The 576716-nt window shown below is 42.3% G+C and overlaps 3 protein-coding genes and 2 long non-coding RNA genes across 13 annotated transcripts; 1 reads left to right on the forward strand and 4 right to left on the reverse strand.

Moving 5' to 3' along the window:
* Positions 1 to 66007: 66007 nt before the first annotated feature.
* Positions 66008 to 82189, reverse strand: LOC127580513 (uncharacterized). Its single transcript, XR_007957829.1, has 3 exons — positions 81868 to 82189; positions 69719 to 69915; positions 66008 to 67411 (listed from the first exon to the last, which is right to left on the reverse strand). It is a non-coding gene; the product is annotated as an uncharacterized LOC127580513 (long non-coding RNA).
* Positions 74826 to 81849, reverse strand: LOC127580515 (uncharacterized). The gene is made up of 3 exons (XR_007957834.1): positions 80665 to 81849; positions 77343 to 77483; positions 74826 to 75257 (listed from the first exon to the last, which is right to left on the reverse strand). It is a non-coding gene; the product is annotated as an uncharacterized LOC127580515 (long non-coding RNA).
* Positions 82190 to 193435: 111246 nt separating the features above from the next.
* On the forward strand, positions 193436 to 326652 carry mkln1 (muskelin 1, intracellular mediator containing kelch motifs). Of its 3 annotated transcripts, none has more exons than XM_052034089.1 (18): positions 193436 to 193574; positions 222455 to 222524; positions 225538 to 225680; positions 229531 to 229619; positions 232597 to 232706; positions 240972 to 241164; positions 244351 to 244428; positions 251860 to 251925; positions 265289 to 265401; positions 283999 to 284211; positions 284569 to 284790; positions 290083 to 290212; positions 301501 to 301648; positions 302739 to 302853; positions 310971 to 311110; positions 312123 to 312225; positions 315851 to 315905; positions 317564 to 326652. In XM_052034089.1, the coding sequence occupies exons 1-18, from the start codon at positions 193492 to 193494 to the stop codon at positions 317683 to 317685; spliced, it is 2193 nt and encodes a 730-aa protein (XP_051890049.1). In that variant the 5' UTR covers positions 193436 to 193491; the 3' UTR covers positions 317686 to 326652. The 3 variants fall into 3 exon arrangements, with proteins under 3 accessions (XP_051890049.1, XP_051890051.1, XP_051890050.1); XM_052034091.1 differs by having other exon boundaries at positions 315857 to 315905; XM_052034090.1 differs by having other exon boundaries at positions 290083 to 290206.
* A 6286-nt stretch (positions 326653 to 332938) lies between these two features.
* Positions 332939 to 442964, reverse strand: podxl (podocalyxin-like). Of its 7 annotated transcripts, none has more exons than XM_052034096.1 (9): positions 442677 to 442939; positions 413395 to 413586; positions 375269 to 375616; positions 372549 to 373024; positions 368785 to 368850; positions 342254 to 342410; positions 340384 to 340442; positions 337440 to 337676; positions 332939 to 336564 (listed from the first exon to the last, which is right to left on the reverse strand). In XM_052034096.1, the coding sequence occupies exons 3-9, from the start codon at positions 375471 to 375473 to the stop codon at positions 336370 to 336372; spliced, it is 1395 nt and encodes a 464-aa protein (XP_051890056.1). In that variant the 5' UTR covers positions 375474 to 375616; positions 413395 to 413586; positions 442677 to 442939; the 3' UTR covers positions 332939 to 336369. The 7 variants fall into 7 exon arrangements, with proteins under 7 accessions (XP_051890056.1, XP_051890057.1, XP_051890058.1 ...); XM_052034097.1 differs by lacking the exon at positions 413395 to 413586 and adding an exon at positions 438397 to 438464; XM_052034098.1 differs by lacking the exon at positions 442677 to 442939 and adding an exon at positions 414654 to 414784 and having other exon boundaries at positions 375269 to 375613.
* A 117697-nt stretch (positions 442965 to 560661) lies between these two features.
* On the reverse strand, positions 560662 to 561203 carry LOC127580277 (ferritin heavy chain-like). The gene is given in 2 exon segments (XM_052033479.1): positions 560662 to 560714; positions 560717 to 561203. Coding segments are annotated over 2 exon segments (528 nt in total). The 5' UTR covers positions 561192 to 561203.
* Between the last annotated feature and the right edge of the window lie 15513 nt (positions 561204 to 576716).

The following is a 576716-nucleotide window of genomic DNA, read 5'->3' on the forward strand; positions in this document are numbered from 1 at the left end:
TTCCAGTTAACCCCTTCCCTTCTTGTCTCTACCCCACCCCACCTTTTTTTGCCCCTTATTCCTGGTGGCCCCCACCCCATGACTTGCCCATCTATTCCCCAGCTCCTTCCCCCCCCCCGCCCCCCATAGTCTACTGCTCTCTCCTACCACATTCCTCCAGCTCTCTGCCTCTTCTACCCATCGCCTCTCAGCTTGACATCACTCCCTTCCATCCCCCCCCCCCCCTTACCTAGACTATCACTTGCCACCCTGTGCCCCTCCCCCTACCTTCTTATTCTGGCTTCTACCCTCTTCCTTTCCAGTCCTGATGAAGGGTCTTCAACAGAAAAATCAACTGCTTATTTCCCTCCACAGATGCTGCCTGACCTGCTGAGCTCCTCCAGCATTTTGTGTGTTGCTCCAGATTTCCAGCATCTGCAGAACTTCCTGCGTTGCAGTGTACATTCTTCCTCTGACTACGTGGGCTTCCTCTGGGTGCTCCGGTTTCCTTCCACATTCCAAAGGCATGCAGGTTGGTAGGTTAACTGGCCACTTTAAATGGCCTCTGGTACGTAGGGGAGTGGCAGAATCTGGAGGAAGTTGATGGGAATGTGGGGAGAATAGGATAGCTCTGAGCCAGCACAGGCTCGATGGGTCAAAGTGACGTCTATGTTGTGAGAAAATATTAAAATACAAGTTGTCAATGAAGACATGCAGATTGCAATTTGCCCTCAATTACTCACACCAAAAGGTGACACTGGTCCAAAATCCAGTTCCTTTGGTCTGGAGATGTAGAGAGTGATCCTGAGGCTTCAGAGTTAACCCAATTGACACAGAGCCATTCTCCTTGGGAGACTGAGGGGAGTTTTGGTTTAGTCGTGAAGGGCATTGTGAGAATAAATGGGAGACACTGCTCCAATGGAAGAATTGTCACTGGGTGGAGTGCATTCATTTAAAAAAAAGTCTTGATGCAGGGATTCAACCTGAAACATCAACAATTCCTCCCCCCATCCATCAGGTGCTGCTCAACCTGCCGAGTTCATCCAGCAGATAGTTTCTCCAGATTCCACAATCTGCAGTCTGCCTTGTCTGCATTTAAAGGACATGCACCATTAAACACGACAAAACATCACAAAATTCTTACGTTGACTGTGGAGGATAGGCATGCAGTTCATTTAAAACAGGACCACGGTCATTCCTGCTATCTCAACTTCTCCAGAGGAAACAAGCACTAGAAACATGGAGGGACTCATTGCAATTGTCTGAAACCTGTATTAATGCTGGGTGCTATACAAAACCATGGGAAAGCACAGCAAGAAAATTATCTTGAACAAAAAAGGAACTCACCTGGGGGATACTAAAAATAAAGAGATCAGTTTTGATGCAAACTACTCTCTTACTATAAATTCAGTCCTTGCAAGGACAGCAACCATCTCTATTTATGTGGTACCCTCAACATGACAAATATCCCTGGGAAATTTGCATGGCTCCAGCAAATAGATTTCCTCATTTCTTTTCTGAAATCAACCGCCAGCAGTTTAAACAAACTCCTTCCAACTTCTCTGATCTGAGGACCACCACTTCATCCAACTTCAGTAAATCTGACAATCCAGCTATTTGGAAATCCCATCGTTTCAGTGTCTGGCTCCCTGCACGTTAGCCGTGTTCCCTTCCCACTCATTGGGTCGCTGCACTGCCTTACAACATGCTGAGTTCACTCAAACATAACATTCCACCGTGTAAAATACTAAAGTAAATTAGAAACGTTGAAGTATTAAAATGAAACACATCCAATTGTCCGAAAAATCTGCCACTCTGGCAAAGTCTCAAACATGCAGTATTAATAGTTTTACTATAATTTCAGTCTGGCTACTCAGAGGAGGAAAGGGATAAGGGCATTTAGAGGAAATTCTGCAACCTACAGTCTTGGCAGCTGAACAGGCAATGATCAAGTCCTGATGAATGCCATTTACTTAAATGTTGCTCAGGGAAATTAACATACTTGAAAATTAACACGATAGGTGTTGCTAAGAACGAGCAACAGTCACTCTAGCATTCTTAAGCATTCCCTCAGGATGACTTGCTTCTATTCAAGTCCTGTTGGATCTCAGGTAGCTGAGGAGTGCTTGGTGGGATCAACAGACCGTCACAGATGGGCCAGTTGGTGCTTGATAGGGGAAGGGGTAGTTTGAGAGCTGGCACAGTCCTCCCACCATTTACACTTGGCTCCTGCATGCTCCGACAGCTACTGGTCTCAGAGCCACCCTGAATGGCACTTCTCCATGTCGAGTAGACACAGATCAGGGAAGCCACGTGAAGAAGATGAAAACATCTTTGAAAACATAGCTGGATAATGTCCTCTTTCCACCTCGTAATCTTGTGCTATTAAAAGGACTTGAACCACACAGACATCAGGGATAATTACATCAGGGATAATTACATCATGAGCTACATGCAAATGTAGCCAAGCCACTACAGCTTGGAGTGTACTTAGGGCCTCAATGCTGGGGACATGACCTGGGAAAGGATGCTGAAGTGCTGACAACATCCACGACAAAGTACATTGCGTGACAGGCACCTTCCCCCGCCCACCAACATCCAAGACATCTACTGCTTCCGAAGTGCCACGACCCCAGACTGCTCCAACAGGAGCACAAAGCCATGACACTACCAAGCAACACATCAGCCCGATTTATGTACCAGTCACAGGATGCCAACCCTGCCGCTACCCAGGCACACTGTGGGAGGACCTCCGCCAAGAGAGTCATTACTCACCAACATTTCCTTCTGAGAGCAATTAAAAGGCAGCCAATAATTGGCCTTGTCAGCAATGCTGAGCTCTCCAAAATTTAAATGATAGACACTTAAGGAACTGTGCCCCAAGTCACTGTTAATGCAATGGAATGTCATTAAAACAATGAAGTATTATAATAAGATTAGAAAGCTCTTAATGTTTATGGTACCATCTTTCAGATCATCACTTGGCTCACTATCCCCAGTAACCTTCATTTCATACACTACACGTCACTTGTCATCAACTTCCCCATAGCTTTTAAACAACTTCCTCTGTAATTTTCATTGGTATTAACTTTCTCTCCAATTTATCAAGCTCCTAGATATTTGGCTGATGCAAGGGGAATTCAAAATATTCAAGATGTTACTCTAATGTTCAGTTTTAGAAAATGGACCCATTGTCCAGAGGTGGTAGAGGCCCAGGTCCAGCACCACAGTATAATAACAGTGGATTGAAGCAGACTTTGTCAAAGACCACATCATAAACTATCCCAAAAATACTTAAACCATCTCTGAGCAAAACACTGGAATTTGAAGTTTAAAAAAATTAGTTGTTGCTCGACCTCAAAAAGAAGTCAAGTAACCAAAGCAATATTTGTACTCCTGAAATCTGTTATGCAGATTCAGACTGCCCACTGAACAGGACTGAGAATGATTGATTCTCAAGTGTTAACACAAATCCATTTTGATAAAAACCATTCGTGACATTTCACTATCCAGCAATTTTTGGAAAATGTACACTTCCCAACTGCTTCACTTTAGTGAATTTCAAATGATCAGAGAGTCAAGAATTAACAGTTTTGATTAAAGATGAGGAAATTTAGTTGTTTAGGGCAACCGCAACACAAAATATTAATCCTTATGCTACCACACCAGCAAAATCTCTGCATACCTTAGTAGAAAGGATGAAAGGAGTTGTGCAAAGATTTAAATACTTCACTGTTTCTTGAAGTGGTTTGGAAGTAAGATCTGCCATCAAGCTCAGAGGGCCCAGACAACAGCTGCAGTACCATCCAGTTACCAGCACCCCCTACTTGCCATTCTCCAGGTATCAAAAAAACATCTGACGAGTCCAACCATCAAACACTTAGACTGAACAGGTTTGTTGCAGAACGAATGTAGTCAGAGTGAATACAGTGTATTTAAAACAACATGCTAATATCTTGGGACCGGTGCCTTTAATACGACTACCACATAGGTAGCAGCTGTGCCAGTTTCACAGTTCAGTTAGTCGTATCTGAGAAACCAGCACTGACAGATGGACACACACACACTTTGCAAGTAATGCTGCATTTAAATGATAGCTATTTTTTCAGTCAGGTAATTCTACACAAAGCAAAAAAAAATAATTGCCGATACTGGAAGTGTGAAGTGAAATCACTGAATGCCAAAGACACCAAGCAGGGCGGGCAGTGCCCAAGGTTCACGTTTCAGGTCAATGGCCCTTCATCCTGACTGGATAAGATGAGTAAGTTTTAAGTTGCAGAGAAGGGGGTAGGGAGAACAAAGAGCATTCTGTGATACGATGAGGACCGAGATTCATTTTTCTGCCTCAACCAGCTACGGCTCTTCTCACATTGCATTCCTCAGGACAACCTTGGATAATTTTGGAGTCAGAACCAGCAAGACTGTCCACCTCTAACATTAATGCAGTTTTTCCCTCTTTTCCTAGACGCTACCCAATCTGATGGGCATTTCTAGCTTTGTATCTCTCACTGGATTCCTAGCAGTTGCTGTGTTCTGCACCTCACATATCCTCCCCACTAACCTCCATGTCTCTTAAGTGATCTTCCTCTTTACACCTTCTACAGACAGGTTAACTGGACTTAACAAGCATTCAACACCCTCTCCTACATAGGACCAACAGCATGCCTATCACCCAGACAACCTTTGCCTTCATGCCGCAAGCATACCCTTCACCCCTCCCCCTCTTCTCATTAAAGATGCTGTTTGCCATCTTTTCCAGTTCAGATCAAAGCCCATCGACCTGAAACTTGGGCACTCTCCACATTTGTTGCCTGACCCGCCGAGGTAATTGTACAACAGACTAACACGGCATTCTAAATAAACAAGGTGGTGGCATGTATAGTTCAAAATGATGTAAACAGCAGCATTTGATTGTGAAGTTAAACGAATGGAAGTCATGAAAAGGCAACAAATTTGAGGGAAATGTAAAAAGGGTGACAGTGCTTGAAATGGACGAATAATGTCATAGGTAGGCCACATCTTACAAGGCTTATCCAGCATCATGACTTTTGGAAATCAAGACAGCATGTAAACAGAGCCACCACATCTGCGCCAACCATTAAGCACTCATCGAGTACGACTTTTTCTTCCCCTCTACCCTCCCCAACACTTGCTTCTCCTGCCACCCAAACCAAGGGTAATTTACAGTGGCCAATTAATCCATCAACAACACGACTTTGGGATAGGGGAGAAAACCCAAGCAGTTACAGGGTGAATGCACAAATGCCAGAGAGTGGCCAACGTCAGGATCAACAATGGCTCACTGGAGCTGCAGGGCCACAGCACTCACCATTACGTCACTGCATCAGTCATCGACAAGTTTATAAAAGATCAGAAAACTGTTAATGCTACAAATTAGAACTCTTTCCTTGTTCACAGATGCTGTCTAACCTGATGAATGTTTCCAGCATTTGTTGTTCCTAACATCATGCACACATTTAGGAAGGGACGATTTTTGGGTTGATGGTGGGGGGGGGGGGGGGGGGGGGGGGGGGGGGGGGGGGGGGGGGGGGGTGGTGAGGAAGTCATTTCCCAATATTCTGGGGAACTTCATTGACATTAAGGATGTCCCAGAGAGCTGGTGAAAGACACGAGGAATGGAATCCTCCACAGTGGAGCTGCTGAGATCCCTCACATAGCAGGATTACATCTCTCCTCAAATCTCAGAATTACAAGAGGTATTTCTTTTGCATTTATGGTACGATGGAACTATGGACCTGCATCTCAGGAGTGTGTGGATGCTGAGGCAGTTGTTTTTTGTTGGCCCTCAAGGAGGTGTGCAACAAAGCAAAATAAGACCAGGTTAAAAAGGTTAATCATGATTTAATGGGACTCACTCTAGGGTTGGATGGCTCCAAGAACACAAAACAAGGGGGAAAAGAAGTGATCTGCTCTCTCAAGCCCACCCTGACATTTATTAAGAACATGGCTAATCTGCCCCAGGCCTCAACTCCTTTTCTGCAGTAATTCCCTATTGCGTTCAGTTCCCCAGTCTTTCACACTTTTTTTTTAAAAACTCAAGTGCCTTCAGTGATCCAGCATCACAACACTCCAGGGCAGAATTCCACACAATCACCAACTCTGCAGGGGAAAAAAAAATTCTACACACCCATCCCCATGCTATTCCTATTGTGTATTCCTTTCATTGTGCTGCCTATTTGTCTTACTATTAACTTCCTGATCTTGGCCTGAAATTAACTGGTCCAGCAGCTTCAGTACCTGGCCTGATTTCACCAAATGCACAGGGATTTTGATATTTGCAGAAACAGCACTTTATAACATCAACAGACCTTAAATTCTGCACAATTGGTTTGGGGATTGCTGATGTGCAAAATAACAAATCTGTTATTTTTAGCCAAAGGATGAAAGAAAAACAGGAGTAACCAATTCACTCCTCACACCTGCTCTGCCATTCAGAGGGATGGCTGATTTGTCCTCTCAGAACCACTCCCCTGCAAACACCCCTATAATGGCTAAATTCCATTAATATCCAAGAATGTGCTGATTGTGGTCTTGAATACACTCAGTGACAGCCTCCATTGCCCTCTTGGGTAGAGGACTCCAACGATTTACCAGATTCATCTTCACGCTGAGCTACTTACCCCCTAATTCTGTGACTGTGAATCTGGTTCCAGATAGAGCCAGGGGAAACATCAACTTTGTATCTACCCTGTCAACTGCATTAGAACTTAACATGTTACAATAAATCACCTCTCATTGTTCTAAACTTGATACAGCAAATTGGTTTTCTTGCAGATAGATTAAGTGTTCATTCCTTCAAGCATCGGAAGGAGTGCAATGATGTTCCAGCCTCATTAGCTAAAATTCCAAGTAATTAAGCATGTATTTATATGTGACTTGTGTCACTATTTTATAGCAGTACAATTTTACCAGTACAAGTGGGCAAGGTTCCAAATTGAGGTCAACAAAATGTTTGGCAAATGACTCCTGCATATTTCAATGCACCTATTTTTATGTTTTCAGTAAATGCTTTAATGACTGCAGTGATTAATCCTTCCCCTCCACTGACCAGGTTCAGTGAATTTCCAGGGTTAACCCAAGCTTCTTGCTTCTGAGTCAAACAGGAAACTTGTTGCACTACCACTCTGCAGTTATGAATATACGGGTCAGCACGCAACCCCGAGCGAATCTACACATCTGCACTGTTTCTCCTCCAGAAAGCTGTGAATGCCTAGTCATTGATTATATTCACCAATGTGATTGGTGAGCAATGAGGGGGACAAGCTTCCATGCGGACTTGAATAAAAGTTTAATTTGACTAGGGAAGCAGGGTTGAAATGGATATTGTTGATGCTACATGCTTTAGTGTGCTGGAAGTCCAAACCAATAATTCCAAAAGCTTCCATTTCCAATGAACATGATTAGCAAGTTTTTCCCCAGAGAAACAACCCAAGGTCATCTAGAATCCTTGACTCACTTAAGAGGTAGAGGCCATTTCACCCATCATGCTTGTTCCAGCTTTTGGAGCAATCCAATTAGGCCCATACCCAACCATATTGTACGGTTTTCATTTGCAAGGACTTGATTCCTATTTGATGATTAGGACAGGATCAGCTTTCATCACCTTTTTCAGATGCCACATTATAGATCATAACATTTATTGTGTAAAAATTCTCTCCATCTCTCTCCTGCCAATTAGCTCAATCCTTTTTCTGCTTGCCAGAATCAACACTGGATTTTCCATCTTTTCCCTCTGTCAATTCTTCAGGCACTTGGTTAGGATTTGGGGGATTTTAATCTTTGCCTGCAATCTAGCAGCTCCAGTTGTCTGGTAACTAGGCAGATTGGCTCGATTCCAATTGTGACAAATAACCTAAATGTTAACACAAAAAAAACTGTGTGGTCCTAACTAGAATAAATCCCCCTCATTGCTGATGCTGCTTAACATTTTGATCATCTGAAAGGGCTTAGCATTACAATACGGTTGTTCTTTTGAAGGTTGATAGGGGACTGAAATAGGTTTGCACAAGAGTATTTTGTCGGGAACTTATTATAGTTGCTGACACTGGCAATGCAATACCAGGACTACTCACTGCACAGAACATTTCCCACTTTAGCTACTACTTCCTGAATGCGAAATTTCTCAACACCTGTGACAGAAGGAAAAAGGTCAGATAGAGGCAGGAAAGAGTTGTCAAGGAGCCAAAAGCGCCTTGCTTTGAAACTCCAGTGAGTGGTGTCTTCCTTTGTAAAGCAGAGAAAGAGGAAATGGTACTTGGCTCACTCATTCCAATGCAGACGTACTTTCCCTAACAGGTCTCTGGGGGAAGGTGAATAACCCAATCTATAACTTCCATGAAACAAACTTAAATTTAGCTCATTGACTCCTGGAAATGCACATTTTCTCTATGTAAGGAAACTTTAAAAACAGGGCTGAGAAAGGTCAATGTGGGACTAACTGCATAAGCTCTTGCTGTGGGTGACGTGGTTTTGTGAGCTGGTGGAAGGGCACATTCAGGCAGGGAACCCCAGAACAATCCATACACAGGTAGATCTCAGAGTCAATTAGACCAAGTCTGACAGCACTCCATCACCATTTTCAGTGCCCCTCTAAGTGTGATTTTACCCCAATCTACTGCTCTCAAAGCTGCAACACTGCTCCTGCTCAAGGTGGCCACTCACAGCGGCTCATGAAAGTTCCGCCCAAGCTGACTGCCTGCCCCTTTTCCTAAGGGAAGTCCATTCTCTGATCTCCCTGGAGATGGAGTAGTGTCTGCTAGCTCTCCGGAGGCTTTCCAGGAATGGTGGGCACTTCAGGGGTAGGAGTGCATCCTGGATAAGGATGGCAATTTTAATTAGATACGTATTTACAAAGTTGTAAGTTTTGTCAATATTGTCAATACATTCATTAGACCTTTTTGGGAAGGCCAGGTTGATTTACACACTTGGCAAATGACAGCTTTTCATGAACCTTCCCAGATGTGCCTTTTCCCCCAATGACACAGCTGCTGCCTCAGCTCCAGTGACATGGGTTCAATCCTGACCTTGGATGCTGTTTATGTGGAGTTTGTACATTTTCACTGTCACACGGCCTTTCCCTCAGGTGTTTCCTCTCACATCCCAAAGACATACTGGTTGGTAGGCCAACTAGTAGTGTAGGCTAGGGGTAGAATCTGGGAGAGCGAGAGAATGTGGGGAAAATAAAGTGGGTTAGTTTAGGATTGGAGTAATGGGTGCTTGATGGCTGGTATGGACCCAGGAAGCTAAAGGGCCTGTTTCAGTGCTCTACGGTGATGAGTAAGACGCACCATTGAAGTCCTGGAGCACGAACTGAACCTGAGCAAATAATCTGCCCCAACGACTCCATCCACTCCCACTGCCGTAACACTTCACCTTCATGCTTCGGACTGCACGCATCAAGTCTCGCAAAAACAATAGGAAAAGATGAAACACTCAAAGTCACCAAGCAACATGAAGCTGCCATCTGCAACGTGCCCTTTCAAGGGATTGCACTGCATGTCACAACCGGTCATTATAAGTGCCTATAAATTGCCAGTGAAGCCATTAATTTGGAATACTGCTGTGAAATTTGTATTCATCCAGATAAGGACAGCAAGACACGAGCAGGGTTCAAGAAATAATTCCTGCACCCCATTTCTGTCATTTTGGAACATACAAAACGTGAAGCCGAAGTATCTATTTTCCACTTCAACTTTCAGATTCAGCCCTACCTCTGGGACTGTAAATTGGACCAGTTCACTTTGCAGCATACTAAAATTATTCACATGATCTCTCTCGACCCCCCCCCCAACAAAACGAACATGAAATTTTTGGTGACACAAAAATTCCTCCAAATTAAAGCAGATACCAAAACAAATTTCAAACGTGATGCAATTCCCATTAGCAGTTTACAAGCCAGTGTTCAATAAATAGAAAAATTAGCATGTTAACAACCACTTTGTACTACAGGATTAACTGAACTCAACCAGTGAAGTAACCTTGCATCATTTTGAAATGGATCTGAAGACCAGAACTAAAGGCACAAGCAACTTAACAAATTAGGACTTTATAGGACCAAAACCAATGGGTATAATGTTTTTGCTGAACTGCTCTCCAGGACAATACTTTCTTTCAAAGTAAAATCAAAGAACAAGACTACAACCAAATGCCAGGCGAGGACTTGCAAATTTCAAAAAATTGTCCAATTAATAGCATCAATGCCCCACCATGAACAGTCAGGGAGTTGCCATTGACCAGACACACATCAGGATCAGCCTCAAAAACAGCTATGAAACAGCGATGTATCCTATGCCAATGTGGTTTCCCCCCACCAACCAAGAATCTTGCCTCCATCTTCAAGGCCCTGGTTACAAGTACAATGGAATAGTCTCCACTTGCCCTCAACGCAGTGGCAATAAACTCAGAAGTATCTCAATATCATCTAGAACAATGCAACCACTTGGTTAACACTGAACTCAACACCCAAAACATTTGTTTGCACCAAAGCATTGTGGCTGCAAGGCTTAACAGTAAATTGTACTACAGCAACTTGCCCTTGGGTTCTTCAAAAAGGCATCTACAGCACACCCTCCCATCAGGTAGAAGATGCGTACATCAACAGCTGCAAGTCATAACAAGCTAGCTTGTATAAATGTTATAAATTATGTTGGCAATGCTTGATTGACATCATGTCCAGATCTTGTAACTTGCTATCCAAGAAACCAAGCAATAAAAACCAGAATAGGCCATTCAGCTTCACATCTGACAAACCTTTGAGTGAGACCATACCTCATCTCTTACCTGTGGGCCACATTTCCACAATAGCCTATACCCAATTCTTGAATACATTCAGTGACTGAGCCCTAACAGTCCTTTGGTATTAAACTCCAAAGACTCACTATGCTCTGATTCAGTAACATCTGAGTCCTGGTTGCCTGACCATTCTAAAATAGTGACCCCTGGTTCCAGGCACCCAGTCAAAGGAATAACAAGTAGTTAACCTCAAAAAAAAAAGTCCAATGTAGCAGCACTGTAGAAGGGTCTTTACCATAAAGATGGAACAGCAAGTTAACTCACCACCACATTCACGGGCAATTGAAGATGGGTCCAGCCACTGACACCATATCCCACGAGTGTAGAAATAATACTAAAGCAGAGGGTAACTAATCACCAGTTACAAGATGTAGCTCCAGAATTGCAAAGCGATTGATAATTGTTGTCAACCTCAAAGAAAACTCACTGATTCACAACTTCAGGAAAAATGTTGGAAATCTAAACTTCGAGTCCATGCTCAAATCACAGGTCCAGATAAGGCAAATTCCAAGATCAACTGTAGGTGGTGGTGGTGTCAGCAGGAAACCTCACATCTCATTCAACTGAGCTGTACTTAATGTAGCACACACAGAGAATCCAGATTCTGCCTCAGTGGCATCAATCCTGAACCCTCCACCCTAACCAAGACCCACTTTCCCCAGATAATAAATTTAAGGGTCATCTGATGCACACCGACTCTCATAACTGCAAATGCTGATAGCCTAGTATTAAAGATAACAAGTGTGGACAATCATAGGCAGCATCTATGGAGAAAAACATTCAAGCAGCTATCACATATTTGTTACATGTACATCAAAACAGTGAAATGTGTCTTTTTGCATTATTTCGGTGGTGCTGGGACAGCCAAGTGTCGCCACTCTCTGGCACCAACATAGCATGCCCACGGCTCCTAACCCGTACGTCTTTGGAATGTGGGAGGAAACTCATGCAGACACATGGGGAACATACAAACTCCCTACAGCTTGACAGCCGTGGAATTGAACCCAGGTTGCTGACGCTGTAATAGCATCACACTAACCACTACACTACCGTGCTGCCCTACCATTTCAAATACACCAATTGACCTCCATTTTCATCAGTGTGATACGTGAACTCTGCTTCTCTCAGCTGACTGACCCACTGAGCATCTCCCACATAACCAGTCTCTACACGAACTCTGGAGCTCTTTAATGAGGGGCCTTGCCATACTTGAACAGATGGTCTGGTTTAAGACAAGTTGAGACTTCTGATGGGTAACATCTTTCAGAGAATGAGCTGGATTAAACTTCATTCACTTAGTTTTTTGATTTAGCTCTCGTACAATCTCTCCTGTTTATGACGTGAACCAGAAGCTGTTAAGTAATGGTGAATGAAACATTCTCATCGATGTTACCACTGAGCACTTGATGCAAAATTAAATGCATTTTCCCTTCATTATCTGTTTGCAGCTTTTATCTATATTTCAGATTTTCAGCAGCTGTACCATTTTGCTTTTTGCTGCTGCTTCTCTTCTGAGAATGCCCACCTTAAAGCACTGCTCCTTTGACGGGATTGCAATTCTTCTACCACCTTGTTCCTGCCATTGGCTTTTGTTTCCCTTTGTTTTTGATGACGTGCTATCTTTGGTTTGCACAGCCTTGTATTGTTTACAGAACTGGAATAAAAAGTCATTGATGCAACATCTTAACTGCATTCTTCTCTCCACAAGTGCTGCCTGACCTGCTGAGAATTGCAAAGGTATTCCATGTTTTAAATTTTATATACAACTTGGTTTTATGTCAAAGAAACTTCAAAACTATTCTGACCCAACTTCAAGCTAAAACACAAGTTTTTATAAATGTTTTATTTTACAAGAATTATGATTTGAAGTTATCCAATTATCTTATGTACTAGTTAGGTGGGTGAGATTTCCATTCATTGGACAGACGGGGTACATCCTAAATGATGGCTTGTCTCAATTCCTTTGCAGCAACGTTACAATTAGCCGCAAACAAACAACGTCCATTGTGAACCGTCAGTAGAAAATTGTAGCAGCAGCAGCATGATTATGAATTATTCAGAACAGCTGAATTTCTGATCACAATACAAACAAATCAAGCCCCAATTAAAAACAAAATGAGCTGTTCGAAAACAAGGCAAAGAGCCAGTTTAATTCATTCACTGGCTTTAATGTTCATGCCCCTCATACAGTAGAGAATTCACGTCAAAGCTTTATGCTTTTCAAACCTTCAGACAAATTGTCTTTTTATACCTACATACTTTGCTGACTCATGGGAACTGATTAACATGCACCAATGCTCAATTCAACAGCCATCATGCACACTGACAGTATTAAACACTAATTAAAAAGTACCATGCTCAAGGCTAATTCATTGGAAAACTGAAAGAATTCAAAGTAGCAATGCTCCATATTAATGCAACAGTCTACCCCTACCCATTCACAGATGGGGTGAAGGGTGTGGGAATGGGGTGCAACAAACTGCTGCCCCAAAGCCATTATTTGAGGCCAATGGGTCACTGAGTCTTAATTAAACCATTCTTACATGGCTGTGCTGCACTCTGTGATACACATGCCTGGAAACCATTTGAGTTACACAGCAACTTCCAGCACATCCTTCAGTGGTATACTGCCAAGCAGGTACTTGTGCAGTAACATAGACAAACACACTAGCACTGAAACTGGAAAACTGTCAGACACGCAATTTGAATCCATTTGCCTTTGTCATTTGGTTTGAGACACCAAAGAGCCAAGACCACACTCTGGGAAGAAAGGTGTCGAATTAAACATGTTCCATTGTCCTGCACACGTGAATGCTGGGAAGATGAGATTCAACTTCTGAACATCACAGCTCAGGGTGACCAAGTCATATGTCATTTTAACAACCCCCCCCCCCCCCCCCCCCCCCAGCCCCCAGCACTTGTTTGCTAACATACAAAATCATACAGCCCAAAAAGTTTTGGCCAACTTTCAAAGCAATCCCATTCCCCTACATCTCCATATAACCCATCCTCTTATCAACCCCACCCCAATTCTCTTCCCACCTACCTACACTGGAGACAATTCACAGCAACCAATTAAGCCACCAACTAAATGTAGAAAGAACCCAGAGGTACCAACAGTCACAAGGAAAACCTGCAAATACCAGATCAGCTTCCAACCTGGATCACTGCTGCTGTTGGTCACAGAGTTGGAGTAATATAGCAAGGAAATAGGCCCTTCAGCCCAACATTCATGACAACCAAGAAGCCCATCTAAGCTTGTCCCATTTACCTGTTTGGTGCATATCCCTCTGAACTTTTCCTATCCATGTACCTGTCCCAGTTTTTTTTTACATTTTACTTGTTTTTGTACCTGCCTCAATGACTTCCTCTGGCAGCTCTTTCCATATACTGACCACTCTGGATGAAAGCGTTGCACCTCAGGTTCCCCTCCGATCTCTCCCCCTCACCGTAAGTCTATACGCTTGTCCTTTATTCTCCTTCCCTGAGAGAACGACTGCATTCATCCCATGTTCATGATTTTATACACCTCTATAATATGTATTATGAACATGGGATGATAATACATATTATCATGTATGTATTATCTCTATAATACATATACATCTCTATAATATGTATAAAATCAAGTGGGCATAGCTGGGGTGATTGCACCTGTCTCCTGCATTCTACACAATCAAGCCCTAGCCCGTCCACCCTCTCCCTGGAACTCAGGCCCAAGTCCTGGCAACATTCTCAAAAATCTTCCTTGCATTCTTTCTAGCTTAATGACTTCTTTCCTGTAAGGAGGTCAGCTGCCTTAGCTGCAGCACTATTGTGCTGCACATATTCCAGAGGGAGAAAGAAAAAAAAAGCAAAAATAAGCCAGGTCCTCCATGTTCCAACCTTCTCTGGACAGGCAATTCCACTTTGCCCTCATCCTCTGCAGAGAGAAATGGCTTCCCCGAGCTTTCTTATGACAAACTTCCAATTGTTAATGGATCTATTTTTGTTTCAGCAGCACGTTGAGGGACATATTTCATGTGGAGCAAGAAGTTTATTTAAATGAGAAAGTGACCCTTAATTGAACCGAGATTGAATGAACTGATCGGTTGGAATGGGTTGTTGCTCCCATATACCAGTGTTTTGCTGCAATGGATCCAAAAGTCTGACCACAGCAAAGGAATTATTTTTTCATTATTTCACCCTCATTGCTTTAATGTTCATCCAAGTTTTTAAAAAAAAACATACCCCTTGTACTAATCACTTTGCACAGGTGTGCTGGCTCGAGTCACCCTACAAGACTGAAAGGCCTCCTGGGGAAATATAATTAGGCTCATTAAGGAAAAGAACAGAAGACCTTTATTTAAAATAAAACAAGGATGAGTCAATGCACATTCATAAAGAGCCATTGTCCAAAGGAACGCAGTCTCCACCTTTACTTACTGATAACAAAGAATTGCTCGGTCATAGTTGGCGAGTTATTTGGGAAGAGAATTGGAGGGGAAATAAGAGGGCTTCTGAAGCACAAGATGCTACCATTATTACACTAGCCCAAATATAGCCCTACAAAGAACACTTTTCCCATGGTTTGTGATTTGAAGCAAACTGTCGGGTTCGTAATGACAATAGGTGGTTTCCCATGAGGGTGGAAAAACTCAAAAAAGGTAAAAACAATTTTTTTTTAAAACAAAAACTAATGTCTGTTTCATTATTTGGAGTTATCCATTGTCAGAGGACACAGAACCGTAGAATTATTTGAGTTCTCAATTTGTCCCTAGCACCGCTGTTGGAACCTAGCCAATTCTTTCATGTGGGCAAATAAAACAGGAAGAGGGGTAAAAATCAACATGAATTCAAACGTTCTAGCCAGAACATTACATCATTGCAGTACAGTTCAGTGGAAGATGGGGGCTCCACAGCAGAGGTCGCACACCAAGATAGTTTAATTAGCATTGTTCCCCATTTTTGCTTAGGAATGGGGTCAACAATCAAACAATGACAGGGTAGCGTCCTTTCCCCCAGCAGAGAACGATTCAAATTGACTTAATGGAAGTCTTCAAAATTGTAGAAGGCATTTGGAAGGCTAGAATGTTTCTACATGTAAGAGAGGTCACAGTTATAATTAATGAATCCTGCAATGTCAGCAATTCTGAAAAAAAAGACTAGTTACCCAGTGTGGTAAGAATGTAGAACTTGATAGCTCATAGCCTAATAAAGGTGAAGTAATCCATGCAATCCAAGGGCAAGCCAGACAAGTATGTGATGAAGAAACAAGATTGTTTTAATTGAGTTACGTCAAGGTGAGGAGGGGAGCAAGTCGATTGTGAAACAGATAGCAGGAATCACCAAATGGTTTGAATAACCTGCCCAGATGCTCTAAATTTCACCAAATGAAATTAACACATCAGCAATAAAGCCTTTTCCACCATGTGCAGAGTTAGTGACCAGCTTCCAGATCTGGCCCAATGTCTTAAGGGTTCTCAACTGTGTACATATCAAGAGGATGTTGCTTCTTGCAGGAGAATCCAGAACCAAGGGATTGTTTTTAAAACAATATATACACAATTCCCTTGGGAGCTGCACACAAAAGGTTGTGCCTCTCTGGTTCCCAATGTAAAGGTATTGAATTTGAAAAGAATTTAGTTCCTGGCATCAACATTTCAGGATCTATCTTGGACCCAACATATTTATGCAATCACTAAGAATGCACACCAGCAGCTTTACTTCATTAGGAGTTTGGAGATTTGGTGTGTCACCAAAGACTCTTGCAAATTTCTACAGATGTAGAGTGAAGAGCATTCTGACTGGTTGCATCACCTTCTGGTATGCAGGCTCCAATGTGCAGGGTTGAAAGAGGCTGCCAGGGGGTTGTGGAGTCAGCCAGCTCCATCACGGACACAGCCCTCACCATCTAGGACATCAAGAGGCGGTGCTTCAAGGTAGCACCCATCATTAAGGACCCTCACCACCCAGGACCTCCCCAGTGGTAGTTACAAGAAGAGGATGAGATGGTACAGGAACCCAAGGACCCACAATCAACACTTCAGGAACAGCTTTTTCCCCCTCCACCACCAAATTTCTGAACAGTCCATGAACACTACCTCATTATTACTCTTTTGCACTACTCATTTTGTTGACATAGTGATTTTTCACGTCTATGTCTTGCACTGTACTGCTGCCACAAAACAACAAATTTCACGACATGTCAGTGGTAATAAACCAAATTCTAAGGGTTAAGGCTTGAAGTATTTGCTCATTTAAAATGGGGATCAGGCGAAAATCTTTCCCGAGAGTTGCAAGTCTTTGAACGACTCTTCCACAAAGTGGTGGAATAGAGTCAATATGTTTAAGGTGGAAGTTGATGGGATTTTCTACAAGGGATGGACAGTAACCAAAAAGGCAAGAAGAGCTCTGTTTACAAATCAGCCATCACCTTATTGAATAGAGGAGCAAGTGATGAGGCAGGTGGCCTGCTTATTGGTTTGTATATATGAATGTCTGAATGGTGTAGGACCTCAGGAGGACAAAGGACAAAAGAAAAAGCCAATGGAAAATTGTGTTTCATTGCCAGAAGTGCAAGATGCAGAAGCCACAATGCAGTGGTGGATCACTGTGAAAGGCCAGAGTCAGGAGCAGAACTGGAGATGATTTCCCCCAGTAAGAGTTGGAGAAGTTGCAGTTCAGCACAGTAGCATAGCTGGTAGAGCTGCTACTTCTCAGCTCCAGTGACCTGGGATCAATCTACTTCATCCTATTCCCCCATTCTTCCTCTGCAGCCTGCATGTTATTTCACTCTCGTGCCAAACCATTCAAACCATTTGTCGACAACATTATAACCATCATCCACCTAAATAACCGATTCCTCACATCCCCTCTGCATCTTTTGCTCATCACTTTAAATCTGTTATCTAGCTCTTTGACCATCTGCTTATGGAAACAGCTTCTCACTGTCCTGATCTTACCTACCTTGACCAAACCTTCTCTCAACCATTTTTGCTCCAGGGAGAGAACAATCCCAGCTTCCCTGGTATAGAGCTTGCAATCAGGAGGTGGGGGGGAGATTGCTCCTCCAAAAACCAACCCAATGAATCTTTTCTGCACTAACTCTAGGACCAGACACCCTTCCTGGATGTGACCATAAATACAGACACTGCACACATCAGTGGCACAGCTGTCTCACAGCTCGTCGCAGGTTCCGTCCTGACCTCCAGTGACGTCCACGTAGAGTTTACATATTCTCCCTGTGACTGCATGGATTTGCAACAAATACCTCCGGCATCCCAGAAGATATGCAGGATGGTAGGTTAATTGGCAACTATAAATTGTTAGTTTAGATGGGACTGTGTAGAGAATAGATTACGAGCAGAGTTCAAAACATCTAACTTATGGACACCTGCAGATACGAACAAGCTCCCACAAATTTAGAAATCCAACAGATGTGCATAAATTCATTCCCACTAGCAGTAGAATGAGTTTCCTTGCTTCTTCCACTTTTAGCAACTATTTTAGTCGAGCTTTTGATACCATTTATTATAATACTTGAGGTACTTTGACAAAACTGACATGAACTTCTGTAAGAGGAAAATTCATGGGAGAACAGGACTGCTGAGTGAGCAAGCGAAGATTGAATGAGTCAAATAGTGTCGTATCATAAGAAAATATACCTTGCTTGTAGTCCATTTATTTGGCACATGTTCACATCAGATCTATCAGTGGTCAACTGTGAAGAGTGCTGTTGAAGATGTGCATAAATGATTAAAATTTAATAAAATGGAATGTCAGGGAAGAAGCGCTGCATTCTCCTGCCTTCATACAATGAGGGGAAAAGTAAATGAGTAGTTTAGGCTTGGTTTCAGCAAAACCACAGCTGCCGTTTCCAAAGAACACATCAGTTGGCCATTCTGGTGACAGGCTCACCAATTCCAAGCAACTATCATGATCTAGATAGCTCTGAAGGCAGTAGAACACAGCAAACATAATGGGCCACTAGATTCCTCTTAACACCACCCTTGGATGCCAGCTGCAACAACTTGTACAATTTTCACTGGGTACGGTTTTAACAGAAAAAAAATTAGGTGAACCCATTCGGTCTGTAGTTTTGAGGGGACATCAAAACAAACGAGCCACTGCACTGGGAAGTTACCCACCAGTAGCAGTTGGGTGAGGGGCAGGAGTGGGAGAAACATTTCTTATGTTCTATGTTGGAATGCAAAGTCGACAGCCATTGCCATCACTTCCAGCCCCTTACAGCTTTACTGCAGTCGTAATGCAGAGAACAGATGGCAAAGACAGATGCAGCTCAGTGCTGCTCTGACACTGAAGTGGGAGGGGGAAGATCAAGCAGCTTAACAGTGGCAGGAACTCGAGGTAAATTGCTGCCATTAGCAGACACTGCCATCTGGCTGCTCTGTTGCTGCCAGTCTCCTCGATCACATTAATGAACAAGGAAGCGATGCAGAAAAGATGACCCCAGAACTCATTTCATAGAGAACAGAGAAGGATTGAAGCTTCTACACAACGTTGTCATATTCAGATACCCTGCCTGAGGAGATTTAAAAGTTGTTTCTTCAGTTGCTTTTTAAAATTGGAACAAATAGTAAATGATAGCCAATATTCCTGTAAATCTGCTCCTGTCTTGCTGGGTTTGTACTGCACTCCTGGCAAAGTGGGAACACATCTGCGGAACACCACATTCACCATCTACTTTTAGCTCATGACCTCGGTGTTGTGGAAGTCAAAAAATTAGAACCAGGGGTTTCTGAGTTAAGTTCTGCAACATGAGACAAAAAAGGTAGTAGAAATCAAGAACACTTTTCCCACAGACACCCAAAACCAAATCAATTGTTAAACAGATTGACCCAATAAGCCAAGATAGAAGATAAAAAAGAAACTACAGGTGAGAGAAATGGATGCACAAGAGACTTCAGATCCTCTAATTTAAAAAAAACAAACCAAATTGGAGGAAGGACTCAGCAGGTCAGGCAGCATCTGTAGAAGCAAAGGCAACCGATGTTGTTTTGGGTCGAGACTGCATCCGGTCTCTGCTTAAAAGTACACACATCAGCCACATTCTGATTGCCAAACAGGGCCAGGAGCCCCGGTCTGGGGGAATGGATGCACCGCCTAGTTTGAGGATTGGTGTTGTACTCTTGAATTTGGCATTTGGCCATTTTTAATGAAAACATCTCCAGAGGGAGTATTGGTGAAGTTGTTTAGAGCCATCTAGCGGTAAGTAAAGGACTGATACATCAACATGCATCCTCAAATTCCACCTAAGCACAGATCTGATATCATGCTCGTTGCAGCCAAGATCACTTCCAGAGCAAGTGGAAAACTTCAATCTGCAGTGAATCAGCATGATCTGCAAGGTTAACTCAAGACATCTCCCCCTTAAATGGGAAACAAATGTACAAATACTATTACCATCTCAAAAATAAGCTTTCCTTTTTAAATGTGTCCAGGCCTGTAGACCAAATCAACAAAATTGCAAGATTATCCTCATCATTTACTGGATTCGTGCATGCATTAATCAGTTCCATTAAATCTTTTGATATGAAAATGAATAAATGCAGAGGAAGTACAATTTGAAGAGCTCCTCCCCATAGATGAATTCTTGTAATTTTGGTGGGGGCAGTGCTGTGGGCAGGTCCTGAACAAAGTAAACAACCATAAAACCAGTCTGGAGGCAGATAACACAAAATGGCTGTGGGCTTGAGTTTCAAATTCCCTTGGGTCTGGTTTGGGAAATTGTGCCTCCATGCTGCTGTGTCAACAAATCGATAAATTGAGCTGTAAGTGGTCAGAGAAAAGAGTTTAAGCACATTTTGAAGTAGTGTGTTAAGGCTACAAACTTGCACTGATCTCATGACACAATTTGTTATAGAAAATTGAAATGATGACAGTAAACAGAAAAGCACAGCAGTCACTGGGGCCAAGCTAAATTTCCTGTGAAGTGTCAGTTCTCCTGCATGCAGGAAGAGCAAAGATTCAGTCTGCACAAAGTTGGTAAGATTTGCATGCCTGCAATGAACGAGGGCTGCATGACACAGTCACTGAACTGCTGTGCACACCAATACCAGACAACATGTTGATCATGAAAAAAATTTAAAGATTCCACCCACAAAATAGACTTCATTCTGTCAGACACCAGCTGTACTCAGTGCACATGCAGCATCTGTTGCCTTAAACGTCTTTTTTTTTAAATTCACTGAGAGATTTGCTGTGTGTCATTAGAATGGTGTACCTTATCACAGCATATTCAAGATATAGAAGCTAACACTCCTGTGCAAGCACTGTCCTGCTGGATTCTAACAATGCCTAACTAGTTAGCAGAGGCCTTAGCAATTTTCCAAATGAGTTGCACTGCTTTCAATCCACTTGAGACTGTTCCAAATCTAAACAACCAGATTCTGGGTGGGCCACCAGAACCACGCTGAGCTGCGATTGCAAGAGCGTGATTCACTTTGAATTCTTTCCCAAATAACATCTGACACCCGCTCCTCTGGTTACTAAGTTCCTGGTTCTTGGCTGCCTCACTAGATGCAACTACAGAAGGGCCCATGTATGATGGACAGCCAGAGATAATCATAACAGACAAGCAGTCCATGCCAACCCGCATAAATGTGCCACCAGCTAGCTCACAACAATAATGAAAGCATTCCTGCAGTTCAACACACAAACCACCCTGCACCTTAGCAACCATGTGCAAAAAGCAAGAGGTTCATCCCACTTCATTCCATCTTGAGAATCACCTTGATTGGCACTGCCTCGTAATTAATTTTTGGTTGCGACTGTGATTCCTATGGGTGAGCCGCTGACAAGCATGTATTGTTGAGGAAGCAAAACGTACAGCCTATCTCAGCGCCACAAGCTGCCACGTGACACGCAGATCAAACCAGATGCTCAAAGACAGCTACTCAAAAACTGTTCAGGCCAGCGGTGACCGTGGACAACAGCTCTAAACAGGATTTACCAGTAATCAAGCGCCTTGGTAGACGCCAACTCTTAACAGTGGAAAGTATTCAAATGGGGAATGAAACTTATTTGCACATACTTTGTTCTGACTGCCACATCAGTTCCAAACTTAAATGCCACAGAGGAAACAGAAAAAAAAATCCAAGAGTCACGTTGGTAATATTTCCCGATTGGAAACTTTAAAGAAATAGGGTAATGACCGGAGCCAAATACTAGGAGAACAGACAGAATTAAAATTCATAGCTGCACCAAAATCCAGAAACAAAGCAGAAAACTGAAGCAATATTCATTTCCATTGACACTACCCCAAAAGCCCCCTACCATCTCTAGAGATCTACTTTACTGTGCAAACACCTCCAGCCACTGTGGTTTACACAAAGGCAGCACAAAGAACAGCTGTCTGGTTTGAGGTTAGAGTGGAGTTGCAGGCCTGAACTTCCTGCTTTACACTGCTCGATCTCAAAATGGTCAATTCTAATCCAGCGCAGGTACCTCAGAAGCCAGCTCATCCTCACTGGCTGTATACTTGCTGGGATTTTGATACCTTGCAACCCACTGGGAAAGTGAGCTCCATGTCTATGAACACAGACATCCAATGCAGGAATAAACCCAAATGGAATATGATGCCATCTGCTGGTGATTCAACAACACCTCAAACCTTTGTTTCCATGCTGAACTCACCACCCACTGGTTTCCAAGTGCTCAAGTGGATGTGGGACTACAACTAAAATCAGGAGCAACATAGTCAGGAAGAGAGTCAAAAAGAACAAAGAATGCACTTTCTGACATGACAAAAATTACAGGACTGTTTCTCTCCCCGATTCCACTCCTTGATGCACCCAGCACTTTAGACTTACAATCATGCAAGTTTACTCTGACCATTGAACCCTAAACCCCTTGCAAGGTTTCTAATAAACAACATTGTTACCTCCCCAAGTTCTGATGTGCCAGGTTCCACACTTTACTGCAAACCACTAACATAAAGGTATTTACCACCAAACTGTCCCTTCATTTGCCAAACAAGCTCCAACAACTAGGATCCGTGGACAAGCATCTTCCGACACTGCCATCCCATGCTGCACAGCATGTGGTTGTCCACCCAACCAAAATCTAAATCCACTTGGAAAGGTGGCAACAAACAAGTCCTAAGCAGGTCCCTGGTGATTCTCAATGTTTGAAGATGTCAAAGACACATGCACATTCATCCACAGCAGGAAAAAACCAGGAAAGTGGCCCAAAGAGATCCTGTGTGTATCTGGCCACACTGCCTGGGAGCAAACCCAAGCTGCCTTCAGCTGCTCTGAAATCTTAAAATATCACCAAGTAATCATGACAACTAGAGAATGCCAACAGGCTACATTTTGAAGCTTCCTCCTTGGGTCCCACCACCTGAACTCAATCACATCAATAATCTCTCCTTTCCAAGTCAGAGAGAGTGTGGAACAAAGATTTACGAGGGCCCGTTTGCTAAACAAGGAGAGTAGACCAGGCCTCTGTTCTCCAGACTTGAGGCACATGGCATTTTCTTATTGGAGGAAACAGGCTGGATGCAAGGAGATCCCCTATGGTTGAGAAGTATTGAACCAGGGATCACAGTCAGAATAAGGAGTAGGCCATTTAGGACTGGGGTACTGAGGAATTCTTTCGTGCAGTGGTTGGTGCATCTTTGGAATTCTTTACCCAGAGGGCTGTAGAGGCTCAGTTTTGAATGAATTTGACTGATCAATGATTTTCTTACATGGAGAAATTTGAAATACTAATGATACAGGAGGAAAATGATGGACATAGAAGATTGGACACAATCCCAACAAATAGCAGAGCTGGCTTTTGGGGTTCGGCTGGTCTGCTCCCAGTTCTTCAGCCAGTTTCCTTTCAGTTCAGCAGTGAACCACCTCAATAGCTGTTTCATATTAAAAGGCACAATACAAGTTCAGGTAACCTATCAAACTATGCATGGAACAACATTTGATTAAAGGACATGGAAGAATTCACTTAGTTGCAAATTAAAAATTGATTAAACAACAAGCATTCCAAATTCAAAGGCTCATTTATGGACTTCAACAAAGCTACAAACTGATCATGCAAACAAGTTCATTGTCACAATTCAAAGGCAAACTTCAGTGACAATTTGTACTATAGTTCAACACGGACAATGCTGGAGTTAATTAATCTGATGCAAGATTTATCACTTGCAAAACCATGTAATTAGATTTAGAAAAATCCTGATCACCTTGATATTCTGAAGCTAGTACAAGATAGCAATGTTCTAAAGATAAAGATGTAAAAATAGCAAACTAGTTGACATAATAGTAAACTTAACTGTAACACATCATGCATCCACAAGTAATGGTTCTTAAACAATATTCTATAGAGCAGAGACTAGACACATCTCAGGTATAGTCCATTCCAGTACCATCTCCTCCAATCACCTTAAGCTGTACTTCAGCAACCATCATTTACCAGATCCAAGTTGGTTAAGGTTTGAAATACCTGCATCAAATAGTCTATTTCTCTGTAGCAGTCTTCATGGCTCCAGAAAAATCATGGTAAATTAACTTTAGCAATACAAAAGTTAAAAAAAAAAGCAGCACTCCTGATGTTAGAAATCTAAAGTAAAAACATGCATCATCTGTGGAGAGGGAAGCAGCAAAGTTAGAGTTTCAGGTTAATGACTTTTCAGTAATGGGCTGGTGAAGTTATTGCCACCAAATGACAAAATGAAAATCGGCAACCAGAACATTGCTGAATAATTTGTCTCTAAGAGTTACCAAGTCCATCCCTGTAACATCAGGTTTTTTTTTTGTTAATCTTGCTATCTAACCACAGTTTGCACGATTCATGTCTCCACTATTTTATCTGGAAAACAATTCCAGGCACTGATCATGACCAAGACACCATAGTAGCACTCTCAATATCTACATTAAGTGATTAAGCTTCAGGATCCAGTACAATATTAGGGATTTGAAAACATGACGACCCATCCTGGAGGGAATGCTATCCCAGTTCTAATTTATCACCAGGTGGGGTTGATGCAACGATTTGTAGCACCACGAGACCTTCTACCTATCTGACGAGGCAGATCGAGTCATTTTAAATTCTAATAAATTCCGGCCTCTGCTTTTATTCTGCCCCAGAGAAAAAAAGCTGGCAATAGTCAGCAAGTCAAGCAGCATCTTTGGAGAAAGGAGAACAGGAGTTCACTGGTACTGAAAACATGGCCGATTTCTGGCTTTTAGTTCTGAACATAATCAAACATTAAATTGGCTTCTCCCTCCATAAATGCTGTGTGACCTATTAAGTATTTGCTAAATGTTGTTAGATTTGCAACACCAGCATCTTTTACATTAAGGTTATCACCCTCGTGTTGCCATCTGAACTCAAATAGCTGTCAATCGCGACCAAACTTGAAGAGCAGAGTTGGCTTTAAGGCACGTTGAAGCAAAAACCATGTCCTGGAAATACAAGCATGGGTCTATCAGACTGAGCTTGTGTTTTAGTTAATAGTACCATGTTCCTTCTTCCTTGGAGTGATATTCCAATAGATTTTGCAGTTCCTGTTCCTCTGCAAAGATCAACTCTATTTCCAAGAGAATTGAAAGTTCATAGAACTTACTAACAACTATTCTTTCGTAGTAGATAATTAAAGTCTTCCTTCAGTTCCAAGGTTTAGACAATTCCGAGAGACAGCAAATTGAGATAGAACCCATGGAGAACCTCAGCTTTAGACACAGTTCAGGCCAGCAATTAGACGTGATTAACTTCAAGCCTGCTGCTTTGCACATCTTTCAGCTTCTCATCCAACTACCTGATACTCTTCGCAAGGTGTGCGACACCCGATTTCAAATCAATGTCATTAAACTTCGACAATTCAGTCACCGGGAGTAGTGAAAAATCAATAGAATGGAATTGGGATACTTTCCTCCTTCAAAGGATTGAAGCATGCAACCAGAAACATACCTAATAGTTCAAGATGCATTTTACTCACTAATTCATGCCCCCCCTCAGGCAAAGCACACAAATCTTAAAAATTTTAAGTCAATCCACTTGCTTCAGCATGCTGCCAGACAACCTGAAAGAATCCTTTTGCTCCCAGAAGTTAGATACTAGCCACCTAAGATCAAGGATTGGAAGTGGATAATGGAGACGTGTCAAGATCCATGATAAAGATCACCTTTGATCTGAGAAATTACTAACGATAACCCAGAATCAGTTTTGCTACCCTTGCTTGTGTCCTTACCTCAAAGTGACCAAATCACGCACAGCACTTGAAATGCGACGACGCCAAGTCGTACAGCCACACTTCAGCCAAAAACACATCCCCATGCCACTGTACAGTCTTTGCAACAATATGCACACCACATGTCTGCATCGCATCATTTGATCACCCATTTGTGCCATTTCAAATGGTACTTTATTTTCCATCCTCCCCGACGCACAACTATTGTAACGTACCTGGCACCTTAAAATACCCAAGATCCTTCCGAAACAAAAAGTTTGGTCATGTAGTAATGGCCTAAAGCAGTGCGACAAGCTTCTGTGCTCCGTACTGTGCAGTCGCTCAAAAATAAAAGGAACCAATCTTTTAAGAGGCAAAGCAGGAAAGAGCAAAGACGCATTTGTGCGAGCAGAAACGTTACAATAAACTGGTAGATAAATTAAACATGGGTAGGATGATACATCAAGGCCTCCAGTAGAGGAAGGGATTTAAACCAAGGGAGAGGAGTGTTGGGATGGGAAAGAGCAAGATCTTAGGATATTAAATTCAGACAAAACAAAAATTCTTTATAGATAGCAGATTAAAAATTAACACCTCAGTCGAGCCATTTTGTCCATATAGGGCAAACAACCTTTCCAACCACATAATGACAGAACTACACAAAGCCAGTTTTCCAACCAATATCACACCTGAACGCCACTGTTCTCGGCTGATGTGGATGAGCTCAGTAAATCGTAGATAAATATCAGTCAAAATGAACTCAATGTTCTGGTAATCCTAGAGTCAGTAACTCAGCCTCATTTGGAGATTGTGGCCAAAAAGAAACAGCTCGGGTGGGAATGAGCACTCACACACACATAAATACTGAAGGAATCTGAAATCGAAACAAAGCTGAAAGTTATCAGCAGGACAGGCAGCATCCGTAGTGAAAGAAAGTTTATGGTTCAGATCAATGCAGCTATCATTGTGGATTAACGTTTGATAAAGAGGTTACACTCAAACAATGAGTGGGGGTTTTACTTGCCTTGGGAGCAAGAAAGTTGCACTCGGTTGCTTTGTTGTATTCCATTACAAAGAGGATGACCAAACAACCTGGACATGCAGCTGAGTTCCCCTCTTCCCAAAAAATAAAAGGCACAAGTAGCAGCCTGTTTATACAGAAGTCCCAAAGGATTTATTGATAGCCATCAAGAATCTGGCCTGGAAGCAATTCCCCTCCATGCTACTGACATTTGCTTGGTGTCATTTGGACAGCTAGCAAGATCATTACCAGGTGTTGGAACAACTTGGGCAATTAACAAACCAACTGACTGCATTAGGTGCAACCCATGACCATTCTTTATTAAGCACAAGGAAAACATGGAACAAACCCAGTAGTAGATAATTAGAGTCCCTGGGGCGATTTGCATGTTATTGCTCAGAATTAACACAGAAGCACTGTTCCCTTGATAATGTGCTCCCATGCTACACACCTCAATGCAAGGTGCCACAACACTGGGCGATCAGCCTGCACATCAGTGGCACGGTCCCAATCACCAATTAGTGCACAGAATGCCACGGTGCTGCTTTTAACGTATTATCGCTCAAACCTCAGGAGATTGAAGTCGACTATACCCAACTATTCCGGTGCACCAGAAGGATCAACTCAAGTTTCTAGGTAACTGTCACCAGTTCACCATACCTACCAATCATCTTGCATCAGATCCTGCACATTCCACACTCAGACACGAAGGTCAGATTTTAAATACAGTCTGATGGTATAATGTTTCCAGAATCCGTTAGGGTATCCAAGGATTAAAAAGGTACACCCATAAGCAAATCTCAACACCCCCTCAGAAATGTTGTTTACTCTACAGAACTGCAACGGAAGACTGATCGTGCTGTTTGGATACGACAGCATCACATAACAGCTGCACAAAGAGCAACTGGAGGAAGGGAAGAAGTTAAGCTTTCAAGGAACAAGGTTACCAAGTCACACTTGGTTCAAATTTTGTACAGGTCTGCATTTCTTTCATTTCTGGTACCCATCCAATATATGGAACATAACTGGTATTCAGTGTTTTATTTAGTAGCCCTGCCCTCAAAAGACAGGACATACATTACTCATTTCAATCCCCTTTCATTCCTAGGTTCTGCATGCTAATAGACTTGGCTGGAGGTTTCCACATCCAACAACCTCACAGTGAAGATTATTAAAGCATCACACGGTGATCAAACAGTTCCTCTGCAGATCAGATTGGCACGAAGCAGCATTTAACAAGAGACTAAGTCACGCAAGGCTGATAGAAGTCAAAAACAAGGCAGAAAACTTGCAGCTCACACCTCCAGTCAATATGCCTGCTTCGGAGACTGTGGCACACTTGAGATTCCTGTGCTTGAAACAGCACAGAGGTTCCAGGAATCTGGCAGAATTCTCCCAAAAGGTTAGTCAAGCCCCATACTACAGTGGTGACAGAACTAACACATTAAGTGCAGGCTACATCGCCCTGAGATTTAACCTTGTTAAAGTTAAAAGTTAAATGGGCTGATTTGATGTAGCTTTAAGATTTAAATTAACTATTTATATAGTTGAGTGAAAGGAAGCAGCATGGCAGACAGAATGGAGGCAGTTTTGTTTCAAAAACAGCTGCAGTGATCAGATAGTTCAGGTTCACAGAGACCAGAACAACTCATTGGGCATCTGACAATCCAATGGACACTGCTTGGGCATCACATTTGGTGTAAAGTCTCTGGGGTAAAGGGAGGCAAAAAAACAGACAGCAGTTTTATACCAAGGCTTACTTACACAGGGATCTTTTCATGTCCCATAGTACTTTATTATTGCTAGATTTCTTATGAAGGGTGGCAGCCAATTTGTGCACAGCAAGCTCCTACTCTGCTAACTACCAGGCAATCTTAGGTTACGCCAATTAGAGAAATCATGCTAATAGCAACTCCACTGCTCTACTTTTGCTCCATGCATAGATTACCAATGCAGTGAGCAATAACTCATTTGCTATAAATCAGTCGCAAAGAAGGGACAAACCAGTCAAGTGAATTCCTGCATTAAGAACCATTAACTGGAAGGTGTCATTTATAGAGCCATTTACACCCATTGCTGATGGAAATTGTGTACAAAACAGAATAAAGCTGCCTTATTTTACCTGAATGTTTATGCCCTGTACCCCGGTGTGGACTGGGAGTAACAAACGTCAAGTGTCAAAGAGATCTTCAATCTAACAGGATGCAGAGCACAATAATGCATCAACTGGTGCCAAAGGTGGTCTGGTATTCACTGCCCAAGCCACAGAATGAGCTTTTTTCCTCTCCACCTCCTTCCAACTTAAAGCTGGTTTCATTGCACACAAAAGGGGCATCAACCCAAAACTCTTCCCCTCCCCCCCAGATGCTGACCAACTTTCTGACCATTTCCAGTGGCCTCAGTTGTTACCAGAAACCGACGGTGCCTACAAGAGTGAAGTTAAAGGTCTGGCAGTCTTTAGATATTTCAACACAGCAGTTATTTCCTTTGACACTGGATCTCCCTCGGCCTTGCATCGTTTGCCAGCATTAGCTGCAAGAATGGTGCAATCAACTCAACCTTTGTACGGTGGGCACTTCCCCATCTTGCAGGTTGAATTTCTTTGCCCCATGTTCTCAAAATTAAAATACAGGAGGGAGGAACTACATCTTAACCAGAGTTTTACTGATCCTTTCCATTTCTCAATGGAGATCAATGCAAGTTCTCAGGCCTTGGTTTGGGGGGGGGGGGGGGGGGGGGGGGGTGGTAAGGAAAGTAAGGGGCATCATTAGGTTTTCCTCCAGCACGTTAGGCTAGGAGCTCCCATGCTGGCTGATCTGAAGCAGCTCTAATGGCCAAAATACCATTAAAACCCGCATTTCACCTCCAGTGGAACTCTGCACTAGATACTCACTGGGACAAGTCAACATAGTGCATCCTGCAGAACACAAAACCACATCCAGAACATCCCTGTCACTACATTGCCACACCTGGTACCAGGGAAATAATGAGACCAACCACGTACCCTTCTCATTCGGTGGCATTAACATCACCAAGTCTCCCACCATCAATATCCTTAGAGTCAGTGACCACAAATGCAGCTGCACCAACTACAAAAACAGCTGTGGCTACTAGATTTGGTCAGTCTGGGTACCCTCCCATTTCTGCATCATGCAGTTGGCCATTCAGCCCAAGTATCCACATAGGCTTTGAGTATTCCATTGATCTCATTCTCCCACTTAATTCCCCTATGATCTGTTCTCTCATGCATGCCATCAACTCCAGTTTTCCTGTGACCCACCTACACTATGGGCATTTACAGTGGCCAATTAACCCAACTAGCACTTTTAAAGGGTAACCCATGCAGTTGCAGAGACATGCAAATTCCATCAAAAACAAAGTTGGGATTGAACCCTGAAGCTTTGTGGTAATAGCACTACCTCATGCCACAATGACACCCTGGAATAAATCTCCTCTTGATACTGAAGCCTTACCACCATCTGTCCAATGCAAACAAGGAATCTCCTCCACTTGCTGGGATGTGTGCAGCTCAACACTCCCCCAAACAGTCTGCTTGGCACCCCATTAACTACCCAGAACATCCACTCCCTCCACCACCAGTGCACAGATTACTCTGACAGTACCTCCCAAACTTGTGATCTCTTACCAAAGAGAGACAGTGGACAGCAGACACATGGGAACACCAATATCTGCATGTTCCCTTTCAAGCTGTGTACTCATCTGCAAATATAAATCACTGGTCCTAATCCCTGGAACACCTGCCAATAGCACTGCGGGAGGATCTTTACCAGGAGGACTGCAGCAGTTTAACACATTAACTCACCACCACCTCTCGAGGGCAATGCTCATCTTCCCAGGGACACCTAGATCCCGGAGGAAGATTGAATAGGCCAACTGCTAATTCCATCAGCGTTCATCAACCAATCCCGTTGTTAGCTAATAAAAGGATCCATGATATTGTGGGTGGATGCAAGATCGAGGGAGATTACTCACTCGTGGGAAATACCAACTTGAATCACACCAAAGACATCTTCAAGCAGCAACGTTTCTCCTCTCTTCTTTCCCTCCCCCCCCCCCCCCCCCCAACACCTGTGGAGCTGAAGAGTTTTTATATGGACACAAAGAGGACTTCCAGAATGCCAATAAAGATCAGAACTTGAAATGCACAGGTCGTTCAATACCAATGCAAAGGAAAGTCAGATCATGGCTCTGATACTTAAGTCCTGTGGATAAACCCACTGTATTTAGAGCAAGCACATAGGGTTTATTTTCTTGTATCTCAAAATGCTACAAAAACAGATTGTTCATCTCGTGCTCAAGTTACAGATGCAATGTCAAATCAGTGCAGTGTTATCTTTGGCTTTGACCCAACTCAGTCAGTACAAGGACAAAAATAAACCACTTCTATCACTTGTTACGGTAAAGGACCTCAGTGATCGCAAATTAGTCTTGTGCTGTCACCAGTGAAACAAATGAAATATAAATGGTGAGAAATGCAAGTGTTACATTGTGGCAAGAACAAACTCTCTCACTCAACAAGCAATGTTTGGAATAATCTTCCAGGGCACTGGAAAATAAATTTCTCACGTGCAAGTGAACATAATCATGGAAAGTTAGAGCTTCAATGTTTCTGACCTATGGTCAAGTTCAAAAAGGAGCAAAATTATGGACAAATCCATGTACAAAGTGACCATGTTCAGCTGCTGCCTCAACAAACTGCAAGCTTCTGACTGCAAATCTCCATTTGGGTTATTGAAGTGCAGTATTTGGTTTAATGGCAACTTGCATTATTATTCTGTGCTGATCCATCTTCCCAGCAAAGTAGCCTCCGTGGCAGCTGCCAGCACAGAAACCCGGAGAATTATTAACTGCAAACACTCACCAGATCAGGCAGCATCTGTGGAAAGCAGCACCATTCATGTCAAATGTTAGTTCAGTTTCCCTTTCCACAGCTGCTACATGACCTGCTGAGACTACAGAATCGATGCAGTCGCTCAAAGTGCCAACTAAGTGTGTGCAGAAAGTTCTTGAAGGGAAGAGTACAGTAGAAGTTGTGGCCCGTCTTGGTACCAGTGACATGAGTGGAAAATGGACGTGGTGGTACTGCAGGCAGATTTCAAAGTAGGAGGCAGGAGATTAAGCAGGACTTCAAATGGCTGTGATCTCCAAATTACTCAAGTCACTGTTTCTCTTTATATGAGAAGTGATTTGGACTTGGGCACATTTTTGAGGGGTAGTAAACAGGATAGTAGTAGACTTGGAGACAAGCATGCTGAAGACAGACAGATAGGTGGCAGATGAAATTTAAAATTGTGAGAAATGCAAATGTTACATTGTCATAAGAGGAATGAGTGCAAGCAATGCAAACAAGACAATTCTACAAAGGGAAATAACAGGTCTCACGATACGTGCGCACTTAGTTCATTGAAAATAGCAGGGTAGACAGGAAGTCATCAAGAACTTGTATTTAATTACACAAGACCCTAATGCAAGCAAATGGGATTTGTGTCGAAGGGCAAAAAGATTGGTATGCGTCTGGTGGGCATACTCAAACAATGAATTGGCCAGAAATGGAATATTGTGTCATGAACATTTCTGGGTACTACATAACCAAAAAGATTTCTAAAAAACCCAAAAAAAATGAAGGTGCTACACAAGAGATTTGTCACGATTCCAGGGATGAGTGATATCAGTCATACCACTAGACTGAAGCCAAGGTCGAGTTCCCCATGCAAGGAGATGAGATAATTGAAGTATTTAAAACTAGTTTAAAAAAAAGGTATGACGACTAGACCGTGCCCATTGGCAGTTGAATCAAAAACTGGGGCGATACAGATGGAAGGTGATTGACCACAGAAAGCAAACTGACACAAGACAGTTTTCTTTTAAGCAGAAGAGTGGTCTGTATCTGGAAGCACCATCAGGGACAATAGTGGAGACAGATTCTAATGTTTTGTTCACAAGGGGCCTGGACAGAACTTGAAAGGAAATCATTTGCATGATTATGGGGCAAATTGGGACTAGCAGGATTCCTATTACACGGAGGACTCCTTGAATGCAGTAACCGTTCTGTAATCCTGTGAAATGAGCTCAAGTGCTATTGCAGGAGCAAGTAAAACAAAATCAGGAGCAAGAGTGGAGAGCTTGCAGAGTTTGGCAGAGAGATCAATAGTCGACGAGGAAAGAGCTCCAGTAGAACGTTTGGAAAAACCATGAGCGTGTCAAAGCCTTTCATTACTCCATATGTAAAAATTATTTACATTAAACTACAGCAAAATATTGTCTTCAAGTCACTATTTAATATGGCCATCTGGAGTCAAAGTGTACGAAGAGCAAAATATAATAAAGATCTTGTTCAGTCTCCAGCTTTAATTAGAGCTCCCCAAGTACATCGCGACACCATACACAAACCAAAGCACTAATTACATGTGTCCATAGCAACCCACAGAAACAAACATGGAAAACCTCACATAAAATGGTCATTAAAATGTTGGCTCTGAGCACTGTACATGGTGTGCTAGATTAGAAGAGGCTGTAAGTTTAAGGAGGAAATTCACCAAACAAGCAGAGTTGACATTTACCATCCTTCCACAATGTTTAGGTGGTTTTCCACAACTTTCTGTAAACCTCGTTTGCTCAAAACTGGTGAGGCAGGTCTTTGCTGTTTACACCCCTTTGCACACAGGTAGGCCAGAGAAGCTGAGGGCATCCTCCCTCAGCAGTGTTTGTGGAGATGGGACTACAGAGTGCTATTTAAAATCGAGGATATAGGAAGAGTAGGTAATATGTCGTAGATTTGGCAAAACTGCTCACGGTGCCTCTTGCAATTTCAGGCCAACATTCCTCTCGCCTTTTTAATTACTGCCCCCACTGCTCTAATCTGGTGTCAGCACAAATGGACAAACTGTCACCTCCCACAGCGTAATTCTCCTCCCTTCTCTGCTTATGCAAGAGGATTTTTCTCCAAGAATAAATTTCATGGGCCACAACAGCAATAGTTTCTTCTTCCCCCCCCCCCCCCTTGTTACATACTGTTACAAGTTGCCACCGGTTTAATTCCAGTTTAAATTCAGTTCAGTGATGGCACGTGACTCAGATTTGGATTAAAAGATATCTCTGGAAGATGGCCAACTTTAAACTGAAAGGGCTACATTTCAGGTAGACCGTTAACCGCAAAAGGTTAACGACCCAAAAGATTAACTCTGTTACTCTCTCCACAGGTACTGCCTGACCTGCTTATTTCTAGCACTTTGTTTTGTGCAAGAACATCATTGCTCAGGGCTGCTCAACTCCCTTCTGCAGTCACAGTACAACAGAGAAGCTTGGCTGTAGACCAGCAGGCACTCACCTACCACAGTGGACCAGAGTCCTCAACTGTACAACAGCAATTTAGAGCAGCGCAGACACACACAACTCTAAACAATACTCCTGTATTTGAGTCCATTGAGTTTTAATTAATTTAAAGTTACTGATCTCTACTCTTAAGAACTTTGACTAGTTAAGATAGAAGACTAATCCTGGAAAAGGATTTACCAACTGGAATTAAGGTCATTCCATCCTCTAATAATGAGGATTTCTTTTTTAAAAAAAAGTACAACCGCAATCCTGAAGCTGCAATGACTAAGTCCGGCAGTTTTGTCTTCCAGGGCTGTTGGTTCTCCATGCTGAACTGAGGCAGAAGTGTAGGCTGCTTGAAATCCATGTTTCATGTAAAGCAAACATGCAGCCATGAACCATGTCAGGAGGTAACAAACAACCTTGTTTTCTTATTGTCACGCTAATCCCAATTCCCCAATATGGACAAGATTGCTATGCAACCTTAGTTCAATTCTAACTATATCATTAATGTTTACACTGCTATGTGAATTGGTGCTGCAAAAGAAAGTGCTCCAATTTAATATAAAAGTGGGAAAACAATACAGATGTAAATTGGAATAAAAATTCTCCAACTTGCATAACTAACTAGTATTGCTAAATAGATTTGAGATTTTATCCCAAAAATAAATTTACCCTCTCTCATTAATGCCCAATAATTAAAAATTCATCTTTAGATGAGTGGTCTTCCTTGTAATTTGTTCAAGGTGGGAACTGAATTGGCAGTGCAGGACAAGTTGCTGCTTCTATGGAAGCAATTCACTTCCACCCATTGAGGGGTCTCAAGCTCCAAGCCATCAGCTAAGTGATGGCTCATTGCCAGAGGGGCTTTAACCCCTCCTGAAACATCTCATCTGTCCTCACAACGGCAAGCCACGAGAGTAAAAGGATGCGAGACCTCTGCAGTTAATACACCTGCTTCCCACCTCTGAACTTCGTATGCCTTCATTAAGTTTCCTCTTGGCCATCTTTGCACCTGGTGCTAGACGGAAGGCTGACACGCTTGAATTGCCCAAGAATCTTCCATTAAGTTTTAGCACCATACTTCAGTCCGTCTGTGACTGGCCAACTAATGGGTTGCTTTATATATTCGAGGAGGGCTGTTGTACACGAATCTCGTCTGAAACTAAAGCAAGCATTTTTGCTTCTTGAATAATGCATGTGAACTCACTTTAGTACAAATCCACATGTTTAACACAGAGGCAATCTGATAATATACAATATATAGAGAAGTAGTGAAAAGATAAGGAACAGTTAGTGCAAAGACTGCAGGTCAATAACCAAAAAAGGTCAGCCAACCAATTAGTTTAGACTACCAGTTCATAAATCAAGATTCTCTCCAGGGTACAAAAAATAAACAGTTTCTGCAACTATACACTAGAACCGATGCCAATTAGTACAGATTACTGGAAATGGAGCAATCAGGAAACAGCTGAAACAGAAAGGAAATACTAATGCTTCACTTAAGGTCTTCAGGATGTTGATACGAAGGCCAGACATGTATTTTTAAACATTTGTTTTTATTTCAGATTTCCAACACTCCCTGTGCCCCTGCTGCCATCTTGGATGTCAGTTTAATAGAGCAGGTGTAAATATAATGACATCACCCAGTTTAAAAAAATCCAGCGTCAAAATACTTCCCCCAAAAAATTGGCTCCATTTTCTTAAGCTCAAGCCTAGCAACTCAATGTAGAAATAAATCATCTGCTCCACATCTGACTTAGGGCTGCAAACTTAAGTTTAAAGAATGCCCAATTTATTTCAAAACATTGGCAACTCAGACTTTATGGGCTAAAATTAGAAAATATATTTTTTAAAAAAACTTAGGTCGATTGATTTGTGAAAGTTGCAACAGATCTGAAGTATTTGTTAATAGCTCCAGAAGCTGTTGCAAGAAACAGAGCCCACTGTGCACAGTAATTTATGGGACGTTTGATAAAAGTGTAGGGCAGAAGGTTTGTTGATCAAATTAACTGTTCGTGGAATGCAGCCATATAAATGAGTGGAAGAGAGATTTTTGACTAGAGACACAATAAGCTACATCTTCAAGGTCAACAATTCAATCTAGTATTCAACCTGTAAACTTGTGTTACGAGTGAAACAGCAACCTTTTTAACATGACAAACAGCATGGTTACTGCAAAAAGTAGGCAACTCGAGGGAAAGAAAACTCGGACAAATTGCACAGACCCTTTGAAAGGTCAACTAGAATTCTTCCTCCCAAATAGAGCGCTACAGCACAGAAACAGGCCCTTCAGCCCATCTGGTCCATGCCGACCCGATCTTCTGCCTAGTCTCATCTACCTGCACCTTGACCATAGCCCTCCATACCCTTCTCATTCATTTACCTACCCAAACTCCTTAAATGTTACAATTGAACCCACATCCACCACTTCCACTGGCAGCTCGTTCCACACTCGCACCACCATCTGAGTGAAGTTCCCCCTCAGATTCCCCTTAAATATTTCACCTTACACCCTAAACCTACGACCTCTAGTTCTAGTCGCACCCAACCTGACGGGAAGAAGCCTGCATGCATTCACCCACCTTGTCTATATCCCTCATAATCTTGTATACTTCCACAAGATCTCCCCTCATTCTCCTGCGCTCCAGGGAATAATGTCCGAACCTATTCAACCTTTCCCTGTAACTCAGGTCCTCAAGTCCCGGCAACATCTGTGTAAATTTTCTCTGCATTCTTTCAAGCTTATCGATATCTTTCCTAGCTAGGTAGAACTGCACGTAATACTCTAAATTTGGTCTCACCGATGTCTTATACAACTTCAACATAACATCCCAACACCTGTACTCAATGCCCTGATTTATGAAGGCCAATGTGCCAAAAGCTCTCTTTATGACCCCATCTACCTGCAATGTCACTTTCAAGGAACTATGGATCTGTATTCCCAGGTCCCTTTGTTCTACCGCACACCTCGGAGCCCTACCGTTCACCGTGCAAGCCGTACCCTGGTTTGTCCTCCCAAAGTGCATCACCTCACACTTGTCTGCATTAAATTCCATCTGCCATTTTTCAGCCCATTTTCTCAGCTGGTCAAGATCACCCTTCAAGTTTTGATAGCTTTCCTCGCCGTCCGCTACACCCCCAGTCTTGGTGTCATCCGCAAATTTGCCGATCCAGTTCACCACATCATCATCTAAATCATTAATATAGATGATAACAATGGACCCAGCACTGATCTCTGCTGCACACCACTGGTCACAGGCCTCCAGTCAGAGAGACAACCATCTACTACAACTCTCTGGCTTCTCCCACTAAGTCAACGTTGGGATTCTCTTTCAGCTTGTCTGCCAGAGCAACCTCATGTCCTCTTTCAGCCCTCCTGATTTCTCTCTCAAGTGTTCTCCTGCGTTTCTTATACTCCTCAAGTGCCTCATTTGATCCTAACTGCCGATACAGGATATGCACCTCCTTTTTCTTTACCAGGGCCTCAATATCCCTCCATAACCAAGGTTCCCTAAACCTGTTAGCCTTGCCTTTTATTCTAACAGGAACATACACATTCTGTACTTTCAATATTTCACTTTTGAAGGCCTCCTATTTACCAAGTATCTCTCTGCTGGAAAACAACCAGCCCAGTGCGCACCTGCCAGATCCCTTCTGATGCCCTCAAAATTGGCCTTACTCCAGTTTAGAATCTTAACCCTAGGACCAGTCCTATCTTTTTCCATAATTATCTTGAAACTAATGGAATTATGATCACTAGATCCAAAGTGTTCCCCTACACTCACTTCTGTCACTTGCCCCGTCTCATTCCTCAAAAGGAGATCCAGTATTGCGCTCTCTCTAGTTGGGATCTCTACATATTGATGAGGAAACTTTCCTGAACACATTTGACAAACTCTATCCTATCCAATCCTTTTACAGTATGGGAGTCCCAGTCAGTATGTGGAAAGTTAAAATCACCTACTATCACAACTTCATATTTCCTACAACTGTCTGCTATCTGTCTACAAATTTGCTCCTCTACATCCCGCTGACTATTGGGAGGTCTATAATATAGTCCCATTAATGTGATCATCCCTTTTTTTAATTCCTCAGTTCCACCCAAATTGCCTCGGTAGTTGAGCCCTCCGGTATGTCCTCCCTGAGCACTGCCGTGACATTTTCCCTGATGAGTAATACCAACCCCCACCCATCATGCCTAAAACATCGGAACCCCGGAACATTGAGCTGCCAGTCCTGCCCCTCCTCAACCAAGTCTCACTAATGGCTACAACATCAGAATTCCACGTACAGATCCATGATCTAAGTCCATCTGCCTTACCTACAATACTCCTTGCATTGAAATAAATGCAAAGTGAGAAATATTTATAGAATAGACCCAAGCTATGGAGAACAGAAATTAAGTTTCACAAATGTCAGTAAAACATTTTTAGAAACACAGCACTCGATTTTTAAACACAGGGCCACAATGCAAAAGCAAATTGCAAACTCTGAAACACTAATCATGTGACCGGCAGGTCAAAACCAAAAGAAAATGCATCTGCTGAAAAACCAAAATAAAACATGCCGCAAATCCTTGACAGGTCAGGCATCATCTGTGGATGACAGATTATCAAGCTCAAACATTAACCTTCATTTCTCCCCCTCAGCTGCTGCCATGCCTGCTAACCAATCCCAGCTTCAGCTGTTCTGAAGGAGCACTATTTGCTGCATCCAGTTCTGGGCACAAAGGATTGCAAGGTCATGGCTGATACATAGGTGTTTGCCAAGGAAGAGGAGAACCTGAAGCTTTTCCTGATCTAATGGTGAACTTTAAGGCTTGCAAAATGTACATTTCGTTCAAGGTTCTGAAGGACAGAGCATTTCCCATGGCTGGAGAATCAGTCTTCCAGGAGTTTCAGGGACTTAATCCTGCTTCTTTTTTAAAAAAAAAGTGGACTTGCCAACCAGAGGGGAAAAAAAAATTTCAACAATTGCTTTTCAAAAATCAGCTGTTACTCAAGGTTGGTGTTGCTGGTTGGGAAAATTAGCTTTCAGGAAGCTGCTGCAGATAAGTCAGTCTGGGTTGAAAGCACCTTCCTTTCTCTGAGCAGTAACCAAATTACACCCCGTCAACCTCCTTTCACAAGGTTCCTTCAACCTTCGTCAGACATGACTATCGACCTGCCAAACTCAAAACTGAATCATTGAAAGGAGCTTCAAAACCAAGCATGGAATTGAACAGCAATGTTAATTAGTTCTCACACCAGATCATATTTTAAAGACAAAGCAAATAGATCTCAGCCCAAAATGGAAACAAACCCAGTTTTCATTTCCACACCATTCTGGTAAATACAAATCTGCCTTTGTTTCCTACCATCCCTCCTACCTTTTTTTAAAAAAAATATAAATACCGTTTTCCATCTCCTTTACTCTATATCCTGCAGCCTCTCTAAAAGCAGCATTGGGTACATTATCCAAGGTAGTAGCAGACAACATTCACCATTACCCAACATGGCCATGTTTCTCAAAGAAATTACACCTTGGATATTTACTTATTTCTGACTATCCTGTGCCTTTTGGGTAACCATTACACACCCATCAAATCAGTCATGCTCACTCTGGCTTTTAATTTCAAAAATGTCTCACTAAGTAGACCCTTCTCCAGACCCCTGCACATAAACACTTACATGAAAGACTCAAAGTTAAATTTCAATGCCAGGACAATTTCTCACTCAGTTTTCATGTTGTATTTGTACAATATCCTGTTATTTCATATGTTAAATCTTTTACTTTTAATTACTCTTTTAACATGGTTTCAGTCAACTCTGCCTCAAACTTCAGGATTCAACTCTTATTCAGTAACACACCTTCACTTAAACTTCATGCTGTGAAGAATCCATGATCTCCCTATTTTATTGATCACTGATCAAGATCAAACATTCCTCAACCTTCTAAAATAATCTCAGTTAACCAAACAGCAATTATGCAGAGATTCAACCTCATACATTTTAGCGCAAATTGAAACATTTGACGCATGGAAATAAACAATCCCAAACACATTCTAAATTCAATTAAAAACTATACTTTTCACCCATTAATAAAGAACTACACCCACCTCAATGCTTCAGGGTATTCTTTCCTCCACATCTGTCCAGAGCCACATTTGGAGCTACAAGAAAGAAAAACACATTTCACTAAAAGCAAAAAAGCTGTGCGTTTCTGGAGAATGCAACTGCACTTGTAGCAAGTTCCCCAAGATGGACTGGACTACATCCTGGAAGTAGTCTCAAGGACGCCCAAAGAATTTGGTTTCAAATACCAATGCTTAACAATTGAGTAAAGGAAACAGCAGAACTAACTATCTTTTCTAGTTTAGACCCATAACCTTTTGGATTTTGGCGTGGACCTGGGATTATCGCATTTTGACGATTCAGCGGAACTCCCCTCCATTTCCCCAGTAAAGGTACTCTGCGATGAAGGATGCTACATTTTGTCAGATCGATGGAACACTAGAATTTTTGTCGTCTTAATTCCTGCAAAGTGTCATCATCTCTCAATGGTAAACTCTCATCACTTGTAAATCAGTAGAGCTCATGAATACAATGTCAACCTGAAACAGAGGGTGAATATACTCCTATAGTGTCTAAAAAACTTATATTCACGCACAAGAAAGCAACCAGTCAACCTCAAAATATGCAACTGACTAAAGGGCAAAATAGGTTTGTCAGAGAAAGTCATTCACAAATCAAGTGATAATTCGCTCATTTAAAAAAGGTATTAAAATGGAAGCACTAGACCTGCTACTACTCACTTTTAACTAATACCAGAGTACCAGTATGCAAGATAATTCCTTTAAGGTTAACAGCCTTTATGACAACAAACCAAGTTTTGCCATGTTTAAAGAGGTGTCTGCAATTGTAGCAAAACGAGTCCATTCCTCCTATTAAGTCCATGCCCTGGACAGTCTCTGCAGGACTGGTATATGGTAAATTCAACAATTTCTCTATGTACTTATGTTTTAAAATGGTCTGTATGGAAGGCATGCAAAACAAAGTTCTCCCCCACTGTATCTCAGTGTACCCGACAGTAACAAGCCAAGTACAGTTCGCATGCATCAGCAAGCGTCAATAGTAAAGCAGACAAAAAAGTTAGATCAAGGGTCAAGAGTGCAAATGGAATTGAAGCCAACAAATCAGATTAGTCACAAACCTTATAAGATGTTGAGACAGGCTTGAAAGACTTGTTGGCCTACTTCTCCGCCTAGTTCTTGGGTCAAAAAGGGCAAAATCATTTACAAGTCAAAAGGCTGTTCTGAAGTTATGATGAAAGAGGCACCTAGTGATAACACTAGTTTAATTGAACGATCAGTTTGACTAATAGTGTACTTAGACCATCATGGAAAACCTGTAGCCAAAAGATTGAGTATACTTCTGAACAATTGGCATTCATACACAGAGGATGGCATCTCAATTATACCTCATCCAATTCTGTTAGAGAAAAGTCTAACTGATCATTTGAAGTACAAACACATGGGCAGCACAGCTGGAAGAGTTGCTTCCTCCCAGCTCTCAAGACCGGGTTCAATCCTTGACCTCAGGTGCTGACTGTGTGGAGTTTGCATGTTCTCCCCGTGAGCAAGTGGGTTTCCTTGAGCTACTCTTTCCTCCCACATCTCAAAGATGTACAGGTTGGTAGGTTAATCAGCCACTGTAAATTATCCCTGGTGTGTAGGCAAGTGGTAGAGTCTGGGAATTGGAGAGAAAATGGGATTAATTTAGGATTTGCGTAGATGGTTGATGTAAACTGGGCTAAAGAGCCTGTTTCCTTGCTGCATCCATGATTTGGGAGAGCACAAAACAAAAGACATTTACTCAAACCAATCACAATTAGGATCTGGTGTCTGTCAAATACAACATCGATGCCACTGAGACCAAATTTTTATATTATGCATTCTGAACAAGTGCTCAATCCCTGGGAAACACCAACAACAAACCAGGCTGCTATAAACACAGTTATCCTGTTTTGTACTGCTTGACACAAGGGCATACCAGGCTCTCCACTTCCTTCGCTCAGAGGCAGAATTCTCTGTATACTTCGATTTGGCCAAGACAGATAGAAATTACACTACAATTTATTTGACGTTTTCCATTTCACGACAAGAGCAAGAATTATTGACGATCCACGATTGCCGTCCAGGTGGATAGGATGGCAAGATTAGCTTTCTGAACTATAGCAGTCCTCACATTACAACTTCTCCCATGGTGCTGCTACCTGGGCCACAGTCACTGTAGCCAGAACTTGCCATTCAGTAAGATCATGGCTGGCTTATGTCAACATCTCCCAAACAGCAAATTATCTTTGGATATGCTTGATGAATATCTTGGAATATACAACTTCACAGGGTAGGAAGCACCAAAGGTTCACAATTTAATCTCAAGATTTTAAACCTAAATAGTTGACACCTTTTCCTGAGACAGTGGCACAGTTGTCAGTATCTCCCAGGAAGTTTTCATGCCTCAAGAGGATGACAAAAGTTTCCTTAGTGATTGATGGGCTACATGTGGGGAAAAAAAGGAAAGGTAAAAACGAGATCGTTCACAAGGCAAACTAAGTGGGACTAAATGCTGGCCTATAACATAAAATTGAGATTGGCGCAGAGGTAGTGAACACATTAGTTGTTAAGCCCCAAAACTCCCTGGATTCTGAAGAGGTCCCACAGGATTGTGCATTTACCTAGCTGTAGCCCAATAGGCCAGTTAACAAATCAGTCAGAAGAAAAGAATCTTTTTTTTTTAAACAAAGCAATAGCAAGATAGTGACTTATTTTCTCAATATTGTTTCATGGGAGGTAAATCACATTTGACATATTTTCTGTAACTGAGGAAGTAACAGATAGGGTAGCTAAATGGGGAAAACAGTGGAGTAATATATTTGCATTTTCCAGAGGGAATTTAAATGAAATGCAACACAAGGTTGTTGCACAGGGTTGCAAGTAATTTATTGGTAATGAAAGGGGAGTGGCTGAGGGTTGGCACAAGTGGGTCATTTTGGCGGGGAGGCACACAGATCAGCGCAGGGGCCTAAATCATTTATAATCTATACCCATGACTTCCAGGGGATAGAGAATACAGTTGTCAACTTTGCTGTTGATACAAAAGATACAAGTTAGGAAGTCGTGAGGACACCAAAGACTACAAAAGGAATACCGATAGGTTATTGAACAAAGACAGCAGCAGATCCTAAATTAGGAGGGAACAAATGTTAAAAAAAATGAAGACTACAAAATGCTTTTGCATAGAAAGGATCCGGAGTCCAAGTGCAAAGTAAAAATATTAGCATGGAGATTGAAGTAATTAGGACTGATGTAATATTGACCTTTATTACAAGGGGTCAAGGATGTAAAGAATTTGAGCTCATCCAGTTAAGTTTCTGGTCTATCACGCTAAGATAGAAGGGACTCAATGTAGACAGTGCCTCCGAGGAGGAAGAGATGCACAATTCTCTTTTGAAGGCAGTCACTGCCTGCCAATTTTGTGCCTCAAAATGTTTCTGGTCACTTATCAGCTCATGCACTGCATCACCCGGGACCTCTGCATGAAAGCACAGACTACTTCAATATTAGAGCAGTGGAAAATGGAACTCAACTCTCTGCAGTCAGAAACAAACCGACGATTTTCTCATTTTGAGGTAGTCATTCAACGAAATGGTTGGGTCCAAGACACTGCCATGAAGGCGGTGTATCGCACAAGATTGGGGAAACAGAAAAGAGGGAAATTATGTAAATTTCAACCTTTTTTGACAACTTCAAAATAGGCTGAAGTCAAAAACATTACATTTTCCTGCCAAGTATTTCTAAAAAATGCAAATATTTCCTTTCAGAACACACAATCCCAAAGCAATGAGATGCAAATAATCTTTACTTTTCTGGGGTATTTTAGCAACTGATACAAGAGCGACTTCTATTCCTTCCTGGTGGACAACCTCTAGTGCTCCACCTTCTGTGTATCTCCAGAATAACTTTGCACCAAATATCAGCAAGATGACCATGCCATGTGTAGGTAGGTACAAGCATAAGAATCAGAGCCACTGCACTGATTTCTAAACAGCCCAAATTTGTGATACAAGACACTGGTATCCAAATAAAATGACATTGTTGGCAAAATCCAAAAGATAAATGCATGAAATTAGCAATAAGTTACAGGTTACAAAGCATGTCCTTACTTCAATTAAAATACAAAGTAGTAATAGCAGTACAACTGAAAATCTTCAAATACCAAAACTCAAACTCCAATTGTCAAACACCGTAAGTTCAGCAAGGTTCTGGGTTGAAAATCTGATTTAGAGGCTTGCGCACAAACATCTGGGTTTATACCAAGGGAGTGCTACACTGTGTTTAACATGGAAAACAGAGCCCTTGTCTACCATCTCAGGTAGACAAGATCCTACGGTACAAATGTGAAGCTGGGAAGGAGAACTATTCCACGATCTGAGTTGTCCCTCCACCAGCAGCACTCAAACATGTCATCAGGTGATCACATTGCTGTGTGCAAAATGGATGCCTGGTTTCCTGCATTACAACAGGGACGACAATTCAAATAATCTGGTCACAAAGTGCTTTTAAATCTTTTTAAAGGGGCGTGAGAAGATGCCACAAGTGCAGATGGATCTTTTCAGTAAGACACTGTAGATGCTGGAAAACCAAAAATATTAAATGGAAATACTCAGAAGGTTGGGCAGCATCTGTGGAAAGAGTTAATGTTTCAGTGAAAGCTGGCTGACCTGTAACTGGGAAAAACAGAATTCAGTATGCCGACTCTAAATGAAGTACATCCCTTGTACTGCAGTGCTGGATAATGAATTAGCAAACAGGAGACTACATAATAAGATTCATAAAATGAATTCGTGTACCCTACTGAAGGTTGCAGTCTCCTGGTGGGGGACAAGGCCAAAACTAATTTGAAATAAAAGCCAGCCAGTCTTCCGAAGAAATAATTTCACTGGGACTGACGAGAAGATGCATCTCATCACCGCTGACGTGAACAGCCAGGATGGGAAGCTACACTTGCAGAGTTAGAAAAGCCCACTAACCTGCTTCTGCACCGTTTTACTTTTGCAACTCAAGTCTGTTATTTAGTGATGAACGCTCCAGCGTGCACAACAAAGCCACCAGTCCGCAAATGAGGAGCCGCATTTAACTGAGTGGCTAACTATTCACAAGGACCCCTGCAAATTCATCCTTGAACAGTTCACACAAACCAAATCACAAATTCATAGGCAGGACCATGAACTAAACATGGAGACAGGATTGGAATATTACCGAATATGAGCACATGCTACTCTCAGACATCATAGTCCCCACCGAGGTTGGAAAGAAATACTACCATCATGAAGTTCAACTAACATCAGGGGAGAAAATCCAGATTCAAAAGGCTAAACCGAAGTCCATCTTTAGTACATTAGGGAGCACTGCAAGCAGTGCTGAAGCCCCCATGATTGTACAGAGTGGGCTGATCAAATGTGAACCCACTTACCACCAAGATCAAGTCAACAAGTGGGTCAACCCCACTGAACTCTGGGTAGTACAACTTCATGATAAATAAGCCTTTAAAACTGAAATTGAAGCATCGAAAGATCTAAACCAGAGATTCAGTGTTGACTTCAACTAATCCTCGAGATCAAATGGGAAGATAGCGAGCAAAGCTGCTGCCTCACAGCTCCAGTGATCTGGGTTCAGTCCTGACCTCCAGCCCCAAGTGTGGACTTTGCGCATTCTCATGACCACATGGGATTCCTTCTGGGTGCTCGTTTCCTCCCACATCCTAAAGATGTGCAGGTTGGTAGATCAACTGGTCAATGTAGATTGCCCATAGAGTGTTAAGAGTAGTGGTATCTGGGGGTGGAGGTGCGATTTGATGGGAATGTTGGGCGATAAAGTGGGATTAGAAGAAATGTATGCTTGGCTGAAAGGGCAGTTTCCATGCTGTTGGACTATACCACTAATACCATTGCACAAAGTGCCAGTGTCCTGCCCAAAGACAACTCCAAAGGTATTGCTTATTAAACACCAGTGCGGTTGGGTGGTAACTGCACACGTCAGTCAAGTGCCTTCCATCAAGTCCATCAGTCCCAGCTCAGTCAAGAGTTGAAGATAATGTTACAGTTTCGCCGTCATAGCATCCTTGGATAAACTTGGACTGACACAAGGAGAAAAGTTTAACCAAGGAAGAAGCCACTCTTGCAACAACGTCCAAGGGATTTTCCCGACTTCCAAGAGCAGTGCTTTTTCCTGCTGAGAGGCAAAAGGGAAACTGGATGACAAACAGGGACAAGCTTCTCCGGACCGATGTGTGCTACATCCGTGTACGAGTTTGTCCCTTAAATATTGGGCTCATCATCCACCATGTGGTCCACAACTCTTGGAGTAATGATGACTTATTATTATGTATGGGGCATGATTAAGTAGTGGGTAAAAACAAGAACTGGTTATGTGGTTGACAAAGTAAATCTCCAGACTTCAGGAGGATACAGTTGACTCAATGATTGGACAGAAGCGGTAAATTGAATTTAATCCAGCCATGTGTGAGCTGATCTATTCAGAAGAGGCAGAAGAAAGCAACACACTAGAGATGATGGACAAATGTGGGGGAACAAGACCTCTCAAATAGATGCTCAAGTGCTGCAGAATAGGTACAGAACGCAAGAGCATATGGGATGCTTTCATCTATTAGCTATACGAGTGTTACAAGAGCAGGGAGGTTATGTTACAGCTGTGTACAATGCTCGTTGGACGTCAGAGTTCTGGTCACATTACAGAAACAGTATGGAAGGATTAGAGGTCTGGGGAATTTGGAGCTACGAGGAGAAATTGGATAAGCTGGGGTTGGTTCTCTTTGGAATAGGCATCGAGGGAAGCTTTGACAGCTGTGGAATAGGAGTCCCCAGATGGAGTGAACAAGAATGAGCAATTTCTCTTAGAGGGGTCAAAAAGTAGAGGGCTTAGACAAAAACAAATGGTAGAAAGATTACAAAGGAGCCAAGGAAAAGTCAACTCCCACAGAGGGAGGTAGGTGTCTCAAACTCACTGCCTGCAAAAGGATAGAAGAGGCAGAAACCCTCATCACCTTTTAAACAGTCCTGGGATGTGCATTTAAAGAGCTGTGATCAGCAGGGCTACAGACATACTGTTGCAAGGTGGGATTAGACTGGGCAGCTCTTTTACTCCCCCACCCCTCCCATCAGCATAGACATGGGTTGAATATCCTCCATTACAATTGCTCACTTAGGTTCTTCCCTTAACCCCCCCACCACGACCCCCCCCCCCCCCCCAAAAGGCTGCTATGAGTGATCAGTGCCATCCCTAAAGTGGTTAGTGCTCATTTTAGTAAGCTGCTGGGAGCTTACTGCTACAACCAGCTCCAAGCTGTGCTACCCATAGCAAACTCCCAGCCATCACCTTGATCCTGCTGATACCTCTTTAAAGCCGAGGCATCACACAAATGGAGGGATGCAGGCTGAAAGGGTACATGAAATTCAAAGGCAAATCAGGTTTCTAACTAAGCAGTCTGCACTCACCCTATCCTTTTGTTTACATATAACTAAATGATGCAGGAGACAATTCATGACCCTACTAACTCTTCTCCAATGCCAATCATCTTGATCCGAGGTGACCAATAATTCTGGAAGAGCACAGGAGGAAAAAAGGTTAAGGGTTTGACCATCATCTTGGTACTTATGGAGAGCCACTCCGAACCTGTAGTCATTTTACCTTCCTACACTACATGTAGGAGGTTATTAGAAAATCATTTCTCCCATGCAACTTTACGATTCCTTCACTCAACCACAATCATACAAGAATATTAATGATTGAATGGAAGCCTGCCACAAATCAATTTATTGTTGAGTTTATGATGCACTATTTTCAACCCCTCCCCCAAAAAGAAAATGGGGGAAAAAAAACACTAACTGGCTCAGGTTAACAGTTTGGCAATAAATTATTCGTTTTTCAAAGGACTTAATTTTTCACTTTGACATGCAAATGCCCTTCCACTGACGCTGGTAAAGTTTTTGTGAAGCACTTAAATTTGATGCTTGCCTTGTTCTTCACATTTATTATTCTGCATCAGGAATCTTTTTCACTACTGCTTTTCTTCCCCCTCCCCAAAGCGCAAGCCATTTATCTTCCTTATTTCAACACATTCCCACCTTATCCTTCAGGTTATGTTAATGAAAGCCTGCGAGCAGCTGCTGGGTTACCCTATTCCACTTTTGGGAGTCTTTCAGCAAAAGTCCCAAGTGCAAGATTAAACAGCTCTATATATTTAAGCTTGCCGATAAATGTAGCCGGTGACTTACTCTCAGCAGATCGCACTCAGTGTAGAGGCAACAGGAAAGGATGCGTGTTATCTTGGCTAGAAAAATTAATTCTGGCTCGATGTCAACTGCTTATATGCTGGGCCTTCGCACACCCCCTCAAAGCAAACAGACTAACCGTTTCTGGAATCACTGGAGTTAAAATACTTCACAGTTAAACAAACAAAAATAAAACTAACTCTTTCATGGGTTTCACTTGCAGACGGTCACACCAAGAACTTAGAGGCTCACTTCGAGTATTGATATATTCCCACACATCCCAAACCGAGAGACCTCATCAATTGGAAGCTATTAACATTTGCCCAAAACACAGTCTTCTCTTCTGACATGCATGGTTTGTACTTCACCACTTAGCTTTCCTATCACATTTATAACCTTTCCCCATCATTTTACATTGCAACAAAACATTCACCAACAGTTGAATTCCCACAATCAGCAGTTCGTTACCACTTCTCTGCAGGCATCCAAATTAGTGGTATCTGTTGGATATTAGTTTAAGGAATATCAAAGGATGGCAATATTTTAATCTGGAAAAACTAAATTCCAAATCAACAAAAACTTCAAAACAAAAAGCCTGCTCTCAAATCTTATTAACATAGAAACTCAAGATTTAATAGCTGATATTTTGACAACAGGTATCTGACTCATCAGAATCAAATTTATCACCACTGACTTGTTTTGCATGAAATTTGTTTTGTGGCAGCAATACAGTGCAAAGACAAAAATTACTACAAATTACAAAGATATAATGCAGAAATAACGAGGTAGTGTTCATAGACTGTCCAGTAATCTGATGGTGGAGGGGCTAAAGCCATTCCGAATCGTTGAGTGCATCTTCAGGCTCCTATACCTCCTCTCTGATGATACCAATGAGAAGAGGGCATGTAACAGATAGCAAAGGTCCTTCGTGATGGATGCCACCTTCTCGAGGCACTGCCTCTTGAAAATGTCCTCGATGGTGGGGAGGGTTGTGTCCACGGAATCAGCCGAGTCTATAACCCCATGCAGCCTCGTGATCTTGTGCACTGGAGCCTCCATGCCAGGCTTTGCGACCAGTCAGAAAGCTCTCCACTGTACATCTGTAGAAATTTGCAAGAGTCTTCGGTGACACACCAAATCTCGTCAAACTTTTAATGAAGTAGAGCTGCTGACATGCCTTTGATTGCATCAATGTGTTGGGACAGGATAGTTCCTCCCAGACATTGCTCAGGAACCTGAAGCTGCTCACCCTTTCCACCATTGATTCCTCAATGAGGACTGGTGTGTGTTCTCCCAAATTCCCTTTCCTGAAGTTCACAATCAATTCCTTGGTCTTGGTGTCGAGTGCAAGGTTGTTGTTGTGACACCACTCAACCAGCTGATCTCATTCCTGTACACCTCCTTGTTGCCATCTGAGATTCTGCCAACAGTTGTTTTGGTCTATGGAACCAACTGAACTGTGCTGTCTTGGACATTCAGATACGTAAAGTATAAGCAATGTACTGCTGAAAGAGGTAATCTAATGGAAAGTCACTTACCATTTAAACACATGCAGACTTGGTCATCAGTTGAGGACCAAGTGCAGATCAAAGTATCAAGGAGAACCTCTTGATACATTTTGTCATGAGGGTTGTTATTGTTTTTATTATCATGATGCAAAGTGACCAGGCAGGAAGATATGGGAAACTGTATTTAAGCACCTTTCACTCAAAAAGTCAGGAGCCAAGGGCTCTGAGAATTTCCACATTAACCACTGAAGGGGATGCTCTTAAATCTTAGAGAGTCTACTCTTCGTTCCAATGTTAATACTGGAGTATCAGTCATCAGCCTGAAGTTGCACATTTAAGTGGGAGGAAACTTTGTTCAGTACCAGAAATACAAGAGTTTCATTTCTGCAATGATTTCCCAAATGCTCACTCTGGTAAACAAGGCAGAGGGTCTCTGCATATTAAGGACCTCAGAATTAGATATTATTAACTGCATGAAAACCTTTGACCTCAGTGACACTAATATGGCTTCTTCCATTTGGCTGATAAAGCATCAACTTAACAGAAAGATAATGCCTTGCTTTGCACTGCGGCATTAATGCTCTGAGGCCAAATGGGATGGTGGGCAAGTTGTTCAAAGACCATGGCTTTTGTCTACACAAACTCTTCCCAGGATTTCTGTAACACTTTCACCAGCCCGAAGTGCTTTCTGCACTCAAGACACCTACACTGACCCTCTATGCTTTTGCAATCCTTGTCCACATTCTGACACAACTTCATCTTACGTCCATTCTGAGAAATCTCACGTTCTCTCTGGTCATCCAGCGCACCTCCTGCGTGCCTACTGCCGCCCTCACTCCAGCATGCGACACCATCACAGCAGCTCCCCAATTCCAAGAATCATCCACCTGCAAATGCAGCCAACTTGATCTCGCTCCACCTTCCGATCCTCGCGCTAGATCCTTCTGTAACACCGTCCCATTGCCTTCAATCGTTCTTCAGAACACTCAGTACATTCAGTCTGAACTGGAACACACTTCAACAATTTCAACATCTTTTGCTTTGTACATGAATGAGAAAAGCCACTGGGTTGTGTCAAGCCATTAAATCCATGTTATTTTCTGAGTAAACATTCTACACCTACTTGATTTATTTCCATGTGACAGGGCTATATACAGTGTGGCAAGATGTTGGCAATAATTTATAGACAAGGACTGTACTAAAGTGAATTAGGAATCAAAGCATTTACTTCAATGTTCCTTGATTTCCAGCCCTTTCTTTTGGCTTCACGTTCCATCTCTCAATGAAGACTCTATTTTAATCTAGTTCTACAAGAAAGAAGGAAAACCTTGTTACTGCCATCCACCTTCACAACATAAAAATAAAATCAACTACAATTGGAATTTAATCCTGGTTTGATCAGGGTGAACCTGTACCATATCTTCTCCAAGATAACCCCTTAAATCTACCACAAGTCACAGTGACCAGGGAGTTTAAGTGGTAGTCTGGCCAAGGAGTGATTTAAAATTGTCATCCTATGTTTAAATGGGGAGGCAGTGGAGTGCAAATTATGTGGAAAACCTGAAACTACATGTCACTGTTTAGAAGTGAGGTGGTTCTATTGAAGATAGAGATATTTTTCTCCAGTGATGGAGTCTTTGGAATTCTTCCTCAAATCAGATATTGATATATTTTAAACAAACTTAGGAATGAAAGGTTAAGGAATGGGTAGGAAAGAGGACCTGAATTTACAAACAGATCAGTTGTGAAGTTATTAAATGGTCAAGCATGCTGAAGGGAATAAATGGCATATTAATTTGTATTACAGGTGTAATGGTCAAGCATGGTTTGACCTTGGACAGTCATGTCAGATTTGGCAGCAAGGAACAAACAACAATGCCAAGGCAACTGGCCTTCAAAAGCAATGGGGTTGGCAGCTCAACACAAAGTCACAGAGCAATTCAGAATGTTACTTGGCCTTCATGGGATGTGGCCATCACTGGAGAGACTTACTACCCATCCCAGTTCAGGTCTGTGAGAAAACAAATTTCATGATATCAGTGATAATAAACTGATTCTGAAACCTAGCTCTCATATTTGCTGTTGGGTTGTGTCTGGAGCAGGGTAATGGAATATGAAAGAACTTGAGCTCAACAAAATCATTGTTCTAAAGGCTTGCTGGTAGACAACGGTCAGGGAGCACCATGGGAGAGCAAAGCCTTGAAAAAGCAATGAGCAAAATGCCCCATGACCAGGATCTATAACAAAAAGTTAACCACAAGACAAAGAATACTGTAGAGGCCAACTCAGCTGTCACTATTACCCACACATTAACTCTACATTCGGGAAAAGCTTAGCATAAAGAATAAACATTAGAAGTGCTAAGCACCATTGCCAAGTTCGGTGCAGATTCCATTGAAGGATTTCTGTCAATACAGGTGAAATACTTAAATCCGAGAGGGTTAGCAGCAAGTTGAGTGTTTAAGACGAGCTTATTTTCTCCTCTTCCTCACCAACCATCGCACCCCCAGCTCCACATTTAACCACTTGCCCGTCACTCTAGCGTCACATCCTACTGGGATACAGTGCATTGACATCAGCCGTCTTTGGTACTTAAATTCCAGCTTCACACAGTCCTAAATATTGACAAGTTCTTCTATCATAGCAGCCATTAACATTAATCCAATTGTCTACGTTGATATCTGGGATTTACGGCAAGATTACAAGGGGTTAATATTCAGTTGAACCAGCTGATCTCAGAATTTGTAGTTAAGACTGGCCATTTCATTTGGCACACATCTGTCCTATGCACACACTTAACTACCATTGTATTCCAATACCTTAGAAGGCAAAATACAAGGCTAGCCTCAGAGAAAATCAACTGGAACTTCCAGCAGAATGCAACTCTAACTCTGGTCAACAAATATCAGGCATTGGACAAGATGGCTCCAGCACTACCTTTGGTCTAGAAATATTGATTACTTTTTAAACCTAAGTCAATAACCCATACATTCTGCCCCTCCACCACCCCAATATCTTATTTCACAACATTGAGAGCCATCCTTGGTAAATACCAGAGTCAAGTTGGTCTTAAGTTTACAAAAGCAGAAATTGACAGTCAACAAGATACTCTGCCCTGCAAAACGTCTTTATCATACTTGCCAAGTTCTCCGCAGTCAAACACAAGGATTTCCAATTGGACCCTGGTCTTATAGCAGTGCCACAGCACATCTGACATGTTCACAGTTGTCCATTTGGAAAGGCAGCACTGCCCTGCACCTCCAAGTGGGCACCCTTGGATCAGTTAACTGTGTTTTGCTTCAACACTGGGCAAAAACATCACATCAGATTGGAATCACTCATGTCTGCAGATAGTGTTTCTAACAATCTTGCTCCAATAAACGGTCATAGATAAGATTCACATGTATACATCCTGCTGACCAGGGTCACCATTAAGCTGGTCTTTGTTAGAGAAAAAAATGAACCAGGGACTTGCACAAAAGGAACAGGGGAAAAGGATCAACAGAAAACAGGGTGGAACCTGAACACTGAAACAGGCAAGGAATATGGACAAGTCAACAGACAAATGAGAAACAGAATGGGTCGCAAACCAGGCCAGGGTATTAGATGGCAGGACCCTATCCAAGTTAGGAAAAAGTGACAACCTGCCAGAGGGCCAAAATTGCACATTAAAAGATAACAGCTGAGTTGTATTTTAAAAAAAAAAATCACACCAAAAGTCAGCATTAAACTCAAGATCTTGGATCTGACATGCAGCATCTGTGAGGAGAGTGTACCTGATCTCTGGAGTATTCCCAGCATTTTTAAATATCAAAACTTTGCAGTCTTTCTTGCCGAATGCATGTTCCGGTAACATCAAGTGACCCAAAAAGAACACTTAGGTGTAAGAACTGAATGGAATTTTTTTTTTTTGTTTAGTGACTCTTGACCAGTCCTGACCTGCTCTCCATCCCGATCCTCAGCAGATGGATGTCCAAGTCAGGGCAGGTGTTTCTGGAGCTGTTCATTGATGACTAGGTTTGCTTTCTTCAACTGCTCAGGTTAATGACAATACAACTCCTACCAATTCCCTCATGAGACATCAATATTTTTTTTAAACACTTCAGTAAGACAGTCAAAAAATCTTAAGGGTAAAACATTATAAAAGTTATTCCCCTGCTCCTAATGTAATTGGTTGCACAAGGTGAGTGGGGGTTGAGTTGAAGGATATTCCCATCTTAGCACAGGTTGATCCCTGGGATAAGGCAGCTGCCTTAGAATGAAATTAAGAGCCAATGCTTTGTGGAGTTTAGGAGAGATTCTCATACAAGAGGTTGTGATTTACAGGGCAGAGAACAAGAAGCTACCTCCAAAGGCTAGGGGGTCAAAAAAAAAAGGAGACAACGTCTCAGGATAAAAGAGCCATTTAGGACCAGAGTGAAGGCAAACAGTCTCTACTCAAAGCTATAGATCTCTCAAGTTGAATACCACAGTGAGCCATGTAATCTGTTAGTTGCATTAATGTTTTACTGTTATATTAAAGATTAGTGATCTGACAGCAGAATGACCTTGATTGAGGAAAGGTCATTATCTACTGGATGGCAAAACCAACTTCAGGGTTCACAGGGACTGTTTAGTTTTAATGCCTAACACTCCCAACTAGCCAAATGTCACCAGAGAGTATCAACAGCAATTGCTCATTCTTCCCACACCTACACTGAGACCACAATTTTTTCATTCAGTTCTGATGTGAAACTCAAGCATGTCCATTCTGTGGCATAACAGAGGGGGTGGTTCCACCAATAATAAATTCAATCTCTGCTCCAATTCAATGTTGACAGAATCCATCAGTGGCAACCAAGATGGCATCCATTTGAACATGAACAAAATATGCTTTGATCCTTGTGACACACCTTTACAGCAACAGTAAATGCAGACAGGGCAAACATGAACAAATGCAGATCAATAGAATTAAATTATGCTGAAGCAAATTCTACTTAGACAACAAAGGAAAGAAAACTGTGAACTTCCAGTATTCCATATGTCTGCAAACCATTCAGTTGGGGTTATTTTGCAAGAGGCAAAAATCATCATCAGGTAGAGACCTGGGCAGAAACATTTTATCACTAGCCTGTTCCACATGCAGCTGAGAAACTCTGCAAATGATCCTAGCCGGCTTTTACCTTTCTTGAATTGCTAGACTTCACTGTGCATTGTTCAAAGTATTATTCCAACTCTCTATTTGGCCCTGCTTATTCCAAGGCAAGTCCAACAATGCTACTGGGAAGGACTCTCTTCAGATACAATACCCATGTTGCATTTATCACAATCAGCACAAAGCAGCTTTCTAGTGAACGCAACATTGTGGTTAAGTTTAGCCCTGGTTGGAGATACAAATCATTGCGATACCAGATGATATTTAACCCTTTGCTTATGCTACCCTATTCAACATCATAGCTCATTCCTGCACTAACCTTGCTTCCTTCAATTCACTTAATATCCAAAACCTTTGATCTGTTGGCATTCAAGCTTCTACCGTTCAAGTAGATCCAAAGATTCACCACTTGCTTGGTAAACAAACTGCTTCTTACCTCTATTCTTGAATGACTGACTGCTTATTGACACTGTGACCCCTGGTTTGACACACCCAGGTCAGAGCCAAAATAATCACTGCATATATCCAGTAACAATGTTTCACCTCATCCTTTTCAACTCAATGCCCAATTTACTTCATCTTTCCTGAAAATGCAACAACCCTTTGTAACCATAAGTTGTCTAAGCGCCCTCCTCCAACACCAGAAAATACAAGGACCAAGGCGATTGCAGTAAGACGCAAGGTCAGGTTTAAAAAAAAGTTTTTTTTTAAAAAAACAAGCAGTGATTGGGCAACAACAAACTCTAGAGAGGTTTCTGTTATTGGAAAGACAAATTAAGTTCTAGTCTTGAGTAGAAATTAGAATGGAACAAGAGGAAAACAATCGTGAAGGATAATGGAAGATGCAGTGGATAAAGCACGAATTAAAGAACAATGCAAAAACTCAGGTCAGGTGGCATCTGCACAGAGAGAAACAACTTTTGGTTCAGTTGATGCTTTTTCCAGAATTAAAAGTTGATCGTTTCTCTCTACAGAAATTGCATGACCCAAGCACCCCAATTTTCTTGCTTTACTCATATCTAGCATCTGCAGGTTTTGCTTTTCAAATGGAAAAGTTTAGTTGCTTTGCCCTACCTCCAAGACTTCACACTCTTGTCCTGTTGTAGCCAACACAGGAAACAGAAAGGACCCAGTTTCATAAGGGGGAAGTACGTTTTACCAAAAAAGGCACAAAACAATCACCAAAATATGTAGATTTCCTTGAAGTGCAGAGCTATTTAAAGCTTGTATTTTGGAACAATGCCTTGGTCTTGAACGCCTCTGAAGGAAAACCTGGGATAGAGGTTAATTGTTTTTGAGTGTGGTGTCTACAAGTGCTTCATGTCTGGCACAGAGCAAACTAGTTTAATACGACTGTCAAAAATAGCCTGACAAAAACAAAGTGGCCTGCCCATTTCCCACAATTGAAAAGGGAAAGTAGTTCAAAAGTTAAAAATAACCTTGTAATATTACAGCAGTAACCCAAAGGAAGAAATCACGGTAACCTGCTTGGTACAAACTGGGATACAGCTGTTAAATACACAGTAAAGCATGATAACAATGGTTATGTTTCTAAACTATGGACAAGCAAAAAGGGGAGGGGGTAAAAAATAAAGAGAGAACACCCAGACCACACAATACTCCCAGCCAGTATCCCACCATAGAACAATTACCAAGCATTACAGAGAGACAGAAAAGGATGGGAATTTTGCCTGATTTGGTTGACAGGCATTTACAAATGTCTTAGTGGAGACAGTCAGAAACTAATGTCATGGTTACTTTAGAGTTTGGCTAAACAAGATTTAAAATATGCAAAACACATCATTTTAAATTGCTATTTTGATTTCAAAGAAGAAGCCATTCAAAAAGTTCCATTACAAAACCTGACGAGTATTAGTTCAATTTGTTACCCCCCTTTCAACATCAGGACAAACTAACCTTAAGGGCCAAACAGGTTCATTAACACGTGCAATTTGGGATATCCAGAAGTTGCTGGATTTTTCTCCAGTTACCATCTCCCCAGAAACTCATTTCCATATTATATTACAGAAATACAACACCTTACCTATGCCAGTGGCCACTGGATTTTTACAGATTTATTGGAAGTACCTGTAGGAAGCAGGGTCAAGTCAGACAGCCTTGCCACAATCAAAGGGTAGGAACAAAGACAGTGGGTTATTGGGGCAGCAAAGTGGTGCATTAAGGAGAGCTGGACCAGAGTTCAACCTTGAACCCGATGTGGAGTTGGCATGTCCTGTGGCAGCAAGCTCTGATTTTCTCCCACACCCCGAAGACACACATTGGTTGGTTGATTGGCCTCTACATTGCCCCTAGTGCGTAGAGGAGTGGCAGCAGTTGGAGGGAGATGGGAATGCAGAGTCGAATAAAATGCAATGAGTGCATTGATGCTCGAGAATTAACATGGATGGATATGGGTGGGGAAAAACAGCCTGTCCCCATGCTGCATGAATATTTCATCATAAGCAAAATCCTAAGTAGGCCAAGTATACTTTAATGATTTCTTGCAATTGCTCAGAACTGAAGTGACAAAGTAGCAAGGAAAGGACCTGTCTCCCTTCAAGCAAGCAAATAACAAAAAAAGGCACAGGCTTCAGGTAATGGATGAAGCTGAAGGGGAGCCTTACACCCCCCCCCCCCCCCCACACCAAAAAGAGTGCTGGCCCAAACTTGTTGCCTGAAGAGAATGGTCTCTGAAACCCTCACCACATTCGAGTGTCTGGATGAGAAGCTGATGGCTGGAACTTTAGAGCTGCAAGGAGGTGGAAAGTAGGACAAATCTGGGCAGGTTTTCCTCCTAGGCATGGGCTGAATGAGTGCACGTTTATAGAAGCAGCCATTCTATGATCATAAAAGTAACACCATTCCAAGATACAGCTGTGTTTCCACCTGTGTCACATCTCACTGTGTCCTGGAGATTAAACACCCTTGTGGCAAGGATTGGCACTTAACACAAGCTAGGCTGCATGGCAAGAATCTCGGCTCTGCACACTCTTTGCTCCAAGTTTTCCTGTCCCCCCCACCCAAGGACTTTGCAAGTTAAAAAACCAATGAAGCACAAGTATTAAACAAGTACAAGCTGGTGGTCCTGTTAACAAACTTAGAAACTAAAGGAGCCTGCTTCACTGGCAAACAGCATGAACAATTCTTCACAACGTGGATGTGTAGAAACTGCCAGTTCAGCAAAACCACAATAAAAGCTTCATTGAGGTTTAGAAAAAGAGCAGTAACAATGGTTACCATGAAAAATGGTTTGCTTGAATTTTTACTCCTTAAATTCTTCTTTAGTTCCAATGGTTATCTTTGGTTTTCAAATGGAAAACAATCAATAGTCACATGGTTTCACAATACACCCAGCAAAAACCAACCTACAGCACTTCTTGTTCCTCCAGAAGACCGAGATCCAATCTGTGCACAACCATCAAATACTTCAAACTCAGGAAACCAGCAATCTTTGATCATGCAGATCTGGCTACAGAGCATGAATGGCATTTCACGCAAGGGACATAGACAAAGTTGGCAAGGCCACACATGTTTCTCTCCTCCACTGTGCCATAAACAGAGAGGCTTGACAAACCATTCAGCTAAATGTCAACTACACATTGGTGAGAATGAAGTCTTGCATTCGGAGGTCATGCAAGGAAGGCAGGTTCCCTTTCCTGAGATAGGGCATGAGACAACCCTGCAGTTTCAATTTTATATTTAATACACATTACAGTAGTACAGGCCCTTCAGCCCACAATGTTGCGCCAACATTTTATCCTGCTTTAAGATATATCTAACCCTTCCCTCCCACATAGCCCCCTATTTCTCTATCATTCATGTGTCTATCTAAGAGTCTCTTCAATGTCCCTAATGTATCTGCCTCCACAACCTCTGCCAGCAGTGCGTTCCACGTACCCACCACTCTAAAAAAAAACGTACCCGACATCCCCCTTACACCTTCCTCCAATCACCTTAAAATTATGTCCCCTCATGTTAGCCATTGTTGCCCTGGGGAAAAAAATCTCTGACTGTCCACTTGATCTATGGCTCTTATCATCTTGTACACCTCTATCAAGTCACCTCTCATCCTCCTCCTCTCCAAAGAGAAAAGCCCTAGCTTGCTCAACCTATCCTCATAAGACATGCTCTCCAATCCAGGCAACATCCCGGTAAGTCTCCTCTGCACCCTCTCTGAAGCTTCCACATCCTTCCTATAATGAGGCGACCAAAACTGAACACAATATTCCAAGTGTGGTCTAACCAGAGTTCTATAGACCTGTAACATTACCTCACAGCTTGAACTCAATACCCCAATTAATGAAGGCCAACACACCATACACCTTAACAACCCTGTTAAAGTTAACCTGCACAGCAACATTGAGGGATCTATGGACGTGGACCCCAAGATCCCCCTGTTCCTCCACAGTGCTAGAAGTCCTGCCATTAACCTTGTATTCTGCCTTCAAATTCGATCTTCCAAAGTATGTCACTTCACTTTTCTAGGTTGAACTCCATCTGCCACTTCTCAGCCCAGCACCGTATCCCATCAATGTCCTGTTGTGACCTTCAACACATCCACGACACCAACCTTCATGTCATCTGCAAACTTACTAACTCACCCTTCTACATCCTCATCCAAGTTACTTATAAAAATCAGAGCAAGCATCCCAGAACAGATCCCTGTGGAACACCACTGGTCACTGATCTCCAGGCAGAATACACTCCATCTACAACCACCCTCTGCCTTCTACGGGCAAGCCAATTCTGAATCCACACAGCCAAGTTTCTGGATCCCATGCCACCTGACTTTCTGAATGAGCCATCAGGAGCCTTATCAAGCACCTTACTAAAATCCATGTTCACCACATCCACTGCTCTGCCTTCAATGTGCTTTGTCACATGCTCAAAGAATTCAATCAGGCTCGTGAGGCACGACCTGCCCCTCACAACGCCATGCTGGTTGTCCCTAAATCAGCCTATGCTTCTCCAAGTGACCATAAATCCTGTCTCTAAGAATCTTCTCCAGTAATTTGCCCACCACTAAAGCAAGACTCACTGGTCTTTAATTCCCAGGGTTATCCCTACTCCCTTTCTTGAAAGAAGGAACAACATTTGCCACCCTCCAATCACCTGGCACTACTCCTGTGGCCAGTAAGGATGCAAAGATCATCGTCAAAGGCGCAGCGATCCCTTCCCTCGCTTCCCGTAATAATCTTGGATATATCCTGTCCAGCCCCAGTGACTTATCTTAATGGTTTTCTAAAGTTGCAGCGCATCCTCTCCCCACATTGACATGCCCTAGTGTATCAGCCTGTCATATGCCACCCTCAAATGTCAAGGTCTCTCTCACTGGCGAATATTCATTAAGGACCTCCCCTACCTCTTCCAACTCCAGGCACATTTCCTTTTATCCCTGATCGGTCCTACCCTCACTCAAGTCATCCTCCTATTCTTCATGTGTTGAACACTTTGGGACTTTCCTTACTCCTACTCACCAAGGCCTTTTCATGCCACCTTCTAGCTCTCCCAAGTCTATTCTTAAGCTCCCTGCTTGCTACTTTACAACTCCAGAGTCCTGTCTGCTACTTGCCTCAAACCTTAGGTAAGCTTCTTTCTTCCTCTTGACAAGATATTCTACAGTTCCTTCACTCTACCATCCTTACCCTGCCTCAATGGGACAAACCCATCTAGAACCCATGCAAGTATTCCTTAAACAACCTCCACATTTCCACTGTGCACTTCCAAGAACATCTGTTCCCAATTTATGTTCCCAAGTTTCAGCCTAATAGCATCATTTCCCCTCTCCCAATTAAACACTTCCCCATATTATCTGCTCCTCTCCCTCTCCAAGGCAACAGTAAAGGAGGAGGAGTTATGGTCACTATCTCCAAAATGCACTCCACCAAAAGATCTGAAACCTGATCAGGCTCATTGCCTAGTACCACGTCCAGTAGGACCTCTCCTCCAGTCGGCCTGTCCACGTACCATGTCAGGAATCCTTCCCGGACACACCTAACAAACTTTGCACCATCTATCCCCTTTACACAAAGGGAGTGTAAATCAATATTAGGGAAGTTGAAGTCACCCATGACAACAACCCTTTTACCTCTCTAAAATTTGCTCCTCAGTGTCTCTACTGTTAATGGGGGGGGGGGGGGGGGGGGGGGGGCAGCATCCTGTAGAATATCCCCAGAGTGATTGCTCCCTTCCCATTTTTGACTTCCACCCACACTGACTCTGTAGATGATCTCGCCAGGACATCCTCCCTTTCTACAACTGTGACACTGTCCCTGATCAGCAAAGCCACTCCCCCCTTACCTCCACCCGTCCCTTCTGAAACAGCTGAACCCCAGAATATCCAACAGCCATTCGTGCCCTTGTGACAGCCACGTCGCTGTAATGGCCACAACGTCGTAGTTGCACGTACTTACCCATGCTCCATGTTTATCACCCTTGCTCCTGATACTTCTCATATTAAAGTAGACACACTTCAGCCCATCCGACTGACTGCAACTTTGCCCTTTCAAATGCTTATCCTTCCTCAGTCTTTCTATACTCTGCATTTACTTGTACACTGAATGCACCAACCTCTGACCTATCACTCTGGTTGGGAGTAATTTATCTAATTAAAGGCCACCTCCGCCTCTTCTTCCACCAACAGACATCCGCAAGTGATCACTGTACCTCCACTATTCTAGTGATGGACATGAAAAGCACTCAATACTGACGGGAACAATGATCAAAATTAGAGAGGAAACCATTTCAGCCATTTGTAGGAATGAATGCACGTCTGTACATCAGACTAGTGAATTTATATTATGGATGTTCATATCCCTGGGAGTCCTTCAGTCACGTATCCATTACCTGAGGACAGCCTGTACTCCAAAGATGCTGAGGGATGATTTGAACCCACATCTCCAGCAACAGTATGCTCCAGTGTGTTGCTCCAGATTTCCAGCATCTGCAGTCTCATGCAACTCCCAAATTCTTGCCAGGGTTTATAGCTACCAGCTGAGAAGCTTGTCCAGGAGGATATAGTATGATGGATATTCAGCAGCAAACTCCTGAGGTGACTTCAGAAAACAAAGCTGAAGGGAGCTCAACCCAACGGCAGAGTTCCAGAGACAGCTCCAGGGTTTGAGTGAACACATGACTATCATCAATACCAGCAAAAGTAGTTTAACAACAAGTCAGATATTTAATTCTCTGATTCCGAACAGTGCAGCATGTGTTCAAACAGCAAGGGTTCCTGCTGGTTTTTGAGAATTTGTTTTGCAATGCACAACAGTCCACATAATTGTTATTCTGTGCTGAAACATGGGAGTTATCAAGTAGCAGAACACAAATGCAAGTGTTTTATGTGGTACAAATCAACAGATGAAGAATCTAGTCAACCTTGGCAGATTTAGTGGGTATGTTCCTGCAGCTTTTCTCCCCCTCCAATGAAAGGGGTTAAGTCAACAAAATGGAACTCTTAACAAATACAATACATCTGTAATGGAGAACTTTTAAGCATAACTGCTTCCTTGTCACACAGCACATTTTTAACTAACCTTGCCTGATGTTACAAATGCTTGGTTTTTTTCCCCCTCCCACAGGAATGTGTGTTCATGATTTCTTTGGCACAACACTGAAGGCTTCCTTCCCTTTCCGAATGTGGCAACACTGGATATACGAAACATTCAAACATCAAAGCCTGGAGAAACCCTGTGCCTAAGTGGTCAATTCCAAGACCCCTGCATAGTTGGGCAAGGGATGCATTTCTGTGAAGTCAGCATTGCTCCCACAAGAACTGATCCTCACTGAAGGGGCTCCAGTTTCCTGGCCATCTGGTCATCAGTGCAACACGAAAATGGTCGGGGCAGTCAGAAAGTACAACTTTGCTACTGGATCTCCATTTGAATTCCTTTTCAAGAGCAGGTCATGCTGCAACCACTACAAAATCATTGCTTCAATACATTTTGCTCAAGTTCCCTTCCCAAATATACAATACACTTCCGTTGAAGAGCCAAGCTACGACAGACCAAATGGTAGATACCATTCACGAAGAAACAAACATAAATGCTGTTAGAATCAGAGTCATACAGCACAGAAACAGACCCTTCAGCCCACCATGTCAATACTGACCAAGAATCCATCTGTACTAATCCCATTTTCAAGCACTTGGTGCATGGCCTACAAAGCCTTGGCAATAGTCAAGGATCTTTGTTCATTTCGTAGTTATTGCAGACAAGGTTGGCCAACCCAGCAGGAAAAAAGTCAGGATCCCAAGTTTTGGAGTGCTCATTCCATTAAGGGCTTGCTGTACCCAATATTAAAGCTTAGGGACTTAAACTAGTTGAATGTTACAAAGATGACAACCTTCAAACAGTTCATCAACACTGGTCATTTTGATTGCTTTTGCCATAGCTTGAGGACTAATGTTCAGGAAATGCAAAGGTCAGAAAGAAAAAAAAGAGTACGATGAAAACCAATCCTTGAAATCTACCCCAATTAAGATTTCATGAGATAAGGAATTAAAAATATCACAAATGGAGAGGTGAGCACATTCAACTTACTCCTGGTGTTTCAGCACATCCCCAAGTAAAATGGGAATCCCTGAACATAATCATGGAAATTTACAGGATGAAAAGCAAGTGATTGGACCAATTGAGTCCAAGTCACTGAAAACAGGCTTCATGATGATCCCATTTCCCAGCTCCAGTGCCAATAGTATCACTTTCAATAATGCAGGGAAGGTGACCAAATCAGTGGAGGAACTCGCCAGCTGAGGCAGTGTCTGTGGAGGCAGAGGATTAGTCAATGTTTCAGGTCAAGGCCCTGCATCAGGACTGAATGTGTGGAGGAGAGATGGGCAGTATAGCCAGGAGAGAGGGAGGGGCTAGGTAAGGAATGAAATGGGTAGACGGAGCCAGGTGAGGGAGGGGTGGAATCAGGAGATAAGAGGCTGGTGGGTGAAAGGTGGAGACAAGGAAATGGAGCCAGATTTAGGAGTGGAGGAGGGGCAGGTAAAGACAGAGGCTGGATGGTGATCAGTGGAAACAAGAGGCTCAAGATACTGGAATCTGATAAGGGAGGAATGATTAGCAGATGGAACAAGGTGGGGAGGGTGAATGTGGGAACCAAGAGTAAAGGCAGTACAGGTTAAAGTAGGAAAATTCAACATTCATACCATCGAGCTGTAGAGTACTCAGGTAGGATACAAGCAACAGCACCCTACCTCTCTTGTGGCCATCTCCCCTCTACATTCTCATCCAGATCTAGAGTCTCAACCCAAAACGTCAACTATCCCTTGGCCTCTACAGCAGGTCAAGCAGCATTGGAGTTCTGCCAGGAGTTTGTTGCTCCAGATTCCAGCATCTGCAGTCTCGTCTCCAATGTAATGGGGAGTTCTGCCTCAACCACCTTGGGGGTTCTGAAACCCCACCACTTGACAAAGTTATTTCTCAAGTCATCCCAAATCATCCTACTAATTAACAAATCCATTTCCCCAGCTATTGACCTGTCTACTATGAGAAAATTCCTCACAAGCTCATATAATCTAATACACCTCAATTATATTTTCCCCTTACTTTCACTTGTTCCAAGCAAAACAATCCCAGCTGAACAGTCTCCCCTTGTAACTGCCCAGCCCTAGCAGCATCCACATCAAGCTGAGAGTATCACTCCACCGAAGCAAAATGACTCAGTTCAAAATGAATCCCTGCTCAGTTTTCAGGCTGCAGCTCAAAGTGCAAAGGGAATTCTCGACTGCAGAAGAAACTGAAGTCAAGTCATCAAATATTGGAGATGGCAAGTGCAATTCCTGATGCTAAGAGATTAAGGAGTATGGGGAGAAGGCATGTGGGGGGAGGGATACAGTGGATGAGACGCCAACATACTTAGTGGTGGCACAAATCTGTAGGGCTGAATGGCCTGGCCTACTACTAATATTCAATGTTTCTCTCCCCTACAACCCCCCCCCCCCCCCATCTCATGCAGGGATCTAACAAGTCAGAGATTGGATGCAGTTGCCATTCATGCCTCAACATACAACCCACTCCAGGCATGCTCTCCTTCCTACAGGCCCTTGTGACAAGAGACTGCAGATGCAGTCAAGGAACAAAAACTGGAAGAACTCAGCAGGTCAGGCAGCATCAGTGGAGGGAAATGGACTGATATCGTTTTGGATCCAGACCATTCTCCTGGGCATAATATGCCAGAACTTGGGCAGCTGCACTAATGACAAACAGAGCAGGAATGGATTTCTACACTGGGTTGGTCTGTTAATTGGCCACAGTTGCTGCTTTGTCCGAATGATAGAATCTGCTGAGGGTGGGGAGAAGTGTTGGAGAATAAAAACGGGATTAATGTGGGGTAGGTTTAAATGGTCACATGGAGGTCAGTGTGGAGGTGAAGGGTTTGTTTCTGTGCTCCACGACTACAAAACAGCTTTACCTTGAAGGGCCTGCCATTTCCATTCAACTATCACCACCCAGAAGGTGGTGCAAATTAACACTCCCATGTCAAGGTGCAGCCAAACATTTGCCAGTTGAGTTTCAAGGCCATTAGAAAATGGCCATGTTTATGTACAAGAGACTCAGGTCCCAAATTGAGTAGCTCTCTTTAAGCAGTTTAGCTCCAGCAGAAGGTATTAGGAGAGTAATTCTGGGTGATGTTTAATCAAGCTCTCAACCATATTTATGCCTGCTTCTGGACAAACAAGCATCTGAAGAACTTGTTCTTCATTTACTTTATGGCACACAAGGGGTCAATGCTACCACTTTTAATTTGTTACACTTCCAAACAAAATCTTAAGATACAGTTTGAAGATTTAAAATTCTTGTTTGGATCTAACAATATGCCAGTGAATGTCTATTTGCATATACCTACTGCCAACATGAGCAGAAAGTTGCCCAACACACACGACCCCCACGTCAGTGCCATTTGGGTCATGTAAAGTTGCCCTTACAGAATTTGCAAATCACTACCCAAGAGCAAATAAAATCCAAATCTTACAGGTTTTGGTGAAAAAGAAGCAATTTTCAGCTTGTATTTCTTGGCACATGTGCAGATTACATAGCTTTGTGTTATGGGGGGGTGAGGAATAAAAATGGTACAGCCAGTTTCCTAGGAACACAACCCCCTGTAATAGAGCAGTTGCCCGTACCTTTTTCAAAGCACACAGACACCCACACAAATTCTCACAATAATCAGTGCACTTTATGATTACATTTCTATTGCAGTAAGAGCCTCCAGAAAGGGCCAAAGTACACATCATAGATAACCATTAATCCATTTTTAATTCTGTTAGAAATCAAACACACTCACTATAGAATCGTAAATCCATCTGGATCTCTTTCATGGCCCAACCCATACTCCAAAGGCTGATGGAGCCAAAAATCTCAGCTCATTTTGAGTGCGAGAACTGGAACTGAAGTGTAAAGATCTCCTTAGTCCATATTGAGCTAAGGGTTTTTTGTTTCTGCTTCATTAAGTAGAAAAACATAACCTCAACACATCTTGACAACTGGGTCAATCTGGTTGTGTACCATACAAGAAATCACCAACAGAAAATTCTCAGGTGCTCAGTGACTTGAAACAGTCATGAGAAGATAGCAACCAAAACCAGACTTTGCCACTCAAGGCCCCATTTATTAATTTAGCCACAACTGGCTCAGATTCCCATTAACACAAAACAAAGCTCTGCAATTTACATGCATCAAAAGGGAAGAAGATGGAACATGAAAAAAAATTAAAACAAGGATGACTTGGCCTTGTATAGCTTTATTCTCATTCCTTTATTCACTGAATAATTGTGTCCTATTGGAATTCAAGACATTTCTTACAGGAAACTGTCCTTTAATTCTTTGAAATCCCATGCTCAAGAAAGCTGCTAATTATTTCACAAGGTTAAGCCCAGTTTCTCTTCTGCCCACAGCCTTCAGCTTGAGACCTTTCTTGCTGTTTTTATATTAGAAACAACTTTTGGGAATTGCTGGAATACAAGTCTTCATATGTCAATGCAAACTGTAGCATCATCAAGACCAGACAGCATCAAAACAGCTCCATGATCACAGGAGCTAACCGGCCAGTGGTTGCTACCTAAACCACTCCAGTTCGTGGTTCGTGCTTTGAGTGTCAAAGGAAATAGTCTGCATTGGAAAAATCAACACATTAAAATCATTTTGTGCAGAAAACAATAAGATGTAATATTTTAAACATTTGGCAATTAACCTTGTCGTCAATGGGTTCAAGAATCATTTGTGCGCATTAATCCATACACGTGACACTTCTGACGAGTGAAGGTTTAAGATGGCTGTTGCAGGAGAAGCCAATGACAGAACAAAACTCAGTGATTTTATTATACAACTTAAATTTACTGCTCAAAACTCCAAGTAGCTCCCTTTCCAAATCTAGGCTCCAGCTGCTGCCTGTCTGGGCCAGATTTACAAGGCAAGCAAGTCCAGAAAATAATACCCTGCTCTTAATTTGCCCCAGCCCCCATTCTCCCACTGCCCCCCTCCCCCCATGGTGCTTCATTCCCCACATGAAGCAGAGAAACAGATTCAATCCCACCAGTTCCATCCCAACCCTGGCATTTAGTAATCCGGCCCATTCTCCATACCGTGGGCAGCAGAAATTAAGACCTCAATGCAAAGTTCAATGTACAACTCTGCATCAACCTCTTCGAGAAGTGCAGGACATTTTCAGGGGTTTGGTAGCCAACAATTTGCTCCTGCAACATGACCAAAACAATGGAGCCTAGATCCATGTCCAATTTGCAAGCAACCTCCCAAATCTTTAGTAGCCGCCACAAGCTGGTTCTCCTCGCTTCTTGGTGTGGCTTCCAACTACCCAACCAAGATCTAAGCTTGTGAAACTGTCTCAAAAATTATGCCACAAAATGACCAGCTACTTGTATTCCATCGCCGGGGGGAGCAGATTTTAATCCAATAAATAATGGCAATGTCTTTCTAGACCATACTTTAATAAGACAATTCCAATAAAATAAAGTTATTAAAAACATCAATCCTGGCTCATTGTGGATGTGGAATGGCCACTAGAAGACAAAGCAATTTTGTGGATTTCCAAACTTAATGCTGCATTACGCAAGAGCAGTCTGTCCGACAGACGTGACTTTGCCTGTCCAAACTGCAGCAGCAGTATTGTACCACTGGAGGTCGTCAGTGAGCCAGCCTACAAGGACACCCTCTCGCGACAAGAAATAAATATTGCAGCATCTCACTTTTCTCAAGTTCAATACTGAAAGCAACTCCAATGAGTTTTCTCAACCACTTGAAGCCAGCAGTCACCGATGAGCAGAGGAAGACTTCCAACATACTTACCCAAAGCACTGACACCAAGCATCAGCATCGTTTCTCTACCCAAGACATGAAGCAGCTCAAATTCACCCCAAAGTGTATCTCAATTCCAAGCTGCTCCACCATGGCATCCAAAGTAAAATGTCCCATCCACAAAAACCCTAAAGCAACTCAGCCAATTACAAATCAGACGTGACCATAAGATAAAGCAGCAGCATTAGATTACTGAGCCCATCAAGTCTGTTCTGTCATTCAATTATGGTAGATATTTTATTCCTTTCAACCCCATTCTCCCACTTTCTCTCCTTAACCCATCAATCTGCTTTAAATACACCAACTAACTTGGCCTCCACAACCTTCAGTGGTGACAAGATAAAAGGCAGAAGGTACGTAAACTGACAATTTAAATGAAGCTTCCCACTGTCTCGTCCTGGGGCAGAGATCGATCACCAACCAACTTCCTTCATTCTGCATCCCTGGAGAGATTCCTCCTGATGCAGTGTACCTCGTTCACAATGGTAGTCTAACGGCCAGGCCAATCACTTGCTCTGGCAGAAGATCAGCTATTCTCAAAGCTCGAGAAGAAATTGTCAACGATACTTTCAAGTGACACCAATCACCAGCAAGCTGTTAGCCAATGCTTCAGTGGTACCTTCACCTTCTCATCCAGACCGCCACGCAACTTTTGCCCACCTCAGTGGTGTAAGTGCTTCAGTATGCGAGGATCCTACAGGGCCACAGGCTATGTTGAAGGGTGGGATTAGGCTAGGTAGCCGTTGACTGACTAAACAGCTGCCTCCTACATCAAAAAAATTCTGTCATTACTAGGCCCAGGCAAAAAGCCAGATTCTGCTGATGAAGACCAAGTGATTGGCTTAGCTGTTAGACCACCACTGTGAAAGTATACTGCATCGGGAGGAAACTCTCCAGGGATGCAGAATGAAAAGGTGATTGGTGATCGATCTCTGCCCCAGGACACCACAGTGGGCAGTTTCATTTAACTAGTCAGTTAAATATGTACCTTCTGCAGTTTCTTTTACTCTTATTTTCCCACCACCAATATGCCCAGTTAACTTCCACCAAATCTTTTCATTGCACTGAATATAGCCTTTGTCTTAATTCAAGCAGCCCACTTACCTTAAACTAATTTATACTTTCACTTGAAACCAGCTTAGGTTCTACTTATTTCCTCATTTTTTTTTCTTCAAGTCACCTCCTGCGACTGAGAAACTTCAAATTCCTTCCTTGTGTTAAGTAGCAATTCAAATATTTCTAAGGCGATTCCTCAGTTAGACTAAAGAAATCAAGGAAAGACTCAGCAGATCGGGCAGCATCTGTGAAGACAGAAACAGTTAAAATGTTTCAAATGATCAGCATTTCATCAGAATCCCTTACCTCACCTCTCATTTTGGATTTCTGAGGTCTACTGTATTTTGCTCCTGGAATGCATCAACCCACAATTTCAATCCGGGATTAGTAAAAAGCCTCCCAACATCACAGATCCAATATCTCTGAACTCCTTGTACATTTACACCAGACAGATGATTTTTGCTGAATAATGTCTGTTTTGCTATTTAACACCCATGCAAATATTTCTACCTGGACAGCTGCCTCTGGGTTATCTCCACGCTGTGAAATAGATCATCCTTCACGATTCTATCCCTACCACCTGCATAGTCCACACCCCTCTGCTTTCAGCATCTCTTCCCCACTTCTGGCAAGTGGGTGTGTAGAATAAGCAGTGCACTATTCCTAGCCCTGAAAACCATCACTAATTGTTCCATCACAACCCCACTGGGAATTCTTGGTTAATAGTGATTAATGGAATCCTCCAAGCACACTGAACCCATATTTACCCTGATAAAGTTGTAATCAGGAGCATTAAGTATCCCACCCTATGTTAAAAGTCAGTTGGCTATGGCAACTGCTATGTTATCACTTCACAGCACATATTTATAATATTCCAGTAATTCTCTTGAACAATCACACATATACTCCCATGTTGTAATGAGTCTTCAGAACCGAGAGTTATCTTTACAACCCTTCCCAATGTTTTGAACCTTCCTTTCCTGTAATTCTTCTCCATTCATTTCAACCAAGTTTCTCATGTTGAATGGAACGGTGCTCATAGAAACCAAGGCAGCTGAAGATCTTGCCAGAAGTGGGGAAGAGATTTCCATTTTGAGTTGCAGGAGTTGGGGGGGGGGGGGGGGGGGGGAGAGAAGAAGGAAGGTGGGGAGGAGGATACACACTCTCTCTAAGGGGAAAAACTGTTGATGAGGACAAGTTGCACAGATCATCAAGTCAATGGGGACAGTTAAAACGAGAACATTACAGCACAGTACCGGCCCTTCAGCCCACAATGTTGTGCTGACATTTTATTCTTCTGAGATTTATCTAACCCTCCCCTCCCACATACCCCTCCATTTTTCTATCATTCACGTGGCTAAGTCTCTTAAATGTCCCTCATATCTGCCTCCACAACCTCAGCCGGCAGTGCGTTCCAGACACCCACCACTCTGTGGTAAGAAAAAACTTGCCCCTTACATCCCCCCTTTACCTTCTTCCAATCACCTTAAAATTATGCCCCCAGGTGAGCCATTTTCACCCTGGGAAAAAGTCTCTGTCTACTCGATCTATGCCTCTTATCATCTTGTACACCTCTACCAAGTCACCTCTCATCCTCCTCCTCTCCAAAGAGAAAAGCCCTAACTCACTCAACCTATCCTCACGAGACATGCTCTCCAATCCAGACAGCATCCTGGTAAATCCCCTCTGCACCCTCTCTAAAGCTTCCACATCCTTTCTATAATGAGGTGACCAGAACTGAACACAATACTCCAAGTGTGGTCTAACCAGAGTTTTATAAAGCTGCAACATCACCTGGCAGCTCTTGAACTCAATACCCCAACTAATGAAGGCCAACACACCACATGCCTTCTTAACAACCATATCAACCTGCAGGGCAACCTTGAGGGATCTATGGACATGGACCCTAAGATCCCTCTGTTCCTCCACACAGATCCCTGTGGAACACCACTGATCAACGACATCCAGTCAACAAAATGCTCCGTCTTCAGCCACCCTGTCTTCTATGGGTGAGCAGATTCTGAATCCACTCAGCCAGGTTTCCCTAGATCCCATGCCTCCTGACTTTCTGAATGAGCCTTCCATGAGGAACCTTATCACATGCCTTATTGAAATCCATGTACACCACATCCACTGCTCAACCTTCAATGTGCTTTGTCACATCCTCAAAGAATTCTATCAGGCTTGTGAGGCACAACCTGCCCCTCACAAAGCCATGCTGACTGTCCCTAATCAGCCTATGCTTCTCCAAATGCCCATAAATCCTGTCTCTAAGAATCTTCTCCAGTAATTTGAAGATTCTTCAAATTAACAGAGAAGACTCACTGGGCTGTAGGAATAAAGAACAAACAAAACTATGAATTGAGGCCAGTTGGAGAGTGAGAATACAAGGAATATTAAGTTGTTAAAAAAAAAATGCAGGGCTGTCAGACACCTTCCACGGAGGTGCTACTGATGTGTCTTCTTCCCAAACCAGCTTTCCCTCTACTCGAGCACAGAGAATGTGGCTGCATTTCCCCACACTTCTCTTATCCCTTGTCCTCTTGTACAAACCAAGGATAGAGTTGCCAAAGTCCCAACCTTTCACTGCACCAGCCTCTGCATTCAATGGATCATCCTTCCCCATTCAACCAGCACCTGCATAGTCCACCATCTTCTGCTTCCAGCATTCTCTTCCCCAATTCTTGGGGGGGGGGGGGGGGGGGGGAGAAAAGAGAGAGAGAGAAAAAGAACTTCATCTCTCTGGGTTTCTTTTGCAACTCCCTTGGTTTGCTCTTATGTCCATACCAATAACCACCCTTCCAACAATGTAGGGGAGGTGTAATACCCATTTTTCCACCTCTTCCCTCCTCACCATCCAGAGATGGAGTCTTTCCAAGTGAAGCAGCAATTCACTTTACTTCTTCCAATCTAATGTACTGCATTCAGTGTTCACAATGAAGTCTCCCTTACACTGGAGAAACTAAGACACTGACTGGGCAATTGCTTCAAGGAGCACCAGTGTTCATTCTGCAGGGGCCACTTGGAGCCCCTCAATACTGATCGCAAAGTCTCCAGCCCACTGCAACTTTGTGATGGAGAGCCAACACAAGTTTGAGGTCCAGCACCTCATCTTGTACCTGGTTATGTTGGACCTTCCAGCTTAGTATGGAATTCCACCATTTCCAGTAACTCCATTCCTCCTGCAACTTTGACAGTGTTTCTATTGGCACCTAATGTTTCTGGAAATTCTGGGGTTCAAATGGCAGACATCCCATGCACATGACAAGGCTTTCCAGCATCTCCACTCCTTTCTGACTGCAGAAAATGGGGGCCCTGAACTCCTTGCAATATTCCAAGTCCACACTCACATCAATTTGAAGGTAGAATGATGTTCTCCTCCAACTCTGCTTCAAGGCTAAAACCCCTACACTTCTCAGGAGAAGCACAAACACCCCTCTGTCATTAGGCTGAATCTCAGTCTCTTCCATTCCACAGGCTCCTTCAGCAACTGACATAGGAAGACAAATTGTTCATTATGCAATTAAATTTTACTTTATTACAATAGGTATGGCATGAAACTTTAAGCAGTTTAATATTATGCAAATGAACAATCTAGCTGTGAATTTGAGACAAAGGGACACGTATACAGGGGGGAGAAATAATAATCAGAACCACCAGCCTGAGTATCTGGTCCATGACTATAGTCAAATGTGTACTATTTATAAAGTGAAGGATGAGTAAAGGCATTTCTTCTCCCCCCCCCCCCCCCCAATGTCTGCAGTTGCTGAACAGCCAAGACCATACCAAAAAAAAGTGCATGTGGCAACATAAGCAGCTGTTATCTTAATCTCAGGATTAAGTGTCTGCTTTCAGTCAAAATAAAGATTTTTTTTTGAAGGAAATACACATAATGTCCTTGAGTTTTTCTAGGAAAACCTGGCAGCTCCAGAGGTCATTTTTAGAATCCAAAAATTACAATGTCAGAGCCTTTATCGCGGCAGCAGCTAAATTCAACTCGTGTGCATCTCTCTATGAAGCAGCTGCAGATGTTGCTTCCAAACCCAAGGAAAGCTTGCTTCTAGTTTCTCATTCATCATGGGCTGTTTACCAGAACACTTCTATAACAGTCAGGATTGCTGTGAAGTACACCAACTCTGAGGGTCAACATGTGACTACAGCTTGACTACACTAAAACTGCCCGTCAAAGATTCGACACCATGCACCTTAAGTCCATGTCAAGATAATTTCCAACACAAGTACCATTTAGGATCCCCAGTCTGTGCAGCACAAACTCAAGGCAACGCTAGACCAAAATTGAATGTTTCTCATCCGGCACGATTCAGAAACCCTATTTAATATTCAGAAGTCACAGTAGAAAATATTCAAGTGGATACACATACAGAAAATGATCAGTGGGTAAGGCAGTATCTATGAAGAGAGAAATAGTTGATGCTTCAGGTCAAACTCTCATTGGATGTGGGAGAAGTTTAAAGAAAAACAAGAGCTTTTACATTGCAGAGTTGAAGAGAAAAAGGGAATCCGTGGTAGGGTGCAGTAAATACAAGGAACTGAAATGGTACAGATGGGTGCTGCTGGCTGAGAGGGGGCAAAGGCTCACTGATCGCAACTGCTCCTTCTTGAGGAAGTGCAAAAGGAGGAGGACACTTGCTGGACTTGTAGGGCACAACAATGGAAATCTGAAATTAATAACACTACAGTCTGTGCAAGAGACACAGAGAACTGCGATGGCCCATTGTTGCAGAAAGATTGCCCATTCTCTATCCCAGAGAACTGTTGATGTGCACTCAATACCAAATGGAGGTCAATAGACTTATGTACATTAAGAAAATGAAAAGATATGGTGACAAGGCAGGAATATGGACAAGGTGCAAGACTATCTACCATCCTGAATGGGAAAGCACATACAAGGGACTGTCAGATCTATTCTGCTTCCAGTTCCTAAGTTTGAAGCCGACACAATCTGATGTCTTAAAACATGCACTATAATATTTTCATTTGGAATTCACTTCTTTCCTATCCCAATCTCATTTAGGAAAGGGTTAAGAGTCAAGTCAAAGCAAGCCAAGTACAAATTTGACAGGTTCTTCCGCAAATGAAGGTCAACTGCTGAACTATGATTATAAATACATCAGTGCAGAGAGGAAACCCTTTCGCTTTACACTGAAGAATGCAAATTGAGCCAATACATGCGCCACATTGTAGAGCATTATATGGAGGAAGCAGATAAAGCGATAGCAGACCTGCTTCTAAGAATGTGTCCGAGTAAAGCAAACAGAAGCAAGGGTTGTGATGTGAAAGTAACCAACTAGTCCAGCCTCTTCTTCCCACTCCCCCTTAACATCAAGGACTAGGATGTCAAAGCGAAGGACGTCATGCTTGCAAAAGAAAATTAACCCTTGCAGTTCTGGACAAGTATCAATAATACAAGAACACGAGGGGAGATCGGTCTGGTTCCACATGAACCGATGACAGGGAAACACGACTGGTAGCTTCCAGGATCAGTAAGGCACACAAGCTGGAGATGAACCGCGACGAGTATGTGTGCAGTAATGCAAGCTCCTCCGGACCTGGAGTTGAGGAGAACCTAAATAACAAAGCACAAAAAGTAAAGATGGTTTCTGCCGCAGCAATAATGTACTTAATTTCAATTAAAGGAAAATATTAAAGATGGGAAGTTTAAGCCCAATATCAAATAGAAAGAATAAAAATATGATGAAAGGTGATTGAAGAGTGTCAGTGTGGCCCTCTTACGAACAGCTCAACAAAAACAACTTTTGCATGAACATTTATCTCATTTCTCCATTGGATTTAATCCCCAAGCTCGTGCTTTGATCAGCAAGGATTGACTAGATTTCAGAAGCCAAGCTGGAAACAGACATCGGAAACATTCAGTTCCAGAGGGCTGATTTAGGCACAGTGTGCCAGAGAGGTTCACCATACACTTCAAAATATAAACACCAGCTGCTACAGATGTGGTTCCTTGCATTTTGCTCATGAAGTATATTCATGATAGTACAAAGACATTAATTGCTCTCGTTCTCAGAAGTTCCATTGGTTCTATCCACAATGGGACACAGACAATGCCACAGCAGGTAGTCTTGCTGCCTCAGTCCAGTGAACTGGGGTGAGTACCAACCTCTGGTGCTGTCTGTGCAGAGTTCACATGTTCTAGCTGTATCTGCGTGGGTTTCCTTCTGGTGCACCAGTTGCCTCCCATGCCGTAAGGGGGGAGGGGGATACACCCCTCCCATGCCATAAAAACATGCTGAATTATTACTCTTCACATTGTTTCCTACCAGTCCACCCTCATCAATTCCAGCTCTTACATGCTGAATCAACAGGCATGTGTGGGATACTCACAAAGCCAAGCCATCAAGGTCATCGATCTGCCTTCAGGACAGAACAAAATTAACAGGCCTAGCTTGTGGGGCATCAAAAAAAAATCAAACACACACTTTGACAGGAGTCAGCAAGTTTCAATCTGGAGCAAGAGCTGCTAATGACATAACAGCTCCCTCCAATCATACCCAGCACCTTGGCTGTGGTCAATTCATTTCACAGTTCCCAACTTGCTTCATTCAGTGTCCATACTCCCACAGGTCCCTTTGCTCTCTCTCCACCCCACTGCCTTCTCTGCTCTATCATCGAGGGTAAAAAGAGAGAGGAAGGATATTTTTGAAGTCGCATCGACCCAACACGTTAACCATTCTCCTCCCCGGTGACATGATCCAACCTGCTGAGCATTCCCAGCATTTCCTGTTTTTATTTTGTTCAGGGTGAAACAGGGATCCAATCTGGTACATAATTGGATTCAGAAGTGTTTATGGAGCAGAACATTTACCAGCTAAGTCACCAACCAAGGCACACTGCCAGCATTGAAAATGATTAAGTAATTCAAGTCTAGCCTGTGGAATAATCCAATGATTCTTCCAATTTCTCTAGAATTATCCACTGAAAGAAGCAGGAACTAAGTGTTAATAGGTACACCGATTAGGGAGATTTGGGGAATGGATATTCAAGGAAGTGCACAAGTTTCCCCACCCACCTTCCCTGCAAAACATGATGCATGGACTGAATAGCAGATCAGCTAGGTCACTGCTTCCCCAACTGATGATACCTGCTGACTTCATTTACTACACTAGAAAGCAAGCATTACTCACCACTGCTCATTAACTCAACACTAAAAATGAACGCTGCTCACGTCATCCCCTTCCTCCTTCAGCAGGGCCAAGCTCCAAAGTAGATTCAGCCAATCTAATGTCGTCAACATCAGACACCACAGGAACAGGCACTTCAGAGTCTATGCTGACCACCAAACATTTATTTACATCATTTTATTCTCCCCCATCCCATCAACTCCACCCCCCAGTTTCTTCCCCTTATCTACAAAACCAGGGACAATTTGCAGTTGGTAACCTACCAACTTGTCTTTCTGAAGCTGGACACAAAATGCAGAGTCACAGAGAGAACATGCAAACCCCACACAAACAGTACCGGAGGTCAGGATTGAACCTGGGTCACAAGAGCTGAGGCAGCAGCTCTCTGAGCTGCGTCACTGCCGCGTTCAGTACAGGTCTCGCAGTTCAGGAAGGGGAGGAGAGGGCAGGCAGCAGCTTGATTCAAAAAAGGAAGGAAGCATTCAAGAACTGAGAAAACATTGTCAACTAACCTCAGTGTACTGGTTTGCGCAGGGTCAAGTAATGAAAGACAACCAGACAGAACTCATGACTTCGGAAAAGCAATCTTAGAATGTTGGCTGTTTCTTAACAACCCACTGAACCTTCAGAGGTGTTTTTTTTGAAGTCATCCCCTGATGGGCAGATAATGACAAGGTTAGTAATGGTAATCTTGGTCATTTTTGGTGCCTGCCAACACCATTAAGAAACTGACGAGTGCAGAATAAACCTCCCCCAGCCCTGAACAAACAGCTTAACTGCATTTCCTGCACTGTCATCTCTTTTTGTACCTTGGCAGAGTGTGGGCATTTCTTCAACATGAGCATGCAAAACAGGTCTACTTGCAACAGGGATAAACCTCTCAGCTCATCCATACCATGAAATAAGAAGTTTTCCACCCATCAATCTGATCTGCAATTAACTCCGATGCCAAATATGGACCAGTACGCCTCTCAATCCAATGCACCTTCTGGTCGAGGTTACTCCAATATCAAGTGATGCAAAACCATCCCACCAGCACATCCATAGAAACAAAATGTAGGATTACCGTAACCCTTCTGCTTCAAGATACGCAATCCTCAACATTCTGTTAAACTGAAGTAGGCATTATAAAAGAACAGAACTCACCAACCAGCTAGACCGAATCAAAAGAGACATACGCCTTCAGTATGTACTCGGCAGTGCCGAATGCTTCACAATACAATTTAAGACCCTCACTTCTTGGCTCCTTTCCCTCCTCTAAACACACCCCTCCGATCATCTGCCCCTCAAAAGGAAAAGCTTCCTCAGTGACCTCACCAAACGCCTTGATAGTTGAAGTCCCTCTCTCATCTCCACCTTTCTCTCCCACTCACCTCAAGACCACCCAAGCCAAAGTCAGCAATCGTCTGTTCACCGGAATTACATCACTTTCCTTCCACTTGCATTCAGCCTCTCCCTCGCATGTACCACCACCATCCTCAGCTCCACTCACTTCCACTGGATGACACACCTCATCCCCATCTCATATGGTCCAATGGGTCAGATCAATACAACTGCTTTAGAACTCAAGAGGAATTTCAGTGTTTTGCCCTGCTCACTTGGAGATCCCACCCACCATTCACATACTCCAGCACCATCAGCCCTATCCTCATTCAACATCTCCCGCACAAAACATGGAGATAGTCACACCCCCACCTCTGTAACCACCTTCTATATGTTCCAGCACAGGATCCTCTTGCAACCCACCCCCATGTCACCATCCCCAGCTCCTTTGCCACCTCACTTCACCATCTTCCGTGGAAATCCATATGCCCTTCTGCTTGTGGTACATCTCGACTCCCAGGTCATCAACCACTCACCCCACCCACTTAATCTTTGAAGTGCGATAGAGCGCACATCTACCAGATGACAACGTCTTGAGGTTCTAACCCCTACAAGTCATACATAGCAACAAAAGCCTGGGTCGGAAACATCCAGGAACTCAAATCAGCATTGGAAGCACGGGGCAATACCAGGGCTGTGTCCTTTAATTACAATGAAGTTTGATGCAGTCTGCTGGCTGACTCCTCTCTGCCTGTCTGCTCAAGCTCGGCAGATGACACCCAATATTTCCTGTTCGATTTCAGACTCCCAGGCGCAGAAGAAAATCAGCCCATTTCTGCATGAGATTATACAAACAAAAATGGTCGGTGGATGATGTGACGCAGCACAAGGCTGAACTGAGCATCACCAAGTCAGCTCTGGGGGGGGGGGGGGGGGGGAAAGCAGAGGCCAAAATGAAGGAATGGTCCCTGTTCTCTTCCAGAGAAGATACTTTACAAAGTAAAATTGATCCACTGCTTCTCCACATTATACAGGGAGAAAATTCATCTTGTTTGCATTTTTAATCTGCAAGTAGAAATACAGTTACTGTTTTTGGAGAAGGATTTAGAGGCATTCTAACCATTCTGGGATTCAGGTTGTATGCAAGGATCCACAGAACCTCGGGTGGTCAAAGGAGCCACCAATTTTGAAAAGGGACAAGAGAATATTTTGACTGTCGTTTTAGATGCACACCCATTTGCATCACAACATGCCGCCACTCACACCGTCTCCAAACACCTAGCTACGCAGTTGAGAATTGGGATGTTATCTGCATAACACGCAGATCCCGGCACAACGCAGCTGAATGCCTCTGGTCTCGCCTGCTGCGCACCCGGCTCTAAAGTGTTGCGATAACATAAATCAGATCACTCAAAGTACTTGGAATAAAAGCGCACATCAAGTAAAATATACATGGTCGTACACATTCAAAAATGCCTCCATCACACACTTTTACAAATAAAGCTCTTGTGCACGTAGGTGCATTTTAAAAAAATCAAGTAGCCAACATTAAATCTCAGACCCAATTTCAAGCCGCACCTCAACGTGAATAAACCCAAATCTACATCTAAAAGGGAATCAGATTAAAACCAGACTACAAGGTCCAGTTGACATCAACAACTAATCCCCGAAACTGAACTCATCTTCGCCCCGAATATAATTTCCCCGCCTCCCTTCAAACAGTTTACTGGTTTGAAGAGCTAAAAGGTTGGGGAGAGAAGTCCGGGAGTTGAATGCCAGGCTGTCAGCAGGGTAGTCACTCGGCAACCACCGTTTTTGTTTGATTTTGCAAACCGGGAGAAGTTGGGTGACTTCACTGGAAATTCCAGTTACTGGTATCACTTCCCCGAGTCCTGATACAGTCGGAGGCACTGACGCGAAATGCATCAGGATCGTGACGGGAAATAAACCGGGATGAGTCAAACAGTTTTAATCCCCGTGCCTCTACCACCCTCTCAGATCCCCACAGAGGGCAAATATCTAGAAGGCGCTTCCCAAGGGCAAAGGGGCTTCCGAATGGCAAACTTTATCACCAGCTGATAACAGCTAGCGCACCGCCCCAGGACATTTATTACGCACACAACGGGCCTCCATTCTGCTCCCTAAGTTCCTCTGTTTCCAATGTAAATAGTTGCGTGCACGCGCGCAGCCCGGCGCGCACCCGTCTCCCTTTTCCTCGGGAACGGGTCTGGATGTAAACAAACCTCATTTACCACCCCCCCCCAATCAAGAGAATTATTATTCACCTGCAAAAGACATAAACAACCCTCCTTTAAAAAATCATTGCTTTTATACCATTAAGTCACAACGACTCTCAAAACTCCAACACCTACAAGTAAAAATAGAATGATTCAGCAGCTAACAAATTAAGTTACAAAGCAAGCTTTAACGCAACTCTAAATAATATCCAAATAATTTTGCAACTTTAAGATTGCTATTTTAATATCACTGCCGTGGTGCATTTCTATTTACCTGCGTGCTCTGGGGGTTGTCTGTCAGAGAATTTTCAGGATGGAGGGAAAGAAGCAGTGATGTTATCAGAAAAGTTAAAAGGTTGCTGCGTCACAGAGACATGGAAACAAGTCACATCCGTCAGAGGGTTGAGACAGCTCTGGAAGTACTTGGTTACTTTGCAGAAGACATTGTAGCCAATGCAATGTAACCCAGAAACTAACAAATTGTAACACTGACGATTTTTAAAAGGTCTTCTTTCCGCTCCTTCGCACGCAAAGAAATCTTCTTCAAACCTCACGCGAACGCAGCATCCTCTTCCCCAGCCGTGCGCGTTCACGGGGGCGAGCACGGGTCGCGCAGCTGCAGTTGCGCATCATCCGCAAGCGCGCCCCCGCGACTGTTTATTTCCCTCTTCCCAGTCTTAAGACTTGGATATAATGTTGCATTAAAACCCCCAAGGCGAGAGGTGGCAATGCTCTTTGCAAAAGGGGCAAGAAAATCAAACTTTGCAAGAGGCTTGGGCTGCAAAACTAAACATCGTCATGGGCGCGCTCCCCGCCCCGCGCGTTCACGCTGGCCTCCAACGCGCGTCAGGTGCTGCTCACTGTACCTAGCCGGACCATGGTGACGTCTTTATTATTTCTGTTTACATCGTGTTCTTTGGGGAGGGAGAGGAATATCGGCACATCTAAAGCCAGTAAGTTAATACAAACACAGGTTACCAGACTAGTGAACAGATTTTAACAACAAAAAGCACGCACAACTGGAAGGGGAAGGGGCGGGCACTGTGGTGCTGCTTGTGTTTTGGATTTGGACCATGTCAACAGAGCGTCAGCACCCATGTTTACCTCCAGTCTGAATTTTATCTGCGCAACATTAGCTGGAATGCGGACATGAAGTGAAACACTCTGTAACATCAGCCATGTGGCAATCAACCACGGTCGGCAGCTAAAACATGACGCAATGTGCAGCTAATAAACACTTTCCCCATGAATAATAACCCTAGTCGCTTGCAGGGAGGTATCGAAAGAAAGTTGCCATAGATTAACACCACTTTGTCCTTGATTTGCTATCTGCGTCAGGAGGCACCGAGCCGGCTTAGCAAAAATTGCAACATTCCCTCATCTCAGACCCCACAAGGTTACATATTATTATAAATGTTGGGTTCACAGGGTAGATTTAAACCGGTTGTTGCATTTCTGTTTAAAAGCGGTTACTTACGTTTCCGAGCCGTCTAGTTCTGCGACTTTTCGCAACAAGATGCGGATTTAAATTTATTGAAGAGACTCTTCGACAGCTCACACGAGGTGGAAATTGATATTGACAGCAGGTGAAGCAACGCTAAATCGGACCGCGGTGAACATCCATCCCATACACAGTGTCTGTAGAGGAATATAACCGGCAGAGAAGGGGTAAAGGACTGGTTGGAGGCACGAACGGAGAGTCACTCTGCAAGTGACGAGACTTCAAGCGCTTGATCTGGCCAGATGGAGCGAATTGCACCGCTTCAACGTGTTTCTGCCCCACGAGTATGTGTTTTGCGTTGTTTCGTAACTTGATTATATCATGTCCATTATCATGTGACATTGAGTCCTCGATGGAAACTTGTCGGGAGGGAGGGGGGGTTGATTGGTGGAAAGGGTAGAACCACGTGATAAAGCTTGCAATTCTCTCATATTAACACCGCAAGGTTAGAAAAGCAAAATTCAGCCTGCGGTACACTAAGATCGCCTTTTTGATTTTGTTCCAGGTTTATTTTTTGCTATCTCCACGATGCAACGAGATGCAGGCCTGACACACTTCATTCTAATCCAACACCCGACTTGCACTTACAGCATGTCACCGCGGAGGAAGTTTATGCATTTTTTTTAAGAGAGCGTTATTTTTAAGTGTTGCAGTTTAAAGTGAGCGGCATTCAGCTTAAAGGGAGACGAGCTTGCACTGAATGATACACAAGTGTATATAATTATGCTTGCAGCGGCTGGACGATGTCGTGTTATTTGCATTGCTTGCTGTGCCTCGTACTTCGCTGGTTATCGCTGCTAACTTACTCCTCTGCCGAGGCATGTCAAACAAAACTCGTTCGGACCTCGCTACAACCAGGAGAAAAAAATAATTACCCAACGCAACAGCATCGACGACCAGGTCTGTTTGCTGCCAGTTATATATAACATTGAAAATAATTTAATTTTCTGAGAAGTCTTCCCCGGGGATGCAAAAAAACCGGATGTTATTTAAATGCCACATGGTATCAGATGTAACAATAATAAACAACAGCCATTAAATACCAATGAGTCATAAAAGAAAAATACGCCAATGATACGTCAACCAACTTGCTGTCCAGGGGAGACTTGCACATGTGATTCAATGTGCCTTTCTGGTAAGAGCTGGAACAACAAAATACATCATCACTTTCCAGTAATTTCCGAGACGTGTTCTAGAACGCTTTAAGTGAAAGAGAAATCTTAACGCGGGGCAGGGAGATGTATATGCGTGGGAGTGTTGCAATGGATAAGTAGCAAATTGAAAGTCTGTATCCACCTACGATATTGGCTAAGTTGGCGTGTTGCTATATGCAGGGTGTGAGCTCACAGTCGTTCTATGCTCGGTTTTATGTAACACTTCGATTTTGGATTCTCATTATTTATGGTTAAATAACACATCTTAGCAGTAGTTTGGCAAGCAGGACTGTGGATTTGGTTTGTGTGGAGGTCACCTGCAGTGCATGCTGAGGGACTGGGGGCTGTCAAATTGACGCGCAACAGGGCCGCCATTGGCAGGAGGGTGTAATTGCAGCGTAACAGGTTGCAATAGGCAACTCCCGTCAGAAATACGGACACTGGAATGCAAAGCGGAAAAGTTAATTGTATGACAAAAGAATGTCAATGGGAAGCAAGGTTTTGTGATAGGAAGTATATCTGTAGGTAAGAGCTTTTATCCTTGTTAACTCTTTTATTCTAAATGTAGAGAGGGTCGAGAGCTTCAAGTTTCTGGGAGTGAACATCACCAACAGCCTCTTCTAGTCCAACCGCACATAATTCATGGCCCAGCACCTCTGTTTCCTCAGGAGGCTAAAGAAATTAGGCATGTTCCCATTGACCCTCACCAATTTTTTTAAAGATGCACCATAGAAAACATCCTATCCAGATGTATCATGGCTTGGTACGGCGACTGCTCTGCCTGAGACGGCAAGAAACTGCAGTGAGCTGTGGACACAGCTCAGCGCATCATGGAAACTAGCCTCCCCTCTGTGGACTCTGTCCACACTTCTCACTGTCTCAGTAAAGCAGCCAGCATAATCAAAGACCTCCCCCCCCCCCCCCCGAACATTCTCCCCTCTCCCATCGGGCAGAAGATACAAAAGCCTGAAAGCACGTACCACCAGGCTCAAGGACAGCTTCTATCCTATTGTCATAAGACGATTAAACGGTCTGCTTGTAGGAATAAAATTGACCCTTGACCTCACAATCTACCTTGCACCTCACTGTCTACCTGCACTGTACTCTCTAACTGTAACAGTTTATTCTGCATCCTGTTATTCAGTTTCCCTTGCACTACCTCAATGCACTGATGTGATGAAATGATTTGTATGGATGGCATGCAAAACAAAGTTTTCCACTGTACTGTGTTACATGTGACAATAATAAACCAATTTACTAATTTACCTATAACAATGCAGGAGGCTCTTCGGCCCATTGGATCCACGCCAGCTCCCCAGGGAACAACCCTATTAATCTCATCCACCCTTTCCTTATTTCCCTACAACTCTGCAAGTTTTTCTCTCGCAAATGCCCGTCAACTCCGCTTTGAGACTTTTTGCCATTAACCTACACAAAGAAGTAATTTACAGTAGCACGACATTGCACTGTGGGAGGAAAGAGCACCCCCCAGAGGAAACCCACACAGTCAGGGAGAGAACTCGCAAACTCTGCACAGACAGGACCCACGATCAGCATCAGCACTGAACTCGGGTTGCTGGAGCTTTGGACTAGCCGTACTATCTGCCGCATACAGTGTTTCAGTTATTTGGTTTGGAACTTTTTTCCCTGTTAGACCTTCTGCTATCACACTTCGAGCCATAGAGTCTTACAGCATGGAAACGGGTCCTTTGGCTCAACTGGTCCACGTTGACCAAGATTCCCATCTGAGCTCATCTCATTTGCCCACAATTGGCCCATCTCTCTCTAAACCTCTCCTATACATGTACCTGTCCAAGTGCCTTTTCAATGTTATTAGTAAAACTTCAGAGCAAAGGAAGTAGGATCATGAGTAGGCTATCTGGCCACTTGTATCTGGCTTGCCATCCTAATTCCCAATCAGTTCTTCATAACTTATGACTTCCTTTTAGATAAAAAAACCTGCAGTGTTTCTATCTCAGCCTTAAATATATCCACTGATTCAACCGACACATTTCTCTGGGGTAGAACATTCCTAAGGTAAACATCCTTCAGAGAGAATAAATTCCTTCTCGTCTCTGTCCTAAGTAAGTGACCCCTTATTCTGAAACTATGCTGCTGAGTTTGAGACTTGCACACAAGGGAAATTATCCTCTTAACATAATCCTGCCCAGCCTTCTCTGAGTCTTATGTTGCAGTCAATTCACTGCTCAGTCTTCTGAACTCCAATGAGTATGGGCCTAAACTGCTCAATCTTTCCTTATCATGCAATCCCCTTATTCCATGAATCAAACTAGAGAACCTTCTCCGAACTGCCTCTAACGCAAGTATGCCCCTATTGCGTGAAAAGGTTCTTACGGTCTTAACGATGGAGGACTCTGGACACAATCTTTGGATCTTAAAAATAGTTTAATCACAAAGGCAAACGCAGGGACAAAATGAATGGGAACGAATGCACACTCGCACACACACAGAGGAGACCGCGAACGTGAGGGGGAAATCACGAGGATGCACGGACACACACACTAACACGCAATAAACCAGGTACAGCTTATCAAGGGATAAACACTTCAATGCCTGAACACCTTGACCCAAACAAGCATTGGCCCTAACACTCCCTGGAGTCTGACTGAGACACTCCCAAACCACATGGTGGTGCACACTCCTACCAGTGGTCTCTACAGCGTTGTCTCACTATTCCTGGGGCAGTCAAAAGAGAAAGAACCAGGCCCGTGCATCATTCTTTATAGTGCTGGGTGCAGCCCGGCCAGGTAATTTAGACAGGCCAATAGATTGGAGATCAAGGACAAAGCTGTTTACTGAGGCCAATGATCAGGCAGGTTCAGGAACAAAGGTGCTCTCCAAGGCCAATCCCGATGCCCACACCTGATGGGTGGGGTGGAGCCAAACCTTGATTGACAGTGGTGTCACTTCCGATACGATAAGCAATGCTGTCCTCCGACCAGAGGGGTCAGTGTTGTTACTGTCATGTGACAGCCATGTGGTCTCATACTACAGCCCCTCCTTCCATCGGGAGACTAAACTCTTGTGCAGTAATCCAGGCCATCTCACAAAGACCCTTTATAGTTGTAACAAGCCTTCTCTACTTTTATATACCATTTCTTTTGCAATAACTTCTAACATTTCATTTGTCTTTCTAATTACTCATTGCACCTGCCTGAGAATGTACATGGTGCTATATAAATGTAAGCTTTTGTTTTGTTCTTTGAAAAAGGAGAACTTTTATGCCATCGATATTATGATTAAATAAAAAAACATACCATTTCATTTCCTAAATTAATGAATGCATCCATGCATTAATTGCCAGAAGAAACTCATAATAAAAAGACAAATTACTTGAAAAGAGAGGTGATAATTACTTATGGTTGAGGATTTAAAAAAAAGACAAATATAGACGAATCAAAAGTATTCAGTACTTCATTCCGATGGAAACATCATCAGGTTGAATATGGTGCAACGTAGAAGTTTCGGAGAATACCAAGGCACCAGTGAGATATCTTCCATCTCCCGATCAAGACACTGCATGGCCAATTGAATAAAATTAAAGTTTGGTGCTTTGGACCCAGCCAATAAGAATTGAGCTAAGACTGCTCAGCTTCATTTAATATGTGGATGCTGGACAAAGAGGATTTTTATTCTATTGGAGATGTAAAAACTGCTCCAACTCTAAAATAAAACAGTGAATACTGATAATGCAAAGCATGCCTGCAGTACCTGAAAAGGAATAGGTTTTCTGTTTTCTTCTCACCCACTTCTAAAACAGTAAATTCTTTTTGTGTTAACGGACCTGTTGAACTTAAGCTGCAATCCGATTCCTAGCTAAATAATAGCCTGAAATACTGGGGGAGTATCCGTATACCCAGGGTTATTTCAGTCCTTCAGATGAGACAGCTCCTGACTCTGAAGTTTTTGCTTATCAGTGTTGTTTCACTCAGTGTGAACTTTTCCCCAATGGCCACTATACTGCTGCTTCAAAGATTATCGACACTTCATTAAAATTTCAGAAACTTCCTACTAAACCAGAAAAGAGCTTTTAATACTTGCTCTTTACCAATCATCCTTGTTTACCTCCAACATATTCCTTTTCACACCCACCTGCACTCCCCCCTCCTCTTCCACCAGCAGCACACTTTCTGAAATTCCAGACCTTAATTTCAAACTTGATTAATCATCTACGTGCTGTCTGTCAAAAAATAGGCCATGATTCTTTCAGCTCTTATAAATTGCCCTGAGACCCATTTGGTGCCGTTGAAGGGATGATAAAAGCAGCTGGAGGTCAGGCGCTACTGCTTACATCTTACACAGAATGTGCAAGACTGGTTTGCAAAATCTCACTCATTCAAGGGTATCAATGAGCCACTCGTAAAGCATTGCTCAGCCAATGAAGCATCGCCCCTTAAAAGATGTAGGGCAGGTTTCATCTTTTACAAACGTACCTCACAGACACATTAAGTGGCAGAAACCAACACAAGATTTGTTTCTTGGAGGTTATTTAGGACAGTTGGTTTTGCCACTGGCAACCCATTTTAGATTTAGCACAAACTGACAGGATTAACACCATTCCCTGTTGGATTTACTGGACGGGCAATGTAAATGTTGAAGCGTTCAATCAATTCAGAGTCAATATAATAGACTTTCTATTTGACAGTGGGGAATACTTCTCTGTAAATGATAAATGCAAAAAACACTGGGGATTTATTGCCTCATTTTATGGACGACTGAAGTTGCAGATACTCACGGCATAACTAACCTGGAGTCAAGAGTTGGCAAAGGAAATTGTTTGACACTGGGTAGCCAGATTTCTGTGTGTGGATCAAAAGTTTGATAATACAAGTTGACTTGGGTCAAACCAGGGTCGTGGTAGGTATTTCAAATTCCCCTGATTGATTACAGTTGCAACGTGAAAGAAAACGGGTTAGGCCGCATTTAGGCGTGCAATTCTGGTCACCTCACTATAAGAAGGATGTCGAGGCTTTAGAAAGTGTGCAGAGGAGGTTTACTAGGATACTGCCTGGATTAGAGGGCATATGCTATCAGAAGAGGCTGGACAAACTTGGGCTCTTTTCTCTGGAGCAGCGTAGGCTGAGGGGTGATCTATTGGAGGGGCATATGTTTATGACATTATGAGGGGCATAGATAGGGTGGACAGCCAATATCTTTTTCCCTTTATTGAGCGATCCAATACCAGAGGGCATGCATTTAAGTTGAGAGGGGGTAGGTTCAGAACAAACGTGAGGGATACATTTTTTACTGAGAGTGGTGGATGCCTGGAATGCATTGCCTGATAGGGTGGTGGAGGCAGACTCATTGGGGGCTTTCAAGAAGGGCTTGGAAGGGCACATGAAATGAGAGGAAAATAGAGGGATATGGGCATTCTATAGGCAGGAGGGAATAGCTATGTCGGCACAACGTTGTGGGCCGAAGGGCCTGTTCTGTGCTGTACTGTTCTATGTTCTATGAAAGGTTCAAGACAGTTCAGAACAAAGGTTCAGAACAAAATTAAATTATTTGTAACATGGACAGAATATATCCACTTAGCTTTGGCATTAATTACGGTACAAAAACTCGAATAATTGTTGGGAGTAGGGGAGAAAGTTGACTAAGTCCCTGGTAGAATGTTTTCTACTAGTTTACTCACCCGTGCACATTTGGTTTAGTAGACTTCAATGGAACCGTATATGTGGGAGCGAGGTACAATAGGTAACTTGCATTCTTGCCTGCTTTTGGTGCCAGTGGACCAAGGCTGTCCCAGGAAGTGAAGCAACAACTGACTGGATTAACCAGAGAAGAAATCATTCAGAGTGGAGAGTGACTCAAAGTACAGAGAATGGGAAACAACAGATAAAGATAATTTGTGCCAGTGGGGGAGAGCAAAAGACATGGATAGGTCACATGAATGTGTAGTTAGGTTCCATTGGTTAGCTCTTAGTGATACAATCCCCAAAATGCTAGATGTTACACTAGAAGGGATCTGAATCTGAAGAGTGTATCACAAGTAGATTTTGTGCTGCTTGTGTATTTGTTTTCATGCTGAGATAAATAGGAGTGAAACAAGAAATCATTGGTGTGTAAGACTGCACTTAATTCAGCTTTGTAATGAATGAAATACTTCAAACTCTGCACTGGCATTGTTAGAATCCTGACATCCACAATTTTAATCTGCTTTCTTCAGTAAGAGGCAGGAACATCAGTCCAAAGGGGCCAGAGTTCATCTTTACACATGCACGTCAGTTCTCGGTCATGCCCACTGCAATTTTAAGTGGTGATGCCTTTGCAGTGTTCCCTCCTGCCAGGGCGAAGGAGGGACATCCCCAGAAAGGCTGCAGAGGCTGTTAATTTATCATCATTGTGTCTCACTCCTAGAATTCATGACTCAACAACACTCGTCTTGTCCAGTGGCATAAAAAGGCCAAATGCGTGTTGTACACCACCCAGAACAATTGCAATTCCTTTTCTCAGTTTTTGCTTTATGTGCGCAATTGCCTTTGTTTATTTTGTTTCAGGAGAGGTGTTTCACTCCTCTGAGGGAACACCTCTCCGCTCTAGGGATCTGCGAGAGGGAGAGGAACGGTTTTGTAAACTTCACCTGAAGTGCAGCAGGGGGAAGCTGGTAATTCCCAACAGGCATAGAATCCACAAGGAACAATGAAGATAATAAGAAAAAAGCAGATACTGTAACTCTAAATAAGAACAGATAATATTGAAAATCCTCAGCAGGTCGGGCGGCATCTGTGGGAGAGAGAAAAGGGGACTTAATGTAACGGGTTGATGACTTTTTATCAGAACTGGACAGTCTAATGCAAACTCGTAAAGTTGTTTGTTTAAACTTGTTGAATTAAATGTTTTGGGGAAAATAATAAATCAGGTATTGTGAACAGTGTGTGGGAAAGCGATGAATCCCACACACTTCATTCAGGCATTCACACACCCTCTATGTATGTGTCACATTCCCTTCCGTAGATCAGAGGAATGCTGACTGTTGATTGACCAGCTGCTGGCTTAATTTTGTAGATTGACTGCTCACTCGTAATATCGCATATCAAAGCAGGCAGAGCACGTGGTATTTCACTCACCATGATATTGACTGAACTACAAGATATCCTGATGAAAATCACTGGGTGTACCCCTATATGGAATCACACAGCACAGAAAGAGGCTTGGTCAGCATACGGCAGCTCTGTAAGAATTATATTCACTTCCTTGTTCCTTCCCAGTGTGTTCAAAACATGATTATGCTGGTAGGGATTAAGCTGCTACTAAATTTCTAAGAATTATCTGCTGCAAATGTCTGCTAAGAGCTATTAATAAAATTCAAACACTATCCTTGCCTCAGTAACGTATTCACCAACTGGTTTAAAAGTACTCTGTTAATCAGGCTTAATTTGACAACTGACTCTATCTTCTCCAAATTAAGCAATATAGTATTGACTCTGGTACAAAGGGTGTCCAGTCTAATTGATATTAATAGCCCTTTGAGATGGTGTGATAATGCAAATCTATTTTTAAATCAAGAGAGAATAGACAGACTAATTGTTCACCCAGGACATGCCAGGAAGCAGTATGACTGGCAAGGCATGAGATTACTAGCCCATGCCATCTGCTTTAGCATCGGGTACCATCAGTGCATCTGGCAAGAACTCAAAGTATTGCAGTCCAATCTTGAGAAAATTGTCTTGTCTGGAACTGGGAATAAACACAACTTTAAGTTCTGAAACCACATTTCAGACAAAGGGTTCTTAATGTAAAGATAAGCTCAATATAATTTTAAAAACTTTGAAATGAAATCCAATTAGAGTTCTTCTGTAAGCACATAATTTTTTTGGTCTCATTCTGTATAGCTTTGGACCATACCTCTGAGGAAGGACATATTGGTCTTGGTTGAAGTGCACAGTAGATCTACAGGACTGATATCTGGAGATGTAGTCACAAGAGAGGTTATAAGATAAGATATCTTTATTAGTCACATGTACATTGAAACACACAGTGAAATGCATCTTTTGCGTAGTGTTCTGGAGGCAGCCCGCGAGTGTCGCCACACTTCTGGCGCCAACATAGCATGCCCGCGACTTCCTAACCTGTACCTCTTTGGAATGTGGGAGGAAACCGGAGCACCCGGAGGAAACGCACGCAGACACGGGGAGAACGTACAAATTCCTTACAGACAGCGGCCAGAATTGAACCACCGCTACACTACCGTACCTGCTAGGATTGTTTTTCCTGCAATTTATAAAGTTACGGAGCGTGGGTTATGATTGCAATATACAATTGGAGTTATTTCTGCTGGAGCAGATATTGAGACGGGTGGAGTGGGGAGGTCTTAGCCTAGACTGGCATGGTTTAAAAATTAGAGTCAAGTGTCAAGTTAGGAAAGAGCTCTGCATTCTGACAGCGGCCAAAATTTGGAACTCTCCTACAAGCAGCAATTGATTCTGGATCAATAGTTAATTTTAAAGTCAAGATTGACAAGTTTCTGTTTGGCAAACATTTTCAGGGATACTGGGAAAAGCCCGTGATGTGGAATTAGGTTCCAGATTTGCCATAATCTTGTTGAATGGCAGAAGAGGGGAAAAAGACAGAAAAGCTAATTCGTGTTCCCATCTTTTCCTTTTCCTCATTGTAATTCTGCAAGTTCAAGCCGAGGTTATTGTCATGTGCACAAGTACGGTGAGGTACAGGTACAATGTAAAACTTGCTCGCAGTGGCATCACAGGCACGTAGATTCACACAACACACAGAACATGAATTGTACAAAAATTATGCAAGACAGTGCAGAAAAACTGTGCAAAACAAGACCTTAGTGCAAAAACACAATTAGAGACAAGAGTACAAGAGGTGGTCCGTAGTGTTCCATTGCTGAGGTAGGGTTAGGGTTGTGCAGGTAGGTTCAAGAACCTGATGGTTGAAGGAACATAGCTATTCCTGAACCTGGTGGTGTGGGACTTCAGGCTTCTATACCTCCTGCCTGATGGCAGCAGCGAGATTTGGTTCTATAATTGTGACTGCCTATGTTGTGATATAATGTCTACAGCACAGGAGGATATAATTTCAATAGACATGGTTTCACCTTTGCCAAACGATGAAGAAACATCCAGCTGAACTGTGCATTAGTGTTAAGCAGTGATAGCGAGTCAACTGCCTGTTTTGCATCTCTGCTGATTTTTATTTCCATTGATTTCAATTGCAACTGAGACTTGAAATGCATAAATGTGGTGAAAATCTCTCCAGATCGTTCTGGGAAATAAACATACAGTCCAAGTGCAGGCACTTCAAGCAACCTTAGGCCTTTGAAGTAATACAAAAACTTAAAGGAAGGAGTTAACAAACAGATGAGACAGCAAGAAATATAAAAAGATTGTCATGCTTTTATGACTATGTAGAATGTAAGAAAAATAAATGTAAACCCTGCAGACAAAATGATAGGAGAAATTATTATGGAGAATAAAGAAATTGCTGAGATGTATATAAAAGAAAGTATATCTGTCTTCACTGCATAGGAGCAGAAGATAAAGAAATAGGAGCAGGAGAAGGCCATCTGTTCCTTGGAGCCTGTTCTGCCATTCATCAAGATCATGACTGATCGACTTTACCACTATCTTCATGCATTATCCTTTTCTACCCTGATTCCCTTCATATCTAGAAATCTCTATCTTGTATAAACTCAATGATTGGGCAGTTTTATAGGGTAGACAATTCCAAAGTTTCACCTCCATCCGAATGAAGAAACTTCTCACCATCGTCCTGAAGGCCTCCCTCATATTCTGAGTCTGTGGCACCTTGTTCCAAAATGTTTGGGCAGGAAAGGCATGATAAATGAAAAAGAATTGGAGGGGAAGTCAAGGCCTAATAGCAGTTAATAATATCACTGAAGAAGAAACACTGGAAAAACTGGAAGGACTAGAAGCAGACACATCCATTGAAAATGATGGCCTGTATCCAAGAATTCGAAGAGGTAGCTGCAGAGATAAAAGATGCGTTAGTGATGATCTTCCAAAATTCCTGAAATTCTGGAATAGTCCCAACAAACTGGAAGGAAGGTAGGATATGTAACATTACTGTTTAAGAGAGAAAAAAAACCAAGAGTTATAGACCTAGCCCGACATCTGTTATTGAAAAAAAAATTGCTGGAATTTATCATTAAAATATGGCATTGGCACAGAAAGGTAGAATATGATTTCTCGGTCAATGTGATTTTTATCAGTGAAAATTATGCTTAACAAATTAATAGGGTTTTTTGAGGATGTAGTAGGATGGATAAGGGAGGAGTAGTGGATGTGGTATATCTGGATTTCATTTGATATGATGTCAAATAATAGATTGCAACATAATATAATGCCTTGTGGAGTTTGTCTTAACGTTAGCACAGAGATTGATTCAAGGAGAGGAAACCGAGAAGGAATGGTTAATTTTCAAATTGGCAAAATGACACTAATGAGGTGCAAGGGGATCATGACATTGGCAGAGATGAAAAGATGGAATGCAATGTATCTCGGCTTGGTGAGAAAGTGATTCAGAGAATGCAAGGAATCTTCAAACGATATGAACAGCTGAAGTTAGGGAGCAACAACGTGATACGTGAAGCATAATATGGAAAAACACAAGGTTACGTGCACCAGTCAGAAAAGTAGAATATTTTTCAAATGGTGAAGATGTTGTATTTTTGATGTGCAGAGAGATTTTAATGGAGAGACAAGAGTCTGTAGATACTGGAATCTGGAGCAACAAACAATCTGCTGAAGGAACTCAGCGGGTCGAGCAGCATCTGTGGGTAGAAAGCAGTTGTTGACGTTTCAGGTCGAAACCCTGCATCAGGACAGGATTTTAGTGTGCTGATTCCTGAGGCACAAAATACAGGTGCAGCAAATAAGGCAGTGAAATGGTATGTTAATCATTATTCTCATGAGGAAGGGCTAGTGGAGTACAAAAGTACGAAAGCTTTGCTGAGATTGAACGGGCCTTTGCGGAGACCTCATTCGGACCACTATGTACAATTTTGGTCTCCATATCTCGAATGTAGATTCATCGGATTGATTCCCAGAATAAGGAGATATTCCTTTGAGGGGGAGACTGAGCACATTTAGCCTTTACTTAATGAGAGTTTAGAAGACTGACGTCATTGAGACGTACCAGATTCTAATAGGGTTTGATAAAGTAGATCCAGTGAGACCGTTGCCTGTCGCTGGAGAGTTTAGAACCACGATTTGATTTATTTATTTTTCGGGACGTGGTCGCTACTGACGAGACCAGCAATTATTGCCCATCTCTTCTTGTCCTTCAGATGGTCAAGGTGAGCCACCATTTTGAACTCTGCAGTCCTTCTGGTAAAGCATTTCCACAATGCCGTTAGATCAGGCTGCTGGATTTTGACCCAGTGATAATGAAGGAATGGCAATATAATTCCAACTCCGGATGGTGTGTGACATGGAGGGGAATCTGCAGTGGTGAAATCCCCATGAGGCTGCTCCCCTTCTCCCTTTTTGTCGTGGGTTTGGGAGGTGCTGTCAGAGTAGCCTAAGCAAGTAACCGCAGTGTATTTTGTAGATAGCACTCACTGCAGCCGATCTATGTCAATGGTGGGGAGAATGCCCCCCCAGAATGACAATTATTGAAGAATTGTTGCACTAATGGTATTGCCATTTATTATCAAGGGTAGGTAGTTAGACTATATTTTGACGGAGCCAGTCATTGCCTGGTATTTTTATATTATAAATGTTATTTGCTGCACAACAGTCTATGCCTAAATATTATCTAGTTCTGGTTGTAAATGCAATTGAACATTGTTGAATCGTCAAGCAAACATCCCCATTTCTGACTTATGATGGAAGAAAGTTCATTACTGAAGCAGCTGAATATGGTTGGGCCCAAGACACTGAGGAATTCTAAGGGTGATGTTCTGGGGCTGGGATGATTGACGTTCGAGAGCCACTACCATCTTTCCAGTCAATGGAGTATTTTACATTTGATGCACATTGACTTCAATTTTACGAGGGAACACTTGGTCAAATGCTACTTTAATGTCAAGGGCAGTCTCTCTCACCTCATCTCTGGAATTTAGCTCTTTGGTCCATGTTTGAATTAAAGCTCTGATGAGGTTTGAAAACGAGTGGGCCTGGCGAAACTTAAAATGGGCATCAATGAGCAGGTTACTGGTGAGTGTGACTTGGTAGCACCGCTGATGCCATCATATTGCTGCTGTTTGACTCACTGAGACTCACTGGGGGTGACTTTGTGGGATTGGATTGGTCCTGCCTGTGAACAAGACTCACCCGGGCAATTTTCCACTTTGCCACCTACATGCTAGTGTTGCAACTGTATTGGAGCAGCTTGGTTAGAAGCATGTCTAATCCTGGAGCACAGGTCTACAGTACTACAGCCGGGATGTTGTCTGATCCCATAAGCTTTGCTGTATCCAATGCAGTAATATCTTTATGGGCTGCGTCACATTGGCTGGCTGCTGCCTTCTGTGACGCTGGGAAGCTCAGGAGGAAGCCAAGATGGATCTTCTATACCGCACCTCTGGCTGAACATGGTTGTGAATGATTCAACCTTGTCCTTAGCATTTACATGCTATTATTGAGAATGGGGATATTCTTGGAGCCTCCACCTCCCTTTAATTGTTTAATTGTCCGCCATCATTCACGGCAAGGTGTGAAAAGACTGCAGAGCTTTGGTCGTGGAATTGCTTAGTTCCGTCTGTTAAAAGCTGGCTTTGTTTAGTACTCAGTTACTCCTGTGTTGCAACTTCACCCGACTTCATTTTTAGGTTAGTGCTGCTCGTGGCATGCCCTTCTGCCCACCTCATTAAAATAGGGTTGTTCCCCTGACTTGGTACTGATGGTAGAATGAGGTACAAACTGGGCCAAGAGTTTACAGACTGTAATGATGTATATTTTCTGCTGCTGCTTATGGTCCACAGTGCCCCATGAATGCCCGATTGCCAGTTCTATTCTCAGTCTGTACTGTTTGCATATTGTAGTGCCATGCTGCGATGCATGGCATCCTCAATGTGAAGACAGGTCTTTGACTTGACCTGAGCGGTCACTTCAACCAGTGCTATCATGGACAGACGTCTCTGCCTCAGGTGGATTAGTGAGGAAGAGATCAAGTGGGGTTATCTTTCGTATTGGTTCACTCATTGCCTGCCACAGGCCAGTCTTGCAACTCTGTCCTTCAGGATACGGCCAATAGTGTCGCCAACAAACCGCATCGAGTGAGCCCTGATGTGGTGTGGTGAACATTGTGTTGCTTCAGTGCAGTGAATTCCTTTGATATCTCTAAAAAGAAAGATAAAGTGTTAATCTACCACATCAATTCAGTGAAACTTTTAGTAGTTACTCAGTAATGAATAAACTATTTGGACCACAGGCAGAGACGATTTAATGAACATCTGCTGCCTGGTATATTCATTACTAGCTAGCTTCACTGTTCCTTCAAAGTTCAAGTAAGAGCTTCAAAGCATAATGCAGAGATTTTGTTTTTGCCATTTTGGTTCCCAGTTATCTCATCTTCTGCCTGTACGCACTTGACCTTCTTTGGTTCTGACAGAGATACTGTTGTACAAGCTGGCACAGTGGTACAGTGAGTAGCGCTGTTGCCTCACAGTGCCAAAGACCCGGGTCCAATCCTGATCTTTGTGGAGTGGTGTCAAAAAGTACTCGCCTCTGCTGTCTCTGTGATATTTGCATGTTCTCCCTGTGACTGTTTGGGTTTTCGGCAGGTGCTTCGGTTTCCTCCCACGTCCCAAAGGCATGCAAATCGGTTGGTTAAATGGTCATTGTAAATTGCTTTTAATGTGTAGGCGGGGAGCAGAATCTGGGGGGAAATATAACAAGCATGGGATAATGTAGTATTAGTGCACATAGGTGTAATGGTCATCACAGACTCAGTGGCCTGAAGGGTCTGTTCCTGTGCTGTATCTCTAAGTTTTTCACAGTATCTCGGTACATGTGACAATAATAAACCAATTACCAATTCTATTTTCTGAAGGTGAAGGAAAAGCTCTGGTGAAGGATCATTGCCCTGAAACATTAGTTCCGTTTGTTGCACCATTGATGCTCAATATTTCCAGATTTGGTATTGATATTGGTTTATTATTGTCACTTGTACCGAGGTACAGTGAAAAACTTGTCTTGCATACCGATCGTACAGGTCAATTCATTACGCAGTGCAGTTACATTGGGTTAGTACAGAGTGCATTGAGGTAGTACAGGTAAAAACAATAACAGTACAAAGTGTCACAGCTACAGAGAAAGTGCAGTGCAATAAGGTGCTGTTTCTCATTCAGAATTCTGGCATTGCCTTATTTTGCTTTTGTGTGCATCATGGATAACTGGTCACTGAGCAGCACTGAAGAAGTACAAGTGATGGTGGCTGCAGGCAGGGTCACATGATGATTTCTGAAGCAGGACAGAGAGATAAAATGCAAGGAATTTGCAGAGTTATTTGGTGGGATGCTGTGTTGTTGAAGCTGAAAGAGGGGGGTGAGGGTAAAGTAGCCACGATCGGCAATGTATTAGAGCCAAGTAGTCAAAGGTGGAGATGGCTGAGATCGTGAAGAGAGCACAAGAGATTCTGCAGATGCTGGAATCTGGAGCAATACACACAAAATGCTGGAGGATCTCAGCAGGTCAGGCAGCATCTGTGGAGGGAAATAAACGTCGACTGTTTATTTCCCTCCTTAGATGCTGCCTGACCTGCTGAGTTCCTCCAGCATTTTGTGTGTGTTGCTCATGAAGAGAGCAGATGTGGAAAAGAACAAGGATTCTGAATTTAATGCGTAGAACAAAATTAATATTCATGAGGAAAGCGCTGATAACCATTTGGATGTTACATCAGGCCACCTGTGGCAGGGTTAGGTGGTGTTAATTACCTTATATAAAAAGAAAAACTTGGATTTATGTGGCACATATACATCCCATTTTGAAAATACCCAAGTGCTTTATAGTCCATGAAATGCTTTAGAGATATTGTAACATGGGAAACACAGCAGTCAGTTCGAGCACAGCAACAATGTGATAATGACCAGTTATCTCTGTTAGAAATGTTTGTGAACTTAGTTACAAATAAGAGGCATAGTGTAGGATTTCAAATGATCTGCAGTCCACCACGAAAACCAGCCTCCCCTCCACTGACTCTGTCTGCACTTCCCGCTGCCTCGGGAAAGCAGCCAACATAATCAAGGCCCCCTCCCACCCTGGACATTCCCTCTTTTCCCTCCTTCCATCGGGCAGAAGATACAGAAGCTTGAAAACATGCACCGCCAGGCTCAAGGACAGCTTCTATCCTGCTGTTAAGAGACTCTTGAACAGACTTATTGTATGATGAAGATAAACTCTTGACCTCTTAATCTACCTCGTCATGGCCCTTGTCTATCTGCACTGCACTTTCTCTGTAACTATAAAACTTTATTCTGCATTCTGTTATTGCTTTTCCCTTTGAACTACCTCAATGTACTTATATTTTGAAATGATCTGTACGGACGGCATGTAAAGCAAAGTTTTTCACTGTATCTCAGTACATGTGACAACAATAAACTAATTACCGTCTAGGAAAGTGCTCAGGAACTTAACACCAACTTCCACACATTTAACATAGGCATTTCATGCAAAGGCATTTCACAGAGATATTATTAAAAATATTAAAAATAGTTAAATAAATATTGAGACACTTGAGCAATAGTTTGTTTTAAGAGATATGTTTACAGCAGGGCCTGGAAGGAGAGACAAGAGGTGGAGAGGTTTTGGGGAAGGTTGTAACAAAGGAGGGCCCAGCCACTAATGATTACACTTGTGAGCAAGGTCAGCTGGTAGAACATTGAAGACGGTAAATCTGCAGGTAAGAACAGGGGCAGAAGGGATACTGAGATGAGACTGAAGTGGAAATAGGTGGTCTTGGCAGTACCTTGAAGGTAGGTGGGGTTATACACTCCCCAGCTCAGGCCCAGGAGTTGTCATCCAGGGTTAATGACCAGCATCCACCTTCCTGAACTTGCCAATAGGAATTACAAGGTACCACCCAGGAGATGGGACTCATCTTAAGATAACACCATAAGATACAAGAGCAAAATTTGGCCATTAGACCCATTGAGTCTGCTCTGCCATTTAGTCATGACTGATTTTTTTTTCTCAACCCATTCTCCCCATAACCCTTAACCCTCTTACCAATCAAGAACATATCAGTCTCTGCCTTAAATGCACACAATGACTTGGCCTCCACAGCCCTCTGTGGCAACAAATTCCACAGATTCACCACCCTCTGGCTGAAGAAATGCCTCCTCATCTCAGTTCTAAAGGGACGTCCCTTCATTCTGAGGCTGTGCCCTCGGATCCTAGAGTCTCCTACTAATGGAAACATCCTCTCCACGTCCACTCTATCAAAGCCTTTCAGTATTCGATAGGTTTCAATGAGATCATTGTGAACTTCTGAGCTCCATCAAGTGCAGGCCCAGAGCAATCAAATACATTAAGCCTTTCATTCACAGGATCATTTCTATGAACCTCCTCTGGACCCTCTCCAAGGCCAGCACATCTTTCCTTCGATACAGGGCCCAAAATTGCTCACAGTATTCCAAACGCTGTCTGACCAACATCTTATAAAACCTCAGCAGTACATCCTTGCTTTTATATTCTAGTCCTCTCAAAATGAATGCTGACATTGCATTTGTCTCCCTTACTACCAACTCAACCTCAAGGGAATCCTGAACTGAGACTCCCACCTCCAATTTCTGAATTCTCTCCCCATTTAGAAAATAGTCGACACCTTTACTCTTCCTACCAAAGTGCATGACTGTACACTTCCCTATGCTGTATTCTATCTGCCACTTCTTCGCCTGCTCTCCCAACCTGTCCAAGTCCTTCTGTAGACTCGCTGCTTCTGTGACACTACTGGTCCCTCCACCAATCTTTGAACAATATTTTGTCAAGATTCCCTATCCCAGGAACATACGGGTTAAATGTAACTGTTCTTTTGTTATCCCAGCTTTGATTAAAGTTACAGCCATCTGGTTCATATGGTTTAATATTGCAACAGAGCAAAGAAGCTGGGTTAGGTACAAAGCATTTGTGGCTTTTATTAATGATTTTGGACAAGTTTTGAAGTATTTATGCCCATTTCCCATTGAAGTCCTGCCCACTGGGCACTAAAATGTCATGATTCAATCTAATGCCCATGTAAGTTTGCAGTCATATTGGAGATGAAGTCACCATTGTGCACTAAACCTGTAAATTACTTCCCGGCAGAAACTGGATCATAAGGTCACAACTTACAACTGTTGCAATCAACTCACAGTTCAAAATGGAGTACATCACACTAACAGCAGTTGATTATGTGTCACTTAAAGTGTCCCTCTGGGATATCCCTTCCATGTTAAAAACCATCCCATAATGTGGCTACTATGAACTGATTACCGCAGCTCACCTCTCCTTCCTCCTGTTACCCCAGTGCTTCCTCTTGATTGCGGGGGCTCAAGTTTCCCTTGCAATCATTGTCACCTTGCTCCATTTTTGGGGAAGGTCTGCCCTGGGAGACCCAGTGCCATTACCCCACTCTCTCTATTCACCCTCCTCCCACCCAAACTCCCATGGGTACCACAGAGATATTGCTTTAAAAAAAGCAGAATCACAGCAACGCCACCAAAAGCCAGATTCTGCTCTTACTCCATCTGCAAGTTTGCAGATGATACCACCGCTGTAGGCAGTATCTCAAATAACAATGAGTTGGAGTACAGGAAGTCGATAGAGAGCTGAGTGACTTGGTGTCATGACAACAACCTTTCCCTCAATGTCAGAAAAATAAAAGAACTGGTCATTGATTTCAGGAAGGGTGGTGCACATGCTCCTGTCTACACCAACTGTGCTGAGGTCGAGAGGGTTGAGGGTTTCAAGTTCTGAAGAGAGAACATCACCAGTGGCCTGACCTGATCCAACCACGTAGACGCCACAGCCAATAAAGCTCACCAGCGCCTCTACTTCCTCAGGAGGCTAAAGAAATTTCGCATGTCCCCTTTAACCCTCACCAGTTTTTATCGATGCACCATAGAAAGCATCCTATCTGGATACGTCACGGCTTGGTACGGCAAGTGCTCTGCCCAGGACTGCAAGAAACTGCAGAGAGTTGTGGACACAGCCCAGCACGTCACGGAAACCCCAGCCTCCCCTCCATGGACTCTGTCCATACTTCTCGCTGCATCGGTAAAGCAGCCAGCATAATCACAGACCGCACCCACCCCGGACATTCTCTCTTCTCCCCTCTCCCATCGGGTAGAAGATACAAAAGCCTGAAAGCACGTACCACCAGGCACAAGGGCAGCTTCTATCCCGCTGCAATAAGACTACTGAATGGTTCCGTAGTACTTAAAGATGGACTCTTAACCTCACAATCTACCTCCTTATGATCTTGCACCTTATTGTCTACCTGCACTTTCTCTGTAACTGTAGCACTTCATTCTGCACTCTGATATTTTTTTTACCCTGTACTACCTCAATGCACTGTTGTAATGAATTGATCTGTATGGATGGTGTGCAAGACACGTTTTCCACTTTTTTCACCAAGTTTTGTGGAAATTTTCACAATTTTTTCACAATAATAAACCAACTTACCACTCTCCATGGGTCAGAATGCAAATGTCATTGCCTGTTATCTGCCTAGCCAATGCAGTGTGTGTGATATGCATAGACTGGGATTTAATACTTCTTTATGGGACTAAACCATAATGATGACTTCTTAAAGTAAGGATGTCCCATTTTAAGATCTTTTGAGGACTTCTAATTGGGCATCAGGAAGAGCAGCAGAGATGTGTAGTGTTGCCACACAGTTCCAGTGACCTAGATTTGATCCTGACCCCTGGTCCTGCCCGTGTGGAGTATGCATGTTCACTCTGTGGCTGCGTGGGTTGGCCCCCCCCCCCCAAGTGCTCCCGTTTCCTCCCACATCCTAAAGATGTGATGGTTGGTTAATGGATGACTGGAGGTCTTCCCTAGTGTAGGTGAGTGGCAGGAGAATTGGGAGGAGTTAACGGGCATGTCAATGAGAATAGGTGATAAGAATATAAGGACAATAGAAAAGTGGGGGGGGGGTAGGAGTAGGCCACTCGGCCCCTCAAGCCTGATCATTCAATATGATCATGGCTGATATCCCCCAGGCTTTATCTCCTCTCCGTGCCACTTCCCTATTGCCTTCAATTTCCTGATCTTCAACAAGTTATTTACTTCTTTAAATACCATGATCTTCCAGCCTCTACAACCCTCCAGAGCAGAGAATTCCAGAGATTCACCACTCTCTCTCTGTGAGAAAAGGTTCCTTATCACCTCAGTTTTAAATGACCGTTCCCTAATCTTATAACTATGTGTCTTGTTTGAGACTCTCCCACTCGTGGAAACACCTTAACATCTACCCTGACATACGCCTCAGGATCTTAAATAATTCAATACGATCATCCCTCATTTTCTAAACTGCAAAGAACATAGATCTAATTTATTTGGCTGCTTGTGACAGGACAATCCTCTCTTCCCGGGAATTAACCTCATGAAAGTGTTTTGGACTGCCTCCAATGCTATCTTATCAATGTTATAAGGGGTCCAAAACTGTGCAGGTGTAGGGAAATCAGTGAGGGAATGGGAAAATGGGAATGCTCTGAGAGCCAGCATAGACTAGATGGGATGAATGGCCTCCTTGTATGTCATTAAAAAATAGAGTCATGTTGTATTCTGTCAGGTACTGGAGGGCATACATTTAAGGTGCGGGGGGAAGTTTAAGAGAGATGTGTGGGACAAGTATTTTTACACAGAGAGCGGTAGGTGCCTGGAACGGGCTGCCAGAGGTAGTGGTAGAACCAGATACAATAGTGGCATTTAAGAGGCTATTAGATAGACAAATGAATATGCAGGGAATGGAGGGATACGGATCATGTGCAGGCAGATGCGATTTAGTTTAATTTGGCATTGTGTTCGGCACAGACATTGTGGGCCAAAGGGCCTGTTCCTTTGCTGTACTGTTCCACGTTCACTTAGTTAGCAGACCAAATATAGGGAAAATCCAATTTCTAGCCACTATTCCACACTATCCTTGATGTAACAACTTTTCGTGCGATCAGTGTGAGATATTATCTCTCTTAAAGTGCATACATTTCACTTGAGAAAACTGGAACTCATTTCATCTCTCAGGGCTTGATCATCAAAAGACAGTCAGGAAGATGTGTGCAGGAAGCATTGACGTAATCCTTATATCAACATGGTTCTTTAGTTGTAGTAAACACATCAGAGAAATCCATTTACGCAACCCCAGAAGATCACGATGCCAAACATTCACAGCAACATCTGTACCAACCATGTAACCACATTGCAGATGTTCCTTGTCTACATGTGGGCCAATCAGCACAGAATGCCTGTTATTGTTAGCTGATTAAATCTTGCCATCAAATGGCCTATTGTAAATAGTTTTTTTTTGTGCAGCTAGCCATTTTCAGTTTCAAAAGTTCATCTTCAATGCTGATAAAATCTTTTTGATTTTTGTCATTGTGGTTGAAATATAGCAAGCAGAAATACGGTGATATAGTTACTTAGCATTTATTCTCTGAGAAGAGATTTAGCAGTGCAAATCCAGCAACACTCCTGGTTTAACACGTAATCACACAAGCTGTTGTGATCCTTGGCTGTAGAGAGAAGGAAGATCCTCGTTGTTTGCTCTGCATTGGCCAACTTGAACAAACTCGGTGTGGAATTGGCCTCTATGCTAAGAAAGGTGAAGAACAAGAGCGGTGTCTGAACCCCGTGAGCAGTGTGTGAAGCTGTTCTGCCTTTCAGTAAAATCTATTATTTCAATCCCACTTTGCTGCCCTGTCAAGAACAGCATCTATCCCTCTTGTTAGCAGACTCTCGAACTGACCTCTTATACAATAAAGATGAACTCTTGATTTCTCAGTCTACTCATCATGGCCCGTCCACCTTATTTATCTACCTGTACTGCAGTTTCTCTGTAACTGTAACACTATAATCTGCATTCTGTTTATTTTCCTTTTTGACCACCTCAGTGTCCTCACGTTTGGAATGATCTGCCTGAATGCCATGTAAACAAAAGCTTTTCACTGTATTCCAATTTTTTTTTTACAATTTTACAATCCTTTTGTCCTCTTAGAGACCAGAAACCTAATCCTCTCTTTCTTAGTTATAGTGACTGGGCAGCAACAGCATGCAGAGATCACGCATTCCTTGGATACGGAACTCGCAGATGGAAAGGAAACCACGAAAGGAAATCTTGCATCTTTTTAGAACTTTCCCATCTTCAGATTGTCTCATAATCCCTCATAGCTGATGAAACAGTTATGAACCGTAGTCACAATTGTAATACAGGGAACGATGATGGATTTCCACTACATTTCAGCCTGAAATGGTTGATTCTTGACTGGAAGGTAGAAAATAGGAGCAAGAGAAGCCTTTAGACTTGCTGATCACCAACTTCAGAATCTTAGGAGCCGAGAGGTAATGTTGCAGCTATGTAGGACCCTGGTCAGACCCCACTTGGAGTACTGTGCTCAGTTCTGGTCACCTCACTACAGGAAGGATGTGGAAGCCATAGAAAGGGTGCAGGGGAGATTTACAAGGATGCTGCCTGGATTGCGGAGCATGCCTTACGAAAGCAGGTTGAGGGAACTCGGCCTTTTCTCTTTGGAGCGACGGAGGATGAAGGGGGACCTGATCGAGGTATATAAGATGATGAGAGGCATTGATTGGGTAGATAGTCAGAGGCTTTTTCCCAGAGCTGAAATGGTTGCCACAAGTGAACATAGGTTTAAGCTGCTGGGGAGTAGATATAGAAGAGATGTCAGGGGTAAGTTTTTTACTCAGAGAGTGGTGAGTGCGTGGAATGGGCTACCGGCAATGGTGGTGGAGGCGGATACGATAGGGTCTTTTAAGAGACTTTTGGATAGGTACATGGAGCTGAGAAAAATAGAGGGCTATGGGTAAACCTAGTAATTTCTAAGGTAGGGGCAGCTTTGTGGGCCGAAGGGCCCGAATTGTTCTATGTTCTCTGTTCTCTGTCTGCCCCTTGATTCCCTCAGTATTAAGAAATATATCCAGCCCTCCTTGAATATATTTAATGATTTGGCCACACAGACATCTGTGGCAGATTGAAGAAATTTCTCCTGCTCTCAGTTCTAAATGACATATTCCTGTATCCTGAATCCTGACCCCATGATCCCTGGTTCTGGGTTCTCCAGCCATCAGATACATCCTATCTCATCTGTCCAGTCCTGTTAGAATTTGAGAGGTTTCTAATAGATCACTTTTCATTCCAATGAATATGGGTATAAACAACCCTATCTATCCTCAGACATGCTGTCGTAGGAATCAATCTCGTAAGCCTCCATTACAAAGCAAGAACATCCTTCCTCAGATAGAGAGACCAAAACTCAAAGTGGAGTCTCAGCAAAGCTCTGCAGGACTGCAGCAAGAAATCCTTGCTCCTGCATTCACACTGTAATTATGACCACCCCCCCCCACCCCAGTTTTATAGTCCCCAGCCAAGGGAAAAATAGTTCTTAACGTCTACCTTGTTAGTCTCCGTCAGAATTTAGATGTTTCAATGAAAATACTTCTCATTTTCCTGCGTTCTAGAGACCTTAGGCCAACTGTACTCAATCTCTTCAAACTGTCCAAATTGTCTTTCCATTTTGGAATCAATCAGGTAAATTTTCATTGCACCCTCTCCTAGTGTGGTCATGCACAGTACTTCATATGTGATTTCATCAATGCCCTGTTTAGTTGCAGAACATGATTTTTATTCTGACACTCCAGCCCTTGAAGGCCAACTTACCAGTTAAGGTCCCATTATGGAGAAGGTAACAGTCATAACCCAGGATTACCACTGCTGATGCTGTTCAATCTTTGGAGGAACTCGCAGGTGTGGGGTGGTGGTCAGCAGTGGTCTGATCCATCCACTTGCTTCTTTGAATTGGGCAAGTGTGAGAGTCAAGTCAAACTCCAATGAATTGAAACCTAAATCTTGGCTGCTCAGGGAGTGTCCAATTGGAGTTACAGTTTTTCAGATGAGATGTTAAGCCAATGCCCTATCCATCAGCATAGATGGATACATGAGATCCCATTCACCTCCTATAGGTTTATTGCAAGATGGAATATATCACTCACAATTGATGTGTAGAATTGGAGCACCTCATTTTTATTTGTATGCTCTAACCTCCTCCCAAGAAGGTTAACATTCTAGCTAAAGCACCGTTATGGAGAGGGCAAAACATAATAGTGAGCATACATGGGCAGACATGGGGTTGCAGTCAGCCACAAATGCGCAGGACTTTGCTGAGGTCATACATAGGTGGGCTGCACAGTTTAGTCTTGTTATTTAAAGAAAGACATCCTTGCCTTGGTGGCAGTGCAGGAAATGTTCACTGCATTGACTCCTGGAATAAGGGTTTGTCTTGAAAAGAATAATAGTCGTTTGTTCCAATACACTCCGGTATTGAGAAGAATGAAAGGAGACCCAAAATATTAGATTCTTGACAGAGTAGATTCTATGAAGTAGTTTCCTCTGTTGGAGGAATCTGGAGCCAGGATACATGAGTAAAACATTGCTGATGTAAGACTAAAATGAAGAGAAATTTCTTCTTGCAATGGGTTGTGAACCATTACAGTCCTGTACATCAGAGAAGGCCGAGATGGAGGTAAGGTGAATAGGATTGTGCTGAGCAGGCAGGAAACTGGAGGTGGGGCCAAAGGTCAGATCGGTCATGATCTTATTCAAACCTCAGCAGGGTGAATGGCCTACTCCTGCTCGTATATTTTATGTTTTTATGTTTATAGCAGTGGCTACACTTCAGGTATGCTGGTTGGGTCATAAAGTGTTTTGGGACATCCGGAGGTCATTAGAAGTGCAAAAGGAACTCAAGTCTTTTTACACCCACGGTCTCACAGTCTCCTGGCATTTATTGTCAATGCAAATCGATGCATACACATGAGTCAGCACCTTCAAAAGCATAGGAATGAAGGTCAGCAGAAAATTAAAATAGTTTTGTTTTTAGAAACGCAGCAGTTATTAATTCAGTTGCCAGAAAGGAATGGAGAAGGTATGTCGAGTGGGTCAGGAGTGTCGACACAGTAGAGCCACTGTCTCAGTGCCAGAGACCCAGGTTCAAATATGACCTCAGGTGCTGTCCGAGTGGAGTTTGCACGTTCTCCCCGTGACTGTGTGGGTTTCCTCCAGGTGCTCTGGTTTCCTCCCACATTCCAAAGACATGCAAGACGGTGAGTTAATTAGGCACTGTTAATTGCCCCGAGTATGCAGGTGAGTGGTAGATTCTGGGGGGAGTTGATGAGAATGTGAAAAGAACGAGATTAGTGTAAATGGGTGGTTGATGGTCAGTGTGGACTCAGTGGGTCAAAGGGCCTGTTCTGTGCTGTATCCCTCTGCAACTCTACAACTGAGGAGTCAATCAGCCACTTCTCAAAGAGTACATCAAACATACATATCATAGACATACATGCAGGTCCTTAATGTGCTTAATGGGGGCGGGTGCTTGCCCCTGCTGGTGTCCCCCTCTGTTCATTCTTTGAGTGAGGTAGAAATTCATCTGTTTGCTAAATCAGTGCTCGAGTTTAGAAACTGTGTTCTCCTCCCACTGAGCTCAATCAACCCAAATATTGGGAGGAAAGTACAAAGGGTAACCAATCCCCAACTTCTTTAGGCACATTGGTGTTTTTTTTTTGTGTGAAGCGATTGGAATTTAGGAAGAGGTTGATGGTGAGGCCACACCTGGAACACTGGGGTTGTGGTCCCCTTACCTGAAAGAGGAAATAGTAGCATTGGAGGCAGTCCAAAGGAGATTCACCAGGCTAATTCCTGGGATGAGAGGGTTGTCCTGTCAACAGTTTAGGCCTGTGTTTCTTGGAGTTTAGAAGAATGAGGGGTCATCATATTCAAACATATAACAGGGCTTGACAGAGTGGACGTTGAGATGTTTTCACCAGTGGCAGAGTCTCAAACAGGGGATAGAGCCACAAAATAAGAGAACAGTCATTGAAAAGTGAGGGGCATAGAAATTTCTTCTCTCAATTCTCTGCCTCCAAGGATGATTGAGGCTAGGTCATTTGATATATTGTCGAGCAGAAATGGGGCATGCTAATTTGCTGGGACATCTTGAGATTAAGGAGGATGTAGTGCTGGGTCTTCTGCAAAGCATTAAGGGGGATAAGTCCCCAGAGCCGAGTGGCATTTATCCCAGAATATTGAAAGAAGCAAGTGAGGAGACTGCTGGGGCTTTGGCAAGGATCTTTGTGTCCTCACTAGCAACCGGCAAGGCCCCAGAGGACTAGAGAGTAGCGAATCTTGTTCCTTTGTTCAAGAAGGGAAATAGGGATAATTCAGCTAATTATAGGCCAGTGAGCCTATAGTAGGGAACTTACTGGAGAGAATACCGAGGGATAGGATTTATGCACATTTGGAAAGGCATGGCCAGATTAGGGACAATTACCAGGGCTTTGTGCGGGGCAGGTCATGTCTTACAAACTTGAGTTTTTTGCGGAGGTGACAATGGTGCTTGATGAGGGTAAGGCAGTGGACGTTATCTACATGGACTTTAGTAAGGCATTTGATAAGGTCCTTCATGGTAGGTTGATTCAGAAGATAAAAATGCATGGGATCCAGGGTGAATTGCAAGTTTGGATTCGAAACTGGCTTGCCAACACAAGACAGAGAGTAGGGTGGAAGGCTGTTATTCTGGCTGGAGGTCTGCAACCAGTGGTGTTCCGCAAGGATCAGTGCTGGGACCTCTGTTGTTTGTGATATATGTCAATGATTTGGATCAAAATGTAAATGGGTGGATAAGCAAGTTTGCAGATGACACCAAGATTGGTGAGCTGTGGACAGTGTAAAGGGCATGAAAGAATACAGCAGGATATAGATCAGTTACAGATATGGGCAGAGAAGTAGCAGATGGAGATTAATCTGGGGAAGTGTGAGGTGTTGCACTTTGGGAGGTCAAATAAAAGGAGAAAATATAGTTAATGATAGGCCGCTTAACAGCACTGAAGTAAAGAGGGATCTTGGTGTCCAGGTCATATTTCACTGAAAGTGACTACGCAAGTTGCTAAGGTGGTAAAGAAGGTGTATGGAATGCTTGCCTTCATTGGTAGGGATGTTGAGTATAAGAGTAAGAAAGTCATGCTGCAGCTGTATAAAACTTTAGTTAGACCGCACTTGGAGTATTGTGTGTAGTTCTGGTTGCCCCATTATAGGAAGGATGTGGAGACTGTGGAGAGGGTGCAGAAGAGGTTTACCAGGATGCTGCCTGGATTAGAGGGTATGAGCTATAAGGAGAGGTTGGACAAACTTGTATTGTTCTCCCTAGAGTATCGGAGGCTGAGGGGAGACCTGAAAGAGATTTTTTAAATTATGAGAGGCATAGATAGAGTAGACAGTCAGAAGCTTTTCCCCAGGGTAGAAATGTAAAACACCAGAGAACATGTTTCTAAGGTTAGAGGTGATGTGAGAGGCGAGTTTTTTTTTTACGCAGAGTGGTAGGTGCCTGGAATGGGTTACCAGGGGTAGTAGTGGAAGCAGGCAGTTTGGTGGAGTTCATAAGTCTTTGAGACAGACACATGAATATGAAGAGAATGGAGGGATATGGATGATACACAGGAGAAAATTTAGTATAAATTGGCATCAAGCTTGGCACTACATCACGGGCCAAATGGCCTTTCCAGTACTGTTCTGTTCTATGTTCTATATTTAAGATGGAGACAGATAAATATTTGAACGATCAAGGAATTGAGGGATACAGCGAACTGACACAGAGGAAGAGTTGAGGCCTGCATTGATCATCCATGAACATATTCAATAGTGCAGTACACTTGAGAGACCTGGTGGCCTACTCCTGCTCCTAACTTCTTGTGTTCTTGTGAACAATGAGCGACTTCTATCCCAATAGAAATCCGTGGCCTGAGAGGGTTGTTCTGTCAGAGGATGCTACGTATTTTGGGTCTGTATTCTTTGGAGTTTAGAAGAATTTAGAAGACTTTATTGAGACGTACTAGATCCTGAAGAGACACGACAGGCTGGATCTTGAGACGCCTTCATTAGTGGGAGAATCTTAAATAAGGGTATATAGTTACATGATAAGGGGCTGATCATTGAAAATGAAGGTGCACAGAAATTTCTTTTTGCAGATGGTGGTGAATCTCTGGAATTGTCTACCCCAGAGGGTTGAGGATCATTGGAATTAGTTAAGGTTGAGGTACAGGATTTTTTGAAAGATTGAAGGCATGGGGAACTGGTAGTGACAGGAGATGAGGCCAGTGTAGATCAGCCATGATCATAATGAATGGCAGCACGGGCTTGATGGACTGAGTGGCCGACTCCTGCCCCTATTTTCTTGTGTTCAGTTCATTCATGTTAGACTAATGCTTCTTCAACTGAAAGTCACTTTGTTGCACTGCTTTACCAGCTGGGATTTACTGTTGTCACAGCAGGCAGGCTTCACTGGTTTCCCAGTATCTGATGAGAGCATTTCATGCTGGTCCGTAATGAGCAGGCAGGACAGGATCAGCCCATGCACAGAGGCCAATGACTGAACAAGATGCAAGGGCTGTGAGTCAGAGGAAAGCTAACGCAACGGGTGACACAACAGCCAAAGCCAAAAACTGTAGGAGCTGGAAATCTTAGATGAAATCAGAAAATGCTGGGAAGCGCTCAGCAGCTAGGGCGTTTGTGGAGACTCCACCTCTGCCTCAGCTCATCTGCCATGGCTCATCATCTCCATTTTCCCCAATGTCTCCTGATTCCATTAAATTCTTAAATGCTGCACTACTTTTCACAAGGATCATTCCCTTAATCTATCAACGCCAATAATTGTTTAGAAATGAGATCCCATAAATGCTGTTTATTTCAATATTACACAACGGAAAATATCCTCTTAGGGTGAAACAAGACAACAACCATGTTGTGCTCTCTCCCAGGACAACAGCAACAAACAATCGGAGGAACTCAGCAGGTCGAGCAGCATCTGTGGTAGGAAAGGAATTGACGACAATTTATTTCTTCCTACAGATGCTGCTCGACCTGTTGAGTTACTCCAACAGATTGTTTGTTGCTCTAGATTTCAGCATCTGCTGTCTCGTCTCCCAGCTCAACTAGTTATGCAGTGCTGGATATGGATCCTTCTGAAATATGTCCCTGTTGTCCTGAGGTACCTCAGTGATCTTCACCCAAATCCATGATTGGCTCAGCCACTGACATCCTGCATTGTCCAATCTCCTCCTGATCTTTGGTTCCTCCTGGTGTTATGAAGTGGCCCTAATCTCCTTTCCTACCCCCTTACCTTTACTCTGAACTTGGTACCATCCAGTTCAAAGCAACCCACTGGATTATTACCCCATCAACTATCCATTCCTTCCACCACCAGTGCAAAGTGACTATTGTATGTACCATTCACAAAATGCAGTATAGTAACCTGCTGAGACTACTTCAACAATACCTCCCAAACCCTGGACCAAACCCAACCCAAGAGCTCTGTGGGAGTACCTTCACCAGGAGGACTGCAGTGTTTCTGGAAGGCAGCTCACCAGCCACTTCTCAAGACCAATTAGGGATAGGAAATAAATGCTGGCCTAGTTCACCAAGTTCATATGCTTCACCTTATTTGCAGTATTCAAGTCTACAGCTGACCAAGGTAGCTCAGCCCATTTGTTTGCTCACAGTCTAGTGGCTACACAATACAGTTGCTCAACAGCATTCAGAGCCATTTTAATGAGTAGAGCAAGGAGGAAATGAGAGCTGAATTCGCCAGTGTGTTAAGGACATTGGGTGGTAAGAGAAACGAGAAGGCCGTTAAGCACTTGGTCTTTAATTTTCTCCTGAATGCCTAATTCTGCATTGCGTGTGTGTGTGAATGGATGTGTGTAATAGAATGCAGGAATTGAATGAATGCAAAAGTGTGCATCTGAGATTGAAAGACTGTGTGTGGGTGAGTTACAGTGAGTATGAGTTGTGTAGGTGTGTGTGGGTGAGTTACAGTGAGTATGAGTTGTGTAGGTGTGTGTGGGTGAGTTACAGTGAGTATGAGTTGTGTAGGTGTGTTTGGGTGAGTTACAGTGAGTATGAGTTGTGTAGGTGTGTGTGAATGTGTGTAAAAATGAGCTTCAGATGCTTTGAATGTTCATGAGATAATGGACACAAATGGGAAGAGAGGAGGTCCGTGTGAGGGACGCAGAAAAGCAACAAGCAAGCAGTACCAGGCATACATCAAAATGATGAGATACCAGACAAAAGGAGCTGTATTTGAAACAGCAAAAACAATTGCTGTTTCAAATCAAAGCTCTGTGGAGCTTTCAGATCAAAGCAGATCGAAGCTCTGTGGTCCTACCATGTCGAGCTGTGAATGGGATCTGGAATTAATGCTGGCAAGTGTGTTTAGTACAGATCGGCATGATGGTTGGCATGCATGTGGTGGGCTGAAGGACTGTTTCTCTACTGTACAACTCGATGACGGCACCACTGAAACCTGCACCAATCAGGACAAAGAAACTGGCACAGAGGAACACCATTGCCTGCAGGTTCCCCTCCAAGTTGCACACTATCCTGGCTTGGAAATGAATTGCCAGTCCTTCATTGTTGTGTGTAATTGCTGGAACTTCCCACCTAACAGTCCTGTAGGGTTACTTTCACCAGATGGACTGCAGTTCAAGGTGTAGCTCACCATCACCTTGGCAAAGTAAAGCAGGGATGGGCAATGAATGCAAAGCCTTGCCGGTGATGTCCAGATCCCAAAAATGAATAATTAAAAAAACTTTTTGATTTGTTACACAGGCTCCCGGAATTTGAATATTTTCCCACTTTGAACTGTATGGTTGGATTAAGATAAACAACCTCATGACAAGTTGGCAGTTGTTGTTTGCTATTACTGGGCAGTCTGAAGCAACAGGCTTGACTCAGTAACAGCTTTGGGATGAAGTTGGTTGTTTTGGAGAAAGCTCATCCAATGGACACCAATATGATGGAACCTGATTGTTAACATGGTGTTTTTCGGAGCTATTATCACCTCAAATGAGGCAACACAGAAAAGTCAGTGCATTCATTACAGGAAATGTTGGATGCATCTTGGGGAGTAATGTAATCTCTTGACAACCAGACATAAACAAAAAAAATTTGTTGTGTTGATGGTATATATGGTCACTGGAGATTGAACCTGTCACGTAAAACTTCTGCATTTAAACGATATGAGGAGTGGGTTATGGGTTGTTGCTGTTGAATCTAACTGTGGATGTGGAGGATGTGGTATTGTGTGTTTGTGCATGTTCTAGATGTTCTTGTGTGGGGGCAGGATTGTATGATGTTTTGTGATTCATTGGCCAACAGCAGTGCATTTCCTGAAGAGAAAACAGATAGCAGAGGTTAACCTGCATCGCAGTTGTAACTTGAGGCAAAAAAATTGGGTTTCTCCAGATACCAGATCAAATACTGCAGCAAAGGCAAAACCTCTACTGGTTCCAGAAACAAACATTAAAAGGTAATAAGTTGGCATTGCATGAGCAGCATATTCAACAGTTACCCGCCAGCTCAGCTTTCACATCTCCACAAGTTACCAAGGCTTGATGCAGTATAAGATTACCTGAAGCACGCCCCAATAATATAACCAGACCAAATCTCAGGAGAATGCCATTGAATGTATTGGCTCAGTCTAAGAATTTTTTTATCAACCCTCCTGCGAAATATGCTGTGATACTTTATTAGGCAATATATTGATCAACAAATAGATTAAAAGAAAAGACTACAGGTTAGCAGTGATAAATGTTTGAGCAGCTATTTCATAAACCTCAGCAAAGCATGTAAAAAAGGCTTTTCGAGAAGGGTACACCGTCCACGGTTAACTAAGGATGGCAGCAAATTGAAAGAAAAAAACTTACAATTTTGCAAAGATTAATGGAAGGCCAGAGGATTGGGACATTGTTAGAAACCAGAAAGGGATGACTAAGAAAATTATAAAGAGTAATTGCTAGTGCTTGAGGGTAAGCTAGCAAATAATCTAAAAATGACAGGAAAGAATTTCTCCAGGTCCAGTATACAAAATGGAAGAAAACACCTTTAGTAGATGAGCTGGGGAATTAATAATGGGAAATTGAGTGAAGGCAGAGTTTCTAAATAATTATTTTGCATTGATTGTCATGTTACAAGACACAAACATCCCAATAACAATAGAAAGTCAAGGGGCTATAGGGAGGAGGAACATAAATCAATCTCTAACACTTTGGTGTAAAGCAACAAGGCAGATTTATGGAGCAAATCGTCAGTCCCCTGGACCTGGTGATCTGCATCCTCGGGTCTTGAAGTGACTGCAGAAATAGTGATATTTTGTTGTAATCCACCACAATTCCCGAGATTCTGGAGAATCCACAGGTATAAAGGAGAGAAACAGAAGTCAGGGAGCTAAAGACAAGTTAGTCTAACATCTGTCATTGGGAAAATGCTGGAATCCATTGTTAAGGAAGTAATAGCAGTACTTTTCGAAAGTTACAAGACAATTCGGCAGAGTCAACATAGTTTTGTGAAAGGAAAATCATGAATGACAAATTTGAAGGAGTTCTTTGAGGATGTAGCAAACTGGGTGGATCAAGGGGAACCAGTGGATGTAATGTATTTGGAATGAAATCAATAAATTTGCTGAAGATACAAAGATGGGTCAGCAAGCTACAAGGAGAATACAAGAAGCCTGCAGAAGGATATTGATAGATTAAGTGAGTGGGCAAGAAACTGGCAGATCGAGCATAATGTGAGGTGATCCAATTTGGAAGGAAGAATGGTAAAGCAAATAATTATTTAAACAAAATGAAACAATACAAAGGAACCTGGGGCTCCTCATGCATGAAACACAAAGTTGTCATGCAGGTACAGAAATGACCAAGGAAAACTAATGGAATGTTGGCCTTTATTCCAATTTAAGGAAGAATATACTTACATTTGAGATGGTGCAGAGATATTTCACTCATTTGATTCATGGGATGAAGGGATAGACTTTTGAACAAAGGTTGAGGCTATACTCATTGGACTAAAGAAGAATGAAATCAGACCTTATTGATACACATAAGATTCTGCTGGCATGACGGGGTGGATGCTGAGATAATGTTTCTCCTACTGGAGGAATCTAAAACTCAAGGGCATAGTTTTAGAATTAGGGCTTGCCGATTTACATGAAGATAAGGAGGAATTTCTGTGGAGATTGACAGACATTGGAACTGCAAGGGAGTAAAGGAGTACGTGAAGAGAGCAGGAAAGTGGTGTTGGGGCCAAGATTGAATCAGCCATGATTGTACTGAATGGGAAGCAGGCTTGAGAGGCTGACTGGCCCACTCCTGCTCCTGGTTATTGTGTTCTTCACTAGATTAGTGAAGCTATCTAAATTCAGGGTGTTGGAGTGCATTTTCACCAATTGTTTCCTGGCCGATTGGAATGAACTTCCAATCTCATACCTGTCCGTGTTAAGAAGTTGTTTTAAGTCCACAGGTGATCATGTCCTATCGGTGTCCCTTTCACAGGTGATATTTAAATTTGTCATCCTTGTGCTGAAATCCCTCGCTGTGATTCTAACCATGATTCTAAACACTCTCAAACATTCTGTTCCTCCGAACTTCCCCTTTTATTCACTCAGTTCCTCTCCCCTTAACACTGGTGGCCATGGGTTTGGCCGGCTGGGCCCTCAGCTTCTGAACGTTTTTACCATAATTTCTGCACTTTCGCCTTGCTGTACCCCTTTAAAATTTTCCCTGAAACCTAACTCTTTGACCAAGCTTTGCATCATCCTTTTCAATAATTCTGTCATAATTATGGGAACCTATTTCAGTCCAATTGTGCCTCTGTGAAACACCCTGGGGTGATTTTCTCCATTAAAGGTGCTATGTAAATGCAAATTATTGTTATTGATGTAATGGGATGAAAGACAGGAGAAACAAAGGACTGCAGATGCTGGAATCTGGATGAAAAACACGATGATGCTGGAGGAACTCAGCAGGCCAGGCAGCATCCGTGGAGAAAAGCAGGCGGTCAACGTTTTGGATCGGGACCATTCTTCAGGACCGTTCCATCTTGATTTCCTGATAAAAGTGTACATTGACCAGGAAAATGGGATTTGGGAAAATTTAGATTAATTTGATGATATAATGTTGTTAAATGATACACAGTTTTCAGGGGGTCATGGAGTCAGAGCCTCAGCCATTTAGGATTGATAGGAGGAGAAATTTCTTTACAAAGAGGGAATCCAATCCTCCAACCCTGGGGCTGTGGATGCTCAGCCATTGCTTATATTTCTTTGGACAGTGAGAGAATAAAGGATATAGAGACAGGGAAGACGAGAGGTAGAGAATCAACCATGATGTTACTGGTCGAGAATTTCTTGGGTACGCTGAACTACTTGCACACATTGTACCACTGCCCATTAGGTCCAAACTTATCTGCAGCTTTTTTTCCATTCAAAACTTGACCCCAAAGCTGCCCCCTGTCCCGTGATCCTCAGTCTCACAGAAGAAGTGCTTTGCCAGTCTGTTATGACATTGACAACCTAAAACCATTATAGGTAACTATACTGTTGAAAAAATAAATACATTGAAATATTTAGGAGCCCCATGGAAAACTTAAAAAAACAAATAATATATAGTAAATAAATTCATACAAAAATAATGAACTTTACTGAAGTACACCTTTCTCCCTTGCAGCTATTCCTCTCCATCAAAATGAATGGAGTCCTTGAACTTGGTGTGTGTTCAGTGGGCAGATGTCTCAGGATAACTTCCAAGCATATACAGGATGTTAGCACTATACTGCCAACATCAGAGTCCAGTGAAGTGACACAGCATTGTGGTGCAGTTAATAAAGCTGCTGCCTCACAGTTCCAGCATCCTGGGTTCAATCCTGACCTCTAGTGCTGTCTGTGTGGAGTTTGTACATTCTACTTGTGGCTGGATGGGCTTCCTCTGGATGCTCCAGTTTCCTTCCTCATCCCAAAGGCTTGCAGGATAGTTGATTAATTACCACCTTAAATTCCCCTGGTGTGTAGGTGAATCTTGGGGAAGTGATGGGAATGTAGGCAGAATAAAATAAAGGAATAAATGTGGGATCAATGTGGTTGGTGCTGGATGTTTGGTGCAGGCTCACTGGGTGAAGGTTCTGTTTTTTATGCTCAATGACTTCATGGCTTATGAGAAACCTTGGGACTTAAATGCTCATGCAGGAGTCCTGAACTTCATGACAGTTACACATGGATTTCCTGGAATTCCTTAGGACAATCTGGGCTTGAATGGCCCAGCGAGAGTAAGTGATCTCAGGAGAACAAGGAAAAATCTGCACATGCAAAACAAATTAGTGGTCTAATTAATAACTGGGAGTTAAAGATCTAAACAAAATGTACTGCTTATAACAGTGATGGTTTCAAATGGAATGCAGTTCAATGCAGCAGCCCACATGCTTAATTAATCTATAATGAAATACAATTAAGAACGAATGAATAATTCCTTTATAATGTACAAAACAGGCGATGATTTCAATGGTGTTGCTAAAGCCTACACTGATTCTAATTAACATTAATTACAGACCTGTTTGGAGTAGTTTATACCTATTCAGTTTTTTGACACCACTTTATGTTTTAAAGCAATTACTAAATAACAATTGGAGTAACTTTTCTTGTTCTGCTCATCAAAAATCTTAATCATGTTAGTCAACCATGATTTGCCCTTAACAAGTTTGTTCTGGCTCTACTTTATTTGATGACATTTGTCCAAGTGGCTGTTAATTTCTTCGCTAATTCATGTTTCTGAAAGATCACCGCTGTTCATCTGCCTGGTTTGCTTGCGACTGTCAATTTTATCCTTCTCCCTCTTCTCCCCTTGTTCAAATATTTGCAGTCCTCCAGTAAGCTGACATCACCCAAAGTCCAAGAAGGGATGGAAGTTTATGACCAACAGGTAGGTCAATTTGCTCTTTTGAATTCCAACTTGCATAGGAGGATGGTAAGAGATTGGAAGGGGAGTTAAGGAGCATCTGAGAGTGAATAGATTACAGGGAAATAGGTTGGAATTGTTGGGATTGTTCTGAGAGCTATTGTAGACTCGATGGGCTGAATGGTCTCCTATATCATTAAGGAAAATAAAACTCTGCCACTAAGGTGCATCCCATCTGCACTGAGTATCTTACCAGTCTTTGTATTTGAGTGAATGTTGCTACATAGTAAAAAATCAGCAGCCATATACAGAGAGAAAAATGTCACAACGTGTTCTGAAGAATGATGATCTGAGGGGGACTGACAGGTTAGCTGCAGAGAGGACACTTCCCTTGCTATTAGCATTTAGAGCTCCATAGTCTCAGGATAAGGGATTGTTCTCTCCTGTGTGCTTATCCCCACTATTCACCTCAACCACTGCCTGTAGTCGTAAGTTGCACATTCTCACCAATCTATAGTTCTTCATTGTTTGCAGCAAGCAACAATTTGTGGCCTGCGGTTCAGGACTCATTGAAAAGAAAAGCAAATTCTCTACATCTGTCCTCCAAAATCCATTGATAAGCTTAAAGACCTTAACCAGTGACGATCTATATTCCACTAGCCTGCTGTTGGCGAGCTCAAATCTGGTAAGCGGTGCAAGACACTGAGGTATATGATTAACCAGTGATCAGAGGAGGCAACCCTGCCTCAGACAAGTGATACCCTTATATTAATTTATATCATGGATTACAGAACTTTATGGCACAGAGGAAGGCCATTCAAGTCATTTCCCTCCAAACTGGCCAATTTACAATACTTCCACTTTCCAACTCTTGGATCATTGCCCTATAGGTTATGGAACATCAGAAGCTCATTTAAGTACCTTCTTAATGAGTTGAGGGATTCTGCTTCCACCACACTGTCGGCAAGTGAATTCCAGACCCCCACCGTTGGTCGGTCAAGTGAATGCACTTTCCTCGATGCCAATGTAGTCCTTCTTCCAATTAAGTTAAGTGAATGGAGGAGGGAGGATAAGTAAGTTTGCAGATGATACAAAAGTTAGTGGTGTTGTGGATAGTGAGGAAGGTTATCTAAAGCTACACAACACAACATAGATCAGATGGAAAGTTGGGTGGATGGTTGGCAAATGGAAGTTGATCCTGATAAGTGTGAGGTGATATATTTTGGGAAGTCAAATAGGGGTTGGACATATGCAGTAAATGGTAGGATGCCTGGACGTGCTGTTGTACGGAGGGACCTTGGGATTCAAATCCATAGTCCCCTGGAAGTGGCAACACAGGTAGATAGGGTGGTGAAGAAGGCATACGGCATGATTGCCTTCATAGGTCAGGGCACATAATATAAAAGTTGGGACATTATGTAGCAACTTTACAAAACGTTGGTTAGACCAGACTCGGAGTATTACGTGTAGTTCTGGTCACTTGGAAGGATGTGATTGTGCTATGCAGAGTACAGAGGAGATTTACCAGGACATTCCCTGGATTGGAAGACCTTAGTTATGGGGAGACAATGAACAGGCTGAGTTTGTTTTCCTTGGAGCTCAGGAGACTGAGGGGTGACCTGAACGATGAATACATGATTAAAAGAGGAATAGATGGGTTAGATTGTCAGAATCTTTTTGCTATGTTATGAGTGTCAAAAACAAGACAGCATAGGTATAAGGTAAGAGGATGGAGTTTAAAGGTGATTTGAGGAGAAAGTTATTTTACACAGAGTGGTTCATATCTGGAACTTGCTGCCAGTGGAAGTAGTGGATACAATCGCTAAGTTTAAGAGAAGTTTCAACAGGCACTGAAACAATCAGGGCACAGAAAGTTATGAACCTAGTGCAGGAAAATGGGATTAGTGTAGATGGGCAAAAAGGTCCGTGTAGACATTTTGGGCCGAAGGGCCTGTTTCTGTGCTGTACAACTCTATGACTCTATGAAATCTGAGCCCCCTAGTTGTTGCCTTATTCTGTTTCAGGACATTCATCCTTCCATTTCACCATGTCAAGCCTTCCCATGATTTTTCTATACACTTCAATTAACTCTCTCCTTTGTTCCATGTGCACCAATCTGATAATTAAACTACACAATTCTTAAATCTCCTCTGCTCCCTCTTTTGTCCTATCATGCTTCACAAACAATTCTGAAATACTTGTGTGGACGATGTTTTTCCATTTTTGTCCAGTAATTTCTCTCCTCTGATATGTTTTAAACTAATCGTGTGCAGCCCTGAACCCCATACCAATTATTTAATCTCATAATTAGTGATGCAGGAAATGTACGCATTCAAGAATAATTCATTCACATTTCTCACGCAGCAATAACTGTGTGCCAGCGAGGGGACGCACAGTGGTTCAATTCTGACTTCCGGTCCTGTCTGTGTGGAGCTTAAATGTTCAAATTGCGACCATATCAGTTTCCCTGGGTGCTCCAGTTTCCTCCCACATCCCCAAGGTATGTGGATTGTCAGAGACCAAGGGTCTCTGAAGTGAACTGTTGCTATTCCCACAGCTACAGCCTGACCTGCTGAGTATTTCCAGCATTTTCTGTTTTTGTTGTAGATTATCAACATCTGCAGTTTTTTTGATTTTCATGACAAAATACTTTATTCTGTACAAAGTGTTTTCTGGCCTGCAGAGGTCATGAAAGATGCCATTTGAAGGCAAGTCTTTATTTTTCCAGTGACAATGGGTTATTTGATCTGTTTCAGAAATGACGTGATTTTGCACTGCACAAACTGCTTGTGTAAAGTGACCACGGAAGCAAAGCAGAACTTGTATTTTTATTCACAAGTTCATCAGTGTTTTACAACCAATGATGTAGTTGTTGAAAAGGGTTTAGCTTTCATTACTCTTCCTCCCCACTGCCTATTAAAATGCTATTTATAAGTGAGTCTCTCTCTGTAACTTTTCTTTTTCAAAAAGGCATTTCGATATTTTAGCTTACTGGCTCTCCTCCAGTATCTAAGAGAGCGATACTGTTTACACTGTTTGCAGACATCGTTGTTGCCTTACTTTCACCATATCCATGTCCAAGTCTTTACAGTGAATGCCAGTGAATGAATGCTAAGCTTGGTCCTCTAACCAGTGCCTTCACCTACCACCAAAGGCTAATGCATCAGGATTGAGACTTTACCCTTATGCTAGTCTCCATACATTCCACTATCACCTCCCATCTCACCTTTAGGCTTCCTACGTTGAGCATTATTCAAAACAAAGAAGAAAGGCAAACACCTTTCAAAAAACCAAAGGGAGAAATTAGATGCAATCCAGAGCAGAGAGGAAAGTTAAGCACTCAGCATTATCATAGGAACGGTAGCCACTAACCAAGGACAACTACCAGCTACAAGTTTGCAGATGATACCACCGAAGTAGGCCGTATCTCAAATAACGATGAGTCGGAGTACAGGAAGAAGATGGAGAGCTTAGTGACATGGTGTGATGACAACAACCTTTCCCTCAGCAAAACAAAAGGGGGGCTGTGCACATGCACCTGTCTACATCGACAGTGCCGGGATTGAGAGCTTGGAGTTCCCAGGAGTGAACATTACCAATAGCCTGTCCTGGTCCAACCACGTAGACGCCACGGCCAGGAAAGCTCACCAGCACCTCTATTTCCTCAGGAGGCTAAAGAAATTTGGCATGTCCCCTTTGACACTCACCGGCTTTTATAGATGCATAGAAAGCATCATGGCTTGGTATGGCAATTGCTCTGCTCGAGACCGCAAGAAGTTGCAAAGGGCTGTGGACACAGCACATCTCAGAAACCAGCCTCCCCTCCATGGAATGTCTATGCTTCTCACTGCCTCGGTAAAGCAGCCAGCGTAATCAAAGACCCCACCCACCCGGGTCATTCTCTCTTCTCCCATCGGGCAGAAGATACAAAAGCCTGAAAGCACGTACCACCAGGCTCAAGGACAGCTTTTATCCCACTGTTATAAGACTATTGAACTGTTCCCGATAAGATGGACTCTTGACCTCACAATCTATCTTGTTATGACTTGTACCTTATTGTCTGCCCGCACTGCACTTTCTCTGTAGCTGTTACATTTCACTCTGCATTCTGTATTGTTTTACCTTGTACTACCTCGATGCACTGTGTAATGAATTGATCTGTATGAATGGTATGCAAGACAAGTTTTTCACTGTACCTCAGTAGATGTGAAAATAATAAACAGATTCACGGGAATATATGAATGTTAGTGGGAGTATATGGAAGAGATGGGAGTACGTGGACATTGGGAGGATTTTGTGCCATTTTTTTGTGCCAAGAGGAACAGGGCTATTGCTGCAATTGCAAACTAACGAAGATGCCCTCTTCTCATTATTACCATTGGGGAGGAGGTACAGGAGCCTGAAGACCCACACTCAACATCTTAGGAACAGCTTCTTCCCTTCCACCATCAGATTTCTGAACGGTCCATGAACCCATGAACACTACCTCGTTATTCCTCTTTTGCACTATTTATTTATTTTTGTAACTTATAGTAATTTTCATGTCTTGCACTGTACTGCTGCCGCAAAACAACAAATTTCACGACATATGTCAGTGATAATAAACCAGATTCTGATGTCGACTGCAAGAAAAAGAAATTAGGTTTTCCAGCCAATTGGCACTCTCCCCTTCTATTTCAGTGCTACATCTGCTCATTTCTCATCCCTTGAGCAACTGGAGAGGCTTGCAGCAGGAGGTTTGAAACATGACAATTGCATATAGCAACCAGTATCCTGACGGCTTCTGTGTGAAATGCTGATATACTAAACACAATTGCTTTACCTTCTTCGAACACGTGCCCTTATTTAGAGGGCTTTTAGTTTTAGAACATGGCTGCTTCTTGGAATTCTGTGGCCTTTTGGACTGCTGTTACCTGGCATTGGTTGCATTGTCAATTTACAATCAGTTTTTATTCCTTCTCAGCTCGAGGGTCATTCATCAAATTAACACCAGTATTTTATTTCGGGGGGGGGGGGGGTCAGAATTTGCAAGTAAATTCATAATACTTCTACTTTTTCCAATGACAATTCCTCTGTCAACCAACTGAAGTTTTAAAGATATTAAGGGGAAGGTGGAGAGAACTTTCTAAACAGGGCAATCTCAAGATTCATTTTCTGAATTGCCAAAGATGCATGCACGGAAATGTTTATCTGATTACTTTTAAACACAGTGCAGATGCAGAATATTTCATGCTTAAAGTACATCCTGAATTGTGATTTGATAGAAGTTGCAGATACCGCAACATTTGGCCAAGTTTTGACCCGGGCACCAGTGCTTTCCGCCCTCTCCCTCACACACTGACTCCCTCACACACGGACTCCCTCACACGTCCTCTGCTCAATCCGGGAAGAAGGGAGGGAGGTGGTGAACACACAAGTGACTGCCTGCAGAGGTTGTGGGGTATCAGACTGCCCCGCCTGGACTTGTTCCCCGGACCGGGTCAGGTCGTGTGCTGGGGATGCGTTCCCCCCGAGGTTCGCAGCCAACTCCAGCCCACCAGTGAGGTGTCGCTGACGCGTGAAGGACAGGAGTGGCGAGTCTCCAGTGAACCCACGCTCAAACAAGGTATAACGTGTGGTTAAATGTATAATAACTGATTTAAACTGCGTTTCTCCACTTGAAATGAGTCCCCGCTGACTTGCAAATTACTATGATTAACAGAAATCAATATTATTTTCCCACAATTTTGTCTATAAATGAGCTGCAGGTGGTTGAAGTGATTTTGTGGTTTTATTTGTCTGGTGTATGTAGTATTGGTTGCTTTAAGACTGTGACCACTTTAAGTACTGCATGGAGCTGAAGGTAGGCTGGTACCAGTAAGAGAATGGCTGACACAGTCAGGTCCCATGGGTAATGTCAGCAGTACCACAGTACTACTGAGAACCTTGATACTGTGTCAAGGTACCCCTTTGTCAGTACCCCTGATACTGTGTCAAAAGATACTGTTCTCTCGGTTGAAATATTGTCTGTAGTCAGTCTAAAGTTGATACTGGAATAAATAGAAATCTTTAGAGAAGCTCCTGACTCTCAGTCAGTTTGTTCAACACTTCACACTTTTGTCAGACGGAGAATTCAAGTGTCAGCTTTTACAACATACAGTTTCTTGTTGTGTGGTCACAGGAGACAGAAACACAACTTCCAAAAAGGAAGGTGGATGAGTCCTTGGAAGGCTTGCTCTGCAAGGTTGGGATAGGGATGTGGACCAAAGTGGATAGCTCTTGCATAGAGATAGACTCTGTCTGCGCTGCAAGATTCTCTGGGGAAGATATGTCTTGTGTTTGATTCCTGGTGTGCAATCTGGATTACAGATCATGATCTCAACATCATAAGATCCCTGTCTTTTTTGTTGAACCGAATCATGCAGATATTTCTATGTAATGCATGCACACTGAAAGTGTGCTGAGTATGCAATTGCACCGTCAAACCTTGTGCAATGCTAATATGACCCCTATCTGGCCAAGTTGGATCACCTACTTCTACACCAAGCAGACATCCAGATCCTTGCAGAGGAAACAAACTTTTAACATCAGAAAGAGCACTGTCCCAGTTCCCAAACCTGACACCAGCCTCTAACCTGTGCCATTTAAAGAGATCCCTAATTGCATGCAAGTTTAATACAAAAATTAAAAATGCTGGTAATACTTAGCAGATCAGGCAGTACATGTGGAGCCAGGAAGAAGTAATGTTTCAGGTTGATGATCTTCAGAACTGGGAACCTACCTGTATTATCTACCTGCAATGCACTTCCCTGTAGCTGTGACACTTTACTCTGTATTCTGTTATTGTTTTTACCCTGCACTACCTCAGTGCTTTCTGTACTACCTCAATACACTGTGTAATGAATTGATATGTACGAATGCTATGCAAGACAAGTTTTTCACTGTACCTCGGTACAAGTGACAATAATAAACCAATACCAATTGCAAGGGGTGTAAGAGGTTTTAATATACAAAGGAAGTCAGGAAAAGAGAGGAGAAAGGGGAAGAAATGTGGTTGGGTAGAAGGCAGGAGAGAGAAAATGCTATGAGACTTTAAATGAACTAAGATGAAACAAGAGAGTAATGAAAACCAAAAGGTTGTATTGGAGGTTTACGCAGTGGAAGCAGAATAATTTGTTTGAAATTATTGGAGATAACAAACTGACTTCTGGAAATGTGAACTGCAAATACTGGATTAATTGTTTATTGAAATTGCTGAAATCAATGTTAAGCAAAAACCTGTCAGGTACTAAGTCGGAAGATGCGTCCTTTCCTGGAGCTGGTCTAGAGCTTCGTTTGAACAGGTTAGCCAGCTGAGAACACAGAGGCTGGAGTACGAATTGGATGGGAAGAAATGTGACGTGACTAGAAGCTCAAATTCACCTTCACAGACTGAACAGCAGTCCTCAAAGTGGTTATTGTTCTCAATAAAAACAGAAAATGCTGGAAGTATTCAGCAGATCATGCTGCATCTTTGGAAGGAGCAGTTAATGTTTCAGGTCAAAGACCTTTCCTCAGAACCGGGAAAGAGAGGAAACAAGTTAGTTTTATGTTGCAGAGAGAATGGGGGGAATGAATGGATCGGACAAAGGAAATATTTCTGATAGATTGGGCCATGGTGATAAGATGGTCGTTAAGACATCTGGTTGATAGACTAACGAGGGAAGTTAGAGAGAAAAAGAAAGCAAACAAAGCAACTCGTAAGAGCTTTCGGAAATGCCCAGCAGATCAGTCTGTGTCAGTGGAGAGAGAAAAACTGGGTAACTAATACAACAAAATAGGCTCGTTCTGATACAAAAAAAAGAGTAATCTGAAACTGTAGAATTCTAGATAGAGTTCCAAAATGTTTTCCCAGTGTAGAGAAGATCACATCATCATCACCAAATTCACCATACTAAATAGGACAAATACAAACAAATGGCTGCTTTGTCTGGAAAGTTGCCAGGGGTCTGGATGGTGAGAAGGATGGAGGTTAAATAGGAGGTGTTGCAACCTCTGGCTGCATAGCAAGGTGTATGAGAAGGAGCTTGGACAGGGGTGGAGAAGGAAGAGGAAGGCAGGAGTCAGAGGGAATGCTGAAGGGGTGGTCAGGAGAAGATGTGTATTGATGTGGAATCGTGTTGGACGTGTCAGAAATTAGAGAATTAGAGAAAATTAGAGAATGAAATGGACCATTTATGGATGAGGACCTGTCAGCTACCATGGAGAGGAAAGCATAGTTGAAGGAAATGGGAGACATATCACAAGCATGGGTGCAGAAGGTATTGCAAATATTGTGGGATCTGTAATTAACTTGACCACGTATAATTACCTTGACCACATGTGTCAGATCATGAGACCTTTCCCAGCACTGTACTCAGGTCTGTGGGGCTTTGCTTATGCCATTGAACTCTCGCGCTAACATTTCACACTGCTTTTTTAAGGGCGCCTGGGCCCAATGTGTGGGTGACCTCTGCAAGGTTTGGCACTGTGTTGGGGATCAGGGTGCCCATTGTGATGATATTGAGAGTACCGTCCGAGAGCTCTCAACTTAAGTCAAGACTTTAAATTCTATAGAGCATAAGTATCTACGAGTGCCCTCACTATAGGGAGATTATACTGTATCAACCTACACTTCAAGGACTAGTTTACTTCACTGCTTTAGTCTCTACAGAAAGGTCTAGCTGTCTATTTCAAGTGGAGGGTCCCTCCTCCTAACCAAGGAGAAGGTACTTCCAGCTAATGAAGCAGTTTAAACACAGTTTAAGTGAAACACGTTTAATTCTAATAAGTAATTCTTAGTGACGACTTGTAACTTACAAAAGATTTACAAACACAAGTACAATTCTTACAAGCTAAAAAGTCATACCAACAAGTTGCAGACGAACAAGTCATCCATCACAAAAATGAAAGGCTGAGGAATGAATTCTAGGTAACCCCTTCTCTCTGTCATTCTGCTGCGCACCCCCCCCCCCCCCCCCCCCCCACTTTCTAACATTTATACTGTTTTTTCACTGAGTTGACATCATTGACATGTGATGTTTTTTCAACCACATTTTCAGGCCAGGTGACTGGAGTGTTTAATTAAGTAAACATGGATCCCATTGTTCTCTTGTTTACGTTAAGAGACTGAGCAGGGAATATTGGTTAGAAGGTTAATTTAGCAACAACAAACATCTTGAGCCTTGGACAATTTCTGCTGTTTTTGCAGAAGGGATTTTAGCTTAATGAGCAACCACTTCTTGACCTTTGGACAGGTCATGCTGCTCTGCTAAAAAACTGAGATTAGCAGTAAGCCTTTTTGTGGCCTGGAAAGTGAATACCCATCACACCATTCCCTTTCCCAGTATACATTGTATTGTTAAATTGTCCAGAACCTTTGCAATGACCTCCAGCTGTGGTTGTTGGCAGTGAGCACCTCCCCTTTAAGAGAAGCAAGCATGACTTCAGTCAGGGCCAGTTGGATTCAGCAAATGCGAGGAACTCTTGAAATTATTCCTTGTTATTTTGTGCCGACAAAACAGCATAATCAGCACTGTTTAGATGAAGGAGGCATTTCATGATGTTCGTGCAGAAATTTCAGGTGGGAGGAAACCCAGGTCAAACTGGCTTGGGTCGCTTGTGTTTTCGAGCATGTCAAATCAAGTCGTTGAGTTCATTGTCATATCTACAAGTACGGTGAGGTACAGGTACAATGGAAAGCTCGCTTGGAGCATCGTCACCGGCAAATGCAGTTCTGTTGTGATTCCAGAATGTTCCCGAAAGGCAATCTCCAATGCCATTGTTGTGAGAAAGGTTCTTTTGGTATCTTAAAGATAAAGGTCTGGACACACAGTCTTTGTAATTTAAAAATGGTTTATTAACAAAGACAAACGTGGGACAGAATGAGTGGGAACAGATGCACACTCACACACTCTCAAGCAGGAGCATGAATGTGGAGGGAAATCATGACAGAGGGTGAGGTTCACACACACACACACACACACACACACACACACACACACACACACACACACACACACACACACACACACACACACACACACACACAGACGATCAAGGAATAAACTATACAATGTTTGGACACCCTGATTCTGGACAAACATTGGCTCTTTGGTCTCGGGAGTCCTTAACTAACCGCCCTGAAGTACTGCACAGCTTACCTCAACATCCTTGGACACAGAAAAAGAGGAAGAAAAACCAAACATGCAGCACTTTTATGCTGCTGGGGGTGCTGGGTGGCCCAGCAAGGACAAAGGTGTTTTAAACGGGCCAATAGTAGATGTGCCCAGGAACAAAGGTACTCGCACAGACCAGTCCGAGTGGTCCAGCAAGACAAAGGTGTTTACCTAATGGGGCGGAGCCGGACCCCTGATTAACAGTGGTATAGCTTCCGACCTGATAGGCAATGCTATCATCCGACCATGGGGGTCAGTAGTGTTGTCACTGTCATCTGACCCCTGGCCTTTCATACTACAGCCATCAATTATTTTCCCACTTGTTTCCAGGTTATGGATCCAGACTGCATCCTGAAGGATGAGTTCAAATTGTTTTAATTAATCTGTTGTCTGAGCAAACCACAGATCAGTGGCCATAGACTGATTGAGAGCAATGTATGCATTACTTCCTTTTTACACGGGAGGAAAATAGTTCCAGATATTGTCAAACAGTGGTTAAACTGCTTACATTTCCCACAAATATCCTCTCATCTGAACAAATCTGTCTTCCTGTCTGTCCAATATAATTGGTGCAGCATGAACTATTCCCATTGGTTGCTGGCATTTGCTTAAAGGTAAAAGTTCCTGTACTTCATGACATCTGAAAGCAGATAAAAGTACCTTTAGAGTTACTAAGATGCTGTACAAGTTCACGAGGACACAAGAGACTGCAGATGCTGGAATCTGGAGCAACACACAAAAAACTGGAGGAACTCAGCAGATCAGGCAGCATTTGTGGAGGGAAATGGGCAGTCGAAACAATTGATGTTTCGACTGTCTATTTCCCTCCACAAATGCTGCCTGACCCGTTGAGTTCCTCCAGTTTTTTGTGTGTTGCACTATATAAATTCACATTTGATTTCTTTTATCCTTCATCTATTTGGTTTGAGGAAATTATTTTTTATATATCTGGAGCCAAGTTAAATTGAAAAGGAAGATTTGGATTTGCACAGTATTTTAGCAACGTTTTCAATAAACATGAAGTCAATTATTTTAAATTGCAGCACATTGTGATACGGACAAATATAAATGCATAAGATAAAAGATCAGCCAAGAATAAAAAGCACAAAAAAAACTATTGAATGGAAGGTAAAATATCCAACAAGATTGATAGGAAATGTAAACATTGGTTATCCACGGCACAGGACCAGCTGATGAAGTCTAGCTTTATTATTTCAAGGACTTCTGTAAGGCTAGGCAAAAACAAAGTCTTCATTGTTTCTTCACTGCAATAAATCCTTGGAGATAAGTTCTCATACTCCCTTACTGGAAGGGTTTGTTCAATGTCGAAGGCACAGACATTGGAAAACAGGAAGATATTTGGTGCCTGCTCACTTGGGAGGGGTGTTCCCTGACCTCATGTTCAAATGAACAGCTTATAACATTCTGTTACGTGATGTCAAGTGGATCTAAATTAGTTCTCTTCTTAATGTTGAAGGGAGGAAAGTCAGTACAAATGATATGTATTGTAGATTCTTCACTTGATATCGATCCAGCAAAATCCTATATCTCTCAACAGACATGCTGAATGCAAAGCTCATGGGTTGACCTCAGAAAGATCCTGAACCATGCATTTGCCATCCTTAAGCAGTCGACAGACCAATAGGTTTGCATGGCCTACCTCTTGCTGCAGTCTCGCGTATTGTAGCGTAGTCTCACTCTGCAACATTGGCTCTTGACCAGCTGACTGGGGTAAGGATTCAGCTAAGGGTCATTCTGGTATCTATTTTTACTCTGCCCCTTTGGGAAGCTTGCCCACATGCCCACGCTGACCCCTGTACTATAAATAAAATGTGCAGGTGGTATCTGGAATTGGATAGTACTTCCGGGTGGACGGATGCTGAGCCAACACAATGCACTGGTCTGGATGGAGCTCAGCTTCTTGGATTTCCCTGCACTGGCCCTCATCCATACATATCTGGGTATTTTATGCTCGCTACGGTCTGAGACTTGACAATGGTGAGGGACTTTGAGGGTAAGGTAGTGAGCCATTCAGATGGTTCAGTGTATGTCCTGCTCCTGGAGACCTCTCAGTGGCTTGCTAGAGTGAATGCTGCTTGGATTTAGAGACGTTGCTTAATCGTGCAATTATGCTCCAATGTTCTGGAGTGCTTGCCAAACCATTTCATTTTACTCAATTCATTCCTGGTTTCTATCCCGCTATGTCATGCTTAACTCATTGCCTTCTTCAGGCAATCCACCACTGTTTAAGAATCAGTGTTAACCCATCCATTTTCTCCCCTTTCTATCTCATCTTCTATATTGTTGCATCAGCCCTGTTAAGCCCTCTCAAAAGCTTTTATCTTTCATTCAGATTAACTTTCATTCTTCTAACTTCAAACGGCATCACAAGTAGACAGGGAGGCGAAGAAGGTGGTTGGCACGCTGGCCTTCATCAGTCAGGGCACTGAGTATAGGAGTTGGCACATTATGTTGCAGTTATACAAGATGTTGGTGAGGCTGCACTTGGTGTATTGTGTACAGTGTTGGTTACCCTGTTAGACGAAAGGTGTCATTAAGTTGGAAAAAGTGCAGAGAAGATTTCTGAGAATGTTGCCAGGATTCGAGGACCTGAGTTGTAGGGAGAGGTTGGGCAGGCTAGGACTTTATTCTTTGGAGCATCGGAGACTGTGGGGTGATCTTATAGAGGTATACAAAATCATGAGGGGCATAGATAGGGTGATTGCATAGTCTTTTTCCCAGGGAAAGGGAATCAAAAACTAACGGGCATAGGTTTAAGGTGAAAAAGGAAAGATTTCAAAGGGACCTGAGGGGCAACTCATTCACGCAGAGAGTGGTGGGTATATGGAACGAGCTGCCAGATGAAGTGGTGGAGGCAGGTACAATGACGACAATTAAAAGACATTTGGACAGATACATGAATAGGAAAAACTTAGAGGGATATGGGTAAATGGGACTAGCTGAGGTGGGCATCTAGGTCAGTATGGACAAGTTGGGCCAAAGGACCTATTTCTATGCTGTATTAGTCTATGACTCCATGAGTGTGGGCTGAACATTTCCTCATGAGATAACCCCTTCATCCAGGAATGAATATAAAGAATCCCGAGTACTTTTCATACAAGTGTTTCTGTCCTTAAATAAGGAGACCAAATTGTATTCAGTACTCCTGGCGTGATGTCATCAACACCCTGTATGCTTGTAGCAAGACTTCCTTACTTTTAGAACCAAATTACTTCCGTACCTGCTTTCTAACTTTCCATGTTTCACATACAAGGACCCCCAGGTCTTGCTGAGCACCAGTATTAATTAGTTTTGCATCATTTAAATAATATTTTGCTTTTCTGTTCATTGTATTCATTCTGTTCATTGTTCAAAGTGGATTAACTTCACATTATTCATCTGACGAACTTTAGCCCACTCACCTAACCTATCTATCTACAGCCCCATGCAGATTCTGCATCCTCCTCACAACTTGGTTCAGCACCTACACTGAGTTCCTTCAGCTGTCATTAATATAAATAGTAAATAGTTGAGATGTTAGCAATTTAACTCATTGGCACTCCACTAGTTGCAACTAGCCAACCTGAAATAGTCCTATTTATTACAATAGCTTACTGTTAGTTAACCACTCTTCTACGCATGGTAATATACTACTCTCAACACCATGAACTCTCTTTTATCATTTATTCATTTTTGGTATCTGAGTTTTGCTCCCAAGGTCAGCATTTATTGCCCATCCCAAACAGCGCTCGAGAAGCTGATGGTGAACCAACCTGTTGAGCAGCTGTAGCCCTTCTGGTGAAAGTACTCCCACAGTGCTGTTGGGTGGGGAGTTTGAGGATTTAGATCAATAAAGTAACAGGAGTATTTTCCAAGGCAGGATAGTATTCCCTTGCACCTTCTGCCTTTTCCTTCTTGGTGGTAGAGACCCTGGGTTGCTGAGGTGTTGTTCAGTGTATTTTGTGGTTGTACGCACGGCAGCATCTGTGCGCCGATGGTGGAGGAAATGAATGATGGGTGAGGTGCCACTGAAGCAGGCTGCTTTGTTCTGGTGTCTTAGCTTGTGTAACAGCTGTTCATGTGGTACCTGACTGAAGATCTTTTGGAAATCCAAATATACTACATCTTCAGGTCTCCTTTATCTACACTGCATGTGACATCAAAGAGCTCTAATAATTTTTCTTCAGACACTGACGAACTTCCATTTGACTCTGTTGTTTCTGCTTGATTGTGTTATAATGTTCCATTTCCTTAATAATGGATTGCAGCTGAAGAAATGCTGAAGTCATTGGACAGAGGTCAGACCATGCAGCCTATAGTTTAGACCAACCCTGCTTTCAGACTCCCGTCTTTTATGAATCCATTGGGATGTTGCCAGAATCAAGGGAATTTAAGAATACCAGCAATGCATCCACTTCCTTTAAGATCCTTGGGTGCAGGCCACAGGCTGGGGACTTATCCTCCTTTGGTTGCAATAGTTTGCCTGGTACATTTTCTCTCGTGATATTGATTAAGCTCCTCCCTCCCCTGCAGTGTGTCTACTTTGTTCTGTCAGAAACACAACTCAAATTCAAAGGCAGTTACTGCCTCCTATTCCCTAATGTGCTGAGCTGTCACAAGTTCTTTCTGACAGCACCATTAAAAAGGTTCTTGGCTCAAGAAATGGCTAACCTGTCAAACAGCTTCTCAAATGGCTCAGTGAAGCACTCTTGTCTCTGTGTCAGAGGTCACGAAGTAAAACCCCATTCCTTGAGGTGATAACCCAGGCAGACATTTCAGTGCTGTGCTGGGAGAGTGCTGAACCATTACTAAATTAAGACCCAGTCTACCTGTTTGAAATCTTTGTCTGGCAAAGAGTATTCAACCGAAGATGTTAACTCTGTTTCCCTCTTCACAGATGCTTCCCGAGTTGCTGAGTTTTTCTGCAGTTTCTGCTTTTACTTTGGATTTCTAGCATCTGCATTTTTTTTTATTTTCAGTAGAGTTATGCACATGATCCAAATGCATCTTTCATTCTGTTAAAACAGAATATCTGGTCATCCACTTCATTGGTGTTACTGGGAATTTGCTGTATGTATTTTGATTAAACATCAATAATAAGGTTGGAAAATCCTAAGGAGCTGAATGGCTCCATGGAAGCTTTTTCCCATTGAGACTCTTCAATATTTACCTCTGATCAAGTCAAATATGAACAGATGCTTCTAATTTCAGCAGCTGTTACATTTTCTTTCTTTCAGAATTTGCAAGTATTTCATGACTCATGAAGGGAAACTCCATGGAATATCTACCACTGCTTTGAGTTAATCAATTAATTGTTGGTGTTTATGTATATGTTAGCCATATTCATCACATTGAATGATAGGAAGATGTCAAATTACTTTACAGAGCAAAAGAAACAAACAACTTGCATTCAAATAGCATGTTTTGCAACCAGTCGGGTTATCCCAGAGGTCTATAGCCAATGACTCAAAGTCAAAAGTCCAGTTTATTGTCAATGCACAAGTACATGTATGCACAGGTGCAGTGGAAAACAACTTCTTATACATGTCATACAGACTGAGAACCTGAAACAACTTTTAGAAGCTGAACCATCCAATCACAGAGGGCCTTTGGTAATAGGATTTTAAATTAAATTCACTTGTGTATGTGCACAATAGCATTGAAGCATGCAAAAGAATTTCTGGCCTCTGCAGGAATATATGACTCAAGTGCTTTCCTTTTACTGGAATCTGATAGCTAGCAAGAACCTGTATCACAGGTGTTAATAGTTGCTGTGATCTTCCCGGCCACTGGTAACACTAATTACAGACTATATTGAAACTCATTGTGAAGTTCCTTAGAGAGCCTCATCAGAAATCTTTGCTGAAGTAGATCTCCTCTGGTTTTACATTTCATAACAAGTCAGTCACCTGTAAGCTCCATTGTGTGAACAATGTCTTCTCGTTCTTTTGTGTTCTGGTTCACATGCATCTCCTGAACTCTTTTCTGCAAATAAATTAATTTGCTCCTTGTGGGAAAGGAAATTTATAGCCCTTTGCTACTACTGGGGATAATTTCAAGTTTCTTACTCGGTCCTCAATAAATACCTGTTAGTAGCCTGCGTGATGGACCTCTGGAGTGATTTATCCAGGAGTCTAAAGCAGGATGGTTTCTGTATTATTGAAGTTGCTTTGCGTGAATTAGTACCGTAATAAATTTGACTTTGACTTAAATGTTGGCATTGTTTTGAAGAATTGTCTTAGAAAATTACAACTGCGTTCTTCCCATTCTTCAATATATTAATGATTGAGTTCATTAGTTCTTTGTGCTATTATGGTGTCAGCATTTATTAATGTTATCTAATATTTGTGATCAAGGATCAATTTAATCAATTAAATCAAGGCCCGTTAGGTATGGACAATAAACGCTGGCCCCGTCGGTGATGCCCAGATCTGGAAAAAAGATAAGAAACTAGTATAGTCACAGCATGGGAAGGTATTTTATTGTTGCTTTTGGTTACTGCTTGAAATATTAAAGTACTGGTACCTTGTTCATTTTCCCAAGATACTGTATTAATCCTTCGAGTGAGATGAATCATTCCCATATACAGATCTATATGATCAATGCTGATGAAAGTAATTAAATTCTCTGAAATATGCATTACTACATTTGTGACATCTGTTTTTTTTTCTATTTCTGAATACTTTTGCACATGTCTCAAATCCTCTACACCAAGATAAGTGTTGCTTTTGACACCTGCACACTAAAAGCAGGAATTGAAATGGATTACCAATTCTTCTGAAATTAATTGATCAAATTAAAAGCCCCATTTTTGTTGAAGGAGCCTCCAGAATAAGTCCCACTGAAGAAAGTGAAAGGCTGAAATGTATTCAATACATTGGCACATCCCTCAGATACATCCAAAAGTACATCTCATGGATATATAGTTCATGGTTTAGAAGAGGGTACATTTGGCTCATTGTATCTCCAATGCTTTTCCAGAGTGGACTGAAGATTATGTATTCCCTCCTCATAGCTCTGTGTTTACCATTGCTTCGAATATTTATCATTTTATAAGCCCTTAAACAGCACAGTTGTTTCTGATATAACTATTCCTGGTGGCAAAACATTCCAGCTCTGCCTGAGAAAGAATTGCTTAACATTTGTCTGAGTGTCCCCTTGCTCTGATCTAACTTCTGCCAATATGCAAGCCGTGCGACATAGACTCATGCAAGTAATTATTGAGAACTGAGTGGGCTGCAAAAATACATGACCCATACAAGCCTTTATCAATGGGGAAATCCAATAGAGAAGTTACAGGCATTTTCATGCAGTACCTATCACAGCTATAGGTGGCAGTACAACAGACTCTGTCTGCTCTCAGTTTCTTTTTGAACTTGAAATACTTGACAGACTGCCTCTGCTATTTAATTATACGTAACCCTTTTACAGCTGGAGCTTTAGGCCACTAGTTATCTTTGTGACATGAGTGTTGTTGACATTTTATTTTGCTGCTACAAGAGTAAAAGACAGAAGGAACATGAAAACCAGCTTTTCAGCCACTGAATCTATGCCAACGATCAACTACACTTGTCCTATTTCCTGCTGTAATCCCATTTTTTTATTCTTCCCCCTTTCTTGTCATTTCCCAGATTTTACTGCTCACCTACACACTAGCAGCAATTTACAGTGGCCAATTAACCTACCAATCCGCATGTCTTTTGGATGTGGGAGGAAACCGGAGCACCTGGAGGAAATACATGTGGTCACAGGGAGAACAGATAAACTCCACACAGACAATGCCCAAGGTCAGGATTGAACCCAGTTCTCCAGTGCTGTGTGGCAGTGACTGTACTAGCTGTGTCACTGCACTGCCCCATCTCTTGGTGGGGATGACCTGCAAGGTAATTTCAAAGAACAGATAAGAGTTGACAATATTGGTAGGTCTGGAATCATATTTAAGTCAAACCAGGTAAAGGCAGGAGACATCCTGCTCTGAAGATTAGCAGTGGAACAGATGGGTTTTCACAACATTCAGGCATTGTTGACACCAGCTTTTTATTTCCAGAATCACTGAATTTTGTGAGTTAATTAACTGAATTCAACTGCCATTGAGGAGAGGAGATGGGGGATTGGAGTCTCTCGATCAACACTTCAGGCTTCTGGACATTAGTCCAGTAACTTAACCACTTAACCAACCTTGTGATATAGGATCAAGAGTCATAGAGTCACATAGCATGGATGCAGGCCCTCTAGTCCTCCATGTCTATGCTGACCACCAGGTATCTATCTATTCTAATCCCATATCACAGCACTTGGACTGAAGCCATCTATGCCAAGGCCTATCATTTGCCTGGGAATGCCTTGACATTGACGTCAGGCCGTTTAACATACATTATCCCCAGAGTTGGTAATAACATGAAACTAATAGTAGCAGAATAATACCCGCATGTACTCCAGAGGTTACTGACAGCAATTGTTTGCATTCCTACGTATTATCCTGACTTGGCTCGTCCTTCAGCACTGGATCTAGATCCTGGAACTCCCTCCCCAACAGCACTGTGGCAGTACCAGAAGGACTGCAGCTGTTCAAGAAGGTGTCCCACCAGCAACTTCTCAAGGGCAAATGGAGGTGGGTGATCAATGCTGGCCTTACCAGTGATACCCACATCCCCAAAATAAATAAGTACAAGTTTATTTTAGGTTAAGGCAGTGGAATGAAAATAGAACTTCTTGGTGGTGAGTGGATACAGATGAAATAATGTGGGGCAGATTGAGTTCACTGAATGTCTAAACGAAACGTTACCATTCCAAAAACATCTCTGCTGATAAAACCTAGTTGTATAAATGATGATATTAAACTGAAACTTAAAAGAATAATACAGGATGTTTGTATAACTTTTTTTAAGAATGACTGGTATGTAATTAAATTAAATCAATATTTTTTCTTCAAAGTACTTTTTCCACATTTGACATTTTCAATATAATTTTTGGAGAGCTTTTTGCTGAATGTGTTTAAGTGCTTGGCTTAGAGTGCAGAAGCATAGAGATGCATTGTATTACCTCCAAAGCCTTCTTGAACCCATGAGCAGTCACAAGGGAGGACAGAGGGGGGTGAAAAATAGAGAATGTTGGAAATACTCAGCAAGTCAGGCCACACCTGTGGGAAGACAAACAGCGCGGAGTGTTTTTATTTCAGATTTCCAGCATCTGCGGTTTTCTTTTATTTTCACTGATGGGTGGGAATGGTGGATAAGTTGATGGGTTATTCCAATCCATCTGGGCAATTCATCTCCCAGCTGAATCATTCATTCAGCTAAATTAAAGCTGCAGGAATTAAATATTAACATAAAACGTTCACAAGCAATCTTGTTTGGCTGTTTTTAAAATTGTAAAATTGTAAAACTTAAGGAAAGGAAAAGTGAAAGAGAGCAAAGATTTTGTGTAGAGTGTGCTTGTGCTCAGTGGGTGCCAGTGAATTTAAATAAAAGTAGAAAGATAATTTAAACTTTGTGCTCAATATTTACTGCTCGTTTCATCATTGGCAGTGGGCTTCAGTGGCAAGGCTGACTCAATGCCCATCTCATCTTGCTCTTGAAGGACTGGTGGTGAACTGCCTTCTTTAACCACTCCATATGGTACACAAATGATGCAATTTGGTGCAACTGAGTAACTAATTCAGCTATTGACCTGACAGCGGTCCTGGAACCACATACATTGCTGGAGAGCAGACTGCCTCAACTGAGGGATCATTAGTGAGCTAGATAGCTTTTTAACATCAATCTGGTATTTTTGTGGTTTCAAATTTCATGTTTATTTAATCAACAGAATTTTAATTCCCCAGCTTCTGTGGGGGGATTTAGCCACAGGGGTACAAGTCCAATAACACCACTATGCTATCATATACTCAAACGAGAAATGTCATAAATATCCCCTTAGTTAATAAACATCAATCTGCAGCAAATTTACAGTGGATTCAGGCAATGCATACTCAGTAGAGTTCTACAGAAAATTGCAGAGATTTCAAATTTATAATGAGCAAAGCATTTCAGACTTATAATGTACATTGCAAAATGATCAGTTCAGATCGGGGTAATTTATGCAAAATTAGTATTTTTATATGAAAAGAAAGGAATCTGCATGTATATAATTGCTTCTATATTTCTTTCTCTTTTTATATGATGACTGCAGATGCTTGAATCTGGTGCAAGAAGCAAACTGTTGGAGGAACTCAGTGGGTCAAGCAGCATCTGTGGAGGGGAATTGACAGTCGACTCTTCATCTGGACTGGTGGACCCTTCATCTGGTTTTCATATGGTCCTTTGCTGTGAGTAAAGACTTGCTGACTCCAAACTTTGCATTTTTATAGTCGGTCTCACAACCTCAAGATAGTCCGCAGTATGCAGCAACAAATAATCTGCTGGAGGAACTCAGAGGGTTGAGCAGCATCATGGGGGGGAAGGAGCTGTCATCATTTTGGGTCAAAACCCTGCATCAGGTGCCATGGCCATGTGTCTCCATGGTGCATAATATGTTACAGCCTCTGAGCTAACTCTGCTGTGCAGTGCCTGTTATGTGGAAAATGTGTTGCACAAAACAACCTCCCACTGAAATCCTGATGAGATTAAAAATAGAAAATTCCAGTTCTGCCGAAGGGCCTTTGACCTGAGAAGTTAAGTTTGTTTCTCTCTTCACAGATCAAAGTCAAGTTTATTGCTGTCATATGCGCAAGTACGTGTATGCACAGGTATCAAGAAAAACTTACTTGATGCTTACTTACTATGATGAAAACTTACTTACTATGTGCTTGCATCACAAGCACATAGTGTCAGATACACAAGAGAAAGCATAAATTAACAACATAAATTATACAAAATTATATGAGAAAGAACACAATTAGAACAAAAAAAAAGTCCATAGCAGTACAACGTGGCCAAAATGACCATCATGTTGCTATAATGAGGTAGTGATTTGGGTTGTGGAGTTTGGTTCAATGCAGGTTGTTGATATTGCCTGACCTAATGTGTGTTTCCAGCATTTTCTGTTTTAATTTCAGATTTCCAGAATCTGCAGGTTTTTTTTGATTTTCATTGAGAAAATGCTTGAAATGTTTAACAAGTCAGGCAGCATCAGTGAGGAGAAAGGCAGCATCAATATTGCTGGTTGACCTGGAAAAATCAGGTAGATCTTCAGCCAGTGCTTCTGTTAGACTTCAGAGAACCTCTGAAGACCAGAACTGGAGCAGTCTTAAGCTGCCAGCGGCATCTTCTGCCCTGTAGTCACAGCCACCCTACAATGTCAGTGGACGTCCCATGACTTCCAATGTGGCAGCACAAAGTTCTGCAGAATTCCGAGCTCCCATGCTGGGTGATCTGCCCTATGAGCTTGTGCCAAGATGAAGCTTGACAGAATGTAGAAATCCTGTGGCAGAAATTGGTCTCCACCTTACAGTTGCTTCATGATGATCTGAACCAACTAATCCCCACAGACCCAATCTCAGTGCAGACTGGTGTCAAGCAAGGCCGAGTCATTGCCCCAAGACTTATCTCGAGCTTCCTTGCTGCATTTCTGGACCTCACCTCCAACAAGCTTCCTGCTTGAGTGGAGCTAATCTACGGACAAATGGGAAACTGTTCAACCTAAGTATAGATGGTACTTGATGTTCAGCATGGACCTGGTGGGATGAAAGTCCTGTTTCCATGCTGTATGACTCTATGACCTCTACTCCAGAACCAAGATCACTCCGGCTCTGGTTGTTCTGCAGCAGTACGCAAGTGGCATTTGCAAATGTGCACATTTGACGGCTGGGTTTCAAGTGATTCCCTGACCAAATCATATGAAGTGAAGGGCATTACACTAAACATCCACAAAACAAGGTCCTCTAATAACGTGCCCCTACCGTCCAACAATGCCCTCTGAAAATAAAGGAGCCAGCAAGATGTGGACTGCTTCCCATATCTGGGGAATTACCCCTCAATGAAGGCAGAGCTTTGATGTAATCCACCACAGCTTTCCATGCATCAGCACAACCCTTGACCGTTTCAGGAGAAGAACCCTTGATGATCAACTCCTCAAACCTGGTGCAACGCTCGTGGTCTACCAGTGGCAGTGATCCTTGCCCTCCAATACACTTCTGAAACATGGACTACCGACAGCAGAGACATCAAAGCACTGAAGTGGTACTATCAATGCTGTCTTTACAAGATCCTCCATTTCCTTAGGCAGGATAAGCAAGCCGATGTCAGGAACCTCTCCCATGCTATCTCTGGCATTGAGGTCCTAATTAAAATTGGTTGGCTCCAATCGGTAGGCCATATTATTTAGAAACTCGACAGCAGCCTCCAGAACCAAATACTCGATTTTGAGCTCTGTCGCAGTAAGAATCATCAGGAAAAAAATTCAAGGATGTTCTCAAGTCATCTTTGGAAAAAGTACAATATCCTCACTGCCATGTGGGAATATGTTTCCCATGATGACTTAAAGTGAAGAAGGAGCATTTGGGATGCCACTGGGAACCTTGTCCATTCATTAGGAGCCCACAGAAGCTGAGTGGGAATAGCAGAAGGAGACCCCACCTCCCACACTACTTGGCTGTCTGTTCCGTCAAGCCTCTTCTGGCCACGGCTGTGGAAGACTCCATGGTTCCTGCATTGTCCTCATCAACCATGTCAGAACCCGCAGAACTGGAGTGCAAGAAAGTCATCCTTGATCCCAAGGGAGTGGCTCTGAGGGAGAAGAAACATGGCAATCACAGCAGCCACAATGGAATGAATCTGAAATGATTGTTGGGAGAACGGTGAGTAGATTTTTAAAATTGATTTCATTCAATTGGTTTAAATATATTTAACAGTTATCAAGTTAGTGAAAGTAATCTTTAGTTTTATTTTGTCTATCATAAAAATCAATATTTTAACAGTCATGGAGTCATAGAGCAATACAGCACGGATACAGGCCCTTTGGCCCAACCAGTCCAGCTAGTCCCAATTTCCTGCATTCGGCCCATGTCCCTCCAAGCCCCGCCCCTCCATGTAACTATCCAAGTGCTTCTTAAATGATACTATTGTACCTGCCTCACCCACTTCCTCTGGTAGCTCATTCCATATACTCACCACACTCTGTATGAAAAAGTTGCCCCTCAGGCCCCTTTTAAATCTTTCCCCTCTCACCCTAAACCTATGCCCCCTTGTTTTGGACTCCCCTGCCCTGGGGGAAAGACAGTTACTGTCCACCTTATCTACGCCTCTCATAATTTAAAACACTTCTATAAGGTCGCCTCTCATTCTCCTACATTCCAAGGTAAAAGACCTAGCCTGGCCAACCTCTCTTATTGTACCTTATACAAAGTAAATTCAGCACCAATAACAAACTTGCTACTCGACCTCACTATCACTGTAGCAAGCTGCCTACACTTTTTATCCTCAACCTAATTACCCGTCCCTGAACATTTCTCACAGTATTTCTGTGAAGATCAAACATTTTTAGACACATCCACAAATGTTCAGTTTCAGTGACAGCTTTGACTGTGAGTGAACTCAGGAGGTAGGACTTCACCAGTTGTCAACGCCCTGCTGTGAATGAAGCTGAAGACTGCATCAGGGACCAGAGAGGAAGGAACAGCACGGTCACATTGCAGACAGCTGGTGAGCTGAGGGTCAGCAGAATATCTGCCCTATTATCTCCACAGCTACTGTCTGTTCTGCTAAGTTTTCCCAGCAATATTATTTTGGATATCCAACTTCCAGAGTTCTTGCTTTTGTATTAATGACCAGGGAATTTACATTCATTTGAGGAATTAATCTTGTCCAGGAAACTGGGAATAAATCCCCCGCTGTTCTTCAGTATAATCAAAAGACCCCATATTCGTCATCATAATCAGAATCATAATCAGAGACCCCACCCACCCAGGTCATTCTCTCTTCTCTCCTCTTCCATCATGTAGAAGATACAGGAGCCTGAGGGCATGTACCACCAGACTTAAGGACAGCTTCTACCCCACTGTGATAAGACTATTGAACGATTCCCTTATGCGATGAGATGGACTATGACCTCACGATCTACCTTGTTGTGACCTTGCACTTTATTGCACAGCACTTTCTCTGCAGCTGTGACACTTTACTCTGTACTGTTGTTGTTCTTACCTGTACTACATCAATGCACTCTGTACTAACTCAATGTAACTGCATCGTGTAATGAATTGACTTGTACAATCAGTATGCAAGACAATTTTTTCACTGTACCTCGGTACGTGACAATAATAAACCAATACCAATATAGTGCCATGGGGTTATTTATGTCTACCTGAGAAGGCAGAAGGGGCTTTAGTTAATGCCCTATCAGATGGGTTCTGTTTGGGTTGAAGCAGTTGATTCTGAATGCCCAAATTTATCTGGTCCATATATTAAGGGCCTATCTCTCTGGGCCAAAGCATCAGGCAGTGTGGTCTGACCAGCAGCAGACCCTCCAGGAGCATGCTGATATCATCGTGTACCCCAAGCTCCCTGAAAGCTTCAATAAAAACTGAAAGTGGTAGAAATATTCAACATCTGTACAGAGAGAAGAACAGAGGTTAATACTCTGGGTCAATGACGTCTTCAGAACTGGAAGAGTGAGAGAACAAACGTTTTAAGCTGCAGAGGAGGAGGGGAGGGTGGAGGGAAAGGCAAGGGCGAAGAATTGGCTCAACAGGCTGGCGTATTAGCCTCTGTCATGTGACAGCATTAGTAACAAGTGCCATGACAGACTAATGATTTGATTTGACTTTAAGCTGAACTTCATTTGCTATTTGTGGCAAACTAGTGAACATGTATTAATGAATGTGCTTTAGATGTTGCTGTGAACAAGGTAGAGACCAATTCCCCCCTCCCTTGTGTTACTCCCATTACACTATTATCAATGTAGCTAGTTGGCATCTTTTAAAGATCTGATTCTTCAGCCGCCTAACCTACGGTTGCAGCCTGCTTTATTCAGTTGCCTTCAGTCAGTTTGGAACATTCCGCCATCTGGACAAGACCCAGCCTGGAATAACAACCAGAACTCCTTGCACATTAAGCTGGAGAAATTCCCAGTTTCTTGCAGTTTGAGGAAGCTGCTGCAATGCCTGACCACAAATGCTGAAAGGGCCTATCCTCTGTTCAAAGCCATTTCATGGTGTGGTATTTTGTGTTGTGTATTGGCTTCTCCATGTAAGGGCTAATTCCTCCCCATGGTCACCACAAATAGGTCTTCGTGTGGAAGTGACGGCCGATACCTTGTGCAAGCCTACAATGGCGGTTTATTTGATGACTTCCACATTTCCGGTATTAGGTAACTCCAGGCTGCCCGGTTACAGATCGGAATGGTTGGACACTTGTCAATCACAGTGACCTTTGGGGATGACTGCTACACTTTGGACTTTAATTATTGGCACCTCCATCAAGAAAGAGCAATGAATATGTATACACAATTAGTTGTACACAATAATATTTTGATTAAAGGCTCACAACAATTTATTCAATTGCAATTTTTACTTTACTCCGTGTTTGATTTCCACTTCAAATGCCCTCGGCTTTGCACTCTAACCAGTCCATACCCCTAAGTTTGTTTTCATTCATTCTCAGGATTTGGTCACTGCTGGCAAAGTCGCCATTGAATATTCATCCTTTGTTGTTATTGAGAAAGCGGTGAAAGGTGTTCGTTATTGCAGTCCATGCCGAGGTCCAGATTCCTACCCAGTAACAGGATGAAACACTGATGTGTCCATAGCCGGGTGACCTGGTGTGGAACTTTGGAAGTGATGCACCTCCTGCTTTTTTCCTTGAAGGTGAAAGTCATGAGATTGGGATGGACACCAGCCATCTGAGCTTCGTCTCATTGTCTCCTCAACTGGAGCCATGGATTGTGGCACATGGACTCCAGTCCATGTTGAGGGATTGCCCAATGAAAGTCAATTCATTATACAACCACTCAGCTGCATTCTGCTGCATCCCCTCATATCCCCTGCACATCATTTTGTTTTGGTAATTTTTTACAAAGCTTGTATTAACATATCACTTTTCACTTTATTCCAAACACTTTGGTGTCAATAAAGCTCTCCTTGAGTCTAATCGTTGTTGAAATTTAGCCACTAGTTTACACACAGCACACTCCATTAAACAGAGAGTAATGACCAGGCAATGTGTTTCAAGCAATCCTGAGTGAAGGATAGGTGTTACCTGGGAGACGAGAGATAACACCCTTGCTCTTCACTGAAATAGCATGATGCGATCTTTTGCATCTGGTAGAGACAGTAAGGCAGGCTACATTTTGACCCTTCATCTGTGATGAGGCCTGTGTCGAGTCTTTCCCCAACATTCTGTAAATATAACTGGGCATTTCCCAGTGTAAATGGTATTTGCATATCTGATGCCGTTTCCCTGTAAGATTAGAGTGAAGGGAAGTCATTGCCCATTCAACAATCCTTGACCGGTTAGAGTGCAAAGCCGAGGGCATTTGAAGTGGAAATCAAACACGGAGTAAAGTAAAAATTGCAATTGAATAAATTGTTGTAAGCCTTTAATTAAAATATTATTGTGTACACTTAATTGTGTATGCATATTCATTGCTCTTTCTTGATGGAGGTGCCAATAATTAAAGTCCAAAGTGCAGCATGGCCCCCAAATCTCATCTCAGGTGCAGACACAAGAGAATGAAGATGCTGGAATCTGGAGCAACAAACAATCTGCTGAAGGAACTTAGCGGGTCGAGCAGCATCTGTTGGGGGGCAAAGGAATTGTCGACGTTTCGGGTCCAAACCCTCCATCAGGACTGAGAGTGGAGAGGGGAGATGGCCGGTATAAGAAGGAGAAGGGCAGTGGCGAGAAAGGATTCTGAGGCGATTGGTGGACTGAGGAGGGTTGTAAGATGACAGGCAGGTTGTCCCAGGTAGAGGCTGGAGTTGGGAGACAGTGGCAGGTGAATGATTGATGGAGGCAGACAAAGAAGAGAGAAAAAAATTATTGAGAGGCAGATGGAGTGAGGTGAGGGAAAGGGAGTGTGGAGATTGGAGGTAGCTTCTGGAGGGAGATCAGCAGGAACACAGGTGTAACTGTTTTCATTGCCCAGCAATGGACTGAGACCCTGCCAAGGTAAATCCCATCTGTACCTCCCACCCTCAGGACCTCCTGCACGGCCCCAACACTCTGTCCCCCCACAATATCTTTGACTTATTGATTGAGCCAGGGCTAGATCCCCCAATTGGTCTTGACCCTCTCACACCCTGAAGACCTCAATACTCTGATCTCCACATCCACCCACATCCCAGATCACAAAGGGACCATACCAATATCTGCTATCGGGATTCTGATTGGAAGTTCTTTCTCCTTGGAGTCATGGAGTCATAGAAAGATGCAACACAGAAACAGGCCCATTGGCCCACTGGGTCCATGCTGACCATCAACCACCCTTTTACACTAATCCTACATTAATCCTTTTTTTATTCTGCCCACATTTGCGTCAGCTGCCCCCATTCAGCGACACACCAGGGGCAATTGCGGTGGCCAATTAACCTACCAACCTGCATGTCTTTGGGAAGTGGGAGAAAACCGGAGCACCCGGAGGAAACCCACACAGTCACAAGGAGAACATGCAAACTCCACACAGACAGCACCAGAGGCCAGGATTGAACCCAGGTCTCTGGGGCTGTGAGGCAGCGACTCTACCAGCTGCTCCGCTGTGCCGTCCTTCCTAACTCCCAGATCTGGCCTCGCTTGGCCCTGGACAATGCAGGAAGGAAATTCTACCAGGTCAGGTTATGGGTGAGCAGCACAACAGAAACATAACAGTGATAAACTGTCATATAACAATTTCTTGGTCAGTTTCTTGTCAAGTCAAGTCAAGTCGAGTTTATTGTCATGTGCAGAAGTACGGTGAGGTACAGGTACAATGAAAAATTTGTTTGCAGCAGCATCACAGGCATGTAGGTACAGACAACACACAGAACATAAATCATACATAAATTATACGTTAGATTATACCATAGAGTGGAAAAAAAGTGTGAAAATGCAGGACCTTGGTGCAAAAGAAACAAAGACGCAATCGAAGACAAGTCCATAGTATACAAGAGGTGGTCCGTAGTGTTCCATTGCTGAGAAGGGGTTAGGGTTGTGCAGGTAGGTTCAAGAATCTGAGCTATTCCTGAACCTGATGGTGTGGAATTTCAGGCTTCTGTACCTCCTGCCTGACAGTAGCAGCGAGAAGAGGGCAGGACCCAGATGGTGGGGATCCTTGATGACAGGTGCTGCCTTCTTGAGGCAACACGTCCTCTAGATGTTGTCAACGGTGTCAATGTCAATTATCTTAATGGGAATTTGCAATGTGCTAACCACAACCTTTTCCTCACTGTTATCAATGACTATCAAAGGACTTTAAAATACTTCATCGGCCTAAGGCTGTGAATAATAGGATATCAGTTCCAAGTTATTTCTCTTCCATGTGGTTGGTCCATCTAATCATAGCCAGGAATGCCACAGGGAAGTTCAGGCCAGTGTTGGAACTTATGTCTCCCAGCCCTGCCCCTTTGTCTTCCTGCTGTGATGCTGCCTGGTTCAGTGCAGGCAGAAGGTTAGAAAAGGCAGACCTCAGACTTGTCTTGATTAAGCTGCAGGAGTTGCTCACACCTGGACACCAGAGCCCAGCAGACGAGCAGAGAAAATAGGAACAGAGAAAGCTGCGCTTGTGGTGAGCGAGGCTAATGATTAAACTCCAGTGGCTTTCATAGGAAATGGGAGGTGGTTGTGGTTCGTCATGTCAGACTTGATTCCCGTTGCTGGTTTGTGTCCCATGAAATAATTAGAGAAGTGCAATTATTTTCTTCAGGATCAGTTGTCACTTGAATCGCTCCAAATCAAAACACACAATCCTTGCACTTTCAGCATGTTGTAAAACCATACTAAGACTTCCCCAAAAGTAAGTTTAGGCATGCTGCAAATTTCAGCTTCTTTTGTTAACATGAGAGAGAAAGTAAAAAGTGGATTTTAATCAATGCTACTTCAGATATGAATAGAAAATAGCTCTGTGCCTTTCTAGATCTGTGATTTTTAAAAAAGCACAATGATAAAGGAAAGGGAGTCTGCAGCAAATTGCAATGAAAAATCATCAATTCATTGTGTTAAACCAGTTTTATTATATAGTTCACAATCCCTTGAAATAGTTCCTGTCTGGTGAGGGTAGTCTGACAGTGTCCATACAATGCCAGTCCGTAGCAGTCATTTGGATGTGAGTTAGCCATGTGTAGTCTCTGTCTCAGGCTTCTCTGCATTGGAATCACCATCCCCTTCTCCTGCCGACCTTGATTCCTTGTCCCAGCCTTTGCAATTTCCTATCACAGGCATTCAGCACCTACTGCTCCCCACTCTTCTGATACTGCAGCTGGGCACTGTCTCATCTCTTCCGACAGATGAGATTCTCTCAACCCAGATAACATTCTCTATTTTTATTTTGGATTTCCAGCATCTGCAGTTTTTTTTTTGCTTTTTGTTTATCCTCTGAACCCGCCTTGTACTTGGAAGCTTGGAAATCTAGAAAGGACATTTTATTGGTATTGGTTTATTATCGTCACTTGTACCGAGGTACGGTGAAAAGCTTGTCTTACAAACCGATCGTACAGGTCAATTCATTACACAGTGCAGTTACACTGAGTTAGTACAAAGTGCATTGATGCAGTACAGGTAAAAACAGTAACAGTACAAACTAAAGTGTCACAGCTACAGAGAAAGTGCAGTGCAATAAGGTGCAAGGTCACAACAAGGTAGATCATGAGGTGATAGTCCATCTCATTGTATAAGGGAACCGTTCAATAGTCTTATCACAGTGGGGTAGAAGCTGTCCTTAAGTCTGGTGGTACGTGCCCTCAGGCTCCTGTATCTTCTTCCCGATGGAAGAAGAGAGAAAAGAGAATGTCCTGGGTGGGTGGGGTCTTTGATTATGCTGGCTGCTTCACCAAGACAATGAGAGGTAAAGACAGAGTCCAAAGAGGGGAGGCTGGTGTCCGTGATGTGCTGGGCTATGTCCACAACTCTCTGCAGCTTCTTGCGGTCCTGGGCAGAGCAGTTGCCGTACCTTTTTATGTTTTTCTCCCTAATACTAGCAAAAAAAATAGCTAATGACTGAAATTTGCAGCATGCCTTAACTTTCTCTGGTGAGATAGTTGGACATTTTGTTAGATGGTAGGACATGGGGAAGAAATCTGTTTGACTCAAAAGCAAAATACTGCAGATGCTGAAAATCTAAACTGAAGCCAGCAAAATGCACAATGGGTCCGACAGCATCAATGGAGACAGGAAGAGAGTTAAAATTTCAAGTCAATGACCTTTCATCAGACGTGAAAAGTCAGAAATGAAATAAGTTTTGGGGTCCAGGGAAAGTAGGGGAGAGGCAGAACGAATAAAACAGGAAGAATAGAGTCAAGCTAGGAAGAGGTATGTTCTGTGGGACAAGAACAGGCTAAAACAATAAGTCTTCGGGGACAGTCCAACTGGTCAATCCTGGGAGGAGGTAGAAGCAGGCTGCACATGGTTGGTGAACTGTTCATTGATCTCACTGAAAAGTACAAAATTCTAATGGGGCTTAACCAGATAAATGCAGCATTAATTCTCCCCAGCCGGGGTGCCCAGAACCTGGAGTCATTGTCTCAAACTCAGGTCTGAGGGTAAGAAGAAACTCCATCACCCAGAGGGATTGAATACCTGGATTTCTCTCCCTGAGAGAGCTGTGGAGGCTTAGTCATTGACTATATTAAGGGCAGAAATTGATAGATTTCTGGATATTCAGGGAATAAAGAAATATGTTTGTGCAGGGAAGTAGTGCAGAGGTGTGAAATCAGCCATGATCTTCTTGAATGGTGGAGCAGGCACTAAACACTGTAAGGCCATCTTTTGCTTCTACTTCTTTTATATTCTTTAATAGTCACTAATTTAGACTATCAGTAAAGGTTATTTATGAAACTTTACGGAGTTGGCCGGCATGCTTACTGTTGTTATTTTCTTTCCCCAGCAGTCTCCCTGGAATCTTCTGATCCCGAGCAAGATTGCAATGCTAGCCTGCAGGCAATCGGGAAGCCTAAATGAGAAGTTTAGCATTGGAGCGTAGCTGGATGAGAAAACAGTGTGGGTCAATGAGCACAGGTAAACACAACCTGGGGTACACCGGCACATGGGTATCAGACATTTGGCTGAGGTAAAGTTCATTTCGTTGGACGATGGGACGACGACGACTGAGAATATTGGGGCAATCAAGTCCAAAGCAGGGGTGTACTCAGGGGAGGGTCTGTAGATTATTATCTCAGATTATGGGTGCAACGTGAGCTTGTACACACTCATATAAGTTCTACAATAATGGAAACACTCAGTAGGTCAGGCAGCATCTGTGGAGAGAGAAAATGAGTTAATGTGGTCGACTGATGACAGAGAATTCTGTTCAAGAAAATATAAAACCATTGAAAGCCCTGTCTAATACCTTCTGTGCTGTATGTAATTAAGATAAAAACAGAAATTTTTGGAAATACTGAGCAGGTCAGTCAGCATCTGTGGAGGGAGATACTGAGTTAATGTGACAGGTTAATGATCTGACCTCCTTTGGGAAAATTGCTGAATCATTATCAATCATAGGTACCATTAGCTTGTCTTGAAGCTTCCCCTGTCTTAAGTCCGGTTGAAAACCAACAGTGATGGAAGGTACCTTCTGATGGATTGAGTCAGACAGGCTTGTGTTCTGGAGGCACGAGAGACTGCAGGTGCTGGAATCTGGAGCAAAAAACTAACCTGCTGGAGAAACTCAGCAGGTCGATGTAGCACTTGTGGAGGGAAATGGGCAGTCGACATTTTAGGTCAAAACCCTTCAGCTGGTCTGAAAGACAGAAAGGAGATAGCCAGTATAGAGGTGAGGGGAAGGGGTGGGTCAAGAGCTGGCAAGCGATAGGTGGATCCCAGTGAGGAGGGGTGGTAGGCAGATGGAGGAGGGAAAGTGGAAGAAGCGAGAGGCTGGGAGGTGGAGGCGACAAAGGGCTGCAATGATGGAACCTGATAGGAAGGAAGGTGGAGCATGGAGTCAAATAAGGGAGGTGGGGTGGGCAGAAGGGCTTCTGTCCTGCCCTTCAATGGTCAGATTAATTCTTTCAGCCTGAGATCCCAGTCTTTAACTGTTCCTCGTCATCCTGTAGATCCACGATGTGGTCGTCTAATAGGTGGGGTTGGACAACCTTCAGTTCCAAAGAAAAGCATAGGTATTTTCACTGGTAATGAGCAAGCAAGCATGTGCTTGAACTACTGATTGTCGGTGGAGGCAAGTGCTCTCATACATTTAAGAAGTATTTAGATGAACCCTGAAACATCATGCCAAAGAAGGCTATGTGCTGAATACTGGAAGATGGTTATTTGATGGCCAGTATGAACGTAATGGGCTGAAGGGCCTGTTTCCATCCTGTATGACTCTGTGACTCACTGACTGCTGTAAAATAAGATAAGATTTCTTTATTAGTCACATGTACGTCGGAACACACAGTGAAATGCATCTTTGCGTCAAGTGTTCTGGGGGCAGCCCACAGGTGTCGCCACGCTTCCGGCGCCAACATAGCATGCCCACAACTTCCTAACCCTTACGGCTTTGGAATGTAGGAGGAAACCAGAGCACCTGGAGGAAACCCACACAGACATGGGGAGAACATACAAACTCCTTACAGACAGTGGCCGGAATTGAACCCGAATTGCTGGCGCCGTAATAGCGTTATGCTAACTGCTACACTACCATGTATGCAAGGATTCAACACCTTTTATGCACGTCACACCTCTGCCTAATCCCTCCAGACCTGTGTTCAACACCTTCTTAACATAGCACTGTATTACCTGCACCTTCTACTTGTACCAGAGTCCCTTTCAAACAGGATTCTATTCAGCAAGTCCTACCACATCCTACTCATACATTCAACAACATTAGGAACTTGGCACAGAAAGATCAGTGGACGCAAGTCTACTCCCTCGTCTATGGTGTAACATGTTGACATGGAAGTGAACACACCACAAAAGTAATGCTTATTTTTACCAAGGTAACATTGTGTTGATGCTGTGCTCAGCTGTGAATTGTATGAAGTTTTGCCAAACCGATCTGAAGTGGTTTTTGACATGACAACAAACAGATGAGTGTAGTTGAAACATTATCGGCCTCACATGGATTTTTGTTTGAAATGCAGGCTTTTATACAATTGTTTTAGGTCTTGCTTCCTTACTTGCTGGGAGCCATGAAACTTCACTAATGTGACTTGGGTCTCATCAGTTTTTAGTTTTTAATTGGTACTCCCTCTTGTGGCCAGACCAAAGACAAGGGGCAAAAAGTATTTGAATGGGCAGGTTACCAATAAACACTGCACCAAATATCCATCTCTTTAAACAATCTGTCTGCCCCCCCATCCTCAAAAGCTTCCAACTAAATGGCTCCCAGCGTTTTTTTTCCTTTCCCTTACCAGAAGGAATTTGCGTCACGAAGATTGGCAAACCTTGGTTAATATCAAGGAAATGTAAAAAGAAATTGTCGCTTAAACTGCTGACAGCAAGTAAAATGATGCCAGTCTCTGCAATATATAGCAGCACAAGATGAAGGATGTTATAAAATGCAAACGTGAATTCTTCATTGATATATTAATTAAAACCAACGCTTCATTTTCTACTCACTGGAACATTACTTGCATTTGATTGTTTTCTATGAATCCAAATGAGAACAAACAGTCTTCACTTCAGCTATTGTAATAACTTCCCCTTTCCTTTCCTTTGTATATTCCATGAAGCTTGCACACTTAAATTGGAGCTGAAACCTGAGGTACAAGAGGGAGAGTGTTAGCATGTATTGAAAATGCTGTCACATAGAAAACAGTTAGAATAAATGGGTCCCTTCCAGGCCAGAGGGACGTAAGCAGTGGAATACCTCAAGGATCAGTTCTTGGCCCTCAATTGTTCACCATTTTCGTCGATAACCTGGAGGAGAAACAAAACGTAAGGTTTCCAAGAGTGATGATGACACAGAAATAGATGAAAGGACACGTTGTGATGAGAACATTGCGATTCAGAAACAGAATGTAGATAGATGGAGCGATTGGGTGAAAACCTGGAAAATTTTTTAAATTTTTAAATCTTATTTACAGCATGGTAACAGGCCCTTCCGGCCCAACGGGTTCACGCCGCCCATTTTAAGCCCAATTGACCTACCCGTACGTCTTTGCAATGTGGGAGGAAACCGGAGCACCCGGAGGAAACCCACGCAGACACAGGAGAACATACAAACTCCTTACAGACAGCGACGGGAGTCGAACCCCGATCACTGGCCCTGTAATAGCATCGCGCTAACCACTATGCTACCGTGCTGCCCTTTCTGTGGAAGAGGAAAGGGATATTAAATGTTAAATAGTGTTAATTATTAAATTAATTATTTTGACAATTAATTATTAAATGGTGTTTAATGTGGGGTTATGCACTTAGTAAGATGAGTCAAAAGGCAGATTATTATCTAATACTGAGATAGATTGCAAATGAGTGAAGTTCAGAGAGATCTAGGTGTTCTCTCCATGAACCACAAAAAGTTGGCAGGCAGGTCCGACAAGTAGCTTCGCAGGCAAATGGGACTTTGGCCACTTTTGCAAAGAGTTGAAGTTTACGAACAGGGAGAATCTTGTTACATTTGTACAAGGTGTTGGTGAGACCACACCTGGGATCCCGTGCACAGTTTTGGTCCCCTGACCTAAAATCAGATACATTAGCATTGGAGGCTGCTCAAAGGAGATTCACTAGGTCAATTCCTGGGATGTGAGGGTTGACCTATCAAGAGAGACTGGATAGTTTGAGTTTGTATTCAAACATTTATGATCCTAAAGGGGCTTGACAGGGTAGGTGTTGAGATGTTTTCACTGGTGGGAGAGGCACGAATAAGAAGACATAGCTACAAAATAAGGATATGCCATTTAATACTGAGGTGTGTAGAATCTCAGAGAGTAGTGATTCTCTAGAATTCTCTGCTCCCGAGGGTGGTGGAAGCCAGATCATCAGAGGTACTTAAGGTAGAAACAGATAAATATTTGAAAGAGCAAGGAATATGGGGAAATGGCACACAAGAGGAGTTGAGGCTAATATAATAATAAGATCAGCCATGAGCATATTGAATGGCAGGGCAGACTTCAGGGGCATGATGACCGACTCCTGCTCCTATTTTCTTGAATGGATGATAGGTTGCAGATGAGGTTGGTATCAAAGTTAGTCTTGGTGTATGAATATAGTCCAGCCACCTGATGAAGTTCATTGTTCAACCTCAGGTTTAGAGAATGGCTAGTCATGCAAGGTATCAGAGGAGACCCAATGATATTGAAGTCAGAAGTCAATGCCTTTTGAAGAGGAAGGAGCCCAAGAGAGGAGAGAGATCTGCATCATCATTGTGTTAATGACCATCTTGTGGGCATACATTCAGACACAAATGTTGTATTAAGGCTGCTCTTAACTTTCCATCCATTGAAGGCCAAATTAATGAACTGAAACACAGGATGCTTGTCTGTTGTTCCCTGGCATAAAGCACAGCTGCTGAATGAGAATCCTGATTCATCAGGTTTGTTCCTATCCCTCGCGACTAAGCTGTGTTCGCTCACTACTCTCCTTGTAGTTATTTTGTAATCTAAAACCATTAAGTTTCCCACATCATCTGTGCAGATCTATACTAAATTCATCATTGCAGTGAAATTGTTTTCAAGTAATAATGATCCTGTTCATGGTGGGTGGATATAGTTTTGAGTGATGATTCTTCCAGCAGAGAGGAACATCTGTGGATGTATTAAATGAGCCTTGGATATTACTCATGAATTGTGGAAGTGGGTTCTTATTTTCTAGCCATTATTTAGTCCCTTTATAGAAGTGGTGAAGTTCATGATTATATTAAATGCAATCATATATTCACAAGAAAAATATTATTGAATTAGAAACTCATGGAAACATCTAAGAATGAAGCCTCTAGATTTGCTTAGACATGAGAGTAACACTTGTGGCCTTAAACGAACATGAATTATTTTCCAAGTCACAGGGAAGGGAAATTGAATCAATAGTGCAGCATTAAGAATCGTATTTATTTGATGGATGAAGGCACTTGAAGGTCATCATTATCAATCCACACTACTGGCATGAAGGCTTACACATTGGCTTTGTGTACGAGGAAATTGCATGCAAACTGCCCACAATTTTACATCCATTAAAATTGATGAGTGGAAAATCCTAAGCAGCATCATAGAGATTCCCCAATATACAGTATATGATTAACCTTCAAAGTTCCCACTCAGCAACACTACAGGACCTTTGCTTGATTTGCTGGTGCACTACTCTTTGTATTTATTGCGTGTTTATCTCTGAGTCCAGGCTATTCTGATCACTGGCCATTTCCCACTCAGCACCATCTATATGGTTCATCTTGTAGCAAAACTCTTCTTCCCAAATTTTAATAGTTACCAAATCCTGTACCTTCACCTGTACCATCTTAATTAGTGCTCTGGTTTTCTCCCACATCCCAGAGATAATGATTAATTGGCCATTGTAACTTGCCCCAAGTGTGTAGGTGAGTGGTAGAATATGGAGGGAGCTGGTGAAAAAAAAGGGATTAATGTAGAATTATTGTAAACGGATGCTTAATGATCAGCTAGGATTCAATGGCCAAAGGGCCTGTGTGCATACCAGATCACTTTTTGACTCTACAATGCTATTCGCTCTTGATGCAGCAAAATCTGATTATAAAATTCTCATTTCTGTTTTCCAATATCTCTGTGCGTTTGCCTTCTTCCATTTGTAACCTCTTCCTGCCCTACAACCCACCACCATTGGCAGCTGCTCCCACAACTGCCAAGGAATTCCCAGCCTAATCCCCTTATTCTTTCTCTCCACCTTTAAGGTTTACATAAAACTTACCTCTTTGACCAAGGTTTTGATCAGCTGACCAAATATCTCCTTCTGCAGCTCTTTGAAGCTCTTTGGAATGTTTTGCTACAATGCAGGCATCAAATAATTGCAAATTATTGATTTTGATCAGACTTCAATTCCTATTTCTTTACAGAAGCAAGAATATTTGTCTCAATAACACAAGACTATCTGATATCTCAGGTTGGGAATTTATTAACCTCACAGATACTTAATCTGTAAGAGGAGGTAAAATAAAAAGATAAATTTCCATTTCTATGCAACTGATCATTGTTTCATTACATCCCAAAGCATTTTATGGCCATTTAAATACTTCAAACCCAGTTCTGACAAAGGGTCTTCAACCCAAAATGTTAGCTCTCTTTCCCTTCCCACAGATGTGGCCTGACCTGCTGAGGATTTCCAGCATTTTCTGTTTTCACTTTAGATTTCCAGCATCTGCAGTTTTATTTTATTTCGTGAATTGTAGATGTACTTGTAATGTAGGATAATGGTCGCCAATCTGTGCACAGTGAATTCCCTGAAAGAGCCATTTCATAATCACCAGATAATTCTGTTTTTGAGATTTGGTGGTTGGCCAGGACATGGGGGGAGAATTACCCTGCTCTTTTTCAAAGTGGTTCTAGGGAGCCTTTTACATTCACTGTGGAGAACCGATAAGGCCTCAGCTTAGCGTCTCATCTGAAAGACTGTCCCACTTCCCCTCAACACTGCACGAGAATGTCAGCCTAGAATTTTGTGCTCTTGCTTCTGAAGTGGGACTTGACAATCTTCTGACTGAAAGGTAAGAGCACAACCCACTGAGTCACAGCTGACACTTGAAAAGAACCCACGGCTGTTGCTTGGATTGGAGGAATTTAGTTAAGGGGAAAGATTGGACAGGTTGGGCTTGCTTTCCCAAGAGTGAAGGAAGCTGAAGGGTGACCTGATAGAAGTATTGATATTGGTATTGGTTTATATAAGATTATATAAGAGTATATAAGATTATGAGAGGCATAGAAAGGGTAGAAAGTCAAAATCTTTTTTTCCCTCAATATTGATATCAAAAACAAGGGAATGTTGGTTTCAAGGTGAGGGGTTGGAGCTTTAAAGGGGATCTGAGGGGTAAGTTTATTTTATACAGACAGTGGTTGAGATCTGGAACAGGCTGCAAGAGAAGGATGGTGGAATCAGATACAGTTATTATGTTTAAGAGGCATTTAGACAGACACTGAAAAAGGCAAGGCAGAGAAGGATACAGTTATAATGCAGCCACATATGATTAGTGTGGATGTACAAAAGGGTCGACATCGACACCATTTCTGTGCTGCACTATATGACTCCAATGATTATAGACTTAATACTGAGCCAGTTAAATGGTGGAGCAGGAATCAATGAATCTGCAAGCCCCGGACTCCACTGAGCTGATACTTAATGTCAGAGAGCAGAGTTACAAGGTAAAGATCAAAGAGCAGCACCGTGGCACAGCAGATGTGCTGCTGCTACGCAGTTCCTGCGACCTAGGTTTGATTCTGACTTTGGCTGCTATCTGTGTGGAGCTTGCATTTTTCTCTGTGACTGTTTGAGTTTCCACTGGTTTCTCTGGGTTCTTCCCACATCCCAAAGATGTGCTGGTAGGTTACTGTGCATGTTGTAGTGGGAGAATCAGGAGCAGTTCATAAGAAAGAATAGGTTCTGGGGAAATAAGTGAGGGGAATGGGACAAATGGGAATGCTCTGACAGCTGGGATAGACTGGATGGACCAAATAGCCTCCTTTCCTATCTTAACAAAATATATGATATTTAAAGGTTTTTTTTGTGAAGTGAACGAGAAAGAGCCTTTGGAAGATAAATATGGATAGAAACGGCAAATGTGGTGCATCGATTGGAATGAATCAACAACTAATCAATAAAAATCAAGATGATACCGGCAAACACTTCCTCATTTGAAAGGTGATCAATACCTGGAATAATTTACTGAGTTTAGCTATTAGCGCCAAAAAATTTCAAACCATTCAAGAGATGGTCAAAAGCCATGGTAGCAGCAAATAGTCTTGGGCGGTATCAATCATTCAATCAACATTTCTTAACGGATTCAAACAGCAAACTACTGGAGGAACTCAGTGGGCCAGCCAGCATCTCAGATAAAGGACCTCGACCTGAATCATCGACTGTCCATTTCCCTCCACAGAAGCTGCCTGGCCCACTGAAGCCCTCCAGCAGTTTGTTGTTTGCTCCAGATTCCATCATCTGCAGTCTCTTCTGTCTCCATTTCTTAACAGATTATCTGATCATTATCCTATTACTGTTTGTGGGATATTGCTCTTGTGCAATTTGGCTGTTATGTTTCCAAAAAAGGAACAGGGCTTCAGAAGAATATTGAATTGACTGTAAAGGACTTGGAACATCCTAAAAATGTTAGAGGCACTATTTTTATTTCTAAGTATTCAATGAAAGGATCAGTATTAATAGCAGTGTGGCTGCTACCGTGCAATGAAATAGTTAGAAACAAAAATAATAGCAATATTGTCCATGGTTGATATTTTATTACTGGTAGAGTTAGCAGTAAAATAAACCCAAGGTGACGGAGCAACTAGTTCACAGAACTGCAGTGAGGGATGCTGCAGTTATTGCAGCTGCCTCAGCTCCAGTGGCCTATGCTCAATCCTGACCTTGGAAGGTATCCAGGCAGAGCTTGCACGTTCTGCCTGTGACCATGTGGGTTTCCTCTGGGTGCTCCAGTTTGCTCCCAAGTCCTAAAGACATGTTGGTTGCTAGATTAATTGGCCGCTGTAAGTTACTCCTGGTGTAAATAGGTAGCAGGAGAATCAAGGTGAGCATATGAGAGAGAATAGGTTAGAGAAATAAGTGGGGCACTGCAGAGAGTTGGGGAGCATGACATCTGTACCACGGTCAGGGTGAAGCAAAGGGTCAAAATTAAGTGAGGCATTAATATTAAGGGTGTCCCAGCCCAAGATCAAGGTGTCCCAAGAGTTACCAGCATGCTCGTTTCCTGGAAAGAGTGGATTTGTTTACCCTACAATGATCCAACAGGAGTGCAGCAGGGAGAAGGACTTAGTTTGAAGTGCATTTGACATGGGAATCAAAAGTAACTCATATTGGGATGTGCTCAGATGAGTGATGTAGGAGTGGTCAATATCAAGTTTCACTCTGTGGCAAGTACATTTTCAATAAATAAACAGTGCTACGCAATCTAATATCTAGGCCATGATGCCTCCTATCAGCAGTGGTCTGCTTTGCCAGCTGCACTTGATCCCCAGTTGTTAACCAAAGGATGGCCACTGGGGAAGATGGGTCATCTGCTGAAGTCAAGACTCATGACAACTGCACCATGCGTGTGTGCACATGTGCGCGCACGCACACACACACACACACACACACACACACACACACACACACACACACACACACACACACACACACACACACACGTGGCATGCACATAACAAAAAGCAAATAGTATGTGATACTCATCACCCCCAGGGAGACATTTTTGCCTCTTCTCTGTTTTATCTTACACAGTGTTTTAGATTCTCCCCAAAAAGGACACACATCCTGTCACCACCCCTCAGGATTTGATATGTTTCAGTTGAGCCCCCTCTACTTTTCTGAACTCCAACTCCAGTGGACAGAAGTCGAGACTGTCCAACCTTTCCTCATGAGACAACCCAGCATTAGTCTTGTAAACCTCCTGTGAACGGTTTCCAATATGTCAATGTCCTTCTTTAAGTAATTCTTCTCAACTTTCCTCTGTCTCCCACAGTGGTTGCTTGGATCTGAAGACTGAAAATCTGAGACAAAAGCATAAAGTGCTAGAAGCACTGATGAAAGATCTCTGATGAGCAGTGCTCAACATGAAATGTTGATTCTGAGCCTCTCCCCACAGCATTTGCTTGGTCACAGTGAAAGAAATAAAATCCAGCTGAAAGCACATTAATAAACAAAAGTTATAAATGCTGATTGCATACAAACATAAACTGACCATCTTTCCACATTGTTTGCCCACCTGGTATGCCTTTCCAATGCTTCCTGACTGACTGGAGGATGGCTAGGTCATGACAGCAGATTGCCTTCCAGGGCAGTCTTGAGCAGACCTGGACATGAACTACCTGTGGAGTGTAGCAGCCAGATACAAGCAGTGACAACCTGAGCAAGCTGGCAGACAGCCAATGGCAAGGGCAGAGTGGCAGTGCTGGAAGGATGGAGATTGTCTTGAAAGCCAAAAAGGTCCTGCTACATAAAATGATTGTCATTCCTCTGGGGTGCCACATGAGCAATTCTGAACCATTGATGTCCTCGTATGAGCCCTCCATTGTTTCAATTCTACCCTTGGGCAAGCTGGCACCTGTTGCAAAATGCTAGCTTATGACAATTCTGATCCAAAATGTTCAAGGAAATTCTTTTGTTACACAATATACACTATTCAAATAAACACAGTCCCCAGTCACATTGTTCCTGGCAATGGCAAGTTAATACTGCGTTAATAGCCTTTGACATTACTCAGCCACAAATATAGTCTGAGGCAAAGTTTGCTCAATTAATCTAGGCAACAGTTTTCAAGAGAAAGCTAAACAATACTCTCAATTCCCTTCTGCTGTTCCACAGCCCTTCTCAGTTTTTGTCCATTGTGCCAATTCCTACTCCAATCCAAAGAACTTCTCTCCATCAGTGACAAAATGTCCTTTTATACACATGATAACATGTTCTGGACTCTGCACATGGCAAAACTCACCTTCTCCAGTGCAGTGGTTAAAACCCTTGGACCCAGTACTATTCCATGTCAGAGACACAAGAGACTGCAGATGCTGGGATCTGGAGCAAAAAACAAGCTGCTGGAGGAACTCAACGAGTCAGGCAGCATCTGTGGAAGCAAAGGGATCGTCGACGTTTTGGGTTAAGACGCACATCAGGACTGAGAGTGTGAAGGGAGGGATAGCCAGTATCAAGTATATCTTCCTTTAAATAGAACATTATTTCCCCTTTACACCTTTATACTCTCTGTCCTGACACAGAGTCTCAACCCAGAACATCGACTTTGCCTTCACTGATGCTGCCTGATCCACTGAGTTCCTCCAGCAACTTGTTTTTTGCTCCAGAACCCAGCATCTGCAGTGTCTTGTGTTTATCCCATGTCATGCCGTTCTTCATTGCTTCCCAATGACTGGAGCCCCTGCTCCAGCCTCAGTGCACTTCTCCTTTAAGAACTGCAGGCTAACCTCAAGCAGAACGGGCTAGCTTTAAGTGATGCTCAGAAATTCTGTTTTAGTACTCAGTTAATAATGAGTAGCATAGGCTGCATGCAAAAATCTTCCAAGTAAGAACGAAGATGGTACAGTGCTTGGATTACAATTAACAGCTATGGTTTAATTGGGCACTGCGATTTCTGCACCCATTTTTGATGGCCATGCAATTTAGCCTGCCGTACGTTTTATTATGGAGAGTAAATAAGAAATGATTAAACAAAGGGGAGAGAGAGGGGGTGCCTGACTGTGACTGAAGTTTGATGTAGGTCAGACCTTTTTCTCATGGTATCTATCCATAGTAACGTATCCATGGTTACTACATGCATTTGTCTCTCTGAGTATAATGATCAAATGGGGAAATGTAAGGTTTGAAGAACATTCAATCAGACCAGTTGCTCTTAGTGCCTGTTTCTTCCATACTTTAATTTTCCTCCTTATTCTCCTCTCCTTTCATTGCTTTATAATTCAGAGATGTCCCAGGAGTGCTAGAGTCCTCTACTGCTTCATAAACATGACCATGCCTGAGAATTGTTGGGCTATTTGACAAATAATAGCTGTCTAAGACCAGAGGACATAAATTTAACATGAGGAGAAAAAGGTTTAGAGGGGATATGAGGAGTGGTTGCATTTTGGAACTCAACGCCTTATTAGGTGGTAGAGGCAGGTACTGTTACAAAATTTAAGAAAGATCTTGACAAGCATTTGAATCATGAGGGCATAGTAGGCTACGGACCAAGTGATTAATATAGATAGGTACTTGAATATTGTGGGTCAAAAGGCCTATTTCTGTACTGCATGAATCAATGACATATTTCTGTGACTCTTTCACAGTCAAGCCCACTCCTAACCATCTGATGACCACAAAAGTGGTCTTTCAGCAGTGGTTATCACATGGCTAATAATACAATAACTTGCTTATACATTGCATCTTTAATGCATCAAATACATTTCAAGCTGGCATTATATTTAACACGTGGCCTCATGAGATACTCACACAGATTACTGAAGATTTGGTCAAACTTGTAGGATTTTCAGGCATGCTTTAAAGGAGCAATGAGAAGTTGGAGAGATGGAAACAATTAGGGAAAGAATTTCAGAATTTAGGGCCTTGGCAGCTGAAGGCTGCCAGAATCAGGACTGGTTGGGAGATCATATCTCAGAGGAGCGGAGATAGCTTTGGGGAGTTTTTAAGGCTGGAGGAGATTACAGAGATGGCAGGAATTTGTAAAGAAGCAAGGGAATTTTATAAATCAAAGTGTTGCTTTATCGAAAATCGACACAGTCCAACAAGCAAAAGCGGAATGGATGAGTGGGACTTGGTGAAACAGAGATCAGAATGGGAACCCGAGCCAACATTTTGTGTCGAAGGAGCTGTAGAATTCCTGATGGTACCAAAGTTAGAACATTGGCTCAGCACAGAGACCTTCCTTTTCTCTATCACTCATGTGCACAATAAGCTATTATGAAAGGTTGGACTTACATATCTTGGATTACAGTATCAGAAGGAAACTATAAGTTTGCCTGTATATGGCACCTTTCCCTCTCTCAGGGCACTCCAGTGAGCTTTAATAGCAATGAAATATTTTTTAAAGTGTGTTTTCATTATTGCAATATTGGAAACATGCCAGTCAACTTGTACACATCCCACAAACAGCAACTATATATATGACCAGAAAAATATGAGCAGAAAAACTCTTTTAATGATGTTAGTTGAGGGATAAATCTTAGATATAACATAGGAATTGATTTAATTTTTTTCACTATTGTTTTCAAGCATAAACTGAGATACTAATCTCCATAGAACTCTTACACAAACCTCCTGGAGAATGGTTTTGATACATTTTTGATGGTAAGCTATGAATTCTTTATCCCTTCTTAGCTGCGGAGAAGTGCAGAGAAAATAAAAATTGAGTCTTTCATGACCGGAAATAGTACTTTTGAAACTTAGCACAGGTCTTCTCCATATAAACAGATCAAAACTAATTGAAGACAACTGGCTGTACTTGTTTAAAATTACAGAATAAGCTGGCAGTTATTTTATGTCTTTAAAAATAAGTGGGTCCATGATCTGCACAATCAACCTCATGGTGTGAACAAGCCATCAGTAAGTTACTCCTTATTGGCTATATTTTTGTTTTTCGTTGTTTTCTTAGGGTTGTCGTCAAATCTGATTTGGAAAGACATTGAAATTGCATTGATGTAGCACTTTTACTGATCCGAAGACACCTCAGAATGCTTAAAGATCATTAAGTTTCCTTTTATATGTACTTGCTGTTGAAGAGTAAGCTGATTTGTACAGATCAAGCTCCCACAAAAAACAATGTTATATTGATCAGATAATTTGCATGAATGATGTTGGTTGAGGTGTAAGTATTAAGGAAGACACAAAGGAAAACTCCCACACTCTTCTTCAGATAGTCGTCAAGGGATCATTTACATCCAGGCAGGGATCTCTTCATCTGCAAGACCTTTTCTCCAATGTGCCAGACTCGTGGATTAGAGAAGGGTTTGGGAAGTGGGGATATCAGCGAAAGGGATGGGATTCAAGGATTGGTATTCATAGCAGAAATGCAGTGCAGTTCAGTGGGGTATTGGGTTAAAGCGTGGTAATTTTGTGGAAGTGAAGTAAAGGCTTTAAGGAGGTGGCCATGGTTACTGCGGCTCCGCACAATGCAGTGCATCACTGAAAGCACTTCACAGATGAAGAGAGCAGCAGTGCTGTCCTCAGAGGTGCCTGTTCACACGCCCTCGGACTGAAGAGGGAGTGGCAAAGGAGGGACCCAGCTGTGACTGCCAACCCAATCGATGCAGTGACCTCACATCCAAATCTTACTGACCCACAGTATAGAATGACTAAAAATAAAAATTGACAAAATTTGTTGTTTCTTTCAGATTTTGTGTTTGTTTATTTGTTTTCCCCACATAAGTTCCGAAAAAAGCCAATTTTATTCTGTATCTTAAACTGCAAATTCCATAAGGGTAAATTTCTGTAACCCGCACAACCATAATGCAGGGGTCGCCTGTAATTATGTTCGTCAAAGCCCTTCTTAAAGCCTTGAAAAAAATTATGTAAACGGAAACTTTTATTTGTCATGTGCTCGAAGCAACTAAGGAAGGTCATGTAACCTATTCCTCGACAGTGGGAATTGTTACATTTAGTTACTGGCACAAGACATTGGCAAGCTTCTTTGTTAAAATCATTGTCTGCTCTGAAGAGTAACAGATAATTTTCTGCTACTTTTAATAGGGTAACGTGCTGATCCATGTTACCAGTTCTTGCAAGTTGGACGCAACTGTGCTTGGCGGTGTGTGAAAGTCAACCCATGCTGTAATAAGGCAGACAACAGCAGAACCAAGGGACGTACAATTAATACTTTATTATTTTAATGCTAGCAGGAGTGAGGGATACAGAGAAAGAGTAAACAGCGTAACCCGAGCTCTGTACTGATCCCCACTCAGAGGTTTACATGTCAGTGTCCCTTCTTTTATACTTAATCTAAAGAAACCTACGTGGGAAACTGCAAATACTAAGGCAGTTGCTTACGGCGAACTTTTAGCAAAACAAGTTATGCCTTAAGACGTGGACATAGAACACTACAGCACTGTACAAGCACTTCTTTGTTTCCCACCACAGCACCTGCACAACTTGCAGTCATAACTATAGTCACACCATGGTTGAAGCAGTATCACGCCATGATTGAATAATAGCTGCACACCATTAACCCTTACATTTTAAGTTACCTTTTACAGGTGCTTTAATTCTGTATTGTCATGGGGAAGGTCACAGCCCTGAGCCTGCAACTCAGTGGCTGTGAATTCACTTTGTTAAATCAATAGGAGCAATCCATGGACCAGAAACTGATGACATTGACAACAAAAGTTCAAAAAAAATTATCATAAAAAGCCAGCCTAAGTGGTGAACCTTTCCTCAATGGGTTGTATGTTTACTGACCGAATATTGAAAGGCCTGGATAGAGTGGACATGGAGAGGATGTTTCCAGTAGTGGGAGAGTCTAGGACCAGAGGACACAGCCTCAGAATAGAAGGATGTCCCTTTAGAACACAGATGAGGAGGAATTTCTTCAGCCAGGAGGGTGGTAGATCTGTGGAATTCATTGCCACAGACGGCTGTGGAGGCCAAGTCATTGGGTATATTTAAAGCGGAGGTTTTTAGGTTCTTGATTAGGAAGGGCGTCAAAGGTTATGGGGAGAAGGCAGGAGAATGGGGCTGAGAGGGAAAAATAAATCAGCCATGATTGAATGATGGAGCAGACTTGATGGGCCGAATGGCCTCAATTTGCTCCTTTATCTTATGGCCTTATGGTCTTTATTCACTTCTGTCTGTTGGGGTGCTGACATTCAGATGCCCTGTCTGCTTTCTAAGATAGGCGTCAAAGATCTCATGGTGGATGAAGAGCAGGGCTCTCCTCAAATCCAGGCCAATACTTACCTCTCAATTATCATCACTAAAAAAAACTCATCTGGTCATTATCTAACATCTACACCTTTAGTGTAAATGAGGATTAATAGGGACAATTTGCAGGAACCTGCTGGGAGAAACTTGCGTTTGAATCATAAAGTAGTCGATTTGATCCTTTTGTCTCCTAGCAACCAGCCCCATTGCTTACCCTGTCAATAGACTGAAATAGAATCAACCTTCGCATCAGATCTGAAGCCCAGGCTACATTGCTGAACCTTTTAACATCTCCATAACACTGCTCGACTCAGACCCTGCCTCAACACTACCATGGGTGAAACCTCAAACCTAACTTTGATACCTCAGATCTTGACTATAAACCAGCCTTCCTCATTCTACCCTCTGTAAACATGCATCTACTCTGCTGTCCTGTGTTCCAACTCACACCAAGTCCTGCTCATCTATTCCATTGCCTACATTACAACAGAGTTCACCTTCAGTTCTTGAACCAACCGGCAAAACCCTAACCACTATAGTTTACCAATACTATGACCACTTTGATCATTGCACTAAAATGGACATTTTTTTGTTGTAATAGAGTTCTTTCTTGCAAAAATTTATGTTTAATTTGTGTTTTCTCATGAATGCTGCTTATGTGATGCCATGTGCCTGTGATGCCATGTGCCTGTGATGCTATGTGCCTGTGATGCTATGTGCCTGTGATGCTGCTGCAAGTAAGTTTTTCATTGCGCCTGTGCACACATGTACTTGTGCAGATGACAATAAACTCGACTTTGATTTGATTTTGACATCGCTGAAAGTATCCCAATCCGCTGTTAAGGACTTCGGGGTATCTGGCGTCCTCCCCTAGGTTACATAAATGTCAGTTTGTTCTGCCTTTCTTTTTACTGTTCCTCAGAGAAGGGAACAAGCCACGATACGTAGTCTAGCTCTGTCAGGCCATTCTATGTGGTTGGCTTTTAGCACAACAAGAGATAGAGAGAGAACAAATAGGTCCTTGCCAGTGTTTTCCATGTCATGAGAATTTTTTTGAAAACATTACATCATGTTCTAAATAGTGATTTCCTGGGAAGTTCAAACAGGAATCTTATCAGCTCCCCTTCTCATAGCTTTCTTTGTTCTACCATTAAGCCATTCATTAGCATATTATCTAATTTTTATCCAGGTCTTTTAACCATGACAATGCCAAAAACTAGCCCCTTAGCCTTTTATCTTGAAGTTGCAAGTTCTTTAAAAATAGTCATTCAACCAATCAGGACTTCATGTTTCCAGAGAGTTAATGAGATTATGTACGCTGTTGTTCAGGAGATGTCTGGACAAAAGGAACAGTCAATGTTTCAGGTCAGAGACTTTTCCTATGTACTGACAAAGTGTCTTTGAACTGAAGTGTTGACTCTGCTTCTCTTTCCAGAGATGCTGCCTGACCTTCGGGGTGTTTCCAGCAGTTTCTGTTTTTATTTCAGATTTCCAGCATCTGCAGTTTGTTTTACTTTCATTAAGAATGCTATTCACTGGCTCAAACAGACCAATGCCTCTCTGTGATTTATTCCGTGTGCTGCTGATTTGCTCAATGCTATTAAATTGCATTCCGAACTAATCTAGTTGTTTCACAAACTGCATCATTTCCTTGATACTGTGCACCTTCTCTCTCAGGGCCAGGTGACTGAATATCTGTCTCGAGGCTTCTGATAATGGTCCAGTGCAGCAAGTTATGGAGAGAAATGTTTTTCTCTTTGCAATAGTCTCCACTCTCCTCTTTGAAACAGCATTACAGAAGTACATTTTTACAGGGCATGGTATGCTGGAGCATTCATGGGATGGAGATGAGGGACAGAACACAATGTGATTTACATGGACTTTAAAAAGCCTTCAACAGGTCCCACATAGGAGACTGGTCCAAAGGTTAGGGCCCATGAGATACAGGGCAAGTTGGTAAATTGGATCCAAAATTGGCTTGGTGATAGAAGAGGGCTGTTTTTGTGATTGAATGCCTGTGACTATTGGTGTTCCACAGGGATTGGGGCAGGGAACTTTGCTGGTTGTAATAAACATGAATGATTTGGATGTGAATGCAAGAGGCACATGATGATTAAGTTTGCAGATGACATGAAGATTGGTGGAGTTGTTGATAGTGTGGTAGTCTTGGGCTTCAGGGTGATATCAATGTGTTGGTGAAATGGGCTGCGAAATGGCAGATGGAGTTTAATCCTGATAAATGTGAGGTGAGGCATTTTGGAAGTACTAATGAGGCTAGGGTGTACTAATAAGTCCTAGGGAGTATTGAGGAACAGAAGGACCTTGGCATGCAAGTCCAAAGATCCTTGGAGGTTGCAACGCAAATGGATAACGTGTTTGAGAAGGCATATGGGGTACTGACATTCATGAGTCAGATCACTGAATACAAGAGCAAGGAAGTTATGCTCCAACTTTCTAAAACATTGGTCAGACCTCAACTGGAGTTCTGGAACGTGCAGTTCTGGTCACTGCACTATCAGAAAGATGTGATGGTGCTGGTGAGGGTGCCGAGTAGAATGAGCAGGATTTTGGCTGGGGAGGAGTGTTTCAGTTATGAGGAGAGACTGGAGAGGCTGGGTTCTTTCTACCTAGAGTGGAGGAGGTTAAGAAGATTTATGAATAAGGTATATCAAATTATGAGAACTGGAGATAGGGTAGACTGGGAAATTTTTGCCCTAGTCAGAGGTGAATAAAATTAAAGAACATAGATTAAAGGTAAGGGATAAGGGATTAAGAGGGGATATGAAAGGGACTGGATAGAGTGGACGTGGAGAGGATGTTTCCAGTAGTGGGAGAGTCTACCTCAGAATAGATGGATGTCCCTTTAGAACTGAGATGAGGAGGAATTTCTTTAGCCAGAGGGTGGTGAATCTGTGGAATTCATTGCTACAGACGGGTATATTTAAAGCGGAGGTTGATAGGTTCTTGATTAGTAAGGGTGTCAAAAGTTACAGGGAGAAGGCAGGAGAATGGGATTGAGGGGGGAAAATAAATCAGCCATGATCGAATGGCGGAGCAGATTCAATGGGCCGAATGGCTGAATTCTGCTCCTGTGTCTTATGGTCTTATGTCCTCGTGGACCCTTTTCCATAGAGAGTGGTGAGCACCTGGAATACACTGCCTGAAAGAGCGGTACAAGCAGAATCACTGACAGCATTTAAGAAGTGTCCAGATGAGGACTTGAATTGCCTAGGTATAGAGGGCTATGGGCCAGGTGCTGGAAGGTGGGATTAACACAGATGGGTGTCCACTAGTTTGCATGGACGTAGTGGGCCGAATGGCCTGTTTCCCCGCTGTATGACTTCATGACAACACTTGAGAGGGCTTGCCTTGAAAATGAAAACTCCAACTCCGCCTCTGCTTAAGATGACAGATGTTTCTCTGGTTTTCCTGTGTGCATTTGCTCAGTGCTGAGTGAGGTTGAACTTAAAGCAAAAAGTAACCAAAAATTGTTACTTAACTGGAAGTTCTACCAAACAGCTAAAGAGCGAAATGGAAGAGAAATATACACTTCACAATAAAGTGTGCTCTCCTAACATAATGCTTGAAGCATATGTGATGGAATACTGACTTGGAGTCACAAAAATAGACAGTGTTTCACTCCAACAATCCTGGCATCTCTTGGTTTGCAAATATTTTGAAATACAGCTCAACAGCATCAGCTGAAAGGAAGGTGTTATTTTTGAAAATGAGTTTTTGTCAAACTATTTCTTACAGTTTGGAAAGCCAAAATAATTAAAAATGCTGACTGCTTCTCAACACTTTGATGTGAGATACCATGCAATTCTTTCACTGCAATTTACCACACAATGCATGTGTAAGCTCTTCTTGTTGAAAACAGAGCATCCATGAAATGGGCTTACTTTTAAATGGAATTTGCAATTCATTTATGAGTTTAAAAATCACCCGGAGACATTCTCAGGCATGCAGGCCTGGAATATTTCATTTTAAAATATGATGAAAATGAAAATAGCCTTTGTCAGCTATTGGACATCACTGCTGTTATTGTCATCTGTTCTCTATCCCCAGTTGTTCCTGAACTGAAGAAGCAGGCACGGTAGTGTAGTGGTTAGTGTAACGCTACTACAGCACCAGCGACTCGGGTTCAAATCCGCCCACTGTCTGTAAGGAGTTTGTACGTTCTCCCTGTGTCTGTGTGGGTTTCCTCTGGGTGCTCCGGTTTTCTCCCACATTCCAAAGATGTATGGGTTAGGAAGTTGTGGGCATGCTATGTTGGCACTGGAAGCGTGGCGACACTTGCGGGCTGCCCCCAGAACACTCTACGCAAAGGGATGTATTTCACTGTGTGTTTCAATGTACATATGACTAATAAAGAAATCTAATCTAATTTAATCTAATCTTGGTGTCTGGAGTCACATATAGGCCATGCTGGTGAGGATGGCAGATTTCCTCCCTGAGGAACTTGAGAGAACAGATGGGTTTTTAATCACAACCTGGTTGCTTATTAACTATCATTATTGATAATGGCTATTGTGGTCCCCATTTATTTGACTTCTTGAATTTGAATTCTCAAACTGACCATTGTGGGACTTAAATTCATTTCCTAGAATAAAGTACAGTATGCGCATGTACATGTGTCTGCATGCATGCGCATGTGTGTTGGGAGAGGACCATGCTTGGCCTTGACGATCTCTCTTACCACACTTGCCTCTGTGCTTACTTTCCTTTCTAAGTTCAAAATCTGAGCAAGGTATCATTTGGTAGCAATGAAAAGGAACATAGAAGTAAATTTCTCCCCTCTCTAATTTTGAGGTGGAAATTAATTAACTTAATACAGGTCTTGACTTGAGTTGCTTGTGATAACCCCAGCTCATTAATGCAAATTCCGTCAGCTTTCCACATTTCCTACCTTCCACATCCTTTCATAACAGCTAGCAAAGGCTCACCTGAAATAACTTGATCTTTCCAGGCATAACTCAGCCCAAACACCCCAGAAAGAAATAGGTGATCCTTCAGTCTGCATATACTGTTCTCATGACAGTTAAATAAACACACAGAACTTTTGTTGGGTGATGTTCTGGCTGAGATACAAGGGCGATAAACAAACCAACATTTAACAAGCCGCACTGAGAGAGCAGTGCATTGCTGTCTCTGAGGAGTTCAATTCATGGATTGATTTACACCTGTGTCTGCCAAGAATGTTTCATAAGTGCTTACAAACACAATAGCTAAATCTCAAGGTTATGGATAAGAGGTAGTTTTGCGTCTTCTCCTTCATTGCTGTCCTTTTGAGGATAATATTAGTGATGGAATGGTGAAACTATTGTGCAGACAACGGCTCTTCTTGCCTGCCGAACTCTTTCAGTCTACCACTGGCACTAATTGTACCTGTGCAGAAAGGCACAATTGTGTTCTTGTTCCCTGGAGATACGGGGGAAAGACTGGTCATTCATTGTGGCCAAGAAGTCACAACCCATTTCCCATCCCTCCCACCCCTTGCCCAGTGCCAGGGAGCAAGTGCCAGCATTTAAGCCACCTTACGAAGACTGTCTTTGGTAAGATTTTGACTTTTGCCTCTTGACAACAAATTTTCCATAACCAAGCTCGACAAAGAAATGCTTCTGTTGTGTGAGCCTATGGTTTTTATTAGCTATTAGAAATCATCTGAGAGAAGTCTTGGAAATGTGTCTTCCCAGTGATGGAATGATAAACTCAGGGATAGTCAAGACTCCTGAACTTGAAGAGCACTGATGTTTGTAAGTGGAGCACTTCAGCTAATATTTTATCTGCATCCTTGTGTAGATTTTCCCACTTCATTTCCATGGGTGGGAAATTGTAGGCACACAAGGAAAGGATGGAAAATATTATTCACCTGGTCTTGGAAAGACCAACGTCCCAAAAGTCAATAAAAAGACTTGCTCTATCACAGTATGTTACAACACAAAAATAAAAGGGATTTTTGTCTCAAATGGATAATCTACCGAATTATTTCCATCTGCTCACAGTGGGCGTTAGAGTTAAAATTTAGATGACATGCTAGCATTTGAATCAGAAAGTCATAGATTTGAACCTTTTCCCATCTAGCAGTTGGCTTCCCTGTCTATTGATTGAAATGAAATCAGACTGATTGCAACCTTAACATCAGATCTGAACCCCAGTTTACATTTCTGAACCTTATAACCATCTCCAGAATACTGTTTGACTTAGGCCCTGTGCCTCAACACTTCCACTGTTGAAAACATCAACCCTAACTTTGATATCTCAAGACTTGACTGGAGGCCATTCTACCCTCTGTAAACATGGTCATCTAAAACTTTGATATCATTTGTCCTAACTCACCTTAGTCCTGCTCATCTATTCCCCTTGCATATTCTCACCTCATCAGTTCCTGGTTAAACAAAGACTAAAATTTTGAGAATATAAGAACAAGAAATTGGAGCAGGAGTCTGCCATACAACCCTTCATGCCTGCTCTGCTATTCTTCAAGATCATGGCTGATCCTCTCACTCAGCATCATTTTCCAGAACTATCCTCATATCCTTTGAACCCCATAATGACCAAAAATATATTAAATCTCTGTTTAGAATGACCATCTGGAGTATTGAATTTCCAAGGTTCACCGCCCTCTGAGTGATATACCCCCCAATTCAATGTGCTCTAACCTTGTTAACCAACCTTCAGAAGGGGCCTTATGGAGATCTTTGTGCAACTTTAATTCAGGAGTCGTTTCACCTTTCAATTTAGAGGAGCGGAGTTGACGACATAATATTGCTCTGTTTCTATTGAGAACCTTTAGTCCAGTTTTTTTTTCTGTTTTTTTTTTGAATTTTTTTTTCTTTAGCTTAGTTTGGTTTGATATATTGTTTATAATTTTTGTTATTGTTTTGGGGATCTTTTTTCTTTCTTTTATATTTTATAATAAATCCTTTTCTTTTATATTATATTCATTCACTAACAGATCGTTGGATCTACAGATTTTTTTTATACTTTATTGTTCTTTATTATGATCATCCATGCCATGATTGTTCTCCTGATCTCTTTGTACTACATGTATAAACATTGATATATTAATCTGTATTAATTTGAAAACTGATAAAATGATTGAAAAAGAAAAGGAGTTGTAATTATCTACAAATTTAATCCCAGCATCATTGGTAAAGATGTCTCTTTAACTTACTGCACGAGCACTTAAAGATATATTTCTCAGAGGGTCTGGAAGATTTAGCCATTTTCTATGCAGTTTTCAACACATCCAAGAAGCAACAGATAGAATTACAACATCTAAAATGCATTAGGATGGGTACTTGAATGGGAAAGGAGTGGAGGGATATGGATCTAATCTAGGCAAATTAGATTACCAGAGATAGGCATCACAGTCAGCATAAACAAATTGGGCCAAAGGGCATGTTCCTGTGCTGTACAACTCTCACTCAATGACTGCAGCAAGATTGAGCAGGAATGCTTTGAACTGAAGGGCCGGATATGCTTTGTATCTGCTCCCCCACCTCCGCCCCCACCCCTGCCAGCTTTATACCAGCCATAGCAGACACAATGAGTGCAGTTCCATTCAGTTTATTTTAATTATTATTAATTTTTTTAATGAATTAGAACATAGAACATAGAACACTACAGCACTGTACAGGACCTTCAGCCCACAATGTTGTGCCGACATTTTATCCTGCTCTAAGATCTATTTAACCTTTCCCTCCCACATAGCCCCCTATTTTTCTATCATTCATGTGTCTATCTAAGAGTCTCTTAAAGGTCCCGAATATATCTGCCCCCACAACCTCTGCAGGCAGTGCGTTCCATGCACCCACCACTCTCTGTGTAAAAAACTTACCCCGACAGCCCCCTTATACCTTCCTCCAATCACCTTAAAATTATGTCCCTTCGTGTTAGCCATAAATTGACATGTTCAATATCTTCTGAAATGAATTTATCAGATGTTTTAAAGTAATTGTTATTTTTTAAAAAAATGTAATTGGATTCTTGAATTTAAATTAAATTTTTAAATTTTATTTACAGCGTGGTAACAGGCCCTTCCGGCCCAATGAGTCCGCGCGGTCCATTTTTTAAACCCAATTTAACCTACCCGTACGTCTTTGCAGTGTGGGAAGAAACCGGAGCTCCCGAAGGAAACCCACGCAGACACGGGAGACCGCACAAGCTCCTTATAGACAGCGACGGGAATCGAACCCCGATCGCTGGCACTGTAATAGCGTCGCGCTAACCGCTACGCTACGTGAAATAGGAGCAGGAGAAGGCCATCCAGCCCTTCAAGCCTTCTGAACCATTCAATAAGAACATGGCTGACCTTCTACCTTGAACACTTGTCTCCATATCCCTTGACTTGTAATAGCAGGTTTTTAAATTTGTTGATGATACAAAGATAGATAGGAATCAGAATCAATTTTATTTTCACTGACATATGTCGTGAAATTTGTTGTTTTGTGGCAGCAAGACATAAAGACATAAAAATTACGATAAGTTACAAAAATAAATAAATTGTGCAAAAGAGGAATAACAAGGTAGTGTTCATGGGTTGATGGACCATTCAGAAATCTGATGGTGATGGGGAAGAAGCTGTTCCTGAAATGTTGAGGGGGTCTTCAGGCTCCTGTACCTCCTCCCTGATGGTAGTAACGTGAAGAGGGCATGTCCTGGGTGGTTAAAGTCCTTAATGATGGGTGCCGCCTTCTTGAGGCACTGCCTCTTGAAGATGTCCTCGATGGTGGGAGGGTTGTGCCCATGATGGAGCTGGCTGAGTCTACAACCCTCTGCAGCCACTTGCGATCCTGCACGTTGGAGCCTCCATACCAGGCAGAATGCTCTCCACTGTATATCTGTAGAAACTTGGAGGAGTCTTTGGTGACATACCAAATCTCCTCAAACTCCTAATGAAGTAGAGCTACTGGCATGCCTTCTTCATGATTACATCAATGTGTTGGCCCCAAGATAGATCCTCTGAGATGTTGACGTCCAGGAACTTGAAGCTGCTCACCCTTTCCAACACTGACCCCTCAATGAGGACTGGTGTGTGTTCTCCCCACTTCCCCTTCCTGAAGTCCACAGTCAATTCCTTGGTCTTGTTGTTGCGACGCCACTCAACCAGCCGATCTATCTCAGTCCTGTACGCCTCCTCATCACCATCTGAGATTCTGTCAACAACAGTGGTGTCATCGGCGAATTCATAGATGGCGTTTGAGCTGTGCCTAGCCACACAGTCATGAGTGTAGAGAGAGTAGAGCAGTGGGCTAAGCACGCATCCTTGAGGTGCACCTGTGTTGATTGTCAGCGAGGAGGAGATGTTATTACTGATCTGCACTGACTGTGGTCTCCCGAGAAGGAAGTTGAGGATCCAGTTGCAGAGGAAGGTACAAAGGCCCAGGTTTTGAAGCTTGTTGATCAGTACTGAGAGGATGATGGTGTTAAACACTGAGCTGTAATTGATAAACAGCAGCCTGACGTCTGTTTTGCTGTTGTCTAGTGCTCCAAAGCCTAGCGGAGAGCCAGTGATATTGCGTCCGCTGTAGGCCTGTTGTGGTGGTAGGCAAATTGCAGCGGGTCCAGGTCCTTGCTCAGGCAGGAGTTAATTCTAGCCATGACCAACCTCTCAAAGCACTTCGTCACAGTAGATGTGAGTGTTACTGGGCAATAGTCATTGAGGCAGCTCACCCTGCTCTTCTTGGGCACCGGTAAGATTGATGCCCTTCTGAAGCAGGTGGGAACCTCCAACTGCAGCAGTGAGAGGTTGAAGATGTCTGTGAACACTCCAGCCAGTTGGTTGGCACAGGTTTTCAGTACCCAGCCAAGTACACCGTCGGGGCCTGATGCCTTGCGAGGGTTCACCCTCTTGAAGGATGTTCTGACATCAGCCTCCGAGATAGAAATTACATGTCGCCAGATGCCGTGGGGATGTGTGGGAAAGTCAGTTATGAAGAGGATGTGAAGAGATTACATTGGATTGTATGTTCATATGCTTCCTTTAACATCCAAAAATATATTGATCCCTATTTTGAATATAATCAGTGACTGAGCCTCCACAGGCCTCAAGAGAAATGATTTCCAAAGATTAACCCTTAGAGTGAAACAAGTTCTCAGTTTTGTCCTAAATGGTCTACTCCTTAGTTTGAGACTGTGGCCCCTGGTTCAAGACTCCTTAGCCAGGGGAAACATCTCACTACCTTGAGTCTGTGGAGTCCTGTAAGAATTTTGTGCATTTCAGCAAGATTATCTCTTGTTCTTCCAACAGACACCTAGCCTACTCAATCTCTCCTCCTAGGACAGACCTGCCATCCAATGAACCAATCTGGTGAATCTTTCCTGCACTCCCTCTCTAAGAAGTATGCACTTTTTGATGTAAAGAGGTCAAAACTATACACAACACTTGGAGTATTGTGTGCAGTTCTGGTTACCACTCTGTAAGAATAATGTGTTGTGCTGGAGAGAATGCAGAGGAGATTCACTTGGGTGCTGCCTAGATTGGAGGACTGGATTGGGCAGCCACGGTAGTGTAGCGGTTAGCGTAACGCTTTACAGCGCCAGCGACCCGGGTTCAATTCCGTCCACTGTCTGTAAGGAGTTTGTACGTTCACCCCATGTCTGTGTGAGTTTCCTCCGGGTGCTCCGGTTTCCTCCCACATTCCAAAGACGTACGGGTGAGGAAGTTGTGGGCACGCTATGTCGGCACCGGAAGCGTGGCGACACTTGCGGGCTGCCCCCAGAACACTCTACGCAAAAGATTCATTTCACTGTGTGTTTCTATGTACATGTGACTAATAAAGATATCTATCTTATCTTATTTATGGGGAGAGATTATGGATGGGTGGGTTTGTTTGCCCTGGAACAAAGGAAGCTGAGCAGTGATCTGATCGAGGTATATAAAATTATAAGAGGCATAGATAAGGCAGATAGTCAGAATCTTTTTCCCATGATGGGGTTATCAAAGTCGAGAGGGCATTAGTTTAAGATGAGAGGAAGGAGATTTAGTGGGGATTTTTGAGAGGATTTCTTTTGTTTTTTTTAACACAAGAGTTGTTCATATCTGGAACAAGCTGCCAGAGGAGGTGGTGGAGTCAGATACAATCACTACAGTTAAAAGACTTTTAGACAGGTAGTTTAATAGTCAAGGCATAGAAGGATATGTACCTAGTGCGGGCAAATGGGATTAATATAGATGGGCAAAAAGGTCAGCATGGATGCAGTGTGCCAAGGGGCTGTTTCAGTGCTCAATGACTCTATAATACTCCAGGTGTGGTCTCGCCAAGCCCTCTATAATTGTGCTCAAACCTTCTTGTAATAGGGGACAACGTACCATTTGCCTTCTTATTTGCCTGCTGCACATGCATGTTAGCTTTCGGTGACTTTTAGAGATGGTGGAAAGAGCCAGTCCAGGGCCAGGGCCTCAGTTTGCCCTGTCCGAGGTGCAGTCACTGCTCGCGGACTGCTCCACATCTTGGAATGGCCGTAGCTACGAGACCTCAAGGATATTGGAAACTGTGTGGCTGCCAAAGCCAAGTGTGACCACTGGTATCCCACAGGAGATAAGTGTGAGGCATGGTCTGGGTTGACCATGGGGTTTTACACTGCAGGATATTTTGAAGTGGAGTTTCTGAGCTCTGTTTTGCTCTTGTTGACCCACATTTCTTCAAAGACATTCTGCGATGATAGAGAATAAAGAAAATGTATCAGAGGAGATTCATCAGTGGATTACAAAGGCAAAATTGGCATCATTCGCCGATATTACGGGCCAAAGGATCTGTTCCTGTACTGTGCTGTTCTATGGTCTATGTTTTAAAATCTCTTTTATTAAACTCTAAGATTCATTCTCTAAACCTCTTTCATTCCCTGCCCTTAAAACACTCTTTAAAACCTATGAATCTCAACTTGGAATAATCCGATTACATTAAAGGTGCCTCATAAAATCAGGCCATTGTTGTGAATGAATGGCTGTACATATGCATTTGAAAAACATTTCCCAGGGTTTTACCATTAATGGAATGAAAACCTTTGCTCTCTGCTTCTCCCAGCAGTCAATTAACGTGTCACTGTGCCAGATCCAGATATGATCTTCTTTTGAGAGGCACAGTAAATAAAGCCTAACTTTTTGACTGAAGGCTATAGGTTTAATCTGCTTTTTGTGCTCTTTAATTTGCATACTTGCATCAGCGTTCCATTACAGGACTTAACTGACTTGAAATGGTGCCTTTAAACACTCGACATTTCAAAGTGCTTTTGACTCTTTAATTCATTGCAATTAAGTGTGTGAGATGCACTTCTGAGAGATATGATGAGGGATATAATTGTAAGTTCCTCTGCCTGTAGAACCTCGATGGGAAAGGATAGATAGAAGCAGGAAGGTGCAGTTATTATCTCACTATGCATTATGCTCATGTTACACTTCCCTGGTGCTGGGATGGTTCGATCACAATAGTTTTCACTTGGTTTTAAATCTGTAACCTAGTCTGGAACTGTTAGAGGAACAACACCTCATATTCCATCTTGGTAGTCTCCAACCTGATGGCATCAACGGTGATTTCTCTAACTTCCGGTAACTCCTCCTCTCTGACCCCCTACCCTTTGTTTTCCCTTATCCCTCTGGCTCCTTTATCCCTTCTCTTATACCCTCCCCCGCCCTCACGACACCGCCCATCACCCACAGCTTCCTCCCTCTGGTTCACCACCTCCTGCCCTTTAATCCATGGTCCACTGTCCTCTCCGATCACATTCCATCTTCTTCAGCCCTTTATCTCTTCCACCTGTCACCTCCCAGCTTCTCACATCATTCTCACTTCCCCCCTCCCCCACCTACCTACCTTCCCTCCCTCCTTCCCTCACCTGGATTCACCTATCACCCACCAGCTCATGCTCCTCCTCCTCCCTCCACCCTTTTATTCTGGCTTCTGCCCTCTTTCCAGTCCTGATGAAGGGTCTCGGCCTGAAAAGTTGACTGTCCATTTCCTTCCATAGATGCTGCCTGACCCGCTGAGCTCCCCCAGCACTTCGCGTGTGTTGCTCCAGATTTCCAGCATCTGTAGTCTCTCGTGTATGGAATTGTTTGGCTGGTTTGTCAGGCAAGCAAACTTGTTCCATTTCTCACACTGACCTGCCTTGCTTGCAGGAGAAATCGGCTAAAGCATCAACGATTTTCATACGTAGGTCTACACAAAGACTCAGCACTTTTGCTAGCGTTAGTGGGTACACGAAACAATGGTGGGCCGTATTTCAAGTATCAACCTCCCGACTGACAGCCCGAGCAAGTCCTGCTGTGAGTAATAAAACACATTATCTCTCTCATTTTCTTAGTTTTGTTATCACTGCAGAAAGTGTTTGCAGAAGTGAAGAGCAACAGCATCAAAACCAAGCACAATAATTAGGTTAAGCCTTATTATTTAAAATGTAACCTTGCTAGGTTCTCCCAGATCTACTCAGAGGTAATGGCTGAAACTTCTATCCACCCTTTCCCTTCCAGATCGCATAGGTAGAGTAACTCACATTTATGTACCTTGTGACATGTCTCAGTAATGCGTCTGTGGTGCATAAGTGCAGGGAATTAAAGGTTGTCCTCAGAGGAAAAGCCAAAAGCACTTGGAAATGCAAGCAACTTAAGGCACCATTTCTTGCTGGTTGTCACTCAGTTATGACCTTTAATGAAAAGTTTGATCTAAGTGTACAAACTAAAGAGCATAAAATAAGCAGAATATCTCAATGGGGTATAGTAATGAGTTAGGCTTTACCCACTTGGCAATCTCCAAATATTCTTCAAACAGGTTCCCTAACATCAACATCCTGGGTGTCACCATTGACAGGAAGCTCAGCTGGACCAGCCACATAAGTACAAGAGCAGGTCAGAGGCTGAGTATGGTGCAGCAAGTGAAGCTTCTCCTGAGGCCGCAAGAATTTTCCACCATCCACAAGGCACAAGTCGTAAGTGTGATGGAATACCTTCCACTTGCCTGGATGACTGCAGCTCCATCTTCTCTCACTAAAAGCTCGACGCCAACCAGGAACAAGACTTAATTGGCACCACCTCCACAAGCTGTACATTCATTTCCCGCTTCCCTGGCGTACAGAGGCTGCAGAATGTGCCATCTGCAAAATGCATTGCAGTTATTCACCCAGGCTGCTCCGACACCACCTCGCAAGGCTGAGACCTTCTCCCCCAAGAAGGATACGGGAGGGGGTATTGGGGGCAGGTGAATAGGAACACCACCGCCTGCAAATTCCTCTCCAAGCCAGACTTGGTAATATATCACTGGTCCTTGAATGCTTATGGATCTAAATCCTGGAACTCCTTCACCAGCAGGACTGTGGGAGTGCCTTCACCAGAAGGACTGAAGGGGCTCAAGAAGGTGGTTCACCACCATCTTTTCAAGGCAGTTAGGAGTGGGCGATATATTCTGCCTTGCCAATGACACCCAGATCATGGGAAATGAATAAGAAAACCATGGGAGCATTTCTCACCACATTGGTCACTAATTTAATGCCCAACTTTAACTGAGGAGGTAGTTTAAGAGTGAATCACATTGGTGGGTCAGGTCTCACATGTAAAAGAAAGCTAGTGTCTGTATCAGTAACCATGAAACAACTGCATTGCTGTATAAAAGCTTCTGATTCACAATGTCCTTTGGGGAAAGAGACTAGCTTTCTTTTAAATTTCCAGTTTTATTTAATTACTTAAATTCATATGCTCCAGCTTCCATAGTGGGCTTCAAGCTCATATCTTGTCATGATCTCTGTGTAGATCCCCATGGCCCACGTGCTCAACCGTTCCGCAGTTTTGACACAGTTGACCACACCATCCCGATCCGCAGTTCAATTGCAGGAAGCTGGTTCCCTCTTTTCCTGTGGGAAGGCACAATATCTTCTCTCACCAAGACATGTGTTGGATTAAGGGCACCCACTACCTTATGGAGGCTCAAGTGGTCCAGATGTTTTAAAAAAAAACATACTTGGTAAATACCCTGAAAAAAAATGTTAGCTCACAATTGAAGGAATGGTCAATGAGGTGATGTTCAGGATTGTGGCCAGTGTGATCAAGCCATGTGAATCCAAGCCTTCAGGAAAGATGGGGATATGAAGGTAACTTTAAAAGTCACATTACTGAATCAAAAGTAAAGTCAACAGGCTCCCCTGTCATAATTGTATCAAGGCCTGCAAAAAGGCTGTAGTGGCCAATTCACTCAATTCAGCCGATGATTACATTGCACTGATATTTTATCACCCTTGCAGATAGCAACACACAATGCTGTGATTGTAGGATCTATAGACTACATTGAGGGATCGGCGGTGGAGAGGGTCAGCAGCTTTAAATTCCTGGGCGTTAACGTATTGGATGTCCTGTCCTGGGCCCAGCACGTAGATGCAATCATAAGGAAAGTGCTCCAGTGTCTTTACTTTCTGAGGAGGTTAAGGAGGTTCAGCTTGTCACCAAACATTCCAACAAACTTCTACAGGTGTCCTATTGCAAATATCCTGACTGGTTGCATCATGGTCTGGTATGGCAATTTGAGTGCACAGGAACATAAGAAGCTGCAGAGAGTAGCAGACTTTGCCCAATATGTCACGGGCACATCCCTACAGGAAATGTTGCCTCAAGAGGGCAACATCTATCATCAAAGATCCCACCATCCAGGTCATTCCATCTTTTCACAGCTGCCATCGGGCAGGCACTACGGAAGCCTGAAGTCCCACTCCACCAGGTTCAGGAACAGCTACTTGCCTTCAACCATTTGGTTCTTGAACCAACCGGCAAAACCCTAATCACTACAGTTTAGCAACACTATGACCACTTTGATCGCTTTGTACCAGAATGGACTTTGGTTTCTTTTGTTCTAATTGTATTCTTTCTTGTAAAAATTGTGTTTTTACAAAAAGTTATGTTTAATTTATGTTTTTCTTGTGAATACTGCTTATCTGATACTATGTGCCTGTGATGCTGCTGCAAGTTAGTTTTTCATTGCACCTGTGCATACACATACTTGTGCATATGACAATAAACGACACTTGACTCGACTTGCCAAGCTCCTGAATGAAGTGTTCGCTCCAACAGTTACCTGGCTACATACTCCGTAGATACTGTCCAGGTCTGCTGGTGCAGCTTCCTCTGGGAGGAATAGGCTACACCAGTGAAGACATTTCAGGTTAGGGGGATGCCAGTGGGAGGATACAGCCTCCCTCTCAGGCAGTCTGACATGACCACCATCCCTTCATGTGGCTGTCTGAATTCTTCAGCTGTGAAGGAGCTGAGGTCAAAAATAAATCACAAAGAACAATTGATTAATGAAAACTTTAGTGTTGGCAGGAACAACAAAACAGATATGAAAATCTGCAAAACAGGCCTGAAAATATCCAGCAGGTGAGGCTGCATCCGTGGAAAGAGAAAGAGAGTTAACATTTCAGGTTGAAGACAGTTTTGACAAAAGGTCTTCAACCTGAAGTGTTAACTATCTTTCTCTTCCCACAGATGCAGCCTGACCTGCTGAGTATTTCTGGCATCTCCTGTTTTTATTTTAAATTTCCAGCATCTGCAATTTTAAGAAAAATTTCTGAAAATATTCCCCCTCACGATCTATCAGTCGAAAAGAGATGCAGCACACGAACTATCAAGCACCCATTTTAACTCTACTCCCACCCTGATCCATTCCCACATTGCCATCAACTCCTCCCAGAGTTTATGACTCGTCTGCATACCGGGGCAACATACCAAACATTACATTTTTAGGATGTGGGAAGAAACCAGAGCACCCGGAGGGAACCCATGCAGCCACAGGGAAAGCTTCACACAGAGAGCAGCGGAGGTCAGGATTGGACCCGGGACGCTGGAGCTGTGAGGAAGCAGCTCTATTAGCTGCACCATAATGCTTCACTGCTTACATGGTGTCTCACCTGCCTCCTTGATGTTTTGGACAATAGGCTCTCTGGGAACATTTTGGTCACAACATCCAGTTGGGAAGTGGAATGGGGAGGTTGGTGGAGTGGGGGGGTGGGGGTGCAATTCCCTTTTTAATCTTGAAATGAACAATCCTGTGCTCAGGTGCTGTCTGTCTGGAGTTTGTACGTTCTTCCTGTGATCATGTTACTTTCTCCCACATGCTCGTTTACCCCCACATCCCAAAGATGTGCAGATGAGAAAGCCGTTAGCATAACGCTATTACAGCGCCAGCGACCCGGGTTCGATTCCAGCCGCTGTCTGTAAGGAGTTTGTACGTTCTCCCCGTGTCTGCATGGGTTTCCTCCGGGTGCTCCGGTTTCCTCCAACATTCCAAAGACATACGGGTTAGGAAGTCGTGGGCATGCTATGTTGGCGCCGGAAGCGTGGCGACACTTGCGGGCTGCCCCCAGAACCCTCTACGCAAAAGATGCATTTCACTGTGTGTTTTGATGTACATGTGACTAATAAATCTTATCTTAATTGGCCACTGTGAATTGCTCCTAGTGTATAGGTGAGTGGTAGAATTGGTGGTGGGGGGTGGTGTGGTTTGATGAGAATGTGGGGAGAATAAAATTGGGACTAATGTAGGATTAGTGTAACTGAGTGGTGTGAACTGAGCGGTTGGTAGTTGGTGTGGACTCAGTGGGCTGAAGGCCCGTTTCCATACTGTATCTTTCTACAACTCTGTGACATCTTTACTCGTTCCTAATGAAGTCTCCAAATCTGGGCCAATGATTCACTGAGAGTTGGAGCTAAACCATGTTGAGGTAGAAATCAGGCTGAAGTCATTAGTCACAATACCTCTGCTGATTTTCTCATGTAGAATGGAGATTAAAGAACTTGCAACACCTGGACTTAGTTACAACATTTCGGAATTCATTGCTTGGTGAAAATAAGTATTTCTTCCAATTTGAAATGTTGCCTGGTATTTTTATTTAAGGCTTTTATTTTTGCTTTGCTGTTCATAATCTCAAGTAAATACTATTCCCACTTCCACATTATGTGTCCTTACAACATTTTAAATAGCAGAGCTATGCTTCTTCTAAATCTTCTCTAATAGGATTTTCTTGTTGTTAATCTCCTTTGTCATTCTTCACTAAACATTTGCCAATACATTGGCTTCTTTCTGATGATAGGATGGTTAAATCATAACCTCACAAATGGTCCATAACAAGCAAGAACTGACCCAAACAGGCAAGATTAAGCAAGAGGAGAAAGAGAACACATTAGTGCCAGGCTGGCATCAATATCATTGTTTCAAGACATTACAAATGATATGACAACATATCATGTTGCTTGGACAAGGACACTTTTTTGGACACTGTGACCCAACATCATTGTCAACCACATTCAAGCCAGGTAGAGCATCGAGTAGGTGCAATTCAAAGCTTTTCACCACTATTCATGATGAAAACATCCATTTATATGACAATGTTGATGTAGCAAAATCACTCCAAGGAGTCCAAAATATTGAACCAAAAATTGAGCCACAAATGGAGATATTAATGCAGATGACCACAAAACCTTGAATAAATTGAAAGGAGAGAAGTGAGTTGGAAGAAATGACAATGGAGGAAACTCCAGTGCTCAGGATTTTGGAAGCTGAATGCACTGCTGAGTGATTGATTATGGAAAAGAGGTTAGGATTAGAGAAGCATAGATCTTACGGAGGACTGTGGGTCTGGAGGAGATTACAGAGTTCAGGTGTGGTGAGATCATAGAGGTTTGAGAGCATGGTGGCTATCCTTATAACCATTCTGTAAGTTCAGCCCGAACCTGTTTGGGTGGGGTAAGACTAATCAAGGCTCTTAGAGGAGTACAACACAGAACTCTTGAAAATGTTTACCAAGACTGAGAAAATGCTTCAAATAAAAATAACATTGATACAAGCACTACAAATACAGTAATACATAACAAGAAACTACTGAAGATTTTATTATGTAAAATACAACAAAATACTGTGCACTACTCTGACTTCTGTACTCAACAACCTCACACAACCTTTACCTTTAACTTCAACTCACAAGTACTTCTTTCTAACTCCAACTTCCAATGCAACTTAATCCAGCAATCTCTGAAAGGAGCTGATTGTTTTCTGATCAGTTTTCCTCTCTGTACCCTTACAACATGCTCTTTAACATGCTGTAGAGTTCCCTTTAATTGAAGATGATTTTGAATCTAACTTGTCCCGATGTTCACTTGGAGAAGTCTATTCCCACATGTACAGGGGATTAATACTGTTTGCAGCTCCACACAAATCTGCCAAAGTTTGTTAAGGACAAAAATCATTCCTGTGACAATTTGATGAAAACAAACCCTCTTTGAGTGGACCAGATTTATTCCATTTGTTTATTTCAATCATTATCACAACAGCAATGTTTTTGTGGGAAAAGTTTGAGCTTATCTTCATTCTCAAAGTTTGTTGAATGGACTTTACTTTGAGATGATTCTGAGCTTTCTCACTTGCAAAGGCTGTTGGGGATAAATTCAGACTTGGTTGTTACTTAGGTGATGGTTTGTAAATCCTGTTGACAGCCACATCACATGGAGTCAGAGACTGAAGCTGTCAAAGTCGAATAGCATCCTTTTTGTGTTTGTATGAACAGCTTCTTCAACATTTCTTTCAATTCACAGTCCCTTTCACAAGTTCATTACATGCTTGAATAGAAATTTGCTCAATTTTTTTGTCAGTGTTGGTTTATTTTAAGTTAAATACATTCCTGCTGCAGTTGTGGCCAAGTTTTAAACTTGAAGTGTTGCTGAGCTGAGGGCCACTGTAGGTCAGCTAGCATGAGGATGATGAGAAATGAAACATGACACGTGTTAGGTTCTGGGCCAATGTTTCCTATTAGAGTAACTTCTGAAGCAAGAAAATCATTCCCAGTTGTGCCAGTTTTTGGTCATTATTTTTAAAGCGGGTATCTACTTAAGTACTCCAATAAGTATAAAGAACATTCATCAGGGGTATAATTGGTAAAATCATCGTGGGCTACTTTTGCTTATCTAACAGCCAATAACTGGGGACCGCTCAAATAAATATTGCTTTTGAGCATGATTAGAGACTAAACATTTCTTCCCCAATACAGTGTATTTGAAACATTGAAGTTATAGTGATTTGGTTTATAAGATAAGATATCTTTAACTATATCATGTTTAAACTTAGAAAAAATTAGGAGTGGTACTGTTGATTCTTCGCTTAAATTTGAGGAAGTTTGGAGTCCATTTATTCAATATTTTCATATGATATAGATCCCTTTTCAATAATCTTTGAATTTAGAGGAGTGGAGTTGACGACATAATAATGCTCTTTGTTCATCGAGAAATATCAGTCCAGTTTTTTTTCTCTTTTGAAATTCTTTTCCATTTGTTTCGATTTATTACTTATAATTTTTTTGATTTGGGGGTTCTCTTTTTTTTAATCACACAATAAATCTTTTTCTTTCCCTTTTTGATTTTTTTGGTATTATATTCGCTTACTAAGAGACCGTGAGGACTAATTATATTTTTTATTCTTTATGACTATATATGTCATGATTGTCCTCCCGATCTCTTTGTATCACATGTATAATCATTGATGTTATATATATTAATCTGTATTAATTAGAAAAGTAATAAAAAGATTGAAAAAGAAAATATATCTTCATTCATCACACGTACATCGAAACACACATTGAAATGCATCTTTTTGCGTAGAGTGTTCTGGGGACAGTCCGCAAGTGTCACCACGCTTCCGGCGCCAACATAGCATGCCCACGACTTCCTAACCCGTACATCTTTGGAATGTGGGAGGAAACCAGAGCATCCGGAGGAAACCCACGCAGACATGGGGAGAACGTACAAACTCCTTACAGACAGAGGCCGGAATCGAACCCAGGTCACTGGCACTGTAAAGCATTACGCTAACTGCTACACTACTGTGCCTGCCCATACACTACCATGCCTGCCCATTGGCAATTAAACCAAATATATAATTGCTTGGGTGGAACTTGTTTCACCATCATCATTTTACTCGAGTGGAGAGTCATGATCAGAGCCAGAAGAATCTCTAACCAAAACAGCAGAATACAAGTCAGCAGAAGACATGCTCAAGCAATGTGGCGCTCCATTCAAAGACTACCATGCCTGCTGTTTCACTTCTAGCTACTTAGCCATGACGGAGAAATATTGGAGGCAGTGCAGAATGGAAACTCCAGGCTGAGCACTCATCTTCAAGGTCTAAATTGTGAACACAGACTGTGAGAATTAGGAGAACATTGCAAGCTAACATGGGAAGGAAATGAGAAGGATCATGTCAGAAGATCAATTTCCATCCCATTTCATTTTACTCACCATTGACTTCACTTACTTTGGAAAATTGGATGTTAATTAAACTTAAATTGCTTCATGACAATCAGAAGTGTATCAAAACAACTACTTTTCACTCGGGGTTGGGGCAGAGGTGGGGACATTCAATTTGCAGGCACTCACCATAGAGCAATGGAAGTATTTCTGAAGGGATTTTGACTCAGAAGTACTGAAATAGCTCTATGGTGAGTGCCTGCAAATTAAGTGGCTTACTCAGTTCTGACTGAAAGAATATTTATGTTAAACCAGTTTCCATACATTTTTTTAGCAACTTTTAAAGAATTATGTTTATATTCTTTGATAATGCTGCCTGATCCAGCTAAAATAACACATCTACCACTGGGCAATATTTCTCCATTGGCAGCAATATCCAATTCTGAGACATTGGCTTGCAGAAACAATAATCCAGGAGAAAAAATACGAATTATTTAGACAAACCAGGGCAAATAAGTGTGAGGCAGCTGGGCAGAAGATACAAAAGCCTGAAAGCACGTATCACCAGGCTCAAGGACAGCTTCTATCCTGCTATCATAAGACTATTGAATAGTCCCCTAGTACAATAAGCAGATTCTTGACCTCACACTCTACCTTGTTATAGCCTTGCACCTTATTGTCTGCCTGCACTGTACTTTCTCTGTAATTGTAACACATTATTCTGCATTCTGTTATTGTTTTCCCTTGTACTACCTCAATGCACTGTTGTAATGAAATGATTTGTATGCATGTAATGCAAAACAAGTTTTTCACTGTACCTCGGTACACGTGACAATAATAAACCAATTCAATTCAATTAAGGGGTAAATCATATTTGTTGCACTTCATTATGTTCTTTTTCCTGTTCTCAAATCCATTGACTCAGTTATAGAGCTTTCCATTTGCAGTTACAGGACAAAAAAAACATTTTTTTCCTTTGCAAGATCCTGAACCTTCCATCATCCATGTCAGGCAACGGGCAGTTCAAAAGGTTGGAAGGTTTACCACAGGTCTCAGATTTCATGGCATAGCCGCATCTCACCATGTTGACTCTTTACCTGCTGACTTGGGTGCAGAAACAATTTGGGACCCCCATTCCACCATGTTAGGTCCTGACTGGAGGACTTGGTTACTTCATTGTATTTCTTGATAAGGGAGAGAGATGCTGGATGAATGCAGTGCAGTTGAATTGTAAGTGGACATTCAAAAAGTATTTGGTGAAGGGCCATACATTAAGTCTGTTGGAAAAATTGATGTCTTTGTATGAAAGAGCCAGTAGGAGTAAGAATACAAAATTTACCAAGGGAAGTAAAATAGTGTCAATGACCAGAGGGAGATGTACATTGGAGTTCTCTCTGGGGTGCAGTGTTTGGACCACTGCTGTTTGTGTTATACATTGACATAGACTTGATGCGGATGGGAGGTGTAAACGGGGAGCAACTTTGAAATATGCAGTTGACATGAAACTTGGATATAAAAAGAAAAATTGTAGGCATCTTGAAAAAGACATCAATATAATATCAGAATCGGAAGGCAGTGCAATAAAATGTGCGATGATACATATTGAAAGGATGCTTGAAGAGGAATGCAATTGATAAATGGTACAGTTTTAAAGGGAGTGCAAGAAGGGAACAACTTGGGATTGTTTGAACATAAAGTTTTAATCAGGAGAAACTGGTGAACAAAACAGTTACTAAACTTATGCAATTTTGGGCTTTCCAAATGGAATAAAAAGTTCAGGAAGTTATGTCAAACCCAGTTAGTTTGGCTTCATCTGGAGCAAGAGACAAACTGCTAGAGGAAGTCAAGGGGTCAGGCAGAATCTGTGGAGGGAAATGGACTATCAGCATTTTGGGATGAGTCCAGCTGAAGGGTATTGACCCAAAATGTTGACGATCCATTTCCCTCCACAGCTGCTGCTTGCTCCGCTGAGTTCCTCCAGCAGTTTGGGTTTTTTTCATCAGGATTCCAGCATCTGCAGTCTCTTGTGTCTCTGGCTTCATCTGGAGTATTTCTTCCACTTTAAGAGGGGCATGAAGGTTTTGGTGGGGTTACAGAAGAGATTGACTGGAGAAGTTAGGCTTTTTTTCCTTTGGAAATCAAAGAGATTTGGTTGAGGCATTTAAAATCATGAAGTGTCAAGAAGGAATAAATAATGAGAAAATGCTGAAGGGTCACAGATTTATGGTGATTGGCAAAGAATCATGGCAACAAGTGGATTTTTTTCACTTCTCGAGGGGTTTTCTGTGGTCTAAAATGGACTAAAATTGACTGGTGGACACAGATTCAGAAATAGCCAGCGAAAGAAGTTTGGATAAATACTTGAAACATGACAATCTGCTGAATATGAGGAAAGAGCAGGGAGTGGAACTAACTATTCTGGACTTCAAAATATTTGATTCAGATCCAATGGGCTGAATGACCTCCTTTTGTTCTGCACTATTTTATATGCCTGTAATAAAATATTTGGAGTTCTCCCTTCATCTGTTAGTTGCGATCTTAACTTTACCTACTGAGTCTATATTTATTTAGTCAATATCATAAAGTAAACTTGTAATAGAAAATTACTGTTTTGTTGATTAAGTATATAACTTGAGGCAGGTTCATTTTTGTGATATTATTTTCACTGCACAAATATTCCCTTATCTCCAAATGGATATTTACATATCCTCTCCTGTGTCTCCATTGTTCTGTGCTGGCCTGCAGCTATGAACAGGCGATAATTCTTTTCTCAACTCTATCAACACAAGTTATATGCTTTGAAGTATATGATCACCTCAGGCAGTACCTATCCATGTAGAATACATTTCTTGTAAAGTGTCTACTTAGTTCTCACTACTTGGGAATTAATTGGAGCAGAAATAATTGCTTTTACAGCAAACCAGTTCCCATGTTCAGAATGAGGAGTCTTATTGCTAAGTTAGAATGAGACATTTCTTCATTCAAAATCTGAATCTTTTGGATTTTTGACATCAAGTGACCACAGTTTCAGGATAGAAATCAATAAATGTTTTGGATGCCATATGATATAGGAAAGATGCAGGAAGGAGGAGTTGATTAAAGATTGCCTTAGATTCAACTGAATGGTGAGTGGGTTAGAAGGAACAAGTGGCCTTTGCTTGCTTCTCTTTCTAACATTCAAAAGCTAATGATCTGAGGGAGTGCATTTTTGTTTTATTATCATGTGGTATTTTCCTTATTTTGGGGAAATAAATCCAAATTAATCGTTACCTTCCACAAACTGTGACACTGTAAGTTTTCTTTCATTCTGTGGCATAGTTGGTATATGGATGATGAATGCATGGCTGCTTGCAATGAAATATATTCCTCATTTGCTCAATGGAACCATCTGTGCTCCATGGATATTCATTGTTGTTTCAATTTAAATTGGTTCCACCAAAGTACAGTCCTAATGCATGTCTTTGGTGTCATCAGTGAGGTTGTATTTTTTGAATACAACATGGCGACATAATTCTTTTCTGCTTTCAAATTAAAAAGCTGCATTCACAATGGTGAAGAAATACAAATGCTATTGATACACTGTACTCGGTTTGTATCTTAAATAAAAAGTCTGGGTAAACTTCTTCAGACGAGATATAATTCTGAAGCCATTATCTCAAAACTTGCTGTTACATATTTCTGTCACTTACTGTTTGCAAAAGACAATCTTCGGCAGAAAGAATATTTTGTATTCCACATATCTACTCGTATTTTCATTGTCTGTTTTTCTAATATATTTGCGTGTGGATCAAACATAAACTTTGTGAAAAAATAAAAATAAAGCTAAAGTACTTGCCAAAGCCATGTTCCAAGAATTTGTTAACAGGAATTATTTGAACCTAAAATTTTCATCAACAGCCAAGAGAGGTTGGATGATGTTCAGGCCCAATTATTGTTCTGTTACTCTCTTGTCTACCCCTCTGTGTCAGCGTATTGTTTTTCTGTAAAAGACTGTAATGTCGTTCACCCTGTTAAAGGTGGCATTATAACTATTGAGATGGCAAATATGTGGGTGTGTCATATAAGTTACAAATATAAAAATTATAAATATAAAAATATAAAACAAATATAAGATTTGAGACAATGACTTCCCATACCCAGCAGAGATCTGAGATCCAGGTTTTCAACTCCCTGAAACCAGTCTGATTAAGGAAAGCACATCCTAGCCATGAGCATTAGAAACCAAAATATTTCACATGTTGGGAATCTGAAATAAAAGAGCACATGCTTGAAATATGTAGCAAGTTGGGCAAAATTTGTACAGAGAACAGAGATACACATTGCCCATTGCACACAGATGCATGTACCACACGGTTTCTCTTTCCACAGATACTGCCTGACCCACTGTGTATTTAGTTCTTGTTTTCTACTAGGGACCTGAGCCTGTTTATTTCTGTATTATGATCCTTTACAATTCAATGATCTGGACCATTTATTCCATTAATTTTCTTTCCCTCAGATCCAACTGAAAATACACAGCAGAATAACCATAGAATGCAGAGTTTACTTTCACATTTTTCTGTTCTCCATGAGTAGATAAACCAATATCCTTCAAATGCAACAGCATGACATTAGATCAATCAGGCTTTTAACAGGCTCTAACAGTGTGTGATGATTACGGCTTAAGTCAATAAACTCTCCACTCGGAGATGGCGGAGCAGACTCAATGGGCCGAATGGCCTAGTTCTTCTCCTTTGTCTTGTGATCTTGTATTCTGATGCAGGTTGAATCTTCACAAGAAGATGTTAGATGAAGGACCATTATTTCTTTCTGGGACCCAGCAGAAAATGAGAAGGCCAGGTGTTTTGAGCTAATCTTCATCCATTTCTGATTAATTTAGCCAGAACATCGTTGGCAATCCGTCATTTCTGTGCCAGACAACATTAACAGTTGTTGCAACGTTAGAAACAACTGCAGCTTAGCACAACGTCTGAAGTGGAAAATCCCTGCTGACGTTTACTCCGAACCCCCTTCCCCCGACCATGTTACCCTCCTCACTGAGCCTGCCTCCTCATTACCCTCTTCTGATCCTGTGCCTGGCCCCAGCTCCAACCCTTGCTGTGTCTTCACCAGCTCACGTGAACTCTGAGCGTTCTGTCCTCAGCAGAGGCTTCATCTTTGTACCCCTGTGCCACACCTCATTGGGTTCTGGGCCCACCATGATGCCGAGCTCTTCTACCTCTGTGCCTATTTCTTTGGCAAGGAGTCCTTATCCCACACTTATGACCCTTTCTCCCACCTCCGACACTCCTCTTGGATACCCCATTCTGGCCTTTTACACTTCTCTCGGCCTTTTCATTTCCAATTGCCAACAAACATGCTGTGGAAAATTGCAATGGGAGCAAAGCAGTACTATTACTTTGGTAATAATTCCTTGAATGCTTGTCCCCCAGAATTTATGGTATATCTTTGAAATCCAAAGCTTTGCATTTACTTTGTATGCTTGAAATGCCCGATTCAATAAAGGTTCTAAGCATACTGACTATAAATTACCGTTGTGACTAAAAAATAACTGTAAATTTGAAAGAAAAGTGGAGAATATTGAAAACATACAGCAGACCTGTCACCATCGGATTGAGAAGGTCCAGTATTTTGGCTGCCACTTAGAAGATTATACTTGAAAAGTTAACCAGCATATCTCTGTGCAGTGGATATATGTGTATGTGCTGTGAGATATCAGGATCATTGTGTACCTTGTATATGGGTACCTTGTATTTTGATCTCTACCATGGGAATAGATTACCAGACAGACACAGGAAAAGATTCAAGGATGTGCTCAAAACCTGCTTGATGAAATGCAATATTGCCACTGACTGTTGGGAATCTCTGGCCCGTGACCAATCAAAAAAAGGAGCATTTGGGATTCAGCTCTAAAACTCCAGTAATTTGGCACCCTTGGGACTTTGGTGGGGCCAGATTGACAGATTTTTTGGTCGATTGGATATTAGTTCGATTAAAAAACCAGCACACTTTTAATTCACCTTCTTTTAGATGTTCCACAGTAAATGAATTTTCCAGTGAACCAGGTGGGTTTAAATGGAGTGTGGGAAAGAAATCCCAGTGTGTTTAAATAGAACATGGGAACATGCCCCCCCCACCCCCATGTGTGTTTAAGGGAAGAATGGGAACAGAACCACAGTGTATTTATAAGAGTAATGGGAACAGAGGCCTGGTGTATTAATCAGGAGCATGGGAATGGAACCCTTGGGAGCCAGATGCCGAACCATTAGGAATTGTGAACAATGGGATAGTAGATTATTGGAATTTGGTATCGAGAACCCTGAAGCCATGCACCAGGAGCACACATGTAAGTGGCAGAAAGCACCTGCCTGTCCACCCTGTTAGTCACCTCCTGAGTCTGCAGTTCGCACAATTGCCTCATGAGCCACCCCCAAACTCACAAGCCCAGAGAGGATATATGTCATCCTCAATGCTGAGATACTGCCTTGGAACAAGAACATCTATTACTGTTATATGAAGTACATATATCTGCAGTGAGGTGCAGTGTGTAGCAGTGTGTGAGGATGGGGGAGGTATCTCTGCGGTATGAATGGGGTGTGTCGTGAGGTAGGCGTGTCAGTGCAATGGCGATGCAGGTACCTGTTGGTAGTGGGACCTCTGTGTAGTGTGCAGTGGGCGTGGGGTAATATTGTGAAGGAGAATCTAAATGTGAATGTACAGCGGGGATGGGGTATTTGTATCACAGTATGGTTGGCGATGTGTATCTGCAGGCAATGGGATGTCTCGGTGTTGTGGGGGGGCAATGCAATGGGGATGAGGAGCATGACTGTGCATTGGGCTGCATTGTCTGTACAATGGGTCCGACGCCGGTGCTACATGCCTGTCCATGTGCAGCGGCGATGGGGAGCATGTGTCTGTGCAATGGGTTAGACGTCTGCATTACGTGTCAGCGCTGCATGTCTCTGTGCAGTGGGGTGGGGGAAGGGATGAGGTGCATGTTCCTATGCAGCGGGGATGGGGAGTATGTTTCTGTGCAATGAGTTAGACGCCGGTGCTACGTGCCTGTCTCTGTGCAGTGACGATGGGCGGCATGTTTTGGTATTGGTAGTGTCTGTGCAATGGGTTAGACGTCTGCATTACGTGTTAGCGCTGCATGTCTCTGTGCAGCGGGGTGGGGATGAGGTGCATGTTCCTATGCAGCGGGGATGGGGAGTATGTTTCTGTGCAGTGATTTAGACGCCGGGGCAACGTGCCTGTCTCTGCGCAGCGGCGATGGGGGGGGGGGCATGTGTCTGTGCAATGGGTTAGACGTCTGCACTACGTGTCAGCGCTGCATGTCTCTGTGCAGCGGGGGGGGGGTGGGGTGAGGTGCATGTTCCTATGCAGCGGGGGTGAGGAGCATGTTTCTGTGCACTGAGTGAGACGATTGTGCTACGTGTCTGCGCTGCATGCCTATGCGGTGGGCTATATCTGGCCAGCTCCGAGCCCAGCCAGAGCCTCCCCTTGCGCGGGTCACGTGGTGCGAGCCGCCGCTGCTGTAAGATGGCGGCTGCGTTACCCGAGAGAAGGGCGCTGACTTACTGCGTCTATAAATGGTCCAGCTACTCGTCCACTTATGTCCCGGAGTAAGTATCTGGTTTGGCTTCCGAATGTTTGTCGATTAAATGCGCACCATCTCACCCCACCCTCCCTTGTTAAAGGACTCCGGTCCGCTGCTTGATCGCCATCTCCTGTGGGCCCAGCAGCCGTTGAAGCCTCGGCCTCGATTATTGCTCAAGGCCGCTCTAAGCTTCAGCCACCCTGGGCTGCAGGGCGATTGGTGGGAGGGGTAGAGCGACTTTAGCCTTTTTTAAAAAAAAATCAAAATGTTATTCCAGATGTTACAGCGGAGTTAAACGTTAAATTGGTCGTGCAGCCTATGTTGGGAGAGGGCTGCTGTAATTATTTGCACGTTTTATGCTTCATCCCAAACCCGATATATTACACAGGTACCGTAGGGAAAAAAAAGTGCAGCGATTTATTAGAGCATGTCCATGCTGAGGAAGTTCTCCACTTTCTGCCGCTGGCAGGATTGACTGGGGCTTTAAGTCTCTGCCCATCTACCTCAGTATTTTCCCTTTCATCGCTCCTGCAACAGCACCAGTGCTGATGATATAGTGCAACAGGCAGTTCCTTGAATTGCTGTAATGACTTAACGAAATGACCAGGTTATCTGCCTTCCTCGTGTGTATCTTAAAGCTTAACAATCAAGTGAAAGTGAAGAGGTATTTTAGTAGCAAAACACACAAAATGCTGGAGGAACTCAGCAGGTCAGGCAGCATCTATGGAGAGAAATAAACAGTCGACGTTTTGGGTTGAGACTCTTTATCAAGACTGAAAAGGAAGAGGGCAGAAGCTGGAATAAGAAGGTTGGGGGAGGAGTACATGCAGGCAGGTGAGAGGTGAGGCCAGGTGAGAGGTGGAGGGTGGGGAGAAAGAAACTGAGGTGATGGGTGGAAGAGGCAAAGGGCTGATGATGGAGGAATCTGGTGGGAGAGGGCGGTGGACTGGAATAAAGGGAAGTGGGGAATGGATAGGTCATGAGGGAGCTTGTTGAACATGCCCTTTGGAACAAAAAGGGAGATTTGGAATTGGTTCTTATTTGTTTCATTTTATCACTGTGTAGTGGGACAACTTGAATGAGTGATTTTTTAATTGGTTGACCTTTTTCTACATTTATGGCATGTTATGTAACTTTTGATTATATTTAAAAAAATGTTTCAGCCTTGGATCAGTCGTTTCAGTGAGCACTTGTAATGTGTTGAAAGTAGTACAAAACTTTAGAAAGGTTGCAATTGATATTATTGTTTACACATGATCTTTGTAATGTGTCAGGTATCAGTAAATACTGTCAGCCTCTCCAAATATTTGGGAATGTTAGATCTGCAGTATCTTGTAGCATATAAAAACAGCATTATTGTTAAACACAGTTTGTGAAATTATGTGGTGGGTGAATCCTCTTTCTTTGTTTTAACAACTGAACTGAGTTTGGCATGTTCAGTGTGATTTCTGTAATTCTTGGATGTGCCCATGAGCTAAAGCTCAATAGAATATTGAAATATTCTGAATGATTAAAACTGTGTGAAAAGCTAATGAATTGGTTTTTTTTAAAATGCATAAGATTGATGCTGGATCTTCATAGAATAGTGCCATTTTGATCATGGCTCTTTTTTTAAATTTTGAAGTATCAAATTGCTTTTGAGTGCCACAGTTAAACCTGCTTCTACAGTACAGTGGATTCCAGATAATAACTGAAATATTGACCTGAAATTTTGACTGACTGTTTTCTTCATCGTCAGTGCTTAACTTGAATATTCTGTCTTTTATTTCGCACAAATGATCTGATCCTCAGTATGGAGAGCAAATAGTCGTATAATTAACTCCCCTGAACAATTGAGCATCATTGTTCATTAGTATAGTTGAAACTGATGTATTTTGCTTTCCCTCGCAGATCAAACCTATGTATTAGTGCCAAAAATTATTTATTACTGTTTCATGAATTCAAACACCAACTATGCTCAGCTCAGGTTTTCCTAATTGTTAGTGCTGTAAATACTTTTTGTTTCTTCAGTTTGTTGATTATACTGTTAATCACCAAAGAATACAAGGCTTTAATATATGGCAACATTTAAAGGTGCAACAATAACTCAATGTTTTGCTAATTTTCTTGGAGAAACTGCTTGAAATAAAGACTGGAATAAAAACAGAAAATGACTTAACATTAGGGTTATTTTGCTTTTTGTTACATCTACCTTATTTAGATGAGCTTTCAATATTTAGCCAGATTTTAATGTGGAAATATTTATTCAGTTTGAGCTTTAATTCCTCAGTAGTAGCATAAAGTATATGTGGTTCATTGACAAGATTGATTTCTTTTCCCAAGAGAGAACGAGGCTGAGTGTGATCTGATAAAATTATACAAGGTGTAGATAGTCAGAATCTTCAAGAAGGCATAGGTTGAAGAGGAAGGAGATTTCAAGGGGATCTTGTGAGTAAGTTTTGTTTTACAGAGAGAGTGGTTGCTCTCTGGAACTTGCTGCAGGAGGAGGTGGTAGAGTCAGATACAATCACTACATTTAAGAGACATTTAGACAGGAATTACATAGGTAAGGCACAATGGGTATGGATTTAATGTGAGATTAGTGTAGATGGGCAAACAGTTGGCATGGATGTGGTGGGCTGAAGCACCCATTTCTGTTCTGTACAACTCTACAATAACCTATTCATTGATGGTCTGGTTGGAAACACTGCATTCTGGAGATACCTCATTGCTTATCATGATTGCTTAGATAGTTTTCTGAAAGACATTGTTGCAATGTAGACTTTTTAGGGTCCCATTACAATTTGAAAGAACAATTGCTTATTTCCCCACTTTAATGGTTATTATAATTGGAATCAGGATTATTGTCACTGACAAAAGATTCTGCAGATGCTGGAATCTGGAGGAACTCAGCAGATCGGGCAGCATCTATGGAGAGAAATAAACAGTTGACACTTGGGTTGAGACCCTTCATTAGGACTGGAAAGGAAAAGGACAGAAGCCAGAACAAGATCAAGGGAGGGGGAGGAGTACAGGCAGGCAGGTGATAGTGAGTTCAGGTGAGAAAGGGAAGGTCGGTAGGTAGGTGGGTGGGTGGGGGAAGGGTTATTAAAGGGAGTAATGTAGGAAGCTGAGATGATGGGTAGAAGAGGCAAACAGCTGAAGGAGGAGGAGTCTGGTGGGAGAGGGCAGTGGACCATGGATTGAAGGAAAGGTGGGGGGAGGGGGCCTCAGGAGTGAGGAAAGAAAAAAGCAAGGGGGAAGGAAGGGTAAAAAAGGGGGAGAAGAGGGGAGGAGTTACCAGAAGTTCGAGAAATTGATTTTGAGGCCATTGGGTTGGAGACTACCAAGGTGGAATATGTGGTGTTGTTCCTCCAACCTGCGTCTGGCCTTAGCGTGGCAGCAGAGGAGGCCATGGATGGACATGTCAGTATGAGAGTGGGATGTGGAAATGAAGTGGGTGGCCACCAGGAGATCATTGTTTTTGCGGTGGACGGAGTGAAGGTGCTTAATGAAGCAGTCACCCAATCTGCGTTGGGTCTCACTGATGTAGAGGAGGCCTCACCTGGAGGGACTGTCTTGGGCCCCGAATGGTGGTGAGGGAGGATATTATTATCAGTGACTTGCATGCCATGAAATTTGTTGTTTTGCAGCAGTAGTACAGTGCAAAGACATAAAAATTACTATAAATTCCAAAATAGTGCAAAAAAAACCGAAGAAATAACATTGTAGCTGTGGCCTTGATGAAATTATTTTGAATTTATGTATTTCTACATGCTTTTGAGGAATGAAAGAGCTTTTTTTATTTACTTACTGCTTTGTTTAACAAAGTTGCAAATGCTTCCCTTAATTATGTTTTGTAGAGGGGCAAGCACGGTTGATATGAGGGGCATTTTGCTTGCAACAACTTTCAACGTACACAATTGACTTTGTGGATTGAGACAAATTGCATTGCACTTAATAAGGTGTATTCTTTAGAAGAAATTAAAAATTGGAGAAATGTTTCTGTGGGATGGTTTACTTCATTTTATGCTTCAAGTTCTTTTCTGCTTCATACCAAGTGAATATTAATGAGCCTCTTTCACAGTGCATTTCAAAATGGGCAGCAGGCAAATGCACTTGGTCCATCCAACATCAATCTCTCAGTTTAAAAACAGTTGGCTTTAGTAACTTTCATAATATTGATTAGCTTTGGAGAAAATACCTCAGTGAATATGTTTTAATTGTTGTACAAATGAAAATTTCCTGAAGTGCACAGGAAAAATTAGCAGAGACCCACAATACAAGTTGCCACCATAGGTTCAGAGAAAAACAAGGTAAAATGAAATTTTTGTTGGAGGAAGGAAAGATGAATTGGAGTTGAAAAATCCCCTTGAAAGGTTACATTAGAGGCTGAAATAAGGCTTGATTTTCAGATATTGAGGAAATCAAGGGACATGGGGTTAGCGCAGGAAAATGGTGAGGTAAATAATAGCCACGATCTGCTACGCTGGACCGAGACAAGGGTTGAAATTGGCAACTGCTTCAAGTACTTATAACTTACATACCAGCGCCAGTGGTCTTACTGAAATAATTCTGTATATGTTTATGTATTTGTCCATTGGCAAAGGTACAGATGAGGAAGAGGAATAGGCCATTCAGCTCCTGAAACTTGCTCTGTCATTTGATAAGATCATTGCTTTTGAGCAACCACTGAGGTGGTTGGCACTCTGCTCACAACTTCCAACAAACAGCAATAATTTTGGGATAGGTTGGAGAATAAAAACAGAAAATACTGGAACTACTCAGTAGATCAGGCTGCATTTGTGAGAAAAGAAACAGTTGACATTTCTGATGAAGGGGCTTTGACAGATGCAGCCTGACCTGAGTATTTCCAGAATTTAGTGTTTTTATTTTAGATTTCCAGCATCTGCGGTTTTTATTGATTTTCATTTGTGTTGAGAGAAAATCCTTCATTATTTAAAATAGTACTCTGGAATCTTCATTGCCTGAGTCTATGAATTTATGTAACCATCTGTCTATTTCAAAGGGAATGTTGAAAGTAACTTTCCAATAAGGATGTATAGTTTTGTTAGGAGATTGAAGGTGTTTGTCCCCAAATTTATTTTTAAGTTTTAAGTTGTGCAGAAAGGTCTTGAGCACGTGAGGAGGCTTTGGGTTCTGTGTGAACTCTTTCCTCTCCTTGTGTAATACCTTTGGTCACTTTGAGGCCTTCTCATGCCTTTGGAAATGCTTATTTCTGTTAATTCTGTATTGTATGGTCTGATCAGTTTTGCACATAGATTTTGGAGTGAGGTTTGATCTCTCAAACCTTGAATTCAGCTCCTGTTTTTATGCTGGGCAATATATTTGAAAGTAGAGATGATGAAGGGAAAACATCCAGAGGTGGCACCCATTGATAAAGGGTATGGCTGATTTGAAGAGGAAAGTGATAGTTTAATGAGAGATCGTCCATTAAGTTTGAAGCTTTTGCATTGCACCCTTTTAACAGTCAGACATGATGCTTGTGGCACATATATTAGAAAAAAAAATTCATGTTTCAATAGTCATGCATTCTGATATCTGTGTACCTGAGAAGAATGAGAGATTAATCCTGGTAAATTGCTATGGTGGCTGGAAATAGTGGAGATTTCCAAGTAGGAGGTTGGTAGTGATATTAATTTTACTCCACTTTTGCATAACTCTATAAACTTTTTAATAACTCTTGCATTGAAGATCAGAAATAAAGTGCAAACGAGAACAGATCATGCAGCATTTGTGGAGATGGAAATTGATTTCATGTTTCATTTTGACCTTTTCACAAAACTGGGGAATGTTATTGTTGAGGTTTTGGGCAAGAGTGAAGGAAGTGAAAGTTCAGGGGGCTGATCCAAGATTGTATTGAAAGCACAAGTGATAAAATAACAAGGAATGTTGATAACTATTTACATAATGCTTATAATACTGGAAAGTGTCTCACCACAGTTCCCATGAGCATGATCAGACTAATCTCACAACAGTTGGTCTTTTAATGAAGTTTTATGCTTCACATTTTGACAAATGAGCCGAATACCAAGTTGTTTCTATCTGCATTCTCTCAGCAATGTACAACAGTGATGAACTCCTTCCAGTGTATTGCTGGTAACCTGCATCTTTGACTGATATGGAGCTTGACCTAAGGCAAAGCAGTCTTGAGATGAGACAAGTCATGAGTCAAAAAGTGAGCTATGGTTTCTTGACTACACTATGTATTTCTTAAGCTATAATATAAAGTTTAAGAAATTGCAGTTTTCAATAGTTGAATTAAATTAAATAGATAATGACGCACCATTATCCATGGAAATTCTTTTATCATTTGCCATACATTAGTAATTAGTGCAAGGATACATTAGTAATTGCATAAAACTATAAAACTAGTCAACTAAGTGCAGTAGTTGAGAATTTCTTAGAAAAATAACTTCACATGGAAGCACTAGCACGTACCAACAATCATTAGATTTGAAATGGCAATTTTTAACTGTATTGAATGTATAGGGTAACTCTAAATTACTTTTTCTGCAGTGGCATATACATTTGTACCTTGTTAAACCCATTTTTGGTGGCTATTGAGAATGGAGATATTGTGTCCCTGGAGGGTATTCTTACTCTGTATTACATTTGGTCTGAGTAAAAGAACATTCTTTTAACTTGCTGCATTACCAAGTTCTTGGAAGTGTTTCTTTAAGTCGTGCCATTAAATTGCTATGTCATGTGTATCAAAATCATAAAGTTAAGTGCTCAATGTTAATTTTCATTTCATGAGCTCTTCTGTGTCGATGTATTGAACTTGGAACTAGGATGTATAGGTTTATTGATGTGCCATGGAAAGCATCCTATCTGGATGCATCAGGCTTGGCCTGGCAACTGCTCTGCCCAGGACAGCAAGAAACTGCAGAGAGTTGTGGATACAGCCCAGCAAATCACGGAAACCAGCCTCTCCTCTGTGGACTCTGTTCATACTTCTCAGTGAAAGTAGCCAGCGTAATCAAAGACCCCACCCACCTAGTTCATTCTCTCTTCTCCCCTCTCCCATCAGGCAGAAGATAAAGGAGTCTGAGGGCACATACCACCAGGCTCAAGGATAGCTTCTATCCCACTGTTGTAAGACTATTGGACAGTTACCTTGTACAACGAGATGGACTCTTGATCTCACAATCTACCTTACGACCTTGCACCTTATTGTCTACCTGCACTGCACTTCCTCTGTAGCTGTGACACTTCACTCAATAGCACAACATGGCTATTACAGAGACATGGCTGATATCAGGGCAGGAATGGATATTGAATATTCCTGGTTTTCAGTGTTTTAAAAGGGATGGGGGGGGGGAGAAGAGGAGGAGGGGTGGCGATACTGGTCAGGGACACTGTTACAGCTGCAGAAAGGGTAGATAATGTAGAAGGATCCTCTCTAGAGTCAATATGGATGGAAGTTAGGAAGCAGAAAGGGGCAGTTACCCTCCTGGGAGTATTCTATAGGCCCCCCGGTAGCAGTAGGGATACTGAGGAGCAGATTGGGAGGCAGCTTTCAGGAAGATGTGAAAATAACAGTGTTATTATAATGGGAGACTTCAACTTTCCAAATATTGATTGGCACCTACTTAGTGCCAAAGGTTTAGATGGGGCGGAGTTTGTTAAGTGTATCCAGGACGGACTCCTGACACAGTATGTTGACAGGCTGACGAGAGGGAATGCCATATTAGATCTAGTTTTAGGTAATGAACCAGGTCAGGTGACATCTATCGGTGGGTGAGCATTTGGGGGACAGTGATCATTGCTTCATAACCTTTAGAATTGTCATGGACAGGGATAGGAGCAAAGAGGACGGGAAGATATTTAATTGGGGGAAGGCGAATTATGAGGCTATAAGGCGAGAATTTGGGAGTGTAAATTGGGGTGACATTTTTGAAGGGAAACGTACAATGGAGATGTGGTCGATGTTCAGGGATCTTTGGCAGGATGTTAGGGATAAATTTGTCCCGGTGAGGCAGAGAAGGAATGGCAGGGTGAAGGAACCGTGGGTGACGAGAGAGGTGGAACAACTAGTTAGGAAGAAGGCGGCAGCATACATAAGGTGTAAGCAGCAAGGATCAGACAGGGCTCGTGAGGAATATAGAGTAGCAAGGAAGGAACTTAAGAAAGGGCTGAGGAGAGCGAGAAGGGGACATGAAAAGGCTTTGGCGAGTAGGGTTAAGGAGAATCCCAAGGCTTTTTTCTCATGCGTGAAGAGCAGAAGGATGGCTAGAGTAAAGGTAGGTCCGATTAAAGACAAAGGCGGGAAGATGTGCTTGGAAGCTATGGAAGTGGCTGAGATTCTCAATGAATACTTCTCTTCAGTATTCACCAGGGAGAGGGGTCTTGATGCTGAGGACAATGTTGGTAAGGGTAATGTTCTAGAGTATGTAGATATCAAGAGAGAGGATGTGTTGGAATTGTTAGAAAATATTAAGACAGTTAAGTCCCCGGGGCCTGACGGAATATTCCCCAGGCTGCTTCGTGAGGCGAGGGAGGAGATTGCTGAACCATTGGTTAAGATCTTTGAGTCCTCATTGTCAACAGGGATGGTACCAGAGGATTGGAGGGTGGCGAATGTTGTCCCCTTATTCAAAAAAGGTAGTAGGGATAGTCCAGGGAATTACAGACCAGTGAGCCTTGCGTCTGTGGTGGGTAAGCTGTTAGAAGGGATCCTAAGAGAGAGGATCTATGAGCATTTAGAGAATCATGGACTGATCAGGGACAGCCAGCATGGCTTTGTGAAGGGAAGATCTTGCCTCACAAGCCTGATAGGGTTCTTTGAGGAGGTGATCAGGAAGATTGATGAGGGTAGTGCAGTGGATGTGGTCTACATGGATTTTAGTAAGGCGTTTGATAAGGTTCCACATGGTAGGCTTCTTCAGAAGGTCATAGGCCAAGGGATCCAGGGAGGCTTGGCAGTGTGGATTCAGAATTGGCTTGCCTGTAGAAAGCAGAGGGTTGTGGTGGAGGGAGTGCATTCGGATTGGAGGGCTGTGACTAGTGGTGTCCCACAGGGATTGGTTCTGGGACCTCTAGTTTTTGTGATATTTATTAATGACTTAGGTGAGGGGGTGGAAGGGTGGGTTAGCAAGTTTGCAGATGAGACAAAGATCGGTGGTGTTGTGGATAGTGTGGAGGGCTATCGAAGCTTACAGAGGATGCAGAGCTGGGTTGACAACTGGCAGATGGAGTTCAATTGAGAGAAGTGTGAGATTATACACTTTGGAAGGACAAACTCCAAGGTGGGGTACAAGGTAAATGGCAGGATTCTGGGCAGTGTAGAGGAGCAGAGGGATCTGGGGGTTCATATCCACGGATCACTGAAAGTTGCCTCATAGGTGGCTAGGGTAGTTAAGAAAGCTTATGGGATGTTAGCTTTCATAAGTCATGGAATCGAGTTTAAGAGCCGTGAAGTGATGCAGCTTTACAAAACTCTGGTTAGGCCACACTTAGAGTACTGTGTCCAGTTCTGGTCACCTCATTATAGGAAGGATGTGGAGGCGTTGGAAAGAGTGCAGAGGAGATTTACCAGGATGCTGCCTGGATTAGAGAGTATGGATTATGAGGAGAGACTGAAGGAGCTAGGGCTGTTCTCAATGGAGAGAAGGAGGATGAGGGGAGACATGATCGAGGTATACAAGATATTAAGAGGAATAGATAGAGTGGACAGCCAGCACCTCTTTCCCAGGGCACCAGTGCTCAATACAAGAGGACATGGCTTTAAAGTAATGGGTGGGAAATTCAAAGGAGATGTCGGGGGGAGGTTTTTCACCCAGAGAATGGTTGGTGCATAGAATGCGCTGCCTGGGGTGGTGGTGGAGGTGGATACGTTGGTCAAGTTCAAGAGATTGTTAGATAAGCATATGGAGGAATTTAAGATAGAGGGATATGTGGGAGGAAGGGGTTAGATAGTCTTAGGTGTGGCTTGAAGGGCAGCACAATATGGTGGGCCAAAGGGCCTGTATTGTGCTGTCTTGTTCTATGGTTCTGTATTCTGTCATTGTTCTTACCCTGCACTACCTCAATGCACTGTGTAATGAATTGATCTGTAGAAACGGTATGCAAGACAAGTTTTTCACTGTGGATCGGTATAAGTTCCAATAATAAACCAATACCAATCCCTGGGTTATGAACACCCGACTACCCAGAAGGACTCCCCCACGTATGAACGAGCTCCCATAATATTAAATTCAGAAGTCAAACACTGCAATACAGTGGAGGTATGGTAATCGCATTTTGTGATTTTTGTGTATTTTCTGACTAATGGACAAAATCAGGGACGTCCATAAGAATGGAACCCATAAGTTATCCAGGGATGGTCAGTAATCACCATCTCCTTTTGTTACAGACAGCATGAATAGAAGTTGAAGATAGTTAAGTGGTTCCAGATGAGAAAGACTGTTTTGGCTTGGGTTATTCCATCTAGAGACCTACTATATTTCAGCATCCAATTTCTTGGATTCCCAGTTTAATTTTTACTACTGTTCCTGTAAACTATTCCATATGTTGAGTACTCTGTGTGAGGAACAATTTCCCACTATCAGTCCATTTATATTTTCATTAAATTTAAATCATTTCACTTACAATTCAAATTTAATACTGTAATTAGATTTCCTTTTATATTCTTGTGCTCTGCATTTTCAACACATCTGCCAATGCTTTATCAACTTAAGATTTGTCAAAATTGATGAGTGTCTTCATCTCTACTTCAGTATCATTTTTCAAGTTTGTATTTGGTCTCTTTTGTTTTGAGCATCTAAAACGAAGACATTTGTGAGTTTGAGATGGTAGGAGCCCCTGACCCAAGAAGTCTTGTACTTCCATTTCCAGACTTCAGCAGAATTTGTGGTAAACTTCCTTTTTTTCCCCCCTATTGATGGAATTATCTTAACCAAAAGCAAATTAGGATTTTTCTCTAAATTTAAAAAAATCTAAGTGATCATTGTTGTACTGCTTTTCATTTCCTTTGGACTTCATTTTCTTCGTGAGACAGTCTTTTTGCTGATGAGTCTATACTGAAGACTCCGAGGTATAATTTTAATCAAAATTCTTTTATATTTTAAATTTTTAAAAATTTTATTTAAAGCGTGGTAATAGGCCCTTCTGGCTTAACGAGTCCACGCCGCCCATTTTTTTAAACCCAAATTAACCTACCTGTACGTCTTTGGAATGTGAGAGGAAACCGGAGCTCCCAGAGGAAACCCACGCAGACACGGGAGAACGTACAAACTCCTTACAGACAGTGACGGGAGTCGAACCCTGATCACTGGCGCTGTAATAGCGTCGCGCTACCGTGCCGCCCAATTTTGAACAGTACTGTTTTCATTCCATGTGAAAATAATACAATGGATCTGCAATTACCCATACTTTTGTTTATTAACTGAATCTGTTGAAATACACTGGTATTACTTCATTGTTTGACTCTGTGCTGATCTCTTTCTTGGATGTTCCCCAAAGTGTGAGCTGTGTAGCTTGCCTAAATTAAAACAGTTTTATTATGAGTATTTCATGGCCTTTTATTTACTTTGATCATTGATTTTTTTTTTGCATAAATTATTTGTCAGGTGAGGTCTGTTCCTTGTTATACCCTAGGTTTGATGATTAAAGTTGCTTAATGTTAAATACATGATGTCATGGAATTGAATTGAAATTACCTGCTTGGTTACTGTAAAAGTATTACCATCATAAGACGTTTTTATGTATCTAAGCGATAAATTTCACTGCTAAACTATTTGAATGCACGTGAGAAGCAAGATTGATTTTTAGTGTGCTGTAATATTGCATGTGTGGTCGTTTATAGCTTTGGTTAATGTTTAATAATTTCAAAAAGCATTTATTTCAGTTCAGCAATGAGTGAAATGTGTTTTACATGAAAGTTGCTTTTAATGCTGCAACTTTGACAGTTCAGAATGTGTGGAAGGCTCAAAGCTAAGAGGAGCAAATGATCACTGGTGCAACTTAAACAGCTGGTGCGATTTTTAAACTTTTTATCAACATAAGGTTTTTGTTATGGAGCAGCTGTAAATACATTTCAATATTTAATCAACGTATTTAGAAATGCTTGTTTCCAGTGGCTGCACTCTGCTAGAAAGGTTAGGAAAAAATGTGTGGATAGACATGAGTAATTGAAATAGCTGTCTTTTAAAGTGAGCATTTTGGATGTGATTCTTGAAATTTAGTAGTTATCTATTGGGAGATGTTCTTGTGTGAGAATATATTACTTAATTTTCCAGTATAGGTAGTCCTCATCTTACTGAAGTATGTGTTCCTGCAAAACTATCCATGACAAGATTTTTCCATAATACAAAACCCTAATTCCCATTGAATCCCACGTTATAAGTGGAGAGGCGTTCCTTCAACAAGTTTCTTTTGCTCTCACCGTTAATGATGAGTACTGCAGCTGCTGGTTCACTGCTGCGAGCCACTTAAGAGTTTTGCCTTGGAAGCCGACAAGGCAATCTTTTCATGTGGCCAGCAGCTACATTTGGAGACACAGTTGACTGCAGATGCTTATCACTTTTCAGCATTCAGTTTGAATAGAGAGATCCCTATATTTGATAGGTGTTTGAAAGTACAAGATAGTTTCGTGAGCTAACTCGCAAATAATCGTGGTTATGTTGGTTTACAACTTGCACTTGCTGGTCATGTTTGATTCATCTTGAGGGTAAATAATATGGAAAGCTCTTGGGTTGGAGGAAGCTGCTTGACAGCAAAATTAATCTGCCACGCTTAAAACCTCCACATTATCTGAATACGCATCAAGAAATGCGGAAAATTAAAAATGGACTTCCACATTTTGAGTTTTTGTTTCATGTTCTTCTCCCCCCCCACATAAGTTCCATGAGGGAGAATTTCCGTAACCCAAATGGCCGTAACCCTGGAGTTGCCTGTATTGGTTTATAGGTAGAGTAGATCAATGACAATAACTTGTGGTTTCATTCGGAATAAGTTTATTCCTAGTTACTAAGGCCAGAAAAATGAAAACATAGTTCTTTTAATTATGTCAGTATATACATAACTTGGGGCAAGACAGTCCAGTTCATTCAGTTTATATGCTCTAAAGGTCTAGTTTACTGAGTTTTGTATGTTCTGTGTTCTAAAAGGAGCAATTCACTTGCACTTGTAGTTTAGTGTATTTCATTCGGTGCACCCAGTGTGATCTCCTTTACATAAAAGAATCAAGTGGCAATTACATGACCACTTTGCAGAACGTATCCATTCAGCCTGCTAGACTAACCCTGAGGTACAAGTCAGCTGTGTTTGGTCTCTTGTATTGCTGAACAATAATGCATCAAAGTAAGCTTAGGGACAAGATCTTATCTTCCATCTGGCCAGTTGCAGCCCTATTGACTTCATCCTGAATGTAGCAATTTAGGGAAATTGTCCTTCTGTTTTTTTTCTTCTGTGCTGGTTGTGGTGTTCCTTTTTGTTTTGGACTGTTTCTTTTATTTTTATCTCAGCTGCTTAAAAACGTGGAAACATTGGGGTGTGGAGGGTAGAAAGAAAATCAGTGCTGGTGTTGGCTATTTGGCTTTTCAAGACTTCTTTTTCTTTTTAGTATGATCATGGCTGATCCTTTTTCTCAAAATCATACCCCACCCCCATGCCCCTTGATGTCTTTTGAGTCCAGAAATCTTTCTGTCCTTGAATGTATTCAGCAACTTGCTCCCTCAGTAGAATTTCACAGGTTCACCACCCTCTGAGTAAAGAAATTTCTCTTTCTCAGTCCAGACTGTCTTGCTTCATATCCTGATATTGAACACTTGTTAATAACAACCCAGTCAGAATTCTGCATGTTTCAATAAGATTCTCTCTCATTCTTGTTAAAGTTTAATGAATACAACCATATTTGACTGAATTTCTCCTAGTACGACAGTTCTGTCATCCCAGGAATTACACTGCACTCTCTGTGGAAAGAATATCCTTCCTCAAGTAAAGAGACATTAAACTGCAGACATAATCCAGGTCTGGTCTCATGATGCCATGAATAATTGTAATATGACATGCTTGTGTCTGTGCTCCTGCAGGAAGGCCAACATACCACTGGTGATGTTAACTGCTTGCTGCACCTGCTGGTTTGGTTTCGGTGACTGGTATCAGAACATGTTGGTCTCGTTGCACATCAACATTTCCTCATCTCTCACCATTTAGATTGTATCTGCCTTTCTGTTTTTGTTCCTGAGGTGGCTAACTGCTTTTATCCACATTGTACTGCACTTGTATACTTGCCAATTCACTCAAATTTTCTCAATTGGCTTGAATCCTTTTCATCTTCCTCAACCCCACCCAGCTTTGTGTCCTGGACAAATTGAGAAATATTGCATTTGGTTCCTTTTATCCAAAAAAATTAACGTATAATAGTAAATAGCTGGGTCCCAAGCACTGATCCTGGCAGTAAACCAATAACCACCTTGAAAAGGATGAAATTCTTCCTTCTGTTAAGCAATTTTCAGTCATACTTGTTACTCCTCCCAGTATGTCTAATGTTTTGGAGGGTGACAATGAATGTATCCACTATATTTCCATGGTACTTTGCTGATTAGTCTTGGACTTGAAACTTCCCTGCTGAGTGATTCCAGATTTTCTGTATCAATTCCTCCATTTGTAACTGTAGCAGGTCTTTATTTTTTTCCTTTTACACATTTAGAAGCTTTCATGGCTCGCTTTTGTGCTTTTGGAAGTTTACTTTTGTTCAGTTTTCCTTTGTGCTTTTGCTTCAGAAAGGAACGTGTAACTGTTGCATTTCGCTAATTATAGAATGAAGGAGTCCATCTTGAAGCTAAATGAAAACTTCTACCATGTCATCATTACAGCAGAACAAGATTATTAACTAACGCTGGACAACACCCAATCCAGGATAGCCTGTACCACAGTTAGTGTATCAACAAACTGGTCGAAGAAATCCATCCCACACAAACTTCAGGAATTCATCTTCCACACTATCATTACAAATTTGGTTTGACTGGTCTAAATCTAGATGAAAATCATGCATTATTCATACCCTTACTACAGACATCTATAACTTCCTTTTTGATCCTGTTGCCGACTTTACCACTAGTGTTTTGGATGCTTGTAGACAGCTCCAACCCAATGGTTTTTTTTCTGTCCCAAGTGGGTTTTTTAGCTCGACCCAGACTGATACTCCATCTTGATTTTGTGAGCCAATGTTTTCTCAGTATTTCTCTGCTGTCATCCTCTACTAACATTGCCTGTCCTTTTTGCTTATCCTTCCTGCATAGCTTGCATCTGGCATTAAAATAATTGTACACCATCAGTAAATTAATCCCTTATAATATTTAATGAAAATGTAAACCTAGATGGATTTTATTTCAATTAGGGCAGCACGGTAGCGTAGAGGTTAGCTCGACGCTATTACAGTGCCAGTGGTCCGGGTTCAATTCCTGTTGCTGTCTGTAAGGAGTTTGTATGTTCTCCCCGTGTGTGTTGGTTTCCTCTGGGTGTTCCGGTTTCCTCCCACATTCTAAAGACGTACAAGTAGGTTAAAATGGGCGGTGTAGAGTTGTTAGGTTGGAAGGGCCTGTTACTATACTGTATAATTAAAGTTTTAAATATCACAGGATATTCAGCCCCCAGTTTTGCTCAATGTAGGACCACGTCTCTAGAATGGAAACTATATCAATTTACATTGATTGGTGCTATGATTTCGTTTATCTTATTAGTATTGTTTTTCTCGATGTAATGCTGTTGATTCAGATTCCTGTTCCAAATTAAAACCTACTTCTCCCACGCAAACCTTTGAGCCATGCGTTCATATCCCTGATCCTGTTAGCCCTGTACCGGTTGTTACCTTGGTAACTTTGATCTGTGCCCTATTACAGACATTTTCTCCCACCTCTTGCTGTAATTTTAAATAAGCTTGTTTTCCCAATTTCCAGTTCTGATGTAGGGTCCTTGGCTTGGAAGAGTTCATTCTGTTTTTCACTCCACTAATTCTGATTGCCTACTGAGTGTTTCCAGTATTTTCTGTTTTTCCTTAAAGTTGGATGTATTCTTTCCATAAGGAAGAAGTTTTTCTCTGCCGAATGAATTATATAAGGTGAAATGTCTTAAGCAGCTAAATGAGTATTGGGCAGAAGGATGTTATAAAGTGTGCCTTAGAGGGTAGAGAGATGTAGAAGAGAGTTTCACCTCTTTCATGTTCTGCACTTGACCATCAACGAAATACGGTAAGTACTGAACTTCAGTTAGGGAAGCAGGATTGAAACATTGTGGGCCAAGGTAGCTGAAAGGTTGTCTATCAAAAGTGGAGTCATTAAAATTGGGAATGCACTGGAGGTCAATAAGGAAGGAATGTCAGCATCTGAGGCTTGGAATTTAAATACATTTTCACTCGTATGAATAGGGAAATGTTTCTGCCCTAATTACAAGTGAATATTCTCATGCGTTAACAAAGAACAATACAGCACTGGACAGGCCGTTGGGCCCATGATGTTGTGCCAATCTTGATGCCAATGTATACCAAATGTTCTCCTCCTGTGTATCATACATATCCCACCATTCCCTTCATATTCACGTGTCTATCCGAAAGCCTCTTAAATTCCACCAAACTGCTTGGTTCCACCGCTACCCTGGTAACCCATTCCAGGCACCTACCACTCTCTGTGTATATAAAAAAAAATTGCCTCATGTTGCCTTTATACTCCTTTCTCCCACCACACACACGCCATTACAGCATGTCTTCTGGTATGTGACATTTCTACACTGGGGAAAGGATTCAGATTGTTTACCCTATTTATGCCTCATAATTTTAAAAACCTTTATCATTGCCTCCACTCTAGGGAGAACAACCCAAGTTTGTCTAATCTTTCCTTTAGTTCATACCCTCCAATGCAGGCAGCATCCTGGTAAACTTCCTCTGCACCCGTTCCACAGTCTCCACATCCTTCCTATAATGGGCAAACAGAACTACACATAATACTCCTTGTGTGGTATAGCTGCAGCATGACTTCCTTAACTTCCCTACCAATGAAAGCAGACATTCCATATACCACCTTTACCACCTAATCCACTTGAGTAGCCACTTTCTTGTGATCAGTGAACTATGGACCTGAAAACAAAGATCCCTCTACCTCAATGGTATTAAGGGGCCTACCGTTAACTACATATTTTCTCCTTTCATTTGTCCTCACACTTGCCGGGATTAAACTCCATCTGCCACTTATCTGCCCATATCTGTAACGATCTATATCCTACTGTATTCTTTGGTCTTTTGCACTGTCCACAACTCCACCCATCTGCAAATTTGCTAATCCACCCATCTACATTTTCATCCAAATCATTGATATGTATCACAAACAACAGAGGTCCCAGCACTGATCGTGGCGGAACACCACTGGTCACAGACCTCCAGCTAGAAGAGCAGCCTTCTGCCCTTTCTCTCTGTCTTCTATGGGCAAGTCAGTTCTGAATCCAAACTTGCAATTCGCCCTGGATTCTGTGCATCTTCATCTTCTGAATCAACCTACTGTGAGGGACCTCATGAAATGCCTTTGCAAAGTCGATGAAGATAACGTCCATTGCCTTGCCCTCATCAGGTATCTTTGTCAGCTCCTCAAAAAACACAATCAAGTTTGTAAAGCATAACATGCCCCGCACAAAGCCCTGGTAACTGTCCCTAATCAGGCCATGCCTTTCCAAATGTGCGTAAATCCCATCACTCGGTATCCTCTGCAATGGCTTCCCTACCACTGACTTGAAGCTCACTGGCCTATAATTAACTGGATTATCTGGATTTACCTCCTTGAACAAACATTTGCTACTCTCCAGTCCTCCGAGACCTCTCCTGTTGCTACTGAGGAGACAAAGGTGTAGCGGTTAGTGTAATGCTATTACAGTGCCAGTGACCCGGGTTCAGTTCCCTCCGCTGTCTGTAAGGAGTTAGTGTGTTCTCCCTGTGTCTGCGTGGGTTTCTTCGGGGTGCTCCGGTTTCCTCCCACATTCCAAAGACGTACGGGTTAGGAAGTTGTGGGCATGGTATGTTGGCGCCGGAAGCGTGGTGACACTTGTGGGCTGACCCCAGAATACTCTACGCAAAAGATGCATTTCACTGTGTGTTTCAATGTACACGTGACTACTAAAGATATCTTATCCTTGTCAAAGCCTCAGCAATCTCCTCACTTCTTTCAAAATTCTGGGACATATGCCATCTGGCCCTGGGTTTTTATGCACCTTGATGCTTTTCAGAAGACCTAATGCTACCTCCTCCTTAATCTCAAAATGTTCCAGCACGTTGGCATGCTCCACTGTTTTCGCTATCCTCCAATTCATTCTTGGTAAAAAGCTCAGCCACTTGTTCTGACTCCAAGCACAAATTCCCTCCTTTATCCTTGAGTGGACCTATCTTCTCTTCAGTTACCCAAGAGTATTCAAATAGTGCTCTGTTGTCTTCTGATTTTTCAAAAAAAAAGTCCCAGCTCTTGGTAATTGAAACCCAGGTAACTGTTAGCCTTAAGCTTTTGTTTATTGTCTTTTGAACTTTGTACACTATTTGGAAAGCGATACTATTACATACTATTTTGTCTGTTTGGTGTAAATTCTCAACTTCCACTTTCCTGTGGTACAAAACTTCAAAAATAACCAGGAGAAGTAGCATTTATTTTGTCGTCGTCTCTTTAAACTTGAGTGGGTTATGTGCAGATGAGGTCACTCTGACCCAAACTGAATATGAGTAAATTATTTTTATGTACCAACAAGGAATTTGTGAACTGCTGCCTGTAATTGGATTTTGGTTTTATTGCTGTTATTTCACAGCTGAACTATCTCTAGTCAAATCAAGAGTAGACCTGAAAAGCCCAACGTCGTACACATTTTCTCAGTGAGCTCATTCGGTTGTTAACGTAATTATAGTGCTCTCAGAGAAATAATCTCAAGGAGGAGTTGTACTGCACAAACGGGCCCTTCGTCCCATCGTCCACGCCTATCTTCAAGTTCCCATTTACACTAACCCATTTTTATTCTCCCCACTTTTCCATCAATTCTTCCCAGATTTGATCACAAACCAAAACACTAGGGCAATTTACAGTGGCCATTTAACTTGCACATCTTTTGGATGGGGAGGAAAATAGAGCACTCGGATTAAACCCACATTGTCACGGAGATGTGCAAACTTCACACAGACAACACTGAAGGTCAGGAATGAACTTGTGTGAGTGGGGTGGTTCAATGAGTGAGAGAGGTAGTTGAGTGGTTGCTGGAAGCTAAAAGTGAGCAAGCTTCAGAAAAGCACTGATTTCCATGGGGTTGAGGAAAAGGAAAGAAACTGTGGAAAATACATGAATGTGATGGATGTGATGTGTTCTGTGTTTTGATATGTATTTGCTTTTGTATTAATATTTTACATTGATGGAGTTTAAACTGCTTGCTTAGTTGTCATTTACAAGTTAAAGGTGAAACTCAACCCTGGACTTCACTTTGAAGTTCTCAACGAGAAAGGTCTTGAGGCAAAAGAATGTTTGAAAGATAAATATTTGTTAATTCTTTCTATTTAGGATTCGCATGTCAGATTTAACCCTTAGAATCTTAAGTGTAAATGCCAATCCTTAATATCAGCTGTGAGAGTGGATTGGTTCTGGTGGCTTATAGTGATTTGTTTTAGTTTGATAAATGGGTCCCTTACGTGGCTTGCGTATGTATCCGCATTAGGGTGATAGAATGGTGCAGCCAGTAGAGCTGCTGCCTTTCAGCTCCAGTGACTTGAGTTCAGCCTTCCTGTGAACGGCATAGGTTTTATCCCACATTCCAAAGACGCGCAAGTTGGTGGGTTTATTGTCCACTATAAATTGCTCTAAGTGTATGGCTGACTTGCTCCACATGTGTAGGTGAGTGGTAGAATCTGGGAGGAGTCGACAGTAACAGGGATAATGAAATGTGATTAGTGTAAACGGATGCTTGATGTTCATCATGGACTCGGTGCATGAAGGGCTAGTTTCTGTGCTATCTGACTCGGTCATTCCAACTGCTTTCCTGCAAGCATTGCTGCTTGGTTTGATTGAAGCATCTTAGTACTTGCATTACAATAGCCACCTTAATTTAAGTTCCCAATTGCTTAAAGATAATATTGTCAAGATTACAAGGGTGCCTTGCTGCCACAGTTGGTCAAATGTTGTCTTAATATCAAGGTCAGTCACTCTAATCACCTCAGGAATTCGGCTCTGGTCCATGCTTGGACCAAAGTTGTGATGCGTTCTCGAGTGTAGTAGTGGTGAAACTCAAACTGGGCATTGTGGAACTGCTTGTAGATGAGTAAGTGCAGCTTGATAGCACTGTTCATGACGTCTTCTATCACTTGGCTTATGATTGGGAGAAGACTGGGCTGTGATTAGCCAGCTTGGATTTAGCTTGCTTTGTGAATGTGGCAAGTCTAAGTTATTTTCCACCTGGGGAATTGGTATTGGTTTATTATTGTCACTTGTCACTTGTACTGAGTTACAGAGAAAAACTTGTCTTGCATACCAATGGTACAGGTCAATTCATTACACAGTGCAGTTACTTTGAGTTAGTACAGAGTGCATTGATGTAGTACAGGTAAAAACAATAACAGTACAGAGTAAAATGTCACAGCTACAGAGAGTGCAGTGCAATAAGGTGCAAGGTTACAAGGTAAATTGTGAGGTCAGAGTCCATCTCATTGTATAAAGGAACCGTTCAATAGTCTTATCACAGTGGGGTAGAAGCTGTCCTTAAGTCTGGTGGTACGTGCCCTCAGGCTCCTGTATCTTCTACCCGATGGAAGAGGAGAGAAGAGAGGATGACCCGGGTGGGTGGGGTCTTTGATTATGCTGGCTGCTTCGCCAAGGCAGTAAGAGGTATAGACAGAGTCCAAGGAGGGGAGGCTGGTTTCCGTGACACGCTGGGCTGTGTCCACAACTCTGCAGTTTCTTGCGGTCCTGGGCAGAGCAGTTGCTTACCAAGCCGTGATGCATCCAGATAGGATGTTTTCTATGGTGCATCGGTAAAAGTTGGTGAGTGTCAGAGGGGACAAACTGAATTTCTTCGGCCTCCTGAGGAAGTAGAGGCGCTGGTGAGCTTTCTTGGCTGTGGCATCTACGTGATTTGACCAGGACAGGCTGTTGGTGATGTTCACTCACAGAAACTTGAAGCTCTCGACCTCGACACCATTGATGTAGACAGGTGCATGTACACCGCCCCCTTTCCTGAAGTCAATAACCAGCTCTTTAGTTTTGTTGACATTGAGGGAAAGGTTGTTGTCATGACAGCATGCCACTAAGCTCTCTATCTTCTTCCTGTACTCCGACTCGTCGCTGTTTGAGATACGGCCTACAACGGTGGTATCGTCTGCAAACTTGTAGATGGAGTTAGAGCAGAATCTGGCCACACAGTCGTGAGCGTATAGGGAGTAGAGGGCTGAGGACGCAGCCTTGTGGGGCACCAGTGTTGAGAATCGTGCTGGAGATATTGCTGCCTATCCTCACTGATTGAGGTCTGTTTGTTAGAAAGTCAAGGATCCAGTTACAGAGGGAGGTGTTGAGTCCTAGGTCTCGGAGTTTGGTGACAAGTTTGCTCGAGATTATTGTATTGAAGGCAGAGCTGTAGTCAGTAAACAATAGTCTAATGTAGGTGTCTGGATGCTCCAGAGCTGAGTGTAGGGCCAGGGAGATGGCATCTGCTGTAGACCTGTTTCGCCGATAGGCTAATTGCAGTGGGTTGAGATTGTCTGGGAGGCTCGAGTTGATGCGTGCCACGACCAGCCTCTCAAAGCACTTCATGATGGTGGGTGTCAGAGCCACTGGTCAGTAGTCATTGACGCATGTTACTTTGCTTTTCTTCGCTCCTGGGATGATCGTGGTGCTGTCTGGGACAGCTTCGCCAGAGGTGCAGCTTGTTTGAGGGTACAGGCCTTCAGTTGTACATCTGAGTTGCATCCAGTTTGCTGGATACAGGTTTGAGTGATGGTGGGGGATCTCTGAAAGAAGTGGAGATTATCTTCTAGACCTGCTTCTGGCTGATAGTGGCTGGGCAGTAAATGTTAACCTTTTCAACGATGAGCAAATCCCATAAATGAATGAAAAAATCATTGTTCATTGGATGTGATTAGATAAGTTGCTGCACTGAAATATCAAGCATCTCAGAAGTAATCATGGATGTGCTCAAGTCCCTAAACCTCTAAGCAACACTGAATTCTGCTTTCAAATCTGCTAAAGCAAAGGAACAAGGTGGTCAGTAAGTGGAAGGTTAGAACATCTTGCTGAACTAAAACAGTGAAGCCAACCATGGGCGAGTCTAATGACATGGTGAGCTCAGTGAAGGCATGAGGCTGGATGAGAAGGAGATTTTGAGATGTAAAGAACAGCATTGTAAAATTTCAGAATATTTCAGTAGTCGGTTGTGAAATTTTTGTCCTTCGCTCATTTGAAAAGTTGAAGAACGTCCGTGACTCTTATTCTTCAGGACTTGAGTTGTATCTTGAGTACTTTGAATAATATAGCACTGAGCTAAGGAACAGTACCAGCAGTTGCAAATTGCCTCAAACACTTCTTTAATTAGTGGAATCAGGTGTTCTACTTGAGCAGAAATGCTTTTCATTTGTTCATTACGTGTCCACCAGATTGAATTAACATGGAATAATGTTAAATAGCAGTTTGTGTGTGCAAATAAACCATTTTCAAGGCTCTAAGTGAAGCAATTTAAGAGGCCACTTGATATCACATCCCTTATCTATTTTGAGCATCACACAAAGTCCTAATTCCTCAGGAAATGTGTGATAATGTTCGTGTTCATCAAAAGACGTGTAAAACCGATCTTAGTTTTGGCGGTTTTAGTGGTCCAAACTGCTTAAGAGTACTCTATGGAGAATTGGACTGTTTTTTTTCTGATTTCAGCTCAGTTGGGTACTGTCTTTAAATTGATCATTGATTATCTTTATTACTTTCAGTATAGTGTCAAAGAATCATGGAGTTGTACTGCACAGAAACAGGCCTTTCAGACCATGTCCGTGCTGTTCGTTTTGCTCACCAATACTAATCCCATTTGACATGCTTTTAAGCTTGAAGTGTGCATACTTGTCTCTGCACAGGTTTTTGTTGTCAGACTTTAATTTCTGACCCAAGCTTTTGTCATCTTGTTTACCAAAATGACTTCTAATTTCTTTTAATTGGCAAATCACCTTGCATCTTATTTTTACTCTCCAACTCGTCCTTGAGGGATACTTTTTTTTAATACAAAATGTTGACAAGCTAGGCAAGCATGAGGGGTTAGTTTAGTTTTCGCTTAACTCATAACAGAGCAAAATGTCTGTTTATTGTGGAAGGCAATTATAGAGTCATAGTCACACAGCAGGGAAACAGTCCTTTCAGCTCAACTGGTCCATGCCAACCAAGATTCCCATCGAAGCTAGTCCCAATTATCCACATTTGGCCCATATCCCTGTAAATCTTTCCTATCTATGTACCTGTCCAAGCAGCTCTTAAATGTTGTTATTGTACCTGCCTCAACCATTTTCTCTGGCAGCTCATTTTATATATGTACCATCTTCTGGGTGAAGAAATTGTCCCTCAGGTTCGTATTAATCTCTCCCCTCTCACCTTAGACCTATGTCCTCGAGTTCTTGATTCCCTAACCATGGGAAAAAGACCTGTGCATTCATCCTTTCTATGCATCTCATGATCTTTCACACCTCTAAGATCAGCCCTCATTCTCCTATGCTCCAGTGAAAGAAGTTCCATCCTGTTCAACCTCTCTCTATAAGCTTAGTCCCTTGAGTTTTGGCAACATCCTCAAATCTCCTTCGCACTTTTTGCAGCTTAATGGCATTTTTCTTGCAGCAGGGTGACCGACACTGATCACTATATATTCCAAATGTGGCCTCGCCAACGTCTTGTTCAACTGCAACATAACATCCCATCTTCTGTACTCAATGCCCTGACCGATGAAGGCCAGCATGTCAGAAGCCGCCTTCACCACCCTGTCTACTTGTGATGCCACTTTCAGGCAACCATGTACTCGTGCTCCTTGGTCCCTCTGTTCTACCACACTCCCTAGGGCCCAAACATTCACTCATTGTCCGACTCTGATTTGTCTTCCCAAAATGCAACAACTCTCACTTATCTGAATTAAACTCCATTTGCCATTCCTCAACCCACTAATCCAGCTGAACAAAATCCCTTTGAAAATCATGATGACCATCTTCACTGTCAATTGACGTAGTCAATTTAAGTCATGATAAAGATTTGAGGGGAGAAAGTTGGAGGAAAAGTGTTTGTACGTGATGGGTTGTTCTAACTGAAGGACATCCTTGCTTAATTGCTTTCTTTTACCTCTGAATAATAAATTTGCTACCTGTGGTGAGGGGCTATTGTTTAGTTAGACTGAGTCAAGAATTTAATGTAATGTTGATACAGGTTGTCTAGACCTTCTAACATCTTTTTAAAAAAAAATTGGAAATATAGCAATTGAGGTTAATTGGCTGCAGTTCAGAAATTTGTTGCTGTTCAATATCTCATTGATGGAGTACTGATGTTTTTAGGTACGACTAATTGTGGAAGCGTGATTGAAAATTGAGTATATTGTGCTCTCTAAGGCACTTGTGCTGCTGTGCTCTGTCGAAGTCAAGTCAATTTGAATAAAAGCTGTAGTATGTTCACTCTGCATGCAGAATACTGCTTTAAATCAGGTTGAGGTTCCTAGTTTAGATTTGAACAAATTCACGTGCAGTAAAGCTACGTTGAAGTATATATCCACTGGTGCTCAATGTAAATACAGGGTTATTGTCTTGTATCTAAAAATGTGCTGTCAGTGTTCTGTCAATAAACACATTGAGTGTCCAAACGAGTTGCTTTATTCATGGCTTAATGCTACCACCAACAAGAACTCGGCCTGATGTGGTCCAAGACACAACCTGATCTGAACCTGCCAGCAGCCAGAAATATTAACAGATTAGTTGCAGGATCAGCTACTTTGACGTAATCTGATCTTGTCTGTTGGATCTTGTCCCGCTAGCGCTGAAAGAGGTGGCTTTCAGTGGAATGAACTCCTGATAAGATTGGCTGGAGTAACCAACTGAACTTGCAATTGATTTTCCAGAATTTCTATCTGGCATATTAGGTTATATTTTGCCTTCTGAGTAGGTTGCAATCCTTTAGCTTTGCTTAGAATTGAACTTGCTAACGCTCTACCAAGAGGTTTCTATGAAACTTGAGGAACCGTGTCTGAAATGTTGACTTTGCGTGGAACAGCATGATTCAGCATTTTGTTTATTACCTGCACGATAGGATCTTGTCTAAATTCAAACAGGCATAATTTATTTTTTGAATTGAATCAGAAATTTTGCCATTAATCTTGAAATGATTATCTATTGTTTGTGGTACATTGTGCAATGAAAGCAGCAAGTGTTTTGCCCTGCCAGCAGAAATTATGCAGACACTGACCAAAATGCTTTCTGAATTCCTGTGGATTGAAAAATTGAATTAATTTTTTTTAACCATAGAGCCAGCAGCCTCTAATGAAATATTGTGAACCATTTTAATTTTGCAGCTGAAAGTATTTATTGGTTGCTGTCTCTGCACAGTGACTGAATATTTCAACACATTTAAAAAAAATGGTAAAAACTTAATGAAAATTGTTCAGTATTCTGTCTATTCCACTGTTCGATTGGAGTGGTCGGCCATTGGATAAATCTGTTATTATGAAAAGATTTATCAAGTCTAGTGTATGTGTCAAATAGATCTGTTGTCTTGCAGTGTGAATGTTTAAAATTTTCATTATTGTTTCACTAATCTTGCCATTTTATTTTTACTTTGTATAGACCTTTTTGAATTGTCTATGCTTCTCCAATTTTGCATTCTTCCCCCCACCACCCAAATGTTCATGGTTTGCAGATACTAATGACCAAACTGTGTTTATTGTCCGTTACTAAAAGAAAATCACTACTCTATTTTAATTTTCATTGATCTGCTTTTGGTGGCTGTGCTTTCAGTTGTCTTAACCAAAGGATTTTCAATTCCTTCCCAAAGCCTTACTGATTTTCTGCTAAGATGCTTTTTAAAACATAACGTCACCTATTATCTCCTAAATTGGCTCGGTGTCATATTTGGTTTCATTGCTCATTTTGAAGTGCCTTGCTATATGAATGTAAAATCTTAAATAAAAAATATCATTCTAACATTTGTTAGAAAAGTACATCCCAAATTATCTGTGAAATGATGTAGTCTTTATTCTTGATATTTCATACAATCCCAGAGTTTGACCAAAGCGAAATGGTAGTCAAGGGACATAGTAACAAGTGGAGAGGAAAATCCCACGAGTGACAATTTGACGATGATCTGCTTACTTCTGAGAGTGATGTTGATAAGACAGGACTCCAAAAGTTACTCGTGTATACTTTTCAAAAGTACTTCAGGGTATTTTGCATCCAATCTGGTTTAAATTGGCTCTTTGGCCAATGTTGCACTCTGAAGTTAACACACTGAAGTCTCAAACTGAACATGGTGGAAATTATTCAAGGACATATTTGTACTTGAAGCAAGCTGAAGTTGCAGCATTGGCATTTAATTAACTCAGCAATTTGCATGCACAAATATTTGTCAGGACATAGAAACTAAAATTCTTGCCAAGGACTTTCCAGCCTGTTTTAAGTCAAGTTTATTGTCATGTGTACAAGTGCGTATATGCACAGGTGCAATGAAAAATTTATTTGTTGCAGCATCACAGGCACATAGTGTTAGAGATGCACCGTTCACAAGAAAAGCATAAACTATACAAGAAAGAACACAATTAGAAAAAAAATGTCGTGAGACCTGCATTCATCAGGCAATTGGCAGGAAGTGGAGGCATCATTTTTCCCACTGCCACTCCAACCTTGGGTTTCTGTCACCTGGCAGACAGCAGAGTAGCAAGAACTTGAAGTAAGTGGTGTTGCTGTATTTTGGCAGTAGTCTTCACTCTCTCCTATTTTTTTTGTCTGTGGGGGCTCCAAATGTGGGTCATCGCTGTATCAGCTAACGCCACAACCCAGAGTTTGGGAAGCCTCGGTGTAAAGAAGTTTGAAGGAATGTGATAGATTTATTTGATACTTGACTTTGAAGCTAGGACATTTTATTTTGTGCCTTTTTAATTACTCAATTCTTGCTGAGTTTAACTTCATTTAGTGTTTTATGACCCTTGGTTCATTGAACAGATTGTTGAACAAATGCAGTAGTTTAGCCACTATGCTGCTTATTACCTTTTGTCATCTCAGGAACCATTGTTTAATATCGTGCCTCTTCCTCCACTGTGGCTTTTGTCCTGTAGGTTTGTGTTCATAAAAATTTCAGCATAGAAATCGTGTCACTTTTGCTTTGAATACTGTGGTTTAACTGTAATGACTAGAATGCCTGTGTAATATAGATGTGTTGTACTAGACAGATGCAAGAGCAAATAGATAAGTTGGTGCAGAATTAGACATGTTTATGGAGTTAATACCTATTGAAGTTGTAATGTGGTCGCCTGTTATTTTAAATATTTTTGTCTCAAGCTGTTGTTGAGGTCGTGAATACCTTAACCCTAAGCACAAATGAATGAGCAAGCATTCTGTGGGCACTAATATCACTTGAATTTAACTTGAGAAACGGACTATGTGACTATTTTTTAGAAAAGCTGAACGTGTATACATCTTATTCATTGTGTTACAATATTGCCACCGCATTCCATATTGTTTATTTTAAATCTGGGGCTCCTGATCCAAAACTCTCATTGCTTTTGCAGAAGGTGATTGTGCTCTACAGGCTGCTAAAATCAATTGATAGTGAATTAAGCTTGTTATAACGACTGAGCTTTGACATGAATAAAGCCGGTAAATTCACTTTCATGCAAGCAAAATGGTAGTCTTAGGAACCATGAACATTTTTCTTTCACTTCTTTCATTTTGATCAGTGGTGTGAATCTTGACATTTTGGTGAATTGCAGGTAACTTATCTCTGCTACTGCTGGAATATGCCCATTCCATTTTGGGTTTTTACTCTGCCCTTAACTGAAAATTCTTCTGTGCTGCAATTGTGAACTTTAATGGGCATTAGTCTGCTCTGGTATTTTTTCTCGAAGTCTAGATTTGTGTTGTGTTAATTACTATATATTGCACTTGTACAACATTGCATGAATTCTGGGTCACAAAGGAATTTAAATTTAAGTGCTGTATGTTTCTTATCTAACTCTATCTAAGCTTATTCTCCAATACTGCAGTCAGATAATTTGGGATTAATTTGCTTCTTATAAGCAGATGTCACCCTTTCGAATTCTGCCTTCGTGAAAATTTTCATGAAATTGGCAGGTAGTCCTCCATTTTTTTTGGATGCATTTGGGAGGCAAGCAGTAGATGAATATCTAGCTTGGATTTAGGGCAATAGCCTTAATATGAGGATAGCATAGGGGAGGAAAATATGGATAATTTCCCTCATTCTTTTTGTTCAGTGGACAATGTGATTATCCTGGATTTTGTCTAATTTGTGGCCATCTTGTGTAGCAGTGAACTTGTGTTTATCTGTAGCTTAATTCAAGAGTATGCATTAGTAATATTCTTTGAGCTATCTGTTAAGGTGTTTGAATTGGCAAGTTGTTACAGTTTTATCTTGTATTTGGCAAACTGATTTATGAATTCACTTTGCTGCATTTGTTTCCCATCCAATAATATGTATGCTAATCAGACTTGTTGGGGTGGGGGGGAGGGAGAGGAGGAGGAGAGAATGTTTCAAGAGCCCTCCCCACACCACTTTCTCTTAAGATTCCAGTTCAAATTAACTGTTAACACTGAAGATTCCTTAATCTTAGTAGTTATTGAAGAAATGAAGAATTGGTAGAGATGCTCATTTGAGTAATCAGGCAAGATTGTTGCTTGTAAAAAAGGAGTTCGAAGATGACAAACTAATACTTGTGTTATTTTATTTCTAGGAATATTTTGGTGGATAAACCTAATGATCAATCTTCAAGATGGTCTTCTGAAAGCAACTACCCACCCCAGGTGAAATAATTCGTACTAGTTTTCTTGGATGTATTTCATTGTATCAATCTTTTCATGTATTAACACTTGAAAGACTTGTATGTAGTTTGTCTTTGGGACAACGGACAAATTACTTTGATTCTGCTCAGTTGAGTCATTTCAGCAAGAACTTGATTTCAGGGTTTTTAAGTATGTGTTCATTTCTGTAGTTAATAGTGTGAACTGAACCCCTGCACTATGATGTCTGACTATTTCGGTTTTAATTTTTCTGAGCCTCTTTACCTTGCGTTGAGCCAATTTGTATAACGTCCCCCAGATGTTAAGATTATTTGATTAAAATCATCTTTTGACTTGGGAATGCTCTGAGGGAAAATTTTTGGGCTATATAAATTGGAGGCTTGTGAAGAATATGCCTTGACGTGTGGGTTTTGGTCTTCCTTAATACTTGAGCTATCCCAATTTGGACACTTCTACTTGGCACGGTGCTGCTGTTGACAAATGCAAAATCCTCCTGTTGGAGATGTGTTTAACTATTTCAAATGAAAGTTTAACAATTAACTCTTTGTAGGCAGTATAGTGTTTGAAAGGAATAAATATTCCTTCTGTGCTGATAAGCTAGTTCTAACTATTTGTATCATGTAGGGGTTCAGGTAAATCAAGTTGGCTTTGTGCTGTTATCTCCATGTGCTCTGGAGATATCACCTCATTTTAATTAGTTTCGACCATTAAACAAAGTAATTATCGATTCGCTCTTCGGGACCTGAAGTCTGATTGGAGGTGAGTTGGAAGGGGAAAGTATGTGAAGATTTTGTTCAGTTACATGATACTTCATTAGAATTTCCAGAGTAGCCCCAAGGATATGTGATGCACTTCGAGCAAATAAATGGGTTACACTAACCATATGATTTCACTGAAAGTGTGACTTCAAGATCTTTACACATGCTACCTGATGTCTCGACTTTTCTGCTGCCTTCTGAGCTGCGGTTTTCTTCAATTAAACACAGAAGAGAAGATCAAGCTGCTGTCTTTGAGTCCTACCACTTTCAATCCATCTCCTAGCTTCTTAAACTGAATTAATGTTTACATCCTAAATTTTAATTTGTCCCTGAGCTGATCTTCTGACATGTATCTTCATTGAAACAAAGGCTGCATATGTTCATTTCCTTTTCTTAAATTCAGCCTGGATTATTCAAAAATATTTAAGTTTTCCATGCAGAAACTTTGATGCAACTGTCAGTATAGATAGCTAGTCCTAGTTCCAAAATTTAATTGCATTTGGGGGCACAGAGTTCGATTTTGGAGAGAAAGTGCATTACAGGTACAAATTGGAAAATTTGCAAACAAAATAAGAGCACCGAATAATATTTTGAACAGTTGTGGTGTTTTGCAAGAATTTCTGCTGGAAACTAAAGTTACTGACTTGTCACCATTTATTTGGTTGGAAATTTATGAAAAACTTGTATGTTGAAGATTTTCAGCAGCCAACAAAATATGAAATTGAAGAAAATTCTTAATATTGAACTGTTTGCTTGTAATCTATAATGTAGAACAGGTTTTGCTCTGGTGACCATTTTTAAGAGTACCAAAAATAATATTTTTTTTAAAGATGCTTTTGCGTTTTTGCACTTTGTTCCATTAATGACCATTTGGTATCTGTTTCACACTTTTATATTAGGAAATTTGATTTACAGTCAAAAAAAAGTCAGTATGGGCATGCTGGAGAATAAATGTTTATGGTAACATTCATAGCATTGTTTGTACACTGTTTGAACTTTGCTTAAGATGTTTGGGAATCAGAATCAGGTTTATTGTCACTGACGTAAGTCGTGAAATTTGTTTTATGGCAGCAGTACAGTGCAGGACATAATGACGTAAACATTACTATAAGTGCATAAAAATTACTAAGTAAATTTTAAGGAATAATGAATAGTCAGCTTTTTCTTTCAGGCCTTCGTTTTATACAGTTTCATATAAGAGGGCAAAGTGGAGATGAGATGTGTGCTGTTTACTTTATGTTGACAATATAGTGGAAATGGCCTTGAAGTACTTCTCTTGTATTCACTTAAATTATCACAAAGAAAATAGGATTTTATGCAAGTAATGTTTCTTTGTTTCCATTCTATCTGCTCTTCCCCCCCCCCCCCCCCCCCCCCCCCCCCCACTGCATACTGCAATAAATCTAATAAAATAACAACAGTGAAAATAGTCCTTAAAACATGCAACATTGTATCAATCTTCCCAAGGGCTAATTCTTGAAAAGAGACAGAGCCTGTACTTGGTGCCATTGTGAAACTCTGCGTGTGACTCCTGGGCTCATCAGTACAACACCTTTTGCAACAGTAAAGTTGTGTTCATTTGCACTGTTTTCTCCCTGTATACACAATAGCATGAAGTTTGCCATTCGTAACTTGTGCACCAGTTTTGCCATTCATTCCAAGAAAATGGGTGAACCTTACAAAATTGATGTATGGCAGTATCTATTGGGTATTTAAGGCAGTACATGCCCATGTCTTGTGTGATGTTTGTTGCACTTTGCTGTTGTTTTTACTGACTGCTGATTTAAATGAGTTTAGCATCATTATTTATAACTCCTTTTAGACCTGCTCAGAGTATAGCTGGCTTAATTGCTATGGATTGCTGTGCACCTTCATTCTCAGATGCTTAATTCTCGAACTTTGACAAGTGTGACAATTGATAATTTGAGTTCAGTCAACATCTACCAGATACTGAAGCTAATGCATTCCTATCTATATTCCATTGACAAAAATATTTGAGTTGTATCCAAGAAAGCTTGGATTGCTTCTGTTTTTGTTACTGTTGTTATGAATCCTATTGTTGGGAGAAGTGGCACATTAATTCTTAATGACAATGAATATCCTCTACCTTGACTAAATGTTTTATAGTTTCTTGAACAAGTGAGCTTTTCTCTGCATTGCTGTTAATGCTTGGTTTGTCTTTACAGTAATATTGCATTAGTGCTCTCAAAGAATATTATTACACTCTTTTTGAATTGCTTTTGGTTCTTTTCCTCTAGTACTTAATTCTGAAACTTGAGAGGCCAGCCATAGTCCAGAGCATTACCTTTGGAAAATATGAAAAGACTCATGTTTGCAACCTAAAGAAGTTCAAAGTTTATGGGGGAATGAGTGAAGAGAACATGACTGAACTGCTGTCAAGGCAAGTAATAACAATCAATGATCTGTATGGTTTACGTTGTTGTTAGCTTCCATCTTGATCTTTAATAGGTGTATACATGATTTTGCATTCAACTTAATGGATTGGTAGGTGATTGATTTTTGAATTGAAGGTCCAATTAAGACTTTGGGTATTATTCCTAGAATGACAATTCATCTGAATGCCATTTGCCATTACTTCGTAATTTAAAATTCTTTTTGATATCTACTTGGTTGGCTTCTGATTGTGTGTCAGTATAATTTCTGCAGTGACCACAGCACTGTCATCCCGCTCCATGTCATCCAGATCATATTAATGTATCAAGTTTGTTTTGGTGTTTTTGTATTTGAACTTTCATGAGGAGAGCACCATGGTGCTTTGTGTTTGACTCGCATGCTGTGTTAAAACTGGTCGAGATGATGAATTGAGCAACTTCTTGCTATTTGACATGTAATATCCGATCAATTGAAGCTCTGAATTGCACAAAACTAATTGTCTTTGGAATTTGTACTTTATTGTGTATGCAGATTATCTGTAATGGGCATCTTGTCTTTTTGAGCACAATTTTAGATATGCAAATGAAAGCTATTTGCTTTTTTATTTTTCCAAGTAAGAAATTGGTTATGTTTTCATAGGATGGAGAGAAATTTTCCAAAATGCTCTGCTGTCTTGAATTGGCACAAACTTTATTTATTGCATCTTCCAATAAATTAGTGTTTGATTTAAAGAAAAAAGTTGAACAGTGGTTTCAAAGGGCAGCAGTGAACCAGCTGTTGCCTTGCTGTCCTGAATTTGCACATTATTTGCACAGTTGCTGTAGGCTTATTTATTTATTATAGGTCTAGGAGTGGAACTTTCTATATTGGTAAATACAAAACAAAAATAGAAGTGTGGTGAGGTAGTTGAACACTCTTTCTTGACGTTTAACCTTCTGAAGTGTTCAGATAACAGCAAAAAAGTTAGGAACGGCAGTCATAATTATGTGTATTCTGAATGCATACGAAAAGCTAAGTAGGGTGCTGGAATACGTAGGCAACTTAAGTGGTGAACAAGTGAACTTAAACTGCAAATATATTTGAAGTGACCCCAAATATACTTCATTAGTCCAGTTTGTAATTCAGTGGGAAACATTTGAATGACAAATAATTAGGGTGTGGATGTGAAATGCTCTGACACACAGTTTTGGTGATACCACCAAAAACTTGTGACTGCTGAGGAGGGAGGAAATAAAATCAATCTTTAAGACACCTGAGGGCTAATAGAAAGAAGTGAGTAGATAAGAAAAGAAAAGCTGAGTAAACAAAATTTGGTATCGTCACAGAAAACCAGAATCTTAACAATGGTATGAGTAATTAGAGGACAAAGGAATGGTAAAGATACAAGAAGAGACTTGAGCAATCAAACCACGTAATGGAGATTTTAAAATGTAGCACTGTGACATGGATGATTGTTGAATGGTGGAAAAAAAATATTTGGCCCAGACACCTGGCTTGTGAGAAAATAATTGGTGTTGGAGAGTAGGTAACAGAGTAGAATACATAGAAGCTTTCGTATGTATATGGGAAAAATAAAAATTTAATGTGTGGGAAAGGGCACTGGAGTGGGTTAGTGTGAATAGCTTTCTTGGAGAGGTGGAACTCAAGTGGCGGCTGCTTCTGCGGTATATTTTGGTTTTTCTCTTGACAGTAGAGTTCAGGAATCTTGTTGATCAGGAAAGTTCAACTCCTTTCACGTTGAAAAATTATTATTCAGTACAGTTGTTTTGCATTTTGTAGAACTGAATTACTCATGCCCCTTGCTGCCTTTCTGGCTTGTGAAGGAATGTTAGTAATATTGATGGCAATTTAAAAAAACAAGTGGCTCAAACTCAGTGGTGTCTTTGTGTATAGAAATGTTATTGTGATATCACTTTTCTGGGTTGTATTTGGATCCTTTCTATGTATTGAAAAAATTGATCTGAACAGCTGATCTTTAGGATACTGAGTTGCATTATAACTACTGGACATATTGCCTTCATATCAAAACGAAAGTTCTGGTTTTGTTGCCTACTTTTTTGAAAGTTAGTGTTATGAATAGCACTTTTTTTTAAGCTTATACATTTTTGGTTGTAGTCTGTTGATGCTGATGCACAAAGCACAAATTGCACAGCTGATGGTTTGCAGTAAAGTGGAAACCTTTTGGAATTTCTGGAATTTGAGTACGCAGTTTGTACCAGTACATGGAGGTGAAGTAACATTTTCATCTGAAGAGCCAGATCCGCATGTTGCAGGTGATTTGGGTGGGCATTAGAAATTCCGTGATGCTATTTGAGGAACTCTGTCCAGTGCAGATCCTTTTCAAAAACGTTATTTTACTGTTGTTCGCATGGCATATGTGTGTGCTAAGAAATAATTGTACTTCAAAGTACTTGAATGTTTGAATTATTTCAGGATGTAGGTAATGGTAATTGGGTAATGTAAATATTTAGGTTTATTTCTGTTTGACTAGCTCTCTCAGCATGATTTTTTTCTACTTCCTCCGTTGAAGGAAAATGTGGAACATTGGATTTATTTTGAGAATTTGACAGCCCTTCCACAACTCCTTCCATACTCCTTCCACAACTAATTTATTTTCCACTCATTAGGACAATTGGCTCCGCATACATAAGATGAGTGCAACATCCCGTGCTGATGGGAAGGATTTTCCAGCAGGATATCTAAATAAATCTGGAGTTAGAGCTCCAGTTTCCACTGGTGCCATGTTTGAACCCTGTACCTTATGCATTATGTGCATGCTGACATCATATCTAATTTATTGACTGGTCCACCATTTGATTTGTGCAGGTAAAATGGGTTGCATTGTGGTAATATGACAGTAGTGTTTGCAGTAAGGTGAAGAGTCATGCCAATAAATTCATGTGTTTCAGCAGGAGGATAGAAGGAAACTGTAAATACAGCAAAATCAAACCAAAACATTGCTAGATATAATAAGGAAAAGCTACAAATTCTGGAAGTGGGAGAGAAAAGTCATCCATCCGTAGGGTCTTTGAGTGGCTTGGGTTGCAGTGTTGGCAACACGGTGATGCTTGACAGGTTCTGAAATAGTAGATGGGAATAAAATTTTCTTCTGGCAGAAGAGGTGGATACCTCACGATACAGATTTAAGATTGGCAAAAGTCCCAGAGGGGAAATAGTTATTTTCCCTACACATTAAGATGTGCCACAGTGTACTGCTTTAAAAAGGTGGTGGAAACAAACATAATACCAACATTTTAAAAGTGGAATCAGATATATATATTTGAAAACAATGTATTTGCAGGCAACAGGGTAAAGAAGTAGTAAATTGTTATGATTTATTGGTTCTTTTAAAGAGCCAGTATGGGCATGAACGTGACTGTTCTGTCATGACATCACTTGAGCAAAGTTAATCAAGATGTAATTTAAGAAATCAAGATCTTAAGCTAAGTGGAAGATGTGTTGGAGAGATATTATTTTAAACTTGAAAGGAGGAGGTGGCCACCCACTTGTTGGTTGGGGCTGTGAAAGAAGCAAAGGAACTGCAATGGGGCAGTGAATCTGAAATTGGACATATTATACACAGATCTGGGTAGGGACTGGGCAAAAATAATTAGTTGAAATGATTTTAATGAAGTCGAAAGAAACTACATATATTTGGCTTCTGGACTTACTCTGGTGTTACCTTAAAAATATTGTGCTTTGGATTAAGAATTTTAACAATTTCCCTGCCACCCAGAAAGATATGGATATCAGGTGGAAAATTTTATTTTGACGACATAACATGCATACTGTGTATCCTTTCATTTTCAATAAAAGGAGTCAATCCTTTGACATCTCAACTTGTTCCTGTTTCACAGTGGTTTAAAGAATGATTACAACAAGGAAACTTTCACCTTGAAGCACAAAATTGATGATCAGATGTTCCCCTGTCGTTTCATTAAAATAGGTAAGACCTCTTATTGATTTATTTTGATCATCCTTGAAGTTGTTTGCGAGCCCATAAAGAATTTTCGTGTCTGTGTTTCTGCTTGCATCATGACTACATTCATGAAAGATTTTTTTGCCCAAATTTCTCCTTTGGATAGGAGGACATTATATGCACCAAATCTACTAATTAGTGGTACTACCATAATTGTCAAGTAAGAACACAATTTTGTTCATTTGCTCCTGGCCTGTATTTTACACGAGGTTTATTATTCACTTGCTGTCTTGAATATTTGTTTTAGTTTTCATACTTGAATTTGGGCATTTTCTTTTTTTGGTATATGGAATTCTGGGCTTATGTTGTGAGAATTTGGCTTTGTGCTTTGGTAATTTGGATTATTGCATTTTGCTTAGAGGGAGAATATTCCCAATACAGTGAATCAGTGTTAGTCAATTTTAATACATCTCCTGTTTAAACTGGAGGATAAATCTGCTAGTTTGAATGGTAACCATGAACTAAAAGTAACTGGGGAGGGAGAGTAGCTAATAATTGAATCGTTTCCCAAAGATGTACTAGAAAAGTGTCTAAAACTGAAAATTAGATAGTTGGCACAGATCTGAAAAAGGAAATTTGTGCTAGACTTATTAAATTCTTTGCAGAAGGAACAGAAATGATAGATGGGATATTTTAGTAGCTGTTATACATGTCCTGAAAGTTTTAATCATCTATCTTGGACTGAAAGTTTGTGGTGATGTCAAGTTTTTAAAGTGGTGCTTTGGTGTAATTAATACAAGGAAAGTTCAGGAAATTGCAGATTAGGTGAGATTTGAATAAAGTCAGGTGTGAGGTGGCACATTTTGGTAAGAAGAGGTTGTCTACTCATTAGAAAATGAATGGAATACAGCAATAAGGGTCCAGGAGTACGGAGAGAGATGATTGAAATGAACAACATGAGTTAATAAGGCAATGTTAAAACCGAAGCAAGTAATGCATTGTGATTGATAGCTAGAGAGTGAATTGAAAAGGAACAAACCTGTTTTAAACCAAGTAGAGCCTTGACCCAAGCTTTGAAAATTCTTTAGTTCTAGTGTGTGTATTAAATGAAGGATAAAAACATTGAGAAAACTGCCAAAGGAAAATCTACCAGAATGATACCTGATCCGAGTGTTTAGCAAGTATGAATGAAGATTAAACAGATGGATGTGGTAATCTTGTGATTAAAGCTTGTGATGAAGGCAAAATCTTGATCTCATTAAGAAATTGGCTGGAAGACAGGATGGAGAGTGGCGCACATTGTGCAAACCATGGGCCACAATCAGCTTGTTAGCTGGTTAATTCTGGTGGGGCTTGGTAATAATTAAAGAAAAAGTGTCATGGGTATATTTATGGGAATCTCAGTTGATTTAACTTTGTTTTCATCATCATTCAATAAATTAATAAACACTTCCAGCCTAAATAATAAGAGTAGCAGTTGTCCATCAAAATCCAGAACTTGATTACTCAACATTACTGCTGTGCTTGTGTTGGACTTGACCTTGTGTAATGTTGATAGGTGAAGCAAAGCTAATGCAATTTCACTTCACATTTTCATTTTTAACTCCCTATTAAATTGGCTGATGGATCACAGCGTTAGGCTGTTGTTTCTAGTCACTCATTGGCAGTGATGAACTGTTTTCATTATGCAGATTTTAAGTCAAAATTGGCATGAAGGACATCCTAAGGTTGATTTTTGCAAGTCAGCTGTCCAAATAAAAAGTTAATGTCAACAATAGGTTGCCAATTTAGGCTTGGGAAAATGAGGACATTGGGGGGGAAAAAAATGTTAGTTCATGATTTATTTTGATTATCCTACTTCAAGTACATGTATCAAGTTCCACATTGAAAGTTTACTTGTTTTTTTTTCTATTACTTCTGTGCCTCGAAAATCAACTTTATCTCCCTCCCATCTTTTTAAAATGAGTTGATCATTTGTGAGAGTGAGACGTTGCAATTGGTGCTTTCACTGGTTGCACTGTTCTTGGATATGTTATGTATCGTCTTTAGTGTTATTTTTCCTCCTCTGCCCATCTTCGTCAACCTCTTTCAGGGGAAAAGAAACTATTGAGGTTCATTGCTTATAATTTGTTACTGGGGTAGAGCTTCATGTTAGTGAGAACTTCATGCTTTTGTTTTGGGAAGCCTGATCCTTGTACCTTTTTGTGTTACTTCCTTTTTGAGCAGAGTCAAAATTGCAACAGTAAAGTTTCAGTGCTAATGACCTAGAGTTGTAATTTTTAAATTGACCAATGCAGAAAGATTGTGCTGAAAGCAATAAGTAATAGATGTAAATAAAAAAAAATCTTCAATGAAGTAGTACTTCAGTACAGAACTATAATGGGGACTGAGTAGCAAAAGATGCAGGGAGTATTTCTTTTATCAATAAGAAATACTAATTGGAATCCATTTTAAACAACCTTGAAGCTTGCATTGTAGCTGGCAAATTTCATTGTCTGGCAACCCATGGCAAATTAATATTTAATATTCATTTTTGTAAGGTGACTAGTCTGCTACTTCTGGTAATATTCACCCTGAATACTGTTGCTCTAATATGTTAATTGGCTAAGATTTCAATTGGTTATGGCAAGTTTGTCCTGAAATATTTTGCATGGCATGAAGAATTCATATTTTTGACGTTTATCAGTTGGTCATTGAGTATAAAAGTTGGGAAGTCAGCTCGCAGCTGCATAAAACTTTGAGGCCACATTAATGCAGGTAACTTCATGCTTCGTATTCTTTCCTAACAATTGAACTAAATATGTTGGTTTATTTTCTTTCTGTACATTCGCTGCCAAATCTGTTTAACCGCAAAAAATGTCACAATAATTTGCATCCATAATTGTTTATAATTATTACATTGAATTAGTAAATAGGTTATGTACAAAATATATTTATAATTTTGCATAGAACTACGACATATTTAAAGGTAGGCTTGAAACTTCTTTTTCCATCCTTTTTATAGTTCCATTAATGTCCTGGGGTCCTAGCTTTAACTTCAGCATCTGGTATGTTGAAGTACATGGAATAGATGAACCAGATATTGTACAACCCTGCCTTAACTGGTACAGCAAGGTAGGAATAATGTATCATCTTATATGTAAGACTTCTCCCCTCAGAGTTGAACTGAATTTTAAAATTTCTTAATGCTTTGAATGTATTGTTTTAATGATCAGAAATAATTCAGTGATTAGGAGTGAAGATACATTTTCACTAATGAGTGATGTGTTGATAGTAAGAGGAATTTGTTCTGAAGCTCATTTAAAAACTTGAAAAATATAGGTGCATATTTTAAAGTTATGCTGGAATGGCAGTTTGATAAAGACCTTTATTCATAACTCAAGTAAATTTGAATTCCATTTCTTCTGTATTTGAAAGCTGGGTTGAAATAGAAAACAAATGTCACTGAATTTTGTTTTAACTCTTCTTGTCTAACTGCTCTAAGAATGTTTCCATGTTTTTTTGCTGCTGACAGATGTAGCCTTGACATCACCTGAACAAAGACCTTTCTAAAATGTAATTATCTTCAACCCCCCTTTTTCTCTTTCTCTCTCTCTCTCTTTTCCCTGCCCAAAAAAAATATAAACTGAACCTTCAGAAAACCACCTCATTTCATGAAATTGGCCATAACCAAATTTTGCTCAATTCCAGATGCTTAGAATATTTTAAATAACTATTTTCTAATTTTCAGGACAGAACTGTTGAACCTTCAAAGTGAATGAAATGAAATTGAAATGGTGCTGTGCACAACTACTTTGAAAATCTAATTTTATCTGTTGTTGCGTTTCTTATATTGAACTGTGAAGAAACCTGTAATAGCTCATTAGTCATCAACTTATCATCTAGATTCAACACAATGAATTTTATCAGCTTGGGATGGCTTCTAGTGAGTGATAAAGAATGCTTTGATGGAAATTGACTATTTCCTTTGGATACTTGTTTGACGTTTGTGCTGGAAAGTGTTTGAGGTGGAGCACCAGACAGTCTGTGTCCCTCCCTGATTCACAATTTCCCTCAGTTGGGTTTAATTTGGCTTTTCATTTTATGTACTAATGGTCTTGCCATTGCAGCCTTTAATGTTTCTGGTTCCTTACCTGTTACTTATCAGCAATTTCTAAGCAAGTAACATGAGCAGGTTCAAGTTGGTAAAAAATTTCAAAGTACACTCCTAAAACAGTCAAAAAATGCATTTTCTGAAATGCTGAAGCAAAAACAGGAAATGCTGTAAATAGCTGGTCAGTGAGTGTCCATCAGAAAGAAAGAAGAGTTAACATTTTGGGTCTGACCTTTGATCAGAACCTTCAAACCACTTTCCCATCAGTTCCCAAGATTTTAGAAGCTGTACAATGCAAGCTGAGTTTGACTTCAAGTGCTCTTAAACTAAGAACATTCACTTGTATCAGAGAACAGGGGAATCAGTTGAATTGTTCTCTCAATAGCAATCTTCCACACCTGCAATCTTTACCACCAGGCAAGAGCTAAACAACATTCCAGCAAGGGCTGATAAGTGGTACATTGTGTTCATGTCACAAATGTATGAGGCAATGGCAGTCTACCCACCAATCATTAACACTCAATGCCACAACCATAATTGAGTCCCTTGGCATCAATATCCTCAGGGTTACAATCAACTAGAAATATAAATACTGTGGCTACCAGAGAAGATCAGAGGTTGGGTAACCTGTACTCAGGGATTTGGCTCTTTTTTTAAAGAAAGAATGCACTGCAATTATTCACCCAGACTACTTCGACACTACTTTCCAAACATGAGACTTCTACTACCAAGAAGAAGAGCGATAACTGGAGCATGAGACTGCCACCAACTATAGGTTCTCCCTCCAAATTGCACATCATAATTTGGGGTTAAATCCTGCAATTCACTGCCCAACAACACTGGGGATACCTAGTTATCTATACTTACAACACACCAAGATGAGGCATTTCAGGTTCATGTTGGCTCCCAGGGAGCAAATCGATTTGTTCCATTTTCCCCTTATTTTAGTGTAGCCCTGCAATTTGTTCTTCTCACATGCTTATTAACGCCCTTGGGTTCTTTTTGCCACTGTCCGACACCACTAAGGGGTAATTTCCAGTTGCCAGTTAACCTAATCACATTTTATGGAAATATGCAAGGAAATCCGAACACCTGGAAGAAAGTCAAATGGTCGTGGAGAGAGCGTACAAACTCCATGGGGTCAGGGTTGAATCTGGATCCCTGGAGCTGTGAGGTAACAGCACTAACTACTGTACCACTTCATGTTCTTGGGGGAGGCCTTAACTAAGAGCGTCTCAACAGTTTCATCATTGGGATGATCTTGAGGCTTCATTAGATCTACATGGTGGAATTGACAGCACTGTGTCTTAGTTGTATTTCCATGCCTTTGTGGACTTTCCACTGAACCTATAATAAAATTGTTGATGGAAAACTCCTGAGCACTTCTTCATACCCATCCATTGACATTTCCAAGTTTTTTAACATTGAGAAACATTTTAAACCTGTTAAGAATGAAATTTAAAAAAAAAAACTCCTGCACTAAAAGGACTTGGTAGTTCATAAGGGAGCTTAGCACCACATTCCCAGATCTCAAAATTTAAAAACGATAGTCTTCGGGAGTTAAACTCCTAAAAGTAATTTTGCCATGGTTGCATTCCATTGACAGCCTCCCTATAATTGTGTTCAGTTCTAATTTTGTGTACCTCTTTCTATTTGGTTTCTGTATTTGCTAAATAGCATTTGTGCACTTACATGTTTGGATACATCAAATAGTATTTTGAAGCTTGATTTTAATTGCACTTAATAAAATGATACAGCATACCTGGCCATTGTAGCTGTGCTGGGTCCTTTGTTTAGCTAGCCACTTCCTTTTTTTCCCCCCACTCTCCTGCAAGTTATTTCTCTTCAAATATTGACCCCTATTCCCTTCAGAATGTTATTAGTGAACCTGTTCATATTACTTTCTCTAGCAGTAGCTAAATATATACAAGCTGAAATGATTATCTTTTAACAAAATCTTCTGCCTTGTGCCATGCGCCATAAATCATAGTCATTTTGGACATCTGGATGTCACGAGCAATGCTAGCATCTATTGCACTGGTCGCAGACTAGATATTTAGAAACGTTTCTCCAATTCTCATTTATTCTATATTAAAATTTTGTTATCTTGGATTTGTCCAGGATCATAATCAGGTTTATTATCACTGACTTATGTCATGTAATTTGTTGTTTTGCAGCAGCAGTACAGTGCAAGACACAAAAGTTACTACGTTACAAAAACTAAATAGTGCAAAAGAGGAATAACGAGTGTTCATGGACTGTTCAGAAATCTGATGGTGGAGGGGAAGAAGCTGTTTCTGAAATGTTGAGTGCGGGCCTTTCGGCTCCTGTCCCTCTTCCCCAATGGTAGTAATGTGAAGAGGGCATGTCCTGGATGGCAAGTGTCCTTAATGACTTAATTTCTCCTTTTCACTTCCTCTGCTCCGAAGGAAGCAACCTAAGCTTCTCCATGCTTGACACAACTTGTCCCTCATCCCTGCTGCTAGTATGATTTTAAAAACACAAATCTGGAAAGAGTAAGCAGTTAAGACAAAATCTTGGGAACATGAAAGAGTTAATGATTCCAAAATACACAATTTCACTTTCCTCATAATTTTCCATTTGCTAAATCTTTGCCCACTCATTTAACCTTTCTGTATCTCTTTGTAGCCTCCTGATGTCCTTGTCACAACTTGCTTTCCTACTTAGCTGTGTCATCAGCAAATTTAGCAACAATACCTTTGAGCCTTCACCCCAGTCATTCGTATAAATTACAAAAGTTTGAAGCCCCAGCACCGATCTCTATGGCACACAACTTGTAACGTCAAACCAATGGGGGAAGAAACCCATTCAGGCCTTCTCTGTTTCCTGTTCACCAGTCAAACTTGCATCCATGCCAATACGTAACCACATGCACCTGTTCATCCTTCAAAGAATTCCAGTAAATTGGTCAAACATTATTTCCTTTTCACAAAATCATGTTGAAAATCCAATGCCAGCACATCCTTCCTTCGATTATGGGGCCCAAATTCTTTGTTACAGTTAGCCAGTTGACTTTTTTCTTGCCCAACTAAGTGACAGTTTGCTGATTACTACATTGTGTAGTTAAGTCAATAATAACTCCACAAAGCAAAAACTAATTCAAAATTGTACTTTGTCTGTTAACATATGATATGGATAGATTTTCTTCAAAACGGGCTCTTATCCCACCAGGCAAACAATCTGCATATTCAACTATTTCACTTTAAATCTTCATTTATACAGCACGGCTTCATTTATACATTCTGGTCCAGTAAGCCTGCATTGCCCAATTACACCCATGATAAACCAAAAACAACTTCTCTATCATAAATGCTAATTTGGTCTTTTCTGAGTGGCAAGATGAAATGAGTGTTGTGCTGCAGGGATCAGTGCACATTCCTAGTTCTGTTCCAGTCAGCTTAAGTTTGATTCCAGCCTTAGTGAGGGGCTGTGAGAAGGTGGGACAGAGCTTGCAGGGAGAGAAATTGGTCTTTGTTCCCTGATGTAAATTGGGTTTATTTGTGTAGTAGAACAGAATCAGTGGAACAACATCCTTGTCGTAGATGTCACTGAATGTCTTTGTGACTTGGGGAAATAGTTGAGCCACTGCATAATTCACTTAATTTATCAATTAAGCTAACATGCTTCACACTAAAATATACAAGTACTGAGAGAGTTGGTATCTGTTCCTAACTTCAGTGGTCACTGTTAGTACTGCATTGTGTTTTTTATTAATTAATAATGCTCTTGTTTAAAAATTGTTGTTCTCTATCCTTAACGAATGACACCTCGTCTACCGGCACGTCACTGAGAATGCATTATATCGAGTGAACTTTTCCAACTAAACATGCAAGTCCCAATTTATAGGCAATTACCATTTAGATTAGTGACTGATTATTTTTCGTACCTGTGTTAAAATTACCAAGAAACACAGGGACTTATTTGAAGTGAGCTTTTTACCTTTAATTATGTTAAACAATTATTTACTAAATGGTCCCCATTCTCTCTATCGTTGATTGGCCGAATTAATGCAGTTAAGATGAATATTTTACCAAAATTTTTGTATCTATTTCAGGCGATTCCAACTTTTATTTCGAAATCCTTTTTTGACACTATTGATTCCAAAATTCTTTCATGTATATGGCAGAATAAAAACCCAAAGTTAAGTAAGAAATACCTACAAAGATTAAAAAAGGATGGTGGTATGGCTTTGCCTAATTTTAGATCTTACTATTGGGCAATTAATATTAGATACTTAACTTTCTGGGCACAAGATTTAGATAGAATTCATTGTCCCTGTTGCGTACACCCTAAGTGTGAATCAGTGCAAGGATTTTCATTAGTTTCTATTTTAGGAGCTTCATTCCCTTTTGCACTTACTAAATTGAGTAAACAAGTGACTAATCCAATAGTTAAACATACAATACGGATATGGTTTCAATTTTGTAAATTTTTTGGATTGAATAAATTTAATTTATCAAGTCCTATTCAATCTAATTATTTCTTTCAACCATCTAGAATTGACTCAGCCTTTTCCTTATGGAGAATGAAGGGAATAACATGTTTTCGAGATTTATTCATTGATAAACTTTTTTATCTTTTGAACAGTTGTCTAATAAACACAATCTGCCGAGATCACATTTTTTCAATATTTACAGATTAGGAATTTTTTAAAAGTTACTTTACCACCTTTTCTGACACCATATAAAATTGAAATTACCGAAAAAATTTTAGCTTTTAATCCTTATCGGAAGGGCCTGATAGCAATAATTTATGATCGGATTATAAAAATACGTTCAGAGGAACTTGATAAAATTAAGAATGAATGGGAAAGAGAACTCCAGATACTTTTACCTACAGAGACATGGAAGAAAATTCTTCAATTAGTTAATAAATCTTCAATGTGTGCTAGACACTTTGATACAGTTTAAGTTGGTTCATAGGACCCATATGTCGAAGGACAAGTTAGCCCGTTTTTATCATATAAATCCTATATGTGACAGATGTAATTCAAAGGTGGCTTCCCTGACACACATATTTTGGTCCTGTCCCCTTTTGGAAAAGTATTGGAAAGACATTTTTAACATTATTTCATCTGTATTGAACATTGATTTACAACCTCATCCTATTACTGCAATTTTTGGGTTACCAATGATGGAATTTCATCATTTATCTACTTCTGCTTGTTGTATGATTGCCTTTGTCATATTAATGGCCAAGCGATCCATTTTGTTCACATGGAAGGATCCAATACCTCCCACCACTTTTCAGTGGTTTTCTCAAACTATAGCATGTTTAAACTTTGAAAAAATTAGGAGTGGTACTGTTGATCCTTCACTTAAATTTGAAGAAGTTTGGAGTCCATTTATTCAATATTTCCATATGATATAAGCTGGTCTTTTTCAGATCTCTTTCAATAACCCATGAATACAGAGGAATGGAGCTGACAGCATAATAATGCTTTTTTTCTTTTTAATTGAAGAAATATCAGTCCAGTTTTTTTTGAAATTTTTATTTCTTTTGGTTTATTATCAATTTTTTTTGATTTGGGGCTTCTTTCTTATAATTAAATTTCACTTCTCAATCTTTCCTTTTGTATTTGTTCACTTAATAAGAGAATGGGAGGTCTAGATTACTTTTTTTTTACTGCTTGCGTTTTTTTATATATATGAATAAACTGTTGTTATTGCTGTCCTGATCTCTCTGCACCATATGTATAATTGCTAATGTTAGATATATTATGTACTAATTTGAAAATTAATAAAAAGATTGAAAAAGAATGCGCTATATCACTGCAGTAAATGCAGTGCAGTTACAGGCATAGGATATTTTGCACACCCATGATACAAGGACAAATGCAGTAGAAGCACGTTGACAGGATAGCCTGCAGTTTTCTCTTTGTGCACCATTACAACGTGGGGATATGATACTATTCTTTACCATTGGCTTCTAAATCTGGAAACTCCCATACAACATTATAGTCCTGGTACTGATGGAGATCAGTGGGAAGTATATGGCTTCCCACCACCTTCATGGGGAATTAGGGATGATCAGTAAATGCAGGCCTTGCTACTGATGGCACATCCTGTGAGTAAATTAGTCTAAAAGCTAATATTAATATCAAATGAAGACAAACAGTGGCATTATCTTAGCACATTTAAAGTTGGTTTGATCAATCGTTTGGGTATTTCTGCTCCCGGCACCAATATGTGAGATTCCTATTGCACAACATGCCAACAGAAGCTGCTTCAGTGAGTAATTTTTGGTTTGAAAAGAAATGAATTTTGACACTTGTGGAAGTTGTAAATCTAGGTAGGTTTACAATGGTAAAAACCTTGCATTGACTAATTAATTCTCTGAACTGGGCTATATTTTGACATATTGTCAGCAAAATGAGGCACAAGACTAAGCTCAAAATTTGTCAATAAAATTTGAAAGAAATAATATATCCTTTGAAAACCAAATTATCTATGTTTGATTTTCTCGTGTCCTAAGTCTTCAATCTCTTCAGTGGAACCCCAAACATTATGAAGACACAAGACTGCAGATACTGGAATCTGGAGCAAAAACCAAGCTGCTGGAGGAACTCAGTGGGTCAAAGGGATAGTCAATGTTTTGGTATGAGACCCTGCATCAGGACTGAGAGTGTAGGGGGGAGGTGGACGGTCTGAAGAGGTGAGATAGACTGGTGAGGCAGTGACTGGCAGGCAGTATGTGGAACCAAGTGAGGAGAGACATGATGAGCGGATGGAACCAGGTGCGGGGCCCCCAGTTGGCTCCATCTGCCCCCTTTTGTTTCACTTGTCTGTCTCTACCAATCGCCCACAAACTACTGTCTCCTGACTCCACCCTTTCGCATTACCCCCTACCTGGCTCCATCTGCCCATCTCCCTCTACCTGCTTCCATCTATCACTTGTCAGTCCCTGCCTCGCCCCTCCCTATCACCTCTGATCTCCCCGCTACACTCTTGGGTATGATGCAGGGTCTCAACCCAAAATGTTGCCGATCCCTTTGCCGATATAGATGCTACTTGATCCACTGACTTTCTCCAGCAGTTTTGTTTTTTGATCCAAACGTTATGATGCACTCACCTTCATTGGTCTCAAGTTAGGATATGTTAATGAAATATGATAATTGAGTTCCAAGCTTGCAAAAGGCTGACAAATTCCTACTTTAGTGAGACAAATTAGTGTACATACTCTTTAATTTGGTGTGTTAACACTACTGGGCACCAAGTATTTTGTAACATAAAAATGTTCGTCACTGTTTCCTTATGTTCCAGTAGTACCGTGAACAAGAAGCCATTAGGCTCTGCTTGAAACACTTCCGTCAGCACAACTACACCGAGGCCTTTGAGTCACTACAGAAGAAAACTAAGATTGCATTGGAGCATCCAATGTTAACTGAACTGCATGACAAGTTGGTTCTGAAAGGTGACTTCGATGCTTGTGAGGGACTGATTGAGAAAGCTGTCAGTGGTGAGTGTATTGTTTTGATGCTTTCCTGTGTAAACAAATTGAGAAGGAGCCGTTGGTAATGCTGCACATGTCTTCGTAAATAACTCTGGCCCCTTCTTTCGTGATATTGAGCTTGGAGTTCATGGCAAATGCTGATGGATGCCAAGGCAGGGTGTGTGTTTCCAAGGGCCACAATGCAAGATGCATGATCATTGTTTCAAAATAAAGACTTCTGACTGGGATTCCATTTATGGGATAGAAAGGAAACAAATTAGGATGTGTGCATATGTTTCTGTTGTGAATGTGATAAAGTCTATTGTCTTGACGACTTTAGATTTTCTTCAGCTATCTGAACTGATATGTGGTAAATTGGATTAATTGACAATGCAATGCAGATTTAGAAATATCCAAGCAGTAATGAGGATAAAACTGCTTTCTTGGGGATAAATCAAATTGAAATAGCCACTCGGTCTGTAGATGTGCAGTAATGCAAAAATTAGGGTATTAGAAAGATTAGCTTTAGCCTCACCAGTCTATCTCACCTCTTTAGACTGTCCACCTCCCCTCTACACTCTCAGTCCTGATGCAGTGTCTCATACAAAAACGTTGACTATCCCTTTAACCCAAATGTCGCAGATTATGCACGAAGAGTTCCTCCTTAAACCATTGTTTTTACTTTGATTCACATAATCAGAATTTTCATTGTTTTGGTTTTCCTGTAGAGATGTTCAAGAATGTAAACTTGGAAGGTTATCACGAGAATAGATTGATCCTGCGTAATTTGTCTTGGTCTGAATAATTTAGTTTCTTTTCTGATGGTCGTAGTTCTGCTATTTTTGAGTTGCAAAATGTATGACTGAGGCGCAATATTTCCCCATTCAGGACCTTCTGTAGCCCATGGCTACATATGTTGTTCCAATATGTTAAATGAGTGATGTTAGATATGATTTGTAAAATGGCTGTGAGATGAAATTTTAAATTTTTTTATGGGTCAGGAACATTTAAGTACTATTTGAATAACCTGACTTTAAGCTGAAAAACTGTAAACGGTATTTGGAAAAAAATAATGGAAAGGTACCATATTACAGAAATGCTACTGAATTAACTAGCAATATGTAGTTTAACCTTTAATACCAGAGCAGATGCTAGTGGGTTAACTTTGTTCCCATATTCATTCATCGGGTGTTGACCTTTCACGTAAATTAACCAGCCGTGGGGCACCATTCCACAGTCGATAGTATTGTCAGGTCTTTAATTGTAACTGAACAGAAAGCAACAAACTTAAACTAATAATGAAAACATTTTGAAGTATATATTTAACATTCAGAACCTGAGTTCAGCTTTTTGCCACTTATCTTTTGGTTTCTTGGAAAAATGCAACATCTGAAAAATAAACTGTAGGAAACAATCGGGTCAGGCAGAATCTGTAACGAGAAAGAGTTGGCATTTTGGGCTGAAGACACTTCAGAAAAGAAACAGGAAGAAAACTATTTTTGTTCATTGTTGCAGAGAAGCTGGGGAAGGTTGGATCAGATGTGGGGAATATCTCTGATGTGACGTGGTCAGGTTTGTTGTGGACATAAGATATTGATGATGTAATCTGGTTGATGGGGTAATGAGGACATTTAGATAACACTAACAAAAACTTTAACACTGTGAAATGTGTAGCTGTCAAGAATGCAAAGCAGGTCATGCCATGCTAGTGGAGAGAGGAAAAATTGGGCCAATATTACATATCGATGACCTCCGGCAGAACTGGCCAGTTTCATTTTTACCGAGCAAACAAGTCGCTGGAGGCTCATGCAGGGTTTCGACCCAAAATGTCGACAATTCCTTTCCTCTCACAGATGCTGATCGACCCATTGAGTTCCTCCAGCAGATTGTTGCTTCAGATTTCAGTATCTGCAGTCTCTTGTGTGTCCAAGTTGCTTGAAGCTGTTGAATTCAACATTGAGACTGAAAAGTCACTGTATGCACAGGTGGAGGATGAGGTGCTGTTCCTCGAACTTGGGATGGGCCTCATTACAAATGTGTGGAAGGTCAGGGGCATATAGCTCAGAATGGAAGTTGGATGAAGAACCAAGTGGCAAGCAACTGGAAGATTATGGTCAGCCCTGTGGACTCAATACTGGTATCCACAAAGTGGTCACTCAGTCTATATTTAGTTTCTCCAACGTAGACAAGACCACATTATGAATGTCATTGAACGAGTCAGATTGGAAGTGCAAGCAAATTGCTGCTCGACCTGAAAAGACTATTTAAAACTTTGGTGAGAAAGGAAGAGGTCTAAGGGTGGGTGTCATATCTCCTGTGGTTGTATGGGAAAGTGCTAGAATGGTTGGAGACTGAACAGATCAAGGAATTGACCAAGAAACAGCTCCTGGCAAATGGTGAAAAGGGAGGAGATGATGTGTCTGGTGGTGGAATCTTGTACAAAATGTTGCAAAGTGTGAAGGATGATTTGTTGAATGTGGAGGTTGGTGGGATGGAAATGAGGACCAAGAACTCTCATTCGTCTTGCACAGGAGGAGAGGGATGAGAGCAGAGGTGCAGGAAATAGATGAGATGTGGTCAAGAGCCTCCTCAACCATGGTTGAGGGCACCCTGCAAACTTAAGTAACTTGTTTTCTCTTTCTGAATTATTTTTCGACATAGAAGAACACCTTGGTTTAGGTCTTAAATCAATCCTCTTATTTCTGAATGCAAAGGGGGGGAAAAGTGCATGAATAGTTATGGGAGACCTTAACCCACGAATATGTCTTCTCTTTCAATAGCATGCCTTTTACAGTTTTGCAACTTAACCACATTTGTAGAATGTGACTTCTCAGTTGATGATTGAACCTGTTTTGCATTATCTTCAATGGAAATTGGGAACTGATTTTGACTGTTTTCATATATGCTTTGATTTACTTTTTTTTCCTCTTGCTGTGTTAAACTTGGTAAAATCTGGAACGGAGAATTCTTATCCACCTGTGGTTTTACAGAAATTCAGTGTCACGTTGCACATAAGCCACTGGTGAAAAGAATTTAATGGCAGCCAAGTGCCCCTGACATGAGTGGTTTTATTAACTTGACCAGAGGATTGAAACTTGAGTGCAAAAGAAGAGGAAAGATGAGGGGGCAAAGGCTACATCAAAAATTGGGCAAGCAAAATTTGTTTCTTTTGCTGCACAGCACCATCCAAAAAAAATTTTCTCTTAATTGCAGATGGTTTGTTTAATCAGTACATTAGTCAACAAGAATACAAGCCCAGGTGGACGCAGATCATCCCTCAAAGCAACAAAGGTAGGGAATGTGCTAATGTGGATTTTGTAGTTTCTATTTTGGTAACTGGGCTGGCTTGAAAGTTGATTTCCCATCCTGCAACCCCCGAGTCACATATAATGGAATGTCAGAGGATGTTGTTGCCAGACTGTATATGGAAAGATATCATACCGTGTGTTAATCAGATAATGGGTTTTAAGTGAATGAAGCTGCAGGCCATTGTAAAGAAGCTCATCTATGTTGGGAAACATTATTTTGCCTTGTTTGAGATCTGGTGCAGCAGGTCTTGTGCATGCCTATGAACCCCAGTTTAGTGGTGTGGTTAATTTACTGTGAGCAGTTGTGTACCGAAGGTCTGTGTTCCAGGTGGAGCAAAGGAAGAATAATATTCTGCATGAATATTTGAGGAGCAGTTTGTATTGTAAATGAAATTCCTCCAGAAATAAGGCTCAAGTTATGTTGTGCACAAAATTGGAGAGATCCTTTCAAGAATCTTGTCCCTCATCCCAGTTCTATGAAGGTCTGTGAAGTGATGAACACATCATAAGCTACCTGTTAATGCAGTTGCTTTCAGTGTCGGGAAATGCAGCAGGTATTTTTCAGAGGTAATTTGTATTCAGCAAAGAAAAACAACCTCTGTTTTGGTGATGTTGGCTGGATTTGGGAACAATGCCCCACTCCACGTTTGGGGGTATTGTCCTGTCTTTCACATTTGGCAGAAAGGGCAGACAGGTTATCTTCTATTGCATGAAAGTATATTTGCACAATACAGTAAAGTTCTCACTTATTCATTGAATGGTACAGCACAATACAGGCCTTTTGGCCCACAATGTTGTGCCAACCTTTAAAGCTCACCTGACCATTAACCCCTTCCTCCCACATATCCCCCTATTTTAAATTCCTCCACATGCTGATCTAGCAATCTCTTGAATTTGACCAATGTACCTGCCTCCACCACCGCCCCAGGCAGCGCATTCCATGCTCCAACCACACTCTGGGTAAAAAAAAAACCTTCCTCTGATATCTCCCTTGAACTTCCCACCCATTACTTTAAAGCCATACCCTCTTGTATTGAGCGTTGGTGCCCTAGGAAAGAGGTGCTGGCTGTCTATCTATTCCTCTTAATGTTTTTTATACCTCTATCATGTCTCCCCTCATCCTCCTCCTCTCCAGTGAGTAAAGCCCTAGCTCCCTTAGTCTCTCCTCCTAATGCATTCACGTGCTTCATTTTTAAAAAAAAATAAATTATTCACACATGTTTCAGATGTTGGAATCTGTTGAAAAGCTGTAAAAATTTGACTGGGCACATGTCTGTGTTTACCCCTCTATTTTTAAAATTGCAGCATGGTCAAATTCTGTTTTATTTTTCTTGGTTATAGTTCATCTCCACAAAAGCCCAAATTCCCCATTATTTTTGGTATATTCACATTTGGTGTATGTTTTTATTTTTTAGCACGGGGAGCCCAGTGTTTGTGCTTTTTTTTAAAAAAAAATTCTTAAAAAAATTTATTTACAGCGTGGTAAGAGGCCTTTCCGGCCCGATGAGTCCGCGCCGCCCATCTTAAACCCAAATTAACCTACCCGTACGTCTTTGCTTCGTGAAAGATTGACTGGAACTCCGAGCAAATGGAAAATACTCATTTTGAGGACTAACAAAAAAGTTGTACTTCTCTAGAATGAGCTTTGGTCACCCTCCCATGTGGAGGAAAACTATCTTGGTCAAGAAAGTATTCGTAGGCATTGACAGCCTGGGTATTGTGCGCAACTCAATATCGGGAGCAGTGACGGCTAAGAAGACACCTAATAGTAGTTGAAGATTATAAGAGGTATAGATGGGGTAGACAGTTGGTATTTTTCCCTAGGGTTGGAATGTCTAATACTGGAGGGCATGCATTTAAGGTGACGGGGGTAAGTTCAAAGGAGGTGTGTGGGGTAAGTTTTATTTTACAGTGGTGGGTGCCTGGAATGCGCTGTCGGGTGGTAGTGGAGGCAAATCGATAGAGGTGTTTAAGAGGCTCTTAAATAGGCACATGAATATGCAGGGAATGGAGGTACATGGGCCTTTTGTAGATGGAGGGGACTAGTTCAGTTGAGCATTTAATTACTAGTTTTAATTCAGCACAATGTCATGGCTGAAGGGCCTGTTGCTGTGCTGCACTGTTCCATGTTTCATAATTAGAGTTTGAACCTGAAACGCTATAGCACAGTACAGGCCCTTCAGCCCACCATGTTGTGCTGACATTTTATCCTACTCGAAGATTGATCTAACACTTCCCTCCCACGTAGCCCTCCATTTTTTAATCATTCATGTGCCTATCTAAGTGTCTCTTAAATGTCCGTAATGTATCTGCCTCCACCACCTCTGCCAGCAGTGCATTCCACACACCCACCACTCTGTTTTCAACAAAAAAACTTCTGACATCCCCTATACCTTCCTCCAATCACCTTTAAATTATCGTTGTGTAAGACCATTTTTACCCTAGGAAAAAGTCTGACTGTCCACTTGGTCTATGCCCCTTGTCATCTAGTACACCTCTATCAAGTCACCTCTCATCCTCCTCTTCTCTTCTCCAAAGAGAAAAGCCCTAGCTCGCTCAACCTATCCTCATAAGACGTGCTCTCCAATCCAGGCAGCATCCTGGTAAATCTCCTCTGTACCCTCTAGAGCTTCCACATCCTTCCTATATTGAGGTGATGAGAAGTGAACACAATACTCCAAGTGTGGTCTGACCAGAGTTCTATAGAGCTGCAACATCACCTAGTGGCTCTTGAACTCAATATCCCGACTCATGAAGGCCAACACTCCCTACACCGCCTTAACAACCCTATCAACCTGTACTGCAACTTTGAGGGATCTATGGACGTGGACCCCAAGTTCCTCCACCCTGCTAAGAATCCTGCCATTAACCTTGTATTCTGCCTTCAAATACGATCTTCCAAAGTGTGTCACTTCATACTTTTCTAGGCAGAACTCCATCTGCCACTTCTCAGCCCAGCTCCGTATCCCGTCAATGTCCTGTTGTGACCTTCAGCAACCTTCGACACATCCACGACACCACCAACCTTCGTGTCACCTGCAACTTACTAACCCATCCTTCCACATCCTCATCCAAGTCACTTATAAAAAATCATAAAGAGCAGGGGTCCCAAAACAGATCCCTGCAGACTACCATTGGTCACTGATCTCCAGGCAGAATACTCTCCATCTACAACTACCCTTTCTTCTCTGGGCGAGCCAATTCTGAATCCACACAGCCAAGTTTCCCTGGATCCCATGCCTCCTGACTTTCTGAATGAGCCTTCCATGAGGAGCCTTATCAAATGACATACCAAAATCCATGTTCACCACATCCACTGCTCTGCCTTCAATGTGCTTTGTCACATGCTCAAAGAATTCAATCAGGCACGTGAGGCATGACCTACACCTCAGAAAACCGTGGTGGTTGTCCCTAAATCAGCCTCTGCTTTCCAAATGCTCATAAATCCTGTCTCCTAAGAATCTTCTCCAGTAATTTGCCCACCACTGAAGTAAGACTCTCTGGTCTGTAATTCCCAGGGTTATCCCTACTCCCTTGAACAAAGAAAGGACATTTACCACTCTCTGATCTGGCACTACTGTGGCCAGTGAGGATGCAAAGATCATCACCAAAGGTGCAGCAATCTCTTCGTGTAATGATAAACTTGGATATATCTTATGTGGCCCTGGTGACTTATTAATCCTAACCTTTTTTAAAAAGCAAAAGTGTTCATTAAGGACCTCCCCTATCTCTTACTCCAGGGATGTTTTCTCTTTTATCCCTGATTGGTCCTACTCTCACTCTAGTCATCCTCCTATTCTTCACATGCATGTCAAATGTCTTGGGGTTTTCCTTAACCCTACTCGTCAAGGCCTTCTCATGCCCCCTTCTGGCTCTCTGTCCATTCTTAAGCTCCCTCCTGGCTACCTTCTAACTCTCCAGAGCTCTGTCTGATACTTGCTTTCTAAACCTTGGGTAAGCTTCTTTCTTTCTCTTGACAAGATATTCTACAGTTCCTTCACTCTACCATCCTTACCCTGCCTCAGTGGGACAAACCTATCCAGAACCCATGCAAGTACTCCCCAAACAAACTCCACATTTCTGCTGTGCACTTCCCCAAGAACATCTGTTCCCAATTTACAATCTCAAGTTCCTGCCTAATTCCCCCTCTCCCAGTTAAATACTTTCCCATATCGTCTTCTCCAAGGCTGTGGTAAATGTCAAGGAATTATGGTCACTGTCTCCAAAATGCTCTCCCACGGAGAGGTTTGAAACCTGTTCTGGCTCATTGCTGAGTACCAGGTCCAGTATGGCCTCTCCTTTCGTTGGCTTGTCCACATACTGTGTCAGGAATCCTTGACACTCTGAACAAACTCTGCCCCATCTATGCCCTTTACACTAAGGAGGTGCCAATCAATATTAGGGAAGTTGAAATCACCCATGACAACAACCCTGTTATTTTTTGCATCTGTCCAAAATCTGCCTCCTGATCTGCTCCTCAGTGTCTCTGCTGCTGTTGGGGGTGGGGTGGTGGTGGTGGTGGAGGTCTGTAGAATACTCCCAAGAGAGTGATCGCTCCCTTCCTGTTTCTGACTTCCACCCACACTGACTCTGTAGATGATCCCTCCAGGACGTCCTCCCTTTTCACAGCTGTGACACGATCCCTGATCAGCAAAGCCTCTCCCCCACCTCTTTTACCTCCGTACCTGTCCATTTTGAAACAGCTGAACCCCAGAATATCCAACAGCCATTCGTACCCTTGTGACAGCCAAGTCGCTGTAACGGCCACAACATTCATAGTTGCATGTACTTACCCATGCTCCATGTTTATCACCTTTGCTCCTGATACTTCTCACATTAAAGTAGACACACTTCAGCCTATCCAATTGACTGCAATTTTGCTCTTTCAAATGCCTATCCTTCCTCAGTCTTTCTACATGCTGCATCTACTTGTACACTGAATGCACCAATCTCTAACCTATCACTCAGGTTCCTATCCCCTGCTAAACGAGTTTAAACCCTTCCCAACAGCTTGAGCAAACCTGCCCGCAGGAATATTGGTCCCCCTCCTAACCCATCCTTTTTATAGAGGTCGTATCTTCCCCAGAAGAGATCCAAATGATCCACAAATCTGAAACCCTGCTCCCTGCACCAATTCCTCAGCTATGCATTCATCTGCCAAATCAACATATTCTTACCCTTAGTGGCCTGTGGCACAGGCAGCAATCCAGAGATTACTGCCCTTGAGGTTCTGCTTTTCAGCTTCCTATCTAGCTCCTTGTATTCCCTCTTCAGGACCTCATCTCTTTTCCTTCTTGTGTCATTGGTACCAATATGTACCCTAACTTCTGGCTGTTCACCCTCCCCCCCCCCCCCCCCCCCCCTTCAGAATGCTGAGGACCTGATCCGAGATGTGCCAGACCCTGAATTGTCATCTGAGTTAAGTTCTCACTTCTGTTCACTGTAAAGTAACACAGTGCCACGAGGTCCATTCGATAAAATATGTTTATTAGCAGTGCACCGCTAAGGAGAGGTCTCTTCAGCACTCGTTAAGAGTTGCTTTCCGAGGTGTCTCCGTACAAAGGAGCAGATAGAAATTTGTACAGATATTGTCACGCACACTTAATGCATGCGGTGCTGCGAGTTTCGGTCAAGCCACAGAGATCCCGAGACAGACATCGCACCTATTGTTCAGCATAATTGAGTTATAATCAAGAAATTCAAAGATAGGTATCACCCCTCATTGTTTAGGACAAGGTTCCCACTCGTCTCTTATTGCACCCAGTACTCCTATTGTCTAGCATAACGGGACTGAAACCAAGGTTCTGGACAAAGTAATTAACACCTTATCCATTGAGTCAGCAGCTTTCTTGCGAGGTTTTTTTTCTATCAGCTATAGGTATGGTGACAGTTTTTAACCTTTTACTTCCTCACCCAGGAGGCAACATACCATCTGGGAGTCTCTTTCACGTCCACAGAATCTCCTGTCTGCCTTCCTTAGTACTGAATCCCCTATCACTACTGCTCTCCTCATCTCCTGCCTTCCCTTCTGCGCCATACAACCAGGCTCAGTGCCAGAGACGTGGTCACTGCAGCTTTCTTCTGGTAGGACCCCGCTCTGCACTATCTGCCTATTCTCCCTTCTCCTGACAGTCACCCAGCTACCTGCCTCCTGCAGCTTAGGAGTTTCTGCCTCCCTGTAGCTCTTATCTATGAACTCGTTCTTCCGTCAGAGCCGAAGGTCATCCAGCTGTAGCTCCAATTCCCTAACACGGTATGCAAGGAGCTGCAGCTGATGCACCTCATGCGGATGTAGACTGGATGTTTCCCAGAACTCTCACATCTCACAAGATGAACACACCATTGGCCCTGGAGCCCGGCACTAGAAAGAAAGAAACTTACCAGAGACTTACCTACACTTCTGCCTCCTCTCGCTGAAGCCTCTTTAGCCAAAGCCTCAGGCCCCCACTCTAACACTGGTCCATTCCGACAGTGGCCGCTCCGCTTAACCCTACCTTTTTATTGGCTGCTGTTAATTAGCCAATCAACTATTAACAATTTGCAAATGTGCCTCTTTTTACACTCCTGCAAGGTGAAACTCACAAGCACATACTCACCTCTTGAAATAAGTTTATACTTTTATATTCCTGCAAGGAAAAATTGATGCATTTCAAAGATCAATTTTAGAAAGTTTAAATAATTCTGGGTGTTGCCCATTATGCATTGAGGAACTATAAAGCGCTGCTATAAATTCTCAATGTTTACTTGATGCTTGTAAATTTGTTTTGTAATTAAATATGATGCGAGAACTTGTATTGCTGAAAGATTGAAGTGAGGTATTAATGGAAGTATGTGGTAGGACCTGATCTAAAATGACAGCAGTGAACCTTTGCTTCTTGTTTAGCTGTCTTCGATTTCAATGTAAGGATAGAAATTGCTGAAGCAATTGCGTAGCTATCCATTCAAGATGATGAACAAACTGATTTTATGTCAAGTTTTTAAAAAGATCCAAAAAATGCAAAGAACTAACATGGAGGCTTACAATTTAAAAGAATAAATTTACTGTTCCTGTTCCCTCCTTAATGTGTGATTTATATACAATAAAATTGCAAAGGAATTGTCCTTTGATTTTTGGGAATTCTGTTCAGTCGTGTTGCACACTTTACGGATGTCCGATTCTATGGTCAGCAATGATGCTGCTGGTGAATTGATTTCTAGCCTAGAATAAAAATTGTCCTGACTCGGAGTCAGCTTGTCACTTAAAGACGAGTACAGGAGTGACGTCACTTGATTCGTTCATGTTTGTCTTTGAAAATGCCCTGCTTTCGTAGACGGTCTGAAGTTATTTATATTCTCTTTAGCTTCTAAAGGTGACACTGCAGTTCTGTTGCCTGGCAGGCAAGCTAAAAAGGAATTCTGTTTTTGTTTTGATCAGGTGATGGTGAAGACAATCGACCTGGAATGCGGGGAGGCCATCAGATGGTAATTGATGTTCAAACAGGTAAGATAACTATGTTGAATCAGTGTGTTTGAATATCCTTAACTTGTTTTGATTTAATTGATTTAAACCAAGTGCAAATAAAAATGAGCAAGATGGTTGTATGTTGAAGGGCAGTCATCTTAGGTCCAGGACTTAGCTGGAGTGGTTCCTTGGGGAAAAGGCTTGTGCCCAATCATCTTCCAAGTCCCCATCGTTGAACTTCTCTTTGTCAGAAGAGAGCATGTTTAATGTTGGTTTTCATTCACAACTCAATGAAGTAGTCTGTGCCCGCTTGCAGCAACATCTGATCGGTGATGAGTACTATATGTGTCAGGTGATGACGGTCGCCAGCAAGAGAGAATTTAACTATCTTGCCTTGATATTCAACTTTATTACCATTATTGTTGTTCCACTGTCCATGTCCTGGGATTTGCTGTTGTCTAGGAACTTAACTGAACAAGCCATATAAATGTCGTGACTACATATTTAGGTCAAAGGCTGGGCATCTTCAGACGAGCAACTCGCCTCCTGACTCTTCAAAGCCTTTACACCATCCACAAGGCACAGGCCAAGACTATGAGGAAAAACCTTCCACTTGACTGCATGAATGGAGCTCCAATAACTGATGCTATCTTGGATGAAGCAACTTTTTTGACCCAACCTCTCCACCACCACTACTCCTCCACCAAATGATTCACACTTAGCAATGGTCTAATGTGGCTGCTGTGTGTGCCATCTACAAAAAGCAATGTAGAGACTTGCAAACTTTTGACAGTATCCATCAAACATGCAAAGATAGGAACGGTGGACACGAGAATGCGACCGCTTGCAGGTTGCCCTTGCAAGCCTTATGTTGGGCTGACGTGCAAAATTGGCATTGCTTCATTATTGCCAAGTCAAAATACACAGACCTGCTACCTAACTTGACTGTGGACATAATTTTATCACAGTATGCAGCAGTTCAAGACAGCAGCTCGCCATCACCTTCACAAGGGCAATAACAGTGACCATTAAATGTTGGCCTTCTCATTGATGCCTACTTGTCATAAGTGAACTGAAAACAAAATTCCACAGGTTGAATCAATCCTTTTTAATTTAACCCTAGGAGTCCAGATACTGTTGTGATTAAACTCTCCTGCACTCCCTCCAAAGCCTGTATTTTCCCAAGATGTGCCCAGAACTGCTTAGTTAACCAGCTTTTATGTAGATATGGGATAAATTCAATAACCTTCCCTCTTGGTCCCGTAATATTGAGGTGACCGTTCCTTCACCTTGTAGATTATGCACTGAGTATTTTATATACCTGGACCTTCTAGACTGTCCACTACTGCTTTGAATTTCTCACGATTTAGGAAAAAATTGCTTTAACCTTTTCAGACACAAGTCTGTATTTTGTGGGACCTAAGATTGGTCTGTATCAAGATGCATTTGCCACAGTTTTGCCCTTTGTTTAGTCTCTTGTAATTATAAGTCTCCATGAGCTGCTATACTCTTGAACATCGAACCTAGATCAATGGCTTTTTGTCCCATCAGAATGTGCTTCATGCAGATTTTCGGGGACAATGCTGTTTGCTTCCTGCCAATTTGAGTACCTGCCCGTTTTCGATACGCTCTCTTGCTCTTGCCACACGGCCAGTTGCCAGGCTGTCATTAATTTGATACTAATTACAGGAGGTTCAACAAGCAGCTGTAACAAATGTAGAATGAAATCAATCAAGATTAAGTTTATAGGGGCATATGTTCTGCTTGATTTTAACTTTATTATTGGGAACAAGAGTGTGTTGACTTTGATATGCCTTAAGTTTCTCTTTATCCATTCATATTCTGGCTGGACCATCTGTTATGCATCCCTTAAATTGTTGGGGTTAAATGATTTGAGAAGTCAACTATATTGGTTAGTTTGAGTTGCAAATAGGTCAGACTGGATAAGGAGGACAGATTTCCTACTTGACGGGCATTGACAGTCTGGCAGTTTCAAGATCACAAGTAATGAGTATTAGTTGTCTTTAAAATTCTATGTTTACTTAAAGTTAAATTTCCAAGCTGCCTTGTAGCTCTTAAATATATTGTCACCTTGTTTTTAACCTCCCTATTAGTTATATTATTTGTATTTTTGTAAGATATTTCTTTCACTTTTAAGCTATCCCACTACTCTTTAGTCACCTTTGGACTCTTCTCTTGGGGAAGTAAATATCTAAAGGACATAAGCTGGTTCTGCTCATATTTGTTTAGTTTTAAACTCCTGCACACTGATCTTCTATTGTTTGAACCACTACCTCATTCTCCCATCCAAAATGATTTTCATTGGTACTGGAAAAATGTGAAAACAAGTGGGTTTTAAGTTGTAGAAAAGTGGTATTGGTTTATTATTGTCACTTGTACTGAGGTACAGTGAAAAACTTGTCTTGCATACAGTTCATACAGATCAATTCATTACACAGTGCATTGAGGTAGTACAGGGTAAAAACAATAACAGAATACAGTGAAATGTAACAGCTACAGAGGAAGTACAGTGCAGGTAGACAATAAGGTGAAAGGTCATAACGGGGTAGATTGAGGTCAAGAGACCATCTCATCGTATAAGGGATCCGTTCAATAGTCTTAGAACAGCGGGATAGAAGCTGTCCTTGAGCCTGGTAGTATGTGCTTTCAGGATCCTGTATCTTCTTGATAGGAGACGGGAGAAGAGAGAATGAGCCGGGTGGGTGGGGTATTTGATTATGCTGGCTGCTTCACCAAGGCAGCGAGAGGTATAGACATGGAGGGGAGGCTGGTTTCTGTGATGTGCTGGGCTGTGTCCACAACTCTCTGCAGTTTCTTACTGTCCCGGGTAGAGCAGTTGCCATACAAAGCTGTGATGCATCCAGATAGCATGTGTTCTCTGTATGGATAAAAGTTGGTGAGCGTCAAAGGGGACATGCCAATTTTTTTTTAAGAAGTAGAGGCACTGGTGAGTTTTCTTGGCTGTGGCATCTTCGTGGTTGGACCAGGACAGGTTTTTAGTGATGTTCACTCCAAGGAACGTGAAGCTCTCAACCATCTCGACCTCACCATTGTTGATGTAGACAGGTGCATGTCCATTGCCCCCTTTCCTGAAGCAAATGACCAGTTCTTTTGTTTTGCTGACATTGAGGGAAAGGTTGTTGTCATGACACCATATCACCTAAGCTCTCTATCTCCTTCCTGTACTCTGACTCATCATTATTTGAGATACGTCCTACTACAGTGGTATCATCTGCAAACTTGTAGATGGAGTTAGAGCAGAATCTGGCCACGCAGTCATGAGTGTATAGGGAGTAGAGTTGAGGGCTGAGGACACAGCCTTGTGGGGCACCAGTGTTGAGAATAAGCGTACTGGAGGTGTTGCTGCCTATGCTCACTGATTGTGGTCTGTTGGTCAGAAAGTCAAGGATCCAGTTACAAAGGGAGGTGTTGAGTCCCAGGTCTTGGAATTTGGTGATGAGTTTTCTTGGAATGATAGTATTGAAGGCGGAGCTGTAGTCAATAAACAATAGTCTAGTCTAATGTCGGCGTCTTTACTGTCCAGATGTTCCAGAGACGAGTGTAGGGCCAGGGAGATGGCGTCCACCATAGACCTGTTTTGACGGTAGGCAAATTGCAGTGGGTCGAGGTTTTCCGGGAGGCTGGAGTTAATACATGCAATGACCAGCCTCTCGAAGCACTTCGTGATGGTGGATGTCAGAGCCACCGGCCGGTAGTCATTAAGGCAAATTACCTTTTTCTTGGGTACAGGGATGATGGTGGTCTTCTTGAAACTGGTGGGAACCTCAGATTGAAGCAGGGAGAGGTTAAATGTGTCTAATATCCCCGCCAGCTGATCAGACCAATAGCTGAGGACACGGCCAGGGACACCATCTGGGCCAGATTTTCTCCTCTGGTTCACTCTCCGGAAGACTGATCTTGCATCATCGAGGGTGACCAAGGGTTCAGTTGCATTTGAGGCTGTCAGGGTGGGTGATGACAAACCGATCCCCTTCTGTTCTTCTCAGTGGAGTGTTAGAGAGGACAGAATGTATGTCTTTGCTTGGATGGAGACCAAAGCTTTTGAGCTGACGATCACTTGAAATACCAGCAGTTAAATGTAGGAAATAAAAGGAACAAAAATAAAACTGAAACAAAAAATGCTGGTCACCTGAACTTGTTGAATTCATTAGAGTCCCAAGTGCTGCAACATACCCAGTTGGAAGATGAGGTGCTGTTTCTCATGCTTATTTTGGACATAGTTGGAACACTATTGGAGACCAAAGACACTGATTCAAGAGGGACTGGGACGGAGAATTAAACTGATGGCTGACTGGAAGCTCAGTCTGCAGTTGGTGACCCTGAGTTTTCAGTTGCCTTTCACCTTAATTCTCTGTCCTATTCCCACATCTGCTTTTGACTTTCTACATTGTTTCAATGATACCCAACATAAGCTTGAGGAACAGCACCATTTCATGTAACCAGCCTTTTTTTCCCCATTTCTCTCCTCTCCAATTGCTAGCATTAGTTATGGTTAAAGACAACATTGATTTGCATGTCCCCTGGTGTTTCCTCTATTTCCTTGCCCCTCCTTTTCTGCAGCTTAAAACACCTTTTTTCACTTTCCTAGTTCTGATCAAGGGTTAAAAGTTGATAGTTTTTCTCTGGATATCTCCTGAGTTGCTGAGTGCTTGTGGTTTTTCTTATTCTGGATTTCCAACATCCCCACTTCTCTGCACCAACCATATTTGTCTAGTTTATTTTGATGGTCTGTGCTGCTGCATTGAAATTGGCCTCGTCTAAATCCAGAAACTTGGTAGATATTTCACATTCGTCTTTAACATTGAGCTTCATTATAATTGCTGTTTGATGTATATCAATGTACTGTTTAGTAACCACTAGAATGGATATGGCCTGGCCCCTTGTTGGTACCCTGTACAAGAAAATCACAAATTTGCTTAACGAATTTGCTGTCCACTTTCATAAGTTTGCCTTTCCTAATGTGTGTGAAAGTTCAAATTGTCTATTAAAACCACTCTGCCCATGCTGCATTTAGTCTCCTCTCTGCATTCATGATCTTTCACAGCTTATGTTCAGCTGAAAACAATTTTATGAAAATCATAATTTTAATTGTGCATCAGTAGGCTATTTATCTTGGTGGTGTGAAATTTAGTTTGAGGAACTTCTACTGGAGGAGGGGGGAGCAGTGAAGATGCATGCTGAATGTGGAGGTGACATAAGATATGGATGAACTGTGTATATTTGCCCAGTCCAGTTCACAATGGGAAGGCTCCCTTGAAAATTGAGTCCTTGTCACAGCAATCAGTACAGAAGAAGATAGAACAAGATAAATGATTGGCTTCTGTTGAGAGTTGAAAATGTCCAAATTAGAGTAACATTAAGGTTACTGCCTTATTCAGAAAGATTGTTTTTCTTCATCTCCTTTTGAAATTACTGAATTGAAATAATCTTCAACACAGAAAGGAATTTTTAAATCTGATATTATGTTGAATTGATTTTGTTTTTTTTCTGTGGAATTAAATGGTTATTGCAATGGGAAGATGTTTTGTACAAGAAGTTTAATCTGGATGGAGAAATTTGTTTTGATTCAAAGCCCTTGTGTCCTTCTGCTGGATATTTTGAGTATTAAGATCTCTGGAATTGCCTCGAACAAGCTAGACTGCTGCCAATAGCAACAGTTCCCGATTGACGTCACGTAAAGCACTAGGGAGTATTTACTCAGCCAGTAGCTATATTTTATAGTGGCAGGCACCGGTATGGATCACTTTAGATCACAAACTATGCAAAGAAAAGCACCGACGAATGTGCTTTTCATTGTATTTGTCAAAGAATTCTAGCTGGTTTGAATTAGACTATGCACCCAGGATTACCGACTCGGAATTGTAGCTAGAGTGCAGAAGCCGTAGGGCCTAGCTTTTGGAGGGAAAGCTCGAACAGTGGTAAGTCTCCATCTTAAGGGCCTGTACTAACATTCCTCTGACTACAATTCACCCTCATCTTCCCCAATTGATTCTGTGCATCAATAAGGAAATGTTTTATTTCGTCTGACTTGGATCTTATTACTGCCATTCCTGGCAAATGTAGAACATTATTAACAGAATAGCTGTGAAGCAAATGGCCTGGCTGATCTGAATTTAAAATGCTTGAATTTGAACTGAAAATGGCTAGTCAAGTTCAATTTGACTGGTAATGTGGAAAATAACAGGCAATGTAAGATTCATTTTGCTTAGAACAAGATCAATTCCAATGATTTGATACATTGTTCTTTGAGTATTTTGTACCTTAGTGGTCTCCTTATTTAAAGAAGAATATTAATACATTAGAAGCAGTTGGGAGAAAGTTTACTGGACTAATAACTGGAATGGAAGGCTTCCTTTACGAGGAAGGGTTGAACAAGCTAGGTCTGTGACTGCTGATTCAGTGGACTTGATGGAAACATGAAGTTGGGAGGTCTTGATAGGGTGGATGTGGAGACAGTGTTTCCTCCTGGGAGAATCCAGAACTCTGGGGTTACTGCTTGAATATTAGGCTTCATCCATTAAATACAGAGGAGATGCTAATTTTTTTTTCACTGTAATAAGTGCTTGAATATTTTTAAGGTGAGGGTAAACAACTACTTGATAAGCAAGGGCTTGAAAGATTTCTGTGGGTAGATTTAAGTTCACTGTCAGATTAACCATGATATTAAATGGTAGCGCAGATGTGAGGGGCCGGTGGCTGTCTTCTAATTCATCTGTTCTGCTTTCTCCCAGTGAGCCAATCCCTAGTTCATGCAGTATATTACAAAAATGTTCTCTACCAAAATTCAGTTTAATAATCTCTTTGGTGGCAATTTTTAATTGAAGACAGTTGGGAAGTCCAAATACACCACATCAACTGAACCTCTCACCTGTTACAGCCCCAAAAAGCTAACAGATTTGTAAAAAATGATGTATGTTTTTTAAATATATTTTAACCTTGCCCTATTCTATTACTATTTTCTAGTACTATTTTCTTGCCCTATTCTAATACTATTTACTATTTACCAGGTAATAATAGATCTTTGGATTTTCCCTACTACTAGTTTTAGGCTAACTGGTCTATAATTTCCTGCTTTCTTCTTTAGCACTTTCTTAAATAGTGGCATTACATTTGCTAGCTTCCAATCTGTTTCTCCAATTTCTCTTTTTTTTATCTTTTGAAATCCTTAACTCAAATTCGCATTAAATAAGAACATAAGAAATAGGAGCAGGAGTTGGCCATCTGGCCCGTCGAGTCTGCTCCGCCATTCAATAAGATCGTGGCTGATCTGGCCATGGACTCAGATCCACTTACCTGCCTTTTCCCCACAACCCTTAATTCCCCTACTATGCAAAAATCTATCTCTCTGTGTCTTAAATATATTTAATGAGGTAGCCTCTACTGCTTCCCTGGGCAGAGAATTCCACAGATTCACTGCTCTCTGGGAAAAGCAGTTTCTCCTCATTTCTGTCCTAAATCTATTCCCCTGAATTTTGAGGCTTTGTTCCCTGGTTCTTGTCTCGCCTACCAGTGGAAACAACCTTCCTACCTCTATCTTACCTATCCCTTTCATAATTTTACATCTTTCTATGAGATCCCCTCTTATTCTTTTGAATTTCAGTGAGTATAGTCCCAGGCGACTTGATCTCTCCTCATAGGCTAACCCCTTCATTTCTGGAATCAATCTGGTGAACAGCCTCCAAAGCCAGTATACCTTTTCTCAAGTAAGACCAGAACTGCACACAGTTCTCCAGGTGCAGCCTCACCAGTGTCCTGTACAGTTGCAGCATGATCTCCCTGCTCTTAAATTCAATCCCCCTAGCAATGAGGGCCAACATTCCATTTGCCTTCTTGATGACCTGTTGCACCCGCAAACCAATCTTCTGCGATTCATGCACAAGCACTCCCAAGTCCCTCTGTGCAACAGCATGCTGCAATCTCTCACCATTTAAATATTAAATCTGATCTATTTTTGCTTCCAAAGTGGATGACCTCGCATTTACCAACATTGTACTCCATCTGCCAGACTCTTGCCCACTCACTTAACCTATCTATATCTCTCTGCATCCTCTGCACAATTTGCTTTTCCGTTCAATTTAGTGTCATCAGCAAATTTGGATACGCTGCACTCTGTCCCCTCTTCCAATTTGTTATTTTACGTTGTGAACAGTTGCGGGCCCAGCACTGACCCCTGCGGCACTCTGCTCACCACTGATTGCCAATCAGAGAACCACCCATTTATCCCAACTTCTGTTGGTGTTAACCACTCCTCTATCCATGCTAATACATTACCCCCAACTCCATGCATCCTTATCTTATGGATAAGTCTCTTAAGCGGCACCTTATCGAATGCCTTCTGGAAATTCAAGTGTACAACATCCACCTGTTCCTCTCTATCCACTGCGCTCATTATATCATCAAAGAGCTTCAGTATGTTTGTCAAACAGGACCTGCCATTCCTGAATCCATGCTGTATCTTCCTGATGAAACCACTTCTGTCCAGATGTCTTGCTATTTCTTTCTTAATGATAGTGTCGGATCTGGTTATTTTCAAATCCACAGGTTCTTTCAGGAGTCCAGGAACGAGTTGAAAACAACTTGGTGCTTCACAAAGTTTTATTGGAAAAGTTTAAAACAAAGAAACAGTCACAGAGCACATGGCACTAGCTTTGATGAGCCTCAACAAAGGGAACAAAAGAAAGCTCAGGCCAGGGGGAGGAAGAGCAAGAAGAGATTAACAAAAAGCGACACCTTTTATACCTGAGATAAGAGATGCTCCTTAGCTAACAATAGTCCAATCAGGAAACCTATTAGATACTTGTGGCCAAACCAACCAATGAAAAAACCACATATTAACCTGATGGACGAACCAATAAGCTAGTAAGTGGCCATTCCTTGTGCAGCCACTTGAGGTGTATTAAACACTATACATGTTTAAAAAAAACTAATTAAAACAGTCGAATCCAACAGTAGCTTCAAGCATTTTCCCGACTACAGACGTTAACCTAACTGGCCAATAGGTCCCTGCCTTTTGCCTACAGCCTTTTTTAAACAGTGGCATGACATTCGCTGTCTTCCAGTCTGTTGGGACCTGCGCGGTATCCAGAGAATTTTGGACCAGGGGACTTGTCTACCTTCAGGCCCACTAGTTTACTCATCACTACCTGTTTAGTGACAGTGATTGTGTCGAGGTCTTCACCTCCCATCACATCCATAACATTCTCTCTTTGGCATGTTAGATGTGTCCTCCACTGTGCAGACTGACACAAAATAGTCGTTAAAGGCCTTGGCCATTTCCACACGACCCAATGTTAATTCCCCCTTCTCATCTTCCAAGGGACCTACGTTCACTTTAGCCACCCTTCTCTGCTTTATATAATTGTAAAAGCTTTTACTATCCATTTTTATATTTTCTGCTAGTTTACTTTCGTATCTCTCTTCCCTTTCCTTATTGCTTGCTTAGTGGTTCTTTGTTGCTTTTTAAAGTTTTCCCAATCTTCCAGTTTCCCACTACTCTTAGCAACTTTGTATGCATGAGCTTTTAGCTTGATGTCTTCTTTTATTTCCTTAGTTATCCAAGGCTGGCTCTCTCCACCCTTACTGTCCTTGCTTTTAACTGAATATACTTTTGTTGAGCACCGTGAAAAATCTTTTTGAAAGTCTTCCACTGTTCCTCAACTGTCCCACTATAATAGCCTGTGTTTCCATTCTATGCTGGCCAGCTCCTCCCTCATCCCACTTGTAGCCTCCCTTGTTTAGGCATAATGTGCTGGTTTTAGATTAAATTATTCCACACCTGCAGTTATCCCCCATTTTTGTGATGGTTTTTTGCGATGTCTTCTGTGAAGATGCATGCAAAATGTTTGTTTGATTTCTCTGCCATTTCCTTTTTGCCCATGTTTCTGTAATCTTTGCTTTTTCACTTGTCTGTTGATTGCATTCTGCTTTCTTTTCTCAGTACCCAACTGCTGTCTTATAATTTACTTTTCCTTCTCAGTGCCTTGATCCTCTTTTTGTTGAATTCGGGCTTGCTCCTGTTTTTGCCAATATCATAAGCCTTTTCCTTTGATCTAATCCCACCTTTACCTTCTCTTGATAGCCACGTACAACCACTTACTCTGTTTTGTTCTTGCCTTTAAAGAAATGTACATTTCCTGTGAACTGTTTCAATTCTGTTCATCTAAAAAGAAAAATTTGTGTATGCTGCTTTAACCACCTGTTCTACTTTTCCTGTGTTTGGTTATTCTCTCCAAGATCTTTCTGTTCCTCTTTGCTTCTCAGTATCCTACATTTATTGTCTATTTGTTTGCCTTGTTTGTCATCTCCAAATAAATTGTTTCATGCTCGTGTGGATTAAAATCTATTTTGCCACTTTCATTCTCCTCTACGTAGTCCATTGATGTTTTCCTGCAGGTTAGAACTTTCTTCCTTGCTATCTTCCTTCCTTTACAAGATTTGGTTGCACAAGCAAACTTGTTTACCAGAGCCCTGACACTTAATTAAATTAGGAATTTCATAAGATTCCAAAAGTCCAGAAACTTGTACACGACCCTATAGTCACTCAACCTTTTATCCTTGGCTTGTTACCCTTTCCCTTTCCCACTGAAACAATTTTTAAATAGACTTGCCACTTTCTGTTAAATCCCTTGGGACTTGATTTTCCAGGTTAATCAACCATTTGGACAGGGTAAAATACGTGTAGAGGGTATATTGAATTTACTAACCTTATTAAATGTCCTTCGTCAACTTAGGCAGGGATTTTCTTTAACAAATCCATGCTTAATGGCCTTGATTAATCTGTGTGCATCTAAATGATTTGCAGAATTATTTTTAATAACTTGTTTACTGCTGAAGGACAGACTCACTGACCTACGATTACTCATTCTATTAATTTCTCCTCTTGAAACAGTCCTACCATGTTAGAAATCTTGCACTCTCCCAACATACCTGTAGATTGAAAAGCAGTAAAAGTAACCCTGTAATACAAGGAGGGATGGGGAAACATGGAACAACCTGGCTCAGGAATAAGCTGGAATCCATGACTCAGTAATAACAGAACACGAAGAAAACCATGACACAGTTAGGCAGACTAGGCTTGTTTTATGAAAGTAACTTATTAAGCGTTCTTTGAGAGGATGTGAGTAGCAAGAATAATCAAGATTCTAGTGGGTGCAATGTATTTGGATTTCCAAAAAGCAATCATTAAGGTGGCGTATGAAAATGGTTTGTGCACAAGTTAAGGGCTTGTGTGGTTGATGGTAATATATTAACATGATAAAGGGTTGATTAATGGACTGCAAATAGCCTAGTGATGAAAAGTCGTTTTTGTATTTGCAAGGTGGAACTCATGGATGCCTCACAGTTCAGCATTGGGGCCTTATCTGTGTACACCCATGAGTAATGTCTTGCTTAAAAGTACCATGTGTTTCATACCAAATTTGCTGACACAGCCACGAGAGGTGGAAAAGTAAGTTGGGAGGAAGGGCACCAACTGCGAAAGGAATACAGATGGGTTACATGAGTGAAAAAAGAGATTGAAGTTGGAGTATATTGTGGAGAAGTTAATTTCTGTGGGGTAGGGGGGGAAAAAAGGAAACACAAATTTGCATGATAGATAACTAAATGTTAGGTTCCAGAAAGATCTGGGTGTTCTTGTGCCAGAAGCACTAAGTGCAGCCAGTAGTTAGGAAGAGAAATCAAATGTTGGCCTTTGTTGCAAGGGGCTGGGTTACTAGAGTAAGCAAATCTTGCTGGAACCTATATTGGGCTTTGGTGAGATCACACCTGAAGTACTGCATGCAGCTTGGATCGATGGAGGATATATTTGTCTTTTTGGTGATGCAGCAAACCTTGACTCATTTGATTTTGGTATTGGGGGGTGGTTTGCATTTGTGGAAAATTTGAATGGAATGTGTTCACGAGGGGTGATCTCATGTTTTTCTTAGGGGTTTTGATCAGGTGGATGTCCTGAGAATATTTCCCTTATTGTATCCCACAGGACTGTAGATGTTCAGACACCATGTTGAAGGCTAATAAAGATTTTTGAGCCACTAAAGTAGGTGGATTAGCCAATTCCTGTAGCAGGTTCACATTGATGTTTTTTGTTGGGTCTGCAGTTTGGGAGGCTAGCAAGGAGTGCATGAAAGAATGAAGAGTGGATTACTGCAGAGTCTGTATTAAATGCCAGGATCCCCCAATATCATATTCCCATGAAGAACAGAAAATGGGTAGCTGGAAGAACAGTGTGGTACTGGAATTGCATGCTGCAGGAAAATTTGCCACTGTTTAAATCAGAACTTGGAGGAAGCGGCCAGAATAGTCTTATTTCCAAAAATGTGTGCAGTTGATTCCAAATTGAAAAGATGCTCAGCCTGGGCTGAGGTGGAGGGAGAAATGTGTTGTCTGCTGACCTTTCAGAACTTGGCTCAGTCCTGCAAAAGGAAGTGAGAATTATGCCAGATTTGTGTTCAGTAAGGCTGTTGTGATGTTATGCTTTCTCTGAACTGCAAATTTATGAACATTGAAGGCCTTTTCTCCATTGAAACACTAGGAGTCTGTTGTTGAAGGGTAACTGGAGTTAATGAACTATTGTAACCTTCTTTATAAATACAATGGAACCCAACTGTTTCTATTTCTCTTCCCTTTTTCTCCCTCTTTCCCTGCCAGCCCACGTGTCCTTTTCTGATTTGCTTAGTAAGGAAAAGAAAAACATCATGTGAAAAGGCAAATATAAATTGGCAATAGCATTAAATGGCAAATTTTGTTGGCACATCTAGTGTTATTCCCTCTTTTTTTTCTGAAATAACTTGCAGTCATGTTGCTCTGAAGTTCAGAACTGGAGGGATCTTTATCTATTTATAGTGGTCTCAAAAATGATTTGCACTCCATTCTGTATGTACTGTTATCGCCATTATTTCTGGAAGCATTGAACACGTGTTTACCTTCAGTTAGTTTCCTTCTCTTAATTCAGTAAATCTTATGTGCATTTTCCAAAATGGTAGTTTGTATCAAAGGGGAATGGAGCTTCAGTTTGCAGTAATCCAGCAGTATTTCTCCCTTTTGTGTGTCTCATGAAGATTAATGAAATATGGAGCTTTAGACTTGCGTTGCCTTTTATTTTTGCTTTATTGGGCAGATGTGCTCTCTTCCTCTTCTCTTTCCCCTAATATTAAAATGAAATCAGGTAAAACAGATTATGTTTCAACTTGACCATGACTCACTCTATTCCTGGAAATGAACCAAGTTTGGGGATTTGAAACATTTTATTATGCAAACTGTCTCAGTGTGTTCCAATATGTGACACACGAGCCATGCCATGTTAGCGCAGTGGTTTTTAAACGTGTACTGCTTTGTATAACTTTTAATAACTTTTTCTTTGCAGAAACAGTATATTTATTTGGTGGTTGGGATGGAACACAGGATTTGGCAGATTTCTGGGCATACAGTGTTAAAGAAAACCAGTGGACTTTTATATCTAGAGATACTGAGAAAGAGGTAAGTGTTTTGTCTTAGAAAATAATGCCAGGTGGGAAATTAAGGTTTAGTTGTCAATAAGGATCTCGTATTGATGGTAGAGTCACCATAGGGATGGCATGTCAAGGTTAATGGAGGTATTCTGTCTCTGAGGGTGGTAGTCGTAATTCAAGTCATGCTTGCAGAGCTACTTTATTCACTGGTGGGATAATGTAGTCGTCCCATCCACTTGGGCTGATTCTCATTTTTTTTTCTCCAGTACTCGAACATCCTTTGCAAACAATGCTGATGTACTTTTCTGATTTCAATACCTCCTGAATTTCAGTATGTTTCATTCAGTTTTGTTTTCCTTGATGCTATTTGATTTACCATTTGGTTTGCATCTCTGTAGAGAAACATGTCCAGTAATTAATCATTTGCATTGGAGAAGGAGATCACTTATTCTTTTAGAGATTCATGCTCCACAGAGATTCATGCTGATGAAGGAGCTCATGAGCCCTGCTGTCCCTGACGCCATAAAAGAATAAAACGATTGCAGAAAGTTAATACTTTTGCTTCAAGAATTCAAATTCTAAACCAGTTTAATTGTGTTACTGCATCTAAATCCTTATTCAGCCCAAGATGTTCAGAGGGATTTCCCATTCAATCTTGTGTGTATCAAAAATTTATCTCTTGTCATGAACTCAATCTTTCTGGAAAAGAAATTTATTTGTTTTGCATTTGTGTCGTTGCACAGATTTGATGTCATCTTAAACGGAAGCAAAACTAATAATTTTTTTTTGCACAAAAATTGAAGTGTGTATTTTACCACCTCTGGAGCACTCTAATAGCACATACTTCCCGTTACCCAATTAATCCTGATTCCACAGATCCATTCTCGTTCCATCTTCAGAAGATTGTTAATGCTGCTATCAGCTCTCAACCCCACCCACAGATTGGAATCACCTGCTCTTCTCTGTTTAAGCAGAGTTGCTTATTTTGTCATTGGTGCTAGGGAAGTTCCTTACATTGGCTCCTGTTTCACTGACATTATCTGGAGATGAGTATAGTGCAGACTAGTTTACTTGTGTTTCTGCTGCACTTTCTGCAAAGTAAGAGAGAAGGTCAGGGGAATCTTCTACCTCATGAGTTTTAACTTGTTTTCAAATTTACACCCAAAAGTTAATTATACTGATTTAATGACAAATGAAGTATTTTTGGGTAGTAGCCAGAATTAATTGTGCAAGTATTTTTTTTAGTGAAAAGAAGTGGTTTGCATGGGACAAGAATCTCTAAAGAGATCAGCAAAAGTCTCACTTGTTGGTGTAATATAATCAAAGGTGTAAATATCATACTAAACCTGTAAAGCAGAGTTTAAGCAATTCGTCTAAGACCCCTAAAGTAGTGATTTGATTCTATACTAGTCAGTTCACATTTTCTGGCATGTTTCTGCATTTATGGTAATACTTCATATTATGAAGCTCCATATAACAAAAGACCTGTTCCAGGTAGGAATTTGCTTTACAGTGCCTCCTTTATTTTTTCTAAAACCTCTCTGCCATGTTAATAGATACTTGTGCTTTCATATACAATTGCTTTTGCTAAATTTTGTGCAACAAATTGGTTTTCAGAAACATCCCTGATGTAATATGAGATACTACTGTACTTGAGCATACTTTTGTTTTTGTTTAAGCAATTTGGTGGTCCCTGACTGATGCATAAAAGATTTTTCTCACTGGTGAGTGGTGTTGAATTAACAAAGAAGAAACACTTTAAAACATTGCTTTTCCACTAAAGTTACTGCTGAGAGCAGTGAGTGCCATTTATAGGCATCTGTGATGTCTGTAAACAAGTAGAATCAGTGGAGAAGTTTATTTTGACCACGTTATACATAATGCATTTAAGGTTTGAGGAAAGATGTGGACTGAGAGGGCGTAGCTTGATATATTGGCGCACAATCCAGTCCATTGAGTGTTCTCCAGTGTTAAACTTGATGAATGTTTGTTCTGAGGAAAATCATAGGAGGCTTCTGTGATCAAATAACCTGACTTGTATACATTTGGTGCCAAACTGTGGAGCTTTTACCCAGTATTAAATTTATTCAATTCCACTTACGTCTAGCTATCAGTTCCAATAATGAATCATGACAGTAAATAATGTGGCTCCAAATTAGTGTGCAAGTAAAATTAAATGATTTATGTCTATTGTTATTGTTTTGGTTTTTGTATGAAAGGTGAATTTGACTCGTTCATTGAAGTAGCAATGAGTTGTCAGTCAGCGATTGATTCGGTGCCCCTGAATATCATGAGAAAATTTCCTGTACTCTATTGTTCAGTCTGTTCATATTTTTATGTAGAAGACTGTCTTGCTGCATATTCTGCAGACTCAACCATACCCACAACCATATTGGATAAAAGGTCAGAATTCTTCCGCTGCCCAAAAATAGGCTTGAGATACACTTCTTCAATTGAAACAGAGGAACTATGCTGAAGGAGTTCCCAGAATACGTAGTAGTTTTGATACAGGCACTAGGCTGTTTGAGGGCAGTTGAGAGTCACTGACGACATTGTGAGTCTGGAATTGCACTTAGGCAATGAGTGATAAGTAATGGAAATTCTTTTTTGAAATGAGTAGGATTTTTGCAGTAGTTTCAGCATTGTGTTACAAAAAATTAGCATGTTAATTCATTTGAAACAAATTTCTCAGCAGCTGAGGTGGGATTTGAACAAATTTCTCTTTATTAGTACTGACCTGCTAGATTACTAGTCAAAATGGATGATAACCATATCATAGCCTGGAGGACTCTATTTCAAGTTCTTCAACTCTATATAATTAGCACTTTTTCTCTTTCGTGTGAGAACTGGCCACTTTTGCCTTTTGCTTTTATTTGTATAGTCTGGACAGCATTATACAATATCAGCAACACATTACACAGACCAAAGAGCTTAATCTGATTTTAACTGCTCTTTACTTTCCACATTATTTCACCCTATCAGAGAAATTCCTTTTTGTTCCACTTCTTATTGCCCCACCCCACCTTCTCTGCTACCTAGACTAACTTGTTTCTCTTTTTCTCAGTTCTGATGAAGGGTCCTGGACATTGAAATGTTAACTGTTTCTCTTTCCATGACGCTGCCTGGACTGTTGAAATTTCCCAGCATTTTCTGGTTTCATTTTAGAAAATATTCCAGAGTTTGCTCCTTTAAGATTTCTCAATGCTGTTTGCAATTTAGTCAGTGATAGAAAATGATTCTTGATCAATGAATTTCATAAGCCTTGCCTTGGCCCTCAATGCTTTCCTGTTCAAAAATGCAGATACTGGGGGAGAAAAGCAACTGGTCTTTATAACAGTGCCATATGTAATGAGGAAATCCAAAGCATTAACAATAAGTGCTTTTTGAAGCATTTTGTGTTGGGAAGGGGAATATGTCAGGCAATTTGAATATGAGGTCCTGCAAACAGCATATGAGTTTAATGACCAGTTGGTTTGTGGTACTGGGTGAATTTATTGTTTCTGTATAATTTCTCCTGGGACCTTTTTAATGCCTTCACAAACAGACAAAACTGGAAAAAATAACATTTCTTGACGGTGCAGTGCTGCTTGTGAGATGACGTATTAGCTTGCCTGCTACAGGTATAGAGTGGGATTTCAATCCTCAACTTTCTAAGTCAGATGTGATATTAATAGAGAGAAGCTGGGTTCTGATGAAAATAAGAGACTCATTTCTGTTCATGTTCATTTTTAAAAAAAAAGTACATGCTGTAAATGGAGATGTGCAACAGAATCACATCCTTGATCAGAATCTGGGGAAGGAAGTACATTAATCTAGGTTTTTTTATTCTTTGCATGTCACTTGGACAATTGAGAAAGTAATGACTTCTGAGGGAGTGGAGTCATTGGATGCACATCCAGCAAAAAAAAATGAACCAAACAGCTGGACCGTCTTAAATGTATGCATGATGTTTAAAGTTAATGAAACATCCAAAAGGACAAAATATTGTAGAAATAGTTACATAAAGATGCCAGAAAAAGAAAACAAAAACAGAATTACAGAAGTAGTTTTGAAAACTACAGAATACCAGGCAGAGATCTTCCAACACTGCAAGAACGGTCCTTGGTTGCAAACAATTTGCCAGAATCCTTTTCATATTTTGTATCTCATATCTCCAAGGCCAACCTGTAAAAAAAAAACCCTGCCCAGCATTGCCCGTTGTGGAGAAACTAGCAAAGTTGAAGTGCTCTATTTTAGCTGATACACTAAAATGAGGCTCTCCATCCTTTCAGATGGATATAAAAGGTCCATGATGCCATTTGAGTCAAAAAGTGAAGTTTGTCCTTGTGTTCTGGCTAAATATTTAATTGTCAAACATAAGTAATTTTTTTTCTCTGCAGTCATTATCATATTTGGAGCATCTTGTGAGCAAGTTACCGTTGACTTGCCTGCATTGTGAAACTGCTCATTGGCTTTCATGAGATCAGAAGGGTGCTCTATAAGTGCAGGTTTCTTTGAATGCTGCTTGTGCCTTAAAGTTAAATCATCTCTTCAGGAGAGAGAGAACTTAATGCATAATTGCAAACAGACTTCATGCTACTATGTTGGGTTTATCTTTTTTTTAATGAATCTGGAATAAAGTTCTGTTAACTTTCAAGTTAGAATTTACCAGGCTTGGCACCAATTATGTGTCCGAAGTTAAATGTTTTGCCCAGATTGGTATGACTCTAAGGAGGGTTGTACAATCTGGTGTGGCCAGATATTTTAATATGCAAGTTCAGACAGTGAATCCTTGCAGGGAGCTTGCTGTGTGGCATCAGACTTTGAAATTTTCACATCTCTGTATGTTCAAGTTTATTGTCATGGGCACATACCCAGGGTATAAATGCCATGGAAACTAGCTTTTTGCAGCAGCAGCACAGTACCTTACAAACATAAGTTAATGTAAACTTAAATTATACGTACACGACACAATAACCTAAAGCTAATGTAATTACATTAGTGCAGGTTGAGTAAAATTATTATCCAAGGTACAATTAGGGTTTTTCAGATTGGTTCAAAAACTGGCAGTGGGGAAGAAGCTGTAGTTGGCTTTGGACATGGGTGGATCTCTGAGGGAGTATGTGCTTCAGCTTGGCCTTTTTTTGAAAAAAGAGAATTGCAATTAAAGCCATTTTAATGGAAAAGCAGAATTTGCACTCCTGCATGCTTCAAACGATCCAACACAGCCTAATATTTTCAAAAAAAAAGGCTTTGAAAGATTATTGAGTAGCTCTTGTGGAAATCTGGAACAGATTTTATATTTATTATTCTTTGCTGTGCTTTGTAGGATAATTATTTCAAAAGTTTGGCTGCTTTGTTTCCCTAAGGAGCTGGTTTTTAGTAGATAAAGGTGCTTAGGATCATTGAATGAAGAAATTTAGGAAGAACCATTTGTTCTTCCAGCTTAAAATCCTGATCATCTTACACCCCCTGCTGGCTAGAGGAGCCCTTTATTTCCAGTATTTTTCTTGGCACCGTTCTACATTTAAATTGTTCAGAGTTAGTCAGTGAAAGTAGCCTGTGAAATGTTTGTGAATGCGGAAGTTATTTTTCTCTCCCACCACCTTCATTTTGTCATTCTTCTGTCTTGAAACTTTCCACTGGCTATTTCGCTGTTAAGATTTCGAAGCTGTCAGCAGTACTATATGCCTGGCTTCCCCATTCAGTCACTGACGTATTATGTGTCCAGTACTCGTTGTACTTTCAGTGCGTTTAACTGGTTGGGAAATCTGGCTGTTTTCGAACAGTAGATCAACTGCTTTGGCACAACCAGGCCTTGACTATTAATTTGGCTCAAAACCGCAATGGCTGGTACCATTTACCACAAATGTCAGGGGATGTATGGGTAGTGCCATCTGGCCTAAAATATGCCAATAATTATGTGCTGCAGATCTTGGTAAGAAAATATTTTATGTGATCTTAAAAATGCTTGAATTGAGACGGTCAAAATTCCTACAGGAGTTGCATTTTAAAAACACAAGATTGGGGAAAACACTAATTTTTTATATCTTTCGAACTACATAGTTGAAGCACTTGTGAAGTATTGTTACAATTGTTTGCAGGAAATATGATAGTCAGTTTGGATACAACAAGATTACACAAGCAGTCGTGAGTTCATGATCAAGTTCAGTTATGTAGACTGAGCAATATTTATTGGCCAGGATGCTTACGAAATTTAAAGCCTAATCAAAAAAAAAAGTCTTGTTTTCATTAGTGTGGTTAAGTGTTATTTTTCATACCATGGCCTGATGTATATGCAAGACTGACTCAATTAGTTTGCATAAGTCAGCTTTTCAGGTCAATGTCTATCGCAAACATTATGTCTTTTAACTGTTCATGAATGTCTTAAAATTACTCTCTGGAGTATCCCAGGACTTAAAATTTGAGATTCCTTATTTGGGAATGACATGGGGTTTTCAACTCAAAATTGTGCATTACAGCTGTTCTCAACCCCTAAGGTCAGTGAATCCAAAGTTTTTGAACTTCAAAAGAGAAATGAATAGATTTTTGGGGCATTAAAAGAGAAAGTGTATGCTTTGTGAAGCAGCCTTGATATTCCTGGATAGCAAAGCAGGTTCAAATGCCATGTGGAGTATTTCTAACCCTGTTGCTTCAGTTTTATGTTTTGTCTTGGATACAGCACATCTAATTTGTTGAAATGTTATTAGTTTGTCACCTTCTGAAGCTCAACTTGAATTGGTCAACAAGCTATTCAGATGTACCCAGTTACTAGGTCAGATCATTATAAAATCATACAACTACCTGACCTTAACTTTGGCAGCAGATTCTTACATGACAAAGTCACACAAATCAACCAACCTTAGTCCAGTCAATCTTTGGGTATCTGGGGATTTGTGCTTCAGTTGTTAGAACTTTCCAACAGATTAGCTGTACAAAAGCCTGCTGCAAGCATTCTCAGTGTTGTATCTTAAGGCAGTTTGGGACATTAACTATATCAATATTAACAGATTATGTTTCATTCCCCTCAATGTATTGGAAGTGACTATGTGATGTCGTTAGGAAGAAATGGCCCTGGATCCTGAGTGTTGACTCAACACATGAAGTCTCATGGCATCAGTTTAAACTTGGTTAATGAAATCTCGTGCTGACTACCTCCCACCATCTTCCATTGTCTTCCTTTAGCCGAGAAATTGGTACATTTCCTTGTTTGAAAACCATTCACAAGTAGTACTGAAGATGGCATGGGTGCTTTGTATTGTGGGTGGAAACCCTAGATGTCCCTCGTAGTGGTAGCATCACCATGAGCCAAGCTGGCTGACTTCTGAAGGAAATTGCTGCCAGACTGGTTCCCTGCAGTGAAGAATAAACTTGTTTCTCTTAATCTTGTTTATGTGTCTGTTCTGGCTGCATCTATCGATCATACTAGTAAAAGTTACTTCCACATAATACAAAAATAGTAATTAATGTAGGATTAGTGGTTGATGGTCAGCATGGTCTCAGTGGGTCAAAGGGCCTTTTTCTGTGCTGCACCAATCCATGACTTTGACAGTCCTTGTAGATCTAGAGTCCTGCCTTCATACTGCAGCAACTTAATTATGCTCTATTCTGTTGGTAACCTCATGGTTCAGCATATCTCTCAAACCGCAGGACAAATGGTTTCAGTGAGGAGCTTGTTTGCAAGTAAAATTAAATTTCCTACCTGGTGTACTTATAGCACAAGACTACATACATGATGATCACTTTAAGTAGCTGGCATTAGAGTTCAATAATCCCATGGTGGATCAGATCGGTCCTATCCTTAATAATGGTGGAGCCCAACATGCTTGAAAAATTTGAAGTATTTGCTTTATCTTGGACCAGAAATCTTTTTCTGCTGCCTCCTGAGGTCCCAACTGTCCCAGAAGCAAACTTTCAGCCAATTCAATTATCTCCATTTGATGTCAAACAGCTAAGAGCATTGAGCACAAAGAAAAGCGAATACCCCAAAATGTCCTCGCTGTAGTGCTGCAGATCAAGTTGTTGTATTGCAGCTGCAACACTAGGATCTCATCTTAAATATGGAAAATTGCATGGTGTATCTTGTCCAGATAAAGTCAGACAAACCCACTCTGGCTAACTACTGGCCCATTTGTTAATACTCCATTACCACCAAAGAAATGGAAGGCATGACTTTAAGTTTTGTCAACTTGCTTGCCAATAGAATAGTTAAATGCTCAGTTTAGGTGTGCCAGGATCATTCCAGAATTCATTTTGGTCATGGTCCATACAATGGTAAAGGAGCTAAATTCCAGAGGTAAGCTGAGATCAGCATTTAATTGAGCATGGTATCAGGAAATGTTCTGTAAAACTGAATTAGATTGTAACCAAGGAAGAAACTTCCCCTCTGCAGGATTCTGCCTCACTGCCTAGCTCAAAGATGGTTGTGATTGTTGGAGGCCAGTTTTCTTTGCTTCGACATGAAAATGAATAAATTGTTCATGGGAGTTCACCTGACCCAACTATTGTTGTGTCTCTCATCTTAACATTTTGGGGTATGATGGACCAGAAATATCTGGACCATCTACACGCACATGCAAATAAGAGAATGCATATCCTGAGGTGAATGCCTCATTGGCTTCCCCACAGCTTTTACAATACCTCCAAGGCTTGGTGTGACTGAATAGTTTCCACAAGACTGAATAAGTGCTATTTCAACATTTGAGTTGTATGACACCATCTAGGACCAAGCCTACCACCCAAAGCTTTGATTTCTTCCCCCAGTGGTGCACTGTGGCCGTAGGGTGTACTATCTTCAAAATGTACTGCAGCAACTGGAGCAGCCTCCTTCAAAAGTACATTCCAACCCTAATGTTTGCAACCGAGAAGTATGATCTGGGAATATTTGGTTCTGAATTTTGAAGTTTCCTGTTTTGCAGTACTGTTGGTGTAACTTCAGTGTGAAGACTGCAATGAATCAAAGCAGTGGCTCACTGCAATTTTCTTCTTGGCAGTTAAGGATGGCCAATAAGTGCCTATAGTCCTGTGATTTTAATATACCTTTTAGTTTTTAGTCTCCTCTAAACTCTCAGTTACAGCACAAATTGCACTTTACCTAAATCATTCTGAGGCCACTTTTTTTTTTAAAAGCATTAAATTTGCATTCTTTCCCTTGTGAATCTCTCAGTGCTTCGATGGATTGTGAAGCATTGTCTAAACTGTACTGACTTGATTTCTTTGCTCTTTGTGACCACTTTAAAACAACAAAGTATTTGCCTGAGAATGTGATGGTTAGGAATGGATGAAATGTATCCCAGGCTGTTTAAAAGAAGCAAGGCAGTGAACTGGAGATACAAGAGACTGTAGATGCTGGAATCTGGAGCAACACACAACGCTGGAGGAACTCAGCGGGTCAGACAGCATCTGTGGAGGGAAATGGACAGTTGATCTTTTGGGTCAAGACCCTTATCTGGAACGGTGTCCATTTCTCTCCATAGATGCTGCCTGACCCGCTGAGTTCCTCTAGTGTTTTGTGTGAAGGCAGTGAATTATGCAGGTTCTGATCTTCATTTTCTGATTACTGGAAGGGCCAGTGGATTGGAAGATGATAGAGATTGTACTAGTAATTAAAAAGCGGGTGGGGGGGGAGAAATAGTAATTTCAATTAGGAGAGGTCAATTAATTTACCTTTGGGCAAATGATTGGAACCAAATCTAAAGAGCATTATAAACTGTCATCTAGAAAGGCTGGATCGGGGCCATCTGCATGGGAAGTTGGGTCTGACTAATTGGATTGAAATATTTGAGGACATAACAAAGAGAGCCAACAATGTCTCACATGGCAGGTTGGTCAAAAAAAGCATGTCTTTTTTTTTGAAAGAAAGTGGAAAATTGAATCCAAAAGTGTTTCAGTGAAAGGAATCAGAGTGACAGCAATAGGTGTTTTGTGTCTGGAAGGCTGTTTCCTTTGGGTTTTCACAGGACTTGGTACTCAATACCTCGCTCCTCAAAGTATTTATTAATTTAGACTTAAATGTATGGGACATGATGGAGGTTTGCAGATAATACAGAAGTTGACTCTGTGGTTGACAGGAAGGAAGCTTTGGAATGGCGGGGAAGATATCAGTAGAGTGGTCCAATGGACAGAGGTGGCGATTGGAGTTCAATTCCAAGCAGTGTGAGGTGATGCAGTTGGAGAAGTCCAGCAAGGAAATGTGCATTAATGGGTGAATTAATAACGACAGTGCAGAGAAATGTAGAACTTGGATTACATGTTAACGGATCCTTAGAAGTAGCAGGACAGATCAATAAGCTGGTTCAGAATCCGATTTATTATCACTGACTTAGATGATGTGAAATCTGTTGCTCAAATGCACATGAGGTGCTTTCATTTATTAGCTGAGCCATGGAACACAAGAGCAGTGAGGTTATGTTGGAACTGAAAATGACCTTCGACCACAGCTTGCTACAGTGTGCAGTTTTGGTCAACACGTTGCAGGAAAGATGTGGTTGCACCAGAGAGGTTGTGGATGAAGTTTCATAGGACTGGAAATTTTTTCGCGGTGGGGAAGGAATTCTGTATAAGTTGAGGTTATTTGCTTTGAAACACAGTAGGCTGTGGAAAGAATGGAGGTGTGTAAAATTATAAAATACCTAGATAGAAGAAACGAGAAGGAGCTAGTTCTCTGAGTAGAGGGGTTAAAACTGGGGCCATGAATTGAAAGTAATTGACAGAAGTGATAGAGGGGAACTGAGGAATTTTTTCACTGAGGATAATGGGAGTTTGGAACTTGATGCTGGAGGGTAGTTGAGGAAGAAATCTTTACTACATTTTAAAAAGTACTTAGTCAATCGCCTAGTAGCTGACAGTTCTTTACATGCATAGAGAAGGGGATTGGTATGTCACCACCCACCCCGACTGCCTCCAATGCACCTGAACCCATGGTCACTGATGACGTAAGATCAGTCTTCTGGAGAGTGAACCCATGGAGTGCATCTGGCCTGGATGGTGTCCCTGGCTGTGTCCTCTGATCCTAGGGAGATCAGCTGGTGGGGGTATTTGCAGACATTTTTAACTTCTCCCTGCTTCAATCTGAGGTTCCCACCTGCTTTAAGAAGACTACTATCATCCCAGTAAATCCTTAATGACTACCACCCGGTGGCTCGGACATTCACCATGAAGTGCTTTGAGAGGCTGGTCATGGCACGCATTAACTCCAGCCTCCCAGAAAAATCAACCCACTGCAATTTGCTGACCGTTGAAACAGGTCTATGGTGGATGCCATCTCCCTGGTCCTACACTCATCTCTGGAACATCTGAACAGTAAAGACACCTACATTCGACAATTGTTAATTGATTACAACTCTGCCTTCAATACTATAATTCCAAGCAAACTCATCACCAAACTCCGAGACCTGGGACTCAACACCTCCCTTTGCAACTGCATCCTTGACTTCTTGACCAACAGACCACAATCAGCAAGGATAGGCAGCAACACCTCTGGCACAAGTACTCACAACACTAGTGCCCCACAAAGCTGCGTCCTCAGCCCCCTACTCCCTATACACTTATGACTGTGTGGCCAGATTCTGCGCTAACTACATATTCAAGTTTGCAGATGATACAACCGTAGTGGGCTGTATCTCAAATAACGAGGAGTCGGAGTCTAGGAAAAAGAGAGAGAGCTTAGTGACGTGGTGCCATGACAACAACCTTCCCCTCAATGTCAGCAAAGCAAAAGAGCTGGTCATTGACTTCAGGAAGGGGGGTGGTGCATGTGCACCTGTCTACATCAATGGTGCTGAGGTCAAGAGGGTTGAGAGCTTCAAATTCCTAGGAGTGAACATCACCAATAAGCTGTCCTGGTCCAACCACATAGATGCTACAGCCAAGAAAGCTCACCAGTGCCTCTACTTCCTCAGGAGACTAAAAAGATTTGGCATGTCCTGTTGGGCACTCACCAACTTTTATCGATGCACCGTAGAAAGCATCCTTTCTGGATGTATCAAGGCTTGGTATGGCACTGCTTTGCCTGGGACTGCAGAGAGTTGTGGACACACCCCAGCACATCACAGAAACCAGCCTCCCCTCCATGGACTCCGTCTGTACTTCTCGCTGCCTTGGCAAAGCAGCCAGCATAATCAAAGCCTCACCCACCTGGGACATTCTCTCTTCTCCCCTCTCCTATCGAGCAGAAGATATAAAAGCCTGAAAGCACGTACCACCAGGCTCAAGGACAGTTTCTATCCTGCTGTTGTAAGACTATTGAACAGTTCCCTGGTATGATAAGGTGGACTCTTGGCCTCGTAATCCACCTTATGACCTTGCACCTTATTGTCTACTTGCACTGCACTGTTTCTGTAGCTGTGACACTTCACTCTGCATTCTGTATTTTACCTTGTACTACCTCAATGTGCTGTGTAATGACTTGATTTGTATGAACAGTATGCAAGACAAGTTTTTCACTGTACCTCGATAGAAGTGAAAATAATAAATGAATTCCAATCCAAGCCCTAAAAAGGGATAGTAAATAGGATAGTTTTTCAAATGGGTACACAATAAGCCATTTTATTTTCCCTGTTCTTTGATAACCTGTTTGTAATATCTTAAACCAATCATGCTGACATGTGACCTTGTTTTACTGTGGTGTGCAAGTACAAGTTTGTCTTTATGATTCTGTTAAACAGTGAAATGTGCACTCAATGCTTTCGCACAAGCAATGTTGCAAGTGAATGGGGGGAAAACAACTCTGCTTCTAATTAAGATAGCAGTGAATTGTCTTCCCTTACCAGAAGTGCTGTAAACAAGGTCACTGTCCTCTTCAGCAATTCGTGAAGTTGGTTGTGTGCCCTCCATCCACTTTCTGATGCTACCCATCAATGGCTCAGTTGGTTCCACTCTTGCTTTGACTCCAAAGATTGTTGGTTTGTTCATACATCGGTGACTTGAATGCAAAAATATTAGCTGATGAGCAACAGGGGACGTGTACCCAGTATGCTGGCTAATATACATCTCTTAATTGATAAGTCAAAAAATTATCTGGTCATGATCACAATACTGTTTATGGGAGTTGCTTGTGTGTAAATCGGTTGGCATGTTTCTGACATTACAGCAGGAACTGCAGTTCAGGAGTATTCAATTGGGTGCAGAGTGCTTTGGGATAACAAGGTTGTGAAAGGTATTGAATAATTTCAAGCTTAATGTACAATGCAATGCAGGTTACTAAAATATAGTATTAAAGTTGACTGGCTTTGACTCCACATGGATGGCTGTTAAGTGAAATGCAAAAAAAAACAACAGCACTCTTGTATAACCCAGTTTTGCGATTGATGTTGATTTGAGCCAGGAGAAGGTTTACCCTTCAGCTCCCTACATTTCCTTCATCTGTGCCTGACTAATGTTGTTTGACAGATATAAACATCTACTCCATAGCATTATAATTTTTCTGCACAGGAGACCAATGAGTATAAATTTAGTCAATTACTGCTGTGTGAATTTCAGCCAGGTGAAATGCTTGAGGATTGTACTATTTATTGAGTCATTTGGGGGGGGGGGAACACCCAGGGGTACAGTTGGCTGCTTTGCACTTAAATCTGCTAAAGAGCAAATTGAAAGTTAATTATATATGCTTATGTCCCAGATTCAGAGCTGTTGGTTTTCGGATCAGTACTGACTGGAAGTATAACTTCTCGCTGATGCTATAGCCGTTTCTTCAAATATAAATAAAGGATGTATGATTAGCATGTACAGCTTGTGAGATAATTCTATGTGCAAACCTAATCTACTGGTCATCCACCTTACCAAAATATCAGGTTATAGTCAGGTGTTGAAGTCTCATTATATTAGATTTAGGTTGTGCAGAACCTCATTTCGAATTGGTTAAGCTGCAATTAGCTGTATTTTCCCCATGTAGTTTGGAAAATTGATGTGGTTATGGCATGGACAATGAAAATAATTTCTAACTGCTGGTTATTCAGTCTCGTTCAGCTGTGAAGACGTGTTTGCCACAAAGTCTGCATGTCGTCCAAAAGCAAAAGAGCTTTGACAGGAAACATGAGCTCTTTTTCTCTCTCTGGATTCTGTGCCTGATTTAAATAATTCCAGCAATTTTTCTTTTATTCTGCCCAGTGCTTAGACATGTCTTTTCAGAGCAATGCGTGGCATATATTTCAGAAATCAATCAGTTTTAAAATTCTGCGAGCTTTAATATTTCTCCCTGAAAATGAACTTGGATGTTTGGGAATGTCATTTGTCAAGCATAAAGTGCAAAAATTGCACACATCCTGGTTTCTTCATGGCAAAGAAATTGTTGGCTTCCAACTTGATCTACTGTCACCCAAGTCAGAACTGGGTAACCGTTAAACTGACCTTTTCACTCATACTGAAGTAGAAAATGCCTTGTCATTGGTTCTTTCTGACGTCTTATTTGCCTCTCGAGTAGTTGTGAAAGATCCTCCAGGACGACTTAATAAGGAATTGAATTATTTTTGTGTCCTGGCCAATACTTGCTCCCCTTCAGCCCATCTACTTCTGAAAACCATCAGTCATGCTTTGCTGTCTTCAGTCTCGACTGTCCCTTTGAACTCCAGACCGGTCTTCTTTTTCTAGAATCATAGAACAATACAGCATGGAAATAGGCCCTTTGACCCAACTTGTCCATGCCGACCAAGATGACCATCTAAGCTAGTCCCATTTGCCTGTGTTTGACCCATATCCCTCTAAACTTTCCCTATCCATGTACCTGTCCAAATGTCTTTTAAATGTTATTGTACCTGCCTCAATCACTTCCTCTTGCAGCTCGTTCCACATACCCAATACTCTCTGTGAAGAGGCTGTTCCTCGGGTTCCTATTAAATCTTTCCCCTCTTGCCTTAAATCTCTGCCCTCTAGCTTTTGGTTCCCTTTCCCTGGGAAAAAGACTATGTGCATTGAACCTGATCTATGCCCCTCATGATTTTATACAGCTCCATCAGGTCCCACCTCAGTCTCCTACATTCCAAGGAATAAAGTCCTCGCCTGTTCAACCTCTTCCTGTAACTCAGGCCCTCAAGTCCTGGCAACATTCTTGTAAGTCATCTTTGCACTTTTTCCAGCTTAATGATGTCTTTCCTATAACAGGGTAACAAAAACTGTACACGGTACTCCAGGTGCGGCCTCACCAATATCAAACTGCATACTCGATGCTCTGGTTGATGAAGACCAGCCTGTCAAACACTGCCTTCACCACCCTGTCTACCTGTGATGCCACTTTCACAGAACTATGTACTTGTACTCCTAGTTTGCTGTTTATGGTTTTGTGTGAGCTGAACAATTGTGTTACTTACTATGACACAAGTGCTCTTTTTACCACTTAGGCTCCCAGCAAAGCAACCCTATCAATTCCATTCCCTTTCACCTTAACTCTCTGAGTCCATGCACTTATTCTCCTTTTGTGTCCATCAACTCCCTGTTGATTCTGTTACCATTCATCTACTTTGAGGGGTAATTTACAGTAGCCATTTAATCTCCCAGAATATCCATCTATGTGGGAGTGTATCAGAGTACTAGTGGAAACGAGCAAAGTCAAAGGGAGAGCTTATAAACTCCATACCGACAGCACTTCGCAGCAGAAGGTCGGTATCAAACCTGGATCCCTTGAGCTGCTTGGCAGCACTGGTAACTTGTGTTGCCTATTCACTATAACCTTTGCTATATTTCACACCCACAAAATAGCATCACTCAGTGCATTAGTTTCACCTATTTAAATGTCTGTTGAAATTAATAACTTTGTAGTTCATCTATAATTTGTTTTTGACTTGGACTATGAGATGGGTTTATGCTTCTGAGTTTCCAGTTGATTGGTGCTAGAGAATTCTTAATGAAGCAGGGATTAATTTGAAATATCATTGTTTTAAAACTTTAGTTATAATAGGTTGTGCTTTCAATCACGGTACTTGTTGATGCACTTGAAAGTGAGCAGGTCACCTTAAGTGCTGTCTGTGTGGAGTTTCCGTGTTCTCCCTGTGACTCTGCTTGTTTCCACTGATGCTCTGATTTACTCCCACAACTCAGGATGTACTGGTAAGTTAAACGTACTTCAGTTCCTGCATGTAGTTACCTTGATCTAGAACTTCATATTAAAGCCAATAATTTGCACCATTCAATGGGAAGTGAATGGAGCTGTCATTCCTTGTGTCGCAAATCCTTATATACCATGAAATAAAAATAAGTTTTGACTTAACTACATCGAAATTACCAATTGCCTTCCTTTTGCCCTTGCATTCACTGAACTGTCAGTAAAACAAGTGAGTTCTTGATGCTTCATCGAATTCCTCGTCTGAAATTATATTTATAATTTAAACTCATTGTTTTAGTTAATTGACATGTTTACAGTATTTGTATTTGAAAAGCATTTTAAAGCGGTTGATTTTTATTCTTCCCAAGTACTGCTGTGCGGTCTTCTTGTAATGATTTTCAGTACTTAACCTTTCAGCTAGAGCAGTCTCTAATGGCTTTGTGTCTATCAGTGCAGCTCTCTTGCCATTCCTCACTGAAAAAGGAGGCTAGATTCAGTGAAATTGGACCTTGAAATCAGAATACTGAAGCAAGGTTACCAACTGTGCAATGCTAGCACTTACAATGAATCAAACTCTTTGCATGATCACGTGGATATTTTCAGAAAAGACGAATGGCTTTATCTTAAAACTATTTGTTCAAAATTGTTTGTCATTAGAATTTGGTAACTTCCTTTATTTTGCATCCTTAGATTGTAGAGGTATGGTATAGTTTGATAGCTTTTGAGGGAATTGCTTGTTTAATATGTAAATTTGTCATGTTATTGCAGGCAGCTGGAGTAAAATATGATTTTTGATTGTGTGCAACAGTTACACTATCACCGCTTATAGCATGGAAGGAGGTGATTTGGACTTTTGAGTCTATTGCAGCTCTAGGGAAGAGCAAATCAGCCTGTCCCTCTCCCCGTAACCTTACAATTCACCAAAATTGACAAGTTATGAGGAGGGCAGGGGAATTAGGAGTAGGACTAGCTAGACTGCTTTTGCATGGAACTGTTATGTATTGAGTAGTCCAATGACATAATTCCATGGTATAGCCTGTGATTGGGTGCAGGTTCTGGTCAAGTGCTTGTCCAGCTCTCTCTTGATATCCATTTGAATCATTCTGGGCCCTCTCCATCTTTTGCTCAAAATAAATACTTCCTCATTTCACTTTTTGTTTTTTCTTTGCTAACCAGATTCATTCTGCCATCTGCCTTTGGAAACAGGTTTGCTTTGTCTCTTGTCTCGACCCTTCATGATTTTAAACATTTCTAACGTGTCTATCAGATCTCTTCTTGGCCTGTTCCAAGAAGAGCAACTCCAGCTTCTCCAATTGTACATGTAATTCAAGGTCCTTGTTTCTGGAATCGTTCTAATGAACGAAATCTCCAAGGCACTCTGTGGCCTTCACATCTGTCTTCTAGTGTAGTCTGGACACAATAGTCCCATTTGTGGCTGAACAAGTGTTGTATAGAGGCTCTTGTACTGTATGTTGCTAATTCTGTAGTCCATGTGCTTTTCATCTACTTCATCAACCTACCTTGCCTCTTTCAGTGATTTATGCACTTGTACATTCCAATCCCCCTTCTCAGTATTGCTCTTTGAATTAGGCCTTCCGCTGTATATTGTCTGTCCTGATTCTTCTCATTGAAGGCAACACTACTAATTTTTTTAAATTTGATTTGCTTATTCTACTAGCCTATCTTCATTCTCTTGAAGTCTATAACTAACCTTCTCGCTGTTTTGCCAAGGTTGATTGCAATTTCTATCCAGGTCAACAATCCTTTGTGATATTTATCTAAGATTCTGTTATCATAACATGAAGTGCTTAAGAATTCGTGAACATCGAGTTTTGTCTGATTATTCTTCGTTGCAAGATAGATTTCTGACCCCCCTCTCCCCCCCCCCCAAAAAAAAACAATACTACCACTGCAATCACTTCTACATTTATCAAGGGGATTGCTAATTGACAAGAACAATGCTAATGTTTTGCAACAATTCATGGTTAATTTTTTTTTTCTGTAAATTATATTGTTCTAATTGTCCTAAATCCTTTGAAAGGGAAAGATTATGCACTCTGTTTTCCACATTAGTATGGTACTGGTATAATCTAAGATGCAATTATGTAATTCTTGTTACTGAAGAGGCATTTAGACAGGCAGTTGATGGATGTAGACCACATGCAGGCAGATGTGCAGTTTAAGTTGGCATCATGGCCAGCACAGACATCGTGGGCTGAAGGGCCTGTTCCTGTGCTGTACTGTTCCATGGTCTTTGAAGTTTAAAAAAGTGGTTATTTTGGCCTTGAAAGATTTAAAATGAAGGATATTCTTCAGACCATCATGAAATACACTGTTATTACAAATGGTTCATAGATAAGTGTATGAAGTGTTGGAATTTTTTCATATAAAGCAGTGTTTTGTCATTTCATTACTAGATGCAGTAGATTCAGCTGAAAATACTTAATGGTTTAGAGCTATCTCTGAATAAATTTTCACCCTTCTAATTGAAATACAGGCCACCGTTCAGTCGGTATACAAAATGAGGACTTGAGTGCTCTTGCCCAAGTTTATGACTAAACAGCATTTTGTAGTTATCCATTTTTAACTTGTCATCCCCATCATCTTTTCCAGAGTGGCCCAAGTGCTCGATCTTGCCACAAGATGTGCATTGACACAACTCGGAGACAGATATATACACTGGGTCGTTACTTGGATTCTTCTGTGAGAAATAGCAAGTCTCTGAAGAGTGACTTCTATCGCTATGATATAGACACCAATAAATGGTCATTGTTAAGTGAAGATACAGCAACTGATGGTGGACCAAAGTTGGTGTTTGATCATCAGGTATGATGCACTGGTCCTTTGAAACTCTGGTCATGAATGACTGTTAGCCTGTTCCTATTGCTGTTGAATTTTGTCCAGAGACTTTTTTCTACATTTTCATTTACTTGCAAAAGAATAGTCAGACATCATTGACAAGTAATATTTCTCCATTCCTGATTTGAGGATGCATGGTTGTTGTTGGGCAAAATGGCACATTTTGTTTCTTTCATCCTTTGTAAATTCTTAAATTAAATGGATCTTGTGGCATTACTTTTACATGGGCAGATTGAAGTTGTGTACTGTTGCCTTTATTTTATTTCCCAGTCGATTTCATTTTTACTGCAATAAATTCAACACCAAAAAATTTATTTTTCTTAGATGTGTATGGATTCTGAAAAGCACATGATTTACACTTTTGGTGGAAGGATATTGACTTGCAATGGAAATGTTGACGACACTCGAGCTAATGAGCCACAGTTCAGTGGACTTTTTGCTTATCATTGTCTGTCTAACACCTGGAAGCTACTTCGGGAAGACTCTTGCAATGCTGGACCGGAAGATGTGCAGTCTCGGATTGGGCACTGCATGCTCTTCCATACTGTAAGTATTTGAACATTCTGTTAAGTGGGTGCAGTTTTTTTTTGCTCTTCACCTGGACATAGGATATTGATTTTTCTTTTTGAGGATCTTCTGCGTACTTAAGCTGCTATATTTAAACTCTGCCTTAATATCTGAGACTCCTTGGTTCACAATCACTTAATTTATTTGTCTACTAGTTACTGTTGTACAGATAATTGCTGCCACAGCAGCATCAGTGATTTGAGACTCCATGAAAGAAGTTTTTTAGTGGTCCTTGGCTGGTGGAGGCATATTTTTCAGGTAATATCCATCTATGTATGGAAGAAAAGTCCATGTGAATTAATGTATGACAGAGCTAGGGAGAGTAGCGTTACTTCGGCAAGTTATGTACTGGAGGGCGAAGGAAAAATCATCAGTGTAAAAGTAATGAAGAGTTGAGGAAATGGGAGTGTTCATACAGCCCATCACAACAGCACATGTTTGTGCTGAGAATGAGGCAGAGGCTGTTTGAAGATTTCTAATAAATGGGCTCTGCAAGCAGAATAGTCAAACTCAATGCTTACTAATTTGAGGTAACAGACCTTGAGAGGTGTAAGGAGAAACTGCTTGTCAGAGATGCTGAGAAATTTGTCATCAAGCAAATTGGCGTGAAGTTGGGGAGGAGATGAACAATGGTGCTGCTATTGTCTTTGGGTGGTTTAGAGTGAATGTTGGAGTTGGACTCACCAGAGGCTGAAAGCTGTTGTGTAGTTGCTTTGGCAGTTACAGTGAGGAGCTGAGGGTTAAGGAAATGCTGAATAATGACATGTGATAACTGAGAAAGGAATGCTTTGTGTGGATGGAGCAGTGAGAAGTGGTTGCACAATTGAGAAAAACGTTGAAGAACAAGTGGTTCCAAAAGTAATAGGATAATGTCAATTATAAATGGAAATAAGGCCAGCTCTATTGAAGTTGGAAATCAGTACTGTGACACAGTTGGTGAAGCTTGTGTATTTGGTTTGAGTAGAAGTGAAAGTATAGTCATCATTTCCATTGCTTGAGTTTGCCTATTTCAATGGAAATTGAACACAATCATTTTACACATCCCATTTGAAGCATTCCAATGTCTTGGAACCGTTGTGGAGCACCAGTTTTGATCACAAGCTCAAACACACGATCCTGAATCCACATGGATACATCGAAGTATGATTGACTAGTCAGTAAAATGTAGTGAATAGAAATCCTTGCTGTGGTAAATGGAATTTTTAAAGGGACACCAGTTGGAGGCTTTCAGCTAAGATGTGGTTTTTTCCCCAGAAAACCTCAACCCACTGCAATTTGCCTACCATTGAAACAGATATATGACGAATACCATCTCCCTGGCCCTACACTCGTCTCTGGAGCATCTAGACAGTAAAGGCACCTACATTAGACTATTGTTTATTGACTACAGCTCTGCCTTCAATACTATAATTCCAAGCAAATTCGTCACCAAACTCCAGACCTGGGACCTGACTCCTCCCTCTGCAACTGGATTCTTGACTTCCTGACCAACAGACCACAATCAGTAAGGATAGGCAGCAACATCTCCAGCGTGATTATTCTCAACACGAGTGCCCCACAAGGCTGTGTCCTCAGCTTCCGACTCTACTCCCTTTACACTTGTGACTGTGTGGCCAGATTCTTCTCGAACACCATCTGCAAGTTTGCAGATGATACCACCGTAGTGGGCCGAATCTCAAATAATGATGAGTTGGAGTACAGGAAGGAGATAGAGAGCTAAGTGTCATGACAACAACCTTTCCTTCAATGTAAGCAAAACAAAAGAGCTGGTCATTGTCTTCAGGAAGGGGGACGGTACACGTACACCTGTCAACATCAACAGTGCTGAGGTCAAGAGGGTTAAGAGCTTCAAGTTTGTATGAGCGAACATCACCAATAGCTTGTCCTGGTCCAACCATGTAGATGCCACGGCCAAGAAAGCTCACACTCACCAGCTTTTATCGATGCACCATAGAAAGCATCCTATCTGGCAATTGCTCTGCCCAGGACTGCAAGAAACTGCAGAGTTGTGGACACAGCTCAGCACATCACGGAAACCAGCCTCCCCTCCATGGATTCTGTCTATACTTCTCGCTGCCTTGGTAAAGCAGCCAGCATCATCAAAGATTCTCTCTTCTCCCCTCTCTCAGAAGGTACAAAAGTCTGAAAGCATGTACCACCAGGCTCAAGGACAGCTTCTGGCCCGCTGTTATAAGACTATTGAATGGTTCCCAGTACGATAAGATGGACTCTTGACCTCACAATCTACCTTGTTATGACCTGCACCTTATTGTCTACCTGCACTGCACTTTCTCTGTAGCTGTGACACTTTACTCTGCATTCTGTATTGTTTTACGTTGTATTACCTCAATGCACTGTGTAATGACTTGATTTGTATGAAAGGTATGCAAGACAAGTTTTTCACTTTACCTTGGTATAAGTGACAATAATAAACCAATTCCAATTCAATGTCCTCTAAAGACATTATTGCCTTATTTGAAATGGCAACTTGAAGTAATACATTTGGTGTGGTGACTCACTCTCCATTTGCAGTTTAAGTTCTGACTTGAAACTGATCTTCCGTGGAGTAAAGTGATGGCTGCACTGCATTGCACAGCTCAACAACAGGGTAGGATTTTCTACCTTGTTCTGGGAAACTTTTTGTGACTCAGTTGGTTATAAACATTGGCAGAATGTTCCTTCGTCTGGAAAAGTTGAGTTGAAAATCTATGGGAGTTTCCACGTTAAATTTTCTAACAATATCTATGTAAATAAGGACCATCTGTTTAGAAACCTAGCTTTGCAGTGATATTGCACACAGATCAGAGGGCAGCTGCAGTATAAATAAGTGCTTTTTTTAAAAAAAAAACAAAAACTGAAGACTTGAGTAGCCAACAGAAATGCATACATCTGATATAGTGCATTATACTGAAGTCTTCAAAAGGAAGTGTGACTTTTTAATTTGGATATCTCATTTTCAGAATACTGGATGTTATTAAGTAATTTTGTATTCCTTACAAATAATTCTTAGCTTGTGCTAAAAATGCATTCTCTTGCATTACCGAGTCTTTGCGTGAAGATAGGAGATTAGTTTTCTTTCATATTTTTCCCCAACTACGCCAATCTTATGTACGTATGAATGCGAAGATCAGAATGTTGGTAGGAAACGGAGAATTCTGGAAATCAGTAATCCAGTACCAGAGGATTGTAAAGACTTAGTGTAGTGAAGGCAGAGATAAATGGATTTTAAAGAATCGAGGAATATGAAGTTTGTGCATGGAAGCGCTTTGTTTTATTTTTGCATTGTGGCAGAAAGTTTTATCGGCAGGTGACATGTTGAATATTTGGTACCGGTGAAGGAAATAAACAGCTTACTGTTGAATGCTGTGGAAATATAAAATGTTGGTAATTACTGACTACACCTTTCCATACAAGGGGTGATCTATGAGATATGTGTGGCCTTGGAGGTTAGAGGGCATAGGTTTAAGGTGAGAGGGAAGAAATTTAATAGGAACCTGAGGGGTGACTTTTTTTACCCATGAGGTGATCAGTTTCTGGGATGAGTTGCCAGAGAAAGTGGCTGAGGCAGGTACATTAACAACATTCATAAGACACTTGGACATGTACATGGATAGGAAAGGTTTAGAGGGATACGAGTTAAATGTGGGCAAACAGGACTAGTTTGGATGGGAATCTTGGTTGGCATGGACCAGTTGGACTGAAGGGCCTATTTCCATTCTGTGTGACTCTACATATCATAGCTGCAGGATGTCATTATTGGAGGTTGGGCCAAGGATCTTAAACCGTAATCAAATGGTTCATCAGTGATGCTCCCCTTTTATATCAGTGGTGCTGGACTGATAATTGTACATCTTTCTCCCAGTTAAGGAGCACAAACAGCAGGTAAGATTGACATCATAAAGCTTGGGTGATAACCAAACTCCAGTCAATTTGCTAAAACTCAGTGCTGTCAACATTAACTCACTGTTATTGACTTGTTGGAGACACCACTGCTAAGAAGCTTGTTTGAACCTGCTTTGTCACTGACTACGAGAGAAGGCGAGGCATATTCTCTAGCTTGTCCTAATTAATCACTCCTCTGCTCCTGGAAGATCATCAACTTGGTGAAAGATGCTCTTTGGGCTGTCGGAAACTTGTTGATCTTCCAGCACACCGAGATGCCTGTAGGGGAACGCTGCCGACTGGTACATTCGGTGCTGCAGGAGTACGTGCTGAGGGATGCACTGAAGCTTGGTGCAGTCAATGCCAGGGCTCAGTGGGGAAGGACCACAGTCCAGAATCCTTCTGCTGCTGGACCTAGAGGGGCTGAGTTGGGTGGGGAAGCCCCCTGAACAATGAAAGGGTGTCCCACCCCAGGGGGCCACATGAGTGGCAATGGTGGTGTGGTTAACAAAGAAATGTTAACACTGAATGTATTGGGCAAATGACATTAAGAATGTAAAGAGTTTTGCACTGTTTCTTCCTTTGGTATATATATTTTATGAATGAAGTTTACTGTTGAAATAAAAAAGATCACTCCTCCTCCGTTCTTGACAAACTAGAGTTACTTATTTGATGCCTCCCATTAAATTTGGCATTTCAGTCCAGCTGCTATGGCAGTAAGATCAGCTATCTAACATCGCAAATTGCTGAACTTATCCCCCAATGTTACAAAAATTGCACCACCTTCAAGTTCCACTTTGCTACACATCACCCTGACTTGGATATATTGTGGCGTTTCATTGCTTAGCCAAAATCTTGAAATTCCTGACTTCTTGCAGCTGGGAGGATAATCAGCCCAAGAACTTGTTTCAGGAAAGAGTCTACTGCCACCTTAAGGCAGCTGGGGATAAGTACAACAGCCCATACCTTGGGAGTAATGTTCTTTTCAAAAATGTATTTTTGATTAGAATATTTGTGATCTTGAAATGACAGGAAGCATAGAGGAAAAATCAGGGATTTTGAAGTGTATGTGTCAGAAAATTAGAGATTGGGGAAGGGCAAGATTTGGGGCACAGATGTGCTATTCTCCAATTTCTAATTTTATTTTCAGAGAAGATCTTTTCAGTTGATGTAAGACGTATCAATCTCTTTCGTGTCTTGATTTGTACTGTTATGGGCCACTAAACAGTGGAACTCAGCCCGAGAATACTAAATAAGTTTAAATATTGAAGACAGTTACCAAGTAGATGGGAATTTGCTTCCTCCAGTTAAAAGGATAGATACAACTTTGACATGGTGCATGTTTACCACACTGATTTTGTTTTAATAATATCTATTTTGCTGTTGCAGAAAAATCGGTGCCTTTATGTTTTTGGTGGACAGAGGTCAAAGACTTATTTGAATGATTTCTTCAGTTATGATGTGGACAGTGACCACGTGGAAATAATATCAGATGGGACAAAGAAGGACTCTGGTATGGGTAAGACCGGGGTCTGCATTCTCCACATTCTATATGTTTTAACTGAGTTCATGGGTTAGCAATGCACAAACTTAGAAAGAAAAACATTTACTTGTATAATGCCTTTTGCAAATTCCAAAGCTCTTCAAGTGCTTTTGAAGCATAGTCACCTGTCACAAATGCAACAGCCAATTTACTTACTGCAAGTTCCCCTGATGAGCTATATGATGATGGATCTGTTTTTGTCATGTGGGTGCCTATGTAGGACACGGGTAATTTTCCTGATCATCGTCTGAATGGTGTCATGGGATCTTAAACTTTCATCTCAGACAATAGTTGTGGCCTCTGCTTAACATCTCATCTGAAAGATCACACCTTTGACACCAGTTCTTCAGTGTGTGATTTTTGTTTTTCTTTTTGCTGAAATTGTTTGAATGGGTCTTGAATCCAGAGCCATCTGGCTTAGAGGTGAGAATGCTACCAGGAAATGCAGCTTGGTCTAATTTAATAAGCCATGTGCCAGGTCGTTGATTGCTGGTGATTGGCATAATATGGAAGTCTGGCTTTCAACCATGAAAGGAGGAGAAAGAATAATCCTTCACTAATTGCCAGTGCAATTACTTTGATAGACTCATTGCTGATCAATCAGATTTTCTTTGTCATACTGATGTCTTAAAGAAAGAAGAGCAGCAAGACCAAATTTTGTGACTTAGTCATGTTCTGTTTGTGATTGACTTGTATGAAGCACCGACAACTGCATGCAGGGGATTCAGCTTTGCCTTCATACCAATTTTCACAGCATGGTGTTCACTTGATTTTTTTTTGACCTTCACTCTCTTGGATAAGGCATTCTTGACCATATGGCACAGAGAGTGGTCCTGGACTTGTACAGGAAGCAAGAGGGCTACATCTACTTCTTGTGAAAATACTTTACTAATTAGTAGCAAGCTCAACTGAAGAGTGAAATATTATGTATTTCACATTTACCCTGTTTCTTAACTCATTATAGGTTAAGGCTTGGTGCTGACTTTAGAGCGAGACCATAGAATTTAGTAAGGAATCCTCAGACAAACCAGAATGTGTAACCACGCAGTCAGCAGTAAAGTCTTGTACTTCGTGTGGTGACTAGGTTTATTAGTTTGGGGAGAGGCTAAAGTTCCAAACCTGAGATAAAATGTCTTAATCATTGTTGTTATTAGTAGAACCTCATCAACCCAGGCTGCTTCCTTATTTGTGTAGTTGTATCACTTTACTCCATCCTGATGCAGGGTCTTGACCCGAAGAAACATCAGCAATACCTTTCCTCCTGCGGATGCTGCTCAGCACACTGAGTTCTTCCTGCAGATTGTTCGTTGCTCCAGAATCCAGCATCTGCAGCCTCTTGTGTCCTTACTTCACTCTATTTTCCCCAAAGTCAGGGTTGGCTCTGACCCATTCAGGCAGCAGCATCTAGCTCCATGTCCAGCCGAACAAGTGGTCAGTGTCTGTGGCATTTGGATGTACTGTGGTGTGTGGCGTGGTCAGTCAGGAGCCAGATTTACCTTAAATAGGATACATCTATCCTGAGAGGTTGGGTGTAAGCCACACTCTAGGGAAATGGCATCAGAGTCCATAACACTGGGCCTTAGAAGAAGGTATTTCCAATCTTACTGAATGGAGGTGGTGTGTTCTGGTAGTATTTTTTTTTGTCATGTTGGTTTTTTTTTGCTTACTACTTGTAGTTAGAACTCGTAACCCTGCCCACAAGAAGCCCCGCCCACAAACTATCCCATATCTTTGGGATGTAGTGTTGGCAGATGATTCACAGAAGATACCAAAAGCAAGCAGCCAACTTGTACAGGAATTGTTAGAGAGCAGTGGGGAAACTTGCCTTTTTTTTCCGTGATGCAAATCCATTCATCCGATGTTAGTGCCTAACGTAGTATTGATTTGGTATTCAGTCCTGAATTAGCACCGGTATTTGTTGAGGATCTTGGCTTGTATAACTATTCCCAGTTGTACTGTCCTCTTATGACAACTTGTATTTCCCTTGCAACTGTTATTACACTGAAATTTATAAGTTCTGATGGAATGTAGATTCTTGACAAATGTTACCATAAATTAGACTCCTCAATTTGGTTTGATACACCTTTTTTTAAAAATGTGTTGTTAGCTAACTTGACAAATCCAGTGTTGAATGTGAGCTAGTAACATGAATGAAAAGTCTCACTCTGTGTACAGATTATGACATTAAGCACTTGAGCTTGGTTATTACTGAAACTGTCAAAACACTTCCCTTAAAATGCTGATTTTAAAAAATGCAAATGTGAATCTTTTGCTCTTGAATTACTTGAAAACTCAGTAAGAGAATGAAGAAACAATAATGGTTGTTAAAAGAAAAATGGGAAATTTGTATGAATAGCTTGTTGATCCTTGCTGTTCTTGGCTGATGCAAGTAAACATATGGGAGCCATTTCCTTATTTACACACTGAGAATCATTTGATGTTTTGAAATTTGCCCAAAGGGCTCATGTTCTGATCCAGGTGTTAATGCTGCAGGGAACTTGTACAACAACTAAACACTGAAAACATGACAGGATCAGTGCCCTAGTCTTTGAGCTGCTGGTTAACCTGTGTAATCAAGGCACATTCTGTACTTATTCTTGCTTTTCCACTGGTTCACTTGTACTGCACTTTAATTATCACTAATTTGCAGAAAGCAGGCCTCTATAGTCAGTGCCGAACAGCAAACGTGCATCGAAACAATTAGGTTACCACCAAAGAACTGAATTCAAAATCTTCCTCTTGTTTTTTTTACTAATCATCAAACACTAGCACTGCTGGTTCTTTATTTCCCAGCCCACCTCGTAACTCTCCTGTAGTGCATCTTCATCCCCACACTCGCATTGTCAGTGGTGGAGCCTTCAAATAACTTTCACTCCTTTGTCCATGTTCCTAACCCCTCAGCCTCACGACATGAAGATATTTTCCCAAGTACGCCACTATTTCAAATGCAGCTTGGAAAAAGAATCATTTCAGACAGCTGTCATAATCCTTTTATTGGATGACTTTACAGCTGCCCCTGTAGTAGGTGAAAATGTGATGGTGTGTTACATGCTTTTTGTTTGCAGTCAGTGCCACAGGTCCATGTAACTGATGCGCCACGATTTTTCAGCGTCAGCAGCACTCCAGAGTGTTGCCCAGATGCAGGATGTTCAACAACTGTTGAGAAACTGGGGCTCCAGGGAACAAGTGTCAGAAAATGATGTGAGTTGCTTGGGAACTAGCAGGTGCCTAATGCAGGCTTAAATGAAAGAGAAGAACTGCAGGCATATCCCAGATATTTTAAATGCCTCAAAATTATTTAACCATGATATACAGCTGCTTTGAGTTACTCTCAGTATTTGGATATATTTCAGTCAGAAAATAACTTATTATACAGTATGTGACCAGTTTGGAACCTGTTAATGATGTTAATTGTTAGAGCAGGAGTAAGTCACAAGGCCCCACTGGCCTCCACTGCATTCATTAAGATTATGTCTGCCCCTCTATTTCCAAACCTCTACCCAACCAGTCCTCATTTTCTTTGATTCACTTCATGTCAAAAATGTACAGGCATCTGCCTTGAGTATATTCTGACTGACCATCCATGATGCCCTGTGAAGAGAATTTCAAAGATGTGCAATCTGCTATGTAAAGAAATTAATGATCTCAGTCTTAGACAACTGAATCCAAATGAAGGGTTTTGACCCAAAATGTCAGCTGTCTATTTCCCTTCATAGATTCTACCTGGTCTACTGCATTCCTCCAGCACTTGGTATGTTGCTCCAGATTCCAGCATCTGCAGTCTCTTGTCTCCTAGACAGCTGATATCTCATCCTGAGACTGTAGTCAGCTTTTGTGATTTAAGCTATTGGATAATGTTTTATGTCAATCACATTTCAAAAGGATTTAGGGGCTCCCAGCATGGATTAATTTAACCCTCAGAATATTGTACATTTCAGAGATCTCATTTTTCTAAAAATCCAGCAAGCATGGGTTTTGTAGAAATCCATCTGGTGAGTTAACGCTGTACTATCTCCAAGATGTGTATGTTTCCTCTTGGGTGTGGAGACCAAAAACTGCACGCGTGTTCAAAATGTCTCACTAAAACATTGCATGGTTAAAATAAGGCTTTCTGACTTTCGTCCTTGAAACCCTTCTATGAATGGTTAACATCCTTTGTATTCCTAATTGCTTGCTGTACATGTTAATTATTTTTTGTATTAGCAACCCATTTCCTAGTTTGTGTTCATTTTAAAGTTTTTTTCCTCACATAATGTGTTGGTGTTGCATATGGTAAAATGATAGTGATGTTTGGACCCATTTCTGCCAATGATCTTCATTATGTAAAATTGGAGTCACACATATGCCGGACTGAAAGGAGTGACAGGAATTTTGGCGTTATTGAAAGTTGTCTTGTACAGCAGATGTTCTTTTGGCACTTGCAAAGATCGCTCAAAGATTGTATGTTTATGGTAACTTAAGTCACAAGTGGAACTGTTTTGCTGAAGTCTAGAATTCAGATTTTATGTAGCAGTTTTATCACAGCTGGGTCCCTCAGTACTTTGCATGCAGTGAATTAGGTTGAAGTGCTGTGTTTATTGCAGCAGACTAACCCAGATGCCATTCTGCACACAGTACAGAAATTTGAATGATTCAACCCATCCTTTATCTTGGGTACACAAGAGACTGCAGATGTTGGAATCTGGATCAAAAAACCAACAGCTGGAGCAACTCTAGGTTAGGCATAATCGGTGGAGGGAAAGGAATCGTTGACTTTTCAGGTAGAGACGCTTCATCAGGATGTCCCAGGTCATGACCTGAAAAGTCGACCATTCTTTTGCCTCTACAGATGCTGCCTGACCTTCTGAGTTCCTCCAGCAGTTTGTTTTTGGCTCTTTATTTTGGGTTTTGGCTAAAGGGTGTATAATGTGTTCATCAGATGTAATCAGTATCCTGTGGGCTCTTTGACATTAAAGCCACCCAGTGATTTCCCGATGAAGGGGGCGGGGGTGAAATCACCATACTCCCCTGGCATTGCACCTGGGATATTCTTAATTGTGCTTAATTCTTTGGCTACTTCTGAGAACTCAAACTTCTTCCAGAGTGATCATGTTGTTAGCTGAGTCAAGCTAACACTTGGAGTGATGTGGGAGGGTTATCTGTGTAAAGGCAGGGGTGATGGAGGATTACCAGTATAAAGGAGGAGGGGTGATGCAAGAGGGCTAACAGTAAGAAAGGCAGGTCGGGTGGAAAGTAACTTTTTGGATATAACTGGAAGAATGTAGAGCCCTCTTAAGTTTGAACAGGGAAAAATGGGGAGGAGAGAGAGCAAGAAAGTAGTTAGGGTTGTTGAAGAATGGTTGGATTAAAAGACAATGAGCTGCTGACTATACAGTCTCTTAATTCTTTGACTTTATCTTTGACTTTATTTTTGACAGTTTTTCTCTAGTCCTCTTAAAATTTGGTTCAGTCCCCTTATTTCTCACTTTGCAGCTTTAACAAAGAATTTGTTCTTTAGCTTTTAAGGATGTTGAAAGGCTTGCTAGGTGTCTTTTATACTTTGTTCATTAACAGCAATAGTTTTAAAATGTGATTGTTGTGAAACAATCTATTAGGCTTAATCACAAATGTTGTTACTTTTTTAATCATCTGCATTGTAAACCTTTATCTGATAGCACTGCTATGAAGGAAGCCAAGTAAGTTGATATTTGTTCTTGTATAAATGTGCATCAAGAGAAACAGAATTTAGTGTTAAAGAAGTCATTGGCTACCCTTATTTACAGAATTTGTTAGGCTCTTGTTTTGTAGCAGTCTTTAAATTCCCATAACTGGTGTTATAATTTGGTAAACAAATCTTGCTTTTTTTTTCAATATACAGTTTGTATAGATATGTGATTCAAATATCAAAATCATCTGTACTTGCCATCGAGAAGGATATCTTGTCTACGTTAACTGGGGAGAAGGACATGGAAGCTTGTGAGTTCATGGGAGGGAATAGTGATATCATGGAGCATATGAACATTATGAAAGAGGAGGTGTTGGATGCCTTCAAATGCATAAAGGTGGATCAATCCTTGGGGCCTGAGCAGGTGTATCCTGGATATTATGTGAAGCAAGGCAGGAGATACATTTTTGGAAGCTCAAGCAGGGCAGGACATAAACAGTGAATGCCAGGGCCCTGGGGTGTTCTGTTGAACAGAGAGACCTTGGGATACAAGAAGTACATAGTTTTCTGAAAGAGGTGAGACAGGTAGACAAGCTGGTAAGGAAGGCGTATGACGTGCTTGCCTTCATCAGCCGAGGCATTGAATCTAAGAGTTGGGATGTTTATAGAACATGGAACATAGGACACTACAGCACAGTACGGGCCCATCGGCCCAAAATGTTGTGCTGACGTTTTATCCTGCTCTAAGATCTATCTACCCCTTCCCTCCCACATAGCCCTCCATTTCTCTATCATTCATGTGTCTATCTAAGAGTCTCTTAAATGTCCCTAATGTATTTGCCCCCACAACCTCTGCAGGCAGTGCGTTCCACGCACCCACCACTCACTGTGTAAAACAAAAAAACAACTTACCCCTGACATCCCCCTTATACCTTCCTCCACTCACCTTAAAATTATGAAAATTATGTCCCCTTGTGTTAGCCATTGTCGCCCTGGGAAAACGTCTCTGACTGTCCACTCAATCTATGCCTCTTATCATCTTTACACCGCTATCAAGTCACCTCTCATCCTCCTCCTCTCCAAAGAGAAAAGCCCTAGCTCACTCAACCTATCCTCATAAGACATGCTCTGTAATCCAGGCAACATCCTGGTAAATCTCCCCTGCACTCTCTAAAGCTTCAAAAGTTGTATGAAGCATTAGTTAGGCTGCACGTGTGCAGTTCTGGTCACCGTGCTATAGGAAGGATGTGATTAAACTAGAGAGGTTGCAGAAAAGATTCATAAGGATGTAGCTTGAGTTACAAGGAGGGATGGGATAGGCTGGGTCTCTTTTCCCTGCAGCAAAGGAACTTGAGAGGTGACATGATAGAGGTACATAAAATTTATGAGAGGCAGAGGTAGATAACCAGTGTTTGTTTCCAACGCTAGGTCTGCCTAAAGCTAGAGGGCGTTAACTGCAATCTACTCAACAGAACTGCAGTCTTATCAACAACACCTGTGGATTTGCTGTTGCCTTCAGATGCCATACATTATGGTTGCTTTCAGTGTTCTGCAGCCACAGAACCCAAACTGGTAATTGTTTTGTCATCTTTTGAGAGGCAGTTTCATGAATGAATGAATTCTGTGCTGCCTACCACTTCCTCGCTATCAACAATGCTGAGAGATTTAGCATCATCCTTGTTGATTTGATTATTTATCACTAGTGAGGACATATTACCGAACCCTGTGGAACTACATTGCATTCAGTCTTCCAGTCACCAAAATTCCTGTTGATCTTTACACTGCTTTCTCCAACTGAGCCAATTTTGAATCCAACCTGCCACCTTCCTTTGAATCCCAACAACTATTATTTGACAATTTCTCATGAAGCTGTCGCAAGCTTTGCTATTTTCTTTGACTACATCATATACATTAACCATCCTTGTTTCCTCTTCAGAATGTATTGAAATTATCTGGGTACAGCTTCCCTTTCTCTTCGGAGCCTGGGGTATATTTTTTCTGGAGCTGGTGACTTACTCATTTGTAAGAGTTTCTCAACCCCTTACTCTGCCCTCTTTCTCTGCTTATGGGGCCGGTATTTGGCGTTCATCCTCATTGTCACTGTCTGTGTAATGCCCCTCTTTCATGCAGGCATACAAGGCATTTATTTAGACCTGTATATATCTTGCACCTTAACACTTGAACTACTGTTTTGTTCCATGTGTTACTGTCTGGGAAATGCACAGTTGCTGCCTTGTGGCAATTCACAAGCTACCTTCATATTTCTGGCAAGCAGACTTTAACTTTGCACCAATTTTTCAGGTAAGTCAATGTCTGGAACAATATTCATTCAGAAAGGTTTTAAAAGCATGTAACAGTGGTATTAAAAGTTGGGCTTTTCTAAGTCAACCTCACGATTTTGGAAATTCTTGTCTGGATTTCTTAATTTAGAGCAAGGCCTTTCATTAAAAACACTTTCACTTGAACCAATCATGTCACTAAACCAGTGAATTGCTGTAGTTTTGTTAACAAAGTTGTTACTTTGATGTCATTGAAAACAGTAACACTAGGCACACAGTTTTGTTTATGAGCATTGAGGGCAACCTTATTTAAACACCGAGACTATTTTAACTGTAGCTTGCAGGAAAACATGGCACACTTTGAAACAAAATGTATGATAAACACTTAAGATATTTGGCAAATCCATTGCATTTCCAACACCACCTGGTTACATGGATTCCTGAACAGCTGCCATTTGGGCTGAGAAACTGTTAGGTACTGTACTTGCATCTCTTGTGTAAGCAATTCTAACTAATAATACAAGATCATGCCCAAATAAGATGCTGAAGGATGACAGCATCACTCACAAGGTCAATATTTAGCCTTTCATTTATTGCTGTGATCTTTATGCGTTATGGAAGTATTCTGGGATTTTGGCCCAGTGACGATGGAGTTGTGATATATTTTCAAGATGTTCATAATGTGGAAATCCATTCCTGTCTGTTCTGATATATTGCGTGTTTTACAAAATCATTTCCATATGTGACTGTTTTGTCCTTGCAAATTCTTGAGGTGAGAAGGTGAGTCACTTTATTTGGAAATGAAGTGACTCTCCAGATTTTTATTGGGCACCAATTTGGTGTGAAGTCATTTAATATACTTCCTTCACACTCCCAATAGTCATGGCACTGCTTTCTCATGATTTGAATGTGCTACTATGTTTTCTTTTCCACGTCATCTGTGCTACTGGCTTGGAGTCCCATCAGTCTCTCTCTGGCAACTCTGAATGGTAGTCTTGGCTGAACTTTATTTCTGACATTTGTCACTTACCAAGACTGCTTTTCTCTTTTCAACCGCTGAAATTTTGTCTGCTCAATCCTCCTTATTAAGTCCCACCTCGGCGGCCTCTACTAAAAGGAAAACAAACTCAGCCTATCCAGTCTCTTCGAAATGAAATGCTCATTTCCAAGCAACATCCTTGTGAATCTCCTTTGTATCCTCCCAAAACAATCACTTCGTTCCTGTAGTCTGGCAACCAAAATTTCATACAGTTACTCCAGCTGTACGCATAGGATCAGGCCTTTTGGCCCACTGCATTTATACAGACGATCATGTCTGTCTGTACTAATTCCACTTCCTTGCATTACTTCCATATCCCTATATGCCTTGCTCTTCTGTCCAGATGCTTCTAGAACGTTTATGGCTGTTCCTGGCCTGTCTTTATTGCCCATTTTTAATTCAAAATTTAATTGCACCTCTGAATATATTAATTAATGTAGCTGCTGTTTGCCCTCATTTCTTTCTTGCCTCATAAATGCAGTTAGCAAGTGATTTTTGTTTTAAGCAAGTCCTGGTGGCTTTGCGTCTTTGCCGCTGTTGGTCTGTTCTGACGCTGTTGTCTGCCACATCCAGTGCTTCCAGAATATCTTCCACATTCCTCAACTGTCGTTTCCCAACGCTATCTTTGATAAGGCCTTCCATTTCCATTTCCAGCACTACTCCTTTCACCCACTCTTCCCTCAACCAGAGCAAGCTTAGGGTTCCCCTTGCACTCACCTTCTCACCAGGTTCCATAATCAATGGAGGATTTCTGATACCTCCAATGTGATGCCACCACCAGTCCTATCTTCCGCTACTTCCCTAGCGTTCCAAAGGGACCGTTACCTCCAGGATGTTCTGGTTCACTCTTTCCTTCCACCTGTGTGTACTTCCTTTCCTCCTGGCATTAGTCCATGTAATCAAAGGACTCTGCATCCTCTCTGCCATCCACGGCCCCACACACCCATGTACATGGGGCAGTGATTTATTTGCAATATACTAAATTGGAAGAAGTGCTGTTGGTGCTCATGATGTGGCTTTCTCAGCAAAGGGGAAACCAAATGCACTTGAGGTGACCACTTGATGGAATACCTTTCATTTCTTAGATCCTTTTCAGATGCCTGTTAATCTAATTCTCCATTCCACTCTGGCCCTTCAGTTTTCAGTCTCTGACACTGTTTCAATGAAGCACAAGGCAGGCTTGAGGAACCTTCCCTGCATTAAGGCACCTTCTGAAAGCAGAATGACGAAAATGCTCAGCATGTCAAACAGCATCTGAGAAAAGAAACAGTTAACATTTTGAGTTAATTACTTTTCAGAATCTTGTCTTCTGGTTAGGCATGTTACAACCTTCCAATCTCAACACTGAATTCAGCATTTTCAATTAATCAGCAAACCCAGCTTTGAATTTCATGTTCCCAGCATTCAGGATATTTTCCTTTCTCTTAATAACTTCAGACCTTTTAAACTCCTGACTGCACCTCCCAGAGTGTTGCAGGATCTGCTGAACGAATAAGAATGTCTTCAAAAGGCCTTAAGATTTCATTTCATGGAAAGGAGTATAAAATGTATTTTTTTTAAAACTACTTATAGCAGTATTTCACTAAAAAAAAACAGTTAAACTTGAACATGCCTCAGAAAACCTAGTAGTTCCTTTTGAGAGTATACTGGAAGTTAAGCAATCTAATATGTGCAGAATATATTTAGGAAATATTTTAAATGCTTTTGCTGATTTAATAGAAATGCTTATTTTGAATGAAAATGGCAGTGTGATTGCAAAAGTAATAGGAATTTTTGGAGTCAACCAGGTCAGTCAGCATCTGCTGAGAGAGACCAATATTTGTCTTCTATTTCTATTTCTATTTCTCATTATCTTTGCCCCATGCCCCCCCCCCCCCACCACCTCCAACACTTCCAAACACTCTGAACACGCCAACTCTACATTTCAAGAAGTGTGACCTGTCAAAATGCGAGCTACTGTTTAGATCTGGGATCAGTATTCAGACCATGTATGGTATTTTGATGCTTTTTTTTGATGTGTTTTACATTTGTTTTGCACAGACTGGTAGCGCATGCAGCTGACCAGTATTTTCTGGCCTTGGACATGTAAAACTAAGTTTGAAGCTTATGCTCATCTTCACTTGATTAAAGTTGATGAAAGGAGAATGTTGGAACCCTAGCCATATTATTATTTTTACTTGACATCAAGTTAATCTGTAGTTTTAAGAGACAATACAAAGCTGTTGCTCATTTTGCAACTGGTGCCATTTTAAATATTTGTGTTTTTCAAAACATCATTTTCTGAGTCGTTGTGCTCTTTTAGTTCCAATGACAGGTTTCACTCAGAGAGCAACAATTGACCCGGAACTGAATGAAATTCATGTCCTCTCAGGCCTCAGTAAAGACAAGGATAAACGGGACGAGAATGTTCGCAATTCGTTTTGGATTTATGACATTGCCCGAAACAACTGGTAAGGAAAGAATTACCTGATGACTTGTAAATGAACACCCTTGTTATCGGTGATCCCTGATGATTTTGCACTGCCTGTTTATTCACAGGCACTTGTTTTGATTTTTCACAGCACTTGTATTCTAGAAACCTGCAGTACTTAAGTGTACGTGTAAACTATGGTGATCATTCAAACCAGGTTTTTTTTGGGTGGGAAAAATTTGCTTGCGCAATTTTAAATTATTGATTTCGATATGTAAACTTTGCTTTTCCTAATCTCACCCGCCACCGTCTGTATACAATGTGTGTGTGTGTCTTGTATTCAGATGTGCAAACAAAGATTGTAATTTGAAAAATGAAGATTATAATTTAGCATGACAGAATGGGTAGTGTATATAGTATTTTGTTTTTGCTAGCAGAACTGGTGTTTTGAGGTGGCTTGCATCTGGCTTACTTTTACACCATAAGTGAGGGACCAGAAGAAAGAAGACGTTGTCTTTAAGACTGGTTCTAGTTTGCAGGCATTGTACCTATTTTCAAAGAAGTGTCACGTGTATTTTGCCTGCCTTGGAGCATGGAAATGAGAATGATTACCTGAAATATTCTGAATTCCTTCTCTTGTAGGCCATGTGTTGGAATACTCGCACTTCACTTCCTGAGCTGGTGGGATTTAAACTACCTTATTGAGGCAGGCTTCTGAGATGAAAAGAACAGTTTAGCTTTCCTGATCCATGTGCTCATGCTTGCAGATAATTAGCTGGCAATGCAAGCTAAGACATGTTATGCAGCAGTCTTTACTGATTACTCTGACCTTGACGAGTGAAGGATGTAGTAAATGGTGTATCTGTTGAATTAGTTTGTACCAATGCCAGTAATGTTCTCTGCTTGTAGATTGCATCAGAAAGAGAGCCATAATTTCAAAATGTCGAATACTCTACTGAGAAATTCCCATTGATATGGGTCTTTGCATTGGTGGTACTTTAGGCACTTCTGTGTTTTATTGCACACCGTTTTCTTTGTCTGAAAGTAATGAGCCTTTTTATAATTTGTTTCCCTTAGAGCTGTGATTTTTTTTTAATCTATGTTTCCTTCATGTTCTTCTGTGGTTATAGGTCATGTGTTTACAAGAATGATCAGTCTTTAAAAGATAATCCTAACAAGAGCCTTCAAGAAGAGGAGCCTTGTCCCCGATTTGCTCACCAGCTGGTATATGATGATATGCACAAGGTAATGCACATTTCTAGTCTGTCTTCAATTATTTTTTCTGTTGCACCATTCGCCCATTTCTTTCCCTTCAATACCTCGTGCTTCAGTAAGTTTATGCCTCAAGCAAAGAGATGAATCGAGATAGTTGTGAAGCAAAACCTATGGATTTTGCACCCTGAAAGATCTCTATCCTATTGTAGTCATCTTGTTAGGACAAAGAACAATAAACCTAATGAAGCTGCTTTTTGATTAAAAAAAAATTTCTGTGTTGGGCAAAATGCTCTTCAGTGAATGTTACTGAAAATAGAATGACTTGCATACTTGGTATGTGAAGTGGCTGCTGTCTTTACCAAATAGTTATAATATTGAATGAACATATCTGTATTTTGCATGTGGTGTAGACTTGAAGAATTAATAGGGGGCTGATCTAATTAATTTTTCTAAGGAGGTATTTAACAAAGACCTTGTTTGCTCTTTTGGATAAAAGTAAGAGATTTTCCATCTCTTCTTCAAAAAAAAAGCTACAAGTTGTCCTGGTGTCCTAGAATACTTAATTCTCAATCAGCATCACCAATGGAAATGATCTGGACATTGTCATGTTTGTGGAAGCTAACTTTGTACAAGTTGATTACCACATATATTCTACTGCCACACAACTTCCACAGGGTTAAGGATTGCATCTTCCACTGTGCCTTTAAGAGTATGAGGTGACTAATGAATTTAATGTGGGATCTGCAGATGGGACAGATGGAGCTTTGTAGATGGATGGGTTTAATGTGTGGTTCTGCACTTCTGTTGTTTTGTCTGGTCTCCCCAGAAAGAATGGGAGAGTGCTCCAAGTCTGCCCCAGTGCTTTTCTACAAGTTTAAGTAGTCTTTGGCCAGGAATTTTCATGAGTCAGCGAGGCTTTAGTGGTTCCTGTGATGTATCAAATGAGCATCCTCTCCCAGGGAAGTCTTCAAACATTTTTCTTTTTATTTCCTCAGGCAGTTGAAGACATCTTGGTGTCCTGGCACATCAAAGGTTTGGTGGATTTTTGATTGATGTCTGCTATTCTGCTATTCCTGAGTGATGGCTTCTCTTTTTTTAAAAAGAAGATTGAAGTGATTTGTGTTAACTTGGGTCTTTGATTGTTGGGGGAGCAGTTTGGATGTTTAATGTGAGGCCCAGTCTCTTGTATGTTGTTAGTGGAATAAGTCAACAATGGCAAGGAACCTAGCCTTTCATCGTGCTCATACGTAAGCATCCTCTGCAAACTGTAATATGGTGACTGAGGTTTGATTGCCTTTGTTTCTGGAGGCACAGCAAATAGTTTTGGACTTGTGCAGTAGTGGGAAGCTTGTTGGAGGTCAAGTATTGTAATGAGGAATGTTGAGAAGAGGGTTGTTGCTCAATACTGTTCTCCAGTGGGATAGTCTGTAGTGGATCCACTGATAGTCGTGGCTTGTACGTCATCTTGGAGTGCACAGAGGAGCATCCTCCTAAATCATCCTTGATTGTTGGAGTTAGAGGCTTTTATGGGACTAAAAAGACCTTGGACAGTGACAGATACTCTTTCATGCATTTTTCTTAGATTTGGTCACTTAGTGAATATCATTTTATGCCTCCTATTGAGTAAAATTAGCATTGCAACCTTGGAAGAAGCTCATCAGTCACTTCATAGAATCCTTTCCATGTGGCATCCAGCATGGATACTCATGTATTTTACCATAATCGGATGTCTCGTTTGAAGGTTATAACCTTCAGTTTTGTGTGGAGTAGTTTGAGATGTCTTGAAAGGTGAAATATAAACTTGCCCTTTATTTTCTTTCAGTGCTCTGGAGTGAGCACAGATGTTCGTGCTCTATACTTTGACATGCAGGTTGAACTGGCATCCTTTGGACGGAAGCTGTTGTCTCAAAATAAGGGTTAGGCCCATTAGAGGTGCCAAGAGGAGAAATTTCTTCAGTCAATGAGGGGTGAATAATTAGAATTGTTCTCTCTGGAGTACTCTGGAGCTTCAGTCATTGATTGCATTCAGAATTGAGGGAGGAAGATTTCTGTCTATTAGAGGAATCGAGGGATAGGGCAGGAAAATTGTGCTGAGGTAGAAGATCAACCATGTTTTTGTTGACTGGTAGAGTAGTCTCCTGGAGATGAACAGTATACTTTTATTTAGATGCATTAATTTAGCCATGGTTAAAGCACGAGGAGGAACAGTTTAACTTGGATGAGAAGAATGGACATTCTTTCCCCCTCCCGCATACATTTCAGATTAATTGCAAAGTAGCATATATCTGTTGAATCTTTCTGCAAACATAGGATTTATTTTGATCCCCTCTGCCCTGACAATAGAGTTCCTTCAGATGACTCGATCTAAATCAATTCCGTGTAATTGGCTTTGAGGAAGCAGAGCTTTAGTAGTAAATGCACAAAGGGGAGTTGTTAGTTTCAAACTGAGTCCATAAACTCCAAATATCTTTGAAAAGAGGTGGTCCCCTCTCATATCCACTAAGTTAAATCCTCATTATGGTTCAGTGTATTTGCTTTATCATGTGTTTCAGAATAGCCTTTTTGCTGCCAAGTACTTTCCAGCGGGAGGTGATGCAATGCTTTGTAACTTTATTCTGCTGAAGCGCATTGTGATTCCAGCAGGTTAATTCAGCTTAATTCACCTCCAGTGAGATGGAATTGAGCCATGTTCAAAATCCTTTCAATGTTAATTGCTTAAACACTTTGACAGTGTTCACTAGAGTGTGTAAATGGAAATGACCAGAGATAAGTTTGTGTTTCTAGGCAGGAATCCTTTTATTGACAGTGTAACAGAATCGCATTCTTAAAGTTCCAAAACTGTCTAATACAAGTTTGTGCAAAGTACCAGCTTAGAGTGTCACCTGCAACTGCTGCAGTTGTCAAGATAGTGTGTCTAATCTATGTTTAAAGAGAATTACTAGGTAATGAAAACATCTGCCACGTCTTTAGTCATACAGCATGGAAACAGACCCTTTGGCCCAAATGGTCCGTGCCATCCAAGATTCCCATCTGAGCTAGTCCCATTTGCCCACCTTTGGCCCATATCCCCCAAACATTTCCTATCTATGTACCTGCCCAATTGTCTTTTAAATGTTAATGTACTTGCCTCAACCATTTCCTCTGGCAGCTCATTCCGTATACTGATCACGCTCTGGGTGAAAATGTTGCCTTTCAGCTTACTATTAAATCTCTGCCCTCTCGCCTTAAACCCACGTTCTCTAGTTCTTGGTTCTCCAGCCCTCGGGGGGGAAAAAGACTGTGTGCATTCACCTGATCTATGCCGCTCATAATTTTTATGCACCTCTATAAGATTGCCCCTCATTCTCCTACTCTCCCAACCTGCTCAACCTCTCTCCATAACGCAGTCCTTTGAGTCCCGGCAACATCGTCGTAAATCTGTGCATTCTTTCCAGCTTAATGGCATCTTTCCTATGGTAGGGTGATTCCAAATGTGACCTCGCTAATGTCTTGTGCAACTGCAACATAACATCTCAGCTTCTATACTCAATGCCCTGACTTCATGAGGAACCTGAGTGTCTGCTGTGTCAAGGGGAATTGTGGGTTACCCTGAGAATATTTTTCCAAGTGTTTCTCATTTTCCATTGGCCTGCAGTATTTGAGTTGAGGTAATTTACTCTTGCCAGTATCTGTTTCCAACTGTAGCTCTGCCCCTCTTTCCATCGCATCTCTATCCTGTTGCAGCTTTAGACAACCTTTCTCTTTATCCACAGCACCAACAATTTTCACGTCATCTGCAAACTTGCAAATCATACATCAGTAGCCATTAACAGAAATCTTAAACGACTAAAGGCCCAGCATTGATCCCTGTAGTATACCACTGATCACAGGCTTCCAATCAGAACAGCATCCTTTCACCACACCGCCCTCTGCCTCCTATCACCAAGCCAGTTCTGGATCCAATGAGCCAGCTTGCCTTGGATCCCATGCGCCTTAACCTTCTGAACCAGCCTATCATACAGGGCCTTGTTGAATGCCTTACTGAAGTCCATATAGACAATTATTACCATACTGCCTTCATCAATCTTCTTAGTTACCTCCTCAAAAAACTCAATCAAGTTTGTGAGGCAGGGTTTACCCTGCACAAATTCAAATGTATATAAATCTTATTACTTAGAATTTTGTGCAATAATTTACCTACCACTCACATAAGGCTCATCAGTCTGTAGTTACCTGGCTTGTCCCTTTCTGCCTTTCTTAAATAAAGAATCAATGGTAGCTGTCCTTGAGACTCTGGTACCTCTCCTGCAGCTACTAAAGATGCAGAAATCTAAGTCAGGGCCCCAGCTACCTCCTCTCTTGCAACCTGGGATGGATCTCATCTGCCTCTGGGGATTTATCAACCCTTGTGTATTCCATGACATCTAACACCTCCACCTTCTTCATACTGACATGCTCCAGGCTATCGATGTACCCTTTCCTGAACCTGCTGTCAATCAAGTCTTGATGAATTGTATTAATTTTGGACCATTCACATTCCCTGGCTCCACATGCAGATTATCCTTTCAGTACCTAAGGGGACCCACTCTTTCTCTGGCTACCCTCCTGCTGCACATATACTTAAGAATCCCTTGGTTTTCAATCTTTCTTGCCAAGGAAATTTCATGGCCCCTTCTTATCATCCTAATTTCTCCTAGTTCTCTCTCCGTCGCACTCTCTACATTGCTCAAGGGACTTGATTGTAATTGCCTATGCCTATCATATGCTTCCTTTAAATTCCTGATCAAATGTTTAATGTCCCATGACATGCAACGTTCCCTAAACTTGCCATCTTTGCCTTTCATCATTACTGGAACTTGCTGGACCTGAACTCTGACTAACCGTTTGAAAAGACTCCGACTTGTCAAATGTTGTATAAGCATCTGCTCCCAATCTGTTTTTGCTAGCTCCTCTTATGTTATTGAAGACAACCTTCCTCCTGACCCCCAACACCCCCCAATCCCCATTCAAGACTACCTTCCTTTCTATAATTGCCTTGTAAATTACTGAACTGTTCCCAGAGTATTCACCCTCTAATATTTCCTCTGCCACCCCATTTGCTAAGATAAGGTCGAATACAGCCTTGTCTCCAGTAGGACTCTGGATATACTGTTCCACAAAGTCGTCACATTTAACAAATTCTGCCCCTTGCACTAAGGCACTCCCAGTCAATATTGGGAAAGTTTAAAAAAAAATCCCCCACTACTATAATCCTATTGCTCCTACTCTTCTCCGTGATTTGCTTACATATGTGTTTCTCTAATTCTCGCTGACTATAGCGTAAGCCCAGCAAACCTCTTGTACCTAAATTCCACTCATATGGATTCATTGGATGATCCCTCCAGGATATTCTAATTACTGCCAAGATGTTCTCCCTAATCAGCACTGCTACACCCTTCCTCTTGCATCCCCCTCTGTCATGTCTGAAACTTTTATGCTCTGAACATCAAGCTGCCAGTCGTGCTCTTCCCTCAACTACTTTTCCGTGATTGCTATAATATTGTAATTCCAAGTGCTGGTCCATGTTCCAAGCTCATCTGACTTGCCAGTGAGATTACTGTGTTACGAAATGTCCTTGTGTCAAGGTTTTTCATGAATGTTTAGTTAGACCTAGCATTGCCTGCAGTCAGAAGAAGCACATTGTTTCTGTCGGAGTGCAAATTTGAAGTTGCAGCAAACTTTGAACTCAAACCAAATTATGGCTCCTTAGAAGAGCATTGGGTATGTTATTTGTAGATTCTTCTTAGTAACTAAGAATAAAAGCAAGTCATCTCTGACTGAATGTGAAATAATTGAATATTTTTCTTAAGTATGCACATGGTGATTCTGATTTGCCTCATTAGGGAAAGTTATTCATATCGCCCTCTCTAAGATATTCTTAGACATATGGGTGCAGCTAGATTTGCAGCTTGATTCAGATGCCGCTTCATCTAGGATAACTTGAACAAGCTTTTGGTTATTTCCTCACTTTATTCATCCCAACTTTATTTCTGAATTACAACGATGAGATGCAATTCTAAGAAAGCACATTGTCTCAGCTTGCAATCATACAAGATTTAATTAAACCTGTGTGAAAGAGAACCTTGAAGCTCAGATTTTTTATCTTGATTTGATAAACATTTTTGAAGCATTAGTCCAAAATTTGGTGCTGCATTCATTTGCAAATGGTTTTAGATTTGCAAGTTGTAATAAGTTAGGACTGTTACTTTAAGTCCCTCTTGGAGCAGTTAGGCTGCAGAAGAGATTAATGTAAAATTACAAATCAGTTGCTGCATTGCTCTACATTTGGCAGGGGAAGAAATCTGGCATATTTCCAAGTTATAAAGCGGTAATAAAGAAATCATGTTTCTCGACAGCGTCTACACAGAGGTTCCATTTGGAAACATATAATAATAAATAAATTGCTTCAATTGGGACTCAGCTAACTAATGAGAGCAAAATCTTGGAGAAATATTGCTGTGAAAAGACTATTCCCATTTGCATCATAGCAACCCTTGTTCGGCAAGATGTGAATTGCAGTACTTTTGAAGTCTAAGGAAAATACCCTTGTCTTTAAGAGAAGATGATGTATGTATTCAGTTACTTTAAAAGCAAGTTAGGCTGCACCTGTAGAAAAGAGAGACAGTTAACATTTCAGGTCAAAGATCCTTTGTCAGAACTGGGGAAAAGAGAAAATGGGTTAGTTTTTTTAACTTGTAAAATGGGGCTGCTGAACACAAAGGAAAGTAAAAGTTGAAAAATGCAGAGCTTTGAGAAATGTCCAACAGGTCAGGTTGTACTGATGGAGTGAGGAAGAATTGAGCCAAAATCACAGATGATTGACTTGCAGCAGGAATGACCAGTTCTGATGCAAGCAGAGGAAGAGGTACCTGAAATCGTGGAATTCAATTCTGGAAGGCAGCAATGTGCTATGGCATGAGATGAGATACTGTACTTTTAGCTTATGTTGGTCCTCGTCATAATACTGCAAGAAGCCATAGACAGGTCAGAGTGGGATGGAAAATTGAAGTGTCAAGCAACTAGGATCTTTGAGTCACCACTTGGACTGAACACAATTGCTTTGCAACATGTTCGCCCAATTTCCATTTGTTTCCTCCATTGTAGGGGTGACTATATTGTAAGTTCTGAATGTAGTATGCTAGACTGAATGAAATGTAAGTGAATCACTCCTTCAGTTGAACTGTTTGGGTGTTTGGATGAAGGGAAGGGAAGAAGTAAGAAGAGGTGATATACAGCAAGAACCCACAAGCAGTGTTGTGACATGGATCAGACCTATTTTTTGATGCTGGTTGAGGGATAAATTGGCATGGACGCGAGAGGTAACTAATATCTCATCAGAAATCCAGCACTTTCATTGGTACTGCACAGGATTGTTTGTCTGTTATTTAGTGCTCAAACCTCTGGGATTTAACCTGGTAACCTGATTTGGGTGAAGACATTAGCAATTTAGCCGTGATTGACACTTTCAGTACAAAATAATCAGATCATTGTTATCCTGTGGTTTGCTAACTCATTTGTAGTTTTCTTGAGTTTTATCACTTTCCCCTCCTCAAAGTAAAGCCAACTCTGAAAGATTTGCTCTTCAACTTTGGTGGTGGGGAAAAAGAAGCACAAGGCTGATTATAATTTCTGGATGTCTCAAAAGTGCTCTGAAGTGTAGTAGCTGTTGTTGAGGGAAATGTGACAGCTAATTTATGCACAGCAAATTCTCACAACTGGCAGTATGGTAATGACTAGATAATAAGTTGTAATTATCAACATTTTACATTTGAGAGAATTAATACTTATGCAGATGTAACCTTGCTGTTCCTCTTCCCTCATGGCTATCCTGCACAACTGGTGGATGGGAAAGTTGAGATAGTAATTGTTTGGGTATTTCATGAGTGAAAAAATCTGGTTTAAGTGTTCTGATCCTGACATTCCTTCCCCATTTCCACCACCACTGCCAGCGTGACCTATAATCTTTGATGCTAAATCAGTCCTGTTTGATGTAAAATTGTTTTGAGCATTATATTCAAGTTTTTTTGCACAGTGTATGTGGTTCTGGCAAACCTGATTTTAGTATGATGGTCCCATGATTTATGCTTTTGTTACATATATGAAATGAGGCTGTACATTTCTGGGTGCAGGTTCACTACTTGTTTGGCGGAAATCCCGGCAAGTCATGCTCTCCGAAAATGAGACTGGATGATTTTTGGTCATTAAAGCTTTGCCGCCCTTCCAAGGACTACCTCCTGAGACATTGCAGATACCTCATCAGAAAGCACAGGTATGTAAGGGCAGAGTTCCAAACCTTTTCTCAAATAATGCTCTAAGGTAATAAAGTATAACACTTGAGACTACAGTGGAAGTTGCAGATAACTGGTGAAAGTGCAGCCCTTGAACTTGTTTGTTAATCCTTTGTTATTTATCTCGTCGTCTTCTGAACTAATGGAATACTTTGAAAGGGTGTTTTCAGATTAGCCTGTGTTTCAAATGAGGAGCATCTGAAGTCATTTTCCTCGAATCTTTGAAAAGCTGAAGAATTTAGCCATGATCAAATGTTTATTTTCCTTCTGTATTCCTGTTCAATTTTATCTGTCCCTTCATCAATTTGACCCTTAACTTGTGTTTGGCTGAAATTTTGCATGTAGCTACAGGATTCCAAAACCTTGACAGGTGGGTGATTTTTCTCTGCAAAGAGTCCAGTGTGGTTATTTGATTATAATGCCAAGAGATCAGAAGGATCAAACACACATCTAGCCAGATATGTACGATTGAATATCCCTTTTCCCAGGTTTTCAATTTGTTACTATCTGGTAAAGATGTTAGAAATGAACATTGCTGATATAAACTGGGATAACATATTTAATGTTAGAATTTGTATTGGCTACTGAGAAATACATTAAAACTGATTCTAATAGATTTAGAATTATAGCCAGGAACATTTTTATTCTGTCAAATTCTGTGATTGCATTGCAAGGTCGAGCTTTTAAAGTGGATTTTCCTGTTCCTTTGGCCTCCTAGTTCTGCAAACAATCCCTAGTTAAGCTAGCAGGTGATATATACTGGCAGTTCTGGCTGTATAGCTTTGTAGTTGGCCACAAGGAGGAGTCGTGAAACTGGTAAATAGTTCTTCCCCACCCCTCTTCCCATTCTACTCAAAAGAATTGGCTTCCAAACTAGATTTTGCACTCGTGAGTGAGCTTGTCGCTCGGCTTTGGAGAATTGTTTCATGAATGTGATGTGACTTACCGCCTTGTGCATGTTCTTTATTTGTTGTTCTTTCAACTTTTTTGTAGATTTGAGGAGAAAGCTCGAGCAGATCCTTTAAGTGCTTTGAAATATTTACAGAATGATTTGTATGTTACTGTGGATCATTCAGATCCAGAAGAAACTAAAGAGGTAGGACCATGCACTTTCTACTTCTCACTCAATTGCTGTTGCGTATATCATTTGTGGTATTAATTAATAGCTAGCGTGAGGGTTTGAAGGTGCAATTTGTTGTATTTTTATTCCAAAATTATTGCAAGATCACAGAACACTTAAAGTAAATTTGCATTTGAATTTCAAATCTGTTTTGGGATATTGATTTCAACTTCAGAAAATTTAGAGTGACTGGGGCTACATTTGACCTCAAAGCTTCTTGACCAATAAGGGAAGAAAGGCCATCAGAGTTGTACCTGTGTTGCTCAATGATGAAAAGTACCTGCATTTTTGAAATGTTGACTGCCTGGTCAACTCCAAACATTAATTGCCTGGGTACTTGTGTGAAGAACATTCGTGTGGATAAGGCAGCAGAGGACTCGCAGGCTTGTACCTCAACAACATGAGGTAGTAAAACTTGTTTTGATAAGGAAGTATGCGTGACGTAGGCAGGAGTGAGATGTTGTGTTGCATTGGTTGGCTTGTTTATGATTTTTCTTATCTGACCATGTTTTGCTAACCAAATGTAAAAAATTTATATTTATAACAAAATATTTGACCATGTTGAACAATTATTTACCAAATGGTCCCCACTGTCTTTATCATTGGTAGGCCAAATTAATGCGGGTTAGATGAATATTTTACCAAAATTTTTATATTTATTTCAAGCGATTCCAACTTTCATCCCGAAATCTTTTTTTTTGATGCCATTGATTCTAAAATTCTTTCATATATTTGGCAGAATAAAAACCCAAGGTTAAGTAATAAATATTTACAAAAACTAAAAAAGGATGGTGGTATGGCCCTGCCTAACTTTAGATTATATTATTGGGCAATTAATATCAGATATTTAATTTTTTGGATACAAAATGTATTGAAAATTAACGCATCAAGTTTGATAGAAACTCAGTGTTCCGGATGCTATGCATTTGGTAATCATAAATGACATCGTGTTTGTGAGGTGGGTCCAAGACAGCAAAAACAAAACTGATATCAAGAAGTCATTCAAATGTAGTGATTAATGTATGGAACAGTCATGGCATTGAAAATTTTGAATTTGCTTTTAAGAATGGGAGGATTGTATGGATTAATTAAATTGGCCCAAAAATTATAGAAGCAAAAAATGTAACTTGAGCAGATGTCATTGGGCTTGTGTTGCATGTAAGAAAAGAAGGTATTTAAACGAGCAGAGTTGACATGAAATTGTGAAAGGAAAATCATTAATACACGGAAGCTTTTTATTGATGTGACTTGTAGAATAGGTAAGGGGGAACCAGTGGATGTATGCTTAAGTTTTCAGAAGACTCTTATAATAAGGTGCCACTCAAGAGGTTGATCAACAAATTATGAACATATGGAATTGGAAGTTGAGCACTGGCGTGGATTGAGGATTGATTATGGGATTAAAAAGCAAAGACTGGGAATAAATGGATCATTCTCAGATTGACGGTGTAATTAGTGAGGTGCCACTGGGATCATTGCTTGGGCCCTAGCTGTTTACAATCTGTGTTAATAATTTGCCTAAGAGCACCAAATTTAAAATTTAAACCAGGTCGGATTGTGAATCTGGCAGAGGATGTCGAGAGGCTTCAAGGGGGATATGGATATGCTGAGTGAGTGGGTGTGTACATGGCAGATGGAATATAACGTGGGGAAAAATGTGAGGCGGATAACAGGGCAGCAGAGCATTTATTGAATGGTGAAGGACTGGGTATGTTGATGTTCAAAGGGACCCAAGTGTGCTTTTACACAAGTCATTGAAGGAGTATGCAGATGCAAGAAAGTGATTGGGGGGAATGGGGAAGTGGTATGTTAACCTTTTGCTATGAGAGCATTTGAATACAGGGTAAGAAGGTCTTTTTGCAATTGTAACGGACCTTGGTGAGACCACACTTTGAATATTTTATGCAGCTTTGGTCTCCTTACCCAGGATGGAATGCACTTGCGTCATAGAGTATTACAAAGATTCATTAAATTAGGGGTGGTAGGAGCAAGTGAGTAGACTGAGACTGAATTTCCTTCAGTTTGTAAGAATGAGAAGAAATCTCTTTGAAACTCAGTTTTTATAGGGCTTGACAGACCTGATGATGTTTCCAATGGTAGAGAAGTCTAGGATTAGTGAGCAGAGTTTGGAAATAAGGGATAGGTTGTTTCAGACTGATATGAGGAGAAATTTCTTCACTCAAGATTGTGAATCTTTGGATTTTTTTCATCTCAGAGAGCTGAGGAACCTCGGTCATCTTGTTCATTTAAAATAAAGATTAATATATTTCTGAGCTTTAAGGGAATCAAAGGACATGGGGATGGCACTGGAAAATGACACTGAGGTAGAAAATCAGCCGGATCTTGATGAATGTGCAGCAGACTCAAAGGGGTGTATGGCCTATTCTTGTTTCTTGTATTATTCGGTTCCTTGTTAGTCCTACAAAATCTGAGGTTACAATTACCTTTGGTCTTTGCCTGACTTTTACTGCTTGGTATCTGGCATGTGCATTTTATTTAGTTTCTCTGATTTTGTTCGCCTATCCATAGGTATTGCCTTGCTGCTTTTGTTAAGGGAGTCTGTGTTAGTGTATGTGCAGCTTAGACCTAATGCTCAGTGCAACACTAATGCACTGAGAGTAGTTTCGTTCTCGTGAAGACCAAAGGGAGGGTGGGTATGGGGGGAAGAAATGACCTAAATTGGTGGATGTGTCCCACTTCTTAATTCGGTAAGTAAACAGCTTGCCAGCTTACTGCTTTAATATTTCGAGCATCATTGTGGTCCAGTGGCCTTTCCGTGTGCGCTTTCTGTTAAATAAAGCACACGAGGAATCATTTTGTTATTATGAAACTTTGTGATGATATTGCAATTGGTAGCTGATTGGGAGGTTGCATTTACAGCAAGATAATAGAATTAATATGAAGTTGTCTCATCTGGATGACTAATGTCATTGAGTCTGGGTTTTTAAACTGGATCTCTGTTCCCTGTGGGGGATGTGGCAAAGTTGAAAGGTGGGTCTAACCATGGAAAGAACTGTTCAGTGTTGATAATTAGAGCGGAGAAAGATTTCAGCTCTGGATTTTGCAAGTTATTTGCAGTTGATTTAAATAATTAATTCATTCCAAAACACTTTGTTACATTTCCCTGTGTTGTTTTGCTTTCTGATGGATTCCTTTCCTAGATGCTTTCATTTTGGTGGGATGGGGAGGGGATGATGGGTAAACAGCTTGCTGTCTTGATTCTGACTTTGTAATTCTAACAATGGTCAGGTCTGATATTACTGATTCCACTCCTTTCAATTAACCAGCTGTCACTGGGTGTCTCTTCCTTAAGTATTTCTCACACTGGGAACTTGCCTCCCCATTTGTGCTGACTTGCCTGCTGCTGGGATTTTGTATTGATTTATACTTCATATGCTATCCATTAAAGTCTACTTCCTTTATCTAACATCTTTAAAGGATCTCTAATCCTTATTTAAATAGCTGGAATTGAGAGTTCTTCCAGAGCAAGAATTAGTTGGCCCATAGGGTTCAATTTATTATCAGTTTGTGTGTATTTTAACAATAATTATTCTTATTGCATTTATATATTTGTAATTAATTTGTTACTTTTATTTCTAAGTTTCAGTTATTGGCTCAAGCACTCTTCAGATCTAGTTCAGATTTTATCCCACTGGGTAAGTTTTCTGAAAACATTTTTTATTGAACATCGATGGTCTGCTTTGCAAGGATGCTTTTTATAATTTGGATGCATGGTGAAAATATACGTAATTTGTTAGTATGTTGTATTTGAAGAGGAATGTGGGTTTATAGGTTTCAGTGAATGCTGGTTAAGAGTCAATGAAAATCAGAGTGCAGTAACTGGCAATCTGAAGTAAAAACAAAATGCTGGAAACAGTTGGCAGGTCAGGCACAATTGGTTGAAAGAGAAATTTAACATTTGGGTTGAAGACTTGGGCATGTTAAAGTGTACTACAGAAGATAATGGATGAAGATGTTGATAGGATGAAATGAAGTAACTTGTGAAGAAGCCTAAAACATAAAGATCAGCGTAGATATTTTTGTGTTATAATTTTCCCTGTCTACTGGTTAATTAGCTATTTAGTTTCCAAACAGAGTTTAAGTCTATCTATAGAATCAGAAAACCCATCTGTGGGGAGTCCAATTCCAGGGTCGTGACAGAAGTTCATCAGGCTAAAATAGCTGCCCCACCCTCTTCATTTGTCATGTCCTCATGACTTGAATTGATCATTTTCTTTCTTTGCGTGTGATCTCATCTGGTCTTTTTAAATGAACTTTAGTGAAGCGTTAGGGTGTTGCCTTTCGAGAGAGTGGGCGTTGTCGGACTAAGTCAATAGTTGTTCTTGGCCTTTTCCTGGATTCATAACGTTGCTTTTTGCTCAATGATGAAACAGCTTTTTCTCTAACCTTGCATGTTTTTGATTTCCTTTTAATATTTGCAAAATTTTGGATGAGTGCATAATATTCCCAAAGAACTATAGCTGGTATGCAGAATTGTATTTTCAAATCGCAGTGTGGCAGAACCAGGAAAGTTCTGCTTCATAAAGCTGGCTCAGTGAAGAGACCCTAGGATTTCTTGCATAAGGGGATGTGACGGTCTCGAGCTGTGAATGCAGGGAATCCAAAACTAGTAACAATGATACAAGTATTCAGCAAGTTGGGCAGCATCTGTGGAGAGAGTAACTGAAATAAATATTTTAAATTTATTTCCTTTCATCGAAATTGGCAGAAGATGAGATCAATCCGATTTGCCGTGAGGGTATTTACTGCAGCATTGGAATTAGGCTGCAGCACTAGATCCCCTCCCCAGGCTTTGGAGCCTGAAGGAATTTTAATTGCAAGATGAAAAGCTTTCGAAGAATGTTTTGGTTTTTGCTGTCCTGTTGACTTTTTTTAATTTGTACTTTTTATAAAAAGGGTAAAGAACATGGCTTCCATTCAGCTAATTAGCAGTTTTATTAAGAGTTTCAGCTGATTCTGATTTTTACTGCAGGCTTAGAAATTAAGTTTTTTCCAATTGATGTATAATACTGTTCCAGTAAAATTTAAAAAATGTAAATTCCTCTTTTGAACATGTCCTTTAGTTGGAGTTGGTAAATGGTACAATGGCAGTATTAATGTCAACAATCTGTTACGAACAAGGTTGATATTGTCTTTTGTTAGTGTCATTTCCTTTAAACCGTGCCCAGTTTTTTCTTGTTCGTTGTAATTTCTATTTAGAGTTATAGTTTGTTGCTCTTGTGTAATTATCTCTTGATCAACAATTTCATAAAATGAAATTCTGTTAATTTTTTTTATTTTAATCTCCCAACAGGTTTTTCAGATGTTGATCAGAATTATGCCCAGAGGACTCTGTTGTTTGATACACTGGTAAACTTCTTTCCTGACAGCATGACACCTCCAAAAGGCAATCTGGTTGACCTTATCACACTGTAGCTGGATAGCGTTTGCTGGATTTTGGCTGAAGAGAAAGTCAATCACCGATCTAATCTCCTGTTTTGTACTTGCTAGATGGGATTATGATTTTGGTTGGCAAAGGTGGTTTATGTAATACACCACCACCTTTCTAGTTTTGATTTGAGTGTCCAATTTCAGTGGTGCTTTCGTGCCACCTTCTTAAAAAAAAAACTGGGTTGGAACAGATGCTGGCTTTGTGAATAAGGGTTTGCTTCCCATGCGTGTTAAATCCTTTGCTGCATTGGTAAATATTTAAGACTATTTTGAGATTAAATAATAAATCCTGCCATGTGACTGTCGATATAAACACACAGTTGGAGTTCTTAATGTCTGAGCTGTTTCCTGGAATGATACTGCAGTGATGTCAACTGACTTTCATCAGCAGTATTTCTGTCCACTTTCATGTCAATTTATCAATCCAATTGGCCGATCACATTAAGGTGTTGTTTTAATGTCTGCTGTTCTCATTCTCTTTGGCCTTTACAGCAATATTAATAACTGCTCCAAAAAATTGTAGCTGTTTTTTACATTGAATAAATTTGAGTGCTGTGCATCATGTTCCCTGTGGGGCTGCTGACTCTGGAATTCTCCGCAGGCAGAGGATATAATTGCTGCCATTTGGATGCATTTTGACTTCAGAATAATTCCATTCTGTTTATTTTTTGTTTGCACTTCAAAGTTCCAGTCCCACTTTCAATGGAACTAACTTTATTCTCCCATTTGCCTGTTTTTGATTGTGGGGTCAAACAAAAATATCCAGCGTTCAAAATGACTGCTGTTGAACTGGCTGGTTTAAAGGGGTGAAAGATCTAGTATAGACTTTTCCTCTTGTCAAGAGATTATTGCTAAACAATTGCTGACAAAAGTAGTAGTCATCAGCACTTTTTCTCTTTTGTTGCAGCCTGTACAGAGTATGATGCACAGTTGCCAGTTTCCAAAGATTTACTTGGAAGGGGTATCAGTTTTGCTTTAAAAGAAGGGCTTTTTTTTTGCAATTATTGATATTTACCTCTTTTGATTATAGGCTGCTGAAAAATGGGTGGCACTGATCACTTTCTCTTTGGGTTCTGAGGTACACACAAAAAAGTAGTTACAAAAAGGAAAAAGCTTTGCTGCAGAAATTCAGTGATAGAGTGTGTTTCCACTACAATGCAAAATCCATGCCATTCATTTTTACTAAATTGAAAGAGAATGCTGGATGTTCCCTCCAAAATAGCCACAAAATCCTACATGTTCAATAATTGGCATACGGGGAAAAACGCTTGCATTATGTTGATAATTGTTGATTCAAATGGATTCTTAAATTGGTTGCCTTCACACTGGCAGAGGCTCTGGTTAAACTCATTTATTATAGCTGGCATCTAATTCTCTTTGTTCAGTGATTTCTTGCACCTTGTGTTCCTTCTCGTAATCTTTTCTCATGATGTCAGGCATAATGAATAAAGTTTAATCATTTGTTATGACATCAGGTTGTGAAATACATAACTGATGCCTTGAAGTATATTGTGTTTTCAAAACAAACTCCAGCTCAGCTGCCAAAGAGTGATACAGGAGCTGTGTGTGGAAATGGGGACCTTGTCACAGTATTTTAATTTTTGATGAGCTTCTCAGATAAACTATTTAAAATCTTTTACATCTTCAGGAATCTTAACACATGATTATAGTTGCTATAACAGAATTGATGAAATTTTTTTTTGCACCAAGGAAAGTTTCTGAAATGTACAGCTTTGTACAATGATTACGTATTTTTTTAATATATTGGCCTTTTTCATTTCAATTCCATGTACATTTTCAATTTCTCACAAATGGCAATAGCAAAGGTGATAAGCAGTCATTGCTACTTTGCAATGGCTTTCTTAAAGGTTTTCATTTGTCTTGTGTTATACTTGATCAAGGTACTTTACCTCAGTGATTAGATTGTTGTCTGTATGCTGCTTGTGTTCTAGACTACTCCAGGCAAAATTCTTTCATTCTTATATAAGAGATTGTTATACATTTCCCACCACCCCCCCCCCCCCACCACAATATTGCCAATATGCTCCTACCCTTAGGAAGTATTTTATTGAAACAAAGTAGCTGAATGAAGATTTCTCTCGTCGTTGTTGCATTTACCTCTGCCAAACATTTTGTACCATTGTAAAATTTCTGATTTCCTCCTGTGATTAGAAGGCTGTTAGTGAGTCGTAATTTTGTTGACACTGCTCCTGATGGGTGACTTAGAGTTGGCTTTGCAGATAATAAGTTTGTTTCATTTTGATTCTTCAGTCTCAGCTGTACAGATATTCATTGTAAGGTTGTACTTTTATGGGTTTTGAAAGTAGAGTTTAAAAAAAAATTTCCATTGCTATTAAGGTTTCAGATGCAAGACAAAATCTGTAGGCAAGGCTTTTGCTTTCTCCCAGCTTGTAAAATAAGGCTGTTTGCTATGCCAAACAATGTCCTTCCTTTGCTACTAGGTATTCAGTAAATAATTTGCAATCCAGGCATTCCCATCCTTCCGGTGGAAATTATGTCAGGAGAAAATTTTATAAAGATCAGCCTTGCAACTCCTTGACTGAGTAAACCCCCATTAAGAATTTTTGCAATTTAACAAATCAACTTTAAAAAAAACAAATCATCTTAACCAAAGCATATTGTCTCTGTTCTGCTTTGAGCTGATTAACTTGACCTTAATGCCCTTTGCTAGAGGCTAATAATAATTAGAACACTTAATGGAAACACTGACAGGAAGAAATGTTCACTCTATTCAGTTGATCCTGTTTAAAGCACTAAGAGTCACACTTAGCAGAATTACAAAATATTGCTGATATTTCTGATGACATAACCATCTGTGAGTGATTTTACCCTTGGTTTAAATCTATGTACACTATTCTACCACTAAATTTATGGAAGTGTCCTGTAATTCAAATGGTTGTTTTTTTCCCCAAACCCCTTTATAACTGTTAGCTAATACAATTGTTAATGTGGACAAACATCATTCTTTTGTATTTAGAAAATGGATGTGGGGGTGAGGAATGGGAATGAAAATGTCACAGCAAAGCTGGAAAAGCCTTAATGATCATTACCAAAATCACTGGTGTTAACCAAAGAGAATTTAAATATCTTGTATGATAGCTGTGGTTTCATCAGAAGAAAATCAGTTGGAAGTAGTGCATGTCTTTTGAAAATTGGAGTTGTCTCTAATTGTTTCATAGTGAGATTGATATTGCAGGTCATGAATTGTACCGTTCAAACTTAAGTTTTAATTAAAACAAATGCTGTGCACACAGAACCAGTTGGTCAACATCTAAAAGATAAATGTTGATTTAAAACCTCTGAGTTGAAACCAAAGCATTCAACTGGTCTTTCTCGTATAGGCCAAACTGCTTTTTTTATATTAAATTTCCAATAATGTGTTCAAGTGTTCTGTTTTCCTTCTATTCACATTTTGTGAATAAGTGCTTGTAAAGTCCATGAAGCTAACAACTATCTGATACAAATGGCAGAAAACTTTAATGTAGAAATTTCATGGAAACTGCTAATGATTAATATGGCAGGCGTTGCATTCCTATCACTGCTCTGCAATATAGTTTTTTGTCTGGTGACCTAATATGTTAATGTATTGAGTTTACTCCTTTTGAGTTAGACTGTATTTAAGGCTAGCAGCTTGCAGCTACTTTTGTATCTCAGAAATATCACTTACTATCTCAACCAATTTTTCACCTAGTTGATGTTTTAATTAACTAGCTGAAATGAGCAAAATTTGTCAATTCTTTTTCAAGTGCATAGGAAGCCTGGCTGATTAATTCAGGTTTATAAATTACTTCATAATTAGAGGAAAGATGCACATGCATAGGTCAGTTTTTTGCATATGAAATTGGGCTAGCTTGGCTCATAACTGGTTCTGAATGCTATTGGCTTAATTTTGTTTTTGGAAATAGGATCAAATTTGCATCCTGGATATGCAGCTGAACGTATTGTTCCTCTAAATGTTATCAAAAAGTGTTCACAGACCAACCATTGTTTGAATCTGCAGGAAATCAGTTACACTTCAGGTTTCTAAGGGGCAGTGCTTCAAGACTCAATTATAGAATTTATTTAACTCCCAAAAGGAATACTAGATACAATAAGACATTCAATTATAAATCTCATAAGGATCTGTACTAAACATAAACATTTAAATTAAAGGACCTAGTGTTACAAAAACAGGTTGTTTCTGAGTGATAAATTGGTTGCTGCTTTGAAAAGTAGGAGATTACTAAATTGCAAGCTGAAATTGCCTCATTAGCACCTAGTTCAGTAGTTGACCAATAGTATGTAAATTTATATTGATCTATCTGATTGGACACTGGTATTTATACGACTTTTTCTCTTGATCTTTTCTCGATAATGTTATGGTGAAATATTGAGTGTAACCTGGTTAGCATTGCAATATCATGACCATTATTTCTCCCTTGGTGTCCTTCTGACGTTTTACCCCCCTGCCTTCTGCTGTCATCACCAAAGATATGTTAACAGATTTTTATACTGTCACAGTTAGCGACTTTGTTGTTTGCAAACCAGCAGTTGTCTATCTGTTACATAGTCAAAAAAAGATCATTGTGAAGCATTTTGGGAGGGTTTGAAAAGATAATATGCATATGTTCTGCTTTTTTTAAAACCAGTTAGCCAACATTTAAAGGAGGCAATCCATTACATTTTAATGTACTCTAAATCTCCAGTTTCCTTGAAACCTCAAGGAAAATATTAACTGATTGCTTAATGTTAAACCATTCTTTGACCCAGAACTAATGTTGCTTCCTCAAATGGAAAATTTAATCATTTTCCCTAAACTCAGCCCAGTTTTCATTCCCTCAATAGGGAAGAGCCATTCTGTTGTTTGAATCAGTTTAGCTGAAATGATGGTGATGTAAAACTAAAATAATTTATTGTAGCTCTAGCTCTAGCAGTGTGGATTTGGAAAACAGAAAACAAATATAACAGACAAACCTCTGGTTGTAAAATAATAATCAGTAGGTTTCGCCTATTGCTTGTCTAATGGTCAGTTCTGATACCTCTGCACAAAAGCTTGAAATTTGTTTAGTGCAGACCTGAGGAGGAATAAACTGGTTATCAGTTTAGGATTCCAAAATTAAAGCATCAGATCATCTGCAATGTAATAATTCTATGCATTTGAAAGCAGAACTCCCCACGTTTATAAAGGACTAAAGCCAAGCAAGCTATTGGAGGACACGTATTGGCCTGTTTTAAGCTAAATGCTTGACTGGAAATCTGGTGGAATTAATTTTCTCTAAAGTAGGTTCCTGTCGTCTTAGTTTAAAGTGCACTTCGACAACACATTAGAATAAACCAGGTTTGAGTGCTTCACTTTGCAAAAAAAAAAGAGAATCTGAAGTAAGATAGATGAAAAGCAAGAAAATTAAAGCAAAATCAAGATTAAAATAATGCTTTGTTGAAGAGAAATTAGAGAGGTCTTTAATTCCAGTTCCCAATATTTGATCTTAGTCGAAGGACCCTTAAAAAGAAATTACTGTTGCCAAGTTCAGAATCAAAAACCATTGGAACAAATTAGACTAGTATCCCTTTAGTAATTACAAAAGATAATCTATTAACCTTTAAAAATGAAAATAACCAAGTGGTTTAAAATGATTTTCAGTTGTGCTGCCTATTTGAGTGAATGCTCAGTACTGTAGAGAGATATAATGAGTCCTGAAATTCCTTCAAAATAAATGTGTTTACCATGTTTGGGCCCCAATTTTCATAAGAGAACTATAGTGCTGCATGTTTTCAGTACATTATTGATGTATTTTCATTTTCTGATTCCATTTAAAAAGAAATACCTTGATATTGTGGGAGGAGACATCAATCCAAGCCCCCCAAAAAATGACCTCATTTACTGAGGTAGGAAGAAATGTGTAAAAATGGTCGGTTGTAATTAAGTATTTAATTGTGTTGTTGTGTAGACTGTGCCAGTAGTCAAAATTCCACAATAGCCCATGCAAAATATTCCTTTTTGCAACATTATTAAAGTGTGTTTATTTGGCACTATTGGTAAAGTAAGCATTTTGGAAGCCAAAAAGAGTCTGTGTTTCTAAATGTGACTTGTGATGTTCGTTGGTGTTGCTGTTTCAAATAACTGTTTGTGGCACGGTAGTTTTGCACCTCCTGGACTAGAAATCAAAGTGCTTATCAATATCACATCAATATTCCCTGACCATTTGATTGACAGTTAAAAGTTTGGCAAATTTTGTTAATAGCCACAAAGATAACAAGCCTGGGTGTGATTGCTGAAGTCAAAATATCAAACAGTAGGATGGACACACAAAATGCTGGAGGAACTCAGCAGGTCTGGCAGCATCTATGGAGGGAAATAAACAGTCAACGTTTCGGGTCGAGACCCTTCATCAGGACTGATGAAGTGGAAATAAACAGTGGGATAGAGCTTTTTCTCTGCTTTTGAATTGTGCTATACCCGAGTCTGTGTGCAAAATGCTGCTAGTGTCTTGAGTACAACTGTTCATCAAAATATTAAAAGAAAAAGCGTTTCTTTCAGAGCTTCAGTCCGGTGATACGAAATCAGTTCCATTGTTTGATCTCAATATTTTGCCTTTTACTTTGACCTAAGGATGAAATCCCAAAGAATGCTTCTGCTTGTTTAATTGTTCCCTCTTTTACATTAACAAAGCACACAAGGGCAAAAATAAACCAAGCATATTGATTAAAAGAAAATAAATTTTGGATGCTGGAGGTTGGCAACAGAAATAAAATGCATTACTAAATGTTTTGATTACAAGCTCTGCATTGCTGAAAGGCCTCTACCCAAACATTCACCCGCTTTTCCCCTTGAAGCTTCTGTGGACTTTACCTGTATTCAACCATGTATAATTGAGAGAGAGATAATCATAAATGCACCATTTAAAAAAATTTACTGCTCTCCTATAATGTTTATGCAGTTGATTAAAACCACTTCATTGTGAAAAGAGCAATTATCTTGAACTGCTCCTGGCAGGTAAATGCAATTCCACTGAGATGTTAAGTCCCAAAGGCACCAAATTCCCCTACTGATAAACTGGTTGATATAATGTGTATTGTACGACTTTGTAATCTGCAGGATGCATGAACTGTTTTTAATGTGGCAAGGTTTTACAGATCATTTCACAGTTCGAGTCCAATCAAGCAGTTTACCAGCCATACCAACCGTTCTCTTTTGAGAAGGATTATGTAATGCCTGCTGTCATTCCCCGCTCAGCCAAATGCATTTCCTGGAAACTTGCCTTTGCTCAGACTTGGTAAATAATCTGCACTTTCCGTCAACATTAATCCACATCTTTTTCTATTGTGTACTCTGCTTTTGTATCAAGTTGTAAAGTAAATTTGTTGCAAGTTAATAATTCCACTTTTTTTTGTTAACTTTGATAAAATAAGACTGACAATCTCATTTACCAATATTCAGTATTTTCTATAGAAAGGTTGAATTTAAATGATTTTAAAGTGATATTTATAGAACATTTCTTGCTGCAACCACCAGGTCTAAGATGGCTGTCTTCATTTAATTTTTTTCCTTTCCCAAAGAATTAAAAAATAAAATAGGTGAGTAGCATTTGCATTTGGAAGAATGCAATGAGATATTAGCCATTAAATGAATGGGCCTGGTCTAGTGAATTGATTTTCATTAGAACCTGTTAGTTATTAAAGTATAACAAGGATTTCATGATCTTTTTCTTCCCCTATCCACATCACAAATACCCAGTCAAGGTCTGTAAAATTCTGTATAACAGATTTCAATTTGTATATCTCTGTGACTATAGCACAGTAACTATTGCTGTGGTGGATATTGATACTCCTGAAATCAATGCTTGGATGTGCTTTGAAATGTATTTGATTGCCTCTTGTAACTTTTACTTTGATTTTTAAAAATTTGATTGCAATAATACATTTTCTATTAAGCCTACCCATAGAAGAGAGTGCTGAAGTGATTTAAAAAAAAAAAGTGCACCAATTAGTACTTGGGAAAGGGATTTTAATATTTCTTAGCATTTCAGACAGGCTGTTGATCAGTTTAAAATTGTCCGGTCTACCTGACTGGTGTTAATGAAGTGTACAAGTGCATGGTGTAGCATTCATTGTAGCTACATGAGACAGATGTGCTTATCCAGATGTTGTTAGTGCAATATGGGCCTCCTCTGTCCTGCCCTAATCTCTTCAAATAAGTTGCAATCGTTCTGCTGCCTTGATCCAACTTGGCATACAGTTAATATGTTACAAAAACTTGGTGGTCTTATTAAATTTTGAAATCCCTAAAACAGACCTGTTTAAAGACTTAGAGCAGCCCTTACCAATCTGTCTCATGCTATCTCGTTACCAATTGTGGTTTGGATTAATTGTAGTTATGTTATCAACTAGAAGACTGCAAACGGGAAATAATTGTCCAAGGACTTCAAAGTGTGTGTATTTTTGAAGAGACTTCCAATTCTTAATATTGGGCGTTGAACCCGTTTTGGTGCTTCAGTTATTCATTTTTGGTGTCTCATCCAAGGGCCTGTATTCATAAGTATTTATGCAATACATCATGTACAGAGCCCCATTTATGCATTGGGCTATCTTATGAATATGGGTCCTGGCAGTGTGTGTTTCCTTCTGTCTACTGATGTCTCTTTGGTGTCCTCTATCAGAATATGATATTAGAGACAACCCCTGAGTTTGCTTTAAGGTTCAATAGAGCGGATTTATCCTGTGGTTTGACTGAAATGGTGTGTTTATTTTTCTCTCATTTTCCCATTATTTTTTTTAAAGTACGAAGCTACCAACCCTTATTTTCTGAAGTATATACAATTTATGCACTACCTTGTTGTGAATAACTATGTAGACTCGGTGAACAAATACAATTGTAGAATTATGTTGTATGTACTGTACATATGGAAAAAAGACCTGTATTTTGTTCAGTTTCTTAATAAAATAAAGTCCTGAAAAAGCAAATTGGTATTTCTGAGCTTGTGGATGGAATTATAGCGAAAGCTGAGAGTGGGGAATTTATTGATGAAATAGTATTATGACTCTGAGACTTTTCATTATTTCCTATCTGTCGAGCTCACTATTGGAGTTCAGGTTTTTCACTATAACCCACTTATTGTTAATGTCTGGTGACGTGCTCCTTATAAAAATTGCTGGCTGAGTGTCTTTTTAATGAACTAAATGCACATCTTTGCTATGTATGAGTTAGCATGCCTTGGCCTAATGGTTAACTTCTAATTTCTTTAAAGGCTTTAACCGGAGAATGAGTGGTATTCTCACTCCATGCTTCCAAAGTTATAAAATAGCAACCCAAGGTAGCATGGGCATAATAAATTGGTTGGAATTATTTAGACGTTAATATACATTGAAGCAAAATACTGTGTTAAAATGCTTATTATTGAGTAATCTGATCTATCCAATATAATTCTTTCAACACTAGTGATGGAAAATTCGTATATTGCTTTTCCATACCTTCTAATAGCACTTTCTATGTGGTTGGATGGGAATTAACTTTCCAATGACCAAGTAATATTTCTGGTTCTTCAGCTCCAGGGATGTCAAAGATCTGAGACCAAGCATATATCCTAGTTAACTTAGCTTTGCACGAGTGCTTATCAAGAACTAGCCTTGGTTTTGAGGGGTAGTTTGGGACTTACGTTGGAGACCCACCAGGCATACTTTGTAAAGCAAGACCATTATATAGGTTTTAAACACCCATGGAACAAGTTACTCTCCAAAATTGCCATCGTCGAGAAAAACTTGCACAGAATAACAATGTGAATGGACACATTTCCATGGCTCATTATTTGTGTAATCCAGTATGCACTATACAAATAATATTTTAATATTTAATGTTACAGATGATTTAAGAAAGTACCTTGTTTCAAATTTGCAGCACTAAAAGGACTGGAAATGAATCAAATTGGTGCCCACCAAAGTTTAGTTTTGCTGATGTTACTGTGTCTACTTCAGTTTTAAACAAAGTATCTGGCTCCTTTCTCTTTTTGACATTTCTGCCTCCAGTGTAATTATGTGTATTTTGTAATTCACTATATACAACTCCATTAGTTGCACCTTGGCTCAACCATTTAAGTGAGCCAGTGTGATAGCTGTAGCATAAGAACTGAGTGAACAAGGAGTCAGTTGGATTCCTATGGAACTTTGTCTCTGTTCCAAGTTGGAACAAAATTGTAATCTTGCAAAAATGGTGGAAACCTGAATCGGGAGCAAAGAAATGCTCAGCAGATCAAGCAGCAATGTGGTGAGAGAAATGGGGTTAATGTTTTGGGATATAACCTTTTGTGAGAACCCATTGCCCTGAAACATTAACTGTTTCTCTCCCCACAGATGTTGCTTGCCTACTGAGTACTTACAGCATTTACTGTTTTCATATTCCATCACCTTTCTGGTCTTTATTACTAAGCATCCAAGTGTTCAGCATCTTTGCATGAAACTTTATCTAATACTTTCTTAGATTCTATGAAAGTTACAAATACCAACTAACTTCTGAATTCTGTTTTTAATTACCTCCCACTAACTTGTAATGGTCAGGCTTTACCAAACAGTGTTGATTATAGAGTGCATCACCCATTTGTTTTCATTGTTTCCTTAGAGGGGTCTCCATAAATCTGTAACCAAGTTTGTATCAGTTGCAGCAAATGATTCTTGGCAAAATCAGGACTGGAAAGGAAAAGCTGAAAATTGGTGTCGCTGTTGATCTCTCTTGATTTAACTGCAGTGACTCACTGAGGTTACTTAAGCAGTACGACCTCTGTCATTGAGGGCAAGGGCAGCAACATCTGGAGAACTCCAGAGACATCCAAACCTGATTCTTAGGTATAACTCCTGGAATTGCTTCCATGACATTCTGGTGATACTTGCCCACCTTGCACAGTGGAGTATTTCAAGAAGGTCTACAGTCCCAGGCTAACTAGATAAGGGCAATAAATGAGGCTTCCCCAACATCACCTGTAACCCAAGTCTGCGCAGGTTAGGAATGATCAGAAGAAAATGAGTGAAGAACCAGGAGATGTAATAAGCATAAACCGGTATTAAACATCATTTGATTAAATTTCTGCATGATTTAATTTATTCACCAATTTAACTGATTTGTAAAAAATATGTCCAATTTATTTTAATTTGCAACTAGCATACCCCAAGAAAAATTTGTATGTACTGACCTCTTCAATTAGGATATTTTGTAATTTAGAGAAGATGACAAGGTGAAGCAACAATAAAGAAGCAAATAATTCAAATACTGTGGTGCTAATTTTTGGAACAGTCAGGTTAACCCAGATCCCTGCTATCCTTTTCTACTTCATACTGTTGGTGGTGTGCCTTGGACATCTCTAGTAGTCAGAGACCTTCATTTTGAGGGCTCTGGAGGCAAATCCAGCAGATTGTGCTGGTAACCATAGCAGATAACCAGAGAACTATTGCAGTTGTTCTCCAGTGATTGGATAGTTCAGCTTCAGTGCTGTACATTCTATGTTAGCATTTATGTTCCTCCTTGAACTTCCTCCCACATCACTACCCTTGATACCCTTCTCCCTTGTGTTCATCCAGCTTTTCCTGAAATGCACTCGTGATAAAGTGGGAAGATCTTTGTAGATGAATGGGCCAGTGGCCCATCTTAGTTATAAAAATGAGCCTTATTTTAGCAATATGTTTTAATATATCTTGGGGGGGAGAAGAGTGCAGAAAGAGAAGTTAATTTGATGCCATCAGAATCAGATTTGTTATCAGTGTCTTACGTGAAATTTGTTTTGTGGCAGCAGTACAGTGCAGACATAAAATTATAAATTACATAAATAGTGCAAAATAAAAGGAAAATGAGGTAGTGGTTATGGACTGTTCAGAAATCTGATGGCAGAGGGGAAGAAGCTATTTCTGAATTGTTGAGTTTGGGTCTTCAGGTTCCTGGTTAGATTCCAGTTGCAGAGGAAGGAGCAGAGGCCCAGGTTTAGAAGCGTGGTCATTAATACTGAGGGGTTGATGGTGTTTGAAAGCTGAGCTGTAATTGATAAACAGCAGCCTGACATATGTTTTGCTGTTGACCAGGTGCTCCAAAGCTTGGCTTAGGAAAATAGAGACCCACTGGAGAAAAGATGGTTATTTCCTGCCACTTAATTTTGGGAGTTTGGGGAGGGGGGAGTGGGGAGGAGCAGGTAGGTGGCAAGCAGCAAACACTGCTGCGTGTGCTCACAATCAATGGATCGGCTGAAAGCTCTGCAGTCCTGCTACATCTCGTTGTGAATGGTGGTGGATGATTAAAGAGGGAGAAGGAGGCAGCAGTTCCAAGAACAACTTCTCCTTGACAATGGCAGGGCTCAGTGTAAAGAGGCCTGAAGCATTCATAACTATATTTAGCCAGAAGTGCCAAATAGATGAACCATCTTGGCCTCATCATGAGATCATTGTAGCCACTTTGATTCACGTTGCATGATCTCAAGAAATGGCTGAAAGCACTGGATACTACATGGGTTATAGGACTACACAGTTTCCTAGCTGCAGTACTAAAGGCCAGTGCTCCAGAAATAGCTGTTAGTTACATAAAATCCCCCTCATCAATACTCTGGGTGAACCAGACCCTCAACCGTACCAGCCCCATAAATATCCTGGCTGGATATTGTATGGCAGTGACTCGCTTCCTGAGAGCCCAAACTGGTTCTACCATTTACAAGCCACAGGCAAGGGTGTGAAGGATACTCCCTACTTCTCTGGATGAGTGCAGCACTAACTATGAGAATTTCTGAGATACAGCAACCCATTCGGTTGGCATCCTATTGACACATCATTAATTCCCTCCAATAATATACAGTAGTTGCAGTGTGTATCCTCTACAGAATACATTAGTTACTCATCCAGGCTACTTGGGCAGTAGCAAACCCACAACCTTTACCTCCAAGAGGGCAGGGCCAGCAGCAGGTTCCCTTCCACCTTGCACGCTGTCCTGATTTGGAAATATATCACTGGTCCTTCATCAGTGATGTGTCTAGATCCTGGAACTCTCTGCCAAACAGCACTGCAAGTACCTTCACCAGAAGGACTTAAAAGGTTCAGGAAGGTGACTTGCCACCATCTCAAGTGCATTTTGGGCTGGACAATAACTGCTGGCCTTGCCCTGATCCTGAAAATGAATTAGTTAAAAAAAAAACACCTGCATCCACAGGGTCCCTTTACAGACCTTAATCCAGACTCGCTCCCCTTAGATATTGTACTCTTCCTGCTGATGTCCTAATACCCAACTTCCTTTCAGGAGGTATTGGGATTGGTTTATTTTTGTCACATGTACAAAGATACAGTGAAAAGTGCTTTTGTGCCATCCAGATTATGCTGTACATAATTACATTGAGGTAGTAGAAGGAACACAGAATATAGTGCTGTAGTTCAGATAAAGTGCAAGGACCATGACAAGGTAGATTGGGAGATCAAGAGTTCATCTTTTAGCATATGAGAGGTCTATTCAAGAGTTTGCTAACAGTGGGATAGAAGCTGTCCTCGAGTCTGGTGGTTCATGCTCTCGGGCTTTTGTATGTTCTGTCTGACAGGAGAGAGAGGAGAAGACAGATTGACTAACTGGGTGGGGAGGGGTCCTTGATTGTGTTAGCTGCTTTCCTGAGGTAGTGGGAAGTGTAGATGGAGTCAATGGAGGGGAGGTTGGTTTGTGTGATGGACTGGGCAGAGCAGTTGCCAATACCAAACTGTGGTGCATCTGGATAAGCAGAACCTCCTTAGAGACCCCTTTTGTCCCATTGATTCCAGTATTCCTGACAGAGAGCCCCTGCTCCTCCCTGGCAGAATTAAATATGGAAGGCAGCAAGTTGGGTTCTATTGTTGGGAGATGCAGTTCTTTTCCCATTAACGTCTTTTAAGAGCTTTTAAAAGTAGAATACTCTCCCACTGTGCTCCCTAAAGTCCTGGAACTTCCTGAATGTGCTTTCCTCATCTCTGAAGGAATACCACATCGGCTATTCTGGTTGTTCTGAGGTGTGTGTTTTGGACAACCAATAAAATAGTTCAAAATTTACAGCTAGAGATAATGGAGATTAAAGTAATATTAAATTTTTTTTATTAGATGTTTTAAGTGTGTTTACACAACTATTACTAATAACATGTACAGAAGTCCCTTTTGAACATACTATATCTTTCCATTGAAACAAACCTGTAACATTATTTCACTGTTTAAAAGTTGATTATTTAACATTGACTTGGGGTTTATTCCCGGTGACTGGCTCTGATGCAGCGACTCACCTCAGTGCAACCTTTCCTGAAGATCATGCCATATGGTGATGGATGTTTTCCATCTTCTGGTGTGCGTTCTTCACATTAGCTGGATGGCTGGTTTATTCAGCTTATCGGCACAGGGCAGCTATTGACCTGTAGCCCACACTATTTGTAAACCAGCCAGTGCACCTGCCAACTGCCCCATTAGACGAAAGTGGACACAGACTTATTAAATAAAACAGTGGTAATTGACTCCTTTAAAAATCTGGCAATAATTCTGTAATTGCTTGGAAAGTAATAATTTGTCACTTTATCCACTCCAGTAAGTTGTCAAATGGTTATTGAATTTGATTATTGCTAAAGGAGTATTTTTAGCTCCAGACAACAGCTGGGCCAAGTGCTTTGTGGCTTCTCAATGATCCTTTACATGCAATACTTGGAAGTGAAACAGGATCATTTTCAGTTAGGCTTTCTGTGCATTGGGGTAGTCTAATTACACTTTATAGTCTAGACCCTTTTGCACTGGGAATTATTTTCAGCATAATGGTTCTACTTCCTAGTCTCTGAGCCTGACCAAAGCATTGTGGACTTACTGAATTGCTCTTTGCACTGAATGTTGTCACACAGGCTAGCCTATGCTCCACCAAGCTTGGTGATGGTGTTGAGAAAAAAAAATACTGGATGCCTGCTTTCTCTGCAGAAAGTGCCTTGGATCTTGACTACTGTGGCAGGTCATTAAAATCCGTTTGCTCTCTGACAATGTGGGGCTCATCAGGAAGACCCTGCAGAGTCTGTCTTAAGGGGGCTTGAAGCCGCAAGTCATTTTGGAGCAGATGACTCTGATGGAAGCTAAAACTGTGCTGTTATAAAATCATAGCAAGACTTTCAGCTCCTCTTCACCAAGCCAGATGCAAAAGGAGCTATCCAACCTCATTCAGGTACCTTTTGTATGCACTGAGCACTTGTATTTCCATCCCCTCTCGGGCAGTGAGTTCTAGATCCTGCAGGACACTCCGAGTGTGGTGAAAAGAGTTTCTCATCCACCTCTTAATCCTTCTACTCGATAACTTTCATCTATGTCCACTAGATTCTGACCCTCGGCCACTATCTGAACCCCTCGGTATACATTTTGATTTAAATTTCCCCTCCATATCCTCTAATCTGGTGCTTACAACCCCTGTTTTACCCATCTTTTCCTTGCAGCCAATATCCTCCTGGCCTGCCCACATCGAATTCAAAGTACAGTTCATCGTCATGGGCACAGGTGCAATGCAAAAATTACTTTGCAGCAGCATCACATAAATCCCTGCTTTCGTGCTTATCATGTTCTAGCTGCAATGCGATAATTATTTAAATTTTTTTATATAAAATAATTTTTTTTGTATAAAGGAGTTGCTTTAACTTTTGGTGGCTATCCCACCTCATAAGGGGATGTAGTCATGGAGTTGGAAACCCTGATTTGGGGCAGGTGGGAGCAAGTTAAATTTGAATCCACATGTAGACTCATTCCACAATTTGACAGTGCCATGATGATTGGTTCTCGCACAATCTGAACTGCTGGTTGCTTTACAATGTATTTAAATGTTAATTGTCCAATATTGTCCATAATTCAGATTCTCACAATTAGGGACACTATTGTCATTACCAACTTGTATCTGCTCAGTAATACTACCAGTGGTGCTGGAAGAAAGAAGCCCAATCCAATGGCTGCCAAGGTGTTTGAAGTGTTGCTTTGAAAAGTGACTGGTGTTTATTTGTGTTTGCAAAGAACCTCCTCAGTAAAATAATCTCTCAAGGCATCACTTACTGTAGATGGCCACAATGCTGCCATACATTTTCCATCTAATTGATGTTCAAGTAGTTTGCCCGAAATACAACAATCACTGAAAATACACATTTATATTTTAAAGCAATATTCTCTCTGTTAATGAAACTACATCCACCTCTTCACCTGTACAGATGTGTTTTATAGTTAAATGGTTGCAAATGAGCAGACAATGATCTGGTTTTGTTTTTTACAATGCAAAAGTAAAATAAATGATTACACTGTGGGCTCTAATTTGCACTCTCATTAGTGATTGACCATGATAGCCAATGAAGGTGAGGAGACATGGATCCAAGGGGGCATTGGCAGTGTGGATCCAGAACTGGCTGGCCCACAGAAGGCAAAGAGTGGTTGTTGAAGGGTCGTATTCTGAGTGGAGGTCGGTGACCAGTGGTGTACCTCAGGGATCTGTACTGGGAACCTTACTCGTTGTGATTTTATAAATGACCTGGCTGAGGAAGTGGAGGGGTGAGTTAGTAAGTTTGCGGGATGACACGAAGGTTGGGGGTGTTGTGGATAGTTTGGAGGGCTGTCAGAGGTTACAGAGGGACATGAGTAGGATGCAGAGTTGGGCTGAGAAGTGGCAGATGCAGTTCAACCCAGGTAAGTGTGAAGTGGTTCATTTTGGTAGGTCCAAATATGTTGGTGGAATATAGTATTAAGGTAGGACTCTTGGCAGTGTAGAGGATCAGAGGATATTGGGGTCCGAGTCCATAGGCGCTCAAAGTGGTTGCGCAGGCTTGACTCTGTGGTTAAGAAGGCATATGGTGTATTGTCCTTTGTCAATCGGGGAATTGAATTTAGGAGCCGTGAGGTATTGTTGCAGCTATATAGGTCCCTGGTCAGAACCCCACTTGGAGTATTGTGCTCAGTTTTGGTCGCCTCACTACAGGAAAGATGTGGAAGCCATAGAGAGGGCTGCAGAGAAGATTTACAAGGATGCTGTCTGGAATGCAGAGCATGCCTTATGAAAGCAGGTTGAGGGAACTCGGCCTTTCTCCTTGGAGAGACGGAGGATGAGGGGGGACCTGATAGATGTGTATAAGATGATTGAGAGGTATTGATAGGGTAGATAGAGGCTTTTCCCCAAGGCTGAATGGTGGCCACAGAGGACATAGGTTTAAGGTGCTGGGGAGTAGATATAGAGGAGATGTCAGGGGTAAGTTTTTTTTTACTCAGAGAGTGGTGAGTGCATGGAATGGGCTGCCGGAAACGGTGGTGGAGGCTGATACGATAGGGTCTTTCAAGAGACTGTTAGGTACATGGAGCTGAGTAAAATAGAGGGCTATGGTGTAAAGACTGGTAATTTTCTAGGGTAGGGACATGTTCGGCACGGCTTTGTGGGCCAAAGGGCCTGAATTGTGCTGTAGTTTTTCTATTTTCTATGAATTGCACAGAAATAGGACGAGGATTCTGAGCTCCTCTGTGGCGATGGTAACTGTGGTGGTGCCTCTTCCTCTGTTTCAACATCTGACCTGCTGACTGCAACTCCCCATCTTATTTTCCAGGAGTTTTATTTGATTTTTTTTTGTGTTAAGGGCAACTTCGTTTTCAGGAAAGACATCCATGGACATGAAGTAGAATGGGGCTACACACTCTGAGGAGTGGCTTTGACAAGCAGCAGACCCTTGGCCCCCCCAACTCATCCATGCCAAACCAAGTTGCCCACCTGCACTAGTCCTTATTTTTACCTGTGTTGGCTCATATCTCCCTAAACCTTTCTTATCATGTGTTTGTCCAAATGTCATTTAAACACAATTATATTCTCCTCTACCCCTTCCTCTGGTGGCATCTTTCATATACCCACTGCCCTCGATGTGGAAAAAGTTGCCCCTTGCATCATTTGCCTCTCACCTTTAACCTGTGGCCTCTAGTTTTAGACTCCCTTTCCCTGGAATAAAGACTGTGACCATTCATCCTATCTATGCCCTTCATAAACCTCTAAGGTCATCCATCAACCTCCTTTGCTCCAGGGAAAATGATGCTGACCTCCCCAGTTTCTCCTTGTTAACTCAAGTCCCCTAATCCAGATAACATCCTAGTGGATCTTTTCTGCACCCTTTCCAGCTTAATGCTGTCCTTTCTATAGCTAGGCAACCAGAACTCCACACGATACTCCAAGTGTGGTCTTACCAATGTCCTGTACAGCTGTAACATGACATTGTTTCCTTGGGCTGGAGATTCCCGAACTATGGGCTATGGTCTTAGCATAAGGGGCTTGGCCATTTAGGACTCTGATCTCTTCACTTGGGTTTGTGAGCCTTTGGAATCCTCAGCCACCAAGCCTAATGATTGTTCAGTTGCTGAAGATGTTCACGATTGAGTGTGTTTTTGTTTTGTACGGTTTGGAGAGAGGACAGGAAAGCAGAGGATCGGCCAGAATCTTAATGCAGGAACAGGAGCATAGACCTATTTCTCATGTAATCAGTCATGTAGGCTTCTATAAATCCTGTAACATTTCCAAATAAAATCTGGAAAGAATATGGGTTTAAGGAGGTGGATTGTGAAGTTTACAGTTTGATTTCAGTCCTTGCTGGCAGTATATATGGATACATATTTGAAGCAATCATACAGATGTGCAGTGAGCTGAAGATAACAATAGCATTATGTTTCCGATGCCTTTATAAATGGGTGTCTTCTTCCTCTAGCTCATCCTTGATGTGGGTGTCCATGGGCACTATCCAACCATCTGTGTTTTCCAGGAACGTTGCCTTCGAGTTGTTCTTCTCCTCCATCTCCGAATCCCTCTCGGTGATATCCATGGCTGGGTTGTCGTGGCAGCCGTTGTCCACTGTCCGTAACTCTTCCGTCAGGTACTGCAAAACAAAGGAAGAAACCACACCATAAGAGCTTCCTCTGCCAGGTCCCTGATCGACACCGCAGCCTCTTCCCAGTTTGGGTGGGTTTATTGTTCTTGGTGCACCCAGCCTAGTCATAGGGTGGGAGCGTTGGGTCAGACAGCCTTGCTCCTATTTCCTACCAAGAAACACCCACTGGAAGGCATGTTTTTAAGAATTTTCATTACTGTTGAGTAGAACTTGCTGTGCACAAAATAGGGCTGGTGCATTTCCTCATAATAAAGGTGATTACACTTAAGGAGACAGGAGAGACTGCTTCAATGGACTACATAGCATTTCTGGACATCCTGAGCCCCTGTAGGCAGTCACGTAAATCTAAAATAATCTGAACTTCATTACTTCTTGAATTCTGGACATGTCTATGGCAATAACTGATGTGAAGTTTAGACATCCCCACCTGCTGCACATACCTGCAGTAGCTTCTCATTTGTCGACTGACCGGAAAGGCATCAACAGCAGAGGGGAGCTGTACCTCGACAGCTGCTCGGGAAAAGTCCGAAGCTAATGCTACACTTTCAATGTACGAGCGGCGAAGCCAGCAAGGCTTTACAGGCTTCACCCGCTCTCTCTCTCTCTCTACTTCCCCACTAACAAAGCCGTTCACAATACCAACATTTTGATATAGTTTCTATGTCTCCTGATCCAGGCTTCTGATAAGCCAGTAACAATTTCTATGCTACTGTGTCAAAGTTGAGTTTATTGTCATATGCACAGATGCAATGAAAAACTTGCAGCAGCATCACAGGCACATGTAATTAACTGTGATTCTACACTAGCTGATACTGGAACACCACTGGGTATTATAGACTAAAATTTGCCCTGTGCCTACTCACCGGATCCTTGTGCTTGTATTTGCGTTGGGAGCACCGGTAGACAATTGCAGACAGGAACACAAGCAGCAGCAGCGAGCCCGTGACCACCATGGCGATGAGCTTCTTGAGCTCCGTTGCAGTCTGCTGCTCTTTGCTGCCTTCATGCTCCTGAATGCCAAGGGAAAGCAGAGGGCATAAACCGTCAACAGGGACCACAACCCCAGCTGGAAATCCAGGCTTAGCCAACAGTCCGCGCACCTGTCATTGAGTTTTAATTAATTGTTTGGGAGTAGCACATGCATTGTTTTTGTTTTGGGTAATAATTGCAAATATCCAACACTAGAAATGCACAGCAGTTTTAGCCTGCGCCTAAAGGAGAACGAGGCAAATGCAAACTTCTGCAGGCTCTAGGAGTTAAATCAGGGAGCATCGATAGAGTGAGGAGAAACTGGTTAACAGCTGGCATGCATTGGTGCTAGCTGCTGATCGTGCACCAGTCAGCTCACTCCTGAATTCTGCTCCAGTGCATTGCAAACATGGAAGTTAGAGGTGAGGTGCAGGTTGGCGCTGGTACACTTGGATAAAAGATTGGCTGACTGGCAGAAGGCAAAGAGTGGGAATAAAGGGGACTTTTCTGGTGGCTGCCGGCGACTAGTGCTGTTCCGCAGGGGTCGATGCTGGGTCCGCTACTTTTCACGTTATGATCTGGATGACGGAATTGATGGCTTTGTGGCCGAGTTTGCAGATGATACGAAGATACGTGGAGGGGCAAGTAGTGTTGAGGAAGCAGGGAGTCTGCAGAAGGACTCGGACAGGTTGGGAGAATGGACTAAGAAGTGGCAGATGGAATACAGCGGAGGGAAGTGTACGGTCATGCACTTTGGTAGAAGGAATAAAGGCGTAGACAATTTTCTAAATGGGGAGCGAATTCAGAAATCGGAGGTGCAAAGAGACTTGGGAGTCCTAGTGCAGGATTCCCTGAAGGTTAACTTGCAGGCTGAGTATGTAGTATGGAAGGCAAGTGCAATGTTAGCATTCATTCTGAGAGGACCAGAATATAAAAGCAAGGATGTAATGCTGAGGCTTTATAAGGTGTTGGTCACATTTGGAGCATTGCAAGCAGTTTTGGGCCCCATATCTAAAGAAGGATGTGCTGGCAATGGATGGGTCCAGAGGAGGTTTATGAGAATGATCCTGGGAATGAAAGGGTTAACGTATGAGGAGCATTTGATGGCTCTGGGCCTGTACTCGCTGGAGTTTAGGAGGATGGGGGGATCTCATTGAAACCTAGTGAATATTGAAAGGCCTGAATAGAGTGGACGTGGAGAGGATGTTTCCAGTAGTGGGAGAGACTAGAACAAGAGGGCACAGCCTCAGAATAGAAGGACCTCCCTGTAGAACAGATGAGGAGGAATTTCTTTAGCCAAAAGATGATGAATCTGTGGAATTCATTGCACAGACGGCTGTGGAGGCCAAGTCATTGGGTATATATAAAGCAGAGGTTGATAGGTTCTTGATTAGGAAGGGCGTCAAAGGTTATGGGGAGAAGGCAGGGGAATGGGGTTGAGAAGGAAAAATAAATCAGCCACGATCGAATGGCGGAGCAAACTCGATGGGCCGAATGGTCTAATTCTGCTCCTATGCCTTATGGCTTCCTGCTCTGCTGCAGGGATGGGCTCTTGAGTCCAGGCATGGAGCACAAGCATTCTGCACCGAGTGTGGCCTCCAGCTAGAGTGCATTTGCTGGGTCACAGTGCAAGTGCGACCATGGAAATAATGCGGGCAGTAAGCATGGGGGGTTGGGGGGGGGGGGGAAACGCAGAATGTTTCCCATTGACGGTGGTTGTCAGGACTGAACCTGATATGTTAACCATCCCTCTGCTTTCACAGATGGTGCCTGACCCAATGAGTTCCTCCAGCAGTTTGTCTTATAGCTTCAGATTCCAGCATCAGCAGTCTCTGGAAGAGACTGAGCATGTGTGGGGACTGGGACTGCAGTTGGTGTTTGGGATAGAAGGGATGGAGGCTTTTAATATCAATGATCAAAGATGGGTTTCCATCACTCCATCCTGGCCAGATATACTTCCCTCTAGCCACAGTGGTTGAGGCAGTTACATTAACAACATGTAAAAGGCTCACGGACAGGTACGTGGATAGGCAAGGTTTAGAGGGATATGGGCCAAACACAGGCAAATGGGATTAGCTTAGATGGGAATTTTGGTCGGCATGGACCAGCTGGCCTGTGAGCCCGTTTCCGTGTTGTATGACTCCATAGGTCCAGATGAAGATTGGTTGTACCTGGGAAGATTTCCAAGGAACCACGGGTGTACGTGCAGTTCCAGCTCCCTTCCTTTGAGCACCAATTGGAGTCTGTAGCTCAGAAGGTCTGAGTGCAGTTACTCATGAATCTAAGTAACTGGTGTTACCCCAGCTCCCCATGGGATCTTTCACTTTAACCAGCCACAGTGCTCAGGACCTCAGTTTATTACATTATTTGAAAGAAGGTACTTCTGATGGTGCAGCACTCCCTCGGTACCACGCCGGAGCATCTTCCTCAACTCTTACTCAAGAGGCTGATGTAGCAAGTAGAACTGCTGCCTCACAGCACCAGAGAACCAGGTTCGATCCCGACCCCTGACCTCCGGTGCCGTCTGTGTGGAGTTTGCACGTTTTCCCTCTGATCACATAGGTTTCCTCCGGGTGCTCCAGTTACGTCCCACATCCAATAGACGCACGAGTTGGTAACTTAATAGGCCACTGTAAATTGCCCCTAGTGTGTAGGTGAAGAGTAGAATCTGGGGCGAGTTGAAGAGAATGTGGGATTAGTGCGGACTTGACGCGCCGAGGGGGCCTGTCTTTGCCGCCTCTCTCTGTGACTCTCTAAATCCCTGGTGCGGCACTCTCCAGCTTGAACAGCACGGATTGTAAATGTACAAACAGGAAATGTAGGAATGTTGGAAATTACCTTATTCATTTCAAATTCTTGCAGTATCTTCTGAACCTCATTCATTTGATCATCATTAACTGTGAAAATAAAACAAAAACTTAGGGATGTCTGAAAGAAACCAGCTGGACCCTGACAGCATCTGTGCTCTATTTAAGCTGCAGATCTCTCTGTTCTTTTCTCTCTATTAACTTGCCTAGCCTTCCAGTTAAAGGTCCCCAGGCTATTTGCTTTCTGATGCTTTGTAAATCGGGGACTGGCAAACTAGGAAACCCTGGGGTTTTCCTTAAGATTTGGGTCCCCTGCTGATCCCATTGACCAGTTATGTAAATATTGCAGATGCAAAATACTGTTGCCTGCCAGGTCTTGCTCCACCCCTTCCTTCCACCTTTTTACACTGGCTATCTTTCCCTCTATCTTTTCGGGTCTGACTCGAAGCATCAATTGTCTGTTTCTCTTCGTGGATGCTGCTTGGCCTGCTGAGTTCCTCCAGCTTGTTGTGGGTTGCACGTAAATACTGTAGCCTAAGAGAAGGACAGAGGCCGGGGATCCTGATGTGAGTGACTCACTGTCAGATACTCCAAGACCTTTCCACCAGCTGCAAGCCACAGGTCAGGAGTGCTCTCTGCTTGCTACTTGAGTACAGCTCCAGTGGAACTTAGGAAGGTCAAGAACCATTTCAAACATCTATTCTCTCCACCAGTGACAATGGTGTGCACCATCCTCAGAATGGTCTGCAGTTACTGGCCCAGGACACTCCAACAGCACCTCCCAAACCCACAACCTCTACCACCAAGAACGAGAAGGGCAGCAAGAGCAGGGGAACACCACCACCTTCGGGTTCCCCACCACGTTGTATACCATTCTGACTTTGAAATATTCACCCCAACAGCACTGTGGGATTACCTTCACCAGAAGGAATGCAGCCATTCAGGAAGGCAGCTTACTGCCACTCTCTCGGGGGCTGTGAGGGAAGAGAAATAACTGCTGGCCTTGTCTCCAACACCCAGTTAATTCATGAACAAAAGAACGAGGGATGGGGTGAGCCATTCTGAGGAGGTTGCTCAGGGTGGAAAGTGGAGAGAGGAGTGGTGTGGGGTGGGGGTGGGTGTGGTGGCGGTGGGGTGGCGTGGGGGGTGCGGGGTGTGTTCTAGGAGTAAAAGCCGCCGAACCTAGGGGCATAAACTATAAAGAGTCAGGAAGTCGCGTTGCAGCTGTATGAAACTTTGGTTAGGCCGCACTTGGAGTATTGTGTGCAGTTCTGGTCGCCCCATTACAGGAAGGACGTGGAGGCTTTGGAGAGGGTGCAGAAGAAGGTTCACCAGGACGCTGCCTGGATTAGAGGGTCTGAGCTATAAGGAGAGGTTGGACAGACTTGAGTTTTTCCTGGAGTGTCGGAGGCTGAGAGGCAACCTGATAGAAGTATACAAGATTACAAGAGGCATAGATAGGGTAGACAGCCAGAATCTTTCTCACAGGGTAGAAATGCCAAATACCAGAGGGCATAACTTTTAAGGCGAGATGGAAAAAATTTAAATGGGACGTGCGGGCAAATTTTATTTTTTTTTGTTACACACACACACACACACACACACACACACACACACACACACACACACACACACACACACACACACACACACACACACACACACACAGTGATAGATGTCTGGAATGCGCTGTTAGGGGTGGTGGTGGAAGCAGGTATGCTAGTGACATTCAAGAGGCTTTCAGACAGGTACATGAATACGCAGGGAATGGAGGGATATGGATCACGTGCCGGCAGAAGGGATTCGTTTCATTTGGCATCGTGCTCAGCACAGACATCGAGGGCCGAAGGGCCTGTTCCTATGTTCTACTGTTCCATCTTCTATGAACCACCAGCTCTAACCTTTGAAAACGACGTTGATGATCAGGTCGCTCTGATGTTCTTTCTGAGGGGTGACATGGACCACGCATTTATCGAACATTTTGAGATCTCCCTTCTTGGCCAAATGAGAGCAGATCTGCTTGGCCAGATCCTTTCCCTTCCCTTCCACAAAGGTTTCCTGGAATGATTGAACCACAGAAGGATAAGATGTTAGACTTACAAACAAATGGAAAAATTCTCACCGAGCTCAATGGCCTTACGGTTGCGGCCATGTAGTAAAGATTTCCCTCTCCAAATGCTCTTCAGGACAACTGGCTTCTGGCAGAGGTGGAGCTTTACAGTTCCCAACCATTGTCAACAAACTTGACTCATTGCACGTGATAAGAAGCATGTATGATTTCCTTGTGTAGAATTACAGAGAAATAGGCCATTCAGTCCAAGTGGTCACTGCTGGTGTTTATGCTCCATGCTAGTCTTTTCTCACCCCACTTCATATGACTATCGGCACACCTTTCCCTTCCTTACTCCTGTATGTACTTACCTAACAATGACAGCTTCTATCCTGCTGTCAGAAGACTACTGAATGGACCTCTTGCACGATAAGAGGGACTCTTGACGATCTATCTCACAATTTACCTCGTCATGGCCTTCCACCCTATCGTCTGCCTGCACTGCACTTTCTCTGCAACTGTAGCACTACATTCTGCATTCTGCTATTGCTTTTCCCTTGAACTACCATAATGTGGTGAAATGATCTGTATGGATGGCATGCAAAACAAAATCTTTCACTGTATCTTGATACATGTGACAATAATAAACCAATTACCTTGCCCAGACTATTCACCTTCTGAGAGCAAGCTCCACATTCTCACAACTGTCTGAGCAAAAAAGTACAAAGATATAGCAGTTATGTTTCAGGATCTGGGCATCACTGGCATAGCCAGCATCTATTGCCCACCCAATTGCCCCTTGAACCAACTTGCTAGGGTGAATTTTAGAGTCAACCCCATGGCCTGGGGTCAGACCAGGTAAGGATGATGGATTTATTCCCCTGAAAGGCATTAGTGAACCAGGTGTATATTCCAACAATCCAGCAGTTTTATGCAGTCATGATTATTAAACCAAGTGGATGTTTTCTCCCTGCTGCCACCCCACCCCTCAAAGTTATTTGCTAGGGTGGCACTTGAACTCAAGATTATTAGTCCTGGCTGCCCATTTACCAGTCTAATATTTGAAGCCATGCACCAGCATCGTATGCGTGAATTGCTAGTGATTCAAAACCATGGACAAATGGTACAATAAATGAGTCAAACTGAATATTTGGCTAACCTCAAACGTGGTGACAGTAAAGCTACCACATTTTCATTAATAACCATCAAGTTCACTAATATCCTTTCAGGGAAGGAAATCTACCATCCTTACTAGTCTGACAAACCTATTACTCCAGAACTCATGGCAACATGACTGACATTTCTCATCCTTCAGACATTTCCCATCAAGGCATTCAATGATAGGAACATGTCATGTGAACTCTGAGTAAGATTAAGACCACACAGCATAGACTTAGCCTTTGGGTTTAAGGTTGCCTTCAGCCCAACAACTTTGCAAGGTCCTCCTTGTAAGTAATAGAATCATAGTCATACAGCATGGAAACAGGCCCTTCAGCCCAAATGGTCCATGCCAACCAAGATGCCCCATCCAACCTTTTTTTCCCTTCAACAAGTTCAGCTTTTAAATATTTTTTGACCTGAAGTTGCTTTTTGCGCAGCTGCTTTGAGCTTATGACAGAACCTGCTAAGAATGATTTAGTCTTCCCTAAAATGGAACAAACATTAAGACAAACTTCACTTTTCCAGATGATGCAACACCATTCAGATTCCCTTTTACTGAATTTGTTGTAATATTACAGTGTAGCCAAATTACTGAAATAGTATCCACAGTCCTGAGACATGTTTTCAAATGACATCCACACCTAACTAGCACCCCCAACAGCCTGACAGTCGGACCCCGCAATAACCACAATTGTTTAAATCTAGCTTGCAGAACAAGAGATTTCTGATCAACCCGTGTGTGACAATGGAACTCGATCCACCCCTAGAGAACCCAGAGAGTTTGTAGAGTGACACTGTCCACTACTGCGACCTCCTTCCTGCACCCTCTGAGAGGACATTGTTTCATGGAGACAAATGGCCAAACAGTCAAGGAGACTTATAACAATGCAGAGAAACAAAGCAAAACTTAAGGAGTTTATTTTCAGACTACATTCCATGTGCTACCGATTGATGTGACCTTATTTTCTCTCCTGACTACATCTCAGAGGGCTGACGTGGAATTGCAGTTTGGCCACTGAATGACAATTTTGCCAACCAATTATAATCTCTACATGACCAAGAAGTAAGAAAATGACTGACCAATGTCGTTGTGGCTATCCCTTGAGGTCGAGGATGATGGTCTTCGTTCCGTTGATCTATTTATGGGCTCTCAAGTGGCTTATGAGTCCAATCTTGGATCACTGAAAGACTTGAGAAGTAGCCCACAGAGCGAAGACGCTTGTGCGTGTATTTGTTTAACGTGTACTTGATGTTGCACTACAAAAAGCACACGATACTTCACAAATCAGCCAACTGATTCCAATGGCATGGAAACCACGACGATTGGAGCTGATGGATTTCTTGCAGCCTTCATAGCCGTTGAGTTCGAAGTAACTTCGTCAGCCTGTTCCACCGTTGAGGTCTTGCTACTGACCAATGTACAAGTTAAAGGAAGCAAATGCTACAACGACCATGCTAAATCATTACTGTTGATAGGGTGTGCGGTGCAGGTACAGGCTCCATTTATAAAACCCGGCTAAAGTTATCAATGAAGTTGATGCCCCGAGATCATACACCAAAACAGACCCAGGCCAGAAAACCAGATGGAAGAAAATCCATCTCCATCCTGCACAAAAACTAATAAAAGAGCATCAGTATCAACACCTGGAACACTGAGTGTAACATCTGCATAAGGATCACAAGCACCACATCACCAACACAACCATTGTGGAGAGGGGTGACTATACTCAAGTCCATTAAATGGTAATACGGCATCCCAGGTGAGCAAATCCCAGGTACTTGGCGACTGGTGTCTAAATCAAGAGTTGACCCATAGACTAGTCAAGTAAAAGGCTTACGTAGTCATGCTCAGAACGTCAAATCTTTAGTCCAATATCTGAGACCTTTTCATCACATTGCCCATATATCCTGATCCACCAAAACTGAAGCACCATGTATGGGGCAGGGTGGTATTCAGACAGGATGGAATGGTCTCAGGTCTTCTGAACATTGACCCTAGGTTAAAGCAATGGGTCAAATGTGAGCGAGGAATCCTTACCACCTACTATCCTCCCTCATGTGCGGAATCACTGCTGCTCTACGGTGAGAGTGGCAAGGGCACAGAATATACTCTGGGCAGGAGGCTTTGCATCCATCACTAAGAGTGGCTTGGTAGCATCACCAACTTCACTGTCAGAACCACTACCTTTCAGCTGATGCATGAAACCCAGCCCCTTGCTGGGGCACTATTTCGGAGAAGAGTAGGGCAGTTCTCCCCATTGTCCAGGACAAATTTCCCTGCAATCAGTATCACTAAACCAGATTATCTTGTTATTGACCTGTTGTATTCTGTGTCCAATTTCTATCTATGGCTTCACTTCCAAAAAGTTATTAATGGCTCTGGTTATCCACAGACATGAAAGGTGCTATACAAATCCAAGCTCTTGAATCCAATGACAATATACATGTGATTAGACTGTCGTGAGACAAGTTAGCTTCATCCAACCGATGATGTGTTGTTACAATAGTACAGGTTATCGCCAGGTAACGCATACTTACCATTTTTATAGACGTCCTTAAGTCAATTTTGTCCAGAAGTTAGAAAGTGCACAAAAATCACTCTATATGGTAACAAGACCTCCACAGTAATGAATGGTGTCAAAAGCACACAAGACTGATAAGAAAGAACAATTACTAAAAATGGAGAGAGCAAGGAAACCAGTTCTGTCATTTGTAGGAACGAATGTATGGACATACGTCGGACATTTTAATTTAATAATATTGTGGGAGCTCGTTCGTATGTAGGGGTGTCCGTAAGTCAGGCATTAGTAACCAGGGACAGCCTGTAATCCTATTCAGTATGAAAGGAACCACGGGTTCAGACAGTCTGTGTATATGCCTGGCTGAGGAGCCAATCGTGTACAGCTGCCATCCATGGAATTATTACTGAACACTCCTAAGTCAGAATCCTGGCAGGTGAGATACCAATTACCACAAGAAGTCCAATAATTCTCCGGGTGAAGAATCTCCACCGTTTGGCCAAACTGGGCAAGAGTTGCCAGTCAATCTTGACCACCTACTCTCCCCTACAGCCTTGCAAAATTCTCCTTTTCAAGTCTTTATCCTGAATCCTTTTGAAAATGATCATTGAATCTGCTTCCAGCACCCTCTCATAGGATTACATAGAGGTCACAGCACAGAGCCAAGCCACATCAATAAGTATCAATACTTAACATCTGGCCTCTCCTATCTCATTCCATCCTATCCTTTTCCCCTCATATACTGATCCAGCTTCCTCTTAAAAGTATCGTTATTAGATTTTAACAACCTCAATTCTTATTCCCAATGTCCTAACTTATGAACAGTGTGTGCATTGCTCCCACAAAGACCAAATTGACAATGACCAGTGATGTCGATTGAAGACAAATACTGACCAAGACACAGGAGAACCCTCCTATCCTATTTCAAAATAGTACCTTGGGTTCTGTGGCATGAGTGTGAGAGAGTAGATGGAGCTTTGGTTTTATAACATTAACAAGACTGGGCAGACTAGATGCAAGAGGGATGTCCCTGCTGGCCAGGGAATCCAGGTGCAGGGCTCACAGTCTTAGGATAAGGGGCAAGACATTTAAGAGTGAGATGAGGAGAAATTTCTTCTTGCAGAGAATGATGAACCTATGAAGTTACTTAGAACATAGAACAGTATAGCACGGAACAGGCCCTTCAGCCCACAATGTTGTACCGACATAGCTAATCCCTCCTACCTACAGAATGCCCATATCCCTCTATTTTCCTCTCATTCTTGTGCCCATCCAAGCCCCTCTTAAAAGCCCCCAATGAATTTGCCTCCACCACCCTATCAGGCAACGCATTCCAGGCATTTACCACTCTCTGAGTAAAAAACGTACCCCTCATGTCTGTTCTGAACCTACCCCCTCTCATCTTAAATGAATGCCCTCTGGTATTGGATCATTCAAAAATGGAATTCTTTCCAACAGAAAGCAGTTGGAGCCAAATCATAAAATACATCTTGAAGAAGGAGTTAGATCTTATTCTTAAGGCCAGAATGACCAAGGGACAAGGGAAGAAAGTTGGAACAGGATACAGAATTTGAATGATCAGCCAGGAACATGGTGGAGCTGGCTCAATGGCCTACTCCTGTTCCTATTTTCTCTTCACTGAAGGAGAAATAGCATTTCCAATGGTGCAGCATTTCACTGTATTATTTCTTATCTTCAAGGCTCTGGAGTGGGACTTGAACCCATAATCTTCTAACTCAGGGGCAAGAATGCTGCCACCAAGCCACAGCTGAGCTGGGAGCTGAGTACGATGACACCCACCTTGCATCATTCCATGATGAATGACAATGTGAGCTTTAACATGAAGCATACTGGCCAGCTATCTTTTCTCTGTTGGTACTTTTCTTTAAAAAGAAACTGCCTGTTAAATTCTGCCACCACTGATATTAGGAATATATGTCTGAAACTAAATGGCTTTGGAAAAGCAGCTGTGACAACGAAAGGCGATAGCCCTTTTTGTACTCGCTGGTCTCTTGAGCCAAGATCTATGCCTGTCCACCCCAATTCTTTGTCAAGGAACAACAGACAGGGACCTCTCTTTCAAGAAAACTGTGAAACCTCAAAAGGGCCTGTTACCATGCTGTATAAATAAAGTTTAAAAAGTTTAAAGTTTATCATCAGCACACTGGCTTGTGAATGATTCATCAGTAAATACTGACTCCTTATCTCTCTCTGGCAGCTGGATGTGATATTCCCATAAAGTGATCACTGTGACCAGGAGGAGTTGTACTGGATTTACTACTATTCAGTCAGAGCTGTGGAAGAAGGTAATCTTTGGTGGTGCGTGTGATATTTTGTTAAAGGGTCTTTGTATTGTAGCTGGGTTGTGCTTGGAAGGAGAGAAGGATTATTTGCTTATTTCCACTTTAGGCTGCAGCCAGTTTAGGTAGGGCTGTCACAGTTACACTGCTGCATTCTCTCCGCAATGCAAATAGGTTGTACAACCACCAAAATCATCATGCCCACACTCAGCACAATTCCATCCACCCCAGCCATCTTGTTAGATACCTGAAGGCACCCTCTGCTCCAGAACACATGGCAGATACCACCCAACCATAAATCCCCAACATTCCCAAACACCCCCACATTCCGAAACAGTCCACAAAGAACACCCAAGCTAAATACAACACCTCCATGTACAAGACCTTCACACCCTTAATTGTCCCCAAGATCTTAAACACCCCCCAAACACCACACACAAAAATTGCCTTGCTCTCAAATACCTTAAGACAAGTCGATTTGTTTTCGTTTTAATTTAATTATTCACGGGATGGTATGTTGCTGGAAACGCCAGCATTTATTGTCCACCCCTAATTGGCCCTGATCTAAGGGTTTAGTTAAGAGCCAACCATGTTACTGGTTCTGGAGTCATGTCAGTGAGGAAGGTAGTGGATCACATGGGTTTTTACATAGTTTCATGGTTATTGTTACTGACACTAGTTATTATTTCCAGATTTATTTAACTACTTGAATACAAGTTTCCCATCTGCTGTGATCAGATTCAAACCCACGTTCCTGGATCAATGGACTAGAATTCAAGCAGCTAATCCAGTGACTAAATCACTGGTACCTCACCAAAACTGCACTCGCACACAATTAAACACCCCAAAACTCTTAACACTCCTATACATCCTACAAATACCACTCAACAATAAAAATCCCTCACTCTCGAATACCCCAAAGCAAACCCAAATCCTGTAAAAGCACATGCAATCTACAAACCTACAGTGAACCCCATATCCTCAAAGACCCTGAAACACCCTACAGATACTACCCACCCATCGGACAGCCCACACCCCCAAATACCAACCAAAAACCCTTGTCTGCTCTCCCACAAGCAGCACCATTTGTTGCTTGCTATTGTGCCCTTGCCTATCCCACTACCAGTCCAGATTAAAGTCTTTTCCCGCCCTCCCTTTGCTGGGCCACCATCAGTTGGCTTCACTGTGCTGCTCGTTTACCCATGAAATACTCTTCCTTCCACATCTCCTAAAAAGCACAATGTTCTAAGCTCCATGAACACAAACCACAACATCCATCAGAGAACAAAAAGGATCCAGCTTTTACTCAGAATCATTATTCCATTAAACTTACTATTAGACTTTTTATTCTGCAAACTGAACACCTTTGAAAGGAATGAAACATTTTGTTTCTCCTTTACCAACCACTTCTGCAATGTGAATCATGGCAACTAAAATGGTGCTGTTCAACCAGTCTAAACTGAGGCATTTCCCTACTCCTTGGATCTGCCATTTTACTTCCCTGACATTTTTAGTGGTGTTGAGGGTTTGCCGTCTTTTGGACGACACTTTAAACTGAGGTGGACATGAAAGACCCCAAGGCACTATTTCGAAGAAGCACAGGGGAGTAATCGCCCTGTGGAATAATTATCCCACAGTCAACACTGCTGAAATACGAGGTGTTCATTATCACACTGAGCTTTGTGGGGGCTTGCTATGTGCAGATTGGCTGCTCTGTTATCAGGACGTACTGAGGCTGTGGAATGGTTCAATGAAAGTACAAGTCTTTCTCTTCACTGGAATATCCCTCTGCAAAGTTAAACCTTTTTCCATCAATGCAATTCACTCTCAATTATATGTGGACGGTACAGAATTGTCACAGGTTCCCAAATCACAGTGAGAAAATATACACCCAGTGCAGGACTTGCCATGTGAACCTTCAGTTGTCCAGTTGAAGTTCCAGTGCTGGCCTGTTGGTGGGTATATAGTTACAGCAATGAGCACTCACCAGATCCGAGTTTACAAGCACTCTCATTTTATGGACGTTATCCACACTCTGACATCCTCCCTCACACTGACACCTCGCTCTCTGTCTCTGTGCACAGTCGATCAACTCAGCCTGCCAACTTATCATTGGCTGTTTAAACAGTAAACAGAAGCTCCAGATTAAAGGCCTAAAATATCGGCACTTCAAGCCATTCAAGAGAGCTCAAAGGATGGCAAGAGTGGGAACTGAAAGAGGAGCGGGAGCAGAAATTACTCTTTGGAGTTTGGGATCACTGCACACCATGGAACAGCAGAAACTTCACTCTTGGTTTCACCGTCCTTTATCCTGTCTTAGGAACACTGGGTCTGAGGGCAGGGGGTTGGGAGGGGGTTAAAGAGAGAGTTCTTTATTCCAGGCAGCAACCATCCCTCCCAAACACGAGTCACTGAGACAGGGAATCGAAAGGATAAATGCCCTCTAATCCCTCCAGCTAAGAGGTACAGTTTGTTGAGTTTCTCTCTCTCTGTTACTGTACAAGCTCCTGGTGAACTTACAAGTTCACCAACACTCCATTCCATCATCCACCCTCACCGAACAAAACTCTGCACCTCTCTCTCCTTTAATCATCTCCTTAAATCCTAATTCTTTTATTAAACTCTTGGTCACCCTTACAAACATGTGGCTTGATGTCAAATTTTGCCTGACTACACCCTTGTGAAATGCTCTGGGAAGTTCATAAATGCATAAAAAGCATAATATATAAATGCAGTTACTCTTGTAGATAAATGAAGTTTTCCATTAACTTTAAATGATTTAAACCCAAGTTAGCTGGTGTGAGGTACCTTCCCATGTCAGTAAGTGTGAGACAGAGCAGCTCACTTTGGAATGCACGGTGCTTAGCAAGAACTCCTTTCTGACAGACACTGATTCTGCTGTGAGGGAGTAATCAGTTCCTCTGATAAAGAAGAAAATGCTATCTAACACGTGCAGCGCCATGCCAAGGAACACGCTAAAACCACACTGCTGCTTCCAGTGCCGCTGACCTTACTGATATCCCTTCTTCTCCTGAAAGAGAAGCTGCATTTATACAGTGCCTTTCATCAGCTTCTCCCTGTCCACCATCAGATTTCTGAATGGTCCATAAACCTATGAACACTACCTCGTTGTTCCTCTCTTGCACTATTTTGGAAACTTAAAGTAATTTTCATGTCTTGCACTGTATTGCCGCCACAAAACAACAAATTTCACCACATGTGTCAGTGATAATAAACCAGATTCTGATCCCAAAGCTCTTGCCAGTCATTGGATTACAGTTTGAAGCAGGATACTGCTGGAAAAAGCACAACAGCCAATCCGTGCTGCCAGAGAGAACCTACCTGCTACTCCTTGAACTGTGCCAATGGGCTCCCTTAAAATTGACCAGCCCCCGTTAGTTTAATGTCACATCTGAAAGATCGTTCTGAAACAGGGTGGGATGTTTGTCAATGTAATTGCTGCTTGTGTGTGGGACTGGGGATCGTTGCTCCACCCTCAGACCCTCAGAGGCATCCCTGCCAATCCCTTAACCACAGCCCAGATCAGCAGGAGCTCTGAGTGTTCCCTACGTGCCACAGCGCAGTGATGCCAAGACCCATTTCCCCCGCAAGTTATCTTGCAAAAGACAAATTGGGAAGACAAAGGTTGTTGAAGGGTCTCCGTATACGGTGCAGAGAAAGGCCATTTGTCCAACCAGTCTGTCTCGGCATTATCGTCCCACATATGCATCTTATGCGTAGAGTGTTCTGGGGGGCAGCCCGCAAGTGTCGCCACGCTTCCGGCGCCAACAATAGCATGCCCACAACTTCCTAACCCGTACGTCTTTGGAATGTGGGAGGAAACCGGAGCACCCGGAGGAAACCCACGCAGACACGGGGAGAACGTACAAACTCCTTACAGACAGCGGCCGGAATTGAACCTGGGTCGCTGGCGCTGTAAAGCGTTACACTAACCGCTACACTACCGTGCCTGCCCATATTTCCCTATCACACAGAAGGAAGCCATTCATCCCTTCAAGCCAATGTCATCTCCCAGAGAAATCCTATCAATCCCACTTCCCCAATCATTTCCCTGTCACCTATTCTCTCTCACGTAATCACTGTTTCTCCCACCAGCCACATATACCAGGGGCAACATACAGTGGCCAATTAACAGAACAATCAACATGTATTAGGTATATGGGAGGAAATTGGAGTAGCCGGCTTAAACCACACGGTCACAGGGAGAACGTGCAGACTCCAAACAGACAGCATTGAAGGTCAGGATCGAACCCGGGTCATTGGAGCTGTGAGGCAGCAGCACTACCTGCAGTGCCACTGTGTTGGCCTCACTGGCAGATGGAACTTAACTCAGATAAGTGTGAAGTGTTGGATTTTGGTAAATTGAACCAAGGGATGACTTACACAATAAACAGTAGGGCCATGGATAGTGTTGTAGAATGGAGAGACCAAGGGGTACGAGAGGTTCCCTAAAAGTAACGGCACAGGTGGACAGAATAGTGAAGAAGGTGTTTGGCACGTTTGCCTTCATCAGTCAGGGCATTGGGTACAAGAGTTGGGACGTCATGTTACAGCTGTACAAGATGTTGGTGAGACCAAACTTGGGAGTGTTGTGTGTAGTTCTGGTCGTCTGGCTATGGGAAGGATGTCATTAAGCCAGAAAAGGCACAGAAAAGATTCATAAGAATGTTATGGGGACTGGAGGGCTTGAGTTATAAGGAGACACTGGATAGGGCTGGGACTTTTCTCCCTGGAGTGTAGGAGTTGAGAGGTAACCTTAAAGAGGTTCATAAAATCATGAGTGGCGTAGTAAGATGAATGGTCACAGTCTCTTTCCCCAGTATAGTGGAGTCTAAAGCTTTAAGGTGAGACAGGAAAGATTTAAAAGGGACTTGAGGGGCAAGTTTTTCTACACAGAGGGTGGTGGGTATATGGAATGAGCTGCCAGAGGAAGCTGTAGAGGCAGATACAATTACAATGCTTAAAAGACATTTGGACAGGTACATGGATCATAAAGGATTAGAGGGATATGGGCCCAACACAGGTAAATGTGACTAGGTCAGATAGACATCTGGGTGGCATGGATGCATTGGGTCAAAGGACCTGTTTTTGTGCTGGTTAACTCTACGACTCTATCACCATTTGCTTCAAGCACTCCTGATGTGGCAAGTTACTACCACCGGGGAGGAGGGACAGGAGCCTGAAGACCCACACTCAACGTTTCAGGAACAGCTTCTTCCCCTCCGCCATCAGATTTCTGAATGGTCCATGAACGCTACCTCATTACTCCTCTTTTGCACTATTTATTTATTTTTGTAACTTGTAGTAATTTTTATGTCTTGCACAAAAACAACAATTGTCACGACAAATGTCAGTGATAATAAACCTGATTCTGACGTTCCACCTTCTCACCAATCTCTGGGTAGAGAAGTTTCTTCCAAATTCCCTGCTAGATTGCTTGGTGCCTGTCTTCTAGTGATGGCCTCTGGTTCTGCTTTTCCCCACATGGAAACCAAATCCTACATCTTAAGCTGTTTTTGAGGTCACTCCTTCGCCATCATAATTTAATACTAACTAAAATTAAACAGTTATATCAGAGCTTTACATTCAAGATTCTTTAACAAATGCTGGTGGACTGCGAGCAGGGGGTTGGTGGGAGAAGGCTGATGTGGAAATTAAGCACCAGGTTACCTTGTAGTTAGAACATAGAACAGTACAGCACAGGAACAGGTCCTCACTAATTAAACTACTGAGTAAACACCTAACTAAACTACTGCCATATCTCTCCATTCTCTGCACCTAAGAACTTCTGAAAAGCCTCTATCGTATCTGCCTCCACCACCACCACCCCTGGCAGCACATTCCAGGCACCCACCATTCTGTGTAAAAACTTGCCCCACACATCTCCTTTGAATTTGCCCCCTTCCACCTTTAAGTGTATGCCCTCTAGTATTATTCATTTTGACGTTGAAAATGGTTTATTTTTTTAGACAGGTAGGGAAGGAACCTCTTTGAATCGTATTATGCCTCTGTAGTATAATGCAGCATTGAAATGGTGAATGCATTCATGTGTAATTGTTTTGTCGGTTGTTTAATTGAGACATTAGGCAGCTGGGGATGGGTGAATGTTAAGTGCTGTAAATATTTTGGTTAGGTTAATGAGTGAAGCCTTGCTATAAACTTAGTCTGGGTGTGGTGCTGCAGAGCAACTAAATGCCCACCCAGGTGTCAACAGTTTGAATGGAAAGTTGTGTCAGTAAGGATTTACTTTTTCCTTTATTCTTTACCACTTACTCTTCAGTACTTGCTCTTCAGTAGTTCCAGAGATGGGCATTGCTAGGTGTCCTCTGATGTTTAACTTGTTTTTTTTTGAGTTCAAACAACTGCCCAGCAGCCTGGTTTTGCCCCAACTTGGCATCAATTCTTCCGAGCAGTGGGCACTGATGGCTGCCGCTACCTGTCTTCCCCCTTCTTCGGGTGGAGCCCACTCCCAGCACCTGCCCACTGCCACGTACAGGGTTTTACTGAACAACAGAGACACAAGAGAGTGCAGATGCTGGGATCTAGAGCAAAAAGCAACCTGCTGGAGGAAAACTCAGCAGGTCAGGGAGCATCTGTGGAGGCAGAGGGATAGTCAATGTTTTGGGGTGAGACCCTGCATCAGAAAGTGGTGGAAGCAGGTACTCTCACATTATATGGCAGGCTCAGTAGTGTAGCGGTTAGCGTAACGCTTTACAGCGCCATTGACCCGGGTTCAATTCCGGCCGCTGTCTGTAAGGAGTTTGTACGTTCTCCCCGTGTCTGCGTGGGTTTCCTCCGGGTGCTCCGGTTTCCTCCCACATTCCAAAGACGTACGGGTTAGGAAGTTGTGGGCGTGCTATGTTGGCGTCGGAAGCGTGCCAACACTTGTGGGCTGCCTCCTGAACACTCTACGCAAAAGATGCATTTCACTGTGTGTTTCGATGTACATGTGACTAATAAAGATATCTTATTTAAGAAGCATCTGGATGAGCTGTTGAATCAGCATGGCATTGTAGGCTCTGGACCAAGTGCTGGGAAATGGAACAAGTATTGATGTGTCCTTGATACTTGGCATGGACATGGTGGGCTACAGGGCCTGTTTCTGAGCTGCATGACTCTCAGAGATCCTAAGACACGGGGTTCAAAGAGGATTAGGCTATTAAAATGTTAAGGGCAGACCAGGAAATAATTAAGACACAAATGGAATGCTGGCCTTCATTTCCTTAGTTCGAGATCTGAATAGACCACATTGAAAGCACCTTAGGAAGGAGATGGTGGTCTTGGGAGGGAATACAACAGTGATTTAGTTGCACTCTAAGGGTTAAATCAAGAACAGAGTTCTGAGAACAGATTTTAGAGACCAGAGTTGTATTTAGAAGGTTAAAGGAGTTACTACATTGGAGTTTTCTCAATATTAAGAGAAATTGATAGTGTAGAAGGAAGGAAACCATTTCTGCTGATTGGGGAGTCTGGGATTTGGAAGTTTGATTTAAAACTTTGAGACCTATTGTTCTGGAGCAAAGTCAGGGAACATTTCTACATGGAGAGTGTGGAAGGAATTTAGAAGAGGCTTCTCAAACAGCAATTTATGTTAGGTTAATTGATTAATTTGTAATCTGAGATTGATAGATTTTTGTCAAATATATTAAGGAATCAGGAGTTAGTTTGCAGATCAGACACAGTCTCATTAATTAGATTAGGTTCAGTGGGTCAAATGACTTACTGCACTCCAAATAACAGTAAATGTTAAATGGTTTGTGATGTTAGAAAAGTTCTCAAATAAAGCTCTGTCAAAGCATGGCTTCGCACAGGGCTCAAGTTATACTGCAGTTGAAGACTTGAAGCAGAAAGTTGATGTGATGGTGTATAACACTGGATATATTACCATGGCTTTTGAATTTTCTGCACAGCATTGCTGTAAACGCTGAGGAAGGAATATTTTATTATATCTTCCCAACTCCCAAAAATACATTTAACCCCTAATCTGTCCAAAAAGTACAGGATCCAAAGTTACACAATTGGAGCAATGACTTCCAACTGGTGCCATCTGATGTGGTAAATGCGGGCTCGCTCTTAACTTGTAAGAGTAAATTGGATGGATACATGGACGAGAGAGGTCTGGAGGGGTATGGGCTGGGGGCAGGTAAATGGGACTAGCAGAATAATGTTTCGGCACAGACTAGAAGGGCCGAATGGCCTGTTTTCTGTGCTGTAGTTTTCTATGGTTCTATGGTCTTGGTTCCAGCAATGACCTCAGGTTCTTGCCTGGATCTCCCTGAACACATGGATGTGGGTAAGTGTGCTGGTAATTTAATATGGAAAAATAAACTTAACAAGATTTAAATTACACATGCAGAAATTGATAGTGCCTCTTTCCCACAGTGACAAAAATCTAAGAAAAACATCCTGCAATGAAATCAGAACTGAGGCTCAAAACGAACCACTCACTTTAATCAAACAATACTTCACAGAGAGCATAAGCAAGAGACTGATTAAAGCACGCTATCTGGCATTTAATTAAAGTCACACAGAGGCTGAGGAGCAGTCCTTTCACTTTGCTAGCGAATATGCTAAACTTTTCCATGACTCTGAAACTGTTTTCCAAAACTGGGAAACCCTGAGATGTTTTATAGAAGGTCTTAATGGTGGATTAATAACTCTAAGCATGACACTTGAACTTGGGATTGAGGGTGACTTGCTCCCACTCCACTTCTGGGGTGTCTAGCGAGTCTGATGTTGGATCTCCAAGCCACAGGTGTTTGCCTAGATGGGTGGGTCATTACAGTGATTTTGTGCTCCTTCCACCATTTTTGTTTGGTCTCTGCCTGTACCGGGAGAGGTCTCTTTCCCTTCTCCCTTTGAGCTGTACACCTCTTGTGACGACCAACTTTCAATCCATCGGCAGCAAGAGCAATTCAAAGCGAATGGGCCCTTCCCTCTGCTACTAATTTTCAATCCATCCCTCCAACATCCCATGATTTTTATAAAACTGGGTCAGTGCTCTGTGGATTCTCGTTGTGCAAGGAATTAGTTAAAAGCTGCTCTAAGCTGACCTGGCCTGTAGTTTTCCATCCTTTCTAATTGTCAGTGTTGCCTGGAAGATCCAGATAATAAATACACCAGAGATTATCATGATGACAGGAAATATTATTCAACTGCCCGTAATACACATTTACTTCATGTTGATTTGCCAACTAACACGTGGGCACTAACCGTTATTTAATTGGTTATCTCTGGCATTATTTGAAAACAGTGTTAGAAATTGTAAAAGGAATCACTGTCAAGCATTTGACGGCTGATGGAAGGAAATGTTTCTTCACACACACTGCAGTAGAGATCGGGAAAATTCCCTAAAAAAGCTGTGCAGGGCAGTGGTTGATACGGTCATTCCCAAACTGAGAATGCAAGAATTTTATACTATGATGCCGGAGGAACTCAGCAGGCCAGGCAGCATCCGTGGAAAAAAGCAGAGATCCGTGGAAAAAAGCAGGCAGTCAGTCAACATTTTGGGTCAAGACCCTTCTTCAGGAGCACTTCAGAATTTCGGATCATTGGGCTCTCTTCCAGGGTAGGTGGGATCTGTACAAACAGGGCAGTTTGCACCTGAACTGGAGGGGGACCGACATCCTTGCGGGCAGGTTTGCTAGAGCTGCTTGGGGGTGGGGGGGGGGGGGGTTAAACTAGAGTTGCAGGGGGGTGGGAACCAGAGTGACAGGGCAGCAAGTGGAGGGGCTGTGGGGAAAGTAGATGTTACGACTACAAGCAAAGATGGAAACCAAAAGGTTGAACGTAGTGGGACTAATGTTCTGAGTTGTGTCTATTTCAATGCAAGGGGTATTGTAGGTAAGGCAGATGGACTTAGATCGTGGATCTGTACGTGGAATTGTGATGTTGTAGCCATTCGTGAGACTTGGTTGCAGGAGGGGCAGGACTGGCAGCTCAATGTTCCGGGGTTCCGATGTTTTAGGCATGATGGGGGGGGGGGGGGGGGGATTATTCATCAGGGAAAATGTCACGGCAGTGCTCAGAGAGGACATACCGGAGGGCTCAACTACCGAGGCAATTTGGGTGGAACTGAGGAATAAAAAAAGGGATGATCACATTAATGGGACTATATTATAGACCTCCCAATAGTCAGCGGGATGTAGAGGAGCAAATTTGTAGACAGATAGCAGACAATTGTAGGAAATATGAAGTTGTGATAGTAGGTGATTTTAACTTTCCACATATTGACTGGATACTGTAAAAGGATTGGACAGGATAGAGTTTGTCAAATGTGTTCAGGAAAGTTTCCTCATCAATATGTAGAGATCCCAACTAGAGAGAGCGCAATACTGGATCTCCTTTTGAGGAATGAGACAGGGCAGGTGACAGAAGTGAGTGTAGGGGAACACTTTGGATCTAGTGATCATAATTCCATTAGTTTCAAGATAATTATGGAAAAAGATAGGACTGGTCCTAGGGTTAAGATTCTAAACTGGAGTAAGGCCAATTTTGAGGGCATCAGAAGGGATCTGGCAGGTGCGCACTGGGCTGGTTGTTTTCCAGCAGAGAGATACTTGGTAAATAGGAGGCCTTCAAAAGTGAAATATTGAAAGTACAGAATGTGTATGTTCCTGTTAGAATAAAAGGCAAGGCTAACAGGTTTAGGGAACCTTGGTTATGGAGGGATATTGAGGCCCTGGTAAAGAAAAAGGAGGTGCATATCCTGTATCGGCAGTTAGGATCAAATGAGGCACTTGAGGAGTATAAGAAACGCAGGAGAACACTTGAGAGAGAAATCAGGAGGGCTGAAAGAGGACATGAGGTTGCTCTGGCAGACAAGCTGAAAGAGAATCCCAAGGGTTTCTATAGCTATAATAGGAGCAAAAGGATAGCAAGGGACAAAATTGGTCCTTTTGAAGATCAGTGTGGTTATTGATGCATGGAGCCAAAAGAGATGGGGGGAGATTTTAAATGGATTTTTTTTGTCTGTGTTTATTCGAGAGACAGACACAGAGTCTATAGAACTGAGGAATAAGAGTCGTGAGGTCATGGACTGTATCTGGATTACAGAGAGGAGGTGCTTGCTGCCTTGAGGCGAATTAGGGTGGATAAATCCCCAGGGCCTGACGAGGTGTCCCCTCGGACCTTGTGGGAGGCTAGTGCAGAAATTGCAGGGGCCCTGACAGAGATATTTAGAACGTCTTTAGCCACAGGTGAGGTGCCAGAGGACTGGAGGATAGCTAATGTTGTTTCATTGTTTAAGAAGGGCTCTAAGAATAAGCTGGGAAATTCTAGGCCGGTGAGCCCGAACTCAGTCACGGGCAAGTTATTGGAAGGTATTCTGAGGGACAGGATATATAAGTACTTGGATAGACAGGGCCTGATTAGGGATAGTCAACATGGCTTCGTGCGTGGCAGGTCACGTCTAACCAATCTAATAGAGTTTTTTGAAGAGGTTACCAGGAAGGTTGATGAAGGGAAGGTGGTGGATGTTGTCTATGCAGACTTTAGCAAGGCCTTTGACAAAGTCCCGCAGAAGCTGCTGCAGAAGGTTAAGTCACTTGGCATTCAGGATGAAGTAGTCAATTTGATTAAACGTTGACTTAGTGGGAGAAGCCAGAGAGTTGTAGTAGATGGTTGTCTCTCTGACTGGAGGCCTGTGACCAGTGGTGTGCAGCAGGGATCAGTGCTGGGTTCATTGTTATCATCTATATTAATGATTTAGATGATAATGTGGTAAACTGGATCGGCATATTTGCGGATGACACCAAGACTGGGGGCGTAGCGGACGGCGAGGAAGGCTATCAAAACTTGAAGAGTGATCTTGACCAGCTGAGAAAATGGGCTGAAAAATGGCAGATGGAATTTAATGCAGACAAGTGTGAGGTGATGCACTTTGGGAGGACAAACCAGGGTAAGGCTTGCATGGTGAACGGTAGGGCTCCGAGGTTTGCAGTAGAACAAAGGGACCTGGGAATACAGATCCATAGTTCCTTGAAAGTGACATTGCAGGTAGATAGGGTCATAAAGAGAGCTTTTGGCACATTGGCCTTCATAAATCAGGGCATTGAGTACAGGTGTTGGGATGTTATGTTGAAGTTGTATAAGACATTGGTGAGACCAAATTTAGAGTATTACGTGCAGTTCTACCTACCTAGGAAAGATATCGATAAGCTTGAAAGAGTGCAGAGAAAATTTACACAGATGTTGCCGGGACTTGAGGACCTGAGTTACAGGGAAAGGTTGATTAGGTTCGGACTTTATTCCCTGGAGCGCAGGAGAATGAGGGGAGATCTTGTAGAGGTATACAAGATTATGAGGGGTATAGATAGGATCAATGCATGCAGCCTTCTTCCCCTCAGGTTGGGTGAGACTAGAACTAGAGGTCATAGGTTTAGGGTGTAAGGTGAAATATTTAAGGGGGATCTGAGGGGGAACTACTTCACTCAGATGGTGGTGCGAGTGTGGAATGAGCTGCCAGTGGAAGTGGTGGATGTGGGTTCAATTGTAACATTTAAGAGAAGTTTGGATAGGTGCATAGATGAGAGATGTATGGAGGGCTGTGGTCCAGGTGCAGGTAGATGGGACTAGGCAGAAAACCAGGCTGGCACAGACTAGATGGGCTGAAGGGCCTGTTTCTGTGCTGTAGTGCTCTATGACTAAGATGCACTGCCTTTGCAAACACAATTTAACTCCCAGTGAATGTAACTTTAATTCAACAGCTCTGATTGATGTTGTGATTTACCTCTGACTAGGTAAAGGTTGCAGGGGGAGCTGAAAAGTACCAGTTAAAAGTGCTTGGTGACAGATTGCACAAGGCAGGAGATATACGAGACCTGTCACAACGATAGACCTGGAACCCGTCAAGACAAGGGACAAGTAATGAACCATTGAGCTAAACATTAAAAAGAATATACATGTTCCAATGCAGAAAAATCCATCCAAAAGTATACATATCTCGTATATGTAATTTGCTGAGTACTAATGAATGTTCTTCTAGGGGATGTGTCAAATCAGGTAAATCTTCCTTCTCTATGGATTAAGTTTATCCACTACAGCAGCAACAGGGAACCAGATTTAGAGATTGGTGTATGAGTAGGGCAAATTTATAGCACTGTTTGGCACTGTTGATGATTAAAAGAAACAACAAAGGCAACTTGATGACTTCATTGAAGTAAAATGTCGCAAGGCACTTCACAAGAATGTTACCAGAAAAAACATAAAAAATACAAACAGATAGCTTTGAGGTGGAGATGTACCAGATTCCGACACAACGGCTTTCCTTCTGCGTTAGAATTACCTCACTTGGCCAGGGTGTGTTTGAGATTCCTATTGAGAAGCTTCCTGCTTGTTGCCGTGACACAGTTTCAGTGTCTGGCTGTTGGTATGTGCAATCTTTTTGTCTCATTAAACTAGAAGCCTTGATATAAATGTCAACAGGGGGCAGGGGACAAGCTGTTGCTACCCAACATACTCAGATGGACAATGCAGCCTGGGCTTTATAGCTCCTGGAAACGGCAACAGCCGAAGTAAAGATCAAGGAAGGCGAAATATCTGAAGGATTGGGGAAAATAGTTTTATCAGAACAAGGCTGTTTGGGTGTGTTGTGGTCCAATTTCAAATTCTCAATCTCTCGGTGGGATCTGAGCTTACGTCAACAGTAAGTTAGCAGTCTAGGAGCCCAACCCGACAAGCTCCTGAATAAGAACATTAGAAACAGAGGCAGGAGAACATCATAATCCCTGTGGATCCTGCCCCACCATTCAATAAAAGCCTGTGCCTTAAGTCCACTTGGCCCCCTGATCACCATGAACCTTAATTCCATGGAATTACAACACTTTGATCAAGAGATTTCTCCTCAGCTCAGTCTGAAAATGCTGACCCCTGATCCTGCCCTCCAGTTGAAAAAAAAATGAACCTTTTGGAATTTACTCTACTAATAGAACATTCAGCCCTTCAGCCCACAACGTCTGTGCTGACCATGATACCAATCCAAACCAGTCCCATCTGGCTGCATATGGTCTATATCCCTCCTTTCCCCAACTGGCTCATGAGCCTGTCTAAATGCCTTTAACATAACTCTTGCATCAACTTCCACCACTTCCCCTGGCAGTGTTTTACAGCAGACATGGTAGTGTAGTGGTTAGCATAACACTTTCAGCGCCAGCGACCCAGGTTCAATTCCCGCTGTCTGTAAGGAGTTTGTATGTTCTCCCTGTGACTGTGTGGGTTTCCTCCGGGTGCTCCAGTTTCCTCCCACATTCCAAAGACGTATGGGTTTCAGAGGTTGTGGGCATGCTATGTTGGCGCCAGAAGCGTGGCGACACTTGTGGGCTGCCCCCAGAACACTCTACGCAAAAGATGTATTTCACTGTGTGTTTTGATGTACATTTGACTAATAAAGAAATCTTATCAGACACCTCTCACTCTCTGTGCAAAAACAATCTCCTGTAAAACTTGTCCCCTCTCACCTTAAAGCCTTTGACAATCCTTCTGAGAATCTTGTGAGGACCCCACCTACTGGTCAATCTTTTTTTTAGGACAATCCACTACAATCTCCAGGAATCAATCTAGTGAATGCAGGTTGTAATTAGTTCAAGGCAAATATATCCTTCCCTGGGTAGGTTGCTTGCTTGTTGTGCACAGTGCTTAGCAGATACTGGTGAGATGGATGCTGTAGGAAGATGTGCAGACCTATGGGGCAGAATTTAGAATTGTCTCTGGCCGTGCCATTCACAAGATGGTTTTACTAGGTTAGATCATGACTGTCAAGAAAGTGAACCAAGCCAAGCTGAGCAAAACAAGTAGGGTCAATTCAGATTAAATTGTTAAGACGCTTCCCAATCAGACTACAAAATTTGCTGGTATCTCAAAGAACATACAAATTCAGCCGGACATTTTTCTTTTAAATTTGAAAACCTGGAGATGTTAAATCTGAGATAAAAACATAAATTCCTGGGAAAACAGCAGGTCAGGAAGGGTCTGTGGAGAGAGTCAATATTTTGGGTCTGCAACCCTTTGTCAGATCAGTAAATCTATTACAGAAAACACTTTAGCAGTCACCTTGAACTTACAGTGACAGTGCTCCCAATGAGTTCCATTTCATAGGATTTAAACAGAGGAGATGTGGTAGATTGTGATTCTCTTTCTCAGCTATGACTATTCATTAGCATGCAAACCCAAGGAGATTCTAACCCCACATCCAGGTTCATGGTTATCTTGGGAGCTAACTGACCCTGACATCACTTGCCCCTTTCCCTTAATGCACAAATCCAACTACATTCTTCGACTTATCTTTTTGTATCAAAGAGTAATACAACAGGGAAACAGGCCCTTCGGCCCAATTCATTCTTCTGACCAAGGTGCCCACCGAAACAAGTCCCATCTGTCCATGTTTGGCCCATATCCCTCTAAACTTTTCTTCTCCATGTACTTATCCGAATGTCTTTGAAACGTTGTTGCAACTGCCTCAACTACTTTCTCTAGCAGCTTGTTCCATCTACCCACCACCCTCTGCAAAGAAGTTGCCCCTTAGGTCCCCTTTAAATCTTTCCCCTCTCACTTTAAACCTATGCCCTCCAGTTTTTGGTTTCCTCTTCCTGGAAGTTGTTCTAATTAATTTGAATATGCGAGTGCAATTACTTCCTCTTTGCATCTTAAGTGCATTGCTTTCCACAATACTTCCTTCTATCCAGACATTTTTAGACCATGGTTTCCTTGAACTGCAGGCTTTGAAAAGCTAAGCTTGACTCCTTGTAATCACCACTTGGAAAGCTGAAGGCCACAGAGCATACCCTCTAAGAGATGTAGTTGCCTCCACAAGCTTCAATATTAGCCCAAAGGGTTGTCGCATCAGTTAAGTTGATTCTCACCAATTAATAGCCAAGGAACTGTGACCAGTGTTTTGCGGATTACCTCCAGCGGTTTGCTCTGTTTTATTGTGAGCACCATAATCTTGTCTGATACGTGGAAGCCAGTAACTACACTCATGACTGTGTAGCCAGATTCTGCTCTAACTCCATCTACAAGGTTGCAGATGATACCACCGTTGTAGGCCACATCTCAAACAGCGATGAGTCGGAGTACAGCAAGGAGATAGAGAGCTTAGTGGAATGGTGTCATGACAACAACCTTTCCCTCAATGTCAACAAAACAAAAGAGCTGGTCATTGACTTCAGGAGAGGGGGCGGTGTACATACACCTGTCTACATCAATGGTGCTAAGGATGAGAGGGTTGAGAGCTTCAAGTTCCTGGGAATGAATGTCACCAACAGCCTGTCATGGTCAAATCACGTAGATGCCACGGCCAAGAAAGCTCACCAGTGCCTCTACTTCCTCAGGAAGCTAAAGAAATTCAGTCTGTCCCCTTTGACACTCACCAACTTTTATCGATGTGCCATAGAAAGCATTCTATCTGGATGCATCACGGCTTGGTATGACAACTGCTCTGCCCAGGACTGCAAGAAACTGCAGAGAGTTGTGGACACAGCCCAGCGCGTCATGGAAACCAGCCTCCCCTCCTTGGACTCTGTCTTTACCTCTCGCTGCCTTGGTGAAGCAGCCAGCATAATCAAAGACCCCACCCACCTGGGTTATTCTCTCTTCTCTCCTCTTCCATCAGGTAGAAGATACAGGAGCCTGAGGGCACGTACCACCAGACTTAAGGACGGTTTCTACCCCACTGTGATAAGACTATTGAACAGTTCCCTTATATGATGAGATGGACTCTGACCTCACGATCTATCTTGTTGTGACTTTGCACCTCATTACACTGCACTTTACTCTGTACTGTTATTGTTTTTACCTGTACTACCTCAATGCACTCTGTACTAACTCAATGTAACTGCACTGTGTAATGAATTGACCTGTATGATCGATATGCAAGACAAGTTTTTCACTGTATCTCGATACAAGTGACAATAATAAACCAATACCAAAGGGCAGCAGATTGTGCTTTGGTCATCACCTTATTAGCAGGTAATTTGACAAAGGAATTCTGAACAATTATGCCTCACCAACTGAGTTCCTCCAGCTTTTTGTGTGTTGCTACAGAATGCAGACATACATATTTCTTAACACCTTTTGTATTGCCAGCAATTTTGGGGTATATGGTGATTCTACCTTTGAAACCAAATGAATTTTCTTGACTCTAGTTACCATTAATGGTAATACACAACAGGATTACATAGCAGTTCATACCACAGCAAGCAGCATATTTGTTTTTTAAAAATAGGATTACTGTTACAGTAACATTAAGTAGATTATCTACATAGATAGAAATATCTGAGTCATGATCAGAGCATCAGAGCCTAGCCAACTCTTATCTGGCAAGCACTTATCTTCCTAATGAAGTCAGATTGCAACCAAATTTCAGGTTCTCCGAGTGACCACAGGAAGTCACTTGCTTTTATCCTTGCAAGAATCTAAAAGGAGGATGCTCTTTAGGCTAACTGAATATCACAAGAAAATTATATTTCCATTTTCACAGCTCATTGGAAGTTTGCAGATTGCAAGTCAATATTGGACCCATATCTTCACTTGTTGCACATTGATGGAACTCGGTAGATGTGTGTCAGCAACTGACAGTCAGATTGGCCCTTTTCTGCACTGGGATGAAGAAGGTGGGGAGATTTCCCTTTAAAGTTAACAATCCACTAGGGTTGCTTCTGGGATTGCAGGAACTAAATCAGTAAATTTCCGGCTATCCCAGAACCTGGCAGAAAAACTCTAGTGGCATCTAAAAATGGTTTGTTTCTGAAATGTTATTTTGGGATAGGTTATTATGACAATATTGAAAACAGGAAATGAGGCTATTTGACTGGGTGAGGAGGTCCTGTAAATGAATGGCTAGGAACACACCCAACATTAAACAAAACCTGAACTGGATATCAGGGCCACTTCCCTTCCTCAGGTCTTGTGTCTTGAGCCAATGACATCATAGGAAGGTCCACCAAACTGGCAAGTTGCTAGCCTTTATTTGGACTGGAAATGCAGGTTATAATGAGTGGGAAACTCCTATCCCAGTAGAGATTCCTCTCCCTGGATTCCTGAAAAACTTGGGTGACAGACAATGGCCCAGAAAGCCGTGTACAACCTGGGTAAAAGAAGCAGATGTAATGTGAGTGTGTCCTGGGTCATTACTTAACCCCTAGCCATCATCACTGAGGCACTGTCAGGTTGCTGCCATGTGGTCATGTGCAGGAATTTGGTGTACACAATGGAAACGGTAAATGCTGGAAACACTCAGCTGGCCAGGCAGCATCTGTGGGGAGGGAAACAGTTAACGTTTCAGGTCCAAGAGCCGCTGTCAGAACTTTGACAGTTGCAACAAAAGTCCCAGACCTGCATCATTAATGGTTTCTCTTTCCACAGTTGCTCCCAGACCTGCTGAGTGTTTCCAGCTTTTGATTTCAGATTTCCAGCATCTGCATTTTATTTTTGATTTTTCATTTGCTGTACGCAGATTGGCTGCCTCATCGTCCGCATTACAACACTGGCTGCAGCAAGTATTTAAGTAGCTTTAACTTTGTGTCTCGCAAATCTGTTAGTTTTTTTTTGAAGAGGTAACCAAGATGATTACTGAAGGCAGGGAAGAGGATGTTGTCTCTCTGGACTTTAGCAAGTGCTGGGTTGAAGGACCTGTTTCTGTGCTCTATCACTCTACGATTCCGTGTATGACTCCAACAAGCAATGGCACCTCTTGAAAGGGTTGGGAAATTCACGATGCCAACACAAGTTGTTCTTTACTCTCTTTTCCGTTTTAAAAGCCGGTTGATTGAGGAGAAAGGTAACGAATGAGTTCTTAGATACTGAAAAACCATTGTATCAAGAACAATATAGCACCATGTCGTGTCAAAGTAAAATATTTGTTGTAAAATACTTTTGTTTGGAGGAGGAGAGGAGAGGTCTTGGCAATTAAGAAGTACAGCTGTTCAGGGCAAGGCTGATGCTTTTTGATTAAATGAAAACACACATCAGAAGTTCCCCGTATGGCGGGTAAATTATTCAATTTAGAGACTAGTCTTTTTAAACTGCACTATTTAAAGTTTACCTTTGTTACGAGACACTATGCAGAGGCACTTTAGCTGCTAATGGCCAGTGCATTAGGTTCATTTATCAGGTTCATATTCACATTGTTCCATTCTCTTAATTAACATTGGAATGACCCTTCAGCTGGAAGGTCAGCTGTGGAACTTGCAGGAACCACAGATATCGCAGTGGAGAGTTCTGCAACTGCTGACAGATTACAGCTGGCACAACCTGTACCATGCACCAAGGTGGCTCAGAATTCCACTCCCAGTAATCTTCGACCCCAATGCGACCCTTCACCTCTCGCTTGGAGATTAGAGCTGCCAAGTCTCAATTTATTGTAAGTTGTTCTCCTGACTTTGGTGTTAGAATTTTTGCAGAATTTTCTCATGCACAGTACAGAAAGACTGCATTCTCTCATATGGTCTCTTGCCCATGGCTAAATGTCAATACACATCCCTCTTTAACTGTGAGTGAGGACAGATCTACAATGTAAAGTTTACATGATTAACATTAACCATCCAGTGTCCTCATCAACCATCTAGTGTCCTCTCTGTCCAAAGATGATAATAATGAGGCAAAATATGATCAGAGGTATTCAAAACTGTTACATTTTCTCTCCAAGCATGGTTTTCTCTGTCTGGTAGGCCTAACCAAGAACTTAAGTGATTGCTTAAAGTTAAGGAACAAGGGCAGTTCATGGATATCAACCTGGAATGCTCTACATGGAACCTACATGCTCCCTTTCTGAACTGCACAGCGTGAAAATCAACCACAAGTGTTGAACATCCATCACTGTTCGCCTTTATTTCAAGTAATTCATTCCTGGATTCTCTCTTGTACCTGAACCCGTGCAAGCTCTACCAACTTTTCATATGCAGCAAAAATCCACTTTTTATTAAGAACTCACAATTTAGGATTCATCTCTGTTTGTTAAAATTCAGACTAAGAATTGTTGCCATGTACTAAATGAAATGGGATCACAGGCACAGAAGAGGAGGCCATTCTGTCCATTATTCTGCTGTTATCCACTCTTCCCCAATATCCCTGCAATTTTTGTTTAACCCTTCATGAATTTATTTCTGAATGGCAGGATTAAATTTTACCTCAATTGGTTCTCATCCCACTGATCTCAATGACTATCATATCCAATGCGTCTGGAGTAAGTTTCTGATATATGATGACTTTGCCTTCCAAAGCTTGCTGCCACCAGGGAGTTTCTTTGCATAACATCTGATTGATAAAGACCGACTGTGACAGTGAGTCAACAGAATTATATCAACTGATTGGTGAACCGATTTGAGCTCAGGCCAATTTTGTCCAGTAATTCTGACATCAGTATCTGAGCTGTACATTGAGTTACTTACGCAGTCCATGCCTTTATCTATCTTCACGTGGTATTGTTGATTACTGGATTCAGCCACACAATATACCTGGGAAAAGAGATAAATACACAATGGTCAGAGCTGAACTTGCTGAGAGGAATAGGGTATGGTAGCAGAGTGGTTATTTTTCAGGACCAGCTCTCATGATCTGGATAAGTAATCCACAGATACAGTCGAGTCCCACTACTGCAGGCAAAGACTTGAAGTTCAGTCTCTTTAATAAATAGGAGATATAAAGCTCACATCCATAGTGGCAAGCATTAAACCAATGGATTTTTGTTGCAGATGGTAGGTAAGTTCACCATTCTTGAGGTCTGGCTCCATGTGAACCAGACCCATAGCTGAATTATCTCTGAATCGGACACAAACCACTTTGTTCAGTGGAAATTAGGAATGGGCAGCATTGACGCCATATCCTGTAAACAAGTAGATAAAATAATGTTTAAAAATATTGATTTCTAATGCAGTATTTTCCATCATTTGTTCTAGCTCAAAGCACAGTAACACATGTAGAATTTTTCTTTGGCAGACTTACAAACTGGGGGGGGGGGGGTGGCGGTGGGGGGGAGGGAAGTGGGCGAAAAGAGAGGGCGCAAGGGTGGAGATAGTGCGCAGTGGGGAGTGGGGGCCACAAGTGAGGGGGAAGAGGGGCGCACAGGCGGGGGGATGGCACACAAACGGGGGGACGGCGCACAAACGGGGGGACAAGCACGCGAGCAGGGGGGAGTGGGAGAAGGGGGGCGAGAGGAGCAAGGACAAATTTCCTAACCAGTAGAATAACTAGGGCTGTAGGCAAGTTTTTAAAACTAAATATTTGTAGGGACAGTTCTTGTGATGGGAAATTTAGGAAGCTGAAGAGGAAAAACAAGGTGATGGTATTGGGTTGTGAAAGGGGAAATGATAACCATAGTATGTCAAGGATGAACAGAGCACACAAGCAGAAGACTACTTCTAATTAGAGTCAGAGCAAGGAAATATGTTTAAAAAAACATAACTGAAGGCTTATTATACATGCAGCATTTATAACAAAATGGCACAAGTAGACAGTAGGAGAATATGAAAGCTATGACAGAGGTGTGATTGCAAGGTGACCAAGTTTGGGAATTACCCAATCCAGGATACTAAATTTACAGAAGTGATAAGTGAAGGGAAGTAATAGACAATGGGTCACGGGCAGGAAAGAGAAAACAGTGAATCCTATGAATTAGAAACAATTGGAAGTATTGTCATTTTAAAGTTCAAGCTGGCTGCTGAAAGGTTTTCTGTAATAGATTTACTGATCTGATGAAGGGTTGCAGACCTGAAATGTTGACTCTCTACACAGATGCTGCCCGACTTGTTGAGTTTTTCCAACATTTTCTCATTTTTATTGAAGAGAAAAGCGGGAATTGAAGGGGCACGGATTGGGTGAATGCACAGTCTTTTTCCCAGGGTTGGGGACTCAAGAACTAGAGGGCATAGGTTTAGGGTGAGAGAGAAGAGATTTAATAGGAACCTGAGGGACAACTTGTTCACCCAGAGGGTGGTGCGTACATGGAATGAGATGCCAGAGGAAGTGGTTGAGATGGGTACATTAACAACACTTAAAAGGCACTTAGACAGGTATACGGATAGGAAACGTTTAGAGGGATATGGGCCAAATGCGGGCAAATGGGACTAGCTTAGATGGGAATTTTGGTTGGCATGGACAAGTTGCGCCGAGGGTAGAAAGTAGAAGCTGACATCAGGAGCAGGGGAAATATTAGAAACTATTCATAAGAAAGTGGTAGCAGGGGTATTGAGAAAATAATAAAAGGCTTGGGAAGTAATTGTGTGGATTTATGAAAGGGCAGGCCACGTTTGACAAATCCATTGGAGTTTATTTTTGAGGTTGCAACTAATATAATAAATAAAAGAACATAGAACATAGAGCAGGATAAAATGTCGGCACAACATTGTGAGCCGAAGGGCCTGTACCGTGCTGTAGTGTTCTAAGGTCTATCTAACCCTTCCTTCCCACATAGCCCCCTATTTTTCTATCATTCATGTGTCTATGTAAGAGCCTCTTAAATGTCCCTAATGTATCTACCCCCATAACCTCTGCCGGCAGTGTGTTCCACGCACCCACCACTCTCTGTGTAAAAATCTTACCCCTGACATCCCCCTTATACCTTCCTCCAATCACCTTAAAATTATGTCCCCTCATGTTAGCAGTGTACTTGGACCTTTGAAGGTCTTGAGTAAATGTCATACAAGTGTTTATTAAACAAAGAGCACCTGCAATTAGGGTTAGTATACGGCCATCAAATGAGATCAAAAGGCATCAGCCCTCTTCCCACCCCAGCCTCAATCACGGGCAGCACATTTTCTAGCGTTGGGCCCCCAAGACAGAAACAATCATGGCACGTATCCCTTGGGGTAGATCAGACTTTCACAGCTAGTATAACAAACCAGAGCTTCACTTAATTTACACTTAAATCCAGGAAAGTTTTGTGAGAAAACAGGTTCAAAGATTTAGTGTTTCCATCATAATTTCAAAGGTATCAAAAGATCTTGTGTGTGTGTGTGTGTGTGTATGGTGTATGTAACACCACTACAGATACCAATGTTCATAGACTGGTAGGGTTGGATTTGTACACCACAGACCCATCACACCCACACTGAACATCGCATCCTTCTACACTGAGCCTATTTACCTGCATTAAGTCCATACCCAATGCCTTGGCGATTCAAGTGCCTGTCTAAATACTTAACTCTCTGCCTCCATCAGCCCCTCCAGATTCCAACCACTCTGTGTGGAAAAAAGGTCCCCCTCAGATCCTCTCCTACTTCTCATCTTACACCTATACCTTCTTGTCTTGGATACCCAACCATGGGTAAAAGATTCTTACCATCTCGTCTAAGTATCCCCCTCATAATTTTATGCATATCTGTCAGGTCACTCCCTCAGCCTCCACCACTCCAGTTCAGGGTCTGTTTGTTTCAGGTCATGTATAGTGTACTCAGTGAGATGCTGTGACCAAGTGATGTGTTTTAAAGCCAGCTCAAGAAGGTCTTTGTTCTGCAGCAACAAACAATCTACTGGAGGACCTCAGCAGGTCAAGCAACATCTGTGGGGGGGTGGGGAAGAAATTGTTGACATTTTGGGTCAAAACCCTGCATCGCAACATCAGGACTCCCACTTGGCTTTTGTTCTGTGCAGGCTGGGACTTTTACTACTTCCCACTGCCGATGGCCTGTGCCTTCTCTCGGTGAGGCTGTTGGTAGTGTAATGGTTAGCGTAACACTATTACAGCACCAGCAACCCGGGTTCAATTCCCGCCGTTGTCTGTAAGGAGCTTATACGTTCTCCCCGTGTCTGCATGGGTTTCCTCCAGGTGCTCCGGTTTCCTCCCACATTCCAAAGACCTACAGGTTAGGACCTGTGGGCATACTATGTTGGTGCTGGAAAAGTGGCGACACTTGAAGGCTGACCCCTAGCACATTCTCAGTAACGCAAAAAGACGCATTTCACTGTGTGTTTCAATGTACATGTGACTAATAAATAAATATCTTATCTGAGCCAAATTGAGGGTTGTTTTATGCCTTGAATTCATGGAGAAAGTGAAGTGAAATCTCCAGCATAATTTTTTTTTCAACCAAATATTCTTGCAAAAGATGGAGTGACACATCTTGCAAACTACATACCGACATGACTTCAACAACAAAGAGAAATATTGTGGACAGAGAGGGGAAAGACTATACACTCTTGCACTATTTTCTTTTACCTCTGACAATATGGTGTTTCTTTCTTTAGGTTCCTGTGTCTTTTCCTTTGGAAGAGCTTCTGTTGCAGTTTTCATCGCCTCAGTAGTATAGGTCACTTCAGTTGTATTTCTCTGTGTACCACGTGGTGCGCTTTTCTCCGTACTTCCAGTTGAATCCGTGAATGTGCCACTAGTTGTATTTTTCTCCATGCTATCAGTTGAATTTTTCACCCATGTTTCATTAACCATTGTTGTCTGTACACTGCCTGCTGCACTTGTCACTGCTGTGTCACTTTTCCTTTCTGTATGTTCAATTGCTGTAGTTGGGGAAATTCTTTCAGTCGAGGTACTTTGTATTTCCGGAGAGGTATTACTTCTTGGGGTACTCGTAGGTTTGCTACTGAATGTGCTCGTATCCTGGCTGGAACTTACTGATGTTGAACTTACAAATTTGCTGTTTGATTCTGGGCTAGCTGAAGTTGAGGCATTTGTAGGTTCTGTAATAATAGATTTAGAATACAATAAATAATATCCAATTCTGACATACATTTTGTTCTGTGCTTCTGGTTTAACTGGCACTATTGAAATGCTTAAATATTAGGATAGATTTACAAATTGCCAAAGTCAGCATGAAACTCTGCACATTGGGCATATCTTTCAAGAATTAAGTGGGGTCTGCACAATGGAAAGTCTTGGACAAGCAAGCCATTCCACACTACATTTAGGTTTTCAGATTTTAATTAAATGAATTAAAATTCTGCTTCAGTAGTCTCTCCATTACTAGTACAGTAACTTCACCATCATGCTACCAATTCCGCAATTTTGATGACCAGTAAGAGATATATGTAACATAGTAGAGGCTTTTGTAGAGTAGATAGGAAGGAGCTTTTAAATAAACAAATTGCAGAGGAGATAGAATTAAACTACTGCGAAAGAACCAGAGGGGAGATGAGGAAAGTTTTCTGCAGCCTAAGGTTAAATTTTTTTTTACTGTCTGGAAGGCTGGAGGAAGCAGATTCAATGGTACCTTTAGGAGAATGGGAAAAATACTTGGCAAGGAAAAAAGTCGACACTACTAGGAGGAAATGGCAGGGAGTTGGGATTATTTGGATAGCACTTTCACTTTCATAGGACATGATGGGCTGAATATCCTGCACCATTTTATAGTTCTATGGGAGAGATATTTATCCTCTGCCTCTTGTTATAAAAGCCCTATTACAGGAAAGATATGGAGGTTTTGGAAAGGATGCAGAAGAGGTTCACCAGGACGCTGCCTGGATTAGAGGGCATGTGCTACAAGGAGAGGTTGGACAAACTTGGGTTGTTTTCTCTGTAGTGTTGGAGGCTGAGCAGAGACCTGAGGGGATAAGATAAGATATATATAAAATTATAAGGGGCATAGTTTGGGTGGATTGTCAGGGTCTTTCTCCCCCAAAGTAGAAATGCCAAATACTAGAGTACATCCATTTAAGGAAAGAGGGTGAAAGTTTAAAGATGGTGTGCAGGGCAAGTTTTTTCTCAACACAGAGACTGGTAGGTGCGTGGAACGGGCTGCCGGGGGTGGTGGTGGAAGCAGATATGATAGAGGCATTTAAAAGGCTGTTAGATAGGCATATGAATGCGCAGGGAATGGAGGGATATGGATCATGTACAAGCAGATTTAATTTGGCATTGTGTTCAGCACAGACATTGAAGGACCTGTTTCTGTGCTGTATTGTTCTATGTTCTATCATTAAGTGTCCTGCATAATGTATGCACCATAGCATTACATTTGGGAAAGGGAATACAATCAATTGGATCATCAGATTAAAATGTCGGAAGAACTCAGCCAGTCAAGCAGCATCCGTGGACAGAGAAGCCAGCTGACACTTTAGATCAGGGACCGTCCCTTTGAGCTCAGCTCACCAGATTGACCAGCTGATAGTCACAGGGAAGAATGTCCGTACCCTCCTCTGTTTCAGGTCAGAGGACAGCTGGGTTGGCAGAGTCCCTGTGTGATCAGCGTACCTCCAAACTTTCTCCTCTGGGGAACTGGGTCCCTTGTACCTTCCTGGCTTGTTGGTGGGTGATCTGCCCTTCCAGAAATCCAGGCTCCCCATGAGGTTTTCAGTGGATTGCTGTGTGGCAAGAGATCAAGACCCCAGGAAGGAACAGGCACTTGGGCGTTGGAATAATGGGGTGGGGTGGGGTGCATAAAAAGTCAGGGAAGGGAGATAGAATACAGCATTGAACTATGCTTTCATAGTGGGGAGAATACCAATATACTTTAGGAAAGGATAAAGCACTTGTTCTTTTTTTTATATATATAAAAAATAATCTTTTTCTCAGGTGATTGACAGGCAAAACCTTGATGTTTCACCCCCCTATCCTTATTTGTGGTTGGGGGTGGGATAAGAGGTCACTCCCCACCCCAAAAGATGGCCAAGAAACTCTTCCAATGGCTTCCCTGTCAATCACCTGGCTGGACCCAATCACCAGCTGCCATCAGTGTGCTCAGGGGCTGGGTGTGTGGGCTCCCCCAGAGCCTGATGCAAAGTGCATGAGCAGCCAGACTGCTGAACTCATCGGAAGTTCAACAGTCCCATCAGTGGACAGTGAGCAGTCCTAAAGTCTTGGCGGGATGCAGGCTGACATCCAATTGATGATCAGGTGCGATATGCAACTGCCATTACATTGCACGTTGAGTGCTAGCCTCAGAGAACAGACTCTCCATCATGAATCCAATGGTTCATTCTCCTTACCTACTGCTGTACCATTTCCATCTTTCTGTGATGCAGTGGAAACAGGACTTGTAAGAACAATGGAGCTTGGTTCGCTTTTAGTTTGCTTGGGAGTTATTATCGATGGTTGCTTCATCGTTCCTGATTGAGCACTCTCTTGAGTAGCACTTGGAGAGGGAGATGGTGTAATCCAACTGGACGTAGTAGCAGCAGTATTGTTTTCCATGCTGCTATTTCCTTTACCAGGTACAATGTTATTTACCAGTGCAGTCCCAGTGTCAGCATCGGAGCTTTGGCTTTGGTGAGATTGCGTGTTGATTTTTGATGTGGCTGGGCTTGGGCTAGAACTAATGATTGGCCGAACACCTGCTGAAGTAATAAAAGTTTGCAATTATTATTGGAACAGCAGTAGGCCATCCAGTCCCGCTTTCCTGCTCTACATTCAATTGGTCAGTGTGCAATATAATATCTATACTTAATCATCAGCAAAAATGATGGAAGGCACCATCAACAGTACTAATCAGGTGACACACTCTTCAATAATCTGCTCCCTGATGCCCAATTTGGTCTTGCCAGGACTGCCCAGCTCCACATTTCATTATAACCTTAGTCCAAACATAGACCAAAGATTCCAGGGGGTGACTGCTCTTGAATGATAATGTGGCATTTGACCAAGTGAGGGATAAAGGTGCCCTGGTAAAACTGAAGTCAATGGGCATCAAGGGGAAAGAACATTCCAATAGTTCGGTTCATACCTCTCACAAAGGAAGATGGTTGTGGTTGATAGAGGTCAAATATCCCAGACCCAGGACACCTTGGGGCAGTGTCCTAGGTCCAACCTTCATCAATAACCTTCCTTCTATCATAAAGTCAGAGCAAAATGTTCACTTCCATACACTTCCTCAGCAAATGAAGCTGCTCATTCCAGCCTGTCACAAGACCTAGACAACATTCAGTTACGGGTCGGTAAGTGGCACGTAACATTCGTGGGAAGGAAAAGACCATCTTCCACAAAAGAGAATCAAACTCCTGATATCACCACATCATCACGTTGACAAATGCTTTAGCCATATTACTGTAGCTTCAAAAGCAAGTGAGAGACTGGGTACACTGTGATGAGTGGTTCACCTCCTGACACCCCAAAGCTTTTCCACCATCTACAAGACACATGTCAGGAGTATGAGGGAATACTCTCCACTTGCCTAGATGACAGCAGATCCAATAACTCTCAAGAAGGTTAACAACATCCAGGACAGGACAGGACAGCCCAGTTGACTGGTTCGTCTTCCACCAGGTTCCTGGCATGTCAACAGGCAGCAGAGGGGAGGGGAGGGGAGGGGAAGGGTCCACTCGGTGTTCCCAGCACCCAGGTTCCTCGCAGTGCAACGGGGAAGGAGGGAGTTCGTGCCAGATTCCCATCGCTGGGAGCACATCCAGTGGGCCATGTGAGGCAGCCGTGCAGGGGAAGCATTTCCCCAGTAACCACTCTGAGACCAAGCTAAAAAAAAGCCCAGGGAGAGCAATTAAAGTGGAGTCTGATGCTAGAACCCGTGGTGTAACCAGTGCTTTAAAACATCAACCCCCACTGCAGAACATGTGAACTTGCAGCAACTTTTACTGCCATTTAGGTTACCCATCCTGAATGGGTGAGTGCCTCCAAGATGTTTTTCCTTCACAAATATCCCTACAGTTGGGTGAATGCAGTTTAATAGTGCAAATTAATTCCTGATTCATAGAGTCATAGAGAGATACAGCACAGGAATAGGCCCTTTGGTTCACCAACCATCCACTTACACTAATCCTACATTAATCCCACATTTTCATTAACTCCCTCCTGGATTCCACCACCCCCCAACACACTAGGGGCAATTTACATTGGCTAATTAGCCTACCAACCTGCACGTTGTTGGGAAGCGAGAGGAAATTGAGCACTTAAAAGAAATTGATGCGATCACAGGGAGAACATGCAATCTTCGCACAGACAGCACTTGAGGTCAGGATTGAACCTGGGTCTCTGGCGCTGTGAGGCAGTGGCTCTACTAGCTGCAGCAATGTGCCGTCCAAATTCCTGCCCTTAAATCTGTGTGCAGTGTGCAGGACACACCAGAGTTTGCAAATCATTCAAGGAAGCAATGCTTCACTGTGGGTGTGTAGCAAGACTGCCAACGATTCCTCATTGGAAGTGGGCTCTTCACAACTAGATGATCCTGCTCTAGATGATCAGTGATTGGCTGGCATCGTTATATTGGTAACTATGAACCAGTTGCTCCCAGTTTGAAGAACCACCTTGTAACCCTATTGTAACTCAGGATATTTTAAAGCACTTCACAATTTATGCTGAATGCTTAGTGTAGTTATTTCTGTTAATGTGGGGAAATGGATCAGCCAATTTACACACAATAAAGCCTCCTGAATGGGAATGAGTTAAATGTGTTAGTCTGTTTTACTGAAGTGAATAAATAGCATCTCAAATCCCAGGGGAGCCCTCATACTCCACAGAGGCATCAATATCCCTCACAAGCAAGCTAGGCAACAGGTTAAAATACTATTGGGGTCCCACGAATATTGAGGTTCCTGCTAGAATGCAATTGAAGCTTGTCCCATCACTGTGTGCCATTAACAATCCAGTTTCTGGGTGAGTATGTAGCATCAGGAATGAATCAGGTTTTAGTATTCCCACCTTTGAGTCAGAAGGTTCAAGTCCTCTTATGGAGATCACAGAACAAGTCTCGGCAATGGTGCAATAGTGAGGGAGTGGTGGCGGCTTTGGACAAGACACTAAATGAAGGGTCGGTCTCCCTCTCAGATGGACGCAACTGATCGCCTGAGGCCAGTTGAAAACAGAGGAGATCTGGTCAATCTATATCCCTCAATCAATACCACTTAAATAGTAAATGAACAGTCTTTTTTTAAAAATCATTTTGCTTTTGTGTGAGCCTGGTGTATACAAATTGTCTGCCTTTTTTTAAATAATGATGATTAAAATTCAGAAGTATTTCACTGGATGTAAAGGTTATGAGGAGCGCTGTATATATTCAAGCCTATTTTAACTCTGTTGTTGAAAGTAAAAAGAACGTATGTGGCCTTTGTTATTTTTCAGTCTTTGATGAAATCTTGGGGACTAGATGGCATTGCAGTTGTGGTTTTATATAATGCAATTTTCATCAGTAGCATTAAATAAAGGTCAACTTAGCAGGATGCATTTGAGATACTCATGCAATTATTCCTCAAACATCTAAAAGCCTTAGAGCATTTAAACGTCATCAGTTCCAGTTGTACACAGTGAATGTTTATAATGGGCAATAACGTAGAACTGCACTGTAGCAAAGCTGCCACCTCCATCCCATGTTACAACAAGGCCAACATTCCCACTCCCATATAAAGCTGCTCTTTCATCGTCTCTGATTCAAAATTCATGGAGTGTCTACCTGATAGCATTTCTCGGAGTTTTGCTTCCCACTGAAAATCTGCTCCAATTCATTCCCCCCACCCTCCCTGCCACCAAAGCTTCATAACTCTGGAGTCAGTGGCCTTGACATCACCTGTTAAATAACCTTCTCCTTGGTTTGATTTCTTTCAAGATAGGATGTTTCTGCCTCTGGGATACACTGTCCACACGAGGGACCTTTCCCTTTTGGCACAGCCTTCAATATATTTTGGAACCGATGGTGACACTCTTCCTACGTTCCTTCCGTGACTTTTCAACTACAGAGATTCTGTTTGGCTTCCTTGCAAACTCCACCCAAGCCCCTTCCTCTTCACAGCACTTGTGGATGGCTACAGGTGCCAGAATTTCTTGTTTTTGATTTTTTAGGGTTTCCCTTAAGAGGAAATACATCTCAGCTTCAAGGAAACACCTCTGCACACTGCTTCCCTGCAGATTTGAGTTTGCTGATTTCACCTTTCACTTTTCAGCTCAGAGGTCATTCATTCGATTAGCCCTCTCCTTCCCGTTTCTCTCATTCACATTTTAACAAGTTCCATTCTATTTTGGCAACATTTTATTCACCTTTTGCTTTCTATTACCCACCTGAACACAGTAACGTAGTGGACCATCCAGCCCCTCGAGCATGACCTGCCATTTAATATGATCGTGGTGGTTCCAATCACTCCATATCGTACCACCTTACCAAACGGACATCAACTGAGTACTACCTCAATGCATTGTTGTAATGGAATGATCTGTATGGACGGTATGCAAGACAAGTTTTTCACTGTACCTCAGTACATGTGACAATAATAAAGCAATTTACAAATCTTGAACAGACCTCTTGTACGATAAAGATGAACTCTTGATCTGTCAATCTACCTTGTCATAGTCCTTGCACCTTGTCTACCTGCACTGCACTTTCTCTGTAACTGTAATACTGTATCTGCATTGTTATTGTTTTTCCTTTTGTATGACCCTCGATGCACTTATGGATGGAATGATCTGTTGGATGGCTTGCAAACAAAGCTTTTTCATTGTATCTATGTACATGTAACAATAATAACCCAATTACCAATATATTACCAATTACAATCTCCATTCTGAAAATTTCAGCTGATTCCTCCACAACCCCAACGTTAACAGCTTTTTGGTGCAGTGTGTTCCTCTCTGCTTTGTGGGAAGTGATAGTCCCATCATACATTATACAGATGTATTGGTGGAGAGCATTCTCACCGTCTGGTAAGAAGGCTCAATGTGCAGGATCGAAGAGGACTGCAGAGGGTTGTAGACTCAGCCAGCTACATCAAGACACAACCCTCCTTGCCATTGAGGGACATCTTCAAGAGGCGGTGCCTCAAGAAGACGGCGTCCCTCATTAAGGACCCTCACCATCCAGGACATACCCTCTTCTCTATTACTACCATTGGGGTGGAGGTACAGGAGCCTGAATCCCCCCACCCAATGTTTTAGGAATAGCTTCCCTCCACCATCAGACTTCTGAATGGTCCATGAACACTACTCATTATTCCTCTTTTGCACTATTTGTTTAATTTTTATGGCAACTTATTGTAATTTTTATGTCTTGCACTGTACTGCTGCCATAAAACAACAAATCTCACGACATATGTCAGTGATAATAAATCTGATTCTGATTCCCTGGTATCCACTCAGAACAGCCCACTCTATTTATATGATTATGTCCCCCTTCTCAAGGAAACAATTCCCACTCGTCTACCCATCAAGTCTTTTTGACCATCTTAAACACCTCCATTAGATTAGCCCCCAATCTTTTCTCCTCCTGAGTTCCTTCTCCACTTTCTCTTGTAAATTACTCTCAATTCTCCCTTTGAGTAAGATGCCTTAAGAAGATTGTTCAATACTTTTTAAGCTGTTTCAGCATCCATTAAGGATTTTATTGAATCAACCCATCTGTGATGCTAAGGGATTACATTGTTCAGATGCAATGTAGTTATAATTTTGTTAAACCCAACTGGTCAGACAGAAAGAATTAGATCCATTTCCACAACCATGTTACTGCAAATCCTCAGTAGACATGGAAAAGAGCCAGTCACTTGCTAATTAAAACAGTAAGGATTGTTGGAAATCCTGGAAAAGAATGTGTTAGAGTAAGAGACAGCATAACAGGTCTTGACTTTAACACTATTTGCAATACTAAGGGGCTTAGTTGATGAAATCTAAAAGGTTTGCATGCAAAAGTGCTCACAGAGGTTAATGTGATACAGGAAATAATCTACCGACTGATGGCAGGAAGAAGTGGCAACATGAAGTCAGGAGATGAGTTTATCTTCCTGCCTCCCATTGATCTTAAATTAGCAACTTTATGTATAGCATTTGAATTGCAAAAAAATATGCATACCCTTTGTAACTGCTTTATATTTCTAATACTTTAGTATCTTATTTTCAATATCCTTTCTATTCAGTTTATATATCTATATCAGCAATCCAGTTATATTATTCCAGAAAAAAATAGTAATTTTGAAATAAATTAGATGGAGCAAATATAGTTGCAATATAAATATTTGTTTCCATTTCGACCAAGTGCGCTGCTTTGTAGTGGTGTTGATGTGAGGTCACATCACTGACTGAAATCAAGCAACTGATCACTGTCATTGTGACGAAGTGCCACAAGAGCTTCACTCTGTAATGAATGTCTTAACAAAATGTGTTTTTTTTTTGCTGGTTTTTAAACGGAGGTCATGAAGCTACCCGATTAGCATTAAAATTCTGATTCACTTATGTCCTAAAGGGAAGAAAAATCTACTGTCCTTACCTACTGTGGATACATTGCAACACTACACCCACCTCTGGAGAACTAAAGGCCTTGCACATTTGCCAGGCCCGAAGGATTTCGGTGGTGTGCAGAGATTGAAAGAGTTTGGATTGCACTCCAGGGTACAAAGAATGGGAGGTGACTTGCATTTTATTAATTTAAAATAAATTAACAAAGAACAAGCTACTTGCCTTTTTAAAAGGTCAGGGACCCTATTAGAATTAATAGGGTTAGCAAGATGTGCTGACATTGTGTGGCATAAAATTGAGCCAGGTCTGAAGTGCATCTGTCCCCTCAGCTCAGCGGTGAGACCAGGAGGTGAGTGGATGACAGAGAGTGGGAGAGACATGCAGGGAGGGTCAGTCTGCAGAAAAAATACATTACACGGCTCTTCTTGGGTGCAGACTGGTTGTGGACAAATCAGGCCCCAATTTTGTTCCCAAAGGACAAATGACATCTGCAGATGCCGAAGTCCCGACACATTGACAGACGAGTTGAGCTAGGCCACACTTTGACACAGCACTGCCAGCTAGCTGTTAGCAAAATCATGCCTATTCCCACTGGCCTCTGAGTCAGCTATCGCAGGTCATCGATTTTAAATCTTTGAGAGGATGAGAGGTGAAGAGAATTCTTCTCCTCTCAGAATAGCCAGGGTCTGGAATGCTTTTCCTGAAAAAAGTACTGGATTCCGATTTCAAACATAATACTAAAAAGTGAGTTGGAAGGGTTCTTGTAGATAAAGGGTTTGGGTGTTTCTGTTTAAGCAGTGAACTATCCACAAAAAATATTCTGCAGGCCCGGTTCAAAAATACCAATAAAATTACCTGTAGGTGATAAATGGCGACTCTGGAATATTTACAATTACATTCAATTTGCTCCAAGAACGTTGCACGTGGCTTTCAAAATACAGAGAGAGAGAGAACTAACCAATTCCGTTTATCTCTGGCACATGCTGATCAGTTGTGAGATGGTGGTGAATAAGTGTTGGAGAATGTAACGATGACAGGAGTTGACCCAGAAACAAACATGGTTTTGGAGATTGTATGGAAGAAATGAGGATTCTTTGAATAAATAATTAACATCAAGTTTTAATTAGACTGTTTTTATGACTTGTCTTGATTTAGCTATATGAAGACTGAAAGTTAATGTACGCCACAAGTTTAGTTTGAGTCTTAGAGAGAGAGAGATAGCACAGAAACAGGCCCTTTGGCCCATTGAATCTGTGCTTACCAACCATTCATTTACACTAATCCTACATTATTCCCATTGTTTATTCTACCCATCCTCTCCTTTACTGCTTACTTATACTCTAGGGCAATTTAGAGTGGCCAACCAAGCTACCAACCTGCAAGTCTTTGGCATGTGGCAGGAAACTGGAGCACCTGAAGGAAACCCATGATGTCACAGGGAGAACATGCAAACTCCACACAGACAGCACCTGAGGTCAGAATAGAACTTGGATTGCTGGAGTGGAGGCAGTAGCTCAGCCAGCTGCTGCTCTAAGTAGCCAAATTACGTACAATTTATGTTCTGTGTCTTGTCTGAACCTATATGCCTTTGATGCTGCTGCAAGTTTTTCATTGTACCTGTACTTCACCCTACTTGTGCACATGAACAAGGAGTCTGTTCCTATCTGGATGCATCATGGCTTGGTACAGCCCAGGACTGCAAGAAACTGTAGAGAGTTGTGGACACAGCCCAGCGCGTCATGGACACCAGCCTCCTCTCCTTGGAATCTGTCTTTACCTCTCGCTGCCTTGGAGAAGCAGCCAGCATAATCAAAGACCCCACCCACCCGGGTCATTCTCTCTTCTCTCTTCTTCCATCAGGTAGAAGATACAGGAGCCTGAGGGCATGTACCACCAGACTTAAGGACAGCTTTTACCCCACTGTGATAAGACTATTGAACGGTTCCTTTATACAATGAGATGGACTCTGACCTCAGAGTCTACCTTGTTGTGACCTTGCACTTTATTGCACTGCATTTTCTCTGCAGCTGTGACACTTTACTCTGTACTGTTATTGTTTTTACCTGTACTACATCAATGCACTCTGTACTAACTCAATGTAACTGCACTGTGTAATGAATTGACCTGTACGATTGGTATGCAAGACAAGTTTTTCACTGTACCTTGCTACAAGTGACAATAATAAACCAATACAAGACAACAAACCCAACTTGACTCAACTTGAAACACCTGATTTAGTTTAACACCAACAAAGAACAGTAAAAAAAAAGAACCACACTGGAACTGAACTAAGAATAAAAACTGAAATATCCAAGCCCTAAGTATGAAGAACTTCAAGGGTTTAGAGCAAACGACAGGGTAAGGAATCAAGACTGCTTTCAAGGTGCCAACACAGACACAATGGCCCAGTGGCTTCCTTCTGCAATCAGTTTCTATGTTTCAAGTTAAAAATAAACTGGATTTTCATTACTTTTATCCTTCCAATTGTTGCTTTGGGAAGGTTTGCTGAGAACAAAAGTGAAAAGATTTCTTTTAGAGAACATTATTATCAGTAAATCTCTGGGGGATGAGCTTTCCCCACCCCCATTGTATGAAACTCTCAAAGAAAACAGTTTGGATGGTCAGTGAGAATTGACTTGTTTGACATCTGGATGGTCGGCATTGTGCTTTGCACTTCTCTTCACCAAAGAATATTGAAATATGTTGAATTTGCTCCAGTTATTTTTAGTCCAAAGGAAATTTAGAATAATAACTTAGGAAGCAGTACCCAACACACCCATCCCGACTACAATGCTGTTTAATTTATTATGATTTAACCCTCTGGATTCCAGAGGTGCATTTACAACTTCTCAGCAGCGTCTGTTTACGTGGTGGGGTGAAACTTCCTCAAGGGTGAATGTAGTGGGTGGGTTTGGGAGTAGAGACGGGGATGGGGGGGAGGGGAGGTGGGGGAAGACAGGGGAATGGAATTGAAAGGTGTTTTGCTCAATTGTGCCTCATAGCTTCAGGGCAAACCCTGGAGAACCAGTGTAACCACTCTTGGTGCTGCCACCTTGGCATTTTAGTGGGACCACAGTACAAGGACCACAACAGCAGTAGAGCATAGAGTCATAGAGAGTCACAGCACAGATACCAGCCCATCGAGTCCACACTGACAATCAACCACCCATTTTACAACGATCCTACATTAATCCCATTTTTAAAATTTTCCCCACAGTCTCCACGCTTCAAGAGGTTGTGAAAAGAACTTCAATTGATGGAGTATCTTTCTTTTCTAATGATGTTTCTAGCCAATGACCTTTCATCAGAACTCTGCCTGCAACGTTAACTGCATTCCCTCTCTACAAATGTAGCCTGATCTATTGAATTCTTCAAACACTTTCCAGCTTTTGTTCTGATCTCCTGCACCCATAACATTTTGCTTTTGTATTTTTGATAGTCTAAAGCATACCTTGGAGAGGAGACTTCGGAACAGATTAGGTGCTAGACGAGATTACGGTTCAGAAGTTAACTTGGATTTATGATAGTCTCCTGGGCGGAAATCATTTGGTGCAAACGGAGTCATTTTTGGGACGGTAGGGTTTATAAAATCAAGTGACACAATGATCTGTGACTGTGCTCCAACTGTTGACAAAGATTTTGTATCAAGCTGAACAATTTAGTAACTGGTCATCAACCTGTCAGGGGGCTGAACAGGATAAGGGTTGGTCATGCATGATGTGATCATTAGAGGCACCTTAGAACAGTGCCTGGGGCACATAATCACATGCTGCTTCTAACACAAGCTTCAGGGCAACATCTTGGAGTTACATTTATCTCATAGAAAATACAACAGTACAGCACAGGAACAGACCACGATATCTGCGCTAAACATGATGCCAAATTAAACTAAATCTCTTCTGCCTGCACATGATCCATATCCCTCCATCCCCTGCATATTCATGCGTCTATCTAACAGCCTCTTAAACACCACTATTATATCTGCTTCCACCACTACCCCTGGCAGCGCGTTCCAGGCACCCACCACTCTCTGTGTAAAAAAAAAACTTGCCCCGCACATCTCCTTTAAACTTTCCCCCTCTCACCTTAAATGCATGTTCTCCAGCATGGCAATGGATTAGTTAGTGGATGAAATTAAAATTGTGATGAAAGTTTCTGCTCCTAAAGTCTTATGAAAGCAGCAGCTATCTACAGCCTGTATTACTGACTCAATTGTGGTAGTTTGGAGCATCTGATTTTGTGTTCTTTATTCATTTTGCAGGATGCGGTTGTCACCGACAAGCCCAGCATTTATTAATTAGTATCAGTAATGGTCACTGCAGTAATAACCAGGTTGTTGGAAAAACCTACCACTGATGCCACTTAGGGGAAGAAAATTTGCTTTTTCATACTTAGTCTAGTAAATTTAGGATTCACTGCAATCTGGCATCATGTTCAGTGCAGACATAGTGGGCAGAAGGGCCTGTTCCTGTGCTGTACTGTTCTGTCTTCTATTTCCTGTATCACACTAACCTCTGTGGCACAATTGCATTCGGGGATGGTCAAAAAATCAAGACAGTTGTAGGGCTGGAATATAGAGGGCAGTAAGCATGGAGGGAACTGAAAACAAGAGGGTGAATTTTAAAATTTTTACCTGGGAGCCAAAGTAGGTGAGCAAGGGCAGGGGTCAATGGGATTTGGTGCGTGTTGGGGCAGTTGAACTTGAGATTATGGAGGGTAGAATGAGGGAGGCCATCCAATGCACCGTGGTTGTCAAGGGTAGAAGTAACAACAGCACAGGGGGAGACAAGCAGAGGTAAGGATGGAAACAGGTAGAATTATTGAGGTGGAAACATGATGTGTCGTCATTTAGCAAATCCCTTCTTTGTAAACACATGTTGAATGAAAGTACAATAAAAAAAACTGGCATTTCTGTACTGCCTTTTACAACCTTTGGATGTCACACAGTGCATTGCTTTGTTGAAATAGTTGAAGAGTAGTTGGTGTTGGGTTGTAGGAAATGCAACCAGTGTTCCATTAACAGCTAAGTGACAATAATCTGCTTTTTTTTTCAGGGATGTTAGTTGAAGGATAAACATTGGCCCGCACCCAGGGATAGCTCCCCTATTCTTCCTTAAAACACTGGAGACAAGAATAGACTGCAGATGCTGCAACCTGGAGCGACACACAAAAAACTGGAGGAACTCGGCAGGTCAGGCAGCATCTATGGAGGGAAATGGACAGTCAACGTTTCACATCCATGGGAGGGAGAGAAAAGAGTCAGAGGGGGAGCAGGTTACCAGAAATTGGAGAATTCAATGTTCATGCCATTGGGTCGTAGACCACCCAGGCGGAATATGCTGTTCCTCTAGTTTGTGTTTAGCCTCATCTTGGTTTACCCCCCTCAGCTGGATCCACCTAGCATCTTATCACCTGCCAGCTCTTGCTCCACCCCTTCCCCCCACCTTTTTATACTGTCTCTCTCCCCTCTATCTTTCAGTCCAGATGAAGGGTCTCAACCCAAAACACTGACTGTCCATTTCCCTCCAAAGATGCTGCCTGACCCACTGAATTCCTTTAACTTCTTGTGTGCTCCTCAAAACACTAAGGCAGCAGATGGGTCAGATTGTGATGTAAAGTCACTGTGACTTCTCTTGCCTGACAGTATCCTTTAAGAGAATACCGTGATTGAAGTTTGAAGCTCTGCATAGGGTTAATGTCTCAATATATAATGTTGTTTGCATTATTTTGTGTCTCTACAATAGTACAATCTGAAGCAGTTTTATTAGCATAAGTCAAAAGAACGTTGGGCGTCTCTCACACCCAAGTAGGCATTCTCTGCATGTAAGGCCAAACAATAAGCATAGGTAAGTTACTCAATCCAGTCTTCTCAATGCACGGGTTTTCAGTTGGAGGTCACAGTGGTGTGACTTAGAGTGGGAAATGTGGGTGATTTTCCCCTTCCTTCACCATCACCATCAACGGCTTCGATGCAAATGAAAACTGCGAGCTTGTTATCCTCATTGCCGGTGTATGCCCTGGGGGTCAGGTTGAAAAATCCACACCAGAATCTCACCATTATAAGGACTGAAGAGTGGAATCGACTATTAAATCCAACAAGGCACTTCCACACCCCACGTGCTTGCTTTTGTCCCTTAAATGAGACAATTTGCCTCCTGCTTCCCTGCAATGCATGTTACAGTGGAATTCTCTGGTAATTTATAAAACTCCAAAGAAATAAGACAGCAGGTACAGGTTAGTCTTATTTCTAGAACACAGAATACCTTTAGTTAATCAAAATAATGCCCATTTAAGTTCAGAAATCCTTTAGGTTTGTTGGATCTCATTTGGAATACTAACTCTTCTATCTCCATAGCACGGCATTTGATTAATTCTTTAAGGCATGCAGACAGAAAATGTTGGATATACTTAGGTCAGGTTGTGTCTCTGGAAAGAGAAACAGAGTTATGTTTCATGTCAATGACTCTTCTGCAGAAAATGTTAGAAATGTAGTTGAGGTTTCAGGCAAGTTCAGGGAAAGAATGGGAAAAGTCAAGAATCCTCAGGAAGATCTGTGGAAGAAATGCTTTAAATGACAAAGAGGCTGACGGGGCAAAATAGAACGGCAGTTGGGCAAGTAAAGAAGCAAAAGCTAAGACAAGAGCAGGCAACAGCATAACATCGCCAGTCTCGGCTGTGCAAATAAATGGAAGTAATAGTTATGTTCTGAAATTGTTGAACTCATTGTTCGCTCTGGGAGATTACAAGAAATTAAGTGTTGTTCCTTAAGTTTACATTGAGTTTAATAATGCAGTGCAAGAGGCCGAGGACAGACAGGTTGGAGTGCATGTGGGGCAGAGAATTAAAATAGCCAGAGGATTTTCACTACCCACAGTTTTTGCTCTTCTTAAAGATGTCCAAAACCACTTCCCCCAATCAGCCCAAAGATCACTGTAGGACAGATCGCTGCCCTAACATCACAAGGAAAAACTGGACCCAACCCTTCAATGCAAATGGATAAAAACAAAGCTAAAAAGTGATGAATAATTATTAGCAAATGTTTACCTTTTGAAGGGCATGCTGGCAGCAAATCAAGGCATATAAAATTAAATAGGAGCATAAAAAGATCGCAATCGTTTTTGGCTAACTCACGGTACACGTTGATTAGACCCAATAGCTTTATCTGGCAACAAGACTTTGCATTTCCAGAGCTAAACAAAATTTTGGATTCTCAGTTCTATCTGATGAGATGGTTCAAATCACCATGGCCAATTAAATTTATCAGATCTTCAAATATGGGTTGGCAGGTTACATTGTTACTGAATTATGAACAAAGATTATTTTTATATTTACAAAAAAGTAACTATTTGAAATGATGAGGGCAACCTTTTGGAACTGGGAAGGAGGTTGTATTTCCCATGTGGTTCTGATAATAAGACACAGCTGAACATGGGGGCAAACCACATGATTTAGAAGGTTGCCAAGTTCTGGAGATTTAATTTGTCAAAGGTCGGCGTAAGCCAAGGACCTTCAATGGACGTTAGAATCCTTGGGCTAGGAGAAAGACTCTGGGTCTCAGCTTCTGCCTGCTCTGCTGGGAAGAGGGCAGGACTGGCTCTCCTGCGCTTGTGAACGGCCAACAGTTCATTGGATGAGGAGTTGGAGAGAGACCAGTCCCCGAAGAGTCACAGCGTGCCAGACTTTCAACATGCTGACTGGATATGGAGCTGGCACTGCAGATGTGATGCCTCATTAAATTCCACCTGAATTTCATTTCCAAATCTTTCTACCAATGCCAGATTATCCTTGGGATAATAACACATGACACCATTTTGAAAAGGAGCATTCTGGTTAGTCCTGGCATCGTAGCCAATATTTAGCCCTCAACCAACATCACTAAAACTGATTGGCAGTTTGTTAATACTTCTTGCTGATTGTAGGATCTTACTGTGTCAAAAAGAGCTGATGAACTCCCCATGCCACAGCACTTCAAATATTAGCCAACGGTTGTAAAACACTTTGGGATGCCCTGCAGTTATACAAGTACAAACCCTCTTTGATGCTAAATTGACCACAGGACCTTCAGGGGAAGAAGGGAGGGGGTTGGATGAGATGGGGGTATGTGAGGGATGGAAATATGCAGTCAGCAAACAGCCAGAACTGTAACAGTGAGTATAGAGTTAACACTACTCGTTAACACTACTCATTAACAAAAGATCTTATGTGAAGGCCTAACTCTGTGATTGAGCTACAGACAATGTGCTTACTAGGGCTTAGAGTAAAGAAAACATTCTGCTCGGTAATAAAGTACAAGTTATGCTGGGGAACAGAATGTTTCCAAAGGACAGTTCACGAGAGATAAGGGCCGGCTCTGTGTGCGGAACGCGAGATAATTCTTCATGTTCCTCAGCCAGCTCTTATCTTCATTGCTCACATGGAGACAGCGATTCCCTGAATTTCTGGCACCCTTTACTACAATATTTAGCTCATTTTTCTCTCCCCAAACTCACCCCCATCTCCTTGTCTGACAAGTTTAGACGCAGGGTGTCATGGATACTGGCAGTGTGGAATTTAAAGCTCTGTTGTTGTCGTCCGTTGCTAATACAAAACATCAACTTGACTTCATGTAAACTTACTGGCAGAACAGTCAGGATGCCGGATCCAACCTGCAAAAACTTTTGTTATTGAAACAAAAAACAGTCCAGGAAAGCTGTACCCTCCAACATAAACCTTCTATTAGCTTTGTCACTTTTTGAATAAACATATTAAAATTTTCCTCTCCATCTGTGCACCCTTTCATCTGGTTCACCATGGTCCTCCAGGATAGGAAATCCATTATCCTTGTCCAATCTGGGCTGTGTGTGACTCCAGCAACGTCCAGGATGCTTATCAGCCCTCTGAAGCACAGTAGCCTAACCCTAACCCCACCCCTTTCTGCCCATCTTCCCCTCCCCGCCCCTTTCTGTCTTCTGCAGGGACCACTCTCTCCATGACTCCCTAGTTCACTCCTCCCCACCCATCTCACTCCCACCCTGGGAACATTCCACTGCTCCCACCATAGGTGAAACACCTGCCCCTACACCACCTCCATCCAGACACCCAAACGGTCCTTTCAGGTGAGACAGAGGTTCACCCGCACCTCCCTCAATATCACCTACTGCATTCGGTGCTCCAAGTGTGGCCTCCTCTACATTGGTGAGACCAAACGCAAACTAGGTGACTGTTTCGCAGGACACCTGTGCTCTGTCCGTAACCGCGACTTGCATCTCCCCGTTGCCAGTCACTTCAACTCCCCCTCCCACACAGTCACTGGTAATGTCAGTCCTTGGCCTCCTCCATTGCCAGGAGAATTCTAAGGGAGGAACAGTGCATCATTTTCCATCTTGGAACCTTGCAGCCTAACGGCATGAACATTGAATTCTCCCACTTCAGGTAATCCCCACCCCCCTTCCCCACACCCCCGACCATGCTTCTCTTCTTTCCTAGCCTCTCTCCCTTTTTTCTACCCCCCCCCCCTTTTTTCCTCCTTACTTTTGACCCATCCCCCAGTGGATCTGCTCTCCCCTCCTTCCCCGCACCTCCCATCACTATCTCTTACCTGCATCTACCCATCACCACCTTGTGCCAACCCAGCCTCCCCCCTTTTGTCCACCTATCACTGCTCTGCTTTTCCCTCCTATCTATTGGGCTTCCCCTTTTCCTATCTAAGTCCTGAAGAAGGGTCCTGACCCGAAACGCTGACTGCCTGCTTTTCTCCACAGATGCTGTCTGGCCTGCTGAGTTCCTCCAGCATCGTAGTGTTTTTCATCTAGATTCCAGCATCTGCAGTCCTTTGTTTCTCTGAGCTCCCCTGTTGATTCAGGAGATAGATTATGTGGTAATATAAGATTCTAGTTCCAAAAACAAAATAACATGGATGCTGGAACTCTGAAATACAACAGAAGACACTGGAAATACACAGCAGGTCAGGACTGGAGAAGTAGCTGCCTGCCCTCTAGATGCCCCATGGAGAACATTCCCCAGTCAAGCAAGTCAGGCAGCATCTACATAGAACAGTACCACACAGGTACAGGTCCTTTGGCCATGAATTACACAAATCCCTTCTGCCTACACACGCTCCATATCCCTCCATTCTCTGTATATTCACATGCCTAAGAGCCTCTATCGTATCTGCCTCCACCACCACCCCTGGCAGCTCATTCCAGGCACCCACCACTCTCTGTGTAAAAAAAACAGAGTGACGGATGCCCGGAATCTCCTTTGAACTTTCCCCCTCTCACCTTAAATGCATGCCCTCTAGTGCTAGACATTTCAACCCTGGGAAAAATCTGTGGAGAGAGAAATTTGTTAATATTTCAGGTTGATAACCTTTCTGTCCAGCTTTCACAAAAGGTAATTGACCTGAAATACTAATTCCATCATCCCCTCCACACACGTGGAGTATTTCCAGTATTTTGTATTCTATTTAAGACTCCAGGTTCATCTAACCAATCTGTTCTATTAGATGTTCTCAGTCAGATATTGCAGATACGATGATTGCCTTTCAGCTTTGGATGGGGAACATGCTGTGGGGGGGGGGGGTGGGGGGTGGGGGGATATAGAATTATGAAGCAGTTACCCACTTCCTCAGTGTTGGATTAGGTGTTATGGTAACAGGGTTAGACCCCAGATCGACATGGTTGGAAAGGACTTCACTTATAAAAGTAGGTTTCACCTCTGAAATACTGATAAATTTTATTGTCTTGTGACAGAAGATAACAACAGTGCAGTGAGATCTGTCCCTTCAAAGACTACTGAAGCTGGCCTGTTTCCTCATGTAAGGGCCTTGCCTTCCTGGTTAGTCAGGTCTCTGATACCCAATGTTGTAGCAGCAGTCTCAAAAGGTACATCCCAATCAGCATGACTTCTGTGTCATATGCATGCTACACTGAAGACTCAAAATTGCATTATGGTCTGTGCATGCTAAGAAGTGCAAATTGTGCTTCACAATCAATTTTGCAGCTCAGTTCTGTCACACAGTGCAGTAAAACATATGTGCTGCCCAACTAAATTACTAGCCATTCAGACAGATGCATGAACAGGCAGGGAATGGATAGATGTAGACCACGTGCAGGCAGATGGGATTAGTTTGGAATGGTATCATGGTCAGCACAGACATTGAGAGCCGAAATCCACCATTTCCAAAAATTGATATACATAATAAATGAATGTATTCAAAGAAAATCGGGGAAAAAAAAGCCACATTGTCGGAGGTTGTCGTCACTCCATGGACTTAGATTGGGCGTGAGAAGTGGAGAAAGGGGACTCGACTTTGAAAGTGGGATGAACGTGGGCTGGTGTTGCAATGTTTTTGCGGAGCCAGAACAGGAACATATCCCTGCACCTCTGATACCCGCAAGCTATTTAGTGGCTCCTGAAAATTGTTAGAGGGTGGACGGTTTACACTTAAAGCACACTTTTACTGAGTTACGCATGGGCAGGATATTGGGCATGAAGAAACCTCTGTCCTACCATTGGTTACTGTCTCTCAGTGGCAGAGCCTTAGCAGAGTGAATGGATTTGAAACGACCCAATACCAAGGCAGCTTTCCTCTGGACCATCCATTGACTTCATTCCCAGTCACACATCTCCCAGGCCAGCCTATTGTAAGGATTTCTGCCCCACTATCATCAGAAAGCCACTTGATGCAACCCAGCGCTGTGGAAAATGCGACTAACTAGGACAATCTATACTGGGAAATCTGCCCAACAAAATCTTCAAACAGGGAGGAAGCAGGCAGACTGTTCCCACCCAAGTGAAGCCAGAGGATCCTGTTTGTGAGTAAACTACAGTATATTTTGAAAGGACGGAGGCCAATTTCCCTGTTGCCCTACAATAGTTGCTAAAGTTCACAGTGTTCATCAAAGCTTAGTCTATCCGACTCGATCAGGTGTCATTACATTCTGTGGAAGTGTCTGTCACTTGGACAAATGCACAGTAAATGGTATCAGTGGATCCTGTGCAACACTGAAATGCCTCCTTGAAGGATGGGTCATTTTTTTTATTTGCAACATCTGTTTTTCAAACTTCTTATGTTTATTCAGCAGGAATTCCCATTGCGCCTACTGAGACAAAGGCAGATTCAAATTCTCCTCCAAATCACACACCATCTCAACTCAGAAATACATCACCATTCCTTCATCACCACTGGGTCTAAATCAGGGGACTCCCTACTCAACAGTGGGACATGTGTGGCAGTTCAGGAAGACCATCTTCTCAAGGGTAATAAATACGGTCTTGCCAGTGGTGCTTAGATGTCATAAATGAATAAATGATATATGTTGGAATTCTGTACCTAAACCTCCCTGCCATCTCACCTTCTTCTTTAAGACGCACTATCAAACGCATTCCAAGCTTTTGGTCACCTGCCTTGGTATCACCTTGTATGGTTCTGATAATAGTACATAGAACAGTACAGCACAGGACAGGCCCTGCAGCCCACTATGTTGTGCCAAGCTAATTAAACCAATGACTCCTAACTAATCCATATCCCTCCCTTCTCTACATATTCATGTGCCTATCAAAGAACCTCTCAAAAACGCTCCCATGCTACCTGCCTCTACCACCACCCCTCGTAGCGCATTCCAGGCACCCACCACTCTCTGCGTAAAAACAAATCTTGCCCCGCACATCTCCTTTGTACTTCCACCCCACCCCCACCCCTCATCTTAAATACATGCCCTCCAGTACTAGACATTTCAATCCTAGGGAGAAAGATACTGGCTGTTTACTCTATGTCTTGCATAATTTTATAAACTTCTTTCAAATCTCCCGTCAGCCCCTGCCACTCTAGAGAAAAAAGCTCCAGCTTGTCCAACCTCTCCTCACAGCACATCCTCCAAATCAGGCAGCTTCCTGATAAACCTCCTTTGCACCCTCTCCAAAGCATCCAGATCTTTCCCATAATGAGGTGACCAGAATTGAACACAATACTCTAAATGTGGCCTGACCAGAGCTTTATAAAGCTATAACATAACTTCCCAGCTCTTGAACTTAGTGCCTCGACTAATGAAGACAAGCATGCCATATACTTTCTTTACCACCCTATCAACCTGTGCGACCACTTTTAGGGAGCCATGTACCTGGACCCCAAGATCCATCTGTTCATCGACGCTGTTAAGGAAGATGCCTTTAACTGTGTACTCTCCCTTTATGTTGGATCTCCCAAAGTACAGCACCTCACACTTGCCCAGATTAAACTCCATCTGCCACTTCTCTGCCTATATCTGCAACTGCTTTATATCCTGCTGTATCCTTTGGCAATTTTCTATGCAGTCCACAACACTGTCAATCTTTGTGTCGTCTGCAAACTTACTCACCCACCCTACCACATTTTCATCCAAATCACTCATACATATATGACAAACAACGGAGGTCCCAGTACAGATCTCTGCGGAACATCACTAGTCACAGACCTCCATCCAGAATAAGACCCATCCATCACTACCCTCTGTCTTCTATGGGCAAGCTAATTTGGATCCAACCAGCCAAGTCACCATGGATCCCATGCATCCTAATTTTCTGGATGAGCCTACCATGCAGGACCTTACTAAAATCCATGTAGATAACATCCACTGCTCCAGCTTCATCAACCACCTTTGTCACCTCCTTGAAAAACTCAGATTAGTTAGAGATGACCTGCCCTGCACGAAGCCATGCTGACAGTCCCGAATTAGATTGTGCTTCTTCAAATGCTCATAAATCCTACCCCCAACAATCCTCTCCATTAGTTTCCCTGCCACTGACGTGAGACTCACCGGTCTATAATTTCCAGGATTATCCCCATTTCCCTTCTTGAACAAAAAAACATTAGCTACCCGCCAGCCCTCCGGCACCACACCTGTGCCTAGTGAAGATACAAAGATCTAGGTCAAGGCAAGATTCCTGAAAATGAATGTTTAGATCAAGAGCAAGCTTTAACTCAGGGCAGGCACGGTAGTGTAGCAGTTAGCGTAACGCTATCACAGCGCCAGTGACCCGGGTCCAATTCCCACGCTGTAAGGAGTTTGTACATTCTCCCCGTGACTGTGTGGGTTTCCTCCGGGTGCTTCAGTTTCCTCCCACATTCCCACAGTAGTACAGGTTAGGAAGTTGTGGGCATGCTACGTTGGCGCCGGAAGCGTGGTGACACTTGCGGGCTGCCCCCAGAACACTACGCAAAAGACATATTTCACTATGTGTTTTGATGTACATGTGACTAATAAAGATAGCTTACCTTATATCTCATCTTATTTTATAAGGTATATTATTTTAGAAGAACATGGTATGTTTTGCTTTTTGTGAAACTGCCTTGGAGGATCTGCAGATAACCTTTCAGGAATGCACATTCAAAATACATTTCTGTAAAGTCTTACTACCTTGAGGGTGCAATTTAAATGAGGATCTTCAGATAACGTTTCAGGAATATATTTTGAATTAGCATTCCTGAAAAGTTATTCACAGATCCTCCAAATCAGTTTCACAACATGCCATGTTCTTCTAATGGGATTAACCCAAATTTATCTCTTGTTCTTGATCCAAACATTCATTTTCAGGAATCTGGACATGCTGAGAACTAGTTTCAGCTGAGGACAACTGTAAAGGAATCGATGATCTGATTGCTCTTCAATCTCAGCTGCCAGGATACTTGGGCATGGACAGGTTACACCAGGTTAGCTGAGAGCCTCTATTACTATTCATATACTGTACAAGGGAGGCAAAGTATGGTTTGCTGTAACATTTGGGAACACTGCTTGTCCACATTCTACAAGCAATGGGACTTAAAAGTAAAATCAGGGCAGCACAGTGGTCCATCTAGGAGAGCTGCTGCCTCACAGCAGAGACCCGGGTTCAATCCTGACCTTGGGTGCTGTCTGTGTGGAATTTGCACGTTTTCCCTGTGACCACGTGGGTTTGGTCCCAGTGCTCTGGTTTCCTCCCATGTCCCAAAGAAGTGTGCGTTCGTAGGTTAAATAGCCACTGTAAATTGCCCCTCGTGTGTAGGTGAGTAGTAGAATTGGGGGGAGTTGATGGGAATATGGCAGGGGAGTGAACAAATTAGATTAACGCAGGGTTAGTGCAAGTTGGTGGTTGGTGTTCAGCATGGACGATGGGCTGAAGGGCCTGTTTCTGTGCTGTCTCTCGCCATGATCACTGGGGGAAGGGTGCCACCTCTTTGCTGACTTACTTGCCTTGTAGGTATTCTTTTCTTCCCCCTCCTCATTAACTTTCCCATTTAGCTTTGTGTATCTGGGGAAGGGGCACTTGAAGGAGGTACTGGGGCGAGGGGGCTTTGGAGGCAGGGTATCGGCCTGCCAGTGGCACAGTGTGACAAGATGCAGTCAATATCTTCAGAAGGAGAAGGGAGTGGAGGGGAGTGGAAAACTATTAGCTGAGGAATAGAACAAGGCAAGGAAGGATCAGCTCTGTAACAGTCAGGTGGAAATGATGGGGAACAGACGCCAGCACAGAGCATATCGGAAAGCCTCAGCAAAGATAAGGCAGCCCATAAATCCCCAAACCTTATCTCACCTGCCACACTGCTCTTCCTTTACAACACAGACGGTTTTTAGATTCCACAGACCCAGGTCAGGGAGTGAAAGCAATAGCAACAAAACAAGAGATTTTCGGGGCAGGGGGTTAAATTTGATTTCCCCTAAATGCACACAGGGATTTTTGCTGCAGGATTAACCAGCAGTCATCATTTTCAAACTGGGCAGTGAGTCAGCTTCACAGTGCCTGATAATGACCATGATTGCAAGCATGCAGCCTGTGCTGACTGCACTGGTGTATGGATGCACTCTTCAGCAGGACTCCAACTCCCCAGATAGCTGACTGGCTTCGGGCTCTTAACGGGCAAGTGCATGGCAATCACAATAAGAGGTGGAAGCCATTTAGACCCTGCACTGGAGACTTTGGTGGAGGAGGGAGATGTGCTATTTCCAGAGGTTTGGGAGGATTCCAGAAATGCACGGGGCCAGGTAGCCATGGTAGTCAATACCTCAGGGACCTGGACACTCAATATTTTACCCACACATGGTCATGGATAGTAATATCTGACAAGTGGTCAATATGACCCATGCTCCTGCTCTGCCCACGTAACTGCACTGTGTAATGAATTGACCTGTACGATCGGTATGCAAGACAAGTTTTTCACTGTACCTTACTACAAGTGACAATAATAAACCAACACCAATAATCTCTATGCTTCAGGACCCCTACATAACACTTGTATGTTCCACCACAGCCTCATTTACTTAGCAGTCATTCTCTTACCTATATCTCACGGGTTCCACTGTCAGCCATCTGCTGTCAGACTTCATCTTCATTTCTTTCTTTTCCCCAAAATAAAATCCTCACTAGGATACAGTTCCACCGACATCCATTTCTCCTGCCTCACAGGAATCCATTCATCCTCTGGTACTCCGCTCATTATCTCTACAGGCATCACTTCTTTCTCCAGAGCCTCACCCACTTTGCTATTTCTCCTAAAGAATATCTGTTTCTCTCCTTCAATTTTAAAGGGATCTGTTTCCTGGTTGATGGCTCATTGCCCATCAGTTCCCCATCTACAACCTTACTGCCAATCCATTCTTGCTCTATACCTTGTTCTATCCCACTGTTATAAGACCATTGAATGGTTTCCTGGTATGATAAGATGGACTCTTGACCTCACGATCTACCTCGTTAAGGCCTTGCACCTTATTGTCTGCCTGCACTGCACTTTCTCTGTAACATCTTATTCTGCATTCTGTTATTGTTTTCCCTTTAACTACCTCAGTGCATTGTTGTAATCAAAGGATTTATATAGATGGCATGCAAAACAAAGCTTTTCACTATACCTCAGTACCTGTGACAATAATAAACCAATTTACCAACCACAAGTTATGTGAACCTTCTTGCCATTGTTTCTCTTCCAAAACCTTACCATCTAGATCTTCTCCTTTGAGAATCCCACTGTCCAGCTACTCTTCTCCTGGGATGTCCTGACTCAACTTTTCTCCTTCCCGAAGCTCCCCACATTTCTACTTTTTTCTCTTGAACCCTTATTTCCATCCGTTCCTCCTCTAGGTCTACACTGCCCATCTGTCCATTCACCAGCCCAACCACACCACTGCCCAAATATTACTGTCCTAAAATAGACAGCCAGAGCAGCACCTCCCTCCCTCCAGGCACTGCCCTGGCCAGCTATTGTCTTTCCAGAATTATGCCTTTCTATTCCTCCTCTAGATCCTCACTGCTCCCCCCCCCCCCCCCAATTTTCTCCTCAGGCACACCAATACACTAATGTCTATCCAACCATTCCTTCACGAGTACTGTGCAACTCACTCAATTCTCATCGACAGACTCCCATCTCTGTATTCCTTCACCTATTCGTTCTTCCTCTGGATCCTCAATGCCCATCTATGTTATAGAACTACACCACCCATCTATTCCTCTTCTAGATCCCTACCACCCTTCCATTCCTCCTCTAGGTTCTTATTGTCTAGCCATCTTCTAGAACGACACCATCTATCCATTCCTTCTCTGGATCATTTCTCTCTTTTCTGGAACAATTCCAGTGATCTATACAGGCAGTTCCTGGGTTACATAAGGGTTCCATCCCTGAGAACTGTCCAGAAGCTCACTTCTCTGTAGGTCAGAAATGTCCGTTTTCTGTAGCTACCCACATTGTGTCCCTCTACCTACTCTTGCTACAATTCTTTCATTTCATTGAAATAATCCCCCTCATACTACCCATAGTTAAACTAATGGAATACATACTGTATCCAGTCATTAATAAACACCATGAAAAATGTTATTATCATTATTACTGACTTGAAAAATGCTTTAAAATGTATGGGAGAATTTGCTTAGAGTTGGATTTCCATGTCAGCTCATTCGTAACCTGTCGAGCCCCTGTATCATCTGTAGAAGGTCACCATTTATCACTGCCCCTTCTATCACTTCTACCAACACTGGCATCTACCTGATAATCTGGAAAATTGCCTAGGTGTGTCCTATTCACAAAAAGCAGCCCAAATCCAATTTGGCTGATCAGTCCACTCTCAATCATAAGCAATGGGTCATTGACAGTGTTATCACAAGGAGCACTTAGTCAACAATAATCTGTTCAATAATGGACAATTTGAATTCTCTCCACTCAGCTTGGCTCCAGATTTCATCACAGATTTGTTCCAAACATGGACCAAAGAGATGAATTCCAGAGGTGTGATGAGACTAATTGCCCTTAACATTATGGTAGCGTGTGAACATGTACAACATCAATCTTAAGTCAATGAGCATCAAGGGAAAACACACCAATAGCTGGAGTCATAGCATGCACAAAAGATGATGGTTGTTACTAATGGAGACCAATCAGGATATCACTGCAGCAGTTCCTCGGAGAAATGCCCAGATTCTTCAGATGCTTCATTAATGACCTTCCTTCCATCACAAAGTCAGAAGTGGAGATGTTCACTTGGTGTTCAATCCGATTTGCAATTCCTTAGCAAATGAAACAGTTAATGTCTGCATTCAGCAAGACTTAGACAACATTAACACACTGAGGTAGAATGTGTGGGTGAAGGAATCCACTTGTGGTAATTTTTAAATGAGTGGCAAATAACATTTATGCTACAGCAATGCCAAGCAGTGACCATCTCCAACTAGAGAGTCTCACCATCTACCACTGACATTCAATGACATTAACATCACAAGTCCCCCACAATTAACATCCTGGGGGTCACCATTAACCAGAAACCCAAATGGACCAGCTACATAAATACTGTAGCTAAAAGAGTTTTGAGGTTGGGAATGTTGTGATAAGTGATTCACGTCCTGGCAACCCAAAGTATTTCCACCATCTACAAGGTACGTAGTTCACCACCACCTTCAAGGGCAATATATGCTGTTCTTGCGAGTAATATTCAGATTCCCAAAAGAACATCCTTTGGTAATTGGTAGATTTTTGTTATATGTAAGTTACCTTAAATAAGCTGCCATTGTCCACACATAATGGTGAATATTGCTAAGCTTTTGGGTCACAGGAGCCCTTGGGCCATTGACCCTCTCCTCACCCATCTGCCAGGGAGTCACTTCATCAACAGCGAGGGCCATTCCTTAGTTGATGCAACCTCCTCACTGAAGCCAAATATACAACCTATAAAGCTGAGCTGGGTGAGAGCAGTTAACTCAGCTTCACGTCAGTAAAGGTAAAATCCTGTTAAAGCCCATCAGGTTTATTAAAGTCCTTCAGGGAGGGATATTTGCCTCCTTTCCCTGGTCTGGCTCCTCTGTGACACCAGACCTCTGGAATGACTTTGTAAGTCACACAGTTCAAGAAACTATTATGGACAAACAATAAGTGCTTGGCTTGTGCTGGTGAAAAATACAATGATAGGTTGTGACACATGTCAGAATTACTGATTTGCTCTTCCTATGGAAAGCTACACGTCAACTTAGATAATAAGTTCCAAGTAACATCACCCTCTCAACACACCACAAGAGGCAGTTGCTTGTGGAAGTAATGTCATTTACATCAGTGGTTTAAAAGGTCAAATGCCCATACACCATAACACTGAATTGTTCTCATTTAACTTTTGTATGGAAAATGTTGATATTATAAGAGTAGCAGGAAATGTTGTCTATTCAACCCTGTGCTGCTTCTGGTGTACAAATAATTTCCGGTTATGTCCCGACCCAAGTTCTAGAGGGTAAAGTTCCATCTTTCACTTACGTGATCCAATGACACTTAGGCCAGTGGAGGAGGAAGAGGCCATTACCTCCCAGATTCAGATTAGTTTATTGTCATATACACCAGGGTGCATTGGAATTCCTTGCTCACGTGGAGCTCACAGAGTAAACTGTATACACGTTAATGAATACAGCAATAAAAACAGCGACAAGAGCAAAACAACAGAATGGTGCATCTGAAGTAGTGCAAAAAGAAATGCTAAAGTGACAACAGAATTACCGATAGAGGAAGAATTAAGGGTCTGAGAACATGGCAGCACCAGCAGGAAGGGGACATAAAAGAGGTGATGGGTTCAGAAGTTTGATAGCAGTGGGGAAGAAGCTGTCCTTGAGTCTGGTTGTTTGGGTTTTCAAACTCCTGTATTTTCTCCCAGAAGTAGTAGAGAGAAAAGGGAATGGCCAGGATGCCAGGCATCCTTGACGATGCTATTAGCCTTCCTGAAGCAACGCAACACGAAGATGGACTGGATGAAAGGAGGTGACAAGGCTACGAAGGGCTGGGCTGTGTTTACCACTCTTTGCAGGTTCTGTTGGTCCAGAGCAGAGTAGTTGCCACACCAGGCAACCCATCAGTATACTTTCTAGAGCGCATCTGTAAAAGTTCGAGAGAATCCTTGTGGACAAGCCGAACCTTCTCAGAAGCCTAACAAAGTACTTAAGCTGATGCACTTCCTTGATCACCATGTCAGTGTGGAAGGACCAGGTGAGTTTGCTGGTGATACGGATGCCAAGCTGTTGAGCACCCTTATAGGAGCTCTGTTGATGAGGACAGGATTGCGTTCCCCCCCCAACCCCCTTCTTCCTTTGATCAACAACCAGCTCTTTCACCTCGCTGATGTTAGGGGCTAGATTGTTGTTCTGGACACCATGACACATGGTTGGTGATCCCTTTCATTGTTGTTGATCTGGTCTATAATAGTGCTATCATCAGTGAACTTAAAGATTGAGTTGGCACTACATCTGGCCACACAGTCACGGGTATACAGGGAGTAGAGCATAGGATTGAGCACACAACCCTGGGCAGCATCAGTATTGAGGATCAGGGTGGACAAAATGTTATGACCAATTCTAAATGACTGAGGTCTGCTGGTCTAGAAGCCAGTTGCAGATGGGGGCCCCCAAGGACCAAGAGCTGAGAGAGCTTGTTCCATCAATCAAGGAAATCATAGATGATCTCAATTCCACATGACTGCCTTTGCCTTCTATCCCTTAATCTCTGATGGTTAACAAAAACCTATCTCCAGGCTAACATGCACTGTTGATCTAACAACAATTGACAGTCGTGGAGAGTTCCAAACTTTTTACACACCCTGGGCTCGTAGATCTCATATTTTCTAACCTCAATCCTGAAAGGCCCAATTCTAATTTTTAGGTAATGACCTAGAAATTCTTTTGTGCAGTGTAATGTTCTTGTGTCCTAGGGAAAGAAATTTAATAGAAGGGGAGATGGCACAGAATAGGAGACAAGGCCTCGGGCAGATCAGCCATGATCACTTTGAATGCTGGGGCAGGCTGGTGGGATAGGCTTGAGGGGCCAAATGCCCTACTCCTGCTATTTTCTTATGTTCTTACGTAACCAAGGACCCATACCCATAGTTTTTGTAAAATGTCAAATTTTGGGTCCTCTAAGGCATGATACATCTACACCACACGTGCAATGCACACTCTAACATCAAAACTCATAGTAAATTATTTTAAGATGGAAAATCAGATTTTATTATTTCTATACATCAGTTGCTCTGCTAAATATGGACATATAAGACGGATATGTGGGGGGAAACGGTTAGATAGTCTTAGGCAAGGTTTAAAGGTCGGCACAACATTGTGGGCCGAAGGGCCTGTATTGTGCTGTACTTTCTATGATTCTATGAAACTGAATTCTTTGTACCATCCAGTTATCGAAATATCTGTGAATTGAATCAAGACAGAAATCTATCGCATTTACATCAGCCCTGCAGTACTGAAGCTCCATATCTGAGCAGTACCCCTGTGGGATGCTGGCCCTCAATGAGTTATCTGGGCCATTGCCCACAATGAGTCATCTATATGAATGAAAACCAACAGGCTTGAATCTCCTGACTGGAGCAACTAGCAGTTGAGCACCAGTTTGGCTCTGGGTTTCTGTGGCTTCCTTGTCACAAAGAGTTGGGTTCCTTTGAAAGTTAAAGCAAACATCTTTGCATGCTTTCTCTAAAAAAAAATATAACTTACAGGGACAGAAGGAATGTAGAAAAATGTCACAAGGTGCCTCACACAACTCTTGTGAGGCAGAATTTCAGGATGAGACACCTCCAGCACCTACTACACTCCCAAATACCAGCACTTCTTGAATTCTAACCTATTGATCTTTGCAGAGTTTAATTGCTTCATGCCTTCAACTACCAACACTCTTAGTTCTGGAATAAGATTGCAGTTCCACAACACCTTCCAACCACTGACATACTTTTCAATGCAAAAAACATGGCAGTCAGTTTGCCCACAGCTGGCCGGAAATTGGTTTTCACCCTTGTTGTGCTGATACTGTGTATGACATTATTGTGAAATATTATGTATAAAAGGGTTGAACTGTGTTATGGTGGTTTACACCAGAAACCTATGGTAAAATGGTACCCATGTCATTCCTTCTGGAAACACGCCCAGTTTTATGCAGAGCTTCTGGTGCTTTGCTGTGTATTTTACAGAAGGGCATCAACCCTTAAAGGCGTTTTCTCTGTGACAGCCACTGAGCCACAGCGCACAATTATTGCTGCCATTGATAAGAGAGAGACAGTTTACAGGGAAAGGAAAAAGAGCTCCACATTTCACCCAGTGTGACAGAGGGCTTGGTTCAAATCTCAAGCAGGGGAGAGGATCCTTGTGCCAGGAAGGAGAAGATCCACTGGGGTTGCCTGTTGAAGATCCTGGGGAGGAGGTCCCCACACCATGGAGAAATGCAACTAAATACATCATGACTTTACTAAATATCCCAAGTTGACTTTAAAAGCAATACAAATACTGCTTGCTCAAGTGCTCACTTATTCAGATGCATATACACAATCATACACTTACTCCACGAACAAGCCCCACACATTCCCGGCTTTCCTACACCTCATTATTGATATTCTACCTCTTCGACAACCACATCTAATCAAGCCTCCAAAGTGACAATGATGAAAGGGTTATGCAATGCCCTTCGTCTCTTCCATTTAGATGGAGTCTCCCAGGAATGGAAGGAAGGGAATCCCTCCACCACTTTGTTGTTGCAGTAAGCAGCAACATACTGTGAAGTGTGGCTGCTTGGAAAGATCCTGAATCCAGGAAGTTTAGTGTCGAAGTGACTTTGACCTCAGTGGAGACAGCAGACCAGGCATGAGAGCATGGCTGAGTCTTCCTGCAGGATGTCACATACCTTGGTGATGACAGCTTTACTCACCCTGAGCTTACATTATCATCAGAGAGGTAAAGATGGTGTCTTTGAAGACTTTGGGAGAAGGCTCTTTGCTGAAGGACATGTCTTGCCCTTACCTCTTGCCCTGAGGTTCCCCACCCACCAAGTCATTGCCATACTAATGCCTCCAAAAATAGAGTGCAGCCCCCACCGTGGCACCCATAGAATGGGTACGTCAGCAGCTAGATAATGGAGAGAAAACTCCCCATTAGTGGTAACATTTAGCAAAAAGCTCCAATTTATATAAGTATTGGTGGAAATGGGCATTGGGTATGTGGTGACATCATAACGTGCACGTCAGATGGTGGAAATTGTCTTACACAGGTACCGGAATATTGCATGAATATCTCCTCGTAGCTACCATTGGGCAGGAGATACAGAAGTCTGAAGTCCCACACCACCAGGTTCAAGAACAGCTACTTCCCTTCAACCATTCAGTTCTTGAACCAACCTGCACAACGCTAATCACTACCTCAGTTTAGCAACCCTACGACCACTTTGCACTTCAATAGACTTTTTTTTGTTCTAATTGTGTTCTTTCTTGTATAATTCATGTTTAATTATGTTTAATTTTGTTTTTCTTGTGAACGTTGTGTCTCTAATGCTATGTGCCTGTGATGCTGCTGCAAGTAAGTTTTTCATTGCACCTGTGCACATGACAAATGAACTCGACTTTGATTGCACAAAGTGCTTGGTCCAGTTCGCCATTGGGTTCTACTTCACCCAGGAATGATTACTAGGCAATCTTATAACGTGTTAACTGGATCTGTGCATATTTTAGGAATTTAAAAAAACAGTGCTAATTGATTCTACTTCTCGGCAAGCAAACTCCCACAAATGTAATAATGACCACATTATTTGTGTTAGGATGTTGGTCAAGGATATATATTGGGCCAGGACATCAGGGAGGATGCCTTTATTCTACAATATATTTCTACTGGAATGCATAAAAATTATTGCCTAGACAGTAGTGATAAATGTGCTGTATTGGACTGTCAGTACACTGTACAATGTCTTTAATGGAATGAACTCAAGGCAAAGCATTAAAGCTACCTATAGAGCATTTTTTAGTGCCATTGACCAGGGATAGACTTTTTTTGGTGTGGGATTTTTTAAGTTGAGCTTGTAAAATGAAACCCAATTCTATGAACAAGTTTGAAATTGCTCTGTGGTACTGTATGTAGCAAGATTCTACTGCTGACTGAGCCATGAAAACGTGGATAACGGAGTAAAAAAAGTCATTGTTATCTGGAGGAATTCACTTGCTCCTGCCAGGCCTATCAAGGATGAATTTACAGCAAATGGAATTTCCATTCCGTGCCCAATCAGCAGAACAGTACAGGCGGTAAGCTCAGGACTGACAAAAGGTCAGACCATGGAACTATGAAGGAAAGGTCTATTTACTTGGCACCTTTCACATTTTTCCAAACCACTTTACAATTACTGCGGTATTTGGAAATGCAACAGCCAACTTTTTCACAGCAAGCTCCCAGTGACAAAATGAACAGCTAAGCTTTCCGGATCTCTTCAACATAGCAACATGGAATCTTTTACGTCTACTTTGGAAGGCAGACAGGGCCTCAGTTTAATGTCTCACCTGAAAAATGGCACTTCAGCTGGATGCTTGTACTGAAGTCTCTGGAGTAGGCCTTTAGTTATGTGAAAAGACTGAAAAAGTTGTTCTGGAGACACAAGAGACACAGATGTCCTGATGGAGGGTTTCAACCCAAAACGTCGACAATCCCCGTCCCCACCCACAGATGCTGCTTGACCTACCAAGTTCCTCCAAGCAGACTGTTTGTTGCTAGGAGTTGTTCTCCTTGGAACAGAGGAAGTTCAGAGGGGATTTGATAAAGGCTTTAAAGTCATGACAGGTATGGACAGAGTAAACAGAGAGGAACTTCTCGTAGTGACAGAAGGGCCAAGAAATAGGGTATGTAGATTGAAGGTGGTTGGTAAAAGAACCAAAAAAAATGACAAGATAAACCTTTTATAAAGCAGCAAGTAGCAAAGACTGCCAGGGAGAGAAGTGGAAACTGATTCAGTTGTTGCAGTTTATTTCTGTTTATTTGGGGGGAACAAAATGGTTCTTCAGGAGAGCGAGATACTTCCCCAAGCATCTTTAAGAATGAAAAATACTACTTCCTCAGTCGTGAAGCCATATGTGATGTCTGGAAAGAGATGTGGATGTAAAGCATTCATTCATTTCTACGTGTAACTGACTGCCAGTAAATCAGTGACTAGACTGCTGTACCTCATCATTCAGAGGGACTCTCTCTGGCCACAGAGGGTACACTTTTAAAATGATTGCTCCTATCAAGAGGAACAGAAGACCACTCCACAGTATCCCTGTTCTCTCTGTATGGAGCAGAAGTGTTCAGTCTCTAATGTCAGAATGGAACAAGAGCAAGTGATACATTTCAGGAGGTACACACCCAGGAAATCCTTCGCATTCAATTAGTGAAGCACAGACTTGTGGATACAATACAATGCTTCCCTTTACTGCTGGAAGTCAGTCACAGGAATTGCTCAAAACAAAACCTCTTTCAATGCAATTACTTTACAGCAAAACTGTTCCAGTGAGAGATTCTCCAAGTGCCATCCTTTCATCCAAGCGCAAACCTTCATTGTCCTAAACTCTTTATCTTCTTTATGTCACTCTGAGTAAAAACTGTGTCTGCCTTCTGCACCCCTCCCCCTCCTCTCCCCAGAACCCTGCTCCAAGAGATAAACAATGCAAATGACACTCTGAAAGGTCAGCATTTCCCCTCGACTCCACACCCCATCAGCACCCCCACACCACACAGCTGGTTTCAACGTACAATGGGCCACCAGGGAGGCTTAAGAACAAGATGGATTTGTGTGCAACTTTTCAGATGCAAATCCCTGCTTTGAAGCTGCTCTCTCATGTTTACCTTATTCGGCAGAAACGGGCAGGAAAGCTGGGACACTCTCCTGACGAGCTAACACACACCCTTCATGGGAGATTAAAATATGGATGATCTTATTGGCAGCACTTAAAATACTCAATAATTTCGCAGTGTGGATAGTAAGAAGCTACTTCTTAATTTCAAATATACTTTTATTTATTAAAAAACATAACATATATAAATACAGAACATTCAAGTCAACATTTTTATAACAGTGCAGGAGATTGAGAGGTGACCTTATACAGGTTTATAAAATCATGAGGGCCATAAATAGGGTGAATGCACTCAGCCTTTTTGCCCAGGGTTGAGGAATCAAGAATTATAGGTTTAAGGTGAGAGGGGAGAGATTTAATAGGAACCCGAGGGGCAATCTTTTCCTTGCATAGAGGGTGGTATGTATATGGAATGAGCTGGCAGAGGAAGTGGTTAAGGCAGGTACAATAACAACTTTTAAAAGACACTTGGACAGGTAGATGGACAGGAAAGGTTTAGAGAGATACAGGTCAAACATGGGCAAATGGGACTAGTTTAGATGGGTATCTTTGTCGGCATGGACGAGTTGGGCACAAGGACTCTAACAAGTAATGTCATTCCGTTACTTAAGATTAACAGAGTTACCATTCATTCACAAACTTAAACTAAGTAATTCATGGGGTTTTAATACAGATTATTAACTAACTTGTTTGCAAAGGCAAGAGGGCTATGAACTGTGGCTTTTCCCCATGGAACCCCTACTGCTTTTTCTAAAAATACAAATCGGTTTACCTATTTACGATGTTAACAACAATTTTAGATTAAAATGTGATCCTTGCTGTCCAAGATGCACTCTAGCCCCTGCAGTGTGCACTGGTCCTAGAAGGCCTCCAGAGAGTCAGCAGACACCATGTGCTCCCTCTCCTGGGACACCTGACCATGAGCACATCTTCAGAAGGGGGTCAGGCAGTCAGCTCGGATGGACCCCTTGACATCCTCTGCCTGAACCTGTGAATGGAAAGTCTAGGCAGACCCAGGAACAGACCCACAAACTAACCCACCCCCTTCCACATAGATAGTGGGACTGAAGTGCAACCAGAACTTCAAATACCCAAACTGCAGCCTATCTGGTGGGGAACCCCAGAAAAGAAGGGCATCACTTTATCATCAAAGCTGGGACCCAGAGGGGTGGTGACGCCTCCTCCTCACACAAACGAGGAGTGGAAATTTGGAAGTCTCACCATCAAACAAGTTTGGAAGTTGACAGCAACTGTGAAAGCCGAGGCTGGCAAGTTTACTTTATGAATGAGTATTAAGGGTTACAAAGGAAGCGAGGAGAGGCAGAGGTAAGATACAGGTCAGTCGTAATCTAATTTAATAGTGGAGTAGGCTCTAGGGGCTCAATGGCCTACCCAGGTTTCTCTATTGACACCAAAGTTTTGCCACTAAGATTTGGGTGTGGATAAAGTTACAGAATGGCTTCCACAAAGGAGGAAAGGCCAAGGGTTTACTGCATAGTTTCTGCTCAGTTAACTGATTACAGGCAGTCCCCAGGTTATGACGGGGTTCCGTTCCTGAGAACTGTTTGTTCGGAGGTCAGAAATGGACAAAAACCACGTGTGGGTGAGGATCGAAGAAACAAGCGTGGCAGGAGAGCGAGCAGGCGTGGGAAGGGCTGCTGCCAGCCAGCCTAAATGACTCGGTGAGTGAGCAATTCTGCTCAGTGCTCCCAGCTCTACCCAACCTGATTGTTGCAACTTGGGGGGTGGGGGGCGTCTGTGTGGGGGTGTTGGGAGAGAAGACGCATGTAAATGTCCCGTTCCCATCTGGCACGTGACGTCTGCAGCCCCACAGCATCCAGCAAATCCATCCCCATCCATCCCTCCAGTCTCCCAACCGCTCGTTTGTATGTACAGGCCATCTATAAGGCGGGCGCTTGTAACCCAAGGAGGACCTTTATGTCCAGGGCAGTGGGCTGGAGTGCTACAAATCGGTCTCAGTCTTGCGTTTCAGGCGAGATGAATGAGGCAGGTTTCCCAGTCCCTTGGGGGAAGAAATTCATCTTAGATCACCAGGCTTGAAGATTGGCTGCCAATTCTCCCTACTTTCATGTATTTGGTTCCATGTAACTGGATACGAGGGATAAGACTGATACCCTAAAAATTACTTCCCAATGCTGCAGGAGTTCCCACAGTTTCCTCAACAGCACCTCCCAAACCAGGGAGCAGAAATACGTATATGGGAACATCAGTACCTCCAAGTTGCTGTCCTAACACATTGCCTCCTTTGAGTCAAAACTCTGGAATTCCCCATTCATACCTTTGGAGAACCACCATCTCTACAAATGGATACGAGTACTGCAGATTCTCCCTTGCCTAATACTATTCTTATAAATGGAGCAGATCTGAGTGATAACTGCTGAGCAAGACTCTGCCCAATACATCACCGGCACATCCCTCCCCACCATCAGTAGCATCTACAGAAGGCGCTGCCTCAAGAAGGCAACATCCAAAGATCCCCACCATCCAGGCCATGCCATCTTCTTGCAACTACCATCAGGCAGGAGGTACAGAAGCCTGAAGTCCCACACCACCAGGTTCGAGAACAGCTATTTCCTTTCAACCATTTGGTTCTTGAACCAAGCAGCACAACCCTAATCACTGCAGTTTAGCAACACTTTGATCACTTTGCATTACAATGGATTTTTTTTGTTCTAATTGTGTTCTTTCTTGTAAAAATTGTGCATAATTTATGTTTAATTTATGCTTTTCTTGTGAATGCTGCCTATATGATGCTATGTGCCTGTGATACTGCTGCAAGTCTCTCATTGCAACTGTGCTCACATGTACTTGTGCCTACGACAATAAACTCGACTTTGAAATTCTCTGTGTGAGTGCTTAAGTAGACAGCTGAACCCTCAGCTCAAGGGCCAGACCCTTGTTTCATGCCAGATCCTCTCTGTTAGGAATAGTAATTAAACCCTAGACTATCGAAGGGCAAAAGTTAAGAGAGATCAGCCACGTGAAAACTTACAGCCATAAATTACAATGATTTGTTTTATGAGGATTTTTGATTGCTGCATTGTATGGTAGTTTAAATCATTGAGAGGGGAAGACGACATCACCCTCACACCTTGTTAGACAACTACCATTCAGCAGGAGCTGCAGCTGCTGGGAAGTGATTCTGGATCGTGGATAGAGACAGAAATTTAAAACAAAATCCATTGATATCATCCTCCCCTGAAAGTGTGAATATGCTAAGTTACAGGAACAGATCCTATCGATAAGGACTGTATTACTGGAGTTTGGGAGACAGAGCTACTCTGTCTCCAAATCTGTAAAACTACTCAAAAGGTTGGTGGGGAAAATTCAGGAGGTAATGATCTTAAAAGTAGATGTAGGTCCTTTCAGACAGCATCAACAGACACACAAGTCAGAAAAAGTGCTAAACTCCTCCCACAAGGATCAGAATCCCAGAGATGAACTGAATCCTTCAGCACTGGGAATTATAGATCTACATTGGTAAAGGTATCAAAGCTGGCTGTGAGAGTGGCCTTCCCATCAGATCCCACAGGGCACAGTGCCCTCAAGAAAAGGGATGAGGCTGAGATGATCGCCCACCTCTTTATGGACTGTGCATTTGCAAAGAAGGTCTGGAAAAGGATGCAAGAGTCCTTGGTGAGGTTCATCCTGAGCAGCTGTGTAATGGAAGATACTCTGATCTTGGGGCCATTCCCAGGGATGTATACCAAGACAAACGTCAAGTACTGCTGGAAGATACATCAACTTGGTGAAAAGATGCAATTTGGTCTCCCCAAAACTTGTTGGCTTTCCAGTGTAGTGAGATGTCTGTAAGGGAATGGTGCTGACTGGAACATTCCAGGTTGCAGGAGTGCTGTAGGATGCACTAAAGCTCGGTGCAACCAACACAAAGATTTTGTGGGGAAGGACTGCAGTCTATGCTCCTGCTGCCATTAGACATTATGAGACATTAAGTCCCATGTAAAAGCTTCACCAACACTTGACGTGTGTGATGTCCAGGAAGGCCACATGAATAGCAACAATGCATTGTGCATAGAATATGCTAACACTATAAATACATCGACCTGATAACACGATGAATAGTAGATGGAATGATACTATGAACAAAGAAAGGTGTGCACTGTTTTTGTATTTTTTATATTCTTTTTATGAATAAGGTTTATTTTTGATATCAAGAGACATGCAAGTAAATGGGATTGAGATTTTGATGAATCACAATCTAAAGAGATGGCAGAAGAATTTCTCCTGCAGCAAACTGTAAGCTTCATACACAAGATCTAATGGCTAATCTTGGGAATATAAAAGAGTTTGGAAATTAATCTGGACTAAAAGGGATGGGAAATGCAGCTGAGCTGGGAAGTAGAATGCAGGAGGGATGGAGTGAGAGCTGAGTTCATACAGGGGAAGGTGACAGATGGATCGAGATAGAGATGGCTGTAAACAATGAATTGGGGATGAAGACAGCTACACTCCTCTCCTAACCATAAAATAAACAAGCACAAACTACCATAGGCTCTCTTCAGCTGGGCTTGTGAAGCAAAAACCATACAGTGTGTGTGCAGTTAAAAGGATAACATAGGGTGGGTGGGATAGTTCTCTGCAACTTCCTGGCTAATATTAATTCCACAATCAACGCATCTAAAAATGGATAATATGATCAAGATCTTATTGCTGTTTGTAGCGTTCTACGTGTGCATATTTGTTGTTGCAGCTCCTATGTTACAACATTGACTAGATGTCAAAATGTTGTACATTAGGAAAGCACGTTTTGAATTCTTTGGGCTGTGAAAGGTCATAGAGAGAGATACACCTCAGAAACCAGTCCCACAGCCCATGTCGACCAGCCATTACACTAATCCCAATTTTTCTCCCCACATTCACACCAATTCTCCCCCCAGATTCAACCACTCACCCACACATTAGGGGCAACTTACAGTGGCCACTTAACCTACCAACCCACATGTCTTTGGGATGTGGGAGGGAAGTCACAGGGAGAACATGCAGACTCCACACAGACTCCATCACCCGAGGTCTGGATTGAACCTGGGTCTTTGACGCTGTGGGGCAGTGGCTCTATTAGCTGTGCCTCTGTGCTGCCACACAAAAGAAGTCTGTCTGCTTCTCTTTCATACTATGTGTACAGATTCTCTCCTCTCATCCCCCTCATCCCCTCTGTGAGGCAATTGAAAACAAGAGCCCTAATAGCTTCATTCCCCTCCCCTCCCTAAGCAGGGTCTAACATTACAAAATTTCCCAGCTTTGGCTGTCTGTAGGTCTTTTTTTAATTCAATGCTAAGGTGGCCTGAGTCACTCAGTGCCCATAAATATCATCAGTCTTTGACTCACATCCTTGATCAGATTCCATCTGCTCATTCACTGTTTGTGAGTATCCAGTCCTCCCACACTCTGGACTGCCACACATAACACGCTTTCCAAACCTCCCCATTAAAAACAACAAAATCACAAGTGTGAGTCAAGACAGTTACGGGAAAGGACCAGAGACTCCCTCAGATGTTAAATCGAAAGCAAATTCACCCTTAAGATATGGATGCCTGTGGGATTGTGACTCTAGTTTTAGGAGTTCGCACATCTCCTAGGAGCTTTCCTTTAATTACTTATTGCGAGAGCTGTTTACAGCTAAATGCCTTTAAGCAAACAGAGAAATCAAGCTCAGAGGGCAAGACATCACATTAAGGCCCTGCATGCCCTCCAGGAGAACGTAGAAGACTCTGCCATAATATTTTAAACAAAAACAGGGGAGTTTTCCCATATTCAGGCCAATATTTATCCCTCAACCAACATCACCAATAAACAGATGATGTGCTCATGATCATACTTTAATTGCGGGAACTTACTGTGCACAATTTGGCTGCCATGTTTCTAACATTCCAACAGGGGCTGTACTTCAGAAATACTTCGTTAGGTGCAGGCACTTTGGGATGTCCCATGGTTTGGAAAGTGCTGCACTAAGTCTTTTCCTTCTTTACTTTCTTCCTTCTACACGGGTATCTTGCTTAGTGCTCAGAATGTGTTCCTATGGAGGGAATCTATGGAGGGAAATAAACAGTTGACATTTCAGGCTGAGACCCTTCATCAGGACTGGAAAGGAAGAGGGCAGAAGTCAGAATAAGGTTGGGGGAGGGGGAGGAGCACACGCAGGCAGGGGATAGGTGAGTTCAGATGGTGGGGGGGGTGTAGGTGGGTGGGAGAGGGGAAGATGTAATAAGCTGATAGGTAGAAGAGGCAAAGGGCTGAAGGAGGAGGAATCCAGTAGGAGAGGGCAGTGGACCATGGAATGAAGGATGGAGGAGGGGAGGAGAGGAGATGGGCAGGTCATCAAGGATGGGGGAAGGGAGCCACAGGAATAAGGGAAGACAGAGGAGTTGGGGGGGGGGGGGGTGGGTGGGGAAAGAAAAAGAAGGGGTGGGGTTACCAGAAGGCAGAGAAATCGATGGTGAGGCCATCAGGTTGGAGACTCCCAAGGCAGAATATGAGGTATTATTCCACCAACCTGCATCTGGCCTCAACGTGACAGTAGAGGATGCTGTGGATAGACATGTCAGTGTGGGAGTGGGATATGGAATTGATGTGGGTGGCCACCAGGAGGTCCTGGCTGCTGCAGCGGACAGAGCAAAGGTGCTCGACGAAGTGCTCATCCAATCTGTGTCAGGTCTCACCGATGTACAGGAGGCTGCGCCGGGAGCACCGGACGCAATAAATGACACCCTTGGACACAGGTGAAGCGCTGCCTCACCTGGAAGGATTGTCTGGGGCCCTGAATGGTGGTGTAGGGACAGGTGTAGACTTAGTGCAGTTGCAGGTATAAGTGCGGTGGGGGGTAATCAGTTGGGAGGGACGAGTGGACAAGGAAGTCGCAGAGAGAGTGATCCCTGCTGAAAGCAGAGGGGGTGAGGGGAAGATGTGCTTGGTGGTGGGATAAGTTGTAGAGAACGATGTGTTGGATGCGGAGGCTCGTGGGGTGGTAGATGAGGACAAGGGGAATCCTATCTCTGTTATGTCAGGGGGAGGGAGGGGGAAGGAGTAAGGGCAGCATTGATAGAAGGAAATGGAGGACATCTCTGATGTCCCAGAGCGGAGAGTCTTGGCTACGTACCTGAGAGTGTTCGGACTGGAGGATAATGAGCAGCACAATGGCACAGCTGGTGCTTCAGAGCTCCAGTGACCCAGGTTCGATCCCGACCTCTGGTGCTGCCAGCGTGGAGTTTGCACATTCTCCCCCTTTAACTGCATGGGCTTCCTCTGGAGGCACCTCACCCTCTTCATGTTACTACCATCGGGTACAGGAGCCTGAAGACCCACACTCAACGTTACAACTTCTTTCCCTCCGCCATCAGATTTCTGAATGGTCCATGAACACTACCTTGATATTCCTCTTTTGCACTATTTATTTATTTTTGTAACATAGCAATTTTTATGCTGCAGAACAACAAATTTCATGACATTTTTCAGTGATAATAAAACCTAATTCTGATTCTGTTTCCTCCCACATTCTAAAGATGTGCAGGTTGGTAGGTTAATTAGCCACTATAAGTTTCCCCTAGTGCGTGGGTGACAAGGATAATCTGGGGAAAGTTGAGTGGAGTGTGGAGAGAGTAAACTGGAATTACTGTAGGTTTGGTGTAAATGGGTGCATGATGGGGGCAGTGCCTTGGGACTGAGGAGCCTGTCACTATGGTGTATGACACTATGACTCAAGCCAAGAGTGTTATAACGAATCAGTGGTCTATGGGGTAGCTCTACTTTGTCTCCTCTTCATCCAGTTCAGAATCAGATTTATTATCACTGACTTGTATGTTGTGAAATCTGTTGTTTTGCAGCAGCAGTACATACAAAGACATAAAATTGCTATAAATTACAAAATAAATAAATAGTGCAAAAGAAAGGAATTATGAGGTAATGTTGATGGGTTCATGAACCGTTCAGAAGTCTGATGGCAGAGGTAAGAAGCTGTTTCTAAGTCATTGAGTGCAGGTCTTCAGGCTTCTGTACCTTCTCCCCAATGGTAGTAATGAGAAGAGGGCATGTCCCAGATGGTGAGAGACTTTAGTGGTGGATGCCACCTTCGAGGCGCCATCTCTTGAAGGCGGCATCCTCAATGGTGGGGAGGGTTGTGCCCGTGATGGAGCTGGCTGAGTCTACAGCCCTCTGCAGGTTCTTTCAGTCCTGTGCATTGGAGACTCCAAACCAGACGGTGATGCAACCAGTCAGAATGCTCTCCACTGTACATCCAGTTCAAAGTAGCTTCCAAGAGGGAGGTGATGAGAGTCTGTTGATACCTGGAGCAAGAGCTGCCAGTCCCAGCAGCAGCCAGCGATAAATAGGCAGGCAACAGTTTGAAACCCTTCCCAACACCCCTGAGAAAATGCTGTGACAATGCCACCAAGTCCATCTGGGAATAAATATCCCTTTTGCTTGACAGTATTATTGCTCTTTGCCGTTGAAAGAGATTCCTTTAAGGGAGCAGCTGGAGTAAAAGCAGCACAGGAGCTCAGTACTGATAGGGTAGGACATATGGCCATGGTTTCCTCCACTTTCTCTTCTTGTCAATTAAAGTTGCAAGTAATTTCTAAATTAAAAGTCATCTGAGTGTTTGTCAAAAGGACAAATTTTCATTGGCTGATGAGGATACAGGTGATTCATAGCATGTTTGTAGAGTGCATCAATATCTTGCTAAGCAAATGGTCAAAAGAAATCAAAAGGCATTTCTCCACTAATTTTGCATAAATAATTTCCAGATTTCCAGCAAAAGGGTTTTAATTGACTTTACACTCATTCAAAGGTTGACAACTCTGGTTTAATTTTCCAATCTTCACTTACAGTAATATCCAGGGTCTGCCTTATCTGTGCCATATCCTTCAGTCCCAAAGTATATGAAAAGATCACAAGTAGACTATCTACTCCATTCAGAAGAAACGTAAGGCAAGGTTGCCCATTAACCGCCACAACACTAACTACACATCACGGGCTGGAAAGCATCTTGCAACATCCTGAAGTCACGAGAGGTGACACTGCAGTGCAAGTCTTTGATTCATTTACCCAGCTATTCCCCCAGCAACAAAAAAACTCTTGACTTCCTTAAACGTAATACCACAAAAATTGTTAAATAAGTTTTATTGATAAGACGGCAAGAAGCAAAACATTTTGGACTGATTCCATTTGACATCTCTAACATTTTGAATTGATTCTCTACACACAAGAGCCCTGCACTGGAAAATAGGTTATACAGCTTCCCGGGTCTGTTCCACCTTTCCATTAGGTCATCCCTAATCTTAGTCACATTCCTTCTACTCACCTCCGTTACATAACCGTTATTACCTCACCGAACAAAAGTCTATCCTTCTGTGCATACATTTTCAATTGATCTGGGACAGAGTTCCACATTTCCACCACCCTTTGTGGGAATTAGATCCCAACCTTCTACCTGAAAGACCAAGTTCCAATTTTAAGGCTATACTCCCCACCCCACCTACAATTGTTCTCAGTTTTCCACCTACCATTTTCTGAAGAAATAGTTTTTTCGCCACCTAACATATACACTTCTTTAATCGTCCTAAACATCTCAATTACGCTACCCCTTATCCTTCTATACTCGAGGGTGTTGCAATCTAGTTTATGAAACTTGTCCTCATAATACAATATCGGTTTAATCCTGGTGCAACTAAGATGTGGTGCCTAGAACTGAAAGCAGTACCTTAAAGAGGGATCTAACCAGCACTGTATACAACTGTTACACAACTTCCATTACCCTGCCTTCCAACCCCCTTGGAAAAAAAGACAAACATTTCATTTGTCTTTTAAATTCATTTTTATGCAAACTTACTAATTAGTAGTGATTTTGATACACATACTCACTAAACCTTTTTGTTTCTTCACATCTTGGCCTCTCACTGTTCAAAACAAAACTCTGATCTGGCTTTCTGACAAGATATTCTTGTGATTATCTCCCTATCAGGACTCCTGATTTTACCTTATCGGAAATGGTGCTGTTTGTCAGAAAATAGGTTCAAAGTATACTTAAGACAATCCAGCTGAAGGGGAAAAAATCCCTACATACAATACTATAATAAACTTCACAGGCTATTAGAGGCAAGCGGTGCACTGAAGACAATGAGGTTCCTTTTCAGTTGATTTCATTGGCATGTTGAAAGGATACATCAAACAGGATTAGTACCAGCAGGACTCTGTAGATGAAAGATTATCCTAAAGACCTTGATATATTCCTCCTCAAGCAGGAGATAAACAACTTAAAGATCTTATTTGTGTAGACGGGCATATGCAAGGAGGCCAAGTAGGTATACTGGCCCTCCAACACCCATTTAAAATAATACAAGGTGACAGATGAACAAATTGCCCCATTTTTTTTCATTTAAGGAGGGCATAAACTTGTCCCTCCAAAAGTAGGCAAACTTTAATTCCTGCCCTTGCCCGTGTCCACTCTCTCATTCCACTTCATCGCCAAGTGCCTTAGGATAGAAAGTCATTTGAACGTGCACAAGATCTACTTGCAGATGAGTGTTGCCCTTTCATTGACTTCAATCCCACCAAATTTTGGAAACAGAGCAGACTATTATAATGTGCATTTAGCACAATCAACTGATGACATATTTCTTCATGACATTATTTTTCAATCCATTTAGAGCACCTCAGCTTTTAACCCATCAGTTGATTTGACTGAGGCAGTCATTCAGTAATTAGTTACAGCTGTCAAATTTCAAGCCAGGCCTGTATTCGTGGCCAAACTTTTTTTCGCAGCACACCCCGATCTCTTCTTACATGTCCCTTCCTTCTTAAAAGCGGAGCCTACAATATTTAGGGTGATTTAGTACTTTGCAAATAGATTTAAACTACCTATTTCCCTTCTACCCCTTTTCCTTCCTTGTGATTATCTTAAATTTTTGGATCCACCTATTATCAATTGCTGATAGGGTCGCTTCCCAGGGAAGATAGCCCACTGGTTCCACCCCCCCCTTAACTCCCTAAAATTGATTCTCTCACACATGTCCATCAACTTCAGTCTCATTTCTTTAACCTGTGCTAAGTGAAAATTTACAGTAGCCAATCAACCTAGCAGCAAGTCTTTGGGATGGAGAAAGCCCATGCAGTCTTGAAGAGAATGTGTAAGCTCTGTACCCAAGGTCAGGATCCAACTTGGGTCCCTGGAGCTGTGAGGCAGCAACACTTACTACTGAGGCACAGCTCAGCCCCACAAATGGAACTAATTATATCTATGCTATTGAACCTCTGTATGATTATTACTTATGATCTCACTTTAGCCTTCTCTTGTTCAGATATCCTCCATCAACCAATCAGTTGATACCTGTCCTAAAAACACCTTTCTCTAGTTTGAAAGCTAGTTTCCCAGCTGTATCTGCAGAGTTTAAAGACGTATTCTGTATATCCTTAATCTTCCTCCTTACTTTTAAGAAGCCTCCTTTGTATTCTAATAAACCCATATTTCTTCAGCCTACTCTTATAGTTGAGCCCATCTAAAATTGGGAACAATCTCAGGAAGATTAAAAGTATATTAAATTGGCAAATTGGTTTATCATTGTCACATGTACTGAGGTACAGTGGAAAACCTTGTTTTGCATAGCATCCATACAGATCATCTCACCACATCAGTACATCAAAGTAGTACAAGGGAAAAGCATTAATAGAATGCAGAATACAGTGTTACAGTTACAGAGAAAGGGCAGTGCAGGCAGACAATAGGTGCAAGGCCATAATGTGGTAGATTGAGAGATCTGGGTCCATCTCCTCATACAAGAGGTCCATTCAATAGTCTTATAACAGAGGAATTGAAGCTGTCCTTGAGCCTGGTGGTATGTGCTTTCAGGCTTTTGTATCTTCTGCCCAATGGGATGGGGGAAGAAGAGAGAATATCTGGGATGGGAGGAGAGTAGACAGAGCTGTTGAAAATAATAAATCAATTTTGGCAGCTTTAATAAAGTAAATCTGTTTCAAGGAGGGAGAGAACACAGGTGATTGATGAAAGAATCAGAAGCAAGTTGCTTTGATCTGGGATATCTCGACTGAAAGTGGAAGGAGATTTTATGGTAACATAAAAAAGAGATTTGGGCACTTACTTGAAAGGATAAGTTTTTTTTAAAAAACTGGGCTGAGGAGAAAGAAGAGGGAGGGAGTGGAAATTATAAGAAAGCAACGACAAATCTTCTGCAGGATCTTAGCAGGTCCAGCAGCCTCTGTGGGGGGGTGGTGAGGAGGGGGGGGATTGGTAGAGAAAGGAATTGTCGATGCTTCAGGCCAAAACCCCACACTATAGGAAAGGCCTATCAAAGAGCTGACACTTGGTCTACTTCTATTGTCTGGAGATTCTAATCACCCGTGCTGGTGACTGCTATGTGTTCCACTCTGCTTCCGAAATTAGGTTCAATGAAGTCAACAGAGTGGAGTCTTAGAACTGGAGTATATGCCTAGGATGTTTTGGGCTAAGCCACATGACTCTTCCTTGTACTGTCTTCATCAACTGATTGTCCCTGTTGTTTCCCGGAAGTGAAAACCCAACGTGATTATAAAGGGCCAGTCTTTATCAATCACCTCTGACTTGCATTCTACCATATCAATCAAGGAAATTCTGTTGCCTTGCCCTAACTTGTACCAAATCCCATTCATCTGTCACCTCCTTTCCTACTTAGTTGCGCTGATTCATGAGCCAAGAACACTTCAAATTTTAAAATTTTCATCCTCACCTTCTCCTTGCCCATCCTCCAAAGTCTCTGCATTTCTCCAATCCCAGCCTCTAGCACCTACTGCACCACACAATATGCCTTACACACTGACACTTCTTCATTAAAGTACCTCTCCTCCTCTATCTTCTACATAACTTCCCCCTTTGAGCAAGAGCAGCCCTGATACTTCATGCAGCTCAGTATAACTTTATACTAGATTTTCCTCCTGCAAAATTTCTTTGGAAGTTTTAGTACATTAAAGGCACTAAATGAATGAAAGTTTATTGCTCTTCTTTCCCATTATCATTGTCTCTCTTACTCTTTCCTTAAGTTATAGTCGAGCAAAGGGCTTGAGTCCACACTCTAAAATATTCTTTCAGAGCAAAGATGCTGACCTGCTTAGGTATATGTGAAAGGAAGATTGTTAAGGTTAATGACATGGTACAAATATCATCACCAATTTTTTTTACTGCACGAGCATCTTTGATACCGAGGTTCACTGCAAGTCAAACTAGCCAGTGCTGCATTTACTTTTAGCAGGGGTTAACTAGATCCAGTTCTGTTGCTTGGCTGGCTCCATTAAAACTGTGGGTTACCAAAGTGCGTGAACTGAATTAATTAATTTCCTGCATACGATACATGAGAAACTTCCTGTCATGGGCGTCATCCCAAACCCCAAAGATTCTTAAACATTCTTTTCACCAGCCACAGGAAACCCTTCATTATATATAATTTGTGAGTGACCTCTTTGAATAGCCCTACATATATAGCAACTGTCCTCGGATTCCTTTGCTTTTAGCCACGATGATGTCAACAAGAAAAAATGGTTTTGCTGGACCACCTATTTCCATTCAATGTTATCAAAGCTTTTTCTGAACTTGCATGTATTTAGGACCTTAAACATAATAAAAACATCTCGAAGTACTTTGCAGGAATGTCATCAGACAAAAGAAAATAATTGTCACTGGTCAACCAGGATGTTAAGACAAAGGCTTGGTCAAAGCAGTAGATTTTAAGTAATGTCTTAAAGGAGAGGTAGAGAGGTTAAGGGAGTACCAGGGACCTAGGAAGCAGTAGATGTGGTTGCCAATGGTGGACCAATGAAAAGTGGAGATGCACAAGAGGAATTCTGAAGGTTGCAGAGCTGGAGGAGGCTACAGACTGGGAAGCATGGGGAGAGCGAGGCTATTGAAGAGATCAGTCTACGGGGATTAGAATTTCCCAGTTGGATCTGGCCTTCCACTATTTTGACCAGGTGGCCCATTTCCTTACATCGGTACAGAAAGTGAGTGTCAAGAGGAAGAAGCCTTATGGTCAAGGGCTGTCCTCAGCAAATGTCCACACACTCACACAGTCCTGTGAAGGATGGCTTCTTTTGACGAAAGGCATTTTCTTCCTTCATTCCTTTCCCAAGATCTTGATCACCCATCACCTATTCCAACAGTGAGGCTGATAACAATAAGTGGTTTACAATAAGTGCCACTGTGAAACTGAAAAGTATCCTGCAGTGAATGGGACTAGGAGTTATCCCTCCTCCTTAGAATCAAAAACTTTACCAACCTGTGTCTCACTGTGCTGTGCTACAGAAATGCCACTCAAATGGTAAATGCAGCACTTACATTCCCTTTAAATGCAAAATTTGTGATTCACAAATGATAACTTATCTAACACAAGCTGCTATTATTGCCAACTAACGTTCAGAGGTAACCATACTTTCCTTCAGAAGGTCCAGTGTTGAGGGAATGGGTTTTCACATGCGTTGATAGAAAAGGGTAACACTGGAGAGGAAAATTAAGGAAAAGCCTGATCAAATGCAGTTTCTCCACTGAGACACACACCATCCTGATGTGGAAGTACCCCATCATTCCTTCATTGTTGCTGGGTGCAAATTCTGGAACTCCATCCCCAACTAAAAAAAAAATCACTGGAGATGAGGTAAAACCAGTAAAATCACAAATGCCACCAATGAAACCTCACAGCACCTGTTCAATTCATCAAAAGCTGGATGTTGATTGCAGCATCTTGCAGATGACCACAGTGTTACCAATGTCTTACACCCTGCTTGAAGGCCAATTTCACCTCATCTGACATCGAGATACTTCCTGTCAAATCCCACCCCCCCCCCCCCCCCCAAGTCTTGATTTGCCAGTGAAGTTATATGACCACCTCTCCTCTCTCAGATCATCTATGGGTTGGACTCTTTCTGTGCATCATTAGGAAGAAGTGCATTGACGTGAGATTCTTTGTCCTATTGTTATTGGTGCATTTGCAGACTCTCAAGAATAAAATTTGTTCAGATATTCCCAGAATTCAACGAATTAGGGTTTTGCTAATCCCAGGCTCTGATATTCCAGTCACATGCAAGGAAGTTTCTGCTTTTCAGATTGTAAATCCAAGAATATTCTGAGAAGGCCTTAGTTCCTTCAATAACTACACTGCAAGGCAAACTTTACTTGTCTTTAAACCATGGAAGTATGTCAAACTGGCAGATTCACCATTAAGAGCATTAAGTTACGATTCCTCTAAACTAATCCCAGCTCCATCAATCTACCTTTTAAGTAGTTTGTCTGATTGTCTCTCTCCAGAATCACATCAAATTGTCCTTTGAGTACCATAAACCAATCACTATCCACGTTCTTATTGGAAAAAGATCTCAGGCTCATGATAAGTTGGATGGTGTGTAGTTGTACAATGTTCCTAGAGACACTTTCTGGGACACAGATAGAAATAACAATATATCAGGTGAGCAGTGATGATACCTGTAAAGTACTTCATACGCTGTAAAGCTCTTTTGGATATCCTGAAGCCATTAACGGTAGACTATAACTATAAGTCATTCCTTATTTCAAAATGCCATCAAGGTCTTATTAAAACATACAGTTCTTATAGGAGACACAAGAGACTGCAGATGCTGGAACCTGGAGTAACAGTCTGCTGGAGGCACTCAGCAAGTTGACAGTGTGAGACAGAGACAGACAGACACAGAGACAGAAGGAATTGTCACCTTTTTGTGTCAAAACCCTGCATCAGTTCTTACAGGACTTGTCAGGCTCAGATGGGTGGCGGGGTGGGGGGGGGGGGGGGGGGGGGGGGGGGGGGGGGGGGGGGGGGGGGGGGGGGGGGGGGGGGGGGGGGACTATGCTTCTCCTGGCTGAGGAGTCTAGATCCAGGGGTCACAGTCTCAGAAATAGGGATAGGCCATTTAGGATTAACATGAATAAAAGCTTCTTCACTCAGAGGGTGGTAAATCTTTGGAATTCTGTACACAGGAGGGCTTTCATTGAGTTAATTCAAAACTCAGATCAATAAATTTCTGGATACTAAATTAATCAAGGGATTTGGGGATAGTGCAGGAGCTGTGGCCAAGGTAGAACATCTGCCATGAGCTTGATAAATGGCAGAGCAAGCTCGAAGGACTGAATGACCTACTTTTATTTATGTTCATACAATATGTAAAAGTGCTAAATAACCATGTAAATCGGAAAGGATGAATTTCTTCACTAGGTAGGCAGTGATATGCCAGAATAAATTGCCTACCCTGTACAGAATGTCCCTGACTATCACTTCATTGAAATGAATGGAATGATAAACAGATAGACACAGAAAAGGAGAGGTGATCCAACCCAACATAGTCTATTTTTTAAAAATATATGTTCGTGCAAGGAAATATTTTTGGCTCAGCCATACCCATATCTTTGACATTCCAGAATGTTGGATATCCTGGAACTTACTTGTGGGATGCAAGGAATATATCATCTTAATTCTTCCACCACCCCACTCTATGAAGCAATTGGATAAAGTTGAGAGAGATTTCACATTAGGTTGTATTTGATTTGGAAATACAAGCTTGTGGGCGTGTGAGCAAATGGTTATGTGCATGCTTGGAAGGTCAGCAAGGGGTTTGGGAAGACCGACCTTGGGGTATCTGGGGAATTTGCAATCGAGTTTGTGACTGGCTGAGGAGCTAATATGCTGTCTTTTCAGATTCCCAACCACAGATCACTACTTCTTATTAGGAAAATGGAAGAAGTGCCCATTTTTATTTGCTGGATGTAAAAAAAACACAAGTCACAATACTGGTTCATTTCCAGAGAATGTAGTTTTGTGGTACAATTAGAAAAAGAATAAGCAATTATAGATCGCATGTAATAATGGCATGTTAACACCCAAACTGGTAATTAGCTAATTAAACAGTAGAAATTAAGCAATTTAACTGTGGATTGTGCAATTTTTGAAGAAAACATCTGTGTGGCTAATTTAAAAGAATAGATTTGCTCCCAAGAGCCAACTTTTAATTACTGGCAAATCAAGCTCAAGGGAAGAATGGAGAGGACTGTACCCCTTCCTTCCCACTCAACATCCTGCTAGGTGAAGTAATAAGCAAGGGAGATGTCACTTACAGAGCAAATGCGGTTGATTGAAAAGAAGTGATGTTATCGACTATATTGACTACAGAGTCCAAATACACACGAATAATCCAGATGAGACATTAAACCTACTTGTTCAGATGGATGGGAATGAACCCAAGGTATTATTTAAAGAACAGGGTAGCTCTAGATGAGATTTAGTGGGCAAGTCAATTGTTCTAAAAGAGATTAACTGGTCAGAAATTTCATTCATGGGAGCTTCCTTTGCCCAAATTGGCACCCTACCAACTACACGTCAATGGCAATTGATTGGCTGTGAGCCACATAGAGACATCCTGAGGATGTAAAACTCACTATAAAAATACAAGTCAGCCCCTCAATGCAGTAAGGAGTGGCACAGGACATAACTTGAATCACATAGAAAGCTGCGTGTGCGAAGGAGGAAATGCTGCCTCGATGATGATTCTCTCTCAGGAATGCGCTAGATATGAATGTGGTGGGATCGGGCAATTGCCAATACACATGGCGACAATGGGAGATATCATACTTCAAGGAATACTTTCCCACCGAAATTCACTTAGGCACAGCATTTGGTTCTTTTAATTCAGTTATGGGATGTGGGTATTGCTAGCAAGGATGACATTAATTGCCCACCTCTCCAATTGCCCTGGAGTGGATTGTTAGGGCAATTCAGATGTCAGTTAAGGGTCTACCACATTGTTGTGGGTCTGGAGTCATATATAAACCAGACTTCCCTTCCCTGAAGGACATGTGTGAGCCACAAGCATTTGAATCCATGTCACCAGATCAATAAAGGAAGGCTTACATTAATGTAGCACCTTTCACATCTATTTCTAGACATTTTACAAAATACATTACAGTCATTGAAGTATTCATGACATGTAGTCATTGTTTGACTGTAGGATCTGGAGCAGCCAATTTATACATAGCAAGATCTCATAAATGGCAATAGAACAGTGACCCCCTTTCAGAAACGTTGATTAAGGGATAAATATTGACCAGGACACACAGGAGAACATCACTTGCTCTTACCATTGGATCTCTCCTGTTCACCAAGTGAGCAGAGAGGGGGTTTCAGATTAACATTTCATCTGACAAACAATTATGACAGTGCAGCACTCCCTCAGCCGACCATTGGAGTGGACAACAGAACTTTGTGGTCTAGTCTCAGGAGTAGGACTTAAAACTTGTGACCCACAGACAAAAGGATGGCCGTCACTGAGCCACAGTCCAGGCTGCTGGGTTACTAATTGCATAACCACCATGAAGCTGCACCAATAAGTGGGTACTTGTCACTCTGAGCAGTTGCTCAGAAGTCCGATTGGGGCAGTGGGAAGCAATGGGCTGGGCATTACCATAATCACCAACAAAATACAACATCCTGCATTGGGAACCACAAATGCTCTGCCCAAGATGGCAAGAAATTGCGGAGAGATGTGAAAGCAGCTTAATCTATCACGAAAACCATTGACTCTGGCTACACTTCCCGCTGCCTCAGGAAAGCAGCCAACATAATCAAAGACTCCCACCCTTGTCATTCTCTCTTCTACCCCACCCCACCCCACCCTCCCATTGGGGGAGCAGCAGATACAAAAGCTTGAAAACATGTACTGCCAGGCTCAAGGACAGCATCCATTTAGCTGTTATAACACTCTTGAACGGATCTCTTATATGCTAAAGGTGAACTCTTGATCTCTCAATCTACCTTCTAGTGGACCTTGCACATTATTTGTCTACCTGCACTGCACTTTCACTGTATTGGTTTATTATTGTCATTTATACAGACGTACAGTGAAAAATTTGTCTTGCATACCATTCGTACAGATCAATTCATTGAGGTAGTACAGGGTAAAAACAATATATTCTGCATTCTGTTCTTTTTTCCTCCTTTTGTACTACCTCAATGTACTTATGCATGGAAGTAGTGTGTCTGGATAGATTTCAAACAAAAGCTTTTCATGTATCTCAGTATATGTGACAATAATAAACCAATTACCATGTATGGCCACTCTCAGCAGTATAATCCATCTCCACCAAACACCTCCCATTTGGCAGCAGATGCTTTCTCAGAAAACATCCAGAGGATATACAGGTGAATGTTTCTTAATACATAAAATCTCACAGACATTCCAAGGGTCAGAAGCCTGATTTGACAAAATAGGGTTCCGTGTGCTCATTCTAGATGGGTTGCGATGAATTGGTTTGGATGAGCACAGTCTGGGTTCAGTTAGAGATCAATTATTGAGAGGTATTTGTACAGTTCTACAGCTGGTTGTAAACCTACCCTGGGGAAGTCCAGGAGCTCAAGCCAGCTCTCCTTCTTCCCATATACCTGTCTCTTTGAAGCACAATATGCACACGCCCTCATCAGAAGCAATGTGTTTAACATGGAGAAAGGGTCCTTCAGAATCAATGCATCCTTTATTTACACTCACACAACAGAAATGGTCAGCTCCTGAAGCCGGAGGATGTATTCCCTTCGTCCCAGCAAATATAAAGGTAATATTAAAAGGATTAGAGTTAGAGAGTAATATAGCACAAAAACAGGCCCTTTGGTCCAACTCGTCTATGCTGACCAAGATGTCTATCTGAGCTAGTCCCATTTGCCTGCGTTTGGCCCATATCCCTTTATCCAGGTACCTGCCCAAATGGCTTTTAAACTTTGTAATTGTACCCGACTAAAGAGGAGATGAGGAAGAACATTTTCACCCAGAGGGTGCTGGGAGTCCAGAACTCACTGCTTCACAGGGCGGTCGAGGCAGAAACACTCATCACATTTAACCAGTACGAGTGTCTGAAGAGCTGTGACCAACAAGGCTAAGGATCCTGTGCTGGAAAGTGGCTTTCCCTCATTGACACAATGGGTCAATTGTCCTTCTGGGTCTTAAATTTCCTATGAATGCATCCAAATTCCCATCCCAGAGGAATTGGACCTGTTGGAAAAGATGGAAACAAAGCATCCTGCCTATAGCGGCCAAGCATATAGTTACAAAGTTTTGCTACTTTGTAACAATTTCTCTCTCAATTCTGCAACATTGTAAATGTAGCAAAACCCCAACCCTCCTCCCTTTTACACCCAGATCACAAACTCAAAACCAGCTTCACAAAAATTGGTTGTTACAAATCATTGACCAAGTTTACACCAACTGGCCGCAGCTAAGTGCGGCAACCTATTTTTGATGGCTTTCCATTTCACTAGTGTTAGTGGTATCTTGCGGTGTTCGAATATAAATTCCAGTTTACCCATAAAACCAGACTTGATCCTCTTTAAAGTACTGTATACCATTTTAGGGGAAGCGAGACATTTGTGAGAGTTGTTTTCAATTAGCCGTGCTCCTTTTTGTTAGTGTTAACGTGACAAGGATCTCTACCTTCACAGGAGATGGGTCATCAAATGAATTCTTGTTGGGTACATCTAAATAAATGGTGAAACACAAACTCTGTTGCAACAAGTAATCTGCTGGAGGAACTCAGTGGGTCAAGTAGCATCTGTGGGGGTTGGGGGGGGGGGGGAGGGGGAAGAATTGTCCACGTTTCAGGTCCAAACCCTGCATCAGAATTTGCTTGCACCTCTCTGTTTCCCTCTCCACGGATGCTGCCTGATGGGCTGTGTATTTTAAGAATTTTCCATTTCTGTTTCACATTTCCATCACCTGCAGTACTTTGCATTCAGATCTATGCAACGTTAGTACCAAGAAGGTGTGAAATCAGATTCAAAAGCTCAGTAATTTATAAGCTGTAAACAATCAACCGGGAAAGTCATCAGATTGTCATAAAGACCCAACAGGTCTGTTGATGTGCTTCAGGGAGTAAAATTGCCCACCCTTCCTTGTTCTGGCCTATGCAGAGTCCCAGGAACATACCATTGTAGTTGACTGTTAATGCCCTGAAGTACCAAATGGGCTTGGACAATAAACGTGGCTGTTCAAGCCTCACCCACATCCTGACAAGAAGAAACAAAGGAGGAATTTTGTGCACATTTTGATAGCGGAAGCCAGGAATTACTGACATCAGACAAAAGGGAGGAGAAGCTTTGAACATGGAAATACATTGTATTTCAGAAGAAATGGGATTTCATTAATCATAGTGAATGTCCATTTGGAATGAATATAAAAGGTTTTCAAAAGTCATACTTAGGGTAGTTTAAAATGGAATTTTAAATACATGTTAAATTTGGAATCCTTTTTGAATTATTGCCCAGATAAACCAAGAAAGGAAAGCGGTTTGTTTCCCTGCAAAGGAAATCTATTGTTTCCACTGGTTCCAGCCACCTCCCAACAGAAAAGTTAAAATATATAAATTCTGGAACATTCTATTGCATCTGCCCCTTAAATTAGTATGTTGTCGTCTTGTTTTGCAAGCTGACAGAGTCATGTTTACTTTTCAGTTCAAGAGCAAAATAATATTTACTGGAATTATTAAAGAAATAATTATTCCAACAACATTAGAACTTGGGAAATTTAACTGGATTCAAAGCGATCATTCAACAAGGACTGACAGCCCATGTTAATTGTTATCACTAATTTTAATTTGAAGTGCGAGGTGCCCCTCAGCTTTGGCTTATTTTTGGTACCAAGGTGATAGATGTTTCATACACGGAAATGCTGCAAACTTCACACCTCCTGCACCTGTATGTGTGATACTGAATCAAACTTGGACATGCTTAACTTGAGTTGTCAGCAGTCCTTATCTGCGACTTCCTTTAGTCCTCCAATCCAACTAATCTCCAAGACCTTCAACCTCAAAGAAAGCCATGATGAATCTTTATAAAGCATTGGTTCAGCCACAATCGGCGAAGATGCACAATTCTGGATGCCACAGTGACTACACTTTAAAATTACTTCATGGGCCATCATGCAAGGTGCTATACAAATGGAAGTTTTTTCCCCCCAATTACATGATCCAAGCCCAACTAAAGTCTATGGGTTCTTGGAAATCAGCCCACACAGATCCAAAAACACATGTTGGACTATAACCAACCCATTGTAACACAAAAGAAAAACATAAACTTAGCCTTGTCCAACCAGAAATACTAAAACTGACTGCAGAGAAATCTTGCTATGTTTTTTGACATTAATTGGATCCATTATATTCATGAATCTTTAAGATATAAAACTTGACATGAATTTATATTAATCAATAAGGGGAAAAGAAATGCTTACATAACTAGTTCTTTTCCTGCTTCAATCCATTCTCTCAACATCGTGGTTGATGTATTGACTCTGATTACGATTCCCTTTATTACTTTCTCATTACAGCTCCATCAATTATATTTCTGGAGATTTCATCACATGACACCCTATCTCTGAACCTCCTTGCCGTTGGACGTGTCCAATTTCCATTGCACTACTTCACCAAAGTGGAACAGAATCTTCATCACCTAATTGGAAAATTCCTGGCCATCTGTCTGTCCTCAACATCAGCAAAACAAAAGAGCTGGTACTTGACTTCAGGAAGTGGGGTGGAGTACACACCCCTGTCTATATTAATGGCACTGAGGTGGAGATGGTCAGGAGCTTCAAGTTCCTAGGTGTAAATATCACCGATAACTTATCCTGGTCCAACCACTCAGATTCTATGGCCAAGGAAGTACAACAGTGCCTCTACTTCCTCAGAAGGCTAAGGAAATTTGGCATGTCCCCGATGACCCTCACCAATTTTTAGAGATGCACCATAGAAAGCATCTGATCTGGATGCGTCACAGCTGGTATGGCAATTGCTCTGCCCGTGATCGTAAGAAGCTGCAGAGTTGTGAACACAGCCCAGAATATCACAAAAAAACAGCCTCACTTCCATTGACTCTGTCTACACTTCCTGCTGCCTCCGGAAAGAAGCCAACATAATCAAGGACCCCTCCTACGTGGTCATTCCCTCTTCTTCCCCCTTCCTTTGTGCAGAAGATAAAAAAGCTTGAAAACATGTACGACCAGCTTCAAGGTCAGCTTCTTTCCCACTGTTATGCAATTCTTGAACGGACCTCTCATATGATAAATATAAACGCTACATCTCTCAATCTACATCATGGCCTTTGCACCTTATTTGTCTACCTGCACTGCACTTTCTCCACAGCTGTAACATCCCATTCTGTTATTGCTTTTCCCTTGTACTACCTCAATGTACTGATGTTTGGAATGATCTGTATGGATGGCATGCAAAACAAAGTTTTGCCACTGTATCTTGGTACAAGTGACAATGATAAACAATGACCAACAGTTGATTTTTCTCCTTCAGTGATATTTTCCCCTGACTAATAAAAGCAGATGTGCAAAGAAGAGAAAAATAAATCAGTTTCAGTCCTCTGTTATTTTTAATCTCTGGAATTTCTTTCCAGTAGCAAGTCTGGAATACATGTTTATTTCCTGGAGTGTCCAGGACATTTATTCCATGTTTCCACAGGAATCAATACTTTCCGAGCAAAGGAGATAATCAGGGTCACTTTTGGCCACGCACGCAAACATTGCACATGCTTTAGTCACATAGCTGAATCTTTTGAACACGAGTCATTTAATGAAGTGTGCATGTGGATGTGGTCACTAAAATTATAAAATAACAAGAATTAAATATACCCAATCATCTTTAAAAAATATAACAAAGGGGGTGAAATACAGCCCACAGTTGTGATGGACGAGAACAAGACACATGTGATTAAAAGTCTAATTAAAGCAATAGTCCAAGAGTAAAGATGTAGCTTTAAACATTGTGTCTTGAGCACAGCTCAAAACACCACCTATAAATTTGCTGAGGACACCACTGTTGTTGGTAGAATCTCAGATGGCGATGAGGAGACGTACAGGAGTGAGATAGATTGGCTGCTTGAGTGGTGTCACAACAACAACCTCACACTCAATGTCAGCAAGAGCAAGAAACTGATCGTGGACTTCAGGAAGGGGAAGTCAGGAGAACACACACCAGTCCTCATTGAGGGGTCAGTGGTGAAAAGGGTGAGCAGCTTCAAGTTCCTGGGCATCAACATCTCAGAGGATCTATTCTGGGCCCTACACATTGATGCCAGCGGCTCTACTTCGTTAGGAGTTTGAGGAGATTTAGTACATCACCAAAGACTCTTATGGATTTCTATAGATGTATGGTGGAGAGCATTCTGACTGGTTGCATCACAACCTGGTATGGAGCCTCCAATGCACAGGATCGCAAGAGGCTGCAGAGGGTTATAGACTCAGCCAGCTCCATCACGGGCACAACCCTCCCCACCATCAAGGACATCTTCAAGAGGCAATGCCTCAAGAAGACAGCATCCATCACTAAGGACCCTCACCATCCTGGACATGCCCTCTTCTCATTACCACCATCAGGGAGGAGGTACAGGAGCCTGAAGATCCAAACTCAATGATTCAGGAACAGCTTCTTCCCATCCGCCATCAGATTTCTGAACTATCCATGAACACTACCTCATTATTCCTTTTTTTTTGCACTATTATTTTTGTAATTTAAAGATCTTTATGTCCTTGCAGTGTACTGCTGCCACAAAACAACAAATTTCATGACATATGTCAGTGATAATAAATCTGATTCTCTGAGGCATGGCCCTCTTTAGCCTTTCTCGATCCTTCCTGCACCCCATCTTGAGTATTTTGAGCTGTTCCAACTACTGTATATTTAATTTCAAAGGCCAACATGCAAGACATCACCAAGGTTGTACAGATGAAAAAGTGAAATTGAGATTAAAAATAAATCAACAGGGGACAAGTTGGGGTTTTGAAAGCATTTAAGATTAGTGAAACCAGTTTGTTAACCAATCATGATTAATAGAAGCAGCTGATTAAAATATTGAGATCTACAAAAAACTAACAATGGTCAGGTCAATGGGCTGCACGGTAGCATAGCGGTTAGCGTAACGCTATTACAGTGCCAGTGACCTGGGTTCAATTCCGGATGCTGTCTGTAAGGAGTTTGTACGTTCTCCCGTGTCTGTGTGGGTTTCCTCTGGATGCTCCGGTTTCCTCCCACATTCCAAAGACATACGGGTTAGGAAGTTGTGGGCATGGTATGTTGGCGCCGGAAGCGTGACGTCACTTGCAGGCTGCCCCCAGAACATTCTATGCAAAAAGACACATTTCACTGTGCATTTCGATCTACAACGTGACTAATAAAGAAACCTTATCAATGGTTCTGTCTCAGTTGTTGGTCTGCGATTTCCTTCACTGTAGTTGACCTCACTGTCACCTCTATAAACTACGCAAGCGACACTTAATTTAAAAACATGCGAGTGGAAAACTGATCCAACATTAATATTGACCAATGAGCAAATGCGAGTCAATTCTGTGGCAGCATACTTTCCTCAGAGGCAGAAGATTGTGGGTTCAAGTCTCTTTGGAGACTTGAGCACAAAACTCTGGGCTGACATCTCATTGCAAGCCTGAAGCAAGGAGTCTTTTGGATGCAACAATTAAACTCAGGTCCATCTGCTCTCTGAGCTGCACGTAGGAGATCCTGTGGTGCTATTTTGAAAGTGAAGAGGAAGGCGATCCCCTGTGTAGTGAGTCAACTACAGCATTCCTACAGAACCACTGAGAATTCAGCCTGGATAACATACTTAAGGCTTTGGACAAGGCTTGAATACACAAACTACTAATTCAGGGGCATCAGTGCTACCACCGAGCATTGGGTTAGGCCAAAACAGGAAAGTAATCAATGTAGTAATATCAAGCAGCACTGAAATGCTGTGATGTACATAACTACTTTACACAGAGCATAAGCACCACATTATACTTGTGACTTCAGGGACAGTTGTAATTTTAGTGCTACTGATTCACAGGCAACTGCAGTGTCACCAAGCACATGTTGAGGCCAAGAAAGGACAATAGTCAAGGTAATAACAATAATTTGTGGATTCGTACATGGACAAGCTCAAAAACAAAAAAATAAGTTGGACTATCAAGGAGCAAACTGAACCAGACAGCACCGTTGCTGTTGAAACAAACTGCATCAATGAACAATCAACAGCAATTGAGACCTTGCACATGGTCTGTGGGGATTAACCATTTGAAACTTGTATGTGGCTAAGCAGACTGTTGTGCTGGATCTGCTTGTGTTCAATGCACATCTTTGAGGTTGGGGTTGGGGGGGGTGGAAGAGATAGGGTGAGATATAAAAAAATACATTTTTCTACTTGCTATATGTAGAAAAAATAAAAACAGACCTTTACTGTTCTATCCACAAATACAGAAGAGAGGATATTGAAGATAAAAGCATTTCCTGCAGTACATCCTGTAATACGATGTGCACGAATACTAGATGTCCTGGATAAGATTTGTCAAACTGATGTCTGTCTTGGATGTGTTGAAATAATACTTTATGGGTTTGGAGGTGTTCAACCACTGAAATCCCTGGGATCAGATGCACCTGACTATAGGATGTCCCAGGATAGGGCATGTCTGCCTCCTGAATATTCTGGGGTAATATGTGGCTGCCCTCTAGATACTCCAGGATAGGATGAGCTCAAGAAATGATTCTCCAGGGACAGGACATGCCAGCTACTGGACATCCTGTGATAGGATGTCTTCAACCATTGGAATTCCAGGAAAAGGACAAGTCTTACCATTGGATATCCTGGGATAGGATATACCTGATGACCAGCTGTTGCAGAATAAGCTAAATCCAAATACTGGCAAGGAAGAACCAGGGGATGCAGTATATTTGAATCTGGAGTAGAGGAGTAAACTTGCAAGGAACATAAAATTAGACTGTAAAAGCATGCAAAAAAAAAGTAACGGCAAGTATACGTTTCTTACGATCAGAAAAGGGGAAATTAATAATGAACAAAGAAAGAGCAGAGCAATTAAATAAATACTTTGGTCCTGCCTTCAGGGAAGAGGACACAAATAACTTCTCAAATCTGCGAGGGAGCCAAGAATCCAATGAAAAGAAAGAATTAAAGGAAGCTGTTATAAACACAGTGCTGGAGAAAGTGATGGCACTTATAAATCCCCAGGGCCCAAAAATCTGCATCAAGTAAGAAGTATCATTGGAAATATTCAATGCATTGTTTGTTATCCTCCAAAATTCTATAGATTATGGATCAGTTCCTGCAGATTGGAAGGCGGTAAATGTAAGCCCAATATTTAAGAAAGGAGGGAGAAAGAACATGCATCTTATAAACCAGATGATTGGAAGGCAGCAAATGCGGTACCTTTAGTCAAGAAGGGCAGTAGGGATAAGCCAGGTGTTTACAAGTCCTCTCATCAGTGATTGGGAAAGTATTGGAAAAAAATTCTGAGGGACAGGATTAATCTACAGTTGGAAAGGCAGGAATTGGTCAAGAATAGTCAGGACAGATCTGCTGATGGGATATCCTGTCTGACTAATTGAGTTTTTTTTAAAAAAAACAAGTTTACTGTTATAATATATAAATTGTACATATTAATGAGGGCAGTGCTGTTAATGTGGTTTATATGGACTTCAGTAAGACCTATGACAAGGTCCCATGTGGAAGAATGGTCCAAAAGGATAGAGTCCATGGGATCCAAGGCAAGTTGGTTCCAACACTGGCTTGATGATAGGAGGCGGAAGGTGATGGTGGAGGGTTGCTTTTGTGGGAAGGCTGTGACCATCAGAGAACTACAGGGATCAGTGCTGTGATCCTTGCTGTTTGTTGTATACATCTTAGGTGTGAACGTAGAAGGTATGATTAGCTGGTTTGCAGAGTACATGAAAATTGGTAGTGTCATTGTTAATGAGGAAGGTGAAAAGGTTACAGAATGATCTCGATCATTTGACGACAATGGATGTTAAGCCTGATAATTGAGAAACAAAGGGACCTTGGTGTACAAGTCCAAGGATACCTGAAGGTGGCTGCACAGGTAGATAAGGTGGTAAAGGCAGCATACAGAATACATGCCTTCATTGGCCAAGGCATGCAGTACGAGAGCAGGCCATTGACGGGGTATTGTGTGCAGTTCTGGTCACCACAGAATAGGAAAAATGTGATTGCACTGGAGAGGGTGCAGAGAAAGTTCACCAGGATGTTGCCTGGGATGGAATGATTCAGTTATGAGGAAAGGGTGGATAGGCTGGGTCTGTTCTCCCTGGAGCGGAGGAGGCTGAGGGGAGACCTGATAGAGTTATGCGAAATCATGTGAAGCATATATAGGGTAGACAGTAAGAAACTTTTCCCCATGGCAGAGGTGGCTAAAAACCAAATGATATAGAGTTAAGGAGAGAAGCGAGAAGTGGAAGGGATTTGAAGAACAATTTTTTCATCCAGAAAGTGGTTACGTGCTGCTTAAGGTGAAGGAGACAGGTACTCTCGCAACATTTAAGCAGCATCTGGATATGCACTGGAATCAGCATAGTACAGTAAGCCATGGACCAGGGAGGGGGAAATGGGATTATCATAGCTAGGTTCACTGTACCTCGGTACGTGACAATAATAAACCAATACTGGATGATGGGTATGGCCGTGTTGGGCAGAAGGGCTTATTTCTGTGCTGCACAACTCTCTGCCAATTAGCCCAAGATCAGCAGTAGAGAAAATGCTGGAGTTTATTATAAAGGCTGAGATAACAGGGCATTTAGAAAGTATCAACAGGATTAGACCAAGCCAACATGGGTTTATGAAAGGGAAGTTGTGTTTAACAAACCTAGTGGAACCTTTTGAGGATGCAACTGTTGGAATAGATGAGGGAGAATCAGTGGGATGTGGATTTTCAGAAGTCCTTTGATAAAGTTCCATGTAAAAGGTTAATATGAAAACTTAAAAAGCACATGGGATTTGCAGTAATATGCTGACAGACAACAAAACAGAGCAGAATAACTGGGATTTTGAGGGTGCCAGGCAGTGACCAGTGGGGTACCAGAGGCACTAGTACTTGGGCTCCAGTTTTTCATTATACAATAAGGAAAACAAATGTAATATTTCTACATTTGCTGATGACATGGAACTGGGGGAAGGTGGGGGGGGGGGGGGGGCGCATCTGTGTAGGTCATAAGGAGGAGGGGATAGAGTCAACATCACCAGTAGCCTGTCTTGGTCCAATCACATAGACACCACGGCCAAGAAAGCTCACCAGCACCTCTTCTTCCTCAGGAGGCTAAAGAAATTTGGCATGCCCCCTTTGACACTCACCAACTTTTAGTGATGTAGCATCCAGAAAGCATCCTATCCAGATGCATCACAGCTTGGTATGGCAACTGCTCTGCCCGGGACCGCAAGAAACTGCAGAGAGTTGTGGACCCAGCTCAGCACATCATGAAAGCTAGCCTCCCCTCCAAGGACTCTGTCTACTCTTCTTGCTGCCTCGGTAAAGCAGCCAGCATAATCAAAGATCCCATCCACCCCAGACATTCTCTCTTCTCCCATCGGGCAGAAGGTACAGAAGCCTGAAAGCACATACCACCAGGCTCAAGAACAGCTTCTATCCCGCTGTTATAAGACTATTGAACAGTTCCCTAGTATGACAAGATGGACTTCTGACCACACAATTTACCTCATTATGACCTTGCACCTCCTTGCCTACCTGCACTGCTCTTTCTCTGTAGCTGTGACACTTTACTCTGCACTCTGTATCGTTTCACGTTGTAATACCTCAATGCACTGTGTAATGAATTGATCTGTACGAACGGTATGCAAGACAAGTTTTTCACTGTACCTTGGTACAAGTGACAATAATAAACCAATACCAAGAAACTTCAAGGCAAATTAGACAAGTTGAATGAGTGGGCAAATACATGGCAGATGCACTATAACAAGGATAAATGTGAAGTTATCCACATCAGTAAGAAAAACAGAATGGGAGGGCATTATTTAAATAAATGACAGATTGGGAAATGTTCACGTACAGAGGGATTTGGGTGTCCTTGTATACCAGTCAATTAAAACAAATATGCAGGTACAGCAAGCAATTGAAGTGGCAAATGGAATATTTACATTCATTGTAAGAGGTTTTGAGTTCAGGAACAAGGATGACTTGCTGGTCCTTGGTGAGACCATGTCTGGAGTATTGTTTGCAGTTTTGATTTCCTTACCCGAGAATGATTACATTTATCATAGAGGGAGTTCACCACACTGATTCCTGAGGTGGCAAGACTATTGGGTTGAGTAGATCCATAGTTCACTGGAGTTCAGAAGAATTAGAGGAGATGTCACCACAATATACAAAAGTCTGACAGGGTGAGACAGACAGGGTGTGGGTAGGATGCTTCCCCTGGAAGGGAGGTCCAAAATGAGAATGCACATTCTCAGGATATGGGTTAAAATATTTAGGTGATGAGACATTTCTTCCCTCAGAGGGTGGTGAAACAGTGGAATTCACGACCACATCATGCATTAGATTTCCATCTACAACAGATACCAAAGGGTTTGAAGAGAAAGCAGATAGAAAAGAGAGAGGATCAGCCATGATCATATTAAATGGTGGAGCAGGGTCAAAGGGCAGACAGCCTACACATGTCCTATTTTCTGTGTTTCTATGTCCTAGGACAAGACAAGGTCAACTACTGGTTGCTCCGGGATAAAACAAGACTTCTTATTGGTTGTCCCAGGACAAGATGAGCCTAATAACAGGTTCTCTTGGCAGAGGACAAGCCTAGCCATGTATCAACACAGTTATCACCTGTCAAACCTCAGCCACAAACTATGAACCTGACTGCTTGTGTTTCTTGCCATTTACATGGTCTCAGTTATTTTCATAACCTCTTGTTACATGCAAGGCTTTTTTTCCTTATGCTTACTTCCACTGATCCTTTAACTAATTCCCTTCTGTATTCTAATTTGCAGCCTGAGGAATTAAGTAAATGGACTCACAAGAGATTTTGCAGATGCTGGAATCTGGAGCAACACACACACAAAAAGTGCTGGAGGTCAGGCAGCATCTACGGAGAGAAATAAACAGTCGACATTTCAGGTCGAGACCCTTCATCAGTCCATGAATGCTGCCTGACCTGCTGAGTTCCTCCAGCACTCTTTGTGTGTGTTGCTCTAGGTAAATGGACTGTTGCCAATCCTAGAGCACTTCTATGTTCCACATCAGGCAACCAAACACTTTGCCCTCGTACAACAATACTGCATTGAGGGACTGCTACATTGCCAGAGGCGCTGTCCTCCAGTTATATATTAAACCCAATCCCCAACTGCCTTCTCTGGTGCGTGTGATGGACACTAGTCAAAGAACACCGAGGGTGTACCAGGAGTCTTGACCAGCATTTATCCCTCAAACTAACCCTAGCTGATCTGGAAATTTATCTCACAGCTGTTTGTGGGATCACATTAAACTTAAATTGACTGCTTTATTACAATGGTGCTCATTTTATGTTAAGAACGAATTGACTCTAATATACTTTTTGCAAAGATAAACAAAGGACTGCAGATGCTGGAATCTAGATGAAAAACACGATGATGCTGGAGGAACTCAGCAGGCCAGGCAGCATCCATGGAGAAAAGCAGGCAGTCAACGTTTCAGGTCAGGACCCTTCTTCAGGACTGAAGGTAGGAAAAGGGGAAGCCCAATATGGGAGGGAAAAGCAGAGCAGTGATAGGTGGACAAAAGAGAGGAGGCAGGGTGGGCACAAGGTGGTGATAGGTGGATGCAGGTTAGAGATAGTGATTCTCAGTAGATGTGGCTACCTGACCTGGTAGCACCCGAAGTGTCTGGTCAGACACACGTTCTGCTGAAGTATTCTGGGGCTCATGTTGGTTCAGGGCGTGGGCCTGACTCAAAGTTCTACCCGGTCCAGTTTGGCTTGGTACCAGTTATGGTGGATACTTGTCGAGAGGGTAGATTTCAAATTAGTGTCAGATGTGATACCAGCACGGGAGAGAACAGGGAACATTGCCCAGGCTTGTGGCATGTTCTTGGGATTTGGTTTCAGCTGTGCCATGGTCACTTGGTGATGCAGACCCATGGGAAGTGTACGAGTTCCTTCACCTGGGCTTTTCCAGACACTGAAGTCAAGACTGGCCTGGTGCTGGTGACATGGTGCAAAACTCAGCAACTGAATGCAGGTTGGACCTTGTATGGGCTTGGGGTATGTTTCCCAGTGGTCTGTTTCAAGTTGGCCTTGAAGCCTCGATCAAGTGCTAGCATCTGGCCAGGTGGGAACATTGTCTGGGAACAGGGAGTGTTTCCTTGGACTTCTTGGTCAGGAGATGAATGAAGGATTTAGCCCAAGTTTGGAGTGATCTTCCTCAGTTGTGGATGTCAGTTTGACTCAGTCTTGGGGATGGGTCCGGTATGGAAAGGAGTTCTAACTACTTGACATGGTTCAGATTGGCTGTAACTGGAATGGATTTTAATTCTACATCAAAGCAGATCTTTCCACCACAGTGGTTCGTCGCACAGATTCTGAAGCATGGGGTGTTTTTTGGAGTGTAGTGTGCTAAAAGGTCTGTCCCTTGGCATGGTGTGACCCACTCACAGGCTCACATTATGGGAGAACTCCAAGGGGTTTGCCATTCAGAAGAAATTTCTTTAGCCAGAGGGTTGTGGATTTATGAAATTTGTTGCCACATACGGTTGTGGAGGCCCGATCATTGGGGATGTTTAAGGAGGAGATTGATAGGTATCAAGGGATATGGGGAAGAGGCCGGAAATTGGGGCTAGATGGGAATAGCTTAGCTCATGGTGAAGTGGCGGAGCAGACTCAATGGGCCAAATGGCCTACTTCTGCTCCTTTGTCTTGTGATCTTGCTCTTCCACTTGACAGAAAATCAATGAAGATTTGTTGCAATTAAGATTCTTAATCTGCAGCAATTGAAAAGTCAAACTTCTGTGGGCTACTTCAGATCTGCAGGCAATGAGTGGGCCCTTCTGATCGGTCAGAATCATATAGCACAGAATCGTATACCACTGACCATCAAGCACCCAGTTACACTCATCCCATTTCAATCTCCAACAACTTTCACTTTCCCGACAACTGCCTCTCCCAGATTCTACCAACCACCTACATATCAGTGGCAATTTTTAGTGGCCAATTAACCCGCACATCTTTGGGGTGTGGGAGAAAATGGAGAATCTGGGGGAGGAGAGTCACAGGGAGGTCGTACAAACTCCACACAGGCAGCACCGAAGGTCAGGGTCGAACACAGCTCGCTGGCAGCACCTTTATGAGCTGCACCACTATGCCACCCCAAGATTATTGTTTAAAGCAGAATTTTGACAATGCATTTGTTTCATAAAATGTAAAATTGTCAAACTGGAGAATTAAAACCCCAAAAGTGTTTTCCTCAAGCCTCTGAGACAAACTGGGGCTGCTCACTCGTACAATATCATTCACCAGACTGGCATGACTTAGGTTTTGTTCAAAGGACGGGGTTGAGCTGATCAGGAAGACTGGAGTGCGGTAATCTTCTTGACGTATTCCAGATGTAGATCACAGAAGACCCTCCCAACCAGAGACAGTAAATTCTCTCAGGAATTATTTACTACCATTTAAAATCCAAGATGCCAGGGCTGCCTACCCTCTCTTGATCCTGGGCTGCAGACATTAAGTGAAAAGTAACCTCAGAGGTAAAGGCTAATTTGAAATGTGGAAAAACTGTTTCTGTTTTCCATTGAAAGGAATCACTTGGAGTGCAAAAATCCTTTTGCGATATTAGTAACACAGGTGCATAATGATTACTCTGCTGGTGTAGTAAGCAGAGATTTGAACCACTGGTCTGACAAAAAAAGCATTAAACAATTCAAAGTAAAACACCACCTTCAATACTTGAACATCACCAACAAGGCAGGCATTCAATAGCCAGTCCTTACTGCCTCCTGATTAAGGATGTAGGTAGGAGTCAACTACATTGCTTAGTTCAAATCCCAAAATGACAGCTAGGGAATTTAAATTCAAGTAATTAAATGAATTTGAAATGAAAAGCATCAGTAATGGAGACCTTGAAACTCACCTAGTTATCATAAACAACCTATCTGGTTGACTAAATACCTTCAAAGACAGAAATCCACCATTTTTACTGGGTCTGGTCTATACGTGAATGCAGATCATTAGCAACGTGGTTGAAACCTACCCACATCTTTAATCAGGGGACAAAATGTAGGGCTGGTTAATGAATGCTTGCATTGTCAGTCATGCCATTAATAAATGTTGAAGATGCCATTTTACTTTCAATAGCTTCCTGCCATTTTCTGGAATATTGAAGTTGTTTGACTGGGTGGGAGATCATAGAATGAAACTTAGAGGAAATCACTCAACTAGACCTATCAACTCTTAAGGAGGGAGGGGCAGTCTGAATTTTCCCAACGTTTAACAGAGATAACAGAGTTTAACAAAGTGCGTGGAGTGGGCTGCCGGAAACGGTGGTGGAGGCAGATACGGTAGGGTCTTTCAAGAGACTGTTAGATCAGTACATGGAGCTGAGTAAAATAGAGGGCTATGAGTAAGCCTAGTAATTTCTAGGGTAGGGACATGTTCGGCACAGCTTTGTGGGCCGAAGGGCCTGAATTGTGCTGTAATTGTTCTATACCAACTGATATCACAGAGAGGTGCCAGGTGTAAGTAGCACTGTGCCGGGGGAGGGACTGCTACGTGCAGGTAGCATGGACTGCCTGGGTACAGCTCCTGACAGATAGCATTCCCTCTCAGGGAGACCAGACCCACGAATAAAGGATTGGCAGGGGAGTCCAGTGAAGTGGGAACTCATAAGGTCAATTACTTTTAAAGACAGAAATTCACGTGGTGATATTCACAGTCACACTCTGGAAAAACTCCAGCCTTACAGTCAGAAGAAACAAGTCACTGTGTAATACACACTTGTGCTATCGGTGTCTAACTGTGGAGCAATACATTAAAACTTAAATACAGTACGATTTAAACGCACGAGTTTTTTTTTAAAACCCCTCGTTGTTTTGCATTCAGCTCTCTGTTTTAGGGATTGTTCTACCAGCTTTGGCTAGCAACGCCTGGCCGGGGAGAGAAAGGAACTCCCACAGTTTGCACCGACTTCCCCAACTCTTCCAAAGTGGATTGTAACAACTTGTTTGCCAGTGGTGCGAGTTAACACCGTTATATTCTGCTCAAAGATAAAACATTCACATCTACTCCCTCTTGGTCCCAGTAAATATTAAAGAAAAAGTTCAGACTCACCGAGAAAACTCAGAAGTAGTAGTAACCTCATCTTCGAGAGCTGGGATCCAATTGGGGAAGTTGGATTGAGTTCTGATTGAAAATGTAGTCTCTTGAATTGCTCATGCAAGATAAACCTTCACTTGGGATTTTGTTTAAAGGAGCTGCAGAATTGATTTCTCTGACCAATCTTGTTTTCCTTCTTCCTATCTTTTTTCCCCCCCGTGGGTCGTGAGTTTAAGAGTTCCACCGTTTAGTGACTGGTTCACTGATGCTCACATACACCGCGGCAACTGAAATGCCAATAGCGTCAGTGCTGCTGGAACACAAAGACGTCCCAGTCGACCCTCCCCCTTAAAGGGACAAGCACCGCCAATCCTTCCCAGCCACCGACACTTCAGTCAATGTCTTGTCTGGGTGTTTTGAAACAAGAATGCAAGGGGCTCTTGTGACTACTTTAAATGGATATTGATTATGGTGATTTATGTAAAGGTTCACAAGAAGCAGCCCAAAGTGCCTGTGATGCTGCGGCAAGGAAGTTTTTCATTGTACCTGTACCTCACTGCACTTGTACCTATGACAATAAACTCAACCTGACTCAGATTGTCCTTTCGTTTATGTCAAGGAAGTTGTAGATTAAATGAATGGAATCAAGGAATAGTTATAGCACTAACTGCGTAGGAACCTTTGGAATTCTTGACCTCCAGAGTGTTGCGGAGTTGGGATCATTGGAAGCATTGAAAGAGGAGGTAGATCCAATTTTGAAAGATCAGGGGATAGGACTGTGGGAAACCAGCACAGAAAAAGGGTCAAGTGGCCTACCCCTGTTCCCATTTTCTTATGTTCACAGAGGGAGATCATTCGATCCATGCGGACATTTTGTAAGGGATAGCTAGTCAGTCCTGTTTGCTTGCTCCTTCCTCATGGATTTCAAACTTACTTCTCTTCCGACGCTTGTACAGTTCCTTTACAAAAGCCACAATTGAGTCTGCTTCCATCACCTCTCAGGTTGTGAATTCCTGAGCACAGTTACTCACTGCATGGATACATTCCTGAAGTTTCAGCAGTGTAATGTTCAGTCGTGTGGAAGGTTGCTGTAGGTTAAAACAGGACATTGATAGCATGCAGAGCTGGGCTGAGAGATGGCAGATGGAGTTCAACCTGGAAAAGAGTGAAGTGATACATTTTGGAAGATCAAATTTGAAGGCAGAATACAAGGTTAATGGCAGGACTCTTAGCAGTGTGAAGGAACAGAGGGATCTTGGGGTCCATGTCCATAGATCCGTCAAGGTTGCCGCGCATCGATAGGGTTGTTAAGAAGGCATATGATGTGTTGGCTTTCATTAGTCAGAGTATTGAGTTCAAGAGCTGCGAGGTAATGTTGCAGCTCTATAAAACTCTGGTTAGACCACACTTGGAGTATTGTGTTCGGTTCTGGTTGCCTCATTTTTGGAAGGATGTGGAAGCTTTAGAGAGGGTGCAGAGGAGACTTACCAAGATGCTGCCTGGATTGGAGAACATGTCTTATGAGGAAAGGTTGAGCGGCTAGGGCTTTTCTCTTTGTAGAGAAGGAGGATGAGAGGTGACTTGGTAGAGGTGTACAAGATGATAAGAGGCATAGATCAAGTGGACAGTGAGAGACTTTTTCCCAGGGTGATGATGGCTAACACGAGGGGGCATAATTTTAAGGTGATTGGAGGAAGGTATGGGGAGATGTCAGAGGTAATTTTTTTTATACGGAGAGTGGTGGGTGCATGGAACACACTGCTGGCAGAGGTGGTGGGGGCAGATACATTAGAGACATTTAAGAGACTCTCGGATAGCCACATGAATAGAAAAATGGAGGGCTATGTGGGAGGGAAGAATTAGATAGATCTCAGAGCAGGATAAAATGTCAGCACAACATTGTGGGCCGAAGGGCCTGTACTGTGCTGTAGTGTTCTATGTTCTATTTCCCAAATTAAATGTTGGAGAAAGGAAAGGTGTTAAAAGTGAATCCTTTCGGCATTTTTCTGACTTCATTTCCAACTTCCAGCATCTGCAGTATTTTGCTTCTGTGTCCTTCACACTTCATGCTGAAAATCGGAAATAAAAACACAAAATGTGGGAAATACGCAGGTCAGGCAGCATCTGTGGAGATAGGAACAGAGTTAATGTTTTAGATCGGTGAGCTTTTAGTAGGTGATGCCTGATCGGCTGAGTACCTCCAGCATCTTCTGCTTAAGTTGGATGGAGATATCTATGTTGCTTTATTCAATGTATAACCTCACTCAGAGCAGACACCTCTCTCTGTTACCATATCCTTGCCTGTTTTAAAATGCCTTCTGAAACAGCTGCTGGTATTCTTGCTGGTAGATTGGGAGGTCTCACAGGGTGAAACAGCGAGGGGCCAGAATTGTCAAGGATGCATGGGCATCAAACACCTTACCTCACTCTGCCCTTCTAGTTCCAGAAATTTTAACTCAAACTATTGTCCAGAACACCTATTTTCTTGGAGTGTCCTGCGGCTCAGTTGGATTCCTTTCTGTCTCCGGGTTTAAGTTCCACTCCACGGACTTGTGCAAAAACCTTTATGGTAGTACTGATGAAGCATTGTTAGAGGCGCCATCTTTTAGATAAGGTGTCTAACTGTGTCCCCCATCTGCCTTTTAGCGTGAATGTAAAAGACCCCAAGGCACTATCAGAAAGAAGATGGGAAATTTCTCCCTGGCCCTCTTCCAAAATCAAAATCCCTCCCAATCCATACCAGGAACAGAGAAGGGTGAGGCCAAGCGTGTTCTAACAATGCTGTGTAATACACCCAAGAAACATCTGTGCCCTCTGTCAGCACCGGGGCAACATTTTGAATGGAATGGAGAAGGGGAAGTCTCCCCTGTGCATGAAACAACACAGCCTCTTTGAAACTAGAAAAAAACTACAGATGCTGGAACATCTAAAAATAAAACCAGAAAATGCTGGAAATACTCAGCAGGTCGGAGCCGAATCTGTGGGAAGAAAAGCAGGAGTTAGTGTTCCAGGTTGAAGATCCTTTGTCAGCACACTCATGCATGGTTTTCAACCTGAAACATTACTCTGCCTGCTTGCCTTCATTACCCAACAGCAAAACAAAATAATTTGGAGGAATTTATCTGCTTTTCCTTCATTTCATAAGGAAGTAGAACCCATTGGTAGGTATCTTTGTGCTGATTATTTTTGCTATTAATATCTTCTGGAACTCTCTCTCTTCACCTCCATCCCTTCAAAAGCTGGGGTTCGGTTAACTTGGCATCAAGTTTACCTGAAACATTGCTTGGGCACTGTCCAAACTCTCTCAGATGGACATGAAGTATTCCATGATACTGCTTCAAAGAAGAGTGAGAATGTTCTTCTCACTGTTCTAGCAAATATTAACCTTCAATAAATAATTATATTGCGTTTGTGGGAGCTTGCTGTGTGCAAATTGGCTGCCACGTTTCCTACGTTCAAAACAATCGCCACACTTCAGAGGTATTTCATTGGGTGTAAAAAGCTTTGGGAGGGATATGAATGGTGTCACATAAATGGCACATCTGACCCTCAAATTCTGTAAGTCACCTTAGCCACATCATTGAGACAGACAATATGGTCATTATCATATTGATTCCCAGGGAGATCTTGCTGAGGACAGGTTGGTTAATGGAATTAACATAATGGAATGCATGGAATTAACATTAGCACAAACTGTTTAACATCACCAAACACTGAGTTATACTGCAGTGTGGGACCTGCTGTGTGAGGAAGGAATGGAGTTGACCGTATGTGTGACACGAACATAGGTACTAAGTTGCAATTTTGGTGATAATATTGGGAATACTTTCTCAGAAAGTGGCTGTTTTATTAAGTGAAGTGGATTTGACTAAATCTCTCAGCCAACTTCACTGTTGAATCAAGTGAGTGTTCTGAGACAAGAGGAGAAAGCTCTCTCCTCTTGTGTCCTACCTTCAGTTAAAGTATTTACCCAACTACATTGGGCAGAAAAACCTGTGATTACCTCAGGGGTTCTGATCTCTTGTGACCTGCTATCATTGAAGGAACTTGTTTGGAATGCGAAGGACAGGGAAGGAGCCCATAGTGATACTGGTCTTTTTATCCTTACCCACATTCCACAGTGAGAGTGTACAGGCATGGATGCAATCTACTTATCAAAGGTTCTGGCATATTCCACTGCATACTTCATTTACGATCCCCTACTCCCTCCTTGACACTTAAGCCACTGATATATAAATAACTATTTCAGTAATGTAAACTGTAAATGATAAATATGCTTCTATTTAATTTTTAGCAGCTATCCCAGACGTGAACCTCTGGGGAAATGATAAGTGTGCTCAACAGCAGTGTCTGATCACCTGTTGTGAGGAGGCAGGCACTATATGGACCATTGTAATTTACTTACAGGTTAATTTCAAAATGTCTTCTGTAAAATTGCATTTCAGCATTGAATAGTATATTTTAAGATAAGATCTTTATTAGTCACATGTACGTGTGACTAATGCACCTTTGAGTAGAATGTTCTGTGGGCAGCCCGTAAGTGTTGCCAGCTTCCGGCGCCAACATAGCAACGCCCACAACCTTCCCTAACCTGTATGTCTTTGGAATGTGGGAGGAAACTGAGGCACCTGGAGGAAACCACGCGTCACTGGGAGAACATACAAACTCCTTACAGGACAATGGCCAGAATTGAACCCGGGTAGCCGGTGCTGTAATAGCATTACACTAACTGCTACGCTACTGTGCCTGCCTAGTTAACAGTTGTGAGGCAATTCACCTTAAGCAGAGGTGCAAGACTGATTGGAAATGGTTTACACTTTGCCTGTTGTCCTTTCCCATTAAGGGCAATAAGATGTGCCATTTGCTAGTGTACTGCTGGCCCAGAAGAAATTTCTTCCTCAGTAAGTGATCAGGAAACATTCTATGTTTCCCTTGATAGGGCACCTCAAGAACAGCGTCTATATTGTGCCTGGGACAGTTCCACTCCCAGGATGGCATGAAAAGGCATAGAAATTACAATGCACATACATGGTAGTATTTATCCATTCAGACTCCATCAGATCTGATCCCCTTTTACCTGCCTTGCTCCTTATCTTTTAACCTACCCCCCTAGTTTGCTTCATCAGAACAGGCGAGTACAGCTAAACAATCTGTTCTATCAATGAACAAAGAACTGAATAGCCCCTTTCTGCGCAGTTATGTTCTATGTTGCTGATAGTGACTACCCTATGGTGGGTAAGAGGCAGTTATGAGTGGACAGGGACAGGAAGCATTAGTCCTAAGATGATCATCCTGCCACTGCACTCCTGTTGTTGGCAACTGTTCTGCCCAAGAAATTGCAGAGAGTCATGATCGCAGCCCAGTCCATCACACAAACAAACCCCCCTCTCCATTGACTCCTTATACACTTCCCAGTGTCTCGGAAGAAGCTGCAGAGAGTTGTGGACACAGCCCAGCGCATCACGGACACCAGCCTCCCCTCCTTGGACTCTGTCTTTACCTCTCGTTGTTTTGGTGAAGCAGCCAGCATAATCAAAGATCCCACCCACCCGGGACATTCTCTCTTCTCTCCTCTTCCATTGGGTAGAAAGATACAGGTGCCTGAGGGCACGTACCACCAGACTTAAGGACAGCTTCTACCCCACTGTGATAAGACTATTGAACGGTTCCCTTATACAATAAGATGGACTATGACCTCACGATCTACCTTGTTGTGACCTTGCACCTTATTGCACTGCACTTTCTCTGTAGCTGTGACACTTTACTTTGTACTGTTACTGTTCTTACCTGTACTGCATCAATGCACTTTGTACTAACTCAGTGTAACTGCACTGTGTAATGAATTGACCTGTACAATCAGTTTGTAAGACAAGTTTTTCACTGTACCTTGGTACAAGTGACAATAATAAACCAATACCAATACCAATAAAAAAAAAGTAGCCAACATAATCATGGACCCCTCCCACCCCAGACATTGTCTCTTCTCCCCTCTCTCATCGGGCAGAAGGTACAAAAGCTTGAGAGCATGAACCACCAGACTCAAGGACAGCTTCTGTCCTGTTGTTATCAGACTCCTGAACTGACCTTCACACACTAGAGGATGAACTCTTGAGCCCTTGATTTTCCAATCCACCTTGTTGTGGCCCTTGCACCTTACTGTCTGCCTGCACTGCAATTTCTCTGTAACTGTAACATTATTTTCCTGCATTCTGTTTTCTTTCTACTACCTCAATGTAATTATGCATGGTATGATCTGTCTGGATGGCACGCAAAACAAGAGCTTTTCACTGTATCTCGCTACACGTGACAATAATAAACTAATAATAATAATTGTTTCTGGTAGGCTGTGACTGTGTCATTCCTTGTGAGAATGGATATTCCAATTAAAACCAATACCATACAATGAATTTGAGAGCATTCACAGCAGTTCTGAGAAACTAGACAGTGAAATGGATAGTGTAGCAGTTTGTTTTGCAAAATTAGTACTTCTTGAGAGCTAGGATGTGCAAAAGAGCTCCTGTGGCCCCCAAGGAAACCCTTGACCTCCCTCTACTGATCGCCATCTCTCTTTGCCATGATTGCCTGAGGCACCTCTCATATTTCACACTTTTCGCTTAGTTTAAGTTTCATTTGTAGTCATAAAGAGATTTTATTTCCAATATGGTAAATTAGCTGTGATATATTCTATTGAGTAATAGTTGAAGGATAATCTAAATGAACATTTATAATTTTGAGTGATAACACTTTCAAAGTAAAGAATTAGTAATGTAAGTTTTGAAATAAAATTAAAGAAACAATTACCAGCAACTTGACTAGAATCATTGCAATTGCTTCTTGACTAGTACACCAGTGTCACAATGGTACCTTCCAAGATTTTGACATCTTACATTCTTTTTTTTCTCAGGGTCAATTAAAATATTTAATTGTTCTAAGTAATAAATAATGAAATGTAATAATATTACTGCATGAATAAAGTGAGTGTCAAAAATTGTAAATGACATTCAGGTTATGTGGGAGATAACAGGTTAGTGGGAAAATAATTGGGAGAAGGAAATTAATAGCGAGAGCTGGCATTAACTCGATGGGCTGAATGGCCTCCTTCTATCTTTGTCCTGAACCTCTAATTGGCAGCCTGGATCTTGATTGTGATTGTGATTCTTCCCTAGTTGTCCCTAGCCATGCCCTTTGCTGCAGGATTTCCCAGCTGGCCTTAAGTATGGCAGGCCAGCTAGGCCCCTGGCTTTGTAAGGTCTCCCTTGTGTTTCCCCCATCACCCTTCCCCCCCCCCCAGTATCAGTGCCTGGGATTCACCTATTCTTTTCCTCCCAGCTGGGTGAATAAGCTTTCATTTGCAAAGTCTTCGGGCGTCAGAGCAGGTGAGTTAGCAGTGACAAATGATGCCAGTCACTGTAGACCTTGCTTGCCTGAGGAGAAGGATACATATTGCACTGGGCAACATTCGTCCATCAATTCAACTTCACACAAAAAAAACGCCTGCTCACCATCACATGGAGTATAGGATCTACAATGGGATATGCAGTGCAAAAACAGGCCATTTTCTCCAACCAAATTGTGCTATGCTATACGCTGCGCTCAAACCTCTTTTCCAATCAATGCAAAAGTCAAAGTCAAAGTTGAGTTTATTGTCACATGCACAAGTATATGTATGTACGGGTGCAATGAAAAAATACTTGCAGCGGCATCACAGGCACATAACATCAGATACACAACATTCACAAGAAAAACATAAATTAAGCAATAAATTATACACAATATTTACAAGAAAGAGCACAATTAAAAACCAAAAAAAAACAAAGTCCATTGTAGTGCAAAGTGATCATAGTGTTGCTGTACTGAGGTCGTGATTAGGGTTGTGCAGGTTGGTTCAATAGCTGAATGGTTGAAGGGAAGCAGCTGTTCTTGAACCTGTGGTGTGGGACTTCAGGCTTCTGTACCTCCTGCCAGGCATTAGCAGCGAGAAGATGACATTTCCCGGATGGTGAGGATCCTTGATGATGAATGTTACCTTCTTAAAGCTCTTGAAACTTTATTTGTACAGCACGGTAAACAGGCCCTTCTGGGCCCAATGAGCCCACACCACCCAATTACACTCATGTTAACCTTCTAACCCGTCCTGTCTCTTGGAATGTGGGAGGAAACCGGAGCACCTGGAGGAAACCCATGCAGTCATGGGGAGAACGTACAAACTCCTTATAGACGGGTGGCCAGAATTGAACCCGGGTCGCTGGCGCTGTAACATCATTACGCTAACCTCTACGCCTCCGTGCCTCCTGTAGATGCTACTGATGGGGGGAGTGGTGTGCCCGTGATGTATTGGGCTGAATCCACCACTCTCTAGTTCCTCTCCTTATAGGGTTATCCAGCCTCTCTTTAATTATATATCCACTGTTCAACTATGGTTGTGAGTTCCACCTTCTTAACCTTCTTTGGGTTAAAGAAGCTTCTACTAGGTTCCCCAATGGATTTTCAATGGCTATTTTATATTGATGTTTTCAAGTCATGCTCTTCTCCACAACTGGAAATATGCTCTCTGCATCAACTCTATAAGAAACGTCATCATTTTAAAGATCTCAATTAAGTTACCTCTCTGCCTACTATTCTCATGTGAGAAGAGACCTTTCTGTGTGTAAATTGGCTTCTGAATTTCCCCACATTAGAGCAGTAGCAGTACGGCACAGCTGGTAGAGCTGCTGTCTCACAGTTACAGTGACCTGCCTGGTTTCAATCTTGACCTCCGGTGCTGTCTATGTGGAGTTTGCACACTCTCCCTGTGACCATATGGGTTTCCTCTGGGTGCTCTGGCTTTCTTCTACATCCTAGCGATGTGCAGTTTGGTGGGTTAATTGCTCCAAGTGTGTCGGTGAGTGGGACAATCTGGGAGGAGTTGATGGGGAGGTGATGAGAACAAAATGGGATGAGTCAAAATGGGCGTTTGATGGTCAGCACAGACTTGGTGGGTTAAAGGGCCTGTTTCCTTGCTGCATGACACCATGTCATGTTCAAAACTTCTGAATCATCAAGGAGGGAGAGAATAATAAACCAATACCAATACCAATACCAGAAATTACAGTAAAACTAAATTACAGCTGTCTACCAAATATGTTAATCTTCTCGCTTCAGAGTTTTAAGGCAGTATGGCAATTAGTAAGTTACCTGCCTATCTGCAGCTCTGTGTTATCTGTGCTGTATGATCTGCTAATGCTCTGAGAGCATCTCCTGACTTGGGCCCTGGTGCTGCCTGTCACTTCAGGAGCTGATGGTTTGAGATGTTTCCCTTCTTGCATTCGTTAGCCTGCAGCCCCAGTGTCTGAGATAGCGCTGAACCAAGCATCTAGTTGCCCTGATATTGTCTAGAGTCCTGGGCCACTGGAAGGAAAGAAGGTAGAGGCAAAATGTCTTCATGACTCTCATAACTCCACAATGGCAAGAGTCCACATTTCCTTATGATGTAGAATAAAGCCATTTGGCCCATCCACTCAATGCTATTTCATATTCCCCCACTAGTTTTCCCAACCTTTCCATTATGGACTTTGCACTACAATGGACTTTGTTATTTTTGTTCCAGTTGGGTTCCTTCTTGTAAATAACGTGTATAATTTATGTTTAATTTATGTTTTCCTTGTGAATGTTGTGTATCTGATGCTATGTGCCTGTGATGCTGCTGCAAGTAAGTTTTTCACTGCACCTGTGCACACATGTACTTGTGCCTATGACAATAAACTTGACTATGACTTTGGAACATGCAAATTCCAGACAAGACAACACCAGAGGTCAGGATTGAAACTGGATTGTTGGAGCATTGAGGCAGCACCTCTTTTAGCTGCATCATGAGTTATAACAATGGAAGATGGAAGCTGCGCACCACAGCTTAATCCAGGCACAGGGGGTTTCCAAATGTGTTGTAAGGTTCGGTTGAGGTTTAACATGCCATACAGCAACAGCCCCTCTTTTGTCCTACTTGTTATTAATGCCAGGATTATGAAAACAAACTAGATTTAAAACCTTTGATGAGAGAGCAAATTTAGGAGCAGGTTCCTGCCTTGGTCCTAGCAATTGTACAGGAATCTCAAGTGGAGCATGTAACCAGTGGACCTTGCATGATTTTCGAAAAATCTGTCCATCCAGCCTCATTGGGTGGAGCTGGGCGTGTGCAGATACTCACACCTATTTAACTAGTCACTGTCCACATTCTTATCCCTGGACCAGGATTTAAAAAAAACACGAAGGCCTTTTACATTGTTTGTCCAAAACTTCCCGAGAACAGAAAACTATCCTTTCACGCTGGGGCCATTGCCTGAATATTTGAGCACTGCTGCCAATTCCAAAGAAGAAAGAAACGTTTGCATTTGTATAGTGCCATTTGTGTGCCTTCCAGTTCACCCCCAGCCAATGAAATATTTTCTTTTGGAAGTGCGGTGCTGCTGTAATGTAGAAATATAGCACATAACAAGCTCCCACAATCATCAACGCAAGAATGACCTAGGCGGCACAGTGGCACGGCTAGTAGTGCCTCACAGTGCCAGAGACCCAAGTTCAGTCCTGACCTCTGCCTGTGTGGAGTTTGCAGGTTCTCCCTGTGACCGCGTGGGTTCCCACTGGGTGCTCCGGTTTCCTCCCACATCTCAGTGACGTGCAGGTTGGCAGGTTAATCGGCTGCTGTAGCATTGTCCTGAGTGTAGAACCTGGGAGGAACTGATGAGAATATCAGGGGAATAAAATGGGATTAATGTAGGGTTAATGTAAATGGCTGGTTGATGGTCAGCACGGACTTGGTGGGCCAAAGGGCCTGTCTTTCTGCTGTATCTCTCTATGACTATGACTATAAAACATTTTTGTGATGTTGATCGTGGGATAAATATTGGTGAGCTCACTGGGGAGAACTCCTCCACCCTTCAAAATGGTGCTGTGAGTTTGTTTGTGTTCAACTGAGTAGCCTTGGTTTAATCTCACATCCAAAGCATGACACCTCTGCCAGTATTGCACTGGACAGTCATACTACACGTGAGTCAAAAGCATGGATTTAAGTTTTTGTTGAGCCACATCAAGCAGATGCTTATAGTGCACATAACTGTGGCATGATTAATGATTACTTGGTGATGTGCCTCTGCGTGTCTCTACTGGCCCAGGTTTTTGTAGCCATGTTTCTGGCAGGGGATTTGAACACACAACCTTCTGTTCAGAGGCAAGAGTGCTACCAACTGCTCCACAGCTATCACTGCCAATTTGGGTTGTGTGACCAGGGAAACACTTTGCACTTGACAAAGGATGTGGGACTTTCCCTTTAAGTTTCTTAGAAGCTCCTGCCAATGCAAAATTCCCCCTCCCATGTGGTGAAGATATAACACCATGAAGAGGCTATGTTTTCAATTAGGAATTAATAAAAAGAATCTAAAAACACACACAATATATCCAATAATTGTCAGTGACAAATATTATCTTCAGACTCCACTGATATTTTATTAAAATATTCTTTCACTTAACAAAAGCTAATTATAAAGAGGGTGGGGAAGGGAGGGGAGGAGCCGTTGAACATAATAAGACAAGTTAATGGTCATCAGTGGTGTTTGGACATTGATGTTTTATTTCAACTCTGTGTGTTTCCTTAGTTCTTTCATTCAGAAACTGACTCTGGTTCAGTTTAGAGAAGGATATCATTCCCTCAGTTCCATCAAGATTACACCACCAAATCCGGCATCCTTATTCTAGAGTTCAGAAAGATTGTCCTCTTGGGAAAGGAATTCAGTTTTAGAACGGCTTGTCCAGGGAGTGCTGCATAGACTTGACTCCAGATTCAATGAGAAGCAAAAATGAAAAGTTAGATCTCTGTGGTGACTTTCACAATCTTGCAACATCCCAAAGTACTTTGAAAGGGTTTGACAGAGTAGATTTAGAGAGGCAGTTCTATCCCAAAGTACTTCGACAGGGTTTGACACAGTAGATTTAGATAGGCAGTTCTTTCTGTATTTTTATTCCCATCAGCAGTGTTGTTATGTTATTCTATCCACTATAAAAAAAATTATGTCTCTCCCTTCTAAGAAGGCTGTGCATTTCCCTCTTAAGAACTCTCTGTGTTTTTCTCTTTTAATAACACACAGTGTATGGTTGAGAGCATGCAAGGTAGATTACAAGGCAAGAAAGAAGCAATATGATGAATTCCATTTTATAAGTAGCAAGATGTAACTTTAGTTACTAACACAAGAGCTTAATTATCAGAGTTTACACAATCTGCTCGCCAATGGCCCTCAGACCATCAGCATGCAACATCAGCAAACTAAGAAACTCTGCGATTTACTCTCTTGATGCTTTCGATGAGGAGCATTGCTTTCATCTATCCAAGTCCTTTACAGGAGTTCCATTCCCATCTATCTCAATTTTCTATTAAGGTCCTCCACCAAACATCATTCATCACCCTTTTGCCAACCTCTCCTCTTTATCATCTAATGTAATTCTGTGCAAGTGATCATCTCAGTTTTAAAATCCTCATGTTCTCCAAGCCCTCCAAGTTGTCACCCCTCTCCGTCTCTACACCATCGTCCAGCCCTCTACACCTCTGGGATCTGTGTGTCCCTCCAATACTGCCCTAATACCTCCTGAGAGTATATTTGTGTGTTCTGTGGTGTTATCATTCCAGTGAAATATTTTGGGATAATTTTCATGGGATCATAGCACCACAGAACACACAAATATAGGAGCAGGAGTAGACCATTTGGCCCTTCAAGCCTGCCCTACCTTTCAATATAATCATAACTGATCTGCTCCAGGCTTCAACTCCCTTGCTGTGCCAGTTCTCCATAGCCCGCAGTTCCCAATCGTTCATAATTTTATCTGCACCCTCTTTAAATACTTCCAGTGATCTAGCCTTCATCACCCTCCAAGGTTGAGAATTCCAGAGATTCACCACTCTATGAAGAAATTCCTATGCCCCTCAGTATTAAATGACCACCCCTTTATCTTGTAACTACATCCCCTCGTTTGAGACTCTCCCAGTAGTAGAAACATCTCAACATCTACCCTGTCACGCCTCCTTAGGATCTTATATGTTCCAATAAGATCAACTGTCATTCTTCTGAACTTTAATGAATACAGAGAGAAAGGCCATTCAGCTCATTGATTTGCTACTAGCTTTTTTAATGAACAATTCAGTCAACTCAATTCCCCCACTCCTTCCCCCTTTGCCCTGCAGAGGTTAGCTCAACTGTCTAGTTAATTCCCATTTGAAAGCCTGAGTGATACCATCCTTCCAGGCAGTGAGTTCCAGATGATAACTACACTCTGATTTTTCTGCACATTCCTCACAGCATCTTTTACCCACCTCCTTCTATCTGTCTCACCTTGTCCTTGAGAAATCTACTGGTAGGAACAGGACTTGGTCTACTTTATCCAGAATAGATCTTTTCATTTTTACTGCACTTACCACACTGTATGAATGGAAATTTCTGGTGCTGTTTGAAAGCACAGATGTTGATGAATGGCTGGTTGGTTAGGGAATACCACCAGAGTGTATAGAGCTCCATCAGATCCTCAATATGTGCTCTTACACTTAATTAGAATTAGAATTGGAATTATAATTAGAATTGGTTTATTATTATCACAACGAGGTACAGTGAAAAACTTGCCTTGCATACCGTTCGTACAGATCAATTCATTACACAGTGCATTGAGGTAGTACAAGGTAAAACAATAACAGAATGCAGAATAAAATGTAACAGCTACAGGGGAAGTGCAGTGCAGATAGACAATAAGGTACAATGTCATTACGAGGTAGATTGTGAGGTCGAGAATCCATCTTATTTCACTAGGGAACCATTCAATAGTCTTATAACAGTGGGATAGAAGCTGTCCTTGAGCCTGGTGGTGAGTACTTTCAGGCTTTTGTTTCTTCTGCCCAATGGGAGAGGGGAGAAGAGAGAATGTCCAGGGTCGATGGGATCTTTGATTACATTGGCTGCTTTACTGAGGCAGTGAGAAGCATAGACAGAGTGAGACAGTGAGAAGTATAGACAAGGATAGACAGAAGGGAGGTTGGTTTCCATCATTTGCTGAACTGTGTCCACAACTCTCTGCAATTTCTTGCGGTCATGGACAGAGCAGTTGCCATACCAAGCCGTGATACATCCAGATAAGATGCCTTCTATGGTGCATCGATAAAAATTGGTAAGGGTCGATAGGGACATGCCAAATTTCTTCAGCCTCCTGAGGAGGTAGAGATGCTGGTGAGCTTTCTTGGCTGTGGCATTTATGTGGTTAGACCAAGACAGGCTATTGGTGATGTTCACTCCTAGGAACTTGAAGCTCTCAACCCTCGCGACCTCAGTACTGTTGATGTAGAGAGGAGCATGTGCACCGCTCCCCTTTCTGCTGACATAGTAGCATTGGTAAATGGGGTCACTTTGCAAGTGTTAGACTCTTGCAAGGAAGGTCCCACCAGGGCAAGATAACAACCAATCAGCTGGAAAACTATAAGATAGAGCACGGAAAGAGACCATTTCACCCATTGTGCCTGATAGCTCCTTGGTCATGGCAGTCAATTGGTTCCACTTATCCAGATCCTTCCTCATAGTCCTTCATGCCTTTAGCCAATTCTCTTTGAATGTTTCTGTTGAACCTGATTCCCCCCACCCCTCTCAAGCAGTCCATCTCAAATCAGAATATCAATCTTGATGTTTTAAAATGGCAGTTTTGCTTCAAGGTTTAACTTGTGCACATCAAGTGGAGACAGGCTAAGTTTCAGACCGTGAAATTATGCTGTACAAATAGTAGTCGCACATGCTTGCCACAGCCTTATAGAGTTCTTTTGTCTAATGTTGTGTTGGGTGTTCTGCTGAGCCAATACTTAGATTTTAGTGGCAGATGGAGTTCTGTTAGTGTTGGCAGAGCGTCACTTAAGGTACACTTTTCTCTTGGCTCAGCTCTGGTTACCAGACAGCAATGAGAAAGAAGACAGAAAAACAGCAAATGGCAGGTCAGGGAGTAGCTATGAGAGAGAAGCTGTTTTTTGTGCCTTTGTCAGAATCAGAAATTTAGCAGAAGATGAGCAAACACAGAACCAAGGGAAAGAGGGGTGGGTAGCAGAGGGAGGGGAGAACTATCTGAGGTCTGTGATAGAGTTCAAAGCAAATGGTAAAAGGGAGGATGGTGGAAAGCAAAGAAACAAAAGACATGCTTGCATTTATAAAGCGCTCTCAGTGTCATCAGAAATCCCAAAGTACTTCACAAGAGCCTTAGTATACAAAATTTGATGACATAAGGAGATTTCAGATAACCAAAAACTTGATCAATGATGCAGGATTTGGCAGAATCATTACCAGCACCTGAGCTCTGGGACCAACGGTTTCTGTCCTGAGGGTGTCTGCAGACACCTCCTTAGATTAGAATGAATGTGGTGGTGTTCTGGAATGCAGTGATGTGCTTTATCTTTGCATTGCGTCAGCCTTCCGCCCCCAAACTGGCATTAGCAAGTGTCATATATACTATCCAACCTTGTCAGTTCATGGGTTAAGTTATAGCCAACACTCAGTTACAATTTACGCACAAGTTGTGAAATAGAATGTAATCATGCATGAGCTGCTTTGGCTGATGTGTTGGATTTGCTTGGAACTGTTGGTAACTGACATATAAAACTCTCTTTGCAATGGTTAGCTTTGGGCTGATTCTCAATAGAAAGCATAATGATTTGATCTTTGTAGAATGCTTCATAACACCTCAAAACAACTTATCGACAATGAACAACTCGTTGAACTAGGTTTCTCATTGTAGTTCAACAGCCAGTTTGTGTGTAATTGAAGAGCCAATGGGACTGAGATTCTGCACGCTTGTGTCATTATATTTAGTGGACAGTAGTTGGGCAATAAAGTTTTAGCAAGGGCAGGAGAACTTCCCTGACCTTCTCTGAAATGGTGGTATGTCTCTCATTTTTTTTTACTTGAGAGGACAAATGGGACCTCAGATTAACTTCTCCTGATGGCACCAATGGCAGTGCAGTAATCCTTCAGTACGACGTCACTGGGTAAGCCTGGGGTTTATGTTCAAGTCCTGGGGGCAGAGATGCAGCTGATAGTTTGATTGCTGAGAGCAATGTGAAAGACGATAGAGTCATAGAGTCATGCAGCATGGAAACACGCCCTTTGCCCCACTCCTTTGACATCTCTTCTGAAAACATTATTAAGTCTTGTGTACAGTTTTGGTCACCCTGTTATAGGAAAGATGTTACTAAACTAGAAAGAGTGCAGAAAAGATTTACCAGGATGTTGCCTGGACTTGGGGGCCTGAGTTACAAGGAAAGGTTGTGTAGACTAGGATTTTATTCCCTGGAATGTAGGAGATTGAGGGGTGACCTGACAGAGGTATATAAGATCATGAGGGGCATAGACAGGGTGAAAGCACATAGTCTTTTTCCCAAGGAGGTGGTGCTAAAAACAAGAGGGCATAGGTTTAAGATCAAGAGGTGAGAGATTTAAAAGGGACATCAGGGGCAGCTTCTTCAATGCAAAGGGTGGTGCGTATTTGGAATGAGCTGCCAGAAACAGTGGCTGAGGCAGGCACATCAGCAACGTTTAAAAGCTATCTACTTAAGTACATGGATAGGAGAGGTTTAGAGGGCCAAACACAGGCAGGTGCTGGCATAGACGAGTTGTGCCAAAGGGCCTATTTCCATGCTGTAAGACTCTATGACTCTTTGACATTACTCCATAAGCTAAGACTGTATTGCAAATGTTTAGAGGTTGGAATGAAATGGCAGTTCATTTACCACTATCTCTGCCTTTTGAAGGCTACGGTTCAGATTCAACACCATCACCTGATCATTCATTAAGCTGGAAAGGTAGGAATGTAGAATTGATGTTACCATCAGATCAATTGTGATCTTACTGAATGACGAAGCAGCTTGAGGGTCCAGACAGTCCGCTCCTGCATGTTTGTATTAGTTCCTCTTGTTTTTCTTTCTTCCAAGGCACGGTAGTGTAGCGGTTAGTGTAACACTATTACAGTGCCAGCGACCCGGGTTCAATTCCAGCCGCTGTCTGTAACGAGTTTGTACATTCTCCCCGTGTCTGCGTGGGTTTCCTCCGCGTGCTCCGGTTTCCTCCCACATTCCAAAGACGTACGGGTTAGGAAGTTGTGGGCATGCTATGTTGGCGCCGGAAGCGTGGTGACACTTGCAGGCTGCCCCCAGAACACTATGCAAAAGATGCTTTTCACTGTGTGTTTCGATGTACATCTTGACTAATAAAGAAATCTTATCTTATCTTCTCTGAATTACCTCCCCATAAAATGCAATCAGATTGGTTAGACAGGACAAGACCTAGAATCTAATACCCTGGTTTGGTTCACTCATGTTTCATCACAAGATAAATAATGGCAGGGTGGCTACTGTATTTGTTCCTTTCAAAAATAATTCTTTACTGCTCTGCTTGCAAATTATTTCTTGAATAAATCAGAGGGTCATCATCTTTCATAGTATGGTCTTTATAGGTGGAGGTGAGGAGAATATTTCCTCTTGTGGGAGAATCTAGAACTAGGGATCAATGTTTAAAAATAAGGCGTCGCCGATTTAAGATGGAGACAAGGCAAAATATTTTCTCTTGGAGGGTCATGAGTCTTTGGAACCCTCATCTGCAGAGATGGTGGAAACAGAGTCTTTAAATATTTTAAGAGAGTCATAGTCACACAGCAGAGAAACAGGCCCTTTGGCCCTTTGGCCCAACCAAGATGCCCATCTAAGCTAGTTCCATTTCTCCATGTTTGGCCCATATCCCTCGAAACCTTTCTAATCCATGTATCTGTCCAAGTGCCTTTTAAATGTTGTTAGTGTACCTGCCTCAACCGCTTCCTCTGGCAGCTCATTCCATATATTGATATATGGGTGAAAAAGTTGCCCCCTCAGGTTCTTATCAAATCTCTTCCCTCTCACCTTAAACCTATACCCTCTAGTTCTTGATTCCCCAACCCTGGGGAAAAGACTGTGCACATTCACCCTTTCTATGCCTCTCGTGATTTAATACATGTCTATAAAATCACCCCTCATTCTCCTACACTCCCATGAAAAAAATTCCCAATCTGCTCAACCTCTCTCCATAACTCAGTCCCTTGAGTCCCAGGAATATCCTCTTAAATCTCCTCTGCACTCTTTCCAGCTTAACGGCATCTCTCCTATGGCAGGGTGACCAAACCCGAACACAATATTCCAAATGAAGCCTCACCAATATCTTGTACAACTGCAACATAACATCCCAACTCAACTTCTATATTCAATGCCCTATCCCCTGAGGTTCTTTATTAGCAAGAGGGTGAAAGATTATCGAGGTAGGTAGGAACGTAGGACTGAGATTACAATCAGTTCAGATGTGATTTTATTGAATGGGAAAGCAGGATTAAGGGGACAAATGGTCTGTTCCTGCTCCTAATTTGTATGCTTGTATTTGTTCCTCTTGTTTTTCTTTATTTTCTGAATTACCTCATTTATCAGCATGTGTACATACCTCAGGGAATGCTTAATGCCAATCCTCAGAAATACGGGGTATTCAAAACTGCTCCCACCGCCTGGGTGACCACACTGATGAGAAGTTCTGCACACATTTGCAGCATCCACTAGAGTTTCAGTGAGACTCCCTGCACAGCCCGTACAACCCCTGCCAAGTCATGACAGTGCCGGTCCCATATGCTCAGAAATGGATCAATGCCTCTGTGTGCAAAACAGCAGACTTGCTTTGGGAACTGCCATGAAATCCTCATTAGAGCAGGAATGAAGGAACTGTCCAGAATCCTACCTTCACGCGTTATGTTAGCATAACACGGCTCATTACTCGCTGACTGGAACTCAAAGCGATAAGCCCTTTGATCTCACACCGATTCTTTGTACATTTCATGACTTTTTAATCACACCAGATGTTAAACCTCACGGTTGATTCAGGGGGTAAACTGATTTTCCTCAGTATCAGCTCTGAAAGAGAATTAACATTGCTTGTTTGGGAAAAATCTCAACTGTCTGCTCTTTTATTTCACTCATTATCATTTGTCTGAATAAAGTCCAAAGTGTTTTGAAAGGAGAAAATCAAGACTGTCTTCTGGTTAGAGAAGAATTCTGATTGGGCCAGTGTGAGTCTGTGATTGCTTTGTGATTATAATAACAGAGCTCTGTGTTGTCACTAACCTGGCCAGGTCTGGCACACTATTGAAAGTAGTCGTCGCACATGAAGGATGTTGCAGCTTTGTGAGAATGCGGGTTTTTGCCCCATCGCCAATGACTAAAGGCTTTGTGGGGCAAGGTGAGTGTGAGAAGGAGGCCAGCACTAATGGACCATTAGACTACCCTCTGTCGATATCTCTCCTGAAAGCATCACTTCATAACCTAAGACTGCAATGCATATGCTGAGAGGTTGGAATGAAATAGCAGCTCTTTCACTGCTACTCATGATGTTGGAACAGAAGGCTAAGGTTCAGACTCAATCATGTGATCTCTTTAAGCTAGAAAGGGTGCAGAAGAGATTCACAAGGATGTTACTGGGACTGGGAGGGCTTGAGTTATAAGGAGAGGCTGGATAGGCTAGGGCTTATTTCCCTGGAGTGTAGGAGGCTGAGGGGTGATGTTATAGAGGTATATAAACTCAAGAAGGGGATAGTCTTTTTCCCAAGGAAGACGAGTCTAAAACTAAGGTGAGGGGGAAAGATCTAAAAGGGACCTAAGTGGAAACTTCTTCACACTGAGGGTGGTGGGTATATGGAACGAGCTGCCAGAGGAAGCTGTAGAGGCAGGTACAATTACAATGTAGAAAAGACAGGTACATAGATAGAAAAGATTTAGAGGGATGTGGGCCAAACGCAGGTAAATGGGACTAGTTTGGATAGACATCTTAGTTGGCATGGACCAGTTTGGCCCAAGGGCCTGTTTCCATGTTGTATAACCCTGTGACTTTTCATTGCTCTGTGTGGGCTTTGTCTTGGACGTCAAAGCAAAGCATTCCCATAAACAAATCTGCATGCAGCTCTTTAATGCAGAATACATTACGTAAGTGAGTTAAAAGTACTGAGCTTCAGGCAATCCAAACACCAAATTAAAAATATAATACTTTAAGAACCATCAAACCTGATCAACCCCTGGAAGTGGAAGTGCTGTCACTGAAACACCTTCATTAGATGACTGGCTCATTAATTACTCCGTGGATTCTATTCTTTTAAAGACAAAATCACACCATGTTGATACAAGCTGTCTATGGCTAGACTATGAGATACCGGGAACTTATAACTTAAATTCACCTTCCTATCCTTCCGTGAGCTCTGACTTTATTCCCCTGCCAGGACCTCTAAGAGTTGGCTAAGAAACTGGAGCCAAAGACGAACCATTCTCCTGGCCTTCTATAAGCAATATTACTGTAACCAGCTGCAGGGAAGTAGCCAAGTCTGATGTTACTCTGTCAGCATTAACACTACCTCAAGTTCTCACCCTTGTGTTCACTCCAGGGTTTTCACCCTCTCTAGATCTGCAACCTCTGGCTCCACAAACCTCCCAGATCTCCGCACTCTTCCAATTCTGGCTTCTTGCCCCTTCCTATTATCTTTCACTGCACCGTTGGTAACATTACCTGCTCTGACCAGGGCCTAACCAATGCAATTATCTCCCAGTCACCTCACCAATAATAGCTCCTGGCCCTCTGTCTAAATCTTTCTGATCATGCCCTTGTGATTATAAGGCACAGTACAAGGAAGGTTGTTGTGATGAGTTCATCTACTTACTCTAACAGGAACATCTCAACATCCCTCCCTGCCAACTCCTTCCCTATACACACTCCTGCCCATCTTCCCACCTCTCCCCTCCACATCCAACTTCCCCTACACTCTCTGGGGGGAGTTTTAACTCTGAGGTGCGTGACCCACCAACTTTCCCTTGTTAAACTCTGGAGTCAGCTGGCTTTATCCTGAATATCTGAGTTCCCCATCCCACGCAAACTCCAACAAGCCCACAAGCCCCTCATGACCATGATGCCAGACTCTCCCCCCACCAAGGTGTGACATCTGGCTCTCCCTCCCCCCTTGTCTGATGACCCCTCACCCCACGGTATCCAACTCTGCTCACCCCCTCAATGTACACCTGACTCTTCCCACCACAGAACATGACCCTCCTCCCCTCAAAACCTGCCCGACTCCTCATGACTGCCCAACACTGGACCTCCCAAACCCAATGCCATCCGTCCTACACTGACCCACGCTCCCCCTATTGAATCTGGCACCCTCCTTCTCCTCCTCCAACCACCATCCCCGAATCCCCCCTTGGTATCCACAGTTCCTCACTCTCACCCACAATGAAGTCTGACATAGCACCACATCCCTATCCCTGAAATCCCAAATGGCCAACACCAGTTCCCCCTCCTCTCCCCGAGGAGGTCCACCTTCCCTTCCCTGCCTGCCTGCTAGTGGCAGTCACAGCTGGCTCTTAACCTAAGCTGTGAGCCACCCATCTGCAAAGCCCCCAGCTGTGCTGCCTCTTTCCACCTGCGGGGTATCATCATGTTGAGGAGCAGGGCTTTGGAGAACCTGCTCCTCCAGCAGACAAACCTTGCAGCTGGCAGACAGTGAGCATCAGGTCTCCACTGCAGCTCCCTCCGAAGACGCGTCCTGTCTCAACCCCTTCCCATTACTTCTCATTTACGATTCTGCAATCTTTTCTGCTGATCAATTGCATTGCGCCATCCCCAGTTTTATTAATGGCTGTTGACTCGAGTTGCAATTTATGGGAAGTGTAACCTGGTGACATGTTAACATTATATCACTTTGTTAATTTGCATAATTTAAAGTTTTAATCCCGAAACTCAAAGGTGATAGATAACCTCATGTCATTTTTACAGCTGGCAACATATGTTAACACATAATCAATGCAACGGGCTGAACTAATGGAATAAGCTGAAAAGAAGAATCGCTATCTATTTATTCCACAGTGAATCATCCAACGAATTTTAAAATGATGAGCTGAAACCCTTCATCTTAAACCCAGGAGGATGCAGGGGTCCAAGGGCATACAAAGTTTTGGACAGAGGGAGTGAGTCTGGTACCATCCCGGGAGATCACCAGTGACTGTTCTGAGAGGCCACACCCGTCCAACAACAACTTCCATTTATATGGCATCTTTCGCAAAGCAGATTCAGATTCAGATTAGTTCATTGTCAATGAAATTCCTTGCTCATGTGAAGCTCACAGAGTAAACAGTATACATGGTAATAACAAGCACAACAATAAATACAGCGACAAGCTTATGAACAACAGACTGATGCAAGGTGTACTAGTGCAAACTGAGGTAGTGCAAAAAAGTGATGATAACGCAAGAGGCAGAGTTAAAGGTTTGAGAACATGGCAGCACCACCAGGAAAGGTACGTTGTGTCTCAGGAGCATTATCAAACAAAAGAAAATAACAGGCAGATGGTCAAAAGCTCTGTAAAAAATTTAGGTGGCACTGTGGTGCAACAGTTAATGCATATCCAGGTTCGATTCTGACCTTGGCTGCTACCTCTGTGGAGTTTGCTCCTTCTCCCTGTGACGGTGTGGACTTCCCCTGGACGTTCCAGTTTCCTCCCATAACTCAAAGGTGTGCTGGTTGGTTAATTGGCTTCTGTAAATTGTGCATAGTGGAGGTGAGTGGCAGCAGATTCAGCGGGGAGTTGGTGAACATGTGTGAAAGAATAGGTAACAGGGAAATCAGTGGGGGAGTGGAATGGATGGCAGTCACCCCGCAGACTTGACTTATCCAACACAGAAATAAAATTATGCAGATGCTGGAAATAATGAACAGGTCAGGCAGCATCTGGTAAGAGAGAAGCTGAATTAAGGTCACATGACCCTTCATGAGAAGTTAACGTCCTTGATGATCCAATGTAAGCTTGAAGGGGAAATAAATGACAGGGTTAATGGGACAAAGATGGGTGCTGAACTAATTGGCTTGGTACAGTGGTGCAGTTCCTGCAGTTCCAGTGCCCTAGGTTCAATCCTGACCTCTGATATTGCTTTTGTGAAGTTTTCACATTCTCCCTGTGACTGTGTGTGTTTCCCCTGAGCGCTCTGGTTTCCTCCCACATCCCAAAGGCACGTGGGCTGAGAGGTTAGTTGGCCCTAGTGTGTAGGTGAGTGGTGCAATAAGATAAGATATCTTCATTAGTCACATGTACATCGAAACACACAGTGAAACGCATCTTTGCTTAGAGTGTTCCGGGGGCAGCCTGCAAGTGTCGCCACACTTCCGGTGCCAACATAGCATGCCCACAACTTCCTAACCCGTACGTCTTTGGAATGTGGAGGGAAAGCGGAGCACCCGGAGGAAACCCACGCAGACACGGGTAGAATGTGCAAACTCCTTACAGACAGCGGCAGGAATTGAACCCGGGTCACTGGCGCTGTAAAGCGTTATGCTAACCGCTACACTACCGTGCCTGCCCTATTTTCAAGATTAAGAGGATCTGATAGGATAACGAGAAAGATTTCTGATGGTTGGGGAGCAAAGGTCTGGGGGCATTGCCTGAAAATTGGAGCCAGCCTTTCTGGAGTCAGGTTAGTAAATACTTCCACAGGCAGAATATGGTTGAAACTTGGAACTCACTTTCACAAAGGGAAATGATGCTGAGTTACTTTGAATATTTTGATCTGAGACTGATTGATGCATGTTAATCTGGGGGAAATTGATGAGAATGTGGGGAGAATAAAATAGGATGAATGGAAATGGGCTTGAAAATAGGATGGTTGCCATGGAGGATAGGCCAAAGCTGTATGACTCTATGATTCTCTGACAGGAGAGCCCTGTAGGGTCAACTGGCCTCCTGTGATATATCATTTCATGACTCTGAGAGTTATCTCTTGCCTGGCATCCCAAGCTCCACACCCACACAAGCACCAGCCCATTCACAACTCACTATCGTCTACTGGCCTTAAAGAATCATGTCCACCTATCACCCCATAAAGCTGCATTGCTTCCTTGTCTAAAATGCTCGCATTAAGATGCTCATCACTGTCACCAGCACAGAACCTGTAAAATCTAATCATTTATAAATAAACTGTTCCTTCTTATGTCGTCTGGTCTTGGCTTGAAACATTATCATAGAACATGCACACCCAATGCACTTTAATATCAGGATTTATTCTGCTGATAGATTACACCCAAACAAATAAACACATATTTTTTAAATGTGCTCCAAGAAAATGTGCCATTTGCTCCCTTGGCTAATCGGTTGCCATTTAACAACTTGTTTCGTATTTGCATTAGTAAAGGATATTGTACTGTTTGATACCACTCTGTGTACATCACTAAACATATAAAATGAACATTTTGTCAATAAATATCCTGGAGTCATGGTATTGGTTTCAATGTGTTTTCATTCAATATAAAATGAATGATTTATATTTCCTCTTGTGGGCTTGAAGAAATAAAGTGAGATTAAACCCTACCAAAAATCTAGTTAAAACCTTCCCATTGCCTCAAAACTGTTCAGAACACTCGACCTTAGGAAGGAAATATTGGCTGGAGGGCCACCACAGGTTTACCAGAATGGTAGCGAGACTCCAAGAACTAAGTAACGAGGGCAGGTTGCACAAACTGGAACTGTATTCCCTTGAAGGTGATTAATTGCTATTTTCAAGATTAAGAGGATCTGATAGGATAACGAGAAAGATTTCTGATGGTTGGGGAGCAAAGGTCTGGGGGCATTGCCTGAAAATTGGAGCCAGCCTTTCTGGAGTCAGGTTAGAAAACACTTCCACAGGCAGAAGATGGTTGAAACTTGGAACTCACTTTCACAAAGGGAATTGATGCTGAGTTACTTTGAATATTTTGATCTGAGACTGATCGATACATGTTAAGCAAAAGTAATAAAGGATATGGGGGAAGGACAGGTAAATGGAGTAGATATATGCATTGGTGTTCTTCAAAACGTTTTCAATGAATATGTAACTCATTTTTTTTAATCTTCCTCATAGCATCCCGATTAGCAGCATTGTATTGGATTAACTCAGCAAATGGTAGAAGAGGCTTGAGAGGCTAAATTGCCCTTCTTTCAATATTCCTAAAAATTTAGAAGTTGATAACATACGTGATGGCTCTGTGGCCTGATGCATCTGTGCCAGCACATTTTCTCCCAGAACATATTTGAAATACTCAGCCGGTCAGGCAGCATCTGTGGAGAGTTCAGGTCATTGACCTGAAACATTAAGTCTGTTTCTCTCTCCACAAGTGCTGCCTGACCAGCTGAGTATTCCCAGCATTTTTATTTCAGATTTACAACACCTGCAGTTTTTTGCTCGTTGATTGATCCCAAAATTTGCTCCATGCAGATTCCTTTTATGTTTCTCTGCTTCAAATACATATCAACATTTCTGTTACAAGATATAGCAGTCTGTTTCCACCATTCCTCGTGGCAAACGATTCCATGTAGAAATCCAAACTTCTCCTCACTCAGTTACAGTTTTAAAGTGATGATCCCTTCACACAGAGAAAGCAAATCAGGTATGTCCCTATATACAGTTGATCATAATGATTGTAAAAAACCTCTATTCAGTTACCTCTGCTCTAATGGGAACAGTAACAGTGTCTCAAGTCCTTCCTCATGACATAAGATCTCATTGCTGTCATCATCCTACCTCTGCTGTAAGATCTCTATGACATAGAACCACACACAGAGCAGCAATGGTGGTCTGATCAAAGCTTTGTCTTAATCTGCTAATGGTTTGTTAGTCTTGCACTCAATAACCCTCTTTATAAAACCCAAAAGCTGAGTTTCTTATAGTTTGATTTATCTACAATTTCAATTTCAGGAAATGATATCTCTGAACTCTTCTCCATGTCCATTCACCAATATTCTCCGTGACTTTCCATTGAACATGTCACCCACTGTCTGTCTGCCTTTGCTGAAAACAACACTTCCCAGTTAGGTGTATTAAATTGCCCGTGTTCCAGCCTGTTGCCCTCCTGAAGTCTTTTACTGTGCTTTTAATGTTCATACCACAGAAGAGTTAGCTGAAGATCCCAATGTTCTAACCAGTGCTTTGCAGGGTACAGCCCATGCCAGACTAGATAAGACAGGGATAAACAAAAAAGAGGAAAAGAAATTAATCCTTCAACATTATAGAGGGGAATGCTTGGAATTTCCCTTCATAGTGGGGATACATTGTCAGTGAAACTGAATTAACCTCCTCAGCCGGGTGGCACCAGTCCCTCAACAACTTTCAAGTCGTCCCTCAAAGGACTGTGCAGCAACTGGACTTGGATTGTTTCTGCAAAGTACTTTGTGGCAAAGTAACTTACTTCAAATCACAGCATGTTGAAAAAAACCTGGAAGGCTTGAATTTTTGTAGCACCTTCCACGTCCCTTTTGGAATAAACCAAACTTATTTAAGTGCCAACCTCCTTCTCCCTGTGTACAACCACCTGCCATTATTTCTTCTGTTGGTGGGCACAATGACACTGATTGCCTGTGGGAATGGTGAAGACAGGATCAGGAGTTAGAAAGACTGGCCCAGGCTGAGCCTTAACTTGTCCACATTGTACTTTCTGTTGAAGTGTGGGAAAACAGTCAGTTAGTTTCATGCAGCAAATCCTCACAAAACAGGAATGTGGTAATGACTACATAAACTCTTTCAGAAAGGCTGATGGGGGGGGGGATAAATATTGGGAAGACATTTACGGAATAAATTGAGGGCATGCCACTCTTAGTATTGCAGAGCTAGTGTGAATTTAGCAGTGTGCAGTCGGGGTGCTCCCACATTCCAAAGACGTACGGGTTAGGAAGTCGTGGGCATGCTATGTTGGCGCCGGAAACGTGACGACACTTGTGGGCTGCCCCCAGAACACTCTACGCAAAAAGATGCATTTCACTGTGTGTTTGGATGTACATGTGGCCAATAAAGAAATTTTATCTCATTGCTGGAACTTGTGAAAACTTCTGTTTAAATAAGAAACAAAATGGAGGAAGCATTGGCTGTCAAAACATGTCAGATTTCTCACTTGTCTTTTTGGCACACGATACTGGAAAGCAGAGGATGCAGGCCCTTAATAAACTGATAAGAAGCCGTCACATACTAGTGACACTCTACTCTGAATTCTCAAGTGGGAGGATGTTAGCAATGCCATTAACTCTCCACTCTGTTATATTCCTTGATTGATTTTTAACAGTGTAGGTGGCTGACAATGACGTTGTCACAATGCCACAGTAGCCTCTTGGAGCCCACCTCCAGAATGCATCTGTGCATGGAATAGAAAATCAGCTGAGCTCAGTCTCTCTATCTCTCATGTCCTCAGAACACAGTAGACAGTGCAATAAAACAGCTTATGGTCTTTCACAAAATATAAAGGAATGCATGCAAGTATCTCAAACTATGTGGATAAACACATTTGTCTCTCAGCTAGTGGGTTTTGGGTTCAAGACCTACTCTCGACATTTGAGCATACAATCTGATCTGTTACTCCAGTGTAATATTTGGGCATCCTGAGACAGAATGAGTTGAAGTCAGTGATGGGTTGCGTTATTGTGAATCCAACACAGTGAAGATAGAGAAGGAAGGACGTGTGTGGGTCTTCAAATCCTCAAAGGCAACGGATGTGTTCTTTGAAATGTTAATGCTTCTTCATCTAAGTTGGAAGTAATTCAATTCATAAAAAGAAATTATCTTATCATTTTCTCCCAGTGTAAAAGTTGTGATATAATTTGTAGTTTAACCTGCCTTCATGGGAATTTTTTAAGCAATTCAATTGCCTGTAATTTAAAATGTGTGATCCATGAAAGCATTTACACAGTTTTAATTGCAGCTTATGTTATAACCTACATATCCCCCGCATTTCTTCTTTCCTTTTGTTGTTGAAACTTTACATATTTTAAGTTTCCAAGACCTTGGATTAGTCAAGTGTTAATTGGTACTTCCTTAATTACAGCAATGAACATATTTATAAAGCAGAACTCCTGTAATTACACTCTCCCCAGTGATGGAGCCAACAAAGAGTCTCAGCAGATCCAGTGCCAACCCCTGTGGCTGTTCAGCTGTGATTTACTGCATGGAAAGATCCAACATTATGGGCTCTTTGCCTGGTTCATGGGCGTGCTTTGTGCCGTGCGTACGGTTTGCCTGGAGGATATCAGGAACTATAACTCAGCTTTGTAGCTCAGCTGGTGGTTACCAGTGGCGGAAGGATCGATAACCAGTTGGCAAGTGGGGTGACGGTGAAGAACTGTGTCTAGTTGCTGTGCATTGCACAGTGGCGTGATGGAAGCAACTTCTACAGAAAGAACTGCAGGGATATGGGAAGGGCAGGCACGGTAGTGTAGCAGTTAGCATAATGCTATTACAGCGCCAGTGACCCGGGTTCAATTCCCGCCGCTGTCTGTAAGGAGTTTGTATGTTCTCCCTGTGTCTGTGTGGGTTTCCTCTGGGTGCTCCGGTTTCCTCCCACATTTGAAAGACGTATGAGTTCGGAAGTTGTGGGCGCGCTATGTTGGCGCCAGAAGCGTGGCGACATTTGTGGGCTGCCCCCAGAACACTCTACGTAATAAGATGCATTTCACTATGTGTTTCGATGTACATGTGACTAAAAAAGAAATATTACCTTACCTTAGAACAGGGAAGGGGACCAACTAGTTTGCTTTTGGAAAGAGACTGATAGGTTATCTCCTTTCATGCTATGCACATTGTAGTTACCATGTAGATAGATACAGGTCCTTCAACCCATCAAGTCCATACTGACTGTCAAGCACCCATTTACATTAATCCTACATTAATCCCACTCTATTCTCCCCATATTCCCATCAACTACCCCCACAACCCCCCCCCCCCAGATATTCTACCACTCACCTGAACATTTGGGCCAATTTAAAGCGGCCAACTAACTTACCAACCGGCATGCCTTTGGGATGTGGGAGGAAACCGGAGCACCCGGGGGAACACACTTGGTCACAGGGAGAACATGCAAGCTCCACACAGACAGCACCTGAGGTCAGGATTGAACCCGGGTCTCTGGGGCTGCCAGACAACTGCTCTACCTGCTGTGCTACTGTGTCGCCCCTTAACAATATAATTCTTGACAAGGTGGGTTGAGAATCAATGAGGACGATTTGATTTGTCAAGCCTTCTGGGTGGTGAATCTCTAGAATTCTCCATCCTGGAGGGCTGTGGAGGCTGGATCACTGGAGGTGTTGAAAGAGGAGTTGAACATGTTTTTGAAAGATCATGGACTTGAGGGCTCAGAAGAGAAGCTGAGGCCTGGGGTGGATCAGCCATGTTCATATTGAACGGTGGGACAGGCTTGAGGGACAAGGTGGCCTCAGAAGGACAATGTGGATAGGGTTGGTGCGAGGGTTGTAGATAGCGGGGTTGCATGTTAAAACCTTCAGAAATACATCTGATCATGATTGGAACTGCAAACATGTAAAACCTTCTGAACAGTGTGGAGATTCAGAAGGGAGAATGCTGCTGGTTTAGAGGGTATGTTCAAATGGTATGAGGGTTGCCTTTGGTATAATTTAGTCACAAAGAATGGGTAGGAAGAAGTTCTATTTCTGAACATTGGGGATTCATGACTTGCTCCATGAAAACGTAATGTTAGCTTACACTCCAGTGCAGTACTGAGTGGATCATGAATACTTCAGATGCGATTTTAACACTTTTCAGTTATTAGTTCATGGGATGTGGCTGTCATTGCTAATGTTGGCATTTATTGTCTATCCCTAATTACCCCTGAACCGGTGGGTCTGCAGTTGCACAGACGCTGGATCAGATAAGGATGGCAAAGGACATTTCTCCCAAGGGACATTAGTGAATGAGATGGGCCTTTACAACACACTGGTGATGTTGTGGTAACTGTTGCAGGGAGCAGCCTTTTAATTTAATTCAAGCGCCAAGTTGCTCTCTCTCATAGAAGTAAAAGATCCTGAGCCCTCATTATAAAAAGCTCTTGGGCCCTTACATCAGGTGTGGGAGCTTGCCGACTGCCAGTTGATTTGTCTATGTTACAATAGCGAATGTGTTTCATAATTCCTTCATTGTTTGTAAAGTGCATTGGTCAGGTATGCTGGTTCTGTCATACTGCAGTACCATACTGACTTGTACTGAATGCTTTGGTCATTTTTTAATTGGTACACTTTACTGGCCCATGTCAGCTTATGTTCACCTCTGGCTTTGGTTGGTCCCAACATGAAAAGTGTTGTAAGCATCCACTGACCTAGCCAATAATCAATTAAATGGAATGAGACTACAAAATGTTGCAGTGCAAAGAGACCAGGGGTCGTAACACATGAAACACAAAAAGTTATCAAGTAATTGGGAAGGCTGATAGAATGTTGACCCTTTGATGCAAGGAGCATAGGGTACAAAAGGAATGAAGATTTGATGCATCTTTACAGGGCATTGATGATTAACCTCACCCGCACCATACTTCATCTCCCAGCTTCTTGCCCACTCATTTAACCCACTTATATCCCTTTGCACACACTGTGAAGCCTCCTTATAACTTGCTAACTCATCTGTGGTGGTGTCATCAGCAAATTTGGCTACGGTAATCCCAGACCCTTCATCCAAATCATTAATATTTAGCTGGGTGCCACAGAGCTCAGCACTGAGGCTGTAACTGTCACTGATTGCCAGTCCAAAACCGGCCCAATTATCCTGAATTCTTTCTTGCACTACTCGTAATGCCCTGCCCATCAGGAATACTAGAGGGTTTAGGTTTAAGGTAAGAGGGGAAAAATTTAAAGGCGATTTACGAGGCAAGTTTTTTACAATGAGAGCAGTAGGTGTCTGGAACGCACTGCCAGAGGAAGTGGTGGAAACAGATACAATAGCAATGTTTAAGAGGCATTTAGACAGGCACATGAACAGGCAGGGAATGGAGGGACATAGATCTTGTGCAGGTAAATGGAATTTGTTTGGATAGACATTATGGTCGGCAGAAGTATTGTGGGCCAAAGGGCCTTTTCCTTTGCTGTACTGTTCTATGTTCCAACAGACCCATTAATGCCTACCTTCTGTTTCCTGTTAGCAGCCAATCCTCTGTCCAAACTCCCATGAAGCAATTTTGGACACTTTTTCGCATCAAATGCACTAAACAAATCGAGTAGTCGTTGACTTTAGATCAACCCCAGCAGAATCCGAAAGCATTTTCCTGACCTGCTGAGTATTTCTTTTTCTATTTCAGATCTTCAATATTTTGCTTCCAGAAAAAAACCTGCTGGAACAACCAAGAACTTCAGTTAATTTTTGATTCTCTTCCTCTCATCTTGACTTCTCCAATCTTGATGCTATCACATTTTGATTGAAGATTCTCAACAGAGATAGAAAGCAAGCTACTGTTTCTTTTAATACTGTAGTACTATCTCTCCGACACCAGATGGCAATGCTGCACCATAGACTGTGCTGAATATTGTGAATGATTTTTTTCCATTTAAAGGGATGGGAATAACAGAGGCCTAGAAATAGAATATATTGCCCCTTTTTTCAATGTTGCGTGACTTAAGCTGATGTGAAATATGATATTGATCATTCACACAGCTTTTCATGCCAACCACAGGTTCGACCATAGACTTATTGGTGCAAATCACCTGGTGAGATTTCTTATCAGATACACATCAAATGGTGTCAGTGTTCTCCAAATGACACTCCTTTTAGAGCATGGAGGAAGTTAAACACGCTTGTGTTAAGAACAGCCATTACTGGTCACTCCTGGGACAACCAGTTTTTAGTAACACAATGCTGAACCAGGACCCCTGTATCATCTTCATCCCCTTGTCACTTCCACTATCACCTCCCAGCTTCTTACATCATTCCCACTCTCCCTCCCCCCTTCCTCATCTGCCTATCACCCCACTCCCTCACCTGGATCCACCTATCACCTGCCAGCTCTTGTTCAACCCCTTCCCTCCACCGTTTTATACCGGCTGTCACCCGTCTTTCGTTCAGTCCAGCTGAAGGGTCTCGACCTGAAACGTTGACTGTCCATCTCCCTCTGTAGATGCTGCCTGACCCGCTGAGTTCCTCCAGCGCTTTGTGTGTTGCCCCTGTATCATTAGTCCTTTCACCGTCTTTTATCCTTTGGGCAATTCTACTGCCTCACCCCCTCACTTACTCAACATTACTCCCATAAGACACATCCTCTATCCTATTCCCCAACCGTCCAAGCCAATGACGCTTTGAGGCAGCTCCTGAACTCCACCCCAGCTTCCCCCGATCATTGCTCCTGACCCCTGAGCCATATCCTCTGCAGCGATGCCGCCACCACCCCTGGGAGATTAATACCAGGGCCATTAGTTAGCTCCCTGCATGCAGCAACTAAATGCAACTCAAAACCCCATTTCATCTCCGGTGTAAAGTCTATAATTAAACTCATTAATATTTCAAATGGGATCCAGCACAGTTCTGAAAGTAAAATGCTTCTGCCTCCGATGATGGCAGAACGTTTATCAATCGATTAGTTCCAAATTACAAGTTTGCCTGACACAGAATTTTTTTCAAGAGCATTGCTGAACCTGCAGACATTATTGATTAGCACATCTTCTGGTGTGTTTGGTATTTTAACATTGAATGCTTAAATTTCCTGCTTGATTGGTGAAATAGATTGTCAAGTATGTCGCAAGCAGAACAGCATGGCTGAACAATACAGACTGCCCATGTTGCTCAAAGTGATTGTGCATTAGTTTTGCAATTAGGTTGCAGTGTTTCACTTGACTCAGGAGACTCTCTAGCGCACTGTGTTAAGTAAAATAAAAGGTTGGTTATAACCCTAGCTTTGGAAGTGAAGACCACAATGGCTTATAAATTTGAGGCTTATCTTTATTTCAGTGCCACATGATTGAAAATGGACTGTTCCCGAAACATGATATTGACTACTTCTCTTGGCTTCGCTCTACACTGGTACCTCGCCTCTTCAGTCCCAGTCCTGATGCAGGGTTTTGACCCGAAACGTCGACTATTCCTTTCCTACCGCAGATGCTGCTCGACCCGCTGAGTTCCTCCAGCAGATTGCCTGTTGCTCCAGATTCCAGCATCTGCAGTCTCTTGTGTCTCTATTGACTACTTGCTGATCATTTCTGGAAATTCGACCAGAAGCCTCCTGATAAAGTCTACCCTCGGATTTGTGTGTGCTTACCTTCGTACACACACTGAAGTCTCAGCAGGTCCACTTGACAATTGCAGGCAATCCTATTTAAACCATCACCCCAGTTCACGATACTTAGAACAACCCATGGAGGTCAGTTAACCAGTTGCTAGGCAGCGTGCCATTGATCACTGAAGTGTACACTAGGCTTATAGTGTTTGACAGGGTAGATGTGGGGATGATGCTTCCCCTGGCTTGTGTGCACAGACCCAGTGGTCACAGACTCAAAGGAAGGAGTCATCCATCCGTGGTAGACACGGTAGTATAGTGGTTAGCATAATGCTATTACAGCGCCAGTGACCTGGGTTCAATTTCCGCCTCTGTCTGTAAGGAGTTTGTATGTTCTCCCCGTGTCTGCGTGGGTTTCCTCCGGGTGCTCCGGTTTCCTCCCACATTCCAAAGACGTACGGGTTAGGAAGTTGTGGGCATGCTATGTTGGCACCGGAAGTGTGGCAACACTTGCAGGCTGCCCCCAGAACACTCTATGCAAAAGATGCATTTCACTGTGTGTTTCGATGTACGTGTGACTAATAAAGATATCTTATATTGGAGATGAGATGAAATTCCTTCATCTTTTGGTCTTTGGAACTCTCCACCCCAGAGGGCTGTGAAGGTTCAGTCATTAAGCTTATTCAACACAGAGGTGAATAGATTTTTGGATATTAAGGGAATCAGGGGATATGGGGCTAGTGCAGGAAAGCAGAACGGAGGGCTATGATCTTACTAAATGGCAGAGCAGGGATGATGGGGCTAAATAACCTCATCTTGCTTCTCTTTCTTATGCTCTTATGTTCTGGTCATTACTGCTTGGAATCTAATAGGACAAGGTCCAAGGCATTGAGTGCTGCTGAATCAGCCTTGATCTCCAGCACAAGGCTTGTGGTGGACATCAGGTCATTCCACAGCTGTGGCAGGTCAGGGGTAGATGGCTGGGCTGAAGGGAGGTGTGGTTGGCAATTGGAAGGGGGCTTGGTGCAAGGATTTCTCCTGGAATTTGGTGATGGCGGGCGAGTGGTGGTGGTGGGGGTATGGTTAGCGGGGGCATTTCAGGAAGTTGATGGGTGGGTGGGGCGTCAGGGTCAGGAAGAGGCTCACAAGCTGGTGTGCTGAGGGAGTTGGGGGACTGTGACAGAAGGCCAAGAGAGGAGTGGGTAAGCAAAGTAAGAATCCCACCTCAGGAGCCTTCTCTGCAGGTGCTGCTGGGAGACATCGGGACTGGTTCCAGTGTGAATGAGGGGTCTGGAATTGAACATTACCAATAGATGCACATGACTTGAAGTGATAATCCATACCCTAAATCCCCAATTTTTGTTCACATTTTCTTTCTCACAGAAATGGATGCCAAAAATTCTAATTTGACTCAGTTCATTGCATACTAAAAAAAAATCTTAGATGTGCATTTATATAGCTCCTTTTTCAGCCCTGCTAGATCCCAAAACATCTTACATCCAATGAAATGCATATAGAGTGCAGTTGCTATTGGAATTCAGAGACAGACGAGAATTAATGCTCAGCAAAGTCCCAAAAATAGTAAAGAGGTGAACAATTCATTTTATTCTGTGATGTTGATTAGGGATGAATATTGGTCAGGTCACCAGGGAGAACTTCCCCCAATTTCCTTCAAGTAATGGGTGGATCTCAGCTTAATGTCTGATCCAAAAGGCAGGGTAGCATTGGCTCTGTCTTACACCAAGTCTTGGCCTCGATTATTTGCAGAAATCTCTGAAGAGGGAGCTGGATTCGATATCTTCTGATTCAAAAGTAAGGGCTTCTACAACAAGTATTGGCTGACAACTTTTGATACATAAATCTAATCTAATGTATTTTATCACTGTACCTTATAACATATAAAATGGCTAGGAGAGATACAAGACTGTGATTGAATCTCCAGCCTTTGATGTCAGTGAGCAATATTTGAGATTCACTTAAGCTCTTTTCATTTGTTTTTTGCTGTGACACTCACTATCATTCATTAATCATGAACCCAAGCTCCGGTTCCAACCTGGAATATTGAAGAGGAGCCATCACTTTCCTAACTTTGAATCTAATTCCTCAATCATTCACAGAATTGAAGTAAAATCACACTGCAGCTTGGGAGCTTGCTGAATCTGTGAGCCAGTTTGGAAATGTTTTGCCAGTAGAGTTCTCGCTCTGGGTTTTTCCAGAACTGGAGAATAAAAGTAGTTGGAAAATGAAATTGCAAATCGATCTTCAGGATGTGAGAAAATGTCTCGCCCAACTTCATCAGCAAGCAAATTTCCCCAGAGATACTAATATGTTATTGGATGGGGTTTGTGGTGACAGTTTCACTTGGGGCAAGCACAGCCTGTTTGGGATGAGAGCCAGGGTGTATGAACTGCTTTATTAGCTATGGAAGTACTGTGGCTCGGTGTGTAATGGCATGGGAATTGCTAATACCTTCAAGTTGCACACTCTCCAGGACATAGTAGGCTGAAGGGCCTCTTTCTCTGTGACAGCAGACTCGGTGACTATCCTGATTTGGAAATACAGTGCTGTCTTTCACCATCACTGTTTAAAGTCTGGAACTCCCTACCCAACAGCACTGTGGGAGAACACTCACAAGCAAGAGGCTTGCTGCTAGTTTCTCAAGGACAATTAGGGATGGGCAATAAGGTATCTTTACTAGTCACATGTACACTGAAACACACAGTGAAATGCATCTTTTTGCATAGAGTGTTCTGGGGGCAGCCCGCAAGTGTCGCCGTGCTTCCGGCGCCAACATAGCATGCCCACAACTTCCTAACCTGCATGTCTTTGGAATGTGGGAGGAAACCGGAGCACCTGGAGGAAACCCACACAGACGCGGGGAGAACGTACAAACTCTTTACAGACAGCGGCCGGAATTGAACCCGGGTCACTGGCGCTGTAAAGCGTTACACTAACCGCTACACTACCGTGCCTGCAGAGGTTTAGAAGGTGATGGGCCAAACGTGGGCAGATGGGACTAGCTCGTTGGGCCACACGGTCGGCACAGATGAGTTGGGCTGAAGGGCCTGTTTCCGTGCTGTATGACTCTATGACTTTCAGTCTTTTCCCTTCCACAGCTTCATGTCATTCTTAGCAGAGGACATGGCAACATAACCCACATCATCAAAACTTATCCAATAAACCTGCTCCACTTTCACTTTCCCACTGGCAGGGGAAGAGTTAAAATTGGGGTTGGAGTTGTATGTAAATCAGATTGGATCAGAGGATGGGTACCAATTGGATCCATGACTGTTTTGATGCTAATCCCATTATTTGGCATGGTGGGATTTGAACTCTTGACCTGTGGCCTGCCAATCGAGTAACCAGTAGCACTAGGCTACCAACCCCCTACTCCACATGAAACACTTAGAAGCTGCAATCTGGCAGCAAATGATTGAGGCCTGTGTTTCTTGACAAGAGAGAGGTTTTGGAAAATTCACAGAGAGTGCACAACCTGCCTGTACTCTGAGACTGATCCTCAGCTCCCACCAGCTCCCTCATTAAAGGGTCAGTGCCTGACGGGGATCTCTGCCAGTCACTTCCGAAAGCAACGTTCCTGTAATGAGGATAATGATAGATATGGATGGCAGGAGAGATGAGGTGATCGAAGAAACATTGCAATGTTGCAAAGTTCAGGCTGGCTCCCACAAGTACGATACATCCTGGAAATCCCGTGGTTTCAGGAATATCGGCTCAGAAGCGGATGTCTGCAGGATGGGTGTGATTCCACCCCGGTGGGTGTAATTCCACCCCATTCAATCCCCACTCCTGTTCCAAAAATACTTCCAGCTGCCTGGTCAAAACAGGAACAAGATGGGTCTCTGGTCAAACGGAGTGGGACACCTGTTGAGCAAGGTGTGCTTGCTGTGCACCACGGGCAAGGGATAAGTCTTGGTGTTCAGCAGGTGGGTGCTGCTCTTGTCTGCAGGCTGTTTGAATGTGACTGAATTCCTCTCATTAAAGACCTTGAATCTGCTTGTTTCAGGGTGGATCAGTAATGGCCGTGATGATGGCCTTCAGTTCTTGCCTTGTCCCATGTCCCCAAGATAAAGGTGGGTGATATGAGCAAGTGTGCCCTTAACACAATTGGGGTGACAATTCCCTTTTGTCCTTGGGACACTCGCACTTACAGCTCTGGCCCTGTATTTGTTTCTGGGTTCAGAACATTCAACTGAGTTTATCTTGATCCATCCTTTGCCCTTCCCCACTTTACATCACTGTGCAGTATTATCTGAAAACAAAGGTGGTTTCAACATGTGTGCCGATGACAACCTTTCTTGACCCCTCCACTACCTCGACATTTGTCACATTGATTATCTGAATGAGCAAAGATTACCTCCAACTAAATATTTTTTATTATTCGTGGGCCAGCTTTTATTGTCCACTGCTAAAAGCCTTTAAACTGCCTGGTTGCAGATTTCAGAGGGGAATTAAGAGAAGACTGCATTGATGTGGCCTGGAGTCACGTAAGAATGCCAGACCAGGTAAGGATGACAGATTTCCTTCCCTAAAGGAAATTAGTGAACCAGATGGGTTTTTATGACAATCTGGTAGTTTCATGGTTAGCATTACACAGAGTAGCTTTTGTTCCAGATTTGATTAATTGTCATTTAATTAACTGAATTTAAATTTTCCCAGTTGACGTGAGAAGATTTCAACATGTTTTCAGATCATTGGCCCTGTCCTCCGAATTGGAAGCCCAAGGCTGTAGTCCCCACCACATTCAGAAGATGTTTGCAAATTTGTGTGACTCTGTTGTGCAGAGGTACAAAGCCATCGTACTCTCTACCGTTGAGGTTTCAGGGCACTCAGGAGGGCGCCTGGTCACTTGTGTCTCAGCCTTGTCTGTGTTAGGCAGAGTGTGTGGGGGCAGGGAATGACTCTTGCAAGTTACAGCATCTTCCCTGTAATCCAGACCGCACCTCACCAGCTTTTGAGCGTTGTATTGGTATTGGTTTATTATTGTCACTTGTACCGAGGTACAGTGACAAACTTGTCTTGCATACCGATCGTACAGATCAATTCATTACACAGTGTAGATGCATTGAGTTAGTACAGAGTGCATTGAGGTAGTACAGGTAAAATCTATAACACAGTACAGAGTAAATGTCACAGCTACAGGGAAGTGCATTGCAGGTGGACAATAAGATGCAAGGTCATAACAAGGTAGATTGTGAGGTCAAGAATCCATCTCATCGTATAAGGGAACCCTTCAATAGTCATCATAGTGGGATGGAAGCTATCCTTAAGCCTGGTGGTACGTGCCCTCAGGCTCCTGTATCTTCTGCCTGATGGGAGAGGAGAGAAGAGCAAATGACCAAGGTGGGTGGGGTCTTTGATTATGCTGGCTGCTTCACCAAGGCAGCGAGAGGTAAAGACAGAGTCCAAAGAGGGGACACTGGTTTCTGTGATGCGCTGGGCTGTGTCCACAACTCTCTGCAGTTTCTTGTGGTCCTGGGAAGAGCAGTTGCCGTACCAAGCCGTGATGCATCCAGATAGGATGCTTTCTATGGTGCATGGATAAAAATTGGTGAATGTCAAACAGGACATGCCAAATTTCTTTAGCCTCCTGAGGAATTAGAGGCGTTGGTGAGCTTCCTTGGCTGTGGCATCTACGTGGTTGGACCAGGACAGGCTATTGGTGATGTTCACTCCTAGGAACTTGAAACTCTCAACCCTCATGACCTCAGCACCATACACCGTGCATGTACACCGCCCCCTTTCCTGTTGAAGCCTTCTGGATTCCAGTACTCAAGAGAGTCAATCACACAAAGCAGAACTGAACTGACAAGCCATAAGGATCCAATGGAAGACCTCTGGCTTTGATATTCCACATGGGGAATGAGCACTCGTGAACCGCATCCACCCAGACAATGGCAGCTGATGCATCGATAGAAAGGCAATGCTTCCTGTGTGCACCTGAAGTCAACAGGAGCAGATTGTGGATCTCAGTGACTGATCCACAAAAGGAGTGGAGGTATCACAGAGGTTCACCCTGCTGCCCCCATGCTCTTTGAATTCTTTAGCTTAAACTTCTAAATGTAAAACTAAAGTTGTTGTTGTACCACTACACCAGTCACTTGCAGAGAGCAGACTCAACCAGGTACTTGCTCACAATCTTTTTGCTGTTTGTGGGACCTTGCTCTGTGCAAATTGGCTGAGATGCTTTCTGCAATGATGCTTCAAAGATACTTCATTATAGGTATGAGGAGTGAGCACCGGGGTGCGTACACACCTGAGGAGTGAGTACCGGGGTGTGTACACACCTGAGGAGTGAGTGTGGGGTTGCGTACACACCTGAGGAGTGAGCAGCAGGGTGTGTACACACCTGAGGAGCGAGTGTGGGGTTACGTACATACCTGAGGAGTGAGCACGGGGATGTGTACGCACCTGAGCAGTGAGCACAGGGATATGTACACACCTGAGGAGTGAGCGCAGGGATGTGTACACACCTGAGCAGTGAGCACGGGGATGTGTACACACCTGAACAGTGAGCACGGGGATGTGTACACACCTGAGCAGTGAGTGCGGGGATGTGTACACACCTAAGGAGTGAGCATAGGGGATGCATACACACCTGAGAAGTGAGCATGGGGATGTGTACACACCTGAGAAGTGAGCGTAGTGATGCGTACACACCTGCGCAGTGAGTGCGGTGATGCGTACACACCTGAGCAGTGAGCATGGGGATGTGTACACACCTGAGGAGTGAGTGCGGGTATGTGTACACACCTAAGTAGTGAGCATAGGGGATGCATACACACCTGAGCAGTGAGCATGGGGACGTGTACACACCTGAGCAGTGAGCATGGGGATGCGTACACACCTGGAGAGTGAGCGTGGTGATGCGTACACACCTGGGGAGTGAGCACGGATTTGTTTTGACATCAGATGATCCTGGTCCTTTAATCACCCGGGGAACCTGGTCACCATATTAATTTCCACACAGGGCAAGGTTCATCATGCTTGTCCATCATGGCAAGTTCATTACAGGAGAAATAGTAACCAAGGTCGAGGACTCATCCTCCTGACCCAGCTCCCCAACCCACCCCAACTTCATTTCAAATTCATGCCTAAAGAATAATATAACAAAAGGAACATGAATTATACAAATGGCAGAGTGATGTGAATGTAGTTATCATCACAAGATCATAGGTCATCCTTGCATTACATGGGTGCACGTACCATCTTCCCCTGAATACAATGGCATTAGAACAGAGCATGTCCAGAACAACAATGAGTGGAATAAATGAAAGAAGACTGCTCAGGGTAGACATGAAATGAATAGAAGAATCACTGGATTCGAATACAACATAAATTATCAGGGACCAAGGCAGGCTGTCTTCTTTGATCCCTCTGTGAGAGAGAGAGGGATAAAAACACTGGTGGAATTTTGCTTACTTCCCCTCCAATGAAGTTGCTAAGTTACGATCGGAGAGGGAAGATTATCTTGCTTCGTCAAAGTCAAAGTCGAGTTTATTGTCCTATGCACAAGTACACGTATGAAAAACTTGCTTGCAGCAGCATCGCAGGCACATAGCAGCAGATACACAAGAAAAGGGTAAATTAAACATAAATTATACACAAATTTTACAAGAAAGAACACAATTAGAACAAAAATAAAGTCCATTGTAGTGCAAATTGTAGTAGCTGTACTGAGGTAGTGATTATGCTCTGGCTCAGTTAAACATAGAACATAGAACAGTACAGCACAGTACAGGCCCTTCAGCCCACCATGTTGTGCGAACCTATATAAACCTATTCCACGACCAACCTAACCCTTTCCTCCTACGCAGCCCATAACTCTCCATTTTTCTTACATCCATGTGCCTATCTAAGAGTCTTTTAAATGTTCCTATTGTATCAGCCTCTACCACCACCCAGGGAGTGATCCTCTGACATCTCCCCTCAACGTTCCTCCATTCTCCTTAAACGGATGTCCTCTGGTATTAGCCATTGCCACCCTGGAAAAAGGTGCTGGCTGTCCACTCTATCTATGCCTCTCACAATCATATACACCTGTACCAAGTCGCCTATCATTCTGTGTCGCTCCGAAGAGAAAAGCCCGAGCTCGCTCAACCTTTCCTCATAAGACATGTTCTCCAATCCAGGCAGCATCCTGGTAAATTTCCTCTGCACCTTCTCTAAAACTTCCACATCCTTCCTATAATGAGGTGACCAGAACTGAACACAATATTCTAAATGTGGTCTAACCAGAGTTCTATAGAGCTGCAACATTACCTCGTGGCTCTTGAACTCAATCCCCGACTAATGAAGGCCAACACACCATACACCTTCTTAACTACCCTATCAATCTGTGCGGCAACCTTGAGGGATCTATGGACATGGACCCCAAGATCCCTCTGTTCCTCCACACTGTTAAGAATTCTGCCATTAACCATGTACTCTGCCTTCAAGTTCGATCTTCCAAAGTGCATCACTTCACACTTTTACAGATTGAACGCCATCTACCACTTCTCCACCCAACTCTGCATCCTGTTTATATCGTGTTGTAACCTACGACAACCTTCTACACTATCCACAACCCCTCCAACCTTCATGTCATCTGCAAACTTACTAACCCATTCCTCATGCAAGTCATTTATAAAAATCACAGAGAGCAGGGTTCCCAGAACAGACCCCTGTGGAACACCATGAGTCACCAACCCCCATGCAGAATACTCTCCATCTACTACCTCCCTCTGCCTTCTGTGGGCAAGCCAATTCCGAATGCAAGCAGCCAAGTCTCCATGGATCTCGTGCCCCATGACTTTCTGGATGAGCCTACCATGGGGAACCTTGTCAAATGCCTTACTGAAGTCCATATACACCACATCCACCGCTCTACCTTCATCTATTTGTTTTGTCACCTCTTCAAAAAACTCTATTAGGCTCATGAGGCACAACCTGCCCCTCACAAAGCCAGGTTGACTATCCCAGTAAGCACTATGCTTGCTCCAAATGCTCCTAAATTCTGTCCCACAGAATTCCTCTCCAATAGCTTGCCACCATTGGACGTAAGACTCACTTGTCTATAATTCCCAGGATTATCCCTATTACCTTTCTTGAACAAGGGAACAATATAGTCATCCTCCAATCCTCTGGCAGCACTCCTGTGGCCAGGGAGGACGCAAAGATCATCGTCAACACCCCAGCAATCTCTCCCTTCGCTTCCCATAGTAACCTGGGGTATATCCCGCTGCTTTCTGAAGGTTACGGGTGCAAGTCCCACTCCGGTAACTTAAGCACAAGAAATCTCAGCCGCCTCTCTGGTGCAGGTCTAGTAAGTGCCTGTCCTACAAATGAAATGTAAAAGCGAGGTCCCTTCTCGCCTCTTGAGTGGAAGCAAGAGATCACTTGGCATGATAAAGAAGAAGAGGGGAGTGATTCTCAGCATCCTGTGTAATATTTATTGCACAATAAACATAAATTAACAAAAAAACAAATTATCTGGTGAGTATCGTATTGCTGATTGCTGTCAGAGTTGTCTGTCACATTTCTGATGTTACACACTTCACTTTGTACTTTATTGGCTGTAAGTGCTTTGGGGCATTCTGAGGTTGAGAAAGGTGCTATTTAAATGCAGTTGATTAAAATCCATTTCTTCTTTACTTTCTTTCCAATGTGTTCAGCCAGATCTGTAAATCCAAGTTGGCTAAAACTTTGGGATCATGTTTTATTGAAGACCTTCACGTATAGCTGTTTACAATTGGTCCAGCATTAAGGCCCATGCAGCAGAGACTAATCTCCAGTTGTGTGGGCTCCATTGCCTCTGGGTTAAGACCTTGCTCTGTGAAGCTGGTGGTTGGTGTAGACTCAGTGGGCCGAAGGGTTTTCCTTGCTGAATGATTCTGTAACATTGGCCATATTAGTCACCTAAGAACACACAAAACTGGAATGGAACTAAGTCATCCTTCCTCCCAAGGGACTGTCGGGAAAGAAGACAATAGATTCAATGGAAGTTGTATATCCAATGGAAAAATAATCTGTCAATGTTTGGGAATATGGGTAGGGAAGAGGTGGAGAATAAACTTTGATGGCCCGCCTTTCCTTTTCATCATACATTCTTCTGTCTTTAGGTCAAACTTGCTCCAGAGATGTCCTGACAATTGCCTTAGTGGGCTGGGATGGCAAATCTGGCTCCGTATTTGCACGCAAATTTACTTTCCCTGAATGAACAACCTGTCAGGCAGGTCAGAGTTTACCACAATTCCATGGGTCTGGAGACACTTATAGACCAAACTGTGTCAGGCAAGAGATTACTTCCCTAGGGGACATTTGTAAACCAGATGGGGCTTCATGACAGTACCTATCCTTCTTATTTAACTGCCCCAGGAGGTGCAGTGGTGGGATTCGAACACGCGTCTCTGCATTGCACTTAAGTAACCTTACCCACTGTGTTACCGTACCCCCTCCGATGAACACTAAAGGTCCTGATGCAGGGTCTCGACCTGATATGTCAACCATCCCTCTGCCTCCACAGATGCTGCCTGACCCACTGAGTTCCTTCAGCAGTTTGCTTCAATGCAGCTGTTGGGCGTTTATGACAGTCCAACAGTGTTGCGGTCATTTTACTGAGGGCAGGTTCTCAAATTCTCAAGGTGCCACAGTAGGATCGGAACCCAGTCTGTTGGAATATTGGTCCAGGCCTCTGGGTTCCTAGCCTCTGGGACTGCAATAGAATGCTCTCAGATCCTGGGCTATGTAAGTCTCAAAGCATTTCCCTGAGCAGCTTGTGCCACCCAGCATGTGAGGCCATTGTCCTGTTCCACCTCCAAAATCATGTGATTCTAATTCCATGCTCCAGAGAAGTGACTTTGGATTTGCAGGGACACCAGGTTGTATGTTGGTTTTGGGTCTTGGCTTGGTCGAATCAAGACATTCATCATAAGGAGGCGCCCGTATGCAGTTCTTTCTGCTTTTTGGCTAGCAACTGATTTCAGTACAAAAGCCAGGGGAATTGTTGAATATTATGTGTTGGGAGGCTTGGGCAGAGTGAGAATAAATCCTTGCCACCCCAGCTGAAGAAAGAAAGGGCCAACAATTATATAACGAATAGGACCCTACCTAAATTGCAGGGAGAACTTCAAAAAGTTGTGACTGAATTGCAGACAAAATGTGAAAAAGTAATACTGATTCTCTATTAATTTGTAAAAGTCAATGGGTGTATCGCATTCTGAAGGTAAAGCAGCTTAAACTACATCAATATTTTCTACAACTGTTAAAGACATTTCAGAGGGATATGGGCCAAACGCGGGCAAATGGGACTAGCTTAGATGGGCATCTTGGTCAGCATGGACCAGATGGGCTGAATGGCCTGTTTCCATGCTGTGTGACTCTATTTGTAACCTTGTCGTCTTGTGGCTCCTGCTGCGAACCAACCACCAACATTGGTCAACAAGGAGCCGGGAGTCAGTGGGGCACCAGAGGAGGGAGAGAAGGCTTCCTTCCCTCTTGTACCTGGACCCAGGCCCACTCTTAGCCTGATCCAGCTCTGGGAACATGTCTCACAGGTCCAGCAACTACCCCTCACCGCTGGGGCAGGCAACCTCCCCGAAACATCTGCTGGCTGTCCACCATTTCTCCCACATTCTGATGGCTACTGACTCAGATACCTGGAAAGGACTGAGTCAGAGTGTGAGGGTATGTGCTGAGCTGTGTGGCCTCTGGCCAACCTGAGTCAACCGGTTGTGCTTGGAGCACAAGAGATTCTGCAGGTGCTGGAATCCAGAGCCATAAACCAACCGCTGGAGGAACTCAGCAGGTCAGGCAGCATCTGTGGAGGGAAATAGACAGTCGGCTGATTATAGAGACCAAGTGCAGACTAGGCACATTTTTTTTTTACACTGTGGGTGATGGGTGCTTGGAATGTGCTGCCAGGAGTAGTGGTGAAGGCAGATACGATAGAGGCATTTAAGAGGCTCTTATAGAGGCTCATGAATTTGCAGAGAATGTACGGATATGGACCATGTTCAGGCAGAAAGGATTAGGTGTCATTAGCTTAATTAGTTCAGCACAACACTGTGGGCCAAAGGGCCTGTTTCCGTGCTGTACTGTTCCATGTCCTATGTTCTAGGTGACCATTTTGCCAAGCACATGAACTCTGTCTGCCATGACCATCAGGAGCTCCCGGTTGCCAGCCATTTTAATTCCCTCCCCATTCCCACACTGACCTGTCTGTCCTCAGCCTTCTCCACTGCCAGGGTGAGGCTAAGCACAAACTAGAGGAACAGCCCCTTGTATTCCCCTTGGGTCGTCTACAACTCAATGGCAGGAACACTGAATTCTCTAGCTTCAGGTAACTTGCTCTCCTTCTGTCTCTTTTCTCTGTCCTTCTGATCTACCCAGTTCCTTCCACACCATCCCACCACCCCCCCCTCCAACCCTGTTTCTTTCCCCTCCTCCACCCAGTCCATCTGTCCATCACCCACACACCCCTCCCACTGGGTCTCCTCCCCCCCAGTGTTCCCACCTGCCCTCCCCACCTCCCTTACTTGCTTCCATGTTCCACCTTCCTTTCCTGCCGGATTCCACCATCCGCGGCCCTTCGTCACCTCCGCCGACCGCCTCCCGGCCTCTGTCACTATTTCCTCTCTTCCCTCCTCCATCTGCTTATCGCCCCTCCTCACCTGGATCACCTGCCAGCTCTCGCTCCACCCCTTCCCCCACCTTTTTATACTGGCCCCTCTATCTTCCAGTCCAGGTGATCGGTCTCAACCCAAAACATCGACCATCCATGTCCATCCGCCTGACCTGCTGAGTTCCTCCAGCAGTTTTTTTTTGTTGTGGGGCGGGTGGGGGGGGGGGGGGGGGGGGGGTGGTGGCTAAAGTATGCAAATTGCACAAAATCACAGACTGATTCAGTAGGGCCTGAATAACAATGTGATGGTGGGCAGGCTTTTAAGTAATGTCGGGAGAGGCAGGAGTATTAGCCAGGGTGAGCTTCCTTGCTTGAAAACAACACCACAAGGTCTTTCCTGCCTGCTTGAGAAGTTCTGCAGTCTGCTACGTCATCCCAAAGGTGAGGCTGCTGACAGTGCAGCTCGTCCACAGCACCACACTGAAATACCAGCCTCGATTATGTTCACGTTGACTGGAGTGGTACCAGCACCTCCTGACACAAAGGCAATGATGGCGCTCAACTTGTCGCCAAGTTTCCTGGAGACGGACAACAGCAGGCAATACAGGGCCTGTGAAGGTGGGGGCAATAGGGAGCAGGGGGCATCCTCCCCTCCAAATAATTGTAGAGTCATACAACACAGGTTCCTTGGCCCACTCTGTCTGCACCAGCCGTTTGCACCAATCCTAAATTAATCCCATTTTATTCTCCCCACATTTCTGTTAACTTCCACCCAGATTCTACCCCTCATCTACACACTAGGGGCAATTTACCAATTACCCTACCAACCTGCAAGTCCTTGAGATGTGAGAGGAAACTGCAGCACCAGGAGGAAACCCACGCGGTCACAGGGAGAACATGCAAACTCCACACGGACAGCGCTCGAGATCAGGATTGAACTGAGGTCTCTAGCATTGCGAGGCTGCAGCTTTATTAGCTGTGTGACTGTGTCGTGCTCAAAAGAGATGCGAGGTTGCGAATATATGCCTGCGTATTTGTCGCGTAACATTAGTGACCAGCTCACCTGCTCCCCACCCCACCCCCACCCCTCTCAAAGCTGACAAATTTAAATTCTTTTGTGCGTCCCTGATGCAGACAAGGACCTGGCTCCAACCCACTGCTCTACTCTCTCTACACTCACGACTGTGTGGCTAAGCACAGCTCAAACACCATCTATAAATTTGCTGATGACACCACTGTTGTTAGTAGAATCTCAGATGGCGATGAGGAGGTGTACAGGAGTGAGAAAGTTTGGCTAGTTGAGTGGTATTGCAACAACAACCTTGCACTCAATATCAGCAAGACCAAGGAACTGACTGTGGACTTCAGGAAGGGGAAGTCGGGAGAATACACACTAGTCTTCGTTGAGGGGCCAGCGGTGGAAAGGGTGAGCAGCTTCAATTTCTTGGGTGTCAACATCTCAGAGAATCTGTTCTGGGCCCAACACATTGATGCAATCATGAAGAAGGCACTCCAGTGGCTCTAGTTTGTTAATGGTTTGAGGAGATTTGGTACGTCACCAAAGACTGAAAAATTTCTATAGATGTACAGTGGAGAGCATTCTGACTGGTTGTATCACTGCCTGGTATGAAGGCTCCAATGCACAGAATCGCAAGAGGCTGCAGAGGGTTGTAGACTCAGCCAGCTCCATCACGGGCACAATCCTCCCCACCACTGAGGACATCTTCAAGAGGCGGTGCCTCAAGAAGGCAGCATCTATCATGAAGGATTCTCACCGTCCAGGATGTGCCCTCTTCTCTTTGCTACCATCAGGGAGGAGGTACAGGAGCCTGAAGACCCAAACCCAACAGTTCAGGAACAGCTTCTTCCCCTCAGCCATTACATTTCTGAATGATCCATGAACCCTTGAACACTACCTCATTGTTCCTTTTGGTTGCACTATTTATTTATTTTAGTAATTTATAGATTTTATGTCTTTGCACTGTACTGCTGCCGCAAAATGACAAATTTCACGTCATATGTCAGTGATAATAAATCTGATTCTGATTCTGATTCTTAGCATGAGTGAATCTGACACATCCCCTCGTACAGTCTCCAGCCCCCTGCACGCAGTGCTAGCTGGTGATCAGTAGGGGGCAGGAAGGCACTGCTGATGACTCTGTTAACAAATCTGAACTTGGTCTCATCCCATCTCGAGATGGCAGTGATGATCCATTGCAAGGTGGTTATGACCAGAAAAACTTACCCTGATACGGCAACAGTCTCGCTGGGACTTCTGCAGCCTTGGCTTCAGCTGTGAATCTAGATTCTCTCCACTCACTCCTTCTAAAGTTCCGCTCTTTAGCACTGCGCTCACAGTATATAATTTTAAATCCAAATTATACATCCAACTCTAATTATATGCAAATAGGATTTATGCAAATTATGGTGATATGTGCAAGTTTTTAAAAAGTCCTGATTTTCTTCCCCTTTAATTCATTTTAACGTTGGTCTGTCCATTTTAATGTGAATCTCTGTATGCTAATTCAAACAAGGAATGTGTCCGAGGCAATGTCCTTTCCAGTGACCTATGGATGCCAAGACTGAGATAATGGCACTGCAGGGTTCAATTCAGGGGGCACTTCTGGTTACTGTGTCTGTAAATGATTTGGATAAAAGCTTAGAGGAAAGAAGCAAGATGTCACCAAAACAGGAGGAATAATTAATTCCTCAGAAGGCCAAAGGATGCCGTGAAGAGATATTGAAAGAATGGGAGAAATGGGATAGAAATATCAAACTGAACTCAATGCCTGTAAGTGTGAGGCACTGTATTTTAGTTAACAAGGGCAGTGATTTCACAAAAAGCAGAAGGAGCCTCGGTGCTGTGGAGGGACTTGGGGAAAGAAACACAGGTTTAGGGGCGGACAGGGGCATAAGATGGCAGGAGTCATACAGTGTGGAAACAGGCCCTTCAGGCCGACTAATGTGATGCTAATCCTTCATTGATCCCATTTCTTTATTCTCTCCACAGTGCTATCAATTCTTCCCAGATTCTACTACCCATCTACACGCTAGGGGCAATTTACAGAAGTCAATTAACCCACCAATCCACTCATCTTTAGGATGTGGGAGGAAACTGGAACTCCCAGAAGAAAAAAAAATCACATGGCCACTGGGAGAACATGCAAACTCCAGGCAGACAGCATCCGGAGGTCAGGATTGAACCTGGGTCACTGGTACTCTGAGACTGTGGCTGCACGAACGGTCCCACTCTGCTGCTCCAACAAGTGGGATTCTAGGCTTTATCACAAAAGGTTTGAAGATATGACAGCAACTGTTGGCAGAATTGGGCTCCATGTTATGGAGAAGTCAGCGAGGAATCAGCGGGGTTCTGTAGTGTGGCCTGGAATGAGGATTTGTATGAATACAGGCTTGAATCATTTTTGTTTGATTGTTGGCACTTTTGGAGGAGTGTTTAAAATAATGAAAAATGGGTCTAGAGCAAAGGACCATATCTGTCATAGTTTTAAAACCAGTTGCCAAGGCTGTGGAACTGGCTTCCAGTGCTGGAAGTAGAAACTGTGCTACTGTTCCATGTTGGACTGGGGTAGCTGAATGAAGAAGCAGGGAAATGCGAGAGGGACTTGTCAGTTGTGCAAAAAATGCCCAGTAAGCAAATGATTTGTTTTCTCTGCTTTTGTAGGAGGTTTGTTCTGGCCCAGCCTGTTTGTGTACTGCAACATCTGCATGCTTTCATGTACGACACCATCTGAAGAAGGAGTCAAAGAATGGAGAGTTGGGTGCTCCTCCTAGTTGGAGCAAGCAGATGGCACAGAACAGGAAGAGGCTGGGTGGAATCAGGCCACAAATGATCATCCAGGTCAAAGTATATGAGAGCTCCCAGGGCTACTGAGGCTGCGATTTTCAATGTGGGACCCCGTCGGATAATTGACTTGGCAAATCTCTTCTGTTTTTGGCCTGCAGCAGAAAGAAAGGAAAAACTTGCCAACCAACCAGTGAAAAATCTTCCCTCGTCAGATCCACAACACATTATAACGAAGACTTCCAGATCCAAACATCAGAGGCAAGCTATTGGAGATAAAGAAAGCTCTTGACTGCACTTTCACCTCCATGTGTGAAGACAACATTGACATGATATTGTGCCAAGAGTGCATGTTTCCTCCTTATTGGTTTTGGCTTAGGGCAGAGATGCACAGCTGAACTCAATGAATGTCCATAACTACAAGGACCCTTTCAGCAAGTAAATGACTGTAATTAGGCCTGCTTTCAGCATCAAATGGAGGCAGTCTTTCAATCATCCACCCTGGATTGAATCCAAACCTTTGTTAATTAATGGGCCTGGTTTTCTTCATCAATGTCAAGGCCCCTCTGATGGATTCTCTGCCCCTCCCCTTGGATGGTGTTTAGAAAGTGGATAACAGCATCCATGCAGTGACTATTTAGAAAAGGAATTCATTTACATCCAATTTTATAAGCCTTCAAGCTAGTTATGTACATTGATGCCAACTGGGGGTATTGGCCTTGTTTTGTCACTGTAATTTTCACCATAATAGTAATATCTGACACGATAAGAAAGAACTAATATTTGGCTCAATTGGACATTAATTCAGCGCAGTCTCTCACAGAGCCCATCTGTAACCTCTCTGCATCTTTCAGACCATCCAAGAACATAATTATTGCAACAATCAAAGCAGATGTTCGCAGTGTCCGCCATTTTGATAATTACAAGTTGGCCTCTATTCGAGTACAGAAACTGTTAGCTGGAAAGACACAGGCATACTCTGAATCCAAATTTGCTTTCAGCCAGTTTCAGCCTTATTTTTATCCTCATTGTTTATGGGCTCTTTTCGTCTATAAATTGTTTGTCGTATTTACCTTAAAAAACCCACTAACTTTTACTTGAATGTAATTCTTTGACTGTGAAGTGGTTTGGGATACCCCGAAGACATGAAAGGCGTTATATAAAGATGCATACAGATGTTTTCTCAGCTTTTTGGAATAAAACAGGTCTCCCGAGCATCACTTCAATGCAGTTTGGGACAGCTGGTGGTGTCATCATGTTAATAATGGGCAGGCATGGGAGGGGAGGGTGTTGGGGTGTAAGGGAGAAGCAGAAAATTGGTTGAGGCCCTCACATTGCAACATTATCCTCATCGGACATCTTGGTCAGTCATGATTTAATCCCTCCATCAATGGCATCCTTGCCTTCGGTTGCCAAGGCCCTAAGCTCCAGAATTCCTACCTTAAACTTCTCCTCCTCCCCTTCCTCCTTTAAATTCCTCCCTAAAATCAACCTTTTGACCAAGATTTTGGCCACCACCTCTAATAGCTAAGGCTCATTGTCAAACTTTGCTTAATAATGGTTCAATTAACATAGAACAGTACACCACTGGACAGGACATTTGGCCCATGATGCTGTGCCGATCTTGATGTTGGTTTATACTAAATGCCCTCCTCCTGTGTATCATCCACATCCCTCCACTCCTTTCATATTCATGTGTTGATCTAAAAGCCTCTTAAACTCCACCAAACTGCCTGATTCCACCACTACCCCTGAGGTTATGTTAAAAGCCCTGTTTATGTGGAAGGTGTTGTTGGTGTAAAGTGGGGGCATGGTCCTTAAATGAGTGCAGGAACATGCTCAAGGGTGATGATGTATTGGTATTGGTTTATTATTGTCACTTGTACTGAGGTACAGCGAAAAACTTGTCCTGCATACCGATCGTACAGGTCAATTCATTACACAGTGCAGTTACTTTGAGTTAGTACAGAGTGCATTGATGTAGTACAGGTAAAAACTATAACAGTACAGAGTAAAGTGTCACAGCTACAGAGAATGTGCAGTGCAATAAGGAGCAACGTCATAACAAGACGGATCATGAGGTCAGAGTCCATCTCATCATATAAGGGAACAGTTCAATAGTCTTATCACAGTGGGGTAGAAGCTGTCCTTAAGTCTGGTGGTACGTGCCCTCAGGCACCTGTATCTTCTACCCGATGGAAGAGGAGAGAAGAGAGAATGACCCGGGTGGGTGGGGTCTTTGATTATGCTGGCTGCTTCCCCAAGACAATGAGAGGTAAAGACAGAGTCCAAGGTGGGGAAGCTGGTGTCCGTGATGTGCTGGGCTGTGTCCACAACTCTCTGCAGTTTCTTGTGGTCCTGGGTAGAGCAGTTGCCATACCAAGCTGTGACACATCCAGGTAGGATGCTTTCTACGTTGCATCGATAAAAGTTGGTGAGAGTCAAAGGGGACAAACCGAATTTCTTTAGCCTCCTGAGGAAGCAGAGGCGCTGGTGAGCTTTCTTGGCCATGGCATCCACGTGATTTGACTAGGTTGATTGTAGGCAATCATTATCCAAAATAGTGCACACACAATGGTTTGGAAAGCTGGCAATTTTGGATCAGATGACTGTATCTGAAACTGTAGACTGTGGATTTTAACCCATATCCAGGGCTTAACTGTCCAGTCTAGACAGATACTTCAGTGAGAGTGTCTCTGTGTAACAGTTGAGATGTTCTCTGCACATTGCAGACTTCCCCTTCCAATGCAACCGAGCCTGTGGTCACTGTCAAGGAAACCTGAGGAGAGAATCTGGCCCAGATGGTGTCCCTAGCCACGTCCTCAGATATTATGCTGATCAGCTGGTGGGGGTATTTGCAGACATACTTAACCTCTCCCTGCTTCAATCTGAGGTTCTTACCTGTTTTAAGAAGACCACTATCATCCCGGTACCTAAGAAAAACAAGGTAACATGCCTTAATGACTACCAACCAGTGGCTCTGACATCCACCATCATGAAGTGCTTCGAGAGGCTGGTCATGGCACACATCAACTCCAGCGTCCCAGACAACCTTGACCCACTGCAATTCACTTACCGCCAAAACAGGTCCACAGTGGACACCATCTCCCTGGCCCTACACTCATCTCTGGAGCATCTGGTCAGCAAAGACACCTATATTAGACTATTGTTTATTGACTACAGATCCACCTTCAATACTATAATTCCAAGTAAACTTATCACCAGACCCCAAGACCTGGGACTCAACACCTCCCTTTGCAACTGGATCCTTGACTTCCTAAAAAAAAGACTGCACTCAGTGAGCATAGGCAGCAACACCTCCAGCACGATTATTCTCAACACAAGTGCCCCACAAGGCTGCGTCCTCAGCCCTCTACTCTACTCCCTATACATTCATGACTGTGTGGCCAGATTCTGCTCTAACTCCATCTACAAGTTTGCAGATGATCCCACCGTAGTAGGACGTATCTCAAATAATGATGAGTCGGAGTACAGGAAGGAGATAGAGAGCTTAGTGACATGGTGTCATGACAACAATCTTTCCCTCAATGTCAGCAAAACAAAAGAGCTGGTCATTATCTTTGGGAAAGGGGGTGGTGTACATGCACCTGTTTACATCAACAGTGCTGAGGTCGAGAGGGTTGAGAGCTTCAAGTTCCTAGGAGTAAACATCACCAACAACCTGTCCTAGTCCAAACCACATAGATGCCATGGCCAAGAAAGCTCACCAGCGCCTCCACTTCCTCAGGAGGCTAAAGAAATTATCCCCTTTGACACTCACCAAATTGTATCGATGCACCATAGAAAGCATCCTACATGGATGCATCACGGCTTCGTACGGCAACTGCTCTGCCCGCAACAGCAAGAAACTGCAGAGAGTTGTGGACACAGCCCAGCGCATCACCGACACCAGCCTTCCCTCCATGGTCTATACCTCTCACTGCCTTGGTGAAGCAGCCTGCATAATCAAAGACCCCACCCACCCAGGACATTCTCTCTTCTCTCCTCTCCCATCAGGCAGAAGATAAAGGAACCTGAAGGCACATACAACCAGGCTCAAGGACAGCTTCTATCCCACTGTGATAAGACTATTGAACGGTTCCCTTTTATGATGAAGTGGACTTCTGACCTCACAAACTACCCTGTTATGACCTTGCACCTTATTGTCTACCTGCACTGCACTTCCCTGCAGCTGTGACACTTTACTCTGTATTCCGTTATTGTTTTTACTGTGTACTACCTCAATGCACTGTGTAATGAATTGATCTGTACAAACAGCATGCAGAACAAATTTTTCAATGTACCTCAGTACAAGTGACAATAATAAACCATTACCATTACCAATACATTGACCCAGCAAGATGTGTCACACCCTGGGTCAATGTGCAGAGAACACTGTGGAGTTCTCCCAGTGCTCCTTCTGCTTTAACCAACACTGCTTTAACCAAGAGAAGCTGGTCATTTCTGTTTGCAGGTCATCACACCTAAACAAGAGCAAATCTTTCAGCTGTATTGAATATTGATTTACAACCTCACCCAATCACTGCAATTTTTGGGCTACCAATGATGGAATCTGGCCACTTATCTGCTGCTGCTTGTCATATGATTGTCTTTGTTACATTAATGGCCAAGTGATCCATTTTGTTTAAATGGAAGGATCCAATACCTCCCACCACTTTCCAATGGTTTTCTCAAACTATAGCATGTTTAAACTTAGAAAAAATTAGGAGTGGCACTGTTGATTCTTCGCTTAAATTTGAGGAAGTTTTGAGTCCATTTATTCAATATTTTCATATGATATAGATCCCTTTTCAATAAACTTTGAACTTAGAGGAGTGGAGTTGATAACATAATAATGCTCTTTGTTCATTGAGAAATATCAGTCCAGTTTTTTTTTCTTTTGAAATTTTTTGTTTAGTTTGCTTCATTTTATTACTTACAATTTTTTTTCGATTTGGGTTTTTTTATATAATAAATCTTTTTCTTTCTCCTTTTGATTTTTTTTGTAACATATTCATTTACCAAGAAACCGTGGGGCCTAGAATATATTTTTTATTCTTTATGACTATATATGTCATGATTGTCCTCCCGATCTCTTTGTATTACATGTATAATTACCGATGTTATATGTATTAATCTGTATTAATTTGAAAATTAATAAAAAGATTGAAAAAGAAAGAAAGAAAGAACCAATAGCAAATCTGACACTGCGGCCCTCCTTCTGTACTGCACTTGCTGGATTATGAGTTCTGGATTATGGTGCTTGTGCACATACAACCCTGTATTCAAGAAGCCAGGAGACACAGCAAACTCACCCCTCAGTTGTGTGATGGAAGACAGAACATAGACTAGCTTGCTGTAAGGATTTTGGGAGTGGAGAGTAAGTTTTGCAGTTTTGTGTTAATATTTAGGAAGGGTTGTCTCATTGTCAAGGGCAAAGCTTACAGAAAAACCATTGTTGGTTTCTTTGCAAGTAGGATAAATTTGGTGATGCTGTGAATGGTTATGAGACAGCTTTCTTTGTATCAGGAAAGGTCAGAGCTCGAAATAAATGAAACAAAATAAAACCATTCCAGTAAACAAAAGCACACACTTCCTTGATATGCCATGGATGCAATGCAGGTCCAGAAAGTCTAGATGAGAGGTCAGGGGGCCAAATGAGCCATACATTGAGAGAATGACTCTTGCATCACCCTGCTGGTGTTTAATTCTGTTCAGACTGTGGCTCCCTGCAATCACTCCGTGCCTGTACTGACAAGCAGCAGATTGCACAAGTTCAGCCTAGTGTCTTCCGCTGCCTTTGAGATCATCAGTAAAAGTGGACTTGGGTTAACGAAAGAAAGAGAGTTGTGTATTTCCATAGTGCAGCTCAAATACTAGAAGGCATCGCTTTAAGGGGAGAGGGATCTCAAAGGAGACGTACGGGGCAAGTTTTTTACATGGAGAGTTGTAGGTGCTTGGATTGCCCTGCCGGGGGTGGTGGTGAAAGCAGATGTGATAGTGGCATTCAAGAGGCTTTCAGATAGGCACATGAATATGCAGGGAATGGAGGGATGTGGATCATGTGCAGGCAGAAGGGATTAGTTTAATTTGGCATCGTGTTTGCCACAGACATGGTGGGCCGAATGGCCTGTTCCTATGCTGTACTGTTCTATGTTCTAATTCATCATCTCAGGCCAACCCAAGCACTTTGCTCCTAATGTCATATGTGGCCATTGTGATGTAGGGAGATGCGGAGGCCTTAATGTACAGAGCAAGCTCCAAAAAGCAACACTCTCCTAACAGCTAGTTAATCTCTCCAACTTCAGGTCTTCAATCGGGGGTGGAAGACAAATTTCTTAGCAGTACATTTGCATTGCAAGCATGGACTCAGCCATTTTCTTACCAGTGCAATGTACCAGCTGGTACTGGGTTCCTTACATGTCTTCCTGCCACTCACCAAGACCTGAGATTTGCAGATGATGCCATATTGGGAGGGATAATCAATAATGAAGACTCCAACAAATATCAGGGGGACATTAATCAATACAGAATGAGCAAATCAAGTTCAATGCAGATACATTTATTTATCTGCATAGTTCATTCTGAACATTAAAGGGGTCACTGCTTTGAAGGTGCAAATCTAATACACCAGCCACTAAAGCTTGTGCCCCAATAAAAGCAAGGTCATAAAAAGACAAACCAAGCACTGGTGTTTATTTCTGGAGGGATAGAATTGAAAAGAAAGGAGTTATGCTAACACTGTATTGGGCCTTCATTAGACAACACCTGGAGTAGTACATTCCCTTCTGGTTTCATACCATCAATAGGATATAGGAGAACTGATGAGGAACTCGAGAAGATTTGAAAGGATGCTACCTGAAATGCAAGGATGTACATATCAGGAAGGAATGAACTTTCCTCTTGAGAAAAGGAGGATGAGATAAGACCAAAGATCTTTAAAATGATGAAAGTCCTTGATAAAGCAGATACAAATAAATCTTTTTCCATTTGTGGGGAAGAGCACAACTGAAGACCATCGGTACAAAGTGGTCACCAAGAAATACAATAGGGAATTGAGGAGAAGATGTATTGACCAATGAGTAGGCAGATTGAGGAACTGTGGAATTTGTTGCCACGGGTGGCTGTGGAGGCAAAGTCATTGGGTGTATTTAAGGCAGAGATTGATAGGTATCTGAGTAGCCAGGGCATCAAAGGTTATGGTGAGAAGGCGGGGGAGTGGGGCTAAATGGGAGAATGGATCAGCTCATGATAGAATGGTGAAGCAGACTCGATGGGCTGAATGGCTGACTTATTCTCCTTTGTCTTATGGTCTTATGGTCTAACTCTCTGCCACGTAGGGAGTGGTTGAATCAATAGTATGGAGGAGACAAGCATAAGAGGGAGAAGGGAACAGAGAAATGCACTGACAGATTTAGCTGAGGAAAGACTGATAGAGGCTTGAGTGGAGCATAAATACCAGCATGGTCAAATTGGGCTGAATGGCCTGTTTCTTTGCTACATATTCCACGTAAACCTGTGTAGTCTGCAGTTGTCTCATTCTGGCTAGTTGTGTACTGATTTTAATTGCTCTGCCATTGGTGGCCGTGCCTTCATCTAGCAGGAAACCAAGTTCAGGAACTCTCATCCCCCACCTTTGCTGCTCTCACTCCTCTTTTAACATGTGCCTTAAAGCCTAGGCATTCCTCCAAGGTCTTGGTCATCAGCCCGATGTGCCTGAGTGTCAAATATTATTTGATAATGCTCCCGTGAAGTGCTTCAGGATGCTTTCTGTCTTTCTGTGTGAAAGACATTATACAAAAACGTTACTGTTGTTCGTGCATCAAGATTGAATTAATAAGATGTAAGTCATTTTCATGCAGATGTCCAACACAAATCTCTGCTCGATGACAGTAATATTTTTAGCAAATAAATTGTTGCAAATCCTGCACTGATTATATAAATTCAGAGGATGAATGTGATATTTGACTGACTGGATAGTAACAAAAGACTTCAAAAGAAGCATTTATAAATTGTTGACAGCTCTTTCAATTAGTAAATCATGCGCGTGTATGTCTGCCTGTGTGTCTACATGCTTGTGTGTGTGTGTGTGTGTGTGTGTGTGTGTGTGTACGTATGCATACATGCATACAAACATGTATGTGCTTGCACTTACAAGTATGTGTGCATGTATGTATGTGTGTATGCACATGCATGTGTAAGCTCGTGCCTGTGTGTGTAAGTATGTGCATGCATGCATGTGTGCAATTGTGCATATGTGTGTGCAAATATATGCCCATATGTATGTGTTCATATATGTTCCTGCATGTATATGTGCATGTGCGTGCATGTGTGCGTGTGTGTGTGCGTGTGTATGCAAAGCTTGTGTAATTGTGTGTGTGTGTGTGTGTGTCCGTAGGCCATATGCATAGTGATAAACAACATAAGCTCAAGAGCAGACAATATCCCTGCTACCGTTCTAAAACTAGGTGGAGAGGAACTTCATTCTCAATTTCACAACTGCCAATCTCAAGGACTGTGGAGCACCCTTGGCTGCCTTCAGAAATTTACTTCCATCTTCCATTTGTTATATGATGGTACACAAGCCGTGATCATAACCAACAGGTCTATAACAAACTTGATCTTTGCACAGCTGGTGACAAGCAAGGCTTCATCATTGCTTCTACTCTTTTCCCAGTTTTTACTTCCTGCAAAGTTGCATCTCTCCTCCAATAGGTTTCCTGCTACGGTGACTCCAACCTCAGTCATTAAGGTGCAGTACATGGACAGTACACAACTGGAGGTCAGGTTTCAAGCATTCTTCGGCTTATTCATGAAAATCTCTGAGGGATTGGGACATTTTTCTTAGCATCCATAAAGCAAAGGTGCTCTACCAACCTCTGCACAAACTTACATCCTGACAATAAAGGTCTACAACGAGATCTTGGAAAACTCTCAGGAGCCAGTTCTCAACCAAGGCAGACATTGATGATGAGGTTCACCATCACCTTCGGTATACCAAGACAGCCCTTGGCTGTCTGACGTAAAGAGTGTTTGAAGAGAAAGACCTCAAACCCAGCACTAAGCATATGATCTACCAGCAGCAGTGTGCCCTCCATGGTTTTAAGACATGCGCTACCTCCAGCAAGCACCTCAGAGTGCTGGACAGCTAACACTAATGTGGTCTCTGCAAAATCCTCCAAATCCATGGGCAAGGTCAGCGAACCAACATCAGTGTTCTCTCTAAGATCAATAGAAAGCTCTAATTACATTCAGTCAGCTCTGATGAGTAGGCTATTTTGTTCCCATGTCCAACACCAGGCTCCCAAAGATGAGCTCTGTCATAACAAGGGAGAGCCAGGTGGTCAGAGGAAATGATTCAAGGACATTTTCAAAGGATTCTTCAAAAAGAGTAACATTCCCATCGATCCATGGCAATCCCTGGCCCATGACCGCTTAAAATGGATAGCATTGAGAACGAATACCTTTGTCAGATACAGGTAGAAGCCCAGCATAAATGGCAGTAGGAATGTACCACTTCTCAAACTACACACTTGCCAAACCCTTCAAAACTGTGTGTGTAGGGATGCAGGTATTGCAAACTTAACTGAGAAAGTGAAAGAGGAAACAGAAACCAGTCCAAATGAAGGGTCTTGACCCGAAACATCACTTGTCCATTTCCTTCCACAGATACTGCCTGACCTATTGAGTTCCTCCAGCATTTTGTTTGTTGTAACAGAAACCACAACTTCTATAAGATGGAACTTTCAAGGGAAGAGAGGTGCAGTTTAATCATCCTTTCCTGATGTGTATATCCTTGCATTTCCAGTTTCATCCCAAAGTCCTCCAGAGGAGCTCCCAAGGACAGAGTCACACTGAGAGACTGGAGGAGGCGTTACAAAAGATGATCAAAAATGTGGTTTTTGCTCAGTTGCAAGAGGCTTTGTTGAGAAGGTAACAGAGGTCAGGGAGGGAATTCCAGACCTTATGATCTAGGCAGCCAAAATCGCAGCCATTAATGGAGGAGGGAGCAATTAAAATTGGGAGCGGTCAATGGGTCAGAATTGGAAAGGCACAATTCGATCAAGTGAAGGGCTGGACAAAGTCGAAGAGGTAGGGCATCCCAAGGCAAAGATTTGACAACAAAAGTGTGAATGTAGATACTGAGGTCATGCTTAATTGGGAAAAGTCTCTTGGAGAAGTCAAATGTGTATTATATGAATGCACATATGCCATTCCCTGCAGTTCCTGCATTAACATAGGTGATTAGTCAAGAGTTGTGGATCACCGGCCAGACTGGATTCTAGTTCCTGGATCTCATGTTGAGTCTTGGATTTGTATGGGCATAAAATTGCAATTTCAAGTATCTTTCTACCTTTCAAGAATCTGGCATGACCTACATAGCAACCGGATTCATTCAAGATCAAATAATTTCCTCTTTTTGTAATAGGGAATATTAATTCTGTGCCACCTTTTGAAATAGGATTTAATATAAATTTAATAACCATGAAGAATACATGTACTGCAAATGTTTTTATCAAGATCTCTTTTTCGAGTAGCTGATATGGCCACAGTCACTACAGTTTGTGTTCCAGTATTTCCAACCGGACTGCTGACAATCATTTCATGAATTCCCCAAGAAGGGAAAGCTTTTGCAACCACTGATCCTTTGTCAGTCAGCATCCTATGGGTCCTTCCTTCCTTTATACTGTCACAATGAACACCATCTCCAAACACAGCTCCGTCTCATTTAGGGTCAAATTTCTGTTGCGCTGAAATCACTGATCACATGCCCCAGACCCATGGTTTGATGGCGTCCCCCACAATGAGCCTGGCCCCAGGACGTCTGTGTGGCCAAACACCCAAACACTGCACTGAGACAGCTGTCTGCACTGAGATAATGGCTTTGACATCCGGTGATGACTCCCTCTCCAGACTCATAAGCATTTGCAAATGCCTTTTGACACATGAAAAATTATACAAAAATCATGTTAAAATTTTTGAAATATTATTCTATTACATTTAAAACTTAAAAAGCGCACACACACACACACACACACACACACACACACACACACACACACACACACACACACACACACACACAAAGAATCAAAGTTAAATTATTAAAGCCAACAAATAAATACCAAAAAGAAACAACATATCTTTTTCTGGTAGCCAATTTCTCTGATTCAAACGATTCCTCTGTAACTTTCTTCAGCTTCTGCAAGTCTCTGAGCTAATCATCCTCCTTCATTTCCAACCCATTGAGCATTTCTGATTTTAATTGCACCCTTCTCCACCAATAGGGTGTTTGCGCCAAAAATAATTTATTATCAATGAAAGTACCTTCCAAATCAGTCGGTCTACCTTTGTAATGATATGTCTGAGGATACAGAATCTCCACTGATATAGTACTTCCATGAAACTCCGTATAGTGCAAGACCATTACTTTCACCATTACTATTATTAGCTCAATAAATTCCATAATTTGCAGAGGCCAAAGAGTTCATTTCTATTTATTAAGAAAGGAAGTTTCAATCATCTCTTCTTGTCCCAAATGAGATGACTTAATTAACGATAGCAAACGAAAACTCAGCAGAGCAGATAAGAAGGACTTGATGGTCACTGTCATATATTATCATCCGTCTTGAATACTTCTGTATCTGATATTTGTCAGAAACAGGACCCAATATAATCAAATGAAGGATAGTCCTGCTAATAGCACTTTTCAACAGAGCCCACACGACAGCCTTGTATCCAAAATTTAAAGGTAGGAAAATCATTTGAAAGGAGGGATCGTGGAGTAATTTCCTGCTTTGCTCCTTGGACAGTGGAGGCCTAGTCTATTACAGAACTTACTCAAATCTCAATGCAATGAAAATCTGATCCATTGTATAACAGGCAAACAATCTGTTCCACCAGCAACAAACAGTCTGCTGGAGGAAATCGGTGGGTCAAGTAGCATCTGCAGGGGGTGGAGGGATAGTCAACATTTCAATTCAAAACCCTGCATCAGGACCATTCCCACAGATGCTGCTCAACCTACTGATTTCCTCCAGCAGATTTTTTGTTGATTCAGATTCCAGCATCTCCAATCTTCCTCAACACTACTCAAGGTGGAAGCTAAAAATTCCCCTCCCATGACTACCTCTCTCCACTCTCCTCAATATACCACAGTGACACAGCCTGTAGAGTTGCTGCCTCACAGCGTCAGATACCAAGGTTCCAGGCACCATCCATCTGGCCTCTAACAAGTCATTTTGTGGTAACTACTGTGTGGATGACATGGGAAGGTGTTTAAGAAAAATTAAAATTGGTTTCTTCCAATGGGCTGTAAGCAGCTTGTACATTTAAGGACACTTCCCTTATTAAACTGATGTTTTGAATCTGATGAACAGGCACATTAAAACTTCTAAAACAGTTGTGATAATGGATTTAGTATTCTGGTTGCTAAGTGGCAATCGTTCTGTGAGCTAATTAGTGCACTACTCCTGGATCTTCTTGCTGATGTTGATTTCTTAAGAGCTTTATGTATGTTTTGTGTGGATGAAAAATTCACAAGGGGCAAGAAGTGGAGGTCTCCATTCTGAATTCCTGCTCCCTTAATTCTTGGGAGTTGGGAATCCTTTCATCTTCAAAAGGTGAAAATCAAAAAAATTTAGACCCTCAGGAGAAACTGCTGAAATGCTCAAAACTCGAAGCTCTAAGAATGTTAAAATCACTGAAATTGAAATCAAATGGAGTAATTGAAGCATTTCAGGGGAAGCTGGATAAATGCAGGGCAGAATAGAAAGGATTTACTGATGTGGTCAGATGAAAAGGGATGGAAGGAGAGAACATGGACAATATGGGTTAAATGGCGGGGTTTGGTATTGCAGCTTTTGTTTGTAACTTAGCTCATCTGGGAAAAACTAATATTTAACAAATATTATGTCTTTTCACTAGGAATTTCCACTGTTACCATCATTGCAAAGGCAACATGGTTCTGCAGATATTTGGAAATGTCATGGCCTCAATACACACTCCTGGAGACTGTCTGGTTAGATGAGTGGGACGAAACCTTAGCACCTCTTTGTTGGCCCCAGCATCCTGCAACCATGCTATTGCCTGTGTCTGTTCAATGCCATTTAAAATTTGACTGAGATAGAGGAGTTAATGATGGTCCCAGTGGAAGTGGAAGGAGGGAAAGTGATGTTAGACAGCAAATTGATAATTGGCCTTACTGCCTGAATTATCCCTCATTCTCCAACACTGAGCTGCCCAGTCTCAGGCAGAGGAGAATTTGGCCCAATGCTGGGGCAACCTTGGTGTTGGTCTCTATCAAAGATAGGGTTTTTCTGCTTGAAGTAGAGAATGGTAGCTGTAAGAGAGATAACAAAGTGAACTGATGGAGAGGAGGAAGAACAGTGAAAATCCATGATCACAACTGCTTTAGAAGTCTTAATGTATTAATGAAGTCTTAATGCCTGTTCACCATCTTCAGACATCAGTTTAGACTGGGAGCAGTGGAGGAATGTGACTTTATCCAAAAGAATTTGTGGCCCAGTTTTCATCCAGGGTGGGCAATCCCATTATACCTCCATCCCCGTGATGGCCCTTCATTTCCCTGAACAGAGGCCCAACCTCTTCACCACCACCTGCATTCACCTGTCTGAATCTGTTCTCACACTGAACAATTTCTCCACTAACTCCACTCACTTCCTCTGAGTAAAAGTTGTATCAATGGCAACACATATTGATCCAAACTATGCCTTTCTGTGGGACACATGGAGCTTTCTTGGTTTCAGTCGGACTCAGGAGCCCTGTTTCACCTCCTCTCCCTGTATTAGTGCCACACTTTGCCCTTGACTTGAACTAGAGAAAGTCCATCACTCTTATTGCCAGTTTTCACCTTGCCTTCCCCTTTACCCGGCCCATCTCCAACTCTTTCTCTCTCTACCTTGACTTTTTAGTCTTTACTTTAGGGGCTAAGCTACAAGCCCACTGACTTCCATTACACTCCTTATTACACTCCATTACAATTTGCATCTTGCAGGGACTTAGTTCCAATCTTTTAGTTGCTCAGTCTCTCACATCTGTACCGATGATAATGCTTTACATACCAATGCTACCAATGTATCTTCCTTTGTCCATACTATGGTGGACAAAACCCTAAACCATTTCCATTCCATTCCCTGCACTTTTGCTGTTCTCCTCCCAGGCAGAACCAGGAGACGGTTCTCCTCTCCTTTCGTCCCACCAGTCTCCACATTCAACGTCTCCAACACTTCCAATGTAGGCACCCAGCAGATTCACCTCCCCTTCTTTCCTCTTGCAGAACTTTGAAGAGACCATTCTCTCTGGAATGCTCTCATTCCATCTGCAACAGTGTCCTCCCTTTCTCAGGGTATCTTCCTGTGCATTTACAGGAAATGGCCCACTCCCTCTTAACTCCTCCCTCCCGACTGCACAAGGCTCCAAGTGCCCTATCCAGTGAAGCAGCAATCTACTTGAACTCTCTTCGGTTTAGCCTATTTTATCTGCAGCTCACAATGTGGTCTCCTCTGCTGTGCAGATTGGGTGCCTACATTGTAGGGCACCTGCGTTCGGTCTGCAAGTTTGACCCTAGGCTTCCATTCACAGCTCACATTAATTCTCCATCTCATCTTTTTTTACCTCGCATCAACTCTCCTGCTTGTCACCCTTTTCTTCTTGTTCTCTCATCTTCCCTTTCTCTGCATCTTCAAACTTCTCCAGCTCTGGTGAAGAGTCATTGACCTGAAATATTAAGTCAGTTTCTTTCTCCATTGATGCTGCCTGACCTGCTGTACATTTACAATATTTTCTGCTTTTATCTGCAGTCCTAAAATCACTTCATGTATAGCAGCTGAACCAATGCCACTATCTGCAATATTGTTTGGTGTGTCTTGAGCCAATCACACCCATTTAGTTGGAGTTAAGAGAAAATTCTACTTGCTGATTTAATAATTATTTGAAATTGATTTATCATTCAAAATAATGCATGGTGCTTGAACCAATGTACTGCAGTGAAGCTCTTGTAAACTGGGGTTTAGTCATAGCAACTCTTAACACCTTTGTATCAACATCTCTTATCTTCAATTTTAAGGGAAAGACAAAACCAATTTTTAGCTGTCTATTGTTAGAGTCAAAAAAGGGATTTTACACAAATAGCTTTAAGCTTTGCTCAATGTCATCACAAGGTAGATTGAGCAAATAAATAGCAAGGATAAAGCTGGTGTGCTATGCTCATTATTTGAGGATGAGACCATCTTGGTTGGAGGCCAGGAAAGGACAACTCCCTGCCCATGGCTTGTGTGCAGCTATTGTTTTGCTGACCTCTACAAATTGATAGTCTGGAAGATAAAGTCTGTCTTTTTGTCATTTGCTATTGCTAGGGAAACAGAAACAATGCTACAGATGTCAGAACTGTCAATGCGATTAGCTAGGAACATTCAATGCCCTTTCTGTCAGTCAGTGCAATAGCCGTTTAGAAAGATCTCACATAAAAATTGCTTTGAACTTTAATGGTAAAACCAAAACTAAGCAATTGCATTTTTTCCGGGTTCAATTAATGATATTTTTTAATGTATTGCATTGGCATTCTGCTTCCCCAATTTTTAAAACTTTTTCTTTTCCTTTCATTTATATTGAGGGAGAAATTCTCCTGTGATCACTGGACCTGAGTGTGAGTGAGAATATCACCTGCTTGTGATACCACCATACATTCATCTCCAATGTCTTCAGTGAAGCCACGTACGCATAAGGGAGTTGTATCAGCAGCTTAGTTGCCCTCCAAGCCACACATCATCCTCACTTGGAAATATATCACCATTTCTTTACTGCTGCTGGGTCAAAATCCAGGAACTCTGTCCCTAGCAGTATTGTGGCTGCAGTGGTTCAAGAAGGCAGCTCATTTCCACCTTCTCAAAGGGCAATTAGGGGCAGGCAATTAAATGCTGGCTCAGCCTGTGAAGCCCACATCCCTTGAATGAATAAAAATAATCCATATTTAATGCATATTTAGCACCAGCGATTAAAGATGAATTCTTCCTCCATTGTTCTTTTATTCCTTCTCAAGCCTTGTCCTCTTGCTATCTTTCTCTACTTATTCAGAACATCCTCCCACCTGAAATGGTGGGTGGGGAATGGGGAGGGGATGCACTGTCAGACTTGATACTCCATCCATTTTGTTATTAGGTTGGTTCAATGGATGGGCTAGTCTTTTGCTATCCGTTTGGTTGTCTGCTGTGGGCTGACCCCCAGCACATTCTTAGTAACACAAAAAGACGCACTTCACTGTGTGTTTCGATGTACATGCAACTAAAAAATAAATATCTTAGCTTATATCATAACTGTGCACAGAGGAATAAACCTTGAGTGAAGGTATATCCTCAGCATATCCTGAGACCACATGCAACAGAAGTAGATGGTATATATATCCACCATAGAGTGATGTGGAGCATCACTTCCTAATAATCAAGACCAAAGGCATATTACATTGTAATATCGAACAAAGATTAGCTAAGGTGATTTAGGATCTAAAATGTGATCATTGAGACACAAGAGACTGCAGGAACTGGAATTCCAAAAACAAACTACTAGATGAACTCAGTGGATCAAGCAGCATCAGTGGAGGCAAAGGGATAGTCAACGTTTCAGGTCGAGAATGTGCATGACGATACTTGGCTTCATTCACTGCGGCGTAAAATATAAGAGCAGGGAGGTTATGGTAGAACTTCATAGAACATCGGTTAGACTATGGATATGTACATTCTCTGGCTGCCACACAGAGGAAGGGTGCGATTGCACTGGAGAGGATGCTGAGGAGATTGTTTTACTTCTAAGGAGAAACAGGATAGGAAGGGTTTGTTTTCCTTAGAGCAGAAGGTGGTGAAGGGGAACCTGATAGTTATATGAAATTATGATAGCATAGAAAATGTAGATAGCAAGAAACATCTCCCCATGGCAAAGGCACCTAATACTGTAGGGCATCAATTTACAGTAAGGGATAGGAGGTTTAGAACCTAAAACAGTACAGCATAGGAACAGGCTCTTTGGCCCACAATGTCTGTGCCAACAATGATGCTATTCCAAACTAATCCCTCCTGCCTGCACATGGTCTACATCCCTTCATGTGCCTCTTGAATGTTGCTAAACACTTAGAGGGGATCTGATAAACAATTTTTTCACCCAAAGGATGATTAGAATCTGGAATGCACTGCCTGAATAGGTAAGTGGAGGCAAGTACTCCCACAACATTTAGGAAGTATCTACACATGCATTGAATTGCCAATGCCCAGAAGGAAATGGACCAACTTCTGGCAAATAGGGTCAGTATAATTGGTACCTGATGGTTGGCATGGACATGTTGGGCCAAAGGGCCTGTTTCTGTGCTGTATGACTCTATGATTCGAATTCTGGACTACACAGTTCCACTGAAGTGCAATTCCAAAGCACGTCTCAGAACCATTTAATTGAGTCTAACCCACAATGGGATTCAAATATAACTCTTCCAGGTTTATATATTTTCAGTGATTTGGCTGTAATATTTCATAGCATCTCTTTGCCAAGTTTGGATGATACTTTTTTTTCTAGGAAACTGCAGACCGATTAACATTAATGAGTGTTTAAGAAGAAGTGAACGGACTTAGGGAAGAATCATCCCTTGTTGCTAATGATGGCATAATGCAGATGTGTCTGTGAAATGACGTGGACATGGCTGATAGTAATTAGAGCTTATAAGTAGGGTTACAAACCATAGAAAGGTCATCCAGTGTGACAAACGGTGGGTGCAAGGGGAATTGGTACATGAAGTAGCAGTCCACTGACTGATATTAATGAGAGTTTATGGGGAAAGCGATCATCCAAAGGGCCCGATGCTGCTAATGATGGTGTAACACAGATGTACAAAGACACGGACTGAACAATGGTAATGAGAGTTTCTGGGAGGTCCACCATCCAGAAATGATCACCTTATGATGCTAATGACGACGTGAGGCAGATTTTGAAGACATATTCCGATAAATGGTAATGAGGGTTTATGAGGGGCACAGATTATATGAGGGTTATCCACCGTTGTTAATGATGGTGTAAGGAACATTTATTTGTATTGAAAACAGAAATTACTAATGAGAGTTCACCAAGGTCACAAGCTATGTAAAGGTCACCCAGTATAACTAATGAAGGCGCAGGGAAGATGCGTGTACACTGGGGACTCTAACCTGTTGGCTAGAGGTGTGGTAGTAGTTCTGGCTGGTTCATTGCTCGCAGAAGGTAAGGAAATGAGAGTCTGAGATAACAAGTTGGAACGTACTAAACCACAATTATTAGCAACTGATGAAATTGGCAATTTACCATATGTTTATTCTTTAAGTGTTATTCTATCCTTTGTACAATGCATGAATCATGCATTTGGGGATCTGGGGAGCACTTTAGGTTTACGTATCCTGGAAGGGTTAAAGGTAAAAATAAGGACACGTTTATAAAACATCTTATTTGGTCTCTTAGATATATTTAAATTTTTTCTGCATGCAAATAATCAATGCAAGATGTAGTGCTGTTGTTATGGAGACAAAAGTGACATTGTATGCAAGGTCCAAAAGACAATATTTTTGTCAGTGTTGGTTGAAGGAGATATGTTGGCTGAGACACTAGACAGAATTCCTTTGGTAGTGCAGTGGATCACATTCTGCACCAGGGACCTTAAAGATTAGGAGCAACAGTACTAACAACTGTGGCAAAGTGACCCTGAAATTTAAATTTAGAAGTAATCTAACCTGTTATTAAATGGACCTTGGGTCCTGGTTCCCTGAAATTAATCTCCATTTAGTCTCATTTTCTTTAACTGTTATATTTTTTTCTTATCTGAATAGCAATCTATTAAAATAATGAACAAGAAAGTTGCTTCTGACGCTATTTCTGAAAACCCAGATGGTATACTGGTATCCTCAGGGAAAGGAACACTGTTCTGGTCTGTCCTTTACTTTACTCCAGTGCCATGCCAAAGCAAAGTCACAGCAATCACTCAAGGATACAGGAACCACTCTGATATGTTGGTTCATTTGGTAGCACTCTTGCCTCGGAGTGAGAAGTTTGCAGAGATTTGAGCAAAGTCACAGCCTGATACCCCAGTGCAGCACAGAGGGAGATTTGCACGGTCAGAGATGTTGTCTTTTGACTGAGGTATTACGGAGGCACACTTGGTCGAGAGAGTCACAGAGAGACATACAGCATGGAAATAGGCCCCTCGTCCCACTGAGTCTACACTGACCATCATGCACCCCTTTACACGAATCTTACATTAATCCGAGGAGAGAGAGAGAGTGGTGGGGGGAAAGAGAGAGAGTGGGAGGCAGAGAGAGAGGGGTTGGAGAGAGAGTGTGTGTGTGAGAGAGAGAGAGAGTGGGGGAGGGGGAGAGAGCCCTTTTGTTTGAAGTACAATGTTGGCATAATTTACAGATTAGGATGCGTGTGATCCACAGTGAATTGGCCATTTGGATTCAGAATTAGCTTGCCCATGGAAGACAGAGGGTAGTGGTCGATGGGACTTCTTCTGGCTGAAGGTCTGTGACTAGTGGTGTTCCGCAGGAATCTGTACTGGGACCTCTGCTGTTTGTGAAATATATAAATGAGTTGGATGAAAACGTGGATGGGTGGGTTAATAAGTTTGCAGATGACACAAAGATTGGTGGCATTGTGGATAGTGTAGAAGATTGCCAAAGGATACAGCAGGATATAGGTCAGTTGTGGAAATGGGCAGAGAAATGGCAGATGGAGTTTAATCGGGGCAAATGTGAGGTGTTGCACTTTGGGAGATCAAATATAAAGGGAAAGTACACAGTTAATGGCAGGACCCTCAACAGCATTGATGTACAGAGGAATCTTGGGGACCAAATCCATAGATCCCTGAAAGTAGCTGCACAAGTTGATAGGGTGGTAAAAAAGTATATGGCATGTTTACCGTTATTAGTCGAGGCATTGAGTTCAAGACTTAGGAAGTTATGTTACAGCTTTATAAAACTCTGGTTAGGCTACATCTGGAGTATTGCATTCAATTCTGGTCACCCCATTATAGAAAGGATGTGGAGGCTTTATCAAAAGAGGTTTACCAGGATGCTGCCTGGATTAGAGGGCAGGTACTATAAGGAGAGGTTGGACAAACTGGTGTTGTTTTCTCTGGAATGGCGGAGGCAAAGGGGAGACCTGATAGGAGTTTATAAAATTATGAGAAGCATAGATCTACAGCCAGTATCTTTTTCCCAGGGTTGAAACGTCTAATACTAGAGGACATGCATTTAAGGTGAGAGAGGGAAAGTTCAAAGGAGATGTGCGGGGCAAGTTTTTTTCTACACGGAGAGTGGTGGGTGCTTGGAATGTGCAGCCAGGGGTGGTGGTGGAGGCAGATACAATTGAGGCATTTAAGAGGCTCTTAGATAGGCACATGAATATGCATAGAATGGAGGGATATGGCCCATGTGCAGGCAGAAGGGACTAGTGTAATTAGGCATCATTAATTTAATTAGTTTGGCACAACATCGTGGGCCAAAGGGCCTATTCCTGTGCTGTACTGTTCTAGATCATCTTCTGCTGTCCCAAGTTAGAGGCTGAGTAACTTTTAAACCCTGTTCAACATACTGCCATGAGACTTTTTACATCAGGACAACACAGTGACACAACTAGTAGAGATGTTACCTCACAGTGCCAGAGACCAGAGTTCAATTCTGACCTCTGATGCTGTCTGTGTGGAGTTCACATGTTCTCCCTGTGACTGTGTGGGTTTCCTCTGGCTGCTCCAGTTTCCTCCCACATCCCAAGGACGTGCAGGTTGGTAAGTTAATTGGCTCCACAATATTGTTCCTAGTGTGCAGATGTGGAGCAGCCCCACCTTTGCCTTTCCCTCTGCATCACTCTTTTTTCCCTTGCTCTCTCTCTCTCTCCCTTTCCTCACCTCAATCTCTCTCACCCTTCCTCTCCTCTTCCTCCCTCCCCTCCTTCTCTTTCTGCTCTCTCTCTCATGCATCCCTCTGTCTACCCCCCAACCCTCCTTCTCACCCATCCCTCCACCCCATCCCCTCCCTTTCCCTCCACCACCTTCAAAGGTTTATCTCTCTTCCTCTCCCTTTCCCAACCTTCACCTCTCTTTCCCTCTCTTGCACTGTCCCCTTACCCCTCCTTTCTTCCCTCTCCCGCTTTCCTCCACCTCGCACTCCTCTCTTATTCTGACTGGGGAACTCTTGTTCAGTATGTAGATGATGCTTGGGCTGCCTACCAAGCAGACAGGATCATAATGAAAACGAGCCCCATTACAACAGAATTATGTTTTCACTGCAGACAGAATTCTTCATGGATACCTTTACAGAGTCGCTAAATAATACAACCAGGGGACTTCTTAGTTCCAGATTAGTGAAAGAAACTCCGTGCCTTGTGGTTTAAGAGTTAATAATCCGATTACCCTCTCTAAACCTCAGACTCCTACTTGAGTTAAGTGTGTGTAGGCTGCTGAAGATAAGGTGAGATCTGAGCCATGGCAAGGAATCAAGGCAGTGGATTTTCTTACTGACGCAACAGCTCCTGAGTGGCCACCAAGAATACAAAAATCAATTTGGATTTTCTCCATTCTCCAAAAAGGTTGCTCCAGCTGATCAATTTTCCATTTCTTATAAAGGAAAAGTGAAAATGATATATTTATGTGATAGAAATTTACTTGAGATTTTAGTTAGCTGTCGCAGGCAAATTTGTCTCATCTGCTCTGAAGAAGATGCTTGAAATCCAATGAAAGGAATAAAATGAGCATTTCTGCAGTATTTTTCAGGTCGAGCCAAAAGCACTTACAGCTAACGAAGTACTTCGGAACTGTAGTCACTCATGTAAAATACCAAATGTGGCAGCCAATTTGTGCCCTGCAATTTCCCTCAAAGAGCTGTGAGATAATCTGGCTGTTGGTGATATAGCTTCAGGAATCAATGTTTCACAAAGCTTTGGAGTGAACTCTCCAGAGCCTTGTCTCCAGAGCCTTATCCAGACTCGTCTTCTTCCAGTAGTATCTTGGGAACTTTTATATTTGTGTGGGAGGGCAAACCAGACTTTGTTTTTCTTTGAAATCTAGAAGCTTAGACAATACAGCACTGCCTTGGTACTGCCCTGGAGCGTCACCCAAAATTTTATATTAAACCTTGGCATCACAGGGTGGTGGAGAAGGCTTTTGGTATGCTGGCCTTCATCAGTCAAGGCATTGAATATAGAAATTGGGATATTATGTTGTAGTTGTACAAGATGTTGGTGAGGCAGTCCCTGGAGTATTGTGTTCAGTTTTGGTCACCCTGCCATCAGAAAGATGCCATTAAGCTGGAAAGAGTGCAGAAAAGATTTATGAGAATATTGCCTGGATTTTAGGGACTGAGTTATAGGGAGAAGTTGGACAGGCTGGGACTTTATTCATTGGAGCATAGGATACTGAGGGGTGATCTTATAGAGGCATACAAAATCGCGAGGGGCACAGATAAGGTGAATGCACTCAGTTTTTTTTCCCAGGGTTGGGGAGTCAAGAACTAGAGGGCATAGGTTTAAGGTGAGAGGGAGAGATTTAATAGGAACCTGAGGGGCAACTTTTTCACATAGAGGGTGGTATTTATATGGAACAAGCTGCCAGAGGAAATGGTTGAGGCAGCTATAATCACAACTTTTAAAAGACATTTGGACAGGAACCTGGTTAGGAAAAGTTTAGAGGGATATGGGTCAAAGGTGGGCAAATCGGACTGGCTTAGGTGGGCACCTTGGTCAGCAGGGACGAGATGGGCCAAAGGGCCTGTTTCTATTCTGTATTATTCTGTGACTCTGCCTCTGATTCAACTTGCTCGCGGGTTGACGGAAGATTCATTTGCTGGATTGATCCTGGGGCAATGGGGTTATCCTCTGTGGAGATATTGAATAAGATTGACATATACTCCCTTTTGCTTAGTAGAATGAGCATTGATGTTGTTGAGGCACACAAGACACTGAGAAGGAATGACAGGCTGGTTGCAAGAATGCTGTTTCCTCTGGCTGGATGATGAAGGATTAGGGAGCATACCCTCAGGATAAGAGGTTGGTTATTTGGAACTGAGATGAGGAGACATTCCTTTATGCAATGGATGGTAAATCTTCTCTTGTAGAGTATACTCTACTCTTGAAGTCTGTCGGTGCTCAGTCCTTGAGTATATTCAAGTCTGAGATGAACAGATTTATGGAGACCACAGGAATCAGAGGATATGGAGACTGGACGGGAAAAGAAGCTTGAGATCCAGGATCAACCATAATATTGAATAGTGGAGCAGGTTTGGGAGACCATTGACGACTGCTGTTTATACTTCTTATGTTCTTATAAATTAACTAAATGAGTTTTTGGCTGCAATGAAGGTACTGAGCCAAGGCTTAGGGACGATGGTCTTTACAGAGAATTAAGTAGAAATCATAACATAGGAACAGGATGTTCAGATTGACCAGCATATGTTGACATTCATCCTGCCCATAAGTAATACTCTAGTCTCACTTAGTTGACCTGCTCCCTAACTCCATTATTTTCTTTTCTTCAATCGCATGCCTCAGCTATTCTCAAATATTGACAAAGTTGCTGCTCCAACCATGAGCTCATATGGTGCCTTCCACACCTCACAACGCTCTGTGTAAAAAAAAACCAGGTTTCCCTTGCTTGCCACCCTAAATCTCTTACATTTAACCTTAAATCCATATCCCCTCATTCTAAATCCTTCCATCAGTGGAAGCAATCTGTCCAATTCGATTAAACACCTCTATCAAATCCCCTTGTAATCTCCTCTGCTCCACAGAAAACGGCTCCAATTTCAGACTGCTGCAGTTGCTGTGGTGATGGGAAGTAGGATTTGCAGTGGGATGTGTTTACTTTTTACTTTGTGTTTGGGTCACAATTGCCCACCTCAGGTCCAATGTATGCACAGTGCCTTTGCCCTAAGTCATCTGTGCAGTTAGTGCTACTGCCTCACAGCTCCAGAGACCCAGGTTTGATCCTGACCTTGAGTGTTGTTGGTGTGGAGTTTGCACGTTCTCCCCATGAGTACATGTGGATGCTCCAGTTTCCTCCCACCTCCCAAAGATGTGCTGATAGGTAAATTGCCTCCTTAGCATAAATAAATGGCAAAAAGATTCAAAATGGAGCTAGAACATAGGAGAGTACAGCGCAGGAACAGGCCCTTTGGCCTACAATGTTGTGCCAAACTAATTAAATTAGTAATTAAACACCTAACTAAACTAATCCCTTCTGCCTACACAATATCCATATCCCTTCATTCTCTGCACATTCATGTGCCCATCTAAGAGCCTCTTAAATGCCTCTTTTGTATTTGCCTCCACCATCACCCCTACAGCTCATCCCAGGCACCCACCGCTTTCTGTGTAAAAGCTTGTCCCGTACATCTCCTTTGAACTTACCTCCATTCTTAACTTAAATATAACTGTTTTTACCTGTACTACTTCAATGCACTTTGTACTAACTCAATGTAACTGCGCTGTGTAATGAATTGACCTGTATTAGACATTTCGACCCTGGGAAAAAGATTCCAGCTGTCTACATTATCTATGCCTCTCATAATCTTATAAACTTCTATCAGGTCTCCCCTCTGCCTCCACTGCTCCAGAGTAAACAACCCACGTTTGTCCAACCTTTCCTCATGGCACATGCCCTCTAATCTAGACTGCATCCCGGTAAATCTCTTTTTCACCCTCTCCAAAGCCTCCTGCAAACTGATCGTACAGGTCAATTCATTACACAGTGCAGTTACATTGAGTTAGTACAAAGTGCATTGATGTAGTACAGGTAAAAATAGTAACAGTACAGAGTAAAGTGTCACAGCTACAGAGAAAGTGCAGTGCAATAAGGTGCAAGGTCACAACAAGGTAGATCGTGAGGTCATAGTCCATCTCATTGTATAAGGGAACTGTTCAGTAGTCTTATCACAGTGGGGTAGAAGCTGTCCTTAAGTCTGGTGGTACGTGCCCTCAGGCTCCTGTTATCTTCTACCCAATGGAAGAGGAGAGAAGAGAGAATGTCCTGGGTGGGTGGGGTCTTTGATTATGCTGGCTGCTACACCAAGACAACGAGAGGTAAAGACAGAGTCCAAGGAGGGGACGCTGGTGTCCGTGATGCGCTGGACTGTGTCCACAACTCTCTGCAACTTCTTGCGGTCCTGGGCAGAGCAGTTGCTGTACCAAGCTGTGATACATCTAGATAGGATGCTTTCTATGGTGCATTCGTAAAAGCTGGTGAGAGTCAAAGGCAACAAACCAAATTTCTTTAGCCTCCTGAGGAAGTAGAGGCGCTGGTGGGCTTTCTTGGCCGTGGCATCTATGTGATTTGACCAGGACAGGCTGTTGGTGATGTTCACTCCCAGGAACTTGAAGCTTTCAACCCTCTCACCCTCAGCACCATTGATGTAGACAGGTGCATGTACACCGTCCCCTTTCTTGAAGTCAATGACTTTTGTTTTGTTGACATTGAGGGAAAGATTGTTGTCATGACACCATTCCATTAAGCTGTCTATCTCCTTCCTGTACTCCAACTCATCGCTGTTTGAGATACGGCCTACAACGGTGGTATCATCTGCAAACTTGTAGATGGAGTTAGAGCAGAATCTGGCCACACAGTCATGAATGCATAGGGAGTAGAGTAGAGGGCTGAGGACGCAGCCTTGTGGGGCACCAGTGTTGAGAATAATCGTGCCAGAGGTATTGCTGCCTATCCTCACTGATCGCGGTCTGTTTGTTAGAAAGTCAAAGATCCAGTTACAGAGGGAGGTGTTGAGTCCGAGGTCTCGGAGTTTGGTGACAAGCTTGCTTGGAAGTATTGTATTGAAGGCAGAGCTGTAGTCAATAAACAATAGTCTAATGTATGTGCCTTTACTGTCCAGATGCTCCAGAGTTGAGTGTAGGGCCAGGGAGATAGCATCCGCTGTAGACCTGTTTCACCGATAGGCAAATTGCAATGGGCCCAGGTTGTCTGGTAGGCTGGAGTTGATGCCTGCCATGACCAACCTCTCAAAGCACTTCATGATGGTGGATGTCAGAGCCACTGGTTGGTCGTCATTGAGGCATGTTACCTTGCTTTTCTTTGGTACTGGGATGATAGTGGTCTTCTTAAAACAGGAGGGAACCTGAGATTGAAGCAGGGAGAGGTTGATTATGTCTGTAAATACTTCTGCCAGCTGATCAGCACAAGATCTGAGCACACGGACCAGGACACCTTCTGGGCCAGATGCTTTCCTTGTGTTCATTCTCCGGAAGACTGATCTTATGTCCTCCACTGTGATCACAGATTCAGCTGCGTTGGTGGCTGTCAGGGTGGATGGGGACAATCCACTTCCCTTTTGTTCAAAACGTGCATAGAATGCGTTAAGTTCATCAGGAAGGGATGCGTTGTTGTTAGCTATGCAAACCGACTTTGTCTTGTAGCCTGTTATGGCGTGTAAGCCCTGCCATAACTGGCAGCTGGTCAGGGACTCTATTTTGAGTCGGCATTGCCTCTTGACATCCCTGATAGCTTTTCGAAGGTCATACCTTGATTTCTTGTACAGATCAGGATCACCAGATTTGTGTGCAGCAGTTCTCGCCTTCAGTAGGGAGTGGATCTCCTGGTCATCCATGGTTTCCTGTTTGGGAACACCCATATTGTCCTCTTTGGTACACAGTCCTCCACACACTTGCTGATAAAGTCTGTGATGGTGGTGGCATACTCATCAAGGCTGGCAGCTGAGTCTTTGAACATGGACCAGACCACTGTCTCAAAGCAGTCACGTAGGAGCGCATCTGCTTCCACAAACCAGCACTGCACGACTCTCCGTACCGGATCCTCCCAGTTCAGTTTCTGTTTGTATGCAGGGAGAAGGAACACAGCCTGGTGGTCTGATTTCCCAAAGTGAGGACGAGGGGTGGCTCGGAAGGCACCTTTGATGGTTGTATAGCAGTGGTCAAGGGTATTGGCGCCCCTGGTGGAGCAGGAGATGTGCTGATAGTATTTTGATAACACACTCTTGAGGTTGGCCTGATTGATGTCCTCTGCAATGATGGAGAGGGCCTCAGGGTATCCTGTCTCAAGGTTGTTGACCACAGAGTATAGCTCATTGAGTGCAGGCTTCGTGTCTGTCCGTGGTGGGATGTAGACTGCCATCAGGATAGCTGAAGCAAACTCCCTTGGCAGATAGAATGGTCGACACTTCACCGTTAGATACTCCAGGCTGGGTGAGCAGGAGCTCGCCAGGGCCGTCACGTCTGAGCACCACGTTATTGATTAAGAAGCAGACCCCTCCGCCTTTAACTTTGCCTGAGGACTCTGTATGGTCCATTTGACGAATTGAGAAGCTGTCAGGTTGAATAGCAGAGTCAGGTGAGGCAGGTGTGAACCATGTTTCAGTGAGACATAGTACACAACAGTCCCTCAGTTCTCTTTGGTAGGTCAGTCTTGCCCTTAGTTCATCAACTTTGTTCTCAATGGACTGGACGTTAGCTAGTAGGATGCTGGGGAGGGGGGTCTTGTAACCACACTTTTTCAGCCTCGTCTGCAGCCCAACCCTCTTGCCACGTTTCCGAGATATGTGGCAACGACTCTTCGTTCTTGAAGTGGAGCCACCAGGTAAGTTATTGTTTAGGGTCAGACCTGAATGACCTGGAGTGGATTGACCGGGGAAATGGGACTGATGGGAATGCTCTTTTGGAAGTTGACATGGACCTGATGGGCCAAATGGACTCCTTCTGTGCCGTAGTAAGGAAGTAACTTAGCCTTAATCCTATCTGCATCCCGATCTCCATTGCCAATACTGTCATCCACGTGCTTACCACTGAAATTAGTTAGTGCTGCTGCCTCACGACTACAGTGAGCCAGGTTTGATCTCGATTACTGGTTAACTGGTCCACTCTAAAAGTTACCCCTCGTAGAGTAGTTGGCAGGAGAATTGTGGGGGTGGGGTGGGAGTTGATGGACAGGTGAGAGAGAATGGGATCCAGGGAAATAAGAGGGACTGATAGGAATGCTCTGAGAGACAGCATAGACTTGATGAGCTGAATAACATCCTTCCGTGTTGTAAGGGAATTGTAAGGGAATATGATGAAATTCAATCACTCTGATGTTTTCGTGGCTGATCTCAGATCCTTCAACCTCTGTAGCACACTCAGTATCCTTGTCTTCACCCACACCAAACCTTCCTCACCCACCATCCCTGTCCTTACTCTTTCTAGTCCCCTGTGTCCAGAAGCTCAAATTCTCATCCCTGTGAAGGGGTCTAGTCACTTATGATTGTTATTAAGAGGGCAGAACCATGGCTCAGCTAGTTGAGCCATTGTCTCACAGAGCCAGAGATCCTGGGTTTGATCCTAACCTTGGGAACTGCCTGCTAGAGGTTTGCGCGTTATCCCTGTAACTGCATGTTTCCTTCTGGTGCTCCGGTTTTCCTCCCACATTCCAAAGGCATGCAGATTGGTAGGTTAATTAGCCATGGTAAGTTGTCCCTAGTGTGCAGGTGAGTGGCGGGAGTTGATGTGAATGTGGGGGGATAAAACAAAAAAAAAGTGGGATTGGTGTAAGTGAGTGGTTGATTGTCAGTGTAGGCTCAGTTGGCTGAAGGGCCTGTTTCCTTGTTGTCGCTCTCTATGGCTCTAAGAGATTGAAGAATGAATTGAGCAAGTATTTCTCTTTACTAGGAGCCTTTAGGAACCAAAAGACTATAAGATATAGGAGCAGAATTAGGCCATTCGGCCCATTGAGTCTGCTCTGCTATTCAATCACGGCTGATTTTTTTTCTCAACCCCATTCTCCTGCCTTCTCCCCTTAACCCTTAACCCCTTTACTAATCAAGAACCTATTGGTTTCTGCCTTAAGTATACACAATGACTTGGCCTCCACAGCCCTCCATAGAAAAGAACTATTTTATCTTTCCTTTGATATGGGGACCAAAATTGCTCATAATATTCCAAATGCGGTCTGAACAATGCCTTACAAAGCCTCAGTAGTACATCCATTAAAGCACAGATGTCTAGAAATACTGCCCCATCCGGAAGAACTAAATGGTCTACATATTAGATTTGGTCTGTTGCAGTCTGCTTCTGATATTCATTCCTTTGGCTTCAATGGAAAGAATTTCAGGGACAAAGTATAATGTGCACACACTACTACATGGTACATTTAGTTCTAGCAATAGGAGATGAATTTCTAGTCCAAGAACTTTACCATTGAAAATAGTTGGGACAGAGACTGTTGGATCTAAGTAATAGAATAGATCAGTGTAAGCAGCAGGGGAAGATGCAGGGAATAAAGTGGACAGTGGGATATGTTCTGGATTGCTCAGGCAAACAGCTCAGATTTGATGGGATTTATGGCCTCCTCTCAGGCAGTAATCTTCCCAGATTCATCATAGGTGGGGCTGGGAAGCCGTGGCATTGAATCAGTTCCATTATAAGCAGGACCTGATATGGCATTAAATGTCACCAGCTGTGTACAATGGGGACTGATCTGGTGCCACTCATGTTAAACCACTATCCTACCTGTGGGTTATTAGCGGAGACATCTGTCAGCCCAGTGAAGTGAGCAGGGAGAATCACTATTCCCAAAGCTATGAGAAAGCTCTGCAAACCTGTTTGGCTGTTCTCAGCGAGAGCTCCATTTTGGATCACTTATTCCCAAATTCTACAGGGGGATTAGGATTGACACTCTCAACCATTAACAAATGTTTCTACTACACTTTCTAACACTTTAAAAGTGGCTTGACCCTATTGGGGTTGCTGGCGTGCAGAGATACTGAATGGTGGTGAAAGTTATGTCTCAGTCCTGATGAAGGGTCTTGACCTGAAACATCGACTGTTCATTTCCCTCCATAGGTGCTGCCTGACCTGCTGAGTTCCTCCAGCATTTTGCATGCATTGCTCCAGATTCCAGCATCTGCAGAATCTCTTGTGTCCTCCAGCTCTTTTGTGTGTCGCTCCAGATTTCCAGCATCTGCAGTTTCTTGTGCCTCCAACAAATGTCACACAGGTTCCCTGAAGGGGTGACTTATTCCCACACCGGGACTTGACTTTGAAGCTCACCAACGTTCCTACTTTGCTGCAAGACAGGGAGCTTCACAACTGCACAAAAAAGACACTGAATCCACGGAAGAAATAAATATATTTGTTGTTGTTTCATAGAATTGCAAGAACTGAAAGAGGCCATTCGGTCCATTGTGTCTGTGGTGGCTCTTTAAAACAGCCATCCAATTTGTCCCTTTGCCTATCCTTTTCCCATAGCCTTGAACATCACTGTTTAATCAACTCCTGCCACACTTTTGGCCAGTTTATAACATCTGACAATGCAAAAGAAGTTTTTATCTCCCCTACCTGCCAAACCTTTTACCAATGAATTTTATCGACTGTTCTGTGAGTGGTAATGCTCTCTTAGAGTTAATGATTATGTGAAAGTCGATCTGCGCTGTATTTCCAGTTACTTTTACAATTACATATCATGAAGAATACATAGTCATGTTTGGTGCTGCGCCAGAGTGCTTGCCTCTTCAGTTAGTTTCCCTTTCCAAAACTGATTACATCACAAATTGATATACTAAATGTGAAAGGCTGCAATCAATTCAACAACATTCTACTGCGCTAAAAGGGTCAAATATGACTGACAAATGCTGAACAATGAACACATACATCAAAACTGCTGCACAAAGGTCATTTGAATTGAATAACTTTTTCATTAGTCATTTTTCATAAAGAACTATCAGGTAGCTACATCCTAAAAGGATCGGTGATTATGGATTCTCCATTCCTTCATTAACAGTGACCCACTTGAGCATTGACCTTGTGTTAAAAACTGTTTTGTCATCTTTTTGTCCTCATTTAGGCAGTTTCCTGATATCGTTGATGACTGAATATCATTGTTGAGCATCAGCCAAGCTGTTGAAGCCATTACATTTTTAAAAAATTGTATTCATTTTCCTGCGATCTGGGCATTGCCACTAGGACCAGCATTTATTGACCATCCCTGATTACCCTTGGGGACAGGGTGCTGAGCCAGCTTCTTGAACCACTGCTGTCTTTCTGGTGTGGATGCTCTCAAAGTGTGGGGTAGCAGTGATGGAAAATATATTTCCAAATTAGGATTGTGTGTGACTTGGAAGGGAACTTGTAGGTAGTGGTGTTCCCTGGTCTCTCCTACCCTTCACCTTCTCAGTGTTCGAGACTGCAGCCTGTAAGAGTTAGCTTAGGTGAGTGCATGCAGTGGAATTTGGTGGTTCTGTTTCAGAATAACTGTTCACCCTTGCAATGGAGACACAAGAGACTGCAGATGCTGGAATCTGGAGCAAAAATTTAGCTGCTGAAGGAGCTCAGCCAGCCAGGCAGCATCTGTGGAGGGAAATGGACTTATTTCAGGTTGGGACCCTACATCTACACTGAAAGAATAGAGGGGAGATAGCCAGTGTTGAGTTTGACTGTTTTAAGTAGTTTTTTAACATGTATAGTGTTTAATACACGTCAAGTGGCTGTACAAGGAATGGCTGCTGTTAGCTTATTGGTTCGACCATCAGGTGAACATGTGTTTTCTCACTGGTTGGTTTGGCCACAGGTATCTAATAGGTTTTCTGATTGGACTATTGTTAGCTAAGGAGTACCTCTTATCTCGGGTATATAAGGTGTCGTTCTTTTGTTAATCGCTCTCTTGCTCTCTTTCCCCACCCCCCCGGCCCTAGCTCATCTTTAGTTCCTTTTGCCTCGGCTCATCTCCCAGTAGTAAAGCTAGTGCCATGTGCTCTGTGACTGTTTCCTGGTTTTAAACTTTTCCAATAAAACTTCGTGAAGCACCAAGGATATGGGCCAAACACGGGCAAATGGGACTAGTTTGGTGGACACTATGGCTAGCATGGACGAGTTGGGCTGAAGGGCCGGTTTCCATGCTGTATTACTCTATGACTCAGACTATAGTGGTGTGGATAGGGACCGGGGTGTAATGGAACAGTGTGTAGGGGTGGGGGGGGAGAGTGCTGGCTAAGTCGGGAGATAATGAAAGGAGTAAAATGCTCAATCTGTTAGAAACAGAAAAATATTATGACTCAAGAATGCTTTAATTCTCTTTATAATATGCATTATGGCCTTAAAATTTGCACCATGGGATGAATTATACCTGATGTGTATGTCTGAAATTTCCCTCTCCATTAACTTGGTGGAGATTTCAAGGCATTCAGTTTCAGCAGTTTAATGAAGCTGCTGAAACAGCAGGTATCACCCAACATCATCTTGCAGCCATTTCAGCCCCCATATATTTTTAACAAAACTATTTTCATGCAAACTATTGAAAAGAAAGCAGGGCTCAGACTTCTCGAATTGAAGACCCTTGCAGTGCACAAATGGTTAAATTCTGGCAGTGCTTGAAAAAAAAATTGTGGGTAAATTTTTTTCATCGCAAAAGCAAAAAAAACCTGAGACCTGTATAATAGCCTATCGAGGCTTAGTCTTTTATTGACATGACCTACTGACTGTTGAATAATGTTGTTCTATTTGAAATTGTATCTCGCCTCAGGTCTCTCAAGCTGTACATTTTATTCCAGTTCTTCAGATTTCAGTGAATTTCAGAATCAAGATCAGTGGTACCACAAAAGACAAAGAAACAGCAAATCAAATGCTCCTTGATATGGATTGCAGTAAAGTATATGGGTGGGGATAATGTGACTTCATTGGAAGAGGGAATCAGGCTGCAAATTTGCTATTGGCCATTATCCATTATTGTCTGAGACTAATTTATGCCTCATGACTGACTGGGAGTTACTAAATTTCGGAGAAACTAGGGGAAATGTGCAGTAGAAATGAGAAATGAGTGGCTGTAAGGTTATCATATAAATGCTTGAAACACTTGCATCTAATTCCTTTCTCACCACTATTTAATGGAAATGTCAAATCTATCTTCATTAAAACAGCAGAAAGAGGAGCTTAATATAAGTGAATTAAGTGGGGGTAAAACATTTTTTTCCAGTATGGAGTGCAGGATTCATATCCCACTTGACAAAGGGCCCTGTTCATGATCAGCCCTCTCCTTGTTCCAACTAATGTGTTTCCTTACAATGAAAAAATCATAAATATACCATCTGTGATAAATGTTTTGGGTTGATGTCTGAATGTGATAAGCCATTATTTTCTTATGACAGAGGAGGCCATTCAGCCCATTGAGCCTCTGCCAGCTTTCCAAGTATCCTCTCCATGGACTTTGTCAACACTTCTTGCTGCCTCAGTAAAGCAGCCAACATAATCAAAGACCCTTCCCACCCTGGACATTGTCTCTTTTCCCCCCCTCCCATCGGGCAGAAGATACAAAAGCCTGAAAGCACATACCACCAGGCTCAAGAACAGCTTCTATCCCACAGCTATAATATACTTGAACAGATCTCTTGGGCGATAAGATGGACTCTTGACCTCACAATCTACCTCATCATGGCCTTGCACCTTATTGTCTGCCTGCACTGCACTTTTTCTGCAACTGTGTCACTTTATTCTTCGTTCTATTATTGTTTTCCCTTGTACTACCTCAATACATTGATGTCATGAAATGATCTGTATGGATGGCATGCAAAACAAAGGTTTTCACTGTACCTCGGTACCTGTGACAATAATAAACCAATTTACCAATCTACCATCAGTCCTAATCTCCACTGGTAGATATTCCACTTGGTAATTGTAATTGGTTTATTAATATCACATGTACCGAGATACAGTGAATAACTTTGTTTTATATACCATCCATACAGATAATTTCAAAACATAAGTACATTGAGGTAGTACAAAGGGAAAAGCAGTACTTTAATAGATGTAATGAATAGATCTGTTGAGAGCAGCTTGCAAAGAGTTGCCTCGCTCCAGCACCTTCTTGGACTTGATCTCTGTCATTGAGGGTTGTACAGTCCACTAACCCACTCTGGAAACCAGTGTGTTTCCATGGTGATTGGTCTGCCATGCCAGTTTCTCAGGTGGAAGTAGCATGTGGAAAATCTACTCCTCAAGAAAAAAATTGAAGCACCATCTTAAATTGATGACAGCATTTGTACAGCAACAAGTAAAGGTCAATGTAAAATGGAAAAAGCTCGAATACTCAGCAGATGAGGCAATTTCCAACTTAATATTTCAGTCTGATAATCTTTCATCCGAATTGTCGATTGGGTCATTGACCTGAAATGCGAACTCTGCTTCTTTTTCCAAAGATGCTGCCTGACCTGCTGAGTCTTTCTGTTTTTAATGTGGATTTCCTGTGTTTGGAGAAGGACTAGATAGATTAAGGTGTGGTGGGAGGAGGATGCAAATTTTTATGGAAGTGAGGGAACAAGTTGCAAGGGCTCTGATGGATATTTTTGCATTATCTTTAGCCACAGGTGAGGTATTGGAAGACTGGAGGGTAGCTAATGTTGTTCCCAAATTCAATAAGGGTGCTCGGATAAGCCAGGAAAGTACAGACCAGTGGACCTCATGTAGTAGAAGGGAAACTACTGGAAAGACTCCTTAGGGATAGGATTTATGATCACTTGGAAAGGCGGGGACTGACTAGAAGGAGTCAGGAGGGTTTAGTGCATGGGAAATCCTGCCTCACAAATTTGATTCAGCTTTTTGAGGAGGTTACTAAGAAAGTTGATGAAGACAAGGTTGTGGACGTGGTATACTGTACATACATGGAGTTTAGCAAGGCATTTGAATAGGTCCTGGTCCAGAAAGATAGGAGACATGGGATTCAAGGTGTTTTGGCAAACTGGATCCAAAATTAGCCTGATGATAGGAGAAGGGTAGTGGTTGTTTTTCTGACTGCAAGTCTGTAACCAATGGTTTACCACAGGGGTCAGTGCTGGGACCTTTGTTGTTTGTCATGTCTATAGATGACTTGGATGAGAATGTCTGTGGGCTGATATGCAAGTTTGCTGATGACACGAAGACTGGTGGATTTATAGATAGTGAGGATGGTTTCCTATGGAATCAGAAGGATGTGGATCAGCCAGAAAGTTGGATGGACTGGTGGCAGATGGAATTTAATCGAGACAAGTGTGAAGTAATGCATTTTGGGTCCTCTAATACTGCCCAGACATATACAGTAAATGGCAGAGACCTTCATAGCATTGATGTACAGAGAGACCTTGTGGTGCAGGTTCATAGCTCCCTGAAAATGGTGACACAGGCAGATAGGGTAGTGAAGAAGGTGTTTAGCTGAGTTGGAGCATCATGTTGCAGTTGTACAAGACATTGGTTAGGTCACACTTGGAATATTTTATGCAGTTCTGGTCACTGCACTGTGGAAAGGATTCAAGTTTCAAGTTTATTGTTGTCATAGGCATACAGACACAGGGCATAACTGCCAGGATAATGAGCTTTTCGCAGCAGCAGCACAGTACATTCCAAGACGAGGACAAACATAAGTTAACATAAAATTAAATTAACGTAAATTATACATAACTTACATGTGCAAAATAAACATGACAACACTCGTTCTGGAAAGAGTGCAGAAGAGATTCACCAGGATGTTGCCTGGAATGGAAGGCTTTATTTACAAGGAGAGACTGGGATTGTTCTCACTGGAGCGCAGGATGCTGAGGGCTGACCTTACAGAGGTTTATACAATAATGAGGGGCAGAGATAGGGTAGATAGGCACAGTTTTTTTCCAAGGGTAGGGGAGAGTAAAGCTAGAGAGTACATAGGTTTAAGGTGAGATCTGAGGGGCAGGTTTTTCATACAGAGGTGGTGGGTCTATGGAACAAGCTGCCAACAGAAGTGGTAGTAGTGGTACAATCACAGCAACAGATACATGGATTGGAAATATTTCGAGGAGTCTGGGCCAAAAATGGGATCAGTGTAGATCGGCATCTTGGTCGGTATGGACGTTGGGCTGAAGGGCCTGCTTCTGTGCTGTACAACTCCATGAAGCCTCGATGACTGTGTGAGCTGAGTATATCTGATGGCTTTCCTCATCCACCATTCCCAGTCTGAACCTATGAGGAGAATGCAGCTGGAGTTTCCTCTTGGTGCACTCACTTTTGACAATTACAGCTGCTGTTGCATAGTGCGGTTACTTAAACCAATCACGTGGGCATTGCATCAATAAGGCTCCTTTCTGGAGTTCTGCTCACGTGATTCACACATTGAATGCCAATTGCAAAGTTTGGTGAAGAGAGTGATGATATACAAGTGAAGGCATTTGTGTGAATTAACTCAGGATAGGTTGAATCCATTTGCTTTGGATCTCTTCTAACTTGGGATATTCTCAAACCTAATCTAATTTTATTTACAAAAAATATCAGGCTGTAATGTAGGATAAGCTGAGTAATACGGTTTCATTCACAAAATTTGGGGAATTGAAGAAGATAAGATAAGATAAGATTTCTTTATCTGTCACACGTACATCGAAACACACAGTGAAATGCAACTTTATGCATAGAGTGTTCTGGGGGCAGCCCGCAAGTGTCGCCACACTTCCGGCGCCAACATAGCATGCCCACAACTTCCTAACCTGTACGTCTTTGGAATGTGGGAGGAGACCGGAGCACCCGGAGGAAACCCATGCAGACACGAGGAGAATGTACAAACTCCTTACAGACAGCGGCTGGAATTGAACCCGGGTCACTGAAGCTGTAAAACATTACGCTAACCGCTACACTACCATGGATTGAGCTCCATGTGCGACATCAGTGGAGGCATTTGTCCCACAGGAACTAAGTGCAAAGGTTCTATTTTACAAAACAATGCTACCTGGTGGCTTACAAGAATGCGTACCATTGTGTTTTTGCATAAAGTAGGAGTGCTTCAGATAGTAGCTGTGGCACAGTGGTGAGCTGCTTCGTCACAGCTCCAGCAACCTGGGTTCAATCCTGACCTTCGGTGCTGTCTGTGTGAAGCTTGCACATTCTCCCTGTGACTGTGTGGGTTTTCTTTGGATGCTCTGGTTTTCTCCAACATACCAAAAAAATGTGCAAGTTTGTACATTAATTGGCCACTGCAATTTGCCCCTAGTGTGTAGGTGAGTGGTAGAATCGGGGGTAATTGATGATAATGTGGGGAGAATGAAATACAAGATCACAAGATCACAAGACAAAGGAGCAGAAGCAGGCCATTCAGCCCATCGGGTCTGCTCCATGAGCTAAACTAAAACTATTCCTATCTAGCCCCAATTTCCGGCCTTATCCCCATACCCCTTGATACCCTGACTAATTAGATACCTATCAATCCCTCCTTAAATGCCCCAATGATCGGGCCCTCCACAACTGTATGTGACAAAGAATTCCATAAATTCACTAACCCTCTGGCTAAAGAATTTCTCCTCATTTCTGTTTTAATAAACCGGTACTCTCTAATTCTAAGACTGTGCCCTCTAGTCCTGGACTCACCAACCAGGGGAAACAGCTTAGCCACATCTACTCTGTCCAGTCCTTTCAACATTCTAAATGTTTCTATGAGGTCCCCTCTCATTCTTCGGTACTCCAGTGAGTACTGTCCAAGTGCCAACAAATTAGTGTAGGGTTAGCATTAATGCTCTCTTGATAGTTGGCGTATTCTCTGTGGGCTGAAAGGCATATTTCCATGTTATATGACTCTATAACTCTGGCAGGAAATCTTGGGGTTAAAATCATATTTGTTCTGATGGTCTACATCTGAAATGCCATACATACCTGCAGATTTTTCTATCAATATTTCAGCAGAAGACATTATAATAGACTGGCATTTTAGGAGAATCATATTATTAATAATATATTAAAGTAATACTTCTCCCCAACGTTCTCCTAATATCACTGCTCCTGAATTCAGCATGTTATTCTTCAAACTCTCCAGTACTGGGAAAGTTCGTGTGATGACATTCAGAGCAGGGGTTTGTCAGGTTATGGAAATTCCATTGATCCTTACTGTCACCAAAAAAGTGTGAGAACAATCTCCAGCGTACCAATAGCAAAGAGAAAATCTACCCATGTTAAGTGATGTAAAAGGCAGAATTAAGTTAGATACCAGGAAATGGTTCCTATCCCAGAGAACAGTGTAGTTCTGGAACACTAAGCAGCAAAGTTCCTTCATCAGACCTGATATGTGTTGGGATTGGAGAGGAAATATGTTCTTAATACATGGAATGAGATGTCACTCACAAGACCAGTGTCTATTTTCCATTCCTACTCACCTTTTCAAGGGGGTTGCAAGCCACCTTCTTGAACTACTGCAGTCCTTCTGGTCAGGTACTCCCAAAGTACTGGGAGATAACTGTAATGAATCTGCCCCTATAAGGAATAGGAGTCTCTCATGGAGTAATGTGCAGATCATGCAGAATAACACACAGGAAACACAGAGAGCTCTGGAAAACATTGTTCTTCTCAAACTGTGCACATACACACAACTGTACACAAATATGTCATGCAGTGACATAGCACTTATTTCCATACGCCACGGTAGCTTTCCAAGACTTGAGCAGCAATGATGAAGGAACCATGATATGTTTCCAAGTCAGGATTATGCATGCCTTGGAGAAGAACCTACAGGAAAGCACCTGATGTGCTTGTCTCTTTAGGTGAGAATAAGGTTGCAGGATTGGGAGGTGCTGTTGGAGTAACCTAAGTGAACAACTGCAGTACATTTTGCAGATGATGAACACGCACCTATTCAATTACCAATTAAGATCACAGTGCTATTTAACTGCCCATATTAAGCCATTTGGTCTCTCCCTATCAGAGATATTCCCATTGTTCTAGCCATCCCTCAATTACCTTCTCCACTGCTGAAAACTAGCCTGTTTTCTCTCTTCCTAGCTTTGACGATGAAATGTTAGTTGATTCATTTTCCACAGATGCTGTCTGACTTGTTGAGTGTTTCCAGCACTTCAGTTCTTTTTCATTAGAATAGTTGTGTTACTAGACTTGCAGCCAAAGGTCTGGGCCATTGATTCAGAGACATGAGTTTGGATCCCAGCAGTCGTGGAAATAAATGAAAAAAGTATGAAATTTAAAGAAGCAGCTAATAACAGTCAGCACTGGATTGTTGTAAAATCCCATCTTATTCATTCCATCTTCACCTGGTTGGCCTTATGAGGAAGACCAGACACATCTTTGTGGTTGGCTTTTACCAGCTTCCTCAGTTTGGGGACAAGTAAAGATGGGGGATAAATGCTGGAACTGTCATTGCATCAAACATGCAAACATCCTGTTTGCAGGCATGGTAGTGTAGCGGTTAGCATAACACTATTACAGCATCAGTGACCCGGGTTCAATTCTGGCCACTGTCTGTAAGGAGTTTGTACGTTCTCCCCGTGTCTGTGTGGGTTTCTTCCGGGTGCTCTGGTTTCCTCCCACATTCCAAAGATGTACGGGTTAGGAAGTCATGGGCGTGCTATGTTGGCGCCGGAAGCGTGGCGACACTTGCGGGCTGCCCCCAGAACACTCTACACAAAAGATGCATTTCACTGTGTGTTTCGATGTATATGTGACTGACAAAGATATCTTATCATATCGTATCATATCAATCATATCATATCATATCATACCATCATATCCCACTGTCATGCATGAGTTGGCCACAAGAGGGAAAGTCCCCTCCACATATATCCTGTCAAAATTCCTCAGGATGGTATATATTTCAATCATCCCCCTCTCACTCTTTTAAACTTCAGCAGCTAAAAAATCTAGCTTTTGCAACCTTTCCTCATAAGACAACTTACCCATTTCAGATATCTGTCTAATAACCCTTCTTTGAATTGCATTTCCATGCTTCCATGATTAAGGAGACCAATAATGCACCCAGTACTCCAGATCTGCCCAGACAAATGCTTTATATACTGGAGTATAACCTCTGTACATCTGTATTCAATTCCCCTGGAATTTATCAATAACATAATGTTAGATTTCCTTACGATCTGCTCATCAACCTTTTGTGATTCATACATTATGACACACGGTTTCTCTGTATTTCAAAGCTCTGCAACCTTTCACCATTTAAAAAATGTGCTTCTTTTTAATTTTTTCTGCCAAGATGGACTTTTACATATTTTCCCAGATCATATTCTATTTGCCAGATCTTTCCCTACTCACTCAACCTATCTATATCCCTGCTTATGTCCTCTTCATAACTTACTTCTCACTCTACCTTTGTGTCATCATCAAATTCAGAACTTTGACTTCAGTGCCTTCGTCCAAGTCATTGATATAAATTGTAAAGAGCACCAATGCCAATGGCACCCCACACATTCCATCACACTAACCGGAGAAAGACTTATTAATGTGTTACCTCCTACACCATCAGCTTATATGTCATGCAGCACCTTCTGGAAATAGTAGCATAGTACAGCCACTAGGTCCCCTTTATCCATAGATACTTCTTCAAAGAGCTCCAATAAATTGCTCAACCACGTTTTCTCGCTCACAGCCTGTGAAAAAGAATCACCTCACACAAGACATAGCCAACCGGTTGCAACATGCAGGGTTAGAGTGTCTCCCACACCAATCCAAAAATGGAGGGGAAACTTTCAGTTTTCTTTTCAGGGTATCTGTGATTTGTATCTAAATGTTTGCCTCTCCCGGGAGATTGTACACCAGCTAGAGATGTGAAGGGTGGTGCTTACAACACGATGCATTACTGCAGGGCAAGACAAGCTGGTAGAACCAGAAAATCTTGTCCTGCCAGTTACTTGTCAGACATACATCTAATCTTTGACCTTCTTGAATATACTGGCTCATGCAAATGACCATTTAAAGGGCATTTCACTCCCTTCCTTTGATTGAATGAGTTGCCACAGTAAGTATTTCCAGTGGAAAGTCAATTGTGCGCACCTGACCTGTTACTGCTCTATGAGGCAGAGCAATCTGGGTCTTCTGTGGATTTCAGTGCTGCTTTTTACTTTGCAAAGCAGTTGATGCTGGAAGTAAATCATAATTAATATGCTAAGATCCTACACCTCGGCCTCAGTAGATTCTTTTGAGATATCAAGTAGATGTGGATAAATGGGACCCCTTAAACAAGACTGCAGCTTCATTATCATTGCAAGGTGCCTCACTACGCATTGCCCCAATGGCGTTTGGCCGATAGATTTCACATTATCTGCCTTCACCCTTCCAATTCGCTGAGTCAAGCATTTGCCATGAAGCCCAGGGACTTGTGCTTTCTAACAGTAATTGAAGTTAACCCAGAACCATGCCTGATGGTGAAAACAATGTATTCAAAGCTGCAGCTGTGTAGATAAGCCACAATTTTTTCTGTTTTCAGCAATAAAAAAGGAATAAGCATCACCCCTCCCCCAGGCCTACTTGGAAAAATCATTTTTTCCTTCACCAATAAAACCATGCCGGCAATAAATGTCAACCTTGCAGAATTCACCTTTGCATTTATTGTGCTTTAAGGATGCTGTGCATGGATTTCAGAATGTGGATATAGATTGCTAATCAATCCCATTTGTTTGTGGAATATGTTGGTCAGGGGTACGATGGCAATGACCTGGTAGATTGTGGTAAGTTTTAATAAGACAATAAGACATTAAATACGCAGGTGTTATTATTGATGATTTCAATGCAGTTGCTCTTTAAAGAGACTAAAAGATGATGCCTCTTGTGAGTGAGATTTTTAATAACCAGACATACTCAATTTTGTCAAATACTAATGAAAAATGAAAAACACCTCCAAAACAAAAACAATATTTTCCAGTAATACTGGAGAATACAGGAGATTTTCCAGTCCTTTGTGTAGATAATGGCTGCACGGAATACTCTCTACATCTGGGTAAGTGTATCTTTGGAGGTTTGAACTCCAGCTCTAGGCGCAGATACTTAGGCTGTTAACAGTTATTTCTGGATCTGTATTTCTTGCCAGCAGCTTAGACCCTGGGGTCCGGAGACTCAGTGACTTGATGGTCACTGCATTTGCCCCAGTGTTGAAGGCTGAAGGAACAGGGTTCCATGTTAAAGGGGCATACGAGTGGATGTTCGGAACAATGGGCTGATTCAGGCAACATTTCATAGTCATACTTCCTTATGACGGAGAAGGGACTGTTTAGCTATTGAGTCTACGTTGGCTTTCAGAGCATTCTCTATTTATTTCCCTGTAATCTTTTTTCTCATACTTGCCTATTAACGCCATTGCCTTCCCTCCAACCCCTACCCCTAATTCTCCTTGCACTGACTTATTCTAAGGGCAATTTACAGCAGCCATTTCACCTACCACCCGCGTGGCTTTGGGAGGTCCGAGGAGACCAGATCCCTCAGGGGGAACCCGCGGTCACAGGAAGAACATGCAAACTCCACACCGACTGCACTGGATGTCAGGATTGAGTGGAACTTCCAGCTGGAGTTGAGCTGGAGGCAGCTCAACCACTTGCAGTGTGACTGTTCCACTTCTGTTAATATGGAAACACTATTAATGCAGCGTTGAACTCCCAAAGGAGATTCACAAAGATTAAAAACATATTAAAATATCATAAAAATTTTGTTATCTGGCATTTGAAAAGTTTTCTCAATGATAAGAAATATTTAAGCAAACACAATTAATTAAAAATAGTCACGTGCATTATCCTTTTGTTCCTGTGCAATCAGATGAATGAGTTTGAGAGTTAGATTCCTCAGCTCACATAATTTCTAATCTCAGCCAGCTTCTGTCCTGTTGTTGGACTTCAGGGATAGTTGATTGCCGTTGGAGGTTCACCAGTCAAGTACGGACTTGCTCATTTTGGATGGAGCTGCTGGGGAAATGTGACAAAACCAAAACGATTTTGTTCTGGCATTGCAGGAGCGGGAGCATTCCTTCAGGGACCCACAGAAGTAATCCTCAGTGCAACCACTTTGTGACTTCTAACTACTCCAGTCTCAACCCTAGAAGTCACAACCCGGCATGGTAGTGTGGTTAACATAATGCTGTTACAGTGCTAGCGATCGGGGTTCAATTCCCACCACTGTCTGTAAGGAGTTTGTATGTTCTCCCCATTGGTTGGTTTCCTCCGGGTGCTCTGGTTTCCTCCCACATTCCAAAGACGTACGGGTTATTAGGTTAACGTGGGTGTAATTGGGTGGCACAAGCTCGTTGGGCTGGAAGGGCCTGTTACTGTACTGTATAAATAAAATATGTGTCAAGTCCCAGCCTTGAGGATTGTTGATGGCATCACAGTTCATTGGCCAGATATAATTGAATTCAGGAGTGGTGGGGAGGTGAGGAAATGACTTGAAATGGCAATGGGTGGGGTCTCCACCATCAGAAGGAGTGGTTCAGTAGGACAAGTAGTTGCCCTAGCATCAAGATGGACCTCACTGTGTGCTGCTAAGGGACAGTACCACAAGGCACGTTGTGCATAGTTATCAATTCCTCATGTCGGCGATTGGTAGTGGATTGTTTGACCAACTCGCGTTCCTGTACAAAAGGCAGGGATATACCGGTGGGATCACTGGAATAGCTATCCTGGTGGGAATTCTGTTGATGAAATTGGTAGGAGGTTCAGAGTAGGGTAATTGTGGCAAATGAGGCTTTGATTCTGGATACCAGCTGTGCAAATGCCAGACTTGCCAGAGATCTCCCTGCAATGTGTTCTAATGAAGTGCCAGAAATGAAAAGCAATCTCTTGTTGCTGCTGTCTCCTGGAACAATAACAATCTAAATTTGTGTAGCATCTTCAACACAATGAAAAATCCCAAGCAGCTTCACTGACATTTTGTCATGGAAACTTTGATGCCTTACACACAAAGAGATATTAGGACATAGTTTTAAAAGCAGTATCTTGCAGGAGGACAGAGATACATAGAGGAAATTTAGGAATGGAATTCTAGAGTTTAGAGTTTTGGTGGGCAGTCAATGGCAAAACATTGAAAATTGTGGATGTGCAAAAACCAGAATTGGGGGTGCATTGGGACGTGATGATATTGGAAAGGAAACACACTGGAGGTATCTGCAAACAAGGATGAGATTTTTAAAATCAAGGCACGAGCAGACAGGGAGGCAATGTAAATCAGCAAGCACAGGGGCACCGGGTCAATGGGCCTTGGTTTGAGGCAGGACTTGGGTAGCTAAGCTTTTGTGGACCCTTTTGTAGAGAATGAAAGATGGAGGCAGACGAGGCAGACACTGGAAGCTTTGTTAGGGATTTCAACAGCAGCTGGGCTGAAGCAGGGACTGGAACAGGTAGCAGGCAGGGTACAGCTCCACTTACTAAGGCTTTTGAAACATGCATATCAGATAGTTATTTTATAGCAACCTTATGCTTGTAATTCCATGCTACAACATACATTTTTACATGATACTTATTGAAGATTTGGTAACATCTTATTCTACAAATAACATTAGACTTGGACTGTCTTCCAATTTTATTTTTAAATGCGAGGCATACTCATTTTAATTTTCGTCAATACATTTTTTAGACATAACCACAATTTTCCATCTGTCACCAATTATTCTAAAGTTTGCATTAATTGATTCATGAGATGGATGTTCAGTCTTAATGCAGCAGGAATATTTTTAGCTTGAGTTGCATTAGACCATGGAGTTTATCTGTGACATGTACTATAGGTTTTAATGCTGGAAGTCAGGAGATCTTTGCTGTCAGTTATGTTCTGCTAGATGTCAGCTGTGTCTCAGTTGTAGAAAACCCGTGTCTATGTTGTGAAGGCTGAGGTTTCAAATCCCATTCCTAATCTTTTAGTCACAAATTCTGGTTGATGTGTCTTGAGCAGTGTATTACACTATCAAAGGTGCCAACTTATAGAAGAGATATTAAAATGAATCCCTGTATGCCCTTTCACATGACTTGAGTAATCCCATATCACTATTTTCCACCAATATTTGCCACAATGAATAGTAGAAAAGGAATAGACCATTTAACTCCCCGAGGCACAAGAGACTACAGATGCTGAAATCTGGAGCAACAAATAATCTGTTGGAGGAATTCAGCGGGTCAAGCAACATCGATGGGGGGAAAGGAACTGTTGGCACTTCGGAGCTAAACCCGGCATTAGGACTGAGTTCCTCCAGCAGATTATTTGCTGCTCCACTTAACTCTCCTAGTCTGCTATTCGATCAAATCACACCTAATCCACGATGTAATTTGAAAAAAAACTTTGGATGTTGGAAGTCTGATATAAAGGCGGACATTGGTGGAAACACTCAGAAGGTCAGGCAACGTTTGTGGAAAGAGAGGCAGAATTAATTAACAGTTGTTAGTGATGTACAGTTGTTGTTAATGTCTGTGATGTAACTCCATATACCAGGCTTTTACCCATATCCTTTAATATCCTTTGATTAACGAAAATCTGTATACCTGCAAGTTTAAATTAACCATTCATAACACGACTATGACCCTCACAGATTATCTGGTTGCTTTGATTTTCTGTGGGCGTGTCCTCTCTGTAAAATGGCAGTCACAAAGGCTACATTGCAAAGGTTAATTTGGGGAAGAAATTGATTGAAGAGACTTTGTTCTGTTTAATGCAGCTCCAATGTGTGGTTGCCTGATTGAAATGACCTTTAGGTGTCACTCAGCACTTTTACACTTAATTAGTTGCTTCTCTTTTTTAATGTTTTGTGTTTTTGTGTTACGACTTCTGTGCGCAGTATCTCCTCTTCCTTATGTCTATGTAGGTTACAAGACAGTGGATTGAGAGGTGGGAAGTAGGAGTAACCCACGGAGGACCATTCCCGGCTGGCAAGGATGTAAATTTCTATGATTCTGTCCTCTTTCAGAAATCTGAGAGGTTCAAGCGTTGAGCTTCATTGGCTCCATTGATATGTCCGCTTCAACTCAACTTGCATTGATCTCCACTTGCTAATACCACTCGAGCTTGATGCTGTGTTTAGGATTTTGGCACCAGTAAGGTAACAGCTGCAAATGCAAATGAATTAACTGGTTTTGACTGGCAGATTATGTGGGTTCAAAGGTCACCAGGGATTCTTGGACCACAGTTTGCTGTAATACTGAGACTTGACTTTAGATTCTTGTGCTGTACATTGGTTGTAACATTTGGAATTCCTTCCTAACCAAGTTTTTGCTTACCTGTCTTAATATCTCCTGTTAATGGCTTGGTGTCAAATTTTCTTTGACAACATTCCTGTTAATCTCATTGGGATTTTTCACTACACTGAATCTAAACAGTATTGCTGTTTGTATTTCATTACACAGTTATTATCTCACCTTTTCAGACACAGTCTCAATGGGATTCCATACCTTTTAATTTCCCTTCTATTATGCTTTGCTCATTTTATATGATTTTAAGAGGAAATAAAATATTTTAACATTGGTTCTCTCCAACATATTTTTCCTCCTCGCCTGTTTCCTCATTGAATTGGAACCAGGATTGGACACACAGACTGATCCTTTCCTTAGTCTCCCCTTCATGTTTACACGGTGTATAAGAGTTTACAGTTCATGCTGAATGTCACATATCTACAGCTTCCTGATTCACCAGCACTTGCTTCCTGCCTTTTCCAACTCTGGGGAAAAAACAGTGGAATTATCCAAAACATCCTTTTCATTGCATGCTCTGTTTTTCCAGCTGCAAACCGAAAATAAATCCTTTTGGGGTGAAGACAATTTATCTCCAGGGTCTAGAAACTACGATGTTCGTTCCCCCACATTTTGAAACTTGGGCCTAATTTCTTTTTAAAATCTTAAGTTCTTGATGGCGAGGGAGCAGGAGAGCGTTGGGGCGGATGATGAACCATGCATTCTGAAAATGATACAGGAGAGCGAGAGGCTATTCGGTTTATCATGCCCGTGGTTACTCTTTGAAAGAGCTATTCCATTAATCCCACTCCACAGAGCCCTGCAGAAGCTTCTTGTTTAAGTTTCAGGTTTCAAGTTTAAGTTTATTGTCATGGGCATACATACCCAGGGTCTAAATGCCATGAAAATTAGCTTTTTGTAGCAGCAGCACAGTGCATTACAAACATGACAAACATAAATTAACATGAACTTAAATTAACATAAATTATGCTAATATATAACTAATATTCTCTTGAAGTTACTATTAGATTCACTTCCATCATCCTTTAAGACCACAGATTATAGCAGTTAAGTGTGCAAAATAAAATTCTCTTCACCTTTCCTTTCGGGTTCTCTTGCCATCTTAAATCTTAATATGAGAATAGTAATCTCTTAAACCTAATTACCCACTTAGGTTATGGCCCACATTCATCGTACTGCCTCATCTATTTGCTTCACTTAATCCATTCTGCATTGTGATTGGATAGGCAAAACTGTTGTTTGTTTAATTTTGCTTTAAGTTTGTTCAGGTGATGGAACATGCAGAGAAAGAAAAAATTGCAAAATCATTAAATTCCTCCCTTAAAGATGGGTTTTCTAATTTACTTGTCATCTGGTGGGTAAAAGAATAATAATCAGCTAGCGTTTTGCATTGTAAGTTTGGCCACAATGACTTGATTCTTCCCAATAACTATCATCGCAGGCGAATTGCCTGGGGAATTTGCTCTACTTCACTTAGCTTAATATAGTGCTTCCATTTGGATCTTTCTCACGTTGCACCTAATTTATTCTTTTTTCCTCCCCCAGCGTTACCATTATTTTGTCATCGCATACATTTCTGTAATCGTTTTTTTGTTTTCTCTTGGGACACACAGCGGGAAAATACATTTATACAGCCAGCCTTCCAGCTATTAAGGATGCTTGGGCAATCAGGCAGATGCGGCCAAAGCGCGACAAATTAATCAAGGCGCAAGTAAAATACAAATAATTAAGGATCGGGTCAGCTGGAGAGTAAAGTGAGAGGGAACAGAATAGGCAGAGTCGGAGAGAGAGGGCTGCAGGAAAACAAGTCTCCCCTCCATGGACTCTGTCTACACTTCTGCTGCCTCAGGAAAGCAGTCAACATAAGCAAAGGCCTCTCCCACCCTGGTCATTTTCTCTTCTCCCCCCTCCCATTGGGCAGAAGATACAAAAGCTTGAAAACATGCACCATCAGACTCAAGGACAGTTTCTATCTCGCTGTTATAAGACTCTTGAATGGATCTCTTATATGATAAAGACAAAACCTTGATCTCTCAGTCTACCTCGTCATGGCCCCTGCACCTTATTTGTTGATCTGCACTGAACTTTCTCTGTAACTGTAACACTGTATTCTACATTCTGTTATTGTTTTTCCCTTTGTACTACCTCGATGTACTTATGTTTGGAATGATCCCTCTGGATGTCATGCAAAACAAATTTTTGAGCATTCTGACTGGTTGCCTCACCACCTGGTATGGAGGGTCCAACATGCAGGATCAAAAGAGGCTGCAGAGGGTTGTAGACTCAGCCAACTCCATCACAGGCACAATCCTCCCCACCATCGAGGACATCTTCAAGAGATGGTGCCTCAAGAAGGCAGCATCTATCATGAAGGATTCTCACCATCCGCGACATGCCCTCTTCTCGTTGCTACCATCAGGGAGGAGGTACAGGAGCCTGAAGATCCACACTCAACGTTTCAGGAACAGCTTCTTCCCCTCTGCCATCAGATTTCTGAATGGTCCATGACCCCACAACACTACCTCATTATTCTTCTTTTGCACTATTTATTTATTTTTGTAGCTTAAAGTAATTTTTATGCCTTTGTGTCTTGCACTGCACTGCTGCCGCAGAACAACCAATTTCACGACATATGTCAGTGACAATAAACCTGATTCTGATGTGACACTAACTCTCACCAGCTTTTACCGATGCACCATAGAAAGCATCCTATCTGGATGTATCACGGCTTGGTACGGCAACTGCTCTGCCCAAGACCGCAAGAAACTGCAGAGAGTTGTGGACACAGCCCAGCGCATCACGGACACCAGCCTCCCCTCCTTGGACTCTGTCTTTACCTCTCGCTGTCTTGGTGAAGCAGCCAGCATAATCAAAGACCCCACCCACCCGGGACATTCTCTCTTCTCTCCTCTTCCATCGGGTAGAAGATACAGGCGCCTGAGGACACGTACCACCAGACTTAAGGACAGCTTCTACCCCACTGTGATAAGACTATTGAATGGTTCCTTTATATAATGAGATGGACTATGACCTCACGATCTACCTTGTTGTGACCTTGCACCTTATTGCACTGCACTTTCTCTGTAGCTGTGACACTTTACTCTGTACTGTTACTGTTTTTACCTGTACTACATCAATGCCCTTTGTACTAACTCAATGTAACTGCACTGTGTAATGAATCGACCTGTACGATTGGTTTGTAAGAAAGATTTTCACTGTACCACGGTACAAGTGACAATAATAAACCAATACCAATACCAACACTAATAGACCAATTACCAATTAGAAATGGCTTTGACTGATGGCAATACGAGGTATCTCTGCATCCCATCCTACAGTACTGGCCTCTCCACCTCAAGCCTATTCACAATCAATGTTGCATAGTGAGAAGGCTCCCGGAGCATTATGTACAGGTCTGGTCTCCTTCCTTATAAGCAGATGTACTTGCGATAGAGGGAGTGCTTTATAGGTTCATCAGTGGATTTCTGGGATGGTGGGGGAGTCGGGGGTGGGGGGGGGGAGGGGAGGAATGTTTTATCCAATGAGGAGAGATTAAGCAGACTAGGCCTATTCTCTCTAGAATTTAGAATGAGAGGTGATCTTATTGAAATGTACAACATTCTAAGAGGACTTGACAGGGTAGGTATCTTCTTTGTAGGGGTGTCAAGAGCCAGGAGTCATTGTCTCCAGATAAGGAGTTAGCCATTTTGGACTGAGACAAAAAGAAATGCCTTCACCTGGAGGGGAGTGAATCTTCGGAATCCTCTGTCCAAGAAGGCTCAGGCACTAAGTATATTCAAGACAGATATCGATAGGTTTTTGGATATTAAAGGAAACGGGGTTAGTACAGGTGTCTCTGAGGTAAAAAAAAAGTCAGTCATGGCCTCCTAGAATGGTGGAACCAGTGCACGGTGCTCAGTGATCTGCTCCTGCTTGTATTTCTCATGTTCTTTTGTACTTCTGCTACTGATACTCTTAATTCACCGTCACAATACCGTGCAGTGATTTCAGTACACATCTCCCTTTCCCTCTCACTGGGTTGCATTCATGGGACTACTCTCTCTTCACCTGAGCGGTATGAAAAACTAAACAAAAGAAGACACTGGGAGTGATACCTCCTACAGAGGGCTGTGAATTCCTGAATGTATTTAACCTGGAGAGCTGTAGATGCTGAGTCATAATGCAAGATGCAAATGGACATCTTTTTGGATTACCAGGGATTCAAGGGTTATTGGGATTGAGCAGGAAATTGGAGCTCAAGGCAAAGATTTCAAGGCCCACTTAGTAGTAGATCAGGCTCCAGCACCTATTCTTACTTTCTTAAGGAAGGGATACGTAAATCAGGAGCAAGATTTTCCATCACACCAAACAGCTTTGCTGTTTTGGCCAATTTGCTTGATTTGGGTGTTCTACGTTGTAATGCAAAACCCATTGCACGAAAATAGAGTAGATCTGAAACCCTCAAGATGTTTCCCTATTCAATAAGAACGTGGCTGATCTAATCTTTGGCCTCAGTATTTTCTTGCCCAATCACCATAAGCCTTGACTTGCCTGCTTCAACCAAATGCTCAAGTCTAATTCTTTGGCAGACTTAGAATACAAAACCTAGAACAGTACAGCGTAGGAACAGGCCCTCTGGCCCATGACGTCTGTGCCAATCATAATGCCAATTTAAATTAATTCCATCTGCCTGAATATGGTTCATATCCCTCCATCCTCTGCCTGTTCATGTGCCTGTCCAACTGCCTCTTAAACGTTGCTATCATATCTGCTTCCACCACCTCCCTGGCGAGTACCTTCCAGGCACCTTCTACTCTCTGTGTAAAAAACTTTCTTCACATACCTACTTTAAACTTTCCCCTCTCACCTTAAATCTATGCCCTCTAGGATTTGACCTTTCGACCCTGGGAGAAAGACTCTATATACCCTACCTATGCCTCTCATGATTTTATATACTTCTATCAGGTCGCCCCCTCAGCCTCTGACGCTCCAGAGAAACCGATCCAAATTTGTCTAATCTCTCCTTTTATCTCATATTTTCTAATCCAGGCAACATCCTGGTGAACCTCTTCTGCACCCTCTCCAAATTCTCCACATCCTTCCTGTAATGGGGCAATTAGAACTGCAACTGCTTGTGTCATTCTATTAAATTATTATTGTAATAAAATAGCCATTGGTATGAAGTCTTCATTAGACTTAAGTTCTCATGTTGAAATCCTCATCCAAGCATGTGTTACCTCCAGTTTTAATGTTAATAAATAGGGAAAAGGTCAGTACTGCACCTCACAGCTCTAGTGATGCAGGTTCACTCCTGACCTCTGGTGCTGTCTCTGTGGAGTTTGCATATTCTCCCTGTGACTGCGGATTTCCTCCCACATCCCGAAAATGTGTGGATTGGTAGGTTAATTAGCTGCTGTAAATTGTCTCTGGAGTGTAGGTGAGTGGTACAATCCGGGGGGAGTTGTTGGGAATGTTGGGAGAATAAAATGGGTTATGGTAGGATTAGTGTAAAGCAGATGCTTGCTGGTTGATCTGGTGGCCTGAGGGAAATCTGCTGTTTCTCTCTATAACTCTCTGAAATTCCAATGGTTTCCTGGCTGCCCTCCCTCTCTAAACTTGACGTTTCAATTCTGATGTGATTGTTCTCATTATATCCTGTCTCATTCTTGTTACACCATACTACATCAGCAACTCCATGCTCACTGTAATATCCTTCAGATGATCAGCCCAAACCTCTGGAACCACCTCCGCACTGTAGAGGAGTCCTCCCACAGCTCTGTATGCACTTTGTCCAAATCCTTCAGCAATTCTGTAAAGATCACGAGCCTCATGGATTAACAAGCTCTTCCCTAGAATGTGTGCTCTCTCGTCTTTGTTATGTGCATTGTTCCTACAGGAATCAATCTTCATAACCTGACAACAGCACCTTGTGCTGAATCTGCCACTTCTCATCTTGTCTGCAGAATGCTGCAGTGATGCAGTTGATCTCTTGGAGTCGTTGCAAAGTGGCTCTCTCATACTCTTGGAATTATTCCTCTGAGCTGGCCACTTGCCTACACAAACGGGAAATTTACAGTGGCCAGTGCTCTTGTCTGGTTTCCCATTACATACAGGGCCCCTAATCACGCTTCTATTTTCTCTAAGTTGCTCTTATACACTTCCTGGTCTATCTTGCTCAATTTCATTTAGACATTTTTTGGTGTCAAATGCATATAAACATCCACAAAACCATGATCTAACATCCTCCCAGGAAGTTCCTGCATTCAGCTGGAAAAGCAGAAAACTGCAGATGTTGGAAATCTGAAACAAAAACAGAAAATGCTGGAAACACTCAGCAGGTCAGGCAGCAGCTGTAGAGAGAGAAAAATAGAATTAAATGTTTCAGCTCGAAGACCTTTAATTAGAGCCAAGAATAGCTATAAACTGAATAGCTAAAAAGTATCTAGATAGCATTTGAATTGTCAAGGCATAGAAGGTTATGGACCAAGTTCTGGTAAATAGGAGTACAGGCTATGAACACCAAACTTATGGACACCCCCTATGTAGGAATGAGAATAATATTGAAACAACTTCAACCAAGGACCACTGATGGAGACTACAGCGTCTTTGAAAATGTACAGGTGAATTATTGTATATTTTAAACCAAATGAAATGCTTAGTGCACAGAAACAGAGTGGTTATAGCCAATTACATGCTAACCAAAATAGGTGGTCAATGATTAGCTCAGTAACTTATGAAGCAAAATAACATTAAGCACATACTTACTTCACCATATCCTCCACCGTCAACCGGTACAATTGACAAAAAAGTGAGGAATGTAAAAGAAGTACAGGCCATCCCTGGGTTAGGAACACCCAACTTATGGACATCCCTACAAATGAACGAGCTCCCTTAATATTATTAAATTCAAGAGTCCAACGTAAGTACATACATTCATTCCTCTCTCTCTTTACTTTTAGTAATTGTTCTTTCTTGCCAGTCTTATGTGCTTCTGATGCCATTCATTACAATACTGTGGAGGTATGGTTACCATATTGAGTCATTTTTGTGTATTTTCTGACTTATGGACAAAATCAACTTATGGACATCTGTAGAAATGGGATCCATTTGTTACCTGGAGATAGCCTGTAGTGTAGATTGGTAATCGATGTCAGCATCGACATGGTGGGCTGAAGTGACTGAAGTGAGTTTTAGGTTTCAAGGAAGAGGCAGGTTGAAGAAAACCAGGGTTTTTTCCATGCTAGGGTGCAGACCAAGAGAGAACGAATGACACAGAAAGTTCCATCCTTTGCAGCTTTTTGTACCTCACGGTTTCAAGGTGCTTTTGTTCTCTCTTCATTGTCCTCATTCATCCCCCTCGCCATAGTTTCCACCAAGAAACTCAGCTACAATTAATGAGCCTTCACTACCCTCTTCCAGCCTATCATTCAGTCATTCATGGTGTCTACCCTATCATCTCCTTCGACCCTTCACCCTCCCCCTTCTCTGCAACTTAATGTGCATTTAATTTCTAACTTTTCTGTGTTCTGATGAAAGGTGATTTCATCATGTCCCCAATATCTCTTACCAATTTTTATGGAGGCACCATAGAAAGCATCCTCTTCGGATGCATCACAGCTTGGTATGGCAACTGCTCTGTCCAAGACCGCAAGAAACTGCAGTGAGTTGTGGACACAGCCCAGTCCATCAGGCAAACCAGCCTCCCCTCCATTGACTCTGTCTACACTTCCCACTGCCTCAGGAAAGCAGCTAACATGATCAAAGGCCCCTCCCACCCTAGTCATACTCTCTTCTCCCCTCTCCCATCGGGCAGAAGATACAAAAGCCTAAGAGCACGTACCACCAGACTCAAGCACAACTTCTATCCCACTGTTATCTCTTGAACAGACCTCACATACGCTAAAAGATGAACTCTTGAACTCTTGATCTCCCAATCTACCTCTTTGTGGCCCTTGCACTTTATTTGTCTACCTGCACTGCACTTTCTCTGTAACTGCAACACTATATTCTACATTCTGTTTTCTTTTTACTACTTCAATGTAATTATGTATAGCATGATCTGTCTGGATGGTACACAAATGTAGAACATAAAACATGGAACAGTACAGCACAGGAACAGGCCCTTTGGCCCACGATGTTGTGCTGAACTAATTAAAATAGTAATTAGAAGCCTAACTAAACTAGTCACTTTTGCCTGTACAAGTCCATATCCCAAAAGCTTTTCACTGTATCACAGTACATGTGACGGCAATAAACCAATCCCAATACTGATACCTGAGACATTACTTGTGTTTCTCTCAGCATGGATGCTGGCTGACTGTATTTCCAGTATCTTCTGTTGTTAAACAGATTCTCCGAGATTGCAGTTTATTAGTATTGCAGTTTATTAGTATTGCAGTTGGACGGGTTTTGGCAAGCATCTGAGACTGCAACATGGGGCTGGGGAAAGCGGCACAAGAGAGCAGAGGCCGATTACTCCGTTCCATAGTCACTGTATTACCTGGCAAGCCAGACAAACAAGGAGTAACCAAATTTACTGTCAGTACATGGAAAATAATGATTCCTGTCTGTTTCTTCTGGTGTGAATTGATGTGATATCTGGAAATCAGTAATTAAGTAGTCTTGACACACACTACTGTCTGTGTACATAAGGGTAGCTGTATAAAACTTGGCTTCAGTGACAAGCAGAGCACAGCTAAGTCTAGCATTGCTTTCCCATTGAAAAATGCCTGGAAAGGCAGCTGCAGACACTACATCATGTGGAGCAGAACCCCTATTATAACATGGTTGATGGACACCTTACTGCTTGCAAACAATATAGTTGAGATAGTTTAATTGGCTAATTTTATAGCGGACTTGTTAATTAAATCTGAAGGCTGAGTGGTTTTGCAAGATCTAATCACTATTACTGTAAACATCTCGGCAATAATGGGTATACTTTTGACCGCCTGAGCCCTATCTTTTGTGTGCCTTTGTTTTACTCAGTGTAGAATGGCTCCAGATTGCACTGACATTGTTTTCAATGATATAAAAAAAATTGTATTTCCAGTGTGTTATTCATGAGGTTTTTTTTTTGAAGGGTGCTTGTTGTTGTAAATCAGGAAGTATGGCAGCCAGTCCTTGTGGTGCAAGCTCCAGACAATGTTTTCCTTGATGCTGTTTGAAGGATAGATATCGGCCAAGATGTTGGGGAGAGCTCCTCTGCTTTTATTCAGAAATATTTCCATCAAACTGGTCAATGACCTGAAATAACAGAAAATCTGCTGGAGGAACTCGATGGGTCGAGCTACATCTATAAGAGGAAAGGAACTGTCAACGTTTCAGGTCGAAACCCTGCATCAGGACCCACTGAGTTTCTCCGGCAGATTGTTTGTTGCTCCAGATTCCAGCGTCTGCAGTCTCTTGTGTCTCCAATGACCTGAAATGTTATGTCTATTCCCCTTGCAAAGATGCTGCCTGACTGACTGAGTAGTTCCAACTTCTGCTGGTTCTAGACCCTAAGTACTCTTTCCAGGTGAGGCAGCGCTTCACGTGTGAATCCATGGGGGTCATTTATTGCATTGGGGTGCTCCCGGTGTGGCCTCCTCTACATTGGTGAGACCCGACGCAGATTGGGGGATTGCTTCGTCGAGCACCTTCGCTGTGTCCGCCAGAACAGCCAGGATCTCCTGGTGGCCAGCCATTTTAATTCCACTTCCCATTCCCATACTGACATGTCTGTCCACGGCCTCCTATACTAAGTTGAGGCGAAATGCATATTAGAGGAACAACACCTCATATTCCATCTTGGTAGTCTCCAACCTGATGCCATTAACGTCAATTTCTCTAACTTCCGGTAATCGTTCACCCCATTTCTCCCACACCCACCTGTATCCTTTCTCTTTCCCCGTCCCCATTCTCACGACTTGCCCCTCACTCACACCTTTCTCCCTCTGATTCCCCACCTCCTTCCCTTTATTCCACAGTCTACTGTCCTCTCCTCTCAGATTCCATCTTGTTCAACCCTTTGCCCCTTCCACCTATCACCTCCCACCTTCTCACATCATTCCCCCTCCCCCCCCCCTCCCCCAACCCCCCACCTGGGTCACCTATCACTCGCCAGCTCGTGCTCCTCCCACTCTCCCCACCCCTTTTATTCTGGCTTCTGCCCTCTTTCTTTCCAGTCCTGATGAAGGGTCTCAGCCCGAAATGTCAACTGTTTATTTCCCTCCATAGGTGCTACCTGACCTGCTGAGTTCCTCCAGCATTTCGTGTGTGTTTCCTGGTTCTATATCAGTTTTTCAGCATCTGTAGCATCTTGCCTTTAGAGTCATAGAGTTATACAGCGTGGAACCATGGAACCATGGAACCATAGAACCATACAGCACAAAACAGGCCCTTCGGCCCACCATGTTGTGCCATCCATCAGACCACCCTCACACTATCTAACCCTTTCCTCCCGCATATCCCTCTATCTCACATTCCTCCATATGCCTATCCAACAAGCTCTTGAACCTGTTCAATGCATTTGCCTCCACCACCACCCCAGGCAGTGCATTCCATGCACCAACCACTCTCTGGGTGAAAAACCTCCCCCTGACATCTCCCCTGAACCTCCCACCCATAACCTTAAAGCCATGCCCTCTTGTCTTGAGCATTGGTGCCCTGGGAAGGAGGCGCTGGCTGTCTACTCTATCTATTCCTCTCAATATTTTATATACCTCTATCATGTCTCCTCTCATCCTCCTCCTTTCCAGTGAATAAAGCCCTAGCACCTGAAGCCTCTCCTCATATTCCATACGCTCTAATCCAGGCAGCATCCTAGTAAATCTCCTCTGCACCCTCTCCAACGCCTCCACATCCTTCCTATAATGCGGCGACCAGAACTGAACAAAGTACTCCAAGTGTGGTCTAACCAGAGTTTTGTAAAGCTGCATCATCACTTTGCGGCTCTTAAACTCAATCCCACGACTTATGAAAGCTAACATCCTATAGGTCTTCTTAACTGCTCTATCCACCTGTGAGGCAACTTTCAGTGAACTGTGAATATGAACCCCCAGATCCCTCTGCTCCTCTACACTGTCAAATACCTTGCCATTTACCCTGTTCTCTGCCCTGAAGTTTGTCCTTCCAAAGTGTACCACCTCACACTTTTCCGGATTGAACTCCCTAATAGGCCTTTCAGCCCATCAGGTCTGTACCAACCATTTACACTATTGCTTTAATGTTATTATTGGTATTGGTATTGGTTTATTATTGTCACTTGTACCGAGGTACAGTGAAAAACTTGTCTTGCATACCGAATGTACAGGTCAATTCATTACACAGTGCAGTTACATTGAGTTAGTACAGAGTGCATTGATGTAGTACAGGTAAAAACAATAACAGTACAGCATTATTTTATTCTCCCCTCATTTTCATCAACTCCCTTCAGTTTTTACCACTCACCTACAAACTAGGGAGAATCTACAGTAAGCAATTAACCTACCAACCCGCACGTCTTAGGGATGTGGGTGAAAACTGGAGCACCCAGAGGAAATGCACAGGGAGAACATGCAAGCTCTGCAGAGACAAGGGACCATGGAATTTTTCTATGGAGACACAAGCAGCTGTCCAGCAGCTGTCTCCACTTTCACCCTCCCCTCCCTCCACTTCGCTCTATCTGCCTCTTTTTTACTGCCTCCATCTATCACCTCCCTTCCCACTGTCTCCCAACTCCACCCCTCCCCTCCCCGCCTGGCTCAACCTGCCCATCATCCTTCACCCTCCCTCAATCCACCAACCACCTCTCGTCACTCCCCCTCTCCTCCTTATACCGGCCGTGTCCCCTCTCCACTCTCAGTCCTGATGCAGGGTTTCGACCTGAAACGTCGACATTTCCTTTCCTCCCACCGATGCTCCTCGACCCACTGAGTTCCTCCAGCAGATTGTTGCTCATAGAATTTTTTATGTCCACTTGGGGACACAGATAGGGCTTTGATTTAATGTTTCATCCGAGGGTTGGCACTGCCTTTAGTGCACCACTCATTCATTAAAGAACCAACGTTGTTTTGTTGTTCCTGAGTACCTGTAAAGGGGCTTGCCCATGTGACCTTCTGACTCAGAGCTAGGAGTGCGACCAAGTGAATTACAGCCATTGTTTTTGCCACTGTAGAAGTGATTGCAAATCAATTCTGTGAGAAAATGTCCCATTATAGTTAAGTTGCATATGACATTGGAACTAGTCGATAGGTTTAGTGGAGCATTTGAGGGTAAAATGAGGGTAAAATTTTAATTTTGATCACATGCATTCATGCATTGAGTGTGAACATTTTACTCCTCTCTCAGAGGTCAGTTACATTGAGCTGATTTAAAGGAATGGTCTCTGTAAGTGATTAAAGATGGACTGAGGAGTTCATTTGTTATGGGGAGGGAGAAGGAAGATTGAGACATGGGATGCTTACATGTTTCCCCCTGGGCCTGGGAGAGAACTTCTGATTCAGAAAGAAAATGCTTTAAAAAATAAAATCCAGCTTCCTTTTCAGACCTCTTTAGGTCTTTGACCCTCTTCTTGCTTTCTTGGCATGGTGGGCTCCAGAACAGGCAGATTGAAATTGCAGTTGAACCCCAAACAGGTCACATCTTGACCTGCTATCTCTGAAGGATCCTGCTGTCTACTGGCAGTTGTGTAACTTATCTGCTTACATGAGCAGGTTAATACTGGAACCCATATGATCATAATGCACTGGTGGGGAAAAGTTCCCAATTTAATTTCCTGCCTGCTCAGCTTCTGTAGGTAAAAATCACGTCTTTTCTTTCATTTCTAGGCCTATGCACAATTAGTTGGAGACATCTCTTCAGTTACAAGCTGCACCAATAATAATCTGCATCAAAGCTTTCTCTTTTAGTCGCCCTTACGCTCCACATCATCTTGTTTCATCTGTCTCAAGTTATGGAGTGGGGTGGGGTGGGGTGGGGAGGTCATTTGGCTCTTTTGTGGGTCTTATTGGCGAGCATTCCCACCACCACTGCAGAGTTTTAAGCTCTACCTTTACAGTATTAGAAATGACTGGTTATAATAAAAACCAATTGATAAATCAGATTTTACATTCCTGCCATATTGGCTATCACATTACAAGAGTATCATTGGGTATAACGCATCTTGGGGCAACCTGAAGACAGGAAATGTGTGATAGGACTGCATATCTTCTTTCCTTCACAGGTTTAAGGCGGGACTGGAAACATGGCCTGGAAAAAAAAAACATCTAAAGTTTGGAAGAATTTCAAAATAATTTGTGAATGTAGTGAAGTGTGGTGCAGTGACCCTCTGGGTAGTGTAGCTATGGAGCAGAGCCAGATTCGATTTAGTTTGAACTAATAGATAGAGACAGATGCAGTTGCATAAACACAGGCAGTTTATTCGTTCAAGCCCAATTGACTGCATTATAACTGAGGCATTATACCTGTCCATTGAATGCTCCCAGTCACACACTAACCCATGCAGTCAGATATATATGGGACTAATCCAGATAAGTTATTGAGTAAATGGTCAAATCTTTTCTTGCCCTCTTAAGTCACTAGTTTGACTGAGTCAGAGAAAAAAAAAGTAACCTGAAGGTTAACTGACAATTGATTCATTCCCACTTACTGGTTTGTTAGTGGGCACCATTTAAACTAATAAGTTAATCGGGTTTGGGAATTCATCTTTCAGCCAAATTTTATGGCTTCCAGAAAGTTATGAGGGCTGAGAGCTATTCTCAATTCATCATGTCAACTTATTGTCATGACTTCATTGCATTGAAGGGATGGGTAGCAATATTGAAGGTCCTGGATTGTGAACGTGTCCTCCAGCAAGTCTTGATTCAGGCAGTCTTTTTTTATTAGTGGGCCATCAAAAGTTACTAAATGAGGACTAAATTCAAGTTTTCTTTTTTAAAAATGTTAATTGTTTTTAGTGCTGTGATTTAGTTATTAATTATAATGCTTTCTTAAAGAATTTTTAACTGCGTTACAGAAAGCATTAGGGCTTTGAACTGATGAATGTTGAACTGACAAATGTAAGGCAAAGCTGACCAATTTTTATAGTGGATGGCCTGAGCTTAGTATGCTGAATCTTTACGTACATTTTGTTGGTATTGTAGGTAGTTTCTTAAAGCAGGCATCATTCATGAAAAACAGGAGCTGTGGTGGCTATGTCACCACTGTGGGTATATCTCTAAGCCATAACCTGGGAACACTAGAAATGAGTCATCTTCCCAAGTTACTCTCCATTGGCTCTGTCTACACTTTCCGCTACCTTGGGAAAACAGCCAACATAATCAAGGACCCCTCCCACCCTGGACATTCTCTCTTCTCCTCCCTTCCATCAGATAGAATATACAAAAGCTTCAGAACATGCACCACCAGGCTCTATCCTGCTGTTTTAAGACTCAGTGTGGAAGGAGAGCACCATTGGTCTGGTTTACCTGAAAAAGGAAAATTCAGTATTCACATCATTGGGTTGTAAGCTGCCTATGTGGAAAATGAGATGTCGTTCTTCTCTCTAGCGATGGCAAAGGTCAAGGACAATCAGATCATTGTAGGAGTGGGAAGGACAGTTAAAATGACATGCAACTGGAAGCTCAAGATGGCCGTTCTGGTCAAGGCACAGGTGCTCTGCAAAATAGTAGCCATGTCTATGCTTGGTTTCATCAAACTTGGACTCCACCAGTTGTCTAATAGAAAGGGATTATACAAACTAGGGTTCTAGTCTGTGGAATTTTGAACTTATCGGGGTGATTTAATCAAACTGAATATAGAACATAGAACAGTACAGCACAGGTACAGCCCCTTTTTGTGCCCACAACCTCTGCACTGACCCTGATGCCAATCCAAATTAATCCCATCTGCTTGCATGTGATCCATATCCCTCTATTCCTGCCTGTTCATGTATCTATCTAAATGCCTCTTAAACATTGCTATCATAGCATACCTCCCCTGGCAGTGCATTCCAGGCACCTAACACTCCATGTGAAAAACTTGCCATGCAAACCTCCTTTAAACTTTCCCTTTTTCACATTAAACTTCCATCCTCTAGTATTTGATATTGCCACCCTGGGAAAAAGACTCTTGACTATCTACCCTATCTATGCCTCTTATAATTTTATATCAGATTGCTCCCAAGCCTCCAACACTCCAGAGAGAACAATCCAAGTTCATCCAACCTTGCCTTATAGTTAATACACTTCAATCCGGGCAACATCCTCTTCTGCACCCTCTTGAAAGCCTCCACATCCTTCCTATAGTGTGGCAACCAGAACTGTACACTATACTGCAAATGTGCCTTATCAAGTTTTATACAGCTACAACATGACCTCTTGATTTTTTATATGCAATGCCCCAACCGACGAATTGCAAGCATGCTGCATGCCTTCTCTACCCACCCTATCTACTTATGTTGCTACTTTCAGGGAGATATGGACTTGCTCCCAGAGATCCCTCTGTACATAAAAGGTAAGTAGAGAGAAACTGTCTCTGTTGGTTGAGGAGTCTGGGATTGCAATGAACAGTTTGAAAATTAGATCCAGGCCTGTGAGGATTGAAGATGGAGATCACATCTTCATGGAACAGTTTGTTAAAAATTTGGAAGTTTCTATAAATGTTTAGTGGATTCTGGGTCAATCATTCATTTTATAAGCTGACAGAGTTTTAATAAACAGTATACTCAGGGATTATAGAGAAAAGACAGATTAATGGAATTTGGTTCCAGGTCATACATCATCTCCTTGAATGGTAGAAGGAACTAAATGGCCTACTCCTGTTTCTATGCAGGACTTTGGTCTTTGTAGAGGAATAGCACAGCTTGTGATAGGAGGACAGTGGGGCTGGTGTCAGCTGCTGATAGACTACTTCATCTGAATCTATCCCATAATGTGACTGTCAAGCAGTGGCCTTTCGCTGGAGGAACTTTCTTCATCTCATGATCATGACTTTGAACAACATTCCTCCAACATCATCCCTACTTATTTAGCGGATTCATTGATTTCCAGTCAGTGAGTTCTGCACACTTATTAAACATGAGGCCTTCTAGTTAACATTAGAAAAGAGGAGGATGAAACTAGTGAGATATAAGCCTAGTCTGCACTGATAAGTATGATTGATGCCTGACCAATTGAGAACACTTCAAGTGTAGCACATTGTCCCAATGTACTGAAGTTCTCCTTTAGAAAACTCTGGGGAAATATTCTGCAACAGTATATTTTAAATTTAATACTCCACTATTTTCTTTTATTTGCTTATACAGTCAATTTCAGGATCATCACTGGAGGTGGTTTATTAAACCTGTCGAAGACTATCATCCCTCAGCACATTCAATTCTGCTGTATAAATTCTATACTTAGTTTCTTCCTTTTCTTGCTTATCTCAAAGTGTTCTTAAAAGTGATCAAATCAACCATTTCACACATATACACTGTGTTGAAATCCTAGCTTCATTCTGTCTGCCAACTAAGAAGTTAGTCTGAGAGCTCCATTTTATAATCGAGCTGGAATAAAGTAGCTGCTGATGCTACTGGTATTACTTCCCAAGAGCAAGAGAGGGTCAGTCTATTTCAGATACAGATGATAAAAATACAGATCGGTACTCAAGCTGGAAGCCACAAAACATTTGCAATGATGGTAGTGCAAGGGTGATATCGTGAGCGAGAGGTTATACCCATCATGAATGTTTAAACATTCTGGGGCTCTTTTCCCCAGTAAATAAAGACTGAGTGTGACGGAATGGAGACCACTGGGGTGATGAATGGGTTTATTACTGCAGAGGTCAAAAAGATGTTTTCACTTGTAGAAGGAATTAGGGGGAAAAAGAGTTTGCACTGGAAGTATTGCGAGTCTAGGACTCTGAGTGACTGAGACAAATAAACATGGCTGAAAATCAACCAAAGCTGCAGATGTTGGAGATCTGAAATAAAAATTAAAAATGCTGGAAAAACTCAGGAGGTCAGGCAGCTGTTGTGTAAAGAGAAACAGTCAACGTTTTGGGTCTGCAACCCTTATCAAAACGTAGCTGCATTTACAGAGGTTAGAACACAATGGAAAATGGAATAGAGTATATATGGTAAAGGGTTCAGATGAAGAGGTTTGGTGGGAGACTTGCGTGGAGTATTAAAGTGACAGTGACTGGATGGCCAGATACTCTGTTTCTGTACTGTGCGTTCCACATTCTCCTTTTAGGCACTACTTGGCTTTCAATGTCCCCTCTGGTTCTGTGGCTTCTGAGGTGACTGGTGAGGCGAGTGAGGGAACCACAGACTCCTCTACAGACGCAAGAGGAGGTGCCTGACAGGGGCAGGTGGGTGCATAGTAGTGCACTCCTTCTGCCATTCATGCAGAGCCTCCTCGATGCATGGACTCGAGGTTCTCAATAGCATCACAAATACTCCTTCTCTACTTTGAATGGACGTGGGTCGTAGATGTTGCATGGATGTTGCATTATTTTTCTAAGGAAGTTTTGAGCATAGCCTTGATGGATTCTAAATTATTTCTCTTCTTGCAGCCAGTTGTGAACTGTCTAAATCAGTGTATAATGCTGTGTATCAGTGAAGAGGCCACAGAAGGAGTGGGCGCCCAGGAATTTGTCTGCTGTCCAGTTACTTTGTTCAGAAAGAAAATACAAGGTGGCTTTCCTGTAGTTGATATGCTATTGCCCATTTTACACCAAATGAACAGCAGCTGAAGAATCCATACACCGATGCAGAGGTTAAGGAATTGGTGCTACAGGGTTGGGTGGGGGCAAGGCAGAATGGAGGAAGGAGATCAGGGATGATCTTTTCCTTTGCATTGACAAAAGTGCCAAAACAAGTGGTTGTAAACTAGTTTCATCTTGGAAATGACTGCATTACCAAGCAATTTTCATCCAGTCAATTCCTTTATTAGTTCTTTACATTTAGGAGCATGGGTTTATGATAATTCAATATGCAGATTCATTGGAATATATAACACACATAAAATTGAGCTTCTTTCTCCTGGTGTTGATGAATGGGTGTCATTACATTTTAAGAGGTCAGCACAAAATGAGTGAAGGACCACATAATAAATTCTTAATCTGTAGGAAGAAAAGATAAAGACCCCTGAGAAAAAGGATTAAAAAGGGATCCTATGATACTGGCCTGGGTATTAAAGTGGTGGAAGGGAGTGATTCTAGAGAAACAGAGGACTGCAGATGCTGGAATCTAGATGAAAAGCACAATGTCGCTGGAGGAACTCAGCAGGCCCGGCAGTATCCGTGGAGAAAAGCAGGCGGCCAACGTTTCGGGTCAGGACCCTTCTTCAGGACTGAAGATAGGAAAAGGGGAAGCCTTTCTCACAGGGGAAGGGGGACCCGAAATGTTGACCGCCTGCTTTCCTCCACAGATGCTGCCTGGCCTGCTGAGTTCCTCCAGCATCATAGTGGAAGAGAGTGAGGAAGCTTTACTATGTTTCAGAAACGTGGAACAATGGGTGTTGCGAAGTCCCTTGGAGGGCAGGTTGGCAGGTTTATCTTAGTTTTCTGGTGTGCAGGCGACCAGTTTGGGAGAGCGTCAGGCACCTGAAGTACCTGACCCAGTTACAGAGGAAGAGAGCAATCAGAAAGACCTGGAGGTTGGTGACATTGTACTAAGGTTTTGTTAGCTGAAACTCAGGACCATGCAAAAATGCAGAATCCTCTTTTGAAACTGTACAGCCGCAAGGCACTAAAAGCTTAGCAGAACCTTGCCTGGGGCAAGCATAGGTTAGAAAATTTTGCTGCATTTCGCAAACAAGAAAGTGGTCAAGCTGTACTGCTGCTTATCACAAGGATGCACAAATGCAGGAACATCGGAACACGAGGTGCCTATTTAGTTCTGCCATTTAGTTAGGTCTTGGCTGCATCTCCAATCCATTTGCAAGGTTGAGAGATATGTTTGTTGATCTTGGTGACAATAAAGGGCTGCTGCCTGGCCATCATTTTATCTTGTGGTGATTCACTGCTGGAGATGAAAGCTCTCCACATTTCCCCACTCTCCTGCCACAGTTTGTTCAATAAGACCTTGGATGACAAATGGGCCTTCAGAAGACAGAAGAATATGGACTGATAAAATCTTCTTTCATTACCCTGCCCCCACCATAGACTTCCACTGAATAGTATTTAGTTTGTGTGGTGTCCTTGGACTTTCAGAAGGCCGTCAATATGGTGACATATACAAATTTTAAACAAAATTAGACCATGCAGTGTTGGGAGTAATATACTGGTGTGCTGACACTCTGAGGATTGGTTAAAAGACAGAAAGCAGAGAGTAGGAATAAATATGTTGGTTTTGGATTGGGAGACTGTGATTAATGGTGAGCCGTAGGGATTGGTGCTGGGACCCCAGGTGTTTGGAATCTATTATCAACGACTTGAATGAGGAGATCAAGTTTGCTGATGATACAAAGCCAGGTGGCAGTGTGGACTGTCAAGAGGGAACTGAGAGGCTTGAAGGGGATATAGAGAGGCTAAATGAATGGCCAGGAACATGACAAATGGAATATAGTATGGAAAAATGTGTGATCATCCACTTTAAAAAGGTGGTTCATTTTTTAAATTGAGGTATTGTAATGTGATACTTTTCAGAAGGACCAGGACAGGAATCACTGAACGTTAACATACGTGTTCAACAAGCAATTAGGAAGTCAAATACTACATTGAACTTCATTGCAAGAGGTTTGATTCCAAGAGTAGAGATGGTTTGCTTCATTTACATAGAACACTTGAATATTACGGACAAGTCTGATCTCCCTTTCTGAGGAAAGATGTACTTGTGACAGAAGGAGCACACACAATGTTCACTGGGTTGTGTCCCTGGAAGGTTTGTTAACTGAGATGGGATTGAGCAGACTGGGCTGTTACTGTTCAGAGTTTAGAAGAATGAGAGGTGATCTCATTGAAGTGTACAAAATGTACAGGCAATAAGACAAGCCAGGATCAGCTCCTCTAGGAGGCAAATAATGTCACCTCCCCCCATAGAGACTCCAGCAAAAGGAAGGAAAATCCAGTCATCTCAAGCTGCCAAGTCCCATTCATCAGCCCCCAGTCTCTTCCCCAGGCCACAGAGTCAATGGAGGAGACAGCAAGGGAACAGGCCAGAGACCGGCAGGTGGAGAAGAGGAAGAGAATTTTAAAAAATGCCTTCACAAATCAAATGTCTTCCAACAATTCCGAGACGTGAAGCAGAAAGTGACAAATGTCCCAGAGAAACAGATATAAGTGGCTGCTCCTCATCTGACGTTGAAGATATACCTCGGAGTTGACACAGCAGATTAAATGAGTAACAGAATGAAAGGGGTGGAAAGGAGATGGAAAAGAACCCCCAGCCAAGAACGTCAAGGGAAACAAAGATCCCAGCGCCCCCCAGCTCTGGGCATCTGCAAGCAACATGGTGTTAGATGCACCTCCAGCTGTGGGAGTGAATGTAGCATCTGATATTCCCCAGGTCTGGGATACTGGTGTGGTGCAGCATTCGACACAGCTCATCTCCAGGACTCTGAGAGTGACGCAATGTTGGGCATATCCCAGTTCCAGGATGTGGAAGCAGCAACCTAGAAGTCTGGAGGAAGACAACTGAGATGGAGAACTGAGCTGGTCTTCCCTCAGAAATGCCACCAGCTTCATCCCTGTGGAACTCACCCCACTGGGCAATCAGGACCTATACCTGATCCTGGTGCAAGCGCAATAGTCTACACATACAGTGGGCATGATGGGACAGTGTGATTGTGGCGATGTGAAAATTTACAAAACAATAGGTTTAAAGATTTCATAGTTAATGTATGCAGTGCGACGTGTTGCTACTTGAGGTGCTTCGACAAAGTAATTGGTAATTGGTTTATTATTGTCACATGTACCGAGATACAGTGAAAAATCTTTGTTTTGCATACCATTCATACAGATCATTTCAAAACATAAGTACGTTGAGGTAGTACAAGGGAAAAGCAATAACAGAATGCAGAATATGGTGTTACAGATACAGTTACAGAGAAAGTGCAGGTAGAAAATAAGGTGCAAGGGCCATTGTGAGGTCAAGAGTTCAGCTTTATCATATAAGAGGTCCCACCTGCTCTTTTTGCAGGAGTGTGGCTAACTGCACCTTGGTAACTATCGGCAGTGGTCATAATGGTGGCTTCACGGGCAATTGGTAGAGTCAGGAGTTATTGATGGCCCTTCCTCCAGCCTGGGTATCCTGCTGAGCAGAGGCAACTCCGCCATCACCAGAATTAGAGAGATGGTTGGTGACCATCGACCTGCCGTACATGTAATGTACAGAAACACTCTGCTCTGGCTAATCAGCGTGCATTGTGAATGAACAGCTGGCCACCTTGCAGCAGTTCCCACTGCTGCTGGTGACCTCCTCGTTTGAGGGCCTCCCACAACCTCCTGTCCTCTGTCTCGGAAAATTTAGATGGCAGCATGTAGGATGTTGGACCAGCCATTGACTCTGCACCAACTGACCAGGTCTATCCATTCCTTGAGACATATAAAACTGCCGGAGACCTATCTGCTGAGTTGTACGTGGGGCTGGATCAGCCCAGACCTGCTGAAATTGTATAGTGCACTGCTTTTATCTGGTAGTGATATCACAATCCTTGAGGAAGGGCATCATCACCCTACTCTACAAGCAGGAGGGGGAGAGGGATTGGAAATTGGCACATTCCTCACTTTTAAATGTGGATTGCCAGATTCTGTCCAAGTCTGATCGAGGACCGGTGATTAAGCTGGACCAGACCTGAGCTGTATCTGGTATGGGGATCTCTGACAACCTTGGAGTACTCAAGAATATGATTGTCTACATGTGGGATGGGCGGTGTGGACAGTTACTGATCAGCTTGGACCAGGAAAAGGCCTTTGACAGAATATTGCACAATGAACATGCTCTCCAAAAGTAGAGAAACAAAGGACTGCAGATGCTGGAATCTGTACCATTCACTAACATTAATTATGTTATGTCAAGATGGCATTAATTTTTCAATCCAAAGCATTCCACTGGTGTTTAGTTTGAGACGTTATTACACAAGTCCTGGCCCCTCAGTGCCCAAAGGCCAAAGGACCCCATACATTGGATTTTTCCCACAGCACTTAGCTTCATTGCCTCCCTCAGTTCTATTCCTGCACCCAGTCGTATGCAACACCTCCTTACACTGGAAGACCAGCAAATTACAGGAAGAGCAAAGTGCATTTTTCACCAAATTGATGATCTTCCAGCAGCAGTCAATGTTGGTCTCAGTGTGAGCCCCTGGGTACAGTTCTTGGAGCACAGAGCCCTGTGTTATGCAGCTGCTTGGGAGGAATTGTGCCAAACGTTGTCATTTCTTTTTTTTACCTTTACCAACTTTTATTTAGCCACAGATCCTCAACTTTTGTGCCACATGGTTTACAACAACTTGGTCTTTTTTCTTTAATTAAAACTAGGTACAAAGATTGAAAAGTTTCACATTAGATTTACCTTTTCACTTAATTCACAAACAAGTTAACACCCAATTCAAAAATGACAGTACCAAAACAGACTCACGATTAAAAAAACTATCAAGAGAAAGACATTGAAGAATACTGAAAGTGGAAACGTAGGCACACTGATTTCCTGAGGTTTGGTGATTTAGCTGCTCTCGCCCAGTGTATGCTTGTCAAACAGGTACCCCGCCATGTTGTCTGGGGTGCTCCCATGCGAGACAGATTGGTGATCATGTCTCCAAGCTTCTTTATGGCCTCGACCTGCTCATGCAAGTAGTGGGTTTCCAAGAAGTCGCACATATGAGGGTCACTCTTGTCGGCAGCAAGTTTGTGGAGCTCCAGGAGAGACTGGTTGACGGTCTTTTCCAGGTGAAGGGCACACCGCAGAGCCTCGAGGCCATTGCTCCACTTGTCTCGGTCAGGTTTCGAAATGTCCTGGAGAATAACGCGTCCTCCACACTGGTTCTGGAATTTTATCAGCTTCTGCACATGCTCCCGCCCCTCGTGGGACTGATCCCGGAAAAACTTGGCGAAGTTCTTCAACGCCACATCATGCCGATCAAAGTAAGCAGACATGGACAGGTAGACATAGGAGGCATAAAGCTCCATGTTGATCTGCCGGTTGACGCTAGCTTCGCATTCCTGGTGGTAACTCTGGCACACTTGGGAAGTCATCCTGCACTGGTTCTGACACAAAAGGTTGCTTAAATCAAAATAAAAGTAGTTATTACAAAAAAAAGGGAGGCTTTTGCGAGATTTGGGCTCTATTCTGTTCAAACACTGTTGAAGCAAGAATACAACCCAAATCTCGTCATTTCTTTCCAGTTCTTTTTGGTAAACACACAGTCAAGTGGGGAGGGATGACAGTCTCATTTGCACAGACCCACCTTGAAGACAACGTGAGGTGGGACTGAGCTCCAGCTGTGCATGAAGGATCTGACAGGAATGGCCCTTCTCACCACCAGCCAAACAACACCTTGATGTTTGTTTGACAGTTCTTGTGATAAAGCATTCTGCCAAAAGTCTGCTCGGGAAAACCATCCAGTGGGATCCACCATCTCCTTTTCCAACAGGGGCTTGAGGATGTTCTGTGAAGACCACTGTTTAGTTGACTTGTAGTCAAAGGTGCTTTTTCTGTAGAAAATTTTCTGTGAGGAACAGATAGTGGGGCATGGCCCAGCTGAATAGAATGTTCCATGGCAGCATGGCCAAGCCCATGCATCATAACATCAGGGACAGGTCGGACTTTAGCACACAGTGACACTTGGTGTTTACGTATCCTGGCTCTACACACAGCTTGGTGCAGCCACACGCAAAGGTGGTGATCAGAATGAGGGCCATTTTTCCCTCCTTTCTCTGGGTCGTACATCATAACCCCACAGAAATAATTGACTTTGGATCTCCAGATGAAATGGAAGAGAGATCTAGTGACTGCTATAGGACAAGAGCAGTCTACGAGTTACATCTACGCCAGGTACTACAATACCCTTGAGCACTTTGCACCTGATGACCAGGTTGTTTCCTGTAACCAAAAGGGAGCACCACTCCCATAGTTCCAATTCCTGTTTCCACTTGTCCATGTGCTCCACCTGGTTCTTGTCACGTGCCCCAAATTACCAGCATCTTCATATAATCAGATCTGACGGTGAAGGGAACAGACGACAGGACGGACCACCTACCAAAGAATAAAGGCTCGTTTTTTGCTGTGATTGACCCTGGCCCCCAAGGTCAGCTGGATCAGCAATCTGTGGACTGACAGTGGAGTCTGAGCAACAAACAGCAACATCATCCACATATTGGGAGGTTTTAACCTGAGTGGCCCTGCTGACTTATGCCTGTGTCCAATCTGGCAAAAGGCCCAGTACAACACAAACAAGACAAAGGAGAGAGAGCATCCTTGCCTGACTCCTGTTTTGATTGGAAGCTTTCCATTTCCCACCCTGTTAATTTGGACTGCGTTACTGATGTCTGTGTAGAGCAATTGTATCCAATTACATATTCCCTCCCCAGAGCTACTTTTGGAGAGATGAAAAACACGATGATGCTGGAGGAACTCGGCAGGCCAGGCAGCATCCATGGAGAAAAGCAGGCGGTCAATGTTTCGGGTCAGGACCCTTCTTCAGGACTGAAGATAGGAAAAGGGGAAGCCCAATATAGAGGAGGGAAAAGCAGAGCAGTGATAGGTGGATAAAAGAGGGGAGGCAGGGTGGGCACAGGATGGTGATAGGTAGATGCAGGTAAGAGATAGTGAGAGGCAGGTCTGGAGGAGGAGGGGAGAGCAGATCCACCAGGGGATGGGTCAAAGGTAAGGTAAGAGAGGAAAAAAAGGGCCAGGAAAGGGAAGAAGAGAAGAAGCATGGTGGGGGGGGGGGGGGGGTGGGGTTGTGGGGAAGGGGGTGGGGATGGTGACCATAGCCGCGAACTGCATCACCCCGTTGCCACTCACTTCAACTCCCCCTCCCACACTACTACTGATATGACAGTCCTCGGCCTCCTCCACTGCCAGGAGAAGTCCAAGCGCAAACTGGAGGAACAGCACCTCATTTTCTGTCTTGGGACCTTGCAGCCTAATGACATAAATATTAAATTTTCCCACTTTAGGTAATCCCCCCCCCTCACTTCCCCACAACCCCTCCCACCCCCCTCCCCCCCATGCATCTTCTCTGTACAATGCAATTCCCTGGATTGAATAGCCGTATATCTTTTGAATAAACTATACTTTTGGTAAAAAAAAGCAGTGGCCAATTCTTTCCCGGTACAGCTGCAGACTCTGGTGTCCACTTTCCTGGATTTGGGATCATATGACCTCCTGCCTCTGAATTTCCCAACCACACTTTTACTATTGGTCATGTGAGTAGTCTGTTTTAATGGCTTATGGCCAATCAGCCTCTTCATTTACTGATAGGCTCCTCCCTTATGACCAGCCGCAGTACATTTCTCCCTTAGCACCAATGCTTTTATAACCAATAAAAGAAGAAATTTCTTTAAAGGAAAAAAATAATTTGTTTACTCCTGAGCTGATTGCAACAATATCTTGGATATCAGTCTTTAATTTGCAGAGACTCCAGGGCAGATCAAATGGTTGCTAACTCTAGTGAACAGTGGCATTATCCACTACTGCTTTTCTTACATAAAATATGCAGAAATGTAAAAAGAAATGCGAATGTACAGTTGATTTTAAATTTGTTACAGTGGAAACTTGAACATAATCCAAATAAATGCTTATTGGGATGATCAGTAGAAAAGGATTCCAGTCTTCCTTTGTGTATCATCATGTCTTGAACTAAAAGCCTCTCTTTCCATCTAAATTATCCCAGTCTCCCTTCACTATTCAGATGACAGTGAATGAACAGTATTCTGTATGCTTTACATCACTAATGTTCAACAAATGACCTCTGCTATTATCCTCAGATGATGAAGTATTTATATTCCTCTAAACTAGTTTGGTTTGCACTAAAATCTTGTGATTATTATCTACACCTACAGCCTTTGGACTGGATTAGGAACTGTACCAGACTGAGTGTTAGTGCTTTGTCTAGTTTTGGAATGTTTGGGCTAAGGTGGGGTGTTGGAGAAATGCAGATATGGACCTCAATTTGCACCCTGTCTTTTGTTTTCCAGGTTGCAACCACAGTGGAAGCAATGAATTGACTTTAATTTAGTGCAATTATGCACAACAACGTAAGAAGCTGCAGAGAGTAGTTGACTCAGCCCAATACATCACTGGCACATCCCTCCCCACTATCGGTAGTATCTGCATGATAGGCAACACCTGTAATCAAAGATCCCCACCATCCAGGCCATGCCATCTCCTCACAGCGACCATTGGGCAGGAGATACAGAAGCCTGCAGTTCCACACCACCAGGTTCAAGAACTTACCTTCAACCATTTGGTTCTTGCACCAACCTGCACAAGACTAATCACGACCTCAGTATAGCAATACCATTACCACTTTGCACTATAATGGACTTCGGCTTTCTTTGTTCTAATTGTGTTCTTTCATCTATAATTTTGGGTAGGCACGGTAGTGTAGCGGTTAGCGTAACGCTTTACAGTGCCAGCGACCTGGGTTCAATTCCGGCTGCTGTCTGTAAGGAGTTTGTACGTTCTCCCCGTGTCTGCGTGGGTTTCCTCCCGGTGCTCTGGTTTCCTCCCACATTCCAAAAGACGTACAGGTTAGGAAGTTGTGGGCATGCTATGTTGGCGCCGGAAGCGTGGCGACACTTGCGGGCTGCCCCCAGAACACTCTAAACAAAAGATGTATTTCATGTGCGTTACGATATACATGTGACTAATAAAATATATCTTATCTTATCTTGCATAATTTTATGTCGTTAATTTTTTTTGTGAATGTTGTGTGTCTGATGCTATGTGCCTTTGATGCTGCTCAAGTAAGTTTTTCACTGCACCTGTGTGAACATGTACATTGTGCATATGACAATAAACTCAACATTGGCTTTGGTGTTAAACAAAAAAGTAGTTCAACAATGAACTGAGTTTATTGTAGATTCACGTCTGTTTAAGAGATTACAGTACAAAAGTGTAGTTTGCTGCTCGGAGAGACAGGTGAATGAGAGGGGAGTTCTCCTGCAACCACACCCCATCCCGTTGAATGGAGATAAATGGATCAGCATTCAGAATGACTCCCAGAACTACAATGTGCTCATTACCATGTACCTCCCTCTGCACTCGCTGTGGATTATCTGGGACCACCTCCCAAACCTATCACCTCTTCCATCAAGAACAGCAAGGACAGCAGTTGCACGGGAATTTCACCACCTTCATGTTCCCCTCCACATCGGGCACTATGCCTTTGGCGTCATTGGGTCTAGATCGTGGAACTCCCTCCCCAATAACTCTGTGGGAGAACCTTCACCACAAGAACTACAATGGTTCACTGTCACTTCTCAAAGGTAATTAAGGATGGGCATTAAATGCCAGTCTTGCCAACAATGCCCAGATCCCAGATTCTCTTTTCATTAGGTCTTTGGGGCTTGTCATTAAGCAGGTTGACTCTGGTGCGAATACTGGCTGGGTTAAGATTGGGTATGTAAGGTCATCAGAGCAGCTTCTCAAGTCTTTAGTCAAGGGTGGCGATCTACAAAACAGAACTGAAGAACAAGGCAATCCAACACTTACATAGTACTCTCTGTTAGGAACTGATTGCAGATGGAGTTTATAAATCTATCTGAATTTAATTTTGCCTGTGTCAGAAAGAACAGTGAGTATAGAGGGAGTTGGAGGTGGGGTGGGGGTAGGGTGGTAAGCAGAAGAAACGATTAATGAGCAGTTATATTGAATTAACTGCACTGAAGGTGCTGTCATTTAAGCAGCTTTGTATTATCTGCATTCAGTTTTTGTAATGCAAAATAACAGGAGGCTGCAGTCCTATCAACCCCTTATTTAATCTAAATTAAAACTCTACTAATCTCATTAACAAGCTAACCCGAGTGCCAGAGGGGTTTAAGACGCCTTAACATCATTATGTACTTATCTGTGGAAACAAAAAGAAAATTACTGCATGTGGGGAATATGGGAATTAATAATCATATATCTGCATTGTAATTGTCTAAATAATTATACTGCTCCAGCAGATGACCCACTGCTACAGAATCATTACAGGAAACCATCTGCATTTTCTTAAATAGGAATAAAGAGGTCTTTTTAATTACAAATATTGAACATTTACTGCATTACAGTTTGAAGTGGGTAAATATGATTTGACTCTTAGATTTAGTCTACTCCTTACTAGCAGCTACCTGGTCTGTTTAGGTGATGCACGGTATCATTTTATTTTAGGTGGCTTTTACTGAAATGTAGAGATCTGTGTTCACTCAAGTTAGTGATCCCCAGGTTGTACATAAGGACCATCTTAAGATAAGATATTTTTATTAGTCACATGTACATCGAAACACACAGTGAAATACATCTTTTGCGTAGAGTGTTCTGGGGGTAGCCCGCAAGTGTTGCCACACTTCTGGCGTCAACATAGCATGCCCACAACTTCCTAACCCATTCGTCTTCGGAATGTGGGAGGAAACTGGAGCACCCGGAGGAAACCCACGCAAACATGGGAAGAACATACAAACTCCTTACAGACAGCAGCCGGAATTGAACCCGGGTCGCTGGCGCTGTAAAGCGTTACGCAAACGGCTACAGTACCGTGCATGCCCATCTTTCTTCTCTGCACACCTTGGCCTGGAAACCTGTTCAGGCAAGCCTCCTGAAATTTTTATGGGGGAAGTGGGCCTGAACCTCACCCCATATTGGGCCTTGGACCATCTCCCTAGTGGTCATCGGACAGGGGATGCAGAGTGAACATCCCTCGGGGTGCTTGCCAGTGAAGGGGGTTTCAGACCTGGCCCACCAGTGGTCCTCAGTAACCTTGGGGGTGGGGGGGAGTTGCTGAACTTGTGGTCTGGGGTGGGATGGTTCAGGGAATCTGAATGGGGGTTCTCTGGGGGGCTAGCATATGTTTGTGACAGTGAGGAAGAATCAGGAGGACTATTTGGATCACTCAGCACTGCCCGCACGTAAGCATAATTTTCAAAGACTTAACTCTTCACACAAACCTCTGTGGGTGACACAATAGGGGAGCGGTTAACAAACAGAAAACAGAGAGTTGGAATAAATGAATCGTTTTCAGAATGACAGTTGTTAACTAGTGTGGTAGCACAGAGATCAGTGCCGGGGCCTTAATCACTTTTAACCATATTAATGCTTTGGATAAACAGATTGAGCGCATCATGGCTTCATTTGCTGATGATACAATATCTGGGTTAGCAGGACACTGAGAACCTGCTAAGGAATGTGCTTAGGTTAAGTAAGCGGGCAAGTAGTTGACAGATGGAGTATGAAAGGAGGGAGACTATAAAATGTTGTGGTACGAAGGATCTGTGGGTCCTAGCACAGGTAACATAAAAAGTTAGCATGAAAATATTTAGGAGACTAATGGAATATTGGTTTTTGTTACAACGAGTATGGAATATAAAGGTAGAGATGTTTTGATGCAAATTTTCAGTTTAGTGACAGGTACAAGGATTTGAAGGGTCATTTCAATCTTGACCCATCAGTAATTGAGGAGAGCTACACATTTGGAGCTAGGAATCAGTAGTCAGGCAGAAGGAACCATGAAAATGCTCGCTCATTGAAGGAACTGACTTCAGGGTGCATGTTCTGTGACAAGTTTGTTAACTTATAGTTTAATTAATGAACTAAGCAAAGTTATTTAACATGCAGAAACTTGCATAGGATCTTGCATCTAAAATTGTAATATCTAGGAATACCAAAGAATCTTATTCAGTACAAGGAACAATTATGACTGCAGTTTATAGTGGCAAAATGATAGAGAAAGTTAGAGTTCTAAAGCATGTTGGTGAAGCTGCTGCATATAGCTACTATACTTGCAACTAAAGCCATGTATATCAGCTCAATGTGGCACAATGTTTCCACTGTCAGAAAAATGGATGCATCATCAACATGGAAGTTTCAAGCAGAGATAATAAACCAAAAGCAATCTCAGTAGTGTGAAATAAGAATTGAAAATGCTGGAAACACACAACAGATCAGGCAGCATCTTTGGAAAATTAACGTTGCAGGTCAAAAACCCTTCATCAGAACTGGGAAAGTGAGAAAACAAGTTAGTTTTAAATTACAAAGAGGAAGGGAGAGAGATAGATAGGATAAATGGAATATGTCTAGTGGGGTAAGGCCAGGATTGCCAAGGTGGTTTCAATGTTTAGAGAGCCATGAAATAAAGCTCAAAAGAAGTAGTTTATCTTGGGCTAAAAGTAGATGAAATGGATTGCAACCAGATCAAGAAAAAGTGGAAGCAATTGCAAGGAGACATGAAAACACTGCAGAACTAAGGTCACTGCTAGGCATGAGACAGTATTTTGCCAGATTTCTTTCAGATCTTGCATTAGATCAGTTATTGAAGAAAGGTGAAAAAGCAAATGAAGTGTAATAGGTATATGATTCATGTAAGAAGAGTCTTGGAAGTGAGTCTTTGCTAAATCAACATGATGTCAAATTTATGGGCAAATGAAGGCTTTTATTTTGGTAAGCTAAACCAGGGTAGCACTTACATAGTAAATGGCAGGGCTCTGGAGAGTGTTGAAGAACATAGAGACCAAGGGGTATAAGTATATAGTTCCCCGAAAGTGGCGACACAGGTACATAGGGTGGTGAAAAAGGCATTTGGCATGTTTGCCTTCATTGGTCAGGGCATTGACTACAAGAGTTGGGACATCATGTTACAGCTGTACAAGACGTTGGTGAGACAATGCTTGGAGTACTGTGTGCAGTTCTGGTCATCCAGCTATAGGAAGGATGCCATTAAGCTGGAAAGCGTGCAGACAGAATTCACATGGATGCAACCTGGACTGAAGGGCTTGAGTAATAAGGAGACATTGGATAGACTGGGGCTTTATCCCCTGAGGCACAAGAGGCTGAGGGGTGACCTAACAGATGTATATAAAATCCTGAGGGGCATAGAAAAGGTGGATGGTTATTGTCTCTTTCCGGAGTAGGGAACCAGGGCACCAATGCTCAAGATGAGAGGTCATGGCTTTAAGGTTATGGGTGGGAGGTTCAGGGGAGATATCAGGGGGAGGTTTTTCACCCAGAGAGTGGTTGGTGCATGGAATGCACTGCCTGGGGTGGTGGTGGAGGCAGATACATTGAACAGGTTCAAGAGCTTGTTGGATAGGCATATGGAGGAGTGTGGGATGGGGGGATATGCGGGAGGAAGGGGTTAGGTAGTGTGAGGGTGGTTTGATGGATGGCACAACATGGTGGGCCGAAGGGCCTGTTTTGTGCTGTATGGTTCTATGCTTCTATGGAAGTCTAAAACTAGAGGGCATAAGTTTAAGGTGAGAGAGAAAGATTTAAAGGGGATGTGAGGGGCAACTTTTTCTCACAGAGAGTGGTGGTTATGTGGAACAAGCTACCAGGAAAAGGCGGGTACAACTGCAATGTTTAAAACTCATTTGGACAAGTACATGGATGGGAATGGTTTAGAAGGATATGGGCCAAATGCAGGCAAATAGGAGCAGCTCAGGTAGGTAACTTGGTTGGCATGGATGAGTTGGGCCGAAGGGCCTGTTTCTGTGCTGTATGACTCTATGACTTGTATGTGAAGCTTTGCATCATGGAAGGGACATTGTAATAAGTCATGGGTAATGGGCAAGAAAAAAAACAATTTGGTTTGCATCAACATACATTAACAAAGGCTGAGAGAAACAGTCTTAAAATGGAAAGAAAGGAAGTTAAGACATAAGCAAAATTATGACTTAATCTATGGGGAAACCATTTTAAACATGTTTGAGTTTACCTGTTAACACCTGACATTCCGAAATGGGACCTTGGAGTGATAATTGTAAATATGCAGTCCAGAGCTATTGTGTGAAAATAGGATATGAATATAGTTGACCTCTCAGTCCCTTAACTTCTGCCATAGAAATATAAGAAAATATCAAAGTTATGTGATAATGAGTTGACTGCAGAAGTTGGTCTAGTGGAGACTGTGGAAGAAGCAACATAAAATTGTGCTGTACTGAGTCAAAAAGTAGCACCTCATACAAATTGAGAAGTGGACACAATGCCAGTGAGACCAATTCCTTTGGAGAAGATCAAAGGGACTCAGAAAATATGTTGACAGGTTAAATCTGTAAATAGTGTGAACTTGTGAACCACTTTTTGCAGTGTAGAGCAGGCAGATGTTTAGTGGGGTTCATATATGGATAGGAGAGGGTTAATGGGCTATGGGCCAAATGTGGGCAGATGGGACCAGCTCGCTGGGCAACACAGTCAGCATGGAGGAGTTGGGCCGAAGGGCCTGTTTCCATTCTGTATGACTCTATAACTCTATGAACACAAGCACAGCATAGATAGTTTATTGAATAGACCAATTTCTCATGTTCTGACAGCTCTCTATAAACCCTGTTTAGTCTGGGTTAGAAGTAAGGAAGATGTACAAGCACACACACATTAAAACACCAATGTATTAATAGAGTAGACGAGATAATGGCTGCCATCTTGATAGTACTGCTTCAATTGGTAGACTAATCACCTGCACCAGTTCCATAAAAGCACAGGAAAAAAAGTACAGAACAGTAGAACAGTAGTAGGGGAATGTTTGGACACAGTGAAAATTTTCAGGACTAAAACAGTGAACAGACAATGTCTATAGATGTTATTTATATGGACTTATAAAAGGTATCTGATCAGATCCTTCAGGAGACAGTTGGCTATGCCTGAATCTCGTAGAATTGAAAACAAATTGCCTTAGTAAGTGGCTGAAAACAGAGAGTAATGAAAATGAACTTACTCCAATTGTCAGGATGTGGCCAGTGGTGCCTCACAAATATCTATGGTGAATCTTCAACTATTCGTCGCCTTTTTTGGTGGCTTTGAAATGGGATAGAAGTCATACTTTGAAGTTTGCATGTGACATAAAAATAGGCAGCATTGTAGGCTGTGTCAATGGAACCACTAAGTTACAAGATTAAGCAAATGAACAGAAGCATTGCAAAAGGATTTCTAGTGAAGTAAATGTTTACTCATCCATCTTGGACTTAAAGGGGTTGGAAGAGTAATTTCTAAATGATGCAAAGCTGGAAGTAATGGAAATCTAAAGGTATTGGATGACCATGTTCACTGCTACCCATGCTTCTAAATCCAAAGACTGTGGAGTTAATTTCCCTCTCGATACCTGCACATAAACACCTCGACTGAGACTCTAGAACACTACTGAGGGACTGCTGCACTGTCAGAGGTGATGTCATTCAGATAGGATGTTAAACTGAGGCTGCCGTCTGTTCTCTCAGGTGGAGATGAAGAAAGATGCCATCAAGTTATTTTGAAGAAAAGCAGAGGCATTACTTACCTGTCCTATAAAATCACAGCTACAAAACAGGTCATTAGCACATTGCTGTTTGAGGAGATCACTATACCTGAAGGAATTGCAATACTTACCACCAGTGATGGTGCTTTAAAGCTATCTTGATGGCTGCCTGGCACTTTGGAGTAACTTGAGGATACCAAAAGGATTATCTAACTACTTGACAAGTACAGAAATGAATCAAAAAGACCAATGGAATTGTGCTTTTTATATCTGGGGGATTGGGCTACAAGGGGGTGGAAGTTATGAATGAGTTATACATAGCTCTGGTCAGACCACACTGAACAGCCTTGGCAGGATACGTCTGATTTATCTGACGAAGGATAAATTAGCCATGGAGAATATTCAGTGTAAATTTACTCAGATGATACCTAGGGTTAAACTCCAAGGAGAAATCAGATGAAATAGGTTCTAATCCCTGGAACTTCTTAAACAATCAGACAAAGATGTTAAGAGGAACTAATACTGTAGAGCAAAAGAAACTGTTTCTGTTGGTGGAGATCAAAAGGGATGATCCAGAGCCAGGCTTCATTGAATGAAGTTGGGAAACTTCAGTCCCTAGCATGCAATGGGTGGTAGAAACATGGATTACTATTCCGCAATAACAGTTTATGCTGGTTTAATTGTTAATTTTAGAAGTTAAATTGCTAGTTTTTGTTAACCAAAACTGCTAGGAATATAAAACAAAGACGGGGAGATGTATTGAATCACAGATCAGCCATGATCTCACTGAATGGTAGAAAAGGCTTGAAGAGCTAAATTTCCAAGTTCTGCACTATGTTACAACATAACATCCTGTATTAATTATTCCAGCACTCACACTCTTTCGAAAACAAGTGTAAATTACAATTGATTTGGTTGTATGGTTTTGAAACATTCCCAGTCCATCTTAATTGATTTACTTAGCATCATCTAGCAAGTCATAAGTGATTGCAGTTTGAAACTGATTGTCAACACATTAGGCTGTTGTCAGTGACGTTCAGCCCTGTTAATAATTGGTGAACTCACCCAATAAGAACAATAAAAATGAAAGATGCTGATACCCCGACGCCATCACCAATAGAAAGATGACTCAGTAGTGACTGATTGTACCATCAGGGACAAATAATGCAATAACCATACAACAAATCCTAATGTCAGTGCTGAAGTGATGGAAAGCATGCAAGAGCATTCTACATTGAAAGCAATTGATTTCAATGTTTCCAAACCACAGAAGTTACAAGGAGAAACAGGGATAGCTGGGTTTGTTCTATTTAGAGCTGTGAAGCTTAAGGGGGGATTTAATAGAGGCTCTCATAATCATTTTAAAATGAGTAAATAGAAGAAAAATGTTCCTACTGGCAGAATGATTGGTAACCAGTCGACTCAAGTTTGAAGTAATTGCTGAAGAAACCAAGGGTAAAATGAGGACGATTTTTAAATGTTTCATATTATTATGATCTGGAATGCATTGCTTGACAGGCTAGTGGAAGCAAATCATCGAATCACAGAATCATAGAGTCATAGAACAGTACAGGCCCTTCGGCCCACAATGTCTGTGCTGAACATGATATTGAATTAAACTAAATCTCTTCTGCCTGGACATGATCCATATCCTTACATTCCTTACAGATTCACATATCTAACAGCCTCTTAAATGCCACTATCATATATACTTCCACCATTCCCCCTCGCAGCCCATTGCAGGCACCTACCATTCTCTGTGTAAAAACAGAGATATCACCTTTAAACTTTCCCCCTCTCACCTTAAGTACTTGACATTTCTATCCTGGGAAAAAGATACTGATGACCTACCCTATCTATACCTCTCATAATCTTATAAACTTCTATCAGGTCTCCCCTCAGCCGCCAATGCTCCAGAAAGCTCATACCCTTTAATCCAGGCAGCATCCTGGTGAACATCTTCTGCACACTCTCCAAGCCTCCACATTCTTCCTGTAATAGGTGGACCAGAACTGCACACAATACTCCAAGTGCAGCCTGACCAAAGTTTTTATATAGCTGCAACATGACTTCCTGACTCTTCTACTCAATGCCCAACCCAATGAAGAAAAGCTTGCCATATGCCTTCTTACCACCCTATCTACTTGTGTGGCCACTTTCAGTGAGCTATGGCCTTGGACCCCAAAATCCCTCACTGAAAGTTAATTCAATATTAACCTTCAAAAAAGGGATTGAATAAAGCAGAGAAAATTGGAGAAACAGAAGACCTCTTTTTAAGGGCTAGCACAGGAAGAATGGACCTAGTGGCTTCCTTCTTTACTGTCAGAATCTATGAACTTTGGACACTATGTAGAAATAGAATTATTTTAATGGCGCATATATTCCAAACTTTTTAATAACATATTATACATGTCATAAATGTTTCAACTCGATTCATTTCATTATCTGTGACAGTTACTGTGCTCTTCCATTATATGAAAGAGAAATATCTCTGACCCATTCCTGCAGGAGAAAAAGCATAGCGGAATGTAAATAAAAGCTGATATTGGTATTGGTATTGGTTTATTATTGTCACTTGTACCAGGGTACAGTGAAAAACTTGTCTTGCATACTGATCGTACAGGTCAATTCATTACACAGTGCAGTCACATTGAGTTAGTACAGAGTGCATTGAGGCAGTACAGGTAAAAACAATAACAGTACAGAGTAAAGTGTCACAACTACAGAGGAAGTGCAGTACAATAAGGTGCAAGGTCACAACAAGGTAGATCGTGAGGTCAGAGCCCATCTCATTGTATAAGGGAACCATTCAATAGTCTTATCACAGTGGGATAGAAGCTGTCCTTAAGCCTGGTGGTACGTGCCCTCAGGCTCCTGTATCTTCTACCTGATGGAAGAGGAGAGAAGAGAGAATGACCTGGGTGTGTGGTGTCTTTGATTATGCTGGTCACTTCATCAAGGCAGCGAGAGGTATAGACAGAGTCCAAGGAGTCTGGTTTCCGTGACGCGCTGGGCTGTGTCCACAACTCTCTGCAGTTTCTTGCGGTCCTGTGTAGAGCAGTTGCTGTACCAAGCCGTGATGATTCCAGATAGGATGTTTTCTATGGTGCATCAATAAAAGTTGGTGAGTGTCAAAGGGGACATACTGAATTTCTTTAGCTTCCTGAGGAAGTAGAGGCGCTGGTGAGCTTTCTTGGCCGTGGCATCTACGTGATTTGACCAGGACAGGCTGTTGGTGATGTTCATTCCCAGGTACTTGAAGCTGTCAACCCTCTCAACCTCAGCACCGTTGATGTAGACAGGTGCATGTACACCGCCCCCTTTCCTGAAATCAATGACCAGTGATACTTCTCTATATCATTAGCTGCACAATGAGATTGCCTTTAGAGGAACTTCGAGGAGCAGTTGTGAGAATGTTGACCGTTCACGAAACTGTTATGTCAAATTTTGCAGCAAGGAATTGTCATGGATATGACAGTATGGCACCTAAAGCAATAGACCTCCCCATTCCTCCTCCTCCTCCTCCTCCTCCTCCAATACTCACCATGAGAGGAGACCACATGAAGAGGCAAGAGAGAACAGAAGGGAAAGTTTAATATACCCCATTGTAGCATTTGCAGCTGCTTAATGATGATGACCGACTGACTGTTGGAAAAGCTACTATTCTAAAGTGTGAGATAAAGGTGCTGAAAGACAACGATCATAAATTACTTGCCTATCTGTGCTTCAATGACATTCAGTCCCACTAGTTTCCTTGATTACAGCTTGGCATGCACTGGGAATAATTGAATGTGAAAAATTAAATGCAGTAGAAATAGAACATCTGGGTTCCAAATAATTCATCAATCTTGAAAATCCTTAATCCTTTATATGCATTGAAAACCAGTTTTAAAGGCTTTGCTGCATATATAGTCAGGTTAACAGTCAGACAGTATACTAGAAACAATCAAAATGGCAAAAGGCTTTTACAATGATCCATCCAGAACAGAAACCATTCAATTAGCTAATTAGGAACTCCCTCACCTACAGCCCACCTTCCCAACCTCCATCATGTAGGGCACCAGCATATAACTGGGCCTGGAGGCCAGACATTTGAGTAATAACCAGAGGCTTGAGTTCAAATCCTGACGTGACAGCTGGGAAATTTAAGTTTAGATAGCTAATTCAACAAATTAAGATTCTTTATTAGTCACATATACATCGAAACACACAGTGAAATGCATGGAGTGTTCTGGGGGCAGCCCACAAGTGTCGCCATGCTTCCAGCGCCAACATAAACATGCCAAAACTTCCTAACCCGTACGTCTTTGGAATGTGGGAGGAAACCGGAGCATCTGGAGGAAACCCACGCAGACATGGGGAGAACGTACAAACTTCTTACAGACAGTGTCGCTGGCGCTGTAATAGTGTTATGCTAACCGCTACACTACCGTGCCTGCCCATTAGGAATTATAGGATTATATTATTAGATTCAGAATTATAAAACTAATATCATGTATGGAGACAATGAAACTACCAAATTGTTATATTTTTTAAAAATCTGTTTGCTCTATGTTCCTTGTGAAATCTGACCTAAATGTGATTCCAAGCAAGATGCTTAACATTTACTGCTTTTGGAAAGGCATAGCAAATCACTTGGTTCAAAACCAATTAAGAATGAGTAAGAAAAAGGCAGGCATGGTCGTGTAGCGTAACGCTATTACAGTGCCAGCGACCCAGTTCAATTCCGGCTGCTGTCTGTAAGGACTTTGTATGGTCTCCCCGTGCCTGCGTGGGTTTCCTCCGGGTGCTCCGGTTTCCTCCCACATTCCAAAGACGTACGGGTTAGGAAGTTGTGGGCATGCTATGTTGGCGCCGGAAGCATGGCGACACTTGTGGGCTGCCCCCAGAACACTGCACAAAAGATGCATTTCACTGTGTGTTTCGATGTACATGTGACTAATAAAGAAATCTTATCTTAAGTGCCAGTCTGAAGAGTGATGACTATATCCCACAAATGAGGCAAAAAATTGGATCTCCCTTATTGGCAGTACCTTATATTAGGAAGCTTTCATATACGCGTTGTAGTGCAGGCAAGTATGTGTTGTAACTAATGTATGGATGCATGTGCAATATTAATTGAAGTGTTCAAAAAATGAGTCACGTGTGTTCTTATGTGTTTGGATTATTTTCATGTTTCTTTGTATTCTGTGCCCTGCTCACTACTCAAGTAAGCAAGAACACAAGTTACAAATTGGTGACAAGGATTAAACATGTAGACTTTGCAGGAGAAGAGAAAGATGCACAAATGAAATGCTGCATATGTGTGTGTCAAACAAGGATGACTTTTCCCCAGTTTGACAGCATGGTGGCT

The sequence above is a fragment of the Pristis pectinata genome, chromosome 19 (assembly GCF_009764475.1).
Source record: "Pristis pectinata isolate sPriPec2 chromosome 19, sPriPec2.1.pri, whole genome shotgun sequence".
Classification (NCBI taxonomy): Eukaryota; Metazoa; Chordata; class Chondrichthyes; order Rhinopristiformes; family Pristidae; genus Pristis; species Pristis pectinata.

What these genes read in the sequence shown, in the direction of transcription:
- mkln1 (XM_052034089.1), top strand. Translation starts at nt 193,492, where the DNA reads ATGGCGGCTGCGTTACCCGAGAGAAGGGCGCTGACTTACTGCGTCTAT. An exon ending in TCGTCCACTTATGTCCCGGA is followed by an intron (nt 193,575 to 222,454) that starts GTAAGTATCTGG and finishes TTTTATTTCTAG; the next exon opens with GAATATTTTGGTGGATAAAC. An exon ending in AAAGAAGGACTCTGGTATGG is followed by an intron (nt 290,213 to 301,500) that starts GTAAGACCGGGG and finishes GTGCTCTTTTAG; the next exon opens with TTCCAATGACAGGTTTCACT.
- podxl (XM_052034092.1), bottom strand. Translation starts at nt 442,707, where the DNA reads ATGAGGTTACTACTACTTCTGAGTTTTCTCG. An exon ending in ACTACTTCTGAGTTTTCTCG is followed by an intron (nt 375,617 to 442,676) that starts GTGAGTCTGAAC and finishes TTATTACTTCAG; the next exon opens with CAGGTGTTCGGCCAATCATT. An exon ending in TGGAAATGGTACAGCAGTAG is followed by an intron (nt 373,025 to 375,268) that starts GTAAGGAGAATG and finishes CTATTATTACAG; the next exon opens with AACCTACAAATGCCTCAACT.